The 412,425-nt window shown below is 40.2% G+C and overlaps 12 protein-coding genes and 2 pseudogenes across 24 annotated transcripts; 10 read left to right on the forward strand and 4 right to left on the reverse strand.

Moving 5' to 3' along the window:
* Positions 1-8,334: 8,334 nt before the first annotated feature.
* Positions 8,335-131,473, forward strand: rbms3 (RNA binding motif, single stranded interacting protein). 2 transcript variants are annotated; one of them, XM_085291069.1, is made up of 14 exons: positions 8,336-9,600; positions 46,674-46,855; positions 57,328-57,386; positions 67,712-67,803; positions 93,881-94,038; positions 94,956-95,035; positions 110,601-110,707; positions 114,996-115,039; positions 119,068-119,164; positions 120,214-120,264; positions 127,951-128,067; positions 128,298-128,384; positions 128,762-128,886; positions 129,271-131,473. In XM_085291069.1, the coding sequence occupies exons 1-14, from the start codon at positions 9,526-9,528 to the stop codon at positions 129,272-129,274; spliced, it is 1,278 nt and encodes a 425-aa protein (XP_085147195.1). In that variant the 5' UTR covers positions 8,336-9,525; the 3' UTR covers positions 129,275-131,473. The 2 variants fall into 2 exon arrangements, with proteins under 2 accessions (XP_085147196.1, XP_085147195.1); XM_085291070.1 differs by lacking the exon at positions 129,271-131,473 and having other exon boundaries at positions 8,335-9,600; positions 128,762-128,890.
* Positions 131,474-133,442: 1,969 nt separating this feature from the next.
* On the reverse strand, positions 133,443-143,703 carry entpd3 (ectonucleoside triphosphate diphosphohydrolase 3). The gene is made up of 10 exons (XM_085291071.1): positions 143,520-143,703; positions 141,115-141,252; positions 140,383-140,500; positions 140,069-140,228; positions 138,489-138,648; positions 138,148-138,375; positions 137,240-137,503; positions 137,041-137,151; positions 135,703-135,831; positions 133,443-134,938 (listed from the first exon to the last, which is right to left on the reverse strand). Exons 2-10 carry the CDS (start codon positions 141,247-141,249, stop codon positions 134,750-134,752), a joined length of 1,494 nt encoding a protein of 497 aa, XP_085147197.1. The 5' UTR covers positions 141,250-141,252; positions 143,520-143,703; the 3' UTR covers positions 133,443-134,749.
* A 7,162-nt stretch (positions 143,704-150,865) lies between these two features.
* ddc (dopa decarboxylase) lies at positions 150,866-177,990 on the reverse strand. 2 transcript variants are annotated; one of them, XM_085291073.1, is made up of 14 exons: positions 177,879-177,990; positions 168,702-168,909; positions 168,322-168,435; positions 168,096-168,215; positions 165,174-165,308; positions 163,937-164,080; positions 163,363-163,429; positions 162,994-163,088; positions 161,604-161,671; positions 155,513-155,589; positions 154,697-154,716; positions 154,513-154,611; positions 152,607-152,708; positions 150,866-152,348 (listed from the first exon to the last, which is right to left on the reverse strand). In XM_085291073.1, exons 2-14 carry the CDS (start codon positions 168,900-168,902, stop codon positions 152,148-152,150), a joined length of 1,443 nt encoding a protein of 480 aa, XP_085147199.1. In that variant the 5' UTR covers positions 168,903-168,909; positions 177,879-177,990; the 3' UTR covers positions 150,866-152,147. The 2 variants fall into 2 exon arrangements, with proteins under 2 accessions (XP_085147199.1, XP_085147198.1); XM_085291072.1 differs by lacking the exon at positions 177,879-177,990 and adding an exon at positions 175,094-175,227.
* A 676-nt stretch (positions 177,991-178,666) lies between these two features.
* On the reverse strand, positions 178,667-253,836 carry grb10b (growth factor receptor-bound protein 10b). 3 transcript variants are annotated; one of them, XM_085291075.1, is made up of 17 exons: positions 253,585-253,836; positions 229,952-230,066; positions 221,070-221,163; positions 213,780-214,062; positions 211,743-211,887; positions 192,494-192,650; positions 188,529-188,644; positions 188,206-188,280; positions 185,749-185,886; positions 185,464-185,574; positions 185,046-185,144; positions 184,848-184,925; positions 184,602-184,718; positions 184,120-184,186; positions 183,914-184,001; positions 183,681-183,774; positions 178,667-182,805 (listed from the first exon to the last, which is right to left on the reverse strand). In XM_085291075.1, the coding sequence occupies exons 2-17, from the start codon at positions 230,000-230,002 to the stop codon at positions 182,659-182,661; spliced, it is 1,860 nt and encodes a 619-aa protein (XP_085147201.1). In that variant the 5' UTR covers positions 230,003-230,066; positions 253,585-253,836; the 3' UTR covers positions 178,667-182,658. The 3 variants fall into 3 exon arrangements, with proteins under 3 accessions (XP_085147201.1, XP_085147202.1, XP_085147200.1); XM_085291076.1 differs by having other exon boundaries at positions 184,120-184,183; positions 221,070-221,166; XM_085291074.1 differs by having other exon boundaries at positions 221,070-221,166.
* A 3,949-nt stretch (positions 253,837-257,785) lies between these two features.
* Positions 257,786-332,991, reverse strand: cobl (cordon-bleu WH2 repeat protein). Of its 8 annotated transcripts, XM_085291078.1 has the most exons (19): positions 332,912-332,977; positions 332,549-332,667; positions 322,020-322,214; positions 318,528-318,738; positions 316,565-316,793; positions 314,300-314,344; positions 313,557-313,645; positions 313,206-313,277; positions 299,418-299,600; positions 277,904-278,486; positions 268,663-268,824; positions 265,185-265,497; positions 263,996-264,114; positions 263,542-263,733; positions 261,881-263,451; positions 261,609-261,794; positions 261,369-261,485; positions 260,069-260,371; positions 257,786-259,581 (listed from the first exon to the last, which is right to left on the reverse strand). In XM_085291078.1, the coding sequence occupies exons 2-19, from the start codon at positions 332,575-332,577 to the stop codon at positions 259,498-259,500; spliced, it is 4,683 nt and encodes a 1,560-aa protein (XP_085147204.1). In that variant the 5' UTR covers positions 332,578-332,667; positions 332,912-332,977; the 3' UTR covers positions 257,786-259,497. The 8 variants fall into 8 exon arrangements, with proteins under 8 accessions (XP_085147204.1, XP_085147205.1, XP_085147206.1 ...); XM_085291079.1 differs by having other exon boundaries at positions 322,020-322,211; positions 332,549-332,991; XM_085291080.1 differs by lacking the exons at positions 332,549-332,667; positions 332,912-332,977 and adding an exon at positions 324,159-324,331 and having other exon boundaries at positions 322,020-322,211.
* A 3,426-nt stretch (positions 332,992-336,417) lies between these two features.
* On the forward strand, positions 336,418-341,311 carry LOC146563778 (C-C chemokine receptor type 3-like). Its single transcript, XM_085290308.1, has 4 exons — positions 336,418-336,760; positions 338,183-338,254; positions 339,150-339,290; positions 339,389-341,311. The coding sequence occupies exons 2-4, from the start codon at positions 338,248-338,250 to the stop codon at positions 340,282-340,284; spliced, it is 1,044 nt and encodes a 347-aa protein (XP_085146434.1). The 5' UTR covers positions 336,418-336,760; positions 338,183-338,247; the 3' UTR covers positions 340,285-341,311.
* Positions 341,312-343,245: 1,934 nt separating this feature from the next.
* LOC146563779 (C-C chemokine receptor type 2-like) lies at positions 343,246-346,227 on the forward strand. The gene is made up of 3 exons (XM_085290309.1): positions 343,246-343,340; positions 344,272-344,430; positions 344,643-346,227. The coding sequence occupies exons 1-3, from the start codon at positions 343,334-343,336 to the stop codon at positions 345,533-345,535; spliced, it is 1,059 nt and encodes a 352-aa protein (XP_085146435.1). The 5' UTR covers positions 343,246-343,333; the 3' UTR covers positions 345,536-346,227.
* A 4,448-nt stretch (positions 346,228-350,675) lies between these two features.
* On the forward strand, positions 350,676-353,366 carry LOC146563780 (C-C chemokine receptor type 5-like). The gene is made up of 3 exons (XM_085290310.1): positions 350,676-350,753; positions 351,889-352,035; positions 352,249-353,366. The coding sequence occupies exons 1-3, from the start codon at positions 350,747-350,749 to the stop codon at positions 353,142-353,144; spliced, it is 1,050 nt and encodes a 349-aa protein (XP_085146436.1). The 5' UTR covers positions 350,676-350,746; the 3' UTR covers positions 353,145-353,366.
* A 5,327-nt stretch (positions 353,367-358,693) lies between these two features.
* Positions 358,694-365,026, forward strand: LOC146563781 (C-C chemokine receptor type 2-like; annotated as a pseudogene).
* On the forward strand, positions 363,353-372,053 carry LOC146563782 (C-C chemokine receptor type 1-like; annotated as a pseudogene). Its single transcript, XR_014894275.1, has 4 exons — positions 363,353-363,438; positions 368,173-368,306; positions 370,147-370,290; positions 370,513-372,053. The product of XR_014894275.1 is annotated as a C-C chemokine receptor type 1-like (transcript).
* A 5,699-nt stretch (positions 372,054-377,752) lies between these two features.
* Positions 377,753-383,533, forward strand: LOC146563783 (C-C chemokine receptor type 2-like). The gene is made up of 4 exons (XM_085290312.1): positions 377,753-377,889; positions 380,517-380,657; positions 381,608-381,742; positions 381,956-383,533. The coding sequence occupies exons 2-4, from the start codon at positions 380,651-380,653 to the stop codon at positions 382,852-382,854; spliced, it is 1,041 nt and encodes a 346-aa protein (XP_085146438.1). The 5' UTR covers positions 377,753-377,889; positions 380,517-380,650; the 3' UTR covers positions 382,855-383,533.
* Positions 383,534-388,545: 5,012 nt separating this feature from the next.
* LOC146563784 (C-C chemokine receptor type 2-like) lies at positions 388,546-390,778 on the forward strand. Its single transcript, XM_085291112.1, has 3 exons — positions 388,546-388,552; positions 389,504-389,668; positions 389,880-390,778. The coding sequence occupies exons 1-3, from the start codon at positions 388,546-388,548 to the stop codon at positions 390,776-390,778; spliced, it is 1,071 nt and encodes a 356-aa protein (XP_085147238.1).
* Positions 390,779-397,279: 6,501 nt separating this feature from the next.
* On the forward strand, positions 397,280-398,551 carry LOC146563785 (C-C chemokine receptor type 2-like). The gene is made up of 2 exons (XM_085290313.1): positions 397,280-397,439; positions 397,653-398,551. Exons 1-2 carry the CDS (start codon positions 397,364-397,366, stop codon positions 398,549-398,551), a joined length of 975 nt encoding a protein of 324 aa, XP_085146439.1. The 5' UTR covers positions 397,280-397,363.
* Positions 398,552-406,927: 8,376 nt separating this feature from the next.
* Positions 406,928-410,740, forward strand: LOC146563786 (C-C chemokine receptor type 1-like). Its single transcript, XM_085290315.1, has 2 exons — positions 406,928-407,042; positions 409,839-410,740. Exons 1-2 carry the CDS (start codon positions 406,967-406,969, stop codon positions 410,738-410,740), a joined length of 978 nt encoding a protein of 325 aa, XP_085146441.1. The 5' UTR covers positions 406,928-406,966.
* Positions 410,741-412,425: the final 1,685 nt, after the last annotated feature.

Here is a 412,425-nt window from a genome sequence, read left to right on the forward strand (position 1 = left end):
TTAAAATGAATCCACTGACGCGCTGCTCTTTTTTTCATTTTTAATAAAATGATGATCTGTGTTAAAGTGAGCCATCCCTTACTGTTGAGATGGGAGGGGAGAGGGAGGGAGAAGAAAAGAGCATGGGAGGAGTGGGATTTGCAAAGGGGCCTAAGGTGATTTGTCACAGTTTTGATTCAGTCATGTAATGAAGCATACACTGTTGTACAAGGGGTTATTGGTTTGAAGTGATATTTCATATGGCCTTATGGCAGTGGAGATGGTTTGGAATTTTTCCCATATACTGTAACACAATCTCTCCACTAGCTTGTCTGCCTGTCTCATTGCCTGAAACATGAACGTGTGTCCTCTGTTCTTAATCTGCTTCTTGCTGTTGTCCATTTAAAAATGCTGTGCCTCATATTTCAGAATATTTTTGCTAGTGTCACTTGCTATCATAGATGCTTAAGTAAAAATACTTAAAGTTGGTAAATGGACTGGTTCTTGTATAGCGCTTTTCTACTCTCACTGAGCACTCAATGCGCTTTACACAACTTGTGCATTCACCCAATCATGTGCATTTACACAAGCACTTATCTAAGGTTTTTAGTGCTTCTATCTAACATTCACTCACATTCATGCTCTGATGGATGCATCGGAGGGCAACATGGGGTTAGTATCTTGCCCAAGGATATTTGGCATGCAGACTAGAGCAGACTGGGATTGAACCACCAATCTTGCGGTGAGTAGGTGTCCCGCTCTACCAACTGAGCTAGAGCCATCCCATTATTTGTGTCGTAGAACTGAAGATGATTTCCTGATTTATTTAGAGGTGCTGTATGTGATTAGTTTCAGGCTGAACATTACATTAGGATTAGACTACCTACAGCACAGTACAGCTACTGCACTAACAGAGTCATGCATTCTGTCTGTCAGTACTTCTCCAAAGCGTCGGAATACTTTAGATAAGATCTTACATTACTTAAAATTCCATGTATTTGGATTAACCAAATCTAACAACTAGTATCTGTTATAAGAAAGACTAGAATCTGAGCTAGTCTGAGCCGACACTGCCCCAGTAAGCCTACAGGCATTTTTGCTGGTTAAAGACAAGTGTTGGCTAGTATCATCCTGTAACATTTCTCAGTATAAACCCAGTCAAAGCCAAAATGACTGTCAATACATTCAATATTGGTGTAGGAAATAATTATTAAAAATTGCATTTATTTTCTTTTTGCTGCAAGCTTTCTCCACATTATCTGACATTACACCAGACACAAAAGAACTTTCCTTGGCAACAAAACAACAATATAATAGCTACATAATGGGGACCCTTGAAATTAGTTTTAAAAAAAAATTAAATGAATGGGGCAGCATACAAGTGTTCTAGCCTCTACACATGTTGAAGAAGGATGACAATAAACACAGTAAAAACTACAATGGTGACTACTGCAGCTGCCAAGATGGTGCCAACCTGACTTGTTGATGAAGGCAGTAAGAGTTGGGTATGGAAATACTTTGGTCATCCACCTCAAAATGCAAAGGGGAATAACTGATCCCTAAAAGGAAATATACAATAAACATTAGGTTTAGTAAAGCACCTAAAAACCCAACTACCTGATTTATTCACAGATTTCAAGGTGAATGAGTTTCAGTCAATATCCAGCAACATCCAAATGATCATTCTCCTTATGTTACTGCGAAGTATGCATTTCCATTTAGGTCGGGAAAGCTGGCATTGCAGTTGTAAAGTCAGCTACATCACAAAGGCTATAATATTTGTAATGGCTCATGTCATATAAATGTTTAAGATAATTTGATGTAAATAACTTGTCCTGTGAGCAGAATCTTAGCATTTAAATGGTGTGCTATAACCATGCCATTCATTTAAAAAAATAAAATAAAATAAAAATAATAAAAAAAATAAATTAAATTATTTTTTTTTAATTATTGTTTTTTTTTTTTTTTTTAATCGAGGATTTTATGTTTAGGTACATGGAATAATATGTATCAAATTGGGTGTGAAAAATTGTGTATTTATACTGGTATTGGTATTGACTGCTAAACTGTCATTCCAACTTACAGTAATACTTACAATACTTACAATATACTCTGGTAGCCCATTGACTGAGTTTAGCACTTAATCTTACTTCTTATCAATACTTTGAGGCAGCGTGTGGCTTTACTTACCTCTGCTATTAAAGAAGTCTTTGAGAATGTGGGAAGGTGTAAAGATTCACTAAATTTCAAGACTTGGATATTAACTTCAAGACATTTTATTTGTATATTCACATTATTTACAATTGTATTTAAAAAAAAAAACAACAACAACAAATTAATTAGTACATAAAGGAGACCCAGTTGAAATAGATGAGTGGCAAATTAAATCAATGCAATAAATCAGCAGGGAAGTTTTGAATTGCAGGTGAGATGTGTAACTTTTGGTCTTTCCTAGCTGCTACATTAGAGGCTTGAATCAGTCTTTGTGTCCTACATCATCACACAGCAGGAGCAATCTGAGGTATCAGGGGGGAGGAAGAGCAGGTTATTAAACCACCAGCCTTACCTGTGTTTAAGATAAGATAGAACTTTATTAATCCCTCGGGTGGGTTCCTCTGGGAAATTCGATTTCCAAAAGCACAGCACCGACAGAAGTTACAGTTACAGTTGCCAATTCACTTTCTTTAAAATCTTCAGCAGTACTGACAATGTGCAAAAAACAGTTGAGAGAATGTGGCGTAGATGTAAACACACAATGCCAATGATATCATTTCTTTAGGTCTAATTTCTTCCCCTTTGAGTTCCTGGATTGAGGAAACCGTTTATTCTGCATTCTGTGTAGTCCCCATGTTTGTATCTCAGGAGACTCACAATGAGACAAATTTCCTCATGCTGTGTGTGGCAATTGGATGTAATAGTCCATTTACCACTGTAAATCTGCTGTGTGCGAATACCACTGTGTGTGTGCGCGTGTGTGGTGATATCCTGGCAAGTGTTTTTCCTGAATCCTACCAGTGCAGCTTCTGTAGAGGACTATCATCATCATATGACCTCTTGTATTTTTCCAGCTGTATCTGAACTAACATGTAAGGATTTGACTCTTGTTTTTTCTTCTTTTTTTTCCCTCACTCTCTTTTGTGGCTCAGTGTTTGTTATACATCTGGTGGTCAGTGATGAGAGAAACGCATCCCTGAGACACAGCATGGCCTTTCCTGCTCCATTTACAAACTGCTTTGATGTCTGTTATTTGTTAAACATTGGACTTGGAAAAATCCTTAGAACAATGTCCTTTTTGTTAAGAAATGCAGATGCAGCAGGGACACATTCAGTCTGTAGAAACTGGCTGAGAATTAGATTGTGCTTATAAGTCTGTTTGATATTAAAATTAAGACAATTAACTGGCGTGAACTTACTATAGTAATTAAGGCTGTCCTGTCACTGGATAAGGTAATTAGGAAGCTTTATTCTGGCAGCGTATGGAGTGAGATGTAAAGATTGTGCTGCTCATAATAGAACTATGAAGTTGTGGAGGAATCAATTCCCTCTCTTTCGTAAACTTCAGTGTCAGCAGAATCTTAAGAATTCATGAAACATTCGGTTGGTATGCTACTGATATTACACACATACACATCCCTTGGCTCCTTGTATGCATTGTTTTTTGGCATTCTGCACATGGTGTTGAATGAATGTGCAACCTTACTCGATCAAACACTGTGTGTGAGAGTCTGACAGGGAATGGATGCTCTTTAAAGGTATACTTACATAATTTCTGCTGCTGGCAGTTTCTCACAAATCGCTTGTTTTATTTCCCCAACATAATAAAAATAGTGATTTGATCATTTGAAATGATTCAAGATTGGACATGATGGAATAGAATTATGTGAAAACTACCCAAAATTATCTGCTCAAATCAGCTTTCCTTTTAATAAAACTGTTGAGCCAGTTTAGTTTCCTAAACTTGTGAAATTGTTGAATATCTGTTGCAATTTTCTTTTTTTATGATTACACTAAAACAGATCAGGCACATTATGATGATCATTAATGCAAATGCTTTTTTTTATTTTATTTTTTTTATTTATACTACAGACTCACCTGTCTGGTATAGAAAAGTGTTCAGGAGTAACTGTTTGCTCCTGACAGTTGATTTTAGAGCAGAAATCTATGAAAGTCTCTCGATTTGGGGATGTTTAAATGGATCATGTCTAGAGACTCCTACGCACACAGCAATAAACTACCCTTCAAGCCTCATTAACATTTTGTTAAACCTGGATTGCATGAATCATCTAGAGCTTCTTTATTATCCTTCGGAAAGTTTAAGTGTTTAAACTGTCTCAGATGCCTTGTTGTTTATGGACAAGTGGTGTTATTAAAATATGAAAGTTGCCATTCGCACATTAAAAAAGACTTTGAGGCCTCTTCCTTTGAGTGTGAGGAAAAAATGAGTGTGAGAGTTGGTGATGCTGCTTTAGCTTGGATAATTTGATGTCCTGCTTGCCAGAATGGTTGCCATGGTTAATGTTACACATGTAATGTAGCAAAGTCCAGCACTGTTAAAGTTTAAAGCAACTATAGTAAATATGACCTTTTGAGCCTAACATTAACAGGTGCTAGCATGCTGTAACAGTAGAGGGATGTCAATGTTAGCCTTCAGCTCAGAGGAATATTGTTTCTAAGCCTCATAGAGCAGCTTGTATGGTTATAAAAATATGTGGCATCATATTTTAACTTAACTTTTTTTCTTTTTAATTGAAGAGTGTGTGTCAAAGCAGGAACCTGTTTTCTTCATGCAAAAGAGAAATCTTGATGGTTTGTACTTGTGCTTAATTGCTTGTCGGCTAATGACTTCAATCTGAGTCACTTGTCTCCCATTTCAAGTACATCATACACACTGTAAGATGAGCAGCCATTTATCTGATGACTTACTACCTTCCAGGATTACTTTGGGTTGAAAAGAATTTGATTTTATGGTTAGTAATAATTTACTGTAATGAATAATCACAGGTTCTTTAGAAGAAATATAGTCTAAAACTAAGTGGTTGACAGTATATAAGCAAATTTGAAGACTAAACCATGCAAAAACAATTCTTAAACATCACCTACATTTGCACAAAAACACAATTGTAAAGATCAAGTTATTTTGATTACCTAACACTCTTATTGTATTGAAATAAATGTATGCACTCCTGATGACACATTTGTTTCAGAAGCAGAGTAAACAAGCTCAATTTGTCAAATGGTTAACAAGGCAGATGAAAGGGATTTACAGTGCTGAATTCAGGCTTGCCTACGGGCACGATGAAAGGTTAGAACTGTGTTGCACACTTTGACTCAGACCTGCATTCACACATCAGTGCTAAGGTAAGATTTTCCTCAATTAACTCTTGAAAACCCAGTTAGATCCTAATAACAGCTTTATTTGACCAAGCGGTTCTGAGGACTACCTGGTGGTAAATACCCACTGGGGAAATTCCCTGGAAACATTAAAAAGGTTTGTTACCTTTTTAATGTTTGTTTTTGCGTTGCTGAGAGAAATTGGATGTTATAGCTGGCCAGCAGTTGGTGATGCAGCATAACCTCTTCTTTTATTTCCTCGTTATCCAGTTTCACCCTCTGTTTTCTTTCTATGTTGCTTCCCTGTGTGGTGGATGACTATAGGGGAGTTACGTGGAATTGGTAGTGAAGATTTAGAATATTTCATACTGGGTCAAAGTTGCCCTTCATTTCATTTATTGTATACACACTCCACAAACCTTGGACATTAAATTTGTTGTGTTTTTCTTCCATTTTTAAGGACTGTGTTAAGAGCTTTTGTTAACATGGGTAATATGTTGGCAGTGGCTGCTGGAGCTGCATCAGTGTGTTCAACCAGTCACCCTACAATTAAATCTGTACCAATTACACTACACCTATGTCAGTAAGAACTCATATTTTGTACCTTCTCTGTAGTAAGAGCTAAAAGAGGACAATAAACTGAGTTCTAACACTACAGTGGTCTCTAATTCCTGCATTTTGGACACGGGACACAAGAGAATAGTTCATCCAAAAGTCAGAATTATAAAGTTCTCCGGGTTCAGAAGTGCATAAACTCTGACCTGAGTGTGCTTGGTCCACAAAAGGCTGTAAAGATCATCGTTATCAGTGGTATAGAATTTTTTACCCATCTCTTATATATGGAGCAGTGTTTATGTTCATCCCCTGAAGATGTCTGTACATAAATGTTGCAGGTCTGCTGCTAAGGGCAGTGGGTAGATTCTTGGCATCTTTACTCTGCATGTCGAAGTATCCTAGCGCAAGATGCTGAACTCAATTACTCCTGATGCATACGAACAATGAGTGTGTCTGAATGTTAGGCGTAGAAAAAACAGTCCTTGTTTGTCCATTTCTTTTTGTAGCATGTCCTTATTTAGGCAAGAAGCATGGTGCACCAGCCTTTAGCCACTCTATCACCAGTCTGTTGCAGGGGAAAACTGCATGAATGCACGTGTCTTCACAATTTTGACGTTAAACAGCCCAACACAACAGTTTGTTTCAGGGTGACTTACAGCACCACATATCAACCAGTTACCTCAAGATTCTTAAAAGTAGAGATGGTGTCTGTCTTCCAAATCCAAACTGGAAGCTGGTTCCACAAAGAGAGGCCTGGAATCTGAAGGCTCTACCACCCATTCGACTTGTAAATATTGAGTATCTAAGGCCACGGGTATCCTTAAGGTGAAGAAAAGCAGGAGCATAAACATCATTTTCTCCTCTTGGGTTTTCCACTTTTGTGAACTATGGGGAAAACAACGAAACAGGGATTGGTTTGGTCAATAATATTTAGTAATTTCAAGGACCATTTCACTTTCATAGTCTTTGGTCGAGAGCCATGTTTCTCAAACATTATGTTAGTAGTAGTAGTAGAGACAAGTGTTGCTGTCTTTACCACTACTGCCAAAAAATACTCTGTGACAATGGGAATAGTTCAACAGTCAGTTTTAGTAAAGTACGTGAAGTTTCCCTTTAAACCAGAGAGGGAGATGCTACAGTATATTTTTAAGGTGAAAAATATAATTTTGGTTATCCAGTTTTGCTTAACTGGTTTGTCCTGACCAGTATTGCTGCTATTATGAAAACCTTATATGGTCAGAAGCTGTTATGTAGGAAAACGGTTTCATCTTCAAAAGATGTTCAAAGAATAAAGTTATATTAGAATTTCAGAGCAAAACTCAGTATAGTTGTTACAGTTTGGTTTTTGCTGAAAATGTGACTTTTTATGACTACAGTGAGTGTAAACTAAGGTAGACCGGCCGAATGTTATTTGAGTTAACTGACCAGAGCAATGACTTCTCTACTCACCAGATTAGCTCGACTTGCTTATAACTTGCACGACTCACTCAAACCTGTGGAGAGTGGTATGAAAAAATTAATGTACATGTAGGCATAGTGACAAATGGCTCTTAGAGGAGCCCACAATATTAATGTGTTTTTGCATCACAGGCTGTAAAGTAGTTTAATTGCCCACAAGAAATGAAGCTCTTATCTAAGAGTTTTCATTTATGCTTTCTGTTCTTGTGCCCCCTCTTTCCACTGCAGTGCATTGTCTGCCAACCCTTGTATCTTTCTTTCTCACAGAGAGCTGTAGTCAGAGGGCAGAGCAGCCTTTTCATGCATGGCTCACTTTGCTTATGTAAGAGCACTACTTAAACCTGGTTACATCACATAACAGGCAGCACTGTGTCAGTGGGTCACTGTGCCATACAACCACTGAACTACATACACCCTCCATGTCGGGCCCTTTTGCTGACATGTGTGAAAGTAGCATTGCTGTGTGCAGCAAGGCATCCTGTGCAGTTTGGAAGGGACTGTTTTAAGCTTATAAGCTTTTATGTATTAATTTATCTCTGCTGGTTATATTAGATAATCTCAACAGTCTGTTTAAACCAGGATGGCATTAATTAATCACGTACATGTAGTGAAAAATGACCATTTTGCTGCTCAATTGTTGCTGCACCTGTAGGGTGCCAGCAGGGGGTCCTCTGTTTTCCAAATATTCTTTATGTATCCTCGTTGCACTCTTCACTCCAGCTCACACCGCCACCCACCTCCACCTTTCAAGCTGAGCAGCCCTTATCGGTCTTTCTTTTTCTCATTCTATTTAGCACAAACACACTCACAAGGGCTTGGAAGAGGGCAGGACCAGCCACTCCCACTGTTCTATAGTTCCATCATAAACACAGAGGGCGAGAGAGCCAGACAGCGAGAGGAAGAGAGAGAGCGAGGGAGGAGCATAGCTGCGCTGAGCCGAGCCCCTCTATGCCTCAGCACGCACAGTGGAGCAGACGCCAACAGCCACACAAACACACTCCCCTCTCAGTTACATGCACAGTCACACACATACCGCACGCACACACCACCACCTCCACCACCGCTGTTGCCGCCACCACTTCCACCACACACACACACACACACAGTGACGGCTGCCAGGCGCAGTGGGAAGCAAGCCGTCAGGGAGTGAGCTTGAGAAGAAAGAGAGGGGAAGAGAAGAGAGTTGGAGGGGGCACCTTGTGGATCAGAAGGGATTTTCCTCTGTGTGAGTGCACGTCTGGATAACGCCATCTGCTTCTTCCTCAGCTAGAGGAGTTTTCACCACGGCTTTTTCTTTTTGCTCATCCTCCACGCCGGGCTTCAGCAGTATCTACCTATCTATCCCCGGAGCTTAACAAAAGAGGGAGGGAGTGAGGAAAAAAAAAGGCAGTCACAGCTTCAGCTCTAGACCACCCTCTCTCCTCCTCCGCCTCCGCCTCCTCTTCCTCCTCCTCCTCTTTTCTCCCCAGCTCCACATCCATGTGTGAGTTCATCGCTGATTTCCCTGTCTTTTAAGGATAGAGAAGAGGACAGCGTGTGTTCTCCAGGATACAGCCGAGCTCCCAGAGGGATCAGGGTCTCGTCTGGTACACAAGAGGGGGAGGAAGAACGAGACAGGGAAACGGATACACAGGAAGAGAGAGAGAGAGCTGGAGAGAGACAAGAGAAAGACACTGGAAAGCAAATTAAGGGGCATGTTCAGGGCAGCACAGAAGAAGAGTGAGTCAAATTTTTAGAGCGGAGTGTGCAGGGAACCGGCAACCGAAACCCAGCCGTTCATCCCTCCTCCTCCTTATCATCCTCTTCTTCTTCCCTCTGCTTTCCCCCCCCCTCTCAGTCAGGCTTTTCAATTCCCTCTATTGTTTCCCGTATTTCTGCTATCCTTTCATATCTTCCTTTCCTCACTCCACACCTCCTTCTCCCCAAACCTCTTTCTGCTGCCACTCCGGAATCTCTTTCCAGACCCACGCAAGGAATGGTTCTGTGAGATTCCCTTTGAGCTCTCAGACAAGTAGACGGACTAAAATCTCAAGCACTATCTGTTCTTCTATCCATTCCTCCTTCTGCGCGTGTATCACCTTCACCAGTGAGAGGAGAGCGTTCTCTCTTCATCCCCCACTCTTGGAAGCAGTCATTTAAAGAATTCAGGCCATCCCCTCGGAAGTGATCAGCCTCCAGGACCTTCAACTGGATTCCAGCTACATGGGAAAACGTTTGGAACAGCAGCCAATGTACCCCCACTACACCTACTACTACCCCCACTATCTCCAGACCAAGGTAAGATGGTCAGCAAGGTTTGACTTATTGCGTTTCTGTGTTGCAAATGTAGATCAGCACGTCGTCTTAAAACTGTTGCAAAATTGCACTCTTCAACTCCCCTGTTAAAGTTTCGCCTTCCATATCTTGTATCTCTTTAAATCTTTCCTAACCAGTGTGAATCAGTCCAGAGTGTCGAAGTTGTTGCCCCCCCCCCCCCCCCCCCCCCCCCCACACACACACACACACACACACACACACACCTTTGCTGGGTCACGTTCCTAAGTCTGTGCATCAGGATCCAAAGAGTGATTGTGGCATATCTCAGGCGATCATTCTTGCCTGTGTTTTACAAAACCAGCAAACACTGAATGACGGTAAAACGAGCATCAGTGTATATATGCTGGGATTGTCTTGGAACAGAGCGTGCTAAATAGCACTCTGTCCCTTGTTCCCCCATCTGCCTTTAAGCTGGGAGATATTGATGTCACTCAACTGGATTTTTTTTCCTTTTCCAGCTGCGCTGAGTGCTTGACCCTCTCCTCCCTTCTCTGACCCCACCAGCTCCAAGTTCAAGTTCAGGGCAGGAGGCCCATCCTTCCCTCAATCCTTATATTCCCCCCTACTTTGTCCCCCAACCCCCACCACCCTGAGAACTCCACCCTGTACCCCTCCCTTCTCTGGCAGTCCCTAGTCCATGCAACTCACCCATTATGATATGTTGTAGAAATGATTGATGGAACCTGATTTACTTCTCGGATTACCTAGAATGCAGAAAAACAAGCTCAGTTTATTTATTTTTTCCCTCCGCTTTGTCAGTTTGATCCCAGTATTCTCATGCTCGCATAGAATGCATACACAGAGCATCTTGATAAATTCAGTTCACACATGCACGCACTGACATGTACTGGTTCTTCTACCACCGAGAAGGCAGAAAATGGGTTACGAAGGGCCTGATCGATAGCTCCTGCATCATATCACCCGCCATTCCCTCTGTCTGCTCTGATTCGTGTGTGTGTGTGTGTGTGTGTGTGTGTGTGTGTGTGCGACTGTCTTTTTTTTTTTTTTTCTTTCTTTTGTCATGATAGTAAATATGAGGAGTTGGCAGGTTTGCTGCAATATTTAGTAAATATGTACATGTCAGTGGGCAAGAGCGATGGTGAGAGAGGCAATGAAAAAGTGTGGGAGTAGAATGCTATGAGAATAGAGAGATCATGTTACTGGTGGACAGAGTGTGGGAAGAACAGGTAAGAAAATTATTGCTCGGCTGTTAAAAATATGTTGAACTGTGAGCCAAGCAAAAACTGCACGGTGCGATTGCAGGCCAACAGCAACACGTTTATGTGGAGTTCCAGACGCTGTTGGTCGAATTACCCTCCCAATTACCGCTTTCCTGCGCTCATTCTCAGTAAGCATCTAGAGAAGTCTTGATGCAGGTTATAGAGGATTTACCTTAAAATACCCAAATGACTCTCTTACTAACAAAATAAAAAGCAAAAGTGCAAGTGTCCATTTGAGCACAAAATATTGACCACAAAGAATAGAGACTTTAAAAATTTTCTAGTGTTTCTCTTGCGTCTCAAAGATCACAAGTGCGTGTTGGTCTGCTTTCATTTTGTAAATTGAAATGGTTCCACATGGAAGACTTTTTTCACTGCTCGTTAACTTTTATATTGCATGCCTCACTGCAACAAGTTGTGGACAATTACTATACAGCTCAAAGCTGGTGGAGTCCACTAAACAATTAAACTTTTTGAGGCTCTGTATAACTGAAACTGATCAACCAAAACATGTCTTAACTAGCCAAAGTATCAACTTTGAATTATCTGGTTGATCAGTATACTAATGCAGGGATGGGTAGATTTTGTTCATGTTCACATGTTGGGCACATGAACTCTAAGAAAAGGGTCATCTCACAATGACTAAAAGGTATTGTAGTCCAAGGCTTCAATACTTCCAGTTTTAGCAGCTATTTGGCTTCACCATATGAAGTCTAAGATTTTTTTCCTGTTTAATTAAGGGATGCGTTTACAGATGACACATGCAGATTGTATTTGCAGCGTGTCGACATTACCCACTTATCTGCTGATCTCAGTGCTGCACACATTCACATCTGGGATCTGTCTGATGTTTTTAAGAGCGTGCTCAAGACGAACAAACAGAAGCTGAGAACTGTTTGTTAATGCACATCTGTGATTTGCTTGTAATAAACGTCTTCAATGATAAGCGCGCCTTTCTGTTTGCTAATTTGCACCAGAAAATTCACGTCTGCTAGTAGAGAATATGAAACATGTTGTTTTTAATTTTCCTTTTAATGGAAGAAACTTAAAGGCTATAGATGGTAATTGTCTCTTGGCACTCTTGTTTATTTTTTTTCTTAAACCGGATGGGGGGGAACAAATTATTGAATTTATCATCTTAACAAACCTTTTTTTTTTTTTTTGTCAGAATGAGTTTTTGACAGTGTTCATTTTGTGTTTAAATGCTGTGCATTTACGCTTGTTGTTATGATTGAAGAAAATTCACGTTGAACTTAAAAGATTACTTTTTAAATTCTGTGCCGATATCTAGCATATCTGTAAATCTGGAGCCATCAAAATAAAACTGACTGTGATTTGTTGCTTTATTACACCGTACTATGCTGCATGAACACGTAGGTTAGATTAACTTCAACACTTGATGCATGCCCGTTTTACGTGTACAGATGTCACTGTGTCACACTGCTGTGGCTTGTTCTATTATTTATCTCAGTCAGTTCAAGGTCATCTCATTTCTCACAAGTATTTGCAACAGGCATCTGACTGAAACCATCACTTCATTCCTCACACTCCATCCCTCTCTTCCACCAGACCTCTCTCTGCTCTCAAGGTCATATCAAATTGGATCCTTCCTACCCCAGAGTACACTCGCACTGCAAGCACAGCTGAAAGGGTGTGTGTTCACGTATGCATTCATAGACAAATAAAACCAGTATCCGTGACTGTACATGAGCCTGCAACTTTGTCAATTCATGTATGAGCGTGAACTGAATTTATTTGCTCACTTTTGTGTGGATAAGTGTGGGCGTGTTATCCTGTGTGAGGTAAAGTGACTCTCTCTCTGTGTGTGTGTGTGTGTGTGTGTGTGTGTGTGTGTGTGTGTGTGTGTGGCCTCTGAACAATGAGTCGTCCCCCCCCCCCGTGGCTGACCCCTTTTCAGTGCAGCTTGCTGTCATTAAAGCCCCCCATGTCCCAGAAGAACAGTCTCCTTAGAGTGTGCGTGCCCGCACGTCTAACTCTCCATAGAAGTTCAGGCTTAGTTATGAGTCTATATGGACCTTGACAAAAGCCTTGTGTTGGATCGGCTCTTCTACTCTGACTTATATCGGGCAGGGGTAGAGGATTGTTGGGTGGAAATGTAGCCGTGCAGGTATTTTTCTGGCTTCTTTCCTTTGTGTGCAGAGAGACTAAACTGGTAGTATGTGTAGTATGTATTGTGTGCTCTCTTCGTTACTTTCTCCTAATTTACAGATATCTTTTTCCGTTTCTTCCCCTCTTTTTTTTTTTTTTTTCCCTCCTACTTTTGCTAACTGATCTGATGGGCCTCTTATTAATCTTGATTCCAGCAAGAGGAGCTTCTCCCTTTCTGAAAATCAATTGCGCGCGCGTGTGTGTGTGTGTGTGTGTGTGTGTGTACACATGAAGTTTGCCTTCGCTGCCCTGCAGTACTAGTCTTTAAACCTACACACTTCCTCACTGTCATTAACACACATGCACCACCTTCACATAGAGGCAGTTATGAAATGGCTGGCTTAAACTAACAACGGGGCAGATGATGGCTGTTAAACGGAAATTTACTCTTGCTCTGCTTCCATAATGGGCTATAGGTACAGTTGGTGTACATTAGCAGGGTGTGGGGAGTGATAGCATGGCCTCTTGCGTGAGCCCAGTGGCCCTTAATCATGGCTGTAAGAGGGTGTGAGGGGATCAGGGTGAGGGTTAATGCACAAGTGCAGCTGCACTGTTAGATTCTGTGTGATTTGTTAAAATTTAACCTGTGTGTGTGTGTGTGTGTTGTTGCTGCTGCTGCTGCTGCTGGAGGGACTAAAGCTCAAATCTGCCATTCTTGAATATGAGCAATGTTTTGGATTTTTCTGATTGCGCTTGTGAGCTGGTTTCATTTGCTTTATTTTCTATGCTTGTTGTATTGCTTAATAGTTACAATTATTTAATGAAAGGATTTTTTTTTTTTTTTTTTAAAGAAATGAAGACTGCAAAAATCCCTAACAAAATGTGCAAAGTATTTTAGCTTGTTATTATTGCTGTAATTTCCTGTGTGTTTTCCTTAGGTTGTGGTGGTGTCACTGCAAATTTAGCAAAAACAACAAACTGACATCTCTCCTGTTTGAGAAGAGGAAACATGGCATTCATGACACACGACTTTTAGTTTTGACAAGGCAAATTTTCTTAACTTCGTGTTACATACCTTTTAATCTGTTACAGTGTAACAATATTAAATTAGCTCTATAACCTGATGGAGAAAGGCAAGGATTTCTTAAATCAATCAAGATGAAGTGCAGGCTTTCAGCTTTAATTCAAATAGTTTACATCAACCTTTGAGGAATTACACCCATTTTTACACACAGGCCCCAATTTTAGAGGCTCAAAAGAAACTCAACAAACTAATATCATTTTAAAAGTAAGATTCTTTCTAATACTTGGATGAAAATCCTTTCCAGACAATGACTGCCTGAAGTCTAGAACCCACAGATATCACCAAATTGTCTGTTTCCTCCCTTAATATGCTGCAAGGCCTTTTAATGCATCCACCTGCAGTTGCTGCTTGTCTTTTTCCCTTCAGTTTTGGATTTAATAGTAGAAAAGCATGCCCTGTTGGGTTGAGATCAGGCGACTGACTTGGCCATTGAACAATATCCCATTTCCTTTACCTTGAGAAACTCTTGGGTTGCTTTTGCAGAATGCTTTGGGTCATTATTTGTACTGCTCGATCTGGCTCAGGAGGTAGAGAAGGTCGTCTATTATTCGGGAGGTTGGTGGTTTAATGTCTGGTATCCTTAGGCAAGACTGAACAAGTTCATCCTGATGCCTTCATCAGAGTCTAATTATTGGATAGAAAACACTTAGGCATAGAAAAAAGTGCTTGCATGAATGGGTGACTGAGGCTTGTATGCAGTAGAGTAGGAAAGCGCTATATAACAACCAGTCCTTTTATATTTACAGTGTTCTATTATTTTTGCAATATTTGGCTGAACACGAGAGTGCAGCCCCGTTTGCTATCATCAGTTACCAGTATACAGTTAGTGGCCTGGTTCAACTGGCAGCTATACATGTCAATGCCCCATAACACTGTCTCCACCATCTTTGACAGTTCATCATCCAAAGCATATCATTGTTTCTGTCCTTGTCCATATCAGTCTTCCCATCATTCGCTTCTCGTGTTGCAAGTAAATTTAGATTTTAGTTTTTTTTTTTCTCTTTTAGTCTCCAGTCCTTAAGATCGAATGCATTAGCCAGCTATCTATGATAATTGTTAAATGGCAGGCTTCTTCTGCCCACGAAACTGATTGTCATTCATTGTTCAGTTAATTGTGAGTCTTTGGTGGTGTGCAGAAGCAAAACCACAAAATAATTGTGCATTCCAACAATTTATGGACCTAACTTTTTACCTGCACACTTCCAAATATAAGCCAGCACTCTTGCTTGTCTTCAGTTAAAATGCAGAAACTTTCGAGTCTTTCTCAGCTCCCCAATGTTTTCATTTTGCTCATCTTTTTCGTGTATAGCTGTTTGACTACGCAAATGATTTTTGTCTCCGTATGCATGAATTTGCTAGTGAACTTTGATCTTTATCCATCATGCCTCTCTAACTATAGCAGCTATTCATTTTTTTTTTTTTTTTTTAAATTTTAATCTTTGCAGCTTGTGGTGATGATTGACTGAGGATGTGAATCTTTGATGATAATCACTAAGAGGGAGATAAGAGAGGCTAACAGGAAAAAAAAGTCATATTATCAACCAGCTAATCATTAGTTTGCTGCAGATCAGTGTGCTAATATGCTCAGCGGCACACAAGGAGCTTTAATTAGGATAATGAGAAACAGCATTTAGTTGATATCAAAGTAATGACACATGCGGACATGCCTGGACATCTAAATAGAATATTTTGTCCCTTCAAAAATGAGCTTTTCACATTCAATTACTCCCCATTATGCGTTAGATAAATGTGGTCAGTAGTTGGCTTTGTTGTGATGAGTAAACCTCATAAAGGAAGGAGGGAAACGGAGCACACAAAACATGCCTGACCTCTTTTCGGCTTAGCTCGCTGTCATTAAAACACCCTGCATTGTGTAAACACAAAGAGAACATTAAAAATTTGATTAACTCATTCACCCATCATCCATTTCACATAACCTTCCCCCTTCTTTCCTCGTCTCCTCCCGAGCTTCTGTTCCTCCTCTTGTCAAATATAAAGTACTTCGTCTTAGCAGAAACAGCCGCCATAAATTATGCAGCACACATCTCACACACACAGAGACGCTGAAAAGTGTGTGTTTAGTGTGCAAAGTAAACAGAGGGTATAAGCTTTATAGCCTTGCATGCATTCTGCTCATGCCCTGTTTCTTCTCACACATCTGCCTGCCTGCATCAGTTGTAGTTTTACAACCGGCAGTATTATTATGTGCATGTTGTTTAAAGACCCAGCTATTCTGTTTAGATTTCAACTCTGATCTCCATAGCATCGCATGCCAATGAAGAGAAGAGAGAATGGCCTTATGTTGCCGCCTTCTACTCTCCCTCCTTTTTTTTTTTTTTTTTTTTTTTTCCCTCTCTCTCGCTTTTCCAGCCCCTATCCCACTGTGTTCTGGGCTCTCTCTCTCCCCTTTCCTCTCTCCTACCATCTGTTCAGTTTGCTGGGCCTGGGTAGTTTTTACTGCTTAAAAGGGACTCTCCTAACCACCCATATATGTCCATTTATTATTCTCCGTGGGCTGTTCTATTCTTGTCCCAGTACAGTAGTGGTTGCTGACCATTGCCTTACTATGTTAAATAGGAATGAAAAAGCTTCAGTGGGTCAGCTCATGCACAGAGGGGTGAGAGAAGCTCACCCCTGCCAGTTTTGTAATAGAAAAATATGTGCAGGAGGGAAGGAGAAGGCAGGATAGAGGCAAAAAAGGGATGTGAAGGAGACATATCAAAAAGAGAACAGATGGCTGTAGCAAAAAGAATTCAAAAGAAGAAAAAGAAGAGATAACGATCCAAAGGGAAATAAAGAGCGACGCTGTGAAGGAGACAGGAGTTGCAGGCTCAGTCAGGGAATAATGGTGCTGCTGCATTTTTAATAGTTGGCCACTTTGTAGCGACCCTTGTCTAATGGATTCTCTGCCTCTTAAAAGCTCCTGTCAGAGCCCTCTACCTCTAACGGTTACACAACGGAAATTACTGAAGGCTCCAACAGTCCCCAACACTTCCTGATAGAATAATAATATTGTCTGGCATCAAACATAATTCCAGTCCACAGATTTTTTTTTTTTTTTTTTTTGGGGGGGAAAAATGTTCCGAGTTAAATTTACTTGCAGGAAGCAGAAACTAAAACACTGAGGGCTTAAGAAATGTCCAAGACTCGCACTGATATTACAACTCTTTGAGACGAACAGCTCTGGCCGTCACTTTGCTTCCTTTTAGAACACCGCTAAGTGCCTGACAAAGACTTTATTGGTGAGGTGAAAAGGGAGAGACACAGAGCACAACCTCTAGCTGTTAGCTATTTTAAGTGTGTGTGTGTGTGTGTGTGTGATTCAGTGTACAGACTATGGCCCCTGGCCATGAGCCTGATCTAGTTTGTAGAGATGGTAGATACTGTTCAGGTCTTCACAAATTACAGTGGGACAGCTCCAGATTTGCATTTTATGGCTTGTGGCCTAGAAACCTACTGTAAATACAGAATGTTAATAATCCTTAACGGTTTGTGAACAGATGGAAGGCTAAGAAATATGATGTGTAAAAAGGAAAACTTTTAAATACTTTGGTTAACATAATTTTGTTTTTCATAGAAAGAATTTCAGTTTTTGCAGTGGTCAGTCAAATGCCAAGTGTTTCAGTCAGAGCTAAAATAATACCATGTGTTGTGTTTTAAAGATTCTTGTAGAGCATTTAGTTGACTGGTCAAGAGGCATTACATCAGTGCCCCTAAAGTACATTTGGTGGAAATATGATCACCATCATTTCTGAGGTGAAAAGTTTAAGACCTTAAAAACTGCTAATGGGGAAAAAAAAGTGAGTTATGAAAGAATCCTGGACACTTTGGTGTAAACCTTCAGCCAACCTGCACAAATTGGAGGAGAGCAATAACAGCATGACTTTGAACTGCAAACTAACTTGGCTTAGTCTCAGAAGTAGAAATATTAACTTTTATTTTGAAGACCAAGTAAAGTACAGTGTTGTGGCTTCATTGCTTCATCTGGAAAAGAAGAGGGAGATCTGCAACCTCAACAAAATTTATATGGGGATCTAATGCTTCAGAGGTGCTGTCGGAGGGAGGACATGGTACCTAGTACTTTAGCCACAACTAACATATTAGGGTGCTGCTACTTTGCTAATTCAAGATCATTTGTATGCCTTGGCATAAGATGAATGGGAAAAGCTTAAAACACTGCAACATATTCAGTATCCTTAAAAGTTGCATGCAGGAACATCTGACAAATAACACATTAAAAGATTTTTCTAGCTATCTGAAATTGGTTATTCTTCCTGTTTTCATGTCAAAGCAAGAAAATCATTCAAATTATAATTTTTTTGTATTTCACAAAACATTATGAAACTTACAGCACAGTTGTGGTTCTCTTTGGCATTCAACCTACATCCTCCTGCCTATGATCAAATCACAGCTGTACATTCAGTACAAGAGCACTCCCTTGTGATATTGTTTAATCAGTCTGGCTTCTGATTTAGAAGCGTCCTGTGATTCTCAGTACAACTGATTATATATCTAGGATTTTATGTAAGTTGGCAGAAGCCTTCAACTTAACAACTGTGTGTGAGATAAATGCATTTTTGGAAAACTGGCCAAAATTGTTGGACTCATAAATATAATAAATGTAATGACCAACAATGTTTGTTTGTTTTTTTTTTTTATGATAAACTTTCAGATTTGTGCAGAACTCCAGTCTGCGTTGCTCATCTTGAGCTCTCTCTATATATCGCTGCACATGTAAAACTTTTCCTCTAATTATTTGTATTTTCGGCTAAGAAAATAGTTTTTAGTTGCCACTTCTTGTTTGCCAGTAGAACCACAAAATATACTACGAAATACACATTGAATCTATGAAGCAAAACATTCAGTTGTGATCATTGTGCTGTTTTTGTTGATAAACACAATCAGATTTCATTAAAATACTTTGTATGAAAAAGTGCATTTTTGGTCAGGACTGTAGTTAAGAATATAACTCTATAACAAACAGACATTATTTGCATGTATGGTGTGCATATAATCTTATAATCAATATCGGGGTTTGGTTTTCTTAATCATGTTTTCCATTTACTGTGTGTGCTCCCCGATGGAAATGCAGCAGGGTAGGTTTGTGCATTGGTGGATGTGTGATCTCTACACTAGGGACCAGATAGATAATTGAAAGATGGGCCTATGGGATTTTCCCCATGTGGTGTTCTTTGGCACTTCCTTCTTTACATCTCCCTTTTTTGTCTCTCTCCCCCCCCCCAAATTGCCCCTCATCTCTTTCTATCTCATGCGGTTTCAGGATAGTGCTGGCTGTTCAGAGGAGAATTTCCCCCTGTAAAATTCCATACATAGTTATGAGTCATTGCATTTTGTTAAAGATGTAGCAGTGGTATTTCCCTTTCCTTCTCTTGAATACATGAAATCAGCAGTTGTGCTAGAGTAGTCATAGCTGTTGTACTTTGTTTAAAAAAAAAAAAAAAAAGAGGAAGAATGCGAAAACTCTGCATACAATATCATGGAAGAACCTCTTGACTTCTGGGCATGAATAGCTAATAATTAAAACCGTAAGTTGTAGAACTATGACCTTGATGTCAATTTGTACTGAAAATCTTCTCCCCACCCACTTTACCTGCTTGTCTCATATCTCTCATATTTCAAAAAGCTCAAAGCTTTCCAGTGTTGCGTAGAGGTTACTGGAGTATGACTGACTGGCGATGCTGTCCAATCATGTACGATAAATCCCTCCAGAGTTGTGGTGAGTCAAAACCAACTAAATGGGTGCCAGGAGTGAGACCCCTGCAAAAACTGTGCATTAACTAGAAATCCAGCTTAAGATGTGCACAGGTTGGGGGGTGGAAAATCCTAGAGCTCAGTATATCCCACAAATTTTCTTTGCTAACACCTATGGTAAACTTTAAAACACACATTAAGGTTATACCCCACAACATAAGACCTCAGTATTTAGAGATTTCTCACAAGTCTTTTCTGGGCCAAATAACTGCAGACTGATGGGATTTTGAGTGTGTATTTCTGTTTGAAACCTTCGTTTGTGTATGCTGGAAAGTAATGTGCATATGGAATGAAAGTTTCACTTTTCACTGCATTAAAGTGTGCTTTCAATGTGCAGTCAGTCTCTTCATAATGGCTGCTTCCCACTGATACCATTTCAGTCCTGGTCACTTTTAGATTGCTTGCAAAAACATTGGTTTTTTTGTATCCAGAAGAAAAATGGATAGTCTCCAAGTGGGAACAAAGTCTGGTGCTCAACCTCTGTACATTTTCTTTCTTTGTTTGAGAGGAATTTTTAAAGAAACCGAGTTTAACTCCATAAAACTGCCACAGTGTTTGCCCTTGCAGACAGTTTAGCTGGGTTACAGACACACTCTTGTCCCTGAGCCAGAGGTGGCTGGCCAGAACAAACATCTCCTATTCCCTGTTAATGAAATCCTGAATAAAATTCTCCCTCCTCAGCTTGCCCCAAATACCCCCCCCCCCACCCCCATGTACACACACACAATTGCACAAGTACAAATAGAGACACCTTCTATCTACAGTTCTGGTACACTTTCACACATAAAACCATGTACTGAACCCCTATAGCCACACTCCTAGTCAGGGATTATCCTGTGAAAACACTTCTTTAGTTGGACCCCAGTCAAATTACTTTTTGGACCTCTTGTGCTTTTATCAGAGCTGTCTGTGTGGGGGGAGGAGTGGTATACATGTGAATGCAGTCCAAATATAGGCTGATGCTGATTGCAGAGTTAGTCCAAGTGAATGCCTACTAATGACACTTGGAAGTTTGTATTTCACAGAATTTGTGTGTTAGAAATTCTGTGTTGCCTATATGCCAGTCATTTTCTAAAGATAAAAAGAGCAAATCGCCAAGTTGTGTTGCCTGCTGGAAAGCTGGGTTGAGGTTTATGAAAAATGAATTTGACATTTACAAATAGCAGGCATGGATATGAAGAACACGGCTAAAGCCCCCAATCCAGTAGGCTTTTGGAAACGTTATACTAGCAGTCAGCATATAGTCATCCTTTTGTTTACAGGGGTACCAACTTACTGCCTGGGCAATGGCCAGCTCACTCGGCTGAGCACAGATTGTTAGGCTACATTCAGCTTTTATTCATTCACACTGCAGCATCTCCTCGGAGACTACCAGCCTTTTTCAAAGTTGTGCTAGAGTCTGCTGTAAGTATGTTTTGGTGTGTGACTTGAAGAGTGTGTGAGCATGCGCATGCACAGGAGTGTGCCTTTGTGTGATGTGTTTTCCTGCTTGTGCCTGAGACACAGAGAGATGAGGCGAGTGTGCCAAAGTGAAAGATAAACAGACTAACGATGAAGGAGGAGAAGTCAAGTGTGCGCCTGTGTGCACGTGCACATGCGTAGTGGATGTGTCGAGGATGCAAACTAGCTTTGTAGCTCTCAGTGAAGTGTTGATTTAAGTGGAAGTGGAGGGAGGAGATGGGATAAAAGGCCTGACTAGATTAGGCTGGCACACACTACTGAGGCGTGTTGTACTGCCTGGCCTTTCAGCGCACTCTGAGCGCGTGCATACGCGCCTGAGAGACGCGTTCTTGTGTGACAATGTTGGAATCGGGTTTGTGCGTGCGACTGTTGGACGCACTTGCTCTGGTGCTGATATCGGTGCTGCTGTACAATAAAGCAGCAGATTAGCCAAGCCACCAGAGCCGCTAGAACAGCACTGAGAACACTAATCATTGTTCTGGCATCTAGCAATACTCTTTGCTGTACATTGTTTGTTACCACAGAGAAGTGGCATTGTGAAGATGAGGTATGGAGGTTTTACAGTGTCAGCCACAGTGTGTACCAGATTCTTTATCTCGGTGAAGATGGGAGGTAGATTACAGCTAATGCAGCTGTTTATTTCTTTAAAAGTACTTACAACCTTTCAGTTCCTGCCAGTACTGAGGCCAAAATACTACATATTCAAGCACCCCTATCCAGGCAGCCCTTAAAGAGTATCCAACCATAATAGTTCTTTGAGTAAGGCTTGCAGAACTGTCTCTCTGAGAGTGGGAGAGTGATGTCTGAGGGTTAAAAATAACTTTTAAAGTGGTTTCAAATGCTTGAGGTGAGGTTATTTTAACTTGAACAGACAACCTAGCCGCTTCAAAACGCTGCTTTTTTTTTTTTTTTTTTTTTTGGAAGTCTTCTGCCTTTTACTGACTTTCTTTTTAACATTTCTGTTACATTCTGCAGCTGTTCAGGCAAGATGTAAGAGTTGCTTATAGGTGTTATTTGTGCAGTGCAGTTTCAGCTATTGAGACATTAACAAATACATGCTAACAAAACACTTGAATGAGTACCTGTCTATGGTTTGTCACATTTGGCAGCAGCAACCTGAGCGTAAATTGAAGATGCTGCTAAATAAGGGTTTATACAAATGTAGTTATTGCTTCTGTTCACAGTAAGTAAACAGTGAACTGTCAGAGGCAAGAAAAAGGGGGGAAAAATTTGTGAATTCCACACAAGCATGCTGTCATTTGTGCTGAACCATTGGAGGAGACAGGGACATTTGTCTGCTACATGTGGTACAAGAGCAATCTGCATTTTTCATTGATTTAACTTCCTGCATAAATAATTAAGAGCCTGAGAGGCAGTATCTTCATGTACTGTACATTTTCATCTTTATATATGCACAATCAATTTGTCTGGCTAAGTAGAAAGTGCATGGTTGATGGGTGCTTTTACAGGGTTAGTATGAACATGCGTCTAATTCTATGGAGCCCATTTTGACATTCATTAAAATGTACTTTGTGCATTTAGGATGTTTGGCATGCAGTACATACTGCTGAACATCATTAGGAGAATTCTCTTATCAGAGCTTGACATTGTTGTTGGACTCATGCTGACTTTGAACTGACCTGTGACTTAGGACTGACTCAGTCTCCCGATGCTGAATTTCACAGAACTTTACCAAATTTCCAAATCAATGCTAATATTGAACTTTATGGTGTGTATTCATTTTAATTAATAAGTGCTGTAACATTATTGACTTATTTACATCAAGAGAAGATTCATTGTCCTGGTATAGTGCCCACCATAATGATTGGGACAAACAATTTCTGTAGTTTTGCCATTTTGTACTTTTGCTTTTGCACATTACCACAGCAACATGTAAATCAATATATGATCAGAGTGCAGACTTTTAGCGTTACTTCAGTGGGTTTCAAATTTTTTATTTTTTTTTTCGTACAAACTGCTTAAGAATTACAGCCATTTTTCTTCAGTCCCACATTTCCAGAGGTTCAAAATTAATTGGACAATTGACTGACAAACAGTTCTACAGGAGGGGGAGGCCCGCTCCCTTGCTGTTTCATGTGAAATGAAGCAGACACAATATCTGAAGTTGAGTCAAAGTAGTGAGTTTGTATTTTTATAGCTCTCACTGTTATGTTAAATATGAGACCCATAGAGATGGCAGTGAAAGTGAGAGAATCTCTAAACCCAAACAAACCTATCACAGAGAAATGGGAGGAGGCAGGTGTATCACCGTCAAAGTCGAGACGGCTTTCTGAATGGAAACGGAAAGTATGTACAAAAAGTTACAAAACACTGAATATACTCAAGAACACTAGATTTGGCCACAAAACATCTAAAACGCCTGCAAAGTACAGAAAAAGTCTGTGGAAAGATGAAACAAAGATTAACTTGAAACTGCTTACGATTCAAAGCAATGCCACATTATCTGCTAAACATCGTGGATGTAACATGGGTATGGGTATAATGCCTGCCAGTCACTAGTGTTTATTAAAGATGTGATTGCTAATAGAAATAGCAGGATAAATCTTTAAGGCTATACTCTCTCCTCAGATTTAGCCTAATGCCACAAAACTGACTGGACAGTGGGTCATTTACAGTACACTGTGAAGCAAGGCAAAGAAATGAGAGATTCTTCTATGGCCTAGTCATTCGCCTGATCTCAATTCAGTAAAGGATGTTTTAAAAACAAAACTGAATGCAAAAAGACAACAAACAAGCAGAAACTGAAAGTGGCTGCAGTAAAGTGAAGCTTGGGATCAAAAGCAGCATTTATTGGTGTCCATGGATTGCAGGCTTCAGGCAGACACCGGCTGCAAAGGAGTTTCATCCAAGTATTAAAATCTTTACATTTATTTTATTTTCATTTTGAGCCTTTGAAAGGAGAACTGTGTATAAAAATGACTTTAATTCCTAAACAGTCCAACAAAAATTTTGTGAAACCTCTTGAATTAAAGATTACAGTCTGCACTTGAGTCACACATTCATTGTTTGTACACAAACAATGAATGTGGATTGTAAATCTGAGGCAAAACTACGTCTTTATACAGGACACTGCATATAGAAACAATTACTATTTTAGTTTAGGAACCGTTTTTATGGTTTTTATTCAAGTTTTTTTCCCCACAGCAACATTAATAGCACATAAATATTACTTATTTAGTCCTTGCAACAATTTTGTAAAATTATAGCCATCAGACCCCCAACTACCATTATGATTAAAATCAAAGGCCTATGCGTGCACACAGGATTAAATGAGACTGATAGCAAGTAGTTTAATGTAAAATCTCACACTCCTCAGTTACACACAGAGAAAGTGTCAGCCCCTAGATTAGATGCAGTGGAGACTCTACGTATATCAGGAGGAGCTTTCAGTGCACTGCAGATAATACTAACTGTAGCACTCTTACCAATACCAACCCTAGAATTATCCTCTCAGCGGAGGTCTCAGAGTCCTCTCTGTCTCTCTCAAGAAGAAATCAATGATGTGTGGGACACTCAGGCAGTACAGTGGGGGACCCACCTGCATGCAAGGCATACAATAATTCCAGATTAGTCTCTTCTTGGTACAGAATAAGAAGATAATACAGTTGTAAGCTGCTGATATTGTTTTCAGTCTGAAAGATTTAACAAGCAGAATGTTTTTCTTTTTAAAGATAGTTTAGAGTGCTTCCTATTATTAAAAAATAATAAAAAATCACACTGATGAATTCATGCACTTAGGCAAAGTGGATTAAATACGAAGCATACAGAGGTGAAACTGCTACCAATCCTCTTGCACTGCAGTAAGTTCATCCAAAAGATTATTTTCAAAAAGTCACTGTATTCCAGTCATGGATATTTCTTTTTACACGGCACAGTGACTGACTGCATACTAAGGAACAGACCTGCTTATAAGGATGGGTGGGTTAAGTTAAGACCTTAGGAGCATACTGCAGTGATACAGTTGGTAGGTGTCCTGCTATGAATTTTAGGGTCTTCCACAACACATAAGTTGGAATAAGGTCTTTGACTTGTCCAATAGCACATTATCATTCCTGGACATTTCTTTTGGTAGAATAACCTGAGTGCTGAAGTTGTCCTTCTGCTTGGCACTCTCTTTTGGGATTTAGCTAGTGAACAGGTGTCCTGACATTTTGATTCAGTTTAAAGATAGAATGATGTTATTATGCTTAGATTTTTTTCTTTCCTCAAACAGAATGCGCCTCATTTTAAATGAAACAAAATATTGTTCCAACAGCATTCTGGCTGAGCAGTTGCTTTCTGCGTGAAGGTCCCACCCTACCGTAATAAGTGTTTTCACCCCTCAGACTATTACACACTTTGTAGTCAGCGAGTCCTAGCGAGCCTTGAATTTTCTTCATTTGTAATCAATCTGTCTGAGGAATTTTGGAGTTTAAACTCAAAGAAGTCTTTCTTGGAAATCTTACAGTGAATTACTTCCTCCAACATGTTGTGAAAATCAGATCTTCGTCATCCTGTTTATTGAAAACAACTGAAATCTCTTTACCGGTTCCTTTTTTCCCTCCTTTTCTTTTAAAGACACTAAAAGACACTAAGACGCTAAAGTGAAAAAGGAGAGTTGTTAGTTCGCCTGGAAGCATGTGGTAGTTTAAACGTCCACAGAGAATTCTGGGTCAAAAACAAAGTTAAACCAAAACAGCTGAGGAAAAGTGAAGCAAATAATCGGATTAGAGTAAGGAGTGCAAAGGCAAAAATAACCCAGTCAGGGAAAGAAAGAGGGGGGGGGGGTGTAAAATATGTAGAGCCTATAAGATAATCTTACATGAAGAGAGTTGTTTGGTTTAAAGATCTACTGTCACTCTGGTATAGGAATCTCATTGTGCATCCCTCTGTATTGCCAGTGTACTAGAGTGGTATATGAGACATGTCAGGCGAAAAGCTGAAAGACAGTCCTAGAGAGTTCAAAACATACAATCTGGACTTTACAACAGTCAACCAGAGACATAGTCTAGCTGAATTCCAGATTGAGTGACACACTCAGACAGAAGGAAAATGGGGCTGACAAAAGAGGAGTGGCAAAACAGAGACAAAGCAGTGGAGACAGACTTTTGCTTTCTTCCAAAGTATTGCCACAAGCTGTTGGGCTCAGTCTGCCAACCTAACACAACTTCCCAGCCATAGATAAGCTTCGTGTGCAAGCGCATGTGTCTGTGAGTGTGTGTACATAATTCATAAGCAAAGCCAAATCATGATCTAGAGATTATCATGTCCAGTGGCACAGAAGTAGAGCAAAGAGAGAAAACTATAGATGGACTGGTGGATGGACGGAAAAGTGTTTATAAGGGGAAAACTGCAAGGTTTATAGTACAAAATCATTTATAGGATATATATATATATATATATATATATATATAGAATAAGAGAACAGCACCACCAAGGCTGGAGACGGAGCAATACTGGAAGAGCATATGGGAGAAGGATGCAACCCATAACGGCAATGCTCAGTGGCTAGAGGATCTGAGGGCTGACCACAGCGACCTCCCTGAACAGGGTCCAGTAACCATCACAGTGGCAGATATCCAAGAAAGGGTCTCCAGTATGAAGAGTTGGACAGCACCAGGGCCCGACATGGTTCACGCCTACTGGCTGAAGAAGCTGACTGCACTCCACGAGCGTCTGGCAGCACAAATGAACCAGTTGCTAGTTAACGAGAGACACCCGGAATGGCTAACTGAAGGCCGGACGGTCCTGATCCCCAAGGACCCCAAGAAGGGACCGGTCCCCTCCAACTACCGACCAATAACCTGCCTCAGTACTACATGGAAGCTCCTGTCAGGCATCATATCGGCTAAGATGAACAGGCACATGGGTCAATACATGAGCGGGACACAGAAAGGAATTGGCAAGAATACCAGAGGCGCAAAACACCAGCTACTGGTAGACAGAACAATCAGCCGAGACTGCAAGACCAGACTGACCAACCTGTGCACTGCCTGGATTGATTACAAGAAGGCCTATGACTCAATGCCCCACAGCTGGATACTGGAATGCCTAGAATTGTACAAGATCAATGGGACCCTAAGAGCCCATAGCACAAGTCACCATCAAGTGCGGGATCTACCAAGGAGATGCTCTGTCCCCACTGCTGTTCTGCATAGGCCTGAACCCCCTCAGTGAGATCATTAACAAGACTGGCTACGGATACCGACTACAGAACGGAGCAGTTGTCAGCCACCTCCTGTACATGGATGACATCAAGCTGTATGCCAAGAGTGAACGAGACATCGATTCACTGATCCACACTACCAGGCTATACAGCAATGACATTGGAATGTCGTTCGGACTGGAGAAGTGTAGTCGGATGGTAACAAAGAGAGGGAAGGTAGTCAGAACTGAGGGGATTGAACTACCAGAAGGCAACATTGCAGACATAGAGGACAGTTACAAGTACTTGGGGATCCCACAGGCGAATGGGAACCATGAAGAGGCCGCTAGAAAAGCTGCAACCACCAAGTACCTGCAGAGGGTCAGGCAAGTCCTGAGGAGTCAGCTGAATGGTAAGAACAAGATCCGGGCCATCAACACGTACGCCCTGCCCGTGATCAGGTACCCTGCTGGGGTAATAGGCTGGCCAAAGGAGGAGATAGAAGCCACTGACATAAAGACAAGAAAGCTCCTTACCATGCATGGAGGGTTTCACCCCAAATCCAGCACCCTGAGGCTGTACGCTAAGCGGAAGGAAGGGGGCCGGGGACTGGTGAGTGTCAGCACCACAGTCCAGGATGAGACAACGAACATCCAAGAATACATTAGGAAGATGGCCCCAACTGACCGAGTGCTCAGTGAATACCTCAGGCAGCAGAAACCCAAGAAAGAGGAGGGAGACGAGGAACCATCATGGAAGGACAGGCCCCTGCACGGTATGTACCACCGGCAGATAGAGGAGGTGGCTGATATCCAGAAATCCTACCAGTGGCTGGACAAAGCTGGACTGAAAGACAGCACAGAGGCACTAATCATGGCAGCACAAGAACAAGCTCTGAGCACAAGATCCATAGAGGCTGGGGTCTATCACACCAGGCAAGACCCCAGGTGCAGGCTGTGTAAAGATGCCCCAGAGACAATCCAGCACATAACAGCAGGGTGCAAGATGCTAGCAGGCAAGGCATACATGGAACGCCATAACCAAGTGGTCGGCATAGTGTACAGGAACATCTGTGCCGAGTATAACCTGGAAGTCCCGAGGTCAAAATGGGAGATGCCCCCAAGGGTGGTGGAGAATGACCGAGCTAAGAGCCTGTGGGACTTCCAGATACAGACGGACAAAATGGTGGTGGCTAACCAACCGGACATAGTGGTGGTAGACAAACAGAAGAAGACGGCCGTAGTGATCGATGTAGCGGTTCAGAGTGACAGCAATATCAGGAAGAAGGAACACGAGAAGCTGGAGAAATACCAAGGGCTCAGAGAAGAGCTCGAGAGGATGTGGAGGGTGAAGGTAACGGTGCTCCCCGTGGTAATCGGAGCACTAGGTGCGGTGACTCCCAAGCTAGGCGAGTGGCTCCAGCAGATCCCGGGAATAACATCGGAGATCTCTGTCCAGAAGAGCGCAGTCCTGGGAACAGCTAAGATACTGCGCAGGACCCTCAAGCTCCCAGGCCTCTGGTAGAGGACCCGAGCTTGAAGGATAAACCGCCCGCAGGGGCGTGCTGGGTGTTTATTTTTATATATATATATATATATATATATATATATATATATATATATATATATATATATATACTTTTTAAAAAAAAATTTTTTATTTAGTAACCCCATACTTAATGCAACAGTGTGTGTTCACATACGCATTCCCAGGCACCTTCTGTTTCTCTATCTCCTTTCAGTGGCTCCCTCGCTCTTTTACTTTCAAGGAAGGGTAATCCCTCTTGTAGTTAATGTGCTGTGACATTTCATGGTACAATAGGATTTGGAAGACACTATGTATTCTCATGGTGCCGGGGTCTGGCTGATAACCTTGCTGTCTGGGTGATTTTGGACTCCAGCAACTCTTGGGCTAGCTTTTATCTCACTTTGGAAATCTAATTCTCAAGGTAGAAATGCAATTCACGGTAACACAGACTGTGAGGTGACGCACCGGGGGTTATTGTAAAACCACAGTAACTGCATGCTGTCATGCATCATCTCAATTTCACAAATTCACTGCTAGTAACATCTGATTCATAGATTTAATGTGGTATCAGCTGCTGTGACAGATTAACGTTTTGCTGAGCGGCAGTGCAAGTGACAGCCAGTGAAATCTTTATACTTATGGAGTGGTGCATGCTGGATACGTACCATGTGCTGTTGGAGCCACTTGCCTTTGAGAAAAGCCTTTAATATTAGACAGTGTAAAAATATTGTATTCTAGGTTGTTTCCTGGAACGTTAGGGATGAGATGAAATGGTTGAGAATTTCCATGTTTTGCTGAGGGACATGAAGGGAGCAGAACATGTAATCATAACCAAGGAAGGAGGGCCTGTTCTCTGCTGCCACTTTTATTGTATTTGAAAACATGGTGCCAGCTATCACTGTCACCTGAAGAGGCATGTGAGATACAGCTCAACTTAGAGGAAAATCAAGTGAGTAGTCCATGGTGAGCTTTGACTTTTACTTGAAGCAAGTTGTGTAACGTGACATCATGTCATAGACCACATCTGTAAAGTCAACCACATTTAAATCTTTGCTCTGTGAGAGTTTTGGGCTTTATATGGACAGTAAAGAAAAGTGCCAACTGCAAACAGTAAAAGAAGAACAATTAGAGAGCAGGACAGGACAAAAGTCTCCAGCTTCCTGTGCTTTTTTGCTGAATTGAGACAGAATGTCTAAATTTTAGGAAGAATCTTGGCGTATGCAATTTGACATGATACAGGCAGCAGGGTTTCGACTTTGGATGAGCTCACGGCCAAAGTTCTTATCATGCCTGCAGAGCTGATGTGAGACGGTTGGATATAAGGATTTTCCCCATCGCCCTTCAGACCAACTGCCTAGACAAAGGCAGTGTTGGAAGGGATGATGTTAAATGTTTTACGTGACATTTCATTGTTTTCTTCTTTGTTTGGAGGAAGTTTAAGTGCCATAAATAACAGCATTAGCAACTTAATTCCCCTCAGTTATACCTTCTCAGAATTAAAACAAAACAGCTTTAAACAACCTTTGATTTGGATATGACATAATAATAATAATAAATGTTTATATTATCACTTAGTTATTTAAACTGTAGTGAAGCCTCCGGTCTGAAAAGGCTAATTCGATTCACAGGTTGTCATTTTGATCTACACTAAGACGAGCCTTAAATCATCAAATGAATGACTTTAATCCAAATCATGCAAAAAGGCTCCAACATAGTACAGAACATCTTCTGCTTAAGCTAAATGCAGATTACAGCTGAAGTGAACTGAGTGTTTATCTAGCTAACAGCCATACCAAGGGACTAACGTCTTGTCGCTTTGATTTGCCGTAAGATTTCTTTTGAGAGCGTGACAGCGAGCGTGAGACAGTGAGAAGTGTCACGCCCAGATTTATGAGACGGGCTTGGCAGCCCTGATATTGCTGTTTTGGCTGACTGTGTTATACCTGGAGGGAACTCGCTGCTGCCGCCGCTACACTGTAGCCAATTTAGCTGGAGCACAGCTGCTAAGAGGCTCCCTGAGGTGTGTGTGTGTGTGTGTGTGTGTGTGTGTTTCAGGATTAGCCACGGCACCAATTAAAGCCTCACACTGGTTTTTAAAGGATAAATTATTAACAGCAGAAGTGACCCCTCTGGTGGCCTTTCTTTCCTCCTTTGCTGTTCGCATGTCTTTTTTTCTTCCTCCTTTCCTCTCCAGTATTCACACACTTTTATCAGACTTGCTTCCCTTTCGTTTTCTTGTATTTGCCTTTCCTTGCTCTTGTTCTTATTCGCTACATTTCAGTCCTTAAAACTTAGTCTTTGTGCAACCTCTAAAAGATTGGGGCAGGCTTTTTTTTTTGTCCTGAAATCAAGTGTCCTTAAAGCTGCAATTTTACATCATATGTGTATTCCCCGTACTGAGTTTTTAGGCAGATTGATGCCTTCAGGATACAGTTGGGTAAGATTGTTGCTCTATGCAGCTCTGTTTCATTCTCCTTTTTCTCCCTGTGCTCAATAGCAAAAGCATGTTAGCCGGTAATGGATACTTTTAACCTTTTCCAGGTAATTTGATCAGGCCTTTAAATCAATCCAAACACTGTGTCGGGGTTATGATTTAATGCGAATACACGACTGCTACTTCTGTTGAGCTTCTGTGTTTTTAAATAAATGGACGAACCATGTCTTTCTGTTGTGAATGCTTTAATCCTGGATTCTGAATTGCAGACGTGAGATGCTGTGCACCATCTCTCACAATAACAAAAGACATGAGACTTGAAATGCTTCACAAGCATAAATGTATTAAACACCACTTCATGTTGCCATTCAGTATTCCAGCTAATGGAATGTCCTGTGGAAAATTCTGCGACATCCCCTCGTCATAGTTGCTCATCATTATCCAGATGTGTTTTGATTTGGCAGTTGACTCTAAAATGTGATTTTCATTTCAACAGTAAAGTGCATTTTTGAATTAGAGTCCCTGGTGTAAAATTATTAAGCTTAACTCACTCCATGGACATCAGATTTTTACTCTGCCTCTGCCTGGCCAGCTGTGTTATGCATTTCCTTTTAAGTCATGGTTTGGGTTCCTGTCCAATCATCCACCTGCAAAATAAAAATATTAATTCTCTGACTCAGTTATGACTTTGTTCTGGTATCAGAATCTTCCCTCTAGATATCGTCAGGTCATCATCTGATCTCACAGAGGGCAGATTTCACTAAATATGTTCCTGTTTCTCACACTCTGATTTCTTCATCCTTCTATCCCACCAATTTTCCCATTCCTCCCACCTCTGTCTTCTCTCATTCCCTGAATATTTGCCCCTCTCAGATTTGATTAAGGAATTTAATTACAGCGAGGGACATAGTGGAGGAAGGCAGGAAGCGGCTAATAAATGTTCGGTGACCCAGAGAGAACAAAAGGTAAAGATAAGTGTATTTAAGTCAGACCTGGGGAATCTGAAGTGGAGGAGCTTATTGAACCTTATGTCAATAGCCAAGACTGCATAGATTTAGTTGTGCATTGATGCTGCATCACTGCTCCTACAGGTAAATCCTGCAGCACCCTTGAAGATTTACATTCACCAACCACTTTATTAGTCACACCAGGCTGGTGCTAGACACCTATTTACTTTCAGAACTGCCTTAATTCTTTATGGCGCAGAATCAACAAGGTGCTGAAGAAATTCCTGAGATTCTCGTGCATATTGAGCAGCTGTATCTCTACTAATTGAAGATTTTACATGTTGTGCATTCAGAGATGTCTTTTTTTGGTATACTAGCGAAGGATGGTTGGGAGAATGACCCAAAATAGGATATGCGGTAAAGAAAGATGCCACTTGCTTAGGTTGTGTTCCCTTTAAAACTTATTCCTTAACAGAAGGTAGTAAAACATAACCTCTTATGTTTACTAGATGATGGTGGAGGGTACCATATTGTGTTGAAGTATGGCTGAGCAGCTAGCTGTACAATGCTGTCTCTAGAAGCACATACTTTGCTGTTTTAAGGGCATAGATGCACTTAAACTGCATGTAGTACACTACAAGTACCTGGATGTTGGCGCTATGTTGGCGCCTTAGCAGACTGGGAGGGACTTCAAAGCACTTTTCAGCCAGCTGGAGAATGTCGTGGCCATGAAAGAAGTAACCATAAAACGGGCACTTAAGCAGGACCCAGGAGACAACAGCCCAAAGTTCACAGATTTTACTGGCACAACAGGTGTCTTCACAAAAGGAATGTTAAACAGGATGTTCATGGGAAGGAGTCTCTGGCAACTTGGGACAGCAATCCTGAGATAGAGGAGATGAGCGTTGGAGACAGTCCAAAGTATGAGTGAGTCCAAAGCTGTGAGCAAAAAGCACATTTAAATTGTGAGGTCTTACTTGGAAGTGATGTGAGGTGAGCTGTGGGAGGAGCCACTGATCAGGGTTTGAGTGGCAGAGGAGGCAGGTAAGTCCAGAGGCTTAGTATTTGACAAAGTTTTCCCAGAGAAGGCAGGCCAGCTCAATAGCAACAGGTGAGTGAAATTGGATTTGTAACTACTATTCAGCCACAGAGGAATCACTGGAGGAGAAACACAAGGGGGTTAGCATGGGAGATACTGAGGTTTTGCTTAGAGCCATAGAGAAGTCTGATTACCGCTCGGTAGGACAACAATCTGGCAGAGACTCTGTGTTGGAGCAGGTGACAGAATAATAGGGGACAGGTGTGCAGGCCGAAGAGCAGGAACATGGAGACCTGCACCCTATCCTCCTCGAAACAGAAAATGTTAGCATTACAGAAAATGACAGATGACCAGTGCAGACTATGACAGAGTGAGATTTGTCAGCAACAATGGTGACTTTAATCGTGACCAGCTATAAAACAGTTGCTTATTATTATTTTTAATCAGGCACTGATAAAATATTGTTTGGTCTTCATGCATATTAAGTTGGCATCATCACTGCAGAAAAAAATATTGTGTGGCTTTTAAGTGTGTTCTACTTACAGTGGCGATTGTTACTGTAAGTGCACACCTCAACGCTCCTCATTTGAGAAAAGACAACCCTGTTAAAGAATTCAGGCTATGGAATTAATGTACACAGTGTATTACAGGTATTTAGGCTTGTTTTTTTTGCATTATGGCAGTACCTGGAAAAATGTCATGTATCCATGTATTGTGGCAGTAAATCGGAATGTCTTAACTTAATTTAAGCAATTTGGGCTAGTGAATCTAAACCTTTTTGTTCTAAAATCCATCTTTACAATGTTGAATATGCGCACAAACCTTTTAAAAATTTTTGTTTTAATAATGTAGCAAGTTACTATTCTGTTGCCTTGCATTTTTCGATGTACTGTATGTCCCCACCTCTGATGTTGCTGCATTTGGCATTTTAATTGATTCACTAGAGTAGACCACCCCCAACACCCAAGCCTAGACACGCATGTTGGGGAATTACTGAACGATAATTCTTATCGCACTGTTTCTTATTGTTGTAAGATGATGAACCCAACACACACCAGTCTGTACACTCAGACGCATGCAGATACACATACAGGACTGCACCAAATCCTATCTTTTCAGCTTCTCATTGTTGCTGTGGAGAGACATTATTCTGTCTGCACACTTATTCTATAGTCTCCATTCTTTGACCTGACACTATATAAGCATTCTGTCTTATTCTTATGCCCTCTTATTCTGATGGTAATTTGACTGCCTGAAAAGACTGGCAGAGGATTGTTCTGTCTCATTCAACAAAATACGGTAAAAAGTCATTCCTGGGATTTAAAAAAAAAAAAAAAAAAAAAAAAAAAAATCCTCTGCGGTGGATTTCCAGGGCTCTGTCGTCGTGTCTGCAGTTGCCTGTCGGCCTCCCGTTCATATGCTAATGAGCCAGAGCTTGATTGTTTCCTCATATTTTAATCTCCTGCATGGTGCTGGAGGGGAGGGGGCAGCAGATAGGAAGAGGGTGGGTATGAGGAAGAAAGATGAGACTGAAGGGAACGAGATGATGGATGAGGAAAACAGGACAGGGCAGAGGGTGTTGGAAACTGAGGAATGGAGAGGAGAAAGTTGAAAGGGAAAGATTTTTTTATTTTTTTTGAGACTGCTGACTGAGATGATATATTGAAGGAAAATGTTTGACAAGAACAGTAAAGAGGTGAGGGACGGGGTGGGGGGCAGGATGAGGTTATTAATATGCAAGAAGTAGGCGATAAGATAAAGACGGATAGAATCACTGCAGGATGATAAGCTGCAGATGGAATACACAGTTCACCTTATCAGGAGACATCCAGAGTTTATTAGTGGTGACACAAAAGAGGTACTACTACAGATGGAACTCTGCAATATTTTATATTACTTAATTTTAAACTTCAAGGGGGGTCATTGAAGATCAATGAAACTTCTGCACTTTTTCTTTTTGTAGAAGTCTGTTTTAAACCATTCATGATTCACCAACCCTGTCTGCCACCGCTTTTCATACATACTGCCGGATTGAAACACATTGACCAGGGGGCAATGAGAGGAGGAGCGAGAGAGACTTTCTTGAATAAACTAACGTTGAATTTGCATAAATATACATAATAAAAGAGCTTTGTGCAATGCGCCTCTTCAATATGCATGTTTTTTTTCCTCTTTTTGTAACTTGTATGCTAGAGGTCATGCAATTTAGAAGGAAGAATGTAGAATGAGATTTGTTTTTTTTGGAGGGGAAATATACTCGGAGAGGTGGAGATAAAATCATCTGGGTGGGTTTTGAAGTATAATGTAGTGGAATGTTTTTGTTGGGTGTCACTCAGGAAGGGTTTTCTTTAGAAAAAGCATACAAGGTCAACCTTTTTTTGTAGTTGGATTTGAAAGTTGCTGTGATTGTGGCAGGCAGCAGAGATGGCACATATGCAAGGATATGGCTTGACCAAGGACTTGAATCTGAGCCAGTGTGTGCACCGCACCTACAGGATGTATTTGGTGGGAAATACAGTACCTGCACTGGTGGAGCCTTTCTTAAAATGAAAACTACTGAAGGAAAATGACCGTATTGCCAAATCTGAGCATACTATATGCTAGCCATTAACCACCAACCAACAAATTTCATTTTTGGAAGCACCTGCTTGGCCAGATATATTTCTTTGGATGTTCTGACACACAGAATTCAAACTACCTTCATTTTAAACAGTCAGAGCAGTATGCACCCATTTTCTGTTACATACAGCAGAAGATCACACAGGTTGGGAAAATGTTCCAACCTCTTTGAGGCATACGCTGTTACATAACTCCATTATTTAGACAACTGCCAATATTGCGGTAATTGTTGTAATATATGCTTTCCAGCATATTTACAGTGCAAGTGCATTCTTGTTGATATACAATTCAGGTGCCTGTGTACATGATAAGGTGTGGTTATAACAGCAGGTTTGTTGCTATGGCTACAGCTTGATAAATATACGGTTAAGATCGGCAGCTAAAAATGTTAAGACACTGATTACAGCCAAAGAAACAAAAAACAAAACCCAAAAACATCAGATGCAGGTAGAACTGGGCCATATCATACCGTTCACGGTGATACTGGTATAATGTTGGGCAATGATAAGAAAATGAAATATCGTGATAGAATCTGGGTTAAACGCGCGTGCACAGTGCCTTTGTTTCCGCACATGGCAGAAAAAGCATGGCGGTGACGGAGAATGAGAAGGGTGAAAGCGGATTGTTGAATGAAACTGATGAACCAGAATTGGTTTGTAAAAATGCTGCAACTTCAGTTGTGGAATTGGTTTAGCTTTCGTCCGTCAGATACACACCACAGCACTATTTTTGGTAGCGCATGCTAGCGGACCGTCGTTATTACAGTGTTTTTTGGAAAATACAGCGCACATAAAATCAATCCTTTGATTTTTCTGAAAAGCAAACCTTATAATCCCGTGTGCCTTATGTATGAATTCTGGTTGTGTTTACTGACCTCAAAATGATTTTAAGTGGTACACGGCGCTCGAAAATCTGTCAATGTTTTAGTACGACTTTGCTAAGCCACGAACCCGCACTACTTAATGGATTGTTGGAGCATTACGGCCATCGTAGGCAGGAGCCACGCGGAGTGATACGTACTGCGCTTCAACATATTACTGTATTGTGTGTGTATAACCTCTTTTAAGTTTTGTGGATATTATACATGGTTATGCTGAGGATATTTCGGTCAATTTCCACTGGAAATGCCTTTTGCTTAAACTGTCAGCGAGGAATTTGCATTTGCACTGTTAAATTCTTGATGTTTTTTTTTTTTTTTTTGCACTAATAAAGTTGTGGAGTTGTAAAGTATTTTGTCTAGAGTCAATTATATCGTCAGTTATATCGGTATCGCAAATTTTCAAATGTATATCGTGATAAATATTTTTGGTCATATCGCCCTGCTCTAGATGCAGGTCAAAAAAGTCCATCGTCCACACTGATATTCACATGCTATGTTTTGCTTTACCACCAATTGGGCGTATTACTTAACAGCTGGTAACTGTGAGGTGCACAATTGACAAAGAATAGCAGGGATGCTGGCTGTTTAATAGAAAACACATGGGAAGGCTCAAAGATGCTTTTCAACTCTAATTTCTTTGCTGTAATGTAATGGTGCATTACTCTGTGTTTAGGTTACCTTTTTCCAAGTGAATTGCTGTCTGACTTGAGATGCAAATGCATTTAGATAAAGTGCCATATGTTTGTGTTTTTCAACATTTCCCATAACCCTACACACCAACGGTGACTCAGCCTTGGTCTCCAGAACAATAGGTGGGCAGCCTAATACAACTTTGAATCAATCACAGCTTGCCTGTATATGCACAGATAGCCTGAACCACCCCTCCTCGACCCACCCACCCACTACCCTCCCCATGACCTTCTCAAAAACACAGCCGCAGGAATTCGCTGAGAGTTCAGCAACCTACCACAGCCTCTCTCCATCATCTCTTTATCTCCCACCAGGCCTGTGAGCACAAAGTCCAAACTGCATGCCTCCTGGGATGCTTGTGCAACATGTTTATGACAGCCCAAGTGTTGTTGATGCTGCTATTGCTGATGTTAACGAGAGAGGGAGAGGTAAAAGGCTGAAACATGTCGTTCCACTGGGAAGCAACCTTGACGACCTTGATCTTCTAAGGAGACTGAGAGAAGTAGAGAAGGATTCATATGGGAAGGTGGTGGCTGAGGAGACTGGAGAAAGGGAAAAGCTAAAAAAAAAAGATTCTAGAAAGACTAAGTGGCAGCAGATTAAATATAATGATAGATCAACAAAGTATTGAGATTTTTATCATTTAGACAACGAAAACATTTTGATGAAAATATGAGCAATTTTCAAGTCGAATATCCTGCATCTATATATTAAGTAAACAGTCTATATATTAAACACCTTGCTGCAGTTTCCTGCTGCACTTTTGCTTTGGCAGCAAGTTAAATAGGTCAGACTGTTTTGATTGGCTCATGTTCTGTTTTAATTAAAGTGAAACTCTTTGGTGTGACTGACCTCACACTTAGATGTAGTCTGATGAAACTTGCAGACACCCTGGTAAAACCTGAGCATGCCTTTGAACTTAGGAAGCCTTCAATTACAATAACCGTGCTATGGTAGCTCAAAGGGTATGGTTAGGTTTAGTATTACAATTATATATAATGCTAAATATAATGCTTGGTCTGATATGACAGACATTGGCACAATACTGTATGTGTATGGGTGCCACAGCCTGGACCTCTGAACCACGATCTGAAGGTCCACGTGATGACAATGCTATATAGAGCTGTTTAAAATGACAATAGGTTTACAGACTGACAAGATCATTTTGGTGTGGCATACTTTGAGTATTTTAGTATGGCTTTGTCATACAAAGTCAACAGTTTAATTACGTTACATTTACATTGTTCTTGAAGGGGTTTATTTTCAATATAATAGACTTGTGATCAAAATCTTTTTGTATTTGATATTTATGATAAAACATTGGAAATAATTTTACTAAACAGTAAAATAAATGCTACACATGTCCTGTAGCACCAATAATAAAAATCATAAAATAATCTTCAAAAATTTATGGAGTAAAAGGCTCGCAAAATTTCAAAATCCCTGGTAGCCCTTCGGGCCGGCACTCTTCAGTTTTTGGTATCCCAAAATAAATTTAAGTAGCCCGAATAAAAAGAGCAATTTATGTTTTGTTTCCCGTTTTGTTTCCATTACAATATTATACATTAAAGTATAATATTGTAACAGAAACTAAAATTAATCAAAAACTTGTTAAAATACAAATCACAACAACTGAATAAAAATTACAATCATCAACTCAAATACTTGGTTCTCATTGAACAGAAATTTCTATGACCTTGTAAGAACTGTGTAGAACATGAATCAGTCTGTGCCAGATCCTGAATCTGACATTTCCACTGGAGTCACTGGTAAGAGGTAAGTGGAACCAAGATCTAGGCCATTTGCTTTTTGTTTGCAAAGACTGCTAAATTTTGCCAAAGGTAGTTCACTCTTTGCAACATGGTACGCTGTTCTAAACAGCTTTTTCAGGACTTCTTCTGTGTGCTTGGTTCATTTTTAGAATGTTTTTTGCAATTGCTGTTTGTTCTGGGAAAGATATTGCAGACTGAGCAATAATGCATTTCTTGCATTTCTCATGGGTTCTGATGGGGTCTTTCTTAAAATTACTGGTCCCAGTAACAAAGGTGCTTGTCGACTCACAACACACCTGGCAGAACATCATGTTATTTAGCTCGTCATATTCCAGCCACAGAAATTCTTTTGTCCATGAAACCAAAAAAGCTGCGCTTTTTTTGCCTTATAGTCTGATTTGTCATAACTTTTCCGTTTTGTGGTTGGCTTTTCTTTGGCTGCCCCTTCTTCACCCTGACCTGTCTTATTTGGCTGAGCAGAACTAAAATACCTGCTACTGAAATCTCTGCGCAATCAACCTCACATGTTTAAGCTTGCTGTGGGAGATTTCACTTGTCATGTCTGAATAGTAAGCTAATGAGTGATAAGACGATGCCAGAGGAATTGGTGCGCAAATAATCGTCACTCACCAATCAGTGCTGCTGCTCTCTACACAGATTTTGGTAGCCCGACTGGAAAAATCGTTAGCCCCGGGACATCGGGCTAGCGATTTTGCAAGCCCTGGAGTAGATTAAAATGGGTTTCAAAAAGGGCAAATAACAAAAGCCTGCACTTGTTTTTTTTTTTTAACTGCACTATGCACTTCCTAAAGTACATTTAGTAGAACAAAGATAACAGTATAATACCATTCCCTTAAAAGTAAATAGTGCCCAGAGGGTGAGCTGCCTTGGTTTGGGTTTGTGCTCTTGGAGTGCTTCTTGTTTGTACTGTCTTGATCTTGACCACAGTTATCACTTTGACTATTTATCTGCATATTTTCTTCTTAATAAAGCATGTAGACCATCTGTTGAATCAAGGTTGCACCTCATGTAGGGACAAAGGACTGCAGATCTTCTTTTACTAGGAACTCGGCTGCTAATGGAGATAGTTTTATTAAATAACCCTACGGTGTGATTTACCCAGGCGTATCATTTACTCTCCAGACTAATCACAGGCTGGGCTACACCTCTTGCCTACACATTCCTGAGCTTGACACTTGGAAACAAGCAAGTATTCTGTATTGGATATCATTAGGCTTGTCTCCAAGAAGACTATTTATACCTGTGCACAGCATTAGCTGAACTCTCTGCAGTCTTCTCCGCTTCCCCTAACTTACAGTAAATGTGCTATTTTTCTTTTCCTTCATTAAAAACAATGTAAAGCACTCTGTGTAGAGCTTTAATATTCAGCTGCACCCTGAAGCCACATCTTTCAAGGAAACAAAGCCTGGATACAATAGTTTGACAATCAAGTTACATTTATGAATTCCTGAAAAGATGATTTGTTGTCTTTTCAGGCATTCTGACAGAAGCACTGGCCGAGGCTTAATTTAGCTGCTTGTGTAATATCAAAACAAGGACAGTATATTGGGTGCCATGTTTCCATTCGGATGTACTGTATTCATAAGCGCTTCCTTAAACCCTTCCGCTGCTGTGTTTAGAGGCACAGTGAGTAAGAGAGAATCTTAGAACTGGACCCAAAAATAGCTCGCATTCTTTCCTCTGTTTCAGGAAGCATCAGAAGAGGTCAGAACAACCCTCTCTCTCTCTCCCATGTCCGCCTCTTTCCTTTGTCCCATGTATCTTTAGCTTTACCCGTATCCTTTCTTACTTAACACTCTTTATCAGCCTTTCCTCTTCTATAGTTTTTTTTTCTGTCTTCCCTCATGTCATCCAAAGTTCACCAGTATGCGATGTTGTGCAATACCTTCACCCACATCTATACTTAGTTTGTTTTTCCCCCCTCCCCTAATGTTGTTGCAGATAAGTTTGGAGATAAGTTTGATCATCACAAAGACACCTCTGCACATACAAGACTTTTCAGTAGCTATTCATTGTTTAGAAGTTAAAGAACTGAGTTTAATGTATTCTGTTTAAATTATTCCTAAAGCAAAACAATAGCGGGAAAGTGGAGATTGGCAGATTTGGGTGGGTGGATGGGAAAAGTCTACAGAGTACAATGAAATAAGTTATTTTGCAGGAATTACTGCCATGACGAGAGTTCAGTAGCTGGAACAAGTAAATATTCCTGCATTATTTTTTTTTTTTCCCTTTTTGAGTAAAATTCAACCTCGATGCGGTTGATTGAGGCATCCTTTCATTACACTTTAAAAAGAAATGCAACAGGTTATTGTTATTGTTATAGTTCTCATTTGCTTTTTCTCTATTTATTTGCTACATGCAAGGACTAGTGTGAAATATCATTGTCATGATGAGCATAAATGAAGATCAATGCTAGCACATCTACTGTCAGACAGTTAGGCACACAAAGGGTAATCATACTCCTGCATCTTCACAAAGCAAGCAAATGTGTTCAATAAAACCATGCAAATATGGAGCAATGTGACTCTAAAGTGTATTAGAAATGTAAATGATACAGAACTTCATTCTTGAAGTCTGCAGTAGAAAGGAATAGAGTAACAGAGCTGAAAGTGGGGTCGATCTCAGCTGGTACGTGACAGAGCTTGGATCTCCTTCACATGGCATGTCAGACTCATTTTCCATTGTGGACCACATACAGCCCACTTTGATGTCCATTTTCCTACATGATAAAGAAATGGCGCTATAGTCAGGGGTGCACATAAGTGGTCCGCAGGTGCGCATTCGCTGTCAAAATAAAAGACGCGCACCGGATAAGAAGTTGCAACGCGTGTTTGCGTACGTTAGATTTTCTGGAGGAGGACAGACATTTGTTTAGAACTCTTAAAAATGTCGAAGAAGCAAGCTCCTTTAAGCAATTACTTTGGTGTTTCTCCACCTCCAAAGAAATGTCAGGAGTCCGAACCGCAAAAGAAACGCGTATTCTCGGAAAAGTGGTTGCAGGAGGTGAGCTGGCTTCAAACAAATAATGAACGCACAGAGATGTGGTGCAGAATATGCTGTGAAAATCCCACTCTAGCTGACAAAAACACAGCCTTTTATATGTACACAAACACGCGTTGCAACTTCTTATCTGGTGCACGTCTTTTTATTTTGACAGCGAATGCGCACCTGCGGACCACTTATGTGCACCCCGGCTATAGTAAATTAAAGAGATCTGTCACCGTGACTCTTTGGGACTTAAATTACAGAAATCTGTCATTTTATTACTTTCAGGTAAAACTTGTGAAAATACAATTAAGTCCAAAACTTATGGCCTCATAAGTTTTGGACTTCCGATGGACGGCCAGTGCTTTGAAAAAAGTAACTACTTCATAGTAATTCCTCTGCTTTTGCTCTGAAATGTACACCAGCATCAGTCAGCAGCATGCATGTGCGTCACACTAAAGTAATATTTCGCAGCACGTTTGTGTTTCAGGACTCAGTTGTGCATGAAATCTGCAATAATCCCAGTGACTGTGTTTGCCTTGTGTGACAGTTTGTGTCGCTGCCTCTGAGCCTTTTTCCCAGTGTGAGAACTGCTCCACTGTACTAAGTGTGTCAACAATACCAGCTGAGAGGCAGCCTTCAGTCCACACACAGCAACTGCAGACTAATCCTTAAAAGAGAGAAACTGGATGAAAGCACGGAGGGAGGGAAGCACAGAGGAGGAAGAAATATAGAGCAAGCATATGGGAAAGTGGAAGGATGGAGATGATAAGAGCAAGAGACGGAGCGATGGTGGAGTTGAGCTTGACAGTGAAAGAGGGAGAGAGGAGAGGTGGAAGTGTGAATGCTAGAGAGAGAGAGGGAGACGGAACGATTTTAATGTTTCAAAGGATTTCCCTATCACAGTCTCTGACACATTACATACACAGCTCACTATCAGCCCAACCCTGACAGCTGCACAAATTGGCTGAAAGAGGTTCCCTGGGCAAGGCCTTTGATCAGGTTTGTGTGTGTGTTGTGTCAGCAACACGAGGGGAAGGGGAGAGGTTTTGTACATTTGTGCATACCTGGACATCTGCGTAGTGGAGTGAAGAAAGACTCTTTCTGCTCCAGATCAGTGTAATGAAATGAATGTACAAAGATAAGGCTAACTGTGTGCATGTTTGTTAATAGTCTAACAGTCTGGTTTTGCTTCATGAGCTTATATTGTGTTTACCATGCAGTGGTGTGCAGTATGTTATCTTAAGCGTGTATAGCTTTTACCCCTGTGATATTTCTCCATAAGATTTCTTTTATGTGTCTGACACTCCCCATCAACCATGTGTCTGTGTTATCTTTCCGAGGAGGTTGGTAAACAAACCCATTGTTGAAAGGCTCATATCGAGCCGGTCCGCTGCACAGTTCAGGCTTTGAGGCGGTGAGGTTTCCAATATCGTGATTGCAGACACCACATGGGGAAAAAAAGATATGCGCTTCTTTACTTTCCTCTAACAGTGACACATTATACAATAAACTTTTATAAAATGTCCTGAGAAAGCACACTTATGACAGACTTCACGTGAATTGTTGATTCTAATGATTGGTTGTTTAGCTTTGTTTGTCAAAAATGGTGTAAAATGACCATAATTTTAAAAAGTTTGAAATTGTGAAACCATTTGTCTATGACTCAAAAATATAAAGGCAATTATGTCCTGTCAACTAGATTGACTAATTAAGGAATTGATTATATTTAGCACATTTTAGTATATTATATAGTTCTGTTTTGTGTCTGAAGTGGCTGATACAAAGTTGTTGAGCCAGTATCAATATTCTTCTCAGTGAATACTGCTTTAGGAGTAGAGGCTGGAGATATCACGATATTTAAAGAAAATTTGCACTAACGATGCCTCTGATGATGCAGAAAAAATGATAAACGATGTTTTATGTTTGGAGCATGAGAGCAGCAGTAAGTAAATGAAGAGCATTTTCCATCCTCTTCCTGCGAGTTATTGTCATTGATGACACACTACCTAATTCAAAGTGTGACACTATTGAAATGAGGACCGGTAGCAGAAGCATTCTAATTCAACAGGGGCGACATAGCATGAGCCAAATATTAGAGCAAAAGTAGCCCAGCTGCTTTAGTTGAACAATAAACTCTTCAGGACCCTGGTCAATATGGTCACATAGTAAAACTGAAAAATACTTTATACCTGGGAAGCTGTTTAACCAGCTCTGTAAAGTTCTGCTTTTCCAACATTTAACTGTGTCAGTAATTTGCATTCACTGTTTGCCCATCCTGTCATACGGAGTTCAGCTTGCAATGCTTGGTTGGGTCTTTTTTATTTATTTATTTTTTCTAACCTTTGCGTCGCATATCAGTATCTGCTCCATTGTAGCCTTGTTGTACTCAATGTGTTTTTCCCTCAAATGGTGAAACTCGTTGTTTCCACATTACCGGGAACAATTTTCTTGCATATTTTGCAAAGTAGCGTGCTGCTTTGGAGGTGATTTAAAATCGCTTCTGTTTTAGTAGCCAAAAATGATTCTTTCTCTCTGACATGCTTGGAATTGTTTCATTCATTGCACTGGTAAATGTAAATGTGTGGCATTGCTACAGCAACGATATGACATCTTTTTGACATTATCATGTAAAAATTTGTCGGTGGTATTGTGAAAAATGTATGGCGCAGCCCTAAATTGAAGTTATTCAGGAAATAACATCAAACTGCAAATCTCAGAGACACTGGTAATACAGAGTATTATTTGTCCCAGCTGTTAAACTGAAGTATTACCCAGCATAGCCTCTCTTTCACCTCTGCACTTTGTTTGTGTTTGAGCTGAAGTGTACAGGCTCGTTGTTGGCTGCTGGTGTGAGGTGCTGGCCTGTAAATGACATAAGCGCCTTCTCCTTTTACTCCTGCGTGTCTTCCATACATGTGTTGAATCCTGTTAGCGCTGTCTGTCTGAGCTGCTAGCATGCGTCTGAGTGTGTGTTAGGATTTGTGCACCAGCTGAGAGAAAATACAGGTAATGGATTAATATCAGAGCTGGCTCAGACTCCACATTGCTCTGTGGTGACAGCCTGTCATTATCACAAACACCGGCTCACACTCGTGCACGCACACACAAGCTCACACAAGCTTCCTTGCAATTGTGCATACATATCCACACACAACTCCAAATACAGGATTCACCTTAAGTATGTACACGCTTCCTTTCCTTACCTGTCTCTCATTTTCTCGTCATTACGGCACACAGTGCTGCTGCGCTGTGATCATCTCAAGCTGCAGCAGTTTCTTGAACTTGTTCTATCCACTTTCCAACAGTGGAACCAACACTGGGACTACACATCTTTGCCGTGTAGCTGTTTTCCTCCAAGGCAGCAGACGGAGTGTTTTGAATGCTGCTGTCATGTGGGCCATCAAGCTTGTTTGCTTCCTCCAAACTTAACCTAATAGTTTGCCTAAGGCAGCGGGCAGGCAGGGGTGGGTGTGCCTTCAGTGCCAGGCACTCATTAATCCTTGCACTGCTCTTCTCCCTGCCAGAAATGGTCATCTTATTAAGCCATTTAGTCAGTATTGAGCTGTGTAATTGGACAGTGGAGGCCAATAGGAAATGTTTGAGTAAGTTAAAGGTGATAAAAGGACCTTGCTTGATTTAAATGCTGTACAGCCTGCTCGGTTCACCCATGGCATAAATTTATTAATACAAATTATAGCGGTGTTTGCTTTAAGACTTTCTTGCCTGACAGTGGCTTGATACCTTTGCATTACAAGAGATGTTTTGAATATCTTTCATTTTTCTGGTCTACGTTTGCTTGCATTGTAACTAAGGTTAAACAACTAGAAAGCAATTTGTGCTGCTTTTAATGTTTGCTGATTTGTGCACACACACAAACAAACCTGTTTTTCATGAAAATTATCAATGGTTTGAAACATTTCCTTATCTAAATCACTGTAGAAGTCACTGCACCTTTACACTTCAGTCAGCGCTGAAAGGAAGTCCCTACTGTCTTGTCATTATGTGCAGAACCTTATGTGAAGATTCAGCACAGCACGCTATTGTTATTTGGGCAAGCCCCAGTGGTTGGGTACCATGAACATCACGGACTAATTTCAGATCTCTTGCTTTCCTAATTTTATGTACTTCCTCTAGAATAAAGAGATAATTGGGACAGGAAAAGATGTGGATGTGAGATTGGTAGATGGAATTTAGCTGAGGAGCGGAATCTGCAGTGAAGTACTTTTTTTTGTGGCGTTATCAAATACGTGATTCATGTGACACCAAACATAACAGTAAAGACCTAATGTGACGTTTGCCTTTCTGTGTGTTTTTCTGTCTTTGCAGCAGTCCTATGCCCCTCCCCCTCCACCCATGGCTCCACCCAGCCCTGGCAACACAGGAGGAGGAGGAGGTGGTGGTGGAGGTCAGGGAGGAGGGCTAGTGGAGCAACTTAGTAAGACCAACCTGTACATCAGAGGCCTGCCGCCTGCCACCACCGACCAGGACCTCATCAAACTCTGCCAGCCGTGAGTTCTATTTTCTTCTACTGTCCCTGCCTTCGCTCTGCAGATGCATTAAACGTCCTCAATACAGCTGAGTTCAGTTCATTCCTGCTCAGTTCAGTTTAGTTCAGCTTGTGGTAATTAGTGTTGCGTGAGTGTGACAGGAGCTTATAATGGGTATCAACAATTTGCTCTTGACCCCTGTGTTCCTCCTCTCTGCTTCCTCAGAGGAAAAGACACAACCCAGCTGGGCCTAGCCCATCCGCTCCTTTCTGCCCTGCGTCATCTACACACACAAGGATAGATAATCCTCCTGTCCATCGGTGGAGGCTTGAAACTCCTCAGTCACACGAAGATTTACTTCTCACATGGATGACAATATGATGGATCAGTCCACATTCCATGTTAATAGTAATATAAATGAGCTGTGGGAAATTAAATTGCATCAAATTACCAGTTCAATCTAAAATTTGATGACTTGATGCAGCAACTATATTTGATAAACATCTGAATATTTTAGTAATGGCTGTATCTAGAGTGATTTAGAAGATTTCCATTGGAACTGATGAAGGCATATTTTCATTTTTAGCAGCTTTGTTACGTCTGCGCAAACTCTGATCCAGCGTTTATTTTAACCCATTAGGCAGCTGTTTCCTGATCAGATTTTAGATCAGGGTTCTCATCATAGTGCCTAATCAGATTTAGACTAGGTTCAGAAATATACAGAGTTACTGTTTTGAAAAAACGATGAGACTTTTCAACATGATTTTGTTTTTCTAAGCTTCTTTTCCTCTTTTTAAGGGATCCTGTCACATTTGTTAAAAGCTAATTATTATAGACATTTAAAAAATATCAATTTATCTGTAATTGGAATAATAATACTACACAACAGCGGCTGTGATAATACTGTAGTGTACTTTTCCTGATTAATCACTGAATGTAGTAACTTAAGCTGCAAGAGCAGAAACACTTGACAGGTAATAGGGCCGTACTCTGTTAATTTCAGTATCTAGCTTTGTCCTTTTCTATTGTTTCTTTGTGTTAAAAGTTGGTCCTGCGCATTTAATCCCTACATATCCCAAATGTGGCTCAGGTGGTAGAGTGGGTTATCTACAAATAGGGACGTCGGTGGTTCGCTCCCTGGCTCGAGGTTATCCTTGGGCGAGGTACTGAACCCCAAGTTGCCTCTGATGGATCTGTCAGTGAGGATGTGTGCGTGAATGTTAGACAAGGTGCTTTGGTATAGGAGGGAAAAATGCGCTTATATGAATGTGTGTGAGATTTGGTGGTTGGTTACAGTAAAAAGCTCTATATTAGTACTGCTGCCATTTTCCATTTAAATTTTGTAAACAATTTAAACCTGCTTTTCTTATTTGCCTTCTAGCTTATGTTGGTCGATAATATCAAATGTAATTAGTGAGTTGTATGTTAATAATTATAGTGATTGCTTGTCTTGAAGCTATGGGCTTTAAATATTTTCAAAAGCAATTTGATTGTATAGATTTTGTGAAACAGAGAAGACGGATAAAAAATAAAATGCAAAGACACGTTCACATATGCACACACTGTATCTTTCCTTTCTGTGTGTCAGCTGCAGTTCAAGCCTGTTGTATTTCAGCTCAGCCCTGGAGGCAGTTCTGGAAAAACGGGGTGAAAAATGGGGGCCAATAAAAGTTTCATTAGAGGCCCAGTCAGTGTGCCAAGTGGCCAGTAACATTTAGGAAAGGTCATGGAGGAGTGGAGGGGTGCGTGTGCTGTTGGGCAGCATCATAGTGTTGGGTTTCTAACTTGCTCCAGCTTTTGGAAATAGAGTGGCAGCTTCCTGTCAGTCACTTACATGATATGCACGCATGCACACACAAACAGGCCTTTCTTTCATGCACAGTTGCAGTGAGTAACAGGAGGACAGTACTTACACTGATGCACATATACAGACATGCACACTCTTTCAATTCAGTGTCATCCATAATTGGTCGCCAACCATGGCTTTTTTTTTTTTTGATTGTACCAAACCTCCCATCAGCATCACACACACCCTTACCATTCTTTCATCCTCCTCATTTCCTCCTTCCATCCTTTCCTCTCTGTCCGCCCTTCCCTCTCTCCCTCACCCCTGTTTCCCCCTTCTTTCTCTCTCTGTCTCCGTGCCAGTTCTCAGAGTGTCAGTGAAAAGTGCTGTTGTCAGCTGACATTTCCAATCACTCCCCCGGTCGCCAAAACTATGGACACACTTTTAACGTCTGGGGACAGAGCAGAACGTGAGCGGAATCTAAAGTGTAGCACAAGGGCAATTTCTCTCTCTCACTCACTTGCTTTCACTTCCCCCTGTTGTCTTTCTGTCTCTCTCTCACGCTTGATTCCCAGCTGTCTGTCTGCATATCGATCTATAACTTAATCTGTGGTTAAAACCTGCAGTGTAGCTCATGATGATCTTAAAAAAAAAAAAAAAGTGCTTCCTGTTGTGGTTGATGGATATGAAACTTAAACCTTACAAATATCTTTTTGTCCACACATTTCAAAGTTTCCATCTTAAATTTCAGTTTCCGTGATATTACTCATTACATCAGAGTGAAACTCATGGATTAAAAATGTTCAGCTGCTAGAGAAATCTGTTATGGGAGCCATATTGTTCAAACTGTAACCATATTGTAAACACCTGTACCTAGTCTTTTTTTTTAATGTGATTAAACTAGAGCCTGAGGAATATAGTATTTTTAAGACCTCTAAAAATTCCCTGGAAAGTGACAATTAATCTACCAGCATCTGGAAAGAGATCAGAGTTCCCCTATATTGGAAGTTGGAGTCAGCACTTATAACTTTTTTTTTTCAAAGGGTTTTTGTCCAGTTTGCATTTATCAGATTTTAAAACATGATGAGTTGTAAATGTTAAAAAAAATGAAAAGGCAGAGCTGACACCAAGACTTTCACTGGGATGGACAAGGTATCAACACAGGAATGAGTATATCAGAGGGACAACTCGGGTTGAAAGCTTTGGAGATAAAGTTAGAGAGGCAAGCCTGAGATGAACATGGGACATGTGCGGGCTAGAGAAGTGATAGTGGATTTATTTGACAAAGACTGCTTGTGAAGCTGCAATGCTGGAGGAAAAGAAAGACCACAGAAAGTTCATGGATTTAGTGAACAATGATATGCAGGGGGTTTTTATGACAGAGGATGCTTGGGACGGATGATCTGATATCCTCGTGTTGGTGTTGTTCCCACATCATCATAATAAATGTTGTTCCAGGTTCGATATTGCAAGTGACCAGGATACTGCTGAAATGCAACAAATTCAAATTGCTGGATTGGCAGACAGAGGCAGTTTTTCGCAAGTTAAGTAGATTTTTTTTAAGGTGTTTTTTTCCCCAAAGTCGCAAAAGTATGATGTCACAACAATGTGATTGGTCACTTGCAATGTTAAACCTGGAACAATATTTATTATGATGATATGGGAACAACACCGACACGAGGATATCAGATCGTGCGCTTGGGCCAGCAGGTGATGGAGGCAAACGATCCACTGCTCCATCCCTTAGAGCAGGGATGGGGGAACTCCAGGCTTCAAGGGCCGGTGTCCTGCAGGTTTTAGATGTGTCCTTGATCCAACGCAGCTGATTTAAATGGCTAAATTACCTCCTCAACATGTCTCCAAGTTCTCCAGAGGCCTGGTAATGAACTAATCATTTGATTCAGGTGTGTTGACCCTGGGTGAGATCTAAAACCTGCAGGACACCGGCCCTTGAGTTCCCCCACCCCTGCCTTAGAGTTAGCAGCTGGAAGAGGAAGTGCTTCTTGTGGTACATCGGCAAATGTCAGCTACCAGTGTACAGTGTACAGATAAATTAATCAGGCTCAACCTAAAATGTTTGCAAATGTTCGCCGAGCATTGAAAGGGCTCCTTATATTTTGAAGGTTTTAATTTTTTTATTTAAATTTTTTTATTTCAAGAATTAAACCAAAGCAACTGTAAAAAAATAAATAAAAAATGCCTGACTAATAACCAGCTGTATTACATATATCATGCACCAGTATTGGTCCAGTAAGATCTTCTGCTCTTTTGCTGAGCCTCCATATTGACGTGTCAAAGCAGCAAAATATTGTTATTAAAATGACTATATTCCTTTTCCAGGCTTTTGTGCAGTCTGGCTTTTTTTTTCTTAACCACTTAATGGTACCACAGAATAACTCGTAGTGCTTTATTCAAGACTAAAGAAGTCTGTTGGATGACTTTTTCTTCTTTTTGAGCAAATAATGTTGGATCTGATGCTCTCGAGGCCTTAATGTCTTAGAAATTATTTAAATGTTAAAAATAACCCTCTGCTTGTAAGATCCTAAATGAAATATTGAACTATCTGATCTGAAGCGTTGTGGTTAGGATGAAGTGGAGATGAAACTATATTTAACTCAGATTAGAGTTTGGTCTGACATGGATCACCACACAGCATTATCTAATAAAAGCAAACAAAAAGTTGATAAAAGACAGCTCTTTGTTTGTTGCTTATACTAGTGGCTGTTTACTCTGTCATGGACACAAATTACTTTTCTGCTATAATGCCAACTCTTGAATGTGCCACCTAACTGGAGAGCCTGGGAGCTTATGATTTACACTTCATGGAAAGGTCTTTTGGCAGACAAACCTAATGTTTCAGTGACATTAAGCCATCGTCTAAACTCACAGCGCATTGGCTTTTCATCATGGAAACAGTCCAAGACTTTATTTCTTCATAGTGCCTAAAGATGTTAAACTACATATGGGGAATGGATTTGAAGACTTCTGAAGCATTGCTGTCTCGGTCCTCCCTCTGTGTTTGCCTGTGTGAGTCTAACTGGCAGAGAGGGAGGAAAATGAGGGAAATGCGAGAGACAAGACAGCTGTATCGGATCCCCAATTAGGAGCTACCACACACAGAGACCAACCTGCACGTACACTAATGCATGCACAATCGCACACATGCAGACAAACGCACAAGTTCTGACAGAACTCGCACAATTTGCAAACGCAGAGGACGCGTACATATACATAATGTATATAAACACTCTTGGATATCCTGGAGAGATGCAGAAATGATGCACGTTGGTGTGGGTGGGAACTGTGGTTCAGAAGACATCAAACAGTGAGCATCCATAGGCTGACTGTGTTCCACAAGGGAATGAAAACACAGATCTGATGCTGTGAGGGCCCTCTGAGGACTGTCATTAACACTTCACTCACACACAGACAGGGTTGCACACAGATTTTGTCAAGCCTGCCAAAACGGGGTGCGTTGAGTTTCGTATCGACATCCCTCCTTAAATCTCGGCAGTCTAGAAAATGCTGTCAATTTCAGTGGTCTTGGCAAGGATTCGGAGGAGTTTCCATGTGTTGAGGAAGACACATGGCTCCTCCTTGAAAGACTGTCATTCTAAAAGTCAGCTCTACCCCCCGCCAAACTAACCCAGACTGATGCTACAGAAAGACATTCTTCTCTGGCTTAGCACAGTGTTATTCAGCTTTGTAGCATTTCTATGAAGCCAAAGAAAACAGATTTTAGGTTAGCTCAGTGTCCTCCAGCGGAGATGTGTCTTCCCCTTTGGATTGCATGAACTCTTTGATTTCAACCAAAAGTGACAAAAAACGAAGCAAAATCCGTCCCCTGCTGAGTCATCGGATTTCCGTATGTAGTAGCAGGTCACCATATTCAGCTGACAGCTCCTTCAATAGCACCTTGAATGTTCTGTGCTGTTTAGCTCTGGAGCGGATGCTGTTTATGATCTTCACGACGGAAGTCATTACGTGCTCGAAGCCGATCACCTTTGTGCATAACGCCTGCTGGTGAATGATGCAGTGGTATTGCATGAAGTTTGGGAACTCTGTGTCACCTTTACAGTGAGCGATGAATCCTGTATGTCGGCCGATCATAGCAGGAGCCCCGTCGGTAGTCACTGATACCTGCTTTTCCAACGGTACCTTTTTCTTCGCGAAAACTCCTTCACCGCGTTATAGATGTCAACTCCCTTCGTAGTTGTCTTTAGCGGCAGTAGTGTCAGAAGTTCTTCTTTTGTGCAGAAACCATCAAACACCATCTGGATAAAGACCATCAGCTGTTCTGCACTGCTGCTGTCCACGGACTCGTCACACTGGATGCTAAACCACCTGCACTTTGCCAGATCCTGATCCAACTGATCGGCCAAGTTCCCGGACATAGCCGACACTCTTCTAACGATTGTAGTTGCCCCCAGCTGGACATCGGAGAGAGTGGAGATTATATCGTTTCCATATTTCTCGTCTTTAAGCATAGTTTTTGCAATTATCATCATTGCTTCTTTGAAAACCTCCCCGTCTAAAAATGCCTTCTTTTTCTTAATCATGAAATGTGTAGCTCTAAATGAGGCTACGGTTGCTTTTTGGGAGGTTTTTTTTGCTCAAACCTGTCTTTAGCTCGCGGGCTTTTTCCACTCGCAGTGTGCTGCCCTTTGGGTAGTTAGCATGGTAGCTTGTGTGACACGTTCGGAAATGTCTCTCCACGTTGTGCTGCTTTGCCGTTGCCACAGCCGCCCCGCAAATGAGACACACCCATGAATCTTTCACAGTGGTAAAAAACTCTTCCTCCCATTCACTGTGACAATGATATGTTTTCTTCTTCTTCTTTTTTCCGCCATTTTTTCCTTATCTCTTCACCTTTGCTGGTCTTCACGGCAACTGTTTCCATGGAGACCAGCTAGAGCTCATCTAATATTTAATAATAATTTTTTTTTAATATATTATCTCTAACAAATTGACACCAATGCAATTGTGATTTAAAAAAAATGGCAAGAAAAAATAAAAATAGATGCAGCTAACTGGTAAGTTGTTATGGTGAGCTATTTTTAGAACAGGCCCGCGGGCGACTCATGTGGTCCTTGCGGGCGACCTGGTGCCCGCGGGCACCGTGTTGGTGACCTCTGGGTCAGAGAAATGGCAACTCCCTTGCCCCAAAAAGCCCAACTAAGAGCTACATCTGACTCCACAGGCCTCAGTTAGTGTGTAAAATGCTAAAATTTGTGACAATACAATTAGGAAAAAGCCTGAACTAGTGTGAAAGGGTTTCCAAGAAAGAGCCTCTTCTCCCTAAAAAGAAAATGACAGCTTAGATTTACAAAGTCGCATCTGAAGAATCCACAAGATTTCTGGAACAAGACTTCTGTCCTTTGGACAAGCAAGACCAATATAGAGATCTGTGGCAAATCAGCACAAAAACCTCATACCAACTGTCAAACACTGTGGAGAAGGGGTGATGATTTGGACTTGTTCTGCAGCCACAGGACCTGGGTATCTTGCAGTCACTGAGTCAACTATCGAGTCCTCTGTATACCAAAGTATTCTAGGGTGAAATCTGAAGCCGTCTTTCTAACAGCAAAAGCTTGGCCCAAATTAGTTCATGCAACAGGGCAATGATCCTGTGCAAAGTAGGAAATCTACAACAGAACAGTTAACAAAGAAAAAAATTAAGATGTTGCAATAGCCCAGTCAGTCCAGACCTCATCCTGACTGAAAAAAGAGAGCTGTGCATAAACAAATGTCCACAGACCTCAATGAACTGAAGAGACTGAAACAGTCATACAGAAAATGTATTTTGTTTCTCTTTCCAAAGTATTTTGTTAAAGGACTCTGTGTAATAAGCCTTGTGGTGGTGTTCATCTGAGGGTTGTCTGAAACCTTAGAATTAATAAGGGTATGTTTTTTCTTTTGGCTCACCGTGACTTTTCAGGGATTTAACTCAAACTTCTAGCCTGTAACCTGTCAATACAAATTTACTTTAAAATACAGTTAAAATACAGAAAGAACAGAATAATTGACAATGAAAATAATAGGTGTAACCCTCCATTTGGTGCTTAGGAAATAGAGAAAATAATCTAATTTCTTCTAATGAAAGTTACACATGTAGCCGTAGGTTATACCAATTTTTTTTTTTTTTTTTTGCTTCCTGGAGAATTACTTTAAATTAGAAGTAAAATTACATCCCCCAGATATTTTTCAGAACAAATTTCTCTATTTTTTAGGCACAATGGAAAGTAATTGATAAGGAAGTGCTGACCTTTCCTTTCTGGCTCCTTGTAGTCTTTTATTGGTATGTTTTAAGTATTTCAGTAGTTTTTATGGCTCTCTTACGTGTCATTGCTATTGATTGAAGTGTAGGTCGATGTTATTTGACTCCAGGTTTCTGTTGGAATCAACCAAAATGTTCCAGTTGGGACTTGAAGAGGACATTCTGCACTTTCCTCTCCTCTTATTCCATGATCTAAAATTTCCTCACTTAACCATCTGATCTGTTATCAATACTTTTTTCCATTTCTTCTGCACAATAGTAGATTGTTGTAGCTGTCTGGATAAAATGAAATGTTGCCATTGAATCACAGATTTGGATGGTGCATTGTTGTTGTAATAGGACATTTCCCTAAGGCCATGGCGTCATCCTCTCTCTTCTCCTCTCCTCTCGCTAACCTGCGTAACTACAGAGGGAACAGGTGGACATACAGTCTGACAATAATGTACCCAAACATGGAAACATGTTTTTTGTTTTCCTCTTTTTGAAATTAGACCAGTGCGACCATTTTTTATTTTTATTTTTTTCCCTCTTCAAGATTCATAGTGTAACTACCCAGGCACCCCCATCCCCCCACACCCCCACTGTCCAGAGTCTGGATATGTTTCAGTCTTCTGCTGGGAAAAACAAGTTGGCAAAACACGTGGATGATGTATGAGATCTTTGACATGGATTCAAACTTCCACAAACATACTCTGTCACACACGTAATTACACCTACACAAGTATTTGCATGCTCAAGTGTTCGGTCACATGCACTTGAGTCATGCTGATGTAGAAGTCACTGAGAGTTGGTCTTGCTATTGCCAGATGGTGTGTGTAGTGTGTGTGTGATTACTGCTTTGGTGTAGGTTTTTTCTTTTCTTTTTGATCTGTGCCGTTGCGTATACGTGTGGGCGATTAGCCTTGTTTTCTTCAGAGTGTTTTTCACGTCTGCAGCCGTTGGCTGGCTCCACCAGCCGCAGGCCAAAGACCTTATTTACCACCAGCTATGACTTTTGGGAAAGAAATGGTATCAGCCAAACAGATTTGATTTCAGCCCATCACAATCAGCGGGTTTGTAAATACCATTCAGATATAGATTTAAATTGCAGGAATGAAAATGTGTGAAAACTGAGTGTTGTTCAAATGTTTGATTTTTGACAAAAACAGTGATTTTTCTCTCTGCCAATTGCGAGATCATACGCTGCTCATCTGTCATGTTAGGTGTGATAGCAGTCCTTTAAAGCCTTTTTTCCTGTCCCAATAGAGTTTGATATGAGGCTGTCAGGCAAGCTAGACTCGGTTCTCTTCTTCTTAATGACAGAGTTGGCTGACAGAGACTCTCCTGATGCTGACAACTAAATGATCTCTTCTTTATTAAACACCTCTTACTATCTCTCCATCTCCCCCGGACTATCTCACTTCCTGCTCGCCTTGAGTATCTTTTTATCTTTTGACTGACTGCTCTCCCTCTCCTTGTCTATTTCACATTCCTTAGTCTCTCCAACCCTTCCGCTGCTTTTCTCACCTCCTTTGCTAGTAGGAAGCTTCTGCATTGTTTTCTCATTGAGTTGTTTTTGCTTCTACCTTCATTGTTTCCCTTTTTTTTTCTTTTCTTCCCATCTCTCAAACAGAAGAGGGAATATACTTCCATCCTTTACCTGGGGCTATCAGCCAGTCTGCTAGCCAGTCAGCGAGCTTGTCGGGCAGAGTGTCAATCTGTTTGATAGTCACTCAGCCAGCCAGTCAGTCATTGTGCACCAGTGTGAAAACATTAATTAAAAGTCTCATCCACAAAGCCAGGCAGTGATCCAGGCTGATCTCAACAATTCAAGCTTTCTGTCTTCGTCTTTTTCTGACTCTACCTTCCTTTCTGTTATCCTCTCTCTTCATACCTTCTCAGCCTCTTTCTGGGTTTTGTCTGTTTCTTTCTCCTCTTTCCTTGAGCACTAAAAGACTGGTCTGATAAGAAACATTATTAACTTCTTTCTGAGAACCCAAGAACAGAAAGCTCGAGAATAGAAGTGGGATGTGGGGGGAAAATAAGGAAGTAGACAAAGAGAGAGGCAGAGGTGTCAAACATAAGAGAGTAAGGTGGTGAATCGGACAGGAGACATTAAAAGTTGGTAGAGGGAGCAGATGGAGGGACGGACTTTTTGTTCCTCCATCTGCTGGATGGAGGTTGTGTGTCTATCTTGTTAATAATTCTGACGCAAGTCATCCTGTGGTGACCTTTTGGTGTACATATTTTGTGGTAGTCCATCACTGCGTTGTTTCCTTTGACTGGACCAAACTTGTGACTCAACGATAGACCAGAATTATAACCCTGCAGCTCTGCCTGCAGCACAGCTAAATATTTACCCAAGACTCAAATAACTAATATTGATCCAGATGTTAAAAATGGGCCAGCAGCAAATCAGAATGTTACATTGTTGTTGTTTTTGTTTTGCAGATATGGGAAAATTGTCTCTACAAAGGCCATCTTGGACAAAAACACCAATCAGTGCAAAGGTGAGTGAGTTTCATTCTACTTGTTTCTGCAAGGATGCAGTATCTGCACTCTACTTCACAACCTCAGGTCTTGATTTGATATTTAAGTCTTTTTATTTATAGAGACCATTTCCTTTACTTAAACACCGACAGTGTAAGTCCATGTGTTGGAGAACACACGGCCGCTGACTATAAAGGCCATGTTATCCTTTAATCTATCGTAATAATGCACTTCTAGAGAATCTCTATTTTGCTTAACTTCACCGTGATGATGATTTCAGGATTGCTCTCTAATGATACTCAGAGTTGAGCGCATTTTGAAAGCAAGCTGTTGGTATTGTTGTCGTATGCAAAATCAGGATGGGGAACACCAGACAATAGACACAATATGTTTCAAATCGTCTCTGCGGTAAACGGGGCTCACTCAAGTGTCCTCTGATGAGGGTCTGCTTGATTGTTAGAGTGGTCTGAACAAAGCACTAATCAATATGATTGTAGTCGTCTGTTTTGAAGAGGCACACAAGAGCGTGCGTTCAGAATGATTGCTGCTCATCTGTCAGAGCTGTACTCAAAGGTATCCTGACACGGTTTAGGACAACAGCACAAAGGTCCTGTAATCACAGTTTCAGGTTGGACGGTGTGAGTGAAGGAAAACCCAGACTGATTGGTTCTGATAGGAGAAATGTTAATGTGAATTTTAAGTCTTCATCTGTGCTGATTACTTAGGATAAAATATTTTGATTCCACTCCTGCTTGTCTTAACATAATAATGAGAAAACCAAATCTCAGTAAGGCTCCTCTGGAAAGTCTTTTACTTCGCTCATTATCTTGAATCTTTCTAATTGGCTAGTTATGTAAATCTTAAACTTCATCTTGCTGCTACCTGCTTCACCATCACATAATCAAATATGGCTTGGGAGTCTTGAGCGCATATTAAAATGCCTTTCCTGACTGCTTTACAGCACAGCCAAAGGAAGGGAAGAAAATTCTATAAGTCCAGTGATAGTTATCAGTTATTCTTTCTCGGCTCATTAATTTTTGTCATTGGTGTTTTGTGAAATTAGTTTTTCAAAACCTGTTTCAGTATGGCCTCCAGTTCATAATTGTGATGTCTGCCAATTATGTCTTCGTGTTCATGCTTCTTTATAGTATGGAAAAGTTATCATTTTTGATCGTACTGCACGAGTGCTTACAAATTAAATGGAAAACGAACGTAATTTCTGCTTTCAATTATATTTCCTGGATATGGGTGATGATATGGTTTCATTGTTCACCAATCCCAGGCAAACACAGTTTATTTGAAAGTCTAAAGCTTATTAGTGTTTACCAGTGCTGTACTTTTGTATAAAAATGCTGTTAGGAGCACGTCAGTGAGCCACGATATTGGGTGAGATCTCTCTAATGGATGCTGACACTCTGTTTCCAACCTGTGCACATCTGGTGCTCAAATACATCGGCTATGTATCAATCCATGGTAGAAAGTAGTCCACAATATAGATTTACACCTATTATAAAAACATTGTGGAAAAGCTGTTTCGGCTAATACAATATGTTTGTGACTTGGGTTTTAAACAACCACATGGGAAGATAAAAAATGATTAAATGAACAGTTATGTATTGACTTTTCTTTGCAATAAATAAAATAAAAGACTAAGATTAATGCCACATGGTGTCAATTTTGACTCATTGGCACTTCATTAAATATACCTGTGCATCTGCTAATCAACTCGTATCCAATCGGTCAATCACATGGCAGCACCTCTATGCATTTATGCATGTAGACGTGGTCAAAACAATCTGCTGAAATTGGACCCAAAGATGCTTTACGAAGAAAAGGGAGAAACGTGATTTAAGTGTCGTGTTGTTGTTCAGACAGGTTTTCTAGGAATTTCCATTCAGTTGTCTTTAAGGTTTCTAGCAAGCAGTCTAAAAGAGAGAAAATAGCCAGATATTGAGCTAATAGACAGGCAGCCTAAACCTAAAACAACACATTGAATGTTAAAGCAGATGTGCAAGAAGACCACACTACCCATATGGAAAAGAAATAGTAAAAACATATATGATTTACTCATGTATAAATCATATAAGCCTTACATGATTTACTCATGAAAGTGGCCACTTTCTCATTACTTTCATATATATTTTTTTAGTAAGTATACAAAACATACAAGTTTCATTATATGATTTTTCAAGGGATTTTATATGTGTTTTCACTCTTGTATGCTTTTCATACAAGTTTCATACAAGACAGATAAAAACTTTATAAGATTTATATATATCTTTTCCATATGGGTATGCACCACTCCTGTCAGGAAAGAACAGAAACTCGGGTTACATTTTAAACAAATAGAAGATTGGAAAGATGTTGCCTGAATACTCTCGATTTCTGCTTTGACATTTAGGGGATGTGGTCAGAATTTGGCATAAACAACATGAAAGCATGGATCCATTCTGCCTCGTATCAACCGTTCAGATTAGTTGTTGGTGGTGTGATGGAGTTGAAGATATCTTCTTGGCACACGTTGGGCACCTTAGTACCAAGTGACAGTCATTTCAGTGCCACAGTCTACCGGAGTATTGTTGCTGACTATGCCCCATTCCTTTATGACCACAATATACCCATCTGCTGATGGATGCTTCCCGCTGGGTAATGTGATATGTCACAAAGCTCAAATCATCTCAAACTGGTTTCTTGAAGATGGCAATGACTTCATTGTGCTCAAATGGCCTCCACAGTCACCAGATCTCAATCCAATAGAGCAGCTTTGGGATGTGATGGAGTGGGAGATTTGTATCATGGATGTGCAGCCAACCAATCTGCAGCAACTGTGTGGGGCTATCACATCTCTGTAGAATATTTCCAGCACATTGTTGAATCTGTCCCAGTGAAGAATGGATGCATTTATAAAGGCAAACTGGCCTTCCCACTACTAATAAGGTGTACCTAATGAAGTGGCTGAGGTTGGACCCTATTACTATGTGGGTTTTATATTTAGAGTCCAGAATTTGTAACTGCACAGACTTTTATTTCTCTTCTGGGTTCAATTTCAAGTCAGATAAAAAGTTTAGTGAATAAAATTTTATTCTAATAAGAATAAAAGTCAGACTGTGACTTAACAGTCTGCAAGCTGTTCGATTTTTTGCAACGTCAGTTAATGGCTTCAGACCAAAGAAGACAAATTGACAGCTTGTTTTAATCACATTCACTCACATTTTGTTTGGCACTGTTGACTAATCAATCCAGAGAAAAGTTCACGCAGCTCGTTGCCTGTAATAGTCAGCATGGGAGGTAAGAGCATACACGAAGCTGGTGTCTTTGTTCCTTGTAAAAAATGAATAAATAAAAATTACATTTGAAAACTTGCCACCCTGTCCTAGTTATATTGCAGACATGACTAGGGAAACTAAACATGAGAGAAACTTTTTTCAGAATGCAATCGCTGTACAACAAGCTATGAACTGATGCACAATATTTAATGCACAGTCTACCATAATACACTAGCTGCAGCAGCATAGGCGATTACAGGCTGTGGCTCTCATCAGCAATTTCGCTGCTTGTGATGTAGACTTCATACATCTTTTAGCCAGTTGTTAACTCACAATGAAGGAGTTTCATTATCAGTCGGCCATTAGAGTGCCTTACAACCGGATAAGTGTTGGTTTGATTGCAAAGGCATTCAGTAGGGACAAGATAAGTGCTTAGCGTGACTAAGAGAGTACAAATTGGCACAGAGAGCTCTCTTGGAAAGGGAGGGATGGATGGGTGGAGGCACAGAGAGGTGGAGGGACGGGGTAAAAATAAACTGGGGCTGACAGAAAAGGAAGGAGACCCTTTGAAACTGATGATTTAGCAGACAGCCTTTTCTTTTCAGGAAGACTATGCAGAGAGCCAGAAAGCATGAAAAATGTAGTCAAAGAGACAGGTACATAAATAAAGCCATCTTCCCCTGCAGTCCGTGGAGACGCACAGTTCGATTGGTTTGCATACTTTTGCTGTCATGCGGGAACCATGTGATCTCAGTTTCTGTGATGTTTTTCTTGGTCTTTATCCCTGAAAAATTGATGTTTCGTCTTCAGGGCAATGTAAATATATTGTTTGATGCCATGAAATGAGATGCACTGTTTTTAGAATTACTGTTTAATTAAGTAAACAAAGAAAATAAAAGTTTTACTTTATTCTCTGAAATAAAAGTATTATGTTTGTAGAGTCCTATGCTTTGTTGGGAGCTCGGTGTTAAATACACTGGCAGTTTTGTTGTTAGCGGGATCTCTGAGGGAGGGAGAGTGTATGCTGCACAGGATAGAGGAAGGGAGAGGAAACCACTAGATTGTAAAGGACTTCCATTTCCTAAAGCAAGCACCCTCCCTCTCACTGTCTCTGTGTCTCCAGTAGAATCCCCCCCTCCCTTAAAATTCAGTCTGCCTGTGCCTCTCGCTTGCCCTCTGTTCCCATCTCACTGCAACCCCCAAATTCCTCCATTGCTTCGTCTCTTTCTTTGAGTTCCTTGTGTTTCCTTGTGTACTCGGGCCATTAGAATATGCTAACCAAGGCCAGGAGCTCAGGAGATTGGATTGAATCTAGTGGTGTTTGTGTGTTCATGCTCATATTTATCTGTCCTTCCATCGGTGTCTATGAATCATTTGTGCATGTTTGTGTGCACTTTATCACTTTTTGTATTATCACAAGTGGAATATTTGTTGGAGTGACCACAGAGGAGAGGGTCAAGTGCACAAACATGAATGATTAAATGTTTTAGATTTTCAATTTTTGTTATGTAGACTTATAACATGTGTTCAATCACATTCACATTTTGTTTGAATAGAAAGCACACAGTCTTTCAGTTAAGATTTGGCATCTCAGGACATAGTAAAAATAACATGGTCCTTACACCATGTAATTATTTAACAAAAACCTAAACCAAAATGCTGCTTTCATTAAGAGAAACTAAGACTAAAAAATCATTTGGAATTGATCATGTGATCATCAGTAAGTGAGAGCACACCTATAAAAGTAGTTTGCTGGTCTGGAGCATTCAGATCTGTGTGTGTGTGTGTGTGTGTGTGTGCGCAGTGCCAGCAATCTGGGAATTATCCAGACAATTTGACATCCATTAATCTTCAGTGAGAAAAATTTACAAGTGGAAAATATTCAACAGAGTCACCAATCTTCCTAGGAGTGGACCTGCCGAATGCACCCCTATTCACCTCAGACTGTGCAATTCTGATAGAAACTGCAAAAAACCCAAGAGCTGCATCTCAGTCTCTACAGGCCTCAGTTAGCATGTTAAAGTCAAAGTGGAGACCTTTGGCCATAATAATTTGTTTGGGCAAAAATCAAGAACATCATATGACTACTAACGCCTCATACCAGCTGTCAAGCACAGTGGTGGTGATTTGGGTTTGTTTTGCAGCCACTGTGTCAACCATAAACATTTGTATAACAAAATATTCAAGATATTAATGTGAGGTCAAATGTCCAACAGCTTAAGCTTGTTCCAAATTGGGTCATACAAAAGACACCAACAAATCTACAACAGAATATCTGAAAAAGAAAAGGTTTTTCCGTGGAGAAGTGGAAGTCCAGACCTCAACCTGAAACTGTATTCCTCCAGAAATATGCAAGAGACTAGTACAGAAAAGGATTACTTCAAGTTAGTCAAGTAACTGTTATTCTACCAGAGTCATTTTTACTTAGGTTATTACTTAGGTAACAACACAGTTTAATATGTTAAACCTGCTATGTAAAAACCTTAGAATTGAGATGCTCTTTTTGGGGGGTGGGGGGGGGTACTTTCTTTTTACCATGACTGTATTGTATGATTTACAAATTACAAAGTGGACAGAAGTTTGTTGTATTCACCAGCAGAACTGTCCATCAGCTTGAAAGGCAGGCATATGCTCGTCAATTCAACAAGCGTCCAGGCTTCTGAAGTGTCCTTGAGGAAGACAATGAATCCCTACCAGCTTCTAGGGTGCACTCTGTCACTGATACTTGACCTCAGACCTCGCTGGAGAGAAGGCCAAATAGATGTTCAGAAAACAGAACTCTCCTTGAGTGATGAATAGATTCAAAACAAATGGCACATTCTCTTCAAGGCTGATGTTTTGTCAAACCTAACCAGTCAGTGAGATGAGCACTTTGAGGAAAAAAAAAACTGTCTCCATCATTCTTGCTTAAAGGAGAGTGAATGGTGCCAGGGCTGAGCAACACACACCTGTGCTAGGAGAATAAAATGCACACTAATTCCCTGAGGTCTTTAGATGTAAGGACCAACTTAAATGTGCAAGGCAGAGCAAGATTACACGCCAACAACTACAACTCAGTATTTTATTTACAGAGCGCGTACAAGGCTCCTGAGACACACTCTTGTGCTACTTTAGCACAAGAACGTGTTGGATATGAGCCTCTCGGCTGATCAGTAAGTCACTGTAAACAGAACGGCTTCAAGGAGTGACTGTTGGTTACATTACAGATCAGTCTGGTATTTGAATGCTGTAAATATGATTACACCCAAGTTGCTTTCTTTTAACTCTGTTTAATGTTACTACCATAACTTTACTTAATATACTAGTTCATAATACATAGATTATATATAAAACATAATATATAGGTTAAGAAATCAAATGTAAATCATCATATTAATGCAAGAAACAGGAATTAGATGTAATCATTAACACCAGCTTAATTGGCACTAAAAACAAAATTTTTCTTATGTATAATAACTTATTCTTTTTTCTCAGTTTTTCACAGGGTTTGCTGCAATGATTCTATAAATTATGTGACACAAATAGTAACATTTTTTTTAATATATTATCGCAGATGGGTCCAAAAGGCTTTTAAGACCACACTTTACTAATAGTGGGTTTTTATATAGATCTGGTATACTGTGGAGCTACCTGCTGCTGTGATAATAGACAAACCTAATGAATTTCATTTTTAATTATTACACAAATGAGATTTTTTTTTAAAAGATCTCGATAACTGCGCTACAATAAATGAATTCAATTTGAAGGAGTCGTGTTTCCATGATTTTATCAGGCCTCGATATGCGTGAGTGTTCAGGCAGGTGTTTGTCTTTCTGGACACATTTTGTCAGCACAAAAGCATCACAGTCATGGACGTGCGGTTAACGTCACAGTGAAGGCTTAAAGTAAAGATGTTGTATAATAACTCACTGGTGTTCAGATCTAAGTTAATCAGAAAACTAGTGAGTGAAATCATTTTACACACAGCTCTGATTTACAAATGTTGTCATTTCTGCCCATTGAAGCTCCAGTTATATCAACACAGCTGTGCTATGCTGATGACGCTGAAGATGTGCTGTCGAACAAAGGGTCTCAGATTTGGATTAGTGGTGACTGACTTAACCAGTTTCACATCTGCTTTGGGTTTCCTCCCCCCACTAATTAAATGGACACTCCAAAATTAAGCAGCACCCATTATAGTTAGTGTGAGAACTGATATGGAACTTTTCAACATTCCCTGGAATAAAATGAAAGCATCCCTAATGCACAGCTGACAAATACTGTGTGCGCAATCTCAATTAGTGGAACTGTTTCAGAGTGGCACTAATTAAATAAATATAGATTTAAAAAGCAGTCAGTACTGCTGTAGGTAGCGTGGATATTTGCATGCTTGCATATATTGTGTATCCATCTGTGTTTGCCACAGAGGCTAATGTGTGCACATCACGTGTGTGTTCCACAGGAAGAACTTGAATGTGTGTTTGTGTAACCCTATTTAGGCTAAATTATGAGTTTCTCATTAGCAACAGTATAAATATTTGTGTGTGCAGTGCAGATCTTGCTGTGAAAGCAGCTTGCTGCCTTTGAACAATAAAATATCATCTGCTTATCAGCAAAATGGAGCGCATTTCCAAACCCTGGAACAGACAGACAGACAACAACAGATGTTAGGGATGAGGCGTATGCGTGTTTCCAGCGTTCTTATAATGTTTACACTTAGGATTGTGGTAAGTGAGGCTTTTGACATGTGGATCATTTAACTGTGTTAACATGCAGCCCACTCCATACCACAGCTGGAATTTCAAGGCTTTTGTGCTTTTTTTTTTTTTTTTCCCCCCCCCTTTTCCCCCCCTCTTCATGCATGTTTCATACAGATATACAGTCAAAATCACTCACACAAGCATTTTACAGTTTTCTTCACATATGCCTCACGCAATTGCATCCAAGCTGTCTGACACACTGCAGACAGAAGTCTTTCTTTCCTTTTCCATTTTTTTTTTTTTTTTTGACATCTCACTTAACTCGGCCCCATACCCAGTAAAAGAAAATTAGATTATTTTGTGTGCTCCTTCATTAGTCAATCTAGATTCACAGAGCTTCAAATTAAATGGATATCATTGTACATTTTACTTTTAACTTATTAATTTGACTTGAGCAAAGGTAACTTCAGCTGTTGCAAATGCTGCAGTAATTGTATGTTGCATGAGTTTTTGTCTTTTATATATACTGCAGAGACATTCAACACTGATCATTACTTAAGAATATATGTATGTATCTCTAGTGTTTTGTTTGAGAAGTCAGATACAATACAATGGAAGTAATTAGAAATACCAGCTTTTTTTAAAGATAATTCTGATTTCTGAATCATGGGGTTACTTAACCTTTTCTTATTTCTTATTCTATTCTTTCTTTCTTATTCTATATGTTAAATTTGACCTTTTAAATACAGTTTTTCTTTTTTGTTTTTTTGCATATTCAAATTTCCTTTCTGAGAAATGTAACTGACAGCATACACATACAATACACTTTTCTTCAATGTAGAATTTTACTTTCATTATAAAAAATTATTAAACCTGACAATTTCTCCCAAACTGCAGTAAGTTACAGGATCCTCTCTCAACTGAAAATGTAGTAACTGTACACCCAATGTTGCTTGGCATATTTTAGCTTATCAAACAAAAACAGATGCAACAGATTTTATATAACATAACAAATGTCAGTTATTTGCTGGACAGTAGCTTTTTGGTTGATTTTTCATTTATAACCTGTGATCTATAATCTACTTCATAGTCAGTAACAACCCTTGTTGCACATTGTTTTTGATTTCTTTTCTGTGAGTTTCAATATTGACTTTTAGGGGCAGGGGAAAATCTATTAATTATCAAGCTATTTTGCATGGCAATACAGTGTAAATACCAGGAGACAAATAAATTTCTGTTAAATATGAATTTCTGTCTACATAGACAACAGATATGCGATTCTCATTCTCAGTTTATCACAGGTAATTGATATATTATCAGAAACCCATTGCATTTTTTTTGCCAACTTGACCCCATTCAATTACAGACTGATATCAGACCCATAGCAGACTGTCTGTCTTATGGCAACGTATAAGGCGTGCTTTTAAAACAGTGTTGGTTCAGTGCTTGACAATCTAAAATGAGACAAACTGAAATGAGATCTTTATCTTCTTGGATAAAACAGATACTAACAAAGTTAAACTTTGGGGCACTGTGATAAACGTATGATACTATAATACTCAGCATATCAAGAACTGTTAAAAATCACAATAACATTGGATTGTGAGTGAAGTATTGCAGTAAGGTATCGTGAGATGCCCGGTGCTTCCCTCCTTTGAGGTGGATCAGCTAAACCTAAGTGACACTGGGTCATATAACAGGACAGTGGCAAATGTACAACAGAATGACTGAAAAAGAAAAGAGCCGAGGTGATGCAATGGCCTAGTCAAAGTCCAGACCTCAGCCTGGTTGAAATGCTGTGGCAGGACCTTAAAACAGTTGTGGACCACAGTGAAATGAAAGACACTGTAAAGAACACCGGACCAAAATTCCTCCAGAGATGTGAGAGACTGATGGTGATATAGAAACTGTTTGCTTCAAATTGTTGCTGTGAAAGGTACTGAAGAACTTGGTTTTTCACAGACCTGCACAGAGCGCTGTTGAAGTTTTCTTTTTCACATAACTAATCTACAGAGACTGTACAGTGAGCAGCTTTTAGTAGTGTATTTCAGTGCTGTGTTGCACTGAAATACACTAAAAATCATTACAAAAACATGGATCATAAACATGGTATAGTTATTGTTGTATCACCAGTTTTCTTCTGTGCAAAAATGCATTCAAAGGGAGAACTAGCAGCTTTCATTAAATACGTGACCTGACTATATTTTGACATATTTATTGCATTAATGCACTGAAAACACAGCCTCAGGTCTGTGATAGAAATCAGTAGTGAGCTTCCTCAGCACTATTCAGAACTTTACCCATTCCTGATTATTTTTTAATCATTTTTTTCTTTCCTCCTTACCATCCTCCATCTTCCTGACACTTTCTGCATCTGTGTTACTTCTGTTGTGTGTACAGGGTATGGTTTTGTGGACTTCGACAGCCCTGCAGCAGCTCAGAAGGCTGTGGCCTCGCTCAAAGCCAGCGGAGTCCAGGCACAGATGGCAAAGGTAAGCTCCGTCACACGCTCCAGTCTGTGGTCTGATTAACTTGGTGTTGATGAGGTGGTGTTGTAACTCCTGAAGAAAACGGATTATAATAGATGGTGAGATTACTTTTTTAATAGCTTGCGATGACATAAATGAGATGATCAAAACTTTTGCCGTGACCACTTGGTTTACACGCGAGTAATACTTTTGGGTTGACTCGAGACTGACAGGTGCAGGTTTGCTTGAGTCTGTTTGAGATTACTGATCGAATTAGTCCTGGAGTTAATTTTTTCATGGCAAGCAAACAAAATGACGCAGATTAAGGCTTGACTGCCTTCCTACATTCCCACAATCTTTCTTTGCTTTTTGGTCTTATGTGGCCCTTTAGTAATGCTCTGTTTTATTTTCAAAAACGTGTGTGAAAGACAGATGAGATTAGAGAAAGTGGGTGTTTGTTAAATTTATATCCTTATGTTAGTATATCTTATAAGACTGCATAGTAGCAGGGAACACGCCTATCTTTCTTTTCTCTTAAGGAAAGCATGCAGGTTAATCTGCAGTGTGCGCATGTGTGCATGTTAGAGGACAACAATGCTGTGACGAAACTTGGACCTAACCAGCACAATCACATTATCCTGCCTGAGAGAAAGACAGAGAGACAGTGAATAGCCTGTCTTGTTTTCAGATTCATTAAAGCTGTATTGCTGCATACTTCCTTTTCTAAATGAGAGAGGAGTGCAATTAAAAATAGGCCAGTCTTCAGGCACCAAGAGCATCCCATTGAATTAAACAGCAGCAAGCCTTTGAGCCACCTTTGCCTTGCTCTTCTATTAAACCTCTTTTCATTAGACTTCCATCTCTTATTTTGTTCGTAACGGCTTAGGGGTGGTGGGTGGGGGGGTATTGGGATAGGGAGGAGCAGGGTTGATGTGTTTAGCTGTTATAGAGGGGAGAACCCTCGACTCCTTGGAGATTGAGTTCTCTGGAGGGATGGAACGGAGGGCAAAGAGTCCATTTCAAATGAAATTACAGACTTCTTCCAGTTTCATGAACTAATTATGCAGAAGAGCTGCTGACGTCCCACATAACTTTCCCAGATCAGTGAGCAGTAAATAAATCTTACAGTCTTAAAACACTGATGGAGGATGTTCCATCTCAAGCCTAACCTTGAACATTTTGTAAGTTGAGCAACTTTTTTTTTTAAATTAGAGAGACTGACAATTGAAAACTTATAGCAGTACAATGAGGTTTTGTGTAGGCTAGCTGAGACGGTAAGCTTTGATGTTGCATCTAATCTGCAAGATAGTTGAGTCTTTCAAACAAAGTGAAGGGCGGAGAGAGAGAGAGATGATCAGCTTGTTTTAAAGAGGGATGAAACATCTAAGACAAATATTACCTATTTTGGGGTTTCGGGATGTTTGGATAGCGTCACTACTGAGCCAGTGCTGGCCTTAAATGTCATAGCATCCAATCTGCAAAGATAAATCTAGCCAAGCATGCCATATGCATATTACGTTTAAATATCTGAAAACATATTCTGTGTTGAAAGCAATTGTTCAGATAAATAAAGGCAGGCTTATAATCCCATATTGAGAACATAAATGGTGTGGGATATTTCATGATGCTCCCTGAAGCTCTTTACGTACATTTTTCCTACTTGTATCAAAGTCTCATAGTGTTGATCTATGCAGCCTATACAGTATAAAAATTATATCTCACAACTTTATATTCTTATTTTATAGTTACTCCCAGCTACCAGGAAGCACAGAGGCTTACTATATTCTGATACAGTAAAAAGCATGAGATCTACTGCCTTTTAAAACTGATTGGAAGAGACTTGAACATAGTAACTGGGGATAGAATAGGTTTTGAGAGGAAGTACTATATCATTGACCTTGTTTGGAAGGATGAATAAAAAAAAAATGAATCTGTAGAGACAAGAAGAGCATGGAAATTGCTTATCTGTGGATCTGGTTCTTAAAATATCTTTTCTCTTTTCCTTTCTTTATATTAAAAAAAAGGAAAAGGCAAACATGATTGTGAATCTACAGATCCCAGGATCTAGGTTTTGCTTAACTTCCTCTGCAACGGTATAAATAGTTAAAAGTTGTGTTGTATAAAAAACCACTTTTAAGAGCCATTGTTGGACAAATAAATCTACACGGGAGACGAGATGATATGTCATAGATGTAAGCATTTGTGCCTACAGGAGCTCAGAAGAGAAATGGACTACACCACATAATGCTTATAGCCATCCCTAGTGTTATCTGCGTGTTTGTTTAAATGCCGAACCAGCAGTTTGGTCAGTCAAGACAACGAATCAGAAATGTCAGACAGGTTTATACACATGACAGATGACAGAAACGAATGAATGGGCAGCAGGAAAACCAAACACGGGAACCATCATGCTGCATGTCAGATAATTTAAGAGATGTAGGGGGCTTGTGCTGAGAGGTTGCATTTAGGGCAAGACGCTGGAAATAGCTTAAAATAGAGCTGGAAGCAGCAGTATATGTCACAGTGTAAGCAGTCTGTGTTAGCCATGATTACAGTAACTTCCTGACATCACTCATGAATTAATTAGAGCACAGTTGAAGCAAGATTAGACTGCTAGTGTGTATATAACTGGATTTACTGCGAGAAACCTTTATCCATTAAACCCTGCAGCTTGCACTGACATCTTCTTTTGTAGCAGGTGCATGTTTTGGTTGTGAAATAAATGAGACGAGAAGAAAACACAGCAAGCCAAGATGAGAGAAGAGACAAGAAACTGTGTGTATGTGCGTGTGTCCTATACTCACTTCCTCAGTCTTCTTGGTAATTACTGTTGACCTGAAAGATGATTACTTCTACAGCTGTACTCCCTCACGCTCTCGCCAGCTCACTCACAGTTAGTTTTTCTGTCTCCCAGCCTCATTCTTGCTTTCTTTTTGTAAGAGTATCTGTAGGTTGAATCCCCCTAACATTATTACACAGAGTACAGCGAATGATTTAAATTCTAGCTCTGATTTTTAACCAATATGTGAATCGGTGCTTCTCTGCATTTTATGCACTACAAAATGTTTTGTGAAAAGCATGTGTAGCCCTGTAAGAACATTCAGCAATGTGAAAGTATTGAATATTAACATTCATATCAGGGCATTATTTTATTTTGCAAACACAAAATCACCTAAGCCCGTGTGTGTGTGTGTGTGTGTGTGTGTGTGTGTGTGTGTGTGTGTGTGTGTGTGTGTGTGTGTGCGCGCGCGCGTGCGCGTGTGTGTGTGTGTGCGCGCGTGGGTGGGTGGGTGGGTATATAATAACAGTTACACAGGGCCAAGGTCACTATGCTAATTAGAGAGATGGTACTACTGGCAGTGACACTTCACACCTCCCTCCCTTATTCTCTCCCTTCTTTCTTCTCCCCTCCACTTTGTCCTTGGCACCTCCTGTCTTTGTATTCACTTCTCTCTCTCTCTTTTTTAACCCCCAATCCCACCATTTAATCCTATTTTAGGGGTTGGTTTAGTTGCTCCCCCCGCGCGCGCGCACACACACACACACACACACACACACACACACACACACACACACACACACACACACACCCCATTTCCTCTGTTGTACATTCCCCCCAAACCGTGTGTGTATGTGTGCAGCAGGTGCTGCAATGCCTCCTCCAGAGTCGTTAGTTACAGGGTTGAGAAAGGACAGTGTGTGAAGGGTAGAAAGAAAACGGGCACTCGTAAAGTTAACGACACTGGTTGACTGTCATTTATCTGCCTCTTTTTTTTTTCTTTTTCTTTCTTTCTTTTCTTTCTTTCTTTCATTCTTTCTTACCTTTCTTCCTTCGCTCCCCCGGACTTTATTTACTGATATAAACGGTGTGTGCAAGCTTTCTTGCATGTGTACTGCTTTTATGTGGCTGTCTGAGTGTGTCTGACAGCTGAGGTTAGTGATGGGAAGAGGTGGCCAGCAGGACCAACTGAGACATAAAATAAAGATGAACCAGACAAAAACACATACACAGGAAGACAAGAGCATTTCTTTTTCCCCCCACTCTGCTTCCTGCTTGTCTATCACTCTGTTACCCGTTTGTTTCTAACCTGTTTGTTTTTTTCCTCTTCTTTTTTTTCTTTCAGCCATTTGTTTGAGTGTATTTTTTATTTTGTCAGCCAGATATACAGTAATACACCTGAATACTTTCACCAGCCAGCACATATAATGTAAATGTTGGTGTTATTCTGCTTTGTAAAGAGCAGCCTGTGACTGAAAAGCCGAGTTTTAAATTGAAAACCCTGGGCTAGGTGATAATGGTAATGTTCCTTTCTTCTGTTGTAAAATCTGAAGTGACCCATCTCTTTAGAGGACTCTTCTTTTTATAAACTATGTAGATTATTTTTGAATACACAGCTATGACAAAGAAGGTTGTCTCTGTGCAGTTAAACAAAATGTATTTGGATTCTCTATTTGTGTTCAGAGATATCAACTATAATATTTCTATATTCTTTAAAAAAAAACATGCCATCAACTTGCATTGCAAGTTGCTCAGATCTGAGTGGTTAAGGATGTTATAAAGCTGAATTTACTGTCTTTTTGTTAGACCTGACAGCCCCTAGCCAAACAATAGCAGGAAGAGGACATTCAGGAGGAGGACAGAAAGGAAAATAGGAATGGGAGGGATCCTAGTGAGTGAAACCCAATCGAATTAAATGTAATCTGGCCTGAATGTGCACAACCATCAGCTGCTTTCCAATCATATTAACCCTGCATTACCATCCCTTGGCTTTGTGTGTGCGCGTGTATGTGCATGTGTCTTTTTATGTTAGTGTGCGTAGAGGGTGATGGGAGAGAGATGTAGGAGTTAAGTGGATAAGTGAGAAAACAAAAGAAAGAGATGGACTGGATGGGGGAGAGAGCGTGAGAGGCAGGGAGACTGAGAGGAAAATGAAGATGAATATAGGTGTTTGGGTGATTAATGCGCCGCTGTTGCATTGCTAATGAAAAAATATTTCTCATCATTACAGTAATCATGATAATTCCTAGTGACACACAACAGTTTCTTCATTTTACTGCTTTACTAAGTTGTGTATTATGCCATCAAAAAAGATTACTTACACAACAGTAAATGTTAGAGTACTGAAAACAGAACTGAAGTCTTTTAGTATATGAGCATAAAGAGTACACGAGAACACGTATACTGTTTTTGGTAGAGACCTTTATAAATCTGTATAATGTCAACGTTCTAGTTGAATAACAAAAATGGTAAACATTGAAGATGTTAATAAAAGATAAGTGACTCATTATCCGTTCGTGACATTTTTTTTCTCCCTCCTCAGTGTACAGTACCGCTAAAGGATAGATTGCAAGAACCTGAGGTTATTGAGCTTATGCAATATGCAGCCGCGAAGAGCATTCTTTCGAAAGGCCCTGGCTCATAAATGCTTCATTAACAAAAGTAATATCAGTAAAATGCTTGCCTTTTTTGAGATGGCAGAGCAGGCAATAAAAACAGAGGATACTTTTTTCTTTTGTGGCAAACTTGTTGCTGCTTACACCAAATGCTGCGGCTTAGATAATGCAAATGCTGTCATGGGTTGTTCTGTACTGAGTCCTCCATAGGTCTTTTGATGAGACAACTGAAGAGGGTGTGTGTGTGTGTGTGTGTGTGTGTACACATATGTATGTATAGATCAAAGTCCCTGGTTGTTAACTTAAGTTATTAGCTTCATAACTTAATTTGCTATATGTTTTGTAGTCTCTGTGGGCAGCAGTAGTAGTTTTTCCCAGACATCTTACCTTCCTCACAGCAGATGGAGCCACATTTTTGATGTGGCTCCATACAACACATGCTCTTCCTGACACAACCTTCTTAGGGATTTGTTTCCTCCTATTCTCAAACTTGGGATCTATCGCCTGTTGTGTAAATGTACAAACCGCTGCACTATGAAGCTGGTGTAATGGCCAAGAAAAAGAATAGCAAGGTGCTTGTGACTGGGATAAATTGTTGGTTGGCCACTGATTGCACTGATTTATTTTCACATTTGGTGACCAATTGCAAGTATTTGTGGACCAAAGCGATTCCACAGGTGGGAGGCCACTTGTCTCTAAACAAGCACTATCTGACTCTGATGATTTGCAAATAATTGCCCTCTGATTTATAAACGCAGCCAGTACATTGTAGTAAATCTGAGTCACTTTGAAAGAGAACTAAAATAGAGCGAGAGCGTCATGGAAATGGAATCAAGCTAACAATCATGTTTGCTAACATCAGTACAGGTTGGGGATGAATTTGAAGTTTGTCATGTTTAAGAAGACAGTCAGTAAAGGATGGATTCCCAAGCAAATGCACGATTTGTTTGGTGGTGAATGAAAGCATTACATCTTCATAGCCTCATATTTCAGCAATGGAATGCAATCAGCTACAGCAATAACATGTGAAATTATATTATTTTAGAGGAATTGCATAATACATTTCAAGCAATTTTCAGTCATTTTGTTAGAGTAAGATGCTTTTCAACTACTGAATGGCTCATTAAGAAAAACCCTTCAGATTTGGTTTCACCCCAGCATTACCCGCGAGAGAACGGAAAACAAAGACGAATGAGGGAAGTACTGCCATGAACAGAGGAGGGATGGAGTAGGCAGCTAGAGAGTGGGGGTGGTGCTTGGTTTGATGGAGCTGGGTTGAGAACAGCTCTATAAGGACAGAGATAACTGGAAAACACTATAAAATGCCTATCCTCACATTTTCTCCCTCTGTGGAATTAGCCTTTGAGTGGGCTGCTGGAGCGAGGGAGGGTGCGTGCGGTGATTGATGGAGGGAGGGAGTGGGAAGCCCAAACTGTAGCAAGGGAGGGTGGAGAGAGATGGAGTATATGTGGAGTGGGCAGCCTGAACTATGAGAGGGAGGAAGTATAAGAAGGAAATAAAAGGCTAGCAGAAAAGGAGGGTGTGAGGAAGAAAATGGTGGCGCTGCATTTACAATCTTTTTTTCCCCACACACTCAGTGGAATACATATGAGTGAAGTATATTAATGGCAGTGAGAGAAGCTGTGTGAAAGGTCCCTTTTTATGGGGACACTATTGCTTCTATTTTTTGATTGGCTGTTCGGTCCTCACATCTCTCATTGTTATTGGTGGCCAGGCACGTTCGTTGTTTGTCATTGGGCAGACAGCATAGTCGGCTAGGTTCGCAATCCGATGGCATAATTCAGCCATCGATCAAACTTTGTGGACAGCAGTAGCCAAACTGCTCCTCCAGACAGAGACAGAGCCTTTAGAGTGGAATATCACAAATCAAATGCTGTAACCTTTTAGTACGTCTGAGTCTGTACATGCCCACTGAAAACCAATGAAGCCCTTTCCTCTCGCTCTGCCATGCAGTCTGACTATTCTTCACTTATCTATTTTTTAAGTATTTATTCATTTCAATTACATATCTCCATTCTGCCTCTTCATTTAGAAAAATCTCTTCACTGAAATCCTTGAAGTCATTTGTGCTTGTTGATTTAGAGGGTGGTGCACAGAGTTGTGGTGATTATTGAGTTGGACACCTGCAATGCTTACCAGTTGCTGTTACCTGGATGCCTGGTGGCGATATCTTTGAGACTGATTACAGCTGATAATGACCACTCAGTGGGACGATAACATTTGAGTTGGGTGTCCTTGTAACATTTACTCAGATGAAGGATTTGTGGTTTCAGATAAAATAATGGCACTTGTATGCTAGAGATGTATTGTGTTAATTACCTCAGCTCTTGGTCCTGTTGTATTTTTCTAATGATTATTTACAATGTGCAATTTCACACATGGAGGGTTTAGATATGTTATAGCTACTCCACCACATTTGTAATACAAGGTTCCAATTAAACTATACATAATAAATTGCAGTGAATTGTATGGCGCTAGTTGTAGTGTGAGTGGGGTTGTTAGCAACAATTATATAACAAGTACCTAAAGAAATCTTAATCTTTCTGTTGACAGTGTTATAAATACGTATGATTTATGACCTACACTTAATTTGAAAGGGTTTTCCAAATATATGCTAGTATCTCTTTTCAAGCCATTGGTTAGGACAGTTGAGAAAAACAACATGTTTGAAAGTGAGATGAAAGTTGTGTATTAAACAACACTACAGTGAAAATTGGCTAAATATAATAATAATGAATGCACTTGTAATTCTGTGTGTATTTATAGAAATAAAAAATGATCTATATGTATGTATATATGGAAACGTGTGTGTGTGTGTGTGGGGTGGGGGGTAGTCCATCGTAGTCAACATTTATTATTTTGCAGTCTGTTTCGCTCCTGTTGCATAAACTGTTCTTCGTCTGCATCATCTGTCTCTCGTTGCATATCCTTCAGGCAAACTTTAGCTGTTTAACATCTTCTCCAATTTTGACTGGAGCAAAAACATTGATAAAGAGTATTGCCCACTTAGCAGAATGATTGCTTGGAGTTTTGTAGAATTATCCTTGTGTCCCTGACACAAGTTTTCTTAAATCCCTTCCATTGCAATAGGTCATTCCATGATTATCTATTTCTTCTTTTCGCCATGTGAGGATGCACTAATGTTCTTATTATTATTCAAGTAAAAACTCAAGTTCCACTTAAGCTTAATAGTTAAGCTGTTTTGTGTAACGGAATCAGACTGCAGATTGTGTACTGATGCAGTGAAGCAACCCCAAACAGCATAACATTTCCGCCGCCATACTTCACAGCCGGTTTGACATTCTTGTACTGAAAAGTTCTTTGATCTGCACTCTGCGAGTTACTTGCAGTTTAGTGTGACCAAATGTTTCTGTTCTTGTAGACTTCTTTAGGCATCAAACAGTCTGTTCCAGAGAAGAGTGGGGCGGTGGAGGGTCACTTGCCAGACTCAAAGCTAGACAGAGCTTATTTTTGAAGGCCTTAGAGAGCTCTTTAGATCTTGGTGTAGTGATACCACATACCTCTATAGCAATGAAAACAACAGAATCAAGATGTCACAAGTTTTAATTATCCAGGGTCTATTTGTGTGGGGAGACCCAAACAGACATGGAGAAGATCTGTCGAGAGCGAAGTGAAGGCCGCCGGAATGACGTGGACCCAGCTGAAGAGAACGGCCCAGAACAGTCCGTTGCCGTGGTGTTGTTGCGGCCCTATGCTCCACCAGGAGTCTACAGGAAAATTGATTGATTGAGGGTCTATTTGTAACTCCTTAAGGAGGTTTGTATTTTTATGGCAAAATCCTCATAATTTGAGATCTGATTTATAGATTTTGTATTACAAAAATGTGCATCTCTTTTTAAAACCATATTTTTATACATACTTTAGGCTAACTTTTTTTTCTAATATTTTTGTATGAAGGACTTTGATATTTATCTTGATGAGGTCCTATAGAAACAAAATTGTACTTATTTTACTTACTGAAAGTATATGAGCCTTGTCATCTGTTTGATTGTATCTCTAGTTTATTGAAAAAGTTAGCAATTTAACATGGGATGTCCCCCAGGTTTCATTTCAAGATCTTTTTCTAGATACACACCAAATGCTTCAGATTTATATTGGATGCAAATATAAACAAAATGCAAATAGATTGTAGAGGTGGAACTTCAGTACAGACAAAATGATATATTAAATGTCAATGAATTTGTTTATATTAAAGCTGATATAATCAGTTCTGTAAATGTGCCAAGTTGAGTTAATGCTTGCTAAGGACATAAATAATGTTGCTCAGTATAAAAGAACCGTATGACCAGACTCCATCGTTATGACCTTTGGCTGGCTTAATTTGAGGGTGCAACTAAAAATGAAAATGACTGATAATGTCAAGAACTTTGAGAATCCTAATGACAGCCACTGGCTGTCCTTTTTCAGGAACGTTCACATTCTGACTAGAGAAAGGAAATTGGACATTAGCAACCAAAGTTCAGCATGAGGGTAAAAATTCCTGGCTCATCCTATGAATGTTAAATATAAGGGTGGTTGGCTCTCTGCTGCTATGCATACTATTATAATAAATCATATGTAATTGCTTCTGGTTTTTCCTTTGTGTGTGTGTGTGTGTGTGGAGTGTGAGTGTTGGTAGTGGGGTTATTATTAATTATTTCACTGCTTATTCCTGGTTATCAGATCCTATACATGCACAATTTGGGGTAATGCCCCTGAAATAGAAGACAGGCCAGGTTGTTGCGGCTGCTCCTAATGACGCAGCTTTAACAAGGTTCTGTCTCAGGAGGACACTAAACCTGCTCAGTTTGGACTGGGAGGGTTTAAGAACCCTTGTTAAGGCATAATGGCTTTGTAAGAGGGGAGGATGTGGTCTGTACATGTAAAATGAATAGATGAGTATGAGCCTGCCATCATGAGGTGTCCTTGGTAGAGGATATGATGGTAATTAGACTGCTGTTTTCTCAATGGTGTTCCTGTGATGAGACTATTTAAACTCTTGGTGCTGCGTGTGTAGGTGTGTAGTTCGGCAAGGGTGGGATGCGCGTATGTGTCTTCGCTTGAGTGTGTGTGAATGTGCGTATGTGTGACTGCCCTTTAGTGTTTGCTGACTCAGGCTGGTTTTCCCTTTCTAAAAGTAAATAACCTTGGCCCAACAAGCTGTCAGCTGGCCCCACTGTGCCCTCGTCCCGACATCAAAAGATGGCGAGAAAATCTCTACTCTCTCATCTTAGCTCCTCAGCAACACACACTGAAAACGCATCTTCACAACGACCACATACTGCAAATGAAGTTGCATCTTCAAAAGCCCATCTCCTGATGCAAAACGGCTGCAGCTGAAATTCTTTTTTGTGCTTCCATGTTACATTGATTCCATTAAATGTCTCTACATGTGCTTTCTGTGTCTGTAACACAGACACTCTGCAGCCAGAGCCCTTGGTTCAAACTCTCACTCTTGAAGTTGAGAAAGAGGATCATTTGCTGTACTATGTTTTTCTCAGCGTGTAACATCTATGGCTTTTGTTGCTTTTCACAACAAAGCATAACAACTGAAAATGAAAAGGCAACATCTCAGTGAGAGAATCCCAATATTTAGTTTTGAAATGTGCTGTGTGACAGTGGTTTCTGTGTAGCCCAAATCAACAGAGCTGGGCCAAAAGAAAAATTTAAGAAGGGGATCAAGTTGGCAGTATTACAGATGTAAATAAAGTCAGTCACAGATTTGTTTTTATGTTTTGTCACTTGTAAGATTATAGTGCTGATTATGTTTCTGGTATTGCAGGTACACCAGTCCTTTCTATTAAAAAGAAACGGTTCGAATCATGTGCTTTAAAAAACAATATGGGGAAAAAACAATTCATGGTACCCAGTGTTTGTTCAGTTATTTTTACTTCATCAAAACAACCCAACAGCAGTGTGATTGTTGATTTATACTCCCTGTGGTGCAGAAAACTTTGGGGGGGGGAAACAACACGTCACATTTTGGGGGGTTAATGGACACTGCTGTGTCTCTGGCCCTCTGTTTATTATTGTCACTTTGGCTTATTTCGTTACTCATTGGATTTCTCACTCCTCCTTGTTTTTCCTACACCTTTTCCCTCTCGTTTTGCTCCTCTGTCTCATTTTTTCTATCTTCCTGTCTCTCTCCCAAGCCAAACAGAGGTTAATCCCTCTGGTTTCAAATAGAGATAACCATGGCAACAGGCCACAGCTTTTGAGCTTTGGGTCTGTAGGACAAAGGCATTGATCAGGATGAAATAGTGTCATGTGAAAGCACAAAACACACAACTGGCAGATGTGTACACATGTTTGTGTGTTTGTATTGGGGCAAAAAAAAAAAATCCTCTAGTGGCTGCTCAGTCACTCGTGTAGACTGTGTGAAAATGAAATATGCATTTGGTGTCTAAGTGTATTTCTGTTTTTAAAAAGTTGATAGACATGCTGAGAATTAAAGATAAGGTCAGAAGTATGCATTTTAGCTTAACATGTGTTTGGCACTGAAGAGCTAAGCTAACTTAAACTGCACAGTCCTTGAGAAAATGAAACCCCAGAACTCCATTAGAGCTGCTCAGTGGCCTCTTAAGGAAAAATGATCTGTGCAGGAAAGTAGGTGTGAATGTTTAAGAGTGAAATGATGGAAGTGCAACTATTAGATTAGATGCTAGTGCTTTGACCCAAATAACACTTTTCATTCAGGCCACTCTGATTGAATCACAGTTAGGAAAAATAAATATTCAAAGTTGTGGAGGAAAGTTGCACTAATGCTGTTTTCCTTTATTTTGATTGCCCTGAGATTAAACTTGCCTTCTTGCAGCACACAGTCATTCTCGCATACTCACGCACATACACATACTTGACCTTGATGGTTGGATTACAGCGAGACTGATGTAGTCAGAAGAGCAGAGTTGATGAAAAAGGTCTTTTATTGAAGTGTAAACCAGTATTTCTCTCCTCTTGAACTTTATAGCCGAGGCCAGCGGAAGGTGTGGGCGGATACAGACGGCTTAACCGTTATACAGCAAATCTACCAGCTCGTCAAAATTTCTGCTCCTTTCATAAAGTACTACAAGTGTTACATACCCTGGTATGACAGCCACATTTTTTTGACTTTTATGGCAATTCAATGAAGTTGAGAGTACGGTTGTAGCTCTTGCCTTAAAATCCTGCATTTATACTTTTTTCATGCATTTTCTCAAATGTTTTCATGAAGATGAAACGAATTAGATGGTATTTTTCCTGCACCAGTTTTCAAACGGCAGCCTCCTTTACACTTATGTATCTTGGCATTTTTACATGTAACATGAAATAATGGGGGGAACAAATACATCGTTGAATACCTCATCTTCTTTCAGAGTTTGATTCAGAACTCAGAAGCGTTTTAATCACTGCCAAGAGCACAAATCTTCTCTTCACTTGAATTTTTCAGGACCTTTTTTAAAAAAAAGATATTGTAGTTTCCTTTTAATTTGTTTTCTCTCTGGCTGTGGCTCTTCACTTCTTTTTCTAGTGCTTTGTCTGACAAGCTACATACCATTTAAGAAAAGGGGGGGGGGGGCAAAGGAAAAAAATGCATTTTAATAAGTTTGTCTGAAAACTTTCTTTATTAATTTTCGCTTTCCTTATCCGAGAAAGTGCTTCCTCAATGATAATCCAGCTATCCAGCAGGCCTTCTGGTTTATTGCATTTGTCTAATGAAATACTCCAATACAGACAGACAATCAAGGAACAATTCAGTGAAAGAAAGAGATAGAGAGAGAGAGTGGGGGTGGAAGAGGTAATGTGTGAGTGAATTTAGGAGCTGAACTCCACTTTGTTTTAATCTGTTAAAGTGGTATTAAGAGTAGCAGAGTTACTGTGAAGGATGCGGACCATGTATCCAGGACTGCAGGCTTTGAATCTTTGATTTTCTTTGTAACTTTTCCCTGCATTTTACTGGCACACTGCAGGGTGTTACAAAGCTTAAATACTCCTGTGCAAAGTGCTGACTTTATTTAAAGAAAAAGAATGAAAACTGATGAAAAGTCCAGTAGCTATAATTGGTTATTGTTGCTTGTTAACACAAAACACTTGTTTTGCTCATTAGAGAACGTAGGGGCACAGTTAACAAATCAGCATTGTGTTGTAGTTTAGATATTTGACAATTTCAAGAATGATAATTACTATACTTAATATAAGCACTCAGGATCTGATCCTTCCTAAAAGATTGCCTGAAATAACATCAAAATGAGGAAAAAAGATGATTTAAGTGACTTTGAATTGGCAAAGGTTTACAGAGAATCTTCTGAAAATGAGAAGATATCCAGTGGACATCAGTTCTCTGGGTGAAAATGCCTTGTTGATGCCAGAATGAGATGACCGCTATGAACTGATAAGAATGCAACAGACAATACCTGCAAAGGAGCATCTGCTACAGCAGGAGAAGACCACAGCGTTCTGTTAGCTAATAGGAAAATGAGGCTGCATTTTGAACAACAAAATATTGGAAAACATCGCCCGATCTGATGAGTCTCGATTGCTGCAAGATTTGGATGGTAAGGTCTGAATTTGGCATAAAAAAAGTTGAAAGCGTGGCTCTGTCCTTAAACCACCACCTGGCAGGTGGTATAATAGTTTGGGGGATTGGTTTTGGGGTGGGGGTTGTTTGTTTTTTGGAACAGTTGTTGCTGACCATGTCCATGCCTTTAGTGTACCCATTTCCTGATGGCTGCTTCCAGAAGGATAAGGCTCACAAAGTACAAACCATCTCAAACTAGTTTCTTGAACTTTAATGGGCTCCACAGTCACCAGTAGAGGACCTTTGGCATGCAGTGGAATGGGATATTTGTATCATGGATGTGCAGCTGCTAAATCTGCAGCAGGTGTGATGTTGTGTTAATATGGACCAAAATCTCTGAGGTGTCCAGCTCCTTGTTGCCCCTGTGGCTCAGAGCAGTTCTAAAGGTTAAAGGGGTCCAGCCCAGAACTGGTAACATGTATATTTCACATGCGTTCTGCAGTCACGTGATAGATAATCATTGTCATCTATTTAAAATTTCCTTTTGCTCATCTCTTTTGTTTACCCATCACTTCCTCTCCAGAAGTTCTGCCTTGATCATTTGCAGTCAGTGTGACACCTCTGGGTGTGTGTTTGTCTATGTAGTTGTAATCATTAACAAATCCCTCTGAAGTAGCTTTAAACAGCCCTTCAAATGCTGACCCCAACCCACCACACACACATCGTTCCCCACCCCACATACTCAAAGGTGTTACATGCTCTATGTACCTGCAGAGTGACAGACAAGTCCTCGCCTTGGTTCCAGGTTGTATTAATCATTTAGATTGAGGATTTCCCCCGAGCCCATTCTTTCCTCAGGCAGACAGTATGACATCAGGCTGAGGCGGCCTCGGATGACACAGACACATTCGTCAGACATACAAAAGATTTGTTTCAAAATCTCTGTTTTTATGAACATTTAAGTCTTAAAAATATCTTTGTTGTTCTATCTCGTGAGACTTGGAAGACTGTTGTTGTTGTTGTGAAATGTTTTATGTCCTTAACAGCATTTCAGTGTGCCCTATTTCTACTGTAAAAGGTACAAATTCTTGATCCTTTTATTGTATATTGCATTATGTGAGGCGTTCAGAGTACTAGGTGCTGCTCTGTCACAACCGTGGCAGAAAAAAGAAGGTTTAACTCAAGGTTATTTTACTTTAGTTTTGTTTCTCCTTGTTTCTCAGCTCCTTCAAGAAGTTTTTCTTTGTCCAGTCGTTGGTTAGAGGTAAATGGCACAAGTGAAATTAATGGGAAAATATAGCTAGGGAAAATCACTGGAATCATTCGGTTAATATAAAACTGAGGCATAAAGAATGAAGAGGTTTTGTGTAAATTTAACAACGTGATTTTTCTCTGCCAGGCTTTTTACTTGGACTTCCTGAGTAGGAGAAGAAGCATAAACAGTTAGAAGCTAAATGTATTTGCTTCTTACTGACTTTTTGCAAATGCATCCACACGCAATCTCTAAAAGCACATGTCGCCAAAACACCACATAAAACCAAGACTGCAGAGAGACACACACACACAAAGTGGCAGGTGCATGAAAGTAAAATACTGCAGTGTGTGTCTGTGTGCAGTGGTATTAATTATACTGTGGGGACAAATTACAGAATCACATTGTGAAGACATGTGTTTGGGGATAAACTCAAAGCTCCATTAGGCAAATCATTACATTTTAAGGTGAAGACTTAAGGTTTAATTTTAGGTTTGAGTTAGGATAAGGACTCGAACGAAGATATTGGTTGTGATTTAGGTTAGAGTCGTCTTTAGGAAATGAAGTTAATGTAATGTCCTCTGAAGTGATGGAAACCTGACTCTCTCTCTCTCTCTGTGTGTGTGTGTGTGTGTGTGTGTGTGTGTGTGTGTGTGTGGGCCTGCTTCAGTGATCATCTGTCTGCATTCCAGATAATTAGACTGGCCAACAGCTGAGTCCCATTAGTGTTGATTACAGCATTCAGTACTACAGAAGAGAAAGAAAGGGAGAACTAAATAGAGAGAAGTGTGTGTACAATGTGCACACAGGGTGGGCTGTGGAGGTGTTTGTGTGTATCATCCTTGTGCTTGGATTTTTGTGTTATAGTACTATCTTCCCATGGCTTATTACCTTGCGTTCTAGCAATCAGCTATAAGGAATTAATGTAACATTTGTTATACATTTTCTTTAAAAACTTCTCAAGGAGGATCCTCAAACTTTTTACCAGTCAGCTAAAAGCATAGTCTTAATCCCAACAGGGATCACTCACCTGTTTCTGCTGGCATCGCATAAGATGAGAAACTTGAGATGAAAAAGATTCAGCGCAGTGCCAGAAAGCAACAACAGCCACATAACCACAGGAAATGACACCACTTCTACTCAGCTGCTAGGAATCAGGCCCACACTCATAAGTTACATTTGTGTGGTCACTTTGAAGAATAAACAGCAACAACAACAAAAAAAAGCAATATGACTGATGGAACGTTACATCTGGACCAGCGTTTTGTTTAGTCTATTGATGTTGCCTATCTCATGATTTCTGTTCTTATTTCAAATCACACCCAAGGGAAATTAAATTGCTCAACTTATGAAACCTTTTTGTCTGTATCCAGTCAAGGAAATGTTTACTTAATCCACACAAGGCTTTTCTGTCTGCATGTCCACCTACACTCTTTCTGTCTTCCTCTCCATGTACTTGTGTGTCTCTTTCTCCTCTGTCTGACCCTCCCTGATGGTTTCAGTGTCTCAGGATTGGGTGATTGATTCCAGCTCTGGGCGGCTGGAAGACGAGCAGCCTGCACACTGATGTGCAGCAGGAACTGCACTTTGTGACGAATTACTGGCCTTTTAATACACAGTAGAGACAGAGTGAGTAAAACATGAGAAGAGTGGAAGAAGCCATATTGAAATTGCAATGCCAGGACAGGGGAGAAGTCCAAGAAAAGAGGGAAAAGGAAACAAGTAAACATGTAAATTAATGGATAGATGGGTAAACGGATTAATCGCTTTATGTGTAACTGTGAGATCTTTGTGTGTGTGTGTAGCGCCAATTATCTAGAAAGGCATCTCCTAATGCTTGAAATGAGTCATACAGAGTGTGAAGATGCAGTGTTAGAAGCCTGTGGAAGAAAAAAACTGTCCTGTAGTTGAATTAAACATTGAAACATAGTCAGTCTCTCACTTAGTCAAGAGTGATGCCATTTCTTTGAGTCATCAAGGGTTTCTTTGCCACTTCACAGCCACTAGAGAGTCACAGAGTGGAAAATAGCTTTTCTACTTCTGAATATATTCTCATATGTCATCACTCGAAAAACCTTGAACTACAGTTTTAATGATCCTGGAACGTTACTGCAATCCTTTAAAAGTTAGCTAAGCTAATTGACCTTTTGTAGCCAATTAACCAGAGCAGAAAACTGGAATTTACAGAGTGCATGGATTTGTCTCGTTTTTATCTTATTTATTTTTGATTGAAAAATGTGTGTTTGGATGTTGAAAGCATGTGCCCCACTCACAGAAAGTTGATTCGGGTCATCTGGGTGCAGCGTTTTCAGTGGGAGAAGTCACTTGGATGAGTGATGAAACGTTTCTCCCTCTGAAAAACGCTTCGCCCAGATGACCAGAATCAACTTTTTGGGATTTTCTTACCTGGATGATTAAATAGGGCATGTGCCCTATTGCATATCAAACCCAATTCCCTCAAAATACTCACACATCCATTAGGAATAAATTGACATGTAGTTGGAATTGCAAAGCAGTTTAATATGTGTGGGTGGCGTATCAAAAGCGTTAGAATTACTACAAAAGATACATCCCATGTATCGCTACAGCTGGGTAAAATGGCATCTTGCATAGACAATTTTTTAATGATCTGTCTGTTACAGACACATAAACACACGTAACTTAGAAGCAGCTGCCATTGCTACGATAATATGTACTGACCAGAGACTAAATGATGATGTAATCAGTATCCAGTGTTGATTTCAGTGAGCTTCCAGTCATGTCGAAGATGTAGAAAAGTGTATATCTCCATGGCTAATGAAACCCTGGGGATTTCAGGGTTTAGGGTTCATAAAGTATTTATGGTATGTTCATTAAGTATTGATTAAGCCGTTAGAGAGCATTTAGACACTCAGACAATCATTATGAAAGATTAGAACTTAAGGAAGAGCAAGATGAAAGAAGTTAGAAATGCAGATGGCGAGAGCTGGCCATGAGAGATGAAGGAAAATGACACAGAAGCAGAGAAAAGTGGAAGGAGGACGGGAAAAGAATGAGAAGGGAGAGGAGGGAAATTTCTGCCCTTTAAATATTAATTAAGCATTCAGATAGTGTTTTAGACTGCAAGGCTACCATTATAGGAGATTAGGTTTTAATCTGAGCAGAGAGGAGCAGCAAATAGCAAGTAGGGGAAAAAAGGAGAGAAAAGGGGGAGGACGAACAGATTGGAGGAGGTTAGAGCATTGGAAGGAGGTGAGTGAAGGAGAAGTAAGAATGGATGGATTAGGTAAAACGGAAGACTCAACACATAATGCTTTCTCAAATCAGCCTGCTTCTGGTTGAAAGTGGTCAGCTGTCTGTTTTCAAAGCGTTTCTGTCTACACTGTTTTTCTTCATCTTTCCTTCCATACATGTTCAATTCCTGCTCATTTCTTTAAGGGTCGTGGGAGGTAATAAAGTGTTAGTTCTGATGTGAAGTGTTGGGATTTCAGATATGAGCTGAATTGCGGAGAAAAGTGATGCTCGAGTACCGTCTCAGCTCATGCAGACTGACACGCAGACTGATCTGGCATTTCTCACAGATATTTAACCGTTGCTTTGCCCTCGCTTTACCCTCCAGCTCCTCAGCAGGTGCCTTTGCCTTGCAGTGTAGGAGCATTAGAGGCATAGACCTGTTATAATAATGCAGCAATGAGGTTTAATGGGGCTGAAAACACTGGCTGACTAGCTGGCAGGCAGGCTACCCAGTCAGAGAGAGGCACAGTTGGTGTGAAGCAGCTTCCAGCTTGCGACAGATGTTACAACGAGAGAGAGCGAGTGAGACATAGAGAATGACGTGGGGACAGAGGAAGAGAGAAGTGAGTCATTTGCAACATGCAGAGTGAGAGATCACTGTGAAGTAACTTTGTGCAAACAGCAACTTTAAGCAAAGTCAAGTAGAGTTCATTCACGTGTGGGTGCTCCAGAGCACCTTAGCTCATATCCCACTTGCAGTGCAAATGCACAGGTTGTGCAGAAATCTGTTTTGAAAGGAGGTATTGTAGTAAAATTTTAATTGTGACAGTAAAACATTACATTGCCCCCATTGATTTTCATGCTCATCTTCCACGAGATTTCCCCCGATGGAGCCAATAAGAATGATGGAAAGAGAGCCTAAAATTTTTAGGCACGAAAGACATAAATTTAGAAGAATAGTAGTGAGGTTATGACTTCCATCTTGTTTTTTCTGCATTCATTCCCCTTGTTAGAGAAATTACAAACTATATGGAAAATGTGCGCCTAAACAGCTGACCCAGTTTTTTTTTCTGAAATTGGCGAACTGCTGAAAGATACTGTATAAGACACATGATGACCAAACTGACCACAGGGTTAGGAAATTTTCTGGTTTACCATTTAATCTTTTAGTGGTTTGCAAACAGCAGGAGAGGGATTCTGTCAGTGGTACCACAGTAAGAGTAATGCACAGCATAGACTCTGCAGCTTATTTGTTTGAATGACAGAAATTCAGACTTTCAACAGTCTAATTGCTGTGTTTTAGTTTCCTCTGTGATTTCTCTAGTGGTTTCCTGTAACTTGGATGTGCAGCGATAGAGTTTTGCAGCTTTCTCCCTTATTAGCTTTGGAGTGTTTCACTGCTGAATCTTCTCTTGGGTTTTTACAGTTTAGAGAGCCTTAAAACTGGTTGTGCATTGTAACAATTTTTCACATAGCTATATAAATCCACTGGACATGTTATATTAAGGCTTTGGTTGACAAATAATAATAGAGCCTGGCTGATGTAGGATTTTTAAGATCGATGTGATACCGATATTAGATGATTTAAAAATCTGGAAATCTGATATATTAGCCAATTTTTTTTCCTTTCAGACAAAGGAAACATGACCAGATTTCTCAGTTATGTGTAGTTATTTATTTAATGATTTATGCTCTGCCGAACTCTGATTGGATTAGCTTTGGTTGCATAAATGGCATTCCAAAAGGGAAGTTGCAGAGTGCCTTCTGGTGGACAAACTATGCAACATCAACATAAAATGTTTGAGGATATTTTTTTTTTTCATGTCTATTTGATCTTTATTAAATTTTCATCTATTGCCTGTTATAAATGCACACACCAATATTTTGGCTAATAGCTAATATCACCCAACAATATTGGCCTGCCAGTATTATTGGTAGATTATTTCTTCAAAATCAAAGCTCTGTGTTGAAGCAAAAATTGATTTTTCTGTGTTATTTTCATTACTAGTAAACTCACGGTATCGTCAGACACACATGTTTGTTTGTTTGAATCATAATAAAAGATCCTTGAGATCATCTTTGTGTGGCGATAACATTTTTAACCACTTTAAAACTCAGGTGCCCGCATTAACATACTCATTCTTTTTCTTTATAATGGGCATGAAGACATCAACCCCTGTCCTTACTGTGCTTCCAGTGTCTGTGACAAATTACAGGAAAGAAAAATGGAAACTGTGCCACTCCACAGTAAGTGGACCCAGTGGCTCTGTTATGCTATAGAAGGAATTTCTTTGGAATGGTTTGGGAACCGTCCCACCACCATCATCAAGAAAAGGGTGGGGGGAAGGTAGATGCAAATCAATACAAACTTGCTTTAGTGACCACCGTTATCATATGTTTTAGATTTCTTTCATGACTGAAATTGTCTCTTCTAGGATGGGGCTCAAAGGGTCATTGAATGGTTTAATCGGCATGAAAATTATGTGAAAAATATGTGAATTGTATGCCTTCATGGTGACCTTGGTAAAGAAGATTTCTCAGAACAATTCTGTCTCAGAATAGTTTCGTATTTCTCTGCAGTAGACCCAAACCATGCTCACAGCACATCATAGCCACTGGCTCCCCAAGGTTTAGAGATCAGCAGTTTGGGTGTGTGTACATGTGTTTGTGTGTGAATACCTTTGTGTTTATGCAATAAAAGAGCTACCTGATGAGCCTGTCTTTAAATCTAAATGTTTTCTTCATCCACTGAAGTCTTTTCTTTGCATGCACCAGAGATGCTTGGAAAGTGGGAGACCCAAGCTTGGCAGACTGTGACCGAAGCAATCTATGCAATCAGTGACTCAGAATCAGCAGAACGAGTTCAGTGAAGAAGTCTGAAATATTTTACCTTTCTTTCTAACATCTGAATATATCTCTCCATCAGCAAGGGTTTTCCTTTGGCTGAGTGTCCAATGTAAGATGACATAATTGTCTTCCCACACAGAGCCTCTGACTTTGGACATACTCCTTTACATTTGCGTGCATGTTTCTGTGCGCTCCCATTTATAAAAGCAGTGACAGACGAAAGAAGCAACATCAAAGCTGCAGAATTTTACAGCTGTAGTATCTGTCATTGCTTTCAGAGTCATCTCCCTGAAAGAGTTACATCACTGAAATCATCAAAGTCTTGTGCTCGCTTCAGACCTGTGTAAATTGTAGTTTCTCTGCTTTTCAAGACAGACCTTATTAAAATGTTTTCATGATGAGATCACAGTGTTTCAAGTCTGTCTTAAAACTACGGTCAGGTGGCCGTATGGACATAGAAACAGACTTTTTTTGGGCTATATTCATTGGTCTCTTTCAAACAAGGAGGACCCCTTGGTGATAGGGCTGTTCGATATAATGATATATATCGGATGACGATATAAAAACGTCGTTTATCTCCAAAAAGATGATTCTGTTCATCTGGACGTAGCGTTTTGTGGGAGAAACGTTTCGTCACTCATCCAAGTGACTTCTTCAGTCTCAGCTGACAGCAGGTTTCCCCAATCTTATAAACAGTACATTTGCATAATGACTGAAACCAGCCCACTGAGGGAACAATGGGCTGGGAGGTCAGTTCCTTAATCTTAATTATGCAAATTCTCATGACCATTGATCAACAACCACTGACCAAAACCCACTGATCAAAGACCACTGATCAATGGCCATGAATACCATTCACAGATTTGGGGAATGGCTGCAATCACAGCATTATAAGATGGCAAAAGATGTACCCTTAGGTACGTAAATGGCCTCCTTGACTCCACGCTCAAACCAGCTTTCCTCCCTGTCCAAGATGTGTACTTCCTCATCCTTGAAAGAGTGTTCACTGGCCTGGGCTGTGCGATATGACCAAAATCTCATATCCCGATATAAGAATTCTATCGTCCCGATAACGATATAAATCACAAAAATGTAACATTTACTGTAAATTCTGTGAATCTCGGGCAGCTCGACTTGCGTGAAGTGTTTCCAGCTGGCCGTCGCGTACCTGGAGTCGAGTGTTTTAACTGATGCATGAAACGATACATTTTTAGACATAAGTTGTAACACTCTACTGTAGCACCGTACATGATTTTCAGACTGACAGAACTTAAATGTTAAATGGCTGCTTGATTCAGTAGATGGCAATTATTTAGTCAAATAAGAAAAATAAGTAGTAATTATTTTTGCAAAGAGCAATGTTGGTTTTCTTTGCTGTATAATAAAGCTTTATTTGTAATTGGTCTTTATAGGTTATAATCATAGCCATTATTAACTTGCTCTCCAGATTTTTCAGTAATTTGCAGAGGAATGGTCACTTTGAAGACTCTTAGTCAGGTTTGTTGTACACTGTAACACAGAAACAGCACTAATGACTGTTACTAATGATCTTGTCGCAGTGTTTGTCCTGCTTGAGCTGAGTGAAACATTTAGTATAGTTAGTTGCATTATTTCACTACAGATACTAGAACACAACACTTAAGCAAATGCAAAGCTTTGATTTGTACTTTTGTTAAAGCTGGGACTGATGCTTTTCACCTTGTGCTTCCCTTATGTACAATGATTAGAAAACACTTCAGTTCAGGTGATATAATTATTGCTCTACAGCAGGGGTGGGCAATCTCAGTCCACGAGGGCCGGTGTCCCTGCAGGTTTTAGATCTCACCTTGGGTCAACACACCTGAATCACATGATTAGTTCATTACCAGGCCTCTAGAGAACTTCAGGACCTGTTGAGAAGCTGATTTAGCCATTTCAATCAGCTGTGTTGGTTCGAGGACACATCTAAAACCTGCAGGGACACCGGCCCTCGTGGACTGAGATTGCCCACCCCTGCTCTACAGTGTAAAGCCAGATTACAAAAATCAATTAAACTCCAGGCATGGACATGTTTAGTTTTCTGCTTTTACTTTCTAACTAATTATTTTTGTCAAGCTTGTGTCCTTCAACACAAACATTAACCATAGCCATGACTGCCTATCGTGGATGTGGAGCCTATCCCAGCTATCATAGGTCGAGAAGCAGGGCACACCGCTGGACAGGTCGCAGGGCTAGGGGCTGGTTCCCTGTTTAAATCCAGAATTGAATTTAAAATATTTACTTTCACCTACAAGGCCTGAATGGTCATGCCCCATCCTGTCTCAAAGACCTCCTAGTACCATGTTCACTGTTGGGCCACAGGCCTAATTGTGGTTCTTAGAACTTACCCTAACATTCAGCTATTAGGGTTTGGGAGACAAACTCCATCTTTACTTGATGAACTTGCTGGACTTCTGTTTTTACTCACCATGTGTTTACAGTATATGCCAATGTTTATATTGTAGGATCTTTACCTTTACATTATAACGCACCTTAAGACGAATATTATTGCTGTGAACTGTTGCTTCAGAGATAAAATTGTGTTGAATTACAGCATGTTACATGCTACACACTGAATTATTTTTGCATTATAACAGCAGAATTGTTACATATAAATGAGTAGTGACACTATTTATGTTATGAAATGTCTTGTAGACTCTGGAGACACTTATCCTTGCTGATTGTGTCAAAATGCATTTTAGTTTAGAAAAAGCCAAGAACAGAAATTGTAGGTTTTATAGTGGTCATGAGTCAAATCTGCCCTCATGATTTGTAAGATATTACCAAGCTTAAAGTGGATATGTACATAAGCATTGCATAAGCATTAGATTACAGCAGTTGTGAGTTATGAAACATCACAGAACCATTTACAGCATCAACAGAAACTCTTGGGGAATGTCTAATAATATTCATGAAATACGGAAGTAATAGATTGAAATCATGTTGTTATGGACCGTGCATGTATTGTACTTAATCCTTTGTTTAAAAAAAAAAAATACCACTCTGTCAGACCATTTTCTAGATTCAATGCTATTTTAATTTGTAAGCACCACACACACAGGCTTTGGTCTCCTGTGGAGGATCATTTCAGTGGAGCGCTGCCAAGCAGAGCAAAAAATAATTGAAGTATACTAGTATAACTAACTGAGAAGCACATAAGGAGGAGGTTCCTTCATTCCCCTGGAAAAATTTAATACATCTCTGTTAACATTTATGAATCTGGAGGGGGTTTCCTTATTGCTTCTGGGGTCTGAGCATGAAGTGAATGTTCTGCCTTTTCAATGAAATTTTTATTCCCGTTTGCAAAGATATGCTTCTTCTAGAGTTAAATTCACAGATATGTTGCAGTGGAGTGTTCAGTCATAAACATGGAAACAAACAGCTTAACATTTAATGCATTTATTGCTGGAAAACCAGATTTGGGGGAAGCAAAATAGTCAGCTTCTGAACCTTTTACACAAAACGCAGTGTTAAGTCAACGTCTATTTTCCATTTCCATCACTTTATATTTGTAACACATTTTAAGAAGCTAAATTATTATGAATGAATAGATGAAATGGTTATTTTCCTGTAACATAATATTTTACCCATTTTCTCTATTGATGAGCAGCCATTTTACTGGCTTAAGTTTGAGAGAATTAAGAGTTAAGTCCTGAGTCACCTCTCATTTCATATTTTCTGAGGAAAATAGGAAACAGGTGTAGGGATTTACTGAAATCTGTAAACAGAAGACAAAATTGTGACAAGCTTGAAAGTTAATATTTGGTATGGCTCTGCAGAGGCCAATCCATGACTGATAGTGTGTGTGTGTGTGTGTGTGTGCGTGTGTGTGTGTTTAAATCTGAACTTGCTGCACTGGCAGTAAGTTTGAGATCATTGTTATGCTAAAACTGAAGCCACAGCCAATTTCGGGATGGTACTGTATCAAAATCTGGCCGTACCTTTCTGTGTTCATAATTCCATTACTTTCAACAAGCCGTCGACACCACTAGCTGGAATGGAGACACTCACCGTTGTACACCTCTGAACATACTGACGACATGCGGCCTGTTACTGACTTTCTGTCCAGTGGAGTGATGATTTGGCACACCTCAGATTTTTCTCTTCGTTTCCCTTCTTTAAAAATGGCTCCTTGCACTGACACCATTTCTGATGAGTCCTCTGTGAACAGTAGATGGATTACCTGAAGGTCCTGAATTTTGTTTCTATTACTTAAGGACATGACTTCCTCCAATTGTCCAGTTTCCTCAGATACTTTTTTTTTTTTTTTGGGAGCACACATTGCACACCATGCTAATAGATGATAAATTTGCATGTAATAGCTCTTTGGGAATCACCTTGTTGGTACAAAATACAGTTTTATGCCCTTCAAACTGTTAAAATTTTTCATATACTCCACTAATCAGAGGGTACCACCATGTTTATTGCAGCAGGCTGCTACCAGATAAGTGCCTAAACATACAAATTTAAAAGTGGTTGTTTGCCAAGTTGCCTGTTAGATGTAGACAGAAGGCACAACACTGGCTCACTTGTTTAGTTTGATTCCTTTATGCTTGAACATTCATGTCATTTTTAAGTGGCTTAAAAAACATTCCTAAGAAAAGGTGAAGTACAAGGACTGGACTGAAAATTTGTGAAAAAACAGCCACTGTCCACTTTTGAAACTTTGAAAGACCCTCAAGAAAGCCTCGTTGCTCAAAACCACTTTAAAAAACGACAAGTACATCTGCCTCCTTGGAAGCAAAATATGACGAAACGAGAGGTGGCTCAAGTCCTTTACACATTGCATAAACAGATGCATCTGCTCTTTCCTGGTTTGAATTGACACTGATTGTTCACCCTCTACCCCTCTCTCTTCACAGCAACAGGAGCAGGACCCCACCAATCTTTACATATCTAACCTGCCTGTGTCGATGGATGAGCAGGAGTTGGAGAACATGCTGAAGCCTTTTGGTCACGTCATTTCCACGCGGATACTGAGGGATGCCAATGGCCTTAGCAGAGGAGTTGGCTTTGCCAGGTACCGCAGGATACTTGGGATTCTTGAGTTACTGAGATTATGCTTTCCGCTACTAGCTTTGATTTTATTTAATTTTTTTAAATATTAGATATTACTGCACTGCCTTAAAGGTCACTGAGGGGAAAAAAATAACTTGTGAATTATCGACCATATGTTTATTCTGATTGCTACAATTACATATTAGGCACATAATAAAAAAAATGTTAATATAATTACTATAATCCACATTCTTTAAGATAATTACAATGTGATCCTGAGCTGATTCGTTTCCATTTGCAGCTGAAGGTATTTTAGCTGTACAGATCCACTTTGAATGTATGTGTATACGGAGGGGGGGCCTTCTCAGTTGCATCCTAGAGTGTGTCAGTGATTAGAATGAAGTCGGCTACATTCAGGGTCACTGGCTACATGAACAAAACCCACGACCCACACAGTCATGCGTGTTCCCATCCCGAACACACACACAGCCTCTAACTCTTCAGTCACCGTCACCGTTTTGCTGTTCTCCACACACACAGAGACTGACACACTGGCTTTTGCTTGCCAAGCAGGCAATTAGTCATTGAGCTGTGATTGGGTGAGCAGAGCTGAATAGGGGCAGACAAAGAGGACATGACACACAACAGATCAGACTGAATGGAGCTTTTAAACTGGGACAAAGGAGAGGAAACCCCATAGAAAACAGACACACAAACACACAGACATGCACAGTCCTACCTAAGGCCTTTTTCTCAGGCATTCATAGATAACCAAGATGCATAAACCAGAAGGCACTTACAAGACTGCCCTTATATCTGGATGGATTACTTTTAAAGAACCTCAGTACCTTTTGTGCATGTTGAACTAAGCAGAATTGTAGCTTCTGTATTTTGTAGCAATTGTCCTAAAGTTCCTCCTCTTATTTTTCTTCATCCCAGGATGGAGTCAACAGAGAAGTGTGATGTGGTGATTCAAAATTTCAATGGGAAATTTTTGAAAACCCCTCCAGGCATGACTGGTAGGTGTCATTCTGAGACTGAGATTACAAATCCTGCCCGTAGACTCTGAACGTTATCCATCTTTGATAAAATTTCAATGTGTATTGTCGAGAAAAGAACTGTGTCAGAAAGCTGACAAAGTTGTGTGGTCACATTTATTTAATCAAAGTCAGCGTTATGGAGTTCGAAGTTTTCAGCAGTTTTTCATGAATTTATGGCAGGTTTTATCAGTTGCAGTCATGCTATAGCTGTATGCACCTTTTGGTATTACAATGTCAGTCTACATCCAACTCACGGTCAATGCAACTGATAAATCTTCTCTAATTATCTTCTCTCTCTCATGTTTTTTTCTCACCCACTCGTTGAACTTCCTTGAGCTTATTTAGCAGGAAGATGTGAGTGATTAATTCTTTCTCTGAACAAGATGCAGACTGAGGCACACACGCAATGAGGCACATGTACAAACATCAGACAAGCAGCTCCCAAGGCAAACAATCTGTCTCCACATTTTCCCTCAATAAACAGCAAAAACTTGATGCCTTTTTAACTCTGAGCTGAAGACATTTGAAAAGGGTGGGGTGGAGGGATATCAGTAGATGTATAGGTGACATGAAAAAAGAGGAGAAAGAAAATGATCAGGATTTGACTGAGGATGTCACGGTATTTGAAGGGAAAAAAGCTCAGAGACAAGATTAAGATACAGAAAGATAAGGTATGGTGTACTAAAGGGAATTCAAAGACAGAGGGATTTGTACTCTGGCAGTACGGCACACACATGCACTGTGTATTGTGTGGTATAGTTGTGTAATTTTATAGCAAATTAAAGATGTATCCATTCCCCCTTCTGTCTGCAGCCTCTGTCCGTCTTTGACAGAAAAATAACATCACAGCTCTTCGTATAAGAATAATTAATACAGTGAAAATCACAAGACTTTGCAAGTTGGTTTCCATGGCAAAGCTGAGAACACTTTTTTCAGATTATATGCTGTCAAAGTAATCACAGTTATAGATTGTTGCCTCGGTCCATTTAATCAAAGCTGCAAAGAGGAATCCCACAACGGATTATTATGTTAATAATTTATACATTTATTAACTTTTGCCCACAGTTAATGTGACAAATTGCAATATATTTAATGATACTTCAGTGTGTATTGATGCATATTTGAGTAACATGAAGCATTTTCATGCTAACTATGGATAAAATTATCATGCACAAAGTGAAAGGAGCTGCTCATATTACTAATCCAGTATAACACGCAAGTCTGTAGTCAGTCTTAAAACTGTAATATTTTCAGGTGCGTGTGCAGCCCACAACTTAGTTTTACTTTTTTTTTTTAAAGCAGCTTTAAGTCGATTGGTTGGGACTGAACTTAAGTGCATTGCTAACTTCAGCAGGAACTATGCTTATATTTCTCTCTTATGCAGTGTTACTATAAAGTTCACCAAGTTTTTAGCCTCAATTTAGACAATTTTTGGATGAATTGAACTGACTTCTTTTAAGTTCTTTCCTTGATGAGCTGTGAATGTATGTTAGAATTTTTTTGTCAGTACGTCTGTTCTGTCAGTACGTCTGTTCTGGGTTTTTTTGCTCCTGAGTTTCTTTTCCTTGTCATTTTTTTTTTATTTTAAGACTTCATTTTTTGTCTGTATTCTGTGTTGCTCATTTATTTTAATATTAGTTGAGCCATAGACTGAAGTTGATCCTTTATATTTTGTTACAAAAGATAATATCTAACCGTGCATAAAAAATCTGTCTCCCCTTAGTAAGCAAAAATGTTAAATATCAGCTCTGGGGTCTCATAGCCTCCCTGGGGCAGATACTCATTCAAACAAAATATCTACAAATAAACAATGTGTATGAGCGGGTCATTAAAATCCAGCTTCTCCAGCCTGAAGAGGCACTGCAGTGCATACTCTTTAACATTCACACACCTGCCGGTCTCCTCCTGGCCAAAATTAAAACGTCACCAGAGGGTTTCAGCGTGATTTTTAGTGTGATTTATGGCATGTTGAAGAAGGAAAGGAGAAGATGTCCTCTGCTTGCTCAGCAGTCCCCTGTTGGTGAATGTGTAACGTCTTGGTCCACTGCTGGATAGCTCTGTAAGTCAACAACATATCTGTAAGAGTCAAAAAAAAAAAAAAAGGTTCTTTAGGGAGAAGAAAGTGGGTGTATACCTTGTCACTCTAATCACATCAAATACATACTAGCCAATATCTCTTAGGTGATATTATAATTTTTGATTCGCTGTAGGTCAACATGATGAATATCACATGTGTGATCAACAATCATAGGTCAATTTAACAAATCTTTTTAAAAAGTATTATTCATACAGTTTTATCCAATATTAAATTAATATTTTTAAAGTATGTAAAATTGTGAGAAAGTCCTGTTTACTCATAAAAATGAGTGCAATTCCGAAGCAGTAAAGCACCAAGACAAGAAGGAAAGTGAATACTGCAGTGGAACGTATCAGCTTTTACAAGGTGATTGTACACTTTGAGTTCATAGTCAGCTCTTAGTTTACAGTGCAAGGCTTGCATTCAAATACAGTTGCTAAGTCCACCAAGTCACTGACCTCTACGCTGAAAGAGTGTATTGCTTGTTGTTGCCGGGGTTATCTACTCCGTTTACTCATTTTATACATCTGTTGTCTGTGTGTGCGCACATGTGTTTGGATGTGTACAGAATGCTTAAATTTTACTGCACTCCCACACCGCTGAAATTGGGAGAACCCGTCCGCCTGTGTACTCCTCCACAAAAGACTTTGACACACATACTGTGCTTATTCGTTTAATACTTAAGAACAAAGTGTCTCTCCAGAGCCAGGTTTTGTAGATTTATGTTCTGTGTCACTGACAGTCTGTAACATTTCCAAAGATGCTGCTGTGACATTATGACAGGCTTTTGTACTTTGTTTTGTTCTTTGTCTGCTTATTACTTATACTTGTTGCCTTAAAAAATGTTATCAAAGGTTAAAGCATCTATGATGGTGCAGTGTAGTCAACAATATGCATGCATGTCACTGAACGAGGATGTTTGTGGATTTTTGCCTGTATTTCTCTGATTCATACCACAGTCTCTGCTTCTTACACACAGCCAACAGTAATATTTAACTCTTAAGCTTCAGAATGAATGCTTACATTGATCACATGACCAGGACTTCTGTTAGCCCGTTTTACCATAAAGTTTATAGATTTTTTGACTCCTATTTTTTTTTGTTTATACTTTGGTCTCGCTCTATTTACATTTCATTTAGAATTTCAAAGAGTCTGGGTTTGCAGATCAAAAAGATGTTCATTGCTATTTTACCAGAGAACACACAGGGATGTAGTGTTTAGCACTATCACCTCACAGGAAGAGGATCCTTGGTTCGAAACTTGTGGTTGATCTCAAGGATCTCTCCCAGTTATTGTGCAGTAGGGAACCACACCATTAAGACACAGCACAGAATATCAGAAGCACAGCAGGCATCTGATATGACACTGATATGACTGCCATGGCATGAAAGGTGGATGTGGTTTGCAAAGTGGCTTGCAGGTGAATTTTTTTTAAATTACTTAAATTATATCTCTGCTTCACAGATTAGATTCCTTAGGTATTTATTAAGTTGTAAACATCTTTACCCCTAATCATCAGCCACAAATTTGAGATTCTCATCTAAGATGTAAATTAAGTGCAGACAGTAGGTGTTTGCTCTGTGTTAACATTTGATAATGTTATGTCCCCATACTGTGAGGTGAAAACATAATTCTGTTTCTACTTCTTCTTCCTTATCCCTTTATATTAAAGCTTGACATGATTAAACTTTAATAAATGTTGACAAATTTAAAATCAGTGCTTATTTAAATAAAAATAAATGTAAAGAAATCTGAAGACCATTTCAATGTTGACTTCAAACACTGTTTCCTTTGGTTTCAGCGGTGGAAGTCTTTCCTCTCTCAACACACTATTCACATCCTAATCGCTCACTATTTGTACTGGTCCAGTGACATTTCTTGTTCACTCAGTGGTCACCCCCCCCCCCCCCTCTTTTTTTTTTTCTCCTTATCTCATCTTTCACTGTGTCTCTTCCTCTTGCACTGTTTGATATGGCGTATACTGTTGTAGTTTTAATAGCTCTATTTGTCCTGCCTTCCCGTAATGATAAGGCAAACGGGACAAGAATGAACCAAATCCAAATCTGAGTTAGCATGTTATCATTCAGTAGTTTTTATAATAATCAGAGAGCTTTAAAAATGCATGGAGCCTTAAATGTCTCGTAAGATCATGAGGCATTAAGTCCCTATTCACTGGTGAAGCGGCTCAATGCTTTCATAAATGGAAACTGAGTTTTATTTGATGTTCCTGATAATAGAGGAAAAACTGAATGATGCTTTACTGAGAAAAAGATTGTGTGGAAGTATTGCACTGTGAGACTTGTAATCTTACATATGGTTTTTTTTCAAGGCACTGTTTAACACTCAGACACAAGTATGGGTATAAAAATGTGCTGCTTTTGAAACTGAGACCAAATAACAATGATGCCATCAGGTTCTGATATTTGCAAAATATTTGCTTCCATCTTTGCATAATGCCTCATTAAATACATCTCAGCCTCAATACATTTTATTCTTATGTGACTAAAAGGCTGTTTCATATTAGTAAGTTGAATACGTTCACATTTTGTTCCCTATGTCTGTTAATGTGTATGACAGTGGAGTTAACATCCCTTTTTATTCTTTTTTTTTTTTTTCTCCTTTCATTTTGACTCCATTTGGTTGTTTGTGTTATTGAACATTTATTTAACCCTCCTTTACTTTTTTGCCTACCTTGTTTGACCTACCTGGCTGTTTTTTGCAATTTGGTAACAGTGTTACAAATACATACTTATTTCAGCCTCTTGTGGATTCTTCATTTAGCCACATTTGGGGACTGGATCCCATTTTCCAACTGAGCGACTTCCTATATTTGCTAATGGATTGGATTTTATTTTAAATAACTTTTTTCCCATTTGAAGGATTTGTTCCCACTCATATGATAGACCCCTTATTGTCTTCATAAGCCAAGTCTTTCTACTTGTCTAAAGACTGATGCGTGGCTTAGAAGCATCAAAGCTAAGATCAATATAATTTTCTGCACCTAACCAGGTATATCGAGAATAACCTTTCATCCTTCCTCATACTTTTCTTTCCCTCCTTTTTCTTCCCATGTGTCCCTCTAGCTAGAGCTGAAATAAATGTATGTTTGCCCTGCTGGAGTTTGAACAGTTTCTTTAGTGCCCTACCGCAGTTTGCAATATCCCACAGCTTCAGCAACTGGTAACAGTATGTGATTCACTGTTCACAGTACAAGCCACCCACCTTTTTACCTATGAACAAGTCCTGTTGGCTGAACATAAAATGCCACAGATTGCAAACTTTATTTCAGATCAATAAAAGACTTTTTTTTTCTCAACCCCACTGCATTCACCTAAATACAGACACAATCAGACATGCACATTCAGGCTGGACTTAAATCTTACTGAGATGCTGTGGCACGAACTTAAACAGGCAGTTCATACTCAAACTTTTCACTGTGGCTGAATTCAAACAATTCTGCACAGAAGAGTTGGCCTATACAGTGATGTGAAAGACTTATGTTATTAGGTTTAGGAGGCAATTATTTTTATTTTTATTCATGCACTATATGTTTCTGATATTGTTGCCATTTTTTTCCTTTAGTCGTGTTTTTGCATTGGATGGATAACATGTTGCAATGGTTGTATTTAACAGAAGAAAACTGTAGTCAAACAATTGCACGGTGATTGCTGCTGCAAGTCTTAACTAATGAGTACAAATAAATCCTGTGTGTGTGTGTGTGTGTGTGTGTGTGTGTGTGTGTGTGTGAGAGAGAGAGTGAGAGTGAGTGAGTGAACAGGCACTTGTATCTTCTGACCACTGTAATGTTTCTCTTTCCCCTGTAATTACTTTCCCTTATCATGTAGCTCTTGGCAGGTACTTGCTTAGTAACACTGAGTTCTAGTAAAACAAACACACACTGACACAACAACACACAAATCATAGTAGCTCAGTGTGTGGGTGGCTGGGTCCTTTTAGTTTTGGTTGTTGAGTAGTTTAGTTTGCACATTGTTCAGAAGGATGCAGGTGAGAATCACCTAAGAATGACAATAAAGCAAAAACAAAGGATAAATGTAAAAACCCTAAAAGTTGACAAATCAAATAATTTGTTAGTTTTGTTCAAAATAACACACAACTCTTGTCTTGCAGTTTAAAAGATTTTTTTTTTTTTTTTTTGCACATACAAAATAGCCAGTTGCAGTTAAAAACCAACTCAAAGTGAAGTCCAGATAGTAACACTAAGAATTCAAGCTTTTTAGTGAAAGGACTGAGGTCCTGTGGTCTTCTCTGCAATAAAAGGATCAGGCCTAGTATAATTATGTAGTTTAAATGATAACCCTGTTTGCAGAGAGTAATTTGAAATACTTGAATTAAAAAGAAATTAAACAAAGGTGTAATTTGTAAAACAGTTTTAACATTCTGTGCAGCTTCACTCTGTGAATGCCTCATATAGTTCCACAAAATAATCCTTAAGAACATATGATTTCATCCAAAAGCTACTTCAGGGGGGCAGTTTAGAGAAAGAATATATATACACAAGTTTTCACAGACTGACTTTGCTCAGATATGCTGCTCATAGTAAAAACTCTTTGAAAGAAAAAGATCTATGACTTTTTTACTGATAGTACACTGTATGGATAAAAGTAATGGGCTTTAGCTCTTAATTCAGTTGCTTTCACATGGTTACAGACTCAAACCCCTACCAGTGCAGTCTGCTTTTACAAGCATTTTTGAAAGAATGGGTCACTGAATATAAGTGTGGTGCTGAAAGAGGATGGCACTGTTGCAATAAAATTGTGACATTTCTTCTCTTATTGCATAATCAATTTTAAGTGGTGTGAGTGCTATGTTAAAGTGTTTAGGACCTACAGTAGCTTAGCCATAAAGTGGCACACCACGTAGAGTTACACGATCACCAAGTGCTGAGGTGCTTCAAACCACCACAGCTGCCATCAAGATTAGCAACAAAAAAACTGTGTGCAGAGAGCTTCATAGTTTCAATGGACGAGTATGAACATGTAGTGTAGTTTAACCCGTAAGATGGACAGTAAAAATATGCCTCCAACCAAGAAAGTACTGGGATCGAATCCACTAGCCAGCTGTGACCTTTCCTTATGGAGTTTACATGGTTGGGTTTCTTCCAGGTTATCTGGCTCCCTCCTACAGTCCAAAGATATTTGGACTGGTAGAAGGAATGAGACAGACAGAAACCACAAAGGGGCTAGTGTCACTGATAAATGCTTGGCTAAACATATTTAGTCACTATTTAATAACAGCTTTATGAAGGGAAGAAGGGACAGAGGGAATATAGAAATATACTAATATAATGCTGTTGGGGGAAAACAAACCTTTAACTCAAAAAAATGGATCAAAAAGAAAAGTTTGGGCTGCTTCAGTGAGTAGTTTGAGTGCTTTTGGCAATTTTTGACTGTGTGTGTGTGTGTGTGTGTGTGTGTGTGTGTGTGTGTGTGTGTGTGTCCGTCCCATTGTCTCTCAGAAGTGTAATACTTCCAAAGTCTGGTGACCTGTCCGGTGCCTTCTCTCGGCTCAGCTTCAGCTACACTGCAATCCTGAATTTATAAACCTAAGAAAATGAATTGATTACTATTGTTAGTAGTAGTAACAGTATAAGGGAGGGATTTGACCATGTAGTTATTTAAACGATAGCTCTACTAACTAGCTACAAGGGATTTTTCTCAGTGGTTTCTTAAATTGCTGGGGCAAGCTCCTACACAGATTCGAATTAGTCATTCATGCCTCCCCCTGAAACCTAAGAAATTGAGCTGAGAGTTCTCATACAAAACTATATTTCTCCTATCTGCCTGCTCTATGCTTACAAGGAAAAAAGCATGTTGTTTTGGTTAAGGGGCTTCAAGTTACTCCTGAATTCAGCAATTACATTTTTTTCTTGTCAATGGATTAGAATTGCATTTTATTGCATCACCCCCATGTCCTGTTAAAAATAAATAAGATAACAATCTAAACCAAATATCCAAGCATTTGTTTATGACAGCGTTGGGTAATTTGATATGCCCAAAAGGATCTGACACAGCTGTACCCAAATTCATCATAAATTCATCACATTGTGTCTTATAGAGCGAGGAGTGCGAACATTAGGGGTCAAACTAGCAATTAAAAGTGTCCTCCTTTCTTTTAAAGCACCCTTGTGAAATACAACAGATTGTGGAAACGAAGCTGTGAAAGCAAGCTGAATAATTAATGCGGTGCACCACTTTTATTTGCTTTTCCTACAGGTAATCTTGTCTCTTGATGTATTGCACTTGTTGACCCCTGACTGAGTGGCGGCTAGATTCACCTCCCTGGAATAAATAACATTCATTGTTGTCATTATCATCTTCACTATTTATGACTTGTCACGTTGTGCTCATGAATGAATATAAAATGATTTGCAAAGTGTATTGTGCATATTTTTTCCTCCCCAGGAGAAATGCATGATATCATAATTCTGCTCATTCAGGCGTCTCCTGAAACTAGTACATTACAATATTACAATTTCATATTTTTCTTGAATTTTTTTTTTTTTATATAGTGTGTTGATAATGCAGTGATTTACATTTCTTTTGCTTTTTTATATTGTATATTCTCGTGCTACACACAAGTACTGGTAGGGGCAGTAAGTCATTAATTTTGCTATATTTGCTGTGTGTGTCTTACCACAATCACTTACAGATTAGAAATGATAAGAGACCCATTTAATATTTTGGAGGTAAGACATTGTCACTGGCTATCTATTTGGAGGTAAATCAATCTTTTAAACTTGGTGCTCCATTGAAATTCTGGTTTGCAAGACCAGTTTTACAAATTTGTGCTTACCGTATTTAAAAAAAAAAAAAAAAATACATCAGTACATCCATGGACAGCCTTTTTTAATAACTTACACTAAATGAATATTCTCTTGTGGAACATTAAGTATCCCATGGCCCTCATAAGCCATTATTGCCCCCTTTATGAGATTAATAATATTTTGTTGTAGCCATTTGCTCAGGCAGAAGCTTTCTGAAATTCCTTCAGTTGTGAAATATTTGAGATTTTTCTTGTACGTACTGCTTATTTTGAACCTCCATGTAACATTTCTATTTAAAGTCCATGCTTGGAGAATGCCTTTTCACAACCTTACGTTTTATCTGTTTGAGCTGTTCGTAGGATCGTTATGCTATTGAAAGGGCCACTTTTGGTTTGATATCAATTGTCAGACAGATAGTCTAACATTATCTTCAAGTACTCTGTGATATGCATGTCAGTGACAGCAATTTATGCGGTTCCGCGGGCAGCAAAGCAACCCCAAACTATAACATTTCTAAAGACATGCTTGCTGTTTTTCTCCTAATAAGCAGTGACCTACGTCACACATGTTAACAACTCACCCTTTATTGTTCTGATCAGAGTTGGTGTGGACCTAATAGTTTTGGTGAACTTTGGGTTTATTTTATTTATTATTTATTTGTTTTTATTGGGAAGCAAAATGCTTTTTGCCTTATATACCTTTTGTGCAACCCACCAGTTGCAAGTTACCCATGTCGCAGTTTTGTGATTGCTTTGTTTTGCAGGTTCTAATTATACGAATTTTAGAATCAGAAAATAATTTTATCCCAAGTTGTGGTTTAATGCTGACCACTTTTAACTGAACAGTTTACATCTGTACTTATTGTCACGTAATGTTTTTGTTATGTGCATAGTGAGTTTTAGCAGTTTTCCCAACTTCCAGCATCATTACATGCTGATGGACATTCATATGTTCTATTCCCTGTTAAAATAACAAGTCGGAAAGTAAAAGTTTGCATTTCTGTTTCATGTCACCTTATTTTGTAGACACTGTTGCAAAGAGGATCGAGCATTTGTTTAAATAAATGAGATATAAAAATTGTCAACAGTTGTCTACAGGATGATATGAACGCCATTGGCTCTGTCCTCCTTCACTCAAGCAGGCACACACTGACACAGCCATAAAATCATAAAAAGTTCCTCGAGCAAATTACAAGCCAAGCAGCTTGGCATAAATCGACTCTCCACTGGAAGCAATGGGGATATTTTTTTTCTAATTAAAAAAGCATGATGGAAAAAAATAACTAGGATCTTTTTATTGTTACGTTGTTAGTTGTTCAGCAGATGTCAATCTATAGATACTCATGTGTGAAGCAGTTTGTCCAAGTTTGGGTGCTGCTTCTGGTGTTTCTCTCTCTGTCCGGTAATCAGGAAATGGCAATGGATTGCGCTACATTAACCAGGCACAGTGTTGCCTACCTCCTGGCAAAACTCGACTCTTACCAGAAACACCCTGTATATACTGCACATACAGTTTCAATCAATGCAAAATATAAATATAAAAGTATAAATCCAGGCTTTTGACATAATTGGATTTGCTTAGTTTCCACAGTTCCAGTAAATCTCACTTGTGTTTTATGGTAGTTTTGTTCTTCATTATTTTTGTTTGTTTGTTTGGCAGAATTATGAAATCATTGATACCTGAGGTTTAATAGGGTTAAACTCCAGGTATCCAATGAGATGGCAAAAGTGAACAAAAATCTATTAAAAACAGAAACTGCTTCTGAAACTCTCCAATTTGTTTCCCCAGATTAATATATTCAACCCCTGCAGCAGCTCCATAGCACTGATGCAGCCAAATCGGTCTAACTTTACTGATGCATATGCATTTGCAAACGGTGGCCCACAGCAGCTGGCCGGTGTTTAATGTTTGAGTCATTTCATAAGATCAGGTATATAAACAGCTGACAGCAAAAAATGTTTTACATTTTTAAGTCTGTGTGGATAAAATGTGTGCTGCTTTCAGGGCCTTAAAATAAACACAATTAAATAAGGTCACTGCAACTCCTGTAGTTACCTCACAGGAATATCTTGTTGTCATGTTGCTGCTTTGCTTACTGGATGTTGCTGTTAGGAATATCAAGAACGTTAATGAAGAAAAACCAATCCAGAAAAACTCTGAGATTAAAAGATTGTTTTTCATCCTTTAGCAGCCAGCTGTCACATCTATGGGTGACGACATCTAAGCTTTACAATTCTCCATTCTCATGTTTAGGTACTTGTTTTTTTAATTACTAATTCTAACAATAAAAGAAACTTGTTTTCATCTGTTGTGCCAGAAAACAAACTGTGCTAAAGCTGGAAAATAAAAAGAAAGTTTCAAAACACACATAATTAATGTATAATTATTTTCAATCAACTGATGTTTTTGTCTTTATAGAACACAAAGTATCGCAAATATAAACTTGACAAATTATCTGCCATCAATAGCATAGCCTTCTGTCTGTCACAGCTGTGAGCGGAAAAAAATAACAAATAAAATAACAAATGCAGCCTTTATTTTTAAATTGAGTGCCACTGTTAATGGTAGATAGCTTTTCACATTAAAAAATAGAAATCACAGGACACGTGTCTAATAAGAAATAACTTATAATTTATGATTGTATTTTTGTTAGTTATTATGTCTAATCAAAAATATAAATGTGATATTTTTTAACTATTTTTGATCATAATTGATTATAATAACTTTAAACTTAATGTGGTAGGTGAACTGACGTCTTCCACTTTTCTTTTCCCCCCAAATATCTTCAGTCCATCCATTGTTGCATCCGTGTGACTATCTGTGATTTTAGTAAAAGTAAAGGTCATTTAATGCATGAAGCAGAGCGGGTAAAAGACAAGAATTGATTCAGAAAGATGAAAAGCAAAGGATGACAACAGAAGGCTACACCATGTGACCTGTTGGACAAAATCAAGTTAACATAGTTGAATGAAAAAGTTCTTCTAAATGTGTTATAATCAAATGGAAATGTGTCTTTATATCATTACCCTTAGAGTGCCCGTCATGGCCCCAGGCATTCTAAAGAGCTCTCATCTCAGTCTTTAAGCTCTAAATGGTTTTCTCCACTGAGAATACCTCTTCTCATTTTTCACTTTACTTAGATGAAGAAATATTTTTCTTGAAGTAGGCAAGATAATTGCATAGTTTATTCTGGCATTCATAATGTTAGTCAGTACCAGCTTCAAGATATTGCAATTTGCAGTTGGATTTTGTTGTTGTTTTGCTTTTCTTTAAAAAAAAATCGATACTACACACATTGATGCTGATTTGACTTTCTTTGCCATTTTATCCTATTTGACAGTAATTTCAGAGTGCCAGCTTATAGCCTCTTCAAAGATGCATCAGTGAGTTAAAACCTCACTTTGTGGATATATTAAAATAAAATAAAAAAAACAGAGGCATTGCATAAAAGTATGCGGCTTGTTAGGGGTTAAGAGTGCATAAAAGTATGTGACTTATTCAGTTTGAGGGTTTAGAGTAGTCTTTACCAGCTGAATAGAAGACTTGTCCCAACAGTTTGCCTCTGCTGAAGCAGTATAGCACTTCAGAGTTTTTGCATCCTAGAAAGAAATTACATTTGCCTTGGTGGCTGTGACAGATTGACAGTTGCATGTGGAAATGTTTGGACAGTGACAAAATTGCTCTGTATGCCAACACAACATATATAAAGTTGAGATGCAACCTCGAAGAATAGTTCCTAGTGCTTTCAAGGGCAATATGCCCTCGGTAGAGTCTTTTAACCTCCTAAGACCCGAACTCTTCCATGGCATGCATTTTTAATTTCTCTTTGATATTTGGGCTGATTGGGACCCGATGAATGTAAAAACAAAGAATTACCAGATTTTTTTTTTTACCTGATTTTTGTTCCTAAGAAAAATGAGAGCCACATATAAGGATATTCGTTTAAAATTTTGATAGAACAGCAGCAGTATAATGTCTTCGTAAGTGGATATCAGGCCCTAGTAGAGCAAAATTAAACATTTTGGTTTAAATAACTTAAAATGTGATGTCCACATATGTGGACGCCAGGTCCTAGGAGGTTAAGGCACATTGGGCCTAGGTGATGAGCCAGACCCCTACAAAGAAGAAAACCTCTGGGTACTGGGAGCCCCGTTCTGGAGCCAGGTCTTGGGAGTACCCCACAACTCTGGCCGGATGGCTGGCCTTAGCCTTTAGATTTTTGCCCACGTCAAAGGTGCTTCTGGATTAATTTTTTTTAACAGATTGTCTAAGGACAGCGATAAGTGGAGACTGTGTTGGGTTAGGTGGTCTTAGGATCTCATTTCTGCTTTTTTTTTATTATGGTTCTGTTGTCTTTATGAAGCAAATACCTCACTGCACTGTAGCACCTCACGCCAAATAAGAAGCGCTTAGCATGAGAATAAGCATAAGTGTGATGCTGTGGTACTCGATCAGAAAGGTTGGAGTGCCCACTCCTGGTCCAGCTGGGAGGAAGCCCTGGGGTTGAGCCAGGATACGCGGGAGAGATTGTATCTCTTTGGCTTGGGAATGCTCCGGTTTCCCCCAAGGAGAGTTTGGGGAGGTTTCTGGGAAGAGAAAAGCCTGTGCATCTCTGCTTAAATTTCTGCCTCTGCAGCACCTGTATAAACAGCAGAAAATTGATGTATGTATGGATTTAACCGAAGAACATATTTAAAGCTATATTTCAAGAGTTCGGAAAAATTACATTCAGTTACCTAGATTTAGTTGGATGAATTAACATAATCATTAATAATATGCAAATTTTTAAGACTTTAAGAATCTATTGCCACGAGTGAATGCTTGGGCACTGTTGCCTCAGAGCCAGAGCTCTGGGTTCAACCCTCTCTGCTTGTATACATTTTCTGCGGGTGAGCTCATTTCAGTTACCACTGGGGAGAGAATAAAACGAAATAACATGCCAGGTTAAATCTGCCTATGTCAGTCCTGGACAGTCTCACAAAAAGATGGCGTTAATGTCAATTTTACTTCCTAGTTAAACAAAGGTTAAAAAAAATACTTGGAGTCTGTGAACAGCAGTAATGGGTTTGCCCCTTTGCCAGGACTTTACTTCAGTTGTATTTGTTGGCGGGTCTTTCTTGTTTGATCTTTGTCTCCTTTAGGGTAAATACAAGCTTAATGGCTTTTAAATCATGGAATATTTTAAATATATACACTACCAGTCAAAAGTTTGGACACACCTTCTCATTTAATATTTTCTTTCTTTCTTTTTTCTACTTTCTACATTGTAGATACTTACTAAAGACATTAAATACATGAAGCAAGATATATGGAATTATGTAGCAAAGAAAATTTTTAATAAATAACTCTAAATTTGTTTTATGTTGTAGATTCCTCAAAGAAACTGTCGGACTTCTCTCAATGACTTTTTTTTGACGTAGTCATCTGAAACAGTTTTCACTTCAGATGTGCCTTATCAGGGTTCACTTGTGGAATTTCTTGCCTTCTTAATGGGGTTGGCACCATCAGTTGTGTTGTGCAGAAGTCAGCCCTATTTGAATGTTAGAATTCATATTATAGCAAGAACCAATCAGCCAAGTAAAGAGAAACAACAGTCCAAGAGTGTGCAATGCAGTGATCAAAGCAAAGGATTGATATTTTGAAGAATCTAAAATCAATTTTGTTTTTGTTTTTTACTACGCAACTCCATATGTGTTCATTCATAGTTTTGATGCCTTCTATGAGAATCTACAATGTAAATAGCCATGCAAATTTCTTTACTTAATCAGTCAAATATGTGAAGCAAAATGCTGGTTGTGAAGGGTACATGTTTTTGGCTGCAGTTGGTTAAACTGCAGCTGGAAAGTCTAAGAAATATGCCCTAGCATCACAGTTGCCATAAAACAGATTAGCGTCTGTTTATCCTCTAAATAGACAAGGCATCAGATATCTTATTTGAGTGTCCTGGTTCATGTTATGGTAATATGTTTTAATGTTAAGACATGTGGCTTCTGAAGCATTTCCCAGAAAATGAAGTAACTGTCCACTCCTGCTTGCTTTCTAACCATTTTTAAAGATATGCCTTTAAAGTAAATCATAGTAAACACAGACTTTTAGTTTTTCTTTGGATAATCCTCTCACAATCTGACAACTTCCTTCTGTTCACAAACCCTGAGGGTATATTCAGTTTAAGCTTGGTGAACTTAGACATGGAAGGTCACTGTAAGTTAATCTTATTTGTAACCAAACATTTCTTCTTTCTCTCATCCAGGGAGGGACAGTATTTTCTTTGGAGGACTTACAATTGCAGTCTGTTACCCATGGGTCAAACTACGTGGAGTTATTTAGCGTATTAAGTATGCCTGTTTGGGTTGCTGTTTGAACCTCGCACACCATGCACTATTGATTAGCCTGTGGCTTTGTTCCTACGTCAGCGTTGCTGTTTTGAAAGCATGGTTGAAGGGGCTAAAAAGAGATGGGGTGATAACTAGTGTTGTGTAAATGTTTGGATTACGGGTGGCTGAGATAAATCTAAGAGCTGAAGTGCTGCTTTCAGGACCAACTAACTTTTAGTTTATTTAAGCTGTAGCATAAAACACTTTAAGTGTAATCTTTTAAATTTAACCTAAAACATATAGTTTGACTTTCTCCTACTTATAAGGTGATTAATCTATAAATGTGTTTGTCCTTGTCTCACTCTATAGCTCCCTCAGAGCCTTTGCTGTGCAAGTTTGCTGATGGAGGCCAGAAGAAGAGACAGACCCAGGTCAAATATCCCCAGAATGGACGATCGTGGACACGGGAAGGAGAGGTGAGGCTTAAAAATATATTTAATCATCAAAAAAAGCTCCCTGGGAGACTTCATAAAATATTCTCTTGGCCTGCTGTCAAATATAGTCTCTTGCTTTTCTCAATTAAAATGAAAAAACAAAACTGAACACAAGTCTACTGAGAGGACTTTAAAAAGAGAAATTACAGTTATCAAAAAAATCATTTACACTTCTTTCAATTAAGTTTTATAGCTGAAGGATAACATTTCTTTTATTATAATAGTCAAAGAAATGAGTGATTATGCACAGCGGTGTCCATATTATGTTTTAGGAAACGTTACAGTTGTAAATCATCTATTCTAATAATTTTCAATATGCGGCTGATGCTCCCTTTGACTCCATTTTTTTTTTTTCTTCAACATACCGCAGAATTTAAAATCATAATAGCTTGACAGATCCCCCTCCTCTCCGTGGGGTCATTATCCACTTTCATTTCTAGTAAGGCACTGTAGGTTCAGTTAGAGATGCTGCTGACAGTATGAAAGCTGGCACACAAAAAGGTTGTTAAATTTAAAGTATAAGGTTTCTGTAAGGTCCCAATTGCAAACTTGTTTTTGCTTTTGTTGAAACTCCCACCTCCTGTCCGTCATCTTCAGAAGAAATGAAACCTTGTGCAAAGGATTGAAAGCAGATTGACTGTTTCACAATGCAGAGAGTTCAGAAGTTTTTAGTGTCAATACCAAAGCTTTAATTTACAGAACAAGGGGAAGTGAATAATAATGCTGCCACCCACACACCCCGGTGCAGTTTTTAACAGTTTCCCAGTGTTCTCGTTACACGAAGGTTGGGAAAGAGCAGGGTGGTGGAGTGAAATGAAATGGAACCAGGCTGAAACTATGCACTGTAACAAGAGGCGCCGCAATGAAAACAAGATGTTGCAGTGTTTGACCTTTGCTCATGGCTGTGTGGAGCAGGCACAGATTGCAGCTTTAGTCTTTTTGTATAAGAGCAAACGTGTGTGTCATAGCCTGGCTTATCATTGGCCGAAAGGCTGGGCACACCCTAAACAGGTCACCAGTCTGTCACAGGGCTAACACAAAGAGATAAACAACCATGCACACTTCATTTTACCAACTGTGGAAGTGAGCCACAGTATTTGGAGAGAACCCACACAGGGACAACATGCAGGGAGAACAGGCTGCCAAACCCAGGACCGTCTTAATGTGATGCCACAGTGCTAACCACTGCACCACCATACCATCAATTTTGGTGGTATTTTTTGTAATGTGTCATCAACTAGGAATGGGAGTTAAAAAAACAAACAAACAAAAAAAAACTCCAACTGAATAGTATAAAACATAACTCATAAAACAGTCAGAAATGAGCAAAGTCTGCTGGCCAAGGTTAAACATCCCTGCAAAAAATGCATCTGCCTTTAACCACCACAGTAAATACCTTAATCACATTATTAAAAAGCTCAACTTAAATGTATTCACAATTAAATGTGTGGTATTTTGCACAGTGGATTTCACATATGCAGTGCCATTGCTTGGAGAGTGTAGCTAAATGAGCAGTTAAAGCACATACAGCCTTTTTTCAATGCAAGTTAACGTCCACACAGCTTTGCAGAAATGGGTAAAGTGAATATGTCATTTTATTCAGATTTCGCTTAAATACAGGCATTCATTTGCTAGATAAAAATACTATGGAGCTGTGCCGGTTTTGTATGTCTTAATTTCCAGAGCACTCTCATTCCCAACGCGTAAAATACAATTTGTCACGTCCCAATGCATCTCGTAGTAACCTGAAAGGTAGCCTTCCACTTACTCCAGATTCTCAATTGAATCCAATAGAATGGCACTCGCGGTGGTAACACGTGCTGCAGCTGTCTACCTCTAACCTTAACCTAAAGCCTATCAGGTAGTGTTTTCCAAAGTGATTCATGAACACAACGAAAAAACATATGTGCATGTATAGATTCATTCAAAACCACTGTCATGCCTCTGAACGCCTAACATACCGACGATTTGTCACATGTCAGTTTTCCGTTAACGTACTTCCCTCTTGTCAATGTCTGTGTGAACTTGAAATAAGTGATGACTGCTTTCAGTGAGACACCTCACACATTTGTCTGTGGCACACGTCGTGACAAGCCCCGCTCGGCCCTGAAGCATCTCTTCAGAGGTTTATGCATTTGTCAGAGCCAGGCCTCAGAGTCCAGGCTGACTTATATAAACTAATACTTCTGCTAATAGAGACATCTGGCCAGGGAGATGCTTTGAGGTGCTTCACTGCCTACTTATCTCAGTCAACTCATTCTGATACGAGTCTGGCCTTGGTACGGTGACGTGAATACGTGCGTTACACATGTAATCACACGCTTACAGAATTTGTTTTGGAAAATGGATAAGGGATACGCATGTAGCTGTGTAGCAGCACAGAAAGAGATTTGCTGTTAGATGAATGCAAATCCCTGGAGTTGATCAGTTTTTCTATTTGGTGTCTAGCAGTGCTTTTTGTTGCTTCTGGAGTCTATACCTACCTACCCAGCCTAGGCTTGGCTAAAACAGTGTTTGTGGAAAAACCAAACACTGAGCTGGGTTCAGCATCAGGGCACCCTTTCAACTCATGTGCCAATTTGGAGAGAAGAGCCTTGTGTAGAATGTAGAGTAAGTACAAATGACTTGTGCAGGGCCGATAGATGGTGATGGGGTGGTGACAGAGTAAAAAAAAAAGATTAGGAGCAAACAGTTGTTTTAAGTCTGGTCCAGAATTGCCAAGAGGTAGTCAAGTGGAAGCAGATCTTATTCAAACCTCAAAGAGAAGCCCAGCCTCAATCATTTGAACATGGTAGAAGGAATGAGACAGACAGAAACCACAAAGGGGCTAGTGTCACTGATAAATGCTTGGCTAAACATATTTAGTCACTATTTAATAACAGCTTTATGAAGGGAAGAAGGGACAGAGGGAATATAGAAATATACTAATATAATGCTGTTGGGGGAAAAAAACCTTTAACTCAAAAAATGGATCAAAAAGAAAAGTTTGGGCTGCTTCAGTGAGTAGTTTGAGTGCTTTTGGCAATTTTTGACTGTGTGTGTGTGTGTGTGTGTGTGTGTGTGTGTTATTGCTATTATATAACATTATCTTATTTACCACTGAAAGAGCCACATTCATCCATACAGTACACACACTGGTACTCTACTTTGTGACAGTTTGTGTAGAAAAAATCTCTTACACTCTCAGGCACACACACAGATAAAATGTGTGTTAGGAACATGGGGGGCGCTTCCCAAAAACACTTAAACTTGGACTAGAGAAGGCTGGGATCAAACAACTGGCCTTCTGAGCAGATGTCACTTACCTCCTGAGCCACACCCTTCTTATGGACTTTTGAGTAATCTCTAACTTTCCTATGTTGGGCTGTTACCTCCATTAATGCCAACCAGCATGGATTTGTTTGACTTAGGTGGTAGTGCAACTTCTTAATGTCTTGTTTATTTATTTGAATGCTCCTCAGGATAATCAAACATGGTATAGTGTGAACTGTTTTTTGTAAAAGAAAATAAAGTACCATAAAACTTCTATCCATCCATTCTCTTCCACTTATCCTTATCAGGGTCGCACTCATAGAAGCAATTTAGAATTATCAATTAACCTAACCCCAATAATTGCATGTCTGTGGACTGTGGAAGGTAGCTAGAGTACCTGGAGAGAACCCACGTAAACCCAGAAAAGCCCAGCCAGATAGTGGAGTTAAACTCATACCATAAAAGTTGACTTTTAAAAACCTTTAAGGAGAAACGGTAAAGAAAATCTAAAGCGTTCCACTGTCTTTGGTCTGCTAAAATTTAGAGTCAGTTAGAACTGGGAACTTATTTTGTTCCTACCTATTTTATATAGTCATATACCACATGCAACAATCGTCCCTCACTGACCTTCATGTGTTTGATTTTGTTGAGCATGTTAAATAAAACGACTGCACTTATAAATGGCTCTTTTGCTCAAAGGCAATTATTCCAAATAATTTTATTGTACATAAGAGCTTTTAGCTGGCTTATTTTGGAGTCTTTAGACTGCTTATCTATTGTTCATTCAGTAGGTCCTTATATCCCAGTCACTTTTGAATTTTGTGTTTTTTGTACAACGCTCTTGTATAGTTTGCTTTCTCTGTTCATTACACATTATAACGTACAATAGCTATATCATACTTTATTGTTTATTTAGTTGTATAGAGTAGCTGTATATGTGATAAAGACCACAAACACAAATTGGTTAAAAAGGCAAGTCATGTATTTAACATTTCGGTGTATGTGTTTCTTTCTCCAGAGTGGTATGGCGTTGACGTATGACCCCACAGCGATGCAGAATGGGTATGTAGAAAGTTTTTTTTTTTTTTTTTCTTTTACCTCTCGCACGAACAACCTCGATCTAAAGAGTGTCTCCAAACTTGACTTTTTACTTACATTGTTACACGCAGCCTGTTCAAGAGTGACAGTATAAAATCCTCCTAAGATCAGTGCACTGAAACATGGCAACAACCTGCAGAAATATGCACAAGAGCACCTGCATGCAAACGAGAGGGTCACACATAACACACATTAACCCATATACCTGAACTGATACAGAACACACATACTATCTGGCGTTCGCTCTTATTCTTACACCTAACTGATGCAGATGGAGCATTTATTTATGCACCTATGCATACAAGCTGTCAGAGTTGTAGGTTTTGATTGCAGACAGGAAGATGGGCGTTGTTGCAGTGCTGCTGTAATACTTTCGTCAGCCGAGGCTATCTGCAGTGCTCCCAAGTTGGTTGAGGAGAGCAGAGTGCCTGCCTGTTTCAGGGGGAAATTGGAGATTGGTGTTGTCTGGTAGGAATGCTGCTGGTGATGTGATCCCTGGAGATGCTTCCCTGCAGCTCTGCACTCTTGTTCTTCTCCTCCTTTTGTCAGATTGGTCCGCCACTTTATACCTTAAAGCCACTCTTTCTTTTTTCTTTTTTTTCTAGTTCATCTGAAATTATACAGTCCTTTTTCTTTTCACTGTTTTTGACTTGTTTCTTGCCCTCTCCACATTGTTTTGTATTGCTCAATTCTTCTCATTCGTTCTGTTTTCAAACAGCTGCTTTGCTTTGCGTCGTCTTTGGTGTCTTTCGGTGCGAGTGTGCTCATTCGTGCATGCATAAATGGGCACTCTCACGCAAGCATCTGTGTGCTTGCTGTGTGTAAGCCCTCTCCAACCTCTCTTCCGAGGTCATCGTAGCTCCTTCCGGCGAAGCACTAAATGACTGTGAAATGCTAATGCAGCTAATTAGAGAGGCAAAAAGCAGGGAGGGAAGTGGGTTGAATAAAAATGGAGGGCCGAGTAGGGTCAAGAGGAGGGCAAAGGCAGAAATAAAGTCAGTCCAAGGAGAGGGGAAAGGTATGAATCAATTACAGGTTTCACTGTGAGCTTGAGGACAACGTTTTTTTTTGTTTTGTTTTGTTTTTGGGTTATTTTAAAGCATCCATTGCCAGACACACATTGTTGGAAAGCTTATAGTTTGTCTTATCTTAACCTACTTTTGCTTATTCTGAATCTACTAGCTCCCATTAAGTGTATCTCCTGTCTTTTTTCTTGCCCTTTTTTACTTCCCTTTTCCATCTATAGGAAAAGTCACTGGGGTCACCACTAAATCACTCAGTAATTTTTCAGTGTAAACGCCTGACAGGGCATTAAATCACACTAGGGATCCACAGAGGCTTTAAAATTCAGTCCTGTAATAATGTTCTGTTTGCAATTACATGTTTAGTGCATTGTTTAAATAGCAGTGCCGGGGTCCCCATTGACAGTTGGCTGCTCAGGGCTAATAGCCTACATCAATAACCTTGGGTCTGTCCTCTGCCTTCTGCTTCTCTCTCTCAATACACATCAGTCTAATGAAAATACAATAAACACAATCAGAAAACCACATTGAATAACCTGGCCCTGTCACCTCATTTGTATTCATCAGTGACAGTAATACAGTATCTGTAATGCAAGTCATTTATTAACTGTACAGTGAAAAAGATGGATCCATAGCACCGCATTGTGTTTATCTCTTGATTCTCATTCATGACAAACAAGTTCCAGTTTGTACTCCAGCTTATCTACATTTATTTAAACCCTGCAATATAATGTCATGTCCAAAGTTGGAATATGCAGTTAATCTAAGGCAAAAAAGAATTGGAGACATTTTTGAAAGTGAGTTGTAGCTTAGAATAGCCATCATTAATAAATAGTAAACTGTAAAACTACTTGGTTAGATCTCTGAATACATGGTTGTTAAAAGGCCAATAAAACATTAATAAATTGGAGTTAATTTAAAATCAGTCTATGACTATTTGCAAACCTTATCACACCAAGAAATTTGATTTCATCCACCATTTCTTTGTTCCATCAGTAATAACACCAAACTTCACATTTTTACTGCTATTTCTTAAATATTTTGTTTTGTGTATGTTCAAAGTTATTCCATTGACATTAAATCATTGTTTAAATTTGACTGATTCATTGACAATAGCAACAATGTATGTAACTTATTAGGAGGACAGTGATATCATAAGCAAAATGTACATATAGATTTTTTTTCTGAATTACGATTACCATTCATGATTAAAATGAAAAGTTCAGGACCTAGCATCGATCCCCATCCAACTCCAACTGTACATATTGTTTTCTCGTAAATAACTCTGGAACCAATTATAGGCTATACCTCTGATGCCATAGAGCTACAATTCAGAAAACAAAATACTGGGGTTCACAGAACAGTCTTTTTCCTTTTGCACATATATTTTCTATGAAATCTATACTAGCTATTTCTGTAGATCTTTGCTCTTTCTGAAGCTGTACTGATTTTCACTTTGCAACAATACGACTAATGTTTGCTTGTTGCACATGGTTAAAAGTAGACAAAACACGCAATCGAGCCGCAGATGAATTAGAACCAAACCTGCCACAAATTTCTTTTTCTGGTTCAACAGAAGTGAGTCATGTTGCGTTAAAAGAAATAAATGAACAAATAACTGGCGTGTCTCTATTATATATGTACAGCTACTACTTAGGCCTCGGCACACCAAGTAGGGCATAAAAATCCAACAGGGAGACTGAATGTCTGTGAGAAGCACAATCACGCTCTGCAGCTTATCGCAGGCAGTTGGGAACCGGCTGCATGCACAAGCCTTGAGCCGCAATAGTTTAAAAATATCTGACGCTTTACATCTCGCAGTTGAGGTTCAAAACTGCTCATGCCGTCACTGACTGAACAAATGTAATGTGAAACAGAATGTGCAATAACAGAACAGGTGGGTACCTCAGGAACCCATTTCACCCTTGAAATGAAATGTGTGCATGTGTCGCAGGCGACTACCACCACAGTCCTCCTAGGTTTTTCTGTCTTTGGCTGAGCCCCATTGTCATCTCCGTGCATGGGCTATTACTATATGTTGTGCTCACTGCGGATTTTAAGAAATATTATGGAGCGACCTAACAGTAGTTTGAAGTTGCCTTTTAAAAGTAAATTAAAAATGAGTTTGTCTTTTTATTCAGGTAATTTTCTTCCCTGATTGAGAAACACTTGATATGTGGCAAGTACCTTTTTTCTACAATCATGGCTGTGTTAGAGATGGATAGGGTAGGGCTTCGCTTTCTGTCTCTGGCCCTTGGTTTCCCCTCCCCTCACTGGCTCCATTATTCAGTCAACAGACACTTTGGGATCGATCGGGCACAGCAACACGGCTTGGCGGATGAAACATGTCCTCTCTAGGTACACAATGATAAATAAAGCACTGCGAGCCACAGCATTCTACAGCTGCAGAGCTGAGGGGGTGAAATGGAGGGAAAAAGAGATCAAAATGAGAAGGGCAAATAGAGGCATAGGAGAAGTGAATAGATTATAAAATGCAGATGTTACAGATGCAACCGATGGGAAGTAGGGTGTGCGTAGGTGGAAACATAAAGAGCAATACTGAAGTATTTCACCCACTCACACATTAAGGTAATAATTCATTATTATGCGTAGCAGTGGTGCAGACTCCTTTGTAACATGATGTGTAGTCTGGTGCGGTGTCAAGTCTCATTCTAAGATGTCTTTGATTGTGCTACATAGAGTGAAGCTGCAATATTTATTGTTTCCATGACAGCCTTGATGATGTCTGATCCATTTTGTCAGTGTTGTCTTGAAGTGTACTGGGTAGTTCAAAACAAACTGAGACAAAAGCCTCATTTTCAGCATTACATGTGGTTATGTAGGGTGAGCTGAAACTGCAGAGAAACCTCTGGATTGTTAATACACGCGTTTGGTTCCCTCCCAGGTGATTATTAGAAGTTAGATGATGTGGACAGTCAAAATTAAAATGTATGTCTTGTGCTTTCATAGGTTCTACTCTTCTCCATACAGCATCTCCACGAATCGGATGATTGCTCAGACATCGATCACACCCTTCATTGCTGCCTCTCCTGTCCCCACATATCAGGTGAGTTTAACCTCTCAGAAGTTTGATGAGTGCCGTGGCCTACTTAAAACCAGAAAATCCCATTCCTGACTCTATGTAGAGTAATTCCTGGATGTACAGGTGGAGTTTGTCATACTTAACCAAAGATATGAACCCAAAATGAAGTTATCAGCTCTGTAGAATCAAGGCAATTCTTTGTCTAGCAATGATAAAATGCAGGCTTACGTTGCAGAACTCCTCCTATCCATCTCCCATTCTTGAGCACAAATGCTGCTTTTAACTCTCAGCTCTCATGTGTCGCACCCGTTCTCTTCCACACACAAACCATATCAAGTTATGTCAGAGCTGGCTGGCAGCTGCTGTACCCAAAAACAAGATGGAGCTCTAGAGCTCTATAAGAAAGCCAAATTCAAAGACTCATGACTTAAAGTATCATGCTTTATAGGGAAAGAAAAAACATTACCTTTCATTGTTTTAACTCATCATTGACAGATGTAGGTAAGAGATCATACAGATGCAGGTACAGAATGCATGCATACAACAATAATGCATGAGACAAAGGGACCCTCAGAGACTCATTTCTGCCTTCAGTTTGTTAGAGTTGAGCGGTCGGAAGGAGAACAAGATGAAAGTATGATTTGTGGCCAACTTAAGCTTTGATGATGAAACCCTCACTGTGAAGCAGTAATTGTTAAGACTGTTTTACTCTCTGTGGTCTTCATATCCTTTTATAATTACGACAAACTTTCTGTATAGTGGACCCTTAGTTACTGCTGTAATATTCTTTAAGACGTGCTGGGACTGAGGCTCTGAAATTGGCTTGTAAAGGCTTGAGATAATGATTAATTTTCTTACTTCTCTTCTTTGGTTTTCTCATTTTCACTCGCTTCCTGTCATTCTGTCTTCCAATTGTCATTCTCAATGTTCTCTCTTCCTCAATTCTTTACCCACTTACAACAATCTTGCTTTTGATCTTTCCTTTCCTCTCATCTCGTCATGACCTCCCCTCTGCATCATCCTACTCGTGTCCGTCCTCTCCTTCTCCCTTCCCTTCTCTTCTCTTTCTTCAGGTTCAGAGTACATCTTGGATGCCACATCAACAATATGTTATGCAACCTACAGTAAGTTTTTAAACCAACATTTCCTTTGTTTTTAAGCCTCGTTCTGTAAAGTCTTGTTCTCTATTTTCCAACCCTTTTCACTCACTCCTTTATTTATTATATATAATAAATGTACACATGCTGAGTGTACAGCATGTGTCAATTTTTCTCCCTGGCATACTCTTTTTGTCTTAAAACTTTCAGTGTGTGTGTTTAATGCTCGTTTGTGTTGTTGTGTTTGCACATCTCTGTTGCTTGTGGGGCTCGCACACAAGAATTTCACTCGCATGTGCTGTGCCAGTGTGCCTGCACATGTGATGTGACAATAAAAAGTGATTTGATTTGATTTGATTTTTGATTTGATAATAGCTTCATTACTCATGTGAATGTCAGTGGCAGGATTTATGGGAGAAAAACTACAAAAGCTTTTAAAGCATAGGCTGTATTGGTCTCGAGGACTGCCTGCAAATGCTTTTATAACAGTATTTAATGTGCCCTGCCTTTTTCTTCATCAAATGAGTATTTAATAATTCAGGAATGAAAATGTTAGTAATAACAACAGGTCACCGACAAGTTGGTATGAATCACGAAAACTGCGAAAAGCCAAGTAATAAAAGGAAATTCTTCCAATAAGTGCTTGAGAGCCAAACCCAGGTCAGAGAAGGAAAATAACTGTAACCCTGAATCCCAGCCCCACTCTGCTGAATCAGCCTGTGAATAGCCTTCTCAAAGGACCTCAGAGAGCTTGGCGAAACTCACTTTAGAATCTGTAATAAAAGGTTGCTCCCTGCTGGTTTTGAATGAAACTGCATGTACAAAAACAGGTTTCCAGACGGCTAGTTTAAAGCACATTATTTATCTATAAGTCAATGTACATGTGTAACTGCTGCTCAGTTTCATATAGTGATGCATAAAATTTGCATATCAAAAGCAGCAGTGCATCTTTGTGTATATGATGCATAATGCAGTGATGTAAAATCCAACCCTTGGTGTTTATAGCTCTTTTCCATCCATCCTTGGCTAGAGCTTTCTCTCACATTTTGTCTCTCATACACATAGCTTTGATTGACGTGCAAAAACGTTTTAAAACACACCCACACATTCTGTATATTTACATGAAGAGTCATGAATCGACTCTGAGTGTAGGTGTACAGTCAACATACTCTATAAACCCACACTTACCTACAAATTCTCTCTTCTTTTGGCAAACACAAACATAACCTTAACACAAACTGTGGGCTTTTCCTTCCTTTGATACAGGGACTATATACAGCCGCTCTATGTTATTAAGCCTCCACAGGCTTCGCTCTAAGCATAGTCCAAAGCCTCAGTCTCTCTGACATTCACTGACTATTGTAGCATAAAATATAAAATCTCCGTGCCTTCATCTTGTCATCTGACAAAGTACTGCATTGAATTAGTGGAATTAGAAAGCTATATCATATAAATTGTGGAATAGTCCAAGCTTAGTCCTGCTTACAAGATGATTACTTCTCAGTGTAGCAGGACCGATGCATTATGAAATCACAGGCAGAAGAGATTCATATTACAGTAACCTTGAAAGTCTTTCAGATAAAATTTAACTTCTATCTCCTCTTAAACATTTGTTCAACAATAGTTTAAAGGTCTATATCAAACACTATATGGACAAAAATATTCATGTTTCAATTCTGGTGTCTTTAGTCCCGGTGATGCTGGCTCGTTCTTAAGCCTGTGCCTGTGGCATTAACATCAAACTAAAACTGCTACGCAGCTCCTGCAGCTCTAATGGTGCCCCAGTACCTTCGTCAATATAGTGTATCTGTTAAAGTAGCCTGTAAGAGATGAATGTGCTTACATTCAGGGGGTTTATCTGTACACCTGTGCTAAAAAAGGTTGTATGATTTTGTTCTGTCATTCATGGGGTGAAGGAGTTTATCGGGGCAGGTACGTAAGGCGGTGCAAATTTCTGCAATCGTATCCGCCGTGGTTGCCAAAAATCTTTAGTGTTCAGATTTGTTGCTCCTCCTCTGTTGTTCTCTCTCCCTGTCTTCTGTCTTGCTCTTTATGTCTGTCTGGCAAATCTTAAACACATTCTGTTGTCTTGTCTGATTAAAATTATGTCTCTGAGCGGGGATAATACCCTTCTGTAAATGTTTTCAAACAAATGTCCCATCTAATTATTTGGCAGGCCGCTTGATATGACTTCCTAAGACTTGGGAAAAGACAGGGTGAGCTTGAGCAGAGATTGATGGTTTGGAGAAAGAGAAAAATAAATAAATAAACACGGCGGATTTGACAAGGAGGACAGGGGCGAGAAGGAGGTGCAGGGAAAGAGGAAAAAGGGATTACAATGAATATATTGAGAACAAAGAAACGAAAACAGCCGCTGCAAAAGCATGTTTGGGCTGTGCACATCTGTTCTCCACCCTTGTCTATGTATAGACAAATTCCCTGTTAGACAACAAAGATGAGGGGTAGTTATTGTATTTCCTGGATACTGAAGAGCTTGACAAATTAAAGCTGCATCAGGGAGGGAGACTGAGAGACACAGCAGCTTAAGTCTGTTCCTATGGTAGCAGAGGCTTCCTCACTGCTGTACTGCAGTTAATGACTGGTAACTTTGATAAATGCTATGCACTCATTGACACTTTTAGCTAGATGAACATGCGCACACCTCCTCTGGTTAACAGTCCATCATCTACTTTGAGATTTTTAAATGCTTGTGGCACCAAAATTGGAATGTGAGACACTCTGTCGCTAAAGAAATTAATGAGTCTAATTAAAAGGTTAGAACAAGAGAACAAACATCAATGCTGTGTGCTGTTTTCATGGCTCAGGATTAAAAATGCACATACACTATTGCTCATAGGTTTGGGGTCAACTAGGATATTTAAATTCATGAAAACTTAATCTAACAGATTTGCAGTGAAACGAAATAGACATTAATAACATTAGATAAAAATATTTTTGATTGATGGAACAATTTTGTACTGTGTACTGTCTCAGTTTTGCAGCCTTGCAGCCCTTTGGCACTCTGGCAGTTTTTCTGTTCCCATAACAGATGAGTAGTTAAGAGCCAGTGACTGCGCTGACCACTCCATTATAGGCAAAACACCAGCTGACTGCTTTTTCTGAGTAGTTCCTATAAATGTCAGAGCTGCTTTGGAAATCAACTCCAGTCCTGCTGTATCCACAGGCACTGTATGGCACTACAAAACAGAGTGAAAGCCTGCCTTTCTCTTGTTCAAGATCTTTTGCTGTACAAATCTCCCACTTTAGCACGACCAAAGCCTCAAACCATCAAATTTCCTCCACCACACTTAGCAGATGCTGTCAAACACTATTCCAGCATCATTTCATGTCTGAAAACTGCTTACGTCTGCCCAATATTTGTGTGTTGTGTTTTGGGGATTTTTTTCCCCTGTCTTTATTTTCTACTTTTATTGACTGATCACAGTTATGGCTCTTTGGACAACTCTTCCTAGAAGGCCAGCATCTAAAAATCACCTGCAGGCTGGTGTTTTACAGGAACCATTTAATGCAGTGACCAGTTGAGGACCTATGAACGATCTTTTTCTCAAACTAACCACTTTGTACTGTCACCGGAGAATACTACACAATGCTGACATAAACACACTTAATTTCAGATTGTTCAGTTTGCCTCATGCAATAGCATTTACTTCTTAAAACAAGAAAACTGAGTTATTTTTTTAGCCATGTTGAGTGTAATCAAAACCAGGAACCCTTATGTTTCAGACACAGAAGTAAATTTATTGCTTATGTAATCAGTACAATCGTTTTCAGCTGTGCTAACATAATTTAAAAAAACTGTGGATTTTAGGAGGGGAATTTGAATTTTACATGATAAATTTGCATTAGGTTGCATGGTTTGTAGTGTTTTTTTTTAAATATTACTTAAAAATAATACATTATTTATGGTTAAGAATTGCATTTTTAAATGGTCATTTGTAAAATTACTGATGAGGTTGACGTTATTTCAAATAAAAAACAAATGTGCTTTACTTTATTAAAAGGAGCAGTAGAGGCTCACACAACTGTGATTACCGACAGACACCAGTGTAGCTACACACTGCCTGATTAATGTACACACACATTAAACACACCTGTACACACACTGCCTTAAGGATTGTGCATTTCTGCGCCTTGGTGGGATGCCCAGATTACTTGAACTGCCTGTCTTTACATCTTAATTAGTGAGAGGATGTCTTTGTGCATAATTACTCACAAATCCCCCTACAGGAAATGAATGCATTAGCCAAACCACGCAAAAAAAAAAAAAAAAAAATCACACACACACACACACACACACAATCAATGCTGCTTATTGAGGAGGGTTGTAATGAGACATCTAAAGAACTGGGATTTCAGCTCTGCAGGAGACAAAGGCAGTGTACAATATCAGGGCTTGCAAATAGAGCTCTATACCTCACGTTTGTTTTGTTTTGTTTCCTAACCGCAAGATCCCGTGTGTGCAGAACTGTCACAGGTGCATGCCTGCGGGTGCATGGATAAAGCCGGGAACTAAGGAGTACTTGTCTGGTTTTACGCCGAAAATCCAGTGTACTTTGTGTGTTGATAAAGAGGGTGTGGTCTCAGGAAATCAGCTTATAGAATAATAGAAACATCTGCACGTCGTAGCACACCACCTCAGTAAGAACAAATAATGCCAATTCAAAACTCTTTGCATTCTCACGCACATGGAGCGCCCATCATAAAAACAGCATTTAGGGGTTTTCTCAATAAACGAGTATCATTATCACTAATACTATGTATTTGATGCTTTCAGACTGCCTGCAGCAGTCAGTCTGCTTCTCTTCTTTAATGGGAAACTGACAGGGGAGAGGGAGAGAGGGCAAGTTCAAAGTTGAAGTAGATTCTGTGTGGGGTTTTTGTTGTTTTTTTTAAGTCATGTCCTCAGGGAAATGATAACTGTCATGTGGGCTCATTTATACCCCAGGAAAATCATCTGATGCATTAAAAACACGCACACCATAACATACAACTGCACTCATTACATACTAATACATAGTGCCCGGGTGCAGACCCATACAGAGATGGAGAGTTGATCACTTGTAGAGCTATAAATCAGAGCAGACAGCTACTCATTGTGGGTTTCATTTTTTTGTTTCTGCCTGGAAACCTGCTGTGAGATTGGATGAAGTGAAAGAAAGAGAAAGGGAGGATGAGAATTCATTACAAGAGAGAACGCATTATTTAGATGGTTGAAAAGCTCGGGTGTTAATACGATTCTGGCTGGTAAATTTACCTGCATGAGCCAAAGCTTTTGTGCCGGTTTGAGGGTAGATCTGTTGGTGTGTGTGTGTGTGTGTGTGTGGGCTTTCGTCTCATTCACTTGTAATACTGAGGAAAGTGTTTACAGAGCATTTCTGATGCTGCTGTGTTCTGCAAACAGATCTCTCTATGAAGACAGCAGTCAGGAAGAAAAACATTGTACCTTTGTTAACAGCTCTGACAATCTTTGTTTGCACAGTGTGTGCACGGGTGCATGTTTTTTTCCTGTAAAGCCTGCAGTCATAAGGGTCTTACCTTACAGAATCTTAACTGTGAACAACTGTCAGACTGTATATGCATTCAAAGCGAGCACTTCAGATATCTAGAACTTTCCTTGTTTTGAAAGTGTGTACTGTATGTGCTTATGTGTGGTTTTGTTGTTGCGAGCCTCCCAGAGAAACCCTACAGATTCAAAGCTGTTAAGTCGTCTGCCATACAGCCAGGCGTGTGCCTAAAATACCTAAATTTAATACTTGTGTTCTTCTAACGTTATGTCTCAACTTGAAGCTGTAGAGGTGCTGACTGCTCTCAAGAGCAGCACCAATACATAACCACTGATGCTGTCTGTGCTCATGGGAAGTGTAGTTAAACATCCATCACAAATAACCAGAGCACACAGTCTCCTATTAAATCTTTACAGAGCTGTTGAAGTTGTAGCAGAGCTGCACTGGAAAAGTAGATCTCAGCGCATCAAGGTGTTAGACTGCTTCAAAGGCCTTCACACTCAAGAGATTTAGAGTAAAAGCGTCTCTGCTCCATTCACAAGCAGGTTCTGTCAAGCCTTGCTGCCAAGCCTGCTGACTGGTTGTGTTGCTCATGTACAAACTCGCACAATTTGCAGTCACCAAATGTAACTACTTCTAGCTGCAATTTTTTTTTACTTCAGCTTAAAAAAACTACAATGTGTCATTGCTTTAAAACACGTTGTACACTACACTTTCTTACTTTGATAGGTTAATGAGTGATCAGAACCCTTTATACTTTATACAGTAGTTTATAGATGTTTTCTTAATTATGTGTTTAAGCTGTAAACAGTGTTGGGGAGTAACGGAATAAATGTACCGGTGTTACGTATTTAAAATACAAAATATGAGTAACTGTATTCTGTTACAGTTACTGTTTAAAAGGGTGGTATTCAGAATACGGTTACTTTGTTGAAATAAATGGATTACACGGGGGTCTTTTCCTGTTTCATATGTTAGGCTATGCCCTCTCTATTTTTGGTAATTCCACGCCGGTGGAAACCCAAATGAAACGCACATTAAGACAAGCCCAGTTGTAAGTAAGCTATTAAGACTCGACTGGACACAGTGTTCGTGTTTTCCTCTGAAACAATAAGTTCCGTTGGAGCAGCCTTTTAAATCAATGCTCCACTACCAAAAGGAAGCCAAGCCCTGCCACCCTTTACAACAAAACAAGGTGTGATCACAGGGCTTGGCTTCCTTTTGGTAGTGGACAATTGATCAGGAAGCCAAGCCAAGGTAAATGCAGACTACAGATACCATGGCAGTGCCAGGATTGTGAGTGATTGCTGAAAATGTTGAAATGTACTCACTCACTTTTTATAATTATTTGTAAAAATGTGTACAAATGGTTGATTTTTTGTACTGTTTTTATCAATAAATCTCAGCAACAAAGGACATACACCCATGTGTGTTGATTTCTCCCTAAGATGGCAAACTGAAACACTCCAAGTTGGTGACTTTTGGAGATTTATTTCCCTGGATGATTGAGAATGCATCAAGACGAACACAAAAGGAAGTTCACAGCTTTTAGCAGCTCCCCCACCCCCTCATCCACACACCCCCACTCCCCTCCCTCCAGAATTCCCAGGTAACAACCCAATTTACATATGAATGACTAGCCAATTTAGCTTCCACTTGCCTGAAGCTAAAGCTTAGCTAAAAGCCTACCAGCCATTTGGCTGGTGGCGGGTTTTAAAGGTAGAAAGGTAGAAGCCTGGGACTGCCAGTGTCAACGCCTCTCTGTCTCTCACTGGCAAACAAAGTAAAGCTAGTTTTCGGCTACGAGCCCGACACAGAACCGACATATTAGCCAGAGGTCCCTTTAGCAATTTTGCCATTAAGGTCTCAGCATTGGTTTCTTTGTTTTGTTTTTTTAAACCAACATGTCAAAGTTGTTCTGAATCTTCCCCCCCCCCCCCCCCCCTTTTCTTTGAGTTATGTTTGCCTGCAAATTGCTTAAAGCTGTTGTCTCTTTACTCAGCTTATTTCTTTCTTTTTTAATCTCCACATTTCTTCCGATTTAATTTCCTTTCTCCACCATCTGATCATATATTGATTCCTGCATCTGAATTAAATATCACTGAGTGACTCCAAATCACTTTTGACTCCAAATAACAGTTATTAGCTATAAGCTGACTGGATTTGTATCCTTCCATTTCTACTCCAGGGTGCTGTGATCACTCCAGCTGCTGCCATTGAGCCCAGTTTGTCTATTCACCCCTCCAGTGTAATGGCTCCTCTAACCCAGCAGATGAACCACCTGTCTCTGGGCCCAACAGGCACTGTAAGTCTCCCCTTTGGCCAGTCAGCTCATCGTGCTGTGTGTGCATGTGTTTGTTTTATCCTTTGAGTTATATGTGTAATATAATTGTACACTTGCAGTTTCAGTGTTTTTCTCAGAGTAGAAGCGCTAGAGCAGAGGAAAACTGCCCCGGTGCTTCTGTTTTCAGTCTAAAATGTGAAATGACCATAAGACAAATGACACAGTCTGTGTTCTTCCCCTTTTATCCGTAGTACATGCCTGCTGCAGCGGCTGCTCCTATGCAAGGAACCTACATTCCCCAGTACACTGCAGTGCCTGCCTCGGCCATCACAGTGGACGTAAGGACCGAAACAACCTGCAAACTTTCATTTGAAATGAAAACTGCTGATTAAACATATATATTTTGTGATATATTAGTCTTGCTTAGCCTTTGGCAATCCGTATACTTCAATGAGAGAAATAATTTACACCAAACCCTCCCCAAAGATCAGAGGAGCTGTTTTACAAGTTCACAAGTATATAAAGTTAAAATCACAGACAGAAAACTGACCGCACCAGATCAACCTGTCACCTTTAAAAAAAAAAATGCTAATTGAATTTTTCTCTTTGGATTCCTTATCTATGTGCCATAAAGGAGTCCCTACTTTTATATGATTGCCCAAAGTTTCAAGGCTTTCTTTTGTTCCTTAATATCTGGCTTTCCCCCCCCGTTCAGGGTGTGGTGACAGACCCCTCTCCACAGACAGCTGCCCCCTCCTCACAGGACGCCAGTGGGCAGCAGCCTTTACCTGTGGAGAACACAGGAGATCACGCCACAGCCTACTCTTACCAGCAGACTAAGTAAGTGTGATGATTGCAAGTCTGTAATTTTTTTCACATGGTCTTGTACAGCTGGTGCATCCTAACTGGTACATTAACTGTATCTGGAAAAATGAACAGCATCAGCTATAAAGGACTGCAGTACAATTCCCAGATTATGCCGCGCTTTTTCTGTTTTGGTCACAGATGCATGGCAACCTTTGTTTGCAAAATTTTCCTTCTGGCTTTTTATCTTTTTCCTGGTGTTTATCTTGTTTTTCTGCCTCCTAGATAACCGACGGGTGGTTTCCTTTACACATAGTGATTGTACAAAGACTGTTGTGCCTGCTTACAAAAAAACCCGGTAACATTGTTCACGGTTCCCTCAGTCACGTCCTCGCTCACTGACTTTTCTGTCTCTTTTAGATAACAGGATTGGTAGGAATCATTGCTGCGTTGCCTTTAGGAGGACTGCACGAAGGCGCTGGAGACGCAGAGTATCAAAAGGAAACGGGACAAAACAAAAAACAAAAACAGAGGTGACATGGACATCACTGACGGGAGAATGCTTCCACTGTGCACGGGCACCAAATAAAAGACAAAACGAAGAAAAAAAATATCTTTCTTACCTGGTTGAACTAAGAAAAAGACAGAAGAAAAAGCAAATGATGGTTTGCTAAACTCAAAGACAATGAAATCAATGGCAGTCTCCAACTTTGAGTTTTCATTTTTCACCATGAGACTGGACTTTGCCTCCAAAGGAAAAAAAAAACAGATAAGGGGACATAAAGAGAAATCTAAAGTCAACCAACTGTACAGAAAAAAAAATGAACATTTGAATGTGCAGGTAGATTTTCAGACTTTTTTATTGAAAATAGAAGGAAGCCAAGTCTTGAACAAAAACGGGCTGTCTTCCTTTGATATTAAGCTACATTATTTCCATTCTTTTTATTATTTGAGTAGTTTTCTAGAATATTAGTGTTTTCGTAAATCTTTATTGCCTTAATTTTCTCAAACTTTGGGGAAAAAAAGTTTCCAAGTGTTGAATTATTTAAAAAAAGGACTGAGTTGTTGAATGATTTTTTTTAAAGGGTTCTTTGAGTTTGAGAGCCTCAGAAATGAAATCTACAAAGCTATCTGTATAAGACAAAAAAAGGTTGTATTTGTATGAAGGTGATTTTAAATTATGTGGTACAGTGCAGGTGATGTTGGTTGACTAGGGAAAAAAATCCTTTTACAACTTGTGGGAGCGGTCAGCCCACTGCTTCCTGGAAATGCAGTTTAGTTCAATCATGGGAAAGAAATTCAGTTTCTCCACCACTTATTTTGTATTTTTATTTTTTTCATTGCGGTGCTTTTAAAAGTTTTTCCTTTGCCTGCTTGCTTGTCTCATTGCAAAAAGAAAAAGGAACATTTCTGACTTTGAGAAAAAGCAGAGAAAAAAAAGCTAGGATTTTTAAATGTGCAAAAAGCAATAGTTTTAGTAAAACTGTTGACAGTTTCTTGAGTCTTTCTTAACTGTTGAACAAAAATACAGCCCGCGGGTGGCATATTTTATACCAAAGATGAAGAAACTAAGTTGTAAAGAGATCTTCCTGTTGCTTTTTCTTAATTTTTTCCACTTTGAATCTGCTTTTTGGTTTTTGTCAAGCTGTTGCTGTGTGAAATGATCAGTGAATGAGAGCATGCAGTTGGTCCTTTAGCACATTTGCCTCAATGGGACGAGATGTTTTGTGCGTCATGTGATCAAACTACCACCGCATCTAAAACCCTGTGGAATCCTGGTGAAAAAGCTACTTTTTATTAGACACCCAACGACATCCTGCCGAGGCCTCATCGACTGACCTTACATAACAACGCCCAGACGGCATAGCTCGCGATGAATGCTTCCCAAAATATGACAGATGTCATTGTTTTGCATAATCTAAGTCCAACTCACTGTTTTGTCTCGTTCTTGCCAAACACAAGCCACTGAAAATATGAGCAGGTCAATGATCTCTGTGAGAGGAAAGGGCATTCCTGTTGAACGAAATGATTTCAGCTTATATATATTCTCCTAAAAAAAAATAAGGAGAATTACTTTTATGTTGCCTTTACTTTTGGTTTTTTTTTCTCTTTTTGATGATTATGTGTGAGCTGCTAAACACTTTTCAGTATTGGGGATTGAGGTTGTCTTATGTTGGGTCTCCGTGGAATATTTGCACCTCCAGAGTGACTGTAATTGATCATTTTAAGCAGAATAAAGATGAAAGAAACACAAACGTGCATTATTGTGCCTAGAGAATATCGGTTGAGAACAGAAGAAAACTTAAGATGAACTTTAACTGGCTCGCACTGGTTCTGAGGTCACACCTTCGAAGACTCACACGCCTTGACTTTCCACCAATGAAAGGAAGCTAAGGAGAGACACAAGAAACAAATGGACATAGGAGAAAACAAAATTGGTTTAACCAAAATCAAATGGATAGAAAGCTCTAAAATAAACAGGGGTAGGGAGTGAAAGAGAGAGAACTCAAAATCAAAAGTAATATTTATAAGATCTTTTTTTTGTACAGGTGTGTACAAGAAGATGCAACAGAAGTAACTTACAGTGGGGCAAAAAAGTATTTAGTCAGCCACCGATTGTGCAAGTTCCCCCACTTAAAATGATGACAGAGGTCAGTAATTTGCACCAGAGGTACACTTCAACTGTGAGAGACAGAATGTGAAAAAAAAATCCATGAATTCACATGGTAGGATTTGTAAAGAATTTATTCGTAAATTAGGGTGGAAAATAAGTATTTGGTCACCTCAAACAAGGAAAATCTCTGGCTCTCACAGACCTGTAACGTCTTCTGTTAGAAGCTTTTCTGTCCCCCACTCGTTACCTGTATGAATGGCACCTGTTTGAACTCATCATCTGTATAAAAGACACCTGTCCACAGCCTCAAACAGTCAGACTCCAAACTCCGCCATGGCCAAGACCAAAGAGCTTTCGAAGGACACCAGGAAAAGTATTGTAGACCTGCACCAGACTGGGAAGAGTGAATCTACAATAGGCAAGCAGCTTGGTGTGAAAAAATCAACTGTGGGAGCAATCATCAGAAAATGGAAGACATACAAGACCACTGATAATCTCCCTCGATCTGGGGCTCCACGCAAGATCTCATCCCGTGGGGTCAAAATGATCATGAGAACGGTGAGCAAAGATCCCAGAACCACACGGGGGGACCTGGTGAATGACCTGCAGAGAGCTGGGACCAAAGTAACAAAGGTCACCATCAGTAACACACTACAACGGCAGGGAATCAAATCCCGCAGTGCCAGACGTGTTCCGCTGCTGAAGCCAGTGCATGTCCAGGCCCGTCTGAAGTTTGCCAGAGAGCACATGGATGATACAGCAGAGGATTGGGAGAATGTCATGTGGTCAGATGAAACCAAAGTAGAACTTTTTGGTATAAACTCAACTCGTCGTGTTTGGAGGAAGAAGAATACTGAGTTGCATCCCAAGAACACCATACCTACTGTGAAGCATGGGGGTGGAAACATCATGCTATGGGGCTGTTTTTCTGCCAAGGGGACAGGACGACTGATCCGTGTTAAGGACAGAATGAATGGGGCCATGTATCGTGAGATTTTGAGCCAAAACCTCCTTCCATCAGTGAGAACTTTGAAGATGAAACGAGGCTGGGTCTTCCAACATGACAATGATCCAAAACACACCGCCCGGGCAACAAAGGAGTGGCTCCGTAAGAAGCATTTGAAAGTCCTGGAGTGGCCTAGCCAGTCTCCAGACCTCAACCCCATAGAAAATCTGTGGCGGGAGTTGAAAGTCCGTGTTGCTCGGCGACAGCCCCAAAACATCACTGCTCTCGAGAAGATCTGCATGGAGGAATGGGCCAAAATACCAGCTACTGTGTGTGCAAACCTGGTAAAGACCTATAGTAAACGTTTGACCTCTGTTATTGCCAACAAAGGTTATGTTACAAAGTATTGAGTTGTATTTTTGTTATTGACCAAATACTTATTTTCCACCCTGATTTACCAATAAATTCTTTACAAATCCTACCATGTGGATTCATGGATTTTTTTTTTCACATTCTGTCTCTCTCAGTTGAAGTGTACCTCTGGTGCAAATTACTGACCTCTGTCATCATTTTAAGTGGGGGAACTTGCACAATCGGTGGCTGACTAAATACTTTTTTGCCCCACTGTAGCTATTTTTTTTATTTGCTTGGTCACATGCCCCCCATGTCTTTAAAATTGTGATTTTTGAGAGTGTCTGTAGAACCAGTGGATATTCCTGTAGCTTCAGATGTGTCTTTTTGTTTGTTTCTTTGTTTTATTTTCTTTTTAGTCGAAACTTTCAATAAAAAATAACAAAAATGAACTCGTCCTGGATATTCTGCAGGAACAACACACTACCACTGGAGTGCGCTATTGTTTTCTGTAGAAGGAAAGGACTGAAAGTCCATTGGTGTGCACGTGTGCAATTTTAGTAAGTGACCAAGTTAAGTTCACACACGCAAAATGGTTTTAACTGCTGTAAAGGATTAAAAACGTTTAAGCGTTTAGTTTCACCAAGCGAGATTATGAAACTACAGCTCCAAAAGATGCAGTTAGTTGAGAAGTTTATTGCATACAGTACTGACAAGAGAGCTCATTATCGCCAAAGCAGAAACTGTGCAAGCAGTCTGCATCAAATGACAATCATGCATCATTTTCTCCAGTGCAATGACAACAAAATGTCAAGAGACAGTTTTATTCATGCAGTTTAGTCATACATCATACTTGCTGTTCCTGTGAACAAATTACTGTCATGAAATCTTTATTTTTATTCATCTTTTCTTTATAAAGAAATAATAAATAACCAGGAAAGTACCAAAATGTTACTTTGTAACAGTTGCCAGTTTCATCTACCAGCTAAATCAGCAGGATGTAAAAACAGTGTCTCTGCTTCAAGTCCATCCATCCATCCATGTGCTTCACCACTAATGGATTGTCATTGCTAACAGGGCTTAATTTTTCTTTTCCCAACTGCTCCATTTATACAACTGAATGAACCACTTGTGTACAACTATCCAACAATACTTTGCTCAGAATGCAAGCCTTGTATATTGCTGCAGTGAGTTATAAGACTATGATGCATTTAGTTAAATCAAGAGAAGCACGTAGAACTGCTGTAGCACTGAATGACTTTCTGTGATGACCAAATTAGTTAAGTAGGTTGTATGTCAATAATTTTAAACTGATATGAAAATAATGAGACAATGGCATCATTTATTAGGGAAATGTTAATTCAAAAAAAGCTATAGTTGTGCGCTTAAAGTTTGGCAAGACCATACACAATATAAAACAATACATTAAAGCTACAGTACAACAATTTGCAACCATTTTCAGTGCTATAACATGTAAAATGCAGGGAAAGAAACAGTAACTCATGCTCTGGTCTAAAGCGGGCGTTCGACTCATTTTGGGAATTGCACAACAAGAACAAGCACATGGAGACTGATGGATGCTCTTATATTTTTGTGCGATTTAGACAAACACTATCACTATTTTGTTGAGCGCAGTCAACTAAATTAAAAAAAAAAAAGTACATTAATTTTTGTAAGATTCCCTGAGGTAGAGAATGAAGAGTGGTCTAATGCTTTTTAAAGCTGCTTTTACATATTTTATCTGAAGCTAAAACCCTCAAAGATGCCAGCACAACGTACTGCATTGATTTTGAGGCTCTTCAGTTTTGTTTGTTTTTTTAAACTAAAAGCTAGTTCATGTCTCAACCTGAATAATAACACATTTGATTGTTAACGTCCAGTCCAGGCGTCTTGGCACATGCAACTGTAGGATTCTCCGAACCTCTTGCAGAATTACAGCAGTTCCCAGGCCTTTCAATAGCCAGTGATTTCCTCTGTAACCTACGTTCTCAGTAGCAGGTGCGAATGAAGATGATGAAAACTAAGACGGCAGTCATAATTGTTAGCGCCGAAAATAGAAAGATGAGGCCGGCAAACACGGGGTTTGACATAGGAGGGATTTTCTTCACTTCGGAAGGAATCATGTTGGACATACTCAGCATGTAGCCCAAACTCCAGCCTATATTAGTTTTCTTTACCTACAGGAAAAGAAAGAAAACAAGTAATTTGAATGTTTTATATTTAAAACCACTTGCTTCCAACACCAGTACACCACCTTGCATGTCAGCGGGATGAAAATCATGAAATTGTATAATTACAGCTGTAGGGCAAAAGATGAGTCATAGCACCCAAAGAAGAAGAAAAAGAACAGGCTGTTTCGTAACTCAAAGTCTTGAAAGAACCTATCAAGCAGCAGACATCCCAAACTGCACACTAACGCCATTGTTGGAAATTGGGAGAATTGCCAGCTGTTTAAAAAGTCTTGTCTTGAGTGCAAAAGGCCGAACGCTCTTTGCAGTGTGGAAACATTGGCTGTAATCGTTCGTCCTTTATGAATCATGAGTAATATACAGAGTGTCAAAGACCAGGAATCCCCTTCTACTGAGGGAGTTTCTTTGTGACAAATTGATGGCATGCCTTCTGCTCTTTAGCTTTTTCATTGCAGACTATTCCTACGACATCAACAACAGTTTCAAGTGGGTGGCCTCATTCACATACGACTGCCAAAGGCAGTTAAATGGCTTCCTGTATTTGAACATGTATCAGCTGTCAACAGCTTTCCAAAACAACTCTCACCAAATTAGTACATCTTACAGTTATATTTCAAGAAGAATTAGCGCACAAGCCATCCATAAACTTTGAACAATGGGAGGATTGTAATGTACTAGCCTCATAGAAGGCAGTATTGAAACTTACAAATAAAAATAATACTATTTGTCTTATTTACTGCTGTTTAACCAACCTGTTGTTGAAAGTTGATGTTTTTCCAGGTGTCGGTGTCAAATTTGTATCCATCTGCCAGCAAAGTAAAGACGTAATGACCTGCGTAACAGTGGGTCTCGATGAATTTGATGTTCTTTTGTGCGTTCAGCTGAAAGAAGGTTGAACAAAGATCAGAGTTTAGCCTGTGACTGTAATGACACAAGCTAATTGTATTAATTTCAGTTTAATCCCATTTCAGTGAGAAATAATGATTATTTAATCAAGATCATGAAAATATTGTGTAACAAAGACGGAGTGCAGTTTATTTCATTACCTTTATCCTGAAGTAACTTTGTTTCTTTTGCACAGCTGCACTCTACAGCTGTGGTTAGCACAAGCATGTCTCTCTAAATCACTTTTTTGGCCTGACATTGAGTTTGTTACCTAACTGATCATGTTTTTAAAAACTGATGTGGCAGACACTCGCAACAAAATCGAGGGTCGAGGAGATGCTTTCAAAGATGCCGTTGGTGTTGGTGCCGAGAGAGGGTGCTCTGAGTTTTTTATAAACTGCAGACCTACTGGGAGTTGAGTGAGTGGTATTTCTCTGGGGGAAAATGCCTTGTTGATTTCAGAGGTCATCTAAGAATGGCCAGACTGCTTAGAGGAAAGGGAACAATAACTCAAATAACCACTTGTGACATGGTTGCTGGGTGCCAGACAACCAGGGTATACAAAAGCACAGGCTCACTAAAGGGCAAGAGAAGAGCGGAAAAATGTTGCCTGGTCTAATGACCCTGGATTTCTGCTGTGACATTCAGATGATAGGGCCAGACTTTGGTGCAAAAAGCCTGAAAGCGTGCTGCTTTGTATTAATGGTTTAACGTGGTGTTGAGGATATTTTCTTGGCATATTTCGGGCCCCTTAGTACCAATTGATCCTCCTTTAAATGCCACAGTTTTGAAGGTTGAAGGGGGTGCAACTCATTAAAGGTGTACCTAATAGAGTGTCCAGTCAGTGTATATTACTAGTAAAAAATGTGGACACACGAGCAAAAAGAAGAAAATGTGGGCGCACAGCATTGTCAGAGCTGGTGAGTAGTTTACTTTCTGTTGTGCCTTCTGTTCTAATCTTGATGAATGAAAATGACAACGTATTTTATGTAATTACCTTCATATTAATTCTGTCATTCTCTCCTTCCTAAACATGATTTCTGTTCTTCCTCACCTTAATTTCGTCCCACTCCTTTTTCAGGCAATTTTTGTTTTTTGTTTTGTGCATTTTATGTTCAATATAGGTATTTGTTGTGCCTGAAAATGAACAAATAAATGAAATGAAAAATGAAATTTCTTGATTTTCTACCTGTATGAAAACTTACCGTTGCCCAGTTTTTGTGGCAGAAGTTCCTAACTGAGGTGTTGAAGTGATTAATGTTTGATGTGCCATTCAACTGCAGAGCCAGGGCAGTCCAGAAGAATCCAGCGTATGCCTGGTCGGACCAGCAGAAACACACACACTAAGTTGTTTTGCATCGTGATCTATTTGCTTTCATGTGTTATATTTGCACTGCGTGTTACCAGGAAATCTCCGGTGACTGGTGGCTGCTCCACCCCGTTGAAGGAACACTGAGACGAGGAGCAGGTCTTGAAATCAAATATGGATTTCACTACTTTCCCACAGCCGTCTGAGTCGCCACCACCAAAGAAGATCAGCTCTTGATTGGGGTCGTAGTTTTGCGGTTTCTTTGTACACTGTGACTCAAAAATTGATGATGCCTTTTTGGAAGTATTGAAACCTTTAGGATAGCAGGGGTTTGTTATGTTTTTGGGGTTAGATGATTGCTGGAAAATAAAAAAAATAATAAAAAAAATGTCAAAAGATAACGATTTTTTTAAGAAGAAGGCAAAATCTATAAATAAATAGGACAGAAAAAGACCCCAACCCTGAACTGGATAAGAGGAAAAAATGAATGGCACATTATCTCCACACTGTAGGGCTTATTTCTTTAAATTATACAACACCGCATACAAAGTCTGAAGTAAACAGAAACTATAAGGTTAAGCTGTCATACCATCACTCTGATGCACTTTCAGCATATTTCTTGTAGAATCATTATTAGTTTCAAGAATGAAGCTATGAATTACCAGAAACGATGCATTTCTCCCAGACTAGCTTGACGACAATCACGGTTCGATCAATATTCTTAATGACATAATGCATCCCTGGATCCTTTGGCTGTTAGCAGCTCAGGGACAGCAGCGTTCACTAATCATTCCACAAATTGGCCATTAATGGATTTCGCAGTGCACATGTGTGCAAAGAGCCAGACGTTCCCACTGCACTTAAACGATAGCACAGCAACGCATAACAGCCTAAGGAAAGAACCACCACTCTTGTAGTACCTTGGGAATATGAGAGTTCAGTGAAAGACACTATTTTTTTTCTGTGCATACTTGTAAAAGAAACGGAGGACAAAGTCATTCACCTGCACTACTTTCTCCAGAACCAACTTCCCAGCTTCATTTTTGCCATAGCAGAGGAAACTGTGTGTGTAGACATTGTAAGGGTAACCATACAGTTTGACACGCAGGTAGTCGGCTCCCTTGAGATCATCCTGGACCGCAAAGGCAATCTGTGTTGATGCTCCTCCAAGATCCATGGAGCCGACAGTCTTTGCTCCCTGCGGCCGTACGTATGCGTTCCACATGTTTTTCTGCAAAAACAACGAAGATTAATAAACGATGAAACGTACAATAGCAAATTTTTAAAGCTGCAATTATCTTGTTTTTTGGGCAATCGATCAGACAGGTGAAGGCTGTGTCATACCTCTACCAAGTTTCCCTTTAGGTAGTTGACAGTGATCCAGCCATAAAGCCCTTCTTCCTGCCCAGTGATGACTGAAGCATTTTGAAACATGAAGGGGAGGGAACTCAGGTATTGTCTGAGTTTTACCAGGACGTCATTGGCCCTCTGTGCATCTTTCATTCTTAACAGCACAGCAGAAAACAGAACTATTAGACATCACACTAGAAACAGACGTTGACAAATGGATTCACTATCATTAATGAAGCAGGTAAAGATTTTGCCAAATACACGTATTTTAGATGCTATTATTTGCTATTATTTTTATTTTAAACTCATCTAAGCCAGAAGTCATGACGGTAGGCTAGAAGGCTTGGCTCTGTTTTTTAAAATGAGATCAGTATGTCATTTTAAAAACACTAAGATGTGAAGATTTTTTTTAATGTTTCTGTCATTAACTGTTTTATGTGTGGGTTTTATTTATTTTTGGTTGTTTTGTTTTTGTCTTTCTGCTGTTTCTCTGAGCGTTGCACGGTCTGAGTTTGGGGTGCATTTGCTGGAAAGTCCACCGCTCAGAAGATTCGCGACTGTCTTAATAATTTCTCACTTGTGAATAATCATTTTCACTGTACAATTGTAGATTTTATAATAAGATCCTGTTTGGCGTCGTGCTGACACAAAACTAAATGCTCTAAACCAATAAACTGCAAAAACATCATCTTTTATCCATGTGCTCACACTTGCTGATGAGCAGTTAATCAGATGCATTTGATTCGCAGTGCCTGGAAGCAATGAGGAGTGTTCATCTATTTAAATAATGTTAGAGTCTGGAACAGATGTTATGTTTTTTAAATTATGCTAAAGAGGATGTCCTTTTTCACATGACTGTAAATCATTTCATGCAAACTAATCAACCTTTTTTTGTATGTTTGTTATACTTTAACAACAATATACGCTGTCCCCTACTTCTGCCTAGAAGGTCTGCTTTTGTCATCATCTTTCCTTGGGCTGGAAAGTATGAAAAGCCATATTTAATGCCGGGCCCAGAGTTCGACCCATGTGATTGAGATTCCTAAGTTTTGTCCTGCCCTTTAGTCTGAATGTGTTTTTATTGCTGGGGCTTCCCCAGGCATCCAGAGGGAAGGGGGGTTATCCATCAGGCAAAAGGGGGGCAATATAAGACACAAAGCTTTACTGTGAAGCAAACCTCCCTTTTTGTCTCTTGAATGCTTGCACAGCAAAATCGGCATCCATAATTCAGCACCAATGAAGTTGAATGGACTTTCTTAAACTCAATCCACAGCACATATTTGAAAGTATTAAATACATCACTTTAAGAACATTTCTGCATCTCTGTCTTGATATTCTCATCTTTAAAAATCATACATTGTACCCATTAAAAATTCCCACCACACACACACAAAGTCACAGATCTAAATATTATACTTTTTAAGAATGTATTTGTATTCATTATGTCTTGCAGTTCTTCAGTCATCAGCTTACTCCTCTGTGCATGAAAGGTCAAGAAAAGCTTAAAATGAATTAATATAAAAAAATCACTTTTGACTCTTCAATAATAATATAAATAATCAAAAGCTTCTTACTGCAGGAGTCTCATTCCAGCTGTAGCTCCGAGAAACAGGCGCGTACTGTTGTGTTTTGTTGGAGGAATGGTTTTAGTGACGATGTCCATGCATTTCCTAAATCCTGCCATTGTCTTTTCTTCGATCTCGGGGATAACCTTCATGTCGGAGATGGCATTACCTGAGGACACAAATCCAAGCTAAAATTCTCGTGTGTCTAGTAACCAGAATGTCTCCAATTTAAAACACACTCTTTATGTTTTTTCTTTTGTTTGCAAAAGCCTAAAAAGAGTTTGCCAGCACCCCCCCTCCTCTCTTTGTTATATGTGACTCACCATCAACTTTACAGTTTAATGTCTCAGTCACTATTCCTGTTTCGTTCTCCTTCGCTCCTGGCCATTCATACAGGTATACATTGGAACGAGATGAGCCAGCGTCTATCACTATGCCGTACTAACAGGAAGAAGGAAGACAAAAATGTTATTGCACAAGCCTTTTCCAATCAGCTTAGCAGGTTGCTGTCTATTAAGCACAGAGTAGCCACCATGACTTTCATCAGGCCTCTGTGTGAAAGATGTTGCATAACAGCAGTAAAAGCCTATTTTCTTTATGGAGATATAGTGGGGTAATGGTATCCTTAGCAGAAAAGAAAGTCTCAAATTAGAGAATTGTGAGAACTGCAAAAGTAAAAAACCACTGGCACACTCCTGATGAAAAAGCATACACACATACACAAAAAGAGAACTGACAAACACGCAAAACGGCAACTGAAAGTCATCACAATGAGTTTTTTTCCTCTTTTTTTTTTTTTTTTTTTAGCCCTTGTTTCAAAAAGCTTTCAGTTCTAATTAAAAGGAAAAGGGGAAACAGCAGACGGACAACATGCCTGTTTGTTTGAATGCCATTAACAGTACACGCAAAGTTAAACGTGTTTCATCAGCAAGCAGACCGATGAGGAATCCCCCGTCTCTGATCCTTCGGTGCAGTTTTTATGCGTTGTCTTTATAACAGCATGCGTATTTATATTTGCATCCTGGAGTATTGCGCTGATGTGCGTATGTGCTCACCTCTTTGCTGTATTCTAAAAACCTCCAAGTGTCCTGGATAACAGCAACAGCAACGAGGGCAGCGATGCTGGTCAAGAGGAGAAGCATCACTCCTGCTATCCGACACTTGTAGCCCATCTTGTGTTTGGAAGCCATTTCCTGTTGGCAAGAAATAGGGTTAAAGAAGATGTGTGGTTCTCACTAAAAGCATCTTTCAAGGTGAAGATGTGCAGATGTTTAAAAAAGTCACGATGAGCCGTAACAGTGACCAGGACTGCTACAGATGAGTAAGTGCTCGCAAGCCAAACGGATGCTTAACCAAATCCAAATCAGAGGGAGGTTGTTCAATCAGAAGAACTCTTTTAGGGAGAAAGTGCTAAAATGCAAAAAAAACTAAACGAAAACATTTCTGTTTGTTGTTTTTTTTGTTTGTTTTTTGGCTACGATTACACATCACACACAGGCATGCAACATGAAATGCAGCTTTTTTTCATGTGTGCATAGATGGGCTGCACACAATTTAAACCTTTAAAGCTACTCTCATAAACATTGTGCAATATATATCACAATCTATATTCATCACTTTGCAAGGACTCATTAAATTCAAAAACATCCATGAAGTTTACTGACAGATGAATATGCCAGTTGATATGAATACTCTTTGTTATTCAATCAATAATCAATTATAATCATGTTATTTAGATTTGCTGAAACTGCCACACCACACTATTCTGCTCATGTTATGTTCCCGTGTGATTGCATCACTGTTATTGCAGCCATTTGTCAGTATACAGCCGTTAGGTAATTCTCCCTCAGCCATGCCAAAACTGTCCTCACCAGACTGACAACCACTTTGCGGATTAGGTGGAACCCTAGTTCTGTGTCTCTCTTGTTTATTGTCCATTTAAGCTTCATAAATCCAGGAATCTGACTCCTCTTTTATAGGCAATAACAACAATGACAAAACCAGTGTTTGTTAATCTATGAATAACTCTTAAGTTACCACAGCAACTTCTGTAGAAACAAGCAGGCTAAAGGTGCTCGACAAGGTGCGATCACAACTGGCTGACATGGCAACAAGCGAGTTTAATGTTTCTGATACATGTTGCCCGCAAGATGCTTGACATTTCAAAGCCATGTGTGCAATACACGTCCTAGACTTTCACTTTTGAATGTCTCTTCTTTATAACCGCGTGCTTAACATTTCCCGGAGCTGTTTCCAACACAAAGAAAGTAAAGTGTCAGCCAGCACATGAAGAGAAATAGCAACCAATCTGTTTTTGCTGTGTCTATGTTGCATTCACTACAAGGTATGTTTCTGTAACTACATGAGATTATATCCAATCAACCTGCCAAGACAAACACAGTACAAGTTCTTACACTCCAAGCAGCTCACAATGAAAACAAACATAAGGAGGCATGAGTGACGGTGTGTCTGAGGATGGAATAGAAAACAAATAATTCTATAAAGTAATAATGCGTGTAAGTGCATAATACTGCTAATTTGCAGTTAAGGAACAATGTGTCTTTTGAGCCACTGGTAATGTGAGCTCACTCATCTCTGGCTTTACGGGCTATCATCGCAATGAGCCGGGCTTAAAAACTAAACTGTATTTAAGGTTGTGGGTGATTTTAGTAGCACTGAGACAAACACTTCCTCCCTGTAAAGTAAATTTTGGTTTCAGTTCTTTCCCACTGCTTTCTCACCTTTTTTTTTTTTTTTTTTTTTTACATGCACAGTTGTTACTTGTGGTTTTTAGTAGCATTAATAAGCTTGACATATTACATATTTACACTGCAGTGCATCTCAGATTTGCTGGATGTAAAGTTTCACACAGTGGAGAAACAACAAGATTAGGCAAACAGCACAGTTACTTATAGTTTGTTATTGTAAATGAGCCGCCTTTTGGGTTTGTAATACAAAGACTTACCGAATACATTAATTGCACTTGACTTGCACCTATTTTACTTTATATGTCAATAGTTTTCTAAAGCTTAATTGTGAAGTTACTTGAATTTTTTTTTACTATCACCTGAATAGAAATGCATGGTCCTTATAGGATTTTGAGTTGGCAGTTGCAAAACTACACAATATCTATAAAATACTCAATGTGATATTACTGGTTCTGCAGTTTACTTAAAATTCAGCCAGGTGAATCAACAAGTCATATCGACTCTGTTAACACCCACTCAGTAAAAAATCAGCCATGTGTCGCTGGGAGTCAAATAACTTGAGCTATCTCCCCTGCTTGTAAGGACAGGTTCTTATGGTGGTGAGGAGTGGATAGAAGCAAATGTGTCTCGTCACACTCGGTACAGTAAAACTAACTTGCCAGTGTTGATTAACCCTTTGATCATGTCTAAATACCTGTTGTGTTCAAAGGTTTAAAAAATAAATGCATGTGAGGAAATGTTTTGTTTCTTACCTTCTAGAGCTGATTTTTAGAGCCTCGTTGAGAATAAGAGAGAGATGGTTCTGACGAAGGGATGTTGATCTAAAGCAGGAAAAGTGGTTGCAGCAAATCAAGAGAGAGAGAGAGGAACAGAGAGAGAGAGAGAGAAGGTGCTCTGAGTGCTCTCAAGAGTGACTGGCCCACAAGAACAGGAGTGGCGTACCCCAACATAAGTCACAGTGCGGGGAGGAGCATTGTGTGCAGGACTCCAGTTTTTGCCACTCCCAACGCACCAGTGCAACAAAGCAGCCAGCCTACGAAACACAGCTGCTCCTTGCTCATTGCCTGCGTCTGGTGATTAAAACAGATACAAGTATTTGTGAGTATGAACAATGTGAGAAGATGGGGCTGGAGCTGGGATGCTAATTGATGTGATCAATAAGAGAGACTGCAGTGTGGCTGAGGGTCTGCTGTGGAACTTACTATACATTCAGGTGTTATTTAATAGGAGTAAATTATGAGGCAATGGAGGCTATGAAAAGCAAAGGCTTAAGTGCTGTATCAACAATCAAGGATTTGTTGATAGCTGCACGGGATGCCAGCGTTCTCACAGACAAAACTCTGAGTCATTTGTGTGACAAACACGAGTCATTAATTTCTCTGACACAGTGCTGATGGACGAATGGGAACCTGAGCTTTTATTGCAGCATATTTGTTTGTTTTTTATGGGAAGACAGCAGAGAGTTAAAAGCATACTTTTAACGGTGTGTGCATTGCTCCTACTGCTGAACATTTTTGTAAGGGCTCATATGTTAGGAGTTTTGCAGCACTATCTGGAAACATGAGAAATGCTTTTCCAGACTGATACACACTGATGTATGTGCATCAGTCTGTATAATATCAGTTAAGGAGTGGAGATACTGTCAGAATGCATCTGTCTCCATGCGCAGCCTACTGTAATGACCAAAACACCAGTTAATGCAATATTCCCAAATAATGCTGAGAAGTCAGACACCACTGCATTCTGCTGCTATTTTAAGTATTTTCTATGGTACCCACCCACCAACCCATTTGTTACTTGTAATACAATTTCATCAGGTTACCTTATGTTTTATGTTGGCAGACAACAAATGGTTCCATTGCATTGGAAGTGGTTACTTTGTTATAATACTGTGACATACTATGACATGGCCTCCTCACATGGGTGCCAGCGTCTGGATCTGCTAGCTTTGTTTATTGTCCTGGCATCTTAATAGAAGTTATTACAGTGGTCTGAGTTGTTGAGTTATTCAAAGGTTCAAAGGTATTTCAGATCATTGTCCCACAACAGCAGGACTCCTTCAGGACTTTATGGTAAAGAGCAGAATTTATGGTTCCACTATACCAGGTCCTGAAGCAGCAAAGCAACCCCAGACCATCACGCTACCACCAACATGTTTGACTGTTGGGTTTTTTGTGTGTGAAACATTGTGTTAGTTTTCTCCATTTGTGGATAATGTCACTCACCACCATTCACTGGAATCCCAGACCCTTTTAAAATGCTTTGTAACCTTATCCAGCCTGATATATGTCAAGTTCTTTTAGATTGTGTTGCTTTTTGAAATCTTTTAGCCTACTTCACTTTGTCAGACAGGTTCTATTTAAGTGGTTTAATCCAGCATGTGTGGCATTAATTAGTCCTGGGTTTATCTTGTCAATTTCATCAACATGATAAAGTCACAAGTGTTCAAGATGCAGTCATGAAACTTCTCAGATGTGTAGTAAACACTGAAATGAAGACCCAGCTCAAAGAACATTGATACTGTGGTCTCTCTTCGTGACTGTAAATTTGCAGCAGCCTTTGTTTTTTTAACCACTGAATCTGTTGCCTTTTTAACACCAGCACTGGTTTCTGGGTTGTCTACAAAGGAGACACTAGTGGTGTCAGTGAAAGTGAATTACATGTCTGATTCAATGGGCGGTGAATGTATATAAAGTATTTTTGTTGCCTAACGTGAGACCTGAAACCTACTGGCCTGAATTAACCGGAAGAACAGGAAGCTTAAAATTAGATTAGCACCAAGAGATGAAAGAGAAGAAGCAAGTATCTTACAGAAAGATTGCATACTTTCTCATAGAGGTAGTACTGCAATACTTCTGTTAGAATGCATGCTCTTTCCAGCTTTGCTGCTTTGCACATGGGTTGTATGGGTTTAGTCTGTCTCTGCAAGACAGACTAAACAAGTTTGCACCCACATGTCTTCTCTTGTGTAAGGAAACATGTGAACACAGTGATTTCCTCTTTAATGCAGAAGAAAGCAAATAAATCAACTCATAGTGAAGAATATATGTATATGAGTACATATCTTGTGATGATTTGGGAAGAATTTAGTAATCATCTCCAATATGTTGCATGTTTTATTTCATCCTAAGAAAATACTGAGTTTCTGCTGTCTGCACAACTAAAAACAAAGTGGAAGTTCCGTCATCCTCAGATAATTACCAATTCAGCATCAGTGCTGTTTATAGTCTACTCGGATTTGTAGAGCCACCAAGACATATTCTCACTAATTGTTTATGTCTCTTTCAGTGCTTTTAAAAATACATTAAACACCCTGATGAATCTCTACTGCAGGTCACAGGGCAGCACAGAGAGGTTTAGAAGCTCTTAATGCATCGTTGATAAATTAGCTTGACAGACCCATACTTGCATGCATATGCTGCACATAATGACAGCATTATGCGGTGTCAACTTATCAGATAATTACACCTCATGCCTCTAATGTATGGGTGTAGGAGGCTGGTCCACTTTAAACCCTGCTGCCTCCATTTCCCTTCACGCACCCTTCAGCCACTCCCACCACATCGCCCCATCTACCTAACTATTTCAACAGGGCTGACTCTCACAGGGAGCCGCTGTGTGAAACACTGTACACAACCCTCTTCCCCACCACTGCTTGACAGAAAGTAGTCCCCAGACTAGCTCAGGACAAACCCATATCTCTTACATGTCAAAGCTGTGTACCACTCAGCACGCTGCAATTGAATTATCAAAAAGGAAACTCTTATCCTTGTAGAATTACAGATATCAGAGTTAACAGCAATCAGTGCACATTTCAACATGGGGCAAATATGCTGGCCATGTAATGGGATCTCTGTGGTCTCAAACGCATTGTGATTTGAGATTCAGTTACGTGCTGATGGCTAGTAGATTATAATGTTTTCCCATCTGATCCCTCCCAAGTGAAACAGCATCTTGGGCATGCTTTCAGGAAAAACCTCACATACCAGATATTTGAAGGCTGCTGAGCCTAGTGGGCTGACAGCATGTGTTGGACTGGACGAGTCCAACACATCAGGGCTCAAATATGCATTTTCAATATGAGATTATATATTTGTAGTTTTCTGTTCTGATCTATTTCTATCTGTTCAAATAATTATGCACTGCAATACAAATGTGCTTTGCTCTCTGAATGTTTTGGCAGTACCGTAAAGACTCATGTTTGAACCTAGTTTGGAACAAAGCATAGGTTTCACATCACAAGTTCAACTTTGCAGCTAAGAATAGATGCTAGAAAAACACTTTTCACAGGTCCTGCCCTCCCTGTCTTTATGTATCTCCCACCTTTGCAATTACCTGCTCTGCCCCAGTGTGTTGCACCTGTGAGTAATTCCCTTCCCTTGTATTCAAAATGTGTTTTTTGCCTGTCCTTTGTCAGCTCGCTTTTGTTTATGTATGCACTTCAGTAATACTGCTCTTGCATTGGATTTCCCACGCGCCTAACCCTGTTTTTCCTTTTGGCTTTTGCCTCTGCTTGTTCCAGGTTTTGTCTGCTTTGATCACGGGTTGATCACCTGTGGAACAAACTGTGCTTTACCTCAGTGAAGTGGTGAACTCTCATGTGGTCTCTCATACATTTCAGTTCTGTGTTGTTACAACAGGAATGCTGGTTAGATAAAAAAAGAAGGCTGATCTTTTACTATCTCTTTGAGACTTATTGAATTCACCGCTGTTTCTACGCTCATTCTTTTATTTCTTTTTTATCAACCAATCACACCCTGTGAAAGAATGCATCATACCAAGGTTACCAAGCACCTAGCTAAGATAAAAGTTTCCACCCCGTCTAAGATTCCTTCCATGAAAATGTTTGCACTCTCTGACAGGATTCTCTACTGTCCAGAAAACAACGGAAATGAGCGCAGACACCAGAGGGACAAATAAACAAAAGACCGATACATATGTGATTGCAATGCTGTATAGTTGCACAGAGCCTAGAAAACTGTGATATACAGTGAAGTTAGTTCTTTTTCTGGACTGAAGCAGTACTGGGGATCTTATGCTAAGTTAGAGGAAAAACACCAATACTTTAGATCATTTATTTTAAATAAAACTGCTGTTCCTCAAATGTTACTGAATTCAACTGAAAGACTTTCTTTGAAACTTTTAATAGAGATTTCGTAGCGTATGTCCCTGAGATAAATTCTTGGGAATACTTTAGTGGTTTTCTGCCTTTGGTCACTTAATATCTGTGCAATCAAAAGTCACTCTGTGCATGTTCACATTCATGTTCAACTGAAGACAAAGAAACGTTTTTAGAAGACTTTTCACTGTTAAAAGACTTTTTCATGAGCAGAGAGTGGAAACTGACTCATAAAATCTAAGTCTTGATTGAAATACGGTAGATTATGTATAAAAATTCCTGAACAGCTGATCAAATACTTTTGTGAGAAGCTCTAAATTAAAGCTGAAAGTCTGCACTTGAATCACATGATATTTGTTAGATTTAAAATCCTCTGTACAGCAACAACAGTTGCCACTGTCCAAAACTGGACCAGAGACAAGTTATTTCTCTTTGATGAAATAACTTGTCTCTGCTTTATTTGGATTAAAGGTTAATGTCAGATAGCTTTTGAGCTGTCTGTAATACAACCTAATAATATTACACTAATGGTAAATGGCCTGCATTTGTATAGCGCTTTTCTAGTCCATAGGACCCCAAAGCGCTTTACACTACATTCAGTCATCCACCCATTCACACACTGGCGATAGCAAGCTACATTGTAGCCACAGCTGCCCTGGGGCGCACTGACAGAGGCGAGGCTGCCGGACACAGGCGCCACCGGGCCCTCTGACCACCACCAGTAGGCAAACACAGGGTTAGTATCTTGCCCAAGGATATTTGGCATGCAGCCAGGATGCAGCCTGGGATCGAACCACCGACCTTCTGATTAGTGGCTGACCTGCTCTGCCACCTGAGCTACAGCCACCCATATGTTACCCCCCTTTGTCTCGCCCTGCTTTCTTCTCTTTCAGGCTCTCATTTGCAACCTACTGGAGCAGATGGCAGACTCTCCTTGATCCTGGTCCTGCCTGAGATTCCTTCCTGTTAAAAGGGAGTTTTTCCTTCCCACTATGACCGAGTGTTTGCTCATTGTCAGTTGTCTGCTTGTTGAGTCTTGCAATATAAAGTACCCTGAGGCAACAATTACTGTGACTTACCGCAATATAAAAAAAACTAAATTGAATTTAACTACAGAGTACACACATAAGATTGAAGTCAGTTTACTATGCATTGAATATTTCTGATTATAAGCTTGATTATTTTAATATGGAATCAACATTTCTCAGTGCTGGGTTGTTCTCATTTTAAGGTAAGCATTATTTAAAGATGTTACCATACTAGTATTCAACTAAATTCATTTAAATGTTATTTATATAGGGCTAAATTACAACAGCAGTCACCTTAAGGTGCTTCATATTGTAAGAAAAGGGCCTAACAATAATGGAGAGAAACCCCCAACAATCAGACAACTCCCTTTGGTCAAGCATTAGGACTATTAGGACTGAATGGTGCTGAGCAAAGAAGAAAACCAAGTGTCCAGTCTTTCTCCCAGATCCAACCTGGGAGCTATTTCCACAGAAGAAGAACCTAAAAGCTGAAGGCTCTACAACATTTTTAAACCATTACTCCTGTGTAGCTGTCAGAAATACTGATCATGTGTCTGTTGGCATCTCCTTGTGGCCAAACTGCAAAATGCATGTCCAGAAACATTTGTAATGCTTGAAGCAAAACTCTCTCTCTCCTTTTTTTTTTTTTACACATGTACACTCAGGAGGAGCAGCAATAAAGCTGCCAGCAAAATTATTGTAAAATCCCCAACTAAGAGTCAGTAAAATATGTGCTTCCATCCCCTTCACCCCAAGTGCTCAAATAAATGTTTAATTATAATTGCAAGGCCTTATGAAAGCATCTGAGGACTGAGACAATCACTCAGACAAGTCAGCAACTGTGATAACATAAAAGCAGCCTACAAAGGATTTCAAAAAAGAACGCAATCTTTGCTTTTATCTCAGTATGAAGTTGATTCAAGCCTGATTTTCCCCCTTCAATATTTAAGATGATCACTTCATTACCAGGGGAACGACATTTTCTGTTAAACTGACACAATGATAACAAATAAAAATGCTGATTAAAGTAAAGAAGTAAAAGTAAAGAATTAGTAAATAATTCACTGAAGACAAAAGAATATTCATAAAAAAAATTCTTTGCATTATCCTCTCTGTAGATAAAGAGTTAACATTTCACTCAAGTCAAGTGAGTGCCTGGTGGAAGCACATTTTTTATTCATAAAGTCTATACAGGTGAAGTTCTCTATTGTAAGCACTAGAAGTAAGACCTCTCAAGTAGCATTGTTATGTCTCGTGTCTCCTATCATCATGATTTACAATTTTAACTGAACAGACAGACCATGTGACCTTTTTCTCTTTGGCATTTTCCAAAGCAGCCGTATCATTTTTAAAGAGAAGTCTTCCTCTACAACTGTTGCAGTGTGATAGTTGCCTGTAGAATTTATATTTATATTTTTGAAGCAAGCAAGTGAACTGGCCAATAATACTGACGAGTAATCAGGGACTAAGAAGTAACATCTAATACTGAATCCTCATTTGTATTTATAGAAGGCCGGCCTTTGTCCTCAGGGATTAAGATGCTCAGAGGAGGCTGATTTGCAAGACATGCTGTTTGTGTGTGTGTGTGTGTGTGTGTGTGTGTGTGTGTGTGTGTGTGTGTGTGTGTGTGTGTGTGTGTGTGTGTGTGTGTGTGTGTGTTGAGCAATTTCTGGACTGCTGGCAGGTCAGTTTATCCACTCACTCTTTTCATGGCATTTGGAATAGCTGCAGAACATTGCTCGGCATTGTCCTGTTACCTTCCCTAGCTTACCTTCCCTAAAGAAGACGTCACCTGGAGGGCAGCATGTATTGCTCCTAAAGCTGTATATATAAGTTAGTATAGTCACACATGTGCATGTTATCCATGTCATGTGCCAAAATGCGCCCCATACCATCAAAAAAATCAGATTGTATTTTAAACCTTGAAAGAGGATTGAAAAGTGACACCATGCAGACTACAGCAGACTTTATTCAAAGAAACCACATCACTCCATGCAGCACAGTCTAGCCAATGAGGAAACACTTGGGTCGGACACCGCCACTGACGTTAGCACAATCATCTGAAATTACAGCAATGCGTGGTGATGCTAGAGCACAGATTTCTAAATCCCCTAAAGGGCAGGTGTAAAGGGTCAGGTCAGGTGCAAAACTATAATGGTTTGGCAGGGGATGTAGTTACGTTTGATCATTATGAAAATTTATCTGAGTTCTCCAGGTTTTAAAAATATATAACAGGACAGTAAAGTGTGGCATCCTATATTTCTGGTACATTCAAATCAAAGACAAATGCCAAATCAGTGACGCAGAGAAAAAAGTGAGCAAATATTTAATAAATTTGCATAATTTAGGTTTTAAACTTTCATCTTAATATTTTTTTCTGTCTGAGCACAGAAATGTAATGAAATTTAGTTTATTTGAATGTACGAAAAAGTCCCAAAGGAGCATAATTTCACTTTAAGCCCACTGACAGTGACTGAGTGATTGTCTTGTACTGCTGTTGGGGAATACTGGCCAGCTGTCATAAGACACAATATGAATCAATAACATATAATCAGCCCTAATCTGCCATTGTATATTTAAAAAATACTACTTTTGCAAATTAGTTAATAAATAACTTAATCACTAGGATATTATATTAGAAATCTTTAGCCTGACACTTCATGAAGCCCTCCATGTATCACGCATATATTCATTTGGAAGCAGTTTCTGACTGAGCACCTAAAAAAAAAATAGTTGCAGACAAACACTGAGTCAGAAATTCACAAAGTGTGCAATACATTCTTTGCTGAACTCAAAAATAATTTAGCCTCAATTCAACCACACAAAACACTGAATTTACCCCCAAACAAGTTTTACACACAGAAGACACAGAAGCGGCATAGACAAGTGCACTGTGACGTGGACAATAACGTGATTAGTGATCCGTGAGAGACAACGTGGAGTCAACAGAGGGAGAAAATGCAGATATAAAATGTTATTTTTGGAAGTCTACATATGTTTTTGTCATAATTAGTAGATACATAAATATACAATAATTTGCGACAATGTAATATTTACCACTGTTAACTCGACTGGATTCTTTGCTGCAGACAGAAGGAGAACTGCCTGTTAGACAAATTACTCCACATTCCCTTTATGACATTTTACATCTGCAAAACTCCATCAAACGTCAGTCACAACTTTGGTTATCATTCAGGGATCGGAGTGGACGACCCCTTTTCCAGCGTTTTTTTTTAATGACTGGCCTCCTGCAGAAGCTCAAATGTCAGCTGCGTGATGTGCTGCCATGCTTGCTGGATGTGATGTGACTCAGTAGTGCGTGCACAGATGGCAAAGCGCAGGACAAAGCGGCCTGAGAGCTGGCAAGGCACCAGATGGATCTCTCTGCTCTTGGTGATCCTTTTCAGCAACTCTTGGTTCAGTTCATTGGAGCCCTGAGAGGAGAAAGCAAGGAAGAATTACACCAGCTAGGCTTTGTGTCATGACTACTTAATAATTAGGTGACTGGATTAAAGTAATCACAGTCTTGACAGTCAAATTCCCATAGACAGGGAGCTCTGATATGCATTTTCTAGCTTTTCTAAATAATGCCCTCGGTGTTATTGAACCTTTGAGGTTTCTAGGTGACTTCTTTACTTTTTGTGACCACTGCAGAGATCAGATCATAGAGCTGTACCGTTGGGTGCTGTTACCTTGAGCCTGAAGCAGACCAGTCCCAGGACAACTTCAGCACAGATCTCAAACCTCTTGTCTGCTCGCACCAGACTCTCAAACTCCTTGGCCAGGGCCACTTGCTGTAACAGAGGATGTGAATTATTCATAAATATTTCATGAAATGTAAAAGATTTATTGTACATGCAAATAAAAGTGAAGTTTTTTTAAACCAATAGTTTTTTAAGCATTTGCTTTAAAAAAAATCCTTCACCTGCAAACAATATTAGCTGTAATTGGCATTATTTTCCACTAGATGCCAGTGTGGTTTGTTACGTAGCCTCGTGCTTTAGGATTGGAAGACTTTTTTCTTGTCATTCTTAATTAAAACCTTTCTTTTTTCTTAGAGCATCACTGCTTACTGTGAAGTAAATGCGTTCATCTGATTAAACAAGCATGCAGTGTGATATTTCACATTTTAGAAGAGACAATTCCTGGTGAGCTCAAATCAGACAAGTTCAAAATTTGTACTCAGCACCCATGAAATAGCCTTTATCAAAGTCTGCTCTGAAAATGTCATCTTCCTCATACTGATTTTTCTAAACATGGTACTTATCAAAGATGTTCCTAAAGTACAATTTATCCACTTAAGATCAAAGACTCTGCTGATGCATGCTGAAACGTGCGTCAATGCAGTTATCCCGGTTATATCGTTGAGCTTCCACTCAACTTTTCCAACTGGTAAATAAAGCCAAACCTCTGGCATAAATGGCCAACAATTGGTTGACTGTGATCTTGTTTCTTAAGTCCCAGCAGATAATCCAGTATCACTGTATTTGATTACAAGCTAAACTCCAGTGACCTCACTTCCTGTCCTACTGCTGACTGTATGCCAGGCAGAACTTTTCATACATATTATTCATATTTTGCGGTTTCAGATGACTGTAGGGATCGATTCTGCTCCTGTCACTTTATTTGAAATGGAGCATAAACACAAAACAGGCTGATTTGATTGACAGAGCAGACTGGAAGAAGAGAGAGCGAGTCAGACAGGGGTCATGCATCAAAAAGAAAAGATGAAAAGAAAAGGCATGTGCAGGGTTGGGAAAGGAAATGTAGTTTTAAATAGAAGATACATGCCAGACATATATGACTGCAGGGCTAATTATGCCGATGAAGAGATAGAAGAGGAGGGAGGGCAATGGCAGGACATTAGTGGTAAGGAGGATTAGGAGCAAAGAGTTCTAGGAAGCAGGAAGGCGAAGGCATTTCCCATAAAGGCATATATGATTTCCTGAAGTGTTTTTTTTTCTTTTGGACGTGACTGAGATGTAGAGAAGTGGTGTGTGACAGATAAATGGAGGTGAAACAGCAAAGTGAGACTGATACCACTGGCACCACTGTTGGTACAAGGTTAATCTTTTTACTACATGGAGGATAAGAAACGCAGGTTAGCAGGGTTACAAAGCCTGAATTAGCACTAACACACTGCTACTTCTTAAAGTAATTGATCTGTTATTTACATCAGCTCTCACACATTATGGGGAATAATTGTCAGTAATCCCTGCACAGCTAAATGAATGGAATAAGTGAAATCCATCCATGCTCTTCTGCTTTAGGGTCACGGGGGTGCTGCAGCCTATCCCACCTGTCATAGGGTGAGAACCTGGAGAAAAACAACACCGGAGAAAATATGCAAACTCCTGGATTCAGACCCAGAACCTTCCTGCTGTAAGGTGATAGTGCTGACCACAGCACCACTGCACCATCCACATATGAAAGCATATATTTGAATAACCTCAAATTTAATGTGTAACAGGCAAATAAATGATCCTATTACTTCAAATTTTGACCACAAATGCCACAAATTTGAAGAAACCCTTCACATCCCCAGGAACAGGTACATTTGCCGATGCTGAGTGAGAGATCATTTTCCTGCGTGTTTACCTTGCGTATATGAGCTTGCAGACCTTTGAGCCCATACATGCGAAAGACAAACCACATCTTCAGTGAGCGAAATCTCCTTCCCAGTGGGATCTGCCAGTGCTGCAGGCCAGAATTGGATAAGGAGAGAAGTTATTACCACAATGTTCAAATCATGATTATTAATCATGATAATAATTCATCTTACCCGATAATCTGTGACCAGTCCTGTTGATAGAAAAACAGATAATGTTGTCCATTACATGTGCACAGTCTTAATTTTAAATAAAACCCCTTTAAACTACTCGTGTCAGCCAGCCTGCTTCCTGGTTAATAAGAATCGTAAGTGCAGTCAGTGCATTTTGAATCACAGACTAAACGCGTTTTGCACAAACAGAATAGGCGAAAATGGCATTTTATAAGATTATAAGATTTTATAAGATACAAGATCTATATTTTCTGAATGTAAAGCAACACACCACAGATTACAACTTGCATCGACTTAACAAAGCTCCAACATTAAAACAACCCTTTTAAATTCAAAATGTATCTTCTATAACAGCTGCTTTTTGCTATTATCTTAGCGTACTGTTGATTGTCCAGGTGTTGCTGTCACTGCGCTCAGCGCCTCTATCTCACTAATCACAGGTAGCTCATCTCTGCAGAATAGATGTCTGTGTTAGCCTGGACTAATAACCACTAATTAGATTAAGGAGTCCAGAGTGCATGAGCATACGCTTTTGTAAGGTGCTTCACAGTGGTGGGAGGCACTGCAGCTCTCAGTCTTTCTGTCTGCTTGACAAGTAAATTACAGTGAAAATCTGAGACCATCTGCAGGCTATAGGAGAATTTGCACAGACACACAAAGTAGAAGCAGACAAAATTGTTGTATAGGAAATTCCCTGATTATATCTTTATAGTTTTTGTTTTTATTCAAGTCTCCAAGACAGGACAATAGTTTACCAATGGAATTTGGACAAATACTGTCGACTTCTAAAAGGATATCAGTGAAAACTATAACTACCTGATTCCTGGTTTTCATGTTTCAGGTAAAGTGGTTCCATTTTAAAGGCTCCAATGATGTCTGCTCTCTCCTTCACCCTGTGGACAAAAACGTCTTAATATGGCATTAAGCTCTAAGAAAAATGTCCAAAAATTTAAAACTTGTATATCAAAATTGAGTGTTTTACTTTATTCGTGGGGGTTAGCCACGCAAGATTTTTAGGAAAATTCCACCTCTTTTCAACCAATGAGTTGCAAAGTGAATATATGGTATAGAAATAATATTTAAACACTTTATTAAAACTTAATAAATGACCTTTTGGCTTTAGACCTGTATTTTTAAGGAAATCAGCATATGCTTTATGAAACAGGCTAGTCTGCTCTAGTTTTTGCATAGTTTGGAAATGAGTTATGGTTCATTATCCTGTAGGAGGAAACTGTCTCCAGTTGAGCAGTTTCAGAGTACAGGATGGTACCGTGATGTGATCAATTTCCTTCTGCTATCATATTTTCTCTTTTAATCTTATTAAGTGAATTTCTCAAGCATTTATCCATTTATTTTATTTTGTGTTGTAAAAAAAAAAAAACCATAACATCTAATATTAATATTTTCATTTGTAACTTCAACATCCTGATAATGCCTGTCGGCCTGTTGTTTTGCTGTTATGATTTAGTGAGACTGAGAATTTAAGACCTGTTAAGTGTCTGTTTTTGAAACATGAGACTCTGATGCACTTGTCCAGTTGCTCTGCTGTGCACCTGAATGTCCCACTTCTCCTTCTATTCTGGTTAGAGGCAGGTCATCAGTTTTATTTAGACATCACTGTCTGGCATCTTAATGTGTTTATATAATTGACAAAATTCATTAGACTATTCATCTGGTGAATAAGTGTTACTAGAATGCTGAAGTGATAGTTACTGAAAAAAACCTCTGTATTTCTACACACCTACACTTAATTATATCCATTTTTATATAATAATAATAATAATAATAATAATAATAATAATATTTACCTATATATTCTATACCCAAATGTGAGCCAGCACACTGGACTTCTCTGAAAATGAAGAAATTGATCAAGCATAACATTTGATCACAATTTTTTTTCTTCAGGAATTCTAGTGAATAACTAAAAAAATATATGTATAATGTGATTTCCTATTTTTCATCTATTATTAAAATAGTTCATTTGAAAATTCATGCATAACAACATTATCTATATTGAATAGAAAAAATATAATTGTGATTAAAGTGCTTGTGCATACTGGTAGATTAACCATTACAGAAACAGTGGTAATTACCACTGCTGTTTATTTAGGGGAGCTTTGTGATCGGGTGGTTTGCACATTTGTTTAGCACCAGAAATCCCAAATTTTTTCACCACCATGTAAAATGCTCCTATTAGCCCATACTTGACTTGTTCGTCCTCCAGATAAGCAGTTTACTGTACAGGGTGGGCCATTTATATGGATACACCGTAATAACATTGGAATGGTTGGTGATATTAAAGTCCTGTTTGTGGCACATTAGTATATGTGAGGGGGCAAACTCCTCAAGATGGGTGGTGACCATGGTGCCCATTTAGAAGTCGCCATCTTGGATACAACTTTTGTTTTTTCAATAGGAAGAGGGCCATGTGACACATCAAACTTATTGGTAATGTCACAAGAAAAACAATGGTGTGATTGGTTTCAACATAACTTTATTCTTTCATGAGTTATTTACAAGTTTCTCTTTGTTCATAGCCATTGACATGTCGAAGAGGTTAACACATGAGGAGCGGATCGAAATTGTGTTGATATCTGGTGAACGCAGTAACCGGGTCATTGCAGCAGATTTCAATGCAAGACACCCTACGAGACCACCCATCTCCCATGCTACAGTTAGCAAACTGCTTGCTAAGTTTCGTGAAACTGGTTCAGTGTTGGATTTGCCAAAATGTGGACGCAAGAAAACTGTCACTAATGAAGAAACATCAGTGGCTGTCCTAGCTTCATTCAGCAAGAGCCCACAGCGTAGCACTTGCCGCATGTCACTGGAGAGTGGCATTAGTCGAACATCCCTTCGGCGGATATTAGCTACTCACAAATGGCACCCTTACAAACTCCAGCTACTGCAGCATCTCAACAAGGATGACCCAGATCGGCGCACAGAATTTGCCGAATGGGCAAAACAAAAATTGGAACAAGTTCACGCAGAAGATTTTGTTCAGTGATGAGGCAAACTTTTATGTGAATGGTGAAGTTAACAAACAAAACCACCGCTATTGGTCTGACACTGACCCACATTGGATGGATCCCTCCAAGACTGTTGGAACAACAAAAGTGATGGTTTGGTGTGGTATATGGGGTACAACGACACTGGGTCCATTCTTCATCAATGGTAACCTCAAGGCCACTGGATATTTGAACTTGCTACACGATGATGTGTTTCCCTCTTTATGCACTGAAGCTGGCACGTTCCCTGAGTTTTTCCAGTAAGATGGTGCACCACCACATTATGGGTGCCAGGTCCGAGCATTCCTAGATGAACAGTTTCCTGGAAAGTGGATTGGTCATCGTGGGCCAGTTGAATGGCCCCAAGGTCTCCCGATCTGACCCCCTTAGACTTTTATCTTTGGGGTCATCTATGGTGTGAAGATACGAGATGTGCAGCACCTGAAACTACGGATACTGGATGCCTGTGCTGGCATTTCTCCTGCGGTGTTGCTATCAGTGTGTGAAGAGTGGGAGAAGAGGGTTGCATTGACAATCCAACACAATGGGCAGCACATTGAACACATTTTATAAGTGGTCAGAAACTTGTAAGAAAGAATAAAGTTATGTTGAAACCAAGCACACCATTGTTTTTCTTGTGACATTACCAATAAGTTTGATGTGTCACATGGCCCTCTTCCTATTGAAAAAACAAAAGTTGTATCCAAGATGGCCGACTTCTAAATGGGCACCATGGTCACCACCCATCTTGAGGAGTTTGCCCCCTCACATATACTAATGTGCCACAAACAGGACTTTAATATCACAAACCATTCAATTTTATTACGGTGTATCCATTAGACCCCATTTCTACAAAACTGCTCAAAGACGTCCTGCCATTAATTAATGCTTCAATCTTAGATATGATCAACCTATCTCTAATAATCGGCTATGTACCACAGGCCTTCAAGGTGGCTGTAGTTAAACCTTTACTCAAAAAGCCATCTCTAGACCCAGCTATCATAGCTAATTATAGGCCAATCTCCAACCTTCCTTTCATATCAAAAATCCTTGAAAGAGTAGTTGTCAAAACAGCTAACAGATCATCTGTGGAGGAATGGCTTATTAGAAGAGCTTCAGTCAGGTTTCAGAGCTTTCAGAGCTCATCAAGATTAAAACTTTCCTTTTTGCTAAAGCATATAGTTAGGGCTGGACCAGGTGACCCTGAATCCTCCCTTAGTTATGCTGCAATAGACGTAGGCTGCCGGGGGATTCCCATGACGCATTGAGTTTTTCCTTTCCATTCACCTTTCTCACTCACTATGTGTTAATAGACCTCTCTACATTGAATCATATCTGTTATTAACCTCTGTCTCTCTTCTACAGCGCGCCTTTATCCTGTTTTCCTTCTCCCACCCCAACCGGTCGCAGCAGATGGCCCCGCCCCTCCCTGAGCCTGGTTCTGCCGGAGGTTTCTTCCTGTTAAAAGGGAGTTTTTCCTTCCCACTGTCGCCAAAGCGCTTGCTCATAGGGGGTCATATGATTGTTGGGCTTTTCTCTGTATCTACTGTACAATATAAAGTGCCTTGAGGTGACCTTTGTTGTGATTTGGCGCTATATAAATAAAATTGAATTGAATTGAATTAAATGGCCCACCCTGTACATTTACCCCTGAGACCACTTTTAAGATAAGATAAGATAAGATAACCTTTATTAGTCCCACACGTGGGAAATTTGTTTTGTCACAGCAGGAAGTGGACAGTGCAAAAGTTATGAGGCAAAAATTAGAATACAATAAGAATAAATACAGTACACAACTGTACAGAATAGAATAAAATAAAATACTATATACAGTAGAATAAAATAAAATAAATATACAATAAGATAAAAATAGAATACAAATACAAATACTATATACAACTGAGTAAAAATACAACGATGACAGAAAGGATTATTGCACTTAGTATTATTGCATATGTATGGATGTGTGTGCTTGATCAGTTAAAGTCTTTATTATGGAGTCTGACAGCAGTGGGGAGGAAAGACCTGCGAAATCTCTCCGTCCCACACCGTGGGTGCCGCAGTCTCCCACTGAAGGAGCTGCTCAGTGCTGTCACAGTCTGCTGCATGGGGTGGGAGATGTTGTCCATCAGGGATGACAGCTTAGCCGCCGTTCTCCTGTCACTCACCACCTCCACTGGGTCCAGAGGGCATCCTAGAACAGAGCTGGCCCTTCGGATCACCCTGTTCAGTCTATTCCTGTCCCCAGCAGAGATGCTGCCGCCCCAGCAGACCACGCCATAAAAGATAGCAGAAGCCACCACAGAGTCATAGAAGGTCTTCAGGAGTGGGCCCTCCACTCCAAACGACCTGAGTCTCTGCAGCAGGTACAGCCTGCTCTGCCCTTTCCTGTAGAGGGCGTCTGAGTTATGAGTCCAGTCCAGTCTATTGTTCAGATGAACACCAAGGTACCTGTAGCTGTCCACAGCCTCAATGTCCATACCTTGGATGTTCAGTGGTTGCAGTGGAGAATGCTTGTGCCTGCGGAAGTCTACCACCAGTTCCTTGGTTTTACTGGCGTTGATCTGGAGGTAGTTCAGCTGGCACCAGTCCACAAAGTCTTGGGTCAGACCTCTGTACTCCTTGTCGTCCCCATCAGTGATGAGGCCGACTATTGCAGAGTCATCAGAGAACTTCTGCAGGAAGCACTGGGTGGAATTGTGGGAGAAGTCTGCAGTGTAGATGGTGAAGAGGAACGGAGCCAGAACCGTTCCCTGTGGGGCCCCCGTACTGCAGACGACCCTGTCCGACACACAGCCCTGAGTCCTCACATACTGTGGTCGGTCGGTGAGGTAGTCCAGGATCCAGGTAGTGAGGTGATGGTCCACTCCAGAGTTCACCAGCTTGTCCTTTAGAACCGAGGGAAGAATAGTGTTGAAGGCACTGGAGAAATCAAAGAACATGATTCTCACAGTGCTTCCAGCGGTCTCCAGGTGAGCGAGGGAACGATGTAGGAGGTGAATGACGGCATCATCCGCTCCAATGCCAGGCTGGTAGGCAAACTGAAGTGGGTCCAGTGATGAGCTTATTAGGCGCCGAAGCTGAGCCAGGACCAACCGCTCCAGGGTCTTCATCAGGTGGGATGTCAGAGCCACCGGCCTGTAGCTGTTGAGGTCCTTGGGGCGTGAAGTCTTTGGCACTGGTACAACATATACCTTCTTTTTACATTTTCTGAGGGGTTTTTAAACAGGAACTGTTCCTGTTTTCTTACAGCAACCTCGTATGCACTCTTTTTTAGTGTTGCCATGTTAATCTGAGACAGCCTTATTATGCTAAGAATATAAGTTGAATTCCTGTGTTTTTAAAATAGTTCTAAACCTTCTACTCTTTTTAATAATTTCCATGATTATATAAATATGAGATTTTTGATGTGCCCTCAGGCATTTAAACCCTACACAGGACACCTTTTTTGAATAAGGTTCAATGATTTTAAAGAACAGTATCAGACAACTAAAACATTAGGCTGTCTTATTGGTTATATTGTTATATTGTCAACAGTAAGAGAGTACGAGACAGGCAATGGAAAATGTTTTTTAAGATCCTCTTCCTCTAACCACATGTTGAGTTTCTAACTTTTTCCATCTTGTGAAACACATGTCTTGTTTTGTGGATGCTGACAGAAGAGGCAGGTGGAAGGCGTGAGTCTATTTTTACTGTGCAAATGACTGAGGTGTAGATGGATATCAGTAGTCATTGTTACTTCATGGGAGCATGTGTGAGGTGAACTTGAAAAGAAATTCTGGAACAAAACAAAACAGTACTGGATACTATAAATGGTGTGTGTAATGCTCCCTTTTTTAAATAATACTTATTTAACTATTGCTGCTGTCATATCTGGTGTGTGTTAGACATCTTACCACATCGCGGAGCAGTCAAAGTTGACTAAAAGCCACTTGTGTGGGTTGAAGTTGAAAGAGTCTGCAAACTAAAATAAAAACCAAAAAGTTAGCCACAGTGCTAAATCTTGAACAAAGTGATCGGAGACCAAATAATCCTGTAAAAAAAATGTTTTTTTTTGTACATGCTTTGTACATGCTTATTTAGTCTTACTAGTGCCAAGAAAATCCTATCACCAACATTATTATCTAGAAAGAAGGTGTCACAGTGTATCTGAAATGCAAAAGAGGAAGATCCAGCCATCAAGCTCACAGAATACACTGGAAATAACCCTTTCCTGACAGGGTTCATTCAAAGAGAGACAAACCAGTCTTAATCTGCTCTCATCTTTTTGTTGGCTATCTTCTGTAATATCCTTTTCCCTACCTCCACAAATGCAATAAGACAGCGCAGAGAGACAATGTGATATAAACCCCTGTCTGACAGTTGCCATGCTGACTGATTCAAAGTGGGGGGTGGTTGCTTCCTCGTCCCCGTCATTCATATCCTAGCAACCATCACTTCAGCAGGGCTGCTCTCTCATCCAAAAAGGACCGGGCTTCCTCTTCATGCCCTCATCCAGTCATTTTCACTGACCTCATAATGCTTCAAAGTTATGCAGTAGAACTACGGTGCTATAAATGAAATCCAACTATTGTTACATGTGGCTTAAATACATTTTTTTTTGTCAGTGACGTTTAAATAATATTAGAAATTCTAAAATGATGTGTTACAGGTACAAACCCAAAATCAGCACTGGCAACAGCCACACTAAAAGAGAGGATGGAACAACAGCTGTTCCTTTTACAGTTAAGTCTGTTTTCTCTGTGTCTCCACCAACGTTGTTTGAACTTGTGTGTCTAATAAACAGTGATATATAAAGGTCTAACGCTGCCTCAGGAAATTACTCTGTCCTTATCTCTGCGTCTCTGCACAGCTTGGGGAGCAACAGCTGCCTCGGCAGCCTCAAAAGGCAGATTGATACTCAGCGGTTTATGCTGATTGTTCGGTCTAACACTCAGCCCTTCACGCTTCCTCCTTGACATTAACGTTATGCCCTTTTCAGACAGTATACGGTTAGTGTTTGCTTTCATAGATGCAACGGCCGATACTACATGTGCAATCTGGCAGGATAGGTTTAGCACCGCCTAAATTTCTGACCACAATTAAACCACATTAATCACACGGAACCACATTAGTCACTGTACCGGCAATGATTAGAGTTAAAATTGTGCTGTGCCACTTTTGTGTTGGAGGTTCTTGTAGCAATCGTGATTGTAGAACCTTCATGAAGGACTAAAACATTGCGGCTAAGATTAGTCAGGGTCTTAGTGCACTACATGAACATGACAACTTGTACGTTTTACTCACCTCAACACCGTTCAACAAAGGTCTAAATTCTGGACAGATGAATGCACTCCCAGCATACGCCGCATCAATGTGCATCCACATATTTTCCTCATTACCTGAACAAGAAAAGGAGACATTATAAATGTTTGTAAGACAGTTTGTCAGTATAGATAACTACTATCAAATATTCTGGACCATCATAAAAATGAACTGAGATTATTCAGAAAACTGACTTTTTTGTTCTTTCTCAGCAAATTCATGGAGTGCATTTGGCATTTCTCTTCCTGGTCTTATTAAATCAAAGTCACTCTCAATGTGCTTGTTAGGATTTATTTGTGTGCTACAAAACAGAAAAAAACGAGTGTGTGCGGCAGCGACTTGTTGACTCACATAAGGGTCCCAGCTCAGTGAGGTGATCAAAAGCACAGGAGGGAGTGGTGCCCAGCGTCGCACAGAACTGAAACATACAAATATTGGACACACCAAAGTGCCGTGTTTCCTGTGTTTCCAATTTGACTGTCACAACTGTAACAGCTGCTGTAAGACATTGCTTTTATATCAATTTCTAAAACATAGATTAAAGATAGGTTATCACTCCTGACACAGCGATGATTCAGAGCTGCTGCCTTTTCTTTAATATTCACTGATAGTGATCTGTAGGTCCAGATGAGCCAGGGATTATTGTCCTTAACCGGATAGACATACATTATATTCAACAGAAACAATGTTATCCTTCAGCAGAAGCCTCAGGGTGCATACAGCTGCATCACAGGCTAATTGTATCATTGTGGCTAACAGCTGACAGACGTGTTGCTCAACTGCTTGTAAGCTTTAGTAGCGAAAGCAAAGCAATGACAAATGAGAATTTAATTCCAAACTGTTAAAATCTATATTTTTTGGTTGCCGTATGTGTCTTTCTGTGTGATAGTTAAGTAAATGCATGGGGAGTTTTGTCTTTTCCTACATAGAAAGGGATGAGTCCAGCTGCTTTGTCCTCCTCCACCATCTTCTTAAGCATTTCCCTTCTGACAGCATAACGGTTATCTGTGGGCACCTTCCTCATCATGACTGCTCCAATCAGAGCAGCACGCTCCACTGAAGAATGGGCCTTAGGACAAAAGAGATCCAGCTCAAGTGAGAACAACAATTCAATCAAGTTCTTGGAACACCTGCTCCTTTAAGTAGCTGCATAAAGCTGCCATGCAAACAGCTAAGTTCAGCTTTATGGATACTAAATGATTTTATCTGATTATTATGCAGGCAAAAGGTCAGAGAGCACATGTCAAGTCTCACAGCAATCAATTGCAGACAATCAGCTTATTAAAACAAAGTGTTCAAACAACAAAGTACTATGAACTGTACAGTATGAAGTCAAGTATCACTGTTGTGATGTAGTTTTATGCCATTTGATTCATGCTGTAAAATTTAAGTAACACAAACTAAAGATGAAGATTTCTTTCCTGTGCTTAATTTGTTTTTGGCTAACAGTGCACAATACTAAACGGCACAAATCAATCAATTTTGAATTACCTGCAGGAGATTATCACTAAACATAACTATTCACTGTGAAAAAGGCATATGTTGGATGGATTTGTTGCTCCTGAACAGGCAGTAGACAAAAATCGCCGATCTCCCTGTAAAGGTCGGTGTGGCCCTCGGGCGACTCCCTAACACAATCACAAAGTCAGCCTGGTATTAAACCTGATCCGAGCGCGCTACTGCCTGGCTGACCCTCTGTCTTCCTAAATTGCTGTTACTGACGTAACCGCTGCCGTCACATGGACTGCCGTTTAACTGAGTCTACTTAAAGAAAATCTGTGTTTGTAATGCATTTCATTTATCTTTATGTCACAGTTGCGTAACTTAAAACTATATACCTGCAGATATATTAAGCTGTTTTGAAATATAGCAAAGCTAATAACTTGCATGTGAACTTTAGATGAATGTAAACACTGTGACTATGGTTCTTCACAGTTGTAATAATAAACAAGTAAATGTTAAAGTGATGGAAAAAAAACTAAAATTTAAGTAAAGTTAGTCATTTTGAGATGAATTGTAGAATTAATGTAGAATTATGGACATGCATCAGGCAAGTAATTGCATCGTTTATATGCAAGTAAAGTTGATAATTTTGATCACATCAGGAGTTTGCATCAAATAACAGAAGAAGAAGAATAGTAGAAAGTATATGTTGCTCTTACTTGGTCAGATGTGTATGCCACCAGCTTGGAAAGGATTTCAGACTCAGACTTTTTGGCATTGATCGTCTGGACCCGTCTGACTGCTTTACAGCGTGCAGCGAGCAAAGATATCAGGGTGGCCTCACTGGCAGTTCCCTGTTGAAGAATTAAGGAGGCTGTGAAGCAAAGCCTTGCTGCTGTGGATGTTATTTGACTGTAAAAAAAAATAAATCAGATGCTACATGGTTGCCAGTCAACGCCAGTCATCCTTTTGTTTACGATGGACTCTTGGAGCTTAATTATTGGTTTTTAAAGGCAGGGTTTCTGCAGGTGTTCTACAAATTGTCTAGAATGTTGCTGCTGTGTCACATTACTTCTATCCTCTTTGCACTGGTTCCCTTTAAAATTTAAGGTTCAGTTTAAGATTTTGTTGATCCATTTCTTTGCTCTTAATAGTCCGAAGCCTCCCTTTATTATTGAACTACTTCATCTGTAACTGTTAAATCTTAGATCAGCAGATTAGTGCTCATTGACTGTAGCTGAGTTCAGGTTAAAGACAAAAGGAGAAGACAGCGCTTCTGTTTTCTTGCTTTTATTTTTGTGGCTCCCAAGTTGTGGAACTCACTTCCATTGGAGGCAAGATCAGTGAACACTGTTGATAAAAAGAAGCTGGTGTCCTGTGCAGGATTGCCTTTCATTAGTTTTATTAATTTATATTATTTTAATTTTTGTATTGTTTTGTTTTTTAAGGACTTTGTGACTTTTGTTTTTTGAAAAGTGTGCTATAAGTAAACTTTAATTCTTTACTTGTAAAAAATTAGGCATTCAATTATTATTTATATTTCATTTTAGAATAATGAAAGCTATTAATAGAGAATTTAATTTCCATCTTTAAACCCGAGACGATATGTTATGCATGTCTATATACATTTCAATCTGAGATGTCTGTGGTCCCCTATGAAAATTATTTAATGATAAGGATTCTGTTATATCTCTTTTGTTAATTAACTATGTCTGTATGAAACTTTGAGAAACTTTGTTTGATTAAACATGTAAAGTTTTTGTGCTGGTGGATAGTCCCTTTGACTGCATGACTCATGTTTAGACCAGAAAAAAAGAAATTTGGAAATTGTTGTTTGAAAATAATCATCAACCAGCCAGCTGATACAGTGGCAACTGTTGGAGCTGGATATTAATAAAGTGAAGCATGGCTTCTAAGGTTTGTGGAGTCCTTTTCACAAGGAGATCAATGAAATGTTAAAATCACCCAATTAATAGGCACAAATCAGCAGAAAGAAATTACATCAGTGGTTTTTAATCAAACTTTTGTCACTGACTAACTCCAAGGGATGAGTGTGAGGCTTGAAAACTCGTGCTAGAGAGCTGGGTGGAAGGCTTGGTTGAATGTGATTTTAGGATTTTGGACATGCATATAGATCTGTAACCAGCTATAAGGACATCTGAAATGTGAAGATTTTGTAAATATAATAATAACAATGCAACCTTTCACCAGAAGCATATTGTAAGTATTTTCAGATGTGAAGGCGGGAAGCGCTAACCAATCACGACTCTGAGAGCTTGTGCAATGTAGTCATCATGAAGGAGTTTAAAGCTTTCTGCCTAGTCAGGTGGTAAAACTGGGTTTATGACTCTGTGTGTAGAAAGTTGCCTTTTTATTTTAAAAGGCTTTCAGATAAAGGGTCCCTACTCCTCTGTAAATGAACAAACCATGTAACAAACTGTTTTATGAGGCGATGTGAAAATCGCATTAGACTTTGGGACCATATCTGGATGCACTGAGTATCCTGGTTTGTAAATATATCAAGAACTTTGAAATTCTTTGAAAAGCATGAGGACACAATGGGTTTTTCCAGCTTTCACACACCCAGCTGTACTAATAGGAAAATGTAGCCTTTTATTTTTCATGTATATTTGATTCTACCTTTTATCAGCTGAAAAGAAGAACAGAAGCCAAGATGTAGTACTGCTAAAGATGAACTGTGTAGTTTCAAGAATTTAACATGTTTTTGAAATAAATGTATAATGGTCACACACACAAACATACACACACTTTTTTAAATTGAAGCCATTAGTCAATTAGCACATGTAATCTTTTTAAGTAGTATTTTTCTCTGTCATCACGATTCATACGGGGTAAAAAGGGAACTCTAAGGTCACCAGAGGTTTTTTTTTAACCATCCCACTTCCCCTTTGTGTTGGTATAAGGTTTATAATAATAGGTCTGCAACGTGCGGTCACAACACTCAATTAGCCTTGCTGCAGCGAGAAGAGCCCCATTCGTTGCCATAGTGAGCCGTGCTAAAACAGGAGAGAGGCAAGACAGAAACAAAAACACGATGAGCCAGATGAGCACGCACACAAAAAACACGCCCTCACACTCAGGTGGTCACAATAGAGGAGGCATGAAATGATCTGTCATCAGAGTGTGCTCTCATGCTCCACCATTCAACATCCCATTAACACACACACACATATATATAGAGTGTATCCTCAGCTATTGCTTTCTGTATTTCTGTCAATGGAACACCAAACTAATGCTTAGCCTTTTTCCACACGAAACAATCCCAGCACCATCATTGTCATCTCTGCCTGCCTGTGGATGACACATTAAAAGGCAATTTCCTGCCAATTTTCTGCTGGATTGAACCAGACAGAGGCAGAGACAACAAATCAATAGCATAAAAGCTGGTGATGAATATGAGCACAGGGGCAACCAGGTTATTTGTATACACATAAAGACTCTCAAAGTCAATCTGCACCGAAACTTTTAAACAATAACATGTATAAAAGTGTCAGTTAGAGCCACTGATCTTCAAACTAGTGTTAAAATATGCAGAAGCTGGTTGGACTCCTTGATAGTGGTAGCCAACCAAGTGTTTGACCAAAGCACACATGCAATGAACACATACAAATGACCGTTACCTGAATGACACCACCTCCACGGCCATGTGTCCCAGCTATAAAACACTCAGGCAGCTGAAGCATCTTCCCAAGCCAATCTAACATCACTGTCTCTAGCTCGGTGCAGGCTGGGCTGGCAGCCTGAAACCACACGGCCAAAATGCAAATGAAAATGTCAAACACTTCAGATATGGATTAATTTCGAAATGCTGAGTCAGATACAGGAATACAGAAAGGTTTCAGTTACCCAGGAAAATCCAATGCAGCCAATAGCTCCACAGAGCATGTCGGCCACCATGGCAGGGTAAGAGGATGCTGCTGGAAAGTAAGCAAAGAAGTACGGGCTGTGCCAGTGGGTGACCTGGAAAAACACAAAACATAGTACAAGTGGTTATCTAAATTCATCTTATTCCTTATTTTGAACAGCTAATTGACCATCCTATATGGCCCAACAGAGTCCTAATATCCTGCAAACAACCCTTTTAAAAGCTGAAGCTTTAACCAGCAACCAGTTTCTACCAGATCATCTACTAAGTTTAAACTGCTACACCAGAGTTGCCTGAACCTCAGAGATATCTAAATCACAAATGAATACATTTATACCCCCAAAATATATATAATATATACCCCTGGCATTATGACCCTCTCGACGTCTTTTATAATGTCCTCATAGCTTTCTGGCTCCAGTGGTGCCTCATTGGGGATTAAAGAGCGAAGATATCCTGGTTCCAGATCTGGGTAGACGGGTCGCTTCTCTATGTTTTCTAGGTAGTCGGCCACATAGTCTACCATCTCTTTGCCTCTGCGTCGAAATTCTGCTGCATCCATGGTACAACTGTAAGACACCACAGACACTCATTACCTTTCAGTTTTTGTTGTTGCTTTGACTGCTTATAAATGATTTTGGTGTGTTTTAAGATTAAGATACTACAGAGTGGTACCAAATATTTAAAAGAGCAGCTATATTAGCACACAGAAGTTTGACCTTTGATCTTGCTGTAAGATGATGCTAAGTTATGTCCGGAGTTTTTGATCATGAGGCGTTTAAAATACATAAAAGCAGTTAAAAGTTACATTTAGTTACTCATTAATAAATACATATACACTCACATTCACTCAATCATATACACTTCATCACCTGTACTGGCTTAGATCCTCTTTTGATTTCATAACTGCATTAATTCTTTGCTGCACAGATTCAACAAGTTGCTGGAAACATTCCTCAAACATTTTGTTGCAGCAGATTTGTCAGCTGCACATTTAAGATGTGAATCTCCCTTTCCACCACGTTGTCATCTTTGATTGAGAACTCGTTGTGTTCAAGAAACCAGTTTGAGATGACTAGAGCTTTAGGGCGTAGTACGTTATCCTGACAGTAGTGGTATCTGACGCGGTCTTCTGCAGCTGTAGCCGATCTGTTTCAAGGCTGTGTATTCAGAGATGCTTTTCTGCAAACGCTGGTTAAAATAAGTAGTTATTTGAGTCATTGTTGCTTTCCTATTAGCTTTAAAGAGCCTTGCCATTCTCCTCTGATCTCTGGCTTCAGCAAGGGACTGTAACCCAGAGAACTCTCTGTGTGCCTAAAGGCTTTGACTTGTTGTCATGTGATTTCATGATTAGACATTTGAAGCAGTTATTATATGTACAGTATCTGTACTGTACATACTGTATATAAGCACAAACATTCTGGATATATTTGTCTCATCTCAAACTATAATTCTATTTTTAGAGACAGCTCAGGGTTCAGTATCTTACCCAAGGTTATATGAGAATCCGCTTGGCCACTTGAGCATTTTTACACATGCCACATATCCTGATTCTTTAATATTGAGGATAAGAACAAACCAACACTGGCCCAGATGAGTTCAGTCAAACGATGATTTTATTAAACACACGCGTGGGAAGATGTATACTGTAACAACATCAGCATAGATCTCCGCTAAAAAGCACACTTCAAAATGGTTTTAATATGTCAGGGTTCAGCCCTTTCTTGCGTCAGCGAAGAATATAACATGCATCAGTTACAGTTAATGATTGATTAACAGTTAATGACAGTTAGACAAGTTCCCATTATCAGCAACATTTTTACCATACATGGCTGTTTGTTTCAACCGTCTCCCCCTCCAGATGGTTCCTGATGACTTGTTCATTTCACGTTTATTTTAACACCTCTTGCATCAACTGTTACTATGCAGGCACAAATGCAGTTACCAGCAAAATGTATCTCTCACCTCTGACCTAGAACTTCATCTACAGTTAGTTGTGTCTGTAAGCGTGCTTGCCTTGGCCTTCTTGCACTCTGGTCACCTTACACAATAGATCACCTGGACATTCACGCCAGACAAAGCTTATGACCCTCAAAAGGACTGAGCACCACATTTGCGAAGTGTGTATAAAAATAGCTACAACTACAAGTTTTAATAAGGTGGCACTAAAGCAAGCCATGTTAGCACTTTTAATTCCGCACACAAAACTTGATTAATCCTGGAGTCACGTAGCCACAGTCGTTCGGGTTTTTCTAATTGCTTTCTTTTATTTTAGTCAGTTTATTGAGTTTTTCATAGCGAATAGTTCTTCCATTGAATAATTGTTACAGAGGTTTAGAGGCAAACAACATCCTGGCATCTGGATTTTTAACATGGGTCAGACATGGATCCCAGGTCCTTTCAAATAGCCTAATACAGCCTTACTGGCCAGGATCAACTTAATTTCTTCCAATGTGAGAGAATAAAGGACCTCCCCAATTTAGCATGTATACAGTAAATAGGTGAGGCTGGAGATTTCCTGTTTAATAGCATTAGTTATCTGGCCAGCAGAACTGTGAAAGCTTTTAAATTTAACAGGAGTGAAAGTAGCCTCAGTGAATAGGGCAGTCATGGCATTAGGAGTAACGTCGCTTCCAGTTAACGTGGAAGACATTTAAAAGATTTCAGACAAGAAATCATGGCCTTTTCGCATAGAGGAAACACAGTATCAAATATTTTGCGTGCTGAGCTTTAGCATAGGGAGCTTGATGTAGGATCTGACATGGGACAAGATTGTGTCTGTTCATTCTGACAGTAAAATGAGAAATTCCTTTTGTATTTATCCTGGCAGCCATGGAAAGATTTAGGAGTAAGTATTTCTATTTCTATTTATTTATTTATATAGCACTTTTAATAACAACAGTGGTGTTGACCAAAGTGCTGTACAAACATACAAATTACACAATAAAATAACACACAATAAAATAGCAATATCAATTAACATCAATGCCAAATAGCTAATAACAAGTGAATAAGTAAATAACGCTCATGCAGTCTTAAAAGCCAGTGAGCAGAAATGTGTTTTAAGATAGGATTTAAAAAGGTTAAGGGTAGGAGCCTGTCTAATGTGGAGAGGCAAATCATTCCACAATTTAGACTGCACGACCGCAAATGCACGATCACCTCTAAGAACCAGGCTCGACCTTGGTGTGGCCAAGAGCAAAAGATCACCCAATCTAAGAGCTCTAGGGGGAATACAAGTCTGACTGATACCCTGGGGCCTGTCCATTCAGTGCTTTATAAGTCACCAATAAGATTTTATAATTGATTCAAAAATGTACAGGGAGCCAGTAAAGCGAGGCAAGCACCGGGGAGATGTGCTCATGTCTCTTCGTTCGTGTCAAAAGATGAGCAGCAGCATTCTGGACCAGCTGGAGCCTTGCAAGACAAGTCTGACTAATGCCTAAATATAAAGAATTACAATAGTCCAGTTGGGATAGCATGAAAGCATGAATTGCCCATTCTAGGTTTTTAAAAGACAAAAAATATCTCAAAGTGGATAAAAGCCTCAGTTTAAAGAAAGACCGCTGTACAACTAAACTAATCTGTTTCTCAGAGGTGAACTTATTGTCAAATATAATCCTCAAATTTTTAGCATGCAATTTAATAAAAGGTTCTAAACTGCGAAAATTAAAATGTGAGGTTCTAGAATTGCAACTTGGTCCAAAAACGATCACTTCGGTTTTATTTTTGTTGAAATTGAGGAAATTAGAGGCCATCCAGACCTTAACTTCGCCAAGACACTGAAATAACGTTTCTTGGGAGGCAGAACTGTTTCTCTTTAGCTGAAGATAGATCTGAGTGTCGTCAGCATATGAATGAAAACTGATATTATATTTCCTGAAAATAAGACCCAGATGCAACATATAGATAGAGAAAAGAATTGGCTCCAGTACAGAACCTTGGGGAACACCACAAGTAAAGGGGGCTGTGGAAGAGGTAAAATCTCCAATCTTCACTGAGAAAGTCCTATTAGAGAGGTATGACCTGAACCACTCTAATGGAGTGCCTTTGATGCCGCAGTGCTTCAACCGAGAGATAAAAATGCTGTGGTCAACAGTATCAAATGCAGCGGTCAAATCCAAAAGCAGAAGCACAGCTGAATCGCCTGAGTCAGTGGCTCGTAAAAGATCGTTAAGAACTTTTAAAAGTGCAGTTTCAGTGCTAGGAAAAGCTTTAAAACCAGACTGAAACTCTCGAGAACATTGTGACCATATAGAAAAGATTGCAGCTGAACAAATACAATCTTTTCTAAAAAAAAAAATTGACTGAAAGGGGAGCTTTGAAATAGGCCTGAAGTTTGCAATTACAGAGGATGAGAGATTAGGTTTTTTTAAGCACTGGTTGCACAACAGCATGTTTAAAACAGGCTGGCACAACACCTGATTTAAGACTGCTATTAAAAATCGCTAAAATGTAAAGGGCTGTGAGGACCGAGCATGACAGATCGGACAAAAGTAACCAAAAGGTCATCTCCGTAAAGGGCCATGCAGATGACCCATGGTATTTCTGACTGTGCCAGGATCATAACAGGATCAGACAGTAACGCAAAGGGCTGCCTTGTAGAATGATATAAATGAAAATATTCAGAATTTGAGTAATTTCACTCAAAAGCTGCCTGAGAGGAAATGTATGGTAATATCACACATGAAACTAATTTTTCCCCAATCCCAATCTACTCTGTCAAAGCCTTTTCGGCATCCAGAAGAAGCATCCAGCTTTAATATGAATTGAAACTTCTAGTAGAGCAGTTGGAGAGGAGTTATAAACTATACTAACGACTTGTTTTTTTAATCAGTGAGATACAATCCTGGTTCAGAGTTTGAGGGAGTATGCCTGTATTAAAAGACCTGATAAACATCTCTAGCAGGAATGTGACCGCCTGCTTCCAAAAGGTTCAGCCTGGGCTTTCACAGCTTTGTGAAACCTCGACGCTCCAGTTCAGATTCTGATCCAGAGCAGGGGTGTTGAAACTGTTTCAAATGGCCTATAATCTATCGAACATATCTCTCTTGAATTAATTTTCTCTGTTTTCTTTGTGTTATTGTTGGGTCTCCATCTTACATTATAAAGCATGTAGTGATTTGGTGTATATAAATAAAATGGAATTGAATGACATCAAGTCAATTTGCACCTGAAAAAACATTCCTGTCACAATGTAAAAGCCAAAATCATTTTTTGGAAATTAGACATTTATATATGCTTTATTTATCTACATAAAAGGTATCACTGACACTAAAAATGCCAAGGGCAGCAGAAATGGCACCAATAACATCCCAGTTTTATAAAGATTTTAATGCAGAGTAATAAAGACACTTTTATGCATAACCCTTTCTTAAATCCTGTTGACTACAGTCTATTTCCTAATATACGCAAAGACAGACATTCAAAAAAAAAACACTCAGAAACATCAGAAATTGGCACAAACCTGGCAGCACTGATAAAACCTGTCTAAAAAGGGATTTTTCCATCACATTTGGGAGCAAGACCCACCTTTATGTCAGAAATGTGCTCCAAGAAGATTATAAACCTGCCAGCAGAATCAGAAATGCTTTTACCATGAACAAAAGGAGAAGCTCTACAGTATGTATAAGAAAAGCAACATCTCTTAATTTACTGGAAATCGATGAAAGATAAGCTTTCTCAACGCAGGTTCTTTTCAGTCTAGTATTATCTCTAAAATGAGTTTCCTGCAAGTATATGACAATCAAGGTGCTGTAAATACTAGAAATGCTAGATGGTGATTTCTTAAGCTGAGCCATAAAGAGACAAAGCTTTCAACATGTGACCAGAACAATAAAAGGAAAAGACAAGAGAGAGGAAAAAAGGACAAAGACAAACAATTCTAAATATACAAGAGCACACTAAGCACAACAGAAGCATCCATACAATTATGTGTGTTACTTCTGCCCACAATAAACCAAAACAACCTGTGAACAACAGAAGAGACAGTGATGTCATTTTAAATTAAAAAAAGAAAAGTAACTTTTTTTTCAAGTAAACAGAATTTTTTTTTAAAAAAATACGAGTAATTCAGCATCAGTATGCTTCAAGTAGAGCACTCCATATTATATCCAAGTCTGTGAACAGAGACAGCAGCAGCACAGCACATAGCTGATGCTACATGCTGGAAATGTAGTTTTAAGTCACAATATTTAGGGGAGTTTTTGTATCTGCCAGAATAACAGCTACAAGTATTCCTTTTTCAATCCTGCTTAGTTTATACAAACAGTCATTGAAAATGTGCATTGCTTGCACAACTTAAACAGCCCAAAAGCTCCGTTTGCATTCACTGTATAGAGTACAGGCATGGTTTCATAACAGAGTGTCAGTTTCATGAATCTGTTCAAATCAAGCCACCATCAAGGCTTCCTTGTTCGTGTTAACATTGAATTATTTCAACGCATTTAATTTCCATTTCACACGTCTCACAGTAACAAGCAAACCTTTTGCAATTAAATGAATAGCAGCACAAGAACACAAGCTTTAAAGACACCGTATTTGAACAGAAATGACTGTCAAACTGCTGATTCAGTGCCACAACAGCATATCAACATTGCCCCCTGAGCTCCACTACTGCTATCATTCAACAAGTGTTTCACCCTGCAAGTCTCTGTCCCTTGTTGAGATGACAAGTGAGTCCCTTATCCTTATCCTTATCCCAAATAGGATTACACATGTTGCATGAATATCTGTGTGTGTCTGTATACTCACATCTACAGGTGAGCTTCAGCTTCAGCAGCGGTGTTTGGATAGTGGATCTCTTCCTTTAGCGTCCACAAAGAGACCGACAGCTAGGCACGTGGTGAGTGTGTTTGTGTGTGTGTGTAAGCAGGACAAGAGACATTTGCTCCTTTTATCTTGCCACTTACCACCCTCATCCCACCAACCCCCACCAGACCAGCCAATGGGAATGGGGCTCATGGCCAACGTAAGAAAGACTGATTCACAAGGAGTTCCTGGAGCTGCTATTACCATGTCTCTACACACACATGTACATTGCACTTGTGCACACAGTGCATACAAACACACAAAAACGGGCACTCAGTCTTTTTACATATATTTTTACCACATCCTCTAAATGTACACAGATATAGACATAAAGACATATTTAGCACTAAAATAATGTGCACATAAAGATAAACAACTAATAACAAAAATAGTGTTAGTAATTTGTAATTTTATGATAACGCATTGTACTTTTGCACAGTTAGGAGGTACTTTTTTTGTGACAAAGGAAAAGCCTAATGCATCCAATTTGAAACCACCACTAAATAAAGTGGTTGTTTACACAATTTCTTTGAAATCACACTGAAAAATATGTTTTTGTAAACCAGCCTGGTGTTATTATTGTTTTCATTTTTGCTCATTATGAGCTGTCCATGTGTGTTACACATATGATGTGGAAATCAACCTGAAATAATTAGAATTCCCTGTAAGTTTATATGAATTTGAATGAACTAGAGCACTCAAAGTGCTTTATGGTAAAAATGCTATTCTACTATTTCTATCTACTACATACAGTCAAATCTGTCAAAATGCTTTAATGCTATTAGTACTTCTTTATAAAATGCATCCTGACTTAACAAAATGAGGTTCGAAATACTCAGAACCAGCATCCACATCTTGAAATAGAAGCCAAAATGTAAGCTAATGTGCAATAGCACTGAGGTAAGACAGGAGCTCCTACTTACTCTGGCAACATGTAATTCTCTATCAAAGCAGCAAATTATTGTATTCTTCCTGATCACTGTGCTGGTGGGTATGATCACTCATTTCAGCAGATGTTAGTCATCAAAGTTAGATATTTTTGCATGCGTGACATTTTTGATTGATACACCTGGATTGAGGGAATTTACAATCCTCAGGCCAGAAATGTCAGAGTGTGAGTGAGTGAGTGAGTGAGTGAGTGTGTGTGTGTGTGTGTGTGTGTCTCAACATTTCTAGCTTGAATAAGCATTTAATTGTCCACAGTGAGTTTTTCAGTTCACCTCTTTTATTCATTTCAATCAAAAAGGGATTCTGGTATATCTGTTTTTCTTCTCCTTTTTTTTCTCCTTTTCTTAATAGTTTCCTTTGAGAAAATGAGAACATTGCATTTTGCTTGTTAACTCAGTTCAGGAATTGCTATAATATTTCCCAGAGCAGGTGCTAACTACTGGACTACACCAAAGAACTTTCAATGCAATTTAGTATGCCAAACCCCCCACTGTAAATCAAGAGGGCGGCTCCACCTGGGTTCTTTCAGCTTCCCGAATGTGCACTATATTAACATTAAATGTGACTTTGGAATTCAAGGTACTAACCTATTTGATTTCCCCTTTTGTCACTTTTTTTCTGAGCATTGAGGTTTGAGGTTCACTGCATGTTTGACTTTCCCACTAGATGGCTCATGCACTTTCAATGGGCTGAACTTATAAGAACTTAACACAGAGTGTCTGTGTGTGAGTGAAAAAGATTACATTTCCTGTGACAGTGAAAGAGACAGTTTGACAGGTGGTGTCATCCAACCGTGTAAGGTAACAGAAAAGATGCTTATTTTACATTATTTATTCATCATTTGTCAATACACTGATTTCCCCCCCCCCTCTTCAATATTTGTTAACGCACAGTCTAAATGAATGTTATTTACTTTTATATTAGGTAAGCAATCAATCTAAATGGTAAAAATGGTAAATGGCCTGCATTTGTATAGCGCTTTACTCAGTCCCTAAGGACCCCAAAGCGCTTTACACTACATTCAGTCATTCACCCATTCACACACACATTCACACACACTGGCAATGGCAAGCTACCTTGTAGCCACAGCTGCCCTGGGGCGCACTGACAGAGGCGAGGCTGCCAGACACTGGCGCCACCGGGCCCTCTGACCACCACCAGTAGGCAAACATGGGGTTAGTATCTTGCCCAAGGATATTTGGCATGCAGCCAGGAGGCAGCCCTGGATCGAACCACCGACCTTCTGATTAGTGGCTGACCTGCTCTGCCACCTGAGCTACAGCCTAAAGGCAATCGCAGCAAACTACACACACAGCAGTGTTGGGGAGTAACGGAATACATGTACCGCCATTAAGTATTTAAAATACAAAATATGAGTAACTGTATTCCGTTACAGTTACCGTTTAAAAAGGTGGTATTTAGAATACAGTTACTTTGTTGAAATAAATGGATTACACGGCGGTATTTTCCTGTTTCATTTCCTGTCTCATTGAGTAACGTAACACGTTACAAAATACATTTTGGGGCATGTATTCTGTAATCTGTAGTGGAATACATTTTAAAAGTAACCTTCCCAACACTGATACACAGAAACACTCAATGCACAGACATAGCACCTCCTATATTAAAGTCTATTTAGAGCTGTAAGATTAAGAAGGTAGATGGAAAAACAAATACTGGTTCATAAAGTAATCCATTTCTTTCAGAGTTTCACAAATGTTAAACTCTCTCCAGCAAAGTGGGCACAAAAAAGCTTTAAGCAAAAGTATAGGCAACTCACCTTGTGTCCGGATGTTATAAAAGTTTCTTTGGTTGCAGGCTGCGAAGCTGCAGACATGTTAATCTTTAAACTTTTTCTTTGCCCACAACAAAACTGAGCCTCAACACATGACTCACAATCCAAAGGGCGTGACAGATGGTGTCAAAGGGCAATTTCACGATGCCTTTAATGACAGCCCCGCAACTACCAACTTTTCTTAGCACCACTAACCACATATCACAAAGATTTATTCTGAGATTTTAATGTACTAAATCCTAAATCTATCAAATACTTCCAGAGACACTTTATTTGCTAGCTCTTGAGCTGGCTGTAGCACTGCACCATCTTCTGGAATAACCAAGTATTACACTTCATGGGTGAAAACACGAGGTTTTATGATATCACATTTTTAAAGTTTCCAGGAAGGCTTTCTACAAGATTTTGGCATGTCTGTGTGAATTTTTGCCCTGGAAGAAATTTCACACATTTGTTATAACAGAAGCCTCCTACTACAGGACCACACCCGAAATGAGGGAATACTTAAAGCCCCCAAGAATGGGTCGTTTTGTTTTATGCAAAAGGACTGAATGAAACACCCAAAATTAGTTATTAGTAGATGTGTCCATTTAGTGTATACAGCACTTGACTCAATTATCTGTTTTACCCAAAGTAGCAGATAGAATAGCTTTATAATTTGTTTTTCACATTCAATTTAATGTACTGTGTTAGTCCCTCACAGAAACCTTCACATGCTACTTTTAATAAGACATATGAAAGGGAAGCTTCTCTGCATAAAGACAAACACTGTCTTTTTTTATATCAATGTATTAATGTTTTATTCTAATTACAATAAACAGAATATATCAGTCCCTTATTTGTACAAAAATACCTGAAAAGGTTACAATTAAGATTTATCAGCCATTAAACTCTTTACAGATTGAAGCAAAGCACATTATGAATACAGAAGCTCTCTCTTACAAAAAGAGAAGTTACCGTTTTCTTTTTTGCATTCCCTGAAATACATAAGTTTATATTTTTATAGACAGATTTTTACTTTTACTCATTTGTACAGCCACATTATCTTGCATTATGACAATGTTATGAAAATGCACAAGAGTCAGAACAGATCGCGCCACCTTTGCAGAATAAGGGCCAAATGTCTGAGCTCCAGAAGCACACCAAAACTGCAGCTGAAGAGAAAAGCATTCATTCCTAACAGCTTATACCAGATTCAGAGTGTGAGTGTGAGTGTGTGTGTGTTTTATATGTAGTCATCAAGTGTTTATGGACAGTAGCTTTGCCATTGGTCCACATCTTAGACCTAGTTGGTGCACAGGAATGGTGGTGGGGTGTATCAGAGGCACGATCTGTGGGTACAAGTTACCTGACTGCCAAAGCTAACAACATGCTCCAACATGAGTGATATACGCTTGTCTAATTTGAGTGTGTATTTGGCGGTGCGGGAGGGGGGTTGAATCAGCTCAGGAAACCAGTATTTCAGGCCTTTAACAACAAACAGAAAAAATACAAACAAATTATGGAAAAACCAAAAACACCGTGTTCTTTAAAAATTGCTTGTTCTGTTTGATTTTCTCCATATATACTTTAAGTAATCACAACTAGCAAATGGGTGGTGCATGCAATGAAGAAAAGTCTCAACTTAATTAAACTACAATATCCAAGTTTGTCATCATTGTGTACTCGTCTTTTGACAGATTAGTAATTTTAACATGCTTCAAGTGCGCCCTGAGCAACCCAGGTGTATTCAGTTCAGTTAGGCAAAAATATCGATAACCAAAAATACTTACTCCACCTTCCACGTGTTCCCCAATTTAAACTGAGTTTCGCATTTAGTGTTAGTACAACCCTTACCGTTTTTATGTAAAATATAAACCCACACTTACAAAGCTCCCTGTACTGTCCCTCACATGGTAACATCTGCTACATCAAAACAAAGCCTCATTGGGGGGTACTTAACATTTTCATATTACAATAAAACTAACGGTAAGGACTCAGCAGCTTAGGATGACTTCCAGCAACTGTGAAACACTTTGTGTGATAATCCATATTCGTCCAAATCTCTGCAAGTAAAACATCAGTGACAGACTCCTCCCACATTCATACAATGATTAAAAACAGCATCGTCCTTTTTTCATTCTTAAAAAGATACCATTATTGTAATATTGTTTATTATATCCAATCTAAAATTTTTACTTTAATTTCTAAAACTCCTTTTTAACAACAATGTTGTCCTCTACCTGACCGAGTTTCCCAAAACATTTGTGGATTTATTACTTTAGTTCATGTCTATGGTTCTTTAAGGACACCACGAGAAAGCCAACTTTAGAGGTTTTGTGTTCTGGAAAATTTTGATATCTGGAATAAATATCAGAACTGTCAAAGAAAACTGAAAAAAAAAAATTTCAAAGTGATCAATGCTTTGGGAAACCCAGATACCTTTCATTCTTTCATTTTTCCAGCGTGCCATCATTTGGAATGACAATGTTAACACTACGGAGGCCAGTGTGCTTTAAACATGACTTCATAACAAGACTGATGATAACAAATCATTGCTGAATAATCAAAACTAAAAAGTCAATATAGGTCATGTCATTACAATTCTATTAATCACCCTGAACAATGAATTTAAAGTAATGACAAAAAACAAAAACAAAGTACTGAACAGCGCCGAGAAAAATATCTAAAAATTTCAAGTAATCAGTCACATCCAGGTAAATAAATAAACATTTTGCTGCAACAATAAAAACAAAAAAAAGCCATTGCATCTTACATAAATAATGGTGAACACACGGAGTGTCAACATAGCGCTGCTATTCTGCATCTCACTTCTAAAATACCTTAAGACAACCTGCTGGCAAATAATAGATGGCTGTTGATGTAAAAATGGTAGAAAAAAAATAAACACTCCGCAGAGATTGTTGATTCTGAACCTACTTAAGTGGAGGAAAGCGAGAGCCTCCAACATTTACGTCCAGTGTAACTTTGAGATGCCAGTTGTGCGTCATCTATAGTGGGAGTGTACGAGTCTATCCAACGAGAAAGCTGATCTATATGGAGACTCCAAACTGAAACAGGTGATTCTAGGAGCTCCATCGCAGACAAGTTTTCAGCCAAAAAAACATTTATTTGTATTATTCAAATTGTTTTGTGTGGGACAAAAGGTAGTCACAACTGCTTCCAGACCAACTGTATGAGCTGTTCTCAGTCTGATGCTCCTATTGTTGTCACTCAAACACACATATTTAGTAATATTTCCAGTTTTCCCTCTCTGCTTACAGAGTATGTTCACTTTATCGAAGAGCAGGCTGAAGAAAGAGTAACAAGGCCGGGATAGGAAAAACGAGAAGGCGGCGATACAGGTATCACTGTTGGATGTTCTGATGGTGTACTTTTGTGAAAGGTCTTTCCTGGTTGTAAAAAGGTGGGCTGTAAATGTATGTGTGACTGTGTCTTGGTACAAGTAGTTCCAGGTAGAAAGAAAAAAAAAAAAGGCAACATTATGTGAGAAGTAATGCACAGAGTCTGCCATTAATGTCAGAGCACGCCAAACTGTTTTCATTGCCACATGTTTGTTTTACAGCAGTTATGAGGTCATTTATGGAGCAAAGGAGCGTCACTGTGGGACGGAGGCTCCCCACAGGATCATCTGCATCTCTGGGGGGAATTTTGTGTTTTATTTTTTTTTTTAAAACGAACCACATTTCCTTTGATGTGTTGGTAGTTACCTCTAGAGGAAATGCTAGTGGTTATCCTTCCCTGTGCTGTGGCAAAGAGAAATGAAACACTGATACCGTCCTGCATACAGCTGCAATAGTATTTTTTTTTTCCCCAACTGTGCCTCAATTTAATTTGACCAAAATTCACTCTTCTAGTTTGTTTTTGTGGAAGTTGCTTTAAGAATGTCTTGGAAAACTGAATTGCAGGTAGAATAGATAAAAAGCTTATGTGAAAATCAAGAGCTTTTAAAATCCAGGATGCAAAAAGGTGGATTTTGTCTTTAGTAATGATAATAACTGAAGCTGTGTGTGGGAAAAGATTTTGTACTTATACCAAAAGCTTTGTTTCAATAACCTTTAATTTTTGCAAAACTCAATGGGATTAAAAAATAGAAACCCTGGTGCCTCAAAATGTCCATGCATTCTTATGACACTAGAGGGCGATGGCACCACCTCACAGTTAAGTAATGCGCCACTTGAGAGATCATGCGGCATCCAATGCCATGCCCACTTCCACGAGTACAAAACTAAGAGACAAACTCTTAATTCATTCTGAGGACATTTGATAAAAATGAGCGAGACTCGTTTGTCCTTAAAGAGCAGAGTAGTCCGCATGAAAGCTTCAATTCTCCTGCTGATTGTCCAGTTGAAGGGGAACGGTGCTCACATTTGAGCTGCGTGGTAAAACCTCGAGGGTCCACGCTTTTCTGGTGACTATTGGTAAGAATAATGTGGAAGATTCTGCAACAGCATCGACACAAATGGCAGTGTTCATTTCTTTCATCTTCTCTTAAAACTGCGAGCCTCTGGAGTGAAGTTGTGCATCAGACTCCTCGAACCTCCATGCAGATGAAACGAAATCCCCCCCCCAAAAAAAAAAAAAATCAGCAGTCTCCAGCAAGCTCACAACAATATAAAAACAAGTGTAACAACAACAACGTCAGTCAATTCACCAGCTTCTTACAAAGATAAAAACAAAAAGAAACGATCAACGGGGAGATTCTTTTCATTTTAGGCAGAGTCAGGTCAAGTGTTGGGGGGCGGGGTCATGTGATCCGAAGGTGTCATAAGGCCACGACGGTGCACGGGTGTTTGAGTTTGCAAGGCAGCACTCCTCTGTTGAGCTGGTAGAACTCCACCAGCTGAATCAGGTCGGTGAACTTGGTGGCGCCGTCATCAAGGCTGAAGAAGCCTTGGCCATCCTCTTCACACTGGCGGCACAGGCGAGAGCGAACGGCAGAGGGAGGGAAGAGGTGGAAAAGACAACATCAGACTTTCCTCTTATGGATCAACAAAATAATTTGAAATGTCTGATCGGTGCATTTTTTAACATAGCTTATGAAATAATGCTTTAACCCTGAAAAGCCTGGATCATCAAGTGGAGTGATTACTGAACCTTATGACAAATTTAAAAATTAAATATCAATTTGCATATATGTGTTTTGATTTTGCCACATTTGGAATTTCTGTGCAATTTAGTTTTTTATATTAGTGCTGTCAGCGTTAATATCGTTAAAATGACGTTGACGCCGTGCAGCGGCTACATACCATACATACAAATAAAAAAATAAATAAAAATATAAAATATAAAAACACTGGTGGTTTAAAGATCACAAACACTCATAACTATGGTACACTTGGCATTACAGGGTTAACAGACTAAGCTACCATGGAAGATGCAGTATTTAACAAACGTATTAGACCAACACCCAGTGTGAGTTTTATGCCACAGCTGCCCTAAACAACAACAACAACAACAACTGCTTGTAATTATCAAATAATATTTTTGTTTCTGTAATGGTTAATGTAATGGTCCAAATTTAATATTGTATTTTTAAAAAAGTTGAAAACAATAACAAACATTTAATTTGGCATCTTAAGGGGAAAAAATGAGTTCATTACTTACATACCTGAACAGGAATTATACTTGATTAATTTTTGACAGAGTTCTAAAACTCTTGTGTTTACTTACTTTAATTGTGGTCTAATAGATTTGGCAAGCACTTAAATGCAGTAAAGTAAAGCCATCAGGTGCAACAATATACAAACACGCACGAGACATGTAACAAGTAAGCGAGAGTCTTACCGGTAGGATCTGGAAATGCTTGATTTTCTGGTGATGGCACAATGTGAGCACAAACGCCTTGGGATTACTCTGACTGACTCTCAGCAGAAACAACCTGTGCGACAAAAAAGGAGACGAAATGTTGTAAAAGCCTTCACTTAGTGTTACAGATTATATATCTATATAGACACACCGATATATAAATAAATAAGTGTAAAAATATATAAAGAAAAAAGCTTTGCCAGCTTACTTACCCATCTACTTGTCCCTGCTGGTGGATAATGCGGTGGGACTCTTCTCTGGTTATCCTGCCATGGAACCAGAGCTGAGCTATGTGGATGACTGCAGAGAATAACATTTTTTTTTTAAAGTACATTTTTATAAAATAACATTATATACACAGAAAGAATATGCAAAGTTAGGGAGCAGTTGCAAGTTTTTTTTCCTGTTTTGCATTTACCTGAGCTTAGTGAGGAGTGGTGTAATGGACTGTTGGACCCCAGTATGTTCATTCGTTGAGTCCTCTTCTGAGAAAGATGCCACACAGAGACAAAACAATGTGGTTTAGTTCATGGTCTGTTTGAGCGACAGTAAACAGCAGCAATTTGTAGCTTCTTAACATAATTCTGATAACTTTAAGTGAAAAACAATCACTAAAACAGTAAACAGGCTAAGGAAAGATCAGATCAAATGTGGTGAACGCATGGTCTAATTTTAAGACTGTGGAACCTGATCATTGTCTCCTTTACAATTGGACAGAAAATGGAATTTCAGACAGCCTAAATCAAGTACTTAAAAGTCACCTTGTACATTTATAAGTTAAATGAATTTTTCCAACTAACTCTCTATAATCATCGGAGCAAACATAAACAGAACTGCAAGGATCATTAAAAAACAAAAACAAAAAACCTAACAGGTAACAAAAAGCCGAGCATCTCTCACCCGCCACGCGTGCCCCTCCTCCATGGCAGCACTCTGAGCTTCGACCGGGTTGTCAATCACTCTGCCTATCCTCCCTGAGAAATCCATTGCCACGAGGGAGTTCTCTGATACACTCCTCTAGAGGGAGACAAAGACACATGACAGTCAAAATACAAGAGTGCAGACAGACTACATACGAAGGCAGATCATTTACCTAAACTAAGTCAGACTATATCCTTACATGCATAATCACTCCAGTAAACTTACCACAGGAGCTGAAAAGTGTGAAAGTAAAGTTTTCCTTTGTTGAGGAATCTTGTAATTCTGGTACAATACGATCCCATACTGCAAAGGAAAAGGAACAGAGTAGTGAATAAAGGCCATCAAATTACTTGCATTACAAAGAATTAAAAGTATGCTAGAAGTCATGTTGGCTGTACTGTGATGTAGGCAGTGCAGAATTACCTTAAAGATTCGAAAAGCAGTCATCCAACAGCTTCTGCTCTGTTCGTCCTCTGCACACAGCATTCTCAGCTCCTTCATATCCCCTCTGCTTTTATTAGGCTGCCAATGAACAATTTACACAATCAGAACAGAGACTACGCTCACTGCATCAAACTCTTATTTTTGACACCACTTCTATCACCATTCTTATTAATTGGAGAGAGAAAGATGATATGAACAACAAAACCAAAGACAGTTCATCTGAGTTTATAACTCATAAATCACAGGGAGGGAAAAAAAAAAAAGTTGCTGCGCTGATAAACCAGTTCCACTGAGACAAGAAACGGCACAGGATATGAATCATACTCAGCTCATAATATTTCATCATTCCACTATTTCATAATTAGATAAAATCTGTTTCATCTCACTTGCGTCTCACCTTGATGCAGAAGCCGTAGTCTGTGGGTGCGCCGTGCTGCTTCTTGCCTGTGATGACAGTGAAGATGTTGCTGTCCTCAAGGTCTGCTAGTAACTGTAGATGTCTGGGCTCCTGGAGACAGAAATTAATAAATCAAAATATCAGAGAGGAGACAGCCCGGAGGCACACGAACAGACAGAGGCGTGTGCAACTCGGCCGTCAATAATACGGAGTTTCTTTCAAGGAGATTACATTTAAGGTGGACTGTATTTCGTGTCTGAGATGAATGGAGCGAGCCGCCGTTACCTTTGAGGTTCCTTTTGTAGAACAGTAGAGCCCTGAGCGCCGCAGAAACATGTAAACCTTCTTCCATGATTTCCTTCCCACGTCCTTCATGTACAGATGCCCCTGGATTTCTGGACAGCTGTTGGTGGCTAGGAAGTTCTAAAACAGGGAGCAGGAAAATGCAAATAAATAACAATTTATTCCCTCTGTCATTTCTTTTGTAAAAAGGAGCCAGATTACATCTGAAGCCTTTGAACCCCCTGTCACTACCACAGGCAGAAAGCTGGCACCATCTGTAGGGGTATCAAAGACAGGAGGCTCATTGTGACAATGTGTGAAAACTCAAAGGCTGTCACAATCCTGATAGTGACATTTGTACATTTAATTACAAAAAATAAGAGAACAGTATATGCATAATTTACTAATACTGCTTGGAAAAGATATATCTGTTAAACTCAAAAGAAAAACTCCATTAAAACTGTGTCCTGTTGTGTTTTGTGGCTTTAAAATGAAAATCGTGCATTTCTACAGGGAAGCCTAACTTGTCTTATAGGTGTTTGAAGAATTGGGTGTTTGTGGTTTCCATGTTTTAGGAAAGCATTTCACCGTGAACTGCAAGTCAAGTTACTGAAGCTGATCTGGAATCTGTGGCTTGCGGGTAAAGGCAAACTGTTCCACAGTACTTTTGAATATTTAAAGCATGTGTTTCCCAGTGTTTTGGAAACAATTTGACATTAGGCTTCGTGCATGAACATTATCCAAACTCTGCACAGTCACACGGAACGTTAATACAAAGAGCTGTCCCTTGGAGGCCGTTCGCTTCAGTAACTTACTCACATGCATCTTGCATAATGCCAAATATTGCAAACACCTGGAGGAGCTCAGGATTAGAGAGCGCCTTGGTTTACACAGGACTCTGAGTGCAAAGATCTTGTGTTTGGAAGAATTCCGGCTCTGGAAATTCCTGACAACTCCAGCTCACCTCATTCCGATCCAGTTATTAACTCCTCTATGCAGAGGATAAGTGCGCATAACTTCTATATGATCAGCCGGACTTAAAAGCTTTCTGTGAGTGGCTACCTTGAAGTGATGGATTCCACTTGTGATTTTAACTCTGACAGCTCCATTACATGATGCAGGAGAACGCCAGCCAATCCCATTAAGATATTTCAAAAAAAAATAAATAAATAAAAAATCTCCTACCAGACATTTTCTCTTTTTTGATATTTGTAAAGAGTATATTGGGAGTATTAGTGAGAAGCCAAAAAGTACACATGACACACATGTGGAAACAGTACTGAGAAAACATACAACAGGTAGGTGCAGATCCCAACTTGGCTAATAAAAACAAACTGAGTGTAATTACCTAGAACCCCAAAACAGAACACATGGCTCGAGGCCCGAGTCATTCTAACCAAAAGGTCACCATTTGAAAATTTTCCACTATGGAACTACGCAAATTGTTTAAATCCTATTGCAGAGACACTCAGAAGATGGATGTATGAACATAAAGATATTTGGAGATTTATACACAGGAAATCCCACGAATATAAACCTGCCTCGGCCCAACCTGTCTAAGTCCTTACAGATTTCCTAAAGGGTGAGAAGTCTGGAGAAAGGATCATTCAACATCTAACATGTATCGACAGCCAGCTTTTCTGACAGCCATTTACAGCATCTGTGATAAAAACATGAATAATTTCCTAACATGTACAGCTGCGAGTTGGATCTGAAGCTCTGAATATGATGATACTGACAGGCACAATTTTGTCCACTAAGCAGAAGCCACTGGACACACCCACTGCAAATTAAAACGACAGCACATATTTGTAACTACATTAGAGAAAGTCCACTAAAAAACTTCAGCAAACCTATCAAGTTTTTTCATTTTGGTTGCTACTACAGCTTTGACAAAAAAAGCATCTTAATATATCCGACCAGCCTCCTTCACAAAAGCGGCTCACCGAATTACCATCATAATCCTCCAGTCCACAACCTGCCCCCACCCCAAACCTCCCACAACATTAAAAAGGTAAATGTTTTAGAAGATATTTTATTTTTTGCCCCATCATTCATTCCGCTGTCTGTACATTTTAAAAGACACTGTTAAAAAAATTCAATTCAGCTGTGTTTTGCTCGTATTTCAATCAATAAAAAAATAAAAATAAAAATAAATAAATAAATAAAAATTCCCAACCGCACAAGGGTAGATCCGAAACTCTGCGTTCTATTTCTGATGGCTTAATTCCATCCATCACAAGAGCCGGACCTGTGGTGTGCGCCGAGACAGTCGTGTCAACAGGGGATCAACACTAGTTATTACTGCAGGCTCTGACGAGACACACTGTCTAAGGGTCAGAGGTGAGGTATGCCAGCTTGATTGTACAGTATGTATGTAGCAGGTGCTGACTCTGAAAACGAAACTGTTTGCGTGTTAAGAAGAGCAGCGAGACTGCAGCGTGTGTGAGCTGTACGTACCTGAAGGAGCTGAGATGGTAGAATTGCATGATTAGTTTCCTGGCACCACGCAACCATGTGCTCTGGGAAAAACGTCTGTTCAAAGAAGGAGGTGTGGAGAGAGAGAGAGGCAGAATTACAGATACTGTGACGATAATTATAGTGTCAGATTTTGTGACAGAAGCACAGGTGACTACTTTCATTATTGCAGTCTGCTGTAATTATGAAATAATCTGCAAGGTTAAGTTGGCTCAAATTTGCTGTTTTTACAGGCTCTGTATTTCAACAAGATGCCGTCACGAGTGACGTGGCAAGTAAAGAAGTGTGTCAGGAAAAATAATTACCAGGGGGTTTCTGAAGAATTCATATTTGGCATAGTTCTTCCTGAAGAGGAATCTACCGTCGCTGTTCATGGAGGCCTGGACCTGAACCACCAGCTCATGGTCTTCTAGACAGCGCTCTGAGAGGAGACGGGAAGAGAAAGTCAAGCTAATTTCACAAGCTTGGCCGAAAACATCTTCAACATCTCACAAACACCCTCGCACCAAACTTAAATAATTAAACAAGAGAAATATTAGTCATCAACATTTCTTGTAAACCAGAAATTAAACTTAAAGGGGGGAGAAAAAAAAAAACAAACAAAAACTCAGTGGGGTACTTTCGGCTGCTCCCTTATTTCCCAGGAGATTGCCACGGTGGATGTTTAATTTGGCACAGATTTTACGCCGGATGCCCTTCCTAATGAAACCCTCCCATTTGTACAGGCTTGGCACCGGCATGAGGAGTACACTAGCTAGCTTGTGAGTTTGCGTCTCCTTCCGTGCTCAAACCAGGAATCTTTTACAATTAGAAGTAACCGTGTTTACTACTACTACTACACAGCAGAGCCAGAAAGGAATCAATCGCAGTCATTTGGTCTAAATTTAAAAAAACAAAAACAAAACATAGAAGCAGTATGATGTCATCTCATCTTTTCCCAAGATAAAAAAGGACAGGATGTCATTATAATAATTGCAATGTACATATGTCCGTATGTTCCCCATCTCTGTCGCTGACGAGTGGACCAATCTTGATTAAACTTTGCATAAATATTGCTTAGGGCACTGAGTGCCAACATCTATATGGGATATACAAATACTTTATGCTAATCCCACAAATGTAAGTATTTATACATCTGACAGTTCAATTAAGCACCGAATAGAATCTCAGATTAGAATGGAATCACAATAGGATTTCTCACAGCATCAAACTGTAGTGATTCCTGGCATATGTATGTTTATATATTCCCTATGTAGTATATATCCATATAAATCACTAAACTACAGATGTGCTTTATTGGTTCGTGCCCAGTGCCTCTCAGTGCTACTAAATAAATGGTTAAATCTGCGAATCAACTAAAAGTGTCCTTGAAGGAATGTGGAGTCAGAGGTCCTGCTGATTTAGAGTTTCTGATTGTGACACATTGGACCGGAACATGAGTCACACGGTTACAGCCTCCGAGTCCTGTCATGTCTTAAATTAAAGACATCCTGCCTTTTCAAGTGCATCTAATTAAATAGTGGAACTTACCAAACTTTTTGAGGACCATTAGACACCAGATCAGACACAACTCTTTCATGTAAAAAAAGGAATACTCGAGAGCAATTTTTCAGTAAACTCATCTCACATTATTATCTCATTCCATGAGCCCCCTCCTCTTTACCCCCGCGGCCACAATCTCCACTCTGTCACGACTCATCTTTCTCTTTCCGTTTAATCCTGTTGCCTGTCTGATGAGTCACTCATGTTCGTGACCGTGACTCACCCTGGCAGCCCCACCTCCCCGCCTGATAGTTGTTAACCTTTGCAAACCCACTAGCAGAGGTCAGTGTTACTTATCTCAAAAGGGCCATTCAGCAGCATAGCAAGAGTGGGCAGCAGGAATAGGCACTGTATTGTTCTAGACTCCCGGAAACATCTATTCTCGTCTACCGTCCAACTGCATGTGCACACATTCGGGATCACATGCCGTGTGCTGACCCGACATAAAGCGGGGGTGCGCACGCAAATGGAGGCAGGAGTCTCACATACTGCTACAATTCAATTTCACTATATGAAAGAAATATTTAATGCACATATTACAGTGGCCGGCACCTCTCACGCAATTAAATATCAGCAAACAGCTACCGAACCGAGTTTTGGATATTAAAACGTTCCATCAAATACTTAACTGCATTTATCACAAATGCAATTTTGTCTTTTATGGCCACAAGGCTATTAAAAAAAACAAAAACAACCCAAAATCAATACTTGAGGGAGAATAAAGTAAACAAATGTAATTATGGCCTGTGACAAGCAATTAAGCACATCTGTTAGCTACTCAAAAATACTGACGAGAGCCACATATATGGAAATGTGTCAGCAAATGTGTTGTGATGCATACACTGAGCTTACTTTGATTTTTTTTAAGAACACACATACAAATGGAGTGAAGCAAGTATAACATTAACAAACGGCACGCTGACGTCTCACTTACTGAAACGTCTAAACACTGGAGATGATAAGTAGCAATTCCAGACCTGAAAAGAACAGCGTTGCAGTACAGGTGTGCCAGAACAGAATAAAGGGCTCCCAGCCAAAAATGATGTCACTCACAATAAGCCAACTTAACTGTATTTGGCAGCAAGGTGCTGGCAGGAGTGATGAGAAATGTAAGCAGATCATGATAGATGGTGAAATGTAAGGTTAGAGCTTTGGGACTTTTACTTGCAGAGAACAGATCGTATTATTCCAAGTTTCCTCACCTGACAACATTAACAGCTAGCACAAAAAAATAAAATAAATAAAACTACACAAATATACTGACACAAGTTACTGGTTCATAAATTAAATGTCTTTTTTTTGTGTGTTAAACCGTGTTTCTGTCTACTGTGCACTTCACTTCCAGACATGCAGCTCTATATAAAATTACACCCCCTTCTCTCCCACATCTGTTCAACTGTGCAGACATGAGCAGAGAGCACAGGCTCAACTTGTCTCTCATAAGTGCTTTATAATTGCCCCCTCCTCGGGGGTTTCTTTCCTTTTTTCTTAAACAGTCAGCTGGCCACAACCTTCCAAAGCCCCTCTTATACTGCTGAGTCTAGCACAAAAATCACCCGGACATAAATGTAAACCTCTGCGGCCTTCTTAATGCAGCACCAAGTTAAAATAGAGCTGTGTCTTTATAATGCTACATTAGTAGTTTGGTAGTATTCGAAACTAAATGTCACATTCTTATACTTTTTAGCAAATCGGGGTAAATGTTAAGCCAAGTCGGCCGCACTGCGTTACCTTCTTTCCACCTTTTTGAATAACTTCAGCAGTGTTTACCTCTAAATACAAGAAGAACATATAGTATAACACACTACACATGTCCCTACTAATGAGCAGCAAAATCATCCCCATCAGGTCAGCATCTGGTGCACTCATTGGCTTCACCTCTCCATCAGTTACAATAGCAGGTCTAGTAACAAAAGCTTTAAACAACTCCATCTGCTAACACATAACCACCAACCTCTCAAACCGTATCAACTGTAATCACATTTTAGGTCAAAATATTTCCCAACAAATAGATCAGGGCTCATAATGACAGGTGGAAGTGTCCTGGATTCTTTGTCCATTCCCATTATGATTGTTTTGTATTGTTTTTATTTGATCTTAAATCAGTCTGCCAGAGTTAAAAATATCAGGACGTCCAATATAATTACTCTGCACTGGAACTACTTTCTCAAAAATTAAACAACAATCAAAAGCATACTAAAAGAACCTCAAGATATTGATTTTAATGTAATCGTGCACACATGGAGATTAGACTGTCTTTTGCTCTCATTTAACTGCTCGGTTTTGAGCTTTCTTTTAGATATTTCTTCCCCAAATAATCTTTTGTCTCTTCTCTATTGAATGTGAAAATAATTAACCTGTCAGTACTAAAATAACCCTCCTATCGGCTACTGCAACTTTCCACACAGCCACTGCGTGATACTGGATAAGATCAATGGAATTTTTGGCTTCATGCATGCATATGCTTTCTAGCATGCACTCATGCTTGAATACACGCCTGGGTAAGAATCAGCGCCTCAACTGTCCAGCCAAGTATACGGGCATGCATGCATGCATGCATAAATATCAATGCACCTGTAACTCAGTGATTGAATTGCAAGTCTGAGCCCACCCATGAGCCCATGGGTTTCTGTGTGGGAAAATGTGCCTGTTCATGTGTGCTCACGGGTATGTGTGTCTGTGTATGAGACTGAGAATGTTTTCAGGCTTCTACAGCTCTGTTCCTTACCTAGCCCTAGCAGTGGGTGGTGTTCAACAAGTGCCCAACTGTTGTCATCCACACAATGGCTTTTATAAACCAGGAGCTGGCACAGGTCCCTGGCTGTCATGTTGGCTGGGATCTCCACAACTTTACCCATGCCGTCTTCACTGAAGATCTTCACAATCTGTGACAAGAAATCCAAGGTTTCAGTTTGAGTGAACAGAAATCACATGAAGGTAGTCTGACAAACGAAATACTAAAAAAAAGTGAGAAGAAACTTTTACAGTAAACCCATCGTGACTTTTACACAAATCCTTTTTTTGAACACTAGAGTCTAATAGGTGGGTGAAGCCAGCAATTTTCCTCAAACACTGCAATACGGTTTCTCATATAGCATCTTATGCACTATAGCATACGCAGCCTTGTAATTACGGCACACAATAGAAAAGAACAGACATTCAAAACTATACGGTAATTGTGGCGTTAGAAATAACAGATGAGATTTTCTTATAGCAACTTGTCGATGTAATACAAAAGCAAATACACTCCAGTGCATAACAAGTGTCCGCTCTTGTGAACACAAAGCCGGTCCAAATGGGTACGTACTGAACACAGCTCAAAGAGAAGTAAGCACAGTTTTAAGTTACAGTATATAAAAGATGAGGAATACGAACACTGTGCTTTCCAGCTTAACCTCAAACAAAACTGTCTTAACTCGAACTGACTGTTGTTAAATTGTTTACTTTCTTTAATAACGCATTTCACACAGTAGCATCATGAACGTTGGTAATAGTACTCTAGCCAGCTCAAAAATAAATAATATCAATAAAACCCATATTTCTATTAAAAGCATGCTCGTTTGGGGAAGGTTGTAATATTTGGAGATGGTTGAGGTGGAATTTGTTTTTATTTTGTACGAAACAAAAAGGACAAACAAATTTGGAGCGCTGTTACACCTCTGCATAAAATGTAAACACATCTACTCCACTGATCTTTCTATATATTGCTGTACAGCAATAATGCATGAGGTGCTGAACAGCTAAAACCTTCCTCTAATATCCCATCTGTGTGAGAGCCTACCATCACTATCCAGGCGTCTAATATTAGCATTAGTAGCACTACATCTATACTGTGGATAAGCCTTTTATTCCACCACATAATCCAGGGGATTTTGACAGTCCAAGTTCCCAGAGCCATTTTTTTAATAAACAGGACAACATGTGTTAACATTTACTTGATACATTTCTAATGGCCCCCAGAGAAACTAGAGCAACCTACTTAACCTACAGACAAATGCAGCCCTTAGTAGGCTGGATTCCTGTGTAGGCTAAGCTTTCACATGTATGCATGCCTCCCACATAATATCATGACAAAGAAATTCTGTTCTCTTCCTGAGCAAATACCCAGCTTATAGCATCACAGTTTGCACAAGCCAGGCCTAAGGCACTCTGCCCATCAAAGATGTTTAAGATGAAACGCAATGGAGCATATACCCCTTTTCAAGGGTGCTGACGTATTTGGATCCTTTTGCTCTGCTCACATCTTGGAAAAGGGAAAAAAAAAAAAAGAAAAATGTCTTCGGCCTTAACAGTATTTACACATTACATTTCCTGCCTCAGGTTTAACGTGAAAGTACTTCAAAGAGAAAATGTCTTAAATTGTAAAAAGAGGAGAGGGAGGCGAAAAGAGAAATGAGACACAGGAAGAGGGGTCTTACCTCCACGGCCCGCAATAGGCAGCAGTCCGGGGAACACGAAGGCATTTTCGGAATGAATCGGCTCCCCCAAACACTCACATAAGCGCACTCACTCCAATATAGTCAAGAAGACAGAAAACCTCGCTGTTCTGTCGCCCTGTGTCCTCCAGAAAGAAAGGTACCAATTTGAATGCCAACAGCTGACAGTTGTGCTACCTGTCATGAGGCTAGTCCTCAAGTCTATCTGTAGACTGCAGTCTCCAAAGAAGAAAAAAGGAGGAAAAAAAGAAAAAAGGAAAGGAAAGGAAAAGAACAAACTGTCTGTGTGACCTAATGCCGGTATGTATACAGCGCACAGGACGAAGACACTGAAGCAGTCGGCAATCGGATGGTACAGTAGAGTGCTTCCAGTGCCGGTTGAGTCTGACAACTATGCTCTGTCTCTCTCTCTCCCTCACAAAGGGTTACAGCCTCAGCCATGGGCTCTGAGGCACACTGAATCAAACCACACGCTCACTAACCAATCATAAAGCTGCAGCAGGCTGATGTAATCATTCCCACACAGACCGAGGCGCGCACACAACACACACACGCTCCCTCCGAGGCACTCAAGTAGACACACATACGCACAGTCATGCACAAACACAGCCAACTTTTTCAGACCTCTTGACGATCTGTGCTTAAGTTTCTTTTCAGAGCTCGATGCAAGAGGGGGCACGTTTGGAAAGAGTGCGGCACAGTGAAGAGGACAAAGACAACAACCCCCCCCCCAAAAAAAAGTTTCTCTTTATTGCTCCTCTCGTTCCAAAATGTTCGCAAGTTTTTAGGTGAACGTTCGGAGGCTTGTCCGTTTTTCCTTCTTTTGTGTTCACCTTCCCTCCCTTCTTACCTGCATTCCTCCCTTTATGTGGCTTAACTTTTAACTCCCAGCTTACAGCAGTAACAAGACTCATTACAGTGCAAATGAAATGAAACAGACCTGGGCTGGCACTTCAGCACTCCAACCTCCTACTTCTCCCGTAGTGGCTCGCTTTGTGCCAACATTCTTTCTCTCTAAAGAACAAAAAAGCTAGAGACTTCTGCACACATGCACACACACACATCACACCGCTCCTTTCAACTCTGATATTTAATATAGCATCAGACAGACAAAAGCTTTGACACACCCCGTCTGGGAAAGGCAAGAGGAGCTTTACCTTATCCTTGAAGTAACTTCCCCTTCCCCCCCCCTTACTTCTTCTGGGAAAAGCAGGATGCGTGTGCTTATACATGTGTGGGTGAGGTGTGATGACAAAATGAGCACAGTTCCTCGGAAGAAAGGAGGAAATAGTGGTTAAAGTGGTAGCGGGAAACTTTGGGGAGAGAGCGGGAAAGAGTAAGGCTGGGAGAGAGGGGAGACAGGGGGAGAGTGAGCGAGCAAGGGAGAAGTGTATGATTGAACATGGGCAGTGGCAAGTATGTGGGAGTGTGTGTGGGATAGGGAGAAAGAGACAGACGGATGTGAGATGTGAAGGAAAACGAGTGGGAAGCAGAGGGAAGTGAGAAAGAGACTGTCTGGTGACACGCTGCAGCAGAATGTGTAGTATGAAAGCTCTCTATTGTTAACCGTCTCTAGCCTGCACAGCTGTTCCCACACACCCCCTCACTGTCACTGCATTCACCCTCACTGAGACCAGGACACACTCCCATGCATACGTCACAGTTTGTTGGCAAGCAAGGAAAGTCCCAGGAAGGCTGCACGCATCATACATGTGATTTAATCAAACTGTTTAGTAGCGAGTTTGTTTTGTTGTTGGTTGTTTTGTTTTTTTGTTTTTTTTTAAACCTTGCACATTAGGGCTGTGAGGGTCAACAAAAGTGCTCTTCTTTTGGTAAATTAGAACTCCTTTGCACTAACCATTTAAAAGCATTGTATCACCATCTTTGCCAATTTACATTCTATGACTGTGCACCTGTTTTATTAAGATCACTCTAAAACTGAACAAAACTGCCAAGTAAACAAATATTTTTTGAAACCATGCATGGCTGGTGGTACTCTGGTACACACACACACACACACACACACACACACACACACACACACCTATGCAAATCAACCAGAAATCACCAGTTACTAGACTGATGGCATTTTCTCTAATCCACACAGGGTCAAAGTTGTACATACCATAGACCTCCACTAATATTATGTTAAAATCGCTTAGTAAGTTTAGTAACCATCAACAAACTCATAGCATAATTCTGGCTTGATATTTGGACACTCTTCTTGGCAGAATTGAGTTAATTTAAATTGGTTGGTTTCCTGGCTTTTAAGTACAGTCCACAAATTTTGCAACAGGGTTGAAATCAGCTTTTGAGAAAACTACTCAAGAAGCCTAATGTTGAGTGTTGAGATTGTTGTCTTGTTGGAAAAACCAGTAGTGTCAAGGTTTCGACCATCTACCTGCTGATGTAAAGTAAAGTTGAATAATTATGATTCCATCTACTTTTTGCAATTCCATTAGTGTCAAAACAGGCCCAGAACATGATGCTTCCACCACGCTTAACAGTCAGTACAGTGTTTTTAGGTTTGAAAGCCTCACATTTACTCCTCCAAACATACCTTTTGTCATTGTCGCCATATGGCTCAGTCTTTGTCTAGTCTGACCAGAAAACGTCACCAAAAAGCATTTGTCTTTATGATGTGGGCAGCTCTAAGTTTCACTCAAACTTTAAGGTTTTTGGGCGTTCCCATTGTTCCGAGTATTGGTCAGTCCATTGAGTGCTGTCCAACAAACCCTTACCTGGCATAGAGAAACTTCCAGTTGTAATCAATCAATCATGATCACTAACGGCATTAATAGACTTTGACCTTGTCAAGTTAAGACATCGTAAAACCGTCAGCACCACCTAAAAAATTCAAGTGAATGCATGTCTATATTTGAGCCTGTGTTGCTTTCTAGACACATGATGAAGCTAAAACTGGGATTAACTACTGAAAATAATAACCAGCATCTGCAAGAACAGCATGACTTATTGTTGGAAAAGCATCTGTTTTTATGTTACTAAAGAACCAACACATGGACATGTTTCACTGTTAAAACAGTCAGGAATACACCAATGAGCTACGAGAGTGTGTGGCTTGGTTTGAAAGTAAATTTTCCTTTTCTGTCATACCTTAGTGTTCATAAAAACAACATACAACTGTATGACCAAAAGAAATTTGTGCATATAGTAGAAAAGAGGAAGGAAAGCTTTCAGAGGGCCTCTCAACCTCTGTGATGACTCAGGTCTGATAGCTGCCCCGTGATGCAATCCCCCAAAGAGAGACTGAAAGCTTCTAGCAACACACATATACACAATCCAGACAGACCGGAACCAGATGTGTTCATATATGCATCTTCATATACACTGACCCATTTTTTTTGTATATTACAGTATCTGCACAAACATACATGCAGAATTCTCCAAAGATACAGCTAGACACAAATTGGAGAAATACAGTTGGGTCAAAGCAAAGCTGAAATATGTACACAAGCATGTGTGTGCATGCCCTGCAGCCAACACGCACACTCACATCAATCTCTGAGAATTGGCTGCAGCTCTATAAATAGTTCCACTGGTATTACGTACACATTACAAGCTATTACATCAGACAGGAGTTACTAAAGACTATTAGCCATTTGGCACACAAGCCTGCACACATTAAGATCCAACACATACAGGAAGTTTTGTTAGAAGGTAAAAAAGATGGCAGGCTGGATGACAGCTGTGCCATAGGAGAGGAGTCAGTGTTCATAAAACAGTAGGAGGGAAAGTGGGGACGACGCTAACAACATCCATATTTAATTCACTGTAATCAAAGATAAGTGATGAATTAGAAATAAAATGTCTCAATTATTCTTTGTCATTACTAATATGATCTCAACCTTCTGGATTACATGAGCTACCTAACTATGGCATTTTTAACTATGCATATTTTAAATAGTTTTATCTTTGTAATTTTGGAAGGGGTCCATGTATTATCATTTGTGGATGTTGCAGGTGTTGCAAGGGAACACTGACTATTAAAAACTCCTGCACTTAAATTCAACATCCAATGGATTTGAAACCATGCAAAACCACTTTGTCAGTGGGAATTTGTACACCTGGTAGGGCTGCACGATTAATCGTTAGAAAAATCGCGATCTCGATTCATACTTATGTGCGATCTCATTTCCAAATGACAACGATTTAAAAAAAAAAAAAAAAAAAAAAAGACTATGACGACGTCCCGGCATTTTGATCCGGGACGTAATCTGCAAGAAAACAAGCGCTCACTCTTCCTGCTCAACAAATGACAAGGGCGGAGCCTTATACCACGTGGTACAGAAGCTGTGCCGTGTGATGCTAAAATTAGCAGGGAAAAAAAACAACGGAGAGCACGTCAGGGATGACGAGAAAGTGACAGGAGAAAATCCGTCCCGGTCAACCACCCAAACATCAATAACGGGAACCTTATACAGCGCTTCCCTATACACGTCGAACTCCCGCAGGCACAAAGAAATTACGGAGGCTATCACTTATCACCTGACCAAAGATATGGCTCCCATCAACACTGTGCAAAACGAGGGATTTAGGAAAATGATCAACACCCTAGACAAACGCTACACAGTGCCGTCCCGCAACTATTTTTCTATTGTTGCACTACCTGCTCTATACACGCAGCGCCGAGCAACGGTGGAGACGGAATTTCAAGCAGTACAACATTTTGCGGCAACAACAAAACGTGAGACATTTGTTGTTTTATGTTTATTTATTGTTTTTATGTTCAGTCTCAACTGTTACGAAGTTGATGTGCAGTTAATAAGTGCAATAAATATTTATACTGGAAAAGAAAATCGTGAGAGAATCGTGATCTCAATTCTAAGCCAAAAAAAAAATCGTGATTCTCATTTTATGCAAAATCGTGCAGCCCTAACACCTGGTGCAAGTTAGTGTGGATATCCCCCCACACCCTGGTGAAGACGCAACAATGCTGATGCAAACATTTGAATGTATTGCCTTAGTAAGGCTTTAGGTCACCAGAATAGCTTCAATATGCCTTGCTGTGTCATGTTGATGATGGTGCCGACTGTTATTTTCTTTGATGTAGGTCTAATATCCCACATGTGTTTCTACAGGTTGAGCTCTGAAGACTGATAAAAGGCTTTCTTAAAGGTCAAGTCAACTTCAAAGTGATTTTCAGTGGCCTTTCCCTCTAAGCACACAAGTGGACAAAAACTACCAGCAAAGGGTCAAGGGTTCAGGTTTTTCTTTTAATTGCCACCCGTCTGTATAACTGCCATCTCTGTTTTACAAAAGCCCTTCATGTTGCCAGAGAAGAACTGTAGCCATTGATAGGCTGATTTGGCTCACACGACCCACCCTAGTTCCATATTCCCATTAACAAGTACGCCTTATAAAGCCCCTCTGACTGTAATGCAGGGCTGTGTGTGGTCCAGGGCGCTCCTGGAAACTGACGTCTGGATGATGAGATGGAGGCACAAAAACCTGAATGAGCCTGGGACAATTGGCCATCCCTGGTCAATGCCTGTAGTCAGCATAAGTGGGAGGCATTAGCCAAGAATACTCTGCTGACTCACTAAGAAAGGATAGTGAGTGGTCCCTCACCATCCAATTACAGCATCAAATTAAGACCCAAGATATAAAAGGGCCTATCTGGGCTTAGCAGAGCCAGGATAGGGCAAAGTCCAGAAGGCAAGAATAAAAAAAAGGTTTACTGGACAAGAGACAGACAGAGGAAAAAAGATGATGAAGAGGACTGATGTATAGAGAGAAGCAAAGAAGGAAACAGTGCACAGTAACTGTACACATTTAAGTATGGTGGCAAGCTGCCATCTCTGCCACTGTGCAGCCAGGAAGAAGACTATACACTCTATATTGGGCAGTTAGTTAGCCCACAGAGCCTGCTCTGTCTGTAAACAATGGAGTCTTAACACCCATTTAGACCCAAAGTTAAAGCTTGGAGGATTCCAGAACCGAACTGAGTCAAATTTAATTAGCAAAGCAGGCCATGTAGCAAAAATTTAGGTCAGACATTTGGATAAGAAACAGTATTTAACAGCCACAGGAAATTAATATTAGGAATATGAAGGTAGAGGGAAGGTACGTTATATTTTGACTTCAACTAAAGTGTTAGTTGCCATTTTAAAAGCACCTCAGACCCCATCTGCACTTTATTAGTTAGGTCAAAGTCATATTCAAGTTTAGTGGGTTATAAAAGCAGCCAAGTTAAATGAACTTGATAAATGTGTCAAGTAAAATTACAATTACTGTAATATGACTATTTGTCACAAACCCCATTGTTATAGTCTTGCTTTTCTAAAAGCAAATTGTTTCTTTTAAATGGAAAACTCACAGCCCCGGTTTTTAAATGCATTATTTTTAAACCACAGAAACACAATAATACGAGTTTACAGGAGTGGCAATAAAATGTGGTCACGGTAACAGAAGTAATTAACGTGACTGAATTTAACATGTATTAAAAGAGTGTTTATTTGGTATGTGTAATCTTTTTTTTTTTTTTTTTTTTTTTTTTTTTTTTTAAAGCGTGGGTCTTGTTCGAAGCTAGCCGTTACATTACTTCTGTCTCTCGTAAACTTAAGACAGAACTGTTCATTCAGTACGTGCTACAAAAGAAAGCCACTGTCGAAATACAGCTACAGCGTAGTCAGTTATTTTGTGTATTTTTAATGCCAAAAAAGTTGATAAGAAAACTAGAGGAAACTATGCTTACCCAAAATGTAAAAATCCATGCAATTTACTAATGTTCATTTGAATTTTAGTGGCACACTATTAAAAATTGGTTGAACATGCACAGTTTATGGCAACACGCTTTAGTGAAGGCCATCTAGACTGGGTTACCACGATGCAAGAACGGAGTCCCCCTATTTACTGTGACCACCTGCTGAGAAACACCCCGCATGGAGTCAAATATTTTACCAACAGGATTAGAAGTGGCAGTAAATGCTTAATTGTGCACCAGGGCTGATTGCCATCAAACCCTGGGGAGCAAATGTGCTTTCAGACCACTGCTGATTTGGACACAATGTCCAATTACAGCAGGAGGGCAAGATGAGGGGGTGGTGGAATTGGATGAACAAAGGATGACATCATTAGTATGATTTTGGCACTAAACCAAGAATGGTCCACTTGTTGTATGGCAAGCAGTGACAGTGTTGAACTGTGACCCTGAAGAAAGTTGAAACGACCAGCTGACGTGAGTGTATTCCTCTCATTTGCATTTCATACAATTTTATAAAATCTAACTAAATTTTTACGCTACAGAAGGGAGAGGAAGCTACAGGTCTCTGTAGCATGATTGATTGAAGAAAAAACAAAGAGACTAATAGCATAACAGGCAAGTACAAACAACGATTTCCCATTCAGAGGAATCACAGCATGTGCCTCCGTTCTGTACAAACTGTCCTCAATAATGGGAGTTTTCTCTGGAGACATCAAGATCACAGTGTCTGTCTGTCACATTCTCTCTCTCTCTCTCTCTCATTGCTGACACAAATCCCATTGCCAGCTTTTTGAGTCGAGCACTCGTCTCTTAAGTTTCTTGGATCAGAGTCTTTAAGCAATGGGGAAAAAAAGTTGGTCTGAAGGCTGGTTGATTTCAGCGTTTCCCTTCTTTTTGTCATTTTCCCTATCGTCTACATTTTTCCAAGTTAAAGCTTCCAAGGGATGCTTATAGGTAAAAAAAACAAACAAACAAAAGAACATAACTGGCTTTTCCATGCCATTTATTTTTTACTTAAGAGCCGTCTCCTCGATTTGGAAAGCAGTTCTAGTGGCATTCAATCATCCATTCGCTTCCGCTTATCTTTTTCAGGGTCACAGGGAGCGCTGGAGCCTATCCTAGCTGTCATAGGGCGACAGGTAGGGCACACCCTGGACAGGCTGCCAGTCTGTCACAGGGCCAACACAGAGACAAAGACAACCATTCACTCACATTCACTCCCGCATTCACACCTATGGGCAATTTAGTGTTTCCAGTTAACCTAACCCCACTAAGTGCATGTCTTTGGACAGAGGGAGGAAGCCGGAGTACCCGGGGAGAACCCACACAAACATGGGAGAACATGCAAACTCCACACAGAAAGACCCCGGCCTGATGGTGGAATTGAACTCAAGACCTCCTTGCTGTGAGGCAACAGTGCTAACCACCGTCTGTAAACATCCAAACAGTCTGTTGCAATCTAGGGAGATAAATGGTTTCATTTTTTACACTAAAAGCATAACTTAGCAACAAATTCATGTAATAAATAACTGAAAAAAACCCTTTAACAATACTTAAATTATCCCTCTTAGCAGCTTTTAATTTCTTCCTCCCTCATACTCCTGTCGCTTCTCTCCTTTTTTTGCCTTTCCACAGCAGCAGTTTCTGAAATCTGATCTGTCCTACTTTCCCCAGTCAGAGACAGAGAGGGAGAGAGCGAGCGAACGGGGGAAGGCTAGGAGAGAGGGAAATGCAGTCTTCATGACCTACATGAGTCCAACAGCTCTGTTCAGCTTCAGCCAGATAAAATGCCTACAGGCAGCAACACACAGCTGTCTATGTGCGACGCACGGATATAAACAAACGGACATGTGTATACATACACATGTACATACACCTTGAAATATGTGTGCAAGAAGAAGAAAGAAAAGAAAGAAAAACATTCCCTGAAAACCTTGTGCTAGAAAAGGCCTGATGATGTAAAAATACTTAGTTAAGCTTCATGCACTACACGTTAAGCTGTTATCATAATCTGATGAATGAAAGTATTCTCACACATATTTGACACAGACCATCACGTATAGACTGAGAAACAGAGCAGAAAGCAAACAGTATCAGGGATTCCCATTAGTTGTGGGAGTAATATGATCCCGCCCTTTTAGCTGGGAGAAATGTGGCTTCTAATCTTACACTGCTTCGGGGACAAGGAGTGAAAGATGGACCCTTAAAGGTGTATCATCCTCCAGTGCCTGGGTGGTCTCACCATGCTCCCATTAAAAGACAAATTATTCAGTTAAAATTAATACTGAGAGGTAGTAAAAACAACTCAATTATATGCAACGCTTGGAGCTTTCTTCCAAAACCCCAAGGAAGGACCAAATCTCACCAAAAAGTAAATGCCTCCTAAATCCGTCACTAAAACATAAGTCTTTGATGAAACAGTAGGGATGCTGGGATGAAAAGGGATCAGTATTTACTTGGAGGTCTCTTCCGGTTTAGCGATAGTCTAGCTTCATTCTTGGGCTTACTCAAGAACGAACATGTTCTTGCTCGCTTTCTCTTGAACTTCAAAATAAAAGTACTTAAAACACTTTATCTCAAACCTCCAGTTTAATCTTTATTGCTCTACTTTATGTGCTTTTAATCATACTGCAGCACCATGGCTGATATGGGATTATTTTAAGTATTTATAACAACAATGCTTCAACAAATATCAGGTCTTTGTTGGATTTTTTCGTAGTTCTGAAAGAAATTACTTTAAGAAGCTGTCCACCTGCTGTAGATGGTTTGGGGTTTGTTTTTTTAGGCCTGCCGCTTCTGTCGTTTTTGACTTGTCCAGTTTCCTCAAATTGTATTATACAATTCAAACAATACAAAGATTTGTCAGGTTTTCAGTTTGGAAATCACCTTGTTTGTGCAAAAGAGCAACAACTTGATCCCTGTCAAACTGGATGTTTTTTCTCCCATAGATTCAACTAAAGAAATGAAACAAATGTGTGACAGGCTGCTAGTAATAATGTGCCTAAAGATACAATTTAAATGTGGTTCTTTCCCCAAGTTGTGTGTATGCAGACAACACTGGTTCATCTCTAGAATTGGGGATTAATTACGAGTTAATTTTTTATGCTTTAATGATTCATAGGTCAGCAGTGTTAAGTGAAAATGGGCAGCCATAATGATTGGACAGAAAACACCAGTGTCCAAAGAAAAACTTTGAATGACTTTGAGAAGTAATGATCACATGAGTCTAGCTGGAAGCATAATATTAATAAACGAGGGCTGGATCAAGACTTGTAAAGCATTTGCATTTTTCCACAAACCAAGTTCATCTCAGGAGGTCTTTATTATGGTGGGTCATTTTATTTTCTAAGCATTTCCCTTGATATTAATACAGCTGTGAAATAAGATGAGCTGCTCTGTTCCGAGTCCCAATTATTGTTTGTACTCCAACTAATCATGCCAGTGTATTAAACAGGCTGTGTGTGTACATTTGTGCCCGTTCATCCATGTGTGGCACTAGCAGGCCGAGACATGTTTCCATTTAGTGGCTCGGGATAAATGCGGTGCTGACACACGAGATGTTCCAGACTCGACCGCAACCTGGCTGGCTCCCCTCCAGGTTGTATTTGTTCAGCGGGTGCCAAACAATTTGTATTTTGCAGCACTGAATACTGCAAATCCACTCACTTAATTCATTGTGTATACACACAGAATTTGCAGGACAAATGTCTCATTGGGTTGCTCTACATTTTCAGAAGTGTACCCAAGTGTCTGTTTGGTACTTCTGCCTTTTCAGGTTCCTTCTTTAAAAGATAATCCTACCATTGAACATTACATTTACTTTGCCACGCCCATACAGGAGGTTAATATGAGAGCTATTGGGATATGTTTTAATGCAGTCGATTACATCAGCAAAGCAGAAAATTAAAAAAAATAAACTGCAAAACTCTTTGATTACTTGGGTTAATCATTACATTTCACAGATATAATAATAAGAAAGTCAGCATACGAGTTCTCACAAAGGGTTACTGCTCCTTGCATTTTATTTTTACTCCTGCCACAAAAAGCATCACTTTGAGCTCAGGGCTAGATATAATGTTAGGAATAATGAGGCCAACAGGCAGACATGCATCAAACACACATGTCTATACACACGCACAATAAAACATCCAGTCTGAGTTACAAATAATCACAAAGACATAAACAGTACAAATCACACACACGTACACCACAAATGTATAAATGTAACTCGCCAGTGATTGCAGAATACAACAAGTGTCTGTATGTGTGTGTTTTCCATGTTTTACTTTAAGATCCACTTAAAAGCAAGGCTGGCAGCTGGAAGAGTGAGCCAGCAGATTTCTGGCGCTGCGTCACCTTTGATCTCTGCACAGTGTGGCTTGCAGAACACGGGAATGCGCGCACATAAACGTACTGTCGAGCACTCAAACCTACAGATCCCCTATCGTAAAGACAGCCGTACGTGCGTTAGAAACGTGCAAATACACAAAAACGACCCTCCTCGCCAACAGACCTCTACTTTTGCATACATGCGCGCACACACACGCACAGCTGCGCGCAGCCACAGATGTTCCCACACATTAAGGCCAACAGTTTGGGCATCAGCAGCATTCCATTCTGAGTTTACAATGGAAAAATCTGCCCTTTGACCTGGAGCATTTTCAACATTCATGAAAGCAACAGCCAGGGAATGCCTTGTTTGAGTGCTGAGAGGTGGGATGGATTGATGTCCTTTATTTATACATCAGCTGTTTCTGGTTAAATACTGTTATGTTTATTTTCCTCCTCCAACCAACAGAACGGACGTCTAAGAATTCTGAGTTTTATTAAAATGACAATCCATTTATACGTGGAATAAACAGTACACCTTGTAAAACTATTACATATTATTATAGTCTCCATTATTTTGAAGCTTCTTTAATCACTATTTTGAAAACAAACAATCAAAAAATTAAATAAAATGTGTGAATTTTGAACTTTTAAGATGACTTGACATGCACAAACTGAGCATCAGAATTGATGTGATTTTAGTAACTTGTTTTTAGTGCCAGATGGGCTGTCTGAGTATTTTAGAAACTGCTGATCTGCTGGGATTTCCCACACAACCGTTTCTAGCGTTTACAAAAAATGGTCAGAGGGAAAATATCCAATGGCAGTTCTCTGGAACAAGCAGGTGGTCAGAGGAAAGAAGGAGGCCAGGATGCCTCAACCGGTGGCAACAGCAACTAAAATAACTACTAGTTATAACCAAAGTCCACTTCAGGTCATCAGCTAAGAACAGAAAACTGAGGCTAAAATTCAATGATCACCAAATTTAGACAACAGAAGAGTGAAGAAGCTTTGCCTGTCCTGATCAGCCTTGAGATACAGGAAGTTGGGTCCAAATTTGGCATAAATAACAGGAAAGGGTAACAGTGTGGGGGATGTTTTCATGGCCTTATCAACTGAGCATTGTTTACCCGAGTACTGTTGCTGACAACACCCGTTCCAGTTGCCGAATCCTGCTTCCAGCAGGATAATGCAATTTGTCAGATCATCTCAAAAGGATTTCTTGCATATGGCAATGACTTTATCCCTCCACAGTCACCAGATCCCAGCACCTCTGGGATGTGGTGGAATGGGAGAGTCACATCGCAGATGTTTAGATAACACATCTGCAAGAACTTTGTGATGTCATGATGCCAATGTGGAGTAATATATTTGAGGAATGTTTGCAAAACTTTTCTGAAACTATGCCATGAAGGCATCTCTAAAGGAAAAAGGCAAAAGGCAAATAAAAGCATGTAGCAAGGTCCCAAAAAAAAAAAAAAAGTTGTCTCTATTCATCTGGACGTAGCGTTTTCAGTGGGAGAAACATTTCCTCACTCGTTCCAAGTGACTTGTGCCGTCTCAACTGACTGTAAAACTTTTAAAAAGCACATTTGCATAATGACTGAAACTAGCAATGGGCTGTGAGGCCAGTGTTAGTCAGTGGCCTGTATGTCCAGATGCAATATTTGCATAGAGATGGTGATTTTACATGCAAGGCTCTGTTATCTTTCAGAAAACACATAATCAGATGCAATACTTTTATAACACTGAACATATTATATCTGAAGAATAGCCAGTGTTCATTCATGCTAGAACACTGATGAAATTTTAGACTGTCAGTTTTCTTAAATCTGCCTAAAAAACACAGCAATTACAATTTTATTTAATCCGACTTGCTCAACTGGACATGATGATGACACTGAAAACCAACAGCCCATTTGCACATTATTAGTGTCAACCAATCTTCCCCAGCTTGTCTGGCACTATGAGCTATTTTGGGTTTGTCATATCATCATGTGCAAATGAGTATTCATCTACAGAACTTAACTGTCACAGGACACACTTGGAAGTACTAGGGCCAAGCTAAGACCAAGTGGATCTTTGGATGACTAAAAGCTTGGAGTAAAGACCTAACAAGAGATGATGACAGAGAGAAAAGGACAGATGCAGTTTAACACCCCCCCCATTGGGATGATAGTGAAACAGACAAGAGAAGCCTGCCATAATGTGGAGTAAAGGGCTACAGGACATACAGGGTATGCTGAAGCCAACAAAATCTGGCTATCCAGTGACCATATCACTGCTTTTTACTCCAGAATGAATGGGACAACTATGGAAGCACAGCATCCACCAAGCAATGACTACACTACTGTTGTTTCTTAGAGGATTTCCCATAACACAAGCATACATGCTGTCCTACATGGTTCACAATGGGTACATGTATGTAGCCGGAGAACTGCCTAAAATAAAAAGCATGTTGGCAGTAATACAATGTACAGTACCTATGCACGCTTTTAAACATGCCACAGTAGTTAAGTGTCAGTGATCTTACAAAAAAAAAAAAAAAAAAAAAAAAAAAAAAAAAAACTAGATAGTTCAGCTTTGTTGATCATCCAGAAGCTCTTGAAATAACCTATTTTAATTATTCTCATGCACCATCACTGACTAAAGCTTTACACGAACACTGTATTTGATCTCTGTTCATTAAAAATAAAATAAAAACACAAAACAAAAGAAAACACTAGCCCATGTATTTCACAGTGTACAGTTAAAAAAAAAAAAGCCTGTGAAAGGAGAGCTGAGAATTAAGTGGAGGAAAACGGGAATGGGTTGGGATGGGGTGGCTTTTGGGGGCTGGGTGGGTAATTGCGAATCATATGGCTGTGTCAAACTGCGTGGCCAATGATTCCTGACAGCCCTGCACTACATCCTCATGCACGGAGGCCAAGGGCTGAAGTAAGGAGGACCAGAAAGACAGAAGTATGAGTCTGTCAGAAAACGCCTGGAGGTCGGAAAATTCTGTAAACTAAACAGAAACTTCTCCACAGCAGACTGGCTGCTTTAATTTAGTATTTGGAGGACATGCAGATGAGTACACAGAGACAATGTCAAAGACAGAAGAAAGGGCAGAAAGAAGAAAAAAGGCACACAACAGGGCACATATGGTTTAAATGATAAAGTAGAAAGTAGGTGCAATAATTTACATGCTCACCATCCTACATGTCAAACCTAAACAACTCACTTTCTTCTTTATGGATCTGAACCACTATACCACAAGAAAGTGGTGCCATCGTCTCCGAAACTGGACCCCCTTATTAGGCACTGGTGTGAGATGAGATTGCTCCATGGGAGAGTTTTTAGTGGAAAGGTGCTGAATCAAATTTCCAATGAGACATACTTTCCATTGCTATCAACAATGGATAGACAGTGCCAGTGCTGTAAATAGTTTACAGAACTCACAAAGAGTAAGAGGCGTTTGTGAATGCAGCCACACATGTATCTAAAAAACAAATATACCCGTATGCATGGACGGATGCATAGCGCGTTTGCATGTTTACAAAAGTGTGTACACCGTAAACACACAAAAGGAGTTACATTTTCCATAGTTGCTCTTCTTTGTAAAAGTTTGGTGATCTGTAAAAAACCTGCAAAAGGTCCTGTTGGTCTTTTTTTGTGGGGGGGGGGCTGTTTATCTTTATGGGTATGTTCAAGGTTTATTACAGTCTCAGTATATGTATAGCAGAGATTCAGCACGTCATGCTAACCTTCAATTATGACTGGCAAACAGATCTCTCATAATTAAAATCAAACCAGTCTCACAAGACAAACACTTCATGATGAAATTAAATGTTTACACAGCGCGTGAAAGATGTAAACAAAACGTTAGCTTGGAGTTGTCATATACAGAACAACAGTAATAGGAGCCAGACTGATTTATCATAGGGCCAATATCATCAGCTGGTAATTAGCCATTTGCTAATGAATCACAGCAGCAATTACAGTCGGTAAATTACAATTTAAAAGATTAAAAGTAAAGACGACCCTTCAACCATGTTATGGGTGTGGAAATAGAGTTTGTCCACCTGAGGCATTCAACAATTTCCTCTCCTACAAAGACAACCCCAGCCCAGTTTATGTCCAGCTGTGTTGGGAAAAACTAAATGCTGCCAGATGTATCTGAATATTGGAGAGGAGAAAAAAAAACAAAAAAAAAAAAACCAAAAACCACACACCACCAAATATTGGTCTATGCCTTAAAAGTCTAATAATAAAAAATAAAATTAAAATAAAATACAAAAAAGTCTAATAATCAGTCAGGCTTTCATCTTTTGCTGCTTTATTAAATCATTGCTTGTTACAATGCTCGGCACAAACAACACATCAGATCACCGCAGCTCTGCTTCAATGTTAGTGGAAACTGTTGGTTTGTAACAACTCCAGTTCCTCTCCACATTCCCCAAGACCGCACTTTACACTCTGCATAGAATATTTAATTTAATATGTGTATTTTAAAACAAAAAACATCAAAAACATTCACATGCAGAGTGAGTCACCCACTATAATAAAGTGGTTTCGAATATTTACCCAATACGCCTGCTTTACTAACATACAGACAAAATGTTTGCACAGTTAGCAATTTAATCTGAAACTCAAAGTCCTCGTGAGACATTAATCTTTTTAACCGCATGACCGATGATTTACCAAGGTGTGTTTGATACCTGATGAGCTTGGCAAGCAGTGTCTGGAACAGTTTTGAAAAAGCCAGACCAAAAAAAAATAAAATAAAACATTTTTTTTATAATTTAAAACTAATTAGATAAAATGTATCAGTGAAAACAGACGATAAATTCAACTTCTTTCAAAACCAGTTAAGGGAAAGAAACTTTTTTGTTTGTCTATTACAAAAACAGAGAAACTCTGCTATAGCTGATGCTAGAGCGCAGTATACACCAGTCCAGCTTGTTTCCTTTTTGACTGTCGTCACACCAAAAAAAGACAAAAAAATAAAATAAAAAAAGACAAAAAAGAAAAACAAAACAAAACCACAGCCGTGGATGCCAGGGAACTCAACTGTGGTTCACTCACAAGCACATATGCTACACACTGGGCAAGACGTAAGATCTCATGAGAATCCAGCTGCCTCACAAGGTACCTGGATTTATGGCACATCTAGGATTTCAAGCTCAGAACGTTTCCACACAACTTTTGTTTTTTGAGGGAGGGCTCAGAACGACTCAGCTGGAACTAGAGTCTGTGATCTCGTACCAGAACAGGCAGGAGCTGCAGCCAGAGTATTTATGAGAAATAGTCCACCCCCATATTACTGTAAACTGCTATGTTACTGTAACCAGTGTTGGCTGGTTCCATATGAAGATCATTAACCTTGTTAATAGAGAGACTCCAGCTTCCAGGAACAGACAGAAGAGTCCCTAAATCTTTGTCAGCACATAACAAACACACATGCCAACATTCAGCCATGTGTGCAGGTACACATGCTCACAAACAAACACACACGCACACACAAACGCTTCCAGTCCACATCTCACTATTTTCCTTAAATCGAGCCGCAAACCCTCTTGAAAACATGTGCACTGTACAGTACAGTGTCATCACATGCAAGCAATAAACATGCCTCAGACGAGCAAAACACGGGGCAGATGTGAGCCAGGAGACTTTCCCAAATGTTTGACATGGCTAGCATACAGATGATTCACAATATTTAAAATCTGCATCCTTCAAAACAAATACAGCACTTTGAGTCGAATGTGCTTCAGTCAACAACATGAAAATAAATCAAGGGTCTGTGAATGTGTCACATCCAGTTCTTCAAGAGGGGAAAAAAAAAAAGTCTTCCATGCTCTCCCAAACAATAAGACAAAAAATGTTTTTGATCCAACACATCCAAACGCAAAGAGATTAACATGTAAAGTATGGAAGCCCGTTTCCGCCACAAAAAAAAAAAAAAAAAAGGATCCATAACTTGAAATTTCGAGTTAGCGCTGCCAATCAGTAATCTACGTGAATGACGTCATTTCCTTGTTACCCGGAAGCTGAAGCCCTGAGCTACAAATGCTACAGCTAAGCTACCAGTATTATATCCAGTCATGAATCCACAGATTGCTGAGTATTTTCAGCGTGGCTTTAAACATGATGAAATCCTTGTGTTATTAGCTGAATCACATGACGTCGCTATCAGCAAACGTGCACACGAAAGCGCCAATTTCTTGCGATGCGGTTTTGAGTGCGCGTTACTCTGCGCCATATGCTTCCGGGTAACAAGAAAGTGACCTCATTCACGTAGCTTAATGATTGGCAGAGCTAACTCGAGAAAAGTAACTCGAAATTTTGAGTTATGTTTCTCCAAATTTCGAGTTAATAAGTCGAAATTTCAACAAAATATTTCGAAACTTCGAGTTATGGATACTTGTTTGTTTTTTTTTAAGTGGCGGAAACTGGTGAAAAAGAGGCGAAAAAAAAAAAAAAAAACCAACTTGAATTTTACTTACATATTTGCCCGAGGAAGGTTCCCCAGGTGGTAGAGACCCAGGACTGAGGACAGGTGAGCTAGCTGGACTGCAGAGCTCAGGGAAAGGGTTGGGGATGGCCGGGAGAGATGACGTCCTCAGCTGCTGCTCCTGCTCCTGCAATCTCCTGAAGAAAGAGGCGGATAAAGACGTGTAAAGTGGTTTGATGAACAGAGCATCTCTTTTGGTTTAAGCTTATGTTTATTATTATGGTTACAAAAAACAAAAAACAAACTTTAGTCCAAGTCCATGACCTGGAACAGCCTTTTTAGAAGCAAACTTTAAAACAGAGCTGCTGACAGCTGTGAAATATGTGCAGGAAAGGCGGCTAGAATTAATAAAGTTCTGCTGTACAGTATTCAGCCTCATGCCCGTTTCTGTCTGATCTGCTCGTAATGAACAGTCTCGAAGCAAGTGGAAATCACAGAGCCACCCCAGCCAGCTAGTTAATTTTTTTCAATTAATAATACATCAATGACGAATCAAGACATCGCTTTAAAGCAGATTTCTCTTTTTTTAAATATATAAATTTGGCACATGCAGTGTAAGACTCAAATTATTATCGGACAGCCAATCAACCATTACTTTCAGTATTTTTTAAATTGGCAAGTCTGTTTGTGGAATCCCAGCTTAATAACTACAAATAAATAAATGTGTGGAAGACTGCTTAGCCTCCGTTTCTCTTCCTCAGTCGAGCTCTGTCGCTCCGAAGAACCCAGCGAGTTCAAAAGGGAACGGGCCTTTTGATGTCGTCCCATCTGAGCCGGAGAACAGGGTTATCTAGAGGTCAGTCCTGAATAATAAGAACTTCAGGGCCTGCTTCTGTGCGTTTGAAAAAGAGCGCTCATAAGACAGAATACTCCATTACCTGATGCTCCCCTCCTGTGTTATTGTCACATAGTCCAAAGGCGAGTAATGGGCGCTGACACCAGCTCTGCGGTGCATGCACACAGCTATACTTCTATTCTCCCAACGTGTATGAGTGCAGCCTCGAGGAGGATGCGGGTTAGCACGGTTTAATTTGAAAGAGACATATGCACATGGTACTTAAATAAATGAGAATCTTCTTCTCGCCTTTGCAGGCTGATGTAAAAGAGGAGTGAAAGGGAGGAACGGGTCATACAGGGGTTACAGATCGGGAGCCAGGAGGAACCGTTATGCTCAATTATCGAGTGGGTGTGGAGGGATGATGGTGTACAGTGAAAATTCTCTTTTGAAATTTGAAGAGAAAAAAAGGGTTTGAAGTCTTGCTGTGTGGCTACGCATGTGGCAAACGCATAATACGAGGCTGAAAGAAGTTTGTGGCTGAAGTTACTACCACACTTTTGCTGATTCTGTGGGTGCACGAGCAGTTATAGCCCTGTTGTTTTTAGCATTTTTTTAAATTTACTTATTTTAGGGCGATGATTGCACATGTCTTGACAGTTAACAGAGGATGAATGAGATGCCCAAAGATGGTGTAACATATACTGAAACCTAATGTCTCAGATTAAATGGAGCCTGAACTCCCATCCAGCTCCACATTTAACTTTGAATACTACCAAGTTACTTTGCACACATCACAGACTAAAAGCATGCTTACTCCTCTTATCCTGTTAATTACTAAAGCCCCTCAGTTCATCTACTGCCTCAAACAAGCATTTTTAGCACCCTCTCCCCTTCTGTAAAGCCAACTCTGATCTGATTGGCTGTGCCTCACACACAAAAGTTTTGAACAGGAGGTACATGGAGTTTCTGCTTCTGCCGTCACTGTGGAAAACCAAATATTTAGAGCAGTCTGAAGCTTGAGCCTTTGGCTTATGAAGATTACAACGACTTACACTGACCTAATTTGAAACTTTGGCCATGTAGAATTGAGGGGGGGGGGCAGCATAATAGATTCTCTTTATAGGTTTCCTCCAGTCCGAACTTTAAACCCATACTCTTAACACTGAAAGTTAAGTTTACTATCACATCAAGCAAAAAACAAACAAACAGAAAGCTCATAACTGGAGGAGATGAAACTAGTTGAGCAGCTACCTGACAGCATTGATGTGCATCGGCTGTGACCGTCGGAGGCCGGTTTGAGGCGAGTCTGAAGACGAGGAGGGCGGCTCTGGGGAGATGTGGCTTATCCCGTGTGAGTGCTGTCCCTGCCGTGGCTGGTTGTGTTGATGTGCTTGATGGTGGTGGCTGTGTGACGTCGAGGTCTGTCCGTTGTGCAGCAGAGGAGTCGATTCTGTCTGTGGACCGCTGCACGAGTACAGGCTCTCCAGTGAAGAGTCCATTTCATTCACCAGGGCCTCCAAGTCGACATCATCCTCTAAAAGACACAGATATGGCAGAACAAATCTGTGAGTTAGCATTAACCTGACATGAGCTCCTGTAAAGTAACAGCATGAACTGCTTGTGTAATGAAAAGAACTACAACAAATCGACAAACACCAAAGGGAACCAGTGCGCATATTAAATTTGAGGTTTCAAATAACGTGTATGTGAAATTTGCACTGTGGGCCAATGGTCATATGTTTTAGATCGGTCCAAGCTCTTCTGTAGGCTCAGGAGGTAGAGTGGATCATCTACCACTCAGAAGGTAGGTGGTGGTTCAAACCCTGGCTGAGTTCAGCATCTTGCCTCTGTGCATTCATTAGTGTGTGAGGTAGGTTTAAAGTGCTTAGTTACAGAATTGAGTGCTTAACTTAAAAAGCACTATATGAGTACCAGTCCACTCCTTTTCTGTATTCCTTTTTTAAAACCGTATACTTGTTTACAGGGTGGGGGGCCTTGAAGTGATAGGAGCCAAAACAGCCAACGCAGTTAAAAAAACAAACAAAAAAAAAACCAAAAAAAAAAACCAGTTCCTTTAGAGGAGACTTCAAAATAAATATTAAAAATAAAAAGTCAGCCCCCATAAACTCAGTGTTAAAATGTCCAACTTTAGCATTTAAAAGCATGTTCACAGCCTGGTAGAAACAATTTTGGCAACTATGGATACTTTTCCCCACTTTAAAAGATCGGCAACTGTGACCGTCAGCTGAAACTCGCTCCAGCTAATAGAGCAGCTGCTGTAAAACCATGTTCAAAAAGTTCATACAGACAACTCAAGTGCCCAAATACCTAAAAATCTAAAGGTGGAAATCAGCATAATAGGTATCCTGTAAGTGCAACAACACATAGTGGGGTTGGGGGTGCGAGTGCTGCAGACTTATAGGACTGATTCTTATTTTAAAACACAGTAAAATGATTAAGTCCCTGGGTATTCAGCCACTTTCCCCTTTCAGTTTCTCATCTAGCTGTGGCCTGGATTTGAACCTTTGCACTAGTAACTCAAGGTAAAAGAAAAAAAGAAAGAAAATACACAACACACAAGCGCCCACACAGACACGCGCACAGATTTGTTGCCAGTTTTGCCAGAGTGCTCAATCAGCAGGAATATCTTAACATCTCGACTGAATACACCGTAATGCCCTGTGAGCCAAATCTCCAGGGAGATCAGGTACAAGCACAAACCTGCCCATGACACTTTTCAGCTCCAACCGTTGGGGTTCAATGTAAAGGCACCGCACTGCAAGCATCTGCTCTGCATTCAGGGCAGCTTTCAAACACTCAGCTTTTAAATGTCTTTAAAAGAAAGATGTGAAATTCTTCTCAGAAGGTGTCTATCTTCAAAGTCCTCGCGAAAACCTCCAGGCACATTTAAATTCCTGAAGTGAATTTTTCAACCGACTCCAGGAGCATGTTTTATCAAAGCCTGACGTGAGCTCAGCTGAAGGGAAACTCGTCTAATTGCTCCATGCTGTGAAAGTTTGAGCATCTGGGTAAACTGACAGCCCAACTTTGCTCTTTTTAAATTACAAGCCGCAGCTGTGATTCTGCTTGTGATTAATAATTCTCCATTATGAAAAAGAAATCTATCCCATGAATTTATCATAAGGTCTCTGTAGAGATCCCAACCGTGCTGTTGCACAAATGCAAACCACTAGAGGGAGACAAACTAATTGGATGAGGAAAGGAGCTTTGAGACTCCTGAAAACAAACATTTTTCAAAAACTACATTAAATTTGCATCCCTGGAACACAGGACCAGAAGACTTTTGGGATTAGGAAGCACTGAGGTTGTTAGTTTCTTGTTCAGCAGTGAAGATGCCCTTTGTGAAAAATCTTATGTGGATGGATTATACATCTATGCTCATTTATGAATATGCACACGTCAGCTTTAGATCATAGTTCTGTTATTAACTAATTGGTAAGTCTAAATGAAATGGAAAGTAATACAGATGCTTTGTTAGCACCAGCCGCCTCCTGCATCCACAAAACCTTAGGCTATACCCAGTATACTTGAGAAAAAAAAAATACTAATCTAATGAATGTAAATTAATACTACATTGTAACTTTAACAGACACCGGACTGCTGTCAGAATTCAAATGAGCCCCACATGCCTCACGTCGTGTCCCTGCTGACTCAGAGTGCAGCTCACCTGACAGCTGGATCATGCAGGTGTCATATCACAGGTAAAAATCCCATGACTCATCAGAAAGCTTACATTGGAAAACTGTAATCTGACTAATGTAGTTTTAAAAGCACTGGCCTCAAAGTGAGCACCAGTCTGGCAATGGGCCATTTTTCTTTTGGAAATGCCACTTTTTCCCTCTTCTGGGAAAAAAAGGGAGAAAAAAAAAAAGAAGAAGGAGGGATTAAACAACAAGAGGCGTCACAGGTTAGTGAGTCAGTATCTTCACGCAAACATCTACATGCAAAGGCATGGCTCTGCCTCTAGCTATAGCTACCTGCTAAAACTTTTGTGTCGCCTTTGAGGACCTTTTCCTTAAAACAAAATGTAAGGAAGGTGCACCACAGGTGTCTGAACTGCTGGCGCTTAATCTGCAGGTATAAATAGTGACAGATAAGCTGCAGCAGCTACTTATAGATAGCCTAGAGAGCTAAAGACCTATATGCCACAGGATCCAGGGTGCATACGGGGCTAAACACAGGACTAAGGACAGACAACACAGTTGTAATATCGAACAGAGCACCACGACCTGCATGCTGCACCTGTTGTTTAAAAAAGGAAATCTACATATATCTAAAAGTTTAGAAAATCTACATGAAATGTAAGACCAAATTTCAAAAATTACTTTTATCCTTTTTATTCTTCAGAGATGCGACATGACCCTCAAGGTAGGGAGAGCATGTACCCGACCTAGTATGGCTTCTGGGGAACTGTCAGCATACAAAGAAACACCACCCATAAACTCTTGCAGCTATGGAAGACTTGTGCGTCATTATCAGTCATATGATCGCAATCACCAATGCATGTCACAATCGCACAAACAAAGATATGCGTCATGCTCCGTGGCGTGAGGCAGACAGACTGATGACACAGAAGGCATGCAGGCAGGCACGCACACATGCACAGGATTTAAACTCTGAAGATCTGGAGAGGGAAGCAGCCTATCATTGTTCGTCGTTGGACACAGCCCAGAAAACAGAAGCTACACGTGATACTTGGCTTTGGCAGCCACGAGAAATGACACAAACCTTTATATCTATCCTCACATGTGCTCTCACTATATTACAGAAATTATAATATACTAATAAAATATCACAGCAGCTCGTGCAGCAGGAAGCACACATAGCTGCAGCTTTAGACTCAAAACAGGGAGGAAAGAAAGAGACAAGTAGCAGCTCTGATGCATATGCTTAATGTACAGCATCACTACCATGTTATGAGCCTTGTTGTAGGCATGGAGCTTTAAAACAACACTGAACCTCGCTGTGAAAGCCATTACACAGTTGCTGCACTCCTATTCACCACCATGCGCAAAGTTTACAGAGCAAAACAGATTGAAAGAACCAACAGATAGCAGGATTTATTTAAAGCTGTATTCACCCGAGAGGCATCTCGGTTAAAAATCTTACAGCTACAGGCTCTGACTCAGCCTCATCCGTTCCTCACAGGAAGTATTTACAAATGCAACAGGGATCACACAACAGAATGGGTAGGAAGGAAATCACTAGCGGCAGAAATTAGTCCTAATACTGAGCGGTAAATGGATATGAGCACAGGTAACAAGTACCTCATTACTTAATCCTTTCGCTAAATTAGTCCTTTAAGAGGTGCGATTATCCTGGATCCTATCATCTTAGAGACTGTGCATCCACGTGGAGGTGGTTCAGTTACTGTGCTTTTCTTCTACATTTGAAGAGCACTGGGTTACTATTTAAGCTCCATTTGAGCAAATTGCTTTAACTGTCATATTTGATAAGTATATTTTTGGTTTATTCATAATAACCAAATCCTTTCCCCTTTTCTTTTTAAAGAACTCGGCCTAAACTCCACTGGAGAAGTCAGATCCAAATATAAAGCCTCGACCGCTCCAAGACCAACACGGACATTACTGTTCTCATTTACTCATCGTTTCACTTCTCCCATGAGTGGAATTCATTCCCTCCCCTCCTCCTCTGACATCTTTACTGCCCTCCCTCCTCTTCATAGGACCCATAACAGGTTAAATTAGGGGTAAAAATAGCCCAAGCACCCTCTATTGTTTGAGCCACGCCAAATACAGTCAGAACACACTGAACTAGTTGGACCTGACAAAAATCTGCATAAAATCAGTTTTGAATATTTTGGATCATTAGCGAGAGAGCGACGTGGACAAAAGCAAGACTATTGCGATGATGGCAGACACGTATGGCTCTCCAGGAATGCTGCCTTTTCATCTTTTATTCATTCCTGCTAGTTAAGAAAACAAAAAGGGCCGCAACCCTAAAGAAGGGGGAATATATACATGTACAGTACATCAACTGCACACACACACACACACAAAAGATGTACTGAGGGACAAACAGCATTTGAATACGAGCCCAGCAGAGGGGTTTACATTCAAAGAGATTGGGGGAGTATAGACGGGCCAAGTCTGAACTGTTAAGCGTGGCTCTGCACTGGGGAGTACAATACCTCCGGTGACAACACCCACTGAGGGCCAAGCCTCCTGATTTGGAGGGAGTGTGGGATAGGGTCTGAATGAAACTGGAGGAGAGGAGGAGGAGGGGGAAGATTGGACAAGAACTGAAGGAAAGAAAATACAGGAGTGAACAGAGGATCAGAAACACATCTGAGTGGGAATTATATGTAAAAGGAAAAGTGGGTGAAATTGCTTAGAGTGATAATTAACAGCGCAGATCTGGCTAGAGGGATGATGGTCTATCAGCTGGCTGACCACTGTTAATCTCTCAATAGTGTTAGGCTTGCCACAGAGTTATGGTTCACAGGGCCAATTATAATATAATATCCCTTGTTACACTCTCACAAATCTTCTCACACTGCTATACACGTCCAAACACACCTTCTCAATGTTTGGGGTCTGACCAAGTATTCACCCTTGTTCTTTGCTGCATGCCTGCACACAAAAGCCCAAACCCAAAAGCTTTGCAGCTGCCACACTGATGTAGCTCTTGCTAAAAGCATTTCAACCTCCACCCACTAGCTTCCCCTTAAGTGAGAAGTTAGCATTGTCACTCCCCTGCTGGGATGACCTTGACATATCTCTGTGGGAAGCCAAAGTGTCAGAGCTTAGGCATAATACATACAGGACCTAAGAATGAATTTCACACGAACTGGGTGAAATGCTGTTTGTTAAAATGGTGCGTCTGTCACATCCTCCTTAAAAATACCAAGCATAACTTGAAGACCTAGGATCTTCATTTCCAGCCTGAGATCTTGACTGGTTGACCCCCTGAGGAGCCACGCCATCAGATTACTGAACTGCATTGGTTGCATTGGTAGCATTGATGGGATTTGTTGCCTAGCAGCTGCATACCCATCACAGATATGCCCCCACCACCACCAGGAACAATGGTCACATCCATGTTTACCAGTGAGGGTCTGAGGTGCGACAGTGGAGAGATGTGGGACTCAAACATCTTACACTTGTGGCAGATGGCATTTTGCTACATTCACTGGATTCAAAAAGGCCAATAAATACTGCTACTATTAAATAACCTTTACATAGTCACATTCAGAGGATTTCATCTTGCAGTCGGCAAAGTGTATTTATGACAGAAGACGTTTAAGATGTGTTAGACAATATGGGTCTTTTTTTGCCTTCATAAGGAGAGAACGATGTCAGAACAATTCCAAAATATGAAATAACACCCAAGAATTCAGATTGTAAAGATGCCGATTTTCCTTATTGTCAGAGATACATCAGAACACACAAAAAACTTGCTGTGTCAAAACACATGCTGTCATTAAGCTCCGTTATACCAGAGAAATAACTGACGCGAACATGGAGAAAAACAACAAAAGCAGAAGGAATTAGCACACTCTGAGCCCTTGACACGAGATGACTCACGTGGCATGCTAAGGTACTGGACAATGTGGTCTTGTCAGTTTTCTACTTACGCACTTGGACCAACATAAGCTGTGCAAAACACTCAACTCCACACTAAATTAATTATAACCTAATGTGGTTAGCACAGCTGCATGTTGAGAACATCATCCAGAGCAGCTCCTATTTCATCAAATCAAATACTGGCTTGCAAATGATTCGATAAAGGCCATTGTCCAACAAAGCTGTACTGTTTCATTTGTGAATACTTGTGACTTTAATGGGCTAAAAAGGATAAAAGTGGATAGTTATTTGAAAACAAGCTTAATAATGTCAGCAAGTACAGTGATTCGACTAAAAATCCAGATGTACCAATCGAGTGTTAAAGTGCTTGAATGAGCTCTTGTAATAATTTGTCGTCCAATATATGAAACTGTAAAATAAGCATGACAAAGAGATATTCCGAGTGTGTAAACAAAAATATCGCCTAGTGACACTCATCTCCATTCATCTGCCTCTCCAGTCCTCAGTTCCCTCTATCCCAGATGATCCTGAAAAATGACAATGTAATTTCTGCTCCATTTATTTCCCATGCCAGCGACAAGCGTTCTAATTCACTGGTTGAGTCCTCACAGACTCCCCACCCTTACCTCCCATGCTGAGCCAATATTGTGTTTAATTCTCATGCTCCGATTGTCATGGATGAGCCCTGTATGGCACAATTCCATAGACAGTGTAATTATAATAGCACCCTGCGTCCATGCACATCATCCTTTGAACAGCTCAAGTGTTGACAGCGGAAGAGACCCAAATATATATCACACCCCCAAAACCAACACGTGAACAGAATGGCAATGGAAAAATGTTTGATATGTATTTTATTTTATGTATATTTTAAATAGCATGCAGTCTTAAATGACAAGCTCCAAAACATGCCCAAAACTAGACATTTTAAATGTGCAATCAGGTAAAAAACAAAACAAAAAAAAGGACCAACCTTGATGGTTAGGAGAACTCTGATTGGCCGGTTGCTGAAATCTTGGACCAATGAGATCAGTCTGTCTGTGATTGGAAGACCGGTCTATATTTTCCTGCTGAGGGAGAGAGAAGCAAGAAGACAGAAAAAAACAAAACAAATAATAAAGAGTTGCTTAGAACTTTGTTACAGTAGCCAATGTAAACATGCATTATCTAAACATGATCAACATTTAAAATCACCAGTATATTACCCCTTTAAATGTCAGCTGAATGCAAATTTTGTTTTCTCTCCCCTTTCATTCATTTATTTTTAAATTAACCATTCATGCTGTGGAACTGAACGCCCACATGGTGGAGCACGTTCTTGTTGAAACTTGTTCGATCACGTAAAGGACCGATGTGTAGGAATTAGTGGCATCTGGCCCAGAGTTTGCAAACTGCAACCAGCTAAATATGCCTTTCTCACAAGCATGTAGAATAATCTTATGGTGGCCATCATTTCCATGTGAAACCACAACACGAGGCCCTCTAAAGTGCCAGTGTTAGGGTCGTTTGTCCTGGTCTACTGTCAAAATAAGCAACAGAAACAACCACTGATAGGAACCGGTGATTATACATGAACGCATATATCATTTTGAATAGTATATTCCATTTCTGGAAATCATTTTTCCTGCAGAGCTGCACTTTAAAAGGCGAAGCTATAACTAAACAGAAACAGCTTTTTTTCCTAAGAACATTTTAGGGGAAGTAAAAGCTATAAATGGAAATAACCAACGGAAAACAAACCTCAGTTACAAAGCCTTCAGAAAACCTGAGCCAACTTATTCTCTACTCTCCCTACACTGCGAATGTAAAATGACACCACATATAGCATAAACAGTGTGCAAACATGGGCAGGTGTGCATCAGAGCACAGATGGAAAGCACTTAAGATACCACTCATCCACAGTGTCCTCGATTGCCCTTTGTTATGCTGGCTTGAAGCAGTCCAGTCAGGACAAACTGTTCAAAAAGTCAGAAATAAAATAAAAATCAGAGTAAAAGGAGCGACCATGTACATTTGTGTAAACATATTCGTCTCAGATTTGTTTCTGGCACAGCTAGAGCAACTTATCATTTGTCTGTGTCCCGACTAGCGTCCCGCACAGGACCTGACACAGCAGGAGAGGGAACAGAACGTTCTGGGTGGACAGTGTTCAGAAAAACATCACTACTCACTGTAAGCACACAAGACCTCCTCTGACGCTGTAATAAAAGCTGCTACAGTAGCTTGTTCTGTCTCATTTAGAGTACAGACAATGCAGGCAGAACTAGATTTTTTTTTTTGTATAAAAACACACCTCACAATTTTTTTTTTTTATTGTTTTTTGAAACTATAATGGAGTCTGTGCCCCACATTGGAGTTAACAGGTCAAAAGCATTGCAACAAGCAGCCTTTTGCTAATACATTTAAGGTTTTAGGTGAATCTCATTAAATTTGTTTCCTTGCAGCGCAGTGCTTGATGGCAACAACACATTTAATCTTTATCTTGTTACACAAATGTGAGGCTAGCAGTGATTCCTAATCAAAACTGATTTTACACCGTAATGTAAACACTATAACAAGCTTTATTATTCTCATGCTCAAGTTTTAAAGCATTTTGACATCTAAACCCCACTAACCAGGACTGTTGAACAGTTCAAAGAGGATCTAGTCACTTTGAAATACTGTTGAATTTCACCCTGATGTCTCCATTCTTCAAAAATAATGGTACTGCTATACTGAATTAATGCACGTTTAACTTTTTTCTCTCCTCTGTTAAAAACCAAAGCCTTGGTAAAAAAATAAAAAAATAAACTGGTATACATGCTATGTACTTTGTCAGTGTATGTCTGTCGACCACAGCTACCCCCAACCGCTTTTCTATACCAACTAACCCAACCGCATCCAATCATTAAGCTGTATTGTTCAGTCTTTTATTGTCTTAAATTTCAGTGGTATTTCTCCACCCCCCCCCCCAGAAAGAAATGACCACCACACTACTACATTTGTTCCCATAACACAGCAAACCCATCATCAACACACACCGTCTGGTCCAGCTACCAGACTGTGACTGATCCGTACCCAGTCACCCAAGCAGTTTGGTTGGCGTGCAAGTGTATCACAAAGTTGCTGTGTGTATTCAGGACAGGATGGTCATGGTTGAGCATCACTGAGCAGAAGTGTAAAGACTCTTTCACACCATATACTGTTCTTCAATGCTGTATGGCATGGCTGTCTGGAAGTAAACCACACGCACGCACACCTCGTGTCTTACCAACAAAGGAAAAAAAAGGTTCTTTTTCCTGTATTCTTGCATTTTGTCATCACACCTCTGAATCTTATAAGCACAGGCACATAGAGCTGGGCGATATGAGATTTTTTCATATCACGATATGTTTTTTTCATTTCAGGCGATAACGATATCTATCACGATATAAGCCAAATAACTATATTTGTAAGATTTAAATGTGCCGTTGCTCACAAGTAAAATGTGAAATAATCAGCAGCTTGTTTTTATTTAAATATTTATTTCCCATAATAAGTTCAACAGGGTAGATGTACTTAAGGAACATGAGACTTTTTCAGATAAATAAAGGCAAATATTGCAAACTACACAAAAGGCAGCCGCTAAAGCGTTTAAGTTTCAAAATAGAACAAACGAAACAGACTAAATTGTCAATTCCACTTAGAAGCAAAATATTAATTCTAAAAATAAATCTTAGTTTGTTTTACAGAAGAACAGACAAAACTGACTAACTTTTGTCAATATCAAATAAACTGAGAACTAAAAGGAAATTCTCAATCTCTCCTTGTTGTATAGCTGAGCTTTTCAAACAGTTTTAACAGTTACTTTAGTCTGACAAAAGCCGAATGACGAATTAGCGCTTCCAGTCAGAGACTGAGGCTACGTCCACACGTACACGGGTATTTTTGAAAACGGAGATTTTCCGTTTTCGTTTTAAAAAAATAATCCCCTCCACACATAAAGGCAGAAATGAAGGAAAACGCTGCTATGAACATGCCAAAGCAGCAGGTGGCGCTAGATTCCTAACCGTGCAGAAATATTGGCCAATCAGAAGTCTAGAAGCCTCGGTGGGAAAAAGTAAACAAAGCTGGGGCATAGAAGCAGAACCGAGTCGTATGTGTGGACGGACAGTAACTGTGTGTATTTGTAAGCATTTAAACACTGCAGAGAGTAGAATTAACAGTATTGTAGAAATTCATTTCACCGAAACAATAACGTGGCGCACAGTGTGACGCATGCACCAGTTTATTGTATTTGCAGACTTGCTTTCGGCACAATTTACAGTGCACGCTACTCTGTTTTTGTCAGACTTGAAATAGCCGAAATACCTTCACACTACGGAACTTCTATGGCTCTTCCGTTCGACAATCTCTCCGGCATTGGAACCATCATCTGTTTTCTCTTCGGTCACGCTCGGTTGACTTTTCTAGTCGGCGCACTCATTTCCTCCATTACGCGCTGGCTGCTTCCCAAACAAACACACGTGCGGCTTGGCACTTGTGCGGTACGTAACAAGTCACGCGACGTGACTCTGCGGCTGTGATTGGTTCGGCTCTGCGCTACTTAATTTGGATTGGCTGACCTTTTTTTTTTTTTTTTTTTTTTTTTAAGAGGACAAGAGCGGCGAGGTCTATCGCGATAGCTTAATTTCTCTATCGAGTAAAAGTTATATCGCGATACATATCGTTATCGTTCTATCGCCCAGCTCTACAGGCACATATGCACAGACTTCCCCACCCACCCACATATCCTGCACACTATTAAGGGGCAAAAAGCAGGACTTTGACTGTAGGCCAAATTTTGACAAGGAGCACAGAAGAGCCCTTTCATTTTAATGAAGTTGAAAAGAACTTCAAAAAGAAGTCAGGAGGTTGAGGATTTAACCCTTTAAAAAGGGGTCAGTGGAAGGCCAGAGGCAAGGTTAAGGCACAGACGAAAAGGAGTGGAGGCTGGACCTCAAACACACACTAGTAGTTGATTCACATTCACCAGTAAGTGAAGTCATCATTGTTAACACAGCTCAACATTCCACTCTGATCCTGACAGTCTTCTCTTCACCATTGAGTTCAGACTGTTGCTAGTTTAGGTTGTTTCCATCAGTTGAATTCAAAACTAGCTCACGTGAGTATGATTCAAAACGTCGGTACCTCAGCAGCCTTTTATTTAAAGCCGAGTTATCAGATTACAACTGTCAAGCAAGCGTCACTCACAAGCAGTGTTGGGACTAACGCGTTATTAAGTAACGCGTTACAGTAACTACGTTATTATTGTGGTAACGAGCACGGTAACTAGTTATTATGCCAAAATCAGGAACGCGTTACTCGTTACTGGGATTTAGATAGGGTCGTTACTCGTTACTTCGTGTGGTGGCTATCGCGGAGCTTTCACAGATTCAGTAACATTAGCAAGTGGTGGAGGCAGCAGGTGGATGAAGGAAAAGGGACGCAGAAGGAAAAGAGACCCGAGGCGGCCGCCGGTCCAAGTGTGAACTGAACTTCAGGTAAGAAGTTATGACCTGCAGTCTCTCTGGGTCAGATATGAACCAAGTTTAGGTGGAGTTTATTTTCGTTATTCTGACTTTTTCGTACTGCGTGCTAGCTAGCATGACGGAGTTTCTATACAGCTGGGTGGGTGCTATGAAGTTAATGATGTTGAACCTTATTTTGTTCATAAGTTATTAGAGTTGCCAACCGTCCTGTCTGGTATTCAGAGAAATATTACGCGTTTCTTATTGAGGTGAAAAGGAACAGTTTGTCCCGTAATTCAGCTACAATGAAAAAGGCACAAAGCTGGAGTTATTCTGTGTCTTTGCTGCACAGCTGCCTCTTCTCTCATTCTCCCCCCTCCCTCTCCCGTTTCTACTTCAATCATGAAAACTGATCAATGATCAGCTGATCGGCTTTTCTCTCTTGTTTGTTTATCGCTCACTTTGCACCGAAAGAGGAAACCAGCGGATGTCGCGCTAAACAACAGCAGCACGTTTAAGCTTGATCAGCTGTTGTTAGAATTTATTTAATATTAATTTTAAGTATCAGCTGATGTTTGCTGGAGCCACAGCTGTAAAAAAAAAAAAAAGCTGCTGGTCATGATATGGTTTGGTTATCTGGTGAGAGGGAAACATGAAGATGAAACCAGGAGATGTCCTTACTGAATCATCAGAGCTGAGCAGGTGATGGAGAAACAGGTTTACCTTTTAGGTGACATGAATGAGTTGAAGGGAAGTTATGAACTGTTTCTGAGAGACAAATAACCCCAGGATCCTTTTTTAGGTAGCTGACAGCTGGTAACTGTGCAGGGGCGGATCTAGCAAAGTGTGGCCAAGGGGGCAGGTAGGGCATTAACAGGGAATGGGGGGCACAAAGAAATACTTTTCTTTCTTATTCTCATTTAAAATGTCTAGCTTTTAAAAAATAATTATCTGAATCTTACAACAAACGATTGATAGATTGATGCATATATACCATCAAAACAGTGTACATCACTGTCACAACAGTGTTTGTTTTCATTCAAAGGCTTTATGATTTTTCCTATAATGGTGGGCCAGTTTCTAGTCAAAATGCCCGGGCCAATTTTCTTTCCCAGTCCAGCCCTGTATGCAGCTCATCTGCAGTCTGGTGTTACCTACATCTTCCTATTCAGAAGGCAGAATTTCTGAGTTCTGAGTACAATCGAAAGCACCACGACTGCAGTTTTTGTGTTGGATGTAAAAGGCGCACATGACTCTGTGACGTAGGCTAGAATCATGGCAGCAGTCAATGACGGTCCAGGCGTGGGATTTCTCTAGTGGAAATATGCACATTATCTTTTCCTTTCTATTGGTAGGTGGCACAGTGCACTTGTGGCAAGTAAGCAAGCTAGAAGACTGGCAAAGTTATGGAAGCAACACATTAACAAGAGAATTCTGAGTAAAACCAAAGTTACTTTCCCTAGTAACTAGTTACTTTGAAAGTAACGAGTAACTTGAAGTAACTGAGTTACTTTTGAGAGAACTAGTAATGTAACTAAGTTACTATTTTAAAGTAACTTACCCAACACTGCTCACAAGTGAGGGGAGGTTTTTTCCTCCTGCCTGGCAGCTCCATCTTCAACATCCTTTTTCCCCAGTACGTTCAATTCAAAATTTTTAACTTTTCAGTGCACACAGTAATTACATAAGCACCAACTGTGCTCATTTAGGATCCTTACTGCAAAACTGTCCACTTGTCCTCTGCACAGTGGACACTACACGCTTGACTGCAGTCTGCAGACATTAGAGAGGCTGAAGCTTTTAAGTATCACAGGATAAAAATTGCACTTTCTATTACCGTTTTAATGAGAACAAAAATTCTTTAAATATAAGATCACTAATGCTAAAAGGGTCCTAGTCTTATTTCAGACTGACCTACTGGGAAAAAAACAACGCTAATAGGCTTGTTGCAACATACAGTACATGAACACTAGGCAGCAAGTGGAAATCCCTTATTACATAACTAACTAGAATGAGATCAGGAGGTCACACTAATGTCTGCTACAAAGCTTTGTTGATTAATTTGTTTATACTGTGGAAACGTAGCTGTAGTTAAAATCAAATGAGCCATGGCAGAGCTGGGCCATGACAGACATTTGCATAACATTACAAGACTGAGGGCTTTAATCACCACTTTTTAGTCTGGAAATGTTATAGTAGTAAACCATTTCAGGTTTTGTGCTTATAAAGAAAAGAAGAGCCTTGAATATCCTTATGACTGCTTAAAGAAACTACAAAAGTTGTTAAAAATGAACAAACTCTAGTTTTGCCCTCACGTGTAGCATACTGCTGGTCTTAATGTTCATGCACTGACAGTAAACTGGAAAAGTGAAAAGATGCACATCTTCACACTGCATAAACAAGGACAGTCTTTAGAGACTCCGAACTGCTGATGTTAAGCCCAAATGACATGCAAATGCTCAGGTAACTCTTGTTATAACTAGCATTAATATTAGCGTCCTGGGGTTGGTGCATGTTTATTCAGTGAACATTTCGTGACAGTATTGTTCACTGGCATGTGGAGATCTCTTTAGATGGCATTTTAGTGTTTTAGTCCTTGTGTCACAAGGAACTCTCCTTGTACTCTCCATAGTTACATAAAACCGCATACACTGACATTTATACAGACTTTGACTTGGTAGGGCATAGTGTAGCTTCCTAGCAAGCGTCCTTTACTTCATCAGATGTGCCTAGTTCTGCACATATAGATCATTTAGCCAGCAGTCAAGATTATCAAGATTACATCTGAAACAAGATTAAAGTGGTGATATAATCCCTGGAGTATAGAATGAATGTTATCTTTAGCTGAATCGGTTTGGTACTGCTGCTTCAGTTTTATCAGGGAAAATCTTCCACAACCCTGGAATTTCACAGTGAATGGGTTTTCTCATCCAGTGAGTCAAGGTACATCTGTTATAGGTGAATGGTTTCCAAACAGCCGAGTGAGCGAGTACTGCTCTGTGTGTGTGTGTGTGTGTGTGTGTGTGTGTGTGTGTGTGTGTGTGTGTGTGTACATTAACATCCATATACTACAGCTCTAACAGGACCCGCCCAATCCATTGGCAAAGAAATAAGAGCTAAATGATGTCTCATTTCTTTCTGAAACAGCCTCCAGTCTGTCTTTAATTAGTGCTGAATAATCTAAAACAAGAAAAATATTAATGCAGGGCCAGATGCAGGAAAATTATTAGCCTGCACATATTTACACTGCCATCTTTGGGCACCATGGTTTTTTGTTTGTTATTTTTTAAATTCACTGTGCCTTTTCACTTTCTGGCAGCTTTTTCAATAACTTGTTATTAAAAATAAAGACCAGCAGATACAATATACAGCTGCTAGAAATTGCTGTATATTGTAGTAGAACCACTGACACAAACCTACTACATATACAAGTATGTAAGCACATGTACATAAAAGAAATTTGAAAACTGTGCCAAAATAAATGAATCGACACAGACTAGCAGACTGAACTGTATCGCACAGCCGGACTGGCCTGCTCTGAATGCTTGGAAGCCCTTTGCTCCACTGAGGGTGATGTGATGATTCTGCTAAATCTAACAGCAAGGTCAAAAAGTCAAGTTTGTTCTTGTTCCTCTGCAACAAATGATGGCATTCGCTTGTAAATCAATGTCTGTGGAAATTTGAATTAAACAGAAAAAGACAATAAGATCAGGGACAACTTGACCAAAAGACAAATCCATATCTAAACCTCAGCAGCTGGGACAGCTGAGGGGATACTGAGTGATGGAATTTGGTCATGTGCAGTTTGTAGAGTGAAGTTTTATTCATAACCATCACACCGTTTGGGCCAACTGTGATGTCACCAATGCAATCTTCTCCTGAATTACGGGCATCACCATTCAGGAAAATCCCTGGCATCAGCACTAACATGGGAGTAGAAGAGTTAAAACAAACAGGAAGCAGAGAAAGCACAGAGTCTCTGCGCTCTAATATTCCACATCTACACAATCGATAATCGCACACTCATGACACCAAAGCACAGTTCATATTAGTAGCTGTGACATCACTTGTTGTGCAAAGACCAGGTGTAAGTAGACAAATCTGACTCCAAAGTCAGCCAAAGTTAAGGATTTTAAGAGAAATCATGAATTAATTTAACAATTTAGTTTACTTTAGTATCTTTTTGGAGCCTCAGAGGTCCAGCCAGCTGCTGCTCTTTGTGGATTCATCTTAGTAGAATGATGCAACCATGCCACGACAAGTTACTGACTCGGTCTTTGATCAGGGAGGATAAAAGAACATTTTTGCCCTTTTCCCAAAAAAAAAAAAAAAAAAAAAAAAAAAAAAAAAAAAAAAAGAATATCTCAAATGAAATATTTCCATTTACCTGATAATTGGGATGATGCAGGAAATAATCCGGACATCCGGCCACAGCCATGGCTTACGTTTCTCAGATATTTTCTTTTGCAATTGGTTTTGATATTAGGTGCTCAGAGCGACACCTGTGGAGAAAGAACACAAATGGAGCTTAGTGGAAAAGTACAAAGGAAGCAGGGAAAAGATAAGAGCGTCCACGAGAGGACGGATGAAGGAAGGAGAGGCGGATGACACAAGGAATGGAAGATGAAGTCTGAAGAAGACAGATATAGCACAGAGTAGTACTTAACCCACATAGACTACACAACGTCAACAACAACACAGAAGATATAATGGTTGGTTTAGAGAGACATCAGCACTTGTTTCAGAATTCACTCATGTACCAATGAATGTTGCTTGAAAGTGACTTCGAAGCTGGAAAATAAGGGTGAAGAAAAAAAAAGAAGAAGCTAGTTTTAATACATTTTTGAAAGGTGGGCAGTTAAAGGTCAGCTGTGTGTACAAATCAAAGTTAAAAAAAAAAAAAAAAAAAATCCTCACACTACCAGGTTTTCATATTTAAAACCAGCTTAACCCTACAGAGGGTTAAGCTGGTTTACAGGAGAACAAAGGCTACTTGAAACTGCGGCGTTAGTTTACTCCACCATAAAAGTGCATTCAGTAAGCCAAAACAAACTTTTGCTTTATTCACATAATACAGCCAAATGAAAACCCCACTACCAAGAGCATCGCATCCCTGCGGCAACTTCAGCTTTACTGTAGATCTTTTGCACCCTCTTACAAAACATGAAAATTCTACAATTCGCTTCCCCCCTCATTACGAGTCCTGCACTTGCCTTCCTGCCTTCTAGATTTAGTTCACCAAGGTGGATCTGAAGTGACAGGCCATAAGTCATAAGTCAGTTTTAGACAAATAAAACCACTGCACAATCTGAGGTGTGGTCTTTGATAAAATAACTGAATTTACTGCAATAGATGCGGCACTTTACGGTACTAAAAATTAGAGATGGACCGATCCGATATTACGTATCGGTATCGGTCCGATACTGACCTAAATTACTGGATCGGATATCGGAGAAAAATAAAAAATGTAATCCGATCCATTAAATATCACGAAAGCACCTCGCAAAACTTGCAACACGCCATAACTCACCTCAGAACGTTAGCACGTCAGAGCAGTATGCATCACGTGATAGAGCGGCTGTGGCATGCGGGACCTGTCGGTGGTCTGGATAGCATTTGGAGCTTCGCTAGCAACCCGGCATTTCATCTCCGACAAAGTTATCCCCGAGAGAAGTAAAGCAAGTGTGTAAGTCCATCTCTGAATGTTTGTAAAGCATTCCTGCGTTAAGCTTAACGAGCGATATATGGAGCGACTGCCTCTCCTGCTGCTACTTCAATCGTGAAACTGCTTAACGATCAGCTGATCGGCTTTTCTGTCGCGAGTCCGTGTCTCTAGTTTGCTTTTGGCCCACTTTGCACCAGAAAGAGGAAACCAGCGGCTGAACAACAGCAGCACGTTTAAGCTTGATAAGCTGTTGTTAGAATGTATTTAATATTACTTTCTACTCCAGGATCTTTTTCTACGTAGCTGACGGCTGGTAACTGTGCAGGGGCGGATCTAGCAAAGTTTAGCCAGGGGGGCCGATAGGGCATTAACAGGGAAAAGAGGGCACAAAGACATACTTTTCTTTCTTATTCTCATTTAAAATGTCAAGCTTTTAATAAATAATTATCTGACACCCAAAGTTTTAATTTGATGTAAAAGGAATAGAAGTCAATTACTGTATATAGTGACTATTAAGTCTAATATATATACCCTAGTAAGCTATAGTACTTTTTCCCTTTGGGAAGGTACCATCTGTGCAGTCTGCAATTTTGTTGAAGAAAGATGTTGAATCTATTTAATATTTCTTGAAAAATAATTGATTTCTGTGCATTTTTTTTTTTCCCACACTGCATCAAATTAAGGTTGATTACGTCGATTAAGCATCATGAGGTGGAGCGTGAGGGGTGGTTCCCTATTTTTTATTTTTTTATTTTTGTTGTTGCTGGGAGTTGGAACCCTATTAGTTAGGTTGCTTAATATTTATGCTAAGTACTCTTTAAAATACCAGAATAGGGAGGATGGTGTAGGTTTAAGTTTATTAGATTGATCAGTATTGCTGAACTATGAAATTTTTTTTTTTTTTTTGCATACAGGTATAACAGAATAGCTTTAGTGTAGTTGTTGTTTTAAACTTGAGTATGAACTTGCAGACTTGCAAAATGCAGCAAGATATTTTAAAAAACACTTTTGTTGATTAAAAAAAACACTATCGGATTCATATCGGTATCGGCAGATATCCAAATTTATGATATCGGTATCGGACATAAAAAAGTGGTATCGTGCCATCTCTACTAAAAATAAGTGCTCCTGCTCCAAGACCCTGCCTCCCGGCTATCCTTGGTCAAAATAACCATAATTTCAACAACATGAACTCCAGTGTATTTGAACTTCTTAAAGTGGGTATCCTACTAACCTCCTGGCATTGCTGCCAGTGAACAAACACCTGTAAACACTGACCCAAAAATACCCTACAGGCACATATCCAGGTCTGAAGTTATACCCTGGGGTATATTTGGAGTCGAGCAGCTCAGGCTCATAACTGTGATGGTCTTTTATGCAGCAGTTCGTGACCCCCAGTTCACATTATAAAAATAGGACCTGGCATTTTATAGATTGCTAATATTATCTCATGCTTGCATTAGCGGTCGTGAGCCAGCTGCCCTTGCGGTGGAGCAGTGTTTGTATGTGTGCGTTTCTGCCAAACAGTGTTTGTTTCAGCATGTACATGTGCACACGACGGTATGTGTGGATGTTTGCGTCCAGTATACTGCAAATACTTGTGTGTAGGTGTGTACTTTTAAGAATCAAGTCATGTTTGGAAAGACCTCAACAACTTCAGAGTCCCATGAAATCCGATTTGTATACGGCGATATGTCCTCTCCCAGCTCCAGCAGAGTTGACTGTTAAGCACACATATTGCTAAAGTGCAAAGCTTCCTGGAAAAGGAGAATCAAGCAAGCAGCAGCAAACACATTGCACTTGTACGCTCTTGCTTTTGATGCAGACACATTACTTATTACACTTTTAAGATGTTATCCTGACACTGTGCCCACTGAAAAGATAAAGTTGTCGATTTCCACGGGTTTTTTTTTTTCCCCCCTTGAAGCCCTAAAATAAAACCTCCAAAACTGGACTTGCAAATACCGACCAAACTATGAATGCAGTCTAAACAAAGAGTTTGGCACCGTGTTCACTAGGACCAATGAAAGGGCTCGCTTGTAATGTGCGTGGCATCTGTGCGAGTATGAGCGTTAACCCTTTCAATCCATGTGTGGGGCCTAGCTGGCTGGCCAACAAGCACAACTTTTCATCTACTCATCATTTACAGACACACCGTTGACAACAAAAACTAATTTACATCAGCCTAAACGCTCCAAGCCACCCCTCACTAAGCGCCACGAACCTACTATTCGTGGCCAAACTCTAGGCTGGGTTATTGGTTTTTTTTTTCCCCCTTCCAGAAATCAGGAGGTTAAGCAAGGGAAACAAGTAAGCTTCAACTAATTGTGCTTCTTTTTTTTTTTTTTTTTTTTCCTAAATGACATCAGAAACAGCAGTATGCGACATTACGTGATGGCAGAGCTTCAGTTCATCCTTTGTCATTTTTTTTTTTTTTTTTAATTTAATAAATAGGACAGGGGGAATGAATGAGAGAAAGAGGGGGAGAGAAAGAAAGAAAACCAAAGGGGAGAAGAGACTGTGAGAAGGGGGGGGAAGAGAGAGGAAAAAAAAAAAAAAAAAAAAACTCCTGGGTCACCTGTATGGAGAAAACAAAAAAAACAAACAGAGACAGCAAACAACAAAGAGCAACATAATAATAGAGAAAACAAAGCACCATCACAATAAACTAGCTAGTCATAGATATCAATGTTTACTAAATAATAAACGATATTGTGCAGCACGCAAGATAGACAGCGCACAGTGTGCTTTGAGGTAGCAGCCAAGAAAGCTTTAGTCCGCGTCTGTGAATACCCATGTGTGCATACCTGTGTGGATCAGCATGCTTGCATTCCAAAGGTTTCTCCATGTAATGATCTGCTAGGGAGTGTGGGGGGGCCACAGCCCCGTCCTCCAGGGTGTGAAGCGGGTATGGAGGAGATCAAAACTCCAGACATCCAGAGGCCCCCAGAACACAACAGACCATGGAAGACCAACAGAGGGGCAGCCGCGCCACTGTTCCAGTAAGAGCTGAGGAGAGTCCCAGATGAGGGCTCGCCCAGCAGCCGCGGAGCAGAAGTCAGGGGGAGTTGCAGTGACGCGCCCGTGAGCTCCGCCGGCCCCCAGCTGTGCCTGAGTGACCGAGCCCCAGGCCGAGAGGCCGGGGGCACCCCACCTCCAAAGGGGCCCGAGCGAGCCCCAGGCCCCAGGCCCCGACAAGCGGCCGCCAAGGAGTGAGCCGGTGTGTACCCGGACGCCCACCCCCAGACACAAAGAACCACCAACACACCGACACCTGAGGGAGTCCGCCACCGGCAGGGGAAGTGGTGGTGGGTGGAGATAGGCCTCCAAACCTTGGAGGGCCTGAGGTGTCCCCAGAGAGGTGGCGTCTGATACCCAACCTGACATATAGACACAGACATACAGGCACACACAGACACAAACATCCATTCCCACCCTCATGCTCTCATATGCACTCACTCCACACTCAACCAACGTGGAGACAGACATAAAGAGACGCTGTACACACAATCACACTCCCCAAGCGTACTCTACAAACCGGGTCTAGGTACCCTTGCCCCTGGAGGGGGGAATTGCACCCAGACCCAGGTGGTGTTACCCTTTTCCCTGCGGTGGGGAGAGGCAGACCACCCCGACTCCGCAGCAGCAGGGAGGCCCCACACCCCAGACCGCAGTCGGACGGCCAACTCCTCCTACTAGCCCTCCCGCTCCAGCAGGCCGCAGAGAATGGGGGTGGGAGAAGACTCCAAACCTCCCTCCACCCGCTCATTGTAGTGTTGATGCATATGTGTTCTAAGGTGTAATTAAAACCCAGGAGGGCATGGAGCTACCTGCCAAGGAGCAGCAGGTAAGCGCATAGTCCCTCCTGCTAGCCCTCAATGACTAAGTGTATTTAAAATTGAGAGGTGGGCAACGACGTCAGGGGTGAGGTGTACACCCTGATGGTAATTTGGACTCCGTGATTGTGCCCACCCCCAAGATCCTATATGTATGTGTAATGAGAGTGTGAATAATGTGAATGTCTAAGTTGTGGGATAAAATTGAGGCAGAGGCAGCCAGAAGGGGACGGGGGGGGGGGGGGGGTAGCCTCCTCTGCACCCTGGTGACATACCCCCACTCCAAGGCCCTGCATGTGTGGGTGGTTGTGGAGGAGCGGGAAGAGGGAGGCAGCTGGAGATGGGGAGGGAAGGAAGGGAGGGGCAGGTAACCCCTCCCTGGGGCCAGCTCCCCCGCTGACCCCAGTAGGCACTCCCACCCTCCGCGACCCGCCAGGGAAGGGGGGCCCAGGCCCATCAGACCGGGGCCCAGTGCAGTAGCGCCCTCCGGCTCCACAGAGCCCTGGACAGTCCACCCAACCCCACCACAGAGAAAACTGCACCCACCCCACCATCCACACATCTTCCAGACTACATAAGACGGTAAACGCCCAGGCTGAGATCTTCCTCCACCTCTCCTGTATCTCCCCCTCCTGCAGAGAGTTCCTGAAGAGAAGAAAGCTCCTGCAAGATGTGACCATCCCCCCCACCAGTTGAAGAGCCCCCCAGGCGGCACCCTGCTCCAGGGCCGGGCCCCCATGCACCCACCCGCCCACAACCTCGGCAACACACCAACCAGGACCCAAGCCCCCGAGGCCCGGCCCGGTCCCCAGCCCAGAGACGGAGCGCCCCCAGAACCTCACGCCCATCCCGGACCCACCCAGGGGCAGCCAGGTTGCCAGGTCAGTAACCCACGTCCGTCAGCACAGACCCTCCCCTAGCCCCGCTGCACGCAGCCGCGAGGAAACAGTCACCTGAGAGCCAACAGAGCCCCCAACCGGACGTGACCGCTACCCCGGGTTGAGCCCCCCCAAGGAAGATGCCTCCGGGGAACCCCCCGACGCCCTAAGCCTGTCCCTACCCCCTCACCAATCACAACAGTGAAGGCGGGACCAAACTATGACCCCCCACCCCCACTAGGTGATGGAGCTGATAAAAGGGGCCCAGAGCAATTGATCTAATGTGGTGGCAGAGGCTGTGTCAAGACTAATGTAATCTAATAGATAATTTCTATATTGGTTAGAATTAAGATTATTTTTATTTTTCCAGTTCATGAGGACTGTTTTCTTGGCTATGCATAGGGCAGTGAAGATCATATGGGCTATATTCTTTTCTGAAGTGACATTATCTAAGCTGCCCAGTAGACACACTAAGGGGGAAGTTGGAATGTTACATTTCAGACATTTTGATAAGTCTTCACATATCTCACGCCAAAACTTTTGCACTGGTGGACAGAACCAAAGAGCGTGGATGTAATTGTCTGGTGTATTGCCTTGACAGTGTGAGCAGTTGTTGGAAGATGTAAAGCCCATCTTGAACATCCGATGACCTGTATAGTGCACTCTATGAAGTATTTTGTATTGTATTAATTGCAGACTGGGATTTTTAATTAATTTAAAAGTTTTTAAGCAAATCTGAGACCAGAAGTTTTGGTCTAGGTTGACTGATAAATCTGCTTCCCACCAACTAATTGTGCTTCTGGATGCCAAACAAATAGTTGGGCATCACTGGAAATTTTTGTCAGGGTTATATGCAAAACAGTCAATACCACAAAAACAAAAGATACACTCAGCCAACATTACAGGTGTGTGCTGGAAGGTTAGTTTCAACTGTGCGTGATAAAACATGAGAAAAAGTCCAGGTGCTTGATTTAGCATTTTAAAAAAGTTCAAGGAGCTCATACATGCCATAGCTACTCTCAGTGACTGATCTATTGACCAAACATACATGTACCTATTCTTAATTGTGCCCTGACACAATCAAAGCCATTCCAGTGCAGGGATTAGACCCCTTCAGAGCCCTTTGATTCAATTCCTTCCACTTGAACAGTGTACTGAAACCTAACCATCCATGACCTTGACAGTACAATTATCGTCATAGCAGAATGGGAGACTTTGGGGTGCAGTGGCACTGAGAGTACGGCATCTGGTTTAATTAAGGTGGTTTTGTTTAAACTTGCATGACAGTAGGTTGTTCAATGATAGAGTTCAAAATGTAACAGTGTCACAATGCTAACTGTAAATCATAAATTTTTCCTTTGTGAAACCAGCAAAACAAAAACAAGCAAGCAAGCAAACAAACAAACAAAAAAGCAAAACACCTGGTTTACTATAGTAACACCTAAGCACAAGGAAAAAAAAAAAAAATCACAAGGAAAAAGGGGAGAAACTATAGTAAACCAAGTGTAAGAATAGCGGTCTGACATGAGACTTATTTTTTGAAAAGGGTCACTAAGCACTATTTGTGTAATTTGCACTGCGAGTTCTTGCAACTTGTTTGGGGAAATGCTATCTTTGTATCCTATATGATAGGATTATTAATTATGATAATTAAAATGTTCATTCCTCTTTTTGATCACAATATAGTAGTCTGCAGTCTGACTACTATATTGTGATAACAGCTTGCACATGCTATACGACCCGTTTGTTATTTGCAGACTCGGCCTGTACTTTTCTTAACATCCATCAGTGGGCCAGTGAAGTCATCCCCTGACTCGCCACCATATAATACAGGAGAACTCAGGGAAATGTTTCTGCTGATTACATGAGACTTCAATTAGCCAAGGTTTCTGACCTTACCTTTGGCATCACTGCAGGGCTTATCACCTTGGGATATTAAAGCTGGACCCTTGAGGTATACGCACATATCAGCACATTAACCACTAGACCAATTAAGCATGCAGAACTTCTATTTGTTCAAAAATCTATTCTTTTCACAACTTCCCTAAGTGTAACTGCACAGCTATATGTAAACACTGTGCATCAAGTACTGTGTAAGCTGCTGTATAATATAAAAGGCCAAAGTGTGCTATTTAAACAACATCCTCCTACAAATACATCAAATGAACTTTCGAGGGAAGTAAAGCCCTAACTGAATAATTGCCTTAGCTCTGAGTAATGGCTTATTGGTCCAGTGCAATGTTGTGTAACTAGAAAATGCCCAGCCCACCACAGCAAACAGGAAGTTCCAGTTTTGTGTATATCACCATAACAACAAAACTACACATTCACTGCATGGTTTTATTATTTATTGTTACTGAAGTTTTAAAAATGTTATATGAAAGCAAACCATGCATATATAGTCTACTGATTTGAGGGCAGTGTCCCACTGCAACATTTCCATCATGCAGGACTTTTCTAAGATAGCATTTAACCCATCCCAAACAAGTTGCAAGAACTCAGTGGAAATTACACAAATAGTGCTTTGTGGCAAAACCTTAAAAAAAAATAAGTCTCATGTCAGGCTGCTATTATTACACTTGGTTTACTATAGTTTCTCCCCTTTTTCCTTGTGCTTAGGTGTTAAACTGCTTTGGTTGCCTATTCTTTTGGGAAATCATGGATGCTGTGTTCTCTACCATCCGGCTTGTTACCAGCACTCAGGTCAAAAGTAGACATGGCAAAAGTTTACGGAGTAGTTTAAAATGATTTGAAAATCATTGCATTCTCTTTCTAATTTACATCTTACATCAGGGGTCGGCATCCCCGGGGCACGCGTTCCACGGCTGGCACGCCAAGGGTTAACTGATGGCACAACCACAGCTGGACTGGCCATCGGGCATTTTCCCGGTGGGTCAATGGTGATTTTTCGTTTTTATGAGCCGATGTTTTTTTGTTGTTGTTTTTTTTTGTAACGGTAAACAATGAAAGGTGGTGCATTGGCCAAATGCTGGCAGATGTGTAAAAATAACTCCGTTGTTCAGTTGTTTGGTGGGTGCTATGATGTTACTGATAGTGAACTTTATTTTATTCATAAGGTTAGTTAGTAGAGTTGCCAACCGTCCCGTAAAAAACGGAATCGTCCCGTAAAAAACGGAATCGTCCCGTATTGAGAGAAAATATTACGCGTTTTGTGTTGAGCTGAGAAGGAACAGTTTGTCCCGGACTTCAGCTAGAATGAAAAAGACACAGAGCTGGAGTTATTCTGTGTCTTTACGCTGCCAGCTGCCTCTTCTCTCATTCTCTCCCCCTCCCTCTCATGAAACTGATCAATGATCAGCTGATCGGCTTTTCTCTCTTGTTTGTTTATCGCCCACTTTGCGCCAGAAAGAGGAAACCAGCGGATGTCGCGCTAAACAACAGCAGCACATTTAAGCTTGATCAGCTGTTTTTAGAATTTATTTAATATTAATTTCTAGTATCAGCTGATGTTTGCTGGAGCCACAGCTGTAAAAGCTGCTGGTCATGATATCGGTTTGGTTATCTGGTGAGAGGGAAACATGAAACCAGGAGATGTCCTTACTGAATCATCAGAGCTGTGATGGAGAAACAGGTTTACCTTTTAGGTGACATGAATGAGTTGAAGGGAAGTTATGAACTGTTTCTGAGAGACAAATAACCCCAGGATCCTTTTCTATGTAGCTGACAGCTGGTAACTGTGCAGGGGCGGGTCTAGCAAAGTTTTGCCAGGGGGCCAGGTAGGACATTAAAAGGGAAAGGGGGGCACAAGGAAATACTTTTCTTTCTTATTCTCATTTAAAATGTCTAGTTTTTATTAAATAATTGTCTGAATCTTACAACCAAAGTTTTTATCTGATGTAAAATGTATAGAAATCATACATATACCAACAAGACTGTATATCACTGTCACAACAGCATTTGTTTTCATTCAAAGGCTTTATGGCTTTTCCTATAATACCTGGTGGGCCGGTCTCTAGTCAAAATACCCGGGCCGTTTTTCTTTTTGTCCCAGTTCAGCCCTGGGCACGACACGCAGTGAATTAATCTAAGATCACATTAACTCTGTATCTCTGTATTAACAAACATGCCATATTGGCCCAGTTTATTTTTCTTATTGTTGTGAGGAGACCATAAATAGCATTTGCCTTTTCTGTTTTAGTTCATCTGGTGTTATGGAGTTCTTGTTATGGATAAAAAGTGTCTTTTTTTTGGGTTTCAAAATAGCTGATAACTATTCGCTGATAGCTGCCAACATCTGCAAACAAATATAATTCTATAAAGTGGTTCTATATAGTGTGTAACTGTTAATATAGAGCGTTATGAAATTTATTGCTAATGCAATCATATGGCACACTGACTTTGAGGAAATTTTAGATGGCACTCATCAGAAAGGTTGCCTACCCCGTCTTACATAATACCACAACCTTTCTTGGAAACAAGATTCTGAGTAGTTACTTTAAAAATAAAAAATAAACTTCATGCCCTTTGCTCTAGTTTTTCTGTATTAACTGCCAACCTGTCTGTTCAGTTTGTATTTCCTACTTTGTGTCAGCATGTTAGTTACTGATTAGTTTACCAATCCAGTCACAGCATAGCTTCCTGCTAGGATCTGTGACACACTCAATACTTTACCATAGTATATCACTTTATACCTCTTTCGTTATTGGGGACACACACACACACACACACACACACACACACACACACACACACACAGCTGTGTCAACTACTCTTGTTGTGTATACAATTGTAAAATATGTTCACCGCAGTCAGCCTAATTCCAGCTGATTAGACTGGACACAGCTTAACAGGTGGCTGTTCAACTCTACTCAGTCATCTCTGGAACGCAGAGAGCATTCTTTCCACACACTGTTGACAGAGGAATCACAGGCAATACAGTCCTCTGTAATATGATTTAATATCAATGTGCATCTAGTGTGCAATCATTTACAATACACACTTACACAGTGTTTAAGCTTCCTAGTTAGGTATCATAACATCAAAAGGTGAGTTTTTTAACCCCTAAAGGGGTGGTCTTGTGCTTTTTCTTAAAACAGACCAATGCCCTGGAGTCAACATCTGCACAGGACTCCTTTTCCAAGCTCACCTGTTTCTCCTGCAGGGATTCTGATCACTCATTGAACACCTTTGATCTCTCCCTCACTCATTCTCTCTCATCCCACTGGGAAAAATATGGGAAAGATGTTCGACGGCTTAATAAGTCAGTATTTAAAGATTATTGGAAAAAAGGTTGCGTTTTGAGAACGTGCTCACAACAGGAACAGATTTCCAAATAAAATTCATGTCTCGTTAATATATTTTATATATTAACACACTTCATGCAATGCTAGTCAAACCAGGTAAGATTAAAATGAAGCACCCTTTTATATTCTTCGACAGTCAATCCTGTGATTATGATGCAGACAACATAAGATCGCGTCCTTGATTTCCATGTACATGAGATGCTCAGCTCTTGTTTTAGGATGTATGCAAGTCCTGTCACCGCAACAAAGTGCAGGTGGAACAAGCTTGACATCACTCGACATCTTCAAATGGAAGTGTCAAGAGCCTGACGAAAGAGTCCGCTTCTAACCCGAGGGGTAGAGAAAAGTAACTTGTTACACCGCCATTATATTTTGAGTCTGCTAGTATGCAATGGTCAAGTTGCTTTGGACAGATTTTATCAGAGGGTGAACATGTGCATTGTTTCAGGTGGATTCCAAGTGGACCTGAAAAAAAAAAAAAAAAAAAAAAAGTATAACAAAAACAACCACTTGTCAGTGGCTCCTGCAGTTGTCTGCACGAGCCCCTGTAAGCAAGAGTAACCCAGTCCTTCAGTTCTTTTTACTACTGCAAACATTACTTAAGAGAATTGACACAGAATAAACAGTTTTACTGGATGGTAACTGATGACTTCCAGAGTAGCAATAATTGAAAAAGAACACCGTTTAGGTAAATGTTTCTCATTTGAGCAGATGGCAAATTAACTGGCAGTTGGTGCTTAAGGAGGAAGTTATAAATGACAACATTTGTTGGCACACAAAGCGGGCAGTTAGCAGTAGTGCTGCAGCTATCGATGAATCGATTTTATCGATAAAATAAGAATACTGAAAACACCGTACTCTATAATGCATCTTCACATCCACCCAGTCGATTCCAATATGTATGGCTTTTCTTCACACAGTCTTTGGAGAAAAGCATTCTGGAATTAAATCATGAACGTTCAGTTATTGCCAGCCCCTGCCGCTTCCTTAGACGCAGCTGTAATAACTGCTGCTTGGTTACATGTGCGCCTGCATTGCCCATCTTTGTCCTACTGAGAACTTTGGGTGGGGCTTATGTGTCCGTCTTGAGGTGTGTAGTTAAAGTTAAGTCATAGCTCAAAGATGGGTGTTAAAAGAATTCACTGCAGTGACTCTAATGACTGATGTAATGTTTATGAGATAGTCACAAGTGTGATTGTGACTGTCCTGACCAAGTTTTTTTTTTTTTTTTGTAAGAACAGTCTTTAGACATTATTTATGTTTGCACAAATCTGTACTTGCCAAGTTACTTTTGCTGGAAAAAACATGAATAATTTTTTTTTTTTTTTGCAGTAATAGAGATTCAAAATCTACACAACTAGGATAAGTGGCAGAAAATAGATGGATTGGTTTTGGTCTCTAAAGAACTGCCAAACAAATAATCACCAAGGAAGAAAGAAAATCCATCCATCCATGAATCACCAAAGACTGGTTGGCAACCCAATAACAATCACCACTTATATATTTTTCCTTTTCCCCAACTGTTGTTGCCATTCGCTATTTGAAATCATTCTTTAAGAAGTTGCAGCACCAAAAACCTCCTGCTGATAGCGCTGGTCACTAGCAGTTTGCAATCTTTGCCTGTGGCTGATTTGTCTATCAACACTAACCACCAGCTGAGCAGTTGTTTGCTGTAACTTGTCCCTGACTGCTGCAGCCAACATGTTTCAAAAGCACAACTTTTACTTTGAAAGCACCTGTCTCCATTTCTGTGGCCATCTTTCAGTTTTATGACCACTTAGAGACTAGCTGGTGAGTGTTTGCAGACAAGTCAGTGACTTGCAAACCACGGTAGTCTCGCTAACTAGTTGAGAAACACATTTTTCCCTTTGCGACTGGCATTTGCCAGATGGTTGCCAATTGATCTGTTAGCAGATGTGATTATGACAATTCCATATCTACAGCTCGTTTCTACTGCTCCCAAGTGTCCAAAAAATATCAGGTAATGTGTTTTTAAGAATTCTTATAATGCCCCTTCTTGACATGGAATACATAACGAAGCCCAAAGTTGGTGTTTGACAACTTTCTAAATCTGAACAGATCAGACTCTGGTACAATAACTATGGCAAGCTTACCCATTCCGATTATCACAGTTAATCGATGCTGCAGTGTAACAGACCAGCTACCGCCCCTTTCTCCAAACCCTCTCTCAGTCTCAGCCCCTGTGCTTCAGTCCAGACCATAAACAGTGTCTCAATTCAAGAATTGAAACAGCTCCAACTAATGTCTAGGGACTTGTGGAGAACCCACTGAAGGGAATGACCGTAACCCAACCCTGAGGGAGGGAAGGTCAGTCATTTTTCTGTATGTTTAAAGAAGCCAGACACCTTAAGTGATAATATTCAGTTTTTAAAGCTGCATGTTATCAATTCGTCCTATGACAGGGCAACCTACAGAAATCTATTACATGCCAGAGTGTGAGTGGTAAGGGTGTAGCACTTTGACACATACAGCACCATAATGTAAATCGAGTGAGCTGGAGATTTACTCTCGATACCTTAGGCTCCATAGGTTTATCTTTAAATCTGTGTAATTTCTTTATATCTTGAACATTATTAAACAAATATAATTCACTGCATGTATTGTAAGATATTAAACCCACAAATAACTATTGACACTTGCCAATACCTGAAATTATTAATGTTTAAGCCTTTCTAGTAAGGTTGCCAGAGCTGGCGGTTTTTACAGCAATGCAACGCTGAAAGACGGAAAGAAAAAGTTAAACAGAGGATCTCTGTCTTCTGTTTTAATCAGCAGATCAGATGGTAGTCACTCCTCAGTGGATGTGCTTGTTGCACATCTTGATTAGTCATTAATTGGCAGCTTTCATTATTTGTGAGCAGCAGCGTAAAGTGGGGCTATAAGAGAGGGCCTGATGTCATGCCGGGGTAGGCTGAATAGCACCAGTCTAGGAGAGAAAAGCCTTTTGGAAATGTGGACAGTGCCTAATTGGATGAGGATTTCACTTGGCTGCTTTGGAGAACTGGTCTTATGCAATGGCATAGATGAATGGACCAGGCTTGGGAGCCACGATGCTTGCACTCAACTTGGTTGCAGTGGTGGCCCCAAGGGGTTACATTAGATGTATTTGCCTTCTCATGACACCATCTTTACAACACGTTAGGTGGTGGGAGCACCCAACACCGTTAACTGTACAGCGCTGTAACATGCAAAGAAATGCCACACCATAAAGCTGATAAATACCAAAACTGAGTCACACAGTCTCATCCTCCATACAAAAACAAAACATCAAACCCAACTAAAACTGTCCTTGTAATGAAAACTCAAATCAGAAAGGCTCTTGAGTTCTGCGTGACCACTTTAGGGGAATAAGACTTATTTTACTTACTTAGTCTTAGGAATGCTAACAAACTTGGCTGTCTGAAAAACAATTACCGTAACAAGGACTTAACATAAGTCCTATTCATAAGTACCAAAGTACACCACATTAAGTCCTAATCCCTTTTAAGACTGAGAAATAATACTGGCAAACCAAGGGGCAGAAAATCTAGTAATGTACAGAAAAATAAACATGTTCATAGTCAATGGTGTGGCATTCAGATACAAGAGAGACTAAGACACCGATTTAGTCCAGAACAGATATAACTAACACCACAAATACTGTTAAGAGTTCTTGCTGGGGATAGTTTCTAGGGGAAAAATAAAAAATTAATCACGCAGTTCATGAAGACAGCTAATTTTGCTTTGCAGATTCCATCTAACATAGTAAGACTGATAAAGATGGTAAGTAGGAGATAGGTTGCACCTAGACAAAGACAAAGACAATGGGCTACACTGTGAGAACTAAAACTAAATATTGTAACTATGTATAAGAGGGGTCATTTCATCATCACCGTGCAACCACAGCACATTACCTGCACCCAAGTGACCACAGGCTCCGGTAGGCGTTTTGTTACCTGCAGAATAAAGGAAACATTCTTGCCACTCGCACAGGCTTTCAGCTACATTTGGGCGAACACCAGACAGTGAGAAACTATCCACTGTACTTAGACAAGCAAGCACTGCATCTCCTCAGGTCACAAGTGGAAAGTGGTGAGAATCAGGTTTATACAGGTCCATATTTACAGTATGGAGGTGGGGGGGAAGAATAACACCACAAAGTTTTTCCTCTGGCAAGGGTTTAGGTTCTTAGAAATTACTTTTCACAAAGCAATACATGATTACTCAGCAGTTATAGTTGAGATACCAAGGCATTCATTATTCTGTAAGCAGTCGGGGACACTCAATCCAATGTATACAATTTTAACAGTATACACAGTCCAAAAAAAGAAATAAATTATACATGTTTATGCAACTGAGTCTAAATTTACCTTTGTCCAGAAACTCAAAAAGCTGTCCCTAACATCACAAGTTTTTAATCACCGACAGCTCAGCTGAACATTTTGGCACAAAGGGTAAAGTTGCTCTGCTTTTAGATCCGGAGTCAGTGGAATAACATGAACTATGCTGTGGTCCCTGAGCAGACCTAGGTTAATGGTGTCATGGCATCAGGGAGGGGGGGTATTAACAGTGTATAAGCCCAGACAAACCAGTTCTGAATGACTGTTAGCTGACGCAAGACCTGATGGAATGCTGCTCAGAGCACGACCACAAGCTCTTACACCACCAATACCAGTTAACAGGATATCTCTGCTAATTTTCCCCTTGGACAGCAAGTGAAACTATGCATTTATAAAAGCAGCAGTAACAGAGATACCCACTGCATACATATACGTACCTACCGTATGTCACATCGCCTCGAGTTTAAAACGAGACTCAAGTCTTGGCTTTGAAATAATTGGATTTATTACTGCAAAGCAGACGATATTAAAAAAATAAAAAATAAAAAAAGTATGTGCAACAGAACCAAACTCATTGTAGATTCTTATGAAATACACAAACCTGAATCCTTGTGGGATTGAAGTATAACTTATTGTAAAATTCTTTGGAATACGTGCAGTCAGCAGCGTTTTGGCAGCCTGTAGCTGTACAGAGTTCATGCCCCATCATGCCTGTGCTTACTTAGCATTGACTTGAAATAGCAGGACTGGTGCTGGAGGGGGTGAAAGAAACCGCAGCTCTGGCAGTTGCCATGTGCGCAGTGATTTGACCACAAAATAATCAAACTAGAAGGGCATTTAGAGAGAGCATTCCCAACGAGGTCAATGCCCTTTATTCCATTGTTTTCAAAAAGTGACCGAAGTCTGCACCAAAATGTAATGGGTCCTTCTTTTACTCATGCGCTACCTCTCTGACAAGGTTCGTGAAATCTGACAGTTTTTTTTGTTTTTGCTTAACCTTGTTGACCGATACCATGATCACAAACCTTTACCTCTGAGATATAGAAACGATATGTAGCGGCAGCCACGTGATAAGGCCACTTCAAAGTTGTGTGAGAACCAAGTCTCACCACTTGGCAGCGATTTCATCAAGACCAAGATCCCATCTAAACTGGGAAAGAGCAATAACTTTCAGTGGTCACGGGGACATAAAATAGCTTGTGCTGAAACACCGCTTAAATCGGTCATGTTTTACTGCATTGCTAAATATTTTGCATCATTAACAGCTCAGCCCAGAGTGGCAAATTGATCAACTCCTCAAGCTCATCTCACCAAATATCATGCGAACTCCCATTAAAGACAATAAACCAAGAAAAACAACTTCACTTACCTACAGTTCTGTGTAAATCTCTTTAGCTACCCCTGATGTTGTTACAATTTGCTATAAAGGAGCGCTGACCTTCATTTCATTTTTAAATTGGTTTTGAGTAATAGTTCTCTAGGCCTTCTGAGAGATCATTCAAGGTTTTTATTTGGGCATTAGCTGCTTTGTCACTCAATTTCATTCCAGCCCTTGGGCTTAACCATTTACATTTTCCTCCTCTCACCCCCAAGCGGTCGTAGCAGAGGCTGCCCCTCCCTGAGCCTGCTACGGAAGTTTCCTCCTATTATAAGGGAGTTTTTCCTTCCCACTGCCACCAAAGTGCCTACTCATTTGGGTGGGTGGGGCATCTCTGTCTTGCCTGTATCATTGTAGGGTGTTACAACAAAAGGGTTTTAAGGCAACTGTTGTTATACAGTGATTTGGCCCTGTATAGATCAAACTGAGCTGGACTAAATTTATAAAATTTGAGGAAACTGGAGATAGAGGACCGAAGGAAGTGGCAAGCCTTAAGAGGGGGACGAAACAAAAAAAAGAAGACATACAACACTATCTACAGCAGATAAGCACTAGGGCTGCCACAAACGATTATTTTGATAGTCGACTAGTCACCGATTATTTTTGCGATTAGTCGACTAATCAGATCATCATCCATTAGACGTAAAACTACAGCTTATTGCACCAGCAGCATCTGCTCTTATATAACTATCATTAGCTTACAGCTTTAAGTGTTTAAGGTCTGTGCTAACTAAAAATAAAGACAAGATGATAGTTTATTAAATTTTAATGAAATTTGCAGATTGTTTCGGTGAAGTTTAATAAACTCCTTGCTATCTAAAATATAACAGGACACTGGAGTATATTCTGGAGCATCTCACACTTCTGATAATCAGCTGTCTGCTTGACGTTTATTCAGCTGTGTAAAAACCAGGGGCGGAGCCTGGGGGTGGCTTACTGGGCTTAAGCCCGGGTTGTTTTGTCAGAAGCCCGGGGTCTTTTGGAGTGTAATTTTTCATAGTTAGATGTCTGGCTGACAACTGTATAAAAGAAAAAGTACACACAATATTCGAAGCACATAGTGCACACTGTGGGAATTTACGACTGTGCGTGAATCCCCCCTGATATTGGTATGATCCGAGCTCAGGCACTAAGCGACTGAGCGAGGGGGCGGGGCAGCTGCTGCCTGTGAGTGCGCTGTTGGAGAAACTGAGCCAGCCATACTAAGGAGAGCTTAAGTTTGACCAGGTACCAAAGCAAATCATTCGTACCGTACAAATAATGTAAATATGACGGTGAATCACGAAAGATTGATATCAAACTGATCACTTGACCCATATTACGTTACTTGCTCTTCAAGTGAATCAACAAATGGCGAAATGAAAAGCGAACAAATGCTATTTTTTTTTTAAGAGTCTTAGCTTACATGTGTTTATTTCATATTTTCAGTTCTTACCCTCCCCGACTAAAACGGTTTCAGTTATGTACTGAAATATAAGAATGGACATTCGAGGGTTCTTTCAAAGAAAAAACTCTGGTAAATGTTATTTTATATATTATGCTTTGTATGTTGTTCAGTATATTTCTATGCAAAACAAGAGGGATTTCAGTACACAGCAGGATATTCACATTTGTAACCAGATATTTACATACACTTTAGGGAGAAAAATTTTTTTACTGTACAACATCAATTTAGAGTAAACTTTTGTTAGATAAATATTGAAATATCTTTTGAATTAGTTTAATGTCAGAATAAAGAGAGACAGAGCTTTCTGTTTTTTTTATCACTTTGATCAAATTTAGGAGTCCATGTACACTAAGTTTATTGTTAATTAATAAGAAAACTGCAGACGATTCCATTCTGAGCTGAAGAAGCTTCTGATAGGTTAGTAGAGTCCATGTGAGTAAATTGGTGGCACACCTGTGGATGCATATAAGGCAAAACACAGAGCCTGTTTCTTTGAAATGGGAAAATCAAGAGATGTCAACCAAAACACCAGGAAAAGAATTGTGGAGCTCCATAAATGTGGCTCAAGTTTGAATACAATTTGGTGCCATTTGCAATTAAGAAATACAGAGTTTCTCTCTTTACCCTTAAAGTTAACAAATATGTTTTTTATATTTATCAATCTAAAAAAATAAACATTTAGTTTGATTTGATCTTACAATTAAAAAAGTGTTTGTGTTTTGATCTGAAGAGTACATAAATATCTGGTTTCAACTGTATATTTGATGATTGTCAGCACAAAGAGCGAGAGAGAGGAACAGAGAGGGAGATGGAGAATGAGGACAGAACAGAGATGAAGAAGAGCAGGTGAGACATACATGTTAGTCAAATGGTTGTTTACCAAAAGTATCACCGTATCATAGGTCCTCGTGTATCTCGTACCTAGTGTTTCTTTTTAGGTTTGTTATTTTTCAAATTCTATATTTATTAAGTTATGCAGGCTTGTTTGCACAACAAGGCTAAATAATTATATAAACCTTTCTGAATCTAAATAGTGGACTTTGGTAGAATAAAAAAAAAATAAGTGTAGTGCAGGTCTATGATGATTTTTAGTGCTACTATCATCTAGTTCTGATTCTGGTTCTGTCTTGGTTAAATCCTAAGTAGTCCTGATTTTGAACTCTTGTAGTCCTGTTTTAATTCCGGATCAGTTCTGGGTCTGGTTGAATTGGGGTTTAGTCTTCGTGTCTTGATACACCCCCGACTTTGTTCTGCCTTGCTGCTTAATTAAAAAACTAGTTTAAGGTGTCCTGCACATGTGATATATATTTTTCCCTATATGAAGTCATTCATTATTGAACAAAACTCAAAACAGAGCCTATTAATCTTTCAGTCATTTCTAAACACCCCCCCCCCCCCCCAAAAAAAAAAAAAAAAAAAAAAATCCCACATGCATACTACCCTTTAGGGCTAAGCCCCGGGTGTTTCAAATGTCTGGCTCCGCCTCTGGTAAAAACTATAACTTTAATCTCAGACAAACTGATTTACTCAGGAACAAATAAAATACTAAAAAAAAAAAAAAAAAAAGCCAAACAATAACATTTTAAGTTATCTAAGTGACTCATATATATTTAACCTGAGTAGCGAAAGACGGCGGTGGGTTTGAAAACAATTTGCAGGGAGTCTGGTGTTCTCACGGCGCTAGTGAGCCTAGCCCCTGGCTCGCTAACGAGCTAGTGGGTAACAGATGTCTCCGAAAACGTCGGAGCGCTTTTGAAAATATGTGGTGTCCTGATAAACTGAGCAGATATTTGAGGTTTACACAGCTACATTCTCGCCTGAAAATATGTTAAACGTTTATTTTGTGACCAGAAAGAATAATAAGAGTAACATTAAAACTAACTAGCTGCCGCCATTGTTGGAAACTGCGCTGGGCCGCGCTATGAATTCTGGGACACAGCTGCTTCTTCTTCTTCGGGGTTTAACGGTAGCTGACATCCTTGTACATGCTGTGCTGCCATCTTCTGTTTCAGTCCGTTATTACACTCTTAAATCCTGCCACTTATTCCTGCGTCTTTTGTGATCGTACAAAGTTTCAAACGACGCGTCGACTATTAAATCAGTCGTCGACGATTTTGATAGTTGACGTAATCGTGACTAGTCGACAAATCGTGGCAGCCCTAATAAGCACCATCTGAAAATCATGTCTTTAAGCAAAGACCTGACACAGAACCTAAGAGATGCATCTGATGCTTCAGTTGATACATCGGCTATTCACTAAAGCCTCATTAGAAATGGTTTCAGTAGATGGGTTGCTGTCAAAAAGCTATTCTTACAGAAGGGAAACAGGGGGAATAGGCTAAGATTTAAAAGCATAGCAAGACAGAGGAAAAAGAAAAGGAAATCCCCACAAAGCAGCACCACCAGTCATGGATTGGCCTCATTCAAGCTGTAATGATGATGAATACAGGTTGCCAAACATCAACTTTCAAGTTCATGAGAATTGTATTAACTGTTTTTGCCTTATATAATGCATTTCTGTGTATATTTGCACATGTTTCAATAAATCACCCATTTCCCTACCAAATATAAATGAGGGTTGGCTCAGGGCTTTTGCACGGTACAGTACAGCTTGACTACAATAAGTAGACATACCATCATAATACAGTTGTGAACATCATAACCTGGAATGTGGCTTATGTTTTTGTTTGGTCCTGCTGTTGATTGGCTCTCTGGTGGCAGGAACGAGGATCCTTTAAGTTGCAAGAGTTTGTAATAATGATTCTGTTTAAGAAGCACTTCCCAATTTCATGTGCACCAACTGGCAACTTAAGTAAGATATCAGGAGTTGGCAGCACTGCCCTCTACCTGTATTTGTTCTGAGATGGTATATTAAGTAAGTATTAAGTATGCTGTGACAAAACAAATTTCCCACGTGTGGGACTAATAAAGGTTATCTTATCTTATCTTAATTTGAAGACATGCTACCAAATTTAAATGCTGTGGATTTGGAATCTCTTTTTTAATATCAGAACCAGGGTTGAAAACAAACAAAAAAATATATATATCAGACAAGTTCATTGGTTATTGATCGTCGGGTGTTTTATGTTTAATTTTGTGCTGTTTTTATGTGTGCCTTTTCCTTGTTTCTATTAACAGTCCAGTTCCTTGAGAATCAACTTAGCAAATAACTAAATGCAATTAGGAAGTCTTGCTTTTCTGAGTTAATGAGCTATCCCAGAGCTCATTCTAGGGAAGCCAGCCTCATATTGCTGGTTTTTCCCCACCAGCAACAACACACCTGACAGGTTCTGCTCCATATGTTATCACCACCTGTCTGTAAATGGAATGGCTGCAAAAGTGTCCTTCATCTGATTGCCTCATTTAGGTCAATCAGTCTGTGAAGCACAAACACCTTGGTGAATAGATCAACAACTGGATTAGTGGGCTGACAGCAGCCTTTTTTGGAAGGATTTAACTTAATGTTGTAGTTGTATTCAAAATAACTAGATATAATTCCTACTTTAATGCTGACCAATTTTATACAATAATAGTTAAATAAGAGGAGGCTGAAAGAAAACTGAAGATCATCAGATAAGTTTGAGTTTAGAGAAAAGCAAATAGTCCATATTTTGACGAGACAGAAGTACTTTAATAAAAAAAAAGGAAAAAAAAGTGGTAGTAGTCAGTCATGCATCAGCCTCCAAGCGCCCCTCTCTGGTCCCACCCCACATTCCCAGAGAGAACACTGATCTGTATTCAAAACACACAGGCCAACATCAATAGTCTCTAGAATCATAAATTTGGGCGGTTATGTAACTTTCTGCAGAGACCACATGCAGCCAATAAAGAAATTGATTGGACGAATGCCCAAATGACAAGGCAGATTAGAGGACCTAAGAAGAGTTGCTTTGTCAGGACCTTTCCACATAAAGTTAGATAATGATCAGGCTCTCTCATTTACTAATCCTTTCACTGCTAAAATTGTGATCACCAAACATGTTTCTCAAAGTATTGTATAACAGACAAAATATTGGGCTGTTGACTTAATATGTGCTCCAACGGCCTTTAAGACAGCGTGCAATACAGACTGAAGTGTTCAACAGACAGGCTCCCCTTGTGCATTCAAAGTATTTGGGGTAAAGCTCAAAGACGGGGTGCCTAAAGATTTTCACACTAAGCAGCCTCTATAATGGAGCCTGGATTGAAGCTTACACCCTCTGAGAGCATTATTGATTCTTCTTCCAACTAAAGTGACACCTGTTACAACCCATTAAAAACAAAATACTTCTCTCACTTTATCCTGGACCACCTGGAACCCACTCAAGGACCCATTTGGGGTCCCAGGAGCCCACTTTGAGAACCTCTGCAATGGGGCAACAAGAGTATCCCTGGAACAACTTCCTTTACCCCTCTCCCTCCCCTCTCCCGGAGTAAATGCTGCAAAAGGGATAAAGAGATAAGGCGAGAGTGGTGAAACTCTTGGGAAGGGTGTAAAGGAGAAGAGGAGGAGGGGGAGGTGGACACGGGGAGCTGGAGTCCTACTGGATACAAAGAAGGCTAAAGGGCCACTGCAGACTGCTGTCAAAGTACTACAAACAAGGCAGGCTCCTGGAATTCCAAACTGGAATAAGATAAGATAGAACTTTATTAATCCCTCGGGTGGGTTCCTCTGGGAAATTCGACTTCCAAAAAGCACAGCAACGACCGAAGTTACAGTTACAGAATTGTTTTTTATATATATATATATATATATATATATATATATATAATACACACACACACACACACACACACACATATATATATAAATACAGAGACAAATATAAATAAAATATACAAAGGGGATAAATAGAATAAATAGGAATAAAAAATAAATGCCAAGAAACGCAGAGAAAGGTTTGGGAAATGCACGAGATTCACTGCACGAGATTCACGCACGGCTTCTCGACGTGCCTGTTCGCCTCAGGACAGGCCAGCCTGGGGCATCTTCAGCGGAAGCTTTCCACTTGTAGGTTTACAACATGGTCAGTTCAAGTGACTGCCGAAGAGCGGCGCAATGAATAAACTTTCCAAAGTTCAATGACACACCGTTGTCAAAGAGGGAGGCAGGTCCCGCACATGTCCCGAACATTCATAATGGCTTGTGTCATCGTTAAACTTTTACTACACGTCCACAATGAGCACTCTTCTGACACGCACGAGAAGCATGCTCTCGGAAACATGCACCCACCTTACAGCGAAAGCACCTCGGGCAGGCTGCGACCCTCACACGCGGACGGACACGGAGAGCCGGGGCAGGCTGGAGATGAAGGGACTGACGACAGCGTTGGATCAGGACACGCTGGTGAGCATTCCGGAGTGAACCGCTAGAGACAGAGGAGGAGAGGAGAACGCAAAAACAGTGACTGTAAAGACTGCAGGGCACTCGTCATCTCATGCGGCTAGGGGAGGACTCTCTCTCTCTAACACACGCGCACGCTTACAAACACACCCTCGCAAACGACGCCTCCCATTTATATTAGACCACGCCCACTAGAGAGACCCGATTAATGCGGCGTTCAGGTCTAAGTGGGGGAGGGCGTGTTCAGAGGGTTCCCGTGGTTTCTGGAGATGTATGTTACACTAGAACTTGGCGTTCAGTTCTTGCTGTCAGGGAGCACACGGAGGGGATTATAGAGCCGGAAATGCTATGTGCGGACATAACGTCATGCTGTCGGGGTAGCTCGTTTTCTTGTGTTTGGGGACTCTAACGTTTGTGCCCTTTAATGAATGAAAATAAAAGACAAAAACAGAGTTTCTGTAATTCCAACGAGCCTGAAAGTCAATATTTAACATGAGCACCTTTATTCTTTAAGCAAACCTGAACTATCTCTCTTTTTCCTATAATTTCTTTAAGTAGCATTCATGAATAGTTGTATGGGCTTCTTGAAGGATATTCAAAGCTCTTCTTTGGATGTTGGCTGCCTTTTGGTCTGGTCTCCATGAAGATGATTCCACATGATATATTGAGATCTGGGTGCTGGGGAGGCCAATCCATGACAAGAACTTTTAGTCCAGTTCTTGTGTGATTTGGCATACCTCAGCCTTTTCTCTCTGCTTCTTGACAGACACCCTTCTGCTGAGACCAGTACCGATAAGGCGTCAGTGAAGAGTAAATGGATCACCTGTAGGGCCTGTGTCAGATCTTTGCTTAAGCTTTTTGTTTTGTTTTGTTTGTTTGTTTTTTTTTAAAAAGGACATGATTTTCAGATACTGTTCATCTGCTGTAGATAATTTTTTTGGCCGCTTGTGCTTTTGTCCTCCACTTGCAGAACACACTGCACACCATGCTGTGATATACCAATTTTTCTGCTAATAGCTAGAATCACCTTGTTGGTGCCTGTCAAACTGTGCTATATTTAGCATTTTCTGTAGATTCAATTAAAGAAATATGAAGAAATACCTAAAGATAAAGTTCAAAATTGATTATGTGCTAAGTTGTCTTATATATAGATACAACACTGGTTCGTTCCTTGGATTAAGTGCCTTTTTATGCTTTAATGATTCCTCGGTTAGTTTTAAGTGGCTTGACCAAAAAAGAATCCTTTGAAAAAGATCAGTTGAGTTAAAAAGCAGTCAATGTCCAAAGAAAAACTGTCAAAGACCCTTAGAAAGGGGCTGCAGCTGCAGTAATGCAGACGCTGCACCGGTCCGTCGTGGTGAAGAGGGAGCTGAGTGTAAAAGCGAAGCTCTCAATTTACCGGTTGATCTACGTCCCTACCCTCACCTATGGCCACGAGCTGTGGGTAGTGACCGAAAGAACGAGATCACGGATACAAGCGGCAGAAATAAGCTTCCTCCGAAGGGTGGCTGGCCTCTCCCTTAGAGATAGGGTGAGAAGTTCGGCCATCCGGGAGGGGCTCAGAGTAGAGCCGCTGCTGCTCCACATTGAAAGGAGCCAGCTGAGGTGGTTCGGGAATCTGACAAGGATGCCCCCTGGGCGCCTCCTGGGTGAGGTGTTCCAGGCATGTCCCACTGGGAGGAGGCCCCGGGGCAGTCCCAGGACACGCTGGAGAGATTATATCTCTCGGCTGGCCTGGGAACGCCTTGGTGTTCCCGTGGATAAGCTGGAGGAGGTGGCTGGGGAGAGGGAGGTCTGGGCCTCTTTGCTTAGGCTGCTGCCCCTGCGACCCGGCCTCGGATAAAGCGGATGAAGATGGATGGATCGATGGATGGATGGACCCTTAGAAAGCTGAAACTGAAGCCTGGGCTATTGCTCTAAATCCCTTAAAAATACAAGAATACAAGTCTAGCTTTTTAGAAGCAAAACATAAAGAAATGAAATAAAAGAAGCAGTACAGCATGTCAGTGTTAGGCCTACAGATTAAAGTCTAAAATTACTTGTCAGGACTGAAATAGTGAACCATGGTGGCTGCATGTAAAGAGTGCTATTAAAGTGATACACCTGCAGCCTAAAGCTAAGGACTCCGCTTTTAATTAGAGCCGTGCTCTGACAAGCACAATCTGAAACAAAAACACCAGTAGCTGGAAGGTATGTAAATTGCACAACTGAGGGTCAGATCTCATTCTAAGTTATCTCTCAGCACTGGTGTGTTTTCACCCCTCTGAGTTTCCCCATATTGCATAAGAGCTTCTCATGTTTATGTTATTGAAAGCAACGTCAGTGTTGCAAACGTAGCTTGTGTGTTTTTGTAATGTAGGCTGTTAACTACTTTAAAACATACACCCACTTTTTAGGCAGACTGTAATGCATCAAAGAGAACAACTTGAAACGAGTGCCCCACCCCTTCTGTCTCCACCAGGAATTAACCAGTGTTCAGTTCATTTTTATGCATACATAAAGCTTGAATAGCTTCATAAGTGATGGGAAAACCCCATAAGAGTCTGAACTGCAAGAACTCGTCAGTCCTGAGCTGTTTGCATATGCCAGGACTTAAAGAATAGACACTGTGAAGCCACCCAGTCACACACACTTACACACGCTGACATACAAGCATGCAACAAAGCATTCGCTTTATGTCTGTCATTTGAGAAAAAAGTAAACACACAGTGTGCTGATTTTATGTCATCAGACATTCAGCTTCACACAGGCCTTTTGTTTAAATGATTGATCAGATACATAGTAGACTAGCCAACACTGGAAAACAAAAAGAGCGCAACCCCTGCTGATAGTCAGCGTGTCCATCACTCATAAGTCGCCGAGTCGAAACTAACAAAGCTGGGTAATATACACCCAGGCAATTAGTGAAGCGTTTATTAAAGTTTCTTACATGATTATGGATGGGCCACTATGGAGGGACATAAGGCCATGGTTAGTACTTATTAGCTATTTATTTTATTATTTTAAACTTATTGTGCTGTCTTTGATCCCTTTTCCATTAGTGAACATGGAGGCTGTCAGAAATCTAACCCTTAACAGGCTCAGGCCTACATGTTACCATTAATATGTAATGGTTAACAAACACAAACCCAGCAATGAGGAATAAAATCAAGAACCAGAGTCAAACCTGAATGACTATATTTTTGTTCGATTATGTGGCGTAACCTTCTGGTAATTCTTGATTTGGAGGTTGTTTACGTTGGTAGGCTGGTTAAAATGGTTTGGAACGGCAACAAAGGCACAAGCCCGAATACACGTACATGCTCAGAACAAAAATATCACCCGCAGTAACCCACCCACTGACACACAGACATCCACCCACTCAAACACACCCTTTCACATATTTGTAAGGAGGATTAGAATGGTTGTAGAGCGAGCATGAATGCGAACCCACTAAAGAGTCTGTGGTCCCAGCAGGAATTTACTGCTCTCTCTCTTGGCCAAGCTCACCCTTCTGCACTCTGATATTTTTTTCTCCGCCGTGAAAGTTTCAATTAACCTGTCTGTCTGGGAACACCTTGAGAGAAGGCATTTAAAAAGCCTCAGTGTTCAAATTCTGCTAGCTTTTACACGACACTTGTGGCGAACCAGGATGTGCGTGCACAAAATATGCATTTCTAGTTCAATTTGGAATAAAATCTGGATGTTTGCATCATTCATTTGCATCTGAGGGGTGGGGGGAGTGAAGCGGCACAAAGTCTAATGTTTCAGGATTCAGGAATACAGGAAAGGTTCAAGTTCTTTGAGAGTAATTTTGTGTGACCACATAGTGATGAGTCACGGCCATGAGCTGCTGCCCGGAATAGTAGCTCATCTGTGGCGTGGCAGAGAGGTTACAATATGTTTCATAAGGACTGCAGGATAGCCACAGTCTTCCAGCGAACCACAGTGCTGGGAATGGCACAGACACATCGGGAGGTGGGGTGGGATGCTTTCCAGGGCAAGGTTCATGCTGCCATCTGCTAAACCTAACATCTGTCTAATTGCTATTTGAGAGGTGGGGCACATATTTTCATTTATATAATCAAAACAAAAGACAGTAGCAGGTAAATTTTTGCTTGATTACAAAATGTATTTATTGAATCAAAAAAAAAGGTAAACAAAATTAACCTTCTCCATAAAACAATGTGCACTTTAAACATAAAAAGCAATAGCTTATAAAAACGTTCACTCAGTAAGTGGAATAAAGCAAATCTATCGCAATGATTTACAAGATATACACTTCGGTAGGCTTTTATTTTGTAGCTCCCTCCCAAAATTAAGTTAAAGTTTACCTCTGAAGTTATAGAATTTTGCATCATGCATGAAGTAAACACAAATTAAAGTTAGTGTCTATAAAACTAGTTAACCCCCTTTACTCAAAGACTCGAAATACACAGCAGCAAACATTTTACCTGAATATGGAGCGTAAGCTTTTCTTCATTCTAACGATGATCCAGCATGGACTTTAATCGTATCTAATACAAACTATTTAATGGCTCTCACTCATAGCTATGACCCACTAAACCTCCCCTACATAGCAGAAAGAAATGCAATAATGCTTAAATTATGACATAAGCTTTACTAAAGCTGGTTTTAGATTATCTTATCGATTTAATACACTAATCTCTTTGCTTTTTGTGAAACCGTTCTTATGGTTTTTAATGAAAATGCTTCAAAATGTTGAAATGTCAAAAAAAAAAAAAAAACTATTTCAGCTACAGTATGTACAGTATGTATTTATAGCAAATGTTAAGGCTATGCTTATCATGTTTTCCACCGTGAGTCAGAAATATCACAACATAGCATCTACAGATTTTTAACAGCAGCACAAATGAAGGTTAGAAGCTTAAACAGGAGCACAGTGCACTAACAGGCACCAGCCAGTTGTTACAATATGACTCCTTAGAGTCTGAACTGTGGAAGTTGGCATTACGGACGAGATCTCTATAAAATAATACACTTAAAGCACTGCTCACGGACCTACTGTTTTCTTAAATATACAAAAAAAATTGTTTTAAATAATGTTAATTGTTACAATAAAATAGGAAGTAGTCCAGAATCTGATCAAACTTATTGCACCTCACATCGATTTTTTTTAAACAAACAATATGTGCATAACACTGACTTAGCATTAGGCATATAAGGCATTTGAAACCTACAGTGGTAAAGGCAAATGGAAATGATCACAACACAAAATGATATGAAAGTCTCATATACTATTACATTTTGCTTTCATTGGCACAGATTTATGTCAATGCTCTAGTTGCGCCTTGTGAATTCAAGGGTGGATGGCAGCGGATGTATTTACGAACAGCAATATGTTACAAAGGTGGAAAGGAACATTTCCCAGCAAGCTACTGTTTGTCAAAGCGGAACATAAACTGCAAACCTTTCACCTATCGCACCCTTTGTTAGACAGATTTTGCAGGTGTTTGGCTACTAACACAGTGAGGTTCTTCTTGCTAGAAGAAATGTTTAAATCCTTCCTCATTCATAAGTAATTACATCCCCGCTTTGCTGTTCCTTTTAGAACTACACCAATGTACGAATGAGGCCCAATATTAGTAGTAAGAGGTGTGAATCTTATTCTGAATTATTTATTTTTACTTGATTTTTCACAATTTCTGCAGTGCAAAAAAATATATCAGACAGCATTCACTGAAAATGCAACTCAAACTGTTTTTCCCCAAACACCTGCTGTAAAAGCACTATGGCAAAACACAGAAACTAAGACTACACTTAATCTATTATTTCTTGTTGTGGTGATGCCGGCTCCCCCTCTTACTGCTCAGGGATTGTTGAGGAGCTCGCTTGGATCGTTCCCAGTTTGCCGTTCACTTGAACCGTCTTCTTGGGAACTGCGACCTAGTTGAAAGAAATTGAACATGTCATTTTATTTCTCCACTGTGATAATGACAGGAGCAACAGTTTGAGGCAACACAACAACATGTGATCGGGAGTTCTTTGATTTTTCGCCCTCTTGATGCTATTCAGTCGCTACCATTGTTCCTTTCTGGTATAAACAGGGCAAAAATAACAATTCAAAAGTTTCAGAAGTCTTATTTTTCCATAGCTGCTGACCTAAAATTGAACTTTATCCCCTCGAAAATACTCATGGAGCAGTACAGTATGGCTGTCAGATTTATCTTTGTACGTGTTACAATCTGCAACTCATTTCCAGTTTCCTGGCTACTAGACCGCAGGAGATCTTTGTAGTGCCGGTGATGTCTTCCAGCAAGGGAAGCTGTGTGAAACCAGACCAAAGATGTTTTTCACGAAACTGCTGCTAATATAAAGCAAACAAAGGTTGTTCATAGTTGTAAACTTCTCTATATATTTTTAATAGTTTTACCTTTTTGAGCCTCTCAGCCGCAGATCCAGAGCGGATCGCCTCCAGCATAGCCTCCCTGGCTAGAGCAGGGTTCCTGGGGGCGTTCGCATTCGAATGTGGCACAGAGCTAGTTTTACCCTGGGGCAAGACAGGGGCAGGAGGTGGCGGTGCAATCATCGGTGGTGGTGGAGGTGGTGGGTGCGTAAAGAGAGGAGAGGTGCAGGTCAAATTCTCGGGGGAAGAGGGAGAGCTTGGACTGCTTCTCTCTTCTTCAGATGCCAACTTTCTGAATTTCTCAAGCTCATGGGCAGCTACAGATTTGACCTGTCACACAGAGCGGTGAGACAATGGTAACTGTAGACATGTAACCATATGGAAGGACAGCTGCTCCCATATGAGTCTCTGACACACACTCCTGATACACCTGATGCATAGCTAGAAAGACAAACAAAGCCTTTTCTATTTTCTTGTTAGAGACATTCAAATTTATATGAGCACTCATTACTTATTTTATAACTCCATTTAATATACATATTCAGTCTGTTTACCCTCCTTTTCAAAGAAGTACAACAGTTTTGTTTTCCGACTAAGTCATACAGCATTCCAGAGATTCCAGATCTGGCAGGGAACCTCCAGAATAGAGCCACAGATGTTTCAGCAGCAGTAGCACATTTTCTGCCTCTTTCATTCCACTCTGGTACGCAAATGTGAGCAAACCACAGAACGCTTTCCAAAAGGGTGGATGAAAATAGACACATGTGCTAGCATAAGCTGCATTGCAGTGTAAGCTGCTAATGAACTAATAACACGAGACAAAGTGTTTAGCATTTACATTCTAATTTAAGCTCTTCTTGACTGTAAATGTAACGGGTACACATGCTCGTACTGTGCAAAACCATATGCGTACAACATAAAATGATATTATCAGCTTTGCTATGTATTACATTTGGCATAGCAACATGCTCACAACAACAGTTCAAACATGCTGATGTTTATTAAGTACATACAGGATATTTGACCTGCAAATGGCACTCAGAAATCACAGGGTATAGATAATATTAGGAGTTATGCTCTGCGGATATTAAATAACTGTATACTGGATACATTTTAATCTGCATCCAAATGGTGAGAAGCATTGTAACTACATGCTAAAAAGAACAGCATTTTATATATTTATAAGGAAGTGTTTTTTTATACATGCATAAATGTTAAAATAATAACTCATACTTGTATGTTTTAGATCACATCCCTCTTACTTCCACCCTGGATATCAGCATATAGAGATCAATGATACTTCTTAGCTGTTAGGATAATATTTTACCTTCTTCAGCCTGCCGGTGTTATTCTGGGCTCTAATGGCAGCCAAAAGAGCAGACCTCTCATTCTCCTCTTCAACATAAGGCCCTTTCTTTAAGGAGCTGGGGCCAGAAGTTGATATCTAACAAGGCAATAAAAAAGGAGAAAATCAGCCAACATTATTACCTAGCTTGTTTAGATGAACATATGAAACCAGATAGATGGGCAAAACGCTATCCTACAAATCATTTTATCTTGAGCTCACTTTCTTCAGCCTGTCTTTGCCTCCACCTGTCTGGATTGCCTCCATCAGACTGCTGTGCAGAGACGTCTCTTTCTCAACAGATTTATGGATCACTGGTCTGAACTTTTTAATTGGCCCAAACACCGTCACACTGCTGTCTGACACTGTTTCAGGCAGTTGAGATTTTGAAGCTGTCTCCTCTGAGTTCTGTGAATTATAAAAACAATTATTTATAGTATATTTTCAAGATTCGTATGTTGTAATATTAACAGTATAATCCAGGTTTTACTTACGTTTGTCTGTCCTTGAGATATGGTCTTTGGGGCTGTTGGTGGTTTGATATATGAGTTTAGGGCATAGCTTTTTGCTGGGCTCGGACCTCCAAGCTGATGTTTGACATTATCTTGGTCATTGGCAGTTACTTTTATGTTGGTGGATCCACTCAACTCAGCGTGATTATTCTTGGCTGGTTTGGTTTCCAACATATCAGAACTTCTTTTGGTGGCTACAACACCATTTTCAAATCCACCCCTGTTTGCTTCTCTAAAATCTTTCTGTTGATCTGACATATACTCTGGGTAGCTTGTAGATCTTTGAGGACCAGGATACCTGACTGCAGAATTAGAGCTATTCTCCTTATTCTCTAACAAAGACGACAGGGAAGATTGTCGCGGATTAACTTGCATCGATCGACCTGATTTCTGGAGGTCAGTAGTCGGTGTCTTCAGGGAAGCAGAGCATTCAGGGCTGTTAGGGACATAGCTGGGTTTCGCTAAGGTCTTTGGGGGGTGTTTAGCGATGGCAGACGCTACATATTGGCTTGAGGTTCGCCTGGGCGGTCTGAGGAAGGACAAGTCTGGAAGTATTGAAGGAGGAATGGTAGGTTTGTCAGCTGGGGGCTGAACATTTTTGGGTACTGAACTTTTGCTCCCCACCTCAACACAGCCTTTGTCTGGAACTTTGACATTCCTTATAGGCTCTTTAGTTTCTTCTTTCACCACCTCTTTAGGTTGGATTCTCTCTGGAGGTTTAGAAACTGTACTCTGTGTTGATTTCAGGTACTCTGTGTTACTGGTCTTCAGTGTAGTTTCTGTGACTGCTGTAGAAGCACTTTTCAGTTTGTTTTTGCTCTCCTCAGCTTTATCTTTGCTGGGGTTCACAGGAGTGTCTTGTCTTTCATTTGAGCTCCAAAAAGCTTTGGCCTTCCCAAGAAGAGGAGAACCCTCATCAGAATTGATCTGTGACTCTGAAGACCTACTGACATTATTCCTGGAGATACCCTCTTTCACCATGTTTCCCTGATCGTCGATCTTAATGGCACCAATGGTAAATCGAACACCTGACTGTTCTTTAGCAGTGTTTATAACAGAGGGCTTGGGAGGGATCACAGTGAAGGTTTTCATACCAAATCGTGATGTGACGTTGCGAGTAATTTTATTATGTGAAGTAGGGAAAACCCTATTCGTCTGTTCATCTTTTTCCATAGATACTGGTTTCTGACTTGCTGGTGGAAAATCCGGTTTCTTCTTCTCAAAAGACTCAGCATTATATCTCACAGGGTCAGGCAGTATCTCAGCGCTCTCCATGTTTTCGTGCACGTCATCATTAGATTTAACAGCCGATATTTGCTTATCTCCTTTCACGCTGTTGCTATTGACGAGATTCATCTCTTTAATTTTTTTCTCCTTTATCTTTTTTTCCTTTCTGTCACACACAGACTTGCTCTCCGCTGGTTTAGTGTACTGCTCAGATTGAGACAAACCCTTAGTATTTGTATGGTTTCTTTTATTATTGACTGCTTCTGTATAAGCATTGTTGTTTTTGTTCTCGGGCTCCATTCTGGACTTGTGACAAAAGCCATGTTCTGTGATAAGATAAGGGAAGAAAAATTGTAGTAAACATAATACAGAAAAGCAAACCATTTTAAATCTGATGCACTGGTTGTTTTTCCTACCTTTGCTGCCAGCTGACTCCTTCCTGGTAAATGACTTCACCTCATGTTCAATAATATTATGATCATAGTCCTCCAGTACTTCATCTATGGCTGTAACTGGCACATCCAAGTCCACTACAGACACTGGAACCTCATTACTGTCACTAGACATGGTATAAGGAGCCTCTTTTGCTGAGACTACATCTTCATGGTCTGCAAAAGAGTGACAGATCCAGGTCTTAATAGGTAATCCACTTAGTGTGGAAAAGTCGCTTCATGTGGAGTATCATGAAGTGTTGTGTTTTATGTTATATAGAACATTTACAGGATTACTTCAGTTGATCCAGCTACAGTAGTGTTATGATGATCAACAGGTTAAACCCTTTAGGAATTGTTTTTCAATTTCAGTGCTGGATGTATACATCTCAGTGAAGACATTTCTATTCAGTGTAGCTTATATTTTTGCCCCTTTTACCTGCAAGGTCTGCTTCAAAATCAGCCAAAGTCTGATGGAGCTCGGCTGCGAGCTTTGGATCATCTTCAAAGTTGTTTTTCAAAATCACTGACTGCGACTGAGGGCTGATGTCTTTGTGCCTGAGAAGGGTACATAAAAAGAAGTCATCATCATGTATATTACATACACATGTAAATATAATCACGTAGAGACCCTTATCGTTTATAAAAAAAAGTCACTACTGAAAAGACTATATAGTAAAACCCATTACTTTAGTGATGCTGTTATATTCAGCACCCTTTGCTTAAGTAATCTGCCTAAGAAATCAAAAGGGTAAAGGCAGTTCAGAAGTAGAGGAAAGAAAAATATGTGTAGACTTTAAGTGTTTAAAGTCACATTTTATTTTCACTGGAGTCTGCTGGCTTTGAAACACGCAGCTGTTAAGATATTAATACCACAGTTCAAACTTCCTGCACTCTCTTCAGTGGTTCAACAGAGAATTCTCATGGGTTAGTGGCATATTAGCCATAACAAATTGCATCAAGAAGGCCAACCCAAATAGAATTTATCTTCTAAGAGACTTGGACGGGTCCTCCTTTCCTCAATAATTCTGAGAAAACTGGGTTATAGTGGTTTCCTGGAATAATGAAGAGCTGGCAACATCAGGCCAGAACCTGGATTCATAAAATTTCTCTGAGTAGGGGCATCAATCCAAGATCCCTGGTCTGGGTAAATGAGCGTATGCTTTTCAAAACAACTTAAAATGTGAAAAGGGATCTGGAGCAGCATTGATTTTTCACAGACCTTTGATTAAGGGCCTAAAACCATAACTATAAAAGCCCAGAATGCAAAGCTGACTCAAATATACTATGGTAGGAACTGCTCTTGATTTTTACTGCTGGCTCAATAACAAATATCAACTTTGTTAAAATCAAGTTGGATAAAACTGTGACAGTTTGTTGTAATAGCAGTTAGGCTAGCTTAAATGGACAGCTCAGTGGATTACAGAAGATGAGCTAATATTGACAATAAGATTAGTAAGTATGGGAAAGAAGTCAGGTCGATAAATGAAGTAAATGCAGATTTCTTAATTAGTCCCACCATCTTGAATATAACTTTAGTCAAATTCTTTATATGCAAATATGAGAAATAATTTTGTTGTGAGTCTCATTTAAACTGCCCAACCCACTTTCTTGGTTCCGTTTTCTACCTGTGTACTGATCCCCAGGTGGCACATCCCTCATCGCTCTCACTGGAACTATCTCGCACTGGCCCCGCCGGTTTCCACCCACTACTTCCATCCAGAGACACGCTCCCATCGGGGGAAGTGGGTTGGGTGTCAGAGGGAGAACTGATCATGCCAGAGTCCTCGCCCTCTGCCATACCTTCAGAGGCAGCGTAACCCTGGTCATGCAGGCTGCTGCCGGCACTGCTGCTGCCCAAAGACAGAGTCTCGGCCAGAGGTGCTTCAGTTTCTGGTTTCTGGTCACTGACTGCAGAGTTCTGAACAGAATGGAGCCAAGCTGGGAGAGAACAGAAAATCTTAGCACTGGGACTGACTGTTATCGCAGTCAAGAAATATTAGATTACAGAACAGTAAGGCCACAAGTGTTTTAATTAGGAAGTGCATTATAGTTTCTCTGATCAACAAAACTTAGAAGATTAATGATGGCTAAAACCTTCTAAGTGAGAGGAATAAAAACAAGAACAAAAAAAAGCACAAGCTACAGAACAGGCATGAAGATCAAGAGACTGTAAACATGGAGGGAAAAAAACCGGGTAAGTATTTAGTTTAGTTTCAAGATTTCATTCTGACATCAAACACACACCCAGACACACCCACACACAGATACACATGCACCCAAGCCAAAAAACATAAGCCAAATATGTTAAAAGCAAGACTGAAGAACCACCACTTGTGGCTTGATAAACCATCTTTAATGATGTGTGGGTAGATTTACTGTATTCAAACTCTGTTGATTAGATTTTCACTGTACAGTTTTAGATTTGAGGGAAACCTAGCATTGCTTATACCCTCTCATTTTTTAGTACACTCATGTTCTGGTCAGTCATGTGGGTTTGGGGAAGTTATTTACTCCATCACTGATCTCACTGAACTCAAGGCCAGAAGAATAAAAATCAATGTACCACTTGTTTGCTTTTTATTAGATCAACGAGCAAGCACAGCGCTGGCTATTTAGCAGTGAACTTTTTTTTTAATGAATTTAACAATGAATGACTCTGTTTGTAATACCAGTTGTCAATAAGATTGTGCATGCATTTGGTCATGCACTGCACTGCAATATAATGTGTGTTGCAGTGTACTAGGACTGTCAGTTTTGGGTCTGCTCCTACTGGTGTGGAGAGAACAGTCCGTTCCAGGAGATGTGGTGATGACTCACAGGGCTGTCCCCCCAGCTCCTTCCCAGCAACAGCTTAGTCATGCTGGCAACAGCCGCAATCGGCACACATCCACAGAGACGTGCAAAGACAAGTGCACATATGCACACACAGATTTATGCTTGCATATGTATACGCTTGCAGACAAGCACACACACACACAAACAGACAAACTTCCAACTCAACATGACCTTGGGCAAAATTGTCTGTTAGAGCTAAACTAAGGGTGTCTCCATTCCCAAGCTGTTAATACTGTGACATGCCACTACATTCCATGCACAGTGCTAAATCAGTGTCCTGGAATCTTGGGGCAGTCTTGAAAAGTTTAATCAACTATTTCTTGTAAACATATTCTTTTTTCAATCACCCCAAAAAAGGAAAAAGAAAAAAAAGAAATCGATGATCAATCCTTTGCAGGTTCAAAAAGTACTTAATTTAAATTATACATCCCCTGAAATAGGCTACGCATATGCACCGTATTTCAAAGGCTTGGAAGATTCAGAGTTCTAAAAATGTCATCAGAAAGAAAATTAAATTACCGTACAATTAAAATGTAATCAGTTCAGGCCTGTACATTGCTGTCTAAAACTGTCCTCATCTCAAAAAAGTAAAATTCGTCTTCACCGCATAATACACTTCAATACCACAAATGTTGCATTCATACAATAGAGAATTGCTTAATAAAAACAAAGATAACACAAAAAACTGTACTTTAGCATGCAGGATGTTTTCTATTACACCGTTCGTAACTGTACACAAGTTCTTTCTATGAAACAGTTTTTTAAAGCTCAGATTTCTTGTGGTTTTTCATCCTAAATAAAATTCCTAATTCTACAGTTAATGCAATCCTTCAAAAACAAAATGTGAAGCATTAACTGAGCTACAAGCTGCCTCCAGTTCACAGTGTCTTGTTAATTTTGAAGTAGACTGTTAAAAGCTTTCTTTGGAGAGAGGTCTTGTATTTCATATGCTTGTCTTTATGAAATTTAAGAGCCATTACCACCTAAAAGTAACATGTCATCGATACATCACTCTTTCCATACTTTTGCTAAAGTCAGCACGCGTTTGGGTTTTATGTTTCTAAACCAAGCCACAATACCAGGCAAAGACAGAGCGACGTACACTGTCCTGCAATCGATCTGCAGCTATCACATCACCGAAATATTGGCTGAAATCACATGACCTAGCACCGCTGCCTTCTGACCACATTCTGTGTCCACTTTTAACTCAACTCTCAACGCTGACAACCAGTGGATCAATGTGAAGTAAAAACCATGCAGAATATGTACAAACATTTGTAAAAAGGATAAAAACAATACAAACAGTACAAAAAAAACAAGCTTTTTTTTAAAGAGCAAAACTTTTTCCAACTTGCTTTCACTTTTGTCACAAGGTTATATGCAGTGAGAATGGATTCTGTAAAGGCAAGTTATACAAATGAAATGGTACTCAAACGTGAGACTGTAACACCAAATACAAGACAGCAGAGAACAGCAGAAGTAGACATCAAAGGGATGAGAGGAGGATGGTGATTATCAAAGAAAAGTCCAGCAGAAATAAGCGAGGCCATGGAGAACCAAAGGGAGCTGATGAAAAAGGACTGTCGGAGTGAAGGAAGGATCGAGCCAGAGAGAGAGAGGGAGAGAGAGAGACTTCAGGAGTGTTTGGAACGAAGACGCACAGGCCCGCAGCAGTACACTACACAGGAGGGTGAGGGGTGGGGGAGGAAAGAAGAGAACAGATGAGATTTGAGATGAGTAGATCATTAAATTTGTATTTGGTAAGGTAAGGAGCATTAAAAGAAAAACCAAAACATATAGGGAGCACCTACAGGGACAGAAGGTGGCATTAAAAACAGTTCAGCATCACTCAAAATTCTCGTCAATTATACATCTAATTTACTCCCACGTCCTGTTTAAATGCAACATGAAAGGTACTCAAGAAGATTGCTGTTGACCTTAGACCTGACCCTTTGGACCCAGGGAAAATATCAAAGCTTAGAGATTGACGTTTATATATATATATGAAGCCCCCTGACCTCATTTGGACCCAGCATCACTTAACAACTCTGCTGCCCAGGTCACTGAAGGAGAGATGGAAAACATGAAAGGACAGAGTTCAGGACTGCCATAGAAACACAAACATCAAGGTTTGGCAGTTAAGCCAGATACAAACTGTGACTGGGTGAAAACGAATTAAGAGCTGGAAAACCTGATTGGCAGCTTTTAGGAAAGACAAGAGAAAACAAGAATCGAGGTTAGGGGGAGGGCAGTCCATGTGGAACCTACACTGGGGAGCTTCCTCCACCTCCGTGAGATTCTGCGGAGAGTTGCTCTCTGTAGGCTCAGGGGGAGGGGGTGTCGAGGGAGGAGTAGAGGGTGATACATGCTGTGATGGCTCCTGCACGGGAGAACGGAGAGGTTTGGGTGGCACCAGACGATGAGTGTTTCCTAAAGGAAAAACAGCATGCGGGCAGGGCAAGCACTGATGGTCATACTTCAAAAATGGGGAAAGTGACTTAACAAGTTATATTGAAACTTCTCATTGAACTGGAAGTTGTAAAGAAAACTACATTTATTTGTGGAAACAGTTGCTTCTTTAGCCCTTTAAGTTCTCATGACAATCCATAAAATATGAACCCATGACGTCCATATTTTATTTGGGCAACTCTGTGACAAGTGCACAATGGTAGATCATGGGCATGTGAACCAGGGGCGGGTTTTGAAGGAGGAGGGGGGTGTTTGAGGATCCCCTCAACTTTTAATGATACAATAAATAGTTTTTATACATATTTTATTGACTCCATTTACATATAGGGGATTTTCACATACTTCACTGAAGAGGTATGTGCAACGCTGCCTAGACCTCTTGCTGCTGGGGTCGGAGGGCTAGACGATGTAAACCAGAAGGTTTGGTGAGACTATGTCATAAAGATTATTCATGAATCTGGTAACTAGAATTCAGATTTTTTTCTGCTGTTGTTCTAAATTGCCAATTATTATATTTTCTAAATCACCATGTTTGCCATTAGAGGCTCACTAGCCACAGGTTATGTCTATCACTGAGTTATAGGAAAGAGTTAGCTTTTTATTCATTTATTTTGCTGACCTTTATTTAACCTGGAAGTCCCAATATTATAAAAACGTATTTATAGAAAGTCCAAAGTCCACTCTCAATCAAATACTTGCTTTGTGCTTCTTCATTTGAATGAACCTCCCAACTGTAAAAGGCATCAAAAACCTACAGTGATGTGGAAATCAAAGCACTGTGGTCTGTCATAGCACTCCCACAAAGTTTTTGGCCCTTAAAGCACTACAAGGTCCTCTAGAATTGCATCTATGGTAATTTACAATGAGAGGCATCAATAATTAACAATATAAATAAGCTATATAACATCTCTAGGAAGCAGAGCTGTTATGACATAGTAAATTAAAACATTTTAACATATGTTAGTTAAGACTGCAGTTTTACTTGTTATAGCTATGAGTAAACACCTTTGAAACTAGATGTCCAGAAAAGACAAATGCAAAGCTTTGTTGAACTGTTTACAGGATCATTACTGAAAGCACAAACAGCTTTTAAGCAGTAAGGAAACAGTAAGAAAGGAAGTGAGGAGTCGACTGCAAATGATACATACGAAGCATCTGAAAAAGTAATAGGAATAAAAGCACAATAATGGGGAAAAGCTGTGCTGAAATCCAGCTGCCTAAATTTACTTATAAAGCTTGTGATTCGTCAACTTTCTATGTTTTCTGTTTACTCTGTTGTTGACAGTTGGATGGTACCGAAATAACAGGCAGGGCTGGGATGATAAACTACCCAGTTATAACCTTGAGAACCACTGGAGCGCACACTCATACACATATACACATTAAATGACAGGCTCAAAAAAATCATACATAAATTAAGGAATAATGAAAAACAGAGTAATTAAAACCCTTCAGATGGCAAATCTCTGCATTTTCAGGCATGAGTGAACCACTCTATATGTCATGTGCAGTGTTGGTCAAGTTACTTGAAAAAAGTAATCAGTAACTAATTACTGATTACTTCCCCAAAAAAGTAATCCCGTTACTTTACTGATTACTTATTTTCAAAAGTAATTAATTACTTAGTTACTTAGTTACTTTTTAAAAACACGATTTACAACCTGAATAGGTAATAAAGCGATAGATCTTTCAGCCCAATTCTGCTTTTTCTACATAATCCATCATACAAAATGTAATCAAATGGAAAAGTCTCTTTTTTTAACTTGTTTTATCAGTTTTAATCTTTTAACTTTATGCATCAAGCAAAAATTTAATTATATGCTACATTCTCTGACTTGAATAAATTTGTTTAACATTTAAACCTATTTTCTGCACATTCCAGCACATAAAATAAAATATTTTTTGTGTTTACACTCACTCTTTCAAATAGATGCAAGTAAAACACAGCAGAAAATAAATAAAGTCAAAGACTCAGCGGTCCTGTTGCTCTATTTTCACCTGTAAAGCAGGACTGCGGTAGGCGGCGGTTTACCCTGGTGCAGGTGTGCCACGGTCAGTTGAAGAATCCGCGAGTGTCATGGTCTCCGCTCCTCGACAGCTGACAGCTGACAGCTGTCAGGTGCTTTGTTTTTGTTTCCCTTTCTCTCTCGCCCTCTTCCATTCTCTCTTTCTCCTGCCGGGGCGGAGCTCAGTATGGACTCCTGCCCCTGGCCTACACACCTGGAGGTGATCAGCACATCTGTTGCTGATCATAAGAGATTGGAACCCTTCTTAAGAGGGCGAGTCTGCTCTACTCGTCGCTGGATCGTTGAGCCATCAGCGTCAGTCGTCCTGTATTTTGTAAAGTCAGTTTGTGAGCCTGTCTGAACCAGGAAACTAATGGTTTTTTTCTGCCTGTGTATAGATCGCCTCTGGACCTGTTCTTTCCCTGTGCATGGCGACTGAACGGAAGCAAGAGAGATAAAGGAAAGGAGAGGAGATGTGCGAGGGCTGAATGAAAACCTTCCCTTCCTGGACTCCTGCCTCTTTCACTCCTGGACCCTGGAACCCCGGCCCCTTTTCCCCTTGACATCACTATATGTATATATGAATTCCACTGTAGAGGAACACTGTAAATAAATGCACCTTTTGAAGACACTAGTGGTCTGCGCGTGAGTCCAATCTACAAAACCTGACAGAACAATCCAGCCACAACATGGACTCAGCAGATCAGAATACCATCGGTCAGGCACTGGCTGCCCAAGAAGCGGCGCTGACTCGCCACGAACAAATGCTACATCAGCTGCGAGGTGAGATCGCTGCACTAACTCAAGCTGTTTCCGGTTTGACTACGCCAGGGGGAGTACAGCCAGGGACCCCCCAGCCGGCTCACCCTGCCCCGCAGGAGACACTCGCAGCGGCTATGGCAGGTCACTCATCGGCAGCCACCCCATCCTCTGACGGTCCCCTGCCTTCGCCCGAGCCCTTTTCGGGGGAGACAGAGAAGTGCCCTGGCTTTCTGGCCCAGTGTTCATTGATTTTCCGCGAACAGCGGCGTTTTCATAACAATGACGGGGCAAAGATTGCTTTTTTGGTACAGATGCTTCGTGACCGGGCTTTGAAATGGGCCCAGGTCGTGTTAAACTCCAACCCGGAGATCTCTTTTGAGAGGTTTGTGATTAACTTTAAGACTGTGTTTAATCAGGGCTCTGGAGTCGAGGCTGCGGCGCTCCGCCTCCTTAACTTTAAGCAAGGTAAGCGGAGTATGGCAGACTATTCAATCGATTTTTGGATTTTGGCAGAAGAAACCGGCTGGGGACCGGATGCGCTCAGGAGCACATTGTTAAATAACATCCGGGAAGATCTGAAAGATGAATTGATTATGCGGGACCTACCCACTGCTTTTGACGAATTGATGTCGTTATGTATTAAGGTGGATGAGCGGCTACGAGCTCGTCGGCAAGCACGGAACTCCAGTTCCCAGGAGGCCGCAGGGCCACGAGGGGCGGAGGCTTCGGCCGATTACCGGTCCTCCCGGACATCAGGGGGCGCCGACGGAGAGGTACAGCCCATGCAAATCGGCAGCTCTCACCTAACTGCTGCAGAACGTCAGCAACGCATCACGGCCGGTGAGTGTCTGTATTGTGGTAATAAGGGACACATGATTGCCTCCTGTCCGTCGCGAGCAAAAGGCCGTGCCCGCCAGTGATGGTAGGAGTACTGGTGGGTGGTTTGAATCAGGATAAATCTCCTCCACGTTTAGCCCTGCCGGCTAAGCTTTTGGTCCACTCCGAGTGTCATTCACTTTCTGTGCTTATTGATTCTGGAGCAGAACAAAATTTCATTGACTCTGAACTAGCAAAACAACTCTGTGTGACTGTGGAGTCACTACCCCACGCCTTACGCGTCACAGCTTTATCAGGGCAGTGCCTCCCCGACATCACACACATCACTGAGCCGCTCACCCTCACACTGTCTGGTAATCATTCGGAGGAGATTAGCTTTTTTGTTTTTCACTCCACTCAGACGCCGTTAGTTCTCGGTCATCCCTGGCTCCAGCAACACAACCCCACGATTAATTGGCAGAAAGGAGGCATCACGGGCTGGGGAGAGGAGTGTCATATGACTTGCCTTAAGGCTGCTGTTCCTCCTAACAAATCGGTCACCAGCCCAGAGCCACCGCGGTCTTCCGACTTAGCAGATGTGCCGTCTGTTTACCACGATCTCGCTGAGGTGTTTCGGAAGGACCGAGCCCAGTCGCTGCCACCCCATCGGCCCTATGACTGTGCCATAGACCTGCTGCCGGGAGCTCCCTTACCGACCAGCCGCCTCTATAGCCTCTCGCTGCCGGAACGGGAGGCTATGGAGAAATATATAACTGAATCCCTCGCTGCCGGCATCATCCGTGCCTCTTCCTCACCCGTCGCAGCAGGTTTCTTCTTTGTGGAAAAGAAGGATAAGACCCTCCGACCCTGTATTGACTTTCGGGGACTCAATAACATTACGGTCAAGAATAAATATCCACTGCCCCTGCTCACCTCCGCTTTCGAACTTCTCCAGGGAGCCGTCATATTCAGCAAGCTGGACTTGAGAAACGCTTACCACCTGGTTCGGATTCGGGATGGCGATGAATGGAAGACGGCGTTCAATACTCACCTTGGACATTTCGAGTATCTGGTAATGCCATTCGGCCTCACTAACGCACCTGCAGTATTCCAGGCTCTGGTCAACGATGTTCTAAGGGACTTTATTAACCGATTTGTGTTTGTCTATCTAGACGACATTCTGATCTTCTCTTCCTCCCAGGCTGAACACGAGACCCAGGTCCGGCTGGTACTGCAACGCCTTCTGGAGAACCGGCTGTTCGTCAAAAGCGAGAAATGTGAGTTTCATGTGCCCTCAGTTGCCTTCCTAGGGTACATAATCGAGCGTGGAGATCTCCGACCCGACCCTGTGAAAGTCAAGGCTGTTGTGAACTGGCCCGAACCAGACAACCGTCGCCAGTTGCAACGCTTCCTTGGCTTCGCTAACTTCTACAGGAGATTCATACGGGACTTCAGCAGGATTGCCTTACCATTAACCCAGTTAACCTCTCCCAAGCTTGCTTTTCAGTGGAGTGACGCTGCCCAATCAGCCTTTCAGGAGCTCAAGAAACGGTTTGCTTCAGCGCCCATCCTGGTCCAACCTGACACCACTCTTCAGTTCGTGGTGGAGGTCGACGCATCCGACTCAGGGGTGGGGGCCGTCCTTTCCCAACAGAGGGAGGGTAAGATGCATCCTTGTGCCTATTTTTCCCGTCGTCTCACCCCTGCAGAACGTAACTACGGCGTGGGCGATCGGGAGCTCTTGGCGATTAAGCTCACCCTGGAAGAATGGCGGCATTAGCTGGAGGGCACCACTCAACCCTTCGTGGTCTGGACCGATCACAAAAACCTGGCCTACCTTCAAACGGCGAAACGTCTTAACGCTCGACAGGCCAGATGGGCCCTGTTTTTCACCCGTTTCCACTTCTCAATCACCTACAGACCCGGTTCCCGAAACGTCAAGCCGGACGCTCTCTCCCGTCAGTTCTCCGCTGCTGACGAAAAGGCGGATCCGGATTCTATCCTGCTGGCAACCTGTACTATCGGGGCCATCACCTGGGAGATCGAGGCGGCCGTCCGGGCGGCTCAGGTAGCCGAACCGGATCCGGGAGGGGGGCCCACCCACCGACTCTATGTTCCGCGCTCTGTCAGATCCCAGGTTCTACAATGGGCTCACACGGCCCGGTTCTCATGCCACCCAGGGATACATCGCACCATTAAGTTTCTCCAGCGGTGCTTCTGGTGGCCCTCACTCACCCAAGACACTCGGGAATACGTCACTGCTTGTACGGTCTGTGCCCGAAACAAACCATTGAACCAACCCCTGGCGGGTCAGCTACATCCGTTATCCACTCCTTCCAGGCCATGGTCTCACATAGCACTGGACTTCATCACCGGACTACCTCCATCAGCAGGTAACACTGTCATTCTCACCATAATCGATCGTTTCTCTAAAGCGGCTCATTTCATTGCTCTGCCTAAGCTTCCCACAGCTCTAGAGACCGCACGCCTACTCACCACTCACGTCTTCCGCCTGCATGGGATCCTGGAAGACATAGTGTCCGACAGAGGGCCTCAATTCACTTCTCGGGTCTGGAAAGAGTTCTGCAACTCCCTGGGCGCAAAGGTTAGTCTATCCTCGGGTTATCATCCTCAGAGCAACGGCCAGTCCGAGCGGGCCAACCAAGAACTGGAGACCGCCCTGCGCTGTGTCGCCTCCACCAATCAAACCATTTGGAGTGAGGAGTTGCCGTGGATCGAGTACGCCCATAACAGCTTGACTGGACTCTTGGCGCCGGGGACGTGGCTGTCAGTACCTGGTTGACTGGGAGGGCTATGGCGTGGGGGAGCGCTCCTGGGTCCCTCGGGCGGCCGTTCTGGACGTGCCCATGCTCCGGGAGTTTCACCGCCTGCATCCGGACAAGCCTGGTGGGTCGCCGGGAGGCTCCCGTTGAGGGGGGGGTACTGTCATGGTCTCCGCTCCTCGACAGCTGACAGCTGTCAGGTGCTTTGTTTTTGTTTCCCTTTCTCTCTCGCCCTCTTCCATTCTCTCTTTCATCTGTTGCTGATCATAAGAGATTGGAACCCTTCTTAAGAGGGCGAGTCTGCTCTACTCGTCGCTGGATCGTTGAGCCATCAGCGTCAGTCGTCCTGTATTTTGTAAAGTCAGTTTGTGAGCCTGTCTGAACCAGGAAACTAATGGTTTTTTTCTGCCTGTGTATAGATCGCCTCTGGACCTGTTCTTTCCCTGTGCATGGCGACTGAACGGAAGCAAGAGAGATAAAGGAAAGGAGAGGAGATGTGCGAGGGCTGAATGAAAACCTTCCCTTCCTGGACTCCTGCCTCTTTCACTCCTGGACCCTGGAACCCCGGCCCCTTTTCCCCTTGACATCACTATATGTATATATGAATTCCACTGTAGAGGAACACTGTAAATAAATGCACCTTTTGAAGACACTAGTGGTCTGCGCGTGAGTCCGATCTACAAAACCTGACAGCGAGTTTCTCTGTGAATTTCCCATTACGTCGTTGCGCACTCGGTGCTTGCTTGGAAGTTTAGGGGGTTTTTTCGCTGTAAAAAGAAGTTTTCTTCCCATGCACAACGGACACTAATGTTTTTGTCACTTTTTATGGAATCAAACTCAAAGTAAGGTCAGTACTTCCACGCTTTAAACGCTGCATGCTCATATTCTCTCCCACAATCGATATGTGATCCATTGTTGATCTGCACACAGCTGTTGTCACTAACGGCGCACTCGCTTACGTCACTGTCGTGAGACATTCTCGCAAAAAATCACGGTTTTAGTAACGCAGTAATGCAGCGTTCCTACGGGAAAGTAACGGTAATCTAATTACCGTTTTTGCAATAGTAATCCCTTACTTTACTCGTTACTTGAAAATAGTAATCAGATTACAGTAACGCGTTACAAGTAATGCGTTACTGCCCATCTCTGGTCATGTGTAGGGTGATGCTGTTTACCTAACATATATGTAAGCTATTCACACAAGTTTGTACTTGTTCATGTATAACCAGTTCAGTTGTCAGGCAGAAAACATTTTTTAACAGTCACTGTGGGTGAAAAGTTTAAAGGGTGAAAAGAGACCACTTGAAGGAATGTAGTTTTTGGAGTATAACCATTTCAGCACAAATACACAAACACACATCTTAACTCAGCGAATAGTTTCTTATATAGTTTGAAGATACAGAAGAAAGACTGAAAATAGCAAAAGTCGAAGCAAAAGAGAGGCGAGAAGGTGGTGCACTGTCAGCAGAGCGTCAGGATAGAGAAAAAGAAAGTAGCTAGGTCTATAAATTTATTAATGACCTTCGTGCTGCGTCTTCTGAACTGTCTAATGCACTAACCTCCTCATACTTCATCCTTTCTCTTGCTTTCATCCGCCTGTCCATCACCCTTCTCTCCTTAAACTCCTCTAGTCCCCCTGCCTCTGCCTGCCACCCTCTGTCAAAACCTCTGTCAAAACCTTCCCATGCTCCACTCTCTCAACTTCATTCTCATACTCTCACCTTTCTCATCCCTTTTGAGGTCTACAGCTCTCTCATCTATGCCCCTGTCAGACACGACAACCCTCTGCCGCAATCTCGCTTTGCTGTGGAGAAAGATTTGGGTTATATAAAGATCAATATGAGGCCAGCTAAAGTTCAAGTAGATCCTGTTTAAATCTGTGATGGATCTGTCTGCCTTTGTATCTGCCAGCTTTAAAGGTTTGAGCGAGTGGGTGCAGGCATAAGAGAGATAGAGAGAAAGAAAGAGAGGAATATAAAAAAAATGAGTGTAACAAAAAAAGGGAGGGAGGGGGGTGAAAAAAGACAGAAGAATGTACTGTAAGAGGCTGATAAGTTTAAGGGAGAAACAAGGACTATATTTTCTCATGGGCGATGATGAAAACCAGCTCCACGAGTTCCTGTCCTTCAGCCATGACACGCACGCACGCACGCACGCACACACACACACACACTTTCCTTCAGCAGGTTATGCATGTCATTCGTGACACTTTCAGATGTTGCTGCAGTGTGACAGCTGAGCTCTCTCGAGCAGATATTCAGTCACTTCTAACACGTAGAAATCTCTACAGGCAACTTCTGACTCACCTCTCACTTCTTCAGCATATAGAAAGTGTGTTTACAGTCACTGTCAAGAGTTCAATGAACAATGGCAAAGCTCACTTTTTCTGCCAGTGGAATCATGATATGCTCTTTTTTTTAAGACAGACAGAGATACAAAGCATATATATGCAGTAGTTGTGTCTGAGAATAGGTAGATCTCAAAGTTTCCCTTGTATGCCTTCTATGTCACTATAAATATAATTATCTTTTTTTTTTTACTTGCTGCTAAACAATTTATGTGTCTTTTCTGCGTAACTTTTGTTGCTTTAGTGTGTGAATTTATGAAGGGAAGTCTTTAAATGTTTGCTGCTGTGTTGTACGCTTGCTGTAAGGCCATTTTATAGATATTTACCCATTCCGCTGTGCCTATTGTTCTCAGCCTCATCCAGCTTCAGGTTCAGGGCGGACTCAGTCTCCGACATGGAGTTATTCTCTGACGTCCTGTCTTGAGCTATTTTGCCGGCCGCGCTGCTGACTGAATCTTCCACTCTGCCGCTGGAGTTTTTCGCAGCAGGTTGGACCCGCACGGACCCACTTGTTGTGCTTCTGCTACTGTAGCTGTAATGGGATTCAGCCTGCTCTAGGTCAGCATCTGAATCATCAAGACCCTGGCTTAGTTCAGAACTGGAATCCTGCACAGCAAGGCTGTCAGTAGTGCTGCTGCTCGGGGTTGGGGAGCTGGAGGTTGGCATGGCATTGGACACAGGATGTACTGCTATTTTGTGCGAGGCTGTTTTTTCTGTTAGTTTTATCACAGTGGCAGCTGAGGCTGTGGTCGAATGTGCCACCTTGATGCGGGATGCCGGCATAGGTTTATCAGGAGCTTGACTGTCAGGAGTGGGAGCCGGAGAGGCTGAAGTGTCATCAGAGCCTTGCGTGATGGATGTTGGAGTGGGAGGAGGAGCTGGAGCCTTTCTTTTCCTCTGCTGGCTCATCTGATAAAATTGAAGGAAAAGGAGGCAGACAGTACAAAGTTAATTTACATGAGCACCTTGTGCATATGTGTGTGTCTGTGTGTGGTTTAACCATAAATTAGCCTGTAAATTCAGTCTGCCAAGCCTCAAGTAGAGTTTCCTACAGACTAATTAAATCAAGTGGAGTTCTGGCAGGCGTACAGGTTTTTAAATCCATCAGAGTGCCAACATTCCTTTTAAATTATTCTCCAACAAGACATATAGGGCCCGGCGTAAATACAGTCGATATGATGCAGTGGCATATTACGAGTACAATATATGTACTTCACTATGGTATTTCTTAGTTATTCAACTGGTAAATCAACAATTATTCAAATGCAATGCTGTTATACTGCTGATTTACTTACTGCCAAGCCAGTGATGACTTCCAAAAGAGACATGAAAGTCAGATTGTGATTTTCAGGTCAGTGCTTTAACAGAAATATCAGTGGATGTTCATGACTGAAATATTGTTTTGTGTTTTTCACAACGACAGAAGCTGGAGCTGAAAACTGAATAATAAATTGCAACTGGATCGAGAGGATGTTTTAAAGAAGAAACAAACAGGAAAGAAGGACAGAGCAGGAAGGAGAGAAAATAAAATTAAAAACAGAGCGATGGGACAAACCAATGAATCAATAAGAAACTATGTGGAAACTCAGTTTTGCTCAATGAGCAGATGAGACCTTTCATATGCTTTTTTTTTCAAGTTAATCTCACTTTCTATGATACGGTTTCAAAGAATCAATTTAAAAGTGCTCTGGGCAGTCTTCAGCAGTATCGATAACCTACTTTCGACTGGCGATCACCGCTTATGCTTTCAGCTTTTCCTTCATTCTGAAACGCAACAGAGAACATGCCTAGAGCTGTATGGAGCTTTGCATCATACAACAGGACAAAAGAGCGATAAGGCCACCTTGCATTTTTGCAGGTATGCTGGGTTCAAACATGTGAACTCAATGAACTCACTGCATGGCATTCTATGGACCTCCAAATGTCTTTCAGCTGATTGGCTGTCTCTTTTTTGGTCTCCCACTTCTCTCCCTCTTTAGCATTCAAATATACGTGAATGCAGACATACCAGTGCAAGTGGACAATAGTTGAAGCTGCAATAGATGACTGACTGCTCCAGAAGATTGATGTGTATTTTTCTAAGTGTGTGTACGTGCCTGTATGTGCTGGCTGCAGAATTAAGAGTCAGGCCTGGTACAAAGGGAAAAGAGCAGTGGCCTCAATACACAAGCATATGCCCAACACTTTTCTGTGCAACTGTATGAGCACGAGCATGCACACAGACATACACTTACATATGCACCAAAGTGCACACACACATTAAAGGAACAGTATATCTCATACCTCAGGCTGAGCTGCTGTAGAGATTAGGGGGTTGTTACAGGCTGCATGGTTAAGTGTGTGTTGCTCTCATGAGCTTATTGGCGCCATGACTGGGAACGCAGCATGTACTTAAGATTGTTAGAGACTGAAGCCCAGAACTCTGTAATATACTACACTCAAGGTCACACTATACATTAAGTTCAGCAGACTTTGCACTCTTATTATCTATAAACTATGTGTGTGCTGTTTAGTGATTCTCCATTTTCAATCAGACTATCTGTATTCTCAGTGCTGGCTGTTTTTCAGATTTATCACAGAGTGTTTCAGTATATTCAAGCTTTTTCATTATATACCACGGGGTTGGCAAAAACAATGTCAAATATAATTGACAAAAGGTAGTAAGTTCATCCACATCACAGTATAATAATTTCAAATTCAAATTCAAATTCAAATTTTTATTTGTCACGTACACAGTCATACACAGTACGATATGTAGTGAAATGCTTGGACAACTGCTCGTGACCTAAAGAAAACAAAAAAGGAAAAGGCTATGAATAAGAAAGGAAATAAATATGAAAAATTAAAAAGGGTAAATTTAACTAGGAAGGAATAAAATATAAATTAAGGTTAAAAATGAAATAACTGTACAACACAAATTAGAATGAAGGGTAAATTTAACTGGGAAGAATAAGATAAAATATATAAATTAAAGTTGAAAATAAAATAACTGTACAACAAAATACACAATATAGAACTATATAAGAATGTATGAAGAAATCTAAATATAAATAAATATATACACAATAACAGCAGCTGTACAAGTATTAACCGGAAATGAAGAATATAGTGACCAGTGTTGTGCAAAACCAAAGTCCAGAAAGTCCAGTGTGTGTGTAAGAACCACATGTGTGGGTCAGTACTGTGTGGTGGTGTGATTGAGAGACCGTATCGCCTGCGGGAAGAAGCTCCTCCTCAGTCTCTCTGTGTTGGTCTTCAGGGAGCGGAATCGCTTTCCTGACCTCAGCAGAGAGAACAGTCTGTTGTTGGGATGGCTGAGGTCCTTCACGATCTTCCTGGCCTTGGTCCAGCACCGCCTGCTGTAGATTGAGTGCAGGTCAGGGAGCTCGGAGCGGATGGTGCGCTCAGCTGACCGCACAACCCTCTCTAGAGCTCGTCTGTCCTGCATGGTGCTGTTCCCGAACCAGGTTAAGATGTTTCCCGCCAGGATGCTCTCTATGGTGCACGAGTAAAAGTTCCTGAGCACCTTGGAGGGCAGTTGGAAGTCTCTAAAGCGTCTGAGGTGGTAGAGACGCTGTCGGGCCTTTTTCACCACGGTGTTGATGTGACAGGACCATGACAGGTCCTGCGTGATGTGAACTCCGAGGTATTTGAAGCTGTCCACTCTCTCCACTGGGCACTCGTTGATGACGGGGGTCTGGTAGTTCCTCTCCTGCTTAGTGCTGAAGTCCACTATCAGCTCCTTTGTCTTACTGACGTTTAGAAGGAGGTTGTTCCTCTGGCACCAGTTCTCCAGATTCCTAATCTCCTTCAGGTAGGCCGTCTCGTTGTTATCAGAGATCAGGCCCACCACGACGGTGTCGTCAGCAAACTTGATGATGGTGGTGGAGCTGGTAGTGGCCACACAGTCATATGTGTACAAAGAGTACAGCAGGGGGCTCAGAACACACCCCTGGGGGGCTCCAGTGCTGAGAGTGGTGGAGGCTGAGACATGTCCGCCCATCCTTACTGCCTGTGGTCTGCCAGTTAGGAAGTTGGAGATCCACTGACACATAGATGAGCTGAGTCCCAGATGCTCCAGCTTGGTGGTGAGTGTGGAGGGAATTATGGTGTTAAATGCAGAGCTGTAGTCTATGAAGAGCATTTTAACATAATTCCCCCTTCTAGTGTCCAAGTGAGTGAGTGATGTGTGGAGGAGATGAGAGATGGCATCGTCTGTGGAACGATTTGGACGGTAAGCGAACTGTAGTGGGTCCAGTGTGTCTGGTAGTGAAGAAATGATGAAGTCTCTGACCAGGCGTTCAAAGCACTTCATCACTACTGAGGTGAGGGCTACAGGGCGATAGTCATTGAGAGAAGCAGGGTGGGGTTTCTTCGGGACAGGAACAATGATGGACTCTTTGAAGCATGTGGGGATCACCGACTGAGATAAAGAGATGTTGAATATCTCAGTGAACACAGGAGCTAGCTGGTATGCGCAGTCTCTGAGGATACGACCTGGGATGCCGTCTGGTCCTGCTGCTTTCCTGGTGTTCACTCTCTTGAAGGCTCTCCTTACTTCATGCTCGGAGATGACGAGCACGTTTCCGGTGCTGGCAGTATCTTCCTGTCTGCAGCCGTTAGCGCCGCTAACACTAGCATTGTTGGAGACCTTAGCTGCAGCCTCGAAGCGAGCATAGAAAGTGTTCAGCTCGTCTGCCAGAGTCACGGCCGCGTTCGTCATACCGGTTGTTGGTGCTTTATAGTCCGTTATTGTCCTTAGTCCCCGCCACAGGCTCCTAGAGTCACTCTGTTGGAGTTGTGACTCTAGTTTCCTCCCGTAGCGCTGCTTCGCCTCTTTCACCGCCCTCCGCACGTTATATGACGCGGCTTTGTACGGGTCCATGTCCCCTGTCATGAGTCCCGTGTTGTAGGCAGCGGTGCGGGATCTCAGAGCGTCGCGGATGGTTTTATCCACCCACGGCTTCTGGTTGGGAAACGTTGTGATAGTCTTTGTCTCCACGGTATCATCCGCTAGTTTCCCGATGAATCCCACAACCGCTTCCGTAAACACGTTGACGTCATCGTCGGAGCTGTTTCTGAACATGCCCCAGTCTGCGTCATCGAGTGCGTCCTGTAACGCGGCCACCGATTGATCCGTCCAGCGCGCGACCTTCCTCTGAACCGGAACTTCCTGTTTCAGCCTTTGTTTGTATTTTGGCATGAGGAAGATGGCGGCGTGATCAGATTTGCCAAACGGGGGGCGGGATTGTGCCTTGTAGCCGTCCTTGACCGTAGTGTAGCAGTGGTCCAGTGTCCTTTCACCCCTGGTGGGGCAGGTGATGTGTTGATAAAAGTTCGGCGCTGCGCGTTTGAGGTTGGCGCTATTAAAGTCCCCCGTCACAATAAGCGCAGCGTCCCGGTGTTGTGTCTGGTGCTGTGTGAGTGCCTCATGCAGCTCGCATAAGGCGGTGACCGTGTCCGCTTGTGGTGGAATATAAACGGCACTTACAATGACCGATGTAAATTCCCGAGGTAGATAAAAAGGACGACACATGATGGACAGTAGTTCCAGATTTGGTGTGCAGGAGCGTGTGAGAGGAACAACGTTCGCACTGTTGCACCAGTTGTTGTTCACCATTAAACACACGCCGCCTCCCCTTGACTTCTCCGAGTCCCGTGTCCTGTCCATGCGGTGAACCGAGAGGAACTCGGCCGGCTGGATGGCGTGGTCCGGCACCGCTGGGTTCAGCCATGTCTCGGTGAAGCAGAGGAGATTGCAGTCCCGAATGTCTCTCTGGAACTTTATCCTGGCCCTGAGGTCGTCAAGCTTGTTCTCCAGTGACTGGACGTTGGTGAGCAGGATGCTAGGCAGAGAGCAGAGTGAAGCTGACCCCCCACCCACTTGAAACGTAAAGGCAAATAGGCGGAGCGGTTAGTGCTACGTTTGTGCTGATTTGTGCAGGTAAAATTAGCGTTTGTGCTGCTACGGTTTCCGAGATATTAAACTTTATTTTATAGGTCATTCAAAGGTCACCATCCCCCCAGACTGCTCCAAAACAAACCAAAATGGTCTACTTTTTTAGTGCTACGTTTGTGCTGGTTTGTGCAGGTAAAATTAGCGTTTGTGCTGCTACAGTATCTGAGATATTAAAAGTTATATTTTTTGCTGATGACATCACCATCCCCCCAGACTGCTCCAAAACGGGCCAAAATGGTCTACTTTTTTAGTGCTACGTTTGTGCAGATTTGTGCAGGTAAAATTAGCGTTTGTGCTGCTACGGTTTCCGAGATATTAAACTTTATTTTATAGGTCATTCAAAGGTCACCATCCCCCCAGACTGCTCCAAAATGGGCCAAAATGGTCTACTTTTTTAGTGCTACGTTTGTGCAGATTTGTGCAGGTAAAATTAGCGTTTGTGCTGCTACGGTTTCCGAGATATTAAACTTTATTTTATAGGTCATTCAAAGGTCACCATCCCCCCAGACTGCTCCAAAACGGGCCAAAATGGTCTACTTTTTTAGTGCTACGTTTGTGCTGGTTTGTGCAGGTAAAATTAGCGTTTGTGCTGCTTCTGTTTTAAAGATATTAATGAAAATGTAAAGGTCAACCAGCCCCCCCACATTACCCAAATCCAACAAAAGTGGTATCAAACGTTTGTGCTACGTTTGTGCTGGTTTGTGCTGCAAAGATTTGTTTGTGCTGCTATCATTTTAAAGATATTAATAACAATTTCTAGAGGTCATCAGAGGTCAACCAGCCCCCCCACATTAATTAAATCAAACAAAATGGGTGTCAATCAACTGTGCTACGTTTGTGCTGGTTTGTGCTGCTAAAATTTTCGTTTGTGCTGCTTCTGTTTTAAAGATATTAATGAAAATGTAAAGGTCAAAAGGTCAACCAGCCCCCCACATTACCCAAATCCAACAAAAGTGGTATCAAACGTTTGTGCTACGTTTGTGCTGGTTTGTGCTGCAGAAATTTTTGTTTGTGCCGTTATTATTTTAAAGATATTAACAAAAATTTCTAGAGGTCAACCAGCCCCCCCATATTAATGGAATCAAACAAAATGGATGTCAAACGTTTGTGCTGGTTTGTGCTGCAAAAATGTTTGTTTGTGCTGCTAACATTTTAAAATGTTTAATAAAATAACGTCTTGATGCGTGCTTAATCATCCAGGTAAGTAAATCCCAAAAGGTTGATTCTGTTCATCTGGACATTTTCAGTTGGAGAAACGTTTCGTCACTCATCCAAGTGACTTCTTCAGTCTCAGCTGACTGTAGGTTTCCCCAACCATATAAACAGTACATTTGCATAGTGAAGGAAACTAGCGCCACTGAATGAACAATGTGCCGGGGGGTTAATTCTATGATTGTTAGTATGCAAATTCTTATGACCATTGATCAATGACAACTAATCAAAGCCTATTGATCAATGGCCATGAGTACCATTCACAGAAAGTGGGGAATGGCTACAATCACAGCATTGTAGGATGGCGAAAGATGTACCCTTGGGCCCCCCTTCTCGATCCAGAGATGGTTAGCATCCTGACAGCCCGATGGACGAAGCTGTCTCTCAGTCTGCTGGTTCTGCCCCGGAGGCTCTTCAGTATCCTTCCTGATGGCAGCAAACTGAAGACGCTGTTGAAGGGATGAGTGGAGTCACCTGTAATGGAGACGACCTTCCAGATGAGGCAGGTGCAGTAGATCTCCTGGGGAGGGAGGCAAGAGAGGTCCCCACAATGCTCTCGGCTGCTCTCACTACCCGTTGTCATTTTTTCCTGCAGAACCCAATGCAGGAGTCATACCACACCAGTGATGCAGCTGGTGAGGATACTCTCAACTGTGCCTCTGTAAAAGGTGCTCATAATGGGGGTTGAATCTCTTGTGCTTCTCAGTTTGCAGAGGAAGTAGAGTCACTGTTGGTCTTCTCCACATTCAGGGACAGGTTGTTGTTGCTGTACCACTCTGGCAGATGGTTAACTTCACCCCTGTAGTAGATCTCGTCGTGGGTCAGCAGAGTGAAGAGAAGGGAGCTCAACACACATCCTTGGGTAGCCCCCGTATTCCGTGTTCTTGGGCTGGAGGTGTTGCTGTTGACCCGTACTGTCTGCTGTCTTCCTGTCAAGAAATCTAGCAGCCCGTTATACAGCAAGGTGCTGATCCCCAGCAGATCCAGTTTGTGAATGAGTTGCTGGGGAATGATGGTGTTGAATGCTGAACTGAAGTCTATGAACAGCACTCTGACATATGAGTCTCTAGTGTTCAGATGTGTGAGGGCTGAGTGAGGGGCAGTTGAAATTCCATCATCGGTTGAGCGTTTTGACCGGTATGCGAACTGAAATGGATCCAGGTTGGGGGAAAGCAATAATTTGATTTGATGCATGACTAACCGTTCAAAGCACTTAACTTAATAATGATGGAGGTGAGTTTGACAGGACGGTAGTCCTTAAAGCAGGAGATAGATGACTTCTTGGGTTCAGTAATGATGGTGGAGGGATCTCCACACACTGTCTGGGGATTGTGTCACCACGGTCTGTAGAGTGGGCTTGTAGTCTGTGATGGTTTGTATTCCTTGCCACTGCCTCCAAGTATCTCTGCTGTCGCTGAAGCTTTGCTGTAGCTGATGCCACGTGACAGGTTTGCCCTTGCTGTTCTTAGACTCACCTAATTCCCGGCTCTGAAGGCTTGCATTTTTCAACTTTAGGAGCATTTAAACCTGACCTGTGAGCCATGGTTTCTGATTGGCCCAGACAGTGATAGTCCTGGTCTCTGTGACATCATCGATGCATTTTGGGATGTAGGCAGTGACAGTTTCTGTATATTCCTGAAAGTCTGTGGTGTTGTCGTGTGTGGCGGCCTGTGGTGGAAAAGCAGTGCCTCTGAGGACCCTTCTGGCCACACCTGTACCTGCTTACGAACTGGTTTGGTGACTTTGACCAGGGGCCTGTGGGAACCCATGGCACACCTAGATTTCTGCCTGTACTGACCCTTATGCAAAATAGGTGGAATTAAGACAGTTCCAAAAGCAAACACAACTGATCAGTGCTGAGAGTGGTCCTGTTGCTGAGGTTGGGATGATCCTGTAATCTCTTATGAACGACCTCCAACGCTTCTATGACTGGGATGCAAGTGAAGACAGATGTAACATCTCTCTCTCACTGTACATGTACTGTTTATAAAATTAGGGAAACATAACCTGCACAAACAAAATAATTTGCAGGACAAATGTTTGACATCAATTTTGTTCGATTTGAAGAAGGTAGGGGGGGCAACTTCACTCACGGGTGTTTATAAGGTTGGGGAAACCTGCAGTCAGCTGAGACTGAAGAAGTCACTTGGATGAGTGACGAAACGTTTCTCCAACTGAAAATGTCCAGATGAACAGAATCAACCTTTTGGGATTTACTTACCTGGATGATTAAGCACGCATCAAGACGTTATTTTATTAAACATTTTAAAATGTTAGCAGCACAAACAAACATTTTTGCAGCACAAACCAGCACAAACGTTTGACATCCATTTTGTTTGATTCCATTAATATGGGGGGGCTGGTTGACCTCTAGAAATTTTTGTTAATATCTTTAAAATAATAACGGCACAAACAAAAATTTCTGCAGCACAAACCAGCACAAACGTAGCACAAACGTTTGATACCACTTTTGTTGGATTTGGGTAATGTGGGGGGGCTGGTTGACCTTTTGACCTTTACATTTTCATTAATATCTTTAAAACAGAAGCAGCACAAACGAAAATTTTAGCAGCACAAACCAGCACAAACGTAGCACAGTTGATTGACACCCATTTTGTTTGATTTAATTAATGTGGGGGGGCTGGTTGACCTCTGATGACCTCTAGAAATTGTTATTAATATCTTTAAAATGATAGCAGCACAAACAAATCTTTGCAGCACAAACCAGCACAAACGTAGCACAAACGTTTGATACCACTTTTGTTGGATTTGGGTAATGTGGGGGGGCTGGTTGACCTTTACATTTTCATTAATATCTTTAAAACAGAAGCAGCACAAACGCTAATTTTACCTGCACAAACCAGCACAAACGTAGCACTAAAAAAGTAGACCATTTTGGCCCGTTTTGGAGCAGTCTGGGGGGATGGTGACCTTTGAATGACCTATAAAATAAAGTTTAATATCTCGGAAACCGTAGCAGCACAAACGCTAATTTTACCTGCACAAATCTGCACAAACGTAGCACTAAAAAAGTAGACCATTTTGGCCCGTTTTGGAGCAGTCTGGGGGGATGGTGACCTTTGAATGACCTATAAAATAAAGTTTAATATCTCGGAAACCGTAGCAGCACAAACCATAATTTTACCTGCACAAACCAGCACAAACGTAGCACTAAAAAAGTAGACCATTTTGGTTTGTTTTGGAGCAGTCTGGGGGGATGGTGACCTTTGAATGACCTATAAAATAAAGTTTAATATCTCGGAAACCGTAGCAGCACAAACGCTAATTTTACCTGCACAAATCAGCACAAACGTAGCACTAACCGCTCCGCCTATTTGCCTTTACGTTTCAAGTGGGTGGGGGGTCAGCTTCACTCTGCTTAGGCAGAGGTGTGCGGTGTGCACGAGCTCTCAGCCTGTTCCTGACGCCGGCTCGCTTCCCTCTAGGACGCCGCCGCTTCCCTTTGTTCTCCCTCGAGATCTCACTCGGCCAGCTCGGATCCGGAGTTAAAAACTTCGAATTGTGAGTACATTGTATACCAATAGAAACAAGAGTGTCACTGTCATACCTAATGTACCCAATGGTGATGATTTTGCCGATTTAGAAACGCTGAAAACTAACTTAAAAAGCAAAGACAAAGAAAAAGTGGTCGGAGCAGTCGTGACGGCAGCCGACCTCACCGGCGCCATCTTATATCTTGTAATTTAAAAATTAATATATGTGAATATTAGCAATACTAACTATTTTCATTTAAATTAAAATTAATTAAATATATATACATATTTTACTCCGTTTGTACATTAAACATTTTTTATTATCACAGGCAGCCAGATAAATTTTGAGGTATATTAAAGTGGAAAGCAGAATTTTGTTTGTTCTACGGTAAAGTTACCAGCAAGACCACAACAAAACAAAGAAAGAAAACAGGTTTCTCTCTGCAATGATTTTGTCTCAGAAGTGCATTTAAACTGAATGCTGTACATTGGGTCAGTTTGTATGTCTCTAAACTTAGAAAGCAAGTGGAAAATAAAATAAATAACCTTGTCACATGTTTGATCAAAATAATTAATCACCACATTTCCCTGACATTACGCGATTTTATTTTTAAAAAACAAACAAAAAACATATGTGATACATGTGAGCAGTTTTTAAGGGGAATGGACATTTACAGAATGACGCACAGAAGGTGATACGCGGACAGTCTGCTGTGTCAATTAAATTTTCCACTCCGTGGTTTGGAAGGCAAAGGGCCCCATGTCAGAGCATGTTGATCAGATAGGGCCACCCATGGAGGCATCATCCTGGTAGCGTGACCATTCATCAGTTGTTTTTGAAGGACTCTTGATGGGTGAAGGCCTTTGTGACAGGGCAACATAACAAGAGTAATGTGGAACGTGAAAAGGATATAATGGATACATGAGAGGGGGCTGCTCTGTATTTGTGTGTGTCTAAGCACATCAGCAAGGATGACGTCATTGTGTATGTATGTGCTAATGAGAGACAACAAAGCAGCTGGACTGTCTTCGTCATCGCTCACTTTCCTGTACTGAACTAAAATGTGGAAGAGTGTGTATCAATGTTGACAACCACACGCTGCAGTCGTGTTTCTTATGTCGAATGCCTTTTAAGACAAGGTCAGCTAGGCACACTTTATTTGGTAAAAGCACACCACTGCTAGTCTTTGCAGTTTTAGGTTTTTGAGCCAGCTGGCATGTGATCAATCAGGCAAAAACTACTGTTTTTATTACTGCATTAATCCAAGACCGTAACAATAGGAACAAATCAGATGGTCATTGTCCTCTTTAGCCCAGATAATGCATACTCTGGCTTTCTCTGTGACTCCTTATTTTCTCACTCACAGTTACTATCAAAGCACACATTATTTGAAACCAGGTTAGACATTAGCAGAAAACCCAATAAATATCTTCAACATGAGCTCTTTTATGACATTTCTGTCATCACTGTAAGGACAAGATAGATAATATCGCAGAATATTCTGTTAATAATTTACATACTTTAAAACATAGTGATTAAATGCTGGTAGTCACGATTTTTAATATAACATACAGCGCAAGTCTTTTTAACTACAGGGAGTGCAGAATTATTAGGCAAATGAGTATTTTGTCCACATCATCCTCTTCATGCATGTTGTCTTACTCCAAGCTGTATAGGCTCGAAAGCCTACTACCAGTTAAGCATATTAGGTGATGTGCATCTCTGTAATGAGAAGGGGTGTGGTCTAATGACATCAACACCCTATATCAGGTGTGCATAATTATTAGGCAACTTCCTTTCCTTTGGCAAAATGGGTCAAAAGAAGGACTTGACAGGCTCAGAAAAGTCAAAAATAGTGAGATATCTTGCAGAGGGATGCAGCAGTCTCAAAATTGCAAAGCTTCTGAAGCGTGATCATCGAACAATCAAGCGTTTCATTCAAAATGGTCAACAGGGTCGCAAGAAGCGTGTGGAAAAACCAAGGCGCAAAATAACTGCCCATGAACTGAGAAAAGTCAAGCGTGCAGCTGCCAAGATGCCACTTGCCACCAGTTTGGCCATATTTCAGAGCTGCAACATCACTGGAGTGCCCAAAAGCACAAGGTGTGCAATACTCAGAGACATGGCCAAGGTAAGAAAGGCTGAAAGACGACCACCACTGAACAAGACACACAAGCTGAAACGTCAAGACTGGGCCAAGAAATATCTCAAGACTGGTTTTTCTAAGGTTTTATGGACTGATGAAATGAGAGTGAGTCTTGATGGGCCAGATGGATGGGCCCGTGGCTGGATTGGTAAAGGGCAGAGAGCTCCAGTCCGACTCAGACGCCAGCAAGGTGGAGGTGGAGTACTGGTTTGGGCTGGTATCATCAAAGATGAGCTTGTGGGGCCTTTTCGGGTTGAGGATGGAGTCAAGCTCAACTCCCAGTCCTACTGCCAGTTTCCGGAAAACACCTTCTTCAAGCAGTGGTACAGGAAGAAGTCTGCATCCTTCAAGAAGAACATGATTTTCATGCAGGACAATGCTCCATCACACGCGTCCAAGTAGTCCACAGCGTGGCTGGCAAGAAAGGGTATAAAAGAAGAAAAACTAATGACATGGCCTCCTTGTTCACCTGATCTGAACCCCATTGAGAACCTGTGGTCCATCATCAAATGTGAGATTTACAAGGAGGGAAAACAGTACACCTCTCTGAACAGTGTCTGGGAGGCTGTGGTTGCTGCTGCACGCAATGTTGATGGTGAGCAGATCAAAACACTGACAGAACCCATGGATGGCAGGCTTTTGAGTGTCCTTGCAAAGAAAGGTGGCTATATTGGTCGCTGATTTGTTTTTGTTTTGTTTTTGAATGTCAGAAATGTATATTTGTGAATGTGGAGATGTTATATTGGTTTCCATCCATCCATCCATCTTCATCCGCTTTATCCGAGGCCGGGTTGGGGGGGCAGCAGCCTAAGCAAAGAGGCCCAGACCTCCCTCTACCCAGCCACCTCCTCCAGCTTATCCGCGGGAACACCAAGGCGTTCCCAGGCCAGCCGAGAGATATAATCTCTCCAGCGTGTCCTGGGTCTGCCCCGGGGCCTCCTCCCTGTGGGACATGCCTGGAACACCTCACCCAGGAGGCGCCCAGGGGGCATCCTTGTCAGATGCCCGAACCACCTCAGCTGGCTCCTTTCGATGTGGAGCAGCAGCAGCTCTACTCTGAGCCCCTCCCGGATGGCCAAACTTCTCACCCTATTTCTAAGGGAGAGGCCAGCCACCCTTCGGAGGAAGCTCATTTCTGCCGCTTGTATCCACGATCTCGTTCTTTCGGTCACTACCCACAGCTCGTGGCCATAGGTGAGGGTAGGGACGTAGATCGACCGGTAAATTGAGAGCTTCGCTTTTACACTCAGCTCCCTCTTCACCACGACGGAGCGGTGCAGCATCTGCATTACTGCAGCTGCAGCCCCAATCCGTCTGTCGATCTCCGGCTCCCTTCTCCCATCACTCGCAAACAAGACCCCGAGATACTTGAACTCCTCCACTTGGGGCAGGAACTCATTCCCGACCCGGAGTGGGCACTCCACCCTTTTCCATGGCCTCAGATTTGGAGGTGCTGATCCTCATTCCCGCTGCTTCACACTCGGCTGCGAACCATTCCAGTGCGAGCTGGAGGCCCTCACCCGATGAAGCCAACAGAACCACATCATCCGCAAAAATCAGAGATGAGATTCTGAGGCCACCAAAGCGAAAGCCCTCTGGGGCCTCTGCTAGACGTTCTCAGCACACCCTCACTACGCGTTTAGGTGCACCAGGTCTGTCCAGCGTCCTCCCCCGCCACCTGATCCAACTCACCACCAGGTGGTGATCAGTTGACAGCTCAGCCCCTCTCTTTATTTTATATTGGTTTCACTGGTAAAAATAAATAATTGAAATGGGTATATATTTGTTTTTTGTTAAGTTGCCTAATAATTATGCACAGTAATAGTCACCTGCACACACAGATATCCCCCTAAAATAGCTAAAACTAAAGACAAACTAAAAACTACTTCCAAAAACATTCAGCTTTGATATTAATGAGTTTTTTGGGTTCATTGAGAACATGGTTGTTGTTCAATAATAAAATTATTCCTCAAAAATACAACTTGCTTAATAATTCTGCACTCCCTGTATGACATTATAATTCCAAGTAACTGAATCACAGGTGAAGAAGTAAACAGTCTAATCAGTTTGATCAATATTTTATATTTAGCTGCCGTCACCCGTAGTATGTCCCTGTCAGGTTTCAGATGAACAAATAGATTTAAACCTCTAATCTAATAAACTGCAATATTCTAGCTTTATGATCCATTAAAACTGGGATGCAATCATTTTAATTTGCGGTTGTACTAGATAAAAATGTAAGCTCAGATACCATGCTGAATTATGGCCATGTTTTCTCTCCCATTACACATTAACTCACACATTAACTCAAGAGCTGACTGTGCTAACTCTGCGTAGTTCTGATCTGTTTTAGGACCAAAGGTTTCCCAACTCAGGGTTAATCAACTCAAGAGTTTAGGCTTAGGCTCAGAGTTTGTTAAGCCTGCTTCCTGGAACAGACCCTGGTTTCATACATAAGATGTTTTGACAGCAAAGTGCAAACAGATCTTGTCATATATAGGCCGCATGGCAGGGGCACATATTCCCCTAATCCTGGCCCCTAACTAATACTAACACAGCCTTAAGGTTCAGTACGTTTGAAAGAATGCTTACTGTGCCATCTTACAATACTTTAGCCACAATAATCATATCACCTAAGAGTCCGCTGTGGCGAAAAATTGCAAGTCATGTCAGGACAGGACCTTATGTTATTTTAGAAAGAAATCCATTGATTCTATTTGAGTTTGCATTCAAAGAGGATAAATGATTGGATCTTAGACGTAACAGGAACAAATCTGTGATAGAAGCAGGCTCAGAGAGGGCAGCTGTTGAACTTAAACACATGAGGTGAGGGGACAGTTAACAGCCTTCCCCTTGAACACAAACTTGGAACTGGACACAGGAAAAGAGTGTAAAAACTGAAGGCTGTAAAATTAAAATGTAGTCAGCTAAGTTCGAGGAGTTTAATTCTATGTTTGCATTTTTTTAAACTTTTTCATATACACATTTTTTTTCCACTTGTAAATTATGTAAATGTACTACCGACGATGGTGCAAATGTCAGACACATTTAGACTGAGATTAAATCAAGTTTTCTGTTACATGCTTTGAACATCTACGTCAAAGCCTTTCTGAACAAGTTTGTAAAATGTATACTGTCCTGCTAGAGCCAGACACCTGCTTATATTGGCCATAGCACACGTCAATAAAATTGACAGCTCCAAAGGAAAGTTAATGACAGATCTATAGTATACTGGATGATGTATTTGCTTTGGCACTAGTATAACATTCTTTTCCTTCTTTGCTCAACTTCTTTAGAGCATGTGGAGTGACACAGTGGTGCCATACAGCACACAGGATATCTTACCAAATAAACACATTTTCCTTCTTTTATTTTGCTTTGTTTTGCTCGCCTGTTCTTGAATAGATCTCGCATGTCTTTTGAGAGAGAGAAATGAAGAGAAACACACAAAAAAATCCATGCAGGAACTCCACACATATCCAATAGCAAACAAGAAACTGCTGGGTATGTACATGCATACATGCCAAAAACCAAATTTATGGGCACTGCAGGGCCATTAACATGGAGCTGGTCCGCTGAGTACTACAAGCAGAACTGCGAATTAAATTCACTTTATCATTTGGTGACAGAAGTCCAAAAATGTTTATTACAATTAAATATATAAGTGGAAAAAAGACATAAAAACTGAAAGATAAACTAGCTGTAGGTAATATATTTTAAAACATTTGAATTTAGAGACAGCCTGCTTACACGACCACGCTTTATAATATTTCTGTCCTCTGAGCTGTCGTGTAGTCCTCCTGCAAGGTGAGGGTGGTGCTAAGGACTTGCCAAATAGATTTCATGCTGTACTGCATTTTGGAAACATGACCCCACAGCTAATACATTGTTAATGCTGTACAACTTAAACACACACCTAATACTCATATAAGACTGATGTTACCTTATTTTGACTGTCTCTGCAAACCTCTCACCAAAGTTTCTCACTTCTCTTTATCACCTCTCTTACTCTCTACTTCAAATGTCCTAACTCTTCGTGTACACACAGCAAAAAAATGTGTTTATTCAAGACGTATCTCCTTTTTACGGGCAGTGAAGCAGAGAGCTCAGAATTTCTCTCAATTTCTCTGTCACACGAGGCAACACAGACACGGCTTTCATCCCAAACCACAATAACAGATTGCCTATCACTGCTGGAAAAAAAAACAAACAAGGTTGTGTTTCTCTGAGCTCGATGTTCCAAAACATAATTCAATTAAGTCTGTCTCTCGTAAAGACATACACAGATTGTTGACTGTCGAGCTGGAAAATAAAAAAGACAAAGCTGTAACTTCCCTCCATGCTGGAGTCATTAACTGATCAAAGAGCATCTAATTCTCCTATAGCAGAGAATTGTTTTACATTCATCTGGAAATGTGACACCAATCCCAGAGTGTCACTTTTATTGCTGTATATAAATAAAAAATATAAAATAATATAATAAAATAGCTGTTGCCGTCGTTACAACTAGAGTTGGATGCTGACAGCCAGCTTTAATTCCTACTTTTCATTAAAAAGAATAATCAAAAACATGAATTTGCACTTTAATTAACCAGCAATCACTGACTATACCAGTGTTGCTTAGTTCCCTAACAGCTTTACTGAAACTTTGGTCTCTTGTCTATTGTAATCTTTGCAGGGCAATGAGTGTACTCGTCCAAAGTTCATATAAAAGAGGCACCTCTCTGCAATGTATCCCGAGTGAACTTTTAAGCTCATAGTAATGACTCATTAAAAATGTTGCATAATCAATATATTGAGCTAATAGCGTAGCTCTGAAACAGCTCTTCATTATTCAGATCAAATAATATATAAGTAATACAAACTAGTTTAGATAAAACTTATCCTGATTACATACAATTCAGTTTTAAGGCCTCTATAAAAAAGGAAAAACAAGGGACAGGGCTTCAGTTAAATCAGACCTTCCCAAAGTGTGGGGCCCGCAGAGCCATTGCAGGGGGGGCCCGGTATGAAAAGGAAAAAAACAAAAAAACCCAACAAAACGCTTGGACACTGCTAGCATAATGGACAGGTTTTTGACGGGGCGCCCACACAAATGCAAAGCAGGAGATGAAGCATCGCTGAATATGTTTCCAAACCAACTTCATTCTAAGCCAAAGACTAGAAAATATGGTGAAGCATATCTTCCCTTTGGTTTCACCTGCACAAGTGCCAAGGTAGGTCTCCCCTGCAGAATTGGTTTTCCCTTCGTCGGGAGCAGCGCTGGGTTCTTCAAATCACGGACAAACAGTATCCCACATTCTTGATTTTTAGTTCACAAACACTAGTTGTAATGACTAACTACTCCTGACACTTTGGAGATGTTAGCTCTGTATACAGTAAAGTTACAGTGGGATACAAATAACATCAGGCTGAGCCTGCCACGATTTGTTCCCCCGGTTCAAATCCCGGACAAACAGTATCCCACAGTTGTTTATGTTTTTAAACTGATTTTGCACAGAGAGGCATTTTTTGAAAAATGTATTGATAGCAATGTTGAATATTATTACACAGAAAAAAAACAACTACACGTAAAATGATCACACCATGACGCCTCTGCTTTTGTAAATAGAGGGACATTAACTGCGTGTGTATATGTAAGCCTGTAAACCTGCAGATAGAGACAAAGTACTGTTAAGCTGACTATCTGTCATTCTGCAATTCATCTCATGTAAACAATAACGTGGCGCACAGCGTAACGTGACTCTAGTACCTCTGTATTCCTCGTTTACACGTACATGTGGACGAAAGGTCCAAACACATAGAAACAGCTGCATTTTCAAAAATACCCATGTAGGTGTGGACGTAGCGTAAAAGAGTTAGTAGTTTATTTTTTTAATACCTGTAATTTATTGCAGATTGCTTGTATTTAGTTAATTGTTTACTAATTGTTTGAGGTGTGAAATAAAGCGCAATGGAGCAAAATATGGGAGTGTGTGGTTAAAGGATGTGTTTGCGCATGCATGTGCGCGCGTGGCAAAAAAAGTTTGGGAACCACTGAGTTAAATGTTATATGCATCTAATCATTCTCTGATCAGTCACTGGGGATAGACACAGAGGGTGTAAACTGGTGCTGGCTTTTCAACACTCTGACCTTTCATGTGAAGAATGCTTTATTTCCATAGTCAATAATCAAGAGAGTCTGACCCTCCTAATTTTGTCATTGATTTTAATCAAACTATGTTGCTTGTATGATACAAATGGCCACACATAATGATCTCTGGTCTCTGATGTCTATTTAAAGCCACTTAGCTTCATTATAACAATCTCATCATTCTTATAGCTTATACTGCAATGCCAGTGTCAATTACTGTCTTGTAAGTCATAATTAGTTGACTACCTAAGCCTGTTTGGCGCATAGGGAATTCTATAATGAGGACAGCTGTCACAGAGAGCTGTCCTGAGATGACCTGTGTCCTGTAAAAACTGCCTATGACTCTCAGAAAGAACGCACGGAACGCTGACTCTGTTAAATTTACGGAAAATACGGAAAAGGTCAGAAAGTTTTCAGCCATCTGAGAACCCCCGCCCCCCAGAGTGCAGCTTTGATAGTAACTGTAAAAAAAGCAAATAAGCAAAAAAAAAAGAAGAAGATGTTTTTCACTGGTTAGTCATTGTTTGGTTGTGTAACAAAGTCCCAGAAAAACTCTCCAATGTTTGTTACAAAGTCAATGACTGAAAGAAAGAATCTCGGGTTCTTAAAAAGAAATTCATTAACTTCTGGATTCTATTTTAATAGTCGTACATGCCCACAGTTTCTAAAAAAAAATATTTTAAAAAAACAACAACCTGAAAGACAAAAATACACTTTCCTATTTTGTGTTTTTATTTTACATAAAGACGCAAGCTCTGTATAAAATGCACTGGCATTTTTTTTTTTAAGATAATTTGTATTCTAAAAACATAGGTAAGAATAAATGATCAACATGCAAATATATGATAAATAAAAGTTTATCATCTATCCAGTTGTCCTCATCATCAAACATGCACGTTCACATGATCTCATGTGTCATAGAGTCAACTACGTGCTGCAGAACTGAGAAGATATTTTCACGGCATGTCTGAGTAAGCAAAATATAACAAAAAAAAATAAAACAAAATAAAAATGAAAATAAATAAAATATAAAAAATCCCCACATTTGACAACTGTTTACTTCTGCATTATCCAAAGCTATTTGGGCCATTTGCTCAACAAATAAAATTTATGGTGTGACATCTGTTTTCACTGGAGCTTGAACTCATCTACAGACATAAAAGTTTGCAAGTCCCCCCCCCCCAGTTTAGCACCCCACCCCCTCAAACAACTAATGTAAATGTGAAAGTACAACTTTTAAATGTAATGCAAACTGATTTAACATCTGCAGTTGGACCACATATTCAAGAACTAAGAGCTCGTTAATGCCAGTGTCCTGATATGCCCTCAGAAACTGTCCTGAGAAGCCTCTCTGCTATGGCATCTTTTTTAGTCACCTTCGTGAAGCACAAACATGCCAGGCATAGCGCTAAAGCCTGACTCCTTGCACTTCTGTTGCGTCGTTACACATAGTCTGTTTTTTTAATCAAACAACCCTTTAAAGTCCCTTCATTCATTTCTAAGTGACTATCTCAGTTTTATGTGTTGTTTTTACTCTGTAAAATGTGTGCACCTGAACTGTCGATAAAACAATCTAAACACATCAAAAATATTCAAAAACAAGGACACGTGACAGGTGACCTGCACCGCAGTAGGACCTTGCATTACGATACATGTGATAGGCTAACAGTTTAGAGAAGGCATACGGAAAAAATGAAGAAATCTATTATTAGACTGTCCATCAAGTCCTCAGATAACCTTCCCAACTCTAGCTTCTCCTGTGAGTCTGGGTGGTGTCTGGTTATTTGAGCCCTGGTATCTGTCATAACTCTTAATCTGACAGGTGGACAGATAAATTACCATCTCTGTCTGCTCAGCAGCTATAAGGAGCCTATGACTCAGAGTCACAAAGGACTGCAAAACACAGGAATATAAAATATCTATATTTACGTTTCAGTTATTCTAATAAAGAGGACACCAATTTAGAAGGTGAGTTGACACTGAAGGTGTATTAATGTCTTGTCAAAGGGTCCTCTTGTAGTTGTTCTGCCATTATCAACTAAAGGACACAGATAGCTGAATGCTTTGGCTGACTTCTGATAAGTTAACTTGAGGTAAACACAAAGTTGGATGTGGAATAATGAAAATTGATTCTCGTGGCTATGTGGTATTTTTGTCTTTAGTGCTTTAGTTAATATTTTTTATTGCATATTTAATGTTTTGAGAACAAGAGACTGTGAATCAAATCTTTTAGGATTGTATTTGCGGCCCCCTTCAGTACACACATTATTTCTCAGAAGACTTTTCTACTCCATACTCTGCTCTTTTTTGAAATAATTAAGCAAAAATCCATTAAATGCTTAGATGCTGAATAATGTTCTTTAAGATCACTGGTTCCTTAAAATAAATAAAACCTATTATCAGAGGGAGGGCAGAAGGATGTTGGTTGCTAAACAACATTTAGTAGCATGCCTCCATAACAGAATAATAAGACTGCAGGGAGTTGTTGCTTATTGTAGACAATACAGGTCATCCTGACTTTGAGGTCAGAATACCTAAAGGAAATTCTGCATCACACTGATTGCAGCTTTCAAATATACTCCATCGGGTCAGTGCTGAAAGCTGAGAGTTACTGTATTTGCTAGGATGCGGATTTTCCATAAGATGCACAAAATTAGCTGTGTCATTAAAATGATGCCAATCATGTTGAAATTGTGTTTTTAAGTAATGTGCATATACAGTGCATCTTTATATAATAACTAATTTCATTTGTGTTTCCTGGTACGACTTACTGCTTTAAAACACAGGATATGGATTCAATTTCACAACTCACAATTCCAGTCCAAGCGTTGTCATGAAACACAAACATAAAGAGCAACACACATAAATCTGGCACAGGTTAAACTGTTTCCTCACCTGACAGCTTTCAACTGTAGTGTGCTCCATCCTGGGTGCAGGGGCAGGAGGCGGTGGTGGGGCCCTCCTCTTCTTGGTCTCAGCCTTGGGAGACAACCTCGGGATACTGGCGACAGACTGAGACTGGCCCAAGGTGCCGGACCAATTAGGTCCACTGGAGAACCCAGATACTGTGGACACGTCCTGTGGGTAACATGAAAAATAAAAGGAGAGGGAATCAGACTGACAAATGGGAGGAGGAAACATGAAAAAATGTACAAATTTAAGAGTTTGAAAAACATTTTTGTAATTAGTTTAAAGCAAGGAACAAATATGATCACTGACTTGTAAGCATAAAAATGACTGATGGCTAAATTGCCATTAAATTTTCAAGGACAGCTCAGAGCTGTCTTTATCAAAAATTAAATCCAGTTCATTCTGGGTTCATCTAATATGTTAACGACCATATTTGGAGATGAGGGGATAAAACTTACAGGAGTTTAAGAACATGTTTAGCACAGCATTTAAAATGGTGCAGAACTCTGCTTGGGTCAAAAATCACAACTAAGTGTAATGAAACCCAGTTGCTTCTTAATTTATGACGTGTATCCAAACTTAACTTGAAAACTATTAGACAGCAGAATATCCTGTTGATTCACTGACAATCTTGATTTCAAGGGTTATGTTTAGTGTAAAAGCTGACACGTGTATTCTTAACATCCACATCTAGGAAAGCCACAAACAAAATGAATAAAAACATGCACGCGTGCACAGACTATGAATGCAATGCACAGGAACATTTCTGAAAATACAGTCTATTCTTCAGTCATGACAATTATTGCAACATTTGATCAAATTGAGAGTGCGACCACATTTTCAAAGGGTGGCTGCTCCCGACCAAAGCATTGAAACAAAAATGGGTTTCGATTTCTGATCAAAGAGGGCCTAAAGTGCTCGTGAAAACCTCCACCTTCCTGTGGCTCAGCTTGGTACAGACCTTTGCAACAACAGGAGCACCAAAACCACAGCTCAAAACCCCATGATCGAAGAAAACAAAAAGTGCTTTAAAGCAGATTAATTGATGAGTTCAGACAATGCCTGGATACAACATAAAAGCAGAGCAAAAAGGAGCATAAAGTTCAGGTCATTAGGATTAATTGGGCCTTAGGTTATAACATCTCACAGTGGGGAAGGATGGGAAAAGAACAAGGCTTCAGAAAAAAAGAAATCTATAAGGAAAGTATAGCATGCCTGCAATTTTTCTTTCTTGCTTGTTACACACAAGACTATCGTTATTTACAGCACTGTCGGCCGATGTTTTTTTTTTCCTTTTACTTACTTCCGAAAAGAAAACCTTATTTCTGCCCTTCAATGGGCTACTGAACAAATTTAAACTTTTTAAAATTATGCAAAATGCAAAACGCTTAGCTGTGTCTCTAATAAAACTGCTGTAACTTCAGAGGTAATGTTCATATGTTGATTAATGGTTTTCTTTCGTTTTTGATATACTGCAGAATATTTTTATAAAATCCCAGGCCAGGAAAATCACCTTCATGTTTTTCTGTGTTTTATCTTCAGCTACTTTGACACAAAGGCATCTGCTGTGATGCTCACACCTTTGATAAAGTCTCAAAAGTGTCAGCTTCCTTTTTATAGATACAAAAATATGTAAATGTACTGATCTGAATTATAATATTTCTGACTGAGGCAAAATTTCCCTGATTCAAATTGAATTGAATCTAATCGAATCGTGGATCGAATTGATTCAGGGCCTTGTGAATCGGAATCGATTCTAGAAATCATTGACGATACCCAGCCCTACTATCCTCCTAATATATAATCACTAATATATAATTTACTATTGTGCAATAAAATAAAAGCTTCTAACTTCCTCTATCCTTATAACCATGGCAAAACTCAATATGTCTATGACTGTAAAAACACAAATGGAAGGCTTAAAGGGGAATATTAAGTTCGATTCCTGCCTGGGGCTTCTGTATCCAGTAAGGGTCCTAAGGCTAGACCCCCTATGCTAAGCAAGCCTACCGCAGACGTGAGCGAGACAGATAAATATGAAGGCATGCCGGCTCGGACGTCGCCCGGATCAACAAGGTCCGCGTCAGGTGTTGAGGAACCAGGGCACCCTGACGAAAAGTGGGCTACTGGAACAAGAAGGCATCGGTGGGCAAGAGACGAAAACAGGGCGTTGTTGGAATGCTACTATGCAAGTAACCCCGGCGGAAGGGGCTACATGAATAGGATGAGGGACCTATGGATTCTTCGATACCCAACATCCACAATGACGGCGAAACAACTAGTAGCTCAGTGTTCCAACATTCGAAAGAAGGGACTGCTCTCACAGCTAGAGATTGACGAGGTACAACACAAATGCTACGGCAAGGAGGAGTCAGGACGCCAGGTCAGGGGGGAGATATCATCACCCCCACCCGAGATTGGGTACATAGCCCCAAGTGCGATAGGAGAAGGATCGTTGAGTGCGAGAGGAACTGACCTGAAAAATAGGATCATGGCCAAGCTTGAAACCTGGATCCCGCGTAGCCGGTTACCAAGATTACGTGAAGTTCCCTCAGAAGGTCTGCTAGATGATGTTAATGCAGCACTACGGGCAATACCTACAACCACGATTACCGACACTAACAAGCTGATCTACAATACGGCAACAGTGATCAGTGAGATGCTTGGCTACAACCTACAAGTTGAACAGCGACAAGGGGCAGTACCCTCCATGGAGAAGGAGGCTAGAGGGCAAGATCAAAGTAGCACGGAGGGAGGTTAGCCAACTAACGGAGTTGCAGAAAGGTGCGACAAATAAGGTGCCTAAGAAATACAGCAAGCTGTCCATACCTGAGGCCTTGGAAACTGCCATGCAAAGACTCACAGCCTTGGCCAGCCGCTTGAGGAGGTACACCAGAGAGATAGAAGGCAGGAGAATAAACCAGCTGTTCTCCACAGAACCAGCAAAGGTGTACTCTCAGTGGCAAGGGAACAATAAGAGAACAGCACCACCAAGGCTGGAGACGGAGCAATACTGGAAGAGCATATGGGAGAAGGATGCAACCCATAACGGCAATGCTCAGTGGCTAGAGGATCTGACTGCACTCCACGAGCGTCTGGCAGCACAAATGAACCAGCTGCTAGTTAACGAGAGACACCCGGAATGGCTAACTGAAGGCCGGACGGTCCTGATCCCCAAGGACCCCAAGAAGGGACCGGTCCCCTCCAACTACCGACCAATAACCTGCCTCAGTACTACATGGAAGCTCCTGTCAGGCATCATATCGGCTAAGATGAACAGGCACATGGGTCAATACATGAGCGGGACACAGAAAGGAATTGGCAAGAATACCAGAGGCGCAAAACACCAGCTACTGGTAGACAGAACAATCAGCCGAGACTGCAAGACCAGACTGACCAACCTGTGCACTGCCTGGATTGATTACAAGAAGGCCTATGACTCAATGCCCCACAGCTGGATACTGGAATGCCTAGAATTGTACAAGATCAATGGGACCCTAAGAGCCTTCATCAGGAACTCAATGGGGATGTGGCGTACAACACTAGAGGCCAACTCCAAGCCCATAGCACAAGTCACCATCAAGTGCGGGATCTACCAAGGAGATGCTCTGTCCCCACTGCTGTTCTGCATAGGCCTGAACCCCCTCAGTGAGATCATTAACAAGACTGGCTACGGATACCGACTACAGAACGGAGCAGTTGTCAGCCACCTCCTGTACATGGATGACATCAAGCTGTATGCCAAGAGTGAACGAGACATCGATTCACTGATCCACACTACCAGGCTATACAGCAATGACATTGGAATGTCGTTCGGACTGGAGAAGTGTAGTCGGATGGTAACAAAGAGAGGGAAGGTAGTCAGAACTGAGGGGATTGAACTACCAGAAGGCAACATTGCAGACATAGAGGACAGTTACAAGTACTTGGGGATCCCACAGGCGAATGGGAACCATGAAGAGGCCGCTAGAAAAGCTGCAACCACCAAGTACCTGCAGAGGGTCAGGCAAGTCCTGAGGAGTCAGCTGAATGGTAAGAACAAGATCCGGGCCATCAACACGTACGCCCTGCCCGTGATCAGGTACCCTGCTGGGGTAATAGGCTGGCCAAAGGAGGAGATAGAAGCCACTGACATAAAGACAAGAAAGCTCCTTACCATGCATGGAGGGTTTCACCCCAAATCCAGCACCCTGAGGCTGTACGCTAAGCGGAAGGAAGGGGGCCGGGGACTGGTGAGTGTCAGCACCACAGTCCAGGATGAGACAACGAACATCCAAGAATACATTAGGAAGATGGCCCCAACTGACCGAGTGCTCAGTGAATACCTCAGGCAGCAGAAACCCAAGAAAGAGGAGGGAGACGAGGAACCATCATGGAAGGACAGGCCCCTGCACGGTATGTACCACCGGCAGATAGAGGAGGTGGCTGATATCCAGAAATCCTACCAGTGGCTGGACAAAGCTGGACTGAAAGACAGCACAGAGGCACTAATCATGGCAGCACAAGAACAAGCTCTGAGCACAAGATCCATAGAGGCTGGGGTCTATCACACCAGGCAAGACCCCAGGTGCAGGCTGTGTAAAGATGCCCCAGAGACAATCCAGCACATAACAGCAGGGTGCAAGATGCTAGCAGGCAAGGCATACATGGAACGCCATAACCAAGTGGCCGGCATAGTGTACAGGAACATCTGTGCCGAGTATAACCTGGAAGTCCCGAGGTCAAAATGGGAGATGCCCCCAAGGGTGGTGGAGAATGACCGAGCTAAGATCCTGTGGGACTTCCAGATACAGACGGACAAAATGGTGGTGGCTAACCAACCGGACATAGTGGTGGTAGACAAACAGAAGAAGATGGCCGTAGTGATCGATGTAGCGGTTCCGAATGACAGCAATATCAGGAAGAAGGAACACGAGAAGCTGGAGAAATACCAAGGGCTCAGAGAAGAGCTCGAGAGGATGTGGAGGGTGAAGGTAACGGTGGTCCCCGTGGTAATCGGAGCACTAGGTGCGGTGACTCCCAAGCTAGGCGAGTGGCTCCAGCAGATCCCAGGAACAACATCGGAGATCTCTGTCCAGAAGAGCGCAGTCCTGGGAACAGCTAAGATACTGCGCAGGACCCTCAAGCTCCCAGGCCTCTGGTAGAGGACCCGAGCTTGAAGGATAAACCGCCCGCAGGGGCGTGCTGGGTGTTTTTTATAGATATAAAAAAATATGTGCCACAAGCCTGTTCTGTCATTTTTAACAGTTCGCAGTGTTGTGTGACTTATGCATCTATGTTGTGACAGGAGTAACATCAGAGTGATGCAGAGGCAGAGGAGATGGCAGACAGAGGCTGACAGAATAAAAAAAAAATGCTGGAAGAGAGGAATGATGCGATTCCCATATGGAATCTTCAAAAACAAAAGTATGTTTTCACCTCAACAAAAATATAATGTTCAAAGTGGAAAATTCACATGAACTCTCCCTGACTTTTTCACCCTTTTCACCGTGGTAAACAATCTGAAATGTGTGGAAACAGTGAGAGAGGAAAACAGAACAAAAGGTACTCCAGCTCTTTTGGGGGGAAATGGAGTTCACAGCACATTTATAATTACAAAGTGTGTAACACAAAGTCAACCTTTTGAAGCTCTGTATAACTAGGATCATGACTTACACACTGAATCTCCTGGGAATTCCTTTCATGTTTTTATGGACAGGAAATTAACTTACTGACATTTTGTTACTGACATATATTTAATACATATATATATACATATATACAAATACATATATATACATATACACACATATATATATATACACACACACATATATATATATATATATATATATATATATATATATATATATATATATATATATATATATATATATATATACATACATATATATATATACATACATATACATACATATATATATATAGGGATGGGTGCCGGTGTCCGGTGCCATGATGGCACCGGTTCTGACATAAACGGTAGTAACTAGACCGAAAAGCAGAGCACATTTCGGTGCTTTATTTCGGTGCTTTTTTTTCCTGAGCTGTGATACACTTCTAGCCAATCATTTTACGTTTCCGAGGATAGTAGGCGGGGCCAGGTACGTACGTTCTGTTAGAGCAGAGCTACAGATTTAAAATGTCCAAGGCGAAGCGGTCAAAAGTCTGGCTGTACTTCACAGCAAAATATGCAAACTCCGCAGCCTGCAACAAGTGCTTTAAGCTGATACTGTGATACTGTCAAAGGAGGTAACACCAAGAATCCGATTAAACACCTGGCGACGCATAGCGGTTTTTTTAAAAGCCGAGAAATGCGCCGTATTTGATAGCTTGCTGCGAGACCTCACACCGTGCACGTCGGGTGGGTTGCCAGTTATCGGACCCGGAGCAACATCCCCCAAAAACCTGAAGAATAGAGTCCTGGCCCCTAGCCCTGCCAGTGTAGCAGAAATGATGACTGATGATGATGGCAGCAGCAGCCGTTCTTCTCTGCGTGAGTAGCTTCATGTTGTTCGTGTGTAATTTACATTGAGTAGGCTAACCACGTTATTACATTAATGCATGTAAGGTGAACTAGCAAACATCATCATAGCTACATGCGGCTGTCTTCTTGTTTGATGGCAGATACTCCCTTCACCCTGGCCAAAAAGGCTAAAATGACCAAAGAAAAAGTGGGAAACAGTTAAACATGAGAGGGTTTAAGTTTGTGGTTTTTCCATTGTTTAAGCACTGCTTCCAGCCAAGAGTGATGCCATATATGCCACATAGCTGCAGAAAAGGCACACATTGTTATCTTTTTACAAAAAAAAACAGCTGAACATGAGAGGTTTTTGGACAAAGTTTGTGTTCTCCATTCTTTAAGCACCGGTTCGAGCACCGTTTAAGCACCGGCACCGTTTCAAAAGTACCGATTTGGCACCGGTATCGGATAAAACCTAAACGATACCCATCCCTATATATATACATATATACATATATATATATATACATATACATATATATATATATATATAAAAAAAAAAACACCCAGCACGCCCCTGCGGGCAGTTTATCCTTCAAGCTCGGGTCCTCTACCAGAGGCCTGTGAGCTTGAGGGTCCTGCGCAGTATCTTAGCTGTTCCCAGGACTGCGCTCTTCTGGACAGAGATCTCTGATGTTATTCCCGGGATCTGCTGGAGCCACTCGCCTAGCTTGGGAGTCACCGCACCTAGTGCTCCGATTACCACGGGGACCACCGTTACCTTCCCCCTCCACATCCTCTCGAGCTCTTCTCTGAGCCTTTGGTATTTCTCCAGCTTCTCGTGCTCCTTCTTCCTGATATTGCTGTCACTCTGAACCGCTACATCGATCACTACGGCCGTCTTCTTCTGTTTGTCTACCACCACTATGTCCGGTTGGTTAGCCACCACCATTTTGTCCGTCTGTATCTGGAAGTCCCACAGGATCTTAGCTCGGTCATTCTCCACCACCCTTGGGGGCATCTCCCATTTTGACCTCGGGACTTCCAGGTTATACTCGGCACAGATGTTCCTGTACACTATGCCGACCACTTGGTTATGGCGTTCCATGTATGCCTTGCCTGCTAGCATCTTGCACCCTGCTGTTATGTGCTGGATTGTCTCTGGGGCATCTTTACACAGCCTGCACCTGGGGTCTTGCCTGGTGTGATAGACCCCAGCCTCTATGGATCTTGTACTCAGAGCTTGTTCTTGTGCTGCCATGATTAGTGCCTCTGTGCTGTCTTTCAGTCCAGCTTTGTCCAGCCACTGGTAGGATTTCTGGATATCAGCCACCTCCTCTATCTGCCGGTGGTACATACCGTGCAGGGGCCTGTCCTTCCATGATGGTTCCTCGTCTCCCTCCTCTTTCTTGGGTTTCTGCTGCCTGAGGTATTCACTGAGCACTCGGTCAGTTGGGGCCATCTTCCCAATGTATTCTTGGATGTTCGTTGTCTCATCCTGGACTGTGGTGCTGACACTCACCAGTCCCCGGCCCCCTTCCTTCTGCTTAGCGTACAGCCTCAGGGTGCTGGACTTGGGGTGAAACCCTCCATGCATGGTAAGGAGCTTTCTTGTCTTTATGTCAGTGGCTTCTATCTCCTCCTTTGGCCAGCCTATTACCCCAGCAGGGTACCTGATCACGGGCAGGGCGTACGTGTTGATGGCCCGGATCTTGTTCTTACCATTCAGCTGACTCCTCAGGACTTGCCTGACCCTCTGCAGGTACTTGGTGGTTGCAGCTTTTCTAGCGGCCTCTTCATGGTTCCCATTCACCTGCGGGATCCCCAGGTACTTGTAACTGTCCTCTATGTCTGCAATGTTGCCTTCTGGTAACCTGATCCCCTCAGTTCTGACTACCTTCCCTCTCTTTGTTACCATCCGACTACACTTCTCCAGTCCGAACGACATTCCAATGTCACTGCTGTACAGCCTGGTAGTGTGGATCAGTGAATCGATGTCTTGTTCACTCTTGGCATACAGCTTGATGTCATCCATGTACAGGAGGTGGCTGACAACTGCTCCGTTCCGTAGTCGGTATCTGTAGCCAGTCTTGTTAATGATCTCACTGAGGGGGTTCAGGCCTATGCAGAACAGCAGTGGGGACAGATCATCTCCTTGGTAGACCCCGCACTTGATGGTGACTTGTGCTATGGGCTTGGAGTTGGCCTCTAGTGTTGTACGTCACATCCCCATTGAGTTCCTGATGAAGGCTCTTAGGGTCCCATTGATCTTGTACAATTCTAGGCATTCCAGTATCCAGCTGTGGGGCATTGAGTCATAGGCCTTCTTGTAATCAATCCAGGCAGTGCACAGGTTGGTCAGTCTGGTCTTGCAGTCTCGGCTGACTGTTCTGTCTACCAGTAGCTGGTGTTTTGCGCCTCTGGTATTCTTGCCAATTCCTTTCTGTGTCCCGCTCATGTATTGACCCATGTGCCTGTTCATCTTAGCCGATATGATGCCTGACAGGAGCTTCCATGTAGTACTGAGGCAGGTTATTGGTCGGTAGTTGGAGGGGACCGGTCCCTTCTTGGGGTCCTTGGGGATCAGGACCTTCCGACCTTCAGTTAGCCATTCCGGGTGTCTCTCGTTAACTAGCAGCTGGTTCATTTGTGCTGCCAGACGCTCGTGGAGTGCAGTCAGCTTCTTTAGCCAGTAGACGTGAACCATGTCGGGCCCTGGTGCTGTCCAACTCTTCATACTGGAGACCCTTTCTTGGATATCTGCCACTATGATGGTTACTGGACCCTGTTCAGGGAGGTCGCTATGGTCTGCCCTCAGATCCACTAGCCACTGAGCATTGCCGTTATGGGTTGCGTCCTTCTCCCATATGCTCTTCCAGTATTGCTCCGTCTCCAGCCTTGGTGGTGCTGTTCTCTTATTATTATTGTTCCCTTGCCACTGAGAGTACACCTTTGCTGGTTCTGTGGAGAACAGCTGGTTTATTCTCCTGCCTTCTATCTCTCTGGTGTACCTCCTCAAGCGGCTGGCCAAGGCTGCGAGTCTTTGCTTGGCAGTTTCCAAGGCCTCAGGTATGGACAGCTTGCTGTATTTCTTATGCACCTTCTTTGTCGCACCTTTCTGCAACTCCGTTAGTTGGCTAACCTCCCTCCGTGCTACTTTGATCTTGCCCTCTAGCCTCCTTCTCCATGGAGGGTACTGCCTCTTGTTGCTGTTCAACTTGTAGCCAAGCATCTCACTGATCACTGCTGCCGTTTTGTAGATCAGCTTGTTAGTGTCGGTAATCGTGGTTGTAGGTATTGTGTGTGTGTGTGTGTGTGTGTGTGTGTGTGTGTGTGTGTGTGTGTGTGTGTGTGTATATATGTATATATATATATATATATATATATATATATATATATATATCTACATGCTAAACTTTACCTCTCACTAATTGCTGTATCATTATTCATTTTGACATTTTCTGGATACTCTGAATTTTCCCTACTTCTATCTTTTAATGCTTCTGTCTTTCATTTAATCTAATTTGTTTTAATGACTTACTGGTTTTGTTATCATTAACTGTTTATTGTGTTATTGTGAAGCACTTTGGTATACCCTTGGTTTTAAATGTGCTATACAAATAAACCTGTATTGTATTGTATATTAAGAAGTATACGAGATCAAAATGGGAGACGCCTCTTAGGGTGGTTGAGAATAACTGAGCTAAGATCCTGTGGGACTTCCAGATACAGATGGACAAAATGGTGGCTAACCAACCGGACATAGTAGTGATAGACAAGCAGAAGAAGACGGCTGTAGTGATAGACGTAGTGATACCGAATGACAGCAACATCAGGAAGAAGGAACACGAGAAGCTGAAGATGTACCAAGGGCTCAGAGAAGAGCTCGAGAAGATGTGGAGGGTGAAGGCAACAGTGGTCCCAGTGGTAATTGGAGCACAAGGTGCAGTGACTCCCAAGCCAGGCGAGTGGCTCCAGCAGATCTCAGGAACAACATCTGCGATCTCTGTCCAGAAGAGCGCAGTCCTAGGAACAGCTAAGATACTGCACAGGACCCTCAAGCTCCAAGTGCTCTGGTAGGACCCGAGCTTGAAGGAAATAAGAACAGGGCCCTGTTGGAATGCTACTCCGTTTCCAGCAGAAGAGGTTACTTGACTAGGATGTGGAACCTATGGAACCTTCGATACCCAGCAGACTGACAGAGAAACAACTAATAGCTTGGTGTTCCAACATTGAGTAGAAGGAACTGCTTTCACAGCTAGAGATCCATAAGGTATATAGCACAAATGCTATGGCAAGGGAGAGCCAGGACAACAAGTCAGGCGGGAGATATTACCTCCACCCGAGATTGAGTACCAGGCCCCAAGTACGATGGAAGAAGGAGCACTGAGTGCGAGCGTAGCTGACCAGAACGAGAGGATCATGGTGAAACTGGAAACCTGGACCCTCTGTAGTTGGTTACCAAGACTACATGAAGTACCCTCTGAAAGTCTACTAGAAGATGTGAATGCAGCACTAAGGAAAATTCCTACTGCAAACAGCAAGCTGCCCATATCTGACGCCTTAGAAACTGCCAAGCAAATACTCACAGCCTTGGCTAACCACTTGAAAAGGTATAGCAGAGAGATAGAAGGCAGGAGAATAAACCAGCTGTTCTGCACGGACACATCCAAGGTGTACTCTCAATAGCAAGGGAACAATATAAGAACAGCGTCACCAAGGCTGGAGACGGAGCAGTATTGGAAGAGCATATGGGAGAAGGATGCAACCTAAAAGAACAATGATCAGTGGCAAGTGGATCTAAGAGCAGTATGAAAAAAAAAAAAAAAACGCTTGGACACCGCTAGCATAATTGACAGGTTTTTGACGGGGCTTCCACACAAACGCAAAGCAGGAGATGAAGCATCGCCAAATATGTTTCCAAACCAACCAGCGCGAACATTTTTCTTGTAAAACAAAGGGGGGCCTAGCAAAAAAAGTTTGAGAACCACTGTATTAGAGGAACTTAAGCAATGCCACTCCCTAAAAAGCTAAGAACAAATAAATACTGCATATTTTAAAAAAAACTTTTAGAAGTGAGTTTGCTTTAGAATGAGGTCTTCCCAGACATAACGCTATTTGACCATGCTAATGTTTTATGACCACACACACTTACACTGACACACACAGTAGTTTAGCCCCTAATGAACAATTAGAGATAAGAGGCTGGGCTTTTAGTGCTAATGTAGCCAAGGTAGGGTAATGTGATGCCTTTGGGTTGATAACACTCTGTGGGTGTGTGTTTTCTGGTGTGTGCAAATGCATGCGTGTGGTCTAAAAACTGCCCAGGCTGAGAAACAATCATAGGGGGAAAAAAAGCTGCATTAAAGTCCAGTAGAAAAAAAAAGAATTATTAATCAATCCAACAAAACTGTCTTTCATACTTTTCAGTGTTTCAGCAAAGTAAATGAGTTGTGCTGTGTCTATAACAGTTTTGATGTTTAATTCATAGTCTGCTGACTTTTTTCCTTTTAATTACACTGTGATCCCTATATGCAAAATCTTTAAGAAATAATTAAAGATAACGAAGAGAATAAAAAAAGGACAAAGAGGACTGGCTGGAAAAGGAAAAGAAGAAGATAATGTTAATAATGCTCAGTATTAAGCAGTAGACACAAAGTTGGAAGGGTGGAGTCAAGGGCAAGCTTAGAGAAGCAGTGTACTGAATAGGAGGGAGGCAGGCAGGCTAATGTAATCAAATGCCATTGATTTAGTTATAGCTATAACAGCTTCAGTGCTGCTAAATGCAGCGTCTAAATGTGCATCTGGATATACTGCAGAGAAATCTTGGAGGAAAATCTTTTACATTATGTTACTGATGTTTATCATATTCAGATTCTAAAATCAGCTCAAATTTGTATACATATATATATATATATATATATATATATATATATATATATATATATATATATATATAAACATTTGAGCTGATTTTAGATATATATGTATGTATATGTATCCAAATTGGATACGTACTACCAAATTAGTGCTCAGATGCAGAAGTAAAGAGATGGATGATGGTTGCTTAAAAGAAAATGTAATGGTGTTATGAACTGCACTGATAAAGACCTGTGATGAACAGATGCTTGAGAGTCTGCTGACTAATCTTATAGAATGACTGCCCTCTGGAGGACATCGGCACACATTACTGCATTGAAATAATCTAGTCTCTCTGCACCATAGTTTGTGCTTGGTCTTCATTCTAACAGCTCTCTCTGGTCCTCTTTTGTCTTTTCCGTCTACTTCCCTTCACCCCAACTGGTTCTGTATTAGATTTCTCCTGTCTGTAAGCCTGGATCTACAGGAGATTTATTTCTGCTAAAAGTTTTTTTGTTGTCCTGCAGTGTCATCAAGTTGTTGGTCATAAGGGAATGTTGGGTTTCTATTGCAGAACTACTTTTTAAAGCTGAAACAACTAAAAATTTCCATTAAAACGAATAAATTATCGGCCAAAGTGACGGGCTTTGGTGACACAGGCATGGATGGATTACTGTGACTGTGGGTCTTAAACACAAACTTGCCATGGGTCCTTGTTATCTACTCATGCAAATACCAGGCACAACATATGCCCTTGTCAAAAGACAGTTTTATTGCACGTAACAAGGCAACTTACATCCACATTTATCTTGTATTTGTTGACATGTTAAATTACTGCTATTATGACTACTGCTACATATAACTCGTGCAGGACAATTTACCCCGAGGCACCAACAGGAAGCTTTCAATAGTCTTAACTGTGTAAGTCAGTAAAATGTTAAATGCAATCCAAAATCAAGCACTAAAGGTGATGACAAAGGACACAGATGGCATAGTACTAGCAGTGCTGCTCTATTGCTAATGCTTGTTTCAAAGCTAAAGTCCATCCATCCATCCATTCGCTTCCGCTCATCCTTTTCAGGGTCGCCGGGGCGCTGGAGCCTATCCCAGCTGTCATAGGGCGAGAGGCGGGGTACACCCTGGACAGGTCGCCAGTCTGTCGCAGGGCTTCAAAGCTAAAGTCCTCCTGTTTATTTTGATACATTTTTTGAAAATCCCTTATATTAAAAAAATAAAGCAATGATGATGCACACAACTTAAGGTAAAAGCCACTGGCTCCAAGGTATGTTCCCAGTTTGCACAAACAGCAGTCTGTCCATAGAAGCAGTCTGTATTATGTTCCAGTTATACAGAATAACTGGAACACCGTATGGGATTGCACGGCTTCAGTAACAAGTTAAGATGAGAGCTTTATTTCCCTTCTGGACATTGTAAAAATTGTTAGACGTACTTACACAGGATTGTGTGTCAGTGTTTTGGATTATTTTATCATCAAAGTCATCCATGTCCACAGATGTTGTCTCTGTCTGCAAACGGAAGGCACAACTAACATGCAGCATCAAACTATTCAGCCATGCATTTAGCTTGCCTCAGCTATCAGTTAAGTATGAATGGCCTATAAGTATGATGCTAAAGGTTAGTTTGTAAATTACTTCACACTATTATTTTTCTAATGATACTTGTATAAATAATTAAATGCAAAAACTAAGGGCAGAATTATAATGATGTCCATGCTGTTTTCTTATTTAATAATTCAGACATACTTCCTGCACACATACAGCATATTGCCCAGGAATGAGTCTCACCTTGGATTTCCTCCTGTTGAACTGGAAGATACCCAGGAGGCCTTTTTTTTCTGGTCTGTCCAAACTGCCAGTACTGGAGCGAACAAAGTCTAAAAAAGTAAAACAAGAGCAGGAGGAAAGTAATGTAAGCACCTTATAATTAAAGAAAGGGAGGAAAGAAAAAGGGAAAGACATGGTTTTTTCTGCATGCAAAGGTTAACGAAAAGGTTAACATATGGTTAACAGAAAAAAATAGGTTTTTTTTTAACAGTCAGTCAACTCTAAATATTACTCCAAACAGATACCTTTGTTTTAAAAGCAATAAATTAACCTTCCAGTTTTGCTCAGAAGAGGGAGCTGCAGCTTTGCTTTTCCTCAGGTTCACCTCTACCCAACTTTTATAATCAGCTAAGCAGTAAGTAAGAATGTGTCGTGATAAAACTACAGACTCAAGGACTGAGAGGGAAGGTAAACTAACTATCAAACATTTAAGGGCTAATACTCATGATTTGGGTTCTGAAACGAGGCAGAAGCAAGCCAATTTATTAATAAAGCCTTTAAAAATTGAAGGCATTGATGTTCACGCAGGTTAAAAAAAAGTACATAAAGCAACAAATGATTTCTTTTAATATGGCTGGTTAATGGTTAATATCCAATGCAGCAACAATGCAGGGTTAATAAGCAAGCAGCGATACATTGGGTTAAACAACCACATGTATTTGAATGGTGCCAACGCTAAGACACACAATATATACGTCTAATACCTGTGTAGTTAAGTGCAGGGGCAGAAGCCATTTTAGGGTGGAAAGCTGTAAAACATGATAAAGTTTAAAAACACAAACGTCATTAATGGATAACTCATCTACATGACAGAGCGGCTGTGCTTGTGCTTTTGTGTCACAGCACAGCCGATGCGCTACGTAACTACTGATTCACAAGAGGAAGTCATTTGTATAATTGCCTCATAATAATGAAAGTAAACTACATTACTACTATGTTCAAAAGGGTAGGACTGTGTAAAATGTAACTGAAAACATGACGCGGTGATTTGGAAAGGATTCGAACCCTACAATTTACCAAAAACCTTTTAGCATACCAAATGCTGAGAAAGAAACATTTAAAGGGAAACTGGGTGGCCTTGTTGATTACCAAAATCTTGCACAAGAGTGCTTGACCATAAAAGTGACATAATGTTCTACTGTTCCCTTGTCACATCACTTAAGTGATAAAATACACGTTTTTACTGTGAGATCACAAGAGAACCTTTAACTATAAATACCAGTGGGTGTGGATAATCGCGCAGTAAACAACCATAACTTCATACTACATGAATTATGTATTAATACAAAGGCCGTACATGATTCATAAAAGCTCGCTATTTCAGCCGTTGTATGGACAGGATAACAGCAGATACTGTGAGACAATAGCAGGGCAAGCCAAAGCACACACCAGTATCCACGCTAACATCCTTTGTCTGCTTAAATTTCACATCATCATCTTAAGTGTTACATCCTATGTTTACCAGATAGTTTTATTCAGCAGAGCAAAGCATTATTTTATCTTTTAAAAAGTTAATACAATTTTGAATATATGTACAGACACTTGCTTTAAAGTGACTGGAGTTAGAGGTGAAATGTGTAAGATTTAGGTATGTGCTTAACAAGTCCCCTAGAATTTTAAACGCTCTTTTTCTACAACAGCAGTCACCTAATGTTATTATGCGACCTGCAAAAAACTGGGGCTACAGCACGGACAGAGGGCTCCAACCCTCTTTCTCTCTGTTTTAGACATAGTGCATTTGAGCAAGGTGGAGAGCAAGCAGCTGACAGATGCAAAAATCAGCACGGCTGCACAGTACTTTGATGAAGAAAACGATGAGCAGTTGTACGTCTGTGGTGTCAGAGTAAAGTGGCATATAACCACGTAACCAAAGTGATGTGTAACCACATGCAGCACAGGAGCGTGAACGCTAACCTGGAAGGAAGGAGGGTTACCGGTGCTAGTACTGTAGACTTTAGCCACATTCAGGAAACTAATCTGGCAATCTGTGTCTGCTTAGATATATAAGATTTGCAACATTATAGATGGCACAGACATTTCAGCGACATCTAAAACAAAATACAATTATTAAGGAACCCGATTAAGAGTTTATCTAAACAATGTGAAAATTGAACAACTGAGATTTATTCTCAAAGACAGTTATAACAGATGTATCTACTGAATATAGGATGCTAACCCGTCTATGCTAACCTGTACCTACAGACAAAATAACAGAGGGGTAACTCGTCAGTAGTGCCTTAAACATATATTCTTTCAACTTCTGTGGTGGCAACAAGTCTTCCAGTTTGTGTAGAAACCTTTGGGAAATAATTTGGTAAACATAATTTCCTTAGGGATTAATAATGTATTCTGATTCTGAAAACAGACCTTAGCTCCATTTCTGTGAAACCTCTGTAAACTCCTAATAACTTTAAAGTCGCTCAAGTTCATTTTATCATTATCATTATTTATTTATTTTATTTATTATGACAGGTAGCTGACTGCTGTTACATTTACAGTCACAAGGTAGTACGTTCTTATCAACTCTTATCTTCCATTCACCTTTTCCCTCTGCGTTCCTCCCATACAAGCCCCAGATAAAATTTTGCCTGACCGACATGGTTCACCGATGGAAAAACAGAGAGGAAAAACCTTTTATTAAAAATCAAATCCAGAGAAAAAAAATGCCATCCTGTCTTCCTTCTCCTGTTTCCTGATCAATGTAGCCATTACAAAGACTGTAGCCATGTAAATATGGTTAGTGATATGTGTGTGATATGATATGTATATACGTTTGACTGTGAGATTGTGCAGCTTCTCCATTATAGCATTACACAGATTAATGAATAAATATTTCCACATTAAAAGAATCAAAAGAAAAAAGTATCATCGCTTAGGATCTGTATCATCTTGCATGCTACTGGGAAAACAATACTAACAGAAATTTGACATATTTCACAAAGAGCAAAGAGAAATGAGGTCAGGCTTACCTAGCCTCTGATCATGTACGTAGAGATCTTTGATCCCGAGTTCTGCTAGAGTTTTGTCCAGCGGTAACTCTCGTTGGCTGATGCTATCCTTCAGCAGCAGGACACGTGTAGGGTCGAACTCACACTTGTCACAGATGACTGGTATCAGAGCCTGGAGCGATATCAAGGGGTTCACCCGTACTACGGCCTTCTGGTTGCCATGATAGTTCACCATCAATCGCACAGTTTTCTGATACACAGAGGGGAAAATGATGGAGAAAATTAGACACGCAAACAGCTGGATGACATTAAGAGCTAATCAAGGATGAATCATCAAGTCAAGAAAAAGGATGATGTAGTTAAGGGAAAAAATACAACAAAGTTAACTGACTGATAAAATATGCTAGCCTAAAAGACATACTTAACTAATATTTATACTTATATATATAAATATATTTAAATATAGTCATATTTCTGATTGATGTACAATAGCATATTTTGGTTTAAAAATATAAAAAGTAGAGGAGAACACACAGAGGATGACACTGCAATAATAAAGAAAAAGAAATAACAATAAAAGAAAGCACAATTCTACCACAGTACTATTGGCAGCCTCTTTCGTGAATGTACCAAGCTTATCAGCAAATTGTGGAAGAGGTGCTAAGTTGTTATAATTTACCCATTATATATGAAAATGTTCAGGTTGATGGTCATAGGTTTTCCAAAATAAACAGTATTTTAAGCCTGTGACATGGGTATATTTTAATGTTTCTGCTAATATGGTCACTAGATAGATGGTTGAAATATTCGAGACTATCGGAAGGTTAAATGGAGACAAAAATAAATTTCCCATCTTTGTGACTGAAGCAATTTTTCCTAACCAAGAATAATCAAATTAGCAACCAAAACAGGTAACTGATAATATAATGTAATATTAAAATAAGGTGCAAAACTGACATATTTGTTACTGGTAGCCATTTCTGTGTAGTTTTTCTGGTGCATCGGGAAAGGACAAACAGTTTATTTATCGCTAACTATTGTTCAGTTAATCAATTTAGTTACATAATTTCCTAAAGGATTAATAAAGTATTGTGATTCCTTACTTCTGACAATTTTATAAGTACTACACTAATTTTAAATGTTTGCATTTTACTGAATTTTGTTTCTAACATTTTGAACACCCCATTCATATCAACAAAAAACATTTCAATAGCAGTGTGAACGATATCTTCCATAACCGTAGACTTTATTCCTGGGCTAACATATTAGACTACTGGGTGGATCCAATACACTGGCAATCGAAACAAGCTATTTAATTTGAGCTGTTGAAATTGGTTACATAATGAGAAGATGTGAGATAAAACAGAGAAGACCAATGACTGACAGTGCTGTCTGAAACAGTGTCAGCCTCTGGCCTATGGCCAGGTGGGGTCAAAGGGAGAGAGAGCAGCCAGTGAGTCCTGAGAAGAGCAGAGAAATAATGCATGGTAACTAAAGGTAAGGTACTCATCAAATATTCAAACGGTAGGAGGAGAGTGAAGGCGAAGACAAGAAAAGGCAGAGAGAAAGAGATTGATGCTGAATAGAATAAAACATCCAGACAGACAGTAAGGCAGAAAAAGCACACTAGACTTAAAATCAGTTTATAAACTCCAATAAGGGACTTGCTGGCCAGTTTAATACCAACCAGCTTCCTACCTTAGAAATGGCCCTTACAGGATTCACTGGCCATGCTTTCTGCCAGTGGTCAGTGATAAAAGGCAGAGAGGGACAGGCATTACATAAGACTTGCAGTGAATGCAAATTTGATTTGTAAAAACATGAGATAACCCTTTGTGCAATCAAAACAACACAAATCCAAGCCAGGCATAAAAAAGAAAACATTTGCAGGTTTTAAATATGCTGTAACAGTATAGTCCAACATATAAAGCACATATGACAAAAGAGGAGGTGGCTCAAGGTGTCAGGATCCACTGCAACTCACCTCTGGCACTTTGGGTGCTGGTCTGCGCGCCACTTTCTCCTCCAACACTTTTTCCTTGATAAGCACACAGGCCACGTTAAGGGAGCCCAACAGTGCGTTGGGCTTGAAGCCCAAAGACCGGCCCTCAGGAGACAGAACCTCCAAAGTGTGCAGAGCTGGATTCAGGTGGTAGCGACTACACAGCTCGACCAGCAGATCCATCAGTGCTTTACTGAGAGGGAAAGAGAGAGATAATAGGAGTGAGAGGGAAAGTGTGTGTGTGTATGTGTGTGTGAGTGTGTGTGTTTAAGAAAGAAATGCAGAAGGAGATGAGAAGAGAAGAAAGGGAGGCAGGACAAAAGCTAGGGTTACAAAGTCTTCGAAGCTTAGCTGAAGTAAAGAGAACGGAATGAAACAATGCCACACTCTCACTTGATGCACCTCAATGAAACAATGGGTGGTATTTTGATCTAAGCCATTTCCACAGACAAAATACAGATACAATGACAGCAGCAGTGATTTAAATATGAACATCAAAACATTGCCTTCATCTTAATTCTTTCTGTACAAATATTTTTCATTCATTTGAGGTTGATTGTATATTAGTAGCACCTTTTTCTGAGAATGTTCTTATCCATTTTAAACCCCTACAAAAATCCATGTTATTGTTTAATTTTGCCAAACTCTGACTGAAAAATAACACACTGTATGTGAAGTAGAACTAAAACCTGAGCGCGTCCATATGCTCTATAAAAGGTAAGGTGGTTGCTGAAGATTTCACCTGTGCAGTCCATCTAAGAGTCTTTACAAAAAAGGTAGTGACAAAGCACTGGGCATAAAAAATAATACCTCTGTCATTCACTTATGCCCATTGCTTTGTGTGCCTGTTTGGATTGCGGTGCTCATGTGGAGGCCTATAGTACTACTTGTCAATCCTCACATAAAGAAACCTAGAAACAGTCTCCAATGTTTTCTGGGAACAGAGATCAGATGACAGAACTGAGAGAGATACTGCTACAAAGAGCACCATTGACAATCACTAACACATGGATGCAGACTGCAACTAAAACCAAAAACAGACCCAGTGTCTGGTGTGCTTCTCGAGATTCATTTCATACAAAACATGCCAAAACATAATGACTATCTCTAAGTATTTACTCTATTTTTTTCTATGTATTTACTCTAGCACTGAATATATACCTCCCTGGTTCACATAGGGTCATTTTTAACCATGTTATGGTCAAGCATTACTAAGCTGTAGTTTCAAGTACCTATCGTAGATATTTAAAGTGTGACAAATTACATTACGAGGGTGCACAGGGCATGTAGATCATTCATGAAGTGTGACACTGCGGTCATAAAAATAATATATTAGGTGTAATAATAATATTAATAGGAGCATGACAACAAAAACACACAACCAGATAATAACTAAATAAGTAACTGACTGCCTAAGCAACAGTATTAATTCAGTAATAACATATACTATCATGCCTGCATTGTAAATGCCTAGTGCAATATCTGCACCACATTTTTCACTATTTTTAAATCCTACAAAATAAACCTGCTCGTGGTGATTGATTATAGCAAATATCCTAAAGCTTGTTTTATTTTGTCAATAGTGAGAGCAAAGCCTCTGAGAGTTTCTGAGTCCTTTGTGAGGCACAACTTCCCTTAATCACAGGATTAATAAGGCAGGAATGAAAGTAAAAAAACAAACAAAGACTGGAACTTTACATTGATAACTGAAGTTTATGAGATCAGAAGAATGCAAAGATATGCCATATCTTTATTCAACCACTGTTTCGCTTATTTTAAAAGTAGAGAATTACGTCATCTCTGGTATAGTCATGACTGGAATGTGTTTAGATGAGACAGTCTGTCTTTTAAGTTCACAAAACATAAAACTAAAAAGTCCCAAGCCCATAACTATAAACAAGATAAAATTATATGTTGCAATGTGCTGGCACATTCCTGTATGTGCTATTTTTAGTCCTTGAATTTAATCACTAACTAACTATCACTATAGAATATAACAGGTGATATAAGTCTATGAGGAGTCTGCACTTTGACCTTAGGGTGGAGATAGTGAATGAGCCTTTGTATGAATGATTTGTGTTTACCCCTTTGTCATTGTCATAGTTTGCCGAGGCAAACTGCGTGGCGTGCGAAGAGAGGACCCAGGTGCAGACATTCTCAAACTCAAACTTAACTGATGATGAACTGTTTATTAAAGCAGGCAGAACAGTACAAAATAAAAGGGTGAAAACAATGCAAACTAAGCAATAACCTAAACTGGGGTTTAGGTTGAAGAACATGAAGAACCCTGGCAAGTAGAAAACATAGGGAAACGCTAAACATGGCAATGTGGTGAGGAAAACCTGAAAGCAGGACATGGCAAGGGAAAACGCAGATGATCCGACAAAGACTGAATGAGAAGGCACAGACTAAATACACACAGGAGGCTAATGAGAGAAGTGGGAACACATGGGGGAAACAGCTGACACACATGAACATAACGACGTCACAGTGGAAGAGTAATACTAGACACAGGAACACAAGACCTCTTCAAAATAAAACAGGAAACATAAGACGCAGACATGAAACACATGAAGGGCAAGGGAGACTTAACAGGGGTGGAAGACACAAGGGGAATCTAATAACAAAGATCTAGAACAACCTAGGCATGATAAAAAATGAACTTAGAAAACCTGAAGAGCTTAAACATATACTAAAACTCAAAACGCTGGGTCAAAAGACCCAGGACCGTGACAGTCATAGCAACAGGTTCTGATGTTTTAAGCAGCATTGATCATAATATGACCATCTTCTATTAAACATAGAAGGTCATACAAGGTCTTACCTTCATAGTGTCATAACAACCCGTGGTTTGTGCAATATTTAAAAGTGGAATGGGGGGCAGAGCCTTCAGCTTTCAGGCCCCTCTTCTATTATACTAGTTTTGCATGTTAGAAAGCCTCTATGACAATAATATGATACATAGTTTTTCTGGTGATGAGCATACAGAGGCATCTGATGGTGATACATTCTCTATAGTTATTAAAAGAGTCTCTTGTTGTTTTATACAAGATAGACATCCCCAGTTTTCTGCCCTAGAGACAATTGCCTCATTAGGGACAGAGAGCACTAGCAGGTCAGCCACTGACTCTCTGGGACAAAAAGCTTGTGTTGGAAATTGGAATGGAACCCCCCAACGAGGCCCCGCTGGCACAGCGAACAAAACATGCACAGGAGCAACAAACATACAGTTTTTCTGGTGACTGAATGAAGATCAACCTATAGAATCATATCGCAGAACTAACAATAAACTAAGGTTAGATTCGATTTGTATTTCCAGATATAAATAATAAAATAGCTACAGATATATGAAGATTTTATAGTCAAATAATATGAGATTAATGGGCAAAACTTTTGGTCATGACACATGTGACAATAAAATGAACAAATCAAAACTATGTTTGATATGTGCTTGTGTGGGCCTGTTTTTCTCACCTTCCATCCTCAGTCACATAAATCTGGTTGCCCTGTGGCAGGGTTAACTGTAAATCCACTGTGGCCCTCAGGATGTTCTCCTTGGCCTCCATGCCTGATGTCCCTCCCCCATCAGGTGTAGTGGTTCTGAAGATATGGCGTGGAGCGGGTTGAGGGGCCGGTGGTGGAGGTGGGGCATGGGCCTTCATCCTCCTTCTTGGTGATGAAAGTTGGAGAGATACACAAATAAGAATATTTTTTCTTTTTCAGGCCATCCTTTTCATATGATACAATACTTTAAAATTTCCTAATGACATATTTATTTTTATACAAACAAATTATATATTATAAATGTCTGTTTCCTCTGAATCATTACTGTTTTTTTTTCTGAAGTTCAGTCAGTTGCACAACATGACAGCCTATGAATACAAACCACTGCTACCACATCAGGGGCAGCCGGAATACTAATGTTGACTTTTTTTCTATCTTTCTGTTTCTGATTATGACATAACCTTCCCTTCATTTAGATTACATAACAAACTACAGACACGCCAAGATGATTATTTTGGTTATCAAGATCTCTGAGCCTTTTGGAGCTGTTTAATCTATCTGGTCTATTGCCTCTTTAATATCACTCCTACACTCCTACAATCAATGCCTGCTATCAAACAGCTTTCCAAAGGCAAATTAACATCTTTGCTTTGACAGAAACAACACCCCTCATTAGGGCTGGGCTATATCATACCGTTCACGGTAATACCGGTATTAATGTTGGGCAATGATAGGAAAATGAAATATCGTGATAGAATATGGGTAAAACGCGCATGCGCAGTGCCTACGTTTACATACGCACATGGCGGTGACGTAGAATGAGAAAAGCGAAAACAGATCGTTAAATGAAACGGATGAACCAGAACTGGTTTGTAAAAATGCTGCAACTTCAGTGGTGTGGAACTGGTTTAGTTTTCGTCCGTCAGATACACAACAAAGCACTGTTTTTGCTAGAACATGCTAGCGTGCCGTCGTTATTACCGTGTTGTTTGGACAATACGACACACTTAAAATCAATCCTTTGATTTTTCTGAAAATCGACAGTGCCCCTTATAATCCCGTGTGCCTTATGTATGAATTCTGGTTGTGTTTACTGACCTCTAAACGATTTTATGTACACGGCGCTCGAAAATCTGTCAAATGTTTTAGTACGACTTTGCTAAGCTACGAAGCCGCACCGCTTGATGGATTGTCGGAGCATCACGGCATCGTAGGCAGGAGCCTCGCGGAGTGATACTGTGCTTCAACATAATATTACCGTATTGTGTGTGTATAACCTCTTTTTAAGTTTTGTGGATATTATACATGGTTATGCTGAGGATATGTCGGCCAGTTTCCACTGGAAATGCCTTTTGATTAAACTGTCAGCAAGGAATTTGCACTGTTACATTTTTATATAACTTTAATGCACATAAAAAACAGCTGGTTGTTTATGTGAAAATACATTGATGGGTTTTTGGTTTTTTTGCACTAATAAAGTTGTGGAGTTGTAAAGTATTTTGTCTGGTGTCAATTATATCGTCAGTTATATTGTTATCGTAAATTTTCAAATGTATATCGTGATAAATATTTTTGGTCATATCGCCCTGCTCTACCCCTCATTCATTTTCATTCCACCCCTGAGGAGAATCTATAAACATATCTGAACATATGAATCAACAATGTTATAAACAGTAATACAAAATACAAAATTGGGCTGACAGAACTGTAGCAGCGTTGAGAAAATTAGAAATTCTATTGGGGGGTTTTTTCTTAACAGAAATAAAGGAAGCCATAAAGTACTGAATGAGCCAGGGTGCAGACCACGCATCATTGAATCTCTTTAAAATACTTTTATGAAAATCACAAATTAAAAAAACAAACGCAGATGCAAAACATACTCCAGCCACACAGCTCCTCGTGAGCACTGTGACAGATGTCAATGACAAGCTCCTTCTTGTGTGTTTGACCTCGGCTAAACATAAACTGTACTTGCCCTGACACACACAGCTGATTAGACAGAAATGAAACAGTTCATTCTCTCAGCAATGACAAGTGCCATATGATTAAGCACACACTCACTCTCTCAAGTATTAGCCTTGGATAGAAAAGAAAAAACATCCCACTCACATCAAAAACAGTCCTTGTGCTGATTAAGTGTTCCGAACGTGTTATATATCAGACTGTTTAACTCTCGTTCCAAGGATTCGGGAGACACCCCGAAGAATCAGTGTAAGCATTTAATTGTAGACTCCGAAGTTGTTCAATCCAGTATTCTCGACGTTATCCCTGCCCAGTTTAAAGACAGCAAAATGAAGGACGTTTGCACATGGACATAGCACAGTGAGTGGACTCTAACCTGGCTAAAGTTAACCATTAACAGCTACGTCACATATCAACTAACTTGCGCCCAAAGGGCTCATAGAGTCATTGACTCATTATCCAGTGCAGTGAGAATGTTTCACTTTTTGGAATCACAGTGCACGTCATTTCTAATTATTGACTAGAAAATCTCTGACTATATACGCACCTAAAACTGTGTGTAGTGATGAAAGAGCAGACTTACAGACCTGTAACTGTGAGAGACTTTTTGCATTTTCCTGTTAAGTCTGAGTCTTTTAAGGTAAACAGCACAGGGCTCTGTGGAACTGTGGGACTGGGTCCTGGCCAGGCTTAACACAGGCAGCTAGTATCCTCCTCTCTCTTTCGCTTGCTGTTTGTCTCACCGTAACATTTCCCTTTCCCTCTCTCTCTCTCGCTTTTCCTCGCTCAAACATGTACAAAGACTCCTTTAGAAGAAGCCTAGTCTCCCACAGAGTTAGAATGAGCGTAAACAGAGAGAAAGAGTGGGAAAGTAAAGAAGCACCAAGGAACGCAACGCAAAAGGAAACCCAGCTCTGGCACAGGGGGGCAGTAAGTGCTGCTGAAGAGACTAAGTTACAATGCTCACACACATACACACCTGCACACACAGAAAAGGTTACTAATGGATAGTTCATTTTACTTGACAAAACAGCATTAACAAGGATGGATTTCTTTTGCTGGCCTCTATTAAAATTCTTTAAAAAAATTCGTCCACAATACTTTCTGCACAGGAGTACACATCAGTTTCCCTTCTAATAAAAAGAAGTCTATAGCAATGTATTCACATATATAAAATAATTATTGGTTTATACAGCAATGTCAGAAGTTTTTAACCCTCAGCATCAGCCGGGCTCCAGTCTACGGTGCATCTGAAATTAGAACATGTGGGCAGCTATAAAAACTTACCAGAAGGCACATAAATAAATATTTGAAAACATGCTTTACCTCTTCTATAACCTGAATATTACTATGCTCAATCTTGATCAAGACACTTGGGTTAAATCGTGACTGAATGTTAAGGCATGACTTTGTGTGGTGGCACACATATTACACTACAAAATGTAAACACTGCCAATGTGTACGTCAGAGTTAAGATTATTCCTGTTTGATAAAAAGATTGCATAATACTAAATACACACTGGAGACCACCTTCACTTTGTTTTTAAATAGGGGAGAAATAAAGGTTAGACAATGTATCATTTATCCTTATTTGTCAGGGAAACACTGAGTAAATGGTCCCACGTTCCAAGATCTTATCAACCCAATATCCAAATATACTAGTGCATGACCCTAGTATATTATCCTCTATCAGAACCATCAAAACACATTTTTGAGTGGGTTGAGCAGGTGACCCATATGCCGAAAGGCTACTGCAGGATCCCTGGCACACTTCTTTATTTATCTGTTAAAAAAGGATTCTTTTACATTTAATTTATAAGAAAAAAACATTAAGCTTAATCTAGATAAAGCACAAAAAATATTTTTATGTTTTGTATGTCTTATCAGAATTAATCATTTATATTTCTTTCATGTATTTGTCCAGTAATCACACATTTGAAAAGTCAGACTTACGTTTTCACCTGATTACGCAATAGACACAGAGTGTGCAGCACACATCCGGGACACTCAGGTTCTCCCACCACACATGCATCTAGTCAGCATACCCTTTGAGTGTCATGGTGTCCCCATGGCAACCTATATTTACACCACTTGACTGCAAAAGAAGGCAGATCTTAGTCCAGTAGCAGCTGTGGATTGGAGAGGCATGCACACCCAGGGTGAGTGACCCGGAGAAACACCAGTGAACAAGAGACAGAGTGTGGGAGACTGAAATTGGACATATGAGCCAAGTAAAGCATTTGTTTGCAGTTGCTAGTCACAAAACCTTCTAATTCAGCATATGTCTTGATGCTCATATTACTATCAATGTGCTTAACCCCCACCGCATCTCAATGTCAAGTCTGGAAATGCCAGCTTCATCCTCTATATTCACAGTCTCACCGCTGCCCCTCTCACTACAGCAAAGTGAAAATTACAAAGCATAGAGAAGCAAATGAAAAAATGTCAACATTTATTTTTGAACCTCTGATTTTCTTAACAGACATACAAACAAATGTGTTGCCATAATAATGGTCTAGGCTTGCAGGCAGCATACAATCATTAGCTCTCCTCAGACTGATAAATCATATCCGGTTTTACTGTCTCATTTGCCCAAATGCAAAATATTTCACTAAATTTGCATACAAGCTGTAACCTTATTACATATTATAAATAGCCCTGAATTTGCAAATAGTCTGAGGCTCCAGTGTTAATATTTTTAACTTGTATGAAACTTTAATTTACCTGATTATCAAGTCCTGACTTCTCCAAAAGAACCAAGTTAGGGCTCTGCAGAGTCTGATCAACATGTGTGCAGAGACCGTAATAACCCGTGGGAGATTAACAAAAAAAAAAGAACACACACACCACACACACAACACCGCAGGTGCTAAATGATTTGTTACTCATGGGATCAATTAGGTTGCTTACACTCTTAAACAGTTAGCTAACGCAATAACCTCAGATGGAACCAGCAACCAGTAATCCACGGTTGTGGTCAAACTGTCTTTTTTTTTCTTAGAGGACGGACTGAAAGGACATGAGGTATCTAAAAGGCAGTCCTGCTTAAATTCTTTAAATGCTAATCAAAGCTGGTTCAGTGCTTGAGCACAGGATGTACCAGACCAGCTTTTACAAAAGGATAATACCATCCCACTGCATTAGCTACATTTAAAGGTTATCAATATTTTATAAATGTAACAATTATTTTCTACAGTTAGACTGGTGCTAATTTATATTTAAGTATGGACAAGAGCAACTATTCGTATTGTAACAACCTTTTTGTTTCGCTGCTATTTCTAGCATGTAAGGGAAACAATATTTTTTAAAAAGTTGATGTTTTTTATAGCCTGCATAAAACATGGCAAGAATGCACAGGACAAAATATTTACAGCTGTCTCTGAGTGATCTTTGGGACATCACAAATTCACCACAGCCTTTTGCATGTGCACGCGTTTAGCACTGCTAAAGTATTCGTCTGTCTCCTTTTGATTTTTGCTTCACGTCATTCCTTGACCTCATGGAAGACCTCAAGGAAAAAATGATTAGGACGTAGGATGTAATTTCACCAACGATTTAACCACAACCCAGAGTATTTATTTCACAACTAAAGAGAAAAATCCACCTACTGTGGATAGCACCACTACACATCAACCCTCTTTTTTGTATTCATCTCTTTTGACATATATAGTTATCATGTCTGCTTGTGACCAGTGACTAAGAGACATGCTGTAAACAGTTTAGCACAAAACATGTACCAAGACAACCACAATTCTCCAAATACAGGAACAGGAAGCTGACTTAACAGACTGTCTGCAGAGCTGGAAAAATCATGCCAGTTTTTTACTTTTCTTATTTGGTCTTTTTTGAACATTTATTAACTGGCCTGTTCCCAAGGGCATTTCACTGTGTTCCAGCTACATTGTGGTAAAGCTCACGGGTGGCAAACAGACCAACAGAAGTAAGAGAACAAAAAAAGACAATAAATGGTTAGTAAGAAAGAGAGAGAAGAGGGAATCTCAGGTGGCACAAAGCCTTGTGTCGAGGGGGAACAGGGGGAAAGGGAATAATAAGGGTGGAGCAAAGAGTGGAATGTAGAGGAACAACAGCAGGAAATAATAATTAGTTTATTCTCTATTCCCTAAGCTGCTGCTTGTTCAATTAGAGAGAACTCCTGCTGGAGTGACAGGAAGAAAAGAAGAAGCAAAAATTAAAAAATATAAATATATAACACAAATCAATGAAAAGCTTCAGAAAAGCTGAAAAGTGAAATATTATCACAGCATTTGTGGGGAGAAAGTACAAAAGCATTCATTCATAACTTTTGGCAGAAAGCCATGCCTTAAAGGAAGGTTTGCCAACGTGAAAAAAGACTGCATTATGTGTTTAATAATAATAGCTTAAAAATGTCACATGTTGGTAAATTACTGATATGATTACAGGTTATTTCTTATCTTTCTCTGCAATGAAGGCAAAAGCAGGGAGAAACATTCCAAGGTTAAACATGTGCAAATCTATCACATTGAACACTCCTCTGCTTTATCACATCAGCTAGATGAATCCACCCAGCTTTAGTCACACACATGCAGTCCGTCTGTCTTCCTCTGTGACAAACACACATACCACAGAGACTAACATATGACAGCAGGCTTCCAGAAATAAATCTGAGCAGTGCATAACAGCTGCATAATACAGGCAGATACAGTGTACTGTAGATACTGTCAAATATACAAGCACTACTTTGTTGTAAGGTGTCTGCTAGTGCTTTTTTTGCAGGGGAGGGAGGGTGGGGGCAGAGGTTGACAAGTGGAAGAAAACAGAGTGGATAATGTAGTGAACCTAAGGATCACGATAGTTTATAAATAGGGCCAGTCTAGATGTCTGAAATGTCACTGATATAACGAAGCATTGTGCTGGAGTAACTATCTTATGAGCATAAGTGCTGCCTGATAGTGCGCTGCCCAAGGACCGATTAATTTCATCCTACTGTGCCTGGCCTTGTAAAATGCACTGTTGTTGTTAATTAAAGGAGTAGCACTTCCAGTTAATTTAATTAATAAGCTAACTACTTCACATAAAGATTATATGCCAGTCTTGTGCTTTTGAGCAAATATATTCCATCAGCGTGTGCTGAACAGGCTTGCAGAAGCACTGCATCCACACCCTCTCTATTTTAAACGGGATGGCCTGAGAGCTAGATGCAGACATTACCAGATACATACTGCACTACTGCCAACAACGCATAGCCTCAAACGCAACCCTCTCTCTCCCATCTCAGCTTTCATGAGTTAAATTTAACTCATCATAAAAATAACGTCCAGCTGTTACCATGTACGCCCTTTGCTAAATATGCGCACTGTATAGGCTTCCGAGCAAAGACAAAAAGAAGGGAACTCCCTTAGTCAGCAGCCCTGAGCTAGTGGCCGACCACATGAACCTTAATATTTTATGAAGTGGGTGTGAGGTTTGGAAAGGTTACGTCTGCTTCTGTCTTAAAATCATCTGAGACACCAGCTAGGAAAAGACATACAGTATGCTAGCTTAGATTACTCTTAGTCTATCTATACGTGTGCAACACAAATGGCATTCAAATGCTATGCAAACAGTCAAACAGTAAGAATGGCATTTGAGTTCAGCGGACACAACTTCAAAGTAACGAACGTTTTTGACTGTAGCTAGGCGAGACCTCTCTTCATATACATCACTTATTAGCTCACACAGACATCCACATAGAACAGGACAGGCAGCGTGGCATGCAGTAATTACCTCTGGGTGTGTGTATTTGTATGCATGCATACAGAATTTATCTGTAAAATCTCCAACCCCATCTTCCTGGGGGTGTGTTTTTGATTGGGCACCAAAACAAATAAACCAAAAAAACTGCAGATGTGTTTAAAGTAGGATGTGTGGCCCACCAGCGATGAAGCACATGGCAGCACAAATCTGGACGTTGACGATGGTAAGGCTGTTTTATTTTTTTTGCTCTTTGCGCTTCAAGAGGCCCTTTGAACAGCTAATAAGTGGGACCAAATGTGAGGTTTGGGTGGATGATTGTTACTGGGGACTGAACCATGTGACCAAAGTAAACTCACAAGGTTCTGACGTCACATGCATCAACGGCGTCTCAAGAAAAGAGAAAAGAATTCTTATTAAACTTCTACCACCTCAGTAAAACACTTTGAAGGATGGAAGAAAAGAAAAAAACAAGTGGGGAATTCTGTAAATTTGTAATTTACTTTAGTGGTTCTGCTTTAATTAATTCTCCATTTATTTAAGCCACTCTGCTGTTTCCTTATTGCTTCTGTGGGGTCGTGTACTAACCATAAGACCATGAAATAAAGCCATATTAAACAGACGCTTCTGCTCTCAACCTCGCTCGGCACACAAACAAGTACAGAGGCAGTCGCTTACTGACACACAAACACCCCAGGTCCAGACATGCAGAGGAAAACACCAGTGTGCTCATTAAGACTTCGAGAAAGAGGACTAGTCTGGTATAAATACAATGAACACACACTAAAAAAAGAGGGTGAGGTTAAGTAATGAAAACTATTTTGCTTCAGACGAGGACACATGTTGTCGAATGTTCATCCTGACTTTTTGTAACGTTCTCACTGGGAAATCATTTGTTTCTATTGTTCAATTCAATTTCATTTTATTTACACAACAACTGTCATCTATACATCTTATATTGTAAACTGCAGACCTCACAGTATTACAGAAACAAACAAAAACAAGCACAAAATAAGCCAACAACAATCAAACGTTATATTCATGCCTAATTAGACTTTCTTTAAAGCTTAGGAACTAAGGCCTTATTCAGTCCAACTTTGCACTACTGATAAAAACAGGCTTTGTAAGCACTGATACACAATCAAACATGCACATGCTCAGATTTCACTAGCCAGGTACAAAAGTTTAAAAAAGAAAAAAAAGAAGAAAAACAATCAACAGTCTCTTCCCAGACTGTTTGACTGTGCTGCATGTTAATGCAGTTTTATGAGCTGTGTTTCACGAGGGCGGCACTACGTAGTAAAGTAGCTACTCCCTGTGTGATGACGAAAGAGAGATCACAGAACAAAAGTTGTCAAGGTAGATTTAAATGGGAATACCTGTCACATAAAGAGCAGATAAAAAGCCATTTTGCTTCCACTGCCAGCTACCTCCGTGACCTGTGCGCTTTATAATTTGGCCAACAAGCACTTAAGAGTCTGGATTCACTGTAATTAAGAGTATCTGGTTAAAGGAACCTTTGCTTTAAAGGTCACAGCAGGAGAAAAAAGAAAAGACCAAAATTTTATTCACCTCATCAACACTATCAAGTGTTGCTGGTATTTCCCCTGAAGAACATCACATTTTACTGTTTATACGATAGTGAACTATTACTACATAACTACAGCACATGGACGATGGCATTTTTATGGTGTCCCGCTGAGTAAAAGGTATGACTCATCTAAATTAGATCAGAATTGACAAGGTCATCGACAGGTGCTCTCAAGTACACAGGTATGACCATAATTAGCACCCAAGTACCACATAATGATGCTGAAGGACAGAGCAGCTCACCAGGACATTGCACACTAATTTTCTTTTGCTGACCACCCAGTAAAATACAAAACAAAAAAAACAGACACTGACTATTATGACATATTATTAAAAACATAGGCAGATGAAGGCTATAATTTGGGCTTTTATATCTTGCCTTTCTACCCCTGGACAACAAAAACAAACAGACTGGTAAATATAAATCAGCAATACTGCTTTTAGGGTGGAAAACACTTACTTTTATCCGCTTGTAGCACAACAACATGTGAAAGACTAAGACCTGCAATCATAGTGTGTGGACTCTGTCGTCAACAATAGCATGTTTTGGCATTCAAATGTACAGTAGATGATAAGGAGTTACTTGGTATGATCTGTTGGAGTGTGCCCTAATATAAGTTCTCATAACATGTAGGATAATCAGGTTGCATTTAGTTTATGTTTGGTTTTAAATGGCAGGCTCAATATGCAACTGGCGGCCCCACCCAAACTACACAATTAAAAGGAGCCTTTGGAAAGTACAGTTCACAGTTGTTGCTGTTCCAGCACCAGATCTTGATTAATGTCTCTCCATGAAACACCAAGGACACAGTTAAAAAATTATGTGCTTCTAAGCCGCTCATGGTTTTTTCTATGTGTGTGGCAAACAGACTGGGCTGCTGGAACACTCTCTGTTGTCGGTGCTGACTATAGGCTGTGTGTTATTACTGGGCAGTCATATACACTTGAATGGGCAACGGGCCTATCTACAATAATTCATTGCCGTGAAAACAAACTTATAACAAATAGCACCCTATAATATCGCGGGAACATTAGAACCGAACCCATTAGTAGGTTATGGCTTTCATAGTAAGACTAGAAATTAGAGACTGTTATTCAGCCAAGGCGAATTCCCAGCTGACATTATTACAATTATCCAGAAACTTACGTAAACAATCAGAAGAAAAAACACTCACACGAACTGAGTTGTAAATAGTCTGGCGTGTCGAGTGTTTGTTTAGAAATGGGCTACTTACCCTAAAGGCGGCTTTGAGGACGCGCTCATCGCTGAGACTGCCTCCAACTTGAGATTAGCGGGGCTCGCTCCCAAAATGCGCTGTTACTCAGACTCGGTGGCTAACCATGATGTTGTCACCTGCGAGTTTTAGCATCATACTTACAATAATTTATAGTCGGCAAATTTTCTAGTATAACTCTAACAGGGAAAAACTGTCTATAAGAGTGCACAACAAGTGACAGTGTGCAAAGATGAGTCAGTCTGCTGTGAACTGAAGCATACCAGCCGCAAACTGTCCCCGGAGGCTAGCAACGACCTAACAACATTAACACTATTGCTCACTATTTTTAAGTTATAGTCTATCCATGCTGAACATTCTTACTGAGTCATTCGGACTGAGTAACTTGTCATATCCACTTGTTGTAATCTTCGTATCCCTTCGCGAAGTTGTCAAGTCAACTGAACCATTAAAAAGACTACCGGGATGTCCTTCCAAACTAAAGGTTTCCTTTTGAAAACGCTCATTTCAAAGTCTTTCCGTCTTTGTGCGACTCTAATGAGGGATATATATTAGCTCCACAGAAAACATCTACGTTATAACTGTGCTATTTTTCCCTACTGTACCTCGCGTGAGGACAGTCTTGTAGCGCTTAAAGAGCATTAACGCTTTTATTTAGAAAGGAATCCCAAGCGATTTCCGTTATCTACATACTCTTACTTTGCCGAGATTCTCTTCAGCCCGCTTTCGTCAGCAGATCTAATGTCAATCATCCTCATCGGGACTTCATTCAGCGCCAACTGGAGAGCGTCGTTACGAATACCGTATAGAAATAGCCTACTACCAAAACACAAAATATAACAACATAGCGTGTGTACAAGTGTACAAACAGCAATATGAACTCCAATTAACACACACACACACACACATCTATCTATCTATCTATCTATCTATCTATCTATCTATCTATCTATCTATCTATCTATCTATCTATCTATCTATATGATGTATTATTATTATTGTTATATTTTGTTTGATGTCAGGTCTACAGCCGCCAAAGTCTGAGTCGTAGCTTCTAGGTGATAATACTTTATTTAAATTCTGCAATGACAATTCAAACCTTTTCTCCCAGCATGCTTTGTGCCACGAGAAAGCGTAGACATGTAGTCAAAACTGTCCACCACAAGAGGTCACCATAGACCATACAGTAATCACTCAGCGACTCTACTTTAAACATTATAAAAGTTATAGGTCTTATTAGGTTAAGAGTAGACTTTCTGTGGGTACACTGGCTATACTAAACGGTTTATAAAGATATTTATGTGGAATGTATGATATGAAGCAGAGGAAGAAGAGGAAGTAGTAGAGGAACAAGATGAAAAAGAAAAAGGAAAGTGAAGCTGGACGTGTGCAGGCTAAAACAAAATAACAATCAAACAAACAAACAAACAAACAGTATTTGAACAATAATAACAAGTCCACCTATAGCCACAATAAAAATTCCTCTTTAAGCCTTTAAGCTAAAAGAAAAAAAAGAAAAGAAAAACTACAGTCCTTTTCTCATGATGTGAATAAGGTGTGTAACCACATGTTATGTGTTGTTTGCCAGATTTGCTTGATAGTTGTTTGGTAATTCTCACTTCTAGACAAACAGGAAACTCTATTGGCACCTCTATTTCTGCACACCTTGTACTTGCAGACTTTAAGAGTGATAATTCATCTGTACACATCTGAAAGCATCACATGAGGAGCTGTGAAGCGTAATTCCTGACTCTACTAATTTGAAGAGCAATCAGTGAGATATCACTAAGTCAGGTGAATACATCAAATAAATATTCACTGTCAGGGTTAATTTAGTTTTAAATCAATTCAATTGTACTCATATAGCACCAAATGGAAACAACAGTTGACTCAAGGCACTTACGATGGTATATAGTGACACTGGCCTGGTGAACTTTTAGACTCATAAGATTTGTCTTATATTAGTTGCAATGGTGATTTAGGTCAAGTTTTCATAAAGCAGTAGAATCACTTCGATTCATGAGAAGGAGTGACAAACATTCAGAAGAAAAGACTACCTATGACAGCTCATAAGCAGCTCATAAGGAAACTGTGTCCAGGTCTGAGTCTTGCACAGCAGGACAAATCCACAACTAATATCATATCAAGACCTAGATGCAGGTCATCCTGTCCAGATTCATTCACAACAGCCTGATTTTTCTCGACACGATCTGCAGTCTTTATTTAAACAGATCATCCCCCCCCAAACTACTGAAATAACTCTGTCAAAGCTAAACTATTTCTTAAAACATGCTTGCCTTTACCGTTGAAACTAACGATTGAAAAACTTTTTTTTTTCAGTTAAATGTGAAACAATGACTGAATTCTGACTATGGGTGTGAGTGAGCCATTATTTTTCAGTTAAGGCTGACATTAGATCAGATTAAAAATGGTTACAGTGTGGGAAATTCAAGCAGAGTTTCTTTGAAATCCTATTAAGCATTTCTTATCCATTAATAACAAAAATAAAGAAATTCTTGTCTTAAAAAAAGGGAGGCTGCTATATTCCATCAGTAGATTAAAATGTTACTAAATAATTACTCAAACACTGGAATAATCATGAACTGTAGTACAAACTGTTTTTATTTAACTAAAAAACGGACTTGAGGGCAGATCACAGGTCCATCAATGATCTGTCTGATCTGTTTCTCCACATTTTTATCATCAGTTTCTGTCACCCACATATACTTACAGTTATAAAGATTTAATTGTCTTTATAATATGTATCTAAATATAATCATGATTATTAAAAAATTAAACATGTCCTCTGCCCATTGGATTAAAATGGTGTTGCCTTGGTGAATGCTGGGTTCTTTATTTCCCTACTCACCCATGTGTCAGGGTTACTACTCAGAATTGATTCAACTTACTCTGATGAGCTTTTCTTGGAACAGTTTCCTGTTCCAAGAAAAGCTCTGAGTTCAGCAACTGAGAGTTGCTGAACTGAGAGTTGCTGAACTCAGGGTTTATTTTTAAGCTGTTTTAAACTCAAAATTTGATGAACTTGTTTCCTGGAAATAGAGCCCAGAAAGCAAGTTTCCAACATGTTGATATAAATAACCAGGGTAATCCCTCGTGTGTGAGCTCCCCTAATATTGGAGAAGTAGATAGAAGAAGTAGATACAAGTTCATTATGAAAAGAGTGCCTGGTACACTGTGCAAAAATGGTAAATGGTAAATGGCCTGTATTTGTATAGCGCTTTTACTAGTCCCTAAGGACCCCAAAGCGCTTTACACATCCAGTCATCCAGTCATATCACTAAGTCAGGTAGGTGAATACATTTTGACAGTGTTTGAAATATATGCAGTGTGATGTTTTGCATGATTTTGGAAATATGTTTGCACTTTAATGTGTAAAGCTTAAGGGTGTACACATTGCTGTAGGGATTTGAATCCAAAACACTGTCACCTACTTTTTTTTCTATCCTTGTACTACTCTGATTGGAAATTGTTTGCAAAGAACAAAGAACAACGCGAGGATCAGTGTCTCTCCAGAATCTGCTATATAGCGGTTTTTGTTATCTATGACCTTGTCTGCTTTTTCCTTCCTCTTTGTGACGTTGAGTAGAAGGTGGGCAGGGGTTCCTGAAGGGAAGCAGACTTGTTGACACTTATTTAATAATGCTTGGTGGCAATTCTCTCCCCTGCAATCAAGCGTTTGGGAGGAAGTATGTCATCGATCTGTTTGTCTGTCTGTTTGTTAGTTAGTAACAATATACTAGGCATAAATACATTTGAATACACACACAGAATGTTTCACAAAAAACACAGACTGAAATACAGACACAAATTCCCTGTCCTCCAGCCTCTCCTGTTCCCTGTTCTTATTTTCTTTGTCTTTTTTTGTGGCAGTTTTGGATTTTGTGATTATTAAGAACTTTTCTGACCTCAGGGTTACTCCCAGTTTTACTTTATTAGCTTGTATCTCGTGTGTCTTGTCCCAAATTTTACTTCCTGTATGTTATTTCCCTGTGACAGTCCTCCTCCTGATTGCACATGTATTCATTACAGGCGTGTCTGTCTTTGGTTTTATATGTGGCGTCTGTTGTATTCTTCAGTAACCTCACTTGTGTGCTGCCTGCCTGTTTCTTGGATTCAGTTTGCAATTTTTTTCCAGCATTTGGATTTTGTTTGGACTCTGCATATTTGGATTTTCCAACTTCCAAAATAAAGGTGCGTTTTCTGCATATTAACATCTCCCTGTTCAGCATCTGGGTCCTGTCATTCCATACAATATGACACGTCCTGACCTTTTATGCCTTTGATCTCACTGTGGAAAGCACTTTTATCTCTTGGACCTATGCTCAGCTTCTTCTTTTTCTTTTTTTAAGCTTAGAGTTAACTTCATTCAGGCTATCGTTCCATTTCTTAAAAACACATCATGACACTGCCCAGATTCCATTAGACAGGGAAAAAACAATTTCACTTCCTCACCGAAAAGAAAACTTTATTCACCTCAATGACTCTATCCATTGCTGCCGATTTTGTCTCGAAGAACACCACGCTTTAATAGACGTGGAGCTACTACTGCGTAAATACGTTATATAACTGCACAGCACGAGTTGCATGTTTTTAGAGTTTTTCACCACAAGAGGACGATAAAGACCATGCATAAAATAGCAAGAATCACTCTATAAAGAGTCATAAATATGCACCAGAGACGTACAACGAAACCAAGATCAAGGGAAAAAATATTTTAATATTATTAATATTTTAATAACAATACAAAACAAAAAATCAAAACAAAACGACAATAAAGACATATGAAGATATATATATATATATATATATATATATATATATATATATATATATATATATATATATATATATATATATATATATATATATATGGAAGCTAAAATAGAATAATTTGTAAAAAAAATCTCTAATTTGCCTTTTAATAGTGCAGCCCATTAAATAAATAAATAAATAAATAAAAACTTCATCCATCCATTGGTTCCCGCTTATCCTTTTCAGGGGGGGCGCTGAAGCCTATCCCAGATGTCATAGGGCGAGAGGCAGGGTCCACCCTGGACAGGTCGCCAGTCTGTCGCAGGGCTAAATAAAACCTTTTTAAAATTAATTTTACTTAATTAATTTTTTAAGAGGAAACTCTTAAAGCTAACTCTGGATAGAAGTCTTGAACAAATGCTAATATTTAATGCGTGCACATTTCTTATTCAAAGCTGCAAAATGTGACAGGAAATGTGGCAAACCAAAAGATAACCAGATACTGCAAACCTGTCTGATTAAAACAGATAAATAATTACCTTAACTTTAAGGAACTTTAAAAAGAGTAACATTTTATGAAACTGGAAAACACGAATAGCAACATGCATTTCAAAACGTTAATGACAAACTGTTTGGGCCTTTAAGCAAAAACTAACGGCTGTTTTCTAAAGGTGTGAAAATGTGTGTAATGCTGTGCTGTTCTTGAATTATTTTTGGGTGTCTAGATGGTAAGCTCAGAGTTTAAACTGATAAAGATCTCACCCAAGGACGTACAGGAAACGACATCTGCACTTCTGCTTCAGTACTACTCATTATCAGACTGCAGCATTAAGACTGTTATTTATCTCTCCACATCTAAAGCTATCGTCGCATCAACAACATTCCTGACTCTACTTGGTTGGATTAGCCATCACTGAGATATCACTATGTCAGGTGAATATATTTTAACATTAATCCCGAATTTGGGATATTTGCAGTATAAACAATTTTTTTGTGTTATAATGTGTAATGGTAAGTCTGTATGCATTGCTTTAAGAATTTAAATTCAAATGCTGTAATACGGCAAATACTTGTTTTTTTCTCTTTCCATATTTGATCTAGATAACATTTTATTTGAGAACACTGTGCTCGAAAAATTGTTTGTAAAAGTGTAAGAAATGCTGCGATATCTTTGAAGTTCACCTTAATAAACCTTTTATATTTTCTTTGATCTGCAAACATGCATCTGCTGATTGAGACAATGTAAAAAATATTATTATAAAATGATGCTAATCATATTAAATAATCCATTAATTAAAATGTCCATGTAAGACAAAATGCTAAAATAAAGAAAAAGACCATAATGAAAGGTTAGTGGTTTAAGGTTTGTAGGTTTATGGTGGTATTTGTGCTTTTAGCTTAATGTGATCTGGATTAAAATCAGCTACAATGGCGAACTAAAGTTTAAACTCTGTTCACATTCCCACAATTGGAGTACTTGTAATAACCAGCAGGTGGCTCAATAATCTCCGTTATCACTTGACTTAAACCTAATACAACAGAGCTGAACTGATTACTATTGGTATTTTTTTTTTTTTTTTTTTTTAGAAATAGAAAAAAAAACTCCTTTCAAAAAAACTGACGTGACAGCAACAGTGGTCTTCAACTTACATTGCAACTTTTTTCACCAGTTTTGTTGTTGTTGTTTTTAAATTAAAATGCTTGATAATGTGTGATAATATAACCTAATTTGGATGGTTAATTTTTGTAGTATGTGTGTAAATAATAGTAACAAAAAATAAGACTACTACTACTACTAATAAAACAATTATAATAACTCTCTTTACAGAACAGACCACACTGTACAGTTACGAGGACTATGAAAATGGTATAGGCGACTACGCTCCTACCAATTTCAGTGATGTACAGGTCTTCAGCCAAGTGTTTCTATCCACTCTCTATAGTTTGGTTTTTGCCTTGGGCTTCATAGGTAGGTGTGTCTTCTACTATGGGAATGACAGTTGTGTTTACACATTGGAGGGAAAGTGTCAAAGGTATACAATTCTCGACTCTTTTTTTCTGCCAAAGGTAACGGACTAGTGGTGTATGTCGTGGTGAAGTACCGCAATCAGAGCAACCTGACAGACATCTGCCTCTTCAACCTGGCTCTCTCTGACCTCCTCTTCGTCTTCACGCTGCCGTTCTACTCTCACTATGCCAGGGTCGGCCAGTGGACTTTTGGAGACTTCATGTGCCGTTTGTTGTCCGGCTCTCACCAGACTGGCTTCTTCAGCAGCATCTTCTTCATGGTTGTCATGACGCTGGACCGTTATGTAATCATCGTGCACTCTCACAGGGTGGCACGTTATCGTACAATGAGGGCAGCCATCATTCTGACCGTGCTCGTTTGGACGCTGAGCTTGTTTGTATCTCTGCCGGATTTTATCTTCACACAGGAAACAAAGGACGAGTCTCAGAAGTTTGGATGTAACTATCCCGAGGAGAAGAAAGTCTGGAAGCATTACAACCTGTTCACCACAAATGTGCTGGGTCTCGTGATTCCCATGCTGGTGATGGTAGGTTGCTACTCCAGGATCATCCCCACACTGGTAAACATGAGGACCGCAAAGAAGCACCGCATTGTCAAGCTGATCATCTGCATAGTGGTTGCATTCTTCTTGCTCTGGGCTCCATATAACATTTCCCGTTTCTTGAAGTTTCTTCAGGAAAAAGGAAAAATCCTACGTGATCCCATCTGGTACAAAAATGTAAGGCTGTCAGTGGTAGTAACTGAGGCGTTTGCTTACACTCACTGCTGTCTGAATCCCATCATATATGCATTTGTGGGAGAGAAGTTTATGAGAAGGGCCTTGAAGCTGCTGAAAAATTTTGTGCCTGGCATCAGGAATCTTCCAGACAGCTCATTCAGGAGAAGCTCAGTTATTTCCAAGTCCTCTGAAGTCACCTCCACTTATATCATGTAGAAGGTGTAGGGAGGATTGTTTGACATGAATGTTTCACCCTGTTATTACTGCAGACCATATCTTATTCATGTTTCAGTGATTTGTTTTGTTAATTTGGTCACTCCCACTTGCCACATAGCAGTTTTCTTCACCTGTGTCTCACCATGTTGAATTTTCAGTATTGTTTTGACTGTAAGATTTCAGATTTAAAGGCTCATTACTTCTGAAATGATTGTAACCTGCTAGCACTGCTGTCTGCTTTACAGATTCTCAAGTCCTTTCTAAACTATGGAATGAGGTTTTTTTTGCTGATGGTGTAAAATGAAACTATTTTCTTCATGCATGTTTTTATTCAACAGCTATGTAGGATAAACATATCGAAAAAGAAAACAAGGCATAATGGAACATTTTATACTTGTGTGCATAAAGCGTTTCATTCAAATGTATGCAAATACAGTGCTAGGTGTTAAAAGTACATTTTCACGTGTCTTCTGACATAATATTGGGTATTTGACAAATGATAAGGAACAACCTTTCCAGTGTGTATTTTTGTGTCAATTTTGTATACGCATGTACAGTATGCTGTATAGAGTTTTATATATTAGATTTTCTTTTTTTGTTTCAGTGATTATTGCAGGTATTTCAAAGGTTATACTAAATATATATATTATCTTACTTTATTGTACACATTTGTTATGCTTTTTTTGGCTGCTGTTGTTTTTGATTCCTTGGCTTTGCAATTTCTTTACCAGTGAAAGTGATTATATTCTGCAATACTCATCTCTCATCCTGATTTTACATGGTAGTTTCCTTAAGACAGTCACTGATATGTAACTTCTGTCGGTGCTGTGCTTTTGGAAACCGAATTTCCCAGAGGAACCCACCCGAGGGATTAATAAAGTTTTATCTTATCTCTTATCTCTGATATTGCATATTTTGAGTATAATAGTGTGTATTGAGCATGATCTCCTATATTTCCCTTTGTAACTGTAAAGAAAAAATCCTTACATGAAAAGTCATGAAAAAAGAGATTATTAAAAAAAGACAAGATATGACGTGAGACAGTTCCTAATTTATTTATTTGATACTTAACTGTTTTCCACCATAGAACATTAGTGTTGTCTGTTATAGGGGACCATTAGTGGAAGACCAACTAGTATAACAAAGATTTCATCAGCTGTGAGTTATTTTCAACTGAAGTTGAAGTAAAGGTGAGCTGTGTAATTCCTCATGAGCTGAATGCTTTTTGCAGATGTTATATGAGAAGTATATTTGGCAAACAGTCTATTTTTGTAAAATCAAAGTAAGTAAGTTGCAGGGTAAGCAGAAACACCCTAAAAACACAATTCAATATTTTGAAAAGCATTAAAACTCAATATGTAATTCAAATACAAAGGAAAATTACAAAAATTTAAAAATGTAGGTTATTTACTTACTTTGGGTGTTTGCGTGTTGTTGATTTTTTTAATGCTATTTTTAAATTATACATCAGCAAGAGCAACAGAAACAGAAAAATGTAATGCTTATAAAGTAAAACAACCTGGGTGCAAAATGACTGCTAACTATGTATATTATTGACATTCTTTGAAAAAAAGAGTTCAGAAATAATCTTTTCTTCCATGTAAGAGTAAAATAATTTGGGGATTTTGTATTTACATGCACAGTATGTTTTTGAAACATTCAGAAAATATGAATAACAACTATTGTTAAACTCAGCAAAGGTTGTCACTGCACCCCCAAACGCGAGTTTAAACACAAAGAAAAACTTAAGGTGAAGAAGCAGCAAACGTGCAGGAAAATGATGTATGGGTTGTATGGTACTTGAAAGAAAATCTACATTTACTTACTTTTTTCTCCAGTTGTGTTTTTAAGACAAACATTACGTGATAAATTACTTGTCTGGTCTGCACCAGGTGAACTTTGTCTTTAGGAAATCAAATCATTGTAATGTAACAGCATAGGTCAGAAACGATGAGATCGCCTGCAGTGGCTGTTAAACACAGAGATACAACCAGATTTAGCAATCTGAGGCACTGAGGCAGTGCCATAACTGGTCAGTGAGCTGCTAACCAGGATGTCACACACTTATTTCCTGTTGATTCATCTACCGGTAACCCCCCCACCCCCCACCCCTCAGACAGCCATCTCAGAAAATGACCATGTGGTTTGATTATGCGTCACTGAAATTCTACCAAAGAATTCAAACTTTTGAAATGTGCACCACTTTTCTAATTTTCCACCACAAGAGGTGGCAGTAGACCACACATACGTGTTTTCCAAGAATCAATCATCTCTCATAGAGTAAGTGGGTTGTGCAGCAATAAGTATATAGAAACGGGTATGTGGGGTCTATGTCATGGAGATGCACCACAATGACAACAAGAAGAGAAAATGATGACGAGAAAAGGAAGACATCAAGATAGAGATAGAAACACCAGTTTATAGTAATATTGCGTTTGACTCTGAATAGAAGTCTTTGAACAATTACTAATATCAGTCGAGCACATTTCTTAATCAAAGCTGCAACTTGTGATGTGAAATGTAACAAAGCAAAGACCAAAATATTAATTGCAGAAGTTATCACTCGCCCTTTCAGCTGTGAGTGAAATTATGCTGTTAAAATTAAAGATGTATTCATATTGAAAATTATTTGAAAAATAGTGCATTTTCTAAATAAGTTTAAGTAGAAGGAAAACTAAATATGGTGTAAACCTACATGCAAAAATCATGAAGGGTTTTAACTGTTTTTTAAAAGCCAGCATTCAGTTTTAGAGGTGTGAAGGGGTGTAACCACATGCCATTCTGCTCTTTGAATTATTTTTGGCATTCTTGATGTCTAGCAGACATCTAGACAAGATAAAGATCTTACTTACAGGACATACAGGAAGCAACATCTGCTCTTCTGTTTTTTTTTTACTGCTCATTATCAGACTGCTAACTATTTGGGTGTTAGTTCATCTCTGCAGAATAAAGGCATCACATCATTAAGAACGAAAAACAAAAAGGGGGGAGCCTTGAAGTGCCATTCCTGACTCTACCTGGCTGGAAGAGCCATCATTGAGATATCACTATGCAAGGTGAATACATTTAATAAGTAATCCATTGGTATCCAAATTGGTACTTTTGCAGTGTAATATTTTAATATTTTCTTTTAAATATATCCATGTTATTATGTTTAATGTCTAAGGCTGTGCGCATTCCTGTAGAGATCTAAAATCAATAATACTGTAAAATATTATCTTTTTATTTCTATTTGATAGTTCTATTTCTATATTCTTCGAAAAGTCTTCACAAAAGTGTACAAAATATGTGTATAACCACAATGTCTGTGAAGGTGACCTTTTGCTGTCATCTACAAACATGTCTGTTAAGTTAGACAATATAATAAAAAATAATATTTTAAAATTATGTTGATAATCTTAAATAATCTCATTACATGGATATTTTTGTAAAAATGATTATAACATAAAGAAATGGACGAAATGAAATAATAATTTTCAGTGCCCCAGGGTTCTAATAGTACACATTTAGACCGGGCTTATTGGCTTTTAGCCTCATATCACCTGTTTTTATTGTAGCTGATATGGTTTAAATCATAGACAGTATAAAGGAAGTTTAAATATCGTTTTTCATAAAGCAGAAGCATCCGGTGAAAAGTGACGAACGGTGGCTTGACAGACGTACCTGTAACTACCAGCAGGTGGCAAAATAATCCTCATTATCAACTGACTTTGAGGGCCTAAACATACATAACAAAGGAAAATCATTTTCACAAACAGTAATCAGCACCAGTAACTTTTGAACTTTTTCCTGTGTTTCCATGAAAATGATTGAAACTTCATTATTAACATTTAATGCCGTGAGCACTCAAAGTGTTTGAATGCAGCGTTGTAGACAGGTGCTATATCCATTGTACATTAATATTCATGGTCTGTGTTGAAATACTACTACTATACTACAGCTACTACTACTAATAACAGCTCTGTCTCTCTCTCTCTCTCTCCCCAGACGAGAATGCCACAGAAAATGACACATACAATTATACGAGTTACTATGATGAAGGTGTCACACAAGATTATGCTCCTATCAACTTAACTGATATTCAAGATTTCAGTCAAGTGTTTCTTGCCACTCTCTATAGTTTGGTTTTCATCCTGGGCTTCATAGGTAGGTGTGTCCTGTTGTATGTTGGCTGTGAGAACACGTCCTCACTTTCTGGGGACAGAGATAGATTTAGTAAGCTGTTGACTTTAAGGGATTCAGGGGAAAGAGTCTTGTATGTAGGTGTGTAACAGTGATGTAAGAAACACAAAAACAGACATCCTTATTTTACATGTAACAGTGTGACAGATACACTTATCGTGCCTTTTCTCACAAAGGTAACGGGCTAGTGGTGTGTGTCCTGGTGAAGCATCGCAATCAGAGCAACCTGACAGACATCTGCCTCTTCAACCTGGCTCTCTCTGACCTCCTCTTCGTCTTCACGCTGCCGTTCTACTCTCACTATGCCAGGGTCGGCCAGTGGACCTTTGGAGACTTCATGTGCCGTTTGTTGTCCGGCTCTCACCAGACTGGCTTCTTCAGCAGCATCTTCTTCATGGTTGTCATGACGCTGGACCGCTACATGATCATCGTGCACGCTCACAGGGTTGCACGTTTTCGCACAATGAGGGCAGCCATCATTCTGACCGTGCTCGTTTGGATGCTGAGCTTGTTTGTCTCTCTGCCGGATTTTATCTCCACACGGGAAATAAAGGAAGAGCCTCAGAAGACTGGATGTAACTATCACAACAAAGTCTGGGAGCGTTACAACCTGTTCACCACAAATGTGCTGGGTCTCGTGATTCCTTTGCTGGTGATGGTTGGTTGCTACTCCAGGATCATCCCCACACTGATGAGCATGAGGACAGCAAAGAGGCACCGCATCGTCAAGTTGATCATCTGTATAGTCGTTGCGTTTTTCTTGCTCTGGACTCCATATAACATTTCTCGTTTCTTGAAGTTTCTTCAGGAAAAGGGGAAAATCCCACGTAATGACACCATGGACAAAAATATAAGGCTGTCAGTGGCAGTAACTGAGGCGTTTGCTTACACTCACTGCTGTCTGAACCCCATCATATATGCTTTTGTGGGAGAGAAGTTTATGAGACGAGCCTTGCAGCTGCTGAAAAATTTGGTGCCTGGTTACAGCAGAGATTTGTCAGACAGCTCATTCAGGAGGAGCTCAGTTATGTCCAGGGGCTCTGAAATCACCTCCACTTTTAAACTGTAGAAGTTTGAGGGCAGTTGTAACTTGTTTAACATGCAGTTTTCACGTGTTATTACTGCAGAGCATATCTTGTTATTGTTTTTTTGTTCATTTGACCACTTGTATTTGACACATACTGCAGTGTTTTTCACTACAGAGTTTGTGTTTACACCTTTAGATCCTATGATTACAAGGGAATACTTCATTTTTATCATAACATTTCAGATGCAAAGGCTCAAAACTTATCTCCAGTGTTTTTGAGACTATGTAATGCTCGTCCTTCTTCTGCTCAGGCTCAGTGAAACTTGCTGGTGCATTTAACTGAACCTGCTGTTTGCAGCATCCTGTAACAACAAGCTGACACAAACATGCAAAAACAGCATACTGCAACACAAACAAACCAAAGATGGCAATACAGAATGTTCTAGTCTTAGATGAAATAGAAATCCTTCAATCAAATGTATACCAATACGGAGCATTTTCCATATTCACATGTCGTCATTGATAATTGAATCTTATAAAATGATGTGGAGCAAACGTTCCAGTATTGGCAACATTGTATATATGTACAGAATAGAGCTTTACATGCTGGATACATTGTCCTTATTGCTTCAGTGACTTTTACTGTTGTGCCAGACCTTCTTTGAATGAAACCGGTGCATTTTCTTACTTTAATTTACATATTTCTATCTTCAGCCCCATTCTGATGTTTCACTTTTTGCACTTTTTTTGTTTGTTACATCATTTTATGGTTCTTTGCATTTGTAATGACTGAGTCGAGTCAGACACTCCTTTATCTCTTTTGCTGATTTTATATGATAGTTTTCTTAAGACAATAAATGATAATGCAAATCTTCAGCTTACTTCAAATTAAAGTCATAAAGTGGTTTGTCATATTGGAGGAGTCCATTGTTCATTTTGAGAAGCTCTCTTAATTCTCTCTGTTATGGAAATGACAAATTCTGTACAGTCAGAAAAAAGGATCTGTTAAAAAAGAAGTTCTGTGAGATAGTCCCAAACTAATTCATTAGATAGGTTACTCTTCACCATCACTATAATTTTTCTCGCCCGTGGAAGAGTCCAACTGAACCGTCATCTGAAATCTCGGGCTTTCAATTGAGGCCGCATGTAATGTCTTTTCAAAATGACAGGAGTTGCAGCTTCCACATTATGTCAACAGAGGAGGATACATGATTTTTTTGTTGTTGCTAAAAATCAAATTGATATCTTCACTTTGAGACCCTTAACTTTTCCTTTTAGCAGCACTTCAGAAATTCAGTAATTTTACTCCTTTCCAAAACCAAAATCATATTTGTTGCCCTTTGTAGTGGACAGCAGAAATAACTTTGGCATATTTTCAACCTATAATCATGTTTCAGGAAGTGAAAGTACGGATTTTCCTTAATATTGTGGAAGGAGAGTCAGATTAGAGCTGTCAAGACATTAGGTGGACATTAGAGTACAAAGGTGAAAGCTCAAAAGAGCACATACAGAGATTGTACCATGTATTGCTCTGACTTTTTTAGGCATTACAATTTCTAGAAGGGGAAATAAAAGCATTTTAAGTTGAATTCAAACACACATCAATTTAAGGTTTGATTTCTTTCTTCAGTTACCCTGTTGATTTATTCAGTTAATTATATTTGCTAAAAGTGCATTAAACTGTACCGTTTCTGTGTTTACCAGTTCAGTTTAAATTATACTGAAACTGGGTTGAAATCATTTTGTTGTTGGTGCTCATCTCTGAAGGCAGCATTAAAACTGAAATGAACGGAAAATATTCTTCAGCATATTGCTGTTGTCATATTACTGATGACTCAGATAACCTCTGAAAGGATTCAAATGAACTGGTTAGCCAATTCGGTAAGTCAAGACATGTTATTCAAGATTCACCAGCAGCCAACAGGCCCAGGGTCCTCCAGCATCTCCAGGCCCAGGACTCTCCAGCAGATACCAGGCCCGCCACCAGGCCACGGTCAGGCTCCAATAGCCCAAGACCAGGCTTCCTTATTAGCCTGCAGGCGGAACAGAACGAAACTTCAGTAGTACCATAGCCAGTTTTTGCTTAAACGATACCAACTATGGCTGGTAAAAGTGCCTACTAAATGGTAAATGGACTGATTCTTACACAGTGCTTTTCTACTTTCCCAGAACACTCAAAGTGCTTAACATTCTTAACATGCCACATTCATCCATTTACACAAGCACTTTCTTCTATGCTATGTAAGTGCTTTCTACCTAACACTTGCACACATTCATACTCTGATGGATGCATGTTAGAGTAATTTAGGATTAATATCTTGTCCAGGGATATCTGGCATCCACACTGCCAAGGATTGAACCACCAACCTTCCAATCAGCAGATGACTTGGTCTACCTCCTTAGATGTCAGGAGAGCTTTCTAATACCTCTAAACAACAGAAGTTGCTATTGGATATGATGGAACAGATTAAAGAACTGCAAAAACGAAATGAAGAAAAGGATAAAAAAATAGCCCTCTTGGTTCCCAAGTGGATGATCTAGAGCAGTATACCTGTATGAATGGCTTAATAGTAAGTGGACTGGAGACCAAACACAGAACGTATGCTAGAGCTGTAGTGGCACAGGAAGTCAATGAGCCTACTAAAGCTGACGTCGACTCTTTGGAGCAACAAACTGTCAATTTCTTCAATGGCAAGTGAATAACTATTAATAGTAAAGACACTGAGGTTTGCCATTCTCTGCCTTCAAAAAGTAATAGAGTAAAACCATCTATAATAATAGGCTTTGTGAATAGAAAATCAAAAAGGACACTGTGAGCTGTGAGGAACCAGTGTCTACATAAACGAGCATCTGACAAAGAAAAATGCAGACATAGCATGACAAGCAGGAATACTAAGAAGACTAAAAACGGTGCAATCAACATCTACATCAAACTCAAAGGAACCCCAGAAGAACAAAAAGTTGTGGTCATTAAATTAGTTTCAGATCTGGATAAATATTAGAAATGAACTATGACAGGTTAAATAAAAAATATAATTCTCCATTAGGAATTCTTAACAACCAACTATACATAAGAATCATATAACATGACAAAATATGATGATAATAACTTTTCTTAGTAAAGTGAGAACCAACCTTCCCTATAAATAATCATTGTATATACATGATTTGGGACTAAAACCCTTTTAGTATACTGATCACAGACTATGGGTCTTGGAAAATGATATAGACCCTGAAAATAATTTCTACACCCATAAAGATGATCAACAATGTGAACGTTATACTAATGACCAGTTTAATGATGTAATAAGCTAGTGTGTGGAACACCTGTACAGATGAAGTTAAGAAAAGTCCATCAATACAAAAATTCACACCAATTTTGCTTTTCTAAGATCAGCTCTATAAATTCTCTCTTGTTCACGTATTACTTTTATCTGTTTATTTAATCACTTTTTTTTAGTGTTATTTCAGGTATTCAGGTTATTTTAGTTATAACATTGTGTGTAATATAGTATAGTATGAAAATATCTTAGCTGACAGAAAAAGAAAGGGAGGGGGAAGTAATAATACAAGGACAGTCCAGGGCAAGGTTTGTGAAACATGGAAAACCCCGCCCGCGCGCAGTGTTGAAAGCGCTACGTGGGTGTGTTGGTGAGTGTATAAAGTGCACAGGGTGAGTATGACTGTGTGAAAACTAGGGTGCTATTAAAACTTGTAAAACTTGCAGGGGCAACATCAGAACGAGTGTCCAAGTGTCCATACGTTGCGGTTGCTGTGCTTCGTCATCTAGCTAGCGCTGCAAAAGAGGAGCGAGCATAAAGGGGATAATGTTTTTTAAAATAGCAGTTAATTTCAAATGCAGCACTTTTATCAGCTCAACAAACATCACCAAACACACAAACTGCAGTTTATCTCACAGTGTGTTGCTAGCCTAAGGTCCAGCTGCTGTATTTCACAGGGAGGCAAAAGAAAGACACCTAACGTCACTAATTGGTGAAGAAAGATTAAAAAAAGACAGGACAGGGAAGGAGAGGAAGAAGAGAGGTTATATAGGGACTGCTCAGTCTTGTTTGTGAACTAGAAATTTAAGGATTACATTAAAGATCAGATGTTGGGTAAGGCTCCCCTCTACAATGTGGGCAACAGAAATTCTTTTTAATTTTCTTCTTTTTCTTTGCTCATTTTCTGATTCAAACTGAGTGCATTCATTAAAATTTAGTTTTAAACAGAAGTAAAGTTTGTGATCTCAATATTATTTTATTATTACATTAATATAGAACAAGGTTCAGGTAGCATTGCACAAAAACAGCTGGCAGAAACATCATCCAGAGAGCAACTTTTTACTTTCTTCATTTCAGTGACTGTACTTTTTCACTACTTCAACTTCTACTGGAGTATTTTTCAACACTAGTGTCTGTACTTCTACCCAAGTAGAGAATGTCTGTACTTTCCCACCTCTGGGCAGATGTGACACAACCACCCAACTGCTGCAAGGTAGAGCCCCCTCATCGCCAAAAGCCTCAGTGTCTAACTTGCAGTTTATATCTCTATCACTAAGTCTTTATCTCCTTTGCTATCACTAACTCTATCTCTGTCCCTATCTTATCTACGTCTCTATCACAAACAGTATCTCTATTTTTATCTTCATCTCTGTTGTTATCTATATCTGCCATCAGTGAGGTTTACAGAAGAAACAAAACAATTGAGTGGCAGCTCTCTGGGTGAAAAATGTGCTTTTGATGCCAGAGGCAAGCTATCATCATCAATATGAACCAGCAGCTTGTTGAATCTATGCCATGTTGTATTGAAGTAGTTCTGAAAGCAAAACTCAGTCCAGTGATAACACGGTGTCTTTACTAAAGTGTCCTGAGATATACAGCGGTAATGTATAACAATGGGATCAAGAAGATGAAGGAACAAATAAAGAAAGAAATGATAATAATAATAAGCATTGTGACGCGCTAAAAACTAGCAGTCATCTTGTGAAGGTGTGAATTTGGGTCACCAAAAGCTGTCTTGCACTTTGAAGTATTATCTAGCTGTCTAGATTTTAAGCAGACTCCTGATAAAGATCTCACTTGAGGACGTACAGGAAGTGAAATCTGCTTTTCTACTGTGCTCCTCATTATAAGACTGCTGACTTTAAGACAGTTAGTTTATCTCTGAACATCTAAAGGGATCACATCAATAAAAAAATCAAAAAAAGAGTTCCTGACTTGACGTGTTTGGAAGATACAACACTGAGATATCACCATGTCAGGTGAATACATTTTAATAGTAATGCAGAATTTAGTATATTTAAAGTGTAATATCTTTCAGAGTTCTTAAAAATATATTTTTAATAATGTGTAACGTTCACAGCTGTACAAGTTGCCGCAGGGATTCAAAACCAAATGCTATAATTGAAATTATATCACAATTAGTTCATGATTGCTATTTCTAAATTTAGTCTACACGTTTGTTTTTTATTTTAGTCTACTGTGTTTGAAGATAGTTTTTGAAATTATTCAAAAGATATGCATTGCCACAATGTCTTGTGGTTGACCTTTATATCTACAATCATCTCACCCACAAACATGTATTTTTTTTAAGGTAGACAATAGAGTTGTACAATGATAATTATGTTAAATAATATCACTATGACCAAAACATACTAGCGTGAAAAATAATCATTAACAAACAGGCCAAATTGAATAGTAACGTTTATTACGCCTGCTGAAATGAGCAGGTTTATGATTGTACAAGCTGACGCTGGGTTTATGGGTTTAAAGCCTTTTATGACCTTTCTTCAGAATAGTTACAGGTTTAAATCATAGCCAAGGAGACTTAAATCCTACTTTAATACAGGAGCGTCACATTATGGATTGATGTGAAGTGGTGAGAACTTTCCTAAGGAGGGAGTACCTGTGACAACCAAAAGGTGGCAATCAATTATCAACTGGCTGGGGGCCAAAAGCCCAATGCAGCAGAGCTGAATGGAGTAGCATTTGTGGTGCTCATGGTTAAGGAAATTTCCCTTTTCAAACAGCAACATGTCGGCAAGAATACTACTGCTACTACTTTAACTAGCACGTTCTTCTTCTGTCCCAATAAAAACGGATGAAGCAGCAATACTATTTAATTTTCTATTCACCTTCCTCAGGAGACAAAAAGCAAAAATTTATATATATATATATATATATATATATATATATATATATATATATATATATATATATGTATATATGTGTGTATATATAAATTTTTTTTCTTTATCCAGATAATACAATTAACTTTACATTTGATCAACTTGCATATGTTTTTTGACTATGCATCTAAATATTACAAACAGAGTTGAAAGACTATTACTGATACTACTACTAGTACTAATGACATCATTCTCTCTCTCTCAGCAGAATATAATGACACAGAAGACAATTATGGCAATTACAGTGATTTTGATTATGGAGACTATGCTCCAGCCAACTCCACCGATGTAAAGGAATTCAGCCAAGCGTTTCTTGCTATTCTCTACAGTTTGGTTTTCATCCTGGGCTTCATAGGTAGGTGTGTCTTCTTGTGTGGGGATTGTATTGTATTTACACATTGCAGGGACCTGTTGTCCCTTATGGGAACAGAAAGCACGTTTTAGGCCTAAACTCTGTATGCAGGTGTGTTTATGTGCAACACAACAACATGAGACCGACAGAGAGAAAGAGACAGAAAGAATATGTAACAGTGTGACATTTACACTTATTGCATCTTTTCTTCCAAAGGTAACGGACTAGTGGTGTGTGTCCTGGTGAAGCATCGCAATCAGAGCAACCTGACAGACATCTGCCTCTTCAACCTGGCTCTCTCTGACCTCCTCTTCGTCTTCATGCTGCCTTTCTTCTCTCACAATACCAGGGTTGGCCAGTGGACTTTTGGAGACTTCATGTGCCGTTTGATCTCTGGCTCTCACCACATTGGCTTCTTCAGCAGCATCTTCTTCATGGTTGTCATGACGCTGGACCGCTACATGATCATCATGCACGCTCACAGGGTTGCACGTTATCGCACAAAGAAGGCAGCCATCATTCTGACCGTGCTCGTTTGGATGCTGAGCTTGTTTGTGTCTCTGCCGGATTTTATCTTCATACAGGAAACAAAAGAGTCCCAGAAGTTTGAATGTGACTATCCTAAGGAGAGCAAAGTCTGGGAGCATTACAACCTGTTCACCACAAATGTGCTGGGTCTTGTGATTCCCGTGCTGGTGATGGTAGGTTGCTACTCCAGGATCATCCCCAGGCTGGTAAACATGAGGACCGCAAAGAAGCACCGCATCGTCAAGCTGATCATCTGTATAGTGGTTGTATTCTTCTTCCTCTGGGCTCCATATAACATTTCCCTTTTCCTGGAGTTTCTTCAGGAAAGAGAAATAATCCTCAATGATGAAACCTGGTACAACAATGTAAAGCTGTCAATAACAGTGACCGAGGCCTTAGCTTACACTCACTGCTGTCTGAATCCCATCATTTATGCTTTTGTGGGAGAGAAGTTCATGAGACGAGCCTTGCAGCTGCTGAAAAAGTTGATGCCTGGTTACAGCAGAGATCTGACAGACAGCTCATTCAGGAGGAGCTCAGTTATGTCCAGGGGCTCTGAAATCACCTCCTCTTTTAAACTGTAGGAGGTGGAGGGCAGTTGTAAGTATTTTTACATGAATGTTTCACCCTGTTATTACTGCAGACCGTGCATCATGTTCGTATTGTTCATTTGGTCACTTCTATCTGACAAATACCACAGTGTTCTTCACCTGTGAGTCACCTTCAAAATGTCTCTGTACACTTTTGGACCCTTTGCATTTACATTGGTTTATATTTGATTCTGACCATAAGATTGTAGAAGTAAATTCTGCCTACTTATAAAATTAACATGTTAGCACTGCTAACTGCTTTATAGAATCTCAAGTATCTTACTATGTGATGCCCTTCCTTGTTTTGCTCAGGCTGACTTACATTAGATGGTCCATTAAACTGAACCTGCTGTTTATAGCAACTTGTAATAGTTTGCTTTGTTCTTCACACATTTTTAATGAGTTTGCTATTTTGCAGAAATGCACCAAAAATAGCGTACAACAGTTTTAGATTTTCTTTAAGCAAAAGAAGATGTGAAATAGCTGCATGTGTGAATCGTAATTTTCTCTACTTCCACGTTGTTTTCTGATGTTCAGCCTTATATAGTTCTTTTGTTTGTAGTATTATGTTGTGGATCCTTGTATTTGTCATTGTTTACCAATGGAGCTGATTGGAGTCAGGCATCCAATCATCTGCTTTCCGGATTTTGTATTATTGCTTTGCTAAGACAATAAATGATACTGCAGATCTCGAACTCATGTCACATGAAGGTCATAAAGTGGACTGTCATGTTGGAGAAGTACATTATTGCTTTTGAGAAGAATATTTGCAGCGAGCATGTTCTTCTGTTTCTCATTATTATTGTAATGACAAATTCTGTACACAGTGATGAAAACAAAGAAGATCAAAAGTTCTTTGAGATGGAGGTAGTTGTTCACATTCATAAAACAGCAGCATGATGTCATATAGAGGAACATTAGTGGAGGTAGACTTTATCAATAGTTAGAATATTCAGGGAAAGTTGATCAAGTTAAGCTTTCGAATTATTTTTGTTAGTAAAGATTAGTATTATAGATTTTTTTAACAAGTATTATTTTTTGAAACGAAACAAACAAAACAACTCTTTATCTGAAAACATTTTTCAGTGTCTCTTTATTTTTACTCATATTAACACAAAAGGCCAGTTTTGCTGAAAAATACAACTCCTTTGTCTGGTGAAAGTACGTTTTAGGATAAGCAGTAACAAGCCCCTTCATGTCCTTAAATTAAATAAATTCTTTTTAAAAAAAGAATAAAGGCGTGATGAGTCCTTTAGGTGTACAAATGGAATAGTTTTGCCACTGCATCAAATATTACCTGGAAACAGTTCAGTAATCCAAAAATAATGGGTTTTTTTCCCCATGTAGAATTCAAATACTTGGAATTTTCATATTTTCACATATAGTATGTTAATAAAAGGTTCAAAGGATATGAGTGACAACTGTTGCAAAACTGAACAGATTGTGTCACTACATGCAGACATGGTGAAGTTCACCCAATGAAGTTCAAGGTGAGCATCAAAATGTCAAAGAAAGCTGACTTAAGGGACGTTGAAGACAGGATGGTTTGCAGTGCCAAAGGGGATGGTGTATGTACTTCAGAAAATGAAAATGAGCATTCAGACATGCAGTCGTGGTCAAGTCAACCTGCTAAAGTTCACAGTGAGCATCAGAATAGAGAACATTTCTGCTAAAGTGTCCTGTGAGAGTAGAATCTATGATGAGCAGCCGGGCTGTACGACAGTGAGACCAAGAAGAGGAAGAAACAAACAATAATAGTAACGAAAATGATACTAATAAAGTCTCTTGTACTTTATATAAAAACCAGCAGTCATTTTGTAAAGGTGTGAATTTGTACCACCATATGCTGTGTTGTTCTTTGAAGTATTTGTAATGACCTCACTTAAGGACAAACAGGAAGTGAAATCTGCTTTTCTTATTTTGCACTTCTCATGATCAGATTGCTGACTTTAAGACTGTTAGTTAATTCCTCCATATCTAAAGAGATCACATCAATAAAACACGAAAAAAAACAAGCCTTGTGTTGTGTTTGGAACAAAGAGAACAACAAAGTCTGGGAGCGTTACAACCTGTTCACCACAAATGTGCTGGGTCTTGTGATTCCCGTGCTGGTGATGGTAGGTTGCTACTCCAGGATCATCCCCAGGCTGGTAAACATGAGGACCACGAAGAAGCACCGCATCGTCAAGCTGATAATTTGTTTAGTGGTTGTATTTTTCTTGCTCTGGGCTCCATATAACATTTCCCTTTTCCTGGAGTTTCTTCAGGAAAGAGAAATAATCCTCAATGATGGAACATGGGAGTAGCAGTAACTGAGGCCTTTGCTTACACTCACTGCTGCCTGAACCCCATCATTTATGCTTTTGTGGGAGAGAAGTTTATGATACGAGCCTTGCAGCTGCTGAAAAAGTTGATGCCTGCAGAGATGTGTTAGACAACTCATTTAGTACACATTCAAATCCTCTGATGTCACCTCCACTTTTATCTAGTAACTTTTTTTGCTCATTACTTCACAATGTAACACCCCTGTGTCAGATGTTATTGGGATTCAGTGCTGCATAAATGAAACTGAACTGAACTGAAGGTGGAGGGCAGACGAAACTCGTGTGACATGAATGTTTCACCTTGTTATTACTGCAGGCCGTGTCTTGTTCATGTTCTTTTTGTTTGTTTGGTCACTTCCTTGTTCTGCTCAGGCTAAATGAAACTTTTTGGTCTGTTAAACTGAGCCTGCTGTGTATAGAATCTGTAACAGTTTGATTTCTTCACACATTTTTTTCATGAGCTTCCATGTTTGCAGAAAAATATAAAAAAAAGGGCCTAAAATGGTTTCAGATCTCCTTTGTACGAAACTTGCTCATTGCCTTACTGTCATTCCTATTTATACCTACTTCCACATTTTCATGTTTTATACTCTTCTTCTTCACTTGTTCTACGTTATGGTTCCTCATATTTGTCATTACTTGGTACTCGGATTGATTCAAGTCAGACATCCATTCATTTCTTATCCCGATTTTGTTTTCTTGAAACAATAAATGATAATGCCAATCTTGAACTTACATCAAATGAAGGTCATAAATTGGATTGTCATGTTGGAGAAGTGCATTGTTCATTCTGAGAATATATTTGCAGTGAGAATGTTACTGCATTGACAAAATCTGTAGTGACAGTGAAAATTAAATCTGCATTTCCTCTTTTTTGTGCTTCTCGTTATCAGACTGCTGACTTTAAGACAGTCAATCTCTGCACATCTAAAGAGATCACATCAATAAAAAAAACAAAAAGGAGAAGCCTTGAATTATAATTCCTGACTTCACCTGATTTAAAACGACATCACTGCTATATGACCATGTCAGGTAAATATCTTTGAACAGTAATACAAAGTATATATATATATAAAACTCCCCGCTCGCCCCTGCGGGCAGTCAATTCTTCAAGCTTGGGTCCTCTACCAGAGGCCTGGAAGCTTGAGGGTCCTGCCAGTAGGTGTGAACCATGTAGGGGCCTAGTGCTGTCCAACTCTTCATACTGGAGACACTTCCTTGGATATCTGCCACTGTGATGGTTACTGGACTCTGTTCAGGGAGGTTGCTGTGGTTTGTCCTCAGATAAGATAAGATAAGATAACCTTTATTAGTCCCACACGTGGGAAATTTGTTTTGTCACAGCAGGAAGTGGACAGTGCAAAAGTTATGAGGCAAAAATTAGAATACAATAAGAATAAATACAGTACACAACTGTACAGAATAGAATAAAATAAAATACTATATACAGTAGAATAAAATAAAATAAATATACAATAAGATAAAAATAGAATACAAATACAAATACTATATACAACTGAGTAAAAATACATCCACTAGCCATAGATCCACTAGCCACTGAGCATTGCCGTTATGGGTTGCGTCCTTCTCCCATATGCTCTTCCAGTATTGTTCCGTATTGTTCACTTGCCACTGAGAGTACACCTTGGATGGTTCTGTGGAGAACAGCGTTTGGTACCGGGCCGGTACCAAACGACTCACGGACTGGTACCGGTCCGAGGCCCGGGGGTTGGGGACCACTGCGCTATACAAATACAGGCCATTTACGATTTAGTTCAGCTGGCACCAGTCCACAAAGTCTTTGGTCAGTCCTCTGTACTCCTTGTCGTCCCCATCAGTGATGAGGCCGACTATTGCAGAGTCATAAGAGAATAGTGATGGGTCGTTCGCGAACGAAATGGCTCTTAGAGCCGGCTCCTTATCGCGAGCCGTCACGTGGGTTTTCTTTTTTTTTTTTTTTCTCTCAGCCTCTCTCTCGCACTTTTTTTCTGCTTCACTCAGCAAGCGAGCCTTGTGCTTTACGCTGGGCAGAGGGGGGAGGGGCGGTAATTACACTCAGTAACACAGGAACAGATCCAGAGGGGGAGAGAGAGAAAGAGAGCCAAGGACAACAACGTCACATTAGAAAGGTATAGTAATCATCGACAACTATTTTCGGTTGCAGATGATAAAGGATTCATCAAGTTTATTCATGCAGGCCCATATGACAGATAATGTGCATGTTTCTTTTTGTTTTCATATTTTAATTTATATTTAATTGTGTTGTGGTTTGCAGTGTTTTGTGTTGTTTCACTTTAAATTTGTAAAAGGAAAAAGCTGAAAATTTAAATACTTGAAAGTTGAAATGTGAATAGTTGATTTTTGTATTATATGATTTATTTATTATATTTTATATGGAGTGAATAAATAAAAGTATATTTACAGTGGCCCCTAGAGACAAAGCACATACAAACTTCAAATCATGTACGAACTCTGAAGCATGTACAAACTCCAAAACACGTAAAAACTCCAAAACACGTAAAAACTCCAAAACACGTAAAAAGACGTACAAACTCCAAAACACGTAAAAACTCAGAAGCACATAAAAACTCAAAACACGTACAAAAGACAACAGAAGTGCTCCAGGATGCTAGGGGCAGTGTTGAACTTATACCGAGTGGCTACACAAGCCAGCAAGTACCAACGACCGGATTTGGTGTGTGGTAATAACCGGTAAATGAACATTTTTTTTAAATTATTTGAATATATATGAGTGCCTGTGTATAAATACACAAAGAATACACATATGCTTTCAATTGTGTAATTTAAGTGATCTAGTAGCTCTGCTTTGGAAGTTCAGTTCATGCTAGAAATGTGTCTTGGAGTTTGTACGTGTTTTGTCTCTAGGGACCACCGCATATATTTATATATAAACATATATATATAAAACCACTTTTTTTTACGTTAGTAATTCCTTTTGTGCATAATTTTATAATATTGTTAATAATAAATTAATTAAAGCAACAAAACAACCTGAAGAGCCGGTTCGGAGCCGAAAGAGCCGGCTCTTTTTAGTGAGCTGAACCGAAAGAGCCGGATCTCTAAAAAGAGCCGGAAATCCCATCACTATAAGAGAACTTCTGCAGGAAGCACTGGGTGGAGTTGTGGGAGAAGTCTGCAGTGTAGATGGTGAAGAGGAACGGAGCCAGAACCGTTCCCTGTGGGGCCCCCGTACTGCAGATGAACCTAACCACAGCTCAGTGCAGTGGCTTCGGCAATGGAGATGCTGAACATGGTCCATCCCGACTCAATATTCCCAGTCTCCTTCTGAATACTGCTGAAGATCTGCCGGAGGTGTGCGTCGAAGATCTCGCAAACTGGGGCCTCTGCTAGGCATTCCCAGCAAATCAAATCAAATCAAATCAAATCACTTTTATTGTCACATCACATGTGCAGGCACACTGGCACAGCACATGCGAGTGAAATTCTTGTGTGCGAGCCCCACAAGCAACAGAGATGTGCAAACACAACAACACAAACGAGCAAAATACAAGAATGGCCAACCTGAAACTAATAAATATATGTACAATATATAATAGTGTATGCATTTCTGGATGTGTATACTAAATATTTTCCTACGTGTGTGTGTGTGTGTGTGTGTGTGTGTATACACATTTTTACAAATTAAATAGTAAAAAAAAATAAAAATAAAAATAAATAATAATAATAATAAAATATATAAAATATACAGAGTTGAATATGTGCAAAACAAGTGGCATTTATATACAGTGTGGAGTGCAAAATGTTGAAGTTCCAGTAGTGAAGCTGAGGTGTCTATGACGTGTTCAGCAGTCTGATGGCCTGATGGAAAAAGCTGTCTCTCAGTCTGCTGGTACGGGACCGGATGCTGCAGAACCTCCTTCCTGATGGAAGCAGTCTGAACAGTTTATGGCTGGGGTGACTGGAGTCCTTGATGATCCTCCCCGCTTTCCTCAGGCAGCGCTTCCTGTAGATGTCTTGGAGGGAGGGAAGCTCACCTCCAATTATCCGTTCAGAGCACCGCACTACTCGCTGGAGAGCTTTGCAGTTGTAGGCGGTGCTGTTGCCATACCAGGTGGTGATGCATCCAGTGAGGATGCTCTCAATGGCACAGTGATAGAAGGTCCTGAGGATGCGGGGGCTCATGCCGAATCTTTTCAGTCTCCTGAGAAAGAAGAGGCGCTGCTGCGCCTTCTTCACTGTTTTGTTTGTGTGTACTGACCACGTAAGATCCTCAGCCAGATGTACTCCAAGGAACCGGAAGCTGCTCACTCTCTCCACAGCAGCGCCGTTGATGGTGATGGGGGTGTGTACTTCTCTGCACCTCCGGAAGTCCACTATCAACTCCTTTGTCTTTGCGACGTTGAGGGTGAGATGGTTGTCTTGACACCAGTGGGTCAGGGCGCTGACCTCCTCCCTGTAAGCCGTCTCATCACCGTTGGTGATAAGACCCACCACTGTAGTGTCGTCCGCAAACTTCACAATGATGTTGGAGCTGTTAGTGGCTGTGCAGTCGTAGGTGTAGAGTGAGTACAGGAGAGGGCTCAGTACACACCCCTGTGGAGCACCAGTGTTCAGTGTGATGGGGGATGAGGTGATGCTGCCCAGTCTGACCACCTGGCGTCTGTCAGACAGGAAGCTAAGGATCCAGCTGCAGAGGGAGCTGCTCAGTCCTAGATCCTGCAGTTTCCTGTCCAGCTTCGAGGGAACGATGGTATTGAATGCTGAGCTGTAATCTACAAACAGCATCCTCACATACGTGTCTCTCTTCTCCAGGTGTGACAGGGCAGTGTGTAGTGTCAGGGCTATGGCATCATCAGTGGACCTGTTGTGGCGGTATGCAAACTGTAGAGGGTCCAGTGAGTCGGGTAGTGCAGAGCAGATGAAGTCCCTGACCAGCTTCTCGAAGCATTTGCTTACGATGGGGGTCAGGGCTACAGGTCGCCAGTCGTTCAATGAGGAGATGGTGGAGGATTTGGGTACAGGGACGATGGTGGCCATTTTGAAGCAGGCTGGGACTACAGACAGAGAGAGGGAAAGGTTGAAGATGTGCGTGAACACTCCAGCCAGCTGAGCCGCGCATGACCTGAGGACGCGGCCGGGAATCCCGTCCGGACCAGTAGCTTTGCGTGCGTTCACCTTCCTGAAGCACTTCCGCACATCCTCCTCAGACACAGTGTGTGCGCACACTGTGTCTGAGCACACAGCACACCCTCACTATACGTTTAGGCACGCCAGGTCAGTCCAGTTACCTCACCAACCCTTTTTGCATTACATGCTGAGCCACTAGCGCAAGAAGTGCAGCAACACCCAAATTTGGAGGAAGTTACTCTAGCTGAACAAAAACATCTTATTGGATTATTTGCTGATGATATCATTGTTTTCTTACGAGATTCTGACAAATGCTTTCCAATTCTGATGCAATTATTCCATACTTACGAAAATCTATCGGGCTACACAATTAATGTATCCAAAACACAAATTCTATCATTTAACTATTCACCTTATCAAAAGATTAGAGACGAATATAAACTAAAGTGGCACTTGAACACCATGAAATATTTGGGCATAACCTTGACAAAATGACTATCATCCGCTATGTTTGAGACAAACTGCAATCAGGTGGAAGGTAACATAAAAAAAGAATTAGAACGGTGGTCAACAATACCTACAAATTTCTACTCTAGAATCCAAATAATAAAGATAAACATTCTCCCAAGATTACTGTACTTGGACCAGTCACTCCCACTTCCTATACCTCAAAGTAAATATAAGATATGGGAAAAAATGGTCACGAGGTTTTTATGGGATGGGAAAAAGCCAAGAACAAGGACAACAACACTGCAACTCCCGAAGTGTAAGGGAGGGATGGCTTTGCCCAATCTAAGGGAATACTTTTATGCAGCTCAATTTAGACCCCTTGTTTGTTGGCGTAGACCAGACTATGAGGCAAAAGAAATTGAGAGAGAAATCGAGGGAAACAAAATGCAAATTTTTATCTCTGACAAACAACTAATGACCACTTATAGAAGTAGAATGAACCAAATTTTGAAATTTACATTAGAAATATGGCACACAGTAATAGAAAAATGCCAGTTAAAGGAAAAATTATTTTTACTGAAATGATTCAGACAAGTCCAAAGACATGCAGCTTATGGGGGTAGGTTAATTGGATAATCTAAATTGCCACTAGGTGTGAATGTGTGAATGAATGTGAGTGCGAATGGTTGTCTGTCCCTGTGTGTTGGCTCTGTGACAGACTGGCGACCTGTCCAGAGCGTACCCCGCCTCTCGCCCTATGACAGCTGGGATAGGCTCCAGCGCCCCCCGCGACCCTGAAAAGGAGAAGCGGAAGCGAATGGATGGATGATTCAGACAAGATTAAAAAATTTAAACCGGGACAATGGGACCAAACGTTTAAGCAATGGAAATTAAAAGGGATTACAGCAGTTTGTACACTAATGAAAAATGGAACACTAATGAGTTTCCAACAACTAAAAAATAAATACAAATTGGAAAATAGAGACTTTTTTAGATACCTGCAAGTAAGGGATTACAGCACAAAACAAATAAAGACCAACTGGTTTAAAAAACCATTGGGTATAATCAGACTAGTGAACAATTGCTATGAACAAAAACAATTCAAACCAATTCCCACCTTTTACAGATCATTAGAAGAAGGTAGACAGGATACAACCTGTTACCTTAAAAAGAAATGGGAAACTGAACTGACCATAAATATAACAGAGAAAGAATGGCTCAGTATGTGTGAAACACAACACAGTTCAACAAATTCGCCGTTGTGAAGGGAATTTTGCTGGACAAATCTGACCCGTTTTTTCATAACACCCCAAATTAAAAGCAAACGGATCTCAAGTCCACAGAGCTGTTGGGGGTCGTGTGGAGAAACGGAAGCTGATCATTCACACGTATTTTGGAAGTGCATAAAAAAAAAAAAAAAGTACTGGGAAGATCTCAAAATGAACATGGATAATATTCTTGGTTATGCACTCCCAAACACCTGCCAAATTATGTACCTTGGAAACATAAAGGATCTGGTAAAGAAGGAGGACATGTATCTAGTAAAAATAATTCTAGCCGCAACAAAGAAAGCAATCACAAAGAACTGGCCACAACCAGACCCTCCCACTCAACAAGATTGGATTAGGAATGTAGAAGGCATCTCAGAGATGGAACTAATTACATACAATATTAGACCGATGGGATGTAAATATGATAGACAATGGGGGAAGTGGAAAGCTTGTTTAAGTTGCACCTTACAACATACTAAGAAATCTGCATGTGATAAAAGGTGAAAAAAAGTAATGTAAACTCCAGACTGTTTGTTTGTTTGTAATGTTCTTTACTGTAATGTTTTTTATACTAACTAAAATTAATGAATTGCAAAATAACAACATGTGAACAACAGAGAGAAAGAGACAGAAAGAATATGTAACAGTGTGACAGGTACACTTATTGCATCTTTTCTCACAAAAGTAATGGACTAGTTGTGTGTCCTGGTGAAGCATCGCAATTAGTGCAACCTGACAGACATCTGCCTCTTCAACCTGGCTCTCTCTGACCTCCTCTTCTTCTTCAAGCTGCCTTTCTACTCTCTCTATGCCAGGGTCGGCCAGTGGACTTCTGGAGACTTCATGTGCCGTTTGATCTCCGGCTCTCACCACATTGGCTTCTTCAGCAGCATCTTCTTCATGGTTGTCATGACGCTGGACCGCTACATGATCATCGTGCACGCTCACAGGGTTGCACGTTATCGTACAAAGAGGGCAGCCATCATTCTGACCGTGCTCGTTTGGATGCTGAGCTTGTTTGTCTCTCTGCCGGATTTTATCTTCACACAGGAAACAAAAGAGTCCCAGAAGTTTGGATGTGACTATCCCAAGGAGAGAAAAGTGCTGGGTCACGTTATTCCCTTGCTGGTGATGGTAGGTTGCTACTTTAGGATCATCCCCAGCAGAGATGGGCAGTAACGCGTTACTTGTAACGCGTTACTGTAATCTGATTACTTTTTTTCAAGTAACGAGTAAAGTAAGGGATTACTATTGCAAAAACGGTAATTAGATTACTGTTACTTTCCCGTAGGAACGCTGCGTTACTGCGTTACTAAAACCGTGATTTTTTGCGAGAATGTCTCACGACAGTGACGTAAGCGAGTGCGCCGTTAGTGACAACAGCTGTGTGCAGATCAACAATGGATCACATATCAATTGTGGGAGAGAGTATGAGCGTGCAGCGTTTAAAGCGTGGAAGTACTGACCTTACTTTCAGTTTGATTCCATAAAAAGTGACAAAAACATTAGCGTCCATCGTGCGTGGGGAGAAAACTTCTTTTTACAGCGAAAAACCCCCCGCTAAACTTCCAAGCAAGCACCAAGTGCGCAACGACGTAATGGGAAATTCACAGAGAAACTCGCGGATTCTTCAACTGACCGCGGCACACCTGCACCAGGGTAAACCTCCGCCTACCGCAGTCCTGCTTTACAGGTGAAAATAGAGCAACAGGACCGCTGAGTCTTTGACTTTATTTATTTTCTGCTGTGTTTTACTTGCATCTATTTGAAAGACTGAGTGTAAACACAAACAATATTTTATTTTATGTGCTGAAATGTGCAGAAAATAGGTTTAAATGTTAAACAAATTTATTCAAGTCAGAGAATGTAGCATATAATAAAATTTTTGCTTGATGCATAAAGTTAAAAGATTAAAACTGATAAAACAAGTTAAAAAAAAAAAAGAGACTTTTCCATTTGATTAAATTTTGTATGATGGATTATGTAGAAAAAGTAGAATTGGGCTGAAAGATCTATCGCTTTATCACCTATTCAGGTTGTAAACCGTGTTTTTAAAAAGTAACTAAGTAATTAATTACTTTTGAAAATAAGTAATCAGTAAAGTAATGGGATTACTTTTTTGGGGAAGTAATCAGTAATTAGTTACTGATTACTTTTTTCAAGTAACTTGACCAACACTGATCCCCAGGCTGGTGAGTATGAGGACCGCGAAGAAGCACCACATCGTCAAGCTGATCATCTGTATAGTGGTTTTATTTTTCTTGCTCTGGACTCCATATAACATTTCCCTTTTCCTGGAGTTTCTTCAGGAAAGTGGAATAATCCTCAATGATGAAACATGGGACAAAAATTTATTGCTGTCAGTAGCAGTGACTGAAGCCTTAGCTTACACTCACTGCTGTCTGAATCCAATCATATATGCTTTTGTGGGAGAGAAGTTCATGAGACGAGCCTTGCAGGTGCTGAAATAGTTGGTGCCTGGTACAGCACCTCATTCAGGAGAAGTAAGATTCGCATTTCAAAACTTTTTTTTTTTTGCATTTGGGTTTGCTTTTTATGTTCACTTGGCAAGGTGCAGTATTAGTCAGGCAATGTGCAATTCCTGTTTTAACTTGGGCACACACCATATGGAAATTAAGTCTTTCATAGGTGCTCATGGTGAACATGATTTGCTGTGTGCAGTGTTGGTCAAGTTACTTGAAAAAAGTAATCAGTAACTAATTACTGATTACTTCCCCAAAAAAGTAATCCCGTTATTTTACTGATTACTTATTTTCAAAAGTAATTAATTACTTACTTACTTAGTTACTTTTTAAAAACACGATTTACAACCTGAAGAGGTGATAAAGCGATAGATCTTTCAGCCCAATTCTACTTTTTCTACATAATCCATCATACAAAATTTAATCAAATGGAAAAGTCTCTTTTTTTAAACTTGTTTTATCCGTTTTAATCTTTTAACTTTATGCATCAAGCAAAAATTTAATTATATGCTACATTCTCTGACTTGAATAAGTTTGTTTAACATTTAAACCTATTTTCTGCACATTTCAGCACATAAAATAAAATATTGTTTGTGTTTACACTCAGTCTTTCAAATAGATGCAAGTAAAACACAGCAGAAAATAAATAAAGTCAAAGACTCAGCGGTCCTGTTGCTCTATTTTCACCTGTAAAGCAGGACTGCGGTAGGCGGAGGTTTACCCTGGTGTAGGTGTGCCGCGGTCAGTTGAAGAATCCGCGAATTTCTCTGTGAATTTCCCATTACGTCGTTGCGCACTCGGTGCTTGCTTGGAAGTTTAGGGTTTTTTTTTTCGCTGTAAAAAGAAGTTTTCTTCCCACGCACGATGGATGCTAATGTTTTTGTCACGTTTTATGGAATCAAACTGAAAGTAAGGTCAGTACTTCCACGCTTTAAACGCTGCACGCTCATATTCTCTCCCACAATCGATATGTGATCCATTGTTGATCTGCACACAGCTGTTGTCACTAACGGCGCACTCGCTTACGTCACTGTCGTGAGACATTCTCGCAAAAAATCACGGTTTTAGTAACGCAGTAACGCAGCGTTCCTACGGGAAAGTAACTGTAATCTACTTACCGTTTTTGCAATAGTGATCCCTTACTTTACTCATTACTTGAAAAAAGTAATCAGATTACAGTAACGCGTTACTGCCCATCTCTGGCTGTGTGTAAGTTAAGATACAGTTTACATTTTTTTTTTGGTCACAGCAGAGAGTTAAGAGCAGTAAAAAAAATACAATGGAATAGGATAAGATAAAACATAATAACATACTTGTACAAAATAGAATAAATGACAGTACAAAATAGAATAAAATGCTTTGTTGTGGTAGGAAAAACTGCAATTGTGTATGCGATGTGTGTGCGTGTGTCTCCTTCTGCACATGTGTGGTCATCTGCAGAGACCATGTTGTAGAATCTGACAGCAGCTGGAAGGAAAGACCTGCGAAATCTCTCTGTTCCATATCATGGGTGCCGCAGCCTGCCACTGAAGGAGCTGCTCAGTGCTGTCAGATAACTTGATTACAGCGGTACCAATGCCCCTGTGGGGTTGTATTTATCTGGGGTGGATTTGGTTTTTTAAAAAGGGGCACCTGTTTTCTTTTGGTGAGAGCGAGTTATGAGGTGATTGTGACATTGCAGGCAGGTTGCACCATTAAAGGTACATTGTTGGTCGTAAGTGACCTTTTATTACAATGTTCTAATTTTATTGCAAACTGTATTTTTTTCCTTTACTTTTAAAATAATAAAATCTGATATATTCTGGCTGATATTGACCATATAAATAAAGAAAGAATAATAATAAAGATCAATGAATTGGACCATGGCAAAGCCATAATGATCTGCCTTCAGACAATAATTCTGATTGCTACAGTGCCAAACAGGACTTATGGAGGGAAATGTAAACTCAAAAACACTCAGCTTTATTGCTGGATTTCAGACAAAACAGAAAAGTAGCTAAACTGAGAATACAAAAAACTAAACAGGTAGGCAAGCTGGCAGAGGGGACACACAGTGTAGAATGATGGACGACAGTTCGACGAGCAAGGGAAAACACAGATACTATATACAAGAGGTGAACAGGACTAAGAGGAAACAGCTGGGAGACACAGCTGACACTGATTACATAGAAAAGACGGAGGAGCACACAAAACTGAATACACTGACATAAGACACAGACCTTCAAAGTAAAACAGGAAACTCAACACACATGCAGAGACACAGACTCAGAACTGACTGAACAGGAACAGAGGGAATACAAAACCAAAACCTAAAAACTAGCAAATCCAAACAGAAGACATAACCAGAATAAATAAGAACATAAGATAATATTAACAAACACAAAACACTGAGTCATCAGACTCAGGACCATGACACAGTTTTACAGAAAATCACTAAATACAATATTTTGTGATCTGGATGAAAATGGTCAGTCATCTTTCAGCTAAAATGATTGCAACAGTAACTAAAATAATAACTTGTTACACCAAAATATATAGAAAGAATGTAATGTAAAACATGCTTTGAGTAGATAAGCTACACCAGCTTAAGACCACTGGATGCCACTCCTCAGATAAGAACAAGAAAATGAGGATGCAGTTTGCACCACATAATTCGGACAACTGAAGATTGGAAAATGTCATCAGTTCATATTAATCTCAACTTCTGCTCCTAAAATTGAATGGTAGAGTCAGAATTTGGCAGAATGGTGCATCTCCCTGTGCATCTCTTCATGATCACAGTGTTCCGATCTTCTGATGGTTGCTTCCAGCAGGATAACACACCATGTCACAGAGTCCAAACATCTGAAACTCTTTTTTAATCTGACAATAAGTTCGCTGTGCCCAAATGGGCTCCACAGTCACCACAGTCTTAATCCAACTGAAGAGCTTTGGGATGTGGTAGGAGGTTCTGAATGTGCAGCCAACAAATTTACAGCCGCCGTGTGATACTATCACATCAACATGAACCAGTATCTCAAAGGAATGTTTTTAGCAGCTTGTTTAATCAATGCTGTGTAGAATTAGAGTAGTTCTGAAGACAAAAGTTGGTCCAAACCAATACGTGCAAGACATACTACTAAAGTGTCTCATGAGTGTAGAATCGATGATGTGCACTGATGTACAACAGTGAGACCAAGAAGAGGAAGAAACAAATAATAATAGTAGCGAAAATGACAATAATAAACTCTCTCATATGTTATGTAAAAACCAGCAGTCATTTTGTAAAGGTGAGAATTTATGTTACCATATTCTGTGTTGTTCTTTGAAGTATTTGTCATGATCTCACTTAAGCACATGCAGGAAGTGAAATCTATATTTCTTTTTTTGTGCTCCTCGTTATCAGACTGCTGACTTTAAGACTGTTAGTTAATCCCTGCACACCTAAAGAGATCACATCAATAAAACACGAAAAACAAGAAGCGTTGAAGAGTAATTCCTGACCTCACCTGAGACATCACTGAGATATCACCATGGCAGGTAAATATCTTTTAAAAGTAATACAAAAATGTTATATATTTAAAGTTTAGCATTTTTCAGAGTTCTTGAAAATACATGTTTATAATGTGTTAAATCTGTTAAGGCTGTACATAGTAGAAATTCAAATGCTGTAATTTAAAATTGTATCACAATTTATTAGGGGTGGGACATGATATACACTCAACAAAAATATAAACGCAACACCTTTGTTACTGCTCCCATTCCCCATGGGATGGACGTAGAGACCTAAAATTCATTCTAGATACACAATATAACCATCCCTCCCAAACAGTGGTCACAAATCAGTCCAAATGTGTGGTAGTGGGCACATCTGCTATATTGAGATAATCCATCCCACCTCACAGGTGTGCCACATCAGGATGCTGATCTGACATCATGAGTAGTGCACAGGTGTACCTCAGACTGCCCACAACAAAAGGCCACCCTGGAATGTGCAGTTTTTTGTGCTATTGGGGGTCTGGGGACCCAGAACCGGTCAGTATCTGGTGTGACCACCATTTGCCTCATGCAGTGCAACACATCGTCGCATGGAGTCTATCAGATTGTCAATTGTGGCCTGTGGAATGTTGGTCCACTCCACTTCAATGGCTGTGCGAGGTTGTTGGGTATTCGTGGGAACTGGTACACGCTGTCGTATACGCCGGTCAAGCACATCCCGAACATGCTCAATGGGTGACATGTCCAGTGAGTATGCTGGCCATGCAAGAACTGGGACATTCTCAGCTGCCATCTGCCCTGAACAATGTGAACCATGATTCATCCGTGAAGCGCACACCTCTCCAACGTGCCAGACGCCATCGAATGTGAGCATTTGCCCACACAAGTCTGTTACGGCGACGAGCTGGAGTCAGGTCAAGATCCCGATGAGGACGACGGGCATGCAGTTGAGCGTCCCTGAGACGGTTTCTGACAGTTTGTGCAGAAATTGTTTGGTTGTGCAAACCAATTTTTCCAGCAGCTGTCTGGGTGGCTGGTCTCAGACGATCTTGGAGGTGAACCTGCTGGATGTGGAGGTCCTGGGCTGGTGTGGTTACACGAGGTCTGCGGTTGTGAGGCCGGTTGGATGTGCTGCCATATTCTCTGAAACGCCTGTGGAGACGGCTTATGGTTGAGAAATGAACATTCAATGCACGGGCGACAGATCTGGTTGACATTCCTGCTGTCAGCATGCCAATTGCACGCTCCCTCATTGCTTGTGGCATCTGTGGCATTTTGCTGTGAGACAAAACTGCACATTCCAGGGTGGCCTTTTGTTGTGGGCAGTCTGAGGTACACCTGTGCACTACTCATGATGTCAGATCAGCATCCTGATGTGGCACACCTGTGAGGTGGGATGGATTATCTCAATATAGCAGATGTGCCCACTACCACACATTTGGACTGATTTGTGACCACTGTTTGGGAGGGATGGTTATATTGTGTATCTGGAATGAATTTTAGGTCTCTACGTCCATCCCATGGGGAATGGGAGCAGTAACAAAGGTGTTGCGTTTATATTTTTGTTGAGTGTATATACATATATTTTAATGAATTAGAGGTTTTGTAGTTAATTAATCTTGATTAATCGCATTTAAGGTGTTTTAGTGGGCGACGGAATTAAACAATAAACATGGACATGAATATTGTAAACTCCAGCTCTTTTAATTTCTGGGGGGGGGAAGACAAACTAACCTTTTGTTTTAGTCTAAAACTGTACTCACCTCTACCATGACCATGTGTCTACACTAATACACTGTAGCTATTAATTTTCACTGCTTGTGATGAGAAATAAAAGAATAAAATAAATAAATAATAAATACCTACTCTCTCTCTCTCTCAGCAGAATATAATGACACAGAAGACAATTACGGCAATTACAGTGATTTTGATTATGGAGACTATGCTCCAGCCACCGATGTAAAGGAATTCAGCCAAGCGTTTCTTGCCACTCTCTACAGTTTGGTTTTCATCCTGGGCTTCATAGGTACGTGTGTCTTCTTGTGTCTATATTGTGGGGATTGTATTGTATTTACACATTGCAGGGACCTGTTGTCCCTTATGGGAACAGAAAGCACGTTTTAGGCCTAAACTCTGTATGCAGGTGTGTTTATGTGCAACACAACAACATGAGACTGACAGAGAGAAAGAGACAGAAAGAATATGTAACAGTGTGACATTTACACTTATTGTATATTTTCTTCCAAAGGTAACGGACTAGTGGTGTGTGTCCTGGTGAAGCATCGCAATCAGAGCAACCTGACAGACATCTGCCTCTTCAACCTGGCTCTCTCTGACCTCCTCTTCGTCTTCACGCTGCCTTTCTTCTCTCACAATACCAGGGTTGGCCAGTGGACTTTTGGAGACTTCATGTGCCGTTTGATCTCTGGCTCTCACCACATTGGCTTCTTCAGCAGCATCTTCTTCATGGTTGTCATGACGCTGGACCGCTACATGATCATCATGCACGCTCACAGGGTTGCACGTTATCGCACAAAGAAGGCAGCCATCATTCTGACCGTGCTCGTTTGGATGCTGAGCTTGTTTGTGTCTCTGCCGGATTTTATCTTCATACAGGAAACAGAGGAGTACCAGGAGTTTGGATGTGACTATCCTAAGGAGAGCAAAGTCTGGGAGCATTACAACCTGTTCACCACAAATGTGCTGGGTCTTGTGATTCCCGTGCTGGTGATGGTAGGTTGCTACTCCAGGATCATCCCCAGGCTGATAAACATGAGGACTGCAAAGAAGCACCGCATCGTCAAGCTGATCATCTGTATAGTGGTTGTATTTTTCTTGTTGTGGGCTCCATATAACATTTCCCTTTTCCTGGAGTTCCTTCAGGAAAGAGAAATAATCCCTGATGATGAAACCTGGTACAAAAATGTAAAGCTGTCAATAACAGTGACCGAGGCCTTAGCTTACACTCACTGCTGTCTGAATCCCATCATTTAGGCTTTTGTGGGAGAGAGGTTTATGAGACGAGCCTTGCAGCTGCTGAAAAAGTTGATGCCTGGTTACAGCAGAGATCTGACAGACAGCTCATTCAGGAGGAGCTCAGTTATGTCCAGGGGCTCTGAAATCACCTCCTCCTTTAAACTGTAGGAGGTGGAGGGCAGTTGTAAGTATTTTTACATGAATGTTTCACCCTGTTATTACTGCAGACCGTGTCTCATACTTTTTTCATTCATTTGGTCACTTCTATCTGACAAATACCACAGTGTTCTTCACCTGTGTGGCACCTTCGAAATGTGTTTGTACACCTTTGAACTTACAGTAATTTCTTCCCCTGACTGTTAGATTTTAAATGTACTCATTACTTCTTCAATGCCTTTAATGTGTGTTAGCACTGCCAATTTACAGTATATTAATTACCTTCGACTCTAATTATCAAATTCTAAATGTAAATGCTGCCTACTTATAAAATTAACCTGTTAGCTGTGCTGGCTGCTTTACAGAATCTCGAGTATCTCACTTTTTAATGCCCTTCCTTCCTCAAGCGGAACTAAACTTGCTGGTCTGTTAAACTGAACCTGCTGTTTATTTCAATGTGTAACTTTCTTCTTCTTCTTTTTTATGACCTTGCAATTTCATAGAAGCACATCAAAAATAGCATACAACAATTTCCGAGTATATCTTTGTACAAAAGAAGATCTGAAATAGCTGCATGTGTGAATTGTAATTCTCTCTACTTCCACATTGCTCTCTGATGTTTAGCCTGATATTGTTCTTTTGTTTGTTGTATTATGTTGTGGTTCCTTGTATTTGTCATTGTTTGCCAATGGAGCTGATTGGAGTCAGGCATCCAATCATCTCTTATTCTCATTTTGTATTATAGCTTTATGAAGACAATAAATGATACTGCAGATATTGAACTTATGTCAAAGAAGGTCATCAAGTGGATTGTCACACTGGAGAAGTACATTATTCCTTTTGAGAAGAAGTTTTGTTATTAACATGTTTGTTTGTTTCTTATTGTTATTGCAATGAGAAATTCTGTAAACAGTGATGAAAAGAAAGAAGATCAAAAGTTCTTTGAGATGGAGGTAGTTGTTCACATTCATAAAACAGCAGCATGATGTCATATAGACGACCATTAGTGGAGGTGGATTTCATAAACAGTTAGAATATTCAGGGAAAGTTGATCAAGTTAAGCTTTCTAATTACTGTTGTTTATACAGATTAGTATTATAGATTTTTTAAAGAAGTATATCTGAAAAAAAAAAGAAACAAACAAAACAACTCTTTATCTGGGGAAGGACATTTCAGGAAAAGCAGCAACAAGCGACTTCATACATTCTTATATAGTTCTATATTGTGTATTTTGTTGTACAGTTATTTTATTTTCAACTTTAATTTATATATCTTATCTTATTCTTCCCAGTTAAATTTACCCTTCATTCTAATTTGTGTTGTACAGTTATTTCATTTTTAACCTTAATTTATATTTTATTCCTTCCTAGTTAAATTTACCCTTTTTAATTTTTCATATTTATTTCCTATCTTATTCATAGCCTTTTCCTTTTTTTTTCTTTAGGTCACGAGCAGTTGTCCAAGCATTTCACTACATATCGTACTGTGTATGACTGTGTACGTGACAAATAAAAATTTGAATTTGAATTTGAATTCATCTCGTAAAATTAAATTAATCTTTAAAAATAAAGAATAAAGACACGACGAGTCTTCTAGATGTAAAAATAAATGTTTTTGCCACTGCATCAAGAATTACCTGGGAATAATAGTTCAGTAATTTAAAAATAATGGGTTTTTTCATGTAGAATCAAATAATTTGGAGATTTCATATTTTAACATATAGCATGTTATTAAAAGAGAGCATGAGTATACACTTACTCCTCATATAAAAAGAACAAAACATGCCTTTTCAACTGCACATGAACGCAAATATCTAATCAGCCAATCACGTGGCAGCAACTCGGAGCATTTAGACATGCACATGAGGTCCAGTTGACCTCCTGAAGTTCATGGTAAGCATCAGAATAGAAAACGTTTGTGCTAAATTGTGCTGTAAGTGTAGAATCTTCGACAGTGAGACCAAGAAGAGGAAGAAACAAATAATAATATTTATGAAAACGATAATAATAAACTCTCTCATACGTTGTGTAAAAACCAGCAGTCATTTTGTAAGGTGTGAATTTGTGTCACCATATGCTGTGTTGTTCTTTGAAGTATTTGCAATGATCTCACTTAAGCACATGCAGGAAGTGAAATCTGCTTTTTGTTTTTTTGTACTCCTCATCATCAGACTGCTGACTTTAAGACTGTTAAAGTCAGCAGTCTGACTTTAAACGATCGCGTGCTCAGTGAATACCTCTGGCAGCAGAAACCAAAGAATGAGGAGGAAGGTGAGGAACAATCATGGAAGGACCCAGTGGTAATCGGAGTACTAGGTGTGGTGACTCCCAAATTAGGCAAGTGGCTCCAGCAGATCCCAGGAACAGCATTGGAGATCTCTGTCCAGAAGAGCGCAGTCCTAGGAACAGCTAAGATACTATGCAGGACCCTTGAGCTCCCAGGCCTTTGGTAGAGGGGCGAAAGGGGAAGTAAGTATATATGTATATACTATTATATCTTACAAGATTTCAGATGTAAATGCTCATTATTTATAAAATGCTAATTTCTTTTACGAATTTCAAGTGTATTGGATACTTTGTCATCATTTGTTTATAGCAACCTGAAAGCGTTTGATTTCTCACACATTTTTTTGAGCCTACAAGTTCAAACAAACAAACCAAAATAAGCATACAAAGACATCAGATCTTTTTCTTTAGAAGACCTGCACTTTGTCTTGCTGTCATTCAGATATTTCTATCTAGTTCCCCATTACTTTCGGATGCATAGCCTTATACACTTCTTTTTGGTTATGGTTCTTATATTTGTCATTAACTTTCCACTTGAGTTGATTCAAGCCAAGCATCCATTTAACTGGTATCCTGATTTTGTTTTCTGAAAACAATGAATGATAATGCAGATCTTGAACTTACTTCAAATGAGCGTCATAAAGTGGAGTCATATTGAAGAAGTCCATTGTTCATTCTGAGAATACATTTGCAGTGAGTATGTTCTTTCACACAGTTATGAGTAGTTAAGTAAGTCAAGTAGTTAAACTCAACTTTAGGTCTTTAATTCCTGATAAGATGTTAAAATACACTCAGAACATTTAAGAAGTATTTTCAAAAAAACAAAAAATAAATAATGTTTTGAGATGCTCTAAAGACAAGTAGGGACCTGCTGGATCCCAAGACAACAAAAGAGGTGAGGCAGTTTCTGGGGCTGGCCGGTTATTACCACAGGTTTGTACCTAACTTTGTGGAACTGACCAGCCCTCTGACCACCTTCACCTGGAGGGCTGCCCCGAATCTAGTTTAGGGTACAGAACAGTGTCCCCTAAACTGTTCTCCATAGTGATGCCTTGAGCATAGGGCTAAGGCCATTTTGTTCCAGCTGATAAGGGAGGGGTGTACATCAGTCAAACGTTATTAGAGCATTAGAATGGCTACAGTAGCTTAGGCTCCCTGGTGGTGAAGTGTGGCTTGTGGCTCAGCTGCAGGGAAGAGGTATTGTAGCGAGTTTTGGGGTCAGTGGCAGGGCAGGCTAGCTGGCACAGGTCAGGTCTTTTCCATATTTAAAGCAGTAGCAAGCTGGGATGGGTGTGGGTGGGGAGAGAGAGAAGACTGAACAGAGTGATTGGATCTATAATATAGATGCTGCTTTCATATAGCTGCTATATGAAAGCAGCACGACAGTAATCAGTCAAACTACGCAATAACAAGGTCACGTGTTGGCCAGCAAACACTGTGTCTGCAGCATCATGCTGGAGTTTCCTGTAGCTTGAGACATGCTACAATGAACCATCGTGAAAATCTCAGAGAAATACATTCAGCAGCTTGCTGCATCTACATTATAAGTAACTAAAGTATCCTGTGAGCGTAGAGTCTATGCTGTGCAGCAGTGATGTGACCATGAGACCAAGAAGAAGAAGAAACAAATAATAACAGTAGTGAAAATGATAATATTAAACTTTGTGACACATTAGGTAAAAACCAGCAGTCATTTTGTGAAGGTGTCAATTTGTGTCACTGCATGCTTCGTTGTTCTTTGAAGTATTTTTTGTCTGTCTAGATGTTGAACAGACTCCTGATAACGATCTCACTTGGGCACGTACAGGAAGTGAATTCTGCATTTCTGTTTTGTGCTCTTCTTTATCAGACTGCTGACAGTGAGACAGATTGTTCATTTCTACATATCTAATAGGATAACAACAGTAAAACCGAAAAAAGCAGCTGAAGTGCAATTCCTGACTTCACGTGGTTGGAAAAGACACCACTGAGATATGTTGGGTGAATACATTTTAACAGTAATACAGAAATCCTAATGTTGCAACTGAAATTATACCATAATTCATGTTTTCTGTTTTATATCGTCTAAAGATCTTTTGATTTTAACATCTTTTGTGAAAAGTAAAAAGATACGCACTGCCACAATCGCTTTGAAGGTGTCCTTTACATCTGCTAACATCTACAATCATCTCACCCGCAAACATGTATTTTTTGAAGCTACTCAATATATGAATACTATTTTAATAAGATAGTTGTCAAGTTACATAATATCATGGTATGCAAAAAGAAAAAAAAGATCTGTGTGGAAAATTATTGAAAAGGAGACCGAAAGAAATATTGCACCAGCATTACAGCCTATTCACCTTCATGGTTGTCATGACGCTGGATTGCTACACGATTATTGTGCACGTTCACAGGGTTCGCACAATGAGGGCTTCCATCATTCTGACCGTGCTCGTTTGGATCCTGAGCTTGTTTGTGTCTCTGCCAGATTTTATCTTCAGAAAGGCAAAAGAACAGGAATCCCAAGGAGTGGAGTGTGACTATCCTGAAGAAAGCGTTATGATATGGGAGCGTTATGATTTGTTCACCACAAATGTGCTGAGTCTCGTGATTCCCGTGCTGGCTGGTAAACATGAGGACTGCAAAGAAGATTGTCAAGCTGATCATCTGTATAGTGGTTGTATTTTTCCTACTCTGGGCCCCATATAACATTTCCCTAAAGCGCTTTACCATTTTCCTGAAGTTCCTTCGGGAAAGAGAAATAATCCTCAATGATGAAACCTGGTCCAAAAATGTAAGGCTGTCGATAACAGTAACTGAGACCTTAGCTTATACTCACTGCTGAGCCTTGCAGCTGCTGAAGAAGTTGGTGCCATACAGGCCATTTACCATTTAAAAGGATAGAAGGTGGAGGGCAGGTGAGTTTTTTGACATGCATTTATCACGCTTGGAAAAAACAACAAACAAACTCTTCACCTGATAACATTTTTTACTTTCTTTTTTCTGCCTCTTATTTGTACAAAAATGTCACTTCTCAGAAAACACCTTGTTGTGGGTAAATTAAATTGAAGCATAAGCAGCAACAGTAGAAGTCATTGCATAAAATCAACCTAATCTTTCTTTAAAAACAAGAATGAGTCTTTCAGAAGAAAAGATGGAGAGGGCTTTCTCATAGGAATAAAAATTTAAACAGTTCAGCAATCTGAACATAATGTTCGTTTTTTGTAAGATTCAAATAATTTGAGGATTATATATTTTTCATGTACAGTATGTTAATATAGATTCAAAAATTACGAGTGACAGCTCCAAAGTGTGTCACACCCAAATACAAGTTTAAACTATTCCATGCAAAGAAAAGTTATACATTTACTGCACGCATCAATAAACTTGCCCGTTCAACTGCACATGAACACAAATATTTAATCAGCCAATCACATGGCAGCAACTCAGAGCATTTAGACCTGCAGACATGGTCAAGTCAACCTGCTGAAGTTTAAAGCGAGCATCATAATAGGGAAGGAAGTGGATTTCAGTTAAAGTTACAATGAACATGATGTGATTATTTGTGCCAGAGGGGCTGATTTGAATATTTAAGTGTGCAACCATCTCTAGTGTTTACAGAAAATGGTCCAGAAAAGAAACAATATACAGCCAGTTATCGTTGAGCTGGTAAGATTGCAACATTAACTCAAATAAAAACTTGTTACAACCAGAGATGGGCAGTAACGCGTTACTTGTAACACATTACTGTAATCTGATTACTTTTTTTCACGTAACGAGTAAAGTAAGGGATTACTATTGCAAAAACGGTAATTAGATTACAGTTACTTTCCCGTAGGAATGCTGCATTACTGCTAGGGGTGCAACGATATTCGTATCGATATTGAACCGTTCGATACAGTGCTTTCGGTTCGGTACGCATATGTATCGAACAATACAACATTTGTAATTTATTTTATCAATTTTCCTTCTGACGATGCTGTCTGTGTTGAGCGCTCAGTGAATCTGCATTCGACTACTCCGCCTAGGCTCGACAGTGCAGCCTAGGCGGAGTAGTCGAATGCAGATTCACTGAGCGCTCAACACAGACAGCATAGTCAGAAGGAAGAGCGCAGGGCAAGCTAGCGAGACAGAAGTTAAGCTCTCCTTGTAACAGGCAAATTGAACCTCATTCAGATCTGGCGTTTGGAATTATTTTGGTTTTCATGTGACGTATGACCCTGAAGGTAAGCGAGTCATGGACTAAAGTAAAACAGTATGTTGGATGTGCCATGCAATGCTCAATTACATTGGTGTGAACTAGTGTGTTAGCGCAGTTAGCTCGTTAACGTGTTGGCCGTCTAGCCCCATGCACGGAGCGATCGGCGGTAGCTCGTTAACGGAGATTTGCCGTGTTGTGGCGTTAAGGTCATTTCAACGAGATTAACCTGAAAGCACTAGTGGGAACACAACGAATATGACTGCACATTTACGCCGACATCATCCTAGTGCAAAGACAAATACAACAAGCATGCTACTAACTTTAGCCGAGTCATTTAGACAGCTGTTAGCACATGATTCTCCTTATGCTGCTGAGAATATAGCCCAGAAGAAGCGGATAGTATAGCTTTTATTTTGGAAAGAGCCATTTCTCTGTAATAAACTCTCTTTTCCAAAGATGAGTGATTCCTCAATCAGATACAGGGCTCGCAATATCGCTAGCCCGACGTCCCGGAGCTAGCGATTTTTTCAGTCGGGCTACCAAAATCTATCTCTTCCCTGCCCGTCGGGCTATTGTAGGAAAAATATATGTCAATGCTTTTGCATTCTTTCAGAAATGTAGCTGGGTAATTATGTCATTGGCATCGGTGAGCCACTGTCAATATGTGACATATTGAAGTCGCGTTTGAATTTGCGCTTGTTTTTTTGCTTTCACTTTGCAATCGTGCGAACTGTGTATAGAGAGCGACAGCACTGATCTGTGAGTGATGATAATTTGTGCACCAATTCCTCTGACATCGTCTTATTAATCGTTAGCTTACTATGCAAACATGACAAGTGAAATCTCCCGCAGCTTAAACATGTGAGAGGCTGATCGTGCAGAGAATCGCTGAGCTTATGTGAGTGCGTGTGTAAAAGCATTTCAGTTCTGCTGAGCCAAATAAGACAGGTCAGGGTGAAGAAGTGACAGCCAAAGAAAAGCTTACCACAAAACGGAGAAGTTATGACAAATCAGACTATAAGGCAAAAAGAAAGTGCAGCTTTATGGTTTCATGGACAAAAGAATTTCTGTGGCTGCAATATGATGAGCTAAATAACCAGGGCTGCACATAAGTGGTCCGCAGGTGCGCATTCGCTGTCAAAATAAAAAACACGCACAAGGGTTAGGGTTAAATTTAAAAACTGTACTTTTGAGTTAAAATATATATTTATAATTTTAATAAATGACAAATAAAAAATGCATGAACATTTTTTTTGTATCGAAAAAATATCGAACCGTGACACCAAAGTATCGAACCGAACCGAACCGTGAATTTTGTGTATCGTTGCACCCCTAGTTACTGCGTTACTAAAACGGTGATTTTTTGCGAGAATGTGTCACGACAGCTGTGTTGGTGACAACAGCTGTGTGCAGATCAACAATGGATCACATATCGATTGTGGGAGAGAATATGAGCGTGCAGCATTTAAAGCGTGGAAGTACTGACCTTTGAGTTTGATTCCATAAAAAGTGACAAAAACATTAGCGTCCATCGTGCATGGGAAGAAAACTTCTTTTTACAGCGAAAAAAACCGCTAAACTTCCAAGCAAGCACCAAGTGCGCAACGACGTAATGGGAAATTCACAGAGAAACTCGCAGATTCTTCAACTGACCGCGGCACACCTGCACCAGGGTAAACCTCCGCCTACCCTAGTCCTGCTTTACAGGTGAAAATAGAGCAACAGGACCGCTGAGTCTTTGACTTTATTTATTTCCTGCTGTGTTTTACTTGCATCTATTTGAAAGAGTGAGTGTAAACACAAAAAATATTTTATTTTATGTGCTGGAATGTGTAGAAAATAGGTTTAAATGTTAAACTAATTTATTCAAGTCAGAGAATGTAGCATATAATTAAATTTTTGCTTGATGCATAAAGTTAAAAGATTAAAACTGATAAAACAAGTAAAAAAAAAAAGAGACTTTTCCATTTGATTAAATTTTGTATGATGGATTATGTAGAAAGTGGGGGGAAGTAATCAGTAATTAGTTACTGATTACTTTTTTCAAGTAACTTGACCAACACTGGTTACAACCAAAGTATAGAAGAGCATCTCTGAATGTATAATATACATTGATCTAGATGAACTACAGCAGCAGAAGACACTCAATGGTACTCAAATAGCTTTCACAGCCATAAATCTAACAGACCAGCTTTGGGATGTGGCTTAGCTGGAGGTTTGTCTTTATAAATGTGCAGCCACCAAATCTACAGCAACTGCACGATGCTATCACATCAACATGAACCAAAATCTCTGAGGAATGTTTGCAGCACCTGTTGAAGGTAAAAGTGGGTCCAAACCAGTATTAGTGAGGCACAATGGCTAAAGTCTCCTGTAAGTGCACAATGTATGATACTGAGCAGTATCCTTAATGAGTCAAAGAAGAAAAACAAATAAAAATAGTAACAATATTAATAATAATAAACCTTCTGTCACTTTAAGAGATAACGTGCAGTCATTTTCTGAAGGTGTGAATTTGTGTCACCATTTGCTGTGTTGTGCTTTGAACCATTTTCTGGCAGTCTAGATTTAGGGCAGACTCCTGATAAAGATCAGATTTGGGGACGTACAGGAAGCAACATCTTTTTTTCCCTTTTCTGTTCTCATCAATAGGGGACTGCAGAACTTTTGATAGTTAGTTCATTTCTGCACATCTAAAGGGATCACATCAGTAAACGGGGAAAGGGAGCCTTGAAGTGTAATTCTTGACTGGACCTGGTTGGATGAGCCATCACTGAGATATCACAATGTCAGGTAATTATCTTTCAACAGTAATCCACAATTTAGACTATTTAAAGTGTCATTTTTTTACAGAGTTCTTGGAAATTTACTTGGGTTATAAAGTGTAGTGTTCAAAGCTGCACTCATTGTCACAGAGATCTAAAACCAAATGCTGTGACTGAAACTATGTCAAAGTTACTTCATGATTTCTAATTTCATCTTTAATCTAGAAATCTTATTTTTACTGTTGTTTTTTATTAGTAGATGAAAACATATAAAAGTTATTCACTGCCACAATGCCTTAATATGACGTTTACAGCTGCTGTTATCTCCAACCATGTATCTGTTACTTTCAGAATAATTCTAATAGTAATTTTGTAAAATCCCAGTAATAGTATAGAAAAATTTCAAATGTGCCAAAAAACACAGCAAAAAACAAGTCTACATGAAAAATCATAATAAGATAGATAAACAAAGTAAATGAAATAGTCTGTCCTAGATTTATAGCTGTATACCATGTAATGAATTTGAATCCTCATAAAACCAGTTTTCAGATTAAATCCTGTTTTTATAAAGTTTTGGCTCAATGATAATGTTCCCAAGGACGGAGTACCAATGAGCACCAATAGGTTGCAAAATCACCCCCACTGTCAAATGACTGATGGCCAAACCAGCAGACGTGAATGGATTATTTGTGGTGCTCATAGCAAAGGAAAACCTCCTTTAAAACAGAAACATGTCATCAGCAATAGGTTGGAAATTCAGGCTGCACTTGATAAGGGTTGAAACGGCATTACGAAACCAAACCTAACACTTTGATGCAATGAGCATTCGAAAATAAATCCAGTTAACCTCTAACGGTAGGATGTGTTTAAAGCAGTAAAGAAGTCTTTGATATACTGTTATGCATCTTAACTGTCGTAGCCTGTGCTGAAATTAATATAAAAAATAATAATAGTAAATCTTTCTCTTTCTTTCTGCAGAAGAAAACACCACATACTATGATTACACTGAGAACAACACAGGCTTTACTCCTACCTACATAGGTGATGTAAAGGACTTTAACAAAGTGTTTCTCACCACTCTCTACAGTTTGGTTTTCATCCTAGGATTCATAGGTAGGTGTGTCCTCTTGTGTGTATGCTGTGGAGATTATGGATTGTTACTACACATTGCACAGACCTCCTTTTCTGGGAATTTCCATTTTGCATACTTTAAAATATGTATGCAGGTGTGTGTATGTGAGACACACAGATGAAACGGGAAAGAGAGAATGTTGTTCAACGTGTAACAGTGTGACATTTACACTTATTGTGTATTTTCTTCCAAAGGTAACGGACTAGTGGTGTGTGTCCTGGTGAAGCATCGCAATCAGTGCAACCTGACAGACATCTGCCTCTTCAACCTGGCTCTCTCTGACCTCCTCTTCGTCTTCATGCTGCCATTCTACTCTCACTATGCCAGGGTTGGCCAGTGGACTTTTGGAGACTTCATGTGCCATTTGATCTCCGGGTCTCACCACATTGGCTTCTTCAGCAGCATCTTCTTCATGGTTGTCATGACGCTGGACCGCTACATGATCATCGTGCACGCTCACAGGGTTGCACGTTATCGCACAAAGAGGGCTTCCATCATTCTGACCGTGCTCGTTTGGATGCTGAGCTTGTTTGTCTCTCTGCCGGATTTTATCTTCAGAAAGGCAAAAGAACAGGAATCCCAAGGAGTGGAGTGTGACTATCCCGAGGAGAGCAAAGTCTGGGAGCGTTATGATTTGTTCACCACAAATGTGCTGGGTCTCGTGATTCCCGTGCTGGTGATGGTAGGTTGCTACTCCAGGATCATCCCCACACTGATGAGCATGAGGACAGCAAAGAGGCACCGCATCGTCAAGCTGATCATCTGTATAGTGGTTGTATTTTTCTTACTCTGGGCCCCGTATAACATTTCCCTTTTCCTGAAGTTCTTCCTGGAAAAAGAAATAATCCTCAATGATAAAGTCTTGGATGAAAATATAAGGCTGTCTATAACAGTGACCGAAGCCTTAGCTTACACTCACTGCTGTCTGAATCCCATCATTTATGCTTTTGTGGGAGAGAAGTTTATGAGACGAGCCTTGCAGCTGCTGAAAAAGTTGGTGCCTGGTTACAGCAGAGATCTGACAGACAGCTCATTCAGGAGGAGCTCAGTTATGTCCAGGGGCTCTGAAATCACCTCCTCTTTTAAACTGTAGAAGGTGGAGGGCAGTTGTAAGTATTTTGTCATGAATGTTTCACCCTGTTATTACTGCAGACCGTGCCATGTTCATGTTTGTTTTCTTCATTTGGGAGCATTATTTGACACATACCACAGTGTTCTTCACCTGTGTGGCACCTTCAAAATGTGTCTCTACACTTTTGGACCTTTTGAATTTACAGCAATCTTTTTTTCTCCCCTGACGGTTAGATTGTAAATGTACTCAATACTTCTCTCATGCCTTTATTGTGCGTTAGCACTGCCGATATACAGAATCTTAATCACCTTCGACTCTAATGCTCTTCCTTCTTCTGCTCAGGTTAAATTAAACCTGCTGGTCTGTTAAACCGTAACTGCTGTTTTATAGCAACCTGTAACAGTTTGCTTACTTCTTCAGACATCTTTTATGAGCCTTACATGTTTGCAGAAACACACCAAAAAGAGCATAAAACTCTTTCAGATCTCGATTGTACAAAATGTGCACACTGTCTTACTGTTATTCACATTTCTACCTACTTCCACATTGTTTTCTAATGTTCAGCCTTTTATAGTTGTTTTGTTTGTTGTATTATGTTATGGTTCCTTGTATTTGTCGCTATTTGCCAGTGGAGTTGACTCCTATCCTGATTTTGTATTATCGCTTTGTTAAGACAATAAATGTTACAGCAGGTCCTCTGCTTACATTAGATGAAGGTCATGAAGTGCATTGTTCATTCGGAGAAGAATATTTGCAGTGAACATATTCTTTTATTTCTCACTGTTACTGCAATGACAAATTCTGTACACAGTCATGAAAAGAGAGAAGATGTCTCAGATTAGTTTTACTATGCAGGTAATTCTTCACTATCGTAAAACAGCAGCATGATCTAATACATGGCACCATAATCAATTGTACACATTTCCCCTCTCTTTTTTTCTATTTCATATTAATGCTAATGGAAAAAAAAACCTTATTTGCATACAATTAAATTAATCTTTCTGATGAGTCTTTCAAAACGAAAAATGAAGAAGTCTTCTTCGCTGCATCAAAAGTTCCTGACTAAATAGTTCAGCAATCTGAACATAATGTTTGTTCCATGTAAGCATAAAAGAAAAGGTGGATTTCATATGTTCATATACAGTATGTTTAAAAAAAAGGTTCAAACAATATGAGTGACAGCTTTGCCAAAATAACCAAAGTGTGTCACTGCATCCCCAAATACAAGTTTAAACTGTTCCATGCAAAAACAAAGTTATACATTTACTGCACACATCAATAAACTTGCTCGTTCAACTGCACATGAACACAAATATTTAATCAGCCAATCACATGGCAGCAACTCAGAGCATTTAGACCTGCAGACATGGTCAAGTCAACCTGCTGAAGTTTAAAGCGAGCATCATAATAGGGAAGAAAGTGGATTTCAGTTAAAGTTACAATGAACATGATGTGATTATTTGTGCCAAAGAAGACCACACTGGATGCCATTCTTATCAACAGATCAAGAAACTGAGGCAGCAGTTTGCACTACATAGTTTGGACAACTGAAGACTGGAAAATGCTGTCAGTTCATATTATTCTTGAGTTCTGCTGCCATACTTGGATGGCAGGGACATGATGCCAGATGTTAGAATTGGGTATAGACAACATGAAAGGATGGATCGATCCTTCCTTGTATCAACAGTTCATGGTGCTGCTGGTGGTGTAATGGTGTGGGGGATATTTTCATGGAAATGTTTGTGACCCTCAGCACCAACTGAGCATCCTGAGTATTGCTGTTGACTATATGCAACTCTTCATGACTGTTTTAATCTTCTAATTCCTGATTCCAGCAGGAACACCCACCAAGTGTGAGTTCAAATAACCTCACACTATTATATTTACATGACAAGCTCAATGTGCTCAAAAGGCTTCCACAGCCACCACAGCCTAAATCCACCAGACCAGCTTTGGGATGTGGCTGAACTGGAGGTTTGTCTTTATGAATGTGCTGCCACCAAATCTACAGCAACTGCACGATGCTATCACGTCAGCATGGAACCAGAATTTCAATTCAATTCAATTCAATTTTATTTATATAGCACCAAATCACAACAACAGTCACCTCAAGGTGCTTTATATTGTAAGGTAGAAGAGAAAAACAATCATATGACCCCCTATGAACAAGCACTTTGGCGACAGGGCGAAGGAAAAACTCCCTTTTAACAGGAAGAAACCTCCGGCAGAACCAGGCTCAGGGAGGGGCGGGGCCATCTGCTGCGACCGGTTGGGGTGGGAGAAGGAAAACAGGATAAAGACATGCTGTGGAAGAGAGACAGAGATTAAAAACAAGTAAGATTCAATGCAGAGAGGTCTATTCACACATAGTGAGTGAGAAAGGTGACTGGAAAGGAAAAACTCAATGCATCATGGGAATCTCCCAACAGCCTACATCTATTGCAGCATAACTAAGGGAGGATTCAGGGTCACCTGGTCCAGCCCTAACTATATGCTTTAGCAAAAAGGAAAGTTTTAAGCCTAATCTTAAAAGTAGAGATAGTGTCTGTCTCCTGAATCCAAACTGGAAGCTGGTTCCACAGAAGAGGGGCCTGAAAACTGAAGGCTCTCCCTCCCATTCTACTTTTAAATACTCTAGGAACAACAAGTAGGCCTGCAGAGCGAGAGCGAAGTGCTCTAATAGGGTGATATGGTACTACAATGTCATTAAGATAAGATGGGGCCTGATTATTTAAGACCTTGTATGTGAGGAGCAGGATTTTGAATTCAATTCTGGATTTAACAGGAAGCCAATGAAGGGAAGCCAAAACAGGAGAAATATGCTCTCTCTTTCTAGTCCCTGTCAGGACTCTTGCTGCAGCATTTTGGATTAATTGAAGGCTTTTCAGTGAGTTTTTTGGACATCCTGATAATAATGAATTACAGTAGTCCAGCCTAAAAGTAATAAATGCATGAACTAGTTTTTCAGCGTCACTCTGAGACAGGATATTTCTAACTTTAAAGATGTTGCGCAAATGTAAGAAAGCAGTCCTACATATTTGTTTTATATGTGCGTTGAAGGACATCCCTGGTCAAAAATGACTCCAAGGTTCCTCACAGTGTTACTGGAGGCCAAAGTAATGCCATCCAATCTGGTTAGATACCATATGTCTAAGATTTTCAGGGCCGAGTACAATAACCTCAGTTTGATCTGAATTAAGAAGCAGAAAGTTAGCGGCCATCCAGGTCTTTATGTCTTTAAGACATTTCTGCAGTTTAACTAATTGGTGTGTGTCATCTGGCTTCATGGACAGATAAAGCTGAGTGTCATCAGCATAGCAGTGAAAATTTATGCTATGTCTTCTGATGATACTGCCTAAGGGAAGCATGTATAATGTAAACAGAATTGGTCCCAGCACTGAACCCTGTGGAACTCCATAATTAACCTCAGTGTGTGAAGAAGACTCTCCATTTACATGAACAAACTGGAGTCTATTAGATAGATATGATACAAACCACTGCAGCACAGTACCTGTAATACCTACAGCATGTTCTAATCGCTCTAATAGGATATTATGGTCAACAGTATCGAATGCTGCACTGAGGTCTAGCAGGACAAGCACAGAGATGAGTCCACTGTCAGAGGCCATAAGAAGATCATTTGTAACCTTCACTAAAGCTGTTTCTGTGCTGTGATGAGCTCTGAAACCTGACTGAAACTCTTCAAATAAACCATTCCTCTGCAGATGATCTGTTAGCTGTTTGACAACCACTCTTTCAAGGATTTTTGATATGAAAGGAAGGTTGGAGATTGGCCTATAATTAGCTAAGACTGCTGGGTCTAGAGATGCTTTTTGAGTAAAGGTTTAACTACAGCCAGCTAGAAGGCCTGTGGTACATAGCCGATTATTGGAGATAGGTTGATCATATCTAAGATTGAAGCATTAATTAATGGCAGGACTTCTTTGAGCGGTTTTGTAGGAATGGGGTCTAAAAGACACGTTGATGGTTTGGAGGAAGTAATTATTGAAGTTAACTCAGAAAGATCAACTGGAGAAAAAGAGTCTAAATGAACATCAGTGGTACTAAGAGTAGCTGTAGATAATATTACATCTGTGAGATAGTTATGGGTAATTTTTTCTGTAATGATTAAATTTTTATTTGTGAAGAAGTTCAAGAAGTTATTACTAGTTAACATTAAAGGGATGGTGGCTCAACAGTGCTCTGACTTTTTGTCAGCCTGGCTACAGTGCTGAAGAGAAACCTGGGGTTGTTCTTATTTTCTTCAATCAGTAATGAATAGTAAGATGTTCTGGCTTTGCGGAGGGCTCGCTTGTAAAGCAACAAACTATTTCTCCAGGCTAAATGATGATCTTCAGCATTTCCTCGCCAACGTACGAGTTATCTGCTTTAGGCTACGTGTTTGTAGTCATGGAGTGAAGTACTTCTCATTTGAGGCCTTAGTTTTCATAGGAGCTACAGTATCCAGGGTCGTACTTAGTGAGGAGGCAAAGTTATTAACAAGATAATCAACCTCTGTTGGAGTAGCGTTCAGATAGCTGCTCTGCTCTGTGTTGGTACAGGGCATTGAAGATGATAACAGTGGGTGGATTATATTCTTAAACTTAATTACAGCATTTTCAGAAAGACATCTATTGTGATTAGATCTACTCTCCACTGCTGTGTAATCAATTATTGCAAATGTAAATGTTATCAGGAAATCATCAGACAGGAGACGGTTTTCAGGAAACACTGTTAAATGTTCAGTTTCTATGCCGTATGTTAAAATAAGATCTAGAGTGTGATTAAAGTGGTGGGTGGGTTCTTTTACATTTTGAGAGAAGCCAGTTGAGTCTAATAACAGATTAAATGCCACGTTGAGGCTGTCATTTTTAGCATCTACATGGATGTTAAAATCACCCACAATAATTATTTTATCTGAGCTGAGCACTAAACCAGATAAAAAAAAAGTCCAAGAAATCAGACAGAAACTCTGTGTTAGGTCCAGCTGGACGATAGATGATAACAAATAAGACAGTTGGGGTTGAGTTTGACAAGGCTAAGCATCAGGCTTTCAAATGAATTAAAAGTCTGTCTTGGTCTTTCGTTAATTAAGAGGCTGGTGTGAAAACTTGCTGCCACACCGCCCGCGCGGCCTGTGGTTCGAGATTTCTGGTAGTTAGAGTGACTCGGGGGTGTTGATTCATTTAAACTAACATAATCATACTGGATCTCTAAGTAATGTTTGCAGCACCTGTTGCAGGTAAAAGTTGGTCCAACACAGTAAGGCATAGCAACTAAAGACTCCTGTAAGTGCACAGAGTATGATATTGAACAGTGGTGTACATTAATGAGTCCACGAAGAAAAACAAATAAAAAATAGTATCAGTAACAATATTAATAATAATAAACCTTCTGTCACTTTAAGAGATAACGTGCAGTCATTTTCTGAAGGTGTGAATTTGTGTCACCGTTTGCTGTGTTGTGCTTTGAACCATTTTCTGGCAGTCTAGATTTAGGGCAGACTCCTGATAAAGATCAGATTTGGGGACGTACAGGAAGCAACATCTTTCTTCCCCTTTTAGGTTCTCATCAATAGGGGACTGCAGAACTTTTGATAGTTAGTTCATTTCTGCACATCTAAAGGGATCACATCAGTAAACGGGGAAAGGGAGCCTTGAAGTGTAATTCTTGACTGGACCTGGTTGGATGAGCCATCACTGAGATATCACAATGTCAGGTAATTATCTTTCAACATTAATCCACAATTTAGACTATTTAAAGTGTCATTTTTTTTACAGAGTTCTTGGGAATTTACTTGGGTTATAAAGTGTAGTGTTCAAAACTGCACGCATTGTCACAGAGATCTAAAACCAAATGCTGTGACTGAAACTATGTCAAAGCTACTTCATGATTTCTAATTTCATCTTTAATCTAGAAATCTTATTTTTACTGTTGTTTTTTATTAGTAGATGAAAACATATAAAAGTTATTCACTGCCACAATGCCTTAATATGACGTTTACAGCTGCTGTTATCTCCAACCATGTATCTGTTACTTTCAGAATAATTCTAATAGTAATTTTGTAAAATCCCAGTAATAGTATAGAAAAATTTCAAATGTGCCAAAAAACACAGCAAAAAACAAGTCTACATGAAAAATCATAATAAGATAGATAAACAAAGTAAATGAAATAGTCTGTCCTAGATTTATAGCTGTATACCATGTAATGAATTTGAATCCTCATAAAACCAGTTTTCAGATTAAATCCTGTTTTTATAAAGTTTTGGCTCAATGATAATGTTCCCAAGGACGGAGTACCAATGAGCACCAATAGGTTGCAAAATCACCCCCACTGTCAAATGACTGATGGCCAAACCAGCAGACGTGAATGGATTATTTGTGGTGCTCATAGCAAAGGAAAACCTCCTTTAAAACAGAAACATGTCATCAGCAATAGGTTGGAAATTCAGGCTGCACTTGATAAGGGTTGAAACGGCATTACGAAACCAAACCTAACACTTTGATGCAATGAGCATTCAAAAATAAATCCAGTTAACCTCTAACCGTAGCATGTGTTTAAAGCAGTAAAGAAGTCTTTGATATACTGTTTTGCATCTTATTTGTTGTAGCCTGTGCTGAAATTAATATAAAAAATAATAATAGTAAATCTTTCTCTTTCTTTCTGCAGAAGAAAACACCACATACTATGATTACCTATATTTCTATGAGCTTTCTAACAACAACTCTGAGAACGACACAGGCTTTACTCCTACCTACATAGGTGATGTAAAGGACTTTAACAAAGTGTTTCTCACCACTCTCTACAGTTTGGTTTTCATCCTGGGCTTCATAGGTAGGTGTGTCCTCTTGTGTGTATGCTGTGGAGATTATGGATTGTTACTACACATTGCACAGACCTCCTTTTCTGGGAATTTTCAACTTGCTGACTTTTAACTATGTATGCAGGTGTGTGTATGTGAGACACAGATGAAACGGGAAAGAGAGAATGTTGTTCAACATGTAACAGTGTGACAGGTACACTTATTGCGTTTTGTCTCCCAAAGGTAACGGACTAGTGGTGTGTGTCCTGGTGAAGCATCGCAATCAGTGCAACCTGACAGACATCTGCCTCTTCAACCTGGCTCTCTCTGACCTCCTCTTCGTCTTCACGCTGCCATTCTTCTCTCACTATGCCAGGGTTGGCCAGTGGACTTTTGGAGACTTCATGTGCCATTTGATCTCCGGGTCTCACCACATTGGCTTCTTCAGCAGCATCTTCTTCATGGTTGTCATGACGCTGGACCGCTACATGATCATCGTGCACGCTCACAGGGTTGCACGTTATCGCACAAAGAGGGCAGCCATCATTCTGACCGTGCTCGTTTGGATGCTGAGCTTGTTTGTGTCTCTGCCGGATTTTATCTTCAGAAAGGCAAAAGAACAGGAATCCCAAGGAGTGCAGTGTGACTATCCCGAGGAGAGCAAAGTCTGGGAGCGTTATGATTTGTTCACCACAAATGTGCTGGGTCTCGTGATTCCCGTGCTGGTGATGGCAGGTTGCTACTCCAGGATCATCCCCACACTGATGAGCATGAGGACAGCAAAGAGGCACCGCATCGTCAAGCTGATCATCTGTATAGTGGTTGTATTTTTCTTACTCTGGGCCCCGTATAACATTTCCCTTTTCCTGGAGTTCCTCCTGGACAAAGAAATAATCCCTGATGATCAAACCTGGTACAAAAATGTAAAGCTGTCAATAAAAGTGACCGAAGCCTTAGCTTACACTCACTGCTGTCTGAATCCCATCATATATGCTTTTGTGGGAGAGAAGTTTATGAGACGAGCCTTGCAGCTGCTGAAAAAGTTGATGCCTGGTTACAGCAGAGATCTGACAGACAGCTCATTCAGGAGGAGCTCAGTTATGTCCAGGGGCTCTGAAATCACCTCCTCCTTTAAACTGTAGAAGGTGGAGGGCAGTTGTAAGTATTTTGTCGCGGACCGTGCCATGGACAAGTGAACTGAATCATTTCTTTAACAGGTTTGATTCATCCAGGATGCAGTATCCAACATGGGTTGCAGTCTCACCCAGAATCTTAATCACCTTCGACTCTAATGCTCTTCCTTCTTCTGCTCAGGTTAAATTAAACTTGCTGATCTGTTAAACCGTACCTGCTGTTTTATAGCAACCTGTAACAGTTTGCTTACTTCTTCAGACATCTTTTATGAGCCTTACATGTTTGCAGAAACACACCAAAAAGAGCATAAAACTCTTTCAGATCTCGATTGTACAAAATGTGCACACTGTCTTACTGTTATTCACATTTCTACCTACTTCCACATTGTTTTCTAATGTTCAGCCTTTTATAGTTGTTTTGTTTGTTGTATTATGTTATGGTTCCTTGTATTTGTCGCTATTTGCCAGTGGAGTTGACTCCTATCCTGATTTTGTATTATCGCTTTGTTAAGACAATAAATGATACAGCAGGTCCTCCGCTTACATTAGATGAAGGTCATGAAGTGCATTGTTCATTCGGAGAAGAATATTTGCAGTGAACATATTCTTTTATTTCTCACTGTTACTGCAATGACAAATTCTGTACACAGTCATGAAAAGAGAGAAGATGTCTCAGATTAGTTTTACTATGCAGGTAATTCTTCACTATCGTAAAACAGCAGCATGATCTAATACATGGCACCATAATCAATTGTACACATTTCCCCTCTCTTTTTTTCTATTTCATATTAATGCTAATGGAAAAAAAAACCTTATTTGCATACAATTAAATTAATCTTTCTGATGAGTCTTTCAAAACGAAAAATGAAGAAGTCTTCTTCGCTGCATCAAAAGTTCCTGACTAAATAGTTCAGCAATCTGAACATAATGTTTGTTCCATGTAAGCATAAAAGAAAAGGTGGATTTCATATGTTCATATACAGTATGTTTAAAAAAAAGGTTCAAACAATATGAGTGACAGCTTTGCCAAAATAACCAAAGTGTGTCACTGCATCCCCAAATACAAGTTTAAACTGTTCCATGCAAAAACAAAGTTATACATTTACTGCACACATCAATAAACTTGCTCATTCAACTGCACACGAACACAAATATTTAATCAGCCAATCACATGGCAGCAACTCAGAGCATTTAGACCTGCAGACATGGTCAAGTCAACCTGCTGAAGTTTAAAGCGAGCATCATAATAGGGAAGAAAGTGGATTTCAGTTAAAGTTACAATGAACATGATGTGATTATTTGTGCCAAAGAAGACCACACTGGATGCCATTCTTATCAACAGATCAAGAAACTGAGGCAGCAGTTTGCACTACATAGTTTGGACAACTGAAGACTGGAAAATGCTGTCAGTTCATATTATTCTTGAGTTCTGCTGCCATACTTGGATGGCAGGGACATGATGCCAGATGTTAGAATTGGGTATAGACAACATGAAAGGATGGATCGATCCTTCCTTGTATCAACAGTTCATGGTGCTGCTGGTGGTGTAATGGTGTGGGGGATATTTTCATGGAAATGTTTGTGACCCTCAGCACCAACTGAGCATCCTGAGTATTGCTGTTGACTATATGCAACTCTTCATGACTGTTTTAATCTTCTAATTCCTGATTCCAGCAGGAACACCCACCAAGTGTGAGTTCAAATAACCTCACACTATTATATTTACATGACAAGCTCAATGTGCTCAAAAGGCTTCCACAGCCACCACAGCCTAAATCCACCAGACCAGCTTTGGGATGTGGCTGAACTGGAGGTTTGTCTTTATGAATGTGCTGCCACCAAATCTACAGCAACTGCACGATGCTATCACGTCAGCATGGAACCAGAATTTCAATTCAATTCAGTTCAATTTTATTTATATAGCACCAAATCACAACAACCGTCACCTCAAGGTGCTTTATATTGTAAGGTAGAAGAGAAAAACAATCATATGACCCCCTATGAACAAGCACTTTGGCGACAGGGCGAAGGAAAAACTCCCTTTTAACAGGAAGAAACCTCCGGCAGAACCAGGCTCAGGGAGGGGCGGGGCCATCTGCTGCGACCGGTTGGGGTGGGAGAAGGAAAACAGGATAAAGACATGCTGTGGAAGAGAGACAGAGATTAAAAACAAGTAAGATTCAATGCAGAGAGGTCTATTCACACATAGTGAGTGAGAAAGGTGACTGGAAAGGAAAAACTCAATGCATCATGGGAATCTCCCAACAGCCTACATCTATTGCAGCATAACTAAGGGAGGATTCAGGGTCACCTGGTCCAGCCCTAACTATATGCTTTAGCAAAAAGGAAAGTTTTAAGCCTAATCTTAAAAGTAGAGATAGTGTCTGTCTCCTGAATCCAAACTGGAAGCTGGTTCCACAGAAGAGGGGCCTGAAAACTGAAGGCTCTCCCTCCCATTCTACTTTTAAATACTCTAGGAACAACAAGTAGGCCTGCAGAGCGAGAGCGAAGTGCTCTAATAGGGTGATATGGTACTACAATGTCATTAAGATAAGATGGGGCCTGATTATTTAAGACCTTGTATGTGAGGAGCAGGATTTTGAATTCAATTCTGGATTTAAAAGGAAGCCAATGAAGGGAAGCCAAAACAGGAGAAATATGCTCTCTCTTTCTAGTCCCTGTCAGGACTCTTGCTGCAGCATTTTGGATTAGCTGAAGGCTTTTCAGTGAGTTTTTAGCACATCCTGATAATAATGAATTACAGTAGTCCAGCCTAAAAGTAATAAATGCATGAACTAGTTTTTCAGCGTCACTCTGAGACAGGATATTTCTAACTTTAAAGATGTTGCGCAAATGTAAGAAAGCAGTCTTACATATTTGTTTAATATGTGCGTTGAAGGACATCCCTGGTCAAAAATGACTCCAAGGTTCCTCACAGTGTTACTGGAGGCCAAAGTAATGCCATCCAATCTGGTTAGATACCATATGTCTAAGATTTTCAGGGCCGAGTACAATAACCTCAGTTTGATCTGAATTAAGAAGCAGAAAGTTAGCGGCCATCCAGGTCTTTATGTCTTTAAGACATTTCTGCAGTTTAACTAATTGGTGTGTGTTATCTGGCTTCATGGACAGATAAAGCTGAGTGTCATCAGCATAGCAGTGAAAATTTATGCTATGTCTTCTGATGATACTGCCTAAGGGAAGCATGTATAATGTAAACAGAATTGGTCCCAGCACTGAACCCTGTGGAACTCCATAATTAACCTCAGTGTGTGAAGAAGACTCTCCATTTACATGAAAAAATTGGAGTCTATTAGATAGATATGATACAAACCACTGCAGTGCAGTACCTGTAATACCTACAGCATGTTCTAATCGCTCTAATAGGATATTATGGTCAACAGTATCGAATGCTGCACTGAGGTCTAGCAGGACAAGCACAGAGATGAGTCCACTGTCAGAGGCCATAAGAAGATCATTTGTAACCTTCACTAAAGCTGTTTCTGTGCTGTGATGAGCTCTGAAACCTGACTGAAACTCTTCAAATAAACCATTCCTCTGCAGATGATCTGTTAGCTGTTTGACAACTACTCTTTCAAGGATTTTTGATATGAAAGGAAGGTTGGAGATTGGCCTATAATTAGCTAAGACTGCTGGGTCTAGAGATGCTTTTTGAGTAAAGGTTTAACTACAGCCAGCTAGAAGGCCTGTGGTACATAGCCGATTATTGGAGATAGGTTGATCATATCTAAGATTGAAGCATTAATTAATGGCAGGACTTCTTTGAGTGGTTTTGTAGGAATGGGGTCTAAAAGACACGTTGATGGTTTGGAGGAAGTAATTATTGAAGTTAACTCAGAAAGATCAACTGGAGAAAAAGAGTCTAAATGAACATCAGTGGTACTAAGAGTAGCTGTAGATAATATTACATCTGTGAGATAGTTATGGGTAATTTTTTCTGTAATGATTAAATTTTTATTTGTGAAGAAGTTCAAGAAGTTATTACTAGTTAACATTAAAGGGATGGTGGCTCAACAGTGCTCTGACTTTTTGTCAGCCTGGCTACAGTGCTGAAGAGAAACCTGGGGTTGTTCTTATTTTCTTCAATCAGTAATGAATAGTAAGATGTTCTGGCTTTGCGGAGGGCTCGCTTGTAAAGCAACAAACTATTTCTCCAGGCTAAATGATGATCTTCAGCATTTCCTCGCCAACGTACGGGTTATCTGCTTTAGGCTACGTGTTTGTAGTCATGGAGTGAAGTACTTCTCATTTGAGGCCTTAGTTTTCATAGGAGCTACAGTATCCAGGGTCGTACTTAGTGAGGAGGCAAAGTTATTAACAAGATAATCAACCTCTGTTGGAGTAGCGTTCAGATAGCTGCTCTGCTCTGTGTTGGTACAGGGCATTGAAGATGATAACAGTGGGTGGATTATATTCTTAAACTTAATTACAGCATTTTCAGAAAGACATCTATTGTGATTAGATCTACTCTCCACTGCTGTGTAATCAATTATTGCAAATGTAAATGTTATCAGGAAATCATCAGACAGGAGACGGTTTTCAGGAAACACTGTTAAATGTTCAGTTTCTATGCCGTATGTTAAAATAAGATCTAGAGTGTGATTAAAGTGGTGGGTGGGTTCTTTTACATTTTGAGAGAAGCCAGTTGAGTCTAATAACAGATTAAATGCCACGTTGAGGCTGTCATTTTTAGCATCTACATGGATGTTAAAATCACCCACAATAATTATTTTATCTGAGCTGAGCACTAAACCAGATAAAAAAAAAGTCCAAGAAATCAGACAGAAACTCTGTGTTAGGTCCAGCTGGACGATAGATGATAACAAATAAGACAGTTGGGGTTGAGTTTGACAAGGCTAAGCATCAGGCTTTCAAATGAATTAAAAGTCTGTCTTGGTCTTTCGTTAATTAAGAGGCTGGTGTGAAAACTTGCTGCCACACCGCCCGCGCGGCCTGTGGTTCGAGATTTCTGGTAGTTAGAGTGACTCGGGGGTGTTGATTCATTTAAACTAACATAATCATACTGGATCTCTAAGTAATGTTTGCAGCACCTGTTGCAGGTAAAAGTTGGTCCAACACAGTAAGGCATAGCAACTAAAGACTCCTGTAAGTGCACAGAGTATGATATTGAACAGTGGTGTACATTAATGAGTCCACGAAGAAAAACAAATAAAAAATAGTATCAGTAACAATATTAATAATAATAAACCTTCTGTCACTTTAAGAGATAACGTGCAGTCATTTTCTGAAGGTGTGAATTTGTGTCACCGTTTGCTGTGTTGTGCTTTGAACCATTTTCTGGCAGTCTAGATTTAGGGCAGACTCCTGATAAAGATCAGATTTGGGGACGTACAGGAAGCAACATCTTTCTTCCCCTTTTAGGTTCTCATCAATAGGGGACTGCAGAACTTTTGATAGTTAGTTCATTTCTGCACATCTAAAGGGATCACATCAGTAAACGGGGAAAGGGAGCCTTGAAGTGTAATTCTTGACTGGACCTGGTTGGATGAGCCATCACTGAGATATCACAATGTCAGGTAATTATCTTTCAACAGTAATCCACAATTTAGACTATTTAAAGTGTCATTTTTTTACAGAGTTCTTGGAAATTTACTTGGGTTATAAAGTGTAGTGTTCAAAGCTGCACTCATTGTCACAGAGATCTAAAACCAAATGCTGTGACTGAAACTATGTCAAAGTTACTTCATGATTTCTAATTTCATCTTTAATCTAGAAATCTTATTTTTACTGTTGTTTTTTATTAGTAGATGAAAACATATAAAAGTTATTCACTGCCACAATGCCTTAATATGACGTTTACAGCTGCTGTTATCTCCAACCATGTATCTGTTACTTTCAGAATAATTCTAATAGTAATTTTGTAAAATCCCAGTAATAGTATAGAAAAATTTCAAATGTGCCAAAAAACACAGCAAAAAACAAGTCTACATGAAAAATCATAATAAGATAGATAAACAAAGTAAATGAAATAGTCTGTCCTAGATTTATAGCTGTATACCATGTAATGAATTTGAATCCTCATAAAACCAGTTTTCAGATTAAATCCTGTTTTTATAAAGTTTTGGCTCAATGATAATGTTCCCAAGGACGGAGTACCAATGAGCACCAATAGGTTGCAAAATCACCCCCACTGTCAAATGACTGATGGCCAAACCAGCAGACGTGAATGGATTATTTGTGGTGCTCATAGCAAAGGAAAACCTCCTTTAAAACAGAAACATGTCATCAGCAATAGGTTGGAAATTCAGGCTGCACTTGATAAGGGTTGAAACGGCATTACGAAACCAAACCTAACACTTTGATGCAATGAGCATTCAAAAATAAATCCAGTTAACCTCTAACCGTAGCATGTGTTTACAGCAGTAAAGAAGTCTTTGATATACTGTTTTGCATCTTATTTGTTGTAGCCTGTGCTGAAATTAATATAAAAAATAATAATAGTAAATCTTTCTCTTTCTTTCTGCAGAAGAAAACACCACATACTATGATTACCTATATTTCTATAAGCTTTCTAACAACTCTGAGAACGACACAGGCTTTACTCCTACCTACATGGGTGATGTAAAGGACTTTAACAAAGTGTTTCTCACCACTCTCTACAGTTTGGTTTTCATCCTGGGCTTCATAGGTAGGTGTGTCCTCTTGTGTGTATGCTGTGGAGATTATGGATTGTTACTACACATTGCACAGACCTCCTTTTCTGGGAATTTTCAACTTGCTGACTTTTAACTATGTATGCAGGTGTGTGTATGTGAGACACACAGATGAAACGGGAAAGAGAGAATGTTGTTCAACATGTAACAGTGTGACAGGTACACTTATTGCGTTTTGTCTCCCAAAGGTAACGGACTAGTGGTGTGTGTCCTGGTGAAGCACCGCAATCAGTGCAACCTGACAGACATCTGCCTCTTCAACCTGGCTCTCTCTGACCTCCTCTTCGTCTTCACGCTGCCATTCTTCTCTCACTATGCCAGGGTTGGCCAGTGGACTTTTGGAGACTTCATGTGCCGTTTGATCTCCGGGTCTCACCACATTGGCTTCTTCAGCAGCATCTTCTTCATGGTTGTCATGACGCTGGACCGCTACATGATCATCGTGCACGCTCACAGGGTTGCACGTTATCGCACAAAGAGGGCTTCCATCATTCTGACCGTGCTCGTTTGGATGCTGAGCTTGTTTGTCTCTCTGCCGGATTTTATCTTCAGAAAGGCAAAAGAACAGGAATCCCAAGGAGTGGAGTGTGACTATCCCGAGGAGAGCAAAGTCTGGGAGCGTTATGATTTGTTCACCACAAATGTGCTGGGTCTCGTGATTCCCGTGCTGGTGATGGCAGGTTGCTACTCCAGGATCATCCCCACACTGATGAGCATGAGGACAGCAAAGAGGCACCGCATCGTCAAGCTGATCATCTGTATAGTGGTTGTATTTTTCTTACTCTGGGCCCCGTATAACATTTCCCTTTTCCTGGAGTTCCTCCTGGACAAAGAAATAATCCCTGATGATCAAACCTGGTACAAAAATGTAAAGCTGTCAATAAAAGTGACCGAAGCCTTAGCTTACACTCACTGCTGTCTGAATCCCATCATATATGCTTTTGTGGGAGAGAAGTTTATGAGACGAGCCTTGCAGCTGCTGAAAAAGTTGATGCCTGGTTACAGCAGAGATCTGACAGACAGCTCATTCAGGAGGAGCTCAGTTATGTCCAGGGGCTCTGAAATCACCTCCTCCTTTAAACTGTAGAAGGTGGAGGGCAGTTGTAAGTATTTTGTCGCGGACCGTGCCATGGACAAGTGAACTGAATCATTTCTTTAACAGGTTTGATTCATCCAGGATGCAGTATCCAACATGGGTTGCAGTCTCACCCAGAATCTTAATCACCTTCGACTCTAATGCTCTTCCTTCTTCTGCTCAGGTTAAATTAAACCTGCTTGTCTGATAAACCGTACCTGCTGTTTTATAGCAACCTTTAACAGTTTGCTTACTTCTTCAGACATCTTTTATGAGCCTTACATGTTTGCAGAAACACACCAAAAGAGCATAAAACTATTTTAGATCTTGATGTGCACACTGTCTTACTGTTATTCACATTTCTACCTACTTCCACACTGTTTTTTAATGTTCAGCCTTTTATATGTGTGTGTGTGTGTGTGTGTACATATACATATAGATATAGATATATATATAGAGAGAGATATATTTTGTTGTATTATGTTATGGTTCCTTGTATTTGTCGCTACTTGCCAGTGGAGTTGACTCCTATCCTGATTTTGTATTATCGCTTTGTTAAGACAATAAATGATACAGCAGGTCCTCTGCTTACATTAGATGAAGGTCATGAAGTGCATTGTTCATTCGGAGAAGAATATTTGCAGTGAACATATTCTTTTATTTCTCACTGTTACTGCAATGACAAATTCTGTACACAGTCATGAAAAGAGAGAAGATGTCTCAGATTAGTTTTACTATGCAGGTAATTCTTCACTATCGTAAAACAGCAGCATGATCTAATACATGGCACCATAAGTGGTGCAAAGACCTACAATAAAGATGCCATCAATTGTAAACATATTCAAGTAAAATGAAGGTCTGAAGTTCCTGATAAGCTGTACTGAATATACAGTCAGTTTATTCAAGAAGTATATGTGAAAGAACAAAAAATAAACTCTTCATTTGCAAATATTTTCGCCTCTCTTTTTTCTATTTCATATCAATGCTAATGGGAAAAAAAACTACACCACCTCCTTGGCGAGGGGAATGTGAGTTTCAGGACAAACAAGAAAAAGCCCATTATTTGCATACATTTTAAAAAGGAAAAAGGACATGATGGGTCTTTCAAACAAAAAAGTGGAAAAGTCTTTGACGCTGCATCAAAAACTACCTGACTAAAAAGTTCAGCAATCTGAACACAATGTTTGTTCCATGTAAGCATCAAAGAAAAGGGGGATTTCATATTTTCAAAAGATAAGATGAGATAACCTTTATTAGTCTCACACGTGGGAAATTTGTTGTGTCTCAGCAGAAAGTGGACAGTGCAAAGCTACAGGAGAAAAAAAACCCCCACTGCAATAGGATAAGATAAGATAATAAGAATTGGGGGGGGGGGGGGGGGGGGGTGTTCTCTATCTATCTAATCTTCCATTAAAATGGGCCCAGTGTCTCATGTGTGTAGGTGTGATACAGCATAAGGCCCACTTGTAGTGCACATGTCACAAGTAACGCGTTACTGTAATCTGATTTTTTCAAGTAACGAGTAAAGTAAGGGATTACTATTGCAAAATCGGTAATTAGATTACCGTTACTTTCCCGTAGGAACGCTGCGTTACTGCGTTACTAAAACCGTGAGTTTTTTGCGAGAATGTCTCATGACAGTGACGTAACCAAGTGCGACGTTCGTGACAACAGCTGTGGATAATATATCGAGTGCGGGAGAGAGTATGAGTGTGCAGCGTTTAAAGCGTGGAAATTCACAGAGAAACTCGCGGATTCTTCCACTGACCGCTGCAGCACACCTGCACCAGGGTAAACCTCCACCCACCCTACTCCTGCTTTACAGGTGAAAACAGAGCAACAGGACCGCTGAGTCTTTGATTTTATTTATTTCCTGCTGTGTTTTACTTGCATCTATTTGAAAGAGTGAGTGTAAACACAAAAAAATATTTTATTTTATGTGCTGGAATGTGCAGAAAATAGGTTTAAATATTAAACAAATTTCTTCCAGTCAGAGAATGTTGCATATAATTAAATTTTTGCTTCATGCATAAAGTTAAAAGGTTAAAACTAATAAAACAAGTTAAAAAAAAAGAGACTTTTCCATTTGATTACATTTTGTATGATGGATTATGCAGAAAAAGTAGAATTGGGCTGAAAGATCTATCGCTTTATTACCTATTCAGGTTGTAAATCGTGTTTTTAAAAAGTAACTAAGAAACTAAGTAATTAATTACTTTTGAAAATGAGTAATCAGTAAAGTAACGGGATTACTTTTTTGGGGAAGTAATCAGTAATTAGTTACTGATTACTTTTTTCAAGTAACTTGACCAGCACTGCCTGCCACTGAAGGAGGTGTTCAGTGCTGTCTGTCAGGAGTTGCTGAGTGGATGTGGAGAAGAGGACTCAAACGCAGAACTCACGGTGAGGATTCAGGGTGTTTATTGTGAGGGACGAATGACAAAAACAGGAGATGGCTGACTGACTGAATAACTGGACTGAATGAATGGCTGACTGATCTGAACTGAAAGGCAAACATGTGGCATAGATAGCAGTGACAACATCACATGAACATCACATGAACATCAATGACACGACCAAGACCAGGAGAGAACTGAGGACTTAAATACACTGGCTGAATAATGACTGATAGGTGACAGGTGAGTGAGCAGCTGAACATAATTGAACTAAAGATTCATGGAATAAGAACTGGAACATAATGCACACAGAGTAACGCTAACACAAAACAGGAAGTGGAACATACAGAGGATAAACAGATGAACAGAAAATACTGGGTCAATGACTGGGTCAACTGTCAGGGTCTCCTGCATGGGATGGGGGATGTTGTCCACAGCTTAGCTACCATTCTCCTGTCATTCAGCACCTTCACAGGGTCCAGAGAGCATCCTAGAACACAGCTGGCCCTCCTGATCAGCCTGTTCAGTCTCTTCCTGTCCCCAGCAGAGATGCTGCCGCCCCAGTAGATCACACCGTAAAAGAGGCCACCCACCACAGAGTCATAGGCCATGTCCACAATAATACATTTTTGTTTGAAAACACATCTTTTTCTCTCCGTTTTGGCCTTCTGTCCACACTGAGACAGCGATTTTTGTCAAGGAAAACAGAGCTTTTTGAAAATGCTCTCCAAAGCGGATACATTTGAAAGTGGATACATTTCGCTGCATAGTGTAGACTGCGTAAACGGAGACTTTTCAAAACGATGACGCATTTTATTCATATGATGCAGTCATGTGACCAGTTATACTAAGATAGCGGAGGGCATTATACAGCAGTTGTATAGCTTTTCTTCAAATTCTTTAATTCTCAACCCTTTTGCAACTTTGTACTTTTATGTTACTTGCAGCAACAACTCCACCTCATTGTCAGTCCATTTAAAAAACACGGTGCTTTTCTACAACATTTTGCTGCGAGGTTTCAAATTATAGCCAGAAAGTAAATACGGGGCAGACAGGGCAGTCTTATGTTTCACCCATGTGCAATACAGGAACACAGTAGTTTCGATTGTTTCAGTGTGGATGAACAACTGTTTGGAAACGCTCGAAAACAATAGAAAATGCCGTTATTTAATTTTATCCGGGCTAGTGTAGACGTAGCCATAGAAGGTCTTCAGGAGTTGACCCTTCACTCTGAAAGACCTGAATCTCCACAGCAGGTACAGCCTGTTCTGCCATTTCGTGTTGAGGGCATCTGAATTACGAGTCCAGTCCAGTTTATTGTTCAGATAAACACCAAGGTACCTGTAGCTATCCACAGCCTCAATATCCATACCTTGAATGTTAAGTGGTTGCAGTGGAGGATGTTTGTGCCTGCGGAAGTCTACCACCAGCTCCTTGGTTTTACTGGTGTTGATCTGGAGGTAGTTCTGCTGGCACTAGTCCACAAAGACTTGGGTCAGTTCTCTGTACTGCCTGTCATCCCCATCAATGTTGAGGGCGACAATTGCAGAGTCATCAGAGAACTTCTGAAGGAAGCACTGGGTGGAGTTGTGGGAGAAGTCTGCAGTGTAGATGGTGAAAAGCAACGGAGCCTGAACCGTTCCCTGTGGGGGCCCCGTACTGCAGACAACCCTGTCCGACACACAGCCCTGAATTCTTGCGTACTGTGGTCGGTCGGTGAGGTAGTCCAGTATCCATGATGTGAGGTCATGGTCCACTCCTAAGTTCTCCAGCTTGTCCTTCAGGACCGTGGGAAGAATGGTGTTGAAGGCATTGGAGAAATCAAAGAGTATGATTCTCACAATGCTCCCACTGGTCCACAAGTGAGAGAGGGAACGATGTAGGAGGTGATTGACGGCATCATCCACTCCAATGCCAGGTTGGTAGGCAAACTGAAGTGGGTCCAGTGATGATCTCACCAGGGTCCGAAGCTGAGCCAGCACCAGCCGCTCCAGGGTCTTCATCAGGTGGGGAGTCAGAGCCACTGGCCTGTAGCTGTTGAGAGCATTTAGACCTGCACACATGGTCATGTCAACCTGCTGAAGTTCAAAGTGAGCATCATAATGGGGAAGAAATTCAGTTTAATTTCTGTTTACCATAACGTGGTTGTTTGTGCAGAGGGGCTGTTCTGAATGTTTCAGGAACTACTGCACTATCTATTCAACCATCTTTAGTGTTTACAGAGAATAGTCCAAAATAGAAACGATATCCAGTGAGTTGCAGTTCTCTGGTTGAAAATGTCTTGTTGATGGAGAAGACCCAGACTTCTGACACAGACAGCTGGCACGAATGCACCAGTACCTCAAATAACAACTCGGTATGACCAAAGTATGCAGAAGAGCATCTCTGAATGCACAACTCTTCAAATCTTGCAGTAGATGTGCTACAGCAACAGAAGACCACATTGGATGCAACGCTGTCAGATAAGAGTATGGGTAATGGCTTATTTGAAGAGTTTCAGTCAGGTTTCAGAGCTCATCACAGCACAGAAACAGCTTTAGTGAAAGTTACAAATGATCTTCTTATGGCCTCTGACAGTGGACTCATCTCTGTGCTTGTCCTGCTAGACCTCAGTGCAGCATTCGATACTGTTGACCATAATGTTGTATTAGAGCGATTAGAACATGCTGTAGGTATTACAGGTACTGCACTGCAGTGGTTTGTATCATATCTATCTAATAGACTCCAATTTTTTCATGTAAATGGAGAGTCCTCTTCACACACTGAGGTTAATTATGGAGTTCCACAGGGTTCAGTGCTAGGACCAATTCTGTTTACATTATACATGCTTCCCTTAGGCAGTATCATCAGAAGACATAGCATACATTTTCACTGCTATGCTGATGACACTCAGCTCTATCTGTCTATGAAGCCAGATAACACACACCAATTAGTTAAACTGCAGGAATGTCTTAAAGACATAAAGACCTGGATGGCCGCTAACTTTCTGCTTCTTAATTCAGATAAAACTGAGGTTATTGTACTCGGCCCTGAAAATCTTAGACATATGGTATCTAACCAGATTGGATGGCATTACCTTGGCCTCCAGTAACACTGTGAGGAACCTTGGAGTCATTTTTGACCAGGACATGTCCTTCAACGCACATATAAAACAAATATGTAGGACTGCTTTCTTCCATTTGCGCAACATCTTTAAAGTTAGAAATATCCTGTCTCAGAGTGACGCTGAAAAACTAGTTCATGCATTTATTACTTTTAGGCTGGACTACTGTAATTCATTATTATCAGGATGTCCTACAGACTCCCTGAAAAGCCTTCAATTAATCCAAAATGCTGCAGCAAGAGTACTGACAGGGGCTAGAAAGAGAGAGCATATTTCTCCTGTTTTGGCTTCCCTCCATTGGCTTCCTGTTAAATCCAGAATTGAATTCAAAATCCTGCTCCTCACATACAAGGTCTTAAATAATCAGGCCCCATCTTATCTTAATGACATTGTAGTACCATATTAGATACCATATTAGGTACCATATTAGAGCACTTCGCTCTCGCTCTGCAGGCCTACTTGTTGTTCCTAGAGTATTTAAAAGTAGAATGGGAGGGAGAGCCTTCAGTTTTCAGGCCCCTTTTCTGTGGAACCAGCTTCCAGTTTGGATTCGGGAGACAGACACTATCTCTACTTTTAAGATTAGGCTTAAAACTTTCCTTTTTGCTAAAGCATATAGTTAGGGCTGGACCAGGTGACCCTGAATCCTCCCTTAGTTATGCTGCAATAGGGATAGGCTGTTGGGGGATTCCCATCATACATTGAGTTTTTCCTTTCCAGTCACCTTTCTCACTCACTATGCGTTAATAGACCTCTCTGCAATTAATCATACCTGTTATTAATCTCTGTTACATATGATTGTTGGGTTTTTCTCTGTATCTATTATGTATTTACTATTGTATGATCTACTGTACAATATAAAGCGCCTTAAGGTGACTGTTGTTGTGATTTGGTGCTATATAAATAAAATTGAATTGAATTAAATTGAAATTCTGGTTCCATGCTGACGTGATAGCATCGTGCAGTTGCTGTAGATTTGGTGGCAGCACATTCATAAAGACAAACTTCCAGTTCAGCCACATCCCAAAGCTGGTCTGGTGGATTTAGGCTGTGGTGGCTGTGGAAGCCTTTTGAGCACATTGAGCTTGTCATGTAAATATAATAGTGTGAGGTTATTTGAACTCACGCATGGTGGGTGTTCCTGCTGGAATCAACCATTAGAAGATTAAAACATTAGAGTGATGAAGAGTTGCATATAGTCAACAGCAAAACTCAGGATGCTCAGCTGGTGCTTAATAAACCATGGTGAGGCAAAACACACAGAGTCTGTGTGAAAGTTACTGCATATATGTTCAGTGCAGACAGATATATAGTGCATATGGTTATATAGGTATACATGTCATCCAAAAGTCCCCCCGCCCCCCCTTTCGTGTTACTCTTCACTATATCTATCAAAACAGGACCCAATATAATTATTCTTTAAAGAAAATGAATGTGCAGCCACCAAATCTACAGCAGCTGCACGATGCTATCACATCAACATGAACCAAAATAACTGAGGAGTGTTTGCAGCACCTGTTGAAAGTTAAAGTGGTTCCAACACAGTATTAGTGAGGCATAATGGCTAAAGTCTCCTGTTAGTACAAAGTATATAATATGTAGCAGTGGTGTACATTAATGAGTCCAAGAAGAAAAACAAATAAAAATAGTAACAATAACAATAAAAATAAACTTTCTGTCACTTTTGGCAAAAACCAGCAGTCATTTAGTCAAAGTAGAAATTTCTGTCACCATTTGCTGTGTTGTGCTTTGAACCATTTTCTGGCAGTCTAGATTTCAAGCAGACTCCTGATAAAGATCAGACTTGGGGACGTACAGGAAGCAGCACCTTTTTTTTCTCTTTCTGTTCTCATCATTAGCGGACTGCAGAACTTTTGATAGTTAGTTCATTTCTGCATACCTAAAGGGATCACATCAGTAAACGGGGAAAGGGAGCCTTGAAGTGTAATTCCTGACTTGACCTGGTTGGAAGAGCCTTCACTGAGATATCACAATGTCAGGTAATTATCTTTCAACATTAATCCACAATTTAGACTATTTAAAGTGTCATGTTTTACAGAGCTCTTGGAAATTTACTTGGGTTATAAAGTGTAGTGTTCAAAGCTGCACGCATTGTCACAGAGATCTAAAACCAAATACTGTGACTGAAACTATGTCAAAGCTACTTCATGATTTCTAATTTCATCTTTAATCTAGAGATCTTATTTTTACTGTTGTTTTTTTAATAGTAGTTAAAAACAACACAACACTGCCACAATGCCTTAATACAACTTTTACAAGTGCTGTTATCTCCATCCATGTATCTGTTATTTTCAGAATAATAATGGTAATATTGTAAAATCATTGTAATAGTGTTAAAACCTTTCATCACATCCAAAACAATGCTTACACAAAAAATTACAATAACACAGATAAACAAACCCAATAGTTGATCGTAGGTTTATTATGGAATACCATCCTCGTCTAATAATTTTAATCCCAACAAAACCAGTTATCAGATTTGTTACAATAATGGTGCAGGTTTAAATCATAGACTTTGTGAAGAAGATTTTAATCCTATTTTTTAAAAAGAAGCATTTTATGGATTAACGATGTTCCCAAGAGGGAGTACCAATGAGCACCAATAGGTGGCAAAATCACCCCCACTGTCAACTGCCTGGGGGGCCAAACCAGCAGATGTGAATGGATTATTTGTGGTGCTCATAGCAAAGGAAAACCTCCTTTAAAACAGAAACATGTCATCAGCAATAGGTTGGAAATTCAGGCTGCACTTGATAAGGGTTGAAACGGCATTACGAAACCAAACCTAACACTTTGATGCAATGAGCAATATAGTAAATCTTTCTCTCTCTTGCTGCAGAAGAAAACACCGCAATCTATGATTACCCAGATTACCATGAGAACGACACAGGCTTTACTCCTACCTACATGGGTGATGTAAAGGACTTTAACAAAGTGTTTCTCACCACTCTCTACAGTTTGGTTTTCATCCTGGGATTCATAGGTAGGTGTGTCCTCTTGTGTGTATGCTGTGGAGATTATGGATTGTTTCTACACATTGCACAGACCTCCTTTTCTGGGAATTTCTAACTTGCTGACTTTTACCTATGTATGTAGGTGTGTGTATGTGAGACACGCAGATGGAACGGGAAAGAGAGAATGTTGTTCAACATGTAACAGCGTGGCAGGTAGGGCTGGGCCATATCATACCGTTCACGGTAATACCGGTATAATGTTGGGCAATGATAAGAAAATGAAATATCACAATAGAATTTGGGTAAAACGCGCATGTGCAGTGCCTTTGTTTTTATATGCACATGGCGGAAAAAGCATGGCAGCGATGGAGAATGAGAAGGGCAAAAGCTGATCTAAGGAGCTTGGAAAGAAAAGCGTCTGGACTTCTTTGAGTTGCTTGAAAACGTTTCACCTCTCATCCGATAAGCTTCTTTATTTCTAAGGGTCAAATGGTGGAGAGTGCCAGATTTAAAACCACTGGGAGTTTCCCCCCAAAGAGGGACAAAGGACCCCCTGATGATCCTCTACCTATTCACATGAGCCAAGGTGTGAAAGCGGGTGTGGGTCACAATCAGCCAGGGTTTCGGGTGAGTTCATTGTGAAACCTGGCCCCACCCTATCATGTGATTTCCTGAGGTCAGATGGCCCAGGATGTGAGTGGGCATTAAGGCGTCTGGGAAGGGATCTCAAAACTGGATTATAGATGGCAGACAGTTGGTGTCGTAAACCACCGCCTCTGTTCAAAGATGGTCGCTCACAGTGGACGTAAATCAGAGGTCCCCAACCCTCGGACCGGTACCGGTCCGTGAGTCGTTTGGTACCGGGCCGCGAGAGTTGAGGCTCAGGTGTGAAATGTATAATTTTCAGGGTTTTTATTGGTTTTCAGCGTTATTTTGTCATCGTTTTTATCGTTAACTTGGTTTTCCTGGGTCTTTTCATGTGTGTTATGAATAAATTTTCTTTTTTTCGGTACCGGTACTAGTTTTATTTTGTTGTATTTATCCGCGACACCTTAAAGGCCGGTCCATGAAAATATTGTCAGGCATAAACCGGTCCGTGGCGCAAAAAAGGTTGGGGACCGCTGACGTAAATGACTTCTTTCACTCCTCTTTCAAACCATCTGTCCTCTCTGTCCAAAATGTGAACATTGGCATCCTCGAAAGAGTGACCTTTGTCCTTTAGATGCAGATGGACAGCTGAGTCTTGTCCTGTGGAGGTGGCTCTTCTATGTTGTGCCATGCCCTTGTGAAGTGGCTGTTTGGTCTCTCCGATGTAGAGGTCTGGGCATTCCTTGCTGCACTGTACAGCATATACCACGTTGTTAAGTTTGTTTGCTCCTTAGACTACGATGACCTGGATGACTGAGAACCTTCACAGCAAAAGCGGATCGTTGAATGAAACGGTTGAACCAATTGGTTTGTAAAAATGCTGCAACTTCAGTGGTGTGGAACTGGTTTAGCGTTCGTCTGTCAGATACACAACAAAGCACTATTTCTGCTAGAGCATGCTAGCGGACCGTCGTTATTACCATGTTTTTCGGAAAATACGGCGCGCTTAAAATCAATCCTTGGATTTTTATAAAAATCGACAGTGCCTTATGTATGAATTCTGGTTGTGTTTACTGACCTCGAAATGATTTTATGTACACGGCGCTCGAAAATCTGTCAAATGTTTTAGTACAACTTTGCTAAGCTACGAACCCGCACCGCTTGATGGATTGTCGGAGCATCACGGCTACCGTAGGCAGGCGCCTTGCGGAGTGATACGTACTGTGTTTCAACATAATATTACAGTATTGTGTGTGTATAACCTCTTTTTAAGTTTTGTGGATATTTTACATGGTTATGCTGAGGATATGTCGGTCAATTTCAACTGGAAATGCCTTTTGATTAAACTGTCAGCAAGGAATTTGCATTTGCACTGTTAAATTTTTATATAACTTTAATGCACATCAAAAACAGCTGCTTGTTTAAGTGAAAATAAATTGATGGGGGTTTTGCACTAATGAAGTTGTGGAGTTGTAAAGTATTTTGTCTAGTGTCAATTATATCGTCAGTTATATCGGTATTGCAAATTTTCAAATGTATTGATAGGTTTGTAGCTTAAACCTATTCACTGGAACGTTGAAGACAATGTAATTACACAGCAAAGCAAGACACGAGTAGGCAAAGTTCTTCATGTTTCTCGTGCACGGGAGAGAACCGGACAAGCGCCGTTCCTTCGCTTGACCCCAGTTGCTCTCGTCCGCTCCCCCGTAACACTGCTTTTATTGAGGTTACATGAATATACATAGGTTCATTAACATATGACGTCTACATACAAACAAAGAGTACCTTGCCTGTGTGTGTGTGTGTGTGTGTGTGTGTGTGTGTGTGTGTGTGTGTGTGTGGGGTCAGAGTATGACCCCATGAATACTTCCCTAAACCTGCTGGTCTGGAAGTCCAGCAGTTTATCTAAACAAAGGGCACTTAGCCTAAAACAGATATAGATACATTTATCCTACCATAAAACAATAAGAAAAGGTACGACCTCTCCCATCCTCCCAGAGTGTGGGTCTTAATGCCAGAGCACGCTGGAATGCACACTATGTCTCTACAGACTACTAAGGATCAAACCTCTATCAATCTACAACTAATTATAAAACTCTAAGCCTACATAAGTAGATATTTCTAAGCATAAATGATAATCAACAATACAAATCCAACATGTATATCGTGATAAATATTTTTGGTCATATCGCCCTGCTCTACTGACAGGTACATATATTATGTCTTTTCCCCCAAAGGTAATGGGCTAGTGGTGTGTGTCCTGGTGAAGCATCGCAATCAGAGCAACTTGACAGACATCTGCCTCTTCAACCTGGCTCTCTCTGACCTCCTCTTCGTCGTCACGCTGCCTTTCTACTCTCACAACGCCAGGGTCGGTCAGTGGGCTTTTGGAGACTTCATGTGCCAATTGATCTCCGGGTCTCACCACATTGGCTTCTTCAGCAGCATCTTCTTCATGGTTGTCATGACACTGGAGCGCTACATGATCATCGTGCACGCTCACAGGGTTGCACGTTATCGCACAAAGAGGGTTTCCATCATTCTGACCGTGCTCGTTTGGATGCTGAGCTTGTTTGTGTCTCTGCCGGATTTTATCTTCATAAAGGCAATAGGACAGGAATCCCATAGGGTGGAGTGTGACTATCCCGAGGAGAGCAAAGTCTGGGAGCGTTACAGCCTGTTCACCATAAATGTGCTGGGTCTCATCATTGCCTTGCTGGTGATGGTAGGTTGCTACTCCACCATCATTCCCACGCTGTTGAGCATGAGGACCGCAAAGAAGCACCGCATCGTCAAGCTGATCATCTGCATAGTGCTTGCATTTTTCTTACTATGGGCTCCATATAACATTTCCCTTTTCCTGGAGTTTCTTCAGAAAAGAGGAATAATCCCTGATGATGAAACCTGGTACAAAAATATAAGGCTGTCAAAAACAGTGACCGAGGCCTTAGCTTACACTCACTGCTGTCTGAACCCCATCATTTATGCTTTTGTGGGAGAGAAGTTTATGAGACGAGCCTTGCAGCTGCTGAAAAAGTTGATGCCTGGTTACAGCAGAGATCTGACAGACAGCTCATTCAGGAGGAGCTCAGTTATGTCCAGGGGCTCTGAAGTCACCTCTGCTTCTTTTAAACTATAGAAGGTGGAGGGCAGTTGTAATTGTTTTTGTCATGAATGTTTTAGTGTTCAGTTTCAGTGTTTTTCCTGTTAGTTTTGTTTGTTTGTCACTTTGCCACATAGCACCAGTGTTTTTCACCAGTGTCTCTCCTTTAAAGTTTGTCTGTACACCTTTAGATCCTGCTAATGTTGTTATGGCCATAAGATTTCAAATGTGTTATAAACGACACTATTCTGTTACCATAGCCATATGTTTTAGAGAATCTCACGTCTTTTCCAAACTCTGTGCAATGCCCTTTCTTCTTCTGCTCAGGCTTAATGAAACTTGCTTAAACTGAACCTTTTGTTTACAACAGTATTTGCAACAATCTGTTAGTTTGTTTTTTGTCACACATCTTTAATGAGCTTGTGGAAAAGTGGTTTATTCAAATGTATGGAATTCTGAAGTTGGGTTTTAGAATAACTTTTGAAAAAAATGCTTTATGCCAGCATTTATAATGGAATTGGATTGGAAACAAACTTTCCAGTGTTGGTTTTTGTCTCACTTTTTAATACACACACACACACACACACACACACACACACACACACACACACACACACACACAAATATATAGTGCCCCATATAATATACAGTGGACTGACCTACTTTTGCTACCTTTTACTTTTACATTGTAAGTAAATTCCTTTCTTTTGCCTCAGTAACTTTGACTCCCATTTCAGATGGGTTTTTGGTTTTGGTTTTTTGTACCGTACTGTTTTCCAGGTATTGATCTTATGCATGCTTATGTTTTGTTATGATACTTGTACTTGTACTTTCACTGTTCATGAATCAAGGCTGGCATCCACTCGTCTCTTGTCCTCATTTTGTATCAGAATTTTCTTAAGTGAAAACATTTTACTGCAGATCTTGAATTTACTTAAAATAAAAATCACATTGTCCCGACATCCCCGATGTCACATTGTCCCTGTGACATCGGGGAAGTACACTTAGGAGCAGCTTAAGTGGTAATATTCTACATTCATTCCATATGTTTGTATCTCAATTGAACAAAGTTCAATTCCTAAAATTAAAATAACTCAAATAAAAACTTGTTACAACTACAATATGTAGAAAAGCATCTCTGAATATATAATATACATTGACCCAGATGTGCTACAGCAGCAGAAGACCACACTGGATGCCATTCCGATCAACAGATCAAGAAACTGAGGGAGCAGTTTGCACTACATAGTTTGGACAACTGAAGACTGGAAAATGCTGTCAGTTCATATTATTCTTGAGTTCTGCTGCTGTTGTGATATTTTGATACCATGGTAGCATTTACAGGATATTGTTTTATAGTGATATTATACAGGAAAACTGTTACTCAATAAGGCCCATTTACTAGTTGTTTTTCTCTTTCTCTGTGACCCAAGAATTAATGTGTAAGAATCACAGGCTGGTACCTCAAGGTCGAAAATACCACAGAGATCACTTCCTTACTCACATCCTCCCTTCTTTATCTCTTAGAAAAAGGTTTGTTAAAGGCCAGGTGGTTTGTTTCAGAATTCACTAATGAAAGAACTCTGTATTCTATGTCTAGGAGTGTATTTCGCTGGGATAATCATAAATTGTAGCTGAAATGATAAACTATACAAAGGATACTTCTTTGCTCAGAGGGCAGGAAGACGCTTCCATATTTGGTCTGTACCGGTTTGAACTGA

This window comes from Mchenga conophoros, linkage group LG11 (genome assembly GCF_057382185.1).
Source record: "Mchenga conophoros isolate Kocher_MC1m ecotype Shallow Benthic linkage group LG11, M_conophoros_male_GT1.1, whole genome shotgun sequence".
Classification (NCBI taxonomy): Eukaryota; Metazoa; Chordata; class Actinopteri; order Cichliformes; family Cichlidae; genus Mchenga; species Mchenga conophoros.

Excerpts from the sequence above, each read along its gene's own strand:
- cobl (XM_085291078.1), bottom strand. The coding sequence starts at position 332,577 with ATGAGCGCGTCCTCAAAGCCGCCTTTAGG. Across the intron at positions 314,345-316,564 it reads CGTACATGATCAGAGGCTAG|CTTTCCACCCTAAAATGGCT; the intron begins GTAAGCCTGACC and ends CATGTTTTACAG. Across the intron at positions 278,487-299,417 it reads CTACAGTTGAAAGCTGTCAG|ATGAGCCAGCAGAGGAAAAG; the intron begins GTGAGGAAACAG and ends CAATTTTATCAG.
- grb10b (XM_085291074.1), bottom strand. The coding sequence starts at position 230,002 with ATGGCTGTGGCCGGATGTCCGGATTATTTCCTGCATCATCCCAATTAT. Across the intron at positions 221,167-229,951 it reads TGCATCATCCCAATTATCAG|CAGGAAAATATAGACCGGTC; the intron begins GTAAATGGAAAT and ends TCTCTCCCTCAG. Across the intron at positions 185,575-185,748 it reads CTACAAAAGGAACCTCAAAG|GAGCCCAGACATCTACAGTT; the intron begins GTAACGGCGGCT and ends TTCTGTCTCCAG.
- rbms3 (XM_085291070.1), top strand. The coding sequence starts at position 9,526 with ATGGGAAAACGTTTGGAACAGCAGCCAATGTACCCCCACTACACCTAC. Across the intron at positions 94,039-94,955 it reads AGAGGAGTTGGCTTTGCCAG|GATGGAGTCAACAGAGAAGT; the intron begins GTACCGCAGGAT and ends TCTTCATCCCAG. Across the intron at positions 128,385-128,761 it reads CCTCGGCCATCACAGTGGAC|GGTGTGGTGACAGACCCCTC; the intron begins GTAAGGACCGAA and ends CCCCCCGTTCAG.
- LOC146563778 (XM_085290308.1), top strand. Across the intron at positions 339,291-339,388 it reads TTTTGCCTTGGGCTTCATAG|GTAACGGACTAGTGGTGTAT; the intron begins GTAGGTGTGTCT and ends TTTCTGCCAAAG.
- LOC146563780 (XM_085290310.1), top strand. Across the intron at positions 352,036-352,248 it reads TTTCATCCTGGGCTTCATAG|GTAACGGACTAGTGGTGTGT; the intron begins GTAGGTGTGTCT and ends TTTCTTCCAAAG.
- LOC146563785 (XM_085290313.1), top strand. The coding sequence starts at position 397,364 with ATGGGTGATGTAAAGGACTTTAACAAAGTGTTTCTCACCACTCTCTAC. Across the intron at positions 397,440-397,652 it reads TTTCATCCTGGGCTTCATAG|GTAACGGACTAGTGGTGTGT; the intron begins GTAGGTGTGTCC and ends TGTCTCCCAAAG.
- entpd3 (XM_085291071.1), bottom strand. The coding sequence starts at position 141,249 with ATGGCTTCCAAACACAAGATGGGCTACAAGTGTCGGATAGCAGGAGTG. Across the intron at positions 137,152-137,239 it reads CAGTCACCGGAGATTTCCTG|GCATACGCTGGATTCTTCTG; the intron begins GTAACACGCAGT and ends TGGTCCGACCAG. Across the intron at positions 134,939-135,702 it reads ACATCAACTTTCAACAACAG|GTAAAGAAAACTAATATAGG; the intron begins GTTGGTTAAACA and ends CTTTTCCTGTAG.
- LOC146563783 (XM_085290312.1), top strand. Across the intron at positions 381,743-381,955 it reads TTTCATCCTAGGATTCATAG|GTAACGGACTAGTGGTGTGT; the intron begins GTAGGTGTGTCC and ends TTTCTTCCAAAG.
- LOC146563784 (XM_085291112.1), top strand. Across the intron at positions 389,669-389,879 it reads TTTCATCCTGGGCTTCATAG|GTAACGGACTAGTGGTGTGT; the intron begins GTAGGTGTGTCC and ends TGTCTCCCAAAG.
- LOC146563779 (XM_085290309.1), top strand. Across the intron at positions 344,431-344,642 it reads TTTCATCCTGGGCTTCATAG|GTAACGGGCTAGTGGTGTGT; the intron begins GTAGGTGTGTCC and ends TTTCTCACAAAG.
- ddc (XM_085291073.1), bottom strand. The coding sequence starts at position 168,902 with ATGGATGCAGCAGAATTTCGACGCAGAGGCAAAGAGATGGTAGACTAT. Across the intron at positions 152,709-154,512 it reads TGCAAGCTCATATACGCAAG|CAAGTGGCCCTGGCCAAGGA; the intron begins GTAAACACGCAG and ends CCTCTGTTACAG. Across the intron at positions 152,349-152,606 it reads TGGTCTGCTTCAGGCTCAAG|GGCTCCAATGAACTGAACCA; the intron begins GTAACAGCACCC and ends TTCTCCTCTCAG.
- LOC146563786 (XM_085290315.1), top strand. The coding sequence starts at position 406,967 with ATGGGTGATGTAAAGGACTTTAACAAAGTGTTTCTCACCACTCTCTAC. Across the intron at positions 407,043-409,838 it reads TTTCATCCTGGGATTCATAG|GTAATGGGCTAGTGGTGTGT; the intron begins GTAGGTGTGTCC and ends TTTCCCCCAAAG.